At 42.9% G+C, this 510,710-nt stretch overlaps 3 protein-coding genes across 3 annotated transcripts; 2 read left to right on the forward strand and 1 right to left on the reverse strand.

Moving 5' to 3' along the window:
* Positions 1-14,237: 14,237 nt before the first annotated feature.
* Positions 14,238-88,483, forward strand: GPNMB (glycoprotein nmb). The gene is given in 12 exon segments (XM_030201818.1): positions 14,238-14,391; positions 22,961-23,113; positions 25,570-25,713; positions 27,067-27,237; positions 32,330-32,488; positions 38,451-38,516; positions 38,519-38,747; positions 40,345-40,463; positions 54,588-54,690; positions 63,773-63,978; positions 85,075-85,165; positions 88,137-88,483. Coding segments are annotated over 12 exon segments (1,656 nt in total). The 5' UTR covers positions 14,238-14,318; the 3' UTR covers positions 88,279-88,483.
* Positions 88,484-103,812: 15,329 nt separating this feature from the next.
* On the forward strand, positions 103,813-118,589 carry MALSU1 (mitochondrial assembly of ribosomal large subunit 1). Its single transcript, XM_030189965.1, has 4 exons — positions 103,813-104,079; positions 108,290-108,468; positions 117,546-117,627; positions 117,833-118,589. The coding sequence occupies exons 1-4, from the start codon at positions 103,860-103,862 to the stop codon at positions 117,988-117,990; spliced, it is 639 nt and encodes a 212-aa protein (XP_030045825.1). The 5' UTR covers positions 103,813-103,859; the 3' UTR covers positions 117,991-118,589.
* A 33,754-nt stretch (positions 118,590-152,343) lies between these two features.
* IGF2BP3 (insulin like growth factor 2 mRNA binding protein 3) lies at positions 152,344-463,527 on the reverse strand. The gene is made up of 15 exons (XM_030201828.1): positions 463,321-463,527; positions 462,389-462,449; positions 375,702-375,750; positions 301,792-301,843; positions 301,631-301,694; positions 257,384-257,668; positions 254,933-255,067; positions 249,645-249,767; positions 249,413-249,548; positions 240,509-240,640; positions 192,137-192,256; positions 171,887-171,961; positions 167,312-167,443; positions 156,875-156,988; positions 152,344-154,048 (listed from the first exon to the last, which is right to left on the reverse strand). The coding sequence occupies exons 1-15, from the start codon at positions 463,493-463,495 to the stop codon at positions 153,944-153,946; spliced, it is 1,758 nt and encodes a 585-aa protein (XP_030057688.1). The 5' UTR covers positions 463,496-463,527; the 3' UTR covers positions 152,344-153,943.
* Between the last annotated feature and the right edge of the window lie 47,183 nt (positions 463,528-510,710).

A 510,710-nucleotide genomic window follows, 5' to 3' on the forward strand; every position in this document is an offset into this window, starting at 1 on the left:
GTGACAGACTGTGTGTGTTTTGGAGAAAGACAGAATGTCGATTGATTGTGTGTGTGTGTGTGTCACACACAGAGAGACACAGCCTCGGATATTTGATCTTGAAGTTTAACACAATACGATCTTGTAGTCAAGAAACTCTTAAACCAGGACATAACATTACCTGTGACACCAAAATTTACCAAGAATTTCCAGTAAAACCTTATAATCAGCCAAATCAAAAGCACTTGATAAATCTGATTGCATAATGAGAACTCTCTGACCGATACTTAAGAGACCTGAAGTAATCCAACAATGAGATCAATACGGTTTCTGTGCTATGGTCAGCACGGAATCCTGATTGTGATGAATGTAACAAATTAAATTGATCTAAGTGGGCCACTAATTGTCATGTTACTACTGCCTCCATTACTTTAAAGTAAGGGATAGATACCACTGGTCTATAATTCCTTAGTGGCTGCAGGGTTTTTTTAAATATAAGTGTCAAGGTTCATCGTGCCTCACTTCCTCCCTCCCTCCTGTCCACTGCCAGCCCCCCTGCTTACGATATTTTGAAGCTTCACTTACCCAGTCAGGGTTATGGCTGACGACGGCGGCAGCAGCAGCAGCAGCAGCAGCAGCAGCAGCAGCAGCAGCAGCAGCAGCAGCATCATCGGTAAACGGCGTACAGGCTCGGGCTGTCTCTGTCTCTCAGCTCTGGTCCCGCCCTCATTTCCTGTTTCCATAAGGGCGGGACCAGAGTTGAGAGACAGACGTGCTGAGCCTGTACGCTGTTTACCGATGCTGCTGCTGCTGCCGGTGCCGTCGTCCACCATAACCCCGACTTGGTAAGTGAGACTTCAAAAATTCATAAGGAGGGGGGCTGGCAGTGGACGGGAGGGAGGGAGGAAGGAAGGGAGGCACGATGACCCTGGAACTGTGAGCGAGGGGGGATCCTGGAAGTGTGAGTGAGACCGTGAAACTCGCGGATCTGGGAGGAAGGGAGACCATGACATATATGTGTGGGGGAGTGTTGATGTGCTTCGGGTGGGGGGAGGTGGGTGTTTGATGTGCGGGGGGGGGGGTGTTTGATGTGCAGGGGGGGTGCTTGGGTGATGCGCCGAGGGGGGGTTCTGTGGTGCCGCGCTTGTAGTTTTTTGATGCGCCGCTCCCTGCCACTTGCTCCGAAGTGGCAGGGAGCGGCGCACTGACAGCTGATTCCCAGGCAGGGGGAGGAGTAGGGAAACACGCTCCGCGTGTTTCCCTACTCCTCCCCTTGCCTTGGAATCAGCTGTGAGTGACGTCATCCTGGCTACAGAGCCTAGCTCAGCAACTCCAGGAGCCATGGACACAGGCAGTCCCACATTAGAACGTTGGTGGTGAGAATTATTATATAGGAAATGCATAGGACTGTCACAGGGCTAAACACTGCTCCAGATGATCAGTAGTTAGCGGGGCAAGAAGCTTCCTCTACTGTTCCAGCTTCTCTGGTACTGTAGTTGAGGTCGGCCTTGGGTGATGCAGATGGCCCCCTCAAATGAAGCAGAGGGCTAGCAGGCTGTCACTCACTGACATAACCACAAGATCTTTGCTTCCACTGCCATAGTGACAGCAATCTCCTTAGTTGGTCTACCAAATCAGCAAAGGTATCTCTGTATATAAATAATCATCAACCCAGCTGTTAATCTTTAACTCTATTTATAACATCACTTAGACCCAAACTTCTTTTTGTAGTCTAACCATCTTGAAACTTTATTCTTAGAAAATATTTTTCATCTCGTATAACAATTCTTTAAAACTCCTTACAGCTTCAATTTGTGTCACTTGCATATCTTCCATGCAAGATTACATCAAATGCAGTCCACCTACATGTGGCATGTTTCGCAATTCGCTGCCTCAGGGTGTGGTCCGAAATTCAATCCATCCCTGAAGAAGAGACCCGCATGATCTTCCAAGCTCTTGTACAGTGTCCTGGATAATACTTACAGCATAGTGGGCCAATAAAGCCTGTACAGTTTGTAAACAATCTCTTGTTTTCTCCAGCACTGACTGCTAGAATCTGCCCTGCATTCTCAATGCAATAAAAAACTCAAAAGAACCAAGCAAAAGAAAACCTTTCAAGAGGTTCAACCCTCTTGCTCTTGTCGTAAGTCGTTGACAAGTTGTGCAGCAGAAGTTACAGAGTAGTAGGTATCTGACAGCAGCTGCAAGGTGAATGTCTGCTAAGGCACTTCATTTCACAGGTTCTGCTTTTTAAATCACTGCTAATCTAAGCTGGATATGAAACAGCAGTCTCGAGTCAAAAGTGCTGGGACGATGCTGCAGCCCATCTTTGTCTACTTTTGTTCTTTTTTCTGTAATGCCTTTATTCTTTCTTCCCATCTCACAATATCTATTTTCCTTTGTCTTTGCCTCCTTGTGTCATCCTAGTCTTGCTATGTCTTCCAGCTGCTGACTTGTCAGTATTAAGTACAGTAATGAGTGCAAAATACTGCACTGTGACACATCACGCAGCGCTCCCAGTGTGAACTAACTTCCCTAGCAGGGTTGCTTTTGCTGTTGTCATGTGAAAAAAGAACCTCAGCTCTGTCAAATGATTTCAATCAGCAGAAAATACTTAAACTCTATTTATACACTGTCACAATGTTTGTTGATATTTTTATTTTGCGTTCACAGCAAACAGAAAACAAATGTGAAAAATAATGAAAGATTTTCGATGCTCAGTAAAGACATAAATACTTATCACAATTCCAATTCCCAGGCAGCTATATTTTCAAAATTCTAGTGCCAGCAAAATAATCACTACATCAATGCCTCAAACTGTTCTAAACACATCCACATATGGAATCTTGATCTGTAGAAGTGGGTTTTTTTTTTTTAAATAAGGATCATCAGAGTGCACAGCAAACACTTTGCAGTCCAAAATCTTCAAAGCAACGCTATGCACATCTTCATCGATCCATTTTTTTCAATTTTATGTGTACGTGGTTAATTAAAATTTTCAAACCTCAGGGAAGAGGTTCAATTTACCACAGCTAGCACACTCTCAGTGTGCTCTCTGCTGTAAATTTGAACCTTTTTCCCTGAGGACGACTCAAAACCTGGCCATGTCGATGGAGGTTCTTACACTGTGCAAAACAGCTGCAAGTTAAGTACTGTGTTGAACTAATCTTGAAAAGTTAAAAAATCGATTTGAAAAGTTGATAATTTTGAAAAATTTAATTAACTATATAACATGAAATTGACCCTGGCAACAGGCATGTGCACGTGGAAAGAGGAGCAGGCGGAGAGCAAGCGCTGCCAGTGTGAGGAGAGGGCAGAGAGTGCTTATAACCAGGATTTTGGTATTCTATTGTTTACATTTTGCACTGACTCATTATCCATTCATCCTGTGTTAAGTGAGTGACCTCTGAGGCAGATGGTTGTGTACCGTCGAAACATGGCCCCGTGTCGGGTCCAATAAATAAGTGGTGCCCAATGAAGTTTTATATACTACCCATTCAGCTACAAGAGTCTTCTTGGTCCACCCCTACTTCTGTTTCTTTTCATCCATTGTAGTGTGCTCTCTGTATGTTGAAGGTTTTACTGCTTGGAGAAATCCACCATTTTGACAATACATATATCCATCCACTTCAAGAGTGCACTGAAGTGTGGTAATCCTCTTTGGACCCCAGTGTATTTTACAGGGTCTTTTAACTATAGCTTCAAGTCCTTTCATACAGGCATTTAAACTAAGCAAAAGAGTATATTCTAATCTCCATGGCAATCAAATGTTTGTGGTGATGATACTCAACAGATATTCGCTTTCTTTTTAACACTGGACAATATGGATTCATTCAATTTAGAACTGGGGTAGCATATTTTGCTTTGATTATATTTAATAACGTTTTGACCTATGAGAGCAGAAGCATCAGTTCTGTCACATTTGGACATTTGGGCCTTGCCAGATGCTTACAAAATTTCAATTGTGACATATTCACCACCGCACTGTGGATTTGGTTACTAACTGATCCTGGTTCAAGCATGATCCAATGTTTTTGCTTTTTCCATAATTGATTCTTAGTAATATGGTAACATTATAAGGTTTATTTCTTTATCCAAGAAATGTTTATTGGAAAGTATATGTAGAACAATATATCATGGTGTAAACAAGAATATAAATAACTAACAATAACAATATTAACAAACAGTAATGGATGCACATGATTACATTGTGAGTCGTTTTCATTTCTGTATTTCATTAATCTTCCTCTGAAAAGCAAAATCTATCCTTTCTAAACATTATATTGAAATGATTACAATATAAAGTTTAGAATGGATACATTTTGCTTTTCAGGAGAAAATGAATGAAAAGGAGAAATTAAAATGATTTCCAATGAAGTCATGTGCATCCATGGATCCTGGGCACTCACCCTCATTTTGTTGAGGTCATTTCTCCAAATGGGTTAGTTTTGTGCATAACATGGCAACCTCGCTCTTGGAGTATGATCTCAGTCTCTCAAATTTACTGCTAACATTGGCTGTGAAACTTGCATCATGCCAAAAAGAGCCTCCTTCTGAAGTTCATATAATGTAACATATATAGGCAACATATCCAGGTGCTGTGGTGTGAATGCCTACATGTACATGCCATTTGTATGCTCGGATTATAGAATTAAGACATAAGACATAAGCATCGCCATGCTGGGACAGACCAAGGGTCCATCGAACCCAGCACCCTGTCTCCGACAGCAGCCAAAAGAACAAGCATTTCGCCCTGCCCATCCCAGAAATCATTTTAGCACTTATGTGTGTGAATGTTACAGATTCACTAGTTGGGTGCTAAACATTATTCTATAATCAGTACACAACCGCCTTAGTGTGTACATGCAAGGGGAGTAATCATGTGGGCAGAGTATGGGTGTCTTGTACAGTTATTCGCATTTTATAGACTAAAGTAATTTATGTGCCAAAGTGCAGCATTTAGACATGTGCCTTTATGTCTGCCATATTGAAACTGCTCAACACTATCACCACATTTACATCTCAAATTAGGTCAGGACATGCAGTAAGAATCTGCAAGACCTCAGTGGAAACTCGTGTCACAGAGGAACACAGTCCTATGACTTACCCACTTCCTCGTCAATCTTACATCTTATATCTTATTTAGCATTTATAGGAATTTTATTTGAAATTCTTAAAGTTTTGAATAAAACATCTTTACTTAACTTGCACAGAGAGACCTGCGTGCAGCCTGATTGGCAAAACATGATTCATGTTGGTTGCGGGTCTCTCTGTGCAAGTTAAGTACCGTTGTTTTATTCAAAACTTAAAAATTTCAAAAAATTCCCATAAATGCTAAATAAATTATGAGTGAATAAAATTGTAAGACCAACAAGGAAGTAGGTAAGTCATAGGACTGTGGTCCTCTGTGACATAAGTTACCACTGAGGTCTTGAAGATTCTTTAAGAGTTTGATACTACATGACCTGACCTAATTTGAGATGTAAATGTGGTGATAGCTGAAGACTTCAGAAAGGCATTCTCTTAGGTTCCCCTTTATAAAATTGAATCCACTTTTAATTGCCACTTACAAGCAGAATACCTGCATGTCCGTAGGTAATTGTACACTTATGCACATAAACGACAGTAAAACAGTTAAGTGTGATTCTGTAAGGGTGGGCGTAAGTGGCATGGGCAGAGCATGGAAGGGGCATGGACAGTACCAAGTTCTGCAAGTTACTTGCACTCATGCCTCATTTAGACACCTGCACTTACAATAGGTAAAAACCAGGAGTCCACTTCTCCAAGTGTAATTTGTTTCACCTTAATGACTGCTTTTGTCTGCAATTGAAATAAATATTAGTGACTATTTTACTCTTGGACTCTACATTGTTTGGACCTCACTCTACTTTGTGAGCAAGTGCAAAGTGATGCATGTGGGAAAGAGGAACCCAAACTATAGTTACATGATGCAAGGTTCTACATTAGGAGTCAGCGCTCAGAAACAGGATCTAGGTGTCATTGCTGATGATACGTTGAAACCCTCTGCTCAGTGTGCAGCGGCAGCTAAGAAAGCAAATAGAATGTTAGGTTTTATTAGGAAAAGAATGGAAAACCAAAAAGAGAATGTTATAATGCCTTTGTATTGCTCTATGGTCCAACCACACCTCAAATACTGTGTGCAGTTTTCGTCACTGCATCTCAAAAAAGATGTGGTGGAACTAGAAAAGGCACTGAGAAGGGCAACAAAAATGATAAAGGGGGTGGGATGACTTTCCTATGAGAAAAGGCTAGAGGATAGGGCTGTTCAGTTTGGAGAAAAGACGGCGGAGGGGAGATATGATAGAGGTCTAGAAAATAATGAGTGGAGTGGAACAGGTAGAGGTGAGTCGCTTGTTTACTCTTTTCATAGATACTAGAACTAGGGGGCACGCAATGAAGCTACTAGGTAGTAAATTTAAAACAAATCAGAGAAAATATGTAATTAAACTCTGGAATTCATTGCCAGAGAATGTGGTAAAAGCAGTTAGCTTAGCAGGGTTTAAAAAAGGTTTGGATAATTTCCTAAAAGAAAGGACCATAAGCCATTATTAAGATGGACTTGGAAAAATCCACTGCTTACTTCTAGGATACAAAACAAAAAGTAGTAGAATATAAGGCAAAAGTGCCCAATAGTTTCAGAGTAGGTTGCTCAGGGAAAGTCTCATATAGTCACAGGGGCTACTCTCTTTTCACCCATAAGGTGTACCCCTATTCAGTGACAAATTTAATCATAGACTACCCCCAACCTTCCTCAATGTGTGGTCCACTATTATCAATTGTGCTACAAAAAAGTTTTGTTGTTTTATTTTTCAATTTTGTAATCTTCTTCGTTACTGCTGCTCACTATATTGTTGCAGTATTTCTCCAATCGCACACAAGTTCAAACTCTTATCAATTAACATCCTTTACGGTAGGTATGCTTTGTCAATCAGTACTAACGGAGGTAACTCTACAACACTTATCTGCATGCCCAGGTGCCTGTTTCACAATTCTAGCTTTATTAAGGGATAATATCACACCGGGCAGTCTCTCTGCCTCCTCATCAGCCTCCTACCATATGACGCCATAATAATTTGACAGTTGCTTCTAGGATAAGCAGTATAAAATCTGTTTTACTGTTCTGGGATCTTGCCAGGTACTTATGACCTGGATAGGCCACTGTTGGAAACAGGATACTGGGCTTCATGGACCTTTGGTCTGTTCCACTATGGCAACGCTTATGTTCTTATGCACCAATGACCACAGATACCCCAGATCTATGGCTGGTGTAACTGCAGGTGTCTAGATTTCAGGTGTCCTAATACTGGGTTACACTAGTATTGTATAATAAAATTGGAGCACCCAGGTGGCATTATAGAATAGGATGTCACTGTGCAGTGTCAGGACACCTAAGCAGAGATGCCCACTTAGAGAATTACCTCCAATACCCCCACCCCACCCTGTATTTCCTGGACATCAGCCTTGAATGAGATGCTCAGACCACTTTCATGTGTGTTTTTGTTTTGGCTTTCTTGAGTGGCCACTACCCCAGAAACAAGCTTGACTGCCAAAACTCAGCCTGGTCAGATATGAAAGATCTGGACATGCAGTCTTAAGATGTCATTGATTTTCAGGTAAGCTCACCTTTTTATACCTTGCACTTGGATTCAATTTATGTGTATTCCATGCTTGATGTACTGCCTTTCTGTAAGTACAGTCAAAGCGGTTTACATATACTATTTTTGCAGGTACACTCTTTAGCAAAATAAAAGTAACAAAAAGGTTCTACTTGAACACTAAAACTATGGCTATATTGATGGATCAGGTCACACACTAGTTACCTGTTGCAAAATTTGCATAACTGAGCTATATGAAGAGCACTTTTCCAAAACTCACTCAGTCCGTCAGCTGCACTTTTGAGAAAAATAGCGGCTTTTGGAAAGAGTGAATTTTTGCACAGTGTTCACTACAGAGTCATTTAAAAAAACATGGAATTAGTGAGTTTTGCCACAGGAAAAAAAACTACACTAAATGAATCATGCCTTGATGAATGAAAAAAATTTTTTTTTGTTACATTTGTACCCTGTGCTTTCCCACTCATGGCAGGCTATGGAGGGTTAAGTGACTTGCCCAGAGTCACAAGGAGCTGCCTGTGCTGGGAATTGAACTCAGCTCCCCAGGACCAAAGTCCACCACCCTAACCACTAGGCCACTCCTCCACTCGATGAAATCATATAACTCAAAACTGTCAAAAAATGGACTGAGTTTTGGAAAAGTGCTCTTCGTTTATGAATATTTTTGTGAATGTTTTCTATTGCAAAAACTTATGTGTGATGCTCACAGTGAAATTAGTGTTTTTTTTAATTGATTACCTTCACTGGACAGAAGTAACAGCAAAAACATCTGGAAAACTCCTGGAGCTCTTCTGCTCTGTATATGATATAGTGACAGTATTTGGCTCCCTGTGGTCAGTCAGAATCATCTCCCACACCTCTCTCAATAAGATAAAGAAACACTCTTTGTCCCTTGGCTTCTTGGAAATATTATATAGTGATTGATTTCACAGTGTAATGCTTGCCTGGTATAGCTGTGGTGAGATATGGTCCAGACAGAGTGCTAAAGGCAAAAGGTGGTGTTCATGAAATACAGAAGAATGCAGAAAGAAAGAAAGATGAGTGCCTCAGGGATCGATATTGGGGGTGATTCTATTCAATATATTTGTAAGCAACATTGTCAAAGTGTTAGAAGGAAATGTTTGCCCTTTTCAGAGCTTAAAGCAGAAAGTTTTTATACTGATTATTTTCCTTCAAAGATTACCTAATCCCCAATCACAGTCATTTGTGGTTTAAATCATTCAGATCAGTATTGACTCCTGATGCAGGCGCCTAGCACCAAAACAGTGAGTCTATCTTCTGAATTTTCACCATCCTACGGTCTTTCATCATAGTAAACTTTATGGTTTATCAGTTCTTACTCCAGGGTTCTATGATTCTTTTTTTATTGGTCTACCCCTACTTTCTTGTCCTTTGGCATTCCTTCTGTAGAGGACTGTTCTCCTTTTTTTTGTTTTCTTGCATACTTAGATTGTACCATGTGTGTGATGTGGTCAGAGCTGCAATACGCATGGGTATTTTATAAAACACATGAGTATATACAAACACATTTACACCAACTTCAGAGTGGGTGTAAATTTCCGTGCTGCTGATGCTGCTTCTTAGTTTATTGGTAATATAGGCTTAAAACGGGTGCCTTTTTTGGACTAATCACATAACATCCTGTTATAAAATCAAGTCCTCAGGGCTTACTTTATCTACCTTAGCTGTTTTTGCTTGCAGAGGAAAATAGTTTCATAGTTTAAATAACTGTTTAAGTAGGAGTTGAAACTCTGGTTGACCACAGTGCTTTTCTTGGATAGCTGTAAAACCATATGTTATGTAAACATCATGATCCTTTCAGATACATCCTGAAATAAATCATAGGCCTACATTTTCTGCTGTTATAAATTGGACAATCAGTCAGTGTAACATACAGAACAATGTAGGGGAGAGTAGTAGCAAGTATTCAGTGATTCACACTGAAGGCCATTGCAGGCATACAGAAGGGAGGGGGGGGGGGGTCTGCACAGAAATGAAATGAGATGGTTACGTAGAAGTTATTTAAATAATGGGGATGTGTTTTATGTAAAATACCAACACATAGTATAGCCCTATCATACAGATACAAACTGGTTTGGGGCAGAATGTTTTTCTCAAAAGTGTGTGAAAACATGAGGACTCAGGAATTTACCTCCTCAAGCTACCCCTTGACAGACTTTTGCAAACTACGCATGTCTGGCTTGTATCATTTTATGCACTTTCTGCCAAAATAGGTATGCTAGAGGGCATCACTCATTAGTGAGAGGCAATTAGCAAGATTTAAAAAAGTGTTATGTTACTAATCAGTATTACATGTATGCACTAGCAAGCCATGTATGTATTATCCTGGGTTGTACTTATGAAAATCAAAACATTGTAATGTTATATAAGGTGCAACACAATGATTTGTAATTCAGACAGAGAATCTGATTGCTGAATCCCTGTCTCTCAGCACTGATACAATAAATATGTTCTTATAATGCTATGGGGAACTGGTTGTTTCATTCTCTACTGCCACCACTAGGGGCACCCTAGTGGGTGTTTGTCCTAGTCCAAACTTTTACAGTGGTGTTAAGGACGGCTTGAGTGGAGCCTACTTATTTTAGTGGAGAGAACTGGCTCCACTAAAGTAAGTAGGCTCCCCCTTTCTACTAGGACTGAGCCATTGTATATTCCTCCCTATACTAGGCCTGTAAGATGGGCCTGCTAGCCCTCGGATTTGCTAGATTTGCTGTCATCAGCATAAATTTAGTTTCTCCCTGTAGCTGCATGTAAGCAGAGTGCAAACTCAGGAGGAACTGAGGCTATGCGGCCCATATATGGCAGATACACATGGATATAACCTTGATGGTGATGAGAGACTGAGGACCCTCCAAAGAAGGAGTTGTTCCTGTCAGATAGAAGGACACCAGGTGTTTCATACTACTTGTTTGCTACATGGTTTTTGCACTCTGGGATCACGCTTTACTGATCAGGGATTAGCCAATGGCCACTAAGTGTGCATGTGAACATAAGCAGGAGAGGATGATAGAATAGAGGAAATTGCCATTTTTGTATACATATAAAAAATAACAGAATATTACCATATATGTGTAATGAAAGGAAACAGGAAAATCCATATATGAACTGTAAGTTAGATTAGGAGGAATCACATGATTTAGGAGAAATGAAACTTGTAACAGTATATAAATGAAAACTGAGAAAGGTGTGCTGAGCTGATTTTGTTATTTAGTCTTTGCGTCTGGCTTTTCTGTGTGACAACCTGCTCCAGAGAGAACAATTAATTTGTATTGGCTTAGAGAAATACCAATAAAGATTTTTACTGGTTGCGCCAAATCTAAGTCTGATTGTCTCTCTTATTCCAGCCACTAGGGCTGAAGTGTTTTCCCCTCCCCAGGGGCAAGGGCCAGGCCTACACCATACCCTGCCCACTTCACAAAGTTTTAAAATAAACAAAACATTCTTTATTCTGGACAACACAAATCTCATTCCACTAAACAATGTTGCTCTATTTTCCTTTCAGAGGGCAGAGTGCGACAAAGTATCCCTTAGCTTCCAAGCACAATTACATCAATAAGAATTAATTAGACCTTTAATCTTTGTACCATATGTCTGGCAAACTTATACATCACACATCAGTTTCTCTTTAAGCACATTCCTTCTTTTCCCAACAAAGGGTAGGTCTCAGGATCCCTTTTTACAACCCAGGGTAACCCTAACCCCTCTTGGCACAACCAGGGTAACTCACACCCCTTTCACTCCTTCTGGGACTAACTATAACCCAGGGGTTGCCAGCCCATCTTTCACACACCAAGGGAATTCCAACCCTTACCAGGCCACCAGGTACAACCTTCTTATGCCCTTCCTTTGAGACCCTTTCGCTAGTCTGCTGAGCTTGGCTTGTACCTGCCTTAGGTCTTTTGTCCCTTTAGGGACCTGCAGCATCCCATGGAGCCTCAGCCCATACTCACTCCATATGGGTATATCTGTAACCCAGGGGTTCTCAACCCATCCTCTCTCCTCTTGAGACTCTTTGGCATTCCCTTCTTATAGTGGCTGTTAAACCTGCTAGAGTGTTTCCAACCACACCCTTTTCCTGGGACTTGTGCTGATTAGGGTAGTACTTTTCCCACCTAAGAAGCAACAGGCTTCTGTACTACAGCTCCCAGCAGACACAGCTCAGGCTGCCTGCTGAACCTCTCCCTCAGGTCTGGTTTCCAGCTATCCCTCCCCCAAGGCTCCTGTGCTAGATTAAAGGGATTTTGTTGAAAGCAGAGGGCACCTGTCTCAGGTAAGGATTTATTTTAACCCTTGTTTCTGCTTTTCTCTTGTACCTTTGGGTTTTAACTGGGTATAGCAGCTGGTGACTCCTGGGGTTCTGATACAGCTACTGTGTCACACTACCAGTGTTGGTGGATGGGAATCTGGAGGCTTTGAATTGACTGTTTCGGCTTGCCCAGGGATATCGGTTACCGCTTGGTGCTGGGTAAGAACATTTCTTCTTACTATGATGCTGTGTATGACTGGGTTTTCTCTGTAGTCCCTTCAGTGCCTCTTGATCTCTCACTTTTCTTTCCTCCTGCTAGTACAAAGCCAATATAGCATTATAGAAACTTTGAAGGTGGTTTATTTAACTTCTGCTTGCAGTTTTGTTACTTCCATCTCACATCTGGGAATTTTTCTGTTCTAATCTCATTGTTTCACTGTCAGGGTTGGTTTTGGGGGTACCATTCTTTCCAATTTGAAGGATCCTCGAGCTCCCTCTGGGTAACACCCTTCTTTCCTGATTGAGGGGCTCCCGGGTCTGTCCCATCAATCTCCACTCATCAATGCACCCAAAACATTTACCAATCTGTGAGCCATGAACTGAAGTTCTTTGTGTGATTAATTCCTTCACAACATTGATCACTATTTTCTGGTACACATGATTTTTGCAGGACAATTAATACTCCTGCTTTGGCGATGGTCCTTACATCATCATGTCCCCAGTATGGGTTAGATGGCAGAACATTAATGCAGAAACAAAAAAGGAAAACAACCCTTGCACAAAGCAAAAGCAATACACAAACAACAAAGGTGTGATGCAGGACCTTATTAATAGGTATAAATGACCCAACATGAGCTGTGTTTCGACTGCAAGGCTTGCCTCAGGAGTAGACTCAGCACTTTCCAAACAGGGAAGCAACCCTTCTTCTTAACAGCAATGCCCCATATTGCATTGCAGGTTTTCCCAGAATTATCCTGGAGACTCCTACAGCCAGCCTGATTTTAAGGATATCCACAATAAACACTCATATACTGGATGCCCAATGGAAAGAAAACGTACCTCATGCATATTCATTGTGGAGATCTTAAAAATTAGACTGGCTATGGGATTACCAGGGCAGATTTGGGTGCCCTGTTTTACAGGTTGTTGACCTCAGTTCGAAAGCCAAGAAGGGACCATCCTCAGCTCATGGCTTAGACCCTTCAGTTGGAAATTAGCAAAAAAGCAGTTCAGAATGATACTCCAGTTGATTTAATCTGAAGAGAAACTAGAGACCACCCTATGCACACTGGTGGACCTTTCCAGCAAGTAGGTGCCACTATGGTGGGTCACTGCCTGTACCCTTCCACTTAATTTGTTTGGTGATCTCAGGGTAAGCAAAATACAAGAGTTGCTAGGTATGATCAGAAATATTCAGGTACATCTTTGCATACATTTAATTGTTTTAAGTACCTTATAAATAAATATGTTTGGTTTCAGAATCAGGTAAATTTTCATAGTTTGGTCACCCTGAAAACCAGACCTGATTGAAGCCCTTGAGGACCAGAGCTAGGAATCCCTGGCGGAACATGCAAGAAGAAGCCAGGAGAAATTCAGTGATTCAAGTTCAAATCCCTTTACCACTGGCTTTCTGTATGATGATGAGCCAGAACTGGCTCAACCATTAGGCAAGACCAGGTGATTGCCTAGGGCAGAAGCTTCATAGGAGTAGCAAAAACCAGCTGCAGTCCAATAGATTCTGATAGCCACACAAAGAATTATCAGCTTATACGTTAACTTGCATTTTTATTGGATTTTCTGTGATGATCATATGAGTTCAATTATCAAAATCTTAAGGGGAGGGGAGGCTGCAGGCTAGAGGCCTAAAAGTTTAATTGAAGGAGGTGTAATGCTGAAGGTTTGCCTAGGCACCCACCACTCATGCACCAACTCTGCAGTGACCTCAACATGCTGTTTTCCGGGTTGTTACAATACCACTGTTAATTATACCTGGGGAAGCTTCCATGTACTACAAGGCCACCCACCCCATGCTTTCCTAAGCACTAAAATCTTTTTTTGTGTTGGGATCTTCTCTAGATGAAAGGCATGTCCAAACGACTGTATAGAAGTATACAGAAATTCAAGTTCTGACTTAAAGTGAGAAAGGGAAATTAGTTTTATTAAAGCAAATGTCTAGAAGGAAAATTGTTTTAAAGGATCTAGTAAAAAAAAAAAAAATAATAATAATTCTTGGATTTTGCCATGGGTGAGTCAGAAGCACATGAGCATGGAGAGGCTGGGCACTCAGGAGAACATCAGGCATCTCTGCTTAACTGCATCACATGATGAGCCCTGAAGCCCTTTTATTTAAAGGAGGAGGATGGGGGAGCCAGTGTTTCTGATTATAGGCTGCAGCTGAAGTCCAACACAGATTTCTGCAAGACGGCTTTCCCTGCAGCATGAAGGTTTGCAGCTGCTCCCTCCTGCTGTTGGCGCTGGCCCTGAAGTTTTCAGGGGTACAACCTCATAAGCGTGAGTCCATGTCCCTCTCCCTCATGCTATACCTACCACCAAACTTTCTATTAAAGTTTTATCTGTGCAAGATGCATACGCAAAGAATTTGATTATCACTATTGGAAAATCCCAGTAGTACACAGCACATAAGAACCTTTAATAACTGTTAATACCAGTGACCTAAAAAGTGTCAAAATGCAAATTATGCATTTTGCTGTATTTGCTTTGGCATTTTGTATTTGGGTCCTGTTTTTCCATTTTGGAAGTGCTGTATCAGGTAATCCATTGTCTTTTGTTGATGGTTTTCATCTTAGGTTGATTAACATTTTGTATGTGTTTGCCATCGGCTGTAAGAAGCTGTAAATGTCTCTTGGGCACCCTGTGCCATATCTGAAGGAGGAGGAAGAGGCACGGCCACTATACTGTAGCTCCTAGGTCTTCACAGGTCACATTAAACGTGCCAAGAGTACACAGGAATGATAGCATAACCCACAGAGAAACCGCATCACATCACAGAAAAACACAGCAGCACTTCTCAGCATGCAGGTTAGCAGCCAAAAAGCTGCTTGTGTAAGACCTTTACATGGGGCAGAAAGGATCATTGCCTAAAGAAACAGAGCCAAAACAGACATTTCCAATATGTATTTGTTCTACCCTTTTTCTGCTCTATTTTGTTTTGGTCCAGCAGTTTCTTTCTACTCGTTTGCACTTTCAACTCAGTTGGATTCAGCCTCTTTTGGGCTCTGCTGGCATGAGCTTTCCATCCACAACTACCCGGGGCCCCCCCTCCATTTTACAACCTCCCCCACTCTCAACTTGCCCAGCACTGACAGTGATAGTCCTTATCAAGGGACCACAGACCACACCTTTTTCTGGAACCTATATCCTAAACCTTTCTGTGAGAGTTCTCATTGCGCAGCAGTTGAGGTCAATGACAGTCCTGGCTTTTCCGACACACTTAGGGCTCCTTTTACAAAGCGGTGCTACTGGCACGCTGAATGCAAAGATGTCCATTCAATTCCCATGGGCTGTGCATTCAGTGCACGCTAATTGGTAGCACTGCTTTGTAAAAGGAGCCCTTGGGTGTTTCCCAAATTGTATCTTTATTTATTTATTAGGATTTATTTACCGTCTTTTTGAAATAATTCACTCAAGGCAATGTACAGTAAGAATAAATCAAACATAAGCAATAAACAATTACGCAGTAAAAATATTAAGTATACTACTTACAATGTCAACACAATACATATTAGAACATTTTAATAGACAGCGTAGGGTATAAGCAAAGGTGGAACATATAGACAGGTAAGAGAGTAAGAGGAATTAGAAAATAAAGGTGACTAATTTAAAGAAAGTTGCGCATGAGGTCAAAGAGAAGATTAAATGTTATCTCAGCAAGGGTAGGAGTGGATAAACTTTGACTGACCCATTTGGTCCATACTTGGATATGGCATTTGCCAATCTAGACCTGGCGTCCTTCGTCCTCCCTGGGGCCAGGAAAACTGCCTCAGCAGCATCTCTGGCGATTTTGTTTCATAATTTAGACCTTTTTTTTTACAGTTTATTTTTTATTTTGTTATTAATTATTACTAAGATCTGACCACCAAGCCTCTTTCCTTTGTTTTTTTGTTTGTTTGGTTTGCAGTACGCCTTGCTTTGTCTCAACTGTCCTGTTAAACAGGAATGAGCATTGTAAATTGTTTTTCAAAATTATACTGAGGATGTTACTAATGCATATTCTTTTCAGGTTATGAAAGCCATGATCCTGCAGTTCATATACAGATTTTCATACTTTTACAAACAATCAGGACATTATTTAAAAGCACTTTCTCCAACAGCATCATGTGCTATCCAGATAAGTGCCACTGGCTGGGTGTGGTCTAACTGACAATTTGTAGACTATTCGGATAGTGCCACTGAAAATCATTAATGACCACTCTGGCACTATCTGGTTAATGCTGGGGCAGAGTGTGAATGGAGCAATAATTCAGGGTTGCCAGATGGGAAGAAAGTTTCAAGCCCAACCACACCCAAAAAGAAGGAGGGAAGAGTGGCCTAAAGGTTAGTCCTGGCAACCTGGGTTCGATTCCCACTGCAGCTCCTTGTGACCTTGGACAAGTCACTTAACCCTCCATTGCCCTAGGTACAAAAACTTAGATTGTGAGCCCACTAGGGACAGAGAAAGTACCTGCATATAATGTGTACAGTGCTGCGTACGTCTAGTAGCACTATAGAAATGATTAGTAGTAGTAGTAGTAGTAGTAGTAGTAGTAGATAGCCCAGGCTGCTCAATAGGCTATCTGAGGAGTGGAGTGGGGGGGTCCCACTTGTGGAAGCAAGCTTGTTCTGCCTCCTCTTTCCTCATGGCTGCTGTGCTGTGTTGTGCTGCTCCAGTCCAGACCACCAGCGTGATGATGAGTCATCAGCTAATGATCTCATCACCCAGCTCACCTCCAGCTCCAAATGTGACATAGAGACAGAGCCAATCAGCCAACTGGCACGGAGTGGGCTATGCGACTGCTGGACCGCCCGGCAAGTCGCAACCTGCAACTGGTGAAAATTGCCCCTGGCCACCTAAAAGAAAAGTCACCCAATCCCACAAGAAAACCGCGGAGTTGGCAACCCCTCATGTCAGGGGATAGTGGCCTTCACTTAATATCCAGATAGAACAGTGACTGGCTACAGTATTCAGATAGCAGTGATATTCAGTCCACTATCTGGATTACTGTGGGGACCTAATTCTATAATCTTATGCACACATGTTTGCACTTAGCTCATTTTCAAAGCACATAGGCTTATAAAGTTACAAATTGGAACTTTGTAAATCTATGTGCTTTGACAACGAGTGCCTGTATTGTCAAATCAGGTGCTAATTTGCAGTTCTGCAGGTGACTGCCCTTCATCGTAATTCTATACCCTTAGCTCATAATTCCTTCAGCATGCAACTGCTAGGGGGCATGGGTGTGGGAGGGACATTGGTGGGTCAAGGGCATATACCCAGCACTTATGTACTAATTTATACAACACTGTCAGTTAGGGCAAGCATCTATATCAACTTTGACATGGTATAAGTACATGCAACTACAGTCAGGCACTAAAATACAGACTTAACACTAGCATTATCTAATGGTAATTACAGTACAGTCTTGATTACCCGCCTCACTAATCTGACCATCCGGCATCTTCCCCCTCCCCCCGGTGACATCATCATATTTATTTCTATTAAAAATCTTTTGTTTTAGAACAATATCTGAAAATTGGGAACTCTACGCCTTTGTTTATGCATTGCTTGAGGGGTTTATGCAGTGTTTTCCGTATTACCCACTTTCCACTTATCTGGCAATGGGTCAGTCCCGTTTACGTTGGATAATTGAGACTTTACTATATGTGTGTAATTGCTGATTATAGAATTTGCATCTAATGCCCATCATTTTAGCATCTAACTTTAGGTGACCTTTATAGAATTACCTCCTAAATGGATATTTTTTAACTTCTGGAGCTGGCATTTTAAACATATCCTATGTGAAATCAATATTCTGCTTCCTCAAAATAAAGCAACTGCAGTGATGATTATTTGAACTTAACCGGACGAGAACGGAGGTTGGTGCTTGGTAGATGGTGTGTCTTTGCTCCTCTCTTGTTTTCTGCTCCAGTGGCCCGGTAAGGCGGAGGGGGGGCCGGTGGAGGGGGGAGCGGCGGTGACAACCTCAGGGGGGGCGGCGGGGCACGGGGCGGAGGATGGCGGGAGGCGGAACTGTGGGTGAAAAAAAGGAAGAGAGGAAGGGAGGGGGGCCAGGGCTGCTAAAGTTTGGATTTTTATGCTGCAGGGGGAAGCGGGGAGCAGCGGTGACCTCGGGCGGGGGGGCACGGGGCGGAGGATGGCGGGAGGCGGAGCTGTGGGAGAAAGAAAGGAGAAAGGGAGGGAGGGGGGCCACGGCTGATAAAGTTTTAAGTTTTGTGCTTTTTAATGCAGGGGGAGTGGGGAGCAGCGGTGACCTCGGGCGGGGGTGGGGCAAGGACGCTCATAAAGGACGCTCCTGACGAGCGTTTTTGCCCCCTCCCTCCCGATTTTTTTTTTTTTACATTACAGTTTGGAAGCCGGGCAGCCCTAACGAGAGGTACAGACCTCTCGTTAGCTTTCTGGTGGTTTTCCTGCTTTAGGGCAAGCGGTAAACTTTGATGCATCTCATTCCAGTAGGGTTTCTAAACAATTTGCTCATCTGCATTCTGTTTTCGTTAGCTGCTGTCGCCTTTGGAAAAAGGCCTTTAATGCATGTCACGGTTTAAAACTTGTTCGTTAAAGGGTTGTAAAAGGGTCGATAAAGTTTAGTGCATCTGACCCTGAGTCCTTTACTACTTGGGTAGTGGAGATTTAGGTAAGTTCGTGCTGATCTTGTTTTGTTTCTGGTTGGTAGGTCTATGAGGTCTGTCATGTATCCTGGGGCTTCGCCGTATATAATTTTATGAACCATGGTGCAGACCTTAAAAGCAATGCGTTCTTTGATTGGGAGCCAGTGTAGTTTTTCTCGGAGGGGGGGGGGGGGGGGGTTGGCGCTATCATAACGTGTTTTTTCAATAAAATTGATAGTTATGCAAATCATTCTTTGGTATTTAAAATAAATAAATACCTTTGCCTTCTTTTGAATTAATATATAGGGTTCACGTTCCATCATACAAAAGGCCCCTTTTACTAAGCTGCGTAGGCACCTACGAGCGCCCAGTGCTCGCCAATTTGAACTAATGCTCAGCTACCATGTGGCCCGGGCGGTAATTTCATTTTTTACGCGCATCCACTACGGCGCTGGAAAATATATTTTATTTTCTAGCACGCGGTACTAACTGGGCGGTAATCGGCATTGTACGCTCGCTGACGATTACCACCCAGTTAGCGTGTGAGACCTTAACGCTGTCAATGGGTGGCATTAAGGTCTCAGGCCCAAAATAGACATGCACCAAGTTTCATTCTGCCGCACGTCCATTTTCGGCCAAAAAAAAGGCCTTTTTTGCAGGTATGCTGAAAAATGGACCTGCGCACATCCAATACACACATCTACACCAGCGCAGGCCACTTTTTGGCGCACCTTAGTAAAAGCACCTCATAGAGAGGTGGGGGTTACAAACTGAAAAATAAAATGAAACATATGATACTGGCAGAAACATTTAAAGTCTTCAAACATTAGGGGTTTTTTTTGTTGTTTTTAAATTTTGTTTGTACTCAGAAACTTGGGAATGAAAGAACTGACTGGATTAGTTACTGTGAGTGGTAGGACACTCATTTTCAAGGGCCCCAGTTTCTTGTGGCAGCTAACGAGAAAGGGTTGGAAATTTCTGCATCAATTTGGTGACATAAATTGACATATGGCTCCATACATTCTTTGATGTATGCATAAATTCAATGTAATTGAACATCTTGGCTTTAAATGTTTTATTATAGATCAGAATAACTTTATTTTCACTTCATTATCCATTTAAATTGTTTTATTTTACATTCCTTTTCCTTTATTTTCTTCTCTCTCTCTCTCTCTCTACTGTCCCACACTAAAGTTTACTACTTTATTTTATTTGAGCTGCTCTCATTCCTAGTCTCTCTCTCCCTTCTCTCCCTCAGGCTCACCTCTTCTTCCTTCTCTGCATTCTGTTACCTTTTTTCTTCCTCTCTTTCTTTCTTCCCTCACTTCTATGCTCCCTCATCAACTTCCTTTGCCCTCTCTTCATCCAATCACTAGCCTATTACCTGCTTAGCTGCTGGCCTCCTCCAGTTTCTCTCCCTTCCCCTCCCCCCCAGCCAACTGTCAGCCTCTTACCCTTTCTCCCCCACCCGCAGGCTCATAAATGTAAGGAACACTGATACTGGGCTATACTAGTATTCTAGAACAGAACCTGGGTGCCCAGATGCTGTTCTAGAATAGGCTTCTACCATGTGTCCTTAGAGTTGCATAAGTGGAATTGCCCAGTTATAGAATTGCACCCTATGTATATATTTATTTATTTATTTTATGAAGAGATTCACCCAAGGCAATGTGTAGCAGGTACAGTTTGACATTAAAAAAAATTACAATTTTGTTAACAGTATAACAATCCTATATAATAATTCTCACCTCCAACGTTCTGACTTGCCTGGGACCGTGGCTCATTCCGAGTTGGTCTGCTAGGCTCAGTAGATCAGGCTGACATCACCGTAGCCATTATGATGTCAACTTCAGAACCCGGGGGAAAAAAAAACATGCCTCACAGCTGATCCATGTCCAGAGGAGGGTCGCTGGACATGGGTGGCTGGAGGGGGGGCAGGGGAGAGAGGAGGGTCGCTGGACATGGGTGGCTGGATGGGGGGCAGGGGAGAGGAGGGTCGCTGGACATGGGTGGCAGGAAGGGGGGCAGGGGAGAGAGGAGGGTTGCTGGTCAAGGGTGGCTGCAGGGGAGCCGAGGAAAACCTTGCTAGTGCCCGTTTCATTTGTGTCAGAAACGGGCCTTTTTTACTAGTAGTAAATAAAACTAAGCAGTTGGTTTTAGGCTTGCTGAAAGTCAACCACATATTATGAATAGCAGTTGAATATTGCTACTGATTAGCCACTGGCTGTGGCTGCATTCTTTGTATACTCAACACCATCACTTGTTTATATAGTGGCACTGAACATATGTGGTTCTGATGTTTAAAAACTGTAAACACTGCCATATTGGCCTGATCATTTTTATAGCACTACTGACACATTCAGTGCTATGCGATGGTGGTAAGATTTCAGATATGGTAAGGCCCTTCCCCAAAGGCTTACAAATTTAATGGATGCCTGAGATGATGTGACTTGGCCAAGGTCACAAAGTGCATCAGTAAAGGGGGAAATGAGATGTGAACATTTGTTCCTCTGGTTCTCAGCCCATTGCTCTAACTACTAGACCACCCTTACTGTATCCTTCAGTTCTGTCCCTCAGAACATTCACCTCACTGTTCTGTTACATTCCAGTGGATGCTTGGTGTCCTCACATTTTCATTGTGTAATGCTGTGCACATTTAAGGACCAAAAGCACATTTCTACAGGAACTGCCCCCCCCCCCCCATTCCTCCCACGAGGCTGGTGGAGCTGACAGCAGGTACTTTGTCCTTTATGTCCTTTTTGCCCAGCTTTGAAGCCACATCTGCATGTGGCTTTCAAAATGAAAACTATGTTGTACTTTCCCATCCTAACCAGGCATCTTTTTTGGAGATACCTACTTTTAACCATGGACAAGGGAGGAGCAATTTTACTGTTTAGTGACATAAAAAGTTTTGAGAATTATCTTGCCTATATACTAGATGTTTGTCGTGCTGTGAATTCAGGCCTTCCATTCCTATCCTTCAGCTTTCAAGTTTGTTTCTTTAGAAATAAAAATGCCATTTTTACCCATTTTCTCTTTCCTCACATATCATCCTTGTACTATTCTAAATCATGTTTCAAAATAAAAGTTTGTTGGTTTTACTTGGGTAATCTAATTCTCTTATGGTTCAGCCAGGTAGAGCTTTGAAGAAACAGTCATTCTTTCAAGCACAGTTGAAGCAAATTTGTGAGCGTTCCGTTGTCTTCTGTAGTTCAGGATAGAATCTTCTACGTACACATCCTTGTTAAAGGTTTGGGAGGTCTGAGTGATTCACCACTGAGTGTGAAGCCCGGTCACTGATGCCTTTCAGCAGCTGGAATGTCAAAGTGATGCACAAGTTAGCAGGTATCAGCCACTTGCCACAGACTTGTGTGTCCTGCTTTTCTAAGTGAGCACTGGTACAATGGAAAGGTATTTCTTCTGATATATGATGCAATGTTTTCTCATCCTGGAGGAAATAGTGGATGAAATTTAGGAATAAAAGAAATAGGGTGTGGTATAGTAATACTTAACACTACTGCTAAAATATTCACATACAATATATTACAGTCTAAGTGGGTCCCTGAGAGAGTGGGAGATAGTGACTTGCCCAAGCTGTGCTAGTGACAGAAGCAGGATTTGAATCCTGATTCTCAGCTCATTGCTCTTACCCAGGCTTGTCCAACCTTTTTCTATCAGGGGCCATATTTTATATTTTGTAACATTCAGAGGGCCAAAACATGCACCATTGTATTTTGCTGCATGCTTCATCAAATAGCGGCAAAATATGACAGTGCATCATTCCCTCCCCAGCTTTTACCCAGTCTCACTCTCACTTGTGTAACCCCCCCCACACACACACACACCACCACCACCACCTTCACCCAGTTTCTTTTCCTTCACCTGTCTTTGGTTGCAGAAGAAAATAGCAGGATTCCTGCTTCCCCATCATGACTCGGCTCTCCATAAGTTCGAGCCACAGAGAGCTGAGTCAAGGTTGGGAAGCAGGGAATCCTCTTGTAAGCACCGCAAGAATTACCAAGCTTCCAAGGGTCAGAAAAAAAGCACTTGGTGGGCCAGGTTCTGGCCCTTGAGCCTTAGGTTGAACAAACCTGTTCTAACCACTAGGTCACTTCCTCTCAGTCATTCAGGATTGGTGCATCATGGCCGCTACCATTTCTACTCCTTCTTCTTACCTAGGCACTGGCTAGTGAGATTAGTTAATGCTAAACATGAGTCTTTTTCTAAATTGGTTTAGGATTCCAGGATGTGATGAGACATGGACGATCTTCAGCTCCCATAGGACATCACAAAAGACTGCATGGATGGTCTCCTGCTAGCAACTACTGGAATGAAAAACTTTATCCTGACTGGAAAGATGATGACTCCAGGTGGAACAACTGCTGGAAGGGTGATTAAGTGATTGATTTGAAAACAGTGTTTGACACGCAGAAATAGCCATTTATAAAATGGCCCAGGGTATATGCATATGTTCATCTGACCTCAGCAGAGGCCCTGGGAAGAGTTACTACTTATGAATATAATAAACCTGGAATGCTGTGCATACTAAAGAACAGGTGGAAGATGTATGCATAGTTTCCATGAGACAATATTCATGGGGGAAAGTACATGCACATAGAGCATCATTTTTCTGAGGAAAAATAACTTCTGTGCGGACTTCCTGCATGATTTAGGCAGCCTGTTATAAGATTACCTTATAAAAGTAAAGTAAAACAAGTGCAAACATTTATGTGCCAATTACACAGGTACATGATTGGAATACCTGCATGTCTGCATGTAACATGCCAGATATGTGCTTACATGCTATTCTGTAACTACGCTTGTATCTTTGATAGCACGTAGTTTGCAGGTGGGAACACAATTATAAGCATAACCTAGAGAATTTTATAAGTTCTGTGTGTTTCTCTGACATATAGGCATGTACTTACACCAACCCTATGGCTGACATTATTCTATAAATGAATGAAGGAGCCTATCAGGCTTATTTTTGAAAGAGAATGGCGCCTATCTTCCGACACAAATCAGGAGATGGGCGTCCTTCTCTCACGGTCACCCAAATTGGCATAATCGAAAGCTGATTTTGGGCGCCCTCAGCTGCTTTCTGTGGCGGGGACAACCAAAGTTCACAGGGGCATGTTGGCAGCGTAGTGAAGGCGGGACTGGGCATGCTTAAGAGATGGGCGTCCTCGGCTGATAACGGAAAAAAGAAGGGCGTCCCTGATGAGCACTTGGGCGACTTTACTTGGTCCATTTTTTCTTGCGACCAAGCCTCAAAAAGGTGCCTGAACTGACCAGATGACCACCAGAGGGAATCAGGGATGACCTCCCCTTACTCCCCCAGTGGTCACTTACCCCCTCCTACCCTAAAAAAAACTTTAAAAATATTTTTTGCCAGCCTCAAATGTCATACCCAGCTCCATGACAGCAGTATGCAGGTCCCTGGAGCAGTTTTAGTGGGTACTGCAGTGCACTTCAGGCAGGCGTACCCAGGCCCATACCCCCCCTACCTGTTACACTTGTGGTGGTAAATGTGAGCCCTTCAAAACCCACCAGAAACCCACTGTACCCACATCTTGGTGCCCCCCTTCATCCCTAAGGGCTATGGTAGTGGTGTACAGTTGTGGGGAGTGGGTTTTGGGAGGGGTTGGGGGGCTCAGTACACAAGGTAAGGGAGCTATGCACCTGGGAGCTTTTTCTGAAATCCACTGCAGTGCCCCCTAGGGTGCCCGGTTGGTGTCCTTGCATGTGAGGGGCACCAGTGCACTATGAATGCTGGCTCCTCCCACGACCAAATGGCTTGGATTTGGTTGTTTCTGAGATGGGCATCCTCGGTTTCCATTATTGCCGAAAACTGGGGATGACTATCTCTAAGGACGACTATCTCTAAGGTCGACCTAAATGTTGAGATTTGGGCGTCCCCGACCGTATTATCGAAACGAAAGATGGACGCCCATCTTGTTTCAATAATACAAGTTTCCCCGCCCCTTCACAGAGCCATCCTGCAAGGACAGCCCCAGGAAAACTTGGGCGCCCTGTTCGATTATGTTCCTCCACGTTCCTTTATAGAATAAGCTCCTACAAGTACTCTCTGGGCACCTAGTTATTGGTGCACAGTTATAGAATTACCCTCCTTAAAGACTTGTGACTGGACCATAAATCAAATTTCCAAATATTGGGGGGGGGGGGGGGGGGGGGTAGATGAGTGAGAGGAAACTGGTGTACTACAATGTCTGCTACATACAGTAGATCTCATGATTTTAGGTTCTACGGAATGGGTACCAATCTGAATCTCCAAGTCATAAGATTCCAGAAATTTGGGGAGGGAGAATTTTACACCCTACACGAAAAAAGACACAAATGGCATGACCAAACTTTTACATCCATGATAACTTGATGCTGGACATGCAGATTTTTTTTTAAGCTCCATTCACTTTTGCTCTAGGAACAGAATGTAGTTTATTTTCAGAATTGGAAGGGAAAGGTACTGACGATATCTGGAAATATATCATACATGACATAGTTAGCTCTTTCCCCAATTTGAATAAAAAATTGAATATATCTAACTCACTGGGAATTGATATTAAAGTGATTTAACTGGCCAGAAACAGATAATTTGGGGAGGTAGAATTTTACACCTACATGAAAAAAGACACAAATGACGTGACCAAACTTGTACATCCATGATAATTTGATGCTGGACATACAGATTTTTTAAGCTTCATCTGTCATTAAGTATCCTGATTTTGGTGAGGCCAGGTTTTCAGATTGCTTTTCCTATCACTCTTCTCCATAGAACAACCACGAGAGGGGCATTTTTACTCTGATGTGTTTTCTGTGTTTCTCCAGGTGGGAAGGTGGTTGCACGCTTGACTAGTGACAGTCCTGCTCTGATTGGGTCTAATGTGACATTTGTAGTGACACTCCAGTTTCCCAGGTGTCAGAAGGAAGATGAGAATGGAGATATTGTGTATGACAGCAACTGCAAGAATGGTAAGGAGATGGCAGAATGGGACGTGGAACAAAGGTCTCCTACCTCAAGAAAGAAGGCTTTATTCAGAACTGTTGTACACCCTCAGGCAGGAAAGTTACTTACTGGGAACATAGTGACTTAGGGCCAAATTCTATAAATGGCGCTTTAAAAAAATCGCACTGAAAAACCATGCACTTAGCGCAATTCTATAACTACGCCTAAAGTTAGGTGTAGTTTATAGAATACTAGCCGTTGAGCCTTTCAAAACGGGCTAGTATGGGGTTTTTCCAAGGCCCCATCCCCTCGCCACTGCAGGGAACCCCCTCCCCCCCAGAGTCACCACCGCCACCACCCCTCCACCCGGCCCGGGCCCTCTCTTTGCTATTGAACTTACGTTGCCGAAACGTAGCATGCAGATCAGCAGAGATCCCGTCGGCCTTCCTTCTCTGCCTGTGTCCCGCCCTCGTGTGACGTAACGTCGGCGAGGGCGGGACACAAGCAGGGAAGGAAGGCCAACGAGAGCTCCGCTGATCTGCCTGCTGCGTGTCGGCGATGTAAGTTCAATACCAAAGAGAGTGCTCAGGCCGGGTGGAGGGGGGGGCGGCGGCGGCGATTCCGGCTGGGGGGAGCGGTAGCGGCGACCTCGGGGGTGGAGTGGTAGCGATGTCGGCGGTTCCCTCCCTCCCCTTTGCGCAGTTTCCCGCTCTGTCCCGCCCCCGTCATCACGTATTGACGCGGGGGCAGGACAGAGAGGGAAGTCTCTACTGCGCATTTGCGGGTGAGTACGGTCACTCGCCATTTATATGTTTGATGTTTGGTGGCTGTTCTTGCGACTAAAATTTAGGTGCACCCATTTAGGGCACCTAAAACCAGGACTAAATAACTGCACCTAAGTTAGGCGCAGATCAGGTGTATTCCATAATAGTGTGTATAGCTTTTTGAAATGCCCACACCCCCCCCCATTCCATGCCCATAGCCACCCCCCCCCTTTTCAGCTGTGCACATTAGGAATTACGCACAGCACATTATAGAATATGACAAGAAAGTTGTGTGTGTAAATTCTAATTAAAACCAATTAGTACTGCTAATTGGTTGTTAAGTAACAATTATCAGCACTGATTGGCTTGTTAATTAAATTGTGCATGCATTTTGGCCATGCAGCCAAATTAGTGTGCCCAACTTAAGGCGCCATTTATAGAATTTAGGGGTTCGTCTTCACATTGTTTCTCAGAGCAAATACTTATGGCAATTCCATTGATCATGAAGAATCTGAACCCCCTGACAAGCCTTGTATGGAGACATGTAAGTATGTAATATAAACTTGTAATATAATTTCCTCAAATTACGGCCTTCATTGTTACGTTGTGTCTTAGATTCTTCTGTCTATCCTGGCCAGTATGTGTATAACTGGACTGAATGGACTAATTGCTCAGACTGGTCAGATTGTAGTAATACCACAGAGAATGTGTATCCAGATGGAAGGCCTTTCCCCCACCATCACAAATGGCGAAGGAACAACTTCATTTACATCTTTTCAACCCTTGGTGAGTCTGTGCCTGTTTTATGAGTTATGGAGTGACTGAATATTTTGACAATATATAGGAATGCTCACGCTGCTTTGTTTTTATTTAATTCAGGAATAACTTTGTCCCATGCCCTTTTGGTAGCATTCCAAGGGTAAACATTGTAAAATCTCTACAACCATTGAAAAGGGCATGGTTTGAAGTTATGGTTTAGACAGATACTGCTTACCTAAACTAGGAAAGCCACCCACACGGAAATTAATTAATAGAAAGCCATCACAGAAGAGCTTTCTATTAAGCAATGACTTATGACCTGAGAAACGAATCTTAGAGTCTTAAAAACTTGGATATTTAAACATTTAGCAGCCTATTTGCTAATGTATTAGCTATTAAAGTGACAATTAATGCATGCTAACAGATAATGCAGCACCTTAACAGTTAATGTATATTGGAGCCAATGCAGAATGACACACTTTAGAGCCTGCTCTGTGTGCCAGTTCTACTGCAAAATTACTGACCCAGAAATATAGCAACATGCTGTAATCAATGAACATGCAAATTACTACCATGTTAAAAACATGGCAGTAACCATAACTCATTGCAAAATATCACCCTTCCTGTCAGTGCCTGAACAGTGATTGGTTCAGGCACTGACAGGAAGGGTGACATAAAAAAAAAAAAGTCACTGACAGCCTGCGTTGGATCCCGTCTCTCCCTCCCTCCCTTCTGGCCTGACCCGACCCAACCCAACTCCCCCCTTCCCCCTACTTAAATAAACACTTTCATGGTGTCTTGTGGCAGCCCCATTTACATTCACATGATCAATTCCCCTCCCCTTAAAACAAGCCCTGGTGTTACCCCCTTTCTCCCTTCAAAAACCCTTGTATTTAGTGGCACCCCTCCCTCCGACCCCGATCATACTTGACTTAAAAAAATTCCCTTGTGTCTAATGCTCCCCCATCCCCAGCTCTTCCGATCCCCATACCTGAAAGAGGCAGGAATGATGCTCACTTACTCCTACTTCAGTACCACCATCTTTGAAAATGGTGGTGCCCAGCCCCACAAAGTGCATCCTGGGATGCACAGGGCAGGGTCAGTCCACCATATAAGGGATTTCTTATTTGGTGGTTGGGTGGAGACTACCAAATATGAAAGAAATCCCTTATATGGCAGACTGACCCTTCTCAGTACATCCCAGGATGCACCGTGCAAGGCCAGGTGTTGACATTTTCAAATATAGCAGTGCTGAGGCAGGAGTAAGTGGGCATCAGTCCTGCCTCTTTCAGGTACGGTAGTGTTGAGGGTAGGGGACACTAGACACCAGGACTTTTTTTTTTAAGTCAAGGGGGAGGGAGGAGGAGTTGGTTGTCAGGGGGACTGAGGATGACCCTAGACATCATGGAAGTGTTTCTTTAAGTAGTGGAAAAGGGGGGGGGGGTCATGTTGGGGTAGAATGATGCCGCTAGACACCAGGGAGTTTATTTTAATTTTTGGTGGGACAAGGAGTCAGATCGGGGGGGGGGGGGGGGGGGGAAATGGGGCTGATGCACACCACAGAGGCTCTCTACGCTGCTTTAGACCTGGAGGTAGGTTTCTGACATTGAACCCCCACAGTAGATATCAGTGCATAGCCCAAATTGCTGTGGGGGTAACTAATAGGCCCTTTATCATACATTTTATTATGCTGTACACTGATGTCTACCACTGGAGTAAACCAGCACAGAAACCCTTTTTACATACAGTGGCCAATAATGACCCAGTAAACCAACAGTTAACTGTGCGCTGCAGCCTCTGGTAGCTTTCTGCATCTGCCCCATTGTCTGCGCTCGCTGTTACCATGGCAGATAACGTGGCAGAGTTAATGTCACATAAATAGATGCACCTAACTGTATTGAATACTGTGCAATTAACGTACAGTAAGCAAATTGTCTCAATGCTATCTGAATGGGAAACTACGAGAACACCCCCAGCAGTTAATGCAGAGGTTTATTTATTTATTTGTTACATTTGTACCCCACATTTTCCCACCTATTTGCAGGCTCAATGTGGCTTACATAGTACCGTAATGGCGTTCGCCATGTCGGTTGATAACAAATACAGTACCAGCAGCTTTTCCATTGTCTGCAAAATTGACCCACAATCCTCTTGTATTAATGAAAAAGCCAAGGCTCTATGTGCACACACGTTGAAGAAACAGTCTGCCTGATACTTAAAACCATTTAACGGGCCAGGAATGGCTCCTGGCCTGTTAAATGGCACTTAACCAGTTATCCATCATATTCAGCGGGATATAGCCGCCTGTCTCTCACTGAATACTGCTAGCGGATAACTGCTTATATCATGCAATATAACTTGTTCTCTGCTAATATTCAGTGCATTGCCGGCTAAGTTTGGTGGCCAAATTAGGCTGCCGAAATAGCAGGCCTATCTTTGGCCAGTTTAAACCAGGGGCGTATCTGAACTGCGGCGGTAGGGGGGGCCAGGGCCAGAGTGAGGGGGCACATTATAGCCCCCCCCCGCCGCCATTGCCGATCCCCCTCCCCCCAGCCGCTGCCATTGCCAACCCTCCCCCTCCGTTGCTCGCCTACCTTCGCTGGCGGGGGACCCCAACCCCCGCCAGCCGAGGTCCGCGTCCTCCTGCCCCTGCCGGCTGGCTGCCTTTAAAGAATTCCGTCAGCTGGCGGGGGACCCCCAACCCCCGCCAGCCAAGCCGAGGTCCTTTCATTTTTCCACCGAAGCTGGCGCCGACGAAAGTTTCTTTTGAGTCTGACGTCGCTGCACGTTGTACGTGCAGGACGTCAGACTCAGAAACAGAATGAAGCTGTTTCTGAGTCTGACGTCCTGCACGTACAACGTGCAGCGACGTCAGACTCAAAAGAAACTTTCGTCGGCGCCAGCTTCGGTGGAAAAATGAAAGGACCTCGGCTTGGCTGGCGGGGGTTGGGGGTCCCCCGCCAGCTGACGGAATTCTTTAAAGGCAGCCGGCAGGGGCAGGAGGACGCGGACCTCGGCTGGCGGGGGTTGGGGTCCCCCGTCAGCGAAGGTAGGCGAGCAACGGAGGGGGAGGGTTGGCAGCGGTAGGGGGGTCCAGGGCGAAATCTGCGGGGGCCCAGGCCCCTGAGGCCCCACGCAGATACGCCCCTGGTTTAAACTTAACCAGCCAGAGCTGAATATTGACTTGGCTGGTTAAATTGAAACAGTCCAAAAATAAGCCAGATATTCAGTGCCAGTCACCGGAAATGGCCCAGCATCGAATATCCAGGCTCAGCAATGATTGTGGGAGGTAGCCCGGCTACCTCCTGAGGTCAGAATATCGGCTCCAGTGCCTTCAGCCCACAGAAGAATATGAATGCACCTACTGTAGCCAGTATGTAATAGCCCGGCTCCTGAAAAATGTGGAAGACATGGGCCTACAAAGCTCTCCAGAAGGTAAAACTAGAAAAAAATTGTTCATTATGTTCTAGTGATTTTTAACATACTTGCTTTGGGGAATGGGAATGTGCAGTGTCTCTGATACCTTTGTATTTTGCAGAGGACAGGAGGAAACATGTGTCTGGTCATTTGTTCTGTGTTTGATGATGCTTAATCTATATTTTGCGTATAAGACTGGCTTGTTTCATTTTCCAATAAGCAATGTGCTCCAAGGACTAGGGTAATATTTGCAATGCTGCATTTTCTTAGACCGTGTGGCCAACTGCAGAGTATGTGGCAATTATGGGGTTGGTCCTTCAGTGGCCACCCAGTCCTTTAATGACAGCCCTGCATGTGAGTACTGGCACCTTTTTTGCTAGAAAAGAAACACTAGATAACTGCAAAACTTTATGGCACTTTAGTAAGTAGGGCTCTCAGTCTTTCAATTCTATCATCCTCCCCCACCTCAATATTATCACTTTTGCTTAACTAAAAAAAAAAATCTTCCGCCTGATATTCAAAGGAGTTAAACTGGGCAGGAGAGGCTCCTTCCTGGTTAAGCCCTGCTGAATGACCCTGCACACAATATTCAATGGACTTAAACTCCCTTTTTCAAAGCCACGCTAGAAGCTACCGCACGGCAATGCTGACAGCCCATTCACTTTAAATGGGCTGTGTAGGACTTACCGCACCCGCTAGTACAGTTTTGTAAAAGGGGAGGGGGGCATTAATTGGTTAGTACCATTGAATATCACTGCTAACTGTCCATTTCTTAACCAGTTAGGTTAGGGGCAGGCCGCGGGTGGAGCATGGGTAGAACACCTACTTAGCCAGTTAGCGGTGATTTTCAGTCCGCTAACCGACTAAATGGGTCTTTTACTAAAGTTTAGCTGGAGTTATCTGCAGCAGGGTCCATTTGATTCCTATGGGTCCTGCTGCAGATAACTCAAGCTAATCTTTAGTAAAAACCCCTAAGTAACTGCATAAATTTAGGACAGCAAAAAGGCTGTCCTAACTTTATGCGCTAAAGTTAACCAGGCACCAGCAGGGCCGCCGAGAGGGGGGGACAGGGGGGACAAAAGTCCCGGGGCCCGGGCCTCCAGGGGGGGCCCGGCACCGCCACCGCCTGGCCCGCCCTCTGTCGCCACCTGGCCCGCCCTCTGTCACTCCCAGAACTAACCTTAAGCCTCCTTTCACTTCGCAGCAAGCAGCAGCAGGTCAGGCCACTCCTTCCTTCCATGTCTCGCCCTTGCCTGATGTAACGTCCGCGACGACGTGGCACGGAAGGAAGGAGGAGAGGTCTGCCCTGCCGCTGCTTGCTGCAAAGTGAAAGGAGGCTTAAGGTTAGTTCCAAGGGCTCGGCCGATAGCGGGTGGAGGGGGGCCCGGCGACCTCGGGTGGGTAGGGGTGGGGGGTCCAGCGATCTCGGGTGGGCGGGCGACTTCGGGTTGGGGGGGCCGGGGGGCGGCCTTGTCCCAGGCCCGGCTCCGGCTCTCAGCGGCCCTGGGCACCAGTCTGAATATTGGCCGGTACCTGATTAACTTCTGGGTGGCTGTGAGCAGCTCAGATGCCGCTTACCACTGTGGGCTGAATATGGCAGCTTGATTTTATGATGATGTTCCTCCTTTCGATAACTCAGCAGTTAATGTTTCAGAGAAGATGTCCTGTATCCATTAACTACTGAGTTTGTTTTACAATACAGGCCAGTACTACCAACAAACTGGGGGCTCTTCAGCAATCCTGTCACTCAACACTACAAATACTACCCTTGGTACCCAACTCATGGACGTGTCTGTATACCGAAGAGGAAGGAAGCAGCACACTCCAGTTGCAAAATCTAGTGGCATCTATATTGTAACAGGTGAGGGTATAGAACAGAACATTGTGTGTCTAATAACTGTGATTTTGAGAAGTTTCTTTATACGAATTCTAAACTGCTTTTCGAAAGCCAGCAAAGCACTGAAGAACATGTGAAATGATAAAATGTAGTAACTAAGGGGTCCCTTTACTAAGCTGCAGTAAAAGGGGGCCTGCGCTAGCGTCAGTGAGTGTTTTTGATGCGCGCTGAGGCACCTTTTTACCACAACAGGTAAAAGGCTGTCCATTTTTTGGAAAAAGAAATGGCCATGCGGTAAGTGAACCACTTACCACACAGCCATTTTGGTGGGGGGCCCTTACCGCCACCCATTGAGATGACAGTAAGGGCTCCCACACCAACCTGGTGGTAACCAAGCAACACTGATTACCGCCGGTTAAGTTCTGGTAGCCCAAGTTTCGGATTGCCTTACCGCTACTTAGTAAAAGGGCCCCTAAAACAATATCTAATAATCAATATAAAATTCAAGGATTAAAATAATAAACATAACCAACAGAACATCATCAGAATATAGTCAATGTACAATTCTCAGTAAAACTTCAGAAATACATATAATAACCCCAGAGGTACACATAACTAATCCGAGAGGTAATAATTATAGTACCTTAGAAAACTAAGACAGAAAACATACAGGTGCAATTCACTGTACCAGCAAATGAAATCGTGGAGACTCCCGCTGTTTTTTTTCTGAATTATATTTAATCATGAAGGAGATATTGGTCTATAGAATGTTTATGAACTCCTATGTAGCCACTCCTATTAGTATGAAGTGAAGAAAATCTGGGTGTTGGTGAGCAGATCCTTTCCCATGCAGGCATTACACTGATCTACATAAAACCTGATTAAAATATGAAAACAACAGGGTAGACTGCATCTTCCTTGAACTCTCTGCTCCTCTGATGTCTTCACGTTGATTGGGACTTCCAGCAGCCCCAGTCCTCACTCCTTCTCATAGTCCCTGAGGTAGACCCAGGCCACTGCTCCTGCTCCCTCTCCACTCAACAGGCAAGTCCCTCCTCCTTGTTAGGGGCTTTTCTCCTCTCGGTCCACAATGCTCACGACCCCTATGGATTAAGTCAAGCAAGATGCATAAGGACATCCTCATGAACTCTCACTCACTCCTGGCTGCACCCCTCTCCTGAACTTTAGCAGTCTCACTCTCCTTCTCAGCTGAGGGATCCTCTCTTATGCTCCCTCTACTTTGTGCCTCTTGGATTAGGCTGAGGTTTTGGCTAAACTCCTTGACTCATCACAGGGAAATAAGCCCCTTTCCTGGTATTTCTCTTCTCCTCTTCCACTTCCTTGGCCTCTGAGGTAGAGAATCAATATACTTCATGGGCCTCTAGGCGAGAAGCCTGCTCCCTTTCCATCTACTTCTCTAGACTTCCTTTAGGGACGGAAAGCACTGGGCACCTCCCTACCCTCACCTTTATACTTCCATTCAGTTTTGAAGAACACCTTCTACTGGGGTCTACGAGATTAGTCCTCCCCTCGTTACCTAGAATGTTTCTCCTGTTACTACAAAAAAGGCATATTTTGGAGTCCTGCTACATGTACATGGCAACAAGCCAGTAGATTACCTACTCCCATGTCCAGTGACATCACTACAGTGTTCTGATATTGTCTGGAAATCAGTATAATTCTCTCTGAATTATCTCCAAAGGGGTAGATATTCAACTGGCAGAGGTCAGGGTTTTGCTAACCACCAACAGCTTTACACCCGGATATTCAATGCCAGGCCACGTCTGGGTGCTGGCACTGAATAGTTAGCTGGTTAAATGAAATATTCAGCTTTTAACCGGCTACAAAGAACTGCATAAAAATAGGACTGTGGTTTATGCGGTCCTATTTGTGCGGTTATCTTAGCCAGTTAAGGGCTTTATATCGGCACTTAACCGACTGAGGGCCCCTTTTTACTAAGTGGTGGTAAGCCCAATGTGGGCTTACCGCTCGCTAATCAGGAAGTACTGCCAGGTTACCACAGAAGCCCGGCGGTACTTCCCACTCCTAACGCACTGTCATTTCCAGAGCAACAAAAATATATTTATTTTTGTAGCAGTGGAGTGTACCCAGCGGTAATCGGGAAGTGTCATGCGCTGCCAGGTTACTGCCGGGTTAACGTGGGAGCCCTTACTGCCACCTCAATGGGTAGTGGTAAGGGCTCCCCCCCCCCTGAAATGGCCTCTTGGCAAGTGCTTTACTTGCTGCACGGACCATTTCCTGCAGGAAAGAGAGACTTCCCTTTTACCCGCTGCAGTAAAAGGGGGCCTCAGCATGCGTGAAAAACATGCACCGACACCAGCACAGGCCCCTTTTTGCCACAGCTTGGTAAAATGGGCCCTAAGTGTTGCCTCCACAACTGGAATGCCAATAAATTGGTACTATTAAGTGCTGCTGAATGTGCCCGATGAGCTGCAGACAAGCTAAACAGCCAGGAGCCATTTCTGGCCATTTAAATGTGGGAGGCGGGGCTAGTGGTTGGGAGGCGGGGATAGTGCTGGGCAGACTTATACGGTCTGTGCCAGAGCTGGTGGTGGGAGGCGGGACTGGTAGTTGGGAGGCGGGGATAGTGCTGGGCAGACTTATACGGTCTGTGCCCTGAAAAGGACAGGTACAAATCAAAGTAGGGTATACACAAAAAGTAGCACATATGAGTTTATCTTGTTGGGCAGACTGGATGGACTGTGCAGGTCTTTTTCTGCCGTCATCTACTATGTTACTGTGTTACTATTGACCCCAAATTATTTACTGCTACTACTTATCATTTCTATAGCACTATTAGACATATGCAATGTTGCACACTAAACAAATATGAGACAGTTCCTGCTTGACAGAACTTACAATCTAATGAAGGCAGACAAACAGGACAAATTAGGGATTAGGGAATTATTTATGATGGGAATGATTAAAACAGACTTGGGTAGTGAACAAGTGAACAGGAGTTAGGAGTGAAGAGCAGCCTCAAAAAAGGTGAGATGCCAGCTTGCACAAATCTAACTTTCTGTAACATTCATGACCTTGTGAAGGCAAATCATTTCAGAACATTGCTACCAGTGGCGTAGCCACAGGTGGGCCTGGGTGGGCCAGGGCCCACCCATTTATGGCTCAGGCCCACCCAACAGTAGCACATGTTTAGTGGTAACTGGTGGGAATCCCAAGTTCCGCCAGCTGAAGATTTCCCCCTGTTGGTAACAAAAATGCTACTCTCCACGACACTGGCACCTGCGCATGCTCAGTTTTCAGTGCAATACTGCTGCCAAGGTGGAATGAAGCATTTTCCCACCAGCTGAGAGGTTTTTTTTGGAGGGGGGGAGAACACTTGGTGCCCACCCAATTCTTGCCTAGGCCCACCCAAAATCTGTTGTCTGGCTACGCCCCTGATTGCTACAGCTACTTTTTGCAGATCAGTGTGTAACCCCTTTGTTCCCATGCACAGGTGTCCTTATCCACACTGGTAGGCTCATTCTCATTCTTTTCTGGCTCTACTTCCAACATCCAAGGCTAAGCCAAGTTCTGCAGACAGCTTTTAGCTTGTTCTGTAACAAGGATGAAGGGGGGTTGGAGACCTTTGCCAGCTCCATACAGTAAGAGACAGGCCTAAGATCCACAGAGCCCATCCACTACCCAGAGTAACAGCAACCCCAGCTCCTGCAGTTCCTAGGCCCTTGAACATTCAGGGGTCGCAGGTTGCATTTTTTTTTTTTTACATATACCTTCATCTTCTAAATTACAGATATCATAGGGTTGGCAGATCACTTGTTCTGAATGTAAAAGGCTAGTTATTTAATGATATTTATGCTCGGTCTTTAATTTCTATTTGTGGTAACATTCCCATTCTATACATTTTGTTATATGCTGGATCAAAATGTGTTGTGTTTTATGTATGGAATATTACTATTCTTTTATATTGCACTTTTATCATATTTTTGTTCCTGTATTATTCATAAAATACTTATATTTGTGTGTTGCATCTACATTATAAGTGTTAAAAATATAATACATACACTCATACTGCACATCACTGTTGAATCTGATGTGTTTATAATTTGTTTATTTTTATTTAATTTTTCTGTTTGTATTTCATTTTTATATATTGGTTTTAATCCATAGACTCCTGATGTAGGCCTTTCGGCCGAAACACAACAGTGTGTCGAGTCATTTTGTGTTCCAATATACCTTCATTTACTGAATTACTACTGTGGCCCTGTCTTTGGATATCCTGGTTCTCATTCCCACTTTCCTCTCATTTTGAGCTTCTCCGTGGGACCTCTTGAGTTCTCCACCCATGTGGATTCTCTTTGGACCATTCCCATGCTAAACATTATTTTTGCTAATGACTGTTTTCCACCATACATCTATGCCTCACTTGCCCAAGGGACTTGTTAAAATATATTTGTGTTCTTCATTTTATTGTATTGGTAGCAGTTTGCCTGTCAGAGAAACCATAAGCCAAACTGGCACATTATGAAAATGTGAATGAGATTATTTTCAGAAGAGAACTGTCTATATACACGACTATGGGAATAAGTAGCACACGGTGATCTAACCTGTTTCTGCACCTTCTCAGAGTCACTAGGGATATACATTCATTTTTTAAACTAAATTAAAAATGAAAATATAGTCCAGTTTCATTTTATTTCAAAGCAAATGGCCCAAAATTAACTTGAAACAACTTTCTTTTTTTATTTTTTTGGAAAAAAGCACATGAAAAAGAAATAATGCACACTCTTTACAAAATACAATAAACTATTCCTGAAACTGACCCCCCCCCCCCCCACACACACACACACACAACCCTACAAAGCAAAGAAAATGAAAAATGGGACTGAATACTTCTTCCCAATCACTATTACATACTGCTGAAGACCCATCTCTTCGACAAAATATACCACAAAGACCAATACATGTGAAACCCCCACACATATCAAGCTACGTTAAGAATAAGTACATAAGTACATAAGTACATAAGTAGTGCCATACTGGGAAAGACCAAAGGTCCATCTAGCCCAGCATCCTGTCACCGACAGTGGCCAATCCAGGTCAAGGGCACCTGGCACGCTCCCCAAACGTAAAAACATTCCAGACAAGTTATACCTAAAAATGAGGAATTTTTCCAGTCCATTTAATAGCGGTCTATGGACTTGTCCTTTAGGAATCTATCTAACCCCTTTTTAAACTCAGTCAAGCTAACCGCCCGTACCACGTTCTCCGGCAATGAATTCCAGAGTCTAATTACACGTTGGGTGAAGAAAAATTTTCTCCGATTCGTTTTAAATTTACCACACTGTAGCTTCAACTCATGCCCTCTAGTCCTAGTATTTTTGGATAGCGTGAACAGTCGCTTCACATCCACCCGATCCATTCCACTCATTATTTATACACTTCTATATCATATTACTATCATGTTTCCACTACCATGCAACTCAAAACACTTCTGTAATACTAAATGTCAATTCTCCTATCATTTCCACACTACCCATGATATATTGTAAGCCACAATGAGCCTGCAAAGAGGTGGGATAATGTGGGATACAAATGCAATAAATAATAATAATAATACTATTACATAGAGCTTCTGATTTCAATTTGTAACTGACAAGCTGGATAAACACCCCCAGTGCAAAAATTTAAATAGATGTTTAATGGATAAATACCAGAAATACCACTTTCCCCTAATACATTCTCACCCGCTCTCTCCTTGTCAGCCCTTTCCATGGTGACACTCCACAGCTGTACATGTTATCTATTGATTCAGCCAGAAGGGTATCCCACAAAAATACTGAAAACATAAACTTTTCATACTCTTGGAGAACTTTTATTTAGCTGGAAAATTAACAGCTAAATTCACAATACACAAACACATATACTAGAAGGCTTAGCTATATTCTAGTTATACATGTTACTTTTGAAAGCCATATTGAGTTGCCCATTTTATCTTTGGTTGCAGACGAAATTCCTTCTATGGTGAGCATATCTCAGAAGAACGACCGCAACACCTCCGATGGAATCTTCATCAAGACTCTCCTATTACATTTGATGTCAGGATCCATGATCCGAGCAAGTACCTGAATGCTTCTGCTATCTCCTATAAATGGAACTTTGGGGATGGCAGTGGTTCGTTTGTATCAAACAATCCCTTGACGTCTCATACCTACACGTTGCTGGGAAACTTCAGCCTTAATTTGACAGTGAAGGCGGCTGTGCCTGGACCTTGCACTCCACTTACACCTACACCTCCACTCCAGTGACCACCTCTACACCGAAAACACTACAGCAGGTGAGTTCAACCTGTTTCCAATGAGCTTTGAAGAGGAAGGGAAGAGATAGATCATTCCCTAAACTCTAGAATGATCAAATGTTTTAGCTCCTTAAAGCTTAGGAATCACAAGTCTTACTTTTTTTTTTTTGGGGGGGGAGTGGAGAAATGGGTTAAACCTGCGCTGTGAAAGCTTTCCACTATTCTTTTTCATCCTAATACAGCAGAATTCATCTGGCAGCCAGCCCTGATTGACAATACACACCTAAGAACAGGGCTTAGGGCAGGGGTGAGCAACCTGTGGCCCCCTAAGTCAAATGTGGCCCACAAAACATGGAACGATACACAGAAAACATCATCAATCAGAGTTTTGGCTATTTTAAATACTGTGATTTCACAAATGTTTTCAGAATAGCCACTCCAGCAGTTTGTTTCCATCGTTTTTATTTAGATTTTACTTATTTATGTATCACAGAAGGTCTGTGGAGCTCTGTGCATTTGCCAGTACCACACTACATAATGTTGCGGCCTGCTACAACTAGGATTGACATTCATCGCGCTATGTGTAAAGGTTGCCCCCCATGAATTAAGGTGTATCGAGTGAGATTTTGGTCTCATTTTCCCCTTACGAAAGCTTTTGTTTGTCATTTTATCATTCCCTCTTCACCATTTACTTTGACTCAGTAGGTTCCTGTCTGAGCATCTGTGCTTCTGCTACAGCTGAATCCTTCCTCTTCCTACAGCAGTTTCTTCCTGTGTGGTTTGGTAAGCCAGTCCACCTTTGGCATCTAACATACCCCTATATTTCTACAAGTCACTTTTATGAATATGTGGCACTTGTATACTAGGGAGTGTCCCTGTTCCAAGGCTTGCCAGTCCTTGCCTCCCCAATTTCTATTTCTTTATCCTCTGTTAGCATTTAGTTAAATGCATTATGCCGTGCAGGCTGCATTCTTTTTGCTCATGATATTGCTAGCATGGACAGGTGAGGGGACAGCCTGAAACTGGACACTGCCACAGATCAGCAGCTAGAACGCCCTGTCCACGTGGCCTGCAGGATACAGAGCAAGGACACGTAAGGAGTTCCTGGCATCTCACTTTCACGCTTGAATTCTTTGCTGTGCACCGTCACTTTACTAACTCAGCACTAGCACAGACTGCTATCTTATGTTTTCACTTTCCTGACTCACATACTTCAACTTGGCTGTCTAAATTAACCTGCATCTCTGGTCAGGACATTGGTCACTGCCTTATTTCTCAGACGTGGAATGGGACATTCTGGGAGAATGGCAGAAGGAGCAGTAGGGAGTCGATGCTCCAAAGTTCCATCTTCTCTCTTTTCTATTTCTTCCTTCCTGTCTGCTATTTGTTATCTGAAGATCATCATTTCCTTTCTTCTTTTCAAATTTAACATTGATTGTAAGCTGCTTTGATGCGTGGTGAAGGGTGTTACAGTAAGTTTGAAATAAACATAAAGATCCAGAAAAAAAACACCCAAGATGATAATATCCAAATCTTGCAGTGCCCAGTATCTTTAAGATGTTTCATAATAGGTGCCATGAATAGGTCAGTGTTCACTAATCAGCAGAGTGTGTCTTCCAGCCAACAGAACCACTGTACCTACAACTCCTGCACCCAGGGATCCTGAGAGAACTGCCATGATCTATCGATATGGACATTACAATACCATAATCGCCATCGTCGGTAAGTGTTCATGTGATACAGTAATACAAGCATGATGCACAAAGCTATGGGAAGCAGTGAAATTATCTAACTATAACATCTACAGTTAATATAACATGACATGGTTACATTAGAATGCTGAGATTTAATGTCCCCAAACATAACTAGGAAAATGTACCTAGTCTAACCATAACCAGAGGAGAGCCCTCAGAGATTTAAAACACCCACATAGTAATCATTAGAGTTCACTAACGGGTGAAACATTACACTTCATGCATTGAGGCTGGTGGTAAATCCAAGGGAGAGACATCCCTGAGGAAAAGCTGATCTGAAACCCATGGTGTTGGGCACACCGTTATACTTCATGGGAGAACAGTCTTCTCATCACGACATGAAAGGAATTATAACATCGGAAGCCCTTAGCGTCTGGTTTTACCGGCGCAGGGCTCAACAGATAAGCATAAATAATCATAAATAATTTCACTTATCATTCGTATTCGATTTGATGGTGATAGTCATTTATGCTGGCTGATTTGGTTTATGGCAGTGCATTTGTTAGCATTTATGGGGCACACAATTACACTAAGCACAGGGAAGCACATTATTGCTCAAAAGAACCATTATAATGAGTGAGCGACCCCAATGAATGAAGTGCAATGTTTAACCCGTTAGTGGTCTCTAATGACTACCACATGGGTGTTTTAAATCTCTGAGGGCCCTCCTCTGTTATGGTTAGACTAGGTACATTTTCCTGGTTATGTTTGGGTGTAGTGAGGAAGGGATTTTTTGTTTGGGAGATTTAATATCGACATTATACTAGCTCACATGTTTTATACAAACAGCATCCTATAAACTGATGCATTTAGTTGCAGGTTTTGATTACCACTTGTGTATGGTAATAAACAGAAATAAAATCAAAACATAAAAAAAGAAAATAAGATGATACCTTTTTTAAATTGAACTAACAATACATTTTTTGATTAGTTTTCGAAGGTAATCCTTCTTCTTCAGATCAGAAACAAGCAAATGTTAACAAATATCAGAATGTATAAATGAAACACAAAAGCATTCCAATGGCAGTCTCATAGGAAGAGGGTGGGGTGGGTTAGGTGAGAAACAGGGAGAGCTGGATGGCTAATAAGAGGGTGACAAGACAATATAATTTTATGGTTTATAATGGGATACAAAACCCAAATCTTTGTTAAGTTCTGTCTGGTGGTGTCAAAATATTTCATCATTTTGACTTCAAAGGTCTTACGTTCCTGGATTGTCTTAAACTTTTCTTTTAGTATTCTCGTGAAAAGTCAACAACCAGAGTGAGGAAACCAAAAAAGTAGAAACCAAAGCAGGTCCAAAATGAATAGGTATTGCTTCTAAGAAATAGTAAACCAAGTATCAAAAGGTTCAACATAGCCATGTTTCAGCTGACATGCCTTCGTCAGGAGCCTTATCTTAGCAACCACACAAACAACTGTATAACAATGGAGACTGGTACAGTAAAATACTCATAAAACTAAAGCAAGCCGAACAGCAACACTGGAATTCGTTGCCAGAGAATGTAGTAAAAGCAGTTAACTTAGCAGGGTTTAAAAAAGGTTTGCATGGCTTCCTAAAGGAAAAGTCCAAAGACCATTATTAAAATGGACTTGGGGAAAATCCACTGCTTATTTCTAGAATAATCAGCATAAAATGTTGTACTGTTTTGGGATCTTGCTAGGTACTTGTGACCTGGATTGGCCACTGTTGGAAACAGGATGCTGGGCTTGATGGACCTTCGGTCTGTCCCAGTATGGCACTACTTATGTAACACTGTACCTCAAACTCACAGCTTTGTATGAGAAACGCTGTGAGCTTGTTTTTAGGATATTGCATGGTGAGGCCCCTTACTATCTTGAAAAATAGTTCATATTTCAACTGGTTTTAAGTCTGATCGTTTAAGAGGACAATGTTTGTTATATTTCCTGTATGTACATAATGTTAGATTTAAGGGATTATTGTCTACTATTTCTTATAAGGCAGTATCATTTTGGAACTCCCCACCATTAGAACTTAGTGTGATAGGAAATATCTACATTTTGGGAAGTCACAAGATTTTTTTATTTCAGAAGTATTTCAATGTATAGAAACTGGCCTTTAGTTGACGTTTTCTCATCTTTAGTGTACTTATTAAATGAGTGATATGTAACATCTGAACATGTGGTTCATTCTTGTTTAACATGTAACCCACTATGAACTATTCATGGTATTAGCGGGATATAAGTCTAGTATAATGTAATATAAAAAATGTAAACTGCTTTGCCCTTTGGATAATTTTACTTCCTCCATGATTTCTACCATAAATCACAAATTATCACAAATAACAGGCTGGTTAAATGATCAAAAGTTAGTGCTGAATTCAAATAAATCTAAATTTATACTATTTTCAACTACTGAGACCTCTACCTTCACTGTTATTTCTTTCCAATACTTCTATACTGTTAGGCTTCTCACGGAAACACTGGGTTTGTGAGCCCTTGGACCACTGCCGAGGAGCGGCAGCGGCAGGCAAAACCCCCAACCAGCACTGGGCAAGCACACCAGCAAGGCAGGGACTGCAGACGCAGATAAGCAAGTCAGAACACACGGACTGGAACACACTGGATTGGAACTAGGCTTCACCTACACTTGACTGCTGTTCCCCAGGGGTTGAGCCCCTGGGTGCAGGCAGCCGGCAGGACTTAGAGGAAAGCTGGTACCGGAGCAAGCAGGCTGAAACACCAAGAAACTCACACTAGAAAAGATTCTTAAACAAGCTTGGCCAAAATAGGGTTCAGCAACAAGCTTGTACAAACAAGGACCAGAGGAAAAAGGCAGGAGGGAATAAGAAACACAAAATAGACAAACAAGGCAAAACACAAAGCTAGGCCACAAACACACAGAGAAACAAAACAGACCCACAGAAGCAGAAGGCCAGTGGCGTTCCTAGGGCAGCTGACACCCAGGGCGGATCGCTGATGCGCCCCCCCCCCCCCCCCCGGCGAAATGACACCTCCCCCCAGCGAAACGACACCCCCGGGTGCATTTTTATCTGCTGGGGGGGGTTGCCGCGCACCTGTCGGCTTCGCTCTTTCCATGCTCCCTCTGCCTCGGAACAGGAAGTAACCTGTTCCGGGGCAGAGGAAGCACGGAAAGAGTGGCGCCAACAGGCGCATGGCACCCCCCCCAGCGGTGTGCACCCAGGGCAGACCGCACCCACCGCCCCCCCCCTAGGAACGCCACTGCAGAAGGCAGACATGCCCACAGGGAGACACACTGAAGCAGAAGGCAACAGCCCACAAACAGACACACTGAAGCAGAAGGCAAAAGCCTACAAATAGATACACTGAAACAGAAGGCAAAAGCCCACAGACAGAAACACTGAAGCAGAAGGCCAAAGCCCACAAACAGACACACTGTAGCAGAGCGAAAAATACCACAGACAGAAACAAGCCAAAGTACAGCAGCACACCAACTGACCTAGAGACCTTAGGCGATGCAAAGGCCCTGCTAAAAGGGCCAGGTGCCTAATAAAGGCAATCAGCAGCTGAGGCTCAGCTTCAGGAATCTCAAGGCAGCTAAGGGTGAGGCTAACTGCCAAACTTCCAACCAGGGCTAGAATATCTGGACCGGACTGGAATGAAAGTCTGGAATGTGTAGGGAGACAGCAAGACAGTCTATGGCAGCCACCGGTTCTGGCCACCAGAGGGCGAGGTGAGCACAGCCAAGGAAAATAGTCACCATCGTGACATACTGTATACCTCAGTTTAATCTGTAATTAGCGGAAGTATGATCACATTACCCCTAATCTTAAGGGCACACGCTGGCTCCCAATCACATACCAAATTTTCAACAAGATCTTACTCTTAGTATTTAAAGCCTTGACTTCTGGTGAGTCCCTTTACATTTCACGTCTTCTTACCCCTTACTTCCCAGCCAGGTCTTCCAGTCAGCACAGCTCAGTTAGTTAGTTATCCCCAGTTACTCCAAAATTATTCCCGAACAAATGTGTCATACCATCTTTTCTGTTCAAGGTCCTAAACTTTGGAACTCTTTCCAGTTTCACTTCAGTTACAGCCCTCCCTGTCCAAATTCAAGACACATCGTAATACTCATTTATTTACCAACACTTTATCTCATTTCTATATGATATTTCTATCAGCGAGCCATTGAGGAGTCTTCAACAACATGTGTAGCATCCCATATATTCCTCCCCACCCTCTATCCTATCCAACAATGTTGTTCTTTCCCCTCTGCCCTACTGTGTATGGCATGTCAATTCTTTCTGTCTCAAAACCTTCCTGTTTTAGTCTGTAAGCCATTCTGAAGGAATCCCCGTAGAGCGAGGGTAGCAAAAATTTAATAAACTTGGAAACTTGGCTGTAGAGTTATCATTCTTCTCAATTTTTCCAGCTCTGAGTTGTATGTCACTACAAGGGGGATTCTCTCTGTGGTTTTCTTTTCTTTGTACTGCAATAGGTTTTCTCTGGGTATTTTAAAATATATATTTATTTATTAAACTTTGACTAACAAGTCATCCCTTCCCATCTCACAATGCAGGACCCATAGATCAAAACTCTACAAACTGAGAGTCCATAATTGAAGATTATACAGAATCCAGTGAATAAAAAATATCTAACAGATCCCAAATTGCCTGGAATTTGGGAACACAGCATCGTTTGACAGCAGCAACTTCTTCATACTTTCGTACAAGACAAACTCCAGCCCACCAAGCAGTCAAAGATAATGCAGAACTGTCTTTCTATTCAGACAAGATCAGGGCCACCGAGAGACTGAGCCGGGCCAAAATGCCCCTATCTGCCCTAACCACACTGGCCACAGATTCCAGAGCCAAATTAAATAATAATGGGGATAGCGAGCACCCCTTCTTTGGGCCCCAGAAAAGAGGGAATGCACCCAACAGAACCTCATTCCCTAATATGCGCAACAGGCCAACATAAAAACATAAATGTTGCCATACTGGGACAGACCAAAGGTCCATCAAGCCCAGCATCCTGTTTCCAACAGTGGCCAAGCCAGGTCACAAGTACCTGGCAAGATGCCAGAACAGAACACTATATTTTATGCTGCTTATCCTAGAAATAAGCAGTGAATTTTCCCCAAGTCCATCTTAGTAATGACTTACGGACGTTTCTTTTAGGAAGTTATCCAAACCTTTTTTAAAACCCCGCTAAGCTAACTGCTTTTATCACATTCTCTGGCAACGAATTCCAGAATTTAATTACGCGTTGAGTGAAGAAATAGTTTCATTGCATGTCCCCTAGTCCTAGTATTTTTGGAAAGAGTAAACATGTGATTCACATTTACCTGTTCCACTCCACTCATTATTTTATAGACCTCTATCATATCTCCCCTCAGCCGTCTTTTCTCCAAGCTGAAGAACCATATCCGCTTTTCCTTTCCTCATAGGCAAGTCGTCCCATCCCCTTTATCATTTTCATCACCCTTCTCTCTACCTTTTCTAATTCTACTATCTTTTTTCTCCAAGGACAAGCAGACCAATATCCTCACACGTTGGTAATGTGGTCCCACATTGCTCAGTCCACAGCTTGTAATAAGCTTTTAAAAACAGAGTCTTCTGGAGAATGATTGGCGCTCCACTGCGCTTGCACAAGTGCGGGAGCATCAGTTACTTTTTTCCGCAGTGAGGAGAGGATGCATTTTTTCCACTCTGCTCACAGCTTCCGGTCTGGTTCACTCCTGAGCTCTTTTGTCTCTTTTTTTTTTTTTCATTTTTTTCTTCATTTGGGTTTTTTTAATCCCGTTTTTGCTTTCTGGCTCCTTTTCTTCTTTTTTTCTGCCATATCCGTGGCTCTATGGACTACAGTTAGACCTGAACTGCGGTGGCACTTTCCTTCTATTTTTTTCTCTGATGCGTTGTTTTACGGGGCACCATCAAACTGTTTTCCTTTTCTTCTAGTTGCGTTCAGTGGGTTTGGTGCCTTCTAACTGGGTTATGAGTCTTTGATATTTACCAGATTCCAGTTTGTCAAAGTGGCTCGTGGGGACCTCTTTTTGGCGCCATCCGAGGCCTCAACGTCGATGTCGGCATCGTGTTTGTGATGTCAGCATCAACATTGCTGATGGTAGCATTGTATATTAACGAGAGCCTTGACTCAGATAGATTACAAATTCAGCAGGACACAAATCACACCTTTGAATCACTGTGGGTTGAAATTCCATGTATAAAAGGGAAAAAAATGGTGATAGGAGTGTACTACCGTCCGCCTCGCCAGGATGAGCAGGTAGACACAGAAATGATAAAAGAAATCAGAGACGCGAACAAAATGGGCAATGTGATAATAATGGGTGACTTCAATTATCCAAATATAGACTGGGTAAATGTAACATCGGGACACGCTACAGAGATACAATTCCTTGATGAAATCAAGGACAGCTTTATGGAGCAACTGGTGCAGGAGCCGACGAGAGAAGGAAAAATTCTAGACTTGGTCCTTAGTGGAGCGCATAATCTGGTGAGGGACGTTATGGTACTGGGGCCGCTTGATAACAGTGACCATAATATGATCAGTTTTGACATCGACCTTGAAGTAACTGTACACAGAAAGTCAAATACGTTAGCGTTTAACTTTAAAAAAGGAGACTATGATAAAATGAGAAGAACGGTAAAAAAAAAACTTAGGGGAGCAACTGAGAGAGTAAAAACTGTACAACAGGCGTGGACGCTGTTCAAAAATACCATCCTGGAGGCCCAGGCCATACATATTCCGCAAATTAGAAAAGAAAGACGGAAGTCCAAAAGACACCCGGCCTGGTTGAAAAGTGAGGTGAAGGAAGCTATTAGGGCTAAAAGAAACGCCTTCAGAAAATGGAAGAAGGAACCGTCTGAAAATAACAAGAAACAGCATAAGGAGTGTCAAAGCAAATGCAAGGCGCAGATTAAGAAGGCCAAGAGGGAGTATGAAAAAAAGATAGCATTAGAGGCAAAAAAACATAGTAAAAAATTTTTTCGGTATATTAAAAGCAGGAAGCCGGCAAGAGAATCAGTTGGGCCGCTGGATGACCGAGGGGTAAGAGGGGCGATCAAGGAAGACAAAGACGTAGCGGAGAGACTGAATGAATTCTTTGCTTCAGTCTTCACCGAGGAAGATTTGGGTGGGATACCGGTGTCGGAAATGGTATTTCAAGCGGACGAGTCGGAGAAACTTACTGACTTCACGGTAAACCTAGAGGACGTAATGGGGCAGTTCGGCAAACTGAAGAGTAGCAAATCTCCTGGACCGGATGGTATTCATCCTAGAGTACTGATAGAACTGAAAAACGAGCTTGCGGAGCTACTGCTAGTGATATGCAACTTATCCTTAAAATCGAGCGTGGTACCAGAAGATTGGAGGGTGGCCAATGTAACGCCCATTTTTAAAAAAGGCTCCAGGGGAGATCCGGGAAATTATAGACCGGTGAGTCTGACGTCGGTGCCTGGGAAAATGGTAGAGGCTATTATTAAAAACAAAATTACAGAGCACATCCGAGGACATGGATTACTGAGACCAAGTCAGCATGGCTTTTGTGTGGGGAAATCTTGCCTGACCAATTTACTTCAATTCTTTGAAGGAGTGAACAAACATGTGGACAAAGGGGAGTCGGTTGATATTGTGTATCTGGATTTTCAAAAGGCGTTTGACAAGGTACCTCATGAAAGGCTACAGAGGAAATTGGAGGGTCATGGGATAGGAGGAAATGTCCTATGTGGATTAAAAACTGGTTGAAGGATAGGAAACAGAGAGTGGGGTTAAATGGGCAGTATCACAATGGAGAAGGGTAGTTAGTGGGGTTCCTCAGGGGTCCGTGCTAGGACCGCTGCTTTTTAATATATTTATAAATGATTTAGAGATGGGAGTAACTAGCGAGGTAATTAAATTTGCTGATGACACAAAGTTATTCAAAGTCGTTAAATCACGACAGGATTGTGAAAAATTACAAGAGGACCTTACGAGACTGGGAGACTGGGCGGCCTAAATGGCAGATGATGTTTAATGTGAGCAAGTGCAAGGTGATGCATGTGGGAAAAAAGAACCCGAATTATAGCTACGTCATGCAAGGTTCCACGTTAGGAGTTACGGACCAAGAAAGGGATCTGGGTGTCGTCGTCGATAACACACTGAAACCTTCTGCTCAGTGTGCTGCTGCGGCTAAGAAAGCGAATAGAATGCTGGGTATTATTAGGAAAGGTATGGAAAACAGGTGTGAGGATGTTATAATGCCGTTGTATCGCTCCATGGTGCGACCGCACCTTGAGTATTGTGTTCAATTCTGGTCGCCGCATCTCAAGAAAGATATAGTAGAATTGGAAAAGGTGCAGCGAAGGGCGACTAAAATGATAGCGGGGATGGGACAACTTCCCTATGAAGAAAGACTAAGGAGGCTAGGGCTCTACAGCTTGGAGAAGAGACGGCTGAGGGGAGACATGATAGAGGTATATAAAATAATGAGTGGAGTGGAACAGGTGGATGTGAAGCTTCTGTTCACGCTTTCCAAAAATACTAGGACTAGGGGGCATGCGATGAAACTACAGTGTAGTAAATTTAAAACAAATCGGAGAAAATTTTTCTTCACCCAACGTGTAATTAAACTCTGGAATTCGTTGCCGGAGAACGTGGTGAAGGCGGTTAGCTTAGCAGAGTTTAAAAAGGGGTTGGACGGTTTCCTAAAGGACAAGTCCATAAACCGCTACTAAACGGACTTGGAAAAATCCAAAATTCCAGGAATAACATGTATAGAATGTTTGTACGTTTGGGAAGCTTGCCAGGTGCCCTTGGCCTGGATTGGCCGCTGTCGTGGACAGGATGCTGGGCTCGATGGACCCTTGGTCTTTTCCCAGTATGGCATTACTTATGTACTTATGTACTTATGTATCCATTCCTCCCTTGCTTTTGGTTGCTATTGGGGTCCTTGGAGCCGACTTCTTGTTTCTTTTTTGTGCTGACTGATCGGTGCCGATATGCAATGACATCGTCGGTATCAAACATCAGCTTCAATGTTGTTTTTCATGCATCGGTGGGTTTTAGATCAACATTGAGGATGGTCCAGAGCCCAAAGTGGGGGGCACATTTTGGACCATCTACCCGCTTCTCCCCTTCCCTGCCGCCTCACAAACCTTGGCTAGCAGGGGTCCCAACCCCCCCCCCCCCCCCCAGCTGAAGCATTTGTCTAGCGCTGGTCTCCACCTCATTGCCAGCCCGACCCTTCCCCTCACATTGTGTACACACTCGTTTTAATGAAATTGGACATGTGCGAAGTGTCGTGCATGCTCAGTTTCACTAAAGAAAGCATGTACGCAACATGAGGGGAAAAGCAGGGCAGGTAATGCGGTGGAGAGACAGAGGCCAGCACTGGATAATCACTTTAGCTGGCGGGGGTTGGGGACACCCGCCAGCCAAACCAGGGGCCCAGGCCCCGGTGGCCCCACATAGCTACACCACTGCATGGATCATAATCAGCCAACAGGTTATGAGTGAAATAATCAGTAGCTGCAGAAACAATGAACTCAGTAAAAGTCACAACCTATAACAATGCAACATTAAAACGCCAGAAAGGCCTTTGTGCACGAGAGAAAACTCCCCGCACATGCAAAGATACTGCTGCATGATCTGAGATTACAATCCCATATATAGTAGAATCCTGCAAAAGAGGCAAGAGAGTCTTAGAAACTTAAAAATAATCTATACAATAGTAAGATTGATGGACAGGGGAGTAAAAAGCAAAACCCCTTTCTGCAGGATGCAGCACTCGCCAAGAATTGACCAACCCCAGCTGCAGACCAAAAAGTGGGAGAAGGAACCAGGCTGAACAGACAATGGGATAAACACTCAAGTTTGTTACTGTAGTACATGATACTCGACACGGCACTGGGTTTCGCCATGGAAGTGGCTACCTCAGGAGTCTACAAAAAATAACCCCAGCTGCTCCATTATAGAGGCAATGACTCTGCTGGACCTTAGTCTGCTGCCTATGACATGCTGACTGCCTGTCCAAAGCAGTATCCCGTATCTGGTTAAAATCCCCTCCCATTATTATATAATCAGCCCCAATCCCCACTAGCTGCATGGCCAAATTACAAAAAAAATCAGGTGAATCCACATTTGGAACATAAACATAAATCATTGCAAAAGTAAACTCTGTATCTTACACTGTAAAGAGACCCATCATCCCTCCCTGTCAGATGCATGTGAGAGTACATCATACTTCAGTTGTTTCTGCACCTACACCAATACCCTGTTGCACTTATTGACAGCTGGAGAGAAAGCAATTGTCCCATAAAATTACCTCCAAACCCTTTGGAGTCCCCATAAGACAGGTAAGTCTCCTGCAAATAGATGCAATCAGCATCCAAGTGCTTTATATATATAAGCAGTGTGTTTTTTCTAGCAAAAAAGGTGCCGGTACTGAAATGCTAGGCCACCATTCAAGGGTGGGATAATCACTGAGGGACCCACCCCACAATAGCCAGGCCCCCTGCAACCAGTCACAGAATCTATTACAAGGCAGAATTGGTGTGCAGAGCCTGAGCTCTTTCATTAAAACTTGGGGTCCATGGGTCAATTTTAGCAGACAATGGAAAAGGTGCCAGTACTCAGTACCCCCAAGTACCCCCTCAAAAAAAGCCCTGTATATAAGTAATTTTTTTTGCCTTCAATGGATTATTCAGCCCTTTACATTTAGACTGACCAACTTCATACTACAAATTATCTCCCAACAAACTCATCACAAACATCTTGCCCACCCTTATACTGGACTTGCAACCCACCAGCCCTACTAGCAAGCCACCCAATACAGGAGTTATCACCTGCCCCCCCCCCAAGTTCCCTACACCATGAAACCTCCCCCCCACTCCTCCCTTTTATGCGTGAACATAGCGCAAGCCTACCATGCACTAGTAAACTGATCCAAATGACCTCCCAAACTAGAAACAAGAGATCCTAGTTCCTGGCACAAACATCCAAAGGAAACATCTCTCATACACCCACTCCTCATAGAATGTCCACACTCCATAAAATTCCAAAGCAACACAGCCTCTCAAACGCTCACACAATCCAAACATCCCAGAGATTCTAAACTGGCACACATTCAAACGCCACATCCCCCAGTACCTCAGAAACACAGAAAATACTCAAATAGTCCATTGGCAGCAAAATAAGTTAAAAGCAGAAAGTCCAGCAGTCATTTTGCTCCACATGTGGCAATCACTGAGTCCAAGTAGCTCTTCAAGTCCTCTAGATCCTCAAACGTTCTGGTAGTGTCGAAGAGCGTAATCTGCAAACGAACTGGATACAAGAGTCCAAATTGTGCTCCCCAAATTCTTCATGTGATCCCGTAGTGCCAAAAACTTCTTTGCACAGTCCCCTTATTCAAGTTGGAGAATATCATAATCTTCTGTCCCTCAAATTGCAGCAGTGCTTTAAGTTTGCAATGTTGCAGCGCCTCAAGCACATTAGGGTACTGAAGCCGCCCCCCCCCCCCCCCCACACACACACAAAGGGTCGTGGATACTTAGAGGCAGCAGCGCGGGTAGCAGGGGCCCACTGTGCAAACTCCAATTTATTTATTTATTTGTTGCATTTGTATCCCACATTTTCCCTCCTATTTGCAGGCTCAATGTGGCTTACATCTTATCAGTCAAGGCGATCGCCTAAACCGGTGTGGAAATAAATACAATTCATATGGCCAGTCTGTCTTCAGGTCCAATAGCTGTAGTAACAGTTTCTCAAGAAATCTAACAGAACCCAGACCCTCTGCCCCCTCCTGAATACCTAGGATCCGTAAATTATTGTGCCTCACCTGACTGGATCAATTCTTCAGCTCCCTTTGCAACACATCTATCTGCTTCTGTTTCTATTGCAGCTGGGCGCACCTCTGAGACAAAACCGCTACTTCCTCTTGCACTTTACACATTTATGCCTGTTGGGGATGAAATTGTACCTTTCCCCTCTTATTGAGCTTACATCATAATATAGGGGCCGATATTAAGACTGCAGGAGTTAGCTGGACTGCTTTCCGCGGTCAGTGCTGAACCCAGATACTCAAAGCCAAATCGTTTCTAGTGACTGGCATTGAATATCTGATTTGTTTTTGGCCGGTTTTAACTTAACCAGCCAAATAAATATTCTGCACTGGTCGGTTAAGTTTAAATATTGGTGCTGGAACTGGTAATTTGCAAGTGCCCCACTTGAACTTAACACAGTTTTTGGAAAGTTCAATGGAAGTTAAAGGACAACGTTGTTGATGTCATTTGCTTTAGAACTGGACCGTAATAATATATTTAGACTTTTTTTGCCACATCACTACACCTTTCCTGGGTTCAAAAATTCAAGTTTTTCCTGACCTCTCACGAGAAACACAAAAAAGAAGAAAAGATTTCCTGTTATTGAAACCAAGGGTCCTACAATTGGGGGGAACCTTTATACTTACATTTCCTTGCAAATGTTATATTTCTATAGAATCTACTAATTATATTTTCTTTGATCCAGGAAAGCTTACAGAATTTATTGTTAGTAAAGAGTAATGTGATGTTAGCTTTGGATAATAACGCTAAATCGGCTGTGCCAACCTGAATTCTTGCCCTCCTCTGTTTTGAGATTTAAATCTTTGGTCATTATGACTGGTAAATTTAAGTTCCTGGTTATTGGATCGACTAATGTGGACTAATATATAAATTTGTATTGTACTTGTTTGAATTTTCCTATGTTTTAAGATTTCTTTAATTCTGAATTTATGTATCTGACATAAATGTAATTATAAAAAGTGATAAAAAAAAAGTTTAAACTAGCCAAAGATAGGCCTACTATTTGGATGGCCCAATTTGGCCGCCAAAGTTAGCCGGCAATGTGCTTAATATTTGTGGATAGCCAGCTATGGGGCCTTTTTACTAAGCTGTGTAGGCACCTAATCTCGCCCAACGTGCGCCAATTTGAAACTACCACCCAGTTACCACATGGCCCGAGCGGTAATTTCATTTTTACGCATGTCCACTACATACCGGAATGTTTCCGGCATGCGGCGCTAACCGGGTGGAAATTGACAGTGTATGCGTGCTGACAATTGTTGCCTGGTTAACACGTGAGACTTTACCGCTAAGTCAATGAGTGGCAGTAAGACCTCAGGTCCAAAATGGACGCGTACCAATTTTTATTTTGCCGCACGTCCATTTTGGCCAAAAGAAAAGGCCTTTTTTGCAGGTGCGCTGAAAAATGGACCTGCATGAATCCAATATACACATCTACACCAGCACAGGCCATTTTCAGCGCACCTTATTAAAAGGACCCCTATATCATGCAATATAGTTGGTTAGTCACTAATTGCTGACCATGAATATTCAGCGGAAGCTTAGCCGGTTACGGGCTATTTAACCAGCCAGGAGCCATTGCTGGCCAGTTAAATAGTGCTGAATATTGGGCGGTAAGTAACATAGTAGATAATGACAGATAAAGACCTAAACAGTCCATCCAAACTGCCCAACTGTCACACTCATTATCAATTCATGATTAAAACAATGAATGTGGTATAAAACACTTGATCCTGGTCTTTATTTTGCCATTTTTGGGGCACAAACTGTAGTAGTCCACCCAACACTGACCTTAGTACTTTACAGCCAGAGTTGGCATCTTAGCAGCACTCTACACATCAACACGCATGCAGTCATTTCAGTTTTGTTTTTTATACCATCCATTTTCTAATTAGAGATCCTCTGTGTTCAGCCCGCGCCTTTTTGAATTCCATCACCATTTTTGCCTCCACCATCTCCCTCGGGAGGGCATTCCAGGCATCAACCACCCTCTCCAAGAAAGAGAATTTTCTGACATTACTCCTAAGTCTACCACCCCGTAACCTCAATTCATGTCCCCTAGTTTTACCATTTCCCTCTTCTCTGGAAAAGCTTTGTTTCTATATTAATACCTTTCAAGTATTTAAACATCTGTATCATACCAAAGCATGTAGCCTCTCTTCTAGAGAAGGGCATTAGCTAGCCTTTGACCATGTAGATTTTTCTGTGTGAGATTATAATAAATCTTGTGGTGTGTATGGTGAACACATTGTTTAAAAATGAATCATGGCCATGTAGATTTACAGTCTGTTTTTGTGTTTTCTTGCTAGAGGGTATTTTAGAGGTGAACATTATTCAGATGACAAATATTCAAGTGTCAACGGCGGGATCTGAGAACGCCATGGTTGATTTTGTTATAGCCTGCCAAGGGAGGTACAGTACCATCTCCAGTCTTTCTTCATAAATAGTGGATGCCGAAAGCTAAATAATTTGTATTTATATTATACAGGGAATGACAACATGTCTAAGATGTATAGTCCTCAAAGTGGTCAGTTGATCATATTCTATTTCCTTTAAAATGAATGAATGCAGATTGGTTCATTAGTTTATTGATTTCCATGGATTTGTTATACTACTTTTCACTTAGAGATATCAAAGTAGTTTACAATATTATAATGATATCAGGATCAGTAATTGAGACAAACATTACAATAAAAAATGTTAAAAGTGCAAACACACCTAAAAATGTAAACATTGTGGGCTAGATTCTATAAATAGTGCCTAAACAATTGGTGCCAACCTCTCCCCCCCCCCCCCCAGCTTAAGTGGTATTCTATAAGCTGCACCTAAAGTTCACCATGGTTTATAGAATTAACGCTTAAGTGGAGAGGTCGTACATAAATTTAGGCATGCCATTTGCACCAACAAAAATGTGGTGGTAAATGCCCACACCTAAATGTATGTGTGGAGCACCATTATTCTATAATTACATGTGCAACGCAAAACCATGCCCCCTGATCAGACCCAAAATTCCCATGACCCTCCACTCCCTCTTTTTTGGGCCATTTGTAAATTTTAGGCATCTAACTTTATGGGCATAATTCCCAATTAAATTTAATTAGTGCCAAAAATTGCTTATTAAAAAGCATTCCTAAATTTGTGTGCGCAATTTTTGGCGACCTTTATAGAATCAGGGGATGTGTATCATAAGAACATAAGTATGCCATACCCAGACAGACCAAAGGTCCATCAAGCCCAGTGTCCTGTTTCCAACAGTGGCCAATCCAGGTCACAGGTACCTGGCAAGACCCCAAACAGTAAACTAGATCTTATGCTGCTTATCCTAGAAATAAGCAGTGGATTTTCCCCAATCCATCTTAATAATGGCTATGGATTTTTCTTTTAGGAAGTTATCCAAACCTTTTTTTAAACCCTGCTAAGATAAATGCTTTTACTACATTGTCTAGCAACAAATTCCAGAGTTTAATTACCCATTGAGTGAAGAAATATTTTCTCCAATTTGTTTTAAATTTACTACTTAATAGCTTCATTGCGTGTCCCCTACTCATAGTATTTTTGGAAAGAGTAAACAAGTGATTCACGTCCATCCATTCCATTCCACTCATTATTTTATAGACCTCTATCATATCTCCCCTCAGCTGTCTCTTCTCCAAGCTGAAGAGCCCCAGCCACTTTAGCGTTTCCTCATAGGTAAGTCATCCCATCCTCATTATCATTTTCGTCGCTCTTCTAATTCCACTATATCTTTTTTGAGATGCGGTGACCAGAATTGCACACAGTAATTGAGGTGCGATTGCACCATGGAGCGATACAAAGGCATTATAACATTCTCATCTTTTGTTTTCCGTTCATTTCCTACCTAACAATTTGCTTTCTTAGCCGCCACTGCACACTGAGCAGATGGTTTCAATGTATCGTCAACAATGACACCTAGATCCATTTCCTGGCCGGTGATCCCTAATGTGGAACCTTGATCATGTACCTTTACATAGTAACATATATAGTAGATGACGGCAGAAAAAGACCTGCACGGTCCATCCAGTCTGCCCAACAAGATAACTCATATTTGCTGCTTTTTGTGTATACCCACTTTGATTTGTACCTGTGCTCTTCAGGGCACAAAACGTATAAGTCTGCCCCAGCACTATCCCCGCCTCCCAACCACCAGCCCCTCCTCCCAACCACCGGCTCTGGCACAGACCGTATAAGTCTGCCCAGCACTATCCTCACCTCCCAACCACCAGCCCTGCCTCCCAACCACCGGCTCTGGCACAGACCATACAAGTCTGTCCAGCACTATCCCCACCTCCCAACCACCAGTCCCGCTTCCCACCACCGGCTCGGCACAGACCGTATAAGTCTGCCCAGCACTATCCCTGCCTCCCAACCACCAGCCCCGCCTCCCGATCTTAACTAAGCTCCTCAGGATCCATTCCTTCGGCACAGGATTCCTTTATGCTTATCCCACGCATGTTTGAATTCCGTTACCGTTTTCATTTCCACCACCTCCCGTGGGAGGGCGTTCAAGCATCCACTACTCTCTCCATGAAAAAATACTTCCTGACATTTTTCTTGAGTCTGCCCCCCTTCAATCTCATTTCATGTCCTTTCGTTCTACCATCTTCCCATCTCCGGAAAAGGTTCGTTTGCGGATTAATACCTTTCAAATATTTGAACGTCTGTATCATATCACCCCTGTTTCTCCTTTCCTCCAGAGTATACATGTTTAGTTCAGCAAGTCTCTCCTCATACATCTTGTAACGCAAATCCCATACCATTCTCGTAGCTTTTCTTTGCACCACTTCAATTCTTTTTACATCCTTAACAAGATATGGCCTCCAAAACTGAACACAATACTCCAGGTGGGGCCTCACCAACGACTTATACAGGGGCATCAACACCCCCTTTCTTCTGATGGTCACACCTCTCTCTATACAGCCTAACAACCTTCTAGCTACGGCCACCGCCTTGTCACACTGTTTCGTCACCTTCAAATCCTCAGATACTATCACCCCAAGATCCCTCTCTCCGCCCATACCTATCAGACTCTCCCCGCCTAACACATACGTCTCCCATGGATTTCTATTCCCTAACTGCATCACTTTGCATTTCTTCGCATTTAATTTTAATTGCCAAACCTTAGACCATTCTTCTAGCTTCCTCAGATCCTTTTTCATGTTTTCCACTCCCTCCCGGGTGTCCACTCTGTTACAGATCTTAGTATCATCCGCAAATAGGCAAACTTTACCTTCTAACCCTTCGGCAATATCACTCACAAATATATTGAACAGAATTGGCCCCAGCACCGATCCCTGAGGCACTCCACTACTCACCTTTCCCTCCTCCGAGCGAATTCCATTCACCACCACCCTCTGGCGTCTGTCCGTCAACCAGTTCCTAATCCAGTTCACCACTTCAGGTCCTATCTTCAGCCCCTTCAGTTTATTTAAGAGCCTCCTGTGGGGAACCGTGTCAAAAGCTTTGCTGAAATCTAAGTAGATTATGTCCATAGCTCGTCCCTGATTCAATTCTCCTGTCACCCAATCAAAGAACTCAATGAGATTCGTTTGGCACGATTTCCCTTTCTTAAAACCATGTTGTCTCGGATCTTGCAACTTATTGGCTTCCAGGAAATTCACTATCCTTTCCTTCAGCATCGCTACCATTACTTTTCCAATAACCGAAGTGAGTACCTTTAGTTTGGGTTCCTCTTTCCCACATGCATCACTTTGCACTTGCTCACATTAAACGCCATCTGCCATTTGGATGTCCGGTCTCCCAGTCTCGTAAGGTCTTCTTGAAGTTTTTCACAATCCTCTTTTGATTTAACAACTTTGAATAACTTTGTGTCATCAGCAAATTTAATTACCTCACTAGTTATTCCCATCTGTAGATCATTTATAAATATGTTTAAAAGCAACAGTCCCAGCACAGACCCCTGGGGAACCCCATTATCTACCCTTTTCCATTGAGAATACTGACATAAGGAAAAGAGAATGAGTTATATTGTTTTCATCTTATGTAGCTAGTTTGTTGGGTTTGCTGTGCTTTCCTGTAATGATTGGAGTTCTAATGTTTGTCCAATTTGTACTTATTGTACTGCTTTTTTTTTTTTTATAAATTGTAAACCGTTCTGTCTTGCAGTAGCAATAAGATACGGTATATAAATTGATGTAAATAAATAAAATAAATAAATAAACAACAATAGACAATGTGAATCAACCAGACACACACAAGGTTAGTTTATTCCTGGTAACTCTAGGATCTGAAGCTGCTCGGAAGTCAAAATCATCACATAAAATGACTGTTTAAACTACTGAGTGTTTAGATCTTTTTTTGAACTTCTGATAAAAAAAACTTCCTGCCTCAGTTTCAAGGAGAGAGCATTCCACAGTGTAGTAGGCGTCATAATGCAAAAGGCTAGCCATAGTCTAGAACAGTGATTCTCAATCTTTCTTCTAGTGTGACACGACTAACACAACATTCATGTATGTGACACACCAATCACTATGATTCACAGCTGAACAAAGCATGTCTAAATATTTCATTGTTTAACTGTAGGTTTAGTATGAATTTAGCTATCCCATCTCAAAAAGTTGTATGAAACACATCAGTCCCAGATTTCTCACTTGTCATACAACAAACAAATATATATTCAAATACTAGTGTCACCTCAGTAACAGCAACACAAAATCCCTTTACTGCCAGATACTGTGAAGCAATACAAAAACCTGCAAATATGCTACTCAGAAACTATAATATAGCAAATAGCTTCTATGGACAGCAGACCTTAAAGATTTTCAATTGGGGCTGGAGGCAGAAGTTATTCTTTGGGGTAGTGGAGAAACAGAAATAGGGACCAATTATGGGGGATTTCAAGAACCTCTCAAGATTTGCTGGTCTCTCCAGCTTGCAGGCACTGACAGTTGTAAAAGAAAAACAGGCTTGCTGTCTACACTAATTTTTTGAGACACACCTCCCACCTCTTGGGGTTAGCTTGGGAAAAACGAAGAGTTTGAATCAGTCTATAGGGTATGAGGGCTGATTGTAAATACCAAGGAACCCTATTGTTATGACCAGATGAGTTAAGACCAAGACTTTAAATTTAATCAGTGTCAGAACTGGAAACCAATACTGTTTCTGCAGCAAAGTGTAACATGGTCATACATTGCATTATAGAGTAACTTTATAGCTGTGTTTTGGATCAGCTGTAAACTTTTTATCTGATAAAGTGGGCAACCCACCAGTGGCGTAGCCAAGGGTGGGCTTAGGTGGGCCCATGCCCACCCACTTTGTGTTCAGGCCCACCCAGTAGCAGCATACGTATGATGTGGCTGGCAGGGATCCCCAAGCCCCACCAGCTGAAAACTCCCAACAAGTGTCCCTCCTCCATACCTTGTAAGTAACAGATCTTCGCCTGCAGTGAACAGTGACATACATACTGCTCGCACCGGCCCCACAGCCTTCCCTCTGATGTATTTCTGCCTAGGCGGAAACAGGAAGTTGGATCAGAGGGAAGGGTGTGGGGGCAACATGAGCAGTGTATATTAGTTGCTGCTCGCTGCTGGTGAAAATCTGCTGTTTAAAAGGTATATGGGAGAGGGGGGATGTTTGAGAGACCATATGGCATGCAGGTGAGACAAGGAGAGACCAAATCACGTGTGGGACGGGGCGAGGTTCTTCTGCCCACCCATCTTGGGCCCAGGCCCACACAAAATTGGGTGTCTGGCTACGCCCCTGCAACCCACAAGCAAAGAATTGCAGTAATCAATCTAATTCCAGTCGAAAAAGAATCTAAAGCAGTGGTTCCCAAACCTGATCCTGAATGCACCCCAGCCAGTCAGGTTTTCTGGATATCCACAATATTCATGAGAGAGATTTGCATGCAGTGGAGGCAGTGCAAGCAAATCTCTCTTATGAATATAACTTGTGGATATCCTAAAAGCTTGACTGGCTGGGGTGCCTCCAGGACAAGGATTGGGTGTTGGGTGTTCTATTGGTCTCTTCTTTGTCCATGGAATCACGGGTGAATAATTTATCTCAGAAAGCTTATTTTAAGCTTAGATGGCTTAGATTATTTTGCTCTTATTTTTTACAAGATCATTTTAGGATGTTAGTTCAGCCATCTATTCTCCCTGTGTTGGACTATTGCAATTCTTTATATTTAGGTGTAAAGTCAAAGCATTTGTTTAAACTACAGCTAATTCAGAATTCGGCAGCAAGATGAATTTTGTATAAGTCCAGTTTCGACCATATTTCACCATTGCTGCGGGAATTGCACTGGTTGCCAGTTCAAGCACGGATTGTTTTTACATAAGTACATAAGTAATGCCACACTGGGAAAAGGCCAAGGGTCCATCGAGCCCAGCATCCTGTCCACGATAGCGGCCAATCCAGGCCAAGGGCACCTGGCAAGCTTCCCAAATGTACAAACATTTTATTTATGTTATTCCCGAAATTGTGGACTTTTCCAAGTCCATTTAGTAGCAGTCTATGGACTTGTTCTTTAGGAAACCGTCCAAGTGGTCAGTTCGGGCACCTTTTTGTGCCTTGGTCATAAGAAAAACAGGACCAGGTAAAGTCGTCCAAGTGTTCGTCAGGGACGCCCTTTTTTTCCATTATGGGTGGAGGACATCCAAGTGTTAGGCACGCCCAAGTCCCGCCTTCGCTATGCCTCTGACACGCCCCCGTGAACTTTGGCCATCTCTGTGACGGAAAGCAGTTGGGGACGTCCAAAATTGGCTTTCAATTATACCGATTTGGATGACCCTGTGAGAAGGAAGCGCCCTTCTTCTGATTTGTGTCAAAAGATGGGCGCCCTTCTCTTTCAAAAATAAGCCTGATAGTTAGTGGGCAGGGGGGAGGCTCAAATTTTGGCCCATTGTGAATTTAGATCATGCCATGGTATCCATGGTGGTGACTCACCAAAGGTCCAGTGAGAGTCTACCAAAGTAGAGAAACACTGAAATCCCATGAAGACAAACAGACAAACAAGAAAAGTGGGAAGTAGACCAGGCTGCCAGGAACAACGCGGAGACTTGATGATACAATGTTTATTTCAGAGACTCAACACAGACCTGTATTTCGGCGGTGAGCCTGCTTCAGGAGTCTTCATATAAATATATGTGAATGTCAAATGGTTAGTCTTGAACTAGTAAAATGAGTAAAAACAATGGTCTTGAAAAAGACCTTTATCAAGCAAATAACATGAAAGTTCCAGCTAGTTATCTATGCTGTCAGAGAAAAAGACTCACCAAACACAGTGAAGGTGACTCAAGAAATTTAGGCGAAGTTGCAAAGGTCTAAAGATTTATTATTCAACATCCAAGACTTGACACGAGCTGTATTTGGGCAACTCGGGCCTGCCTTAGCAGTCTAAAAATTCAAAACATTTGACAAATGTATACAATATAAACAAAAAATTATAAAATTAGAAATTTAAAACATTCATAAAAATTTGTGATATAAACCAAATAACAAAATAATAAATACGAACATATCCTAAATCTAAAAAAATTATCAATGATAGAAATATAAACATGCCTTTTTTCCTTTTTTGCCCGCCACCGCACACTGGATAGAAAATGTCAGTGTATTTTCTACAATAGCACCTAATTCTTTTTTTTGGGTGCTAATCCTCAAGGTGGACCCTACCATCAGGTAACTATGATCTGGCTTGTTCTTCCCAATGTGCATCACTTTGCATTTGTCCACATAAAATTTTATCTGCCATTTGGATGCCCAGTCTTCCAATTTCCTAAGGTCTTCCTGCAATTTTTCACAACTTTGAATAGTTTTATGTCTTCTGCAAATTTAATCACTTCACTTGTCGTTCCAATTTCCAGATCATTTATAAATATGTTAAATAACACTGGTCCCAGTACAGATCCCTGCTACACTCCACTGTCCACCCTCCTCGAGAAAAATGGGCATTTAACCCTACCCTCTGTTTTCTGTCTAATAACCAATTCCTAACCCACACTAGAACATTGCTTCCTATCTGGGTTTTTACAAAGTTTGGACAAGATCCTGGAGGAAAAATTCATAGTCTACTATTAAGAAGACTATGGGGAAACCACTGCCTCCCTGGGACTGGTAGCATAGAATGTTACCACTATTTGGGTTTCTGCCAGGTACTTGTGACCTGGATCGGCCACTGTTGGAAACAGGATACTGAGCTAGATGGACCATTGGTCTGACCCAGTATGGCTATTCTAATGTTCTTATTTTCTTATGCTCAGTTCATGCTCATGAACTAAGCATGCACGGGAGCCATCAGTGTCGGCGACTGGAGGTGTGCAGCCAACTACTGTAAGTTTGAGCAAGTTCAGGGGTGGGGGAATCTTAGTGGAGATTGGGCGGCGACGCCAGTATTTGGAGAGTAAAACTGGTGCAGGGCGGACTTCTATGGTCTGTGCCCTGATCATGACTGAATAGATATGGATGGGCTGGAGTGTAAAGTTTAAGGGGCTTCAACGTTAGCTTCAGAACTTTTAGTACAGGAACAGTGCTGGGTGGACTTTTACGATCTGTGCCCTGAGAAAGACAGGGACAAATCAAACTCGGGTATACATATACTGTAAATTATTACATACCATGGAAAATGAGTTTATCTTGTTGGGCAGACTGGATGGACTGTTCAGGTCTTTATCTGCTGTAATTTACTATGTTACTAGAGAGGAATCTTCAACTGGCAGTGCTTCAGGATCCCCGTCAGTTACACTGACCATGTGCACTGCCACTGGGTGGGCCTGAATGGAAACTGGGTGGGCCCCTTCCCACCCAGGCCCACCCATGGCTTTGCCACTGCTTAAAAGTGAAACTAGCAAGGGATACTGAGCTCTGTAAAAGCTTTGAAAAAAAAATAAATGGAGATGTCTGGCAGGTATTTAGCAGTGCTTTTTATTTTATATTATTTTTATTTGCATTTAAATTTTCACATATTTCAACATGTGACAAGAAAAGAGAAAATCAATAATAAGAAAAATGACAAAGGAAATAAAATGTACAACTTTCATCCACAATTATAGGAAAAATGAAAGGGTCAAACTAGGTCATTAGAAAGTGTAGCAGTGCTTTAACCTGTGCCATCAGGGCCCAGAAGAGAGTTTTCTGGTTATGAGAATTGTCTTCATATGGCTGCAGTGCAATTTCTAGTGTGTTTCGGGTTTGATACATTGTTATGAATAGTATGTAAATGTGTGTGGAGGGGGAGGGGAGAGAGAGTTTCGACTTCATTCAGTCCTTCTGTGACTGACGAGCCTAGTGATTCCACATCACCACAAGTGCTGGAAGTGTGCTTCCAAGTGACACCACAGCATCAACAGTTATATTTATTAAATTATATATTAGATCTGATTCTTGATATATTGTCTTTATATTTCCTCCTTTCCCAGAGGGGGCGGATATATACTTAAAACTATTTCAGGGGGTTCCAAACTTCAGCAGAACTTTACAATTGTGTAATGGTTTATTTGTTCCCTCCCTCCCTCAGTATTCCCACAGATGCCTGCACTACAGTTGCCGACCCCTCGTGCACGGAGACACAGAACATTGTGTGTGACAAAGTGACAACTACTGATCAGTGCTTACTGACCCTTCGAAGATCCTTCAGCGAACCAGGGACTTACTGTGTAAACATCACCTTGAATGATGAGGCAAGCCTGGCCCTTGCAAGCACCCTTGTGTCTGTTGATGGAGGTGAGCAATTGTTTTCTGGTAGGGTTCCCTCCAGTCTGGCCAGTTCCCATTCAGGGAGGTCTGCTTGCTTGCTGAATTGAATCTAGCAATGTAATGCCCTGTATGCTGCTAACAACTGGCCTCCCAAGCAGTAGTGGCTTTCTACCAGGAACCTTTTTGTCACCTTTTGAAATTGTTTTGAACTAAGCATTTTTTCCCATTATAGCTGAAGTGGGAGCTGACCCAGTAGATATATTTCTTTAAAATGATTACTATTTTTCCAAAGTAAAGATTCTATGTCCTCTCCATGGTTAGATTGCCTGCCTTGAGTCACCTACAGCCCCACACAACGATTGCATAATTTGCCACTACTTTTTCATCCTTTGCAGACCTTCTCTTATGAAACAGGGCCAACCCTGAATTTGTATGCAGTGGCAGCTAGTGAGGAAACATATACAGTTCTCTGATTCCAGGCTCTACCTTCCACATGGAAGACAGGAAGGGGTGGGACCACCTCAGGGCCTGAGAGCAGAGTGCATGTTACCTCTCAGTCCCTGGCCTATGCGCCCTCATTAACTGCCTCTGCCTACAGACAGCACCATGGGGCTAATGCAGAAAGCCTCACAGTAGAATTGCCTCACAGCCCTCGGCTCTCCCAAGAAATTAATGATCCCAAAATACCACAGCGTGCTGTAAACCATATGCATGCAAATTACTGTCATGTAATTATTGCACAGGCCCACCGGGCAGAGGCACAACTATGATGAGGCTGGCAGGAATCCATGCGCCCCCACCAGTTAGAGATTCCTGGCATCTTTCCCTTCCCTTCCCTTCCCTCCCCTGCAGATGATTGGTCTCTGAACTCCACTTCTCCAACCCCCCCGGTACTTTTTAAAGCCTTCAGTTCTTCACCGGTAGCAAACAGTGATTCATACCCACTGTTCACGCCAGCCCCAAGCCTTTCCTCTGGCCTCATCCTGCCTATGCAGAAACAGGAAGTTAGATCAGAGGGAAGGCTCAGGGCTGGCGAAAACAGCAGGTATGAGTCACTGCTTGCTGCAGGTGAAGAACTGATGTACTGGGGTGGGGGGTTGGGGGAGTGGAATTGAGAGATATGATCACCTGTGGGGAAGGAGCAGGAGAGATGCTGGGCGAGGGGCAGGGTTGTTATGCCCACCCACTTTGGGCTCAGGCCCACCCAAAATTAGGTGTATGGGAATGGCCCTGGTTAGAATCATTACTACTACTACTTATCATTTCTGTAGCGCTACTAGATGTACGCAGCGCTGTACACTTGAACATGAAGAGACAGTCCCTGCTCGACAGAGTTTACAATCTAATTAGGACAGACAAACAGGGCAAATAAGAGATAAGGGAATTACTAAGGTGGGGATGATAAAATAAGGGTGCTGAACGAGTAAGGATTAGGAGTTAAAAGCAGCATCAAAAGGTGGGCTTTTAGCCTAGATTTGAAGATGGCCAGAGATGGAGCTTGATGTACCGGCTCAGGAAGTTTATTCCAAGCATATGGTGCAGCAAGATAAATGGAACGGAGTCTGGAGTTAGCGGTTGAGGAGAAGGGTGCAGATAAACGAGATTTACCCAGTGAATGGAGTTCCCGGGGAGGAGTGTAGGGAGAGATGAGAGTGGAGAGGTATTGAGGAGCTGCAGAGTGAATGCATTTTTAAGTCAATACGAGGAGTTTGAACTGTATGTGAAAACAGATAGGGAGCCAGTGAAGTGACTTGAGGAGAGGGCTAATATGAGCATAGCGACATTGGCGGAACATAAGTCGTGCGGCAGAATCATGGCAGTAATCTGTAGCTCATTGCTAAATGTTACCCTTCTTGTTAGTGTGTAAGTGGTGATTGGCTTATGCACTGACAGGAAGGCTGACATAAAATTAAAACCAGGCTTCCAGCATCTGCATCAGCCCCCCCTCCTTCTTGAAACTGAACTCCCAATCCCTTGTGTTTAGTGACACCCTCCCTAACCACTATCCCAACTCCTTTGTCCTCCGGCTTCGACATCCCTCCCCCTACCACTATCCCAACCTCTCTGTCCTCCAGCTTAATAAAAACATCAAATTCCCTGATGCCTGGGGCACCCCAACCCCTTCCAGCTACTTTTTAAAGAGTCCCTGGTGTTTAGGGCATCCACTACCTGAGTTGACTCCCTTTCCCTTCCACAACTAAAAAAAGCCCATTCCTTCTTGTCTAGTGGCACCCCCTACCCACTCAACCCCTCCCTCAGGTTCTCCCAACTCTCCTAAGATGTAACTTAAAGGAAGCAGGAGTGATGCCCACTTTCTTCTGCCTCTGGAGTCGCCATCTTGGAAATGGCAGCTCCCAGCTCCACACGGTGCATCCTGGATTGCACTGGGTAGGATCAGTCTGCCATATAAGGGAATTTTTCCACCCCTTCTAGATTAACTATTAAGAGTAGCTACTGTGCCATACCAGCTAACACAAAAGTTGCATTAATTGTTAGCATGCACTAACGGCTGCCTTAACAGCTAACACACACCTTAGTAAATAGTCCCTATATTGCACTTTAATACTTGACCTTCAATGATTAATACTAGAACTCACAGTAATTTTTCCTACCTAGAACAACCAGCAGGGTCATTGTGACCCTAATTTAAAATTGAATCTTATTTGGATATGTAATTTACAGGTACTGAACAGGATTACAAGCAAATAGGGTATTTTAAAATAAAAACAATGAGCTCCTTTTACAAAGCCATGGTAATTACCGCGTGCTGAATGCGACGAAGCCCATAGGAACTGAATGGGCTTTGTCACATTTGGCACACTGCTAATCATTAGTATGGCTTTGCAAAAGGAGCTCAATATATATTCATGATAATTCGTTTTCAAACAGTTTGAAAAATGAATTATCATGTGAAAATAAAACGTGAATAATTTAACAAGTGGAAGTAAAAATCAAAGGTGTTTCTAGAACTTGGCCTGGAACAATCTAAGGAACAGGAAATGGGGCCTAGGTCCTAGAAGCTGATCAGGACTAGACTTTAAGACTAATTTTTCTTCCATAAGAATGATCTGTTTTAGATGGAGATTTGGTTGTTTCTAGATGTTTCTAAGAGTAGGAGGAAGATTTTCTTGCTGTGCATTACAAGTGTTTGATTTTGGGTGCTAAATCCTGTTTGCATTTTCTTTTATAAACTAGCGAGTTAAGCCCGTAATAATGGGCGAGTATTGCAGCCCTCCTTTCTCCCCTGGCCTCACCCCGTCCACCGATCCTCCCCCCCCCCCCCCCCATATCCAGCGACCCTCCTCTTTCCCTTGGCCTCCCCCCATGTCCAGCAACCCTCCTCTGTGCCCTGCTCTCACCCCAAGTCCAGCAACCATGGCCTTTCCCCCCTGCCCTTCCCCCATGTCCAGCTACCCTCATCGCCGCTGCTCCCTCCCCCCTCCGTGCCGGGCCCCCTGCACTGACCTGACAGTGCCTCTCATCTCCATGTGAAAGCGCTACAGGCAGCAGCAGATCGCTGTGCTGCTGCCTGCAGCGCTTCCACACGGAGGTGAGAGGCGCTGTCAGGTCAGTGCAGGGAGCCCGATACGGAGGGGGGAGGGAGCAGCGGCGATGAGGGTAGCTACGATTCGGAGGGGGGCGGGAGCGGCGGCGGGGATGGGGAGGAGAGTGGAGGTTGTTTTGCGCGATATTCCTTTCCAGGCGGCAGCAGCAGCGTCCGACAATTCGACTCCGTTTCCCTCTCTGTTCCGCCCTCTGACGTCATGACGTCTTGACGCGAGGGCGGGACAGAGAGGGAAGTCTATACTGCGCATTTGCAAGTGAGTATGGTCACTTGCCACTTATATGTTTGATGTTTGTTGCATTTGTAAATGAAAGATTGATTTTAGTGATCCTAAGCAACTTAGCAGTTCCCTGCATGCCAGGACCTCCCCAAGCAGTGAGATTCTGAATATCTGATTAGCTTTTGATTTGATTGGTTTGTTGATCAGCTGTTCTTTGTTTTCTTCTTACTGTTGCTTATTCTTGGTTTCTTTTGAATAGATGGATCTTCTCGCTTACCCCCCCCCCCCCCCCCCCAATTATGATAGTGCTGTTAAAAGTACTATGAATTACTCCTTTTCTTGAACATTTTCTGAAGTTTACTTATTAGCACTTGTTTCTTATATCAAGAGTTTTCTTGATTGTATTTTCTGCATATAATCACATACAAATAGTTAAAAAGGGGGGAATAATTCCATTGCCATATTTGATTGATTGTTTTTGTCAGACCTGAAAGTTAAACATAAAAACATAGAAAAATGTAGGCAGATAAAGACCATATGGCCTATCCATCTGCCCATCCATGCCATCTACTCTCCCTATCACTCCCTTAGAAATCCTATGTTCTTGTCCCAAGCTCTCTTGAATTCAGTTACAGTTTTCATCTCCACCACTTCCACCAGGAGGCTATTCCATGAATTCACCACCCTTTCTGTGAAGAAGTATTTCCTCAGATTACTTCTGAGTCTATCCCCTTTCACCTTCATCCTATGCCTCCTTGTTCCAGAGCTTCCTTTCAATTGAAAGAGACTCACCTCCTGTGCATTTACGCCACATAGGTATTTTAAATATTTCTATCATATCTCCCTTCTCTCGCCTTTCTTGCAAAGTATACATATTGATATCTTTAAGTCTGTCCCCATAAGTGTTATGATAACGCCACTGACCGTTTTAGTAGCCACCCTCTGGACTGACTCCATCCTGTTTATGAAGGTGCAGTTTCCAGAATTGTACACAATATTCTAAATGAGGTCTCACCAAAGTCTTATACAGGGACATCATCACCTCCATTTTCCTATTGGCTATTCCTCTCCCTATGCACCCAAGCATCCTTCTAGCTTTCACCGTCACCTTTTCTACCTGTTTAGCCACCATAAGATCATCATGTACAATCACACCCAAGTTCCGTTCTTCTTTCATTAACAAAAGTTCTTCACCCCCTAAACTGTACCTTTTCCCTTGGGATTTTGCAGCCCAAATGCCTGACCCTGTATGTTTTAGTATTAAATCTTGGCTGCTTCGCTGTGTCCTACCTTATGTTGTCCACACCATCAGATGTGTCTACCCTATTGCAGATTTTGGTATCATCAGCACAGTGGCAAACCTTACCAGATAGCCCCCTTGGCAATATCAAGGTTTTGTTGTATATTAATTGTGCTTTTTATTTTCTGTGTTTCAGTTCATTTATTATATTTATTCTCATTTAGCTCATGCAAATTACATCTAAGGGCTCTATTAACCAGCATGCATTAACCCTTTAAAGTGCACTACATGTTAATATGTGTTCGTTTGAAATACTATAAGTACGTGGTTAGTAAGTAAACTCCAGTAAGAATAATGAACTGTGTGCTGACTTGATTGCTTTGTTAACATGCATTACTGAATAAATTCCTAAATTTGTACCTGAAGCAATGCAGGATTAAGTGACTTGCCGTAAGGTTGCAAGGAGCAGCAGTGGAATTTGAACCCAGGTTTCTCTGGTGCTCAATCCACTGCTCTAACCATTAGACCACTCCTCCACTCCAATATATGATGTTTATCAACTGTTTAATTATGCATTGTTAAAGGGTTCCTACTTGAATTGGTGCAAAATACATGCTCACCAAATAAATGAGGAGTGAAAGAATAGCCTGGGCTGGAAATAGGAAGGCTCAGGTTCAAATCCCACAGTCACTTAACCCTCCATTACCTTGGGTCCAGTACTGGGCAGGTTCTGGCAGCAGTACCAGTCCAGATCACACACCCCTATGTTGGCAGCAGTGACATAGTGGTGCCTCATCCTGTGCAGGGGAAAACAATATAAGAACTTAAGAATAGCCATACTGCAAATGTGTTGTTAAATATGTTGGCATAAAATGTCTTTTTTTCTTCCAGAACAGTTACGTGCTTTTATAGATTTGAAAAAGATTCACACTGCATTACCCTTGGTTGAGAATAAGTAATAGGGGTGGGAATAGCCTGTTATAGGGTTCATTTGTGATTTGTATAATGCTATTTTGTAGCTTATCTCCTGAGCCCTATGTGATTTACCCTCCTCAATTGTGGTCTAAAAGAAGATTAACCATTTGTTTTCTTTTTGTTCTCATATTACTGATGTAAAGTTTTTTTCTTTTCTGAATTTCTTGATCAAGTGTTATGACTTGTAAATTGATTATATACCAATAAATAGTAAAAAAAAAGAATAGCCATACTGGGTCAGACCATTAGTCCATCTAGCCCAGTATCCTGTTTCTAACAGTGGCCAAGCCAACTTACAAATACCTGGCAGAAAACTAAATTGTGGCGGCAAGCAGTGGCTTCCCCATGTCTGTCTGAATAGCAGACTATGAACTTTTCCTCCAGGAACTTGTCCAAACATTTTTAAAATCCAGATACACTGACCACTGTTACTCCATCCTCCGGCAACGAGTTCCTGAGTTTAACTATTCATTGAGTGAAAAAATATTTCCTCCTATTTGATTTAAAAGTATTTCCATGTAACTTCATTGAGTGTCCCCTAGTCTTTATACTTTTGGAATGAGTAAAAAATTGATTTACTTCTACTTGTTCTACACCACTCAGGATTTTGTAGACCTCAATCATATCTCCCCTCATCCATCTCTTTTCCAAGCTGAAGAGCCCCAACCTCTTTAGCCTTTTCTCATATGAGAGGAGTTCCATCCCCTTTATTTATTTATTTATTTATTTATTTATTTATTTATTTATTTATTTATGGCATTTATATCCCACAATAGTCTATTAAGCAAACAATAATTCAAAATACAGTATTCAATGTCATAAGAGGGAAAGAGAAATAACTGAGGAGGGAAAGGGAGAGAGTAGAAGGTGACAATTTGTCGCTATGCTAGCCGTGGTTCAGAAGGATGTGATGCCAGGTGGGCTCATGGCATATGCTCTACCAAAAAGGAAGGTTTTGAGTCGCTTCTTGAAGGTCGGGTGATCAGGAGTGAATTTGACCACTTGAGGCAGCCTGTTCCACAATTGAGTGCTGAGATAGGAGAAAGAGGAAGCATAGACGGTCTTATACTACTTATGGCCCCTTTACACATTCTCTTCCTTGCCCTGTCCCTTCCTAATCTTTTTCCCCTCCCCCTACCGCTGTCTACCACTGGAACTCAATGCCCACCCATGTCCTCTCCCATCTTGCTCACTACTGCAATACCCTACTCACCCCCGTCCCTCACCACCTCACCATCTCTCCTGTCCCCCTCCTCCTTCCTAGCTCTCAACCTTCAACACTTCCTTCCTGCCATTAACCCATCCCCATTCCTCCTAAGCGCATCCCGTCTTCGTCGCCTTCGTCGCCCTACCTCCCCCACCCTCCTCCGCACTCTCTTGCTCCTCCTCCTGCTATCCGCAGGAGACATCAATCCCAATCCAGGTCCCCCACACCTGTCCTCGTCCTATCCATGCAAACGTTTCCGGGATGTCTCCAATCTCATATCTATTCCCCTCCTCCCCCCCTCTTCCCTCCCCTTCTCATGTGCACTGTGGAATGCCCACTCGGTCTGCAACAAACTTCCCTTCACCCACGATCTCTTCATCTCTCATTCCCTTCACCTGCTTGCCCTAACTGAAACCTGGCTCTCCCCTGACGACTCTGCCTCAGTTGCGGCTCTATGCCATGGAGGCTATCTCTTCTCCCATACTCCCCGCCTAGTTGGCCGTGGAGGAGGCGTCGGGTTACTACTCTCGCCCTCCTGTAGCTTCCAACCCCTCCTCCTACCACAGTCTCACTGCTTCTCATCCTTTGAAGTCCACTCCATCCGTCTATTCTACCCGTTGCCACTCAGAGTGGCAGTCATTTACCGCCCCCCTGATAAATCCCTCCCTTCCTTCCTCACCGACTTCGATGCCTGGCTTTCTGTTTTTCTTGAACCCTCATCTCCATCCCTCATTCTCGGAGACTTCAACATACACGTTGATGACCTGTCCAACTCTCACGCTTCTCAGTTCCTCACTCTAACATCCTCCTTCAACCTCCAGCTATGTTCCACCACCCCTACTCACCGTGATGGCCATTGCCTTGACCTCGTCCTCTCCTCTTCCGGCTCACCCTCCAATTTCCACACCTCAGCTCTTCCTGTCTCTGATCATCACCTGATCACCTTCACACTTCTTCACCCTCCCCCTCAGCTCCGCCCAACATTAACCACTACTTCCAGGAATCTCCAGATTATTGACCCTCCCACCTTATCATCTAGTATTTCTAATCTCCTCCCCTCCATCATGTCCTCCGAGTCTGTTGACGAGGCTGTCTCCGCTTACAATGCCACTCTCTCCTCTGCTCTGGACACCCTTGCACCATCCACCTCCCGTCCCACAAGGCGTACTAATCCCCAGCCCTGGCTGACCCCTTGCATCCGTTACCTTCGCTCCTGCGCCCGATCTGCTGAACGCCTCTGGAGGAAATCTCGCACCCATTCAGATTTCCTTCACTACAAATTCATGCTATCCTCCTTCCAGTCCTCACTATTCCTTGCCAAACAGGACTATTACACCCAATTGACTAATTCTCTCAGCTCTAACCCTCGTCGTCTCTTCGCCACCCTTAACTCCCTCCTCAAAGTGCCCTCCGCTCCCACCCCCCAGTCACTCTCTCCTCAATCACTGGCTGACTACTTCCGCGACAAGGTGCAAAAGATCAACCTTGAGTTCACTACCAAGCCACCTCCTCCTCTTCACCCTTCAACCCTCTCCCTCAACCAACCAACCCAGACCTCCTTCTCCTCCTTTCCTGATATCTCCGAGGAGGAAACCGCCCGCCTTCTTTCCTCCTCAAAATGCACCACTTGTTCCTCTGATCCCATCCCCACCAACTTACTTAACACCATCTCTCCTACTATCACCCCCTCCATCTGTCATATCCTCAACCTCTCTCTCTCCACTGCAACTGTCCCCGACACCTTCAAGCATGCTGTAGTCACGCCACTCCTCAAAAAACCATCACTAGACCCTACCTGTCCCTCCAACTACCGCCCCATCTCCCTCCTACCCTTCCTCTCCAAGACACTTGAGCGCGCAGTCCACAGCCGCTGCCTTGATTTTCTCTCCTCTCATGCCATCCTTGATCCGCTTCAATCCGGTTTTCGCCCTCTTCACTCGACAGAAACAGCACTTTCTAAAGTCTGTAATGACCTGTTCCTTGCCAAATCCAGAGGCCACTACTCCATCCTCATCCTCCTGGATCTATCCGCCGCTTTTGACACTGTCAATCATGACTTACTTCTTGCCATACTGTCCTCATTTGGGTTCCAGGGCTCTGTCCTCTCCTGGTTCTCCTCCTATCTCTCCCACCGCACCTTCAAAGTTCACTCTCATGGATCTTCCTCCACCCCCATCCCCTTATCTGTTGGTGTTCCCCAGGGATCGGTCCTTGGACCCCTTCTCTTCTCAATCTACACCTCTTCCCTGGGCTCCCTGATCTCATCTCATGGTTTCCAGTATCATCTCTATGCTGATGACACCCAACTGTATCTCTCCACACCAGACATCACCGCGGAGACCCAGGCAAAGGTATCGTCCTGCTTATCCGACATTGCTGCCTGGATGTCCAACCGCCACCTGAAACTGAACATGTCCAAGACCGAGCTTATCGTCTTTCCACCAAAACCCACTTCTCCTCTTCCTCCACTTTCTATCTCAGTTGATAACACCCTCATCCTCCCCGTCTCATCTGCCCGCAACCTCGGAGTCATCTTTGACTCCTCTCTCTCCTTCTCTGCGCATATCCAGCAGATAGCCAAGACCTGTCGCTTCTTCCTCTTTAACATCAGCAAAATTCGCCCTTTCCTCTCTGAACACACCACCCGAACTCTCGTCCACGCTCTCATTACCTCTCGCCTGGACTACTGCAACTTACTCCTCACTGGCCTCCCACTTAGCCATCTAACCCCCCTTCAGTCTGTTCAGAACTCTGCTGCACGTCTCATATTCCGCCAGAACCGATATACTCATATCACCCCTCTCCTCAGGTCACTTCACTGGCTTCCGATCAGATACCGCATTCAATTCAAGCTTCTCCTTCTTACCTACAAATGCACTCAGTCTGCTGCCCCTCACTACCTCTCTACCCTCATCTCCCCTTACGTTCCCGCCCGTAACCTCCGTTCACAGGATAAATCCCTCCTCTCAGTACCCTTCTCCACCACCGCCAACTCCAGGCTCCGCTCATTCTGCCTCGCCTCACCCTATGCTTGGAACAACCTTCCTGAACCCTTACGCCAAGCCCCCTCCCTGCCCGTCTTCAAGTCTTTGCTTAAAGCCCACCTCTTCAATGCTGCGTTTGGCACCTAACCCTTACCGTTCAGTGAATCCAAACTGCCCCAATTTGACTGCCCCTATCGGACCGACCGTTCACTTGTCTATTAGATTGTAAGCTCTTTGAGCAGGGACTGTCTCTCTTTGTTAAATTGTACAGCGCTGGGGGGGTCACGTGATGCTGTGAGCTGGGAAGGAAGTGAATTTTCGGCTGCTGGGAGCCCTGCCCGAAATTCGAACCTTTAAAGACGTCTCCGACCCCAGAAAGTAGAGAATCTAAGGCGCACACGCTCTCCCAGTATATGGACAAATATTTAACGCGATCGGCGATGGCGCAAACCGCAAAAAACACGAAGAAAAAAGAGGAGAAACCGAGACTTGGCGAATCCAAGATGGCGGCCGCCTCGCCGGCGAATTCACCCTCCCGCCCGGCCTCTGATTTCACGCTGCCAGAACTTACAGAAGCAGTGGTGGGCGCATTGGCCCCCCAGTTTGATCAGCTTTCTGCCCAGATAACGGGGCTGTCGGCGCTCACGACAGAACTTTCACGTCGGACTGGGGAGCTGGAGGCCCGGGTTGCGGAGGTGGAAGATGGTCAACAAAATAACTCGGGAGAGATAGAAAGACTACAACGCCTGGTCCAGGAGAATGTGCAGCGAGTAGAAGATTTGGAAAATCGCTCGCGCCGCGATAATCTCCGCTTTGTGGGATTTGCAGAATCCTTGGCAGATAAAGACTTAAAACGCACATTGGAAACATGGCTTCAGGCACATTTCCCGGAGGCTGGAGAAGGCCGTACGATCCGAATTGAACGTGCACATCGTGTAGGACCTAGGCCGACAAGAGAATCGAGGCCCAGAGTGGTGATAGCAAAATTTCACTGTTATGCCCAAAAAGCGGCAATATTGCGACAGTATAAAAGCTGCAGGGAAACTACAAAGTATGATGGAACCTTAATACGTATCTTTCAGGATTACTCTGCGGCTTTGGCAGCACAACGCCGCGCTTTTTCCACGGTTTGCACCTGTCTAGTGGAAAAAAAGTTCAAATTCACCCTGCAATATCCAGCAACCTTGAAAATCTTGGCGAATGGAACCTGGACAACTTATACTGAACCAGATGCTGTAGCGGAGTGGTTGAATCATCACCAGACCTGACATTGGGGGGATTGCCAATATATTCCACAGATGGTTTAACCACACAATATGTTGATGGAGTTCTTAGTTGGCAGTTGCCGGTTGGATTGCTACTTTGCTTGAGTTCTAGAAAGTTCTTGTTGGGCTGCTAACGGCGAAAATTGACTGTGAAAAAGAGTGAGACCGAATGGCTGGGTGAACAAGATGGTAGACCAGAGACATATGGCGGAATGGCTCAGGAATGGACTGGAGCGGAAAGCTGTTCGAATACCTGACGGTGTGATCTTGGTGGCTTTCTGGGCTATGTGAGACACTAACTATGATACATTTATTTTGATATGAAAGAAGGGTAGGGCTCCTATAGCATCTAGACCTCTGCCTGCTACACTCACTGAACGCAGTGAGATTGGTAAGACAGGCCAGATAGTTAGTGGGGGGAAGATGGGGGGAGGACAAGGGGGGGAGATACAGGGGAAGGGGGAGGGAGAGGGAGGGAATGGAAGCAGAAGCGAGCAGATTGATGAAGGGACACAAAGAAGAGCTGTGGGCTTGGGTAAACCATGGTATGATTGTGTGTTGGTTGATATAAGGAGCCTTTGGTTGAGGCTGGGCAACCGGGGCGTTAAGTTAGGTTTGCTATATGTTAATTTGACGAAGTTAGAAGATTGCTTTGACTGAACATTTAAGATTAGTGACCTGGAATGTGGCGGGGATTACCTCTCCAATTAAGAGATCAAAAATTTTAACACACTTGAACCGCCTAAAGGCTTCCATAGTATGCCTACAAGAGACCAAACTCTCAGACGAGGAACACCGAAAGCTGCGCCAGCAATGGGTGGGGGAGTGTTATTACTCCTCCTCCGGGGCTAGACGGGGAGGAGTGGCGATATTGATTAGGAAAGGGCTCCCATGCACTTCTAAATTAATAGGGAAAGACCCTAAGGGAAGATACGTCCTACTTCATCTCAATATTATGGGACAGGAATACTACCTATGTGTTGTTTATGGGCCAAACGGTTATGATGCAGAGTTTTTCCAGACATTGATAAATCTGGGTCTCAAATACGATACGGCCCCTTGGATTGTGGCGGGAGATTTTAACCAAGTGCTTGACCCGGACCTCGACCGCTCGACGGTCGGGGCATGGAGCGCACTACCCCGCAGTAAAGGATTACCTTATCTCTGTAAGTTAATGGACTTAGTAGATCCCTGGAGGTTACTATTCCCGCAAAGGCGGGACTATACCCATCTGTCGAAGGCCCATAAAACCTGGTCCCGTATAGACTACATTTTAGTTTCCACATCGCTTTTTTCTCGGGTAGTTAAGACAGATATGGCAACAATGGCGATATCAGATCATACTCCAGTCTGGGCTGATATAGCACTGGGACAAAATGTAGACAGATTTAAGTCATGGAGGTTCCCATCCTACTTAGCGGGGGATGGAGACTTTGGCAATTTCCTAGTACAAAAATGGAAACTGTTTGAATCTGATAACGTAGCCCACAAAGACAACCCGACATTGTTCTGGGAAACTTCTAAAGCAGTTATGAGAGGGGAAATCATCGGATACTTAAGCGCAAGAAATAAAAAGATCTCCCAAGGCATAATTTTACTGGAGCGTAAATACCAACAAGCTAAACGGGCGCACATACGATGTAGAACCCAGACCAATTATGACAATGTGATTGCGGCACAGGTGGCCCTAGACTCACTACTCCACGAACGGGCCAAGAGGCAAGCTTTTGGCCGTAAATATCACTATTTCAAATATGGTAATAGACCTGGGAAATTACTAGCTAAAGTTGCAAAGGCCTGGTCGGAGAAGACATTTATTTCTACGGTGTTGGCACCTGATGGTTCCCGTAAATCTTGTCCTAAGGATATATTGACCATATTCAGAGATTATTTTTCCCGAGTATACCAACCGGAGGCGCAGCAGGGGGGACCAAAATTGGATGATTATTTGAGAGACGCGGGCCTCCCGGTACTGCCACAGGTGGTCCGGGATCAGTTGAATGCTCCCCTCCAGGCCCGAGAGATTCAACAAACGATCAAGGGTTTGTCCTTGGGAAAATCTCCGGGCCTGGATGGTTTCTCTACAGAATACTATAAATTATTGTCGACCCAACTGAGTGTTCCCCTGACACTTCACCTTGAAGCAGCTGTGGGAGTGGGGAGACTGCCCAGGGATTCGAATGAAGCCTTAATTGTTCTCATCCCGAAACCGGGTAAACCACCCGACTTGCCAGGGTCTTACAGGCCAATATCTCTTCTCAATGTAGATGTAAAAATTTTAGCTAAAGTCCTTGCTGACAGGCTGGCTATACATCTCCCGGCTTTAGTAGGGGACCATCAGGTGGGATTCGTGCGGGGGAGACACCCAGGTCTCAATGTCCGTAGGGCCCTGATGGCAGTGGCGTATGCGGAAGCCACGGGTCATCCCTTAATGTTGGCAGGCCTGGACGCTACTAAAGCATTTGACCAAGTGAATTGGGACTATCTCTTTCAAACACTTAAATACATAGGGTTGTCCGGGTGGTATTTGCATGCAATTGATACACTATATACGGATCCTGGAGCCAGAGTCTTAGTGAATGGAATGTGTTCTCCACGTTTTTTGGTAAGACGGGGCACGAGACAGGGTTGCCCCCTGTCCCCACTTCTGTTTTTGATATACTTGGAGCCCCTGCTGCGCAATATTATAAAAGACCCAGAGGTGGAGGGAGTTCAGCTACCACAGCTTCATGTTAAAGTATTGGCTTATGCAGATGACATTCTCCTAGTACTGACACAACCTCAGACATCGTTGACAATAGCTTTAGATCACATAGCAGAATTCGGATATTACTCGGGGTTCCAACTTAATTCACAGAAGTCCGAGGTGCTACCAATACCTCTCTCCGTGCGGGAGCGCTGGGAGGGAAGGTTCCCGTTGAAGTGGACCGCTGATTACTTGGTCTACTTGGGGATCAGATTGCCAACATCGCTCACGCAACTTTATAAAATCAACTTAGCCCCCTTGTGGAAAGAGACTCAACACACTTTAGAAATGTGGCAGCGCCTTCCCCTGTCCTTGTGGGGGCGTGCAGCTCTGTACAATATGGTCCTGGTTCCGAAATGGCTATATGTGGTCCAGGTGCTATCTCTATTCTTCTTATATAAAGACGAGCGGAAACTACACAGATTACTAGCTAGATATCTATGGAATGGGAAGAGACCCAGGGCTACACTACAACAAACATACCTTCCAATACAAAAGGGAGGATTGGGTGTACACAGCATTCAACGTATGTCAGTGGCGGGTTGCATGAGACATCTTACGGATTGGTTTAGGGGCACATCCTTTTTTTCCTTTCCCATTCCTGAAACTAAACTAGTGAGCAAATATCACTTTAGCTATTGGTTGCATGCACCAGTTGGCAAAGCACCCACCGCCAAAGGATATGCTCCTCTTTTCACGCCGCTGAGACGTGCATGGCGATGGCTGGGCAAAGCTGGAGGGTTCGAGTGCCACTCTTCCCCCTTCCTACCGATTGGTGGCAATGTAGATTTTTCAGTGGGCACGGATACTGAGACTTTTCAGACATGGAGGGAGGGGGGGATAATATTCCTGTTTCAAGTATTAACAAAAGAAGGCAAATGTAAGTCCTTCAAGGATTTGTGTGAGAATGTTGGACTTCCAGCACAGGCTACCCTTTCCTACTTGCAATTGAGCCATTACATTGCCTCCCTCCCCCGAGCGTCGTTGACCTCGCAGAGACGAAGACAAATTACAGATTTGCTAGATTTGGAGGCGCAGCTTTCGGTTCCTCTAAAATTCTATCATTTTAAACTCAAAGAGCTTTGCCCGGAGATATCATATGATCAGATTGCTGGGGCCTGGACTAGAGACTTGGGCTGTTCTATTACTGGAGTGATGGTACAGGCTAATTTGGCAATGGGGTATAAGACCTTTAGAGAGGTGACACTGCAGGAATCCCAATATAAATTTAACATGAGAATGTATATTTCGCCACATAGAGCGTTTAGAGCTGCCTTAAGACCTTTGGATGACTGCCCTAAGTGTGCGGGAACTGGGGCGCATTTGGGACATATGTTCTGGTTGTGCCCCCAGGTCCGTGTCTTCTGGACACAGCTCTGTGCATTCGTCTCGAGTATCTGGGGGTTGCAGTGGTGCCCCTTACCTACCCTTTTATTTGACAAATATAAGGTGAGAGGGAACCGAAGGAGGGGTATGTTACCGTTCCTACGCAGGGCGACTGCTATGGGAAAGAAAACGATTTTATTGAATTGGATCTCATCGGAACCCCCTTCCATGCCACGGTGGCGATCCCTTATGATCTCCCTAGGAGCCCTAGAACGTAGGGAAATAAATGACTTAGCATCCCCAAAAGGAGATCGACTATTACAATGTTGGTTATTGTTCTGGGATACCTTGACTCCCATGGCTCGCAGTAGAATTCTGAATGGGTAAGCTTGCAGGGTGGAGGGTGGGTGGGAGGTGGGAGGGGGGGAGGTTAGATAGGCACATTATGAAAGCAAAAATTATAAATGACCAGGTTGAACATGGATGTAATTAGATTATTGGAACACACTTGTAATGCAATGTTTTTTTTTTCCACTTTATTGTCACCTGTATCTTTTGGTCATTAATAAAAATGATATTAAAAAAAAAAAAAACATGAAAAAAAAAATTGTACAGCGCTGCGTAACCCTAGTAGCGCTCTAGAAATGTTAAGTAGTAGTAGTAGTAGTAGTTATATTTGAGGCCTCTAAAAGCTGGGTAGTGGAGATTGAGGTATGAACGAGCTGACTTGTGGGAGTTCCTGGGCGGCAAGGTAATGAGAGTGTCCATATAAGCAGGGGCGTCTCCATAGATGATTTTGTGCACCAATGTGCAGATCTTGAAAACAATTCGGTCCTTCACAGGAAGCCAGTGCAACCTCTCACGCAGTGGTTTCGAACTTTGAGCTGCTGTGTTCTGGGCAGTTTGCAATTTTTTTAGAAGCATGCCTGCGCGTCCCCTGAAGATACTGTTGCAGTAATCCTTTTTATCATTTTGGTCGCTCTTCTTTGAATCTTTTCTAATTCTGCTGTATCTTTTATGAGATACAGTGACCAGAACTGAATGCAATACTCAAGGTGAGGTCGCACCATGGAGCAATACAGAGGATGCAGAGACATTATAGTATTTTCAGTCATATTTACCATCCCTTTCCTAATAATTCCTAGCATCCAGGGCCGTGCCAACACGGTAAGCGAGGTAAGCATGGCAGGGGAGTGCTTCCCTCTGGGGGGCGCCGCCGCACCATGCTCACCTCGCTCGCCCTCCCCCCAACATCCCTTTTCTTTTTTTTTTTCTTTTTAAATGTACCTCCGTAGCGGTTCCGGCAGAAGAAAGCGGAACACAGCGAAGGGAAGGCTAGCGACGTCGGGAGCGCCGCCTCCTTCACTGACGCTGCCGGAACCACTATGGAGGTAAATTTAAAAAGAAAAAAAAAGAAAAGGGATGTTGGGGGGAGAGAAGAGGGCGGGCAGTTGAATTGAACAATGGGAGCGGGAGGGCAGGGGAGAGACGAGAGCATGGATGCGAGGGGGGGCGGTCATGGAAGGGAGAGAGGGAAATTGCTGGAAAAGGATGAATGGAGGGGGCAGGGGACAGAGGAGCATGGATGGGCATGGATTGGGAGGGCAGGGCTCAGGGAGAGAGGGGAATTGCTGGAAAGGGATGAATGGAGGGGGCAGGGGACAGAGGAGCATGGATGGGCATGGATTGGGAGGGCAGGGCTCAGGGAGAGAGGGGAATTGCTGGAAAGGGATGAATGGAGGGGGCAGGGGACAGAGGAGCATGGATTGGGAGGGCAGGGCTCAGGGAGAGAGGGGAATTGCTGGATAGGGATGAATGGAGGGGGCAGGGGACAGAGGAGCATGGATGGGCATGGATTGGGAGGGCAGGGCTCAGGGAGAGAGGGGAATTGCTGGAAAGGGATGAATGGAGGGGGCAGGGGACAGAGGAGCATGGATTGGGAGGGCAGGGCTCAGGGAGAGAGGGGAATTGCTGGGTAGGGATGAATGGAGGGGGCAGGGGACAGAGGAGCATGGATGGGCATGGATTGGGAGGGCAGGGCTCAGGGAGAGAGGGGAATTGCTGGATAGGGATGAATGGAGGGGGCAGGGGACAGAGGAGCATGGATGGGCATGGATTGGGAGGGCAGGGCTCAGGGAGCGAGGGGAATTGCTGGATAGGGATGAATGGAGGGGGCAGGGGACAGAGGAGCATGGATGGGCATGGATTGGGAGGGCAGGGCTCAGGGAGAGAGGGGAATTGCTGGAAAGGGATGAATGGAGGGGGCAGGGGACAGAGGAGCATGGATTGGGAGGGCAGGGCTCAGGGAGAGAGGGGAATTGCTGGATAGGGATGAATGGAGGGGGCAGGGGACAGAGGAGCATGGATGGGCATGGATTGGGAGGGCAGGGCTCAGGGAGAGAGGGGAATTGCTGGATAGGGATGAATGGAGGGGGCAGGGGACAGAGGAGCATGGATGGGCATGGATTGGGAGGGCAGGGCTCAGGGAGAGAGGGGAATTGCTGGAAAGGGATGAATGGAGGGGGCAGGGGACAGAGGAGCATGGATTGGGAGGGCAGGGCTCAGGGAGAGAGGGGAATTGCTGGATAGGGATGAATGGAGGGGGCAGGGGACAGAGGAGCATGGATGGGCATGGATTGGGAGGGCAGGGCTCAGGGAGAGAGGGGAATTGCTGGATAGGGATGAATGGAGGGGGCAGGGGACAGAGGAGCATGGATGGGCATGGATTGGGAGGGCAGGGCTCAGGGAGAGAGGGGAATGCTGGAAAAGGATGAATGGAGGGGGCAGGGGACAGAGGAGCATGGATGGGCATGGATTGGGAGGGCAGGGCTCAGGGAGAGAGGAGAAATTGCTGGACATAGAGGGGAGGGAAGAAAGATGAAGGAGATGAAATGAGGGAAAAGGAAGAGAGGAGAAAAACTGCACATAGATGAAGAAAATAGGCAGAAGCTGAGGACCAGAAATGAAGAAGAAAGGAGGAAAGGAAAGAAATAAATGGAAAGGAAGCCCTGAAAACGGAGTTAAGAGGACAGATAGCAGCAGAATCAGATACTGGGCCAGCATGATCAGAAAAAGAAAGTCACCAGACAACAAAGGTAGAAAAAATTCATTTTATTTTCATTTTAGTGTTTGGAATATGTCCACTTTGAGACTTTACATCTGCTATCTTATTTTGCAATGTATAGCAATTTGTTTCTAAGAATATTGCTGACAATTCCTGTCAGTGTGGCAAGTGGTGAGCGATCATTTTCACGGGGGGGGGGGGCGCAGCCGCCGCCGCCAACTGATAGTCTGCGGGGGGGCGCCAACTGATAGTCTGCAGGGGGGCGCCAGAGACCCTAGGCACGGCCCTGCTAGCATCCTGTTTGCTTTTTTGGCCACCGCTGCACACTGAGCAGAAGATTTCATCGTATTATCTACAACGACACCTAGATCTTTTTCTTGGGTGCTGACCCCCAAAGTGGACCCTAGCATCAGGTAACTATGATTGGAAAACTATTCCTGTATCATGCCAAGAAAAAAAGCATTGGGGGGAGGAAGGTCTCTTACTGCACTCAGCAGCAGTTAGCTCAAGGGCACATCTGGATCTGGAAATAAATGATAGATACTAAATACTGCATGCTAGAGCAAAATTTAGAACAATCTCTTTTTTAAATTATTTTATTTTATTCACCATTAACACCACTGGTTACATAGAAGCCAAACACATTATAGCATTAGTTACAAAACAGAACAAAAACTATTAATTAAAAAAAACATATCTATTTGCCCATTCTTTAACAACTCTCAACAACCACCCTGCTGTCACAAAACTGCAGTGTTTATTTGAATGTTGTACTACAACATTACTACATTTTATTCTATTGTATCCCCACTCCCCCATCTACTTTCTGGGATCTGCCAGTACTTGTGATCCAGACTGGCACTGTTGAAGATATGATGCTGGGCTTGATGAACCTTGGTCTAACTGAGCATGGCCTTTCTTATATTTTTATGTTAGTATACATCAGGGGTTCAAAACCCAGTCCTCGGGACACACCTAGCCTGTCAGGTTTTCAGAATACCCACAATGAATATGCATAGAGTGGAGGTAGCATATGCAAATTCATGTCAGACATATTTGTTGTGGGTATCCTGAAAACCTGACAGGCTGGGTGTGTCTCTAGAACTGGGTTGAGAATCTACTACTACTACTTAACATTTCTAAAGCGCTACTAGGGTTACGCAGCGCTGTACAGTTTAACAAAGAAGGATAGTCCCTGCTCAAAGGAGCTTACAATCTAAAGGACGAAATGTAAAGTTGGGGCAGTCTAGATATCCTGAATGGAGGTATAATGGTTATGTGCTGAAGGCGACATTGAAGAGGTGGGCTTTGAGTAAGGATTTGAAGATGGGCAGTGAGGGGGCTTGGCGTATGGACTCAGGGAGTTTATTCCACGCATAGGGTAAGGCGAGGCAGAAAGGGTGGAGTCTGGAGTTGGCGGTGGTGGAGAAGGGTACTGAGAGGAGGGATTTGTCCTGTGAGCAGAGGTTACGGGTAGGAGCGTAAGGGGAGATGAGGGTAGAGAGGTAATGAGGGGCTGCAGATCAAGTGCATTTGTAGGTAAGTAGAAGAAGCTTGAACTGTATGCGGTACCTGATCGGAAGCCAGTGAAGTGACTTGAGGAGAGGGGTGATATGGGCTTATCGGTCCTGCCGGAAGATAAGATGTGCAGCAGAGTTCTGAATGAATTGAAGGGGGGATAGATGGCTAAGTGGGAGGCCAGTGAGGAGTAGGTTGCAGTAGTCAAGGCGAGAGGTAATGAGAGAGTGGACGAGTGGACGAGTGTTCGGGTGGTATGCTCAGAGAGGAAAGGGCGAATTTTGCTGATGTTATAGAGAAAGAAGCGACAGGTCTTGGCTATCAGCTGGATATGCGCTGAGAAGGAGAGGGAGGAGTCGAAGATGACTCCGAGGTTGTGGGCAGATGAGACGGGGAGGATGAGGGTGTTATCAACAGAGATAGAGAGAGGAGGGAGAGGAGAAGTGGGTTTGGGTGGAAAGACAATAAGCTTGGTCTTAGCCATGTTCAGTTTCAGGTGGCGGTTGGACATCCAGGCAGCAATGTCAGATAGGCAGGCCAATATTTTGGCCTGGGTTTCCGCAGTGATGTCCGGTGTGGAGAGGTAAAGCTGGGTGTCGTCAGCATAAAGATGATATTGGAAACCATGGGTTGAGATCAGCGAACCCAGGGAAGAGGCGTAGATTGAAAAAAGAAGGGGTCCAAGGACAGATCCCTGAGGAACTCCAACAGAGAGTGGGATGGGGGTGGAATCTACTCATGGTAGCAACTCAGTCTAACTTTGCTGAGTACTTTATGGGGGAAGGGAGTTTACTTTCACTTTTTAAAGGTCCTGACTGTGGTGCAGTGGAGTCCAGGAACTATTTCTACAGAACAGTCACGCAGTAATATCATCAAGAAAGCACTGCTATTGTGCTAACTTTCTACATTCTGATAGAACTGATTCTGCAAAGGAAGGTAGTATTAAACTAAATTAGCTGCAAGTCAGATTTCTGAAGACTGATCCATGAATTTCCCCCTTTGACCCACTCCAGCAGCTCGTAGCACAAGAACAGTAGAAGGGGTACTGATCGGTGTCGGGTTCTTGGTGGTTCTAGCTATTGCTGTCACCATTCTACTGCACAAGTAAGTCATTGTTTTTATACTCACTTTTCCCAGTACTGAATATTCTAGACCAGTGGTTCTCAAACCTGTCTTGGAGGACCATCAGCCAGTCGGGTTTTCAATATATACCTAATAAATATGCATGAGAGAGATTTACATATGATGGAGGCAGGGGCGGTCCAAGGTAATCTGCCGCCTAAGGCGGGGATGAGATGTGCACGCCCCCCAGCATCATGCCTCCCGAAGTGCAACATCTTTCCACACTGTCTCTGCCAACTCCCTCCACCTCCCCCCCCCCCCCGGTCTGGCATCTCCTCCCCTTTCTTCCTCATCCCCCATCCCCAAACCTCTTTTTTTGTTATTGTTTTCAAAAGACGGCGACGGCAGCGATCCCCATATGCTGCCAGTCCCAGTGTCCCCTTTGTACTGCGGCCCACCTCTGAGGAAACAGGAAGTTACATCAGAAAGGCAGCCCGCAGTACAGAGGAGATGCTGGTGCCAGCGACAGGGCAGCATATGGGGATTGCTGCTGATGAGAACTTTTGAAAAATAAAAAAAGAATGTAGGCTGGGGAGGGGAGTTGAAGAGGAAAGGGGGAAAGATGCTACTCCATAAAGAGTGCCACCTGAGGCCCCCCGCCTCAGTTGGCCTAATGGTAGGGCCGTCACTGGATGGAGGTGACAGGCATGCAGATCCGTCTCATGCATATTCATTAAGGATATCCCCCAGAACAAGTTTGAGAATCAGTGCTTTAGATACTGATAGAAAACTACTGTAAGTCACATCAAAATACTGCAGCGTGCTACAGAAAACCATGAGATCAATATTCAGAGGCATAACTGCTGTTTAATTTTAAACATATTAATTTATACGTTTAAATTTATACATATTTTCAGCAGCACCATTTGTATAAGTGCTGGCATTGAAATCCACATATAATTTTAACTGGACAGTTATAAATGTAAAATTAGACCTGCAATGTATATGTCACCACTTTGATGGATAACGTATATATTCAGTGGCTGAATTTTGTTGCTGAACATGTAAAGTTTTATCCCACCCTTGGCCAGCCCCAAATCGTGCACCTTTTCTGGATGTACAACTGTGACTATTTTGCACATAAAAATATACATGTAGAACTGTCAGCTGATATGCTTCTCCATCAGTTAGAGGCTGTATGGATAGTAACCAGTAGCAAAGTACATGGGTCAGTCACTATGCGTCACCATAAGCAGCAACTATTAAGAAAGGTATATTTATATTTATTTATTTAAAATATGTATATATTGTCTATAACCTAGGTGATTTACAAATCAAACAATGTTGTGTGCTTACTGCCAATTCTATAATGGCATCTTGGCACCAAGATTCAGTTACAAAATAGTAGTGTAAGCTGGCATTGGACAGCCTAAAATTAGGCAGCTACAATTTCACCAAGTCACTCGCAGTTGCAGCTGTTGAGGCCTAATTGTACCCTGAAATGTGCATAGCGTGGAGGGGCATAATCAAACGAGGCACCCAATTTTTCCTGAGAGCGTCTTCGGGAAGGGGCGGGGAAACCCGTATTATCGAAACAAGATGGGCGTCCATCTTTCGTTTCGATAATACGGTCGGGGATGCCCAAATCTCAACATTTAGATCGACCTTAGAGATGGTCGTCCCTGGTTTTCAGCGATAATGGAAACCGAGGATGCCCATCTCAGAAATTACCAAATCCAAGCCATTTGGTCGTGGGAGGAGCCAGCATTCGTAGTGCACTGGTCCCCCTCACATGCTAGCACACCGACCGGGCACCCTAGGGGGCACTGCAGTGGACTTCACAAATTGCTCCCAGCTGCATAGCTCCCTTACCTTGTGTGCTGAGCCCCTCCCCAAACCCCCAAAACCCACTACCCACAACTGTACAACACTACCATAGTCCTTACGGGTGAAGGGGGGCACCTAGATGTGGGTACTTTGGGTTTCTGGTGGGTTTTGAAGGGCTCACATTTACCAGCACAAGTGTAACAGGTAGGGGGGATGGGCCTGGGTCCGCCTGCCTGAAATGCACTGCACCCACTAAAATTGCTCCAGGGACCTGCATACTGCTATCATGGAGCTGGGTATGACATTTGAGGCTGGCAAAAAATATTTGAAGTTCTTTTTTTCTTTTTAGGGTGGGAGGGGGTTAATGACCACTGGGGGAGTAAGGGGAGGTCATCCCCAATTCCCTCCGGTGGTCATCTGGTCAGTTTGGGCACTTCTTTGAGGCTTGGGCGCAAGAAAAAATGGACCAAGTAAAGTCGGCCAAGTGCTCATTAGGGACACCCTTCTTTTTTCCATTATCGGCCGAGGATGCCCATGTGTTAAGCATGCCCCAGTCCCGCCTTTGCTATGCTTCTGCCACGCCCCTGGGAACTTTGGTCATCCCTGCGACGGAAAGCAGTCGAGGACACCCAAACTCAGCTTTCGATTATGCTGATTTGGGCGACCCTGGGAGAAGGACGCCCATCTCCCAATTTGTGTTGAAAGATGGGCGCCCTTCTCTTTAGAAAATAAGCCTGATAGTATTCTATAAGTTGCACGCATATCTCAGAGATGCACCCATGTTTACACCTCCCTCGCATTAATGTGCTAAGTGATGTTGGTGCATATATTATCGGATAACACTTAGCACTTTTGCTAATTAGTGCACATAAGTGCTATAACTCTGTAACATATATGCACAATTTCATCCTATTCTTAGGTGTAAATTTTTAGAATTGTCCTTCACTTATATTGTGTAGCTGCTGAAACTGCCTCTCTCATAGAAAAGCACTGGGCTCTTTTTTTTTGGGGGGGGGGGGGGAGGGGGTTGTAAGATACTGTCAGGCTGATTTGCAACTCCACACAGTGCAGGAAGTGTTGGAAAGGCTTCGATTTCTGCTTCAGACTTGGATACCAACATTTTCTTTAAAACAAAATGTACACCATAAAAATCAAGACTATACTTCAATATAAACATTTCTTGCAGGAAATACAAAGAGTACAGACCACTTGAAAGGAATATGAATGGGGGAAGAGTAGGTGTTTATTTCAACCACATCAAGGCTGTTCTCTTCTCCGGAAACAACGAGAAGGACCCACTCTTGAAGAGCAATGCTAGAATCATTTAAAGTTTTTGTTCACATGTCTCCTGAAGAAAGCATTGGGTAAAACTTTGGAGTAAACTTGAATAAATGCTTGTGCCCATTATACCCTGTCTACGCTATTGAAGATTCTGTAACGTTTATAGCCGAGTGCCTGTAGAAGCATATGTAGTGTGGTGGTATTTAGGTTCTACTATGCCTTATTAACAAATAAAATATTAAACATAATTAACTTCCTGCTGTGCACAATGATGTCTTGATGGGGCTTGTTACACACCAACAGTTGTATTCACTTCCAGTCCACAAATGGGTCCAAGTTTTCAGCATATTCCTAATGAATATGCAAAGGTAGCTTTGCATGCATCCGACCTCCATTGTATAGACATCTACCTCATGCATAATCACTAAGGATATCCTGGAAACCTGACCTGGACCTTGTTGTGGTCCTTGAGGATTAGGAGTGAATACAACTGTTCCATAGGCCCCAAGCTTTGCTTTGCTTCCAACAGAACTGTATGACAGATTGTTGAGCAGGGACCCCCGTCTACCTCAATAATTCCTCTTTCATAGTAAGGGCCACATATTTTTGCCCTTCCCACAATTTCTGCTGTTGCAGTGGAATTGACCAGCCTTTGTGCATGCCTGCTCTAACCATTAGGTAGGACCAGGCAGTCACTTGGGGCAGCAGATTCGGGGGGGGGGGGGGGGCGGGGGAAGCAGCAGTCAGAGCACAACAGATCCTGACAGCTACACAAAGTACAAGAAATAGCAGGGGGCACTTTTTCCAGCAGAGAGGATGAACATTTTTCAAGCAGGGCATTTATTCAGATTATTCAGGAGGGGTAGTGTTGGGGTGATCATCATTCTTGGGGGGGGGGGAAGGGAGATAGTGGTTTTAGGGGTTACAAGGCTGAATGTCTACTGGGGATGCCCAAAACTCTTGTACTGGTTCTACCTTCATGGAACTGGTTCAGAAGATCGAGGACTGGGCCAAAGATGCAGTGGTGGCAGTGGGTGGCTGCAGCAAAGACAAGTCTTTGTCTCTGCTCCCCACCCCCTCTAAAGTCCTCTTACACAACGCAGAGGCTTGAAGGAGAAAAGCAACAGTACAACACATGAGTGTGGCCTCCTTCTCCTCTCCTGTTTGGTACCTGAATCTCGTGCTTCATATACATACACATGTACAAAGTGTGACATTTGAGTGCCCTGCAGAAAAGGAGGAGGACATGCATACAGTGGGGGAAATAAGTATTTGATCCCTTGCTGATTTTGTAAGTTTGCCCACTGACAAAGACATGAGCAGCCCATAATTGAAGGGTAGGTTATTGGTAACAGTGAGAGATAGCACATCACAAATTAAATCCGGAAAATCACATTGTGGAAAGTATATGAATTTATTTGCATTCTGCAGAGGGAAATAAGTATTTAATCCCTCTGGCAAACAAGACCTAATACTTGGTGGCAAAACCCTTGTTGGCAAGCACAGCGGTCAGACGTCTTCTGTAGTTGATGATGAGGTTTGCACACATGTCAGGAGGAATTTTGGTCCACTCCTCTTTGCAGATCATCTCTAAATCATTAAGAGTTCTGGGCTGTCGCTTGGCAACTCGCAGCTTCAGCTCCCTCCATAAGTTTTCAATGGGATTAAGGTCTGGTGACTGGCTAGGCCACTCCATGACCCTAATGTGCTTCTTCCTGAGCCACTCCTTTGTTGCCTTGGCTGTATGTTTTGGGTCATTGTCGTGCTGGAAGACCCAGCCACGACCCATTTTTAAGGCCCTGGCGGAGGGAAGGAGGTTGTCACTCAGAATTGTACGGTACATGGCCCCATCCATTCTCCCATTGATGCGGTGAAGTAGTCCTGTGCCCTTAGCAGAGAAACACCCCCAAAACATAACATTTCCACCTCCATGCTTGACAGTGGGGACGGTGTTCTTTGGGTCATAGGCAGCATTTCTCTTCCTCCAAACACGGCGAGTTGAGTTCATGCCAAAGAGCTCAATTTTTGTCTCATCTGACCACAGCACCTTCTCCCAATCACTCTCGGCATCATCCAGGTGTTCACTGGCAAACTTCAGACGGGCCGTCACATGTGCCTTCCGGAGCAGGGGGACCTTGCGGGCACTGCAGGATTGCAATCCGTTATGTCGTAATGTGTTACCAATGGTTTTCGTGGTGACAGTGGTCCCAGCTGCCTTGAGATCATTGACAAGTTCCCCCCTTGTAGTTGTAGGCTGATTTCTAACCTTCCTCATGATCAAGGATACCCCACGAGGTGAGATTTTGCGTGGAGCCCCAGATCTTTGTCGATTGACAGTCATTTTGTACTTCTTCCATTTTCTTACTATGGCACCAACAGTTGTCTCCTTCTCGCCCAGCGTCTTACTGATGGTTTTGTAGCCCATTCCAGCCTTGTGCAGGTGTATGATCTTGTCCCTGACATCCTTAGACAGCTCCTTGCTCTTGGCCATTTTGTAGAGGTTAGAGTCTGACTGATTCACTGAGTCTGTGGACAGGTGTCTTTCATACAGGTGACCATTGCCGACAGCTGTCTGTCATGCAGGTAACGAGTTGATTTGGAGCATCTACCTGGTCTGTAGGGGCCAGATCTCTTACTGGTTGGTGGGGGATCAAATACTTATTTCCCTCTGCAGAATGCAAATAAATTCATATACTTTCCACAATGTGATTTTCCGGATTTAATTTGTGATGTGCTATCTCTCACTGTTACCAATAACCTACCCTTCAATTATGGGCTGCTCATGTCTTTGTCAGTGGGCAAACTTACAAAATCAGCAAGGGATCAAATACTTATTTCCCCCACTGTAGGTAAAGTTAACTAGCTTAGTTTTGGGGTCAAAGAGTATGGGGTGTCAAATTAGCAATAGGGGGAGGACAACCAATGTAGAACTATGACCTGGAGCATTTAGAGGGGTGATGCCCTTCCATACCCCCCACCTACCCAACCTATGCCTATTAGGAATTGGCTGGATGCATTGTACTGTGCCCTCCTCCAAACTCTGAACCACTGAGATAGGGTCAGTAATAGTGAAGGGAAGGGAGGTTGTGGTGGAAGGAAATGGAGAAAGACAGTGACCAGAGGAACTTGAGAGTGGAGATAGTACAGGGGGATTGTAGGAGTGTCTAAGGAGCAGACAAGGAGTGAGGGGATCATGAAGGATAGTGAGAACACAGGGTAGGGGACTGTGAGGAAGAAAGTGACTAAGGGAATATTCAGGATGGGGAGTGTGAGGGGAAGAGTAAGGTGATCAGAAGGAGTGCAGGTTGTGAGTAAAGATCAGAGAGCATGTGGGTTATGTGGAGGGAGGGAACAGACTGATAAGTTCAGAAGAGGGATGCAGGAAGAGAGTGATAGGATCCAAACAGGTATGGAAGTATGGGGCAACAGGAATTACAGACAAAATCAGAAAAGGTACAGTGAAATATGAGTGTGAATTAGAGATAGAAAATGTGCTGTGGAGTATAAGAAGGGATCAGGGGTACTGTGGAGTGTGAATGGTGATTGGAGGTAGCAGGCAGGGAGAGTGAATGGATTAGAGGGGCTCTGGGATGTCCATGAGGGGTGGAAGAACCTGGATGGTGTGAGGGGATCGTTCTTCCTACTCTAGGATGCTCTCTTTATTCTCTAGCCCTTCATGATCCCCTCCCCTTCCCCTCTCCTTCCTCTGCTCCATGTTTCTCACTGTCCTCCACTCCTCCATACCTCCATTTTAATATCCATCTCTCGAAATGCCCTCTCTATCCCCCAGATCTATTCCTGATCCACTATCCTCTTCCACCCTTTGCAGCACTAATCATTAAGAACACTTTCCCCTAAAAAAAAGTACCAAATAAATGGGGCACATCAGAAATGCTCAAAAATGACATTCTTGTAAAACTAAAAAAAAAATGTTTACATCATTTTTAATATTCAAATCTGAAGGTCTTTCCTACAGTTGAAGCCTAAGGTATTGGCTGTGGCTAAAAACTTCTTTCTGAAATGTCCTTATAAATGTCTAATGAACTATGGGAATAATCGCTACAAGGGTGATTCTATAAACTGGTGCCTAAAGAGAGGCGCCAATGGGCACATAAGTTATAGAATAATATCACTTATGGGCATGATTGGTGCCACAAATTGGCATTTCTATAACATATGTGCCAAACTTATTTAACGCTTTGGTTCAAGGGGAGGCACACACATGGGAGGAGAGTGGGCGGGTCATGGGCGTGTCTCTGAGGTATGCACATAACTTATAGAATACTATAAGTTATGCCCACTGCAGGGCACATTTAGGTGCCAACAGTTACAACTGCCATTTAGTTAGGCATAACTGTTGGTGTCTAACTTTAGGCTCACCAATGCCAACTTAGACTAGTACTCTATAACAGAATCTTGGCACCAAGAATCCATTATAGAATTGACACTAAGGGCATGGCATTGGAGCACCTACATCATGGCATCAGTTTATAGACTTGCCACCTATCTTTGTTGGGATCCATCTCACTTGGGAAAATTTCTGTTGGATAAATTTGTCTTGCAGATTGATGATACTTGAATGGGTTTTGGTTAGTGAGTCATTCAGGGATAGAGTTAATGCTGTTTAGCTTGCTACGCTGGATATGAGATTTATGTTATTGTTATTTTCTCATCCACAGTGTATTTTATGATTCAGTCATTGTGATGTGGGCTATAGTTGGATTTGATGTAAATATAGTGTTTTCTTCCTTATGTTGTATTTCCTTTTTCCTAATATATATTCTATGTACAGTTTAATTACATTCCTATAAAAAATATATATGCAAACATTTGATAATGTGCCATATAATTGCTGCAGAATTTATAAACTCTTGGATCAGGAAAAATCTGCCACATTAAACTGGGGGCTGTGTCTTTAGTGTTTGAACATCCTCCTGAAGGTGAATATTGCTGTGTGACAGACGCTCTCCCTAATCATTTAGTCTCAGGGCCGTGCCAACATGGTAAGCGGGGTAAGCACGGCAGGGGGGCGCCGTCCTTTGGGGGGCGCCGCCGCACCATGCTTACCTCGCCCTCCTGCTCCCATTGCCCAACTGCCCACCCTCTTCTCTCCCCCAACATCCCTTTCCTTTTTTTTATCCTTTTAAATTTACCTCCATCCGGCAGTGCAGCGTCAGTGAAGGAGGTGGCGCTCTCGACGTGCCCGTTCCCATGTCCCAACTGCCTGCCCTCTTCTCCCCCCCCCCCCCCAACATCCCTTTCCTTTTTTTTATCCTTTTAAATTTACCTCCGTCCGGCAGCGCAGCGTCAGTGAAGGAGGCGGCGCTCCCGACGTGTCTAGCCTTCCCTTCGCTCAGTGTTCCGCCTTCTTCTGACATCAAGGAAATGACGTCAGAAGAAGGCGGGACACTGAGCGAAGGGAAGGCTAGACAGTACACGTCGGGAGCGCTGCCTCCTTCACTGACGCTGCGCCTGCGCTGCCGGACAGAGGTAAATTTAAAAGAAAAAAAAGGAAAGGTATGTTGGGGGGGGAGAAGAGGGTGGAGTTGGGACATGGGAGCGGTAGTGCAGGGGAGAGAGGAGCATGGATGCGAGGGCAGGGTTAATGGAAGGGAGAGAGGGGAATTGCTGGATAGGGATGAATGGAGGGGCAGGGGACAGAGGAGCATGGATGGGAGGGCAGGGCTCAGGGAGAGAGGGGAATTGCTGGATAGGGATGAATGGAGGGGACAGAGGAGCATGGATGGGAGGGCAGGGCTCAGGGAGAGAGGGGAATTGCTGGATAGGAATGGATGGAGGTGGGCAGGGGACAGAGGAGCATGGATGGGATTGCAGGGCTCAGGGAGAGAGGAGAAATTGCTTAATATGGATGGATGGAGGTGGGCAGGGGACAGAGGAGCATGGATGGATATGGATGGGATTGCAGGGCCCAGGGAGAGAGGAGAAATTGCTTAATATGGATGGATGGAGGTGGGCAGGGGACAGAGGAGCATGGATGGACATGGATGGGATCGCAGGGCCCAGGGAGAGAGGAGAAATTGCTTAATATGGATGGATGGATGGATGGATGGATGGAGGTGGGCAGGGGACAGAGGAGCATGGATGGGAGGGCAGGGCTCAGGGAGAGAGGGGAATTGCTGGATATGAATGAATGGAGCGGGCAGGGGAAAGAGGAGCATAGATGGGAGGGCAGGGCTCAAGGAGAGAGGAGAAATTGCTAGACATAGAGGGGAGGGAAGAGAGATGAAGGAGATGAAATGAGGGAAAAGGAAGCGAGGAGAAAAACTGCACATGGATGAAGAAAATAGGCAGAAGCTAAGGACCAGAAATGAAGAAGAAAGGAGGAAAGGAAATAAATAAATGGAAAGGAAGCCCTGGAAACAGAGTTAAGAGGACAGATAGCAGCAGAATCAGATACTGGGCCAGCAAGATCAGTAAAAGAAAGACAACAAAGGTAGAAAAAAATCATTTTATTTTCATTTTAGTGTTTGGAATATGTCCACTTTGAGAATTTACATCTGCTATCTTATTTTGCAATGTATAGCAATTTGTTTCTAAGAATATTGCTAACAATTCCTGTCAGTGTGGCAAGTGGTGAGCGATCATTTTCACGGGGGGCGGGGGCGCCAACTGATAGTCTGCAGGGGGGCGCCAGAGACCCTAGGCACGGCCCTGTTTAGTCTGCTCTACAACTTTGACTGTGGTGTGGATTGCTTTCTCCATCGAAGCTTTTTTCATTTGCATTACCTCTGCTAGAATGGCAAGAACAAGTAGTAAGTTCACCTTTGCTTTGAATTATCTTGATCCAGATAGAAATGGAAGGGGCCCTGGTACTTACTTGCTTAAATTCAGAGTAGGATCATTTTAATTATTTCAGATTCAACTGGGTAAAGGTACCTCTATAAGGAATTACATGGCATGCAGGTATCTTGGGGATTGATGCAGAAAGCCACAAGACAGATTTGTGCACAAATAGCTGAGCACACGGCTTCTACCGCAAGCTCAAAACCACTTCATGCAGAAAAGTAATTTTATGCAAATGTTATATGCAGAGACCTTGCATGCTGCCAGGTACATGGGCACAAGAGTAGAGCGGTAAGTGTGGCTTCTTTTGCGCATGTCTGAAGAAAATGAAAGTTGCCAGCACAGCACCCATCTATGGTCATTGTGCACATAAATATTAGCCTCACAAATATTTTTTGCACTAAAACTTGTGAAGCTGATATTTACGCACAGAACAACAGCTGTAGATGTGTGCTGGCACTTTCATTTTTGTTCAGACACACGTATATTCTTGCTGTTGCCATGCGCGTGTGTCTTAAAGTTGGAGATGCTGTTCTGGCTGAAAAAAAAAAAGAGAATCGAGGCATTTAAATTGCAAAAAAGATATGAAATCCTCTTGAGCAACCCTTTTACGCGGCCCTGACCTGGCAAAAAATTTCTCGCCTAATGCGCATGTCAAAACCACTGTCTCCTTCTGTGCATAGCTGCAGAATACTTAATGGCCTCATTACTATTCATTTGAATACATTTTGAAGCCATGCCTTTGGCATGAGTTAATACCCACGCTTAACCCTTTTATCCTGTACCAAAAAATGAGGAACCAGAAATTAATTCTGGCCATTATTGTTTCCAGCTGCTTTATATTAAAAAAGGAACAGTGTAACAGTATAACAGCATCAAAATCAATATATTAGGGAAAAGGAAATACAACAGAAGGAAGAAAAACACAATAATCACACCAAATCCAACTACAGCCCACATCACTAGTAGAGAATCATAAAATGCACTGTGGATTTCCCTGGATTCTCTGAGTACAATTACATTTTTAAAATGTCTGATCTCTGAAAACTTGAGTCACTGAGATGTGACTGATGACAGCTTAATTACAGGTCATCAGTTTCCACGAGGGGCTGTGGATACAGCTGTAACATTTTTTTAATTGTAGGTTCTCCATGAATATGTGATTATTCAACATAATCAATCCTATGAGGTCGTACACATCCACATATAACTCAAGTATAAAAAAAAATCATTGAACATCTTAAACACAGGAAGGGATAGTGATGGGATAATGATCTCTGTCTGTAATGCTTGGATTAAAAGAGGGCATTTAGAAAATTAAAAGACCCTTTGAAGTGAGCTCAGCAGTTTACTCCACTGGGACCTCTAGTTCAGCTAGAACTAGCTTGTGTTGGGTTAATTTACATCCCCTTCCATTTCCTCTAGCCCAGTGCTTCTCAATCCAGTCCTCAAGGCACACCCAGCAAGTCAGGTTTTCAGATGTCCACAATGAACATACATGAAATAGATGTGCATTCACTGCCTCCTTGGTATGCAAAGCTATCTCATGCAGGGGCGTAGCTAGGTGGGGCCACAGGGGCATGGGCCCCCACAGATTTAGCCCTGGCCCTCTCTACTTTTGATCCCCGCCGCCGACCCTCCTCTGTCGCCACTTGCAGGTACCTTTGCTGGCAGGGGTCCCCAATCCCCACCAGCCGAAGTCCTCTTCAGCACCAGACTCAGGCGCGTTCGCTGATCTGTTTCTGTGAGTCTTGACTCCTGAAGTCCTGCACGTAGGAACGTGCAGAGTCAGGACTCACAGAAACAGATCAGAAACAGACCCCGCCAGCAAAGGTACCTGGCAGCAGTAGTGGGTCGGCGGCAGCAATGTGTGTGTGTGTGGGGGGAGGGGTCGAAAGTGCCGGGAAGGGGTAAAATGTGCCCCCTCACCTCGGGATCTGGACCCCCCTCCCGCCAAGGTCTGGTAACGCCCCTGATCTCATGCGTATTCATTGTGGATATCCTGAAAACCTTACTGGCTGGGTGTGTCCAAGCCACTGCAGTGAAAATCCTTGGCTGAGGACCATCCACTGCATCCTTCCTCCATTGTGAGTAATCCCGGGCTCCTGAATGTGGCCAGTAGATATCCCTATGGGATTTTGCTTCCACTCAGGGTTGTGAACTCTGTTTCTGCAGTATCCCAAACTGCAGCTGGCCAAAGGACCAGAGTCGTGTTTCAGAAATCAAACTCTGACCCTCTGTTAATCAGCTACTGAGCTGGCCCAACAAATAACTTTTAACTTAAGAGGCCCTTTTACTAAGCAGCGGTAAGCCCACTGTGGGCTTGCTGCATGGCAATCCAGAACCACCGCCGGCCCAACACAGGTGCTGGCAGTAGTTTCACCCCCATCGCACGGCATTTCCTGTGCTAGCAGAAATATTAGAAAAATATTTCCGCAGGGGGTTACTGCCGGGTTAGAATGGGAGCTCTTACCACCACCTCAATGGGTTGCAGTAAGTGCTCCCCCCCCCCTCCCAAAATGGCCGCACAGCAAGTGTGAACTTACTGCATGGTCATTTCATTTTTGGCCATTTTTACCCGCTGCGGTAAAAGGGGCCTTAGCATGTGGCAAAAACGGCCACTGCTGCTATTTCAGGGCCCGTTAGTTTTGTGGCAGCTGAGAGGAAAAATATGGCCCTCCACAGTGACAAACCCAGCAATATAGATAAGAAAAGCTACAGTAATTCACAGGAAAGACAATATTTTTATCCCATTATAGGAATGGGACAATATACTGCCTTTCTGTGGTTTTTGCAACTACATGCAAAGCGGTTTACATATTATATACAGATACATTTTTGTACCTAGGGCAATGGAGAGTTAAATGACTTAAGAGTCACAAGGAGCTGCAGTAGGAATTGAACCCAGTTCCCCAGGATCAAAGTCCACTGCACTAACCACAAAGCTACTCCTCCTGGCTGAAATCTTAAAACTCATTAGCAATCAAAAGTTTTCAAAAAACATTTTCAAATCATATAGTTACTGCTCCAACGAGCTTGGACTCATTGAATCAAAACATTGTAGGAATTCACCAGAAAGAGATAAGAACAGAGAGATTAACAAGCGTTAATTCTAAGAAGATTTGAAAGATCCTTCTATGTAGTCACTCCCACTATGAAGAATCTAAAAGCAGAATTGCACACTGGCATCACATTTACAGACACAAGATGAAAATGATCAGTTGGACAGTGGACTCAGAAATGAACATGTTTTTTTCAGTGTCCAATTGGCTGGTAGATATGCATCTTCTACATAGAGGGGGAGTTAAAAAGAAAAAGTTAAGGGGCCCTTTTACTAAGCCACGTAGGCGCCTATGCACGCCCAACATGCATCAATTTGGAGTTACTGCCTGGCTATCGCGTGGCCCTTGCGGTAATTTCATTTTTGACGCATGTCCGCTACGTGCACCAGAAAATCATTTTTCCAAGTAGATGATTACCGCATGGTTAATATGTAAGACCTTACTGCTAAGTCAATGGTTGACGGTAAGGTCTCAGACCCAAAATGGACGCAGGCAAATTTTGATTTTGCCGCAAGTCCATTTTTGGCAAAAATGTTTAAAAGGCCTTTTTTACAGGTGTGCTGAAAAATGGATCTGCATGCACCCAAACTAGCGCAGCCCATTTTTCAGTACACCTTAGTAAAAGGACCCCTAAAAGCATTGCAGTATATAGCAACAAGACTGATTTTTTTCTAAGTCTATATATGACAGGTTACTCCTTTATACATTGATCTGCATTGGTTTCCAGTAGAAGTAAGAATACTTGTAAAACTATGTGTTTCTATTTTTTTTTATTATTTATGGCAAAGCTCCAGAATATATGAACAGTCTGATTCTATGACATGGTCATAATACACAAATAACAGCTACACATTATTTAGAACTTCAATACCCCAGTTTTTAAAAAAAGGGATTTAGAAATCTTTTTGTTCCTGAGTCTTTTCAGGTTCAAGCTACTAATTCCTGGAATTTACTACCCCTACAAATTAGATGGATCACTCATTATGATCAGTTCTGAAGAGCATTAAAAACTTTTCTCCTTAAAAGATATGTTTTATCTAACGCTTAGTTAGTGGAATTGTCAGTTAATGTAGTAGATCCTGGGTATGTCCAGTTCTTAGATATATGAACCGCATCAAGCTCTTTAATAGGGCATATTGCAGGTAATAAGTACCAAGTTAATGTAATGTAACATAATGAGTATTTGGGGCTCATTTTCAAAGCACTTAAACTTACAAAGTTCTATAGGTTATTATGTAACTTTATAAGTCTAAATGCTTTGAAAACATGCCTTTTGTCTCCTTCCAAAAAAAACAAACTCCCTTGGATTTTACAATCTGTTGAAATCAAGATATTCCTCTATCCTTTCATTTAGTAGTGATTCCACCCATGTTCCCACCACCAAGTCAGACATAAGTGTATATTTTACTTTTTCTATCAATTTGTTGGTGTTCCTTTCTAAAAAAAATGTTATATACAGTTTGATATTTTAGGTAAACTGCCTTGACCAACATGTCCAACCAGGCAGTTTAACAAATCTGTAATAAACAAAAAACTGACTGGCCTGTAGTAGCCACCCTCCCTCATCTTATTCTCTAGAATCAATTCTGTTTCTAAAGAAAGTTAGTGCTATTATTGGACAGATCCAGGCGATGCCAAGGGTGAATCATCTCAGAGAGTGAGATGTACCCCACCCAACAGCGTGAGGTTTTACAGACACTGAGTTATAAGTTTACAAAGATTTATATTTAGTATTGCTTTGAAATATTACAACCCAACCCCTCTTCCCACCCCTACCCTTGCTCCTGCAAACAGATCCCTACCGTCTAGTGGCACCCACCCCAACCGACCTAACCCATTTATCTCAGCCTTTTAAAAAGAAATAGGCTGATGGTGCCCCCCTAGTCACCCTGGTGGTCCAGTGGACTCCCTGGCTTGGCCAGGCCTGGCCCTCCCAGTCACCTTGGCCTGGTGGTCTAGTGAGGCCAACCCACTCACCCAGACCCCCACACCTTGTTGAAACCTGAAGCGATCCTACTCGCTCCTGTTTCTCCAGGCGCCATCTTGAAAATGGCATCAACCCAAGTTATGCTTCCTAGATTGCACTGGATAGAGCCTAACTACCATATAAGGACTGTTTGGTGTACCTGTGGATTTTGCACCTGGGTTGGATGCACCTTGCCGTGCAGCTGGAGCATCCTGGGTTATAGTATGTAGTGTTCTTATCAGTCTTGCCTAAGACAGTGGATTGAGTCTTTTGTGTCTTGCTTGAAGAAGTTACATTGCGGCTCAGGTATCCTTGTGGTCACCATTACTTAATTAAGTGTATATCATAGGAGACAACTATTCAAAATGATTGAGGGTGCTAAACCCAACAGAAATTACCCCTTTTGGAACACAGTTAAGGAGTTTGTTCAATTTTGAGGGTGCTCAAGCACCCCCAGAGTTGGATCCTATGGGTACATGTAGAAAACCCAGAAGATCAATTATGGGTGGATAATATTGGTATTGCTGCAGTAGTTCACTGGATACAGGACACGCTCTACCCTGCAATAGCAGTTAGTTCTTACTGTCTTCTATTCGTTTTAAGTGGAGAAAAAAGGCTTCAGTATTGCCACCCAGCCAGAATTTCACTGTCTATAGGGCACAGGCACGGCGCACCATCATTTCGCCCAAAAAAAAAAACTCCCCTGTTGTCAATAAATGTGACAAACTATTAGTTCATGTTTACACTAAACATTGTAGAACGTCTCATGTATCCACGATTCACAGGATTAAATATCTACAAGTGAATATCCTTTACACTTGAGTAACGCGTGACTGCTGCCAGTTACTTAACTTAGATCCTCGCTGAACTGGCCAGTTATTCTGTCTCACTGTATTTTCAAATGTAAGCCACATTGAACCTGAGTTTACTTGGAATAATGTGGGATATAAATGTAAAAAAAGAAAAAAATCTTTTATCTTCCACCTTTTAAGACACTGCCTATCCAGCTGGATGATAATGGCACAATGAAAGCAAGTTTGGTGTCTAGTGAAGGCTAACTCAAAATAACATGGTCCTTAGTTGGGCCCTAGTATTACCATATTGAAAATGCGACCATACCATGCCTCTGTTGTTATGTTCCACTAATAAGTTAAAAGAGTAACTGGATTTCTTGAAAGGATTATATAACCTTTGGATGCATGACTACGGACACAAACCTACACTTATTTATGCAATATCACAATTTCTCATGTAGAACTAGAAAACAACCTTTTAGGGTGGATAGTGTTCACAATGAGTTCCTTTTATTATTGACCAGACAGAGATAAGAGTTTTCGATTTTGGCACAGTATAAATCATCACAAAAACAAAATCTAAGAAAACATGCATTAGGGGACTTATAACCCATTTAGTTCTGTTCAATGCATTTTGTCTAGCAAAAAAGGTGCCGGTACTCAAGTACCAAATCAGGGGTGGAGTGATCATTGAGGGACCCACCCTACACTAGCCAGGACCCCCTGCAACCAGTCATAGTGTTGCAGGAATGGATGCATGAATTACCCCTATTGTTAGCAGAATCTGTGGTACTTCAGGAGTCAAGCAGCACACACCAGAATGAGGGAGAAATCTTCTTTATTTGCCAGCAAACAAAGCAGGACATCAGTTCTAGCTCTCTTCTCTCTCTCTCAGCTCTCTGGATGTTATGGCTTCTGTCTCAGCTGCTTCTCTTCTTCTGCTGTCTGTCTTCCTTCAGCTCTCCTTCTTCTGTCTGTTCCTTCTGACGTAAGCTGCTTCTGCTCCCACTTAAATACAGTGCTATCCCCCTCTCTAGCCCCCCTTACTTTCCAGATGGTAAAGAATAGATTGGTTACCTTGCCTCAGCCAATCATTACTTTAAAAATATCAGTTACATAGGTTTGATATTTCTCAAACTGACCTATGACCTGGGGCCTCTCACGCTAGACAATTTGGCACCAGTCTCTTACATTTTATTATTATTAAATTCTCATATTCCTAGTCAACTCCATACTAACTGCTAACTGAACTCTGGCATTCATTAAGGGGTCAAGGGCCAGTCTTACTTAATAGCATACAGCTATAGTTTGTTATTACTTTCAAGACCATTCCTATACTTAGCTAATCAATCAAGGAGAAGAGAGCTGACTTCTCTGACCTCTTTCACTTATTAGCTTCATACATTGAACCAGCCAGAACTGCAGAAAATTCAAACCATATGCTGACCTTTTCACTGCAGCCCTACTCAGAACGTAAGGCAAAGAGTTGAACAAACATTAGATTTAAAAAGGTATTCTACATATTAACTACACAAAATACACATATTCTAAAAGAAGACATATTCTAAAATACACAGAATCAGTATTCCTTATAACAAATCTACATATCAAGAACTTCTAAACAGTATTTCAGCTTAATCTTTTAAACTACCGTATGTCTGGCTCATGCCTTGTTCATTCATAATAGTATACAGATGTGCTAGCATTTAGCAATCCATCAATCACAAGGGGTCAAAGAAGTTTCTCTCTCTGACCTTTTTAACCTTTAGCTTAGCTAAAGCTAGACTTTCAAAATAATCTGAACCATCTGGCATTCCTTCACTTGCAGGACTTAAAAGTTAGAATTAACAAATATGATTTTTCTCTGCCCATGGCTGCCTCAATAGAATCTATGACAAGGCAGAATTTGTATGTAGAACCTGAGCTCTTTCATTAAAATACGAGAACCATGGGTCAAGTTCAGCAGACGGTGGAAAAGGTGCCGGTACTCCATACCCCCAAGTACCCCCTCAAAAAAAAAGCCCTGGTTATGTTTAAACAAAAGCAATCTGCATGAAATATTTATTTTTATTCTGACTTATAAAACCACTTGTCCCTGAAATATGTTCAAAACAGAATCATCCATTTGTGTATTTAAAAGGTAAACTTCTACAAAACAGATGAAGATGTGATTCCATGTGCCCAAATGAAAAGAGAGTTTAGTTTTACTTTCATTTATTTTCAATATATTCCATCATCTTTATAACACCAGGCTTCACAAGGCAGATTACAACATCTAAGATGAACCCATCAAAAAACAGGCTATCCTCGCTGAAATTTGGCCATCTTTACTGTATAGAAAAACAATGAAGAAAAATGAGCACAAAGTAAAGCGTTTATAATTTTTTTTATACCATCTACAATAATTTTTGAAGCTGTTTAGTGATATTTAATGAGTTCATGATATTTATATCTAGATATGGGAAGCTTTCAAATAAATTAAAAAGCTGTTCAATAAGTTTAAAAAATGTGTTCTCCGCTTTTTAAGGCACTGCCTACTCAAACGAAAGAGCTTTAGATTTGCTACAGTAACAGATAGACCACGGATAGGCAGTCCCTTACTTCTACTATTTTGCTACTGTTTTCAATAGCATATAGCAATTGTTTTGGCTGTACTAAAACCGCGGTAAGCTCCGCCTACCGGCTTCAACTCTTACAGTAGACCACTTCGTCTTCTGTCTATTAAATGGCTTTAGGCTACATAGCCTCATTCACTAATCTGTCTCCTGTTCTCAATCCAACCTTCCACCACTACTTTGATTTTCTCTCAATCCAATCTCCCGAATCACGTGCTGTATGCGCGCAGAACGTCGGTCACCGACTATTGGACACGTTCGGACGGGAAGCGTCCATGGTGATTGGTTCATCACAGTTCAGCCAATGGTGGGGTTTGCAAGGAGGTCAGACTGACGCCGCCTTGGTGCTTTTTGCGTGCCACACTGTTGTGTCTCTCGTACAGCGACATGGCTCTGGTGCTGGGCGTGTGGTCGGTGCGGTCGCCAGTTGTGAGGTTGCTGCGATCTCCAGTGTGGCGGCGGTTCCCTCGACCCTGCTGTCGGGCGGGTTATAACGCCAACAGCAGCCAGACTCGGGCTCTGGTAGAAACTGGCGGGGTGCAGAGTTTGAGCCCCGAGCTCAGCGGTAGCTTGGGAGACGAGAGTGAGCCTCGGCAGGCACCCACAGGTAAGAGGAGGAAGAGCTGGGCCGGAGCCGGTGCTCGCTGCGCTTTGATTTTTATTAAGAGTAAAGCTTGAATACTGAAGAGCCAGAGCTCATAGATTACCCTGGTTAGTGTATACAGTGGGTCAGCCTCAGTTTTGGAAACAAAAATGTTATCTTTCTGAGAGGATGTTAAGCTGTTTATAGTACCGAAAGCAAACCCAAGGGTGGGCAACCTGCGCCCCCCCCCCCCCCAAGCTGAATTTTATGTGATCTGTGAAACTATGGGAAGTATACATAGAAAACATCATGAACCAGAGTTCTGGCATTTTTAACTACTGTATGTTGCAAATATTTTCAGAACAGCCATCCTAACAGTTTGTTTTCATTGCTTTTAGCTAAATTTTTACTTATCACAGAAGTTCTATGGAGCTCTGTGCGTTTCTGGTTCTAATTATGTAATGTTGGCGGCCGCTAGGGCTAGTACTGACATTCATGCTATTAAAAAAAATGAACTTTTAAAGGTTGTATAATTGAATCTGGGAGGATCTCGCTGTATCCGGCTTTTACCTTTTGCCCTATATCTAAAAGTTACCCACCCCTGCCCTAGCCCCTCAGAGAGTCTGTAATACAACCATTTCTGTGCTGCCTCAATCTTGGCTAAGTTGCAAAGCCATCTGGGTGCAAAATTTTTATTTTTGATTGTCTGGGAAAACATGACTAGAGAAACAGCCTCTTCAAACCTACTTAATAAAAACATTTTCAGTTAATTTTTGTCAAGAGGTTAGAAAATTGTAGATTAGTTGACAAACTAAGGGTTTCTTTTACAAAGCAGCAGTACCAAGTAGGGTGCACTGAATGGGTAGAGAAGCCCACGGGAATTGAATGGACTTCTTTGTGTTTAGTACACTGCTAATCGGTAGCACTGCTTTGTAAAAGGAGCCCTAAATGCAAGCTTCATTAACTCAATTTTGATATGAACCCTGATGTGAAAAGCAGCCATTCTCAATACTTTGGATCAGTGACTTTAGCCATGTTTTCTCAGAGACAGTAACAGTTATGACAAGTATTAGGTACATATCAAGAAAGGACTCCTTACATGTAAGGAAATATGCAGTCCATTACTCCAGGAAAAATAAATGAATAAAGAAATTGCCAAAGGGAAGTACTGTAACTCCAAATAACATATTGTAAAAGAAGATCCCAAAAAGAACATGGGATATCCACAGGAAACAGGGTTAAGTTCTTAAAGACCAACCAAAGAAATATATCAAGAAGCAAGGCAGGTCAAAGTCTTTTTACCCACACCTCCCCACATAATACCATAATACTTTGCATTTGCACTTAGTTTGTGCGCACACAGAAACCAGAGCATAAAAGAAGCTTTAAAAGAAGAAATAGTAGTCTCAAGTTCAAGACAATGGCTATCTTGGGAGACCCTAACAATTTTGGGAGAAATAAAAATTCAAGACACTAATTCTGTCTAATATTTGTATCCAAAGAGTAATTTCAGTGTCCATTTCTTATGCTTAAGTGGAAAGGCACAAGTAGAGTTTCTCTGCCACAGACTTCAAGATTGGAATCTTCCAGGAGAGCAGACATGTCCAAACCACCATCTGCAATATCAGAACTGCTGCCTCCAGGTCTGTTTCTGCTACCAGATGGAATAGAAAACACCTTGGTGATAGGTGGAATAAACTCACCAGGTATTTTTAAAATGTTCATATAATACCTTTTCAACATCTCCAAAACATTATTTCCCCAAATGGATAAGTTCTCAAAAATTTCCAGACATCAATATATGGCACCTGGATATTTTAGAGGCTTCATTATTTTTTTCAACTCTTCCAGCTGCTGCCTATTCTTTTCCACCTGAGACTATAACAAGAGCATGGGGCAAGGACACAGGCCAGTCAGTTGACTGGGGATGCCTCTGCCCCCACAGGTGCATCGTAAAAAGCATCTAATGTAACCTCCTGAGTTTTGGGGGCAGTACACTTACATGAGCCAATTGTCAAAGCTGGGATTAAAGTAGTCACTCCTACAAGGGAAATATCCAAAAAAATTATGTCCTTTACACAGTGGCTTTACTTGAATGGGCATTCTTTTCCCCAAACACTCTCCCTGATGTTCAGCCGTCAAGTTGGCCCTACTTCTGTTCCATCAGTCCACTCAGGGGTGTTTGGTTCAGCCTGTAGCTCATGCACAGATGTTCAGGGAAGCTCAGCATTCCTGACTAGGAGAGGAACACTTCGCCGCTGAAAAGGCACCCTCTACAAGCTTAGCTAAATCACAGACTACCTGCCTGAAGAATAAGTGCAGCAGCTACAAAGCATGCACCAACTGTGGAATTGGGTTGAACACTGAAACAGGCTTCCTGAGATCAAGCTTTCCTCTTTCCCGTTACATGTCGATGCAGGTTGCTGTGTAGTGGTGCAAGAGTGGCATTCCATCTTAGGACCACCCCCTTCCCCCTAACTGCAACATTTGAATTAAATTAAAAATTTCAAAGGGAGGCTTATGGCAGGCAGGCACAGGTCCTCCCAAGGAATATCCCTAACCATACCCTCTCCAAAGGGCATTACATGATGTGATACCTGCAGGTGAGCCTTCTCCGGAGTAGCACATACTGTTGCAGGACTTGTTTATCCACACCTACCCTATTTGAGATCATATTTAATCACCTCTCTGACCTTGTGTGCAACTTTCTTTAAATGAGTCCCCTTATTTTCTAACTCCCCTTACTCTTTTACATATCTGTATGTTCTATCTTAATCTATACCCTATGCTATCTATTAAAATGTTTTATTACGTATTGTGTTGACGTATGCAGTATGCTATGCCATACTTTGTATTGTTTGAATATTTTTACTTATGTAATTGTCTAGTGCTTATGTTACTTATTCTTGCTGTACACTGCCTTGATTGAATTCCTTCAAAAAGGCGGTAAATAAATCCTAATAAATAAATATAAATGAAACATTGGTTTGAATATGGAGATGGCTGTAGAATGAGATTAGCTATGAAACCAAAGCTTTGGTTAGTAACAGTACAGCAAAGACAGGCTTCCATCACATTCTGTTTGTTACACAGAACAGTTGGATTCCTGCCAACGAACTTTCTCTGGAGTAGCCCCCTCATTCTGGAACACAGTCCCAGAAAGGCTTTGCAGGTAAAAGCCTGGCTGTTCTCCCAGGCCTTTAATGGAAGAGGCAGCTAACTAGCTAGTCACACACAAAGGGCCAGATTCTATATATGGCACCTAAAAAAAATCCGCACAGAATTTAGCGTATTCTATATGATTCAGGCACAGTGTATAGAATCGACTTAGTCAATACTGTAGCGTGTACATTTATGCCATTAAAAACCTGGTGTAAATCTATGCATGTAGATTTAGGCGCACTTTCCTATGTTCTGTAATTATGTGCGGGAATCTTGGAACACCCATGAAATGGCCATAAATACACCCCTTTTAAGCTATGTGCGTTTATTTTGAACAGAGTGCTTTGCAATTTAGGTGCAGTTCTTTATAGAATACGCTTGTAATTATTACCAATTAGTGCTTGTTGTTGCTTAAGTGCTGTTAAAAACACTGATTACCTTGTTACGCCGATTAAGTTATGCACGTGTTTTCGCATGGAATCTAGGCGCCATATATAGAATTTGGTGGAAAAGGACTAATACCGACTGCACTTACTGCAGCAGGACTTGTTTACTACACACAACACCTTTTATGACTCCATGTGCAGTTTTTCCTCAAGTTAGTCACGTTTGTCTTCTATCAAAATTCCTGTTACAATCTCTAGTCCTTCTCTCCTCCATCCAGTTATCTCTGTGTCCCCCTTGACTTTTGTCTTCATAACCATAATTTTGCCTTTCTCCCCTCTTAGCAGAATGTGTCAACAGCCCCACCACATCGGCTTCCTCTTTCAGCTGCAATCCTCCCCTTCTCCTGCTTTCAGTTCCCTTGTTTTGTATACGGACCTCCTTCAAACAAGTCAAAGAAACCAACTGCTGGGCATCTTTAGAAAGCTGATTGGTTATTCTCCTTTTATGGGGGCATGAACTATCCAAACTCTCCATTTATAGGATATAAATGGATAGACAGAGTGTGAAGATCTGAGTTCTACATCTGGACTTGTTCATTGTTGTAAAAATCTTATATTCCGCATTCTCTAATTCTAAGTGGATTACATAATAAATGCACATAATTTTTCATGTGTTTTTATCTTAGGGGCACTGCTTTCCAGCTTTAACATTGATATTCTTGTTGCTTTACTGAGGCAAGAGAATGGCCGAGACATTTGTGTTGTCCGTTTGCCTCCAGAAATGAAGTATACAGATTATTTTGTCATTGTGAGCGCATCATCTACAAGACATCTACAAGCCATGACACAGTATGTACTGAAAATGGTAAGATGAGTATCACTTCGTGAATCGGTGAAATCTTACGTGTCTTGTGAGTTTTAATTGTACCATTCTTATGACGTATTGATACCTTTTGTTCTGGCTTTTGCCACATGTGCCTTTTAGCACAGAAGTGAGGTGTGGCAATTTTATTTATTTATTTGTTACATTTGTACCCCACATTTTCCTACCCATTTGCAGGCTCAATGTGGCTTACATAGTACTGTAAAGGCGTTCGCCAGTCGGTTGATAACAAATACAAGGTTGTATTGTGGTCAAATGAGGTAGGTGTGTGTCAGGCAACGTGAAGGTCGTATGGAATGAAGATTGTATATTGTCCAGTACGATCATTGCTTGAGCTGTGTTGCTGGACGTGCATTTCTCATCACTGCATCTCAAAAAAGATATAGTGGGATTAGAGAAGGGTGACGAAAATGATAAAGGGGGATGGGAGGAAAGGCTAAAGAGGCTAGGGCTCTTCAGCTTAGAGAGGAGATGGCTGGAGATATGACGGAGGTCTATAAAATACGGAGTGGAACTGGTAGGCATGAATTGCTTGTTTACCCTTTCCAAAAATTCTAGAACTAAGGGGTATGCAATGAAGCTACTAAGTAGTAAATTTAAAACATATTGGAGAAATTATTTTTGCTCTGAATGTTTAATTATACTCTGGAATTTGTTGCCAGAGAATGTGATAAAAGCAGTTAGCTTAGCAGGGTTAAAGGTTTGGATAATTTCCTATAAGAAAAATCCATAAGCCATTATTAAGATGGATTTGGGAAATTCACTGCTTAGTTCTAGGATGAACATCAATTTTACTGTTTTGGGAGTTTGCCAGGTACTTGTGACCTGGATCGGCCACTGTTGGAAGCAGGATACTGGACTTGATGGACTTTCGGTTTGTCCCAGTATGGCAACGTTTGTTATGCACCCAAGAAGTGTCAATACTGAGAGGACCGTTCCCCCTCTGCAATGCTGCTGCATGCCAGCCTCCCCAAAGTAGGGACCCTGCTTCTGATGCAGCATTGACATCTTCACAGGCTGTCTCCACATGGAACCAACCCTTCTTTTGCCAATGCTTGTTCATGCTCCAGGAGAAACTGAGGCAGTTCAACACCGAGGTATCGAAGGCGCTTGCGCCAACTATGGACCCACTCCAGCTCATCCTGAAAACTCATGCTCTGTCTGCGTTGTTGGGCGGTGGTTGATGCCGGTGCCTCATAGGCAACGGAGCTGACATTGGCCGATGCAGTGACCCTTTTTCAGTCCATTGGGGGAGGAAGTTTCCCCAGAGTTCTGGAGGGGCTGTGCACCTCAGCACCCTCATTCTGTGTCTGGACCTTCCAGAAGACCGAGACAGGCACAGTCTTGGACTTCACTTGATGAATCCCGAGTTTGAATGGACAGTTCTTGGGCATCGGAGGAGCCTGAGGATTCAGAGGAGAGATCCAGTGGCCTTCCCTCAGACCCCTCCCCACATCAGGAGAGGAGGAAGTCCCCACCGGAGGACATTTCCTATTTTATTTTGCTTTCATCAGCCAGCATTTACAATATTATCACGTAATGTGTGTATATGCTGGATATGCACCTGAATGCTATTTTTTGACAATGTGCATGTCTGAAAGCTGGGTGGGGGTATGTACAGATGGAGTCTGGGCAGGGCATAAAGTTACATGCATATCTTATAGAATTCTTTAAGTCTGTGGTCTCCAACCTTTTTCATGAAAGGGCTGCAATGGGACTATGAGAGAGCTCTGGGGGGCAACCAAAATATTTCAAGCTTGCACATATAAGCCTATACTAGTTAAATACTACTGAATTTGTAAACTGCCTTTACCGACTTTTTCAGAACGGGCATTTAACATTGATGATGATACAGATTCTACAACATTTAAAGGATGTATTTTAAAACTTCACTTTACTTTGGCTTGTCAGTAGTAGCAAATATCATAAATGAGCCACTTGATTAACACACTTAAGGGAATAGGACTTGATATACCACCTTTCTGTGGTTTTTGCAACTACATTCAAAGCGGTTTACATAGTATATACATGTACTTATTTGTACATAGGGCAATGGAGGGTTGAGTGACTTGCCTAGAGTCACAAGGAGCTGCACTGGGAATTGAACCCAGTTCCTCAGGATCAAAGTCCGCTGCACTAACCACTAGGCTATTCCTCCAGTAGATATTGCTGGCAGTTACTATATCAAGTGATTATCAATCATGAAATATTGATTCTACAACACAGATAAAATATATTTAAACTTGCTTAACTGTCACTTGTCAGCTGTAGCAAATATAACTGTTGTAAATATCATTAATGAGATGCTTCTGTCTGCATATTATTTACCTGCAGAGCACCTTGAGGGCCACAACAGAGGGCGTCAGGGGCCACACGTTGAAGACCATTGCTATAAGTTATGCACATATCTCTGGAACACAGGCGTACTTATTCACATTAGCTGTATGGCTGGCAGCTACGTGCATACATACTTATCTATCCAGTTATGCTAGTATCCTATAAAGGAAAGTAGGCACTTATTTTCCTTTTATAGAATATGCACCAGTCAAATCTAATTAACTTTATATAGTCAGACTGTTATTGTTCCTGGGATAAGTTCAGTTTCTCTGGTTATATTGCATATCAAGGCAGACTGTCTAAGCAATTTACAGAATCAAATTTAAAACAAGGATAAATAGGGTTTGAGGAAAAAAGGCAGACACATAAAAAGATAAAATGAAGGAGGGTGGTAGTTAAGAGAGGAAACGATTAAGGTGTTGCAAAGGTTTGGATATTTTTCTATGTTTTTGTATTACTGTTATTCTGTAACTCCAATAAAAAAGATTACACTATTAAAAATGTAAAACAGGTACAATTTATATAGCAAATAATGGTGCGGGGGAGAAGGATATAGCACTAAATGAAGAAGTAGATATAATAGGCATCTTGGAGACCTGGTGTAAGGAGGACAATCTGTGGACACTTAGGATACAAATTATATCGCAATGATAGTGGATCAAATTGGAGGGGGGATGCGCTATATATTAAAGAGGGAATCAAACAAAATAACATTCTACGTGAAACAGATAGTAGCGTGGAATCGTTATGGATGGAAATTCCGTGTGTGAAGGGAAGGAGTATACTGGTAGGGCTATACTACCATCCAGGAGAGAACAAACAGACAGATGAAGAAATGTTTACAGAAATTAAGAAAGCTGACAAATTTGGCAACATTATAATAATGAATGATTTCAATTACCCCAATATTGAGTGGATAAATGTTACATCAGGAAGTACTAGGGAGGTAAAATTCCTAGATGTAATAAACCAGTGTTTCTCAAGTCCAATCCTGGAGTACCCCTTGCCATTCGGGTTTTCTGGATAATCACAATGAATATGCATGAAAGAGATTTGCATGTAATGGAGCTCATTTCTTTCATGCATATTCATTGTGGATATTCTGAAAACCTGACTGGCAAGGGGTACTCCAGGACTGGACTTGGAAAACTGTAATAAACCACTGCTTCTTAGAGCAACTGGTTCAAGAACCGACCAGAAGGGAAGCTATTTTAGATCTAGTCCTTAGTGGAATACAGGGCATGGTACGTTGGATCCAGTGGGAAACAGTGATCATAACATGATCAAATTTGAATTGATATCTGGAGTGAAGCATACCAGTGACCACAAGATCAATATCAGAGTATGGAATCTTCTGTAAACAGTTGAAGACTTATCTATTCAAAAAACACATGTTAGGGAACGAGGAACAATGAGTACAGCACCCAATGTCATTTTTCCTTGAAATACTCCCAGCTTAAACTGTCTTTTTCTCTTGAAATACTCCAAGCCGAAATTGTTTTCTTCTCTTGAAATGTCTCAAGCCTAAAATGTAACCATGTGCTGGATCTCTTGATGTAAGTCATGCTGAACTCGGTTTTGGAATGCTTGCGACTAATAAGAAAAAAAGGAAAGTGAAGTCACAAAGGAAATTACTGTAGCAGCATTTTATTTTCGAAAGGGTAATGATGGCAAAGTGAGGAAAATGGTTAAAAAGAAACTAAAAGGATCAGCTACAAAGGTTAGGACTTTAAATCGGGCATGGTCATTGTTTAAAAATACCATTGTGGAAGCCCAGACCAGATGTATTCCTTGCATTAACAAAGGTGGAAAGAAGAGCAAATGACAACCAGCATGTTTAAAAGGTGAAGTGAAAGAGGCTATTAGAGCCAAAATAACATCCTTCAAAGAATAAAGAAAATAAGAAGCAACATAAGCACTGTCAAGCTAGAAGCAAAGCATTGATAAAGAAGGCTAAAAGAATAAGAAGAAGAACTTGCTGTCGAGACACTCATAGTAACACCTTTTTCAGGTATATCAGAAGCAGAAAACCTGTGAGGGAATCTGCGAGACTGTTAGATCATGAAGGACTAAAAGGGGCACTTGAGGAAGACAAGGCCATAGCTGAGAGATTGAATGAATTCTTTGCTTCGGTCTTTACGGAAGATGTAAGAGATCTACTTGTACCAGAAGTGGTTTTCAAGGATGACCATGTGGAAAAATGGAAAGAAATCTCGATGAACCTGGAAGACGTACTGAGCCAAATCGACAAGTTACAGTGATACATCAGCTGGGCCGGTTGGTGTACACCCCAGGTTACTGGAAGAACACGAAATTGCTGATCTGCTGTTAGTGAACTGTAACCTGTCGTTAAAATCGTTGGGGAATGTAATGGTGATTTAAAAAAAAAAAAAAGTTCTGGGGTGATCAGGAAATTACAGACCCGGTAAGCCTGACGTTGCCGGGCAAAATAGTTGGAACTAATTATAAAGAATAAAATTACGCAACACGTAGACAAACATAGTTTAATAGAACAGTCAGCGTGGGTTAAGCCAGAGGAAGTCTTGCCTCAAACTTGCTTCATTTCTTTGAAGGCGTGAATAAACTACTACTTATCATTTCTAAAGCGCTACTAGATGTACGCAGCGCTGTACACTTGAACATAAAGAGACAGTCCCCGCTCGACAGAGCTTACTATCTAATTAGGACAGACAAACAGGACAAACGAGATAAGGGAATATTAAAGTGAGGATGATTAAAATAAGGGTTCTGAACAAGTAAATAAGGGTTAGGAGTTAAAAGCAGCATCAAAAAGGTGGGCTTTTAGCTTAGATTTGAAGACGGCCAGAGATGGAGCTTGACGTACCAGCTCAGGAAGTCTATTCCAGGCATATGGTGCAGCAAGATAAAAGGAACGGAGTCTGGAGTTAGCGGTGGAGGAGAAGGGTGCAGATAAGAGAGATTTACCCAGTGAAAGGAGTTCCCGGGGAGGAATGTAGGGAGAGATGAGAGTGGAGAGGTACTGAGGAGCTGCAGAGTGAATGCACTTATAGGTCAATAAGAGGAGTTTGAACTGTATGCGGAAACGGATAGGAAGCAGTGAAGTGACTTGAGGAGAGGGCTAATATGAGCATAACGACACTGGCGGAATATTAGTGTTGCAGCAGAATTTTGAACAGATTGAAGAGGAGAGAGATGGCTAAGTGGGAGACCTATGAGAAGCAAATTGCAATTGTCTAAGCGAGAGGTGATAAGAGTGTGGATGAGAGTTGTGGTAGTGTGCTGGTTGATGTAATGTGTCTAGATTTTTAGAAAGCTTTTGAAAAAGGTGGTTCTTCAGAAACTCCTGAGGAAATTAAATTCGTGGGACAGGAGGTAGTATCCTTCTGTGGATTAGGAATTGGTTTTTGGATGGAAAAGGGTAGGGTTAAATGGCCATTTCTCTCAATGGAGGAGGGTAAATAGTGGACTACTGCAGGAATCTGTACCAGGACCATTGCTATATAACACTTAAAAATTATCTGGAAATTGGAACAATGACACAAAAGTTGTCAAAACATATGCAGATTGTGGAAAAATTGCAAGGAGACCATAGGAAACAAAGACTGGGCATACAAATGGCAGCTGAAATTTAATGTGGGCAAATACAGAGTGATGCACATTGGGAAGAATAATACAAATCAGTTACCTAATGCTAGGGTCACCTTAGGAGTCAGCAGTCAAGAAAAAGATCTAGGTGTCATTGTAGATAATACCCTGAAATCTTCTGCCCTGTGTGTGGCAGTGACGGCCTAAAAAGCTAACAGGGTGCTAGGAATTATTCTTAATAAGGAGTTAGAACTTGTTTAGGTAGGGCGTGTTGTGCATCCTTACGACTTTTCAGGTACTTACAGGCTTTTTTTTTTTTTTTATTCCTGGATTGGAATAAGCAACACTGGTTTTTGCATTTGTCACCACCAGATTATATTACTGTAATAGTTTATATGGCAGCCTCCTGAGTGGACTCTATATGAAGCTGAAGAAACCAGTTGATAACGTATCTCTGCATATAATTATTCAAAGAATGTTCTGTTGCTAGGAAGGAGGGAAAAGACCTCAAATGTCCTCGCTAGGTGGCAAGCATGAAAGCATCCAGGCATTAAGCTTTTATGTTTTTTGCCTACCTTGGTCCACAAAATTATCTATGGAGAAGCCCCGGAATACATGACAGACTTGATCGACCTACCAACTAGAAACACATCCGAATCAACATGAACATATCTAAATCTGCACTACCCAAGCTGCAAAGGACTTAAATACAAATCAACCTATGCATCCAGTTTGTCCTACATAAGCACACAACTGTGGAACACACTATCAAAAGTCTTGAAAACGACGTACGACCACCTAAACTTCCGGAAAACACTAAGGGGGAGATGCACTAAAAAATTGTTAAAGCCCTTCCCTTACCGATTCCCTTAGTGAATCGGTAAGGAACGAGCATGCATCAAGGAAAAGCAATGCAAATGAACTGGTTGTTGTAGCTCACTTGCATTCTCTATTCCATTGGTAAACAGTCGGCCGGTCGAGCATGCGCTGAGCAGCCAAGCGTCATGCTGGCTGCTCTGCGCATGTCAAGGACATCCACTAAAAAAAAAAGTTAGCAGCACGTCCGATCCCGCTGCACAAGGGCTTAGCTGCCCCCCAGCACCGTCTCTGGTTTCCTGCCTGTGCATCTCCGTGGCAAGGAGTAGTCACAGAGATGCACAGGCAGGAAACCAGAGACGGTGCTGGGGGGGCAGCTAAGCCCTTGTGCAGCGGGATCGGACGTGCTGCTAACTTTGTTTTTTGAGTGAAGGACGTCCTTGACATGCGCAGAGCAGCCAGCATGACACTTGGCTGCTCAGCGCATGCTCGACCGGCCGAGCGGGGCAAGGAAAAGGAATGCAAATGAACTGGTTGTTGTAGCTCACTTGCATTCTCTATTCCATCGGTAAACAGTCGGCCGGTCGAGCATGCGCTGAGCAGCCAAGCGTCATGCTGGCTGCTCTGCGCATGTCAAGGACGTCCTTCACTCAAAAAAAAAAGTTAGCAGCACGTCTGATCCCGCTGCACAAGGGCTTAGCTGCCCCCCAGCACCGTCTCTGGTTTCCTGTCTGTGCATCTCTGTGACTACTCCTTGCCCCGCTCCCTCCCCGTCTGTGACAGCCTCTTTCACTCCCTCCCTCCCTCCGTGTGTGATCCAGTCGGCTACCCAGAACTTTCAGCCTGTCAGCGGCTGCTGTAACGGGAGAGATCGCTCTAGTCCGGGATCCAAGAAGGCACAGCTCCCTCCTCCAGGTCTCTCTCAGCCAATCACAGTGTGTTTAGCAGAGATATGTTATCAGTTGGTTTCTTCAGCTTCATATAGAGTCATAAACAGTAAGTTTTGCTGAACAGAGTCTACTGAATTTAAATAAGCATCCTGAGGGGAGTTATCTTATGACCACAGTTAGTCCAAAATATAGTAACCATGATCATGTTATTCAGCTGTTGAGGTTTCCAGTAGCTTTTTGTATTGATTGACTCATAGGTTCCTTTATCAGGGACTTCCAGTTTATTTATGGAATGGAGAAAAGGTTGGCATTATATCAACCCTTTCAGCTATTGGGATCATCCTAGAAAGCTTTTCTGGCATTACCAACAGGATTAAATTATAGTATGCTTCTGGTTGGGCACTTTTCGTGGGTTCCCATATGCGGAACCAGATTTCATTAGAGATTCATAAGATGTTTAACTGTGTTTGGAGTAAACAGAAGGCACTGTGCTTTTGGGAGGGCATTTGGGTAAAATGCTATGGTGGTATTGTGTTAATATTGATAAGCATATAAATATGTTCTAAAGGTTGCCTTTTTAGTATGATTATTTTGCTGTGTTTTTATTATGAGAATTAGGGTGGGTTTGTTAGGGATGTTGGGGGAGCTGAGTATTTCCCAAGTTGGTCCTGAAGTACCCCCTTGCCAGTCAGTTTTTCAGGGTATCCACAATAAATATGCATAAACGTTTTGCATGAAGTGGAGGCAGTGTATGCAAATCGTTCTTATGAATATTCATTGTAGATATCCTGAAAACCTGAATATGCATGAGATCAATTTGCATATACTCAGCTCATTCTTTGTGTCTTTTCTGTACTGATGACAGGAAGTGACACAAATGTTTGCAGGGGTAAGAGTTGGCCTTAATATGCTTTGTTTTCATTGCACAGCAAACAATATCTTATCTAGCTGGAACTGTATGGTTGGATTTTTATTTTTGTTTAGTTATTTTCATTTAGTATAATTTATATTCCACTGTTGTCCAGAGCGGAGTACAAACAAACATACATAATAAAAAAAAATTACAAACATTAAGCACACAATACCAAACTATAAACAGTGTCAAAATCAAGCAACCAGCAATCCTGCCAAACAGTTATTGGCTATATACTGTTTTAGTTATATCTTATTTGTTTGTAAACCACTCAAAATGGTAGATGGGTAATGATTCAGTACTTTTAAATAAGTTTTGATCTGTGTGATTTGAACATCAAACTGCTCATTAAAAAAAAAAAAGTGAACATATGGCCAGTTTCAAGAGGAGTATCTCGTGAACTTCATATTTTTCATAGTTGAGCTATATTAGTTTCATTTCTCTTTATGAACTACTTCCTTGAATTCGACTTGAGCTTTCTTGCTGTAGTAGCATTGAATTTGCATTCCAAATGGCTCTTTGGCTTTTCTTTTTAGTACAAGTACATGAAGAAAACAGAGGAACCCCAGATTCAACTTGAAGGCAGGGAGGCAGAGGATTGGCAGTGTCTGGATTTTGGTAAATGCTCCTTGATTCTCACTGCACAGTTCCCCCCTCCCCCCGGGACACTGGGCTGGTACTGAAAGGTTTGTCCCCATATGACATTCACCTGTTCATGCAGCCTGTCCAAAAGGACAAGGGGGGGGGGGGGGGGGACAAAACAGCTCTTCTGTTTTGTAGCTTGGAAGCACCTCCTAACCTTGTTTGAATTTCTCTCCCCTAGGAAATATTGTGGTTCATTTCATGCTGCCAGAAACACGGGAGCTTTATGAACTAGAGAAGTTATGGACTCTGCGGTCCTATGATGACCAGCTGACGCAACTGGAGACAAAACCTTTGCCTTTAGATTTCATATATGGAGTGGCTACACCAGAGCTATGACAGAACTGTTCATAAATCATCCTGCAGCAATAAAAATGTTGGATGAGGACAGATGACAGTGCTTTGAGGCCTGCTTGCTCTGTGCATCCTTGGATGTGAAGATCAACGACAAAGCAGTGCTGTGCAAGAGGAGGCTACATTTTGCTTTGCAGTAGGAGTGGGAACTTTTGAGTTACATGAAGCCCTCAATTTTATGGCTTTCAAATTTTGAATATGTAAACTTTTTTTTAATATATTGGGAGTGATTTTCAAAGTGTCAGCACTGTGATAGTTGGTTGGTACTTTTTACCTACTTTTCACCTTTTGGTGGACAAAAGTACTTACATAGTTTTACTTCGCAATGTATTGCTACAACCGTTTGCATCTATGTTTTGTGCAAGTACCTTTTGCCATCTGTAAATGTGTAGGCTTTTAGCAACAGTGAGGGGGAGGGATATTTCCAGACAAGGTTCATGCATCCAAATTTGCACACACTAATGTCTGGGGACATTATCTCCCCCCCTTCTCACAGTTAAATGGTGCAGGAGTTTTGGTTACAATTATCTCAAACTGGCCTCTGTCGCCTGAAAGTCTGTGTGGAAAATGTCACAGGAATCCAAGAAAAAAGGTAATAGTTAACAAGATTAGCCAGGCTCTGGATGATTTTATGTTCCTAATAGGATTTATTGCCCTATATTCTAGAGGTTTTTGTTTAGCAAGAATAACATTATGAAGAGGGGTGGGACTTCTGTGAAATCCCATTGATACTACATTTTAAGAAGTTTTAGTTTCTAACACATTTTTTTATAATTGTGGTGAAATTTGACCAAAATTGAGAATTGATTGCTCTGAACCAGGGATATGGGTTGCGTATAATGTAATTTCCATAGCAGTCACAGATGGGTTATGCACTCCTACCAACAGATGGGAATACACTGAACTTCTAGTAGATGTATAAGTGGGCTATTGAGTCCCCTGAAAGTCAGTCTGTTCTCAGTCTCGGCAGATGATAGCAGTGGTAAGTCTGTGCAGTTCCTTTAGTTTTCCTTACTTCTTCCAATAATAATAATAAAAAGGCCACAGTAAAAGAAGGTTTACCTTTCCTTTTGAGGTCTGTCAGCTGAATTAAATACATAAAAAAAAAAAAAAAGAAAGAAAAGCAGTCAGGAGTTTTTTTTTTTCTTTATTCACCATTTCCTGCTTCCGGAGGTCTCTATAGCCCCGGGGGTGTTGCATGCAGCTGGCAGAGTCCCACCCACCATCCCGCTTGTGGTGCTGTTTTAGGACTGCCTTCCTTTGTTCCTCAGCCCTCCTTTACTGCTCTTGGGCATGGGGAGGATCTGGGATGTGTGGAGGTCTGCCTGCAGCTTTCCCCATGGCTGGTCCTTTTTCTAATTTTACAGTACTAGTTAAAAAAACAAACAAAAAAAACCCCACCAAAGCTGAGCATTTCACTGCAGAGACCAGCTGCTGTTAGGACTCTGTTTTGTGAAGGGGGGGGGGGGGTGTTGATAGCGTTGTTCCTTTATCAGCTGAAGTGCTTACTGGTTCAGGTGGTACTCTGCTGCTGTTCTCAGTCTGGTAGGGGTGCTTTGTGCGGTTGGCGCTTGTGGTATTTATGGCCTGGTCATACGGTTGTCAGCACCGTGTTGTCTTTGGTGCCCTAAGTGCTGTTCCATTTGTCAGCGCCATGCGCTGGATGCCGCTGGTCTCTGTGCTTTTTTGTGGGGGAGATAGAGCCATAATTAAGTTTTTCCTTGTGCACCAGGACATCAGGGATGTTATCCAGACCCAGTGGAAGGCCCCGGATATGCCTTTTCATTTGGCTCATTGGCTGAGTCTATGGTTCACCTATATCCTAAAAAAATGACAAAATGATATATATAAAGGCTGCACTGACTAACAAAAAGTGCACAAAAACATTCTCTGCAGTGCAGAAAGGAAAAAGGCCTCAAAGAGCTCCTAGGTCATTGATGGCGAACCTTTTAGAGACCGAGTGCCCAAACAGCAACCCAAAATCTAATTATCTATCGCAAAGTGCCGGTACTCATTATGGGCGGGGTCACCACATATGACTCCAACCCTATGATAGCCACACCCCTTACACCAGCCATGGCGCATATAAACAGACATCATTGAAAATATTATACTAGTATAGGAGAAAAAAATAACATGATTTTTTTTTCATTATAAATCATTTCTCTTAGCTGTTACAGCTCCAGTATACCCAGTGCAAACTAAGACAGCAGATGTAAATTCTCAAAATGGACATACTCCAAACAGTAAAATGAAAATAAAATTATTTTTCCTACCTTTGTTGTCTGGTGATATTGGTCCCAGTCTCTGATTCTGCTGCTGTCTATCTGTTCTCTTAACACCATTTGCAGGGCTTCCTTTCCATTTATTTGTTTACTTTCCTCCTTTCTTCTTCATTTCTTGCCCTCCATCCATAAGTAAAAGCTGGGTCCTCCTCTGTGGAATTGACTGGAGGAGGTATAATGTGGATCCAGCTTTTGCTGTTTTCTCCATCCTTGTGCAGCAACCCTCCTCTCCCCTCCCAAACAGCAACCCAAAATCTAATTATTTAACACAAAGTGCCAACAGGGCAATTTAACCTGAATAACAGAAGTTTAAAAGCATTTGGCATGCTTTTGAATAATTAATGTGATTTCTGCTGTTGCATGCATGCTGATAACTTGTCTAATCTTGGCTCATACTTTGTAAATTTGAGAGCAACACATGCAGCACTCAGGTCATCTGTTAGTCTGTTTCTGATGTCAGCTTTTATATAATTCAAAGTTGAAAACAGCTGCTCACAAGAATATGATGACCCAATCAGAGTAAGTAAAGCAATCCCAAGTGCTTTCATTGACTTAAAATTATTTGGCAGAGAATTCCACACTTTAAGGATTTCATTTTCAGAACTAACTGTGCTGTCATTTGACATCCCTTCAATCTTCTCAAGTGTTACACGCAGGTCACAGAATTTATTTTTCCAGATACAGCTTTCTTGAAATTCCAATAGCTCCATTTCCAGATTTCCTAAATCTAACCACTGTAAGCAGGAAAGATCAAGTTCTTCAAATTTGGCTCTCTCTGGAGAAGTTAGAAAACACAGGGTTGTCTCCATTTTACAGAACTGTAAATATCTGTTACTGAAATTCACCTTTGCAGCTCGTACAAAGCTAGAAACTTCCTTGTAGATTTCCTGATGGCTTGTAGGACTGTCTGCAAATGTTTTACAATTTTCTAAATGCATTTTTATTTTTATTTATTTATAAGCATTTTAAGATACATAATATTCAATAAAGAATAATAACAAGAAATATAGAGAATAATCACAATAGGATTAAATAAAAGGAAAAACTATACACTTTCATCGTCCACAATTAAATGGGAAATGATCCAAGAATCAAGAAATACAAATATCAAGCTATAACCAAGCTCTTAAACATCTATTAAATCAAAGACTGCGCTATACCCTGTAGACTCCAAAATGCTATACAGTGTTACATTCGGTTCTAAATTTTCACAATAATACTGTCCTTACCTTTTTAGAAAAACATCCAATTGATTGGGTTCAAAAAATTGATAATGTTTTGTGTGGAGTAGAATCCTACACAGACAAGGAAACTTCAAATCTAAATGCATTTTTAGATTTGGAAAATATTTTAGCTGACCACTTTCAAGGTCTCTTTCAAAGACCTGAAGTTAAATGTTTTGATATCACAAAACATCCTCTCTGTTGTTTTCCCTACAGCTATACCTTGTAGTTGTTTGTTCAGTACATTGAAGTGTAGTGTAAAATCTGTAAAAAATAAAAAACATGAGGTTTGTAAGCCAGGCCATATCAGTGAGCTGTGGATATTCCTGCCTTTTTTCATTCATAAACAGCCTAATTTCATCCAAGCAAGCTATAAATCTCTCCAGGACTTGTCCTCTGCTCAGCAACTGGACATTATTGTACATAAGTAAACAATTATTCTGTGCCTGAACCTCATCAAGAAGTGCTTGAAATTGTCAAAAATTCAGAGCATGAGCTATGATATAATTAACCATCTTTGTGACATCTTTGAGGACAGCCTCAAATTTTTTGCTGCTTTCCCTGGCACAGAGAGCTTCTTGATGTATAATACAATGGAACTGAATGACTTCATGTTTTATTTCTTGAACAAAGAACCGTATGAAACCAGATGTTGTGCCCATCATAGAAGGTGCCCCATCACTAGTAATTGAAACCACTTTTTCTGGTCTTATGTCTTGTGACAAAAAAGCCTTCATCACAGCATTGTAGATATCTATCCCTTGTGTTCTTTCAGGCAAAGACAACAGTTTCACCAGCTCTTCTCTCATGATGTCACCAACAGCATAACGCAAAATTACTGCTAGTCTTGCGTGATTATTTACATCTGTACTTTCATCCAAGCACATGGAGTAACAGGCTGCCTTTTGTAAGTCAGTGGTGAGCTGCTGACTAATATCACTTGCCATGCGCTGGACTCTATCTTTAACAGTATTTCTGCTAAGTGGCATCTCAGAGATGCGTTGAATAATTTTATCCTTGTTTGGCAAATCATGAAAAAGAGACTTACTCGCAGACAACATGGCCGCTTTGATAATGTCCCCATCAGAGAGGGGTTTACCATGTTTTGCTATGCACAGTGAAATTTGAAAACTGGCATTTGTCAGATGATTTGTTCTAGAAAGATAGTTGGAAAAACTAAGATACTGGGAATTCTAATTCCTCAATTTGCCTTCAATAAACTCTCTTCTTTCCGTTTCACTTAGTTTTTTAACATTTTTGTGGTTGGTATCAGTGTCGTCTGACACTTGATGTGCGACACACAACACTTTCATTACACAGAATACATAACGCTTTTCCATTGCGTTCAATAACTCCAAATGACTCTGTCCAGACCTCTTGGAATGATCTTCCACTATCTGTTTTTGCTTTTTTTGCACTCATTTTTGGGTGTTCAAGACAGTCTACAAAAAAACAAAATAAAATAAAAATAATATGAAACTCAAGTATTGCAGAGATCATCCCCACCAACACTAAATACAATTTTTTTAAATAGTTTAAGCTGGGCCCTAAGCCCACCCCCCACCCAGAAAGAAATCCACTAGCATTACGTAAAACTAACTCCTTCAGCTAATGACTTGTTAACTATTACCTGAATGGCTTTAGGAGTGACTGTTTTCATTCTTTTGACAAGAGATGAATGACAAGAATCAAACATACAGAAAGAATTTTTTACCCTACTCATATTCATTTTAATCTGGGTAAGACTAAGAGGAAGATGCACTAAAGTCATCGGTAATTCCATAATGAATCGGTAGGGAACGGGAATTCACTAAGGAAAGGGAATGCAAATGAGCTCGTTGTAGCTCTGTTGCATTCACAATTACCTTGGTAGCCAGTCGGAGAATCGGGACGTCCCATTCAGTTATGCTCCTCTTCTTGGGTCTCTTCAGCCAATCAAAGCGCATCTAGCTTGCTGGTGTCAGCTAAACGCACTCTGATTGGCTGACGAGACCTGGAAGAGGAGCATAATGGAAAGGGACGTCCCGAACTCCGGATTGACTCGCAGGCCCCGATTCCCTTCTCCTCGCTGCTACAGAAGGTGAGCAGCGCTAGGGAGACAAAACAAAAACGGCGAAAAGACGTCCCTCACAAGCGCAGGCAGAGTACGTCCATAAAGGACGCCCCTCACGTGCGCTCGCTACTTTTTTTTTTCTTTTTTACCTTTTTTTTGGGGCCCTTTTCCTTTCCGATTCCCTCACAGGAGCCCTAATGAGAGGTGCAGACCTCTCGTAGGGTTCCCACAGTAAGGGAATCGGAAAAACGGTAGTGCAGCTCATTATAATAGCCTTTGGATAATTTGCATTCCGTTTTCGTTGCCTGCTACCGTGACAGGAAAAATGCCCTTGGTGCATGCCCCCGGTAAACTACTTGCGTTTTAAACTGCCTGGAACCAGTTTAAAACGCAAGTTGTGGCTCGTTAGTTTTTGGGCATCTGGCTCCAAGTTCGGTACAAATACTCCAACAGGAATCAACACATAAAGGACAATCAAGTGCTACTGGCCAATCATCAGATTCTAACAAAGAATTGATTTTAGAAACTTTATTCATAAGTCCTTGGGTCAAAACCTGGCACAAAATTTGAGAAGTAGAAGCTAAATAAGTATTTGGAATAGAGTAGTTAATTTAGCAACTGAAGCAAACAATTCTTTAGATTGAGATGGAGACTCTTCAATTTTTTTTTTATTATAGAACTCTTTTTATTGAGGAAAATACTAATGAAATATATTGCTGCATCTTCAAATTGTAATCTTCTAAATTCAGTAAACAAGGATATTTTCTTCACACACGTTCTGCCTGTCTTAATAAGCGTTTCTTACATCTTAATTTGACACTCATCTTTCAGCTTTCTTCTATTTTTCTGCATTTCTATCCATTTAGATTTTATTCTTACTATCCAGTCTAAGCTCCCTTTGTTCACTGAACCTACCTACATTTTTCCATGTTTCCCTCACTCAAGCCCATCCATTCCCCTTTTGCTTAGTCCCCAGTCTTTCATTAATTCTTTCCCCCTGTCATATCACATGTCCTCTCTGTTTCTTTCTCTCCCCTTCTCCCCCCTCCACTATGCAGCATCTCCTCTTAGTATCTCTTTCTCCCCCTGCCAACCAGCATCACCCCATCTCTATTTCTTTCTCTCACTTCCCCATATCTAGCACTGCCCCATCTTTCTTTCTCTTCCCTGTTATCCAGAATTGCCCCATATCTCTCTCCTCCCCCATTCAGCATTACAGTGTCTTTTTCTCTTCTACCCCATCCAGCATTGTGATCTCTCTCTTCCCCCATCCATCATTGCTCTCTCTCTTTTCCACCCAATTCAGCTTCACCCCATCTATCTCTCGTCACATCCACCATCTCCCTGTCTCTCTCTCTTCCCCTACCCAGCATCTCACCCTCTTCCTCCCTATCCAAAATCACCTCCTCTCTCCTCCCCCATACAGCATCACCTTGTCTGTCTCTCTTCCCACCCCGCATCCAGCATCATTGCCTCCCTTTCATCCCCCATCTCTCTCTTCCTATGTACCATCACCTTCTCTCATTCCCCATCCAGCATCTCTAAATCTTCCTCCCCATCCAGAATCATCTCATCTCCGCTTCCATCATTATCCTTCCTGCCTCTCACCCCCCCCCCCCCCCCGAGTCTTACATGTTTCATCATTGGCATGGCCTCCTACGTGGAGTCTGGCTCCAACTCCTGTCTCTTCCGCCCGCGCTCTCCCATCCGCGTGGTCGCTCATTTTTAAAGCCCCAAGGCGTTCTCCCTCTGACGACACCGGCGATTCACATAGCCAGCCTTCTGCCAGCGTTGGAGCCTCTACTCAGGCGCGTCCCACCTTCTGCAACTTCCTGTCTTCCGCAGAGGTGGGACGCATCTGAGGAAGAGGACCCGACGCTCGCAGAAGGCTGGCTATGTGAATCGCTGGTGTCGGAGGGAGAACGGAACGCCTCGGGGCTTTAAAAATGAGTGACCATGCGGATGGGAGGTAGTGGGTGGAAGAAACAGGAGTAGGTACAAGACTCACGCGGGAGGGGGGAGGCGGCAAAAAAAAAAGTTATTGGCACTACAGGCATTTGGCGCTTAGGCGCCATGTCTTCTAAAAATCTGGGGGAGAGACCGCTCACCCTGCGCCCCACCTAGCGACTCCACTGAAGGGGGCCCCAGCGGAGAGGGGGAGGCCGGGTGGGGTGGGGGGTCCAGCGACGTTCACTTGGTTGGCGCTGGTGGCCAATGGGGGGGAGGGCCGTGACCTGGTCCAGCCTGTCTGAGCCAGCAGGGGCAAGGAAGGAACCAGGGAGGGAGGGGGGCGGGGGGAATTTATTTGGGGGGGATCTCTCTGAGGGCAGGCAGCACAGCTGATGGCACAGTCACGTAGCAGGTAGGCACTAGCCATCGGTGACGAGTGGGGCCGGGGGGGTCCAGCCGCAGTGAGGCGACTCGGAGCCGGGGTCCGGGGCGGCGGCGGGGGTTTAAATTTAGGTTCTTAGTGCTGCAGCACGTTTTGTTTTTTTTTTCCTTCTCTGGTCACTGAAGGCCTCACTGGACGGGATGGGCGGCAAGCGACAAGGACAAGTTATTAGACAAGTATTTGCCTGCTCTTTCCGGTCCGGTCAGCGAATCCGATTGGGGGGGGCAGGCGTTTTAAAGAACTGCTCAGCCCCGCCTCTGCAGGGCTTCTATTTGTCCATTGTACTTTGGTTACCATGGTACTGCGTGAAACGGGGCCAATCAGCAGCTGCTGGAAAACAGCCCAAATAGTCGCAGCCCACATCCTTTGAAATTTGCGCGCCGGCGACACCCCCCCTACCGAACAGCCAATGGCGCGATGGCTGCCCGTGATTGTTTTTTTTTCTTTTGTAGCAGCCAGCCACAAAGGATGAAGTGCTGGGCGCGCATGCCCTCTCTGGCACGCGTGCCATAGGTTCGCCATCACTGTCCTAGGTATTTAATAATCCGACGGAGCTGAAACAGATCTTTATGATCTTCATCATTGGCCAAAAAACTTTTCGTGGTACCATGAACCTTCACTTCTTATAGTGATAAGCTGTGGTGTAAATAATACAGTGACCGGTATGTTTTTCTTTACTAGTCTTGGTATAGGTTGACCACTACTCAAAAGCACTTGTTATAAACAATCGCACTTATCTTTAGAGTTGGTGCACACAATTTTGTGCACCACCTCTAAAGATAAGTGCGATTGTTAGTATCTCCACACCACGTTTGATTTTCTAGTGGATTCTCACCTACAGTGGCGTACCAAGGGGGGCGGTGGGGGCGGTCCGCCCCGGGTGCACGCCGCTGGGGGGTGCCGCAGCACGCACCTGTCAGCTGAGTTCGCTAACTTCGCTGCAGCTCCCTCTGCCCCAGAACAGGTTACTTCCTGTTCCGGCCGGGGCAGAGGGAGCTGCAGTGAAGTCAGCGAACTCAGCTGACAGGCGTGCGCCACAGCACCCCCTCCCCCCAGTGGTGTGCACCCGGGGGGGGGGCCGCATCGGCGATCCGCCCCAGGTGTCATGCAGGCTAGGATCGCCATTGCTCACCTATATCCTAGCCAGGAGGAGGATTGGGAGCCATTGCACCCGCCTAAGGTGGATGCGGTGGTGTCCACAGTGACTAAAAAGAATATGGTCCCAGTGGACAGTGGCACGCCCCCTAAGGTCTGCAGGATTGTAAGATAGAGACCCTGCTCAAGCAGGGTTTTGATGTGGCTGCCTTAGCGTTGCAGGTGGCCATTTGTGGTGGCCTACTGGCCTGGGCCTGCTAATGGGCTGAACGAGTTCTGGACTGTGATACAAGACTGGTCCCCGGTGGGCCAGGAGGTGGCACAACCTTGCAGAATTATTGGATGGAGACCTGGCTCAAGCAGGGTTTTGATGTGGCTGCCCTAGGGTTGCAGGTGGCCATTTGTGGTGGCCTATTGGCCAGGCTCTGCTAACAGGCTGAATGAGTTCTGGATTGTGATTCGGCGGACTGATCCGTGGTGGACCAGAAGGTGGCCAGGGTAGAGATGGGAACTCCTTATTTGTCAGACGCTCGTCTCTGATCTGCTCCGCATTTCTGCTAAGTCCATGGCTTTGAGTGCTGCTCTTTGGAGGTTGCATGGTTGGTCTGCGGACTCTTAAGTCCAAGCTCAGTAAGCTTCTCTGCAAGGTGAACGGCTGGATAAATTGATTAAGAGTTTAGGGAACACTAGAGTTCTCCACCTTCCAGAGAATAGGCCTTGTTCTGGGGCTTAGGGCTAGTTTCGTGAGGCCCGGGTGTATTGTCCAGGTAAGAGTGCTGCGCCACATCAGCACAGTCGTTTCTTCCACAGAATGCAGCCCTTTTGTGGGGGCTGCCAGGGTGGTAGAGACTCCAGTCCCTCCATCTGTAACACTAGGGGGCGCTGTGCTTATGACAACACAAAAGCCACCAGACACAATATACAGTATATCGCTTTTATTGGTGATACATATGTGAACACATACACCAAGATACTTACAGCACCTGCAATTCAGTCAGCATCTGGGAAGACCACCAGGGAAGCACTAGCTCTTCCTCAGAGATTGCAGGGACATCACTGAACCAGGCGTCCCTTACGTTCAGGCAAGCTTCTAAAGCAAGTCCGGTGCTCTCGCCTCTTTTATAGTGTGAAACAGAGGTGCCTTTCCCAGACTTGCACAAGCTGGCATCCCTTAAACAACCAGCCTGTTTCCCATAACAGAGAATAACTCCCCCAGACTTGCACAGGTTGAAGGTGCCTTTCCCAGATGTGCTGGCATCCCTTAAACAACCACCATAACAGAGAATAACTCCCCCAGACCTGCACAGGTTGAAGGTGCCTTTCCCAAAGGTGCTGGCATCCCTTAAACAACTAGCCTGTTTCCCATAACAGAGAATATCAACACATAATTACAGCCAAAACATTCCACTCATTCCATCCCCAGCTGACCTTCAATCCCATGTATTACATTCCACCCCTTGATATTCTCTGCTTATGAGGAGACAGAAGTATACATAGTATTATGGACCACCGTAGGTCGTTTCCAAATTTTACAAGTCAAAATACAATTCCAAATCACTAGCAGGATGCTAACTAATAGTACTACAAGTAAAGGATGAGTGATCCATTTTAGGAAAGCATCTGCACTAGGAGAATGTCCCAATAATGGATCCCACCAATTATGATGTAATTTACTTCGAATATTTTCCGCCACTATACGAACAGTGTGATTGTCAAATTGAGCATCTACTTGCATGACTCTTAAGGTGTGATTCACACCTTGAATATACTCATTAATAAGAGAGGATATATGCAACATGTGGGTCAACTTACTATAATTTACAGCTAAAATTGGCTCCGTAAAGAAGGTATAATTGTACTGTATGAAAGCAGAATTAAATAAATCCGGATATAATACATACTTTTGTCCTTTCCACCAAAATACTGATATGCTAGTAAAACAGGAACTGACTCCTGACAGATCGGTCAGGAAGGTATTATTTGACAAAGTTGTGAAATTAGCAGTGGAAATACATAATGTCCGCGGACTAATTTCTACAAAGAACTCATAGTTGGCAGGGAAAACAGTAAATGTGCATTCCCCAAAACGTGGGGATAAGCAAGGTTCAAATTGTGGTGGCTGGAAAGGACAAATCATGCGATTTCCCTGCTCATTACACATATCCAATTTATATGTCTCATTATATACAGTTATATACTCCCCATTCATATGCGGGGCCCAAAAGGTTACGATACCAGAAACATTCACTAATACTGGAGATATATAATACTTACATACTATATGAGTATGGAAAATCTTATATGAGGATAAAACCCCTGTACAGAATCGATCAGTACAGACTGTACTCTCTGAATGTGGGAACAACCACTCATCAACCGGAATATATCCAGCGAAAAGGGTCTGCAACTGGGTATGCATCCCCAATTGTAGAGCCATCTGGACTCTGTCCCGCTGATGCAAAGCGTACAACGTCTGTAATGAACACCAAGTATAATTCAATGCTTTTGTCAAAGTAATGTCAGTATAATTTTCAAACTTAAAAGTTTGGGCTAATAAATTATTAATTGTCCTGTTCCTGGAATGGCAGGTAACCAATTGGCTAAAATATTCAGTTCAGTATGCAAGTCCTTACCTAGATAGTGTAGTTTACTAAACAGAGTATCTGTATCTACAGTATTCAGAATTCCCAGTCCAGTTCCCGCACCCCCCAAAATAGTATCATACCATGCTCGCCGTATCCTAGTACAGCGAGGCAAGTGTGGAAATGTAATATTGTAAGTTAATACTGTCTTTCTATACTGCATAGACATATTTTTGCATGTAGTGGGAATGCGTGACAGTGGAGCAGGATTAGTCATATTACTAACAGCAAGCAACACATGCAAGAAGTCCATCCAGGGTGTAAAACGGTTTGCAATTGGTGTAGCATTAGTGAAAATCCATTCAGCAGTTCGATTCAAAGTAATATTTACTATAGAGCTGTTACAAGTTTGGAGGAACTGCATTTTGCGTGTCCGATTCCATAGTCTCCATATCTGGTCCCGGAATCCCATAGGCTGGATGCACATAACCCAGGACGTAGCATTATGGATAGTCGCATTCACAAAACTGGATGAAACAACTACAAAGCGCTGTTCAGTTTTATGAAACACAGCTTGGGAAGCAGTTACGTTCAATACCGGACATGCAGTATGACATGTATAATTATCTTGCTGTAAGGTCGAGTTATTTTTGTTGCTCCACCAATAGTGGACACGCGAGGTCACTCCCAGCACCCGCTCGCCAGGAGTACGGGCATCGAGTTCCCAACCCAAACAGAGAAACAGTATGCCCTGAAACAAAAAGAAATGGAGAAACACATATAAATCCTATTCCCTTAAATAACAATGATCAGCAGGAACATTCGTCCAACTCTGTTGTCCTGGCTGAACTACTGTAACAGTATTGTCCTCCCCTCGGGCTATAATTTCAGCAGGTTGAGGAGGACCTGGGTGTGCAGGGTCCTGATGCCATACCCGACCACCCACACCCCTCCCAGTAGATCCAAACCCCTGTGTACCTCGCTCAGTGACTCCCACAAAATCAGAAATTTGAGTAAAAGAGGAGGAATTGACAGGAATTATCAACAATAGGTGGCTTGCTCTCCAAGATGTCCACATTTTTGATGTGCCCAGCTTGCAATACCAGTCTCTTCTTCACCCCGATGAATAGTAGAATCATCTGTTCCAGTGATGACATTCGTGTGAATGGTAGCTAAGGAATCTGCTGTCTGATTAAAAATATGATCAGAGGTTATAGGGGAAACATGTGCATCAACATGATAGACATAGGCAGAAGTAGATTGCAGAAATTCACTAATTTCTTGCCATAACTGTGATCCCCAAACCAGTTTAGTATGAATATACCAATCATTCTGTTTCCATGTAGGTAACCAGGTTGTTCAACCATCCCTGTGGCAACCGTGTAAAAGTGTACTGCCTTCCCTGCCACGTAAATGCAAATTGCTCCCAAAATTCCTCTTTTAAGGCTATTGTAAAGAAGGCATTTGCTAAATCTATCACTGCATACCATTTTCCTTTTCTATTTTGTATGTTCTCAATTAAAGTTACAATGTCGGGGACTGCAGCATGCAACAGGGGTGTAACCTTATTCAATTGACGGTAATCTACTGTCATCCACCAGGATCCATCAGATTTCTTCACTGGCCATACTGGATTATTCCATTTGGTAGTAACTGGGACAATGACCCCTACCTCTTGTAATTCCTGTATTGTTCGTGTAATTTCTGCAATACCACCAGGAATCCGATATTGCTTTTGTGCAACTAATTGAGTGGCGGCTGGTATGGTGAGAGGCTCATCAACAATTTTTCCCACTAATACTGCGTGAATATTATAAGTGGAAATATACTTCAAACGCCGGGGAACTGCGGGAGACGTTCCAAATTGCCAACTTCCCCCTTCAATAGTAAGTTTTAAACCTCTCAGAATATCCATACCAATTATATATTCTGGCACTGGCGTAATCATTACAGCATACTTTTGGAGCTGTAAATCCCCAATTTGCATAGCCAATTGTGTTTCCACTGCAGGAATACTCTTCCCCCCTAGTCCTACAATATTACACTTTGGTCCTTTAAACTTAGAAGGGTTACCAGCTATAATTGTTGCTTCTGCTCCGGTATCTATCAAAGCTCGTACTTGTTGAAAATTTCCCGGACTCCATTGTATTACAACATCAATATAGGGACGCGGATCAATTTTTACATTGCATCCCCGTACTAGTCAATCCTCTCTAAACGGATTGGTTTCTGCTTTAGATGGGGGCAGAGTAGTAGTAGATGGAAGTGTCATTCTCTGCAGGAGAGTACGGACCTCATGATACAAATCTGAATAGTCCGGACCCTCCACCGGTGGGGCTGAAGGAAGTTTTTCTTTTCCCACTGTCCGGGTTTTCCGAACCGGTTTCATCCCTCTCTTATCCAATCCTAATTTTTTATATTGCTGCCATAACTCTCCAGTGGGAATTCCATCTATTTTCTCCCGAGCCACCCCCGCTTGTAGTAGAGCGGCAAACATATCCTTACGAGATACTCGTTCTACCTCTGAACCTTGCCCCTTCGGCCCTTCCCTAATTCTCTGCCCCTCATTATTTTTCCTATCTGTCAGCTTCAGACTCCAATCCCCCAAATCTCCTAATTGCTCGATTTTATCCATAATGCCCTCCAACGGGTTATCTGTTTCATTCATCAACAGAGTCAAAATAACTTGTTTATACATTGGAGGAGACCCTTTAATTACTTTGTTTCTAATTGCCGCTGACATAGGCACTTGGGTAAGTGTATCCATCTGTCCTGTGACAATACACACTTTCATTGCCTCTTCCTTTAATCGCTGGATACAATCTTTCAAAGTATACCAGGGCTTGTCATCCCCAGGCCAATCTGATTCTAAAGGGTACTTTCTACGACACCCTGTTCCCACTAACTCAATCAGAGTAGTAGCCTCTGATCCATTCCCATCAGGCATTGCTAAACTATGTTCCCGAAATGCACTTTGAATTATAGCATCTCGAGATAAAGGTATAAATTTCAAACAGTCCTCATTGTCCATCCGTATCCCCATTGCCCCAGTATCATGCAGCCTTACACACCAAGCCATAAGGGATTCATTTGGACGCTGCTGGAATTGCTGCATGATATTGAGAATTTCTTGTTGCGTATAGTCTTCTGCTAAATCCATGCGCACTGGCGCTGCCCCACCCAACTGTGCTCGTCGCCGAATTATCGGCTTCATTTCTGGAGCAGCACTTTCCTCACCCCCTGACTCACTCTCGGGTATGGAAGACCAGATATCCCCACATCCCACGTCTCAGGATCCCATCCGTTAGGATTCTGTGTGGCAGTAGCCATCACCTTTGCAACCTTTACCTTACTCACACGCCCTCTCCTTTTCCGATACTTATACTGCGCTACTCGCACCGCCGCCCGCTCAGCAATTTGCTGGTACCCCGTACACTTATCCATCATCAATTTGCCCTGACACTGTGACATTACCAAGTTGCTTTTCAATGTCAGAATCTCAGCCTGTGATTCCAACAGCTTCTGTTGTAATAACAGATTCTGCTGGTGCATCAGGCGATATGCCGACAACAAAATCCACCCTCTCCGACCCACAGTTCTTAACTCTTTCCCTTTAACCACAGGGGCATTTTGTAAACATTTCAACATATCCTCACACATTCCCTCTCCTAAACATACCTCCCAATTCTCACTCAACCCCGTATCTGTCGCCCATTCTGTTGCTAATGCCTGATATGGGTATTTATCCCATCCAGGAATTGCAAACAGCTGCGGAAGCTGTGCCTGCACAGCCTCCTGATGAGATTTGCTCTTCTTCCCTTTCTTCAACATATTCACAAAACAATAAAACAATAAAACAAGTATATATTCACAAATGTAATCACCGTAACAATAATGCGATATCCCGCCGACTACGCCAAATTGTAACACTAGGGGGCGCTGTGCTTATGACAACACAAAAGCCACCAGACACAATATACGGTATATCGCTTTTATTGGTGATACATATGTGAACACATACACCAAGATACTTACAGCACCTGCAATTCAGTCAGCATCTGGGAAGACCACCAGGGAAGCACTAGCTCTTCCTCAGAGATTGCAGGGACATCACTGAACCAGGCGTCCCTTACGTTCAGGCAAGCTTCTAAAGCAAGTCCGGTGCTCTCGCCTCTTTTATAGTGTGAAACAGAGGTGCCTTTCCCAGACTTGCACAAGCTGGCATCCCTTAAACAACCAGCCTGTTTCCCATAACAGAGAATAACTCCCCCAGACTTGCACAGGTTGAAGGTGCCTTTCCCAGATGTGCTGGCATCCCTTAAACAACCACCATAACAGAGAATAACTCCCCCAGACCTGCACAGGTTGAAGGTGCCTTTCCCAAAGGTGCTGGCATCCCTTAAACAACTAGCCTGTTTCCCATAACAGAGAATATCAACACATAATTACAGCCAAAACATTCCACTCATTCCATCCCCAGCTGACCTTCAATCCCATGTATTACACCATCTCTACTGGCTGATCCACCCAGTGAAGGTATGGGGTCCAGCCTTTGGTTCTGGTGGAAGCTCGGTTACAGGAGTTTTACCAGAGGTGCATCCATATTACCTCAGACCAGTGGGTTCTCAGTCATCAGGGACAGTTCCGCTTTGGAGTTTGCTCATCCCTTAAAGGACACCTTTCTGCTTTCTCCTTGGGCTCGCTGGAGGGTTCTGACAGTTTGGCAAACTCTTCGTTGCCTTCTGGCCCTTTGACCTGTGGTTCCTATCCCATCCGGTAAACTGCATTGAGACAGGCCACTACTCCACTATTTTGTGGTTCCCAGTAAGGGAAGGCTCCTTCTGGCTCTAAAGGGCGTAAATTGGTCCTTGCAGGTTCTGTCCTTCCTTATGGAAACTCTCAGATCGTTCATCCCTGCAGTCCAGCCCGAGGAGTTTCTCACTTCCCTAGATCTCACCGAGGCATATCTCAATAGTCCCCTCCAGCAGGCTCACCAAAGATTCCTTTGCTTCGCAGTTTTGGACAGGCACTTTTCAGTTTTGTGCTCGTCGTCCTTTTAGCCTAGCCATGGCCCCGGCCCCACACACCTTTTCCAAGGTAATGGTGGTGCTAGCTGCCTTACAGGAAGGGATCCTCATGCATCCGTACCTTGATGATTGGCTCATCCAGGCAAAGTCCTTTCAGGACAGTGTTCGGGACATGACTCAGGACATTTAATTGCTTCAAGAGTTGGGCCGAGTGGTCAACCTGGCCAAGAGTCAGCTTCAGCTGTCGCAGGTCTTAGACTATCTGGGAGTGCACTTAAACACTCTGCAGGGATGCATGTTTTTGACTGAGGAGTGGGTTCAGAAGCACCAGGGACAGGTTTTGACTTTGTTTCGATCCCGGTGTTAGTAGGTGAATCTCTAGCTGCGAGTGTTGAGGTCTATGGCAGCGTCCTTGGAAGTGGTTCCTTGGGTGCAGGTGCACATGCACCCTTTATAGCTCAAGCTTCTCTTGTGGTGGTCCCCTCATTCTCAAGGTATGGAGCTCCGGTTGCCTCTCCGGGCCACAACAAGGGCCAGTTTTGCTCTGGAGGCTGGAGAGCTCATCTGTTTTTTTTGGAGGGGGGCAGGGTGTCGGTCTGGTTCCTCCAGAATGGACCGGAGTGTCTCCAGCTGGGGAGCACATTGTATGTGTGATCACGTGGCTCAGGGCCATTGGTGTATCAAGGAAGCAGCTGTGTCCATCAATGTCCTGAAAACCAGGCTGATTTGTCTCGCCTTGGTCGCGTTTCAGGGGTTTCTCCTTGGAAAGGTGGTGCGAGTATTCTACGACAGTGCCATGACTATGGTGTATCTCGATCAGGGGGGCACGAGTCTACAGATAGCAGAGGGAACCGCCCTTCTCTTTACATGGGCGGAGGTGCATCTTGTAGCTTAAGTCACTCGGTTTGACAGTGTACAGGCTGACTATCTCAGCAGGCATCTTCTGGATGCCAGGATGTGGAGGCTTGATCCCCGGCTGTTTGCACTCATCATTCACTCGTAATGGATCTGATGGTGATGTCCCTCGATGCCTAGGTCCCTCACTTTATCAACAGGAGGAGGGACAGTCAGGCAAAGGACCTGGATGCTCTGGTGCATCCGTGACCCATGTCAGGGCTCCTTTGCATGTTTCCTCCCTGGCCTTTCATAGGCCGACTAATTCAGCACATAGAGCAGGATCTGTGTCTGGTGATTCTGGTGGCACCGGATTGGCCCCAGAGACCATGGTATAGAGACTTGGTTCGCCTGTTAGTGGGTTAGCCTCTGCCATGCTCAACCTTCTTTCTAGCTCAGGGGCTGGTGTTTATAGACAATCCAGCCCAGTTCTCTCTTACAGCCTGGCCCTTGAGCAGGCACACTTGAGGAAGTAGGGTTACTCTGCCCTGGTCATGGCAACTCTTGTCTTCTTGTAGGCCTTCTGCTTCCAACGCCTGTGTGTTTGGTGGAATTTTGAGGGCACCCCATTTGCCCAGCCATTCTGCCCCGAGACCTTAATTTGGTGCTGTCTGTGCTGGTCTCTGTGCCTGTTGAGCCATTGTCAGGGTCTACTCTTAGGGATCTCACATGAAAGACTGTTTCTGGTGGCAGTGACTTCAGCTGTTCACATTTCGGCATTGCAGGTGTTGTCAGACTCAGTTCCTTCAATTCTTTCTGGATAAGGTGGAGTTGCGGTTGGTCCCTTCTTTTCTGCTTAAGGTGCTATCTTCTTTCCATGTCAATCAGTCCATGGTTCTTTCAGTCTTCGGGGTTCGTTCAGGGTTGGAACGAACAACAGTCCATTGTTTTGATGTGTGCCATGTCCTTTGAACCTTTTCTAATTCCGCTATATCTTTTTTTTTTTTCCAGATATGGCGACCAGAACTGAAAATTCTTTGGTGGCACTGCTCAACATTTGCAGGGCGGCTGCTTTGTCTTCCTTGCATGCTTTTGAGCATCACTACCAGTTAGATATTCAGGCATGTTGGGACGCAGAGTTCAGGGCTTGGGTGCTGGAGTCTGGGCTGCAGGGGTCCCACCCAATGAGGTCACTGCTTTGGGCCTTCCCATCTGTGATGGTTTAGAGGGATGCTGTGGAAGGAGAAATTAGGTCTTACCTGCTAATTTGCTTTCCTTTAGTCCATTACAGCACCCACACAGAGTCTGGTGTATCCTGTCTTGTATTCCTTTCAGGTACTCGCATTAAAAACAAACAAAAAAAAGACAGACAAAATGTATAATAAGTGAAATAAAAAAACAAAAAAGCCAGAGTTTGTTGTTTTCCTGGAAAAATTTCTAGTTCAATCTGCTGGTGGCAGCATAGCGGGGCAGTTGCCCAGCCACTGGTCATCGCAGATCCTTCAGGATTTGGGCTGTTTGACTTGTTCCCTTCTCTTGCTTTTGGTCTGGTGGTCTATTTTGCTAGTTGTAGACTAACTTTCAGGGGACTGCACAGCCCATTTATACATCTACTAGAAGTTCAGTGTATTTCCAGTCTGCATCTGCTGGCAGGAGTGCATAAACCATCTGTGACAGTCTAGAGGGACTAAAGGAAAGCAAATTAGCAGGTAAGACCTAATTTCTCCTTAATCATGAGGAACTTTCATACTAGTTTTCTAGAGTGGAGTCCAATTATAGGTAGGATCTTATTTCTGTTGGTTGCCAGTCCAGGTGATAAGTACCTAGTAGGATTCCAAATAATACATCTTTCCTCGCTACTTCTACTCAAGAATAAGTAGAAGCTTGCCTAAGTCTCCTAGCTAATAAGGTTTACTGGCCTCCCTGCTTTCACCACATCATCTGGTAATAGTGACTAGCTTAAATGGGGGTTAGTGGAGAAATGTTTCTTCCAAGTAGTTTTAAAGCTTTAATTAGTTCATGAAATTATCTCTAGTGTTAGTACTGACCAAAAGGATAAATGACCATTTTGTATGAATAACAGCCTAGCTGCAGCAGAGGCTTCTTCCCAGGTGCTCTCATTGTAGGTCCGGAGTACTTGTGTCCGCCGACTAGCTAATGTAGACAGAAGCAAAGTAGTTCCTTATGCTTTGCCCTATAGGGGCACTGTGCAAGCACAGAGAATCAGTATTTTCTCTGTTTCTTAATGGCTGTCACACTGCAGGTTCTGGGCTCTGTTGTATGTCAGAAAATCACTCAGACAGCAATATTCTGGACTTGTATGACCAGTGTCTAAATTAGCCTTAAATTTTTGCTAGGCTGTCCACCAATGAAAGAATAATGCCAAAATTAAAATATATACTGTATTATTTATTATAGACATAAAATAGCAATATGACAATATACAAAAATATGTACTGTGCACAAAATGTACTAAAGATTACATGTCTGTCCATATAGAAACATGATGGCAGATAAAGGCCATATGACCCATCTAGTCTGCCCATCCTCTGTAACCCCTAATTCTTCCTGTTCCTAAGTGATCCCACATGCTTATCCACCACCTCCACCGGGAGGCCATTCCACGCCTCCACCACCCTTTCTGTGAAATAATACTTCCTTAGGTTGCTCATAAGCCTATTCCCTCTTAAGTCCCCCGAATGAAAGGAGCTAATAGTGTAAATTTGCATGCAATTAGCTCTGATCATCTGGGCTTTATTTCCTACTTAGGGAAATTGATCATTGGGGCCTCTGTTAAGCCCATGTTAGGGAAAAGCTTTTGTACAAAGAAAAAAAAAAAAAGAAGGGATAATGCACACACGTGTGTGTATATATGTATACATACATACACACGTGTGTGTATATAGATATCCTATATAATAATTCTCACCTCCAACGTTCTATCTTGCTGCCTGTGTCCGTGGCTCCTTCGGAGTTGGTCTGCTAGGCTCGTAGATCAGGCTCACGCGACGTAGAATGCCAGAGTCGGAGGAGGAGGGGTGAAAGGGGCAGGGCATAGGGGCAGAGGCAGAGCTTGAAAGAGAAACAGAAGCATTGAGGGGCGGAGTAGCCAAGAGCATCACGACCAATGGCAGGGAAAGAAAGGTCAGAGGGGGCAGAGCCACAGACAGCGTGCTGCTGTGCCAAGCCAGCGCGCTCACGCATTCCTGCGCTTGGGGGGGGGGGAACCTCAGGAGTCAGAGCAGCGCTGCAGAGGAGGAAAGCAGGCGACAGCCGCAGCTGCCCCTCCGGGCCCCATGGGAGGGTGTGTGGGGAGCCGTGACGACTCCTCGGGAGGGGGGACCCTGAAAGGCGGAGGGGGAAAGAGGGCCCCTGGCACACACTCTCATTCTCACTCACACACACACACTCTCTCTCTCTCTCACACAGTCACTCTCACAAACATACACACTCCGAGGAAAACCTTGCTAGTGCCCGTTTCATTTGTGTCAGAAACGGGCCTTTTTTTTTACTAGTAGATATATATAGATATAGTTTGTGTGTATGTACCCAACTACAATATATCCTGAGAAAAGACCATCCACTCCTACTGTAGCTGATATTTAATCATCTGTCTGACCTCATGTTCAACTGTCTTTAAATCAGTCACCTTACTTTCTAACTCTTCTTACTCTTACCTATCTATATGTTACATCTTTGCTTTACCCTTCCCTATCAGTTACGTTCTATAGCATATTGTGTTGACATTGTAAGTCCTCCTCTCTTAAATTGTACAGCGCTGCGTAACCCTGGTAGTGCTTTAGAAATGTTAAATAGTAGTAGTATACTGTGCCATATTTTGTATTGTTTGAATATTTTTACTGCTGTAATTGCCTATTGCTTATGTTTGATCTATTCTTACTGTTCACTGCCTTGAGTGAATTCCTTCAAAAAGGCGGTAAATAAATCCTAATAATAAATTCTTGAATTTCAGGCTTTAATGTGCGTATTTAACAGCTCATTCATTAACCAGTTAACCCCCCTAGGGCAGATACAGTTTGACTTATGTGTAATTTTTTTCAACAATAGAATTGGAAAGAATATTATAAAAAAATATGCATATTCAAATTTATAATAGTAGAATGCTACAATGAATCCAAGGTGCTGTGGTTAAAATGCCATGCCTTTCCTCACTTTCTAACTTGACAAACATGACCAAGCTGGGATGGAGCTGATCCATCATATATTTTAATAAACAGACTTTCACTAAATCAAAAAAGATATCAAAACTGCCTTCTCCTTAATGATCACTATAAGTACATAAGTAATGCCACACTGGGAAAAGACCAAGGGTCCATCGAGCCCAGCATCCTGTCCACGACAGCGGCCAATCCAGGCCAAGGGCACCTGGAAAGCTTCCCAAATGTACAAACATTCTATACATGTTATTCCTGGAATTGTGGATTTTTCCCAAGTCCATTTAGTAGTGGTTTATGGACTTGTCCTTTAGGAAACCGTCTAACGTACGTTTGGGAAGCTTGCCAGGTGCCCTTGGCCTGGATTGGCCGCTGTCGTGGACAGGATGCTAGGCTCGATGGACCCTTGGTCTTTTCCCAGTATGGCATTACTTATGAACTTATGTACTTATGTAACCCCTTTTTAAACTCTGCTAAGCTAACCGCCTTCACCACGCTCTCCAGCAATGAATTCCAGAGTTTAATTACGCGTTGGGTGAAGAAATATTTGTTTTAAATTTACTACACTGTAGTTTCATCGCATGCCCCCTAGTCCTAGTATTTTTGGAAAGCTTGAACAGACGCTTCACATCCACCTGTTCCACTCCACTCATTATTTTATATATCTCTATTATGTCTCCCCCCAGCTGTCTCTTCTTCAAGCTGAAAAGCCCTAGCCTTTCTTCATAGGGAAGTCGTCCCATCCCCACTATCATTTTAGTCACCCTTCGCTGCACCTTTTCCAATTCTACTATATCTTTCTTGAGATGCGGCGACCAGAATTGAACACAATATTCAAGGTGCGGTCGCACCATGGAGCGATACAACAGCATTATAACATCCTCACACCTGTTTTCCATACCGTTCCTAATAATACCCAACATTCTATTTGCTTTCCTAGCCACAGCAGCACACTGAGCAGAAGGTTTCAGTGTATTATCGACGACGACACCCAGATCCCTTTCTTGGTCTGTAACTCCTAACGTGGAACCTTGCATGATATAGCTATAAGTCGGGTTCTTTTTTCCCTATAAGTGCATCACCTTGCACTTCCTCACATTAAACGTCATCTGCCATTTAGCCGCCCAGTCTCCCAGTCTCGTAAGGTCCTTCTGTAATTTTTCAGAATCCTGTCGCGACTTTGAATAACTTTGTGTCATCAGCAAATTTAATTACCTCGCTAGTTACTCCAATCTCTAAATCATTTATAAATATATTAAAAAGCAGCGGTCCTAGCACAGACCCCTGAGGAACCCCACTAATTACCCTTCTCCATTGTGAATACTGCCCATTTAACCCCGCTCTCTGTTTCCTATCCTTCAACCAGTTTTTAATCCATAATAGAACTTTTCCTCCTATCCCATGACCCTCCAATTTCCTCTGAAGCCTTTCATGAGGTACCTTGTGAAACGCCTTTTGAAAATCCAGATACACAATATCAACCGGCTCCCCTTTGTCCACGTGTTTGTTTACTCCTTCAAAGAATTGAAGTAAATTGGTCTGGCAAGATTTCCCCACACAAAAGCCGTGCTGACTTGGTCTCAGTAATCCATGTCCTTGGATGTGCTCTGTAATTTTGTTTTTGATAATGGCCTCTACCATTTTCCCCGGCACCGATGTCAGACTCACCGGTCCTATAATTTCACGGATCTCCCCTGGAACCTTTTTTAAAAAATTGGCGTTACATTGGCCATCCTCCAATTTTCTGGTACCACGCTCAATTTTAAGGATAAATTGCATATCACTAACAGTAGCTCCGCAAGCTCATTTTTCAGGTCTATCAGTACTCTAGGATGAATACCATCCGGTCCAGGAGATTTGCTACTCTTCAGTTTGCTGAACTGCCCCATTACGGCCTCCAGGTTTACCATGAAGTCAGTAAGTTTCTCCGACTCATCCCTTGAAATACCATTTCCGATACTGGTATCCCACCCAAATCTTCCTTGGTGTAGACTGAAGCAAAGAATTCATTCAATCTCTCCACTACGTCTTTATCTTCCTTGATCGCTCCTTTTACCCTATAGCTGCTTCTAGAAGTAGGATGGGACCAACAGTTGACAGCAAAATGTTTGAATATTTAGAAGACAGTGAGGGCTTGATGAAAATTGTGGCTGAGCAAGGCAAGACCTTGTTACAGTTTTTCCATATTTGGTGATGGGCCACAACAGAAGGTCATACGATGGGAGCTGGGAGTGCAGTTGGATTCTTGATTACAGATGGAAGCTCAGGCAGCCAGTGTTGTGAAAACTCCCGTGTGTAAAGTTCAACAATTTGACTATTTAAATCCTTAGTTTGAGACAGATTATCCAGTCTTAGATAATTTATAGACTTGATTATTTTACTACTTGATATCAAAGCATGACTAAAGAGCTGCTGTGTAGAACGCAGCATTGGATGTCTGAGCTGCAACATTAGTGGTAGGTGTGAAAGCAGCAGCCTGTCAACATGTGAAAGCATGGTTACAGGCACAAGCTTTCAAAAGTATGATAGTGGTGAGGGTGGGGGTTCATGAACTGTGTTGCATTGAGATGATACTTTGTTACTGTATTAAACTATTTTATCAGATTTTTTAAAATATATTCCAGCTTGAGAGGTTTAATGATGTGGCAGTGTATTTGATCCTGTAGCAGTACCCTATAAGCCAGGAATAGGTTCCTTCACCAATAGGAATTTCCTTAAGGTTTTAGCCAAGAGTCCTTCAAGATGACTCTAGTTCGCACTCCATCTCCTATAGCACCAGGAATGCTGTCCATGAGCTCCGTACTTCCTGAGAAAAATACAAATATTTTAAATCAGTGTTTCCTAAACCTGTCCTGGCACTGCACCACACCAGCTGGGTTTTCAGGATATCTACCATAGATACAAACAAGATAGCTGCCCATATTTTGGGTCTCCAAAGTATTACAAAAATCTATCATGCATATTTATTGTAGCTATTTTGAAACGTCAGCTAGTTGTCTGCCTCTGGGACAATATCAGAAAACACTAGTGTATATCAAGTGAGCAACAATCCTAGATAAAGGGGGGGGGGGGGTGTCTGAATTTTCACATACCTCCTTTTTCACCTTGTAGCTATCTACAAAGATATATTACATTTTAGTAAAGGGATGAAGCCCATTAGGACCCCCTTACATATATTTCTCTCTCAGAAGGTAAACAGTGATTCGGTGGGGTCCTTGAAAGGCAAACATTCAAATCCCCTACTGCTTTCACCTCCTGCAAACAGGATAGTATTTCATTTATTGTAACTACTTTACTGTTGTTTTATGGGCAGTAGAATGAGGTATTTTCCTTAGCATCCATACCAGATCAGTCCAGAATCCATTAGGTTATATCTGTAGAACAGCAGATGGAGCTAGAGAAACAAAGTAGTTCTGTGTGATTCACCCCTTAAGGGTACTATGCAGCCTTAAAATGCTCAGTATTTCTCTGACCTCAACAGATAGTTGTCTAAGCAAATTACAATAAAACTAGGGCTGCACAGTGATTAAAATGTTTGTGTCCCTCACACATTTCCTCCTGTACAGTGCAATATGTAAATACCAGATGTAAATTCTCAAAACTGGCATTTCAGTTACTAAGCTGAAAATATAATCTCTTACCTTTGTTGTCTGGTGGTTTTATTTTTCTAATCATCTTGTCTTTCTTAGGTTCTGCTTCCATCTGTCTGTGCTCTGAACTCCTGGTTTCAGGGCTTCCTGTCTACTCCCTATTTATTTTCTCTTCTTCATTTCTTGCCCTATGTACGTTCAGCTTTCTTCCATTTTTCTTTTTCATATTTGTTTTGTTTCCATCTCTTCCCTTCATTCATGGGCACCATCAACTATAGTCTCTCTTCCTTTCCCTGGGCTCCATCTCACTTCCACATGCCAACCCCACTGGAGATGGGATTCTTTGATACAACTGTAGTCCTCTCTTCCCCTCTCACCACATTTTTCGCTCTGGCATGCCCCCTCCTTTCCATGGGAACCATAGCCTCCTTCTCTCTTCCCTTTCTCCTCTACCTTGGTGCCACCTGTGGTCAAGATAAGATATCCTGCTCTTGTAACGTTTGAATGGGTGCCAGGCACAGAGTTCTTCTCTGCTGTTGTATCAGCCTTCTTTCTAGCTGCAGCCCTCCCTCTCTAGCATCCTGCTTCCTGTCCTGCAGGCAGGACCTATGGGGGTGGGCTCTAGTTAGAGTAAAGCAGCATATACATAGTACTGCAGTCTGTACAGGCAAGTTCAGAGGGCTGCTGCTGGGAGGGAGAATAAGATGCCAGAGAAGGTAGGACAGCAGGAGAGAAAAGGCTGCCAGAGTGCAGGTGATTCCCAATGTAGAGCCTTGCATCACATAGCTATAGTTTAGATTCCTCTTTCCTAGCTCAGCAGTTTGCACTTGCTCATATTCCATTTGTATACCCAGTCTTCTAAGATCCTCTTGTGATTTAACAACTTTGAATACTTTGTGTCATCAGCAAATTTAATTACCTCACTAGGTATTCCTATCTCTAAATCATGTATACATGTTAAAAAGCAGCAGTCTCAGCACAGACTCCACTGAGAGTACTGACCATTTAACCCTACTCTGTTTTCTAAGTTTTAACCAGTTTTTAATTCACAATAGTACATTACCTCCTATCCCATGACTTTCTAATTTCCTTACGAGCCTTTTGAAAATCCAGATACACAACTTTGACTGGCTCACCTTTATCCACATTTGTTCACACCTTCAAATTTAGTAGATTGGTGATGCAAGATTTCTTTTCACTAAATCCAAGTTGGCTTGTTACATTAATTCATGGCTTTGTATATGCTCTTTAATTTTGTTCTTTATAATAGTCTCCTACTAATTTGCCCAGCACTGATGCCAGGCTCACTGGTCTCCAATGGGCTGGATTACTTTTGGAACCCTTTGTGAAAACTGGCCACCTTCCAGTCTTCTAGTACCATGCTTCATTTTAAAGATAAATTGGATATTACTAACAATAGATCTGCAAGTTAATTTTTCATTTCTTTCAGTACTCTGGGATGTATCCCATCCGGTCCAGGCGATTGCTACTCTTTAGTTTGTCAAATTGCCCCATTACATATTCCAGGTTTAGAGATTGAATACCATTTCAGGCACTGGTGAAAACTGAAGCAAAGAATTAATTTAATCTCTCTGCTATGGCCTTGTCTTCCCCGAGTGCCCCCTTTTACCTCTGTCAGCTATCAGTCCAGCTAGATTTCTTTTACTGGCTTCATGCTTCTAATAACTTAAAAAAAAATGTGTATCTCCAATGCAATCTTCTTTTCAAAATCTGTTTGCCTTTCTTATCAGCACTTTGAGAACAGCATAAAAAAGGGCAAGTCAAATGCAATCAGATCCTTCCATTTTCTGAAGTATTTTCTTTTACCTTACCTCATTTTTTTTTAACCATGGCAGCTTTCTTTGGCCATCCTTCCTTCCTCTTTTTATAATATGTGATTTGGTCTGGGCTGTCAGGATGGTATTTTTAATAGCAGCCATGCTTGCTATAAGTGCACTAGATCATGTGCTCCACTAAGAACTAGGTCTACAATTATCTATTAGGACTTATTTACCGCCTTTTTGATGGCATTCACTCAAGGCTGTACAAGCAAGAATAATTCAAACATAAGCACTAGGACAATTACGGCAGTAAAAATATTCAATTAACAATACAAAGTATGGCACATTGTACTACTTACAAGGTTCTTGAACTGGCTGCTCCATAAACCAGTCCTTGCTTCATCAAGGAATGTTTTACCTCTGCGCATGTCCCAGTGTCACCAGTCAATCTCAGAGTAATTGAAATCACCCATTATTATTGTTATCCACTTTTAGCCTCCCTAATTTCTGATAATTCTTCTTGTTTTTTGTACCCTGTAATGATATTTCAAGCAATTGTTCACAATGACTTGATCACCCTTTTCCTGCAAAGTAACTCCTAATACAGAACCAAGTATCATTTACTTATAATTTTCTTTTTGGATTTAGCCAATGCTTTTTCAGTAGTTCAAGACTAATTATATTGAAGTACAGTAGGCAGTCCTGTGCCCAGAGGGCTACAGTCTAAGTTTGGATTGTTTTCCCCTAAATGCATCACTTTGCAGTACATTAAATTTGTCACTTGAATACCTAGGCCTCAGTCTCAGATGCTCATCTTTTCAGTTGATTTTTGCAGTTGTCCAAATCATGCTGTAGCTCAATAAGTGGAACTGATGGCAAGATGGCCGATCAGAGCAGACGCAGGTGTCTGAGCTCCTGACTTACCAGGCCCTTGATCGTTAGGAGGTTCGTTTCCTCGTGCAGGACATGGGGAAGCGGAAAGGAAAACCCAGGGCGTCGGCCTCTTTACTCCCTGGGAGTGTTCCCCCCTCGCGACAAACGGTTCTGTAACAATTCGGGGTTCAGCCACTGATCATGCGGCAACCCGCTTCAGAACGCTCCGTAATAACATCGCCGGAGACCAGTGAGGAAGCGGTTTCGCTTAGCCCGCCTGGGAACATCAATCCTCCACAACCAGGAAGTAGAGTGACCCCGACGGTGAGAGCGGATGGGACGTCCGAAGTGGTCGATATTTCCCTGCCCTCAGGAGGCCTCGACGGTGGTCTTTCCCCAATCGGAGCGGAACAGCAAAGGGGTCTGGTGACTTCTACCCCTTCTCCGATGGGAACTACTCCAGTATTATTGGAGGTAAAAAAGCCCATGGCCCATAGATGCCCTATGGTATGTTATCCAGGGAATGAACGCCCTGCTTTCTCAGGTAACTCGTGACCTTTCACAAGATATTGATAAATTAAAGCAGCAGCAAAATCAACTTGTGGATAATTTTCAAACCCAAGAAGTGCAAATTGAATCTTTGAGAACTGAACTTTCCACTTTAAAAAACTTTGCGGGAAATGTGGCGAAGGACAGAGAGATTCTGGCACGTAAGCTAGAATTTCTTGAGAATCAGGGGAAAAAAAATAATTTGCGGTTTATTAATTTTCCCAAGTCGCCATTAATCCTGGCTATGGACATGTTGAGAAAATATTTCAGAGAAATTCTGGGTATACCAGCAGAGAGATTCCCGCCTATTACCTGAACACAGTACATAACTGGGAGAACAGTGAATCCGCTGAATCCTCAGTCACAGCAACCAGAACTTAATATTACAGAGTTTCTAGAAAACTCATTGGAATTAATTACGGAAAGAACTACTCTTATCGTTTCATTCGCACTGGAAATGGACAAAACAAATATCTTTAAGCTTTATTTTAAATATTTGAATTGTAAATTTCTTGGGCAAGCCATTCGAATTTTTCCTGATTTGAATAGGGAGACTCAAGCCCGTCGGCAAGAGTTTCTCGGTTTAAAATCAAAAACTTTAGCTTTGGGAGGATTGTTTAAATTAGTTTTTCCTTGTCGTTGTATAATAACACTGAATTCTGTTACATATATGTTTATGGATCCCAAGAAATTGAAGGAATTTTTGATTTCTAAAGAAAGTGTGGAATGTTCGACCCAGGTAACCCAATAGGGTGTGAGAACTCACTGAAGTCTGGCTGCGGATTGCCTTTTTGATCCTGCTCGGTTTTTTTTTCCTAATATTTTTGCCTTGTATCTTGTCTTAAGTTGTGGTCTAAATTAATCTAATTTTTTCCATTAAGTTGTGAAACTATAATATTTCTGTATCCAACATTTATTGTTTAAATAGATGGATGTTAAATAAAATATATAAAAATAAAAAATAAGTGGAACTGACATTCTCCAACAACAAGCAGGCTGATTCATTCTCGCAAGTGGGTTGACGATCTGCCTCGGCCCGGGAATCGGCATGATAAAATAGCAAAAATTTGTCTACAGCCTTCTGGTGCTTGTCACGCACCATCACGCATGCGTAGAGTGCCTTCCCGCCCGCCGTGCTCTTCAGTTATTTTTTCTCCGTGTGAGGAGCGTTTTCTTCCGAAGCTCCCTTTCTCACCCAAGATCCTTATTTTGTGCCTTACAGTTTTTTTGGGGTTTTTTTTTTCAATTATTTTTTTCAAACCCTGTATTCTTTTTAGTTTAATTTGGCCTGTGTCAAACTTTTCTTTTCTTTTTGCCACGGGCCGCATTTAGGCTTGCTTGGTCGTGTTTCCCTATTTTTGAGCCTTTATTTTTTTCTCAGGCACAATCGAGCCTTAGCCGAAGCTGTCTTCCCTTCCATGTCATCTAAGACTGCCAGTGCCTTCAAACATTGTAATCGGTGCAATCGGACCATCTCAGGTACTGATACACATTCTTGGTTTATTCAGTATCTTGGGCCTGACCAATTGTGTCCCCAGGGGTGATGACTACAGTACAAATACCAATATTTTGAGCCCGTTCTCCAAGATGCAGACCTGGTCTCTTGCAGTGAAACCTTTCATAGTAGTAAATGAAATGACTGCAGATAAAGACCTATACTGTCTTTGTTTATAAAAATAAAAAACAAAACAGACAATTAGCTCTCTCTCCATTAGGAAGGAAATCCATTAAAAAAAAAAAAAAAGAAAAAGTTTACTCCTCTGCTCCCCATGAATTTCTCCAATTAAGATGACAATGTTTTGATTTTTTGGAAAAACAAGCAGAACTGCTGGCAAACCTTTCACAGGGGCTCATGTGCATTTCTGTTACCAGCATGTCTTCTGAGAGGACATTTTCTTTAGTGGGAAGGATTGTGGAAGACATGAAAACGAGACAGAATCCTGAGATTGTTGATGACATTCAGAGCTGCCAAGTTACCCGTTCCAGGAGGGAGACTTTTTGGCCAATCCTGGTTTTAAATTTACATACCAAAGCAGTGTAGTAGTTACAGTCCATCATTCTATCTATTATAATCAGTGCTGCAGGTCTCATACTGCATCTGGATGAGGTTGGCAGACATTCAGGACCACTATCAATAATAAATTGGAAGGTGGGGAAGCACTTTTAAATTTTCAAAATAAACATCTATCTTACATTGGATAATCAGGAATTCTAACAAGGCTTCCAGAATGTTGAACATTTGCAAAAAAAACACAAAGGAAAAAGCCTCAGTAGACCCCTGCTATATCATTATAGCCAATTGGGGTTCCAGAGTCTATCATTGGCATAAAAAAAACCCTTATTTATTAAATTAAAAAAAATATAATAATCTCTACTGCAAGTTATTTCAAAAAAGCCGAACTTAAACGTTTTACAATCACATAAGTCCAACGGTGGCCAGTGTTTTGTTTCCTATTCAGGCACTTGTGGCAGTCAATAAGCAGAGGAACACATTCTTTCAAGAACTTAGGGAGCTTGTCTCTATAACGCTGTCACCAACCTGACATCCTTCTGGAATGGGTAACTGGGCAGCTCTGCATATTAGCCATCCACAGATTAAAAAAACCATAACAATGCTTTATAGGGCATATTTCTCCCCCCACTAGGGCATACAGAGCTGGTTGTATTTTGTACCCCTGGACTTTTTAACAGGGTGGATTAGGGTTCCTTGGGGTAGAAGTCGGGGGAGGGGGGGTGTTATTATAGGTGCTCATCATTCTTGTTTTCTATTTGTGATTTATAAACAGTTGTATGGAATATTGTTCCTTTTTATATTTTAATAAAAAGTTTTAAATATAAAAATTGTAAGTGTTCTAGGCTTGTGCAGATGAGAACAGAGCCCACGGGGATAAGCTTTGTCCTTGTTTAATTCTCTAGGTGGCACATGTGCAACAGTTAATTGCAGAAATCCCAAAAGTGATTAGCAACTATTATCAATCACATACAGACAGCATGGAAGAACCACACAATTGCTCCTGCTACTGAAATGTTAGCAAATCAGAAAACACTGCTGTATTTAGACAATGCCAGAGGTACATATTTATTAGAGGTTTCAAAGAAATGAAAGTTCCAGTTTTACGCATGTCTTTTTTTAAAGTTCAAAATATAAGCCAAATTGTTCATTATCTGCAGACACAAAATGCAATTATACAAATCTCATTTAGACAGACCAATTTTTTTTATTGATCAAAATTAATAGTCAAGTCATTTTAGTTACAATGAGCAAGTTGTATAAGTCCTAAGATTAGACAAACATGACACTTTCTTGCACACACTTTGTGTGAAGAGCCTTACAACTGCCTCAAATCAGTCAGACTGATTATTTAGGTAGCAGTAAATCTTTTGGCAGGTGCTCCTAGCACATTCCTCCTTGATCAACAATGCAGCAACTGTTGGTTCAAGTTTCCTTGAAGTATTCAGGGTTGGCGTAACCGTTAGGCACACTAGACAGTTGCCTAGGGCAGCAAGATCAGAGAAGGGGTGGCATGGCATAGGGCAGCTACAGCCAAGAAAAACAAGAGATTCTGACAGTAGCAAAAACTCACAATCAAAGTGTGCTTTTCCTGCAGGGAAGATTGGCAACTTTTAAATGGCCTGTTACCTAGAAATTGCCTTTATATACAACAAAGATTAATTTTTTAAGTGTGATGCCCAATTATGTATTTTTACAGGATTGGGAAGGTTGTTGAGATGATCATGATTTTTGAGTTCCATTGTTTCATAATTACAGAGGTTGGAAATAAGGTCCAAGGCATGAAAGTTAACTGGGGAGGGTGCAAGGATGAAAGTTTGCCGGGGGTGCCAGCCCTGCGAGTATTATAAGATTTTCAGACTTCAAGTGTTGCACTCATCATTTCATCATGTGGCTGCCCATGAAGCAGTCTGTAAACGTCCAGACACAGCACAGTAGTTAAAAGAAACAAGCCTCATCTAGAATTGTGTAGATTAACATGCCTGACTCTGAAAGTTTCAGAGACACACAGACTACCAACAATTCCATATATAGAACAATGCCATAGTGAAGTTTATTAATACAACATAATGTCCTAAGTGCACTAGGACAGAGCTCATTCTTTACAGCTTTCTTTGTGTATTATCAGTGTCTGTTTTGGGATTGGTGTAAAGTAAGGACCCCACATTGTTTCTCCAATTGTTGGCCAAGTAGCTTCCTAAAACTGATCTCAGGCGATAGTGGAAAACAAAAGGTGTGAATGGATACTTGGATGTCACAAGGGCTGCAGCAGCATCAGCATCAGCATCCTGGTAATACAGTGCACTCGAGACTGTAAAATATCTACTGAGCAGTAGAAGTACCGGGAACATGGGAGATGCTCTATGCAGGCATGTGTGAGTATGGGACTGAAGTGAATTTGGAGCAGCATTACTACCTATTAGAGGATGTGGTTGGTATTGCAGGTTATGGGGGTGAATACCCCCCCAAAAAAACCTTTGGCTTGTGAGACTCCTGTTGACCAGGTATTCTTTTCTGTTTCTAGCAGAGGTTCTACATGGATATAAGTTGTCTGGGCAAAACAAACTACAGGTGGCATTATGCAAAATAAATTACTAGTTTGAAATATGACCATTCCCCAAAGTGAAGCATATTAAGTGCAAAGTGCATTAGCACAAAGGTAGAAGCTACTACTATGAAAACATTCTTGATTTTCCAAGGACAGAACAGAGGTACTCCAGATCTTACTGGGATGCTACTTACTGTACTTACTTACCCAGCTTAACAATAATCTAAGAATTCTGAATCAACTACATTGGAGCATATGCTACTGCTGCACAAAAAACAAACAAACAAAAATAATTCAACAAAAGACCACACAACTGCGACCAACAATAGGAGTTAAATTCTTTATTCCATTCAGAGGCATCTGGTAAGTGGAGCTGCATTGGGGGCACATTACAGATGAAAGATGATCCATGTTTTTTTTTCTGTAGATAAGCTTGTATACAGTATTACTGTCTACTGTAGCTATTCCCAAATACTCCAAATTACCAAGTCTCATTTGAAAATAAGAACATGATTTAAGCATACTAACAGACTAGAAATTTAAAGATATGACAGTATCTAGATTAGCTGATGTACAATGCAGTACCTACTGTTGAAAAATTATCATGGGAAAGAAGTCAGATCCTTTTCAAAAGTTAAGAAAGGCAGGTTGGACTTAGCCTGAAGCCTCACTCAGAAATTCAAGATGCTATTCCATGACTTTTCTTAGCTCAGTACTTTTAAATCAATGCAAGAAACAAAAGTCTCCTAAACACTAGATGAAGTCACTCTTGACAAGAAGGAAAAAAAAAAGTTATTTTCTTTGCTAAAACTACAACATAAGTTTGAGATTTTTTAAACCAAATTAGTAAAGAATAGATGCAGGAAAAGAAACCACTTCAGACCATTTTCAAAATTCTCTAAGCTGTACAATAATGATCTTTGGGAAAAAAAAAGTTATTCTCTATTCTATGCAGAAATGCCTCTATTTCAATATGACTCTAAGAGGTAGATCAACAAAAAATGATGAGAATTTTTTTTTTTTTGCTAGTTGTGCCCCTTAATCAGTGCAGCATGGTGATTCTGATCATCTCATGCACAAAAACATCACAAAAAAAAAAAAAAAGAGAGGTAATAGCATGGCTCTGTGTGTACACACACGCGCATACACACACACAGCAGTCTTTATGCACCATGTGTTGCGCTCATCTTTCAAAACTGAGGTAGACTGAAGTTTATTGTAGAAACTTGAATGTATAATATTACCACAATCATTCAAATTACATTCGAAAATTAAAATAAATTTGGTAGCTTCCTGTAATCCCTGCCTTCTGAATTCTTCTATACTCATTTCATGGTTGGTTGCATCATGTGCATAAACTCTGCTGCATCTATCATAAGCCAAGCTAGGAGGTTGAACTGTGTCACTATTAGACCTTCGAAGTGTCTTGGGTGGCCTGTTACTGTGGCTGAATATGTAAATGTACTCTTTTACTGTATTTTAATATGGCCAAATGCTGCTTGACCTCTCTCCTCTGTTATGTTAACTGAGAGCAGTAGGATATAACTCATGGAAAGCAGGCTGATTGGAAAAAAAAAAAAAGAATACAGATGTGTGTGTGCTGCTCCAACAGATGACATGTCCTACTAAACTGAAGATGAAGCTTGCTCTTTGAACAGAATTGGCAAAGTCTAAATGGGCTGCAAATGTTTCAAAGTCACATGGTTAGGTAGTGATGGTCAAAGGCACAAAGGGTCCATGCATTCAACCAAGAAAAACAAACAAAAAAAAAAAAAACCCAAACAAAACAAAAATCCAGACTACTGCAGCCAACTAAAAAAAAAAAAAAAAAACCCCTCCCTTCCCTAACCTATTGCCATCACTTCCTTGATCTGTTCCCAAAAAAACCTCCAACCCCCCCCCCCCCAAAACAAAAACAAAAGTACCGTTACAAACTTTTTTATCCCACCTTAAAAAAAAAAAAGAAGAAATATAACCTGGCATTGCTATCAGAAGCGTTGATATGATTCAGTGTCTTCTGAACAGTCACTGAATTGTCTTAACAATGGTGGTGCTGAGAACCTCAGAAAAACTGAGGCATCAATGTTTTGACATTCCTTACTCCCATCAGCCAGCAGCCAGAAGTAACATACTTTATAACTCAATCATCTTGCAGCACTCCTGACTAGTGGCTGATCAAAATTTTATTTTTTTTTTCTTAAAAAAATAAAATGCTCCAGAACAACTATTAGCTTTATAAGTATACAAAGTACAAAAAAAAGGCGCAAAACAAAAAAAGAAATTTCTCTTTGAGGTACTAATGCCTGAGGTAGTTTAGTAAAATGCATATTTATCTTTCCATGCCCTGGCCAACACCATTCAATACTTCCCTTAGGTTACTCATGGCAGTGTTTATGTAAGAATAAACCAAACTGTTAAAACAAAAAAGCCACTTGTAGAACACTGGGACTAGCACAATCCTACCCAAACCCTCTCTTACCCACAAACCCACCCACAATCCCACTCTCCAGCTGTACTTTTCAACCATTTTATTCCATACACAGCTGGACTTAGATGAGCAATGCCTTTCCTTAAACCAGTGAACTCAGAAGAGAAAGCTTCATTAATCTAAATACTAAAATTGCTGGGGAAACAATTAAAAAAAAAAAAAAGACTAACCAGGGTTACAGTAAATTATGAGAATAGAACAAAAGGGAAGTGAAGGGGTCCTTACTTTAAAGCTGGGTTCTTTTAAGTTTCAGGGAGCCTAATGAATACATTCGTACAGAGACAGAGTTCATATGTTGCCTGGTCCTCAAACAGGTGACTGACTTGGTGGAACTTCCGCATGTAGCACCAGGTGACCCCTGGTGGCCTGTCTGTTACACAGTCTGTCTTTGGTCTGGCATCTGTCTCTGCGAAGGGCTGCTTCCTGAACCAATCATTTTCGTCTTGGCTGAGGCTGTCCACTTGGTACTGTTTTTTGCTGCTGTTGCTGCTGCCGTCTTACCTGAGCCAGAATTTCCTGAATTTTTCTCTGGGCAAGCTGCAAGACAAAGCATCAAGTTTACTGTGAGGCTGCATATTTGTTTTTAGTTTTTAATTCAGGTCTTTCCAGTGGCAGTTCAAGATGAGTTACATTCACATGCATTAGGTATTCCCCTATCCCCTGAGGGCTTACAATCTGTACCCGAGCCAATGGAGGGTTAAAGTGATTTGCCCAAGGCTGGAAGGAGTCAGTGGGATTCAAACCAGGGGCGTATCTGAGGTTCGGAGGTAGGGGGGGGGGCAGGGGCTAGAGTGAGGGGGCACATTATAGCCCCCCCCACCGCCGATAACCCTCCCCCCCCACCGCTGTCAACCCTTTCCCCGCCTACCGCCGTCACCTACCCCCGAGGTCCGCTTCCTCCTGCCAGTTTTTAAAAACATTACTTCAGCTGGCGGGGGACCCCAACCCCCACCAGCCCAGCCGAGATCTTGTTTGAGTTCTTCATCCTCGTGCTCTGAAAGCTGCATCCCTTCCAGTTGGACGGAGTCTGACGTCGCAGCATGTTGTACGTGCAGGACGTCAACGTGCTGCGACGTCAGACTCCATCCAACTGGAAGGGATGCAGCTTTCACAGCACGAGGATGAAGAATTCAAACAAGACCTCGGCTGGGCTGGAGGGGGTTGGGGTCCCCCGCCAGCTGAAGTAATATTTTTAAAAACTGGCAGGAGGAAGCGGACCTCGGGGGTAGGTGACAGCGGTAGGCAGGGGAGGGTTAACGGTAGTAGGGGGGTCCAGGGCCCTGTGGCCCCATGCAGATACACCCCTGATTCAAACCCTGGTCTCTCTGTTCACAGCCTGCTGCTCTAGCCACTAGGTTACTCCTCCACTTCATATACTTTAACGAAAAGGTATTCCACGTACGTATCTGTTAGCAGGACAGGATTAAGACATAGGGAAACTAGGAACATGCCTAGGGCCCAAATGTTTAAGACAGACCCTCTCAGGTGTGCTAATTCAAGGCAGAATTTTGCCCTGGTAAGTTAGCTGCTGGCAGAAAGAAGGGATGGAGAGAAGATGAGAGCCACCACTGCCCAGAAGTCTGTCTCTTCTCCCCAGCTCCTGTGTATTGTTCTCCAGTCTGCTGGCAACATCGGCAAGCAGCACTTATTTGTTTCTTCTTCCTCTGCCAGTTTTCAGATACAGTCAGAGTCAGGTGCAGCCCCGTTGTGAGAACTTACAAACATTTACACTACAAGGGGGGGGGGGGGGGGGGGGGGCAGCCCACTGTACTTGTTTGCCTTGGGCCACTAAAGGGTTAATTGTGCTCTGTTTCTTAGGTTCTTGGATCAGGAGCTAATGCTCAAGAGAGACAGGCTAGGACGTGTTAACCTCTCAGCTTTACTAGAAGCCAGTAATACAAATATGGAAATCATCAGATCAATATTCATGTGGGGTGGTCAGTGTTTCTTTTTAAATGCCAGCCCCTGCGGCTGAAATAAATCTAGATATTCAGTGTCGGCATCAGATACTAGCTGGCACTGAATATCTGGATAGAGCAGTCAGTGCCACTGCTATCTGGATAAAGTTAGAACACCCTTTTTTTCCTGTCCTAACTTTATCTGATTGCCAAAGTAAACAACTCTGCAAACTGGATAATTCTAGGGTCTGGCCTTGCTCTGCCCCATCACGATTAAGATAGTGCCAGGGTGGTCTGCAATGATTTTTAGTGAAATGAAAATCAATGACTGGCCCCAGACAGTGGCACTCACCCGAGTAGCAAGTGCTGCTACCTGAATGAGTGTTTCTCAATATTGAGCTGTATTCTTCTAAACAGACACTTAACAGCACTAGAGCTACAAAATTAAGGGGGGGGGGGGGGGGGGGGAAGGTTCTCAGTATATGCAGTTTTAATTACAGAGGGGTCCTTCTACAAAAGCTTAGCATGTGCTAACAGACATTAGCATGCACTAAGGGGTCCCTTTATTAAGCTGCAGAAAAAAGGGCCCTGCGGTAGTGGTGGAGGCCATTATTCCCACATGCCAGGGCTCATTTTACCACAGCCGGTAAAATGCCCCCAAAGAAATGGCCACGCGGTGGGGATCGTCACCCATTGAGGTGGCAGCAAGGGCTCCAGTGGTAGCCCAGCAGTAACCGGGCAGCACACATCAATGCCTGATTACCACCAGGTTAGGGTTGCGCTACAGAAAAATATTTTCCCTGAGTGCCGGAAATAGCACGTGCTCCAGCGCCACCGGCAGCTGCATTGGGTTGGCAGTAGTTCTGTTTTAGCATGTGGTAAGCCCGCATCCGGCTTACTGCCACTTTGTAAAAGAACCCCCCCCCCCCCATGTGCCCTGTGGCCCCTAGATATAAAGTGGGCTGTGCAGCATTTAACATACATTAAGCTTTAGTGAAAGGACCCCAGAGAGATTAGCTAGGTTTAAAAAAAAAATCATTTCTCATTTATGATGGTGAAAGTGATAGAGGTGCTGTTTCTCACTGATGAGGAAACAGGATAATAGCAAAAGACAGATGAAAAAAAAAAAAGAACAAAGAACAGATGCATACCTTCCATTTTGAAGAAAACACACACAAAAAAAGAAAGATTTGATTGATACTTAAGCAATGGTATTTCACCATCAATATAGGAATAAACACTTGTAAAGCATATTAAAGTAGCATACAGTCAATTTGTGTAGCACGGAGTACATTGCAATGCCCTTCCTCTCTAGAAATGTTTGCACCCAGGAAGTTGTCTAATGACACATGCAGAAGGTATGGGGAACACACTCCAGATCATCCTCCTATTCTTCAGAAGTGTGAGAACAACTCATGCTAGCAGTATCATATGCAGAAAGTACACATACAATGCTCATATGTACCTGGCTTGCATAGAAGTGGCCAGTTATTTTCACCACAACCTGATCGTTTTCATCAGGTGTTTGATCCCGAGGGACTACAACTTCTGCACTTGTTAAATTCTGAAGCTCATTTACCTAAAATTAAAACACAGAAGTTAATATCAATGCTTTGAATTCCTCTGACTCCTAAGCTATTTATATTATTTTACCAAAGGAGTGGAGGAGGGGAAGGGGACACTAATGTCTCATAATCAATCTCAATTTAACAAAAAAAGGGAACAATTAAACTCCCCTTCCCAACACTAATGCCATCACCACCAACTGGTTGCCCAGCTCTGAAACAGAGACACACTGTGGTTCTTTTGTGATGTCCTGGGGAATTCAGGCAGAATATACATTAAGCAAAAAGGGGGGGGGGGGGAGTGCGAGACTGAAAATATATAAGCACCGTAGGGAACTTTCTTGCCTACAGAAACTATTGACTAACCAAGACTAACCAAAAAGACGTTTTCTGCATAACATAACAACCACTTTTATAGTTTAGCATCACTACTGTAGACTGTTGATGACTAAAATAGTATTTGCATTTCTCAAACCCACAAGAGGTAGAGGCCAAGTCACGCTAGTGAGACCAATACAAATACCGTACAAGTGCTCAGAAGGCAACAGATCTAATGAGGAATGGGGGCCATTTCCAATTGTTAACAGAAGGCTGCCCTCAGCTGGTAGAACCAACAGTGGAGGCTTTTGGCGAACACTCCCCAGACAGCCATAAAACACACCTTCTTCAGAACATAATCAATTGCTCTAAATTTACATTGAATAACCTACAGAATTCATCTATACCAGCAGAGACAAAGACCTCAGTGATGCCACTGTGATGAGTATTAACACAATCATGTGCTTACTATTTCATACCCTAGGTCATTAAAAAAAAAAAATCTGCTTTTTCTCAAACAGTCTATTTTATTTACTCATGGGTGTTTATAATGGATAGACCATATTGATACTTTGTTCAAACCATCTGTCAACTGTCTGTGTGAATCAAACTTCAGTCAGTCAAAGAAACTTAGCAACTATTTTGTCATACAGTATGCTCCAGGCAAAATTCCTCCATCTCACAGAGCCGCTTCCCACCTTTCTTCTAAGCTCCTCTAGGAGTATGTTGAAGTTACTGTGTGTTGATGAATGGATTGAACAATTTTGTTAGGAGTACCTGTGAGTAATTAATATAGACTGCTGAGGTGGAGGTTCTTTTAATGACCAGGGATGTTAAACTAAGCATATGATAATGTGTTAATACTCCATCCCAGTAGTCTCACTGGAGACTCTCTCCCCACTGGTAAAGGTGGTTCTGTTTTATGTTAAATAACCCACGCATACATTAGCAATTGATTAGTCATACTTTGAAGGAGATGTGTTTTGTGGTTGACTTGTAGACTAGCCCACGAGGCAGACCGCGTAGCATAACATTCTGAAGTTAAAGAAACCAGCAACATGATTCGCAGATCCCACGAAGCTTATCCAGTCTGTCCCATTTCCTTCCTGTTGATCCTTATTTCTTTCTCTTCCTTCTCCCATGTTTTCTTGAATTCTGTTACTGGTTTGTCCACCTCAACTGGGAGGTTGTTCTATGAATCCAAAATAAACAGCGAAGGCAAAAAAAACAAAAACAAAAAAAAATAAAAAGAACGTTCCACACCAAGGTGCTGCAAAGTTTATTTAATTTTCAAAAGACTTGACATGAATAGTGTTTTGGCCACAAGGGCCTGAGTCAGGAGTGTGAAGTATATTCAATGATCTGTGTCAACACACTATGTTCAATATATGAAATTGCTGCTACAAGAAATTAGTGTGCAAAAAAACTTAATGTCTTACAACCACTATGGAAAAGCACAGTTTTCTAGAGGTCCATGCTGTTCCATAGCGGTTTTGAGATCTTAAGCTTTTTTTGCGCACTAATTTCTTGTAGCAGCAATTTACATAGTAAAGACCTGAATAGTCCCATCCAGTCTGCCCAACAGTCATATTCATTATCAGTTCAAGATTAAATCAACAATGAACATATTATATACTATATATCATGGTCTTTCTTTGGTGTTTCTGAGATGTCATTGTTTTGTGTATATCAAACACAGTGTCGACACACAGATCCACTGAATATACTTCAGACTCCTGATGCAGGCCCTTATGGCTGAAACACGATTCGGGTCAAGTCTTCTGAAGACTAAATAAACTTTGCAGCACACCCTTGGTGTGCAACATCCCCTTTTTTTGGTCACCTCTGCTGTTTGCTTCAGACTATTGGATGGTTGATTTTTTTTGTTTTTTGGGTTTTTTTTTGTTTTTTGGCTTGTTCTATGAATCCACCACTCTGAAGAAATATCTCCCATTGCTACTCCTGGCTTTAGCCCTTCTAGCCTTATGTAACACCCATGTGTAATAGAATAAATATGCTTTGAATCTGAGCATCTATCACAGGGGTTCTTAACTCAGAGATCCTCATGTATTACCCATGAACCTCCACCCTATTTATACAATATTTTGATACAGTTTGAATAAAAAGGACAGAAAAAAGTACTCATGATAGTTATCTTCAAAAACTATTCTGACTCACTAGGAAGTAAATAAAATTCACAACAAGACCTCAGCACAGAAGACACGTCAAAGCAGCTAGATATGAAGACACGTCAAAGCAGCTAGATATGAAGCCACAGGGCTGCCTATTACGTTAACTTGCATATTACATGCTGTACCCAACCAATTCTAGGACAGTTTGAAATAGCTAGCAACACTGAAAACCCTGTTTCACATATTGAGGTATACAAGACATGAAACTGCTAAGCTCACTACACAAGAATAGAAAACCCCTCCATCACAAAATTGTCACTGAACGGCTCAAAATAGTTTTCCATCATTATCTTGGCTTTCAAGTCAACCAATCATCCTTTGCCACGCTAGCATGTCCATTCAGGTCATAGAGAGAATGATTCATATATCAGGTTTTAATTTTTTGTAAAAATCATGTCGAAAAGAACTTTTCATGGTTGTGAAGTCCAAATTTCATTCCTCTCATGTGCAGAACCTTTCAATGTTTAAATGTACTTACACTGTTCAACTTTTTTTTTTTTTTTTTAAGAGGGGAAAGCTGGTAGAGAAATGCTTCTCCAAAGCATCTTCAATTGTCAAGCAATTCAGAAATAAAAATCCACTAGGAGAGCAAGGCCCGAGATAAAAACTGGATTCTCAAAATTTCCACAGTAACAGCTCTTTTTTCCTTGGAAGACACACGACAATTTCCACACAAAGTTCAATGCGTGGACTGGACTCTGGCCTTGTGAGAGTTATTGAACTTCCACAGGAGGGCAGTGTGCTTCATACCATCTTCTTTACAGGCAATTTTGAAGAGGTGACTTATACAATGGCATTGGACACGATCACCTACAAATTTTGGAGTAGCATTTTTGAGGCAAGTGCATGCACTAAGTGACAGCAATGTGAGCTGCTTCTGTTCTATTGGTGGGGGTGCAATTATGAAGGCCTAGACCTTGCAGTTCCACTGCTGGTAATATTTTATATAAAGAATAACCATAATCTACAGATGGGGAAGTGTGGAGACATTTTTTTCTTCTGTGGATTACAAACAAACAAACAAGGCCATTTGTTGCTTAGCATAAGCAAACAAGTAAGCACCCACTTCCTCCCTTCCTCTGGCCAGGTAATTGAAAGACAAGGAGTCATGCAATTCAGTTTTTTGATAAGTGTGTTCAAAGAGGCTGAGTTGTAGACTTTTAGGCTGCAGCAGGTTTCCATCTGTTGAAAACTAATTACCATTTGAAGGGAGCTAGGCTATGGACCTGGACACAAGGGGCTAGATGCACTAAACCTTAACGACCCTCTAACAACCCTTTAACGAAGAAAATTCCTAACCATTGCATGCATTAAATGCCTTTTTCCTATGAAGCAAGCAGCTAACGAAAACGGAATGCAAAGGAGAAACTACCATTGAAATGTGGACAATTCGGAATGCACTAACCATACCGATGATTGCAACGAATCATTTACTGTCAGAAATTTTACGTGTGCTCAGACCTGTCGTTAAGGCCTGAGCTATCATCTCCCTGCTGCCCCCTGCACCATAAAAATTCAAGCCAGCATGTTTAAAAAGAAAAGTGAGATACAAACACAAACACGTGGCTCTCCGCTTTCCCCTGCATCATTACAAAACAAAACATACTGCTTCTCCCTGAAGCTTTGAAAATTAACACTCTCTGCTATCCCCTGAAGCCAATTTTCCCAGTACTGTAAACAAGCTGCAAAAAGGTCTTTTGTTACAAAAGGGGATTTACGAGGGTTGTTCTTTTTAGAGTTATCTTCAACTGCACTCTTCTGCTAGATCAGACAGCTAAAAGGCTTGCAGGTCGGGATCCCCCCCTCGCACGCCCCAGTCTGACGTAAGCAACCTACGTAGGTTTAGTACGTTTGTGACTGCTCTGCGCATGCTTAAGGAGCAAATTAACGACGGGGTTAACGAACGATTGATACATTGTACTTTTCAATACCGCACCCAACATTTCTGAGCTGTTTTTTTTGTGCATTCTTCGTTGTTTCAAATTCATTAAGCACTTTTACGATTTAGATTTTTTAACGTTTGGTTGATGCATCTAGCCCAAGATTCTGTAGCCTCAAGATAGGAAAGGAGAATGACATATTGCAAGGGTGGGGACTCTGAGAACTGAATCCTGACTCCTTTCAAAGCGAGATAAGGATTTTTTTTTTTTAATACTGAGGATGTGTTTATTTAACAAAAGGACAAATGTGTCTTTTAAGGAGATGCAGTATTTTTTAATGTACCTTTTGGCAATTGTAACAAACAAATGACATATCCTATATGATGTATTCCTGGAAAAAACATTTCTTTGTATTTTGGGCTCAGAAACCCTCTGAAAGGCAGAGGGGGTCACTGAAAATCTTCCTCACTTTGTCTCAGCACACTAAGGGATATGCATATTTCCCTGGCAACTCCTTTTTGTTTATGTTCCCTCCCTACCCTGTTTATTTGCTGCTACTAATTTCTTATTATTTCTTATTTTGCACGTTCTTGGGTAAGAATAAACTTTATTAACGTGAGAAGCTTCTTTTGTTTACAGTTGTTTTTTGTACTTATCAGGCTGGTGGTCCTAAGAAATTTGTAAGAGTGAGGCGCTGGGTTTTTGGTTCTGAGACCCAGCACCAACAGGCCCAAACAGTTCTCATCAGGCTCACAGATCCTGCCTTGTTTCCAAACCCTGATGACACCCATCATTGCAAATCAACCCTCAGCTTCTTGTTCAACCAGCAAGATCATGATTTGAAAAACAATTCTTGACAAGGCTTCCTTGTCTATACAAATACCACACAAAAAGCAGAAGACTGAGTTACACCAGCATATATACATATCCTATATAATAAAAAGCACCTCCAACGTTCTGAAGCTGACTCCGTGGCACTGAAGGTTTGAAGGGTTCATGCCGTCTGTAACGCTGTATCCATCTCCTGAACTGACGTCACGTACTTCCGGGTTCGTCACAAACAGCACTGACCAACCACAGGATAGCAGCACGAGGCACAACCTCAACGTCTATAGCCTTCCCTTCGAGTTCGTTCCCTCAGAGTCCTGCCCTCGCAGAAAGAGGAAATGACGTCAGCAGGCGGGACTCTGAGGGAACGAAGTCGAAGGGAAGGCTACAGCCAGGCAGGGCTTTCAAAGACGCGGCCGCTTCGGCGGAGGTAAACAGGGGAGAGAGGAGAATTGCAGGGTGCCTGGAGGGGGGGCAGGGGAGAGAGGAAAATTGCAGGGTGGCTGGAGGGGGGGCAGGGGAGAGAGGAGCATCACTGGGTGGCTGGAGGGGGGGAAGGGGAGAGAGGAGCATCGCTGGGTGGCTGGAGAGGGGGACAGGGGAGAGAGGAGCATCGCTGGGTAGCTGGAGGGGGGGCAGGGGTCAGAGGAGAACCACTGGGTGGCTGGAGGGGGAGCAGGGGACAGAGGACACTCACTGGGTAGCTGGAGGGGGAGCAGGGGACAGAGGAGACTCACTGGGTGGCTGGAGGGGGGCAGGGGAGACAGGAGAATCGCTGGGTGGCTAGAGGGGGGCAGGGGACAGAGAAGAATCGCTGGATGGCTATGGGGGGGGGGGGCAGGGGACAGAGGAGAATCGCTGGGTGGCTGGAGGGGGGGCAGGGGAGACACACTAACACCCAGCAGTCTCACTCTCTCTCTGTCACACACACACTCGCACATTCACTCTCTCACACAGAGGCATATTTTCAAAGCACTTAGCCTTCCAAAGTTCCATAGGTTTCTATGGAACTTTGGAAGGCTAAGTGCTTTGAAAATATGCCTCCATGTCTCTCAAACATACACACTCCGAGAAAAACCTTGCTAGCGCCCATTTCATGTGTGTCAGAAAAAGGCCTGTTGTACTAGTGAACATATATTTGTTCATCTGTGAACAAATATATGTTCACAGGTGAACAGGAGACAGGACTGTATAAGACAAATACAAATAGGAACGGATGTGAGGTAGACCTTGGAACAATTTTCAGAAGAATGTATTTTTGAGGCACTAACTAAACTAAACTAAAGGTAGACAAGCAATTGGGCCAGAAGAAATACATCCATAAGTACTGAAGGGAATTAGACAAGTTCTGGCAGTTCTGCTGTACGACCTTGTAATACTACTTTACAGTTGGGAGATATCCCAGAGGACTGAAGAAGGGAGGATGTTTTTTTTTCTCCATAAAAAAAATGAAGAAAAGAGCAGGTTGGGAACTACGAAACCAGTTAATCTGAATTCTGTGGCAAGTGAATTAATGGAAATACTTCTGACACAGGGAATAGTGCAGCTCTCAGATCCAGTAGATTGCAGGATGTGAGGCAACATGGTTTTGCTCGAGGTATGTAGGGATGAAAGCCCCTGTCACAATATCACTCATGTATAGCAGAGCTTGACTACATGCAGATCTCTTCTATAGAATACAAATGTGCATGAACTTTGCTTTGACTTTTGCCAATGTTATGTTATACCGGTTTTTGTATTCTGCCTATTCAGAGCTGGACCAACCAGTCCAGGAGCTACAAGTGATTAAAACAAACTAATAACATATAACAAACATTAAATAAACCTGCCTTAACAAACCATAAACTAAACATTAGACAGACTTGCCTCACAAAATACAAAAGTTTTTAGGTACTTTCTGAATTGAAGATAATGCGTACAAGACCTGAAAGACTCTGGAAGTTGGTTCCATAGGTTAGCTAACTGATATTGGATAGACAAAGTAAGATGTTTGATTGACTTTAAATTCTTATACATTGGAAATCTAAGTTGAAAAAGATTACGAGTATTATATCTAGAGGAAGATCCTTGCAACAAGGATACCAAATTCAACATATAATCAGGAATTTCCCCAGGAAGAATTTTAAAAGTAGTAGTACCTAATTTAAACTGTATTCTCTCAGTAACAGGCAACCAATGGCGCTTAGAATAGTAAGAATGGTTTTCAGCTTATTTTGATTTGAGTCACTTCAGTCTAACAGCAGAATTTTGTACCAGTTGTAAACAATGGATCAATGATTTAGAACAAACAGCTAATGTTAGACTACAATAGTCCAGTCTAGAGAGAATTAAAGATTGAACTAGCATTTCGAAAGGAAAATACCTGTGACCTTATGCGGCTAATGCAAGGACAAAGGAATGTGGACAACCGTGACAAGGACCTTGGTCATATTGACCCCAGACTGACTGGAACCTAAACATCTTCCACAATAATGTTAAAAGACATTCCCTGTTGTCACTTTTGTCACAAAAAAGGGCACCAGCCAATCACCAGGCTGTTTATATTGAGTTTGACTATTTGGGGAAGGTTTTGTTTCATTCCCCTATAGGTATATGTCCTTTTTGGTTTTGTAGCTTGTTCAATGATCAACTACATACTTATGCATGTATGAATATTCACATTTGTTTACTAGCACTGAATCAAAATTTGTTTGCTTATTTTGTAATCTGTTTGTTCACCCTCTATGTGCTTTTCCATGTTTGTATAGTCTTTAATGCTTAAGATTATACGTATCTACACAACACAGTTTACTATATATGTATCAATGGTGGTTGCTTTCATTCAAATTGATTTAGACTCACATAGTTTTTAATTTATCTATGTATTTCATGCATGTGGCAGACACTTTCCACATTCACAAATCAGGATATTTGTTATTTTAGAATGTTAGACCTCATTAGAGATGTTTTTTGTTGCTTGATTTTATGCATGTTTATTTGCATTTTTATCTGTACTTTTTATGATTTTAATTTTTGTATTTATGTACTAGTTTTACCCCTTACGCAGCCTGTGGGCGAAATGTGGCTATGTCGAGCGATTGTTGTAATAAATGATACAACGCTTCAGAATTGCTGGTCTGCTTATTTAATTGTTATGCCTCTAGTAGGTTACTAATTTTTGAATATTCTTATTTTGATATTATGAACGCACATTATTAATACACATATTTTTGTGGTGCACATTTAAGAGACAACCCGATGACAGAGATAAAATAATTTTCACCTGTTTGGTAACAGCTTTTGACATTGGCTGTAGTGTTGGTGATACTTGCTGAGGGCTCTTTATTCACATTTATATTTTTGGATATTTACATTTATGGACATTTATAGCAGCTTTATTGATTATCGTTAGGTGTAATACTGGGTACTGATAGTGTGTTGATAAAGTATTACCAATATCTGTGGGATTTTTGATTTTTATATTGAACAGTGAAACATTCCTGGCTTTAATGCATTTTGAAATTTATTAGCAGAATGTGAAAATGGACAAAAGTATGAAGACTTTTATAAAAAGTGTAAGGAACCTGTATTTCAAGAGATCCAAAATGCCAAATTACTGTTTAAGATACTAATGCATTCTATCTCATGGAAGCAGGTTGTCTCATATGTCCTCCTTTCGGTCTCTATCAAACCTTAAGGCTTCTATATCAGAATTTCTCATCCCTATGTCAACAAATAATTATGGGCAAAAAGAGAGCTTCTACTTTGTATAATAAAATATATATGACTTACCTAATAAATGCATAAATCTTTTTGAATCATTCTGGGAGAAAGAATTAAGCTTTTGTTCATCTGAATTTGATTGGCCTACATTCTGGTCTAACACTCTTAAGACCCACAAAATTGGTGGCAATATACCAATCATCTTATTTTACTTTTCATAAAGCTTATTGGACCCCATCCTGAATAGCTAAAATAAACTTCTATCTAAATTGGACCTTTTCTGGTCATGTTTAGAGGAATCTGGTTCTTTATCACACATGCTTTATTTCTGCAAAAATATCAAGGAACTTTATCTGGAACAGAATGGTTTTAATATTTGATCTGCCCAGAGACTTGGATATCTCCTACAAAACCATAATTTTATGCACCTCTAAGACGGACATTATAATACCAGATGATCATCAAACTGTTTAACACTATGATAGCAGTTGCTCTTTACCTTATCATATGCAACTGGAAACTTTATGGAATGGTGGAATCATCTCTGTGTAATAAGTATGAAGCTGCTTTGGCTCTCAAAAACATACTCTTCAATCTTCATTAAAAACTTGGGCATCATTAAACTCATATCGTGCTACTATCAACACCTGGGCTCAGACCACTATAACAACTGAACTGATCACCTTTATTGATACCTTTATTATTGTTTAAATCTCCTGTAGTGAATTTTCACACCAGATACAAAGGATGCTTTTATGTTCTGTTACATTGTTAAATTGCAAGTTGTAAGCATTTAAGAAAATTTTTCAATAAAAGGATTTTTAAAAAGTACACTAGGAGTATATTATAATGAAAGCAATAGTTATCACTTTTTCTGGCTTCTATTCTTTAATGTGATATCTGGCTTCTTGTGGCTTTGGACTTCCACTGTCAGTCATTGACTACATAAAGTACAATTGGCTTCATATTTCAGAAATTCTTCATTTAATAAAAAAAAAAAAAAAAAAAAGCAAAATCACCTGCAGCAGCAAAGTATGCTTAACCTTGAATCACCAAGTTCCTAGAATTCAAAACTCTTAACGTGGTTTTAGATTACTAAAGAGAGTTCTGTATAAACAGCTACATTCCGGTAATGCTTATTATTTGTAACGCTTATACCCCGCACTTTCCCACTCATTAGCAGGTTCAATGCGGCTTACATAGTACAACATGTAATATAGAATGGATGTAGCTGTAATACAGTAAATAAAAGGTGGTCGTTTAGATATCGATAGGTAAGATGGGCAAGGAAGGAGGATTGCCTAATAGAACTTATAATCTATTTACTAATCTGTTCCAGTTAAATACACTGAGGTAAATGAGAACTGCATCCACTTCTTACACAACTATTCATAGACTACAAAATTTAAATACTTGCCGTTTTGCCTCCTTTACCAATAACTCTACCAGCAGCGTAAGATGGCACTTTAATATGAGCTTCAAGTTTCACTTCTTCTTTAGGTCCAAAGAAATTCTCCTCTTTCAGTTTCCCATAGATTCTTCCTTGGGCCTGCAAGTAAGAATCAGGGAATATAGTGCAGTCTTTAGTCTCTCAGTAAACAGCCTTACAATTAAATTATTACTTTTAATACTAAGTGACAATAGATGTTGTCTACTGTTCCACATTTAAAGAACATCCTTTTCAATTTTCCACTGCTAGAAAATAAGGGAGAAAAATGGTAGTTTTCCTGCCTGTATCGCCCAGTTCTTAACTGGAAGCCTGACAAAACCTCATCTGTACTTATAGAATTATCCAGTCTTGTACTCAAAATGTTGGCTTGAAGCTACTAAAGCAAGAGCAGATGAATCCAGTTCAGGGGCCACAACTGGTAAGCTGCACAGCATTGAAGACTTAAATCATGTGATATCAGGGTTAGAAAAGATTACTTTTTATTAAGCTAACAATGTAATGTTGCAAGAGACAAATTTTCAGGACTGAGGTCAACCTCTGACCCTTCCTCCCTCTTTTTTTTTTTTTTTTAAGTTTTTATTTTCAAGAAACTTATAATACAAGTAACACTTGTTAAGGCAAAATGGAGGTAACATAGTAAAAGTAAGTAATATTTACCAAGAAAACCAAAACTCTTCTTATACCACAAATCAGATGAAGAAGCAGCAAAGATAAGGAAATCAAACAGCAGAAATATTAAGAAAATGAAACAGAAATTAATACCCCCATCCATAATCATCCTTCAATCTTTAATTATGCCTGGTTGAGATCTTCTTTAAATCCAAAAAAGCCATGTTGTTCCGAAGCAAAGACAATATACTTTGTCCCAGCATATCTAATCAAACATTTGCAAAAATAACTAAGTAAGAATGACACTCCTAAAGATTTAGGTTCTTGTCTCAATGCTAAAAATGCTCTTTTCTGATCCTGAATACTTTTAGTCACATCAGGATGGATTAATGAGACAAGGCCAACATGCATTTAGTGAAGGGAAATCTTGCCTCACCAACCAACTACATTTCTTTGAAAGGGTGAACAAACGTGGATAAAGGTGAGCCGGTTGATATTGTATATCTGGATTTTCAAAAGGCATTTGACAAAGTGCCTCAAGAAAGGCTCCAGAGGAAATTGGAGAGTCATGCAATAGGAGGTAGTGTTCTATTGTGGATTAAAAACTGGTTAAAAAATAGAAAACAGAGTAAGGTTGATAGTGGGGATTCCACAGAGGTCTGTGCTGGAACTGCTGATTTTTAACATATTTATAAATGATCTAGAGATGGGAATAACTGGTGAGGTAATTAAATTTGCTGACAAAGTTATTCAAACTTGTTAAATCGCAAGAGGATTGTGAAAAATTGCAAGAAGATCTTACAAGGCTGGGAGACATCTAAATGGCAGATGACATATAATGTGAGCAAGTGAAAAGTGATGCAGGTGGGAACGAAGAACCTGGACTATTGTTACGTGATGCAAGGTTGCATATTAGGAGTCACCAACCAGGAAAAGGATCTAGGTGTCATTGTTAACGATTAATTGAAACCCTCTGCTCAGTGTGCAGCCGGGAATGTTAGGTATTATTAGGTAAAGAATGGAAAACAAAAATGAGGATGTTATAATGCCTTTGTATCGCTCCATGGTGCAACCACCTCGAATACTGTGTGCAATTCTAGTCACTGCATCTCAAAAAAGATACTGGAATTGTCAAGATGGCGTCGAGAACGGGTGAAGTGTAATTCGCTCTAGCCAGGTTGCTCAAGGAAAATTAAAAAAAAAAAGGGGGTTCTACTTTAACAATATGCCACATTCCAAACGAAAAGGGATGCTGAGGTTAGTGCCCCCGCCTACCTCGACTTCCTCCCCGATTCAACCAAGTCTCAAGCGTTTCTTCCCCGTGGCTTCCCAAACAGAGGGGAACAGAACCTGCAGTGGTTGCTACCAGAGAAGCGGACCAATCACGGGAGAATGAGACATCGCTGTCCCCTTCATCAACATCAATGATTCCTCCGTGTCCAGCGACGTTAGCGACTCGAGAGGCTTTCCAAACGACCACCGGAACTGTGACCGGAGGAAAACCCTGCGGGGAACCAGGATCGCTACAGGAGTCGCTGAGAACCAGAGAACAGATGTTTTCACAATCTCTGGAAGGAAAATCGGAGGTGAATTTGGAAAAGATATGGCCAAAACCTTTAGAAATGGACTCAACCCTACAGAGGTCCTTGGGGGAGGTAAAAGCTTTAAATGTTAAGGTTGAAGAATTCAAAGGCACTATAGAATTGGTTAAGCAAGAATTGACTTTAAGGGTTTCAACATTACAGAATGAAGTACAACAAATGCAAGAGTTCAAAGTAGCAGTGGCAAAGGATAATACTGAAATTCGAAGGAAGATTGAACAGATAGAAAATTATAATAGAAGATTGAATAGGCGTGTGTTAAATTTCCCTAAACTCCTTGGGACAAATCCATTAGACTTTTAGAAAATTTAAAAATTCCACCAGAAGCAATTCCGCCTATCAACAAAATCTACTAATAAACCCAAAGGAGTAGAAGGAGAAAGAAAAACTACAGAAAAAGAGAATATTGATGTGAATAATATTTCAGCAATTCTGGAACACTCTCTAGAACATGTCACTGAAAGAACTACAAAGATAGTCTCCTTTGTCTTCGAGCAAGATTTGAACTCAATTATGAGACTTTACTTTAAATCTGCCAATTCTCAGTTTGGAGGAGAAAAAATCCGGCTATATCCTGATGTTACTAAAATGACACAACAAAGAAGGAAAGTTTTCTTGTCTATGAGAATGAAAATATTAGAATTAGGAGGCTCTTTTTTGCTAGCTTATCCCTGTAAATGTATAATACGGTTGGCCCAGATCAAATATGTTTTTTATACACCAGAACAGCTGAAGTCTTTTCTAGATTCAAAATAATCAAAAGTAAAATGAATATTGGGAAGACACCCAATATTCACCCATGTTTGTTAAATGCTTCATAATCTTCTTTGATTCCTAGCCCCCCTTTTATTTTGTGGTCTAAGAAAGCTGTATAGGTATTGGTTAGAGAGATTGTATTTCTTGTATTTTGTTTCTTTTTGGCTGCATTTCACTTGACCGGTGTATACTGTTTAAGTATTAAAAATGCAAAAAAAAAAAAAAAAGATAGTGGAATTAAAAAAGGTATAGAGAAGGGCAACAAAAACGATAAAGGGAACGGGATGACTTCCCTATGAGGAAAGGTTAAAGCAGCTAGGGCTCTTCAGCTTGGAGAAAAGACGGCTGAGGGGAGATATGATGGAGGTATATAAAATAACGGGTGGAGTGGAACAGGTAGAAGTGAATTACTTGTTTATTCTTTCCAAAAATTCTAGAACTAGGGGGCATGCAATGAAGCTACAAAGTAGTAAATTTAAAACAAATTGGAGAAAATATTTCTTCTCTCAACATGTATTAAACTCTGGAATTCGTTGCCAGAGGATGTGATAAAAGCAGTTAGCTTAGTGGGTTTTAAAAAAGGTTAGGATATCTTCCTAAAAGTCCATAAGCCATTATTAAGATGGACTTGGGAAAATCCACTGCTTATTTCTAGGATAAGCAGCATAAAATGTATTGCACTGTTTTGGGATCTTGCCAGTTACTTGTGACCTGGATTGGCCACGGTTGGAAACAGGTTACTGGGCTTGATGGACTTTTGGTCTGTCCCAGTATGGCAAACACTTATGCTCTTAGGATACACCCGTATCCTTTCACCATAGAACAAGCTTTGTAAATTCCTGAAATATAGACTCAACACTGCATTGAGGTCCTGTTCAAATACAAGAGAGACCCATAATGTGGCCCTTTCAGAATCATCAGATATTGAAGACTCCACTATTACCGATATATTCATAACATCCAACTTCAGCAGAAATAACACCAAGTCAAGACAGGTACACAGTGTTTTCTTCAGTGCATCTATCTTACACAGTGAAAATCTAACAAACCAGTAACTATCCCCTCCCCCATCAGTCAGTGTTTCCACTGGGTATAGAGCTCCCAGCATCTATCAACAAAGGTCTGATAAAATGGTCCCCATTTTGGCCAACCTCACAGGGGTAAAATACCACCAAAAAAGTACGTTATACCAATTTTCCACAATTAAGGAGGACATACCCAGTGAGGACGTGTGGTGACAAATAATGTTCCATTCCTCCCCACTACTTGTCCTACCCACTGAGACATATAATGAAGTTTAAGGGACCCCTTCTGATTCAAACATTAATACATTTCAGAAATGGCCCCAACAGAGTTTCAAACTGTACCCTAGGCCCCTGGAGGTAATGCTTTACTTGTAGATAGGGAAACACATTCCCAGGCAGCAGGCTATAATGCTGCTGTAGATGCCCAAAGACTCACACCTCTGCAGTAATCAAATCAAAATATTGGCCCATATGAAATGTGCCTTCTGTTATTTATTAATCTCTCATAGCTGAGCCCTGGAGACAAATATATCGCCATATAGTCACAGTACCTTAAACTGTGCTTCTGGAGGTCCTGTGATTATCACCATCCTCAACTTGGCATCTGGTCCCTCAGCAGGTGCAATCTTACAGAAAACAGAAAAAAAAATTAACATAGCATTCAAGTTTCAGTTGGCATACCCTGAATTCCACAGAAAAATTACTCCATTTAGTATCTGTTTTAACTGTTCATCTTTCTAGAGAGTACAACCTAGGGCTTGGTATAGGAGTAAAGCACTGTTAGGCACCATCATTTGGAATTTGGTGGATGGGTTGGTAAGAGGGCTCTGAAGAAAGAGGCAACACCAGAATGGTAAATGGCTATAAAAGAAGGGTGGCTGATGTAGTCTCAGAAGGAGCTCTGTCAAACCACTTGTATAATGTGTGCCCTGGAGGGGGAAGGGGCATTTGTACATTCTTTGGGGAACAGGGACTGGAAATCCTTCCTACTGAGCAGCCCTTTTCTCTTCATACCAGTCATCATCAGGAATCCAGATTTCCCAACAGCTAAAGTGTACATCTCACGTTTCTGTTATTGTCCATGCTAGTATGTCAGGCACACCACTAATGGAAAGTTTTGGCAATAAAATGTATTGCATTGCAAATTAGGTCTCATTTTAATGCATTTTCAGCTTGTCCAAAGTTACATAGGCCCAAAAATCTACATTTAAAATAGAAGATTGGAACTTAACAATAATATACAGTGGGGGAAATAAGTATTTGATCCCTTGCTGATTTTGTAAGTTTGCCCACTGACAAAGACATGAGCAGCCCATAATTGAAGGGTAGGTTATTGGTAACAGTGAGAGATAGCACATCACAAATTAAATCCGGAAAATCACATTGTGGAAAGTATATGAATTTATTTGCATTCTGCAGAGGGAAATAAGTATTTAATCCCTCTGGCAAACAAGACCTAATACTTGGTGGCAAAACCCTTGTTGGCAAGCACAGCGGTCAGACGTCTTCTGTAGTTGATGATGAGGTTTGCACACATGTCAGGAGGAATTTTGGTCCACTCCTCTTTGCAGATCATCTCTAAATCATTAAGAGTTCTGGGCTGTCGCTTGGCAACTCGCAGCTTCAGCTCCCTCCATAAGTTTTCAATGGGATTAAGGTCTGGTGACTGGCTAGGCCACTCCATGACCCTAATGTGCTTCTTCCTGAGCCACTCCTTTGTTGCCTTGGCTGTATGTTTTGGGTCATTGTCGTGCTGGAAGACCCAGCCACGACCCATTTTTAAGGCCCTGGCGGAGGGAAGGAGGTTGTCACTCAGAATTGTACGGTACATGGCCCCATCCATTCTCCCATTGATGCGGTGAAGTAGTCCTGTGCCCTTAGCAGAGAAACACCCCCAAAACATAACATTTCCACCTCCATGCTTGACAGTGGGGACGGTGTTCTTTGGGTCATAGGCAGCATTTCTCTTCCTCCAAACACGGCGAGTTGAGTTCATGCCAAAGAGCTCAATTTTTGTCTCATCTGACCACAGCACCTTCTCCCAATCACTCTCGGCATCATCCAGGTGTTCACTGGCAAACTTCAGACGGGCCGTCACATGTGCCTTCCGGAGCAGGGGGACCTTGCGGGCACTGCAGGATTGCAATCCGTTATGTCGTAATGTGTTACCAATGGTTTTCGTGGTGACAGTGGTCCCAGCTGCCTTGAGATCATTGACAAGTTCCCCCCTTGTAGTTGTAGGCTGATTTCTAACCTTCCTCATGATCAAGGATACCCCACGAGGTGAGATTTTGCGTGGAGCCCCAGATCTTTGTCGATTGACAGTCATTTTGTACTTCTTCCATTTTCTTACTATGGCACCAACAGTTGTCTCCTTCTCGCCCAGCGTCTTACTGATGGTTTTGTAGCCCATTCCAGCCTTGTGCAGGTGTATGATCTTGTCCCTGACATCCTTAGACAGCTCCTTGCTCTTGGCCATTTTGTAGAGGTTAGAGTCTGACTGATTCACTAAGTCTGTGGACAGGTGTCTTTCATACAGGTGACCATTGCCGACAGCTGTCTGTCATGCAGGTAACGAGTTGATTTGGAGCATCTACCTGGTCTGTAGGGGCCAGATCTCTTACTGGTTGGTGGGGGATCAAATACTTATTTCCCTCTGCAGAATGCAAATAAATTCATATACTTTCCACAATGTGATTTTCCGGATTTAATTTGTGATGTGCTATCTCTCACTGTTACCAATAACCTACCCTTCAATTATGGGCTGCTCATGTCTTTGTCAGTGGGCAAACTTACAAAATCAGCAAGGGATCAAATACTTATTTCCCCCACTGTACATATTTATTAATACTTGAACAGTTTTTCTAAATCTTTGTTGTAGTAACCGCCATAGCACTGCTCTACTTGGTGATATTTACCAAAAGCTACTTTTGATTCTTTTTGATTAGGAAGGGGGAAAAGCAAGTGTTCGAATGTGCACGATTCCCTTTCTCCCTTCGTTGATCTCCTTGAGGTCTACTAATCGTAGGCTGTTTGCATGAGTCAGACAGTTTGCCTCTCTGAGTATATAAATGGTTTAAAATGTATGTATTCAGTGAGGGAAGAGCTGCGTTTGAGCCTTTAGAGGAGGGAGCAAATTAAGTCTACATGAGGCAGTGCTTGTGTCAGGTACAGCCAAGAAGGTGGCTACATGTCTCCAAGATGCAATTATGTGAGCGCATTTTAAGACCTAAAAAAAGAAATGATTATTTGAAATGCAAAACAGCGGTGAAATACAACATACCTAAGGACAAAACTATGAAATACGATATAGAAAAGAGGAAACAGAAAGTTGTTGCAATTGCTCTTTAAATGTGTTAACCTTTAAAGAGCAATTTCAAAAGCCATTTTTGTTGGTAAATAGCCAGTTTATGCACACAAATTGTTATCTGTAAAATGCCCTCCTTCAACGCAGCTAGAAGCACACACATTTAAAAGCAGTGTTCCTGGAGAGCAGGTTTAGGCCAAGGGAGGAATGGATGCACACATTGAAAAAAGTACCACCCCACCCCTAAACACAGGTACCTTAAGCTTGCAGCAATATTCAAAGCAAAAGTATGTGGTGAAAAGTGTCTTCACAACATTTAACAGCATTGTAGTGAGAAAAATCCAGACTTGGGTAACATACAGATCAGTAGAGAAAAGGCTAAGTGTACATTTTGTACCCTGTAGTTCTTGAAAGTGTTGTATCGACAAAAAAAAAAAAAAATTCCTTGATGAAGGAGATCCCTGCACTGACCCATCCCTAAGTCTTCTAAAGAAGCCCACAGTGTCTTCAAATATTCTGTAGAGACACGCATAAACCTAAAGGGAAAGTTCCCTTAATATATCTAGTTGCCCCTTTACTAACTCCCATTGCTGCTTAAGAGGTGTTGAGGTGTGATATTTTTCACCATTTGTACCCAATTTTTCTCCTTAACTTGATCATAATGGTCTTTCGTACCTTTAACAACTGCAGCTTGGTAATACCTCCACAGATTGGGAAGACCCATACCTCCATCCTTCTTAGCCAGGGTAAGTCTCCCCAAGCTTAGTCTTTTTCCTCCCCATATAAACTGTTTGAACATTGATTCCTATATCTTAAATTTGAATCTGGGGATCTCTATCGGTAACTGAGAAAACAGAAAAAGGAATCTAAAGAGAATCATCATTTTCAGCATTGCTATTCTGCCTCCCAGAATTAATTGTTGCCAATCCTTTAGGGAAGCTCTTATAGATTGTATTAAGGGGATATAATTTAACTTTTAGAGGTCTTGCACATGGTCAGAGATTTTAACCCCTAAATACTGGAACACATGTAGCCCCTCTGCCTGAGATATGTTAAATGCAAGCTTCTGTCTTTATTAATGTTTAGCAAATTGGTCTAATTATATCAATGGGGGGGGGGGGGGGGGGGGGGCGCTAAGGAAATTTTGGGCAACCCCACTGCATCTAGGTCTTTGCCCATATCCAATTCAATTTATATATTCTTAAAACCTTACTATTGTTTATTACAGTTCATAATATTCTTCTTACAGGACTTCTGTAATGTTTTTTTACTACGTAAGCCGCATTGAACCTGCTGTATGTGGGAAAGCGTGGGGTACAAATGTAATAAATAAATATCTTGAATTAAGGATGTCCCTTCCGCCTTATAAAGAGTTCCATAAAATTTCTTAAATTCAGCAGCAATTGGTTACTATTGTGTGCCCTGTGGCATTATTTGCCGCACCCACTTAGTTCTCTGTTTCTGCAACTGCCAGGCCAGGAGTTTTCCAAGTTTGCTACCATGCTCTATATATCTTCGCTTGCTGCAGGACAAAAGCAATTCCATATTGCAGGTCTAAAAAAATCAAAGTTTTTTTTGCTTGCAGAAGTTTGTATGTTTAAGGTTCATGTCTAGCCTTGTATAGGGATTGTAACTTTGTCAGCTTGTCCATTAATTGGGCCCTTTGTCTGTCCTTGTCCTTCTTATAACTTGCTCCTCTTTATATTAACAGCCCTAACATAAATGCCTTCCTAGCATCCCTGACAGTGTTTAGTGTGGTTTCTCTTGTGTCATTACACTCTAGGAATTGGTTCCACTCCTATCGGAGTCACTGCTGCACTTTCGGATGCAACAGTATTTGGGTGTTAGCTCTCCATCTCATCTCACCCTATTTCTCCCTAACTCGACTCCAGCATCCAGATACCATTGCATATGATATGATATGATAATAGGGTCATAGGCGTAGTTTGACTGTTTCATTTGGGGGGGCAAAGAATGGGCGGAGAATATTAGCATATCATTTGCATATATACATATGCAAATGATATGCAAATATGGAGGAAGGAATTGAAATTTACAGGCAAAATATCACAGATGCACATTTCAAAAAGCTGACATTTCAATTAATAAATTATGAATAAAATACTTTTATCTACCTTTGTTGTCTGATCATTTAGTTTTTCTATTCGCTTTGGTCCCAGTGTCTTCTGTTTTATGCAGTGTCTTCTTTCCAGTAGGCTTCCCTCTGCTCCCCACCCTCCCAGTCCCATCCATCTCTTGCTCCTTCCCTCTGCTCCCCACCCCTCCCAGTCTCATCCATCTCTTGCTCCTTCCCTCTGCTCCCCACCCTCCCAGTCCCATCCATCTCTTGCTCCTTCCCTCTGTTCCCCACCCTCCCATCCATCTCTTGCTCCTTCCCTCTGCTCCCCACCCCTCCCAGTCCCATCCATCTTCTGTTCCTTCCCTCTGCTCACCATCCCTCTGTCCCATCCATCTTCTGCTCCTTCCCTCTGCTGTGCCTGACCTCTCCCAATCCCATCCATCTCCTGGTCCATCCCTCTGCTCCCCACCCCTCCCAGTCCCATCCATCTCTTGCTCCTTCCCTCTGCTCCCCACCCCTCCCAGTACCATCCATCTTCCCTCTGCTCCCCACCCCCCCGCGAGGTCCAAGATCGTGACTCCGTTTATCCCCTCTCTTCCTCCCTCCCTCCGGCGCAGGCAACAGTCTTCAGCTTTTTCAGCGTTCCTGGCAGCGGTAGCGATGTACATGCTGCCTTCGGTCTGCCCCGGAAGCCTTCTCTTCGAGTTCCTGTTCCCACCTATGCCTTTGGGGCAGAGCCGAAGGCAGCGTGTACATCGCTACCGCTGCCAGGAACGCTGAAAGAGACTGCTGCCTGCGCCGGAGGGAGGGATGAAGAGAGAGGGGTAGACGGATACTCTCCTCTCCGTCCGCTTGGCTTCCCTGCCCTCTCTGTCTGCGTCCCGCCTTCCTCTGACGTCAGAGGAAGGCGGGACGCAGACAGAGAGGGTAGGGAAGCCAAGCGGATGGAGAGGAGCGCGTGCTTGCATGTGTTTTTTTTTTTTTTAACTAATGGCGTGGCAGCTCCTCCTCGTCGTTTGGGGGGGCATTGCCCCCCCTCGCCCCCCCCCCCCCAGTCTACGCCTATGAATAGGGTGAATTGTCCTATATATTATCCTGGAGCAGGAGTTGTTGGGAGCAGAATAGAATGCATAGCCTTTTCAGTTCCCATTATGTTCCCTCCACATGTCAACAAGATCCCACTGTTTTAATAATCCTCACAACTTCTTAATGTCTAGCATGTATTCCCTCCGGTTGGGTATAAAGGAATCTAATTGACTGAGTGTGCAATTACAGTTTACCCCAATTATCAGCATTCAGAACAATCCAAGAGTGCATTTTCTTGGTAGAATCGTGGTTGGTAAAGCACCAGTTGAAATCAAAGATAAAATACAATTTCTATTAATTACAGCAACTAAAAATTTAACTCTAACTATTTTTAAAATAGATAATATAGAGGGGCATAATCGAACGAAAACGTCTATCTCCATGGGCGTTTATCTCCGAAAACGGGTCTGTGAAGGGGCGGACCGAACCGTATTTTCGAAAAAAAATAGACGTCCATGTTTTATTCGACAATTTGTGAGCTGGGTTTTTTGTTTTTCAGTGATAATGGAAAATGAAAGCGCCCAGCTCAAAAACGAATAAATCCAAGGCATTTGTTTGTGGGAGGGGCCAGGAGTCGTAGTGCACTGGCCCCCCTCACATGCCAGGACACCAACCAGGCACCCTAGGGCGCACTTTTACAAAAAAAAAAAAAAGGTAAAAGAGCTCCAAGGTGCATAGCACCCTTCCCTTGTGTGTTGAGCCCCCCAAATCCCCCTCAAAACCCACTGCCCACAAGTCTACACCATTACTATAGCCCTAAGGGGTGAAGGGGGGCACCTACATGTGGGTACAGTGGGTTTGGGGGGGTTGGACGACTAAGCATTAAGCAGCACAATTGTAACAGGTAGGGGGGATGGGCCTGGGTCCACCTGCCTGAAGTCCACTGCACCCCCTAACAACTGCTCCAGGGACCTGCATACTGCTGCCAGGGAGGTGGGTATGACATTTGAGGGTGAAAATAAAAAGTTGTGAAACATCATTTTTTGTGGTGGGAGGGGGTTAGTGACCACAGGGGGAGTCAGGGGAGGTCATCCCCGATTCCCTCTGGTGGTAATCTGGTCATTTAGGGCACTTTTTGGGGCCTTATTCGTGAAAAAACAGGGTCCAGGAAAAGTGCCCTAAATTCTAGCTACAAACGCATACTTTTTTTCCATTATCGGCGAAAGGCGCCCATCTCTCCTCGGCCGATAACCACGCCCCAGTTCCACCTTCGCCACGCCTCCGACACGCCCCCATCAACTTTGTATGCTTCCGCGATGGAGTGCAGTTGAAAACGTCCAAAATCGGCTTTCCATTATACCGATTTATTCGTTTTTGTGAGATAAACGTCTATCTCCCGATTTGGGTCGAAATCTAGGCGCTTTTCTCTTTCAATTATAAGGTGGATAGTGTATCATCTTGTTCCATCATTAAAAATACTAGGAAAAATTATTCATAAGTGCTTAACAATGAAATCACAAGTCAACTTACTAGTAAAGAAATCTCTTGTGGCATTACGGAAATTATTATTATTTATTATTATTTATTGTATTTGTACCCCACATTGTACCCCACAAATTAAGAAAATACATTGATTTTGAGCAACTTACATTGGCAATACAGTCCCTATTATTGTCTCAATTGGACTACTGTATTATCATGTACCTGGGTTGTGCAAAATACCTATAAAAAAGGTTACAAACAATACAAAATACTGCAATCACGCTTATCTGTCAAGTAAATTTGATAGATTAACACAATTGCACTGGTTGCCCATAGAGGTAAGGGTTTTATATAAATTATACTGAATGATTTTCAAGATTATTAATGGAAAAGCACCAAGTGGAGTAGCCTAATGGTTAGTATAGTGAGCTGAGGAACTGTGTTCAGTTCCCACTGTAGCTCCTTGTGACCCCTGGGCAAGTCACTTAAGTTTTTTTTTTTTTTAGTATCTTTCTTTTATCAGACAGCAAGGGAATGGAACATATTACCAGTTTCTATATAAAATCAATTTAATTATGTGATGTTTAGGAAATCTGTAAAAATTATCTTATTTTGCAGATATGCTTTAGCCAGTTAATTTGCTTACTATGAGGTGTGAATTTGATTTTTTATGAATATTTTTGTTTTATAATGCTTATTGGTGTAATTCCTGGGTAGTTATCCCAGCTCTCTTGATATGACCTGCTTCAAACTATATGGTTTTAGTGGAATATAATGTAATGGGTGGTACCACTTCTGCCAGTGTAGATTAAAAAAAAAAACTACTCTTAGATCCTGTAGTGTTATATAAGTACATAAGTATGCAAGTATTGCCATAATGGGACAGACCGCAGGTCCATCAAGCCCAGCATCCTGTTTCCAATGGTGACCAATCCAGGTCACAAGTAACTGGCAAGATTCCAAAACAGTACAATATACTTTATGCTGCTTATTCTAGAAATAAGCATTGGATTCTCCCCAAGTCCATTTTAATAATGGTCTGTGGACTTTTCCTTTAGGAAGTCATTCAAACCTTTTTTAAATCCCACTAAGCTAACCGCTTTTATTACATTCTCTGGCAGCGAATTCCAGAGTTTAATTACATGTTGAGTGAAGACATATTTTCTCCAATTCGTTTTAAATTTACTACTTTTTAGCTTCATTGCATGCCCCCTAGTCCTATTATTTTTTGGAAAAAGTAAACAAGCGATTCACGTCTATCCATTCCACTCCACTCATTATTTTATAGACCTCTACCCTATCTCCCCTCAGCCGCCTTTTCTCCAAGTTGAAGAGCCCTTGTTCCATCCCCTTCATCATTTTCATTGCCTTCTCTGAACCTTTTCTAATTCCACTACATCTTTTTTGAGATGTGGTGACCAGAATTGAACACAATTCGAGGTGCGGTTGTACCATGGAGTAATATAAGGGCATTATAACGTCCTCATTTTTGTTTTCCATTCATTTCCTAATACCTAACATTCTATTTGCTTTCTTAGCCACCACCGCACACTGAGAAGAGGGTTTCAACGTATCATCAACAATGGCGTCGAGATCCCTTTCTTGGTCGGTGACTCCTAACGTGGAACCTAGCATTACGTAGCTATAGTTTGGGTTCCTCTTTCCCACACGCATCACTTTGCGCATGTTCACATTAAACATCACCTGCCATTTAGACACCCAGTCTTGTAAGGTCCTCTTATAATTTTCCACAATCCACTCACGATTTAACAACTTTGAATAACTTCGTGTCAGCAGATTTAATTACCTCACTAGTTACTCCCATCTCTAGATCATTTATGTTAAAAAGCAGGGGTCCTAGCACAGACCCCTGGGGAATCCCACTATCTACCCTTATTCATTGAGAATACTGACCATTTAACCCTACTTTCTGTTTCATTCTTTTAACCAGTTTTTAATCCACAATAGGACACTACCTCCTATCCCATGACTTTCCAATTTGCTCTAGAGTCTTTCATGAGGTTCTTTCTCAAACACCTTTTGAAAATCCAGATACACAATATAAACTGGCTCACCTTTATCCACATGTTTGTTCACCCTTTCAAAGAAATGTAGTAGATTGGTGAGGCAAGATTTCCCTTCACTAAATCCATGTTGGCTTTGTCTTAGTAATCCATTTTTTTGAATATGCTCAGTAATTTTGTTCTTTATAATAGTCTCTACTATTTTGCCCAGCACTGATGTCAGGCTCAACGGACTATAATTTCCCGGATCACCCCTGGAACCTTTGTTAAAAACCGGCATTACATTGGCCACCCCTCCAATCCACCGGAACCATGCTTGATTTTAAAGATAAATTACATATGACTAACAATAGTTCCACAAGTACATTTTTCAATTCTATCAGTACTATGGGATGAATACCATCTGGTCCAGGAGGTTTGCTCTCTTTAATTTGTCAAATTACGCCATTACATCCTCCAGGTTTACAGAGATTTCATTCAGTGTCTCTGACTCATCAGCTTTGAATACCATTTCTGGCACTGGTATCTTTCCCAAATCTTCCTTGACGAAGACTGAAGCAAAGAATTCATTTAATCTCTCCGCTATGGCTTCCCTGATTGCCCCTTTTACCCCTCGGTCATCCAGCGGTCCAACCAATTCTTTTGCCAGCTTCTTGCTTTTAATATACCTAAAACAAATTTTTACTATGTGTTTTTTGCCTCTAATGCAATCTTTTTTTTTCAAAGTCTCCATCAGCACTTTGCATTTGACTTGCCATTCCTTATGTTGTTTCTTATTTTTTTCAGTTGGTGCCTTCTTCCATTTTCTGAAGGATTTTCTTTTAGCTCTAATAGCTTCCTTCACCTCACTTTTTAATCATGCTGGCTGTCGTTTGGTCTTCCTTCCTTCTTTGTAATACACAGAATATATTTGGCCTGGGCTTCCAGGATGGAAATTTTGAACAGGATCCATGCCTGATGTACATTTTTGGCCTTCGCAGCTGGTCCTCCTCTAAGTTTTTTCTTTTTTAATGTTCTTCTCATTTTATCATAGTCTCCTCCTATGGTCTCTTTTGCAACCTCGCTATTGGGATACACTATCTTCCCTGATTTGGTGATATCTTTGAAATCATGCGTTTTTGAACGACTGTTGGCCTTCCCCCAGGTTCAAGTTTAAAAGCTGCTCTATCGCCTTTTTAAATAACGATGCCAGCAGCTTGGTATATAAATTGAGGACTGTGTGATAACCCTGGGTCTCGGGATCCCTTCTATCGTGTGGTCAACACTCCCAGCTTGACAATTTTCCTGAGTTCAGGTCAAGGCCACAAAGTGATCCACTATGGGTTTTCTTCCTTTATTCCAACCAACCAGTTTTAACACCAGTGTAGCTGTTACGTTCCTCACCTGGTTCCAGGCCTGCGCGGCCGATTCACCGGCGAGGTGCGGTCTGGCTGAGATAGCCGGCTATTTTGGATGTAGTTTCTCCAGGATGTGTCTGTTTCGGTTTCCTGTTTCTGGCAGCCGTCATCTTGGCTAGCTCAGGAGGGGGCAGCCATCTTGGAGTAACGAGATCAGGAGGGAAGTCCATATTTGGATGTAGGCACCTCTGCTGATGGGGGCAGCCATCTTGAATCAGCTGCACATGCTTGAGCCTAATTCCTCCACTACTTAAGGCCCTGCCTTCAATCCTTCGTGGCTTCGGCCTCAATTGCGTTTGAGGTTCACGCCGGTGCTCCTTGCCTTCAGTTCCAGTGTTCCAGACCTCGGCTTGTTTCCCGGACCTTGCTTGTTTTGCTGCCTGCCTTGACCTTGGACTGTTTTTGACTACTCTTTGCCTATGGATTTACCTGGCTTTTGGACTGTGTCTGTTTGCCTGCCTGTCTGGTCAGTGGTCGTGCAACCCCGCCGGTTCCAGAAGTCCTGGTGGCTGCCCGAACCTGGGGGCTCAACTCCCAGGGAACGGCGGTCGTTCCCCACGTGAAGCTAGGGGTTGTCTGGCTGCCTGACCGAGTGCGGTGTTACTCCATCCTAGCTGTGCTCAGTCGGGGCACAAGGGCTCACATTCCCATACCAGGGACATGTATAGCTCTGACTCTATCATCTAAAGTAACTTCAGCACAGTCAACTTCTGTCTACTTTACTTCCATGAAATTAAAAATAGCAAGAGTACTATGGCACTGATGAAAATGACTCAGAGATAAAAAAAATTCCATCAATAAACCAGGGTTGTCTTTAAATCAAAATTTCAACTTATAGACAAGTATATGCCTGTGATTTATTTTATGAGCTATAAAAATGGATAATATGTGATTGTTATCACTATTGCATGCACTGGTCTCTGAGACTGAAATGTAAGGGAGATAGCAAATGCAGAGAGAGGGAAGAGAAAACGGGAGCATACACATTAGGTAGAGAGACCTGTCTCATGGATGAATTCAGAGTTTAAGAGCACAACTGTCTAACCAAAGTAGGTATTTGAAATAAGTGAGTGTATTACTCAAGGTGCTTGAATCTCCCCAACACAGTCAACAAATTTATAAAATGTAATATTCAGTAAACCTAAGTGCAACAGCTCGTCGGAAATAATGCATTTGACATCACAATAGAGTTTGTTTGGGTTTTGAAACATTTGGTCTCTGAAATGTGCTGCAGGCCAACGTTGACCACTAGGGCTCCTTCAGTATCAGATCTTGCTCTGTATAAGCTGAACTTGCCATGTTATGCAATGGAGATGTCTATTAATTAGTACAAGTTTCCCTCTCAGCATCCAGCTTTGCATGCATAATAGAATTCAGTCCAGGCAGATAACAGATGGATTACAATATATGCAGCATTATGAACCAGCAGTTCTGCCACTCATGACAGCACAGCAGCACTCTGTAGCTAGATCTCATCAAGAGTGGTAGGCCAACAGGCTCTTAACCACACACCATGTACATCAACTCAACAGTCAGGAATAACATTCAAGGTAAATTTCATTAAACTTGCATTTCAGAAGCTAAAAACAATGTGGCTGCCATGTGAGTCCATCTTAAAGGTAATAAAGAAAAATAAAACAAAAGAAAAGAAAATGGACTGAATACATTTTTGAGACTTTTCTTTCTTTTTCTGGTCAGATATCTGACCTGAAGATGGTTCTGCCTTTGAAAGCTTTTAAAAAAAATGTATGTTAGTCCAATAAAAATTTATTTTCCTCTCTGTTTTGTTTCTGTTTTATTTCCATTTATTACCTTAAAGCCAAAAGGACATATTGAAAAGAAACTATAGGAAAGCAAAGACACCAAATCAATACTAATTCATTCCTTTATGGCACTCACAGGAATCATGCACTCAGCCATACTGAGTTGTAAAGCTTACATTGAAAATGTAGACCATAGTGCAAAGGTAATATTTACAAGTATAAAATACATCAGAAGGAGCTCTGAGAAGAAAAGGTTTACAGATTACAAGAGCGCAGAACAACACAGGAAGCTGTGCAGGACAACTGTGGGTTAGAATTATCAACTGGGTTTTCTTTAGGATACAATGACTCAGCCCTAGTTTTATATTTCTACGTGCATGGACTCGAATCATCATCATCATCTTTATTCTTATATACTGACTAAAACCAATAGCTCAAAGCAGTTTGCAATAAGGGAATTCCAAAGTTTGGAATTCAAAACTATACTACCAGTTGTCTACTCCCACTGTCACCTTCTCCTTTTTGTCCCTCCCTCCCTCCCCCCAATAATTAGTTTTGAGGCGATCAAGTGACAAAAGAAAAGGTGGTGAGTACGTTTCTTCCCTGATGCGTACACACTTCTGCTTCACCCCCCTTGTAACTTTCTCCTTCCTTGTCCTACCTCATTCAGCGTGGTCTTCCCTTCTTACACCCTCACTCTCCTCTTCCCTTTGAACAGAAAGTAATCCAACACACAAGAGACCTAGAAGTTCAGTGGAAATATGCTATCCAGCCATTGTCCTCCAAAATATGTAATAAAATAAACTAATATAGCTTAAGACATTTTGGGCAAGTCACTTCAAACTCCATTTCCATAGTAAAATCCTTGCCCAAAATGTCTTAAGCTATATTAGTTTATTTTATTACATATTTTCTTGAACACTTTATGAACACACTTATCACAGTGCTTCACATTATTATAACCAGTAAATAAAATAAGAAAAAAAAAGGGTAAATACAGGAGCATAAACAGAAGGAATAAGGAGAGAATAAAGGATCTGCAAACTGTACTATGAAATCTCATCATATCTGCAAAATCTGACACTAGCTGGATTCTCCAGTCGGACTGCCAAAAGCCTGAGTAAAGGTGAGGGTTATGAGGCAAACCTTAAACTTAAGAAAGGAGAGTGCAAACCTCAGACTTGATAGAATATACTTCCAGCAGAAGTCTGCTAGGTAGGGAAAAGCGACACAGCACATAGTCTCTAGCCAAATTGGAGAGAGTGGTAGAATATTGACAAGATCATCATGTTGGAAATGTTGTGAGGCCTGTATAAATTTACATTTCTTACATTTGTATCCCACATTTTCCCACCTATTTCCAGGCTCAATGTGGCTTACAAATTTACCGTAAAGGTGTTCGCCAATTCCGGTATGAACAAATACATAGTGATGTTGCAGTTGAATAAGGTTCACGTGTAACAGACACATTGGGGAATCATAGAGAGGAAGAGTTATTTTATGTCCATTACGAGCTGTGGTTTTGTTGTGTTGCAGGGTTCAGGCATTTAAGTTGAGTCGGTAGGGTATGTCTTTTTGAACAGGTTAGTTTTTAGTGATTTCCGGAAGTTTAGGTGGTCATTAGTTGTTTTCACGGCTTTTGGTAGTGCGTTCCAGAGTTGTGTGCTTATGTAGGAAAAGCTGGATGCATAAGCTGATTTGTATTTGAGTCCTTTGCAGTTTGGGTAGTGGAGATTTAGGTATGTTCGTGTTGATCTTGTTGTGTTTCTGGTTGGTAGGTCTATGAGGTCTGTCATGTATCCTGGGGCTTCGCCGTATATAATTTTATAAACCAGGGTGCAGATTTTGAAAGCAATATGTTCTTTGATTGGGAGCCAGTGCAGTTTTTCCTCAGAGGGGTTTTGCGCTTTTGAATCGCGTTTTTCCAAATATAAGCCTGGCTGCTGTGTTTTGAGCGGTCTGAAGTTTCTTTACGATTTGTTTGTTGCATCCTGCATAAATTCCATTGCAGTAGTCTACATGGCTTAGTACCATTGATTGTATCAAGTTGCAGAATATTTCCCTCGGGAACAATGGTTTCACGCGTTTGAGTTTCCACATTGGGTGTAACATTTTCTTTGTTATAAATTTCACTTGGTTCTCTAGTGTGAGGTTACGGTCGATTGTAACGCCGAGAATTTTCAGGCTGTCTGAGATCGGGAGGGTGTAATCTGGGGTGTTTACATTTGTGGGTTTGTTCGTATTGTATTGGGATGAGAGGATGAGACGGTGTGTTTTTTCTGTGTTGACTTTTAGTTGAATTAAGGGAATTAAATAAGTATTATGAAATGTTTAATAGAGGAAGTGTTTCTAATATCCGGGTGGGTGCCCACCTATGTAATAGTGATCATCACACAATATGGTTTGATATAAGGGCGAAGGCGGAGTGTGGACACACAAAACTAAAAGTACTGGATTTCAGACGTACTGATTTTGATAAAATGGGGGAATACCTGAAAAAGGAGCTGTTGGAGTGGGAAGGCGTAGGAGAAGTGGAACATCAGTGGTCAAAGCTGAAGGCTGCTATAAATATGGCAACTGATCTTTACGTGAGGAAAGTAAACAAAACCAAGAGAAACAGGAAGCCTATATGGTTCTCCAACTAAGTAGCTGAAAAAATAAGAGCAAAAGAGGCTGTGTTCAAGAAATACAAAAGAACGCAATGAGAGGATCACGGAAAAGATTATTGGATTAAACTCAAAGAAGAGAAGAGGGAAATATGGCTAGCGAAAGCGCGAGTGGAAGAAAAAATGGCTAAAGATGTAAAGAGAGGTGACAAGACCTTTTTCAGATATATTGGAGAAAGGAGAAAAGATAGGAATGGAATTTTAAGACTGAAAGATAATGAGAATGGTTATGTGGAAAGTGAGGAGAATAAAGCAAATGGGCTAAACAATTACTTCACTTCGGTGTTCACTGAGGAAAATCCTGGTAAAGGATTACGGTTGGTTGCTGAAGGAATATCTGGGAATGGAGTGGATACTGCGCCATTTACGGAAGAAAGAGTTTATAAACAGCTGGAGAATCTGAAGTTGGACAAAGCTATGGGGTCGGATGGGATACCATCCCAGGATACTGAGTGAGCTCAGGGAGGTCCTGGTGGGACCTCTTAAAGATTTATTTAATAGATCTTTAGAGAAGGGAGAGGTTCCGCAAGATTGGAGATGAGCGGATGTAGTCCCTCTTCACAAAAGTGGAGACAGGGAAACTACAGACTGGTAAGTCTCACGTCGGTGGTAGGAAAAATAATGGAGTCGCTGCTGAAAGAAAGGATAGTTAACTTTCTAGAAGACAACGGGTTACAGGACCTGAGGCAACATGGCTTTAGCAAAGGAAAATCCTCCCAAACAAATCTTATTGACTTCTTTGGGCGACAAAAAAAATGGATGGAAGGCCATGCGCTAGATGTAATCTACTTGGATTTCAGCAAAGCCTTTGATACGGTCCCCCACAGAAGACTCGTGAATAAGCTGAAAGGGCTGAACTTAGGACCAAAAGTGGCGAACTGGATAGAAAACTGGTTGCCCGACAGGTGGCAGAGGGTGGAGGTAAATGGAATTCGTTCGGAGGAAAGGATGGTGAGCAGTGGGGTTCCTCAGGGGTCGGTGCTGGGGCCCATTTTGTTTACTATATTTGTGAGAGATATTGCTGAAGGGTTGGAAGGAAAGGTTTGCCTTTTTGCAGATGACATGAAGATAGAATAGAGTGGATACCCTGGAGGGAGTACAAACGATGAGAAGGGATCTCCGAAAGTTAGAAGAATGGTCGAGGGTCTGGCAGTTAAAATTTAATGATTTTTTATTCGTTGGGGATATTATCTCATCCGGTTTCCCTTATAGTTAATCTTCATTAGCTAGGAAACCTTATTTATTCCTGTATTCTTTTCAATTTCACCTGTGTGCAAGTATATATGTGTTATACTAAAGTAGTGCTCAGTATCTGGTGTGCTGATATTACAAACTAACAAGTAGTTTGTGCGCTTACACCAGTGATCACCATCATAGCACTTAATCTTCCTGCCTCCCTTACGTTCACCGAGTGTTTCAAAGTATTCTACCCAATTGACTGCTGCTAGGGGTATGGTTATCAGCTCGTTACTTATCTTCTGGAAGGTAGTGTCTTATTCTTGATTTACCGGGTACACTGGCGAGCGCATGGCTGTGCTAATGTTGTATCCTGGTTTTTTCTTTTTTACTGCTTGAGTTGTGCTCCCCTTGACCTTCTATACCTTATCCAATGGTCTTCTTACAATGGTTTGGCACTAGTGAAAATGCCCCAGTTATTTAGTTACACACAATACCCTTCCAAATCCCTGCCCAGGGCCTTGGAAAGGTGGAGATTGCACAGAAAAGAAAAATCACAACCAGAAAAGCATTTACACAGAAACAAAACTTAGGAACACCACTTCAGGAAATAAACAATGCGTTGAAACCCTCTGCTCAGTGTGTGTAGCGGCGGCTAAGAAAGCACATGGAATGCTAGGTATTAGGAAAGGAATGGAAAACAAAAATGAGGATGTTATAATGCCTTTGTATTGCTCCATGATGTAACCACACCTCGACTATTGTGTTCAATTCTGGTCTCCACATCTTAAAAAAAGATATAGTGGAATTAGAAAAGGCTGAAAAATGACCTGACATCAATTAGGAAATGTGTGTGTGAAGTATGAAACATACTTCCTTATTGAAAAGAGTATGTATGTGCAATTTTGGTAATTTGAAAATTAAAAGAAAATGGCATAAAAGCCAAAACATAAGCACAAATGAATGTGAAAAGTGTAAATGGATGCCATACGAATGGTAGTGGTGTAGCTGAAGAAATGCATATCCACAAGTACATTGTTAATAGTAGAGAGCCTGTTTCACTACAAACCACATGTTAAAAGTGAGAATGAGTGGTGTTTGAATAATGCCGTGATCATAGAACACTTTCTGATTTTGAATGTGAAATTATGCCATGCATAATTACAAAATCCATCAAATATAAATGAAATACATAGTCGAAATGAAAGAATAAAAATTTAAAAGAAAATAAATTGATAAAGTCATAAATATAAAACAAAAATGAAGCACAACATAAAAATGGTAAATAAGAATATGGCAATTAAACAACAATGCATATCCTTATGTCTAGATGATGAATTACTACATGGGCAAACAAGATTAACTTGTGGGGGAGGAATGAGTATATATAGTGGTGTGCTGGTAAATTTTTAACAGGCTCTCTCCCCTGTCCACCTCTGTGCCCTCCCCACCAAATTGCAGAGCTGGCTATACCTGGGGCGAGAGCCTGAGGGACAATGCATTACTCTCTCTGGGGAAAAAAAAAAATTAAATGTTTCCAGGTTCCAATTTGATTCATGTTTAATGTGGGATAAAATGCCATAAATAAGAAAATAGATAGAAACTCTGAACGCTGAGCACCATGATTCCCATAACATCATGTCTGTTTTAGAAGCCCTTTACCAGGAGAAAAAAAATCTCTGCACCAATAACAGGGTTAGGTGTATCTATAACCAGCCCCTTCAAACGACACTGATTACAATTTATAACAAATTACTACTCTACTTATGAAAAGTTATTCCCTTATTATACTTCCTCTGTGTGCATCCCTTTGCACAAGCAGGCAGCATTTAAAAAATTTTTTTTTTTTTTTTTTTTTTTTTACAGTACCCTCTCCACCCCACCCACCTATTACAGGCCTCCGCCCTGCTCTCCCAAGCCGAAGGGTCCCACTCCCAGCGCATACTACTACTACTAAACATTTCTAGAGCGGTACTAGGGTTACGCAGCGCTGTACAATTTAACAAAGAGAGACAGTCCCTGCTCAAAGAGCTTACAATCTAATAGACAAGTGAACGGTCGGTCCGATAGGGGCAGTCAAATTGGGGCAGTCTGGATTCACTGAACGGTAAGGGTTAGGTGCCGAACGCAGCATTGAAGAGGTGGGCTTTAAGCAAAGACTTGAAGATGGGCAGGGAGGGGGCTTGGCGTAAGGGCTCAGGAAGGTTGTTCCAAGCATAGGGTGAGGCGAGGCAGAATGAGCATACCTGAAGGCAGTGTCCCTGGTGGTCTAGTGGATTCTTCGGCAGACTGGGGATCTTTCCTGCCCACTGCCAGCGCTGACCCTCCTCCTGCCGCATGTTCTTTAAAATGGCTGCCAAGACTTACAAGGGCAGCTCTCGCCCTGCTGCCTCTGCAGCTGCCCTGAATGGAGATCCCTCGCCACTGCTGCAGTACGAAACATCCCGCCGCTCGCCTCCACCCTGCCTCCACAGCTGACTGGTAGGCTGCTGCTGATTCTCCTGCCGGGAGAGGGAGGGATACCATGGGAGCGGGGGAGGTACCATAGCGGGGAGGAGGTGTGTGAGGTTTGGGAGACACATCAATTCCTCTCCTTACTTCCTTTCATGAGTGCAGTAAGAGAAATTCGGTTCCCATCGCCGTAGCTGCCCGATCACAACCTTGGCCGGCCCAGGACATGCTGCAGCAGAGCGTGCGTGCAGCCCGGAGAGCAGAGTCCCATGAGCTGCGCTTCGTGCAGCTCGCACAGGACTGATGCACGCTCCTCTCTCATGGCTTCCGCCATTCTCTCCCTGCCGGCGACGCGCGAAGGAGCGGCTATTCCGTTTAGTTAGCCGGCTGCAGGACCACCCGAGGGAAAGGAAAAGTGCTCTAGTGGGCGGTCTTTCTTCATCCTCCTGTTAATTCCCTTCCCTGTTTATTGCCTTCTCTCACCCTACTCACAAGGTTTCTCTCTCTTCCCCCCATCTCAGTTAACCTCTCTTTTTTTCCCCTTCCAATTCCCTTACAGCAGCCCCAACGAGAGGTGGACCTCCCATTAGGTTTTCCACGGTAAGGGGATCGGAAAACGGTACTGCATCGCATTGCATACACATTATAATACTAATTTGCTCATCTGCATTCCGTTTTTGTTAGCTGCTACCGTGACAGGGCAATGCCCTTTTGTGCATGTCCTGGTTTACTACTTGCGCGTTAAACTGGCTAGAACCAGTTTAAAAACCACATTGCTGGCTTGTTAAGTTTAGTGCATTTGGGCCTAAATCTCATAAGACAGCTCCCCATCACCCAACCACCACCGCTACTACAGCGATCAAGGCCAAATAATGCACACATTAGCTGCTATTTTGAAGACTTGGAGCTGGTACTGCTGCCTGAATAGCTAGCTTTCAGAGGTGCATTCTGATCTTAACCACAAGGGGACACTCCAGTACTTCACAAGGAGAAGGAAAAGCATGCATGGAGGGAATTTCTGATTTTAGTTCAATTATGTTAACTGTGTAGCAATAACGTGCTTCAGATTTCTTAAATTGCTGCACAGCACATGTACCCACTATCATACAACAGCAAGACAGGAAAACCCTACTTATGATATTCAATTTACTAAAAGTGACCAAGAACATCTGGCAAAAAAGCAACAGTTCCAGGAACTGCAAGCCACCAAGATGGCACAGTATTGCTTTTCTCTGAAGCTTAGCCTTATCTTTCAGACATAAGAAAATGCAAGGCATTAACATGCCTCAGAGTATGAGCCAATAAATGCATAAAACAGAAGCTGCCGACCTACCATGAACAGCAGTTGAACAGGGGAGGAGGAGACATTTACCAGCATTTGCACACACTGCTAGTACAGACCCGCTCAAGCTAACAAGCTTGAAAGTACCTTAATGGAGGCCCCAGCAAACCGAGAAAGTTGTTTGATGTGTTGTCCCTGCTTGCCAATGATGGCTCCCACAGCCAAAGCTGGGATGAAGAGATGAACGGTCTCAGACTCTGACTGTTGCTAAAGGAAAACAGGAAATAAAAAAAACACGAAGTGAGTAATTCTCAACTTGGTCAGGGTAATTTAAACAGCAGTAGTAAAGACAGCCACACACATTAAATATGCACAGCTGCCTTTGTGAAGATAAATCAAAACAAATTTTCTTACTGTTTATGTGCTTATCAGGTTATCACCCTATTCTATAGCCTGCTAAAAAGTACAGATATTTCAGTGGCCATATGCAGAGGGCAAGAAGCTACAATGCACTCTGTGCCTGGGCACTGTATTTCTCCTGCCCCCCCCCCCCTTCCTCTCTTGCTGATGAAGGAATACCCATCTGATGGTTTTCTCTATGAAGACTCCAATTCTATTAAAGTAAAATTACCAGTTCTAAAAACAATTCCAACTGAGGCCGCCGTATAAAACAAATCTTTGCATGTAGTGACTCTGCCACTGGCTCAGCATAAACCTTTCACAGCAAGCCGAGCATGACAAAAGCTATTGTAAACTCACTATTCTGGGAAAAAGTGCAGGACCACCACCCTCCTTGCTGTGAGGGGATGTGGAAAAGATCAGGAGGAACACTAGAGGCAGGCTATGTTCACTCTCTATGAAAAGAAGGCCCAGGAATGAATGGAGATGCACTATACAGGATAACCTTTAAAAGTCACAATCAAATAAAAAGACAGTTTATAAGGCAGAAGTTAACATATACAATACATATAAAAATATGAGAGAGAATATAAGTTAACAGATGCATGCAGCTTCACAGATACAGGTTCCCCATGCCTACCTGGAGTGGAGGAGTGGCCTAGTGGTTAGGGTGGTGGACTTTGGTCCTGGGGAACTGAGGAACTGAGTTCAATTCCCACTTCAGGCACAGGCAGCTCCTTGTGACTCTGGGCAAGTCACTTAACCCTCCATTGCCCCATGTAAGCCGCATTGAGCCTCCCATGAGTGGGAAAGCGCAGGGTACAAATGTAACAAAAATAAAAATAAATAAAAATACCTTAGGAAGCCCTGATGGTCTAATGGCCTCTTTGGGGGCAGGAACGAACCCAACTCGTTCCTCTCCCATGCACCTGCTCTCCATTGCAATGGCTGCTGAGATTACCGTGGGAGGTCACTGTAGCCATTTTGCAAATGGAAATAGCACGGGCAAGAGTGAGTCCTGCCCATGCTAGTTTCAATCACAAAATGGCTGCTGAGACTTCCAGTTTTGGCAGCTATTGCGACAGAGCAGCAGCACAGGGCAGGAAAAAAAGATAGGCTTGTTCCTGCCCCCTAAGAGGCCACTAGACCACCAGGGCTTCCTAAGGTAGGCCCATGTCTATGGGTGGTCATGTGGGATTTGAGGAGGGGTGGGGGGAGAGTGAGTTTCAGTTTCAGCTGAAAATGCACAGGCATTTTTGGCAGAAGAACAAACACGGATTTTGGTCCGATTTCAGTGCCAAATCTGAAATTCAGTCGACCTCTACTTACCTGAGGGGGCAGATTTACAATGGCCTATGCCAGGCTTGTTCAAGTTCAATCCTCAAGGGCTGCAAGCAGATCAGAACTTCAGGATAACCTCAATGAATATGCACAGGAGAAATCTGCATACAATGGATGTAGAGGGCATGCCAATCTCTCTTATGCCCCTCAAGAACTGAACTAGGACAAGCCTGGTCTATGCAGCATCAGGAGCAGAAGGCACTTATACTGGCCCTCCTTCTCTTGTCCTCTATGCAACCAAGCGTAAAGAGCTCATCTTGCTGTTCTGCCATGTGAATGCAAATTTTACAATTTCTACATCAGAAAGAACACCTTACCTATGAGCTAGCAGCTACAGCAGACACACCCAAATAGGCCTGATTGTCAGAATATCCAAAATTAATATGCAAGAGACATGTGCATACACTGGTCTCAAAATCAGGTTACTTTGACAGCTAGATGTGTTAGGATCTCTAAGGTGGTAAATGGAAACCAAAAATGTTTTTAAATTCATCCACATTAAGGTACTAGTGTCAGGAGCAAACTGCTTTATGCTCCTTCCCAACCTATATAAACCCGGGACTTCTCTCATCGAGCTCAGCAAGAGCTTGGCTGAATGTAAACAAGAGTTAATTATTTCTAGATTTCCGTTTTCTTGCCAAACTCCAAAACAGAATTACACTGCACTCCATACAAATCGCATAACAAGCCTTCCAGTTGCATAAATGTTATGGCTCCTTGTGTGGGAGTGCTCTGGAATGATAAGCTGCCTCCTTTAAACTGCCAGCCAGCTCTCTTGTGTAAGATTATGTAACCATTAAGACTCTTGGCAACATTTAACAGAGAAGCAAATTAGATCCAGGGTTACCAGTTTCCACAAAGTATATACACAGGCATAATGACTAAAGCACCTCACCTTTACAACACAACATTGCACACTGCTCCCAGCTGGACACAACATACTGGTTTCAAGTTAACAGGAGTGCAGAGAGATCAATGCTGTTTACAGTTGTAACACTGGGAGAAATTCAACAGAGTGGCTGTATGAATTTATCCCTGCTGTTGCAAATTTGAGTTTTTTGTGACCCTGTACCTATTCCTTATGCAGTCTTTTTCCGTTTTAGGTGTCCTTTTTTTCCCCCAAGCAACTCTGGAACTCTTAGGTTACCCTTTTGGCGAACTGTTTCCTGCACCTGCTTGGAAACTCAGAACTTCTGGCACCAGAACCTTCCAGAGATTTAGGGAAGTCAATGGAAACGAAGGAGGGGTTTATGCTTGAGGGATGTTCCTGGTGACAGCAGTGAACTCCTCCTCCCACCCCCCAGATTATTTATGCTCCTGTTTTGCCGGCAAAAATTGTCTTTGGTCATCTCTCCCACCACTGACCATTCATCTGATAGGGTAAGGCCCTATTTTTCCTGCCATGCCTGTACTCTGAACTGCAAAGAATCAGCCTGCCTGTACCCCCACAGGAAGGTATCACAGGCACTTGTTTTTGAATAAGGATTTAAGATTTTCTGGGACCAGAACTGGAAAAGTTGCTGACTGGCAGTGTGGTGGTATCTTGAAAAGTCACAATTTTATATGATTGTGACTTTTCAAGAACCACTGCATCCCAGAAGGATCCAGGTACTAGAGAGATTGGAACTATGTATACCATTCCAGGCTACCACGGCTGGCTACATGTAAGGCACAGAGGAAATTCATTTAATTTGACCAGCAAACCATGTGCAGGTTGCAGAGCTTTAATGCTTGACTGTTGTGAACTGTCAAGCTGGCTGCTAGTTTTGTGGGAACAGTAATTAAAATCTTTAAATTATTTTTTTCTGTACTGGAGAGGAGAAGCAGAGGACTGTTATAATAAGCTAGCCACCTGTATATGAACTGTTAAGCTATTTTTTTTTTTTTGTTTCATTTGGACCTAAAGTAAATTTTGACTTTGGTTCAAGTACTGGTGTGGACTATGTTATTTCATAGAGCTTTAAGTCTGGTGCTGTTCTTGCCTGGCAGGATATTCCTGAGCCTGGTCCCAAACAAATAAATTCTTTGTGTGTCCTTCTTCCCAGTATCCCAGGAAGTGACTAGGCAGTTGTCTAGACCACATCACAAACTTGGGGTGGGGGGGCATTACATAGTTAAGACTGACTGTTTTGTTCACTGTCAGCTGAAACTTCTCATCACCCTAATGAAACTATGCAACAAACAAGAGCATCACAATGTCTCTCTCTATACCATTTCTCTACAGTAAAACAGTATTGTCATAGTTGACCAACACTGGAATACCTTCTCACCCATTTCTAGAGAAGATATTACCTCTTTATTGAAAAAGCTAGCGTGGTCTCACTCCACATTGGACATGTGCCCCTCTTACCTATTCTCCTCTATCCCCCAACTCCAAGATCTGCTGGATAACCGAAATGACTAGCAAATCTGTTGAAGAAGAGTATCTTACCTGTAGAGATGGGCCAAATAGCCCTGACCCCTATCCCAAAGGCAGCTAGTTTAGACCCAGCAATACCTTCCAGTTACCGCCCTGTGGCGAGCATACCTACCTTCACCAAGCTAATCAAATCCTTTGTCAGCAAATAACTCTCAAAATATTTGAACGACTACTCATGTCTACTTCCCATTCAATCTGGCTTCAGAGCACCCCACATCATGGAAACTGTTAGTCCTGACCTCGTATGTAAGATCTCACCTATTGTTAGGCAAGCAAATCATATTACTATGATTCAACATGTCGGCAGCCTTTAATGCAGTGGACCACGATCTCTAATTAGTAAAGCTGAACAATATTGGGCTGTCGAGTTCAGTGCCCAATTGGTTCCGTGACTTCCTAATCAATAGAATGTTGTGAGTCCACAAGAACAAAGACATCCCAATTTTGGACCCCAGCCTATGGGGTACCGCTGGGCTCACCGCTCCTTTTAATGTATTTATGTCACCTCTTGGAACGTTAGGCTACAGAAAGATGAATTCTTCTTATCATATGCAGACGACATCTTCATGCTGACACCAGTTTGTACTAACTTATCAGAAACCATCTCTAGGATATCGAGCTGAATGGAACATAATCAAAATTAGACCACTGAGAATAGGTTGAAACTGAACAAAAACAAAACCAAACTGCTGTAGTTTCATGCTTCAAATGATTTCAATCCAAATACGTTAGTCCTTCCTACCAGTTTATCTTTAGCGACTGAGAAAAAAATAAAATAAAATCAATAGTACTAGGAGTGTTTCTGGCCTCCTCATTGACCTTCCAACCTCAACTAAATATCTATAGAAAAAACACCTTCCACAAACAGCTCAAACTAATTATATCCTATTTTGACCAGTCCTCTTTTGTCATAGTCGTTCAAACACTTGTTCTCTCTCACACGAATCATAATGCTTTATATCTAAAGCCTATGATCAACACTGATGTCTAAATGTCAACTCATCCCTAACACATCAGCCCACTTGATCTTCAGACTGAGAAAATTTGACAGTCACATATTGCTTGAAAAAATTACACTGGCCCCCCATTCATAAGAGTGCTATTCAATGCTACTTGTTTATTTTTCCAAGTTATATACAGATCAACTTCAAAAATGCTGATTAACATTTTCAAAGACTTCAAATCTGGCCTTTCTGCACAACTACACCACCTATTGATATTCTGCTCCCCAAGTGCTAAGATAGTTTGATTCTTCAAAGGCTTTATTCTCTTTTATGGTCATTCCATTATGGAATTCCCTACCGATCACAATATGGCTTGAACTCTTACTCTACCCTTTAGAAAGAAACTAAAAGCTTCCTCTCTGACAACTAAGGACCCACTGGAAATCACAAACCCTTCTGCATGTTAACGATAATGCCATAATGTTCTTAATTTCATGAGAAACATCCTCCAAGCAGCTAATGTAATCTAAGGAAAGTTGTCTCTTATTTCTCTATTTCTTCCCTTGTGTTAATGATAAACAGTTATGTAAATTTCACTATTCTATGTAAAATGTCTTAATTTCATGAAAAATATCCTCTGACTGATTAGGAAAGTTCAGCTTCCATGTTTTTCCTTCTTCCCTTGTGCTAACACCCATGTAAATTTTGCCATTCCATATAAAATGTCAATTTCATGAAAAATATCCTCTGAGTGCTTAATGTACTTCTAATGACATCTGCCCGTTACCTTTTTTTCTTTCGTCCCTCGTGTTAATGATGAATGACTATGTAAATTTTGCGGAAATGCCCGCTCTATCTGTAACAAACTCGCCTATATCCAGGACCTCTTTATCTCGCGTCACCTCCATCTGCTCGCCATAACAGAAACCTGGCTCTGCCCTGATGACTCTGCTTGAGTCGCAGCCCTGTGCCATGGCGGTTATCTATTTTCACATACTCCTCGCCCTGCTGGCCGTGGAGGCGGTGTTGGACTACTACTCTCTCCCTCCTCCAGATTTCAACCCCTTCTTCCACCTCAATCTCACTGTTTTTCCTCCTTTGAAGTCCACTCTATCCACCTTTTCTCTCCTCTGCCTCTTCGAATAGCAGTCATTTATTGTCCCCCTGATAAGTCCCTTTCATCCTTTCTCAGTGACTTTGACGCCTTGCTTGCCTTCTTCCATGATCCTTCCTCCCCCTCTCTCATCCTTGGTGACTTTAATATTCCTGCTAATGATCCTTCCAACTCTTATATTTCCAAGTTACTCGCTTTAACGTCCTCCTTTAATCTCCAACTATGCTCCACCTCCCCCACTCATCAAAATGGTCACTGTCTTGATCTCATCTTCTCCTCCAACTGTTCACCCTCTAGTTTCCTTGCCTCTGATCTTCCCTCCTCTGATCACCATCTTATAACTTTCACACTTAAATCTCCTCCCTCCCAGTCCCGTCCTAATTTATCTAGGAATCTTCACGATATTGACCCTTCATCTCTATCCTCCCATGTTTCAAACCTCCTCTCTACTGTGGCACCATCCACATCTGTCAACGAGGCTGTTTCTTCTTACAACAATACTCTATCCTCTGCCTTAGACACTCTTGCACCTTTGATGACCCGCCCTGTAAGGCGTACAAAACCCCAACCTTGGCTTACTTCTAATATCCGCTACCTATGTTCCTGTACCCGCTCCGCCGAACGCCTCTGGCGGAAATCTCGGGCCCTTGCTGATTTCCTACACTTTAAGTTCATGCTGACCTCCTTCCAATCTGCTCTTTTACGTGCCAAACAGGATTATTATATCCAACTGACCAAATCTCTTGGCTCTAATCCTCGACTTCTCTTCACCACATTGAACTCTCTCCTCAAGGTGCCCCCTCCCCCAACTCCCCCTTCATTATCTCCTCAGACCCTTGCTGAATTCTTTCACAACAAGGTTCAAAAGATAAACCTTGCTTTCTCTACCACCTCTCCCTCCACTAGTCCGTTCCCCTCTCTCTCCTTCCCCTCATTCCCTTTCCTCCTTTCCTGAAGTTACTATTGAGGAAACTACACTTCTCCTTTCTTCCTCAAAATGTACCACCTGTTCCTCTGATCCCATTCCCACCCACCTTCTTAATGCCATCTCTCCTGCTCTTATCCCTTTTATCTGTCACATTCTCAACCTCTCACTTTCCACTGCGACTGTCCCTTCTGACTTTAAACATGCTGTGGTCACACCTCTCCTTAAGAAGCCTTCACTCGACCCTACTTGTCCCTCTAATTACCGACCCATCTCCCTCCTTCCTTTTCTCTCCAAATTACTTGAGTGTGCTGTTCACCGCCGCTGCCTTGATTTTCTCTCCTCACATGCTATTCTTGACCCACTACAATCTGGTTTTTGCCCTCTCCACTCAACCGAAACTGCGTTTACTAAAGTCTCCAATGACCTATTACTGGCTAAATCCAGAGGTCAATATTCCATCCTCATTCTTCTTGATCTTTCCGCTGCTTTTGACACTGTCGATCACAGCATACTTCTCGATACCCTGTCCTCACTTGGATTCCAGGGCTCTGTCCTTTCCTGGTTCTATTCCTACCTCTCCCTCCGCACCTTTAGTGTTCACTCTGGTGGATCCTCTTCTACTTCTATCCCTCTGCCTGTCGGCGTACCTCAGGGTTCTGTTCTTGGTCCCCTCCTCTTTTCTATCTACACTTCTTCCCTTGGTTCATTAATCTCATCCCATGGCTTTTCCTACCATCTCTATGCTGATGACTCCCAAATCTACCTTTCTACCCCTGATATCTCACCTTGCATCCAAACCAAAGTTTCAGCGTGCTTGTCTGACATTGCTGTCTGGATGTCTCAACGCCACCTGAAATTAAATATGACCAAAACCGAGCTTCTCATTTTCCCCCCCAAACCCACCTCCCCGCTCCCCCCCCCCCCCCCCCCCCCCGTTTTCTATTTCTGTTGATGGCTCTCTCATTCTCCCTGTCTCCTCAGCTCGAAACCTTGGGGTCATCTTTGACTCTTCTCTCTCCTTCTCTGCTCTTATCCAGCAGATTGCCAAGACCTGTCGTTTCTTTCTTTACAACATCCGTAACATCCGCCCCTTTCTTTCCGAGCACTCTACCAAAACCCTCATCCACACCCTTGTCACCTCTCGTTTAGACTACTGCAATCTGCTTCTTGCTGGCCTCCCACTTAGTCACCTCTCCCCCCTCCAGTCGGTTCAAAACTCTGCTGCCCGTCTCGTCTTCCGCCAGGGTCGCTTTACTCATACTACCCCTCTCCTCAAGACCCTTCACTGGCTCCCTATCCGTTTTCGCATCCTGTTCAAACTTCTTCTACTAACCTATAAATGTACTCACTCTGCTGCTCCCCAGTATCTCTCCACACTCGTCCTTCCCTACACCCCTTCCCGTGCACTCCGCTCCATGGATAAATCCTTATCTGTTCCCTTCTCCACTACTGCCAACTCCAGACTTCACGCCTTCTGTCTCGTTGCACCCTACGCCTGGAATAAACTTCCTGAGCCCCTACGTCTTGCCCCATCCTTGGCCACCTTTAAATCTAGACTGAAAGCCCACCTCTTTAACATTGCTTTTGACTCATAACCACTTGTAACCACTCGCCTCCACCTACCCTCCTCTCTTCCTTCACGTTCACATTAATTGATTTGATTACTTTATTTTTTTTGTCTATTAGATTGTAAGCTCTTTGAGCAGGGACTGTCTTTCTTCTATGTTTGTGCAGCGCTGCGTACGCCTTGTAGCGCTATAGAAATGCTAAACAGTAGTAGTAGTATATAAAATGTCTTCAAAGCTGCTAATGTAATTCAAGAAAAGTTCTCTATTTTACTATGAACTAGGCTGAACCCTTTGATGGGATTTGGCAGTATACAAACAATAAATCAATATGGATATTTACATGATACTAGATTAGTGGAATGCATCAGAACTCTAGTGTGTTTTAAGTATCCAAATATATTTTAAGTAGAAGCAAACAAAAAAGCATTATAGGTCTGTAAAATTTCACCTGTACTAGTTTTCTGCAGCAGCGTGTACACTGGGATCGCAAGAATTGCAAATAAGTCTTTGCTAGTCAGTCCTCCTCATGTGCTTGTGTTGCCTTATATGTTTGTTAACTTTTTTTTTTGAGGGGGGGGGGGGGAGGCAATAGGATGCCTGGAGTCCAGGCGGGAGAGGGTATAAAGGGTGCAGGTGAGACCAGAGGCATTATACCCCTTTTTCCTAGTGTCATCTGCATCTGATATGGAGAAAAAAAAAAAAAACCTATAAAGGGTTTTTGTCATGCCTACTGAAACCCGTGGAATATTACTTGTATTCCTCTACATAGATTACTCCAACATGTTATACCTGGGATTACCTGAGACACATATGAAATCATCCTATATAATAATTCTCACCTCCAACATTCTGAGGCTGCCTGGAACCATTGTTTCCACTGGAGGTGGTGTCCCTCATGTAGTAGATAATAGTGACGTCACACAACCCAAACCAGATTGGCCAGTAGAAAGGAGAGGGGCGGAGCCACGATACAGGGAGCCGCGAATCAGCATAACACTGGGAATGCACAGCAGCAGGAACAGAAGCCTCTCTCACATACACTCTCTCTCAAACATACACACTCAGAGGAAAACCTTGCTAGCGCCCGTTTCCTTTCAAACAGAAACGGGCCTTTTTTACTAGTAACAAATAAAACAAAATATTACAGCCAAGATTATTGCTGGTATCAGGAAATTTGATCATGTTCATTAGTCTTTCCTGGATCTCTATTAAATAGAGTTCCATTTAAATATGTATGATACATAAGACTGTATATAAATTGGTGTACAATGAACTCTGCAAAACCCTAATAGGGTCTAGTCAACAAGAGTTGCTCACTATACCATCAATTGCTGCAATAAAGTTACTTGGGCAAGGGTCTTTTCAGTGTCAGCTCCACAACTATGAAATATACTACCCCTGAATATTGGTCACAAAAGAACATTTTAATCTTTGCATAACAAGTTGAAAGTGTTTTAATTTGGTAAAGCTTTTGGGCAGAATTTAGAATTATACACTTTTTATTCTGATAATTACACAACGTTTTTTTTAATTCCGATTCTTAACTAATGTTATGAATTATTTTTGTTTCTGTATAATTTGTTATGAATGTTGCATCCATACACCCCCCTAAATGTGAATAAGGCAATCTATCCAAATTTTAATAAGTGAAATACCGTGCTTCCCATGGATTCTTTCACCAGAGCTGGAAATAAGAAGGGCAAGTCTCCACAGCAAAGCGGTGCAAAGAAAAGCTACAAAAGTGGTATGGGATTTGCGTTACAAGATGTATGAGGAGAGACTTGCTGACCTGAACATGTACACCCTGGAGGAAAGGAGAAACAGGGGTGATATGATACAGACGTTCAAATATTTGAAAGGTATTAATCCGCAAACAAACGTTTTCCGGAGACAGGAAGGCGGTAGAACTAGAGGACATGAAATGAGGTTGAAGGGGGGCAGAGACTCAAGAAAAATGTCAGGAAGTATTTTTTCATGGAGAGAGTGGTGGATATTTGGAATGCCCTCCTGCGGGAGGTGGTGGAGATGAAAACGGTAACAGAATTCAAAAATGCATGGGATAAACATAAAGGAATCCTGTTCAGAAGAAATGGATCCTCAGAAGCTTAGCAGAGATTGGGTGGCAGCACCGGTGGTTGGGAGGCGGGGCTAGTATTGTGCAGATTTCTACGGTCTGTGCCCTGAAAATGGCAGATGCAAATCAAGGTCAGGTATACATATAAAGTAGCACATATGAGTTTATCTTGTTGGGCAGACTGGATGGACCGTATAGGTCTTTCTCTGTCGTCATCTACTATGTATATGCTATTACAGGAAAAGGTGCCTTATTGATTATAGCATATTTCAGCAGCCACATCACCACAGACAGAAAAAAAAAGAAAGCATTACAAGAGGGCAAGGATTCAGAAAAGCATGGAGTAACCAAATGCTTCTATAGAGTAATTTTCTACTTAAGAGCATAACAGTAGCCACACTAGGTCAGACCAATGGTCCATCTAGCCCAGTAACCTGCTTCCAACAGTGGTCAATCCAGGTCACAAGTACCTGGCAGAAACCCAAAGAACTCTACTAGTAAGACAAAATTTCTGTCCACCATCAATTATTTGCTATATTATTTTTATTTAACTAGCCTGTCATTTTAGAAATCCTAATATTCTAGTTTTTTTCACTCTGAATTTGATTTAATTTTTGAGATGGTTTGAGCACTGAGTTTTCAAAGGTGATAACAGTTAAGCATCTCCAGGAGCTGCTGTGTTGCAGCAAGGATCATACATCTCTTCTGATTAGACCCTCCCCTCTGACCTCAGGGTTCTTGATGTTTCTCCTACCCCTACACGAAGAACTTTCAAAGATTAACAAACAATTCAGAGGAAAATGCATGAGACAGCCTACTGGCTTAGTTGTAGTGCAGAGAGCCTGTGTTCAATTGTTGCATTAGGTTTTCTATTCCCTAAGCCAGTGATGCTGTGGAAGCAGATATCACAGTACCTGAGGGTGGGAGCTGGACTCAGTTATTATATAATGGCAACATCTACTGATTGGTCTACAGGTCTATGATTGCAGGCTTCCACATGGAACTCTGGTGTGTGGTTCCTGTCTTCGAACTACTGCAACAACTGTGTGATGCAAGTTGTTTTGGGAAGGGGACAGAATATAAGATAAATGGGAAACCCAAAGGATTTTCAAATATTAATAGTGCTGTAGCCTGATTAAGGTGGATTCATATTCAGATGGAAGTCTGCTATGTAAAGGAAAAAAAAAAGAATACATATTACTTTATTGCCTTTTGAAAAGTTGTGCAGGAGAGCAGTAAGTTAGTTAACTGTAGAAGCTATATAGCACATTCAAACCCATGGGCTGAAGTCTGTACCAAGGAGGGTCAAAATAACTAAAATAGGAAAAACATTACTGCCCATTTTTAATTGCACTTTAAGTCTGCAAGGATTACTTGTAAGAGTTACTGATCAAAGCCATGGTGAAACAAACACCAATCTAAGTTTGTAAACAAAGCACAAGGTTCCACCTCATATTGAAAAGCATCCACACAGTAGTGGTGAGCTGAATGCCTTACACTGATAGAATATATCCCAATATGAAAAATTGCTCAACCAAAGCTAGAGTTCACTGTGGGAATAGATGCAAGGTAGTCCTAAGCATTAGAAATGGAAGTGAAAAAACCCCCCAGGTGGTTTCTGGGTGTCAGTTTCAAGAAGCAATAAGGCAGGAACCAATGGCAGCTGAAAACAACAGCAATTACTTGACTTAGGCTTATTACTGTTATCACCACCACTTAACATTTCTGTAGTGCTACTGGGTTTGTGCAGCACTAAAGAGGAAATAATCTGTTCAGCAAGTATGAGCAAAAAGCTGCCTGATCTGAGATACCTTGACTCTGTGGGGGCGATCCAAATAAGAATGAGGTATTCTACTAAACGTTGCACCAGGATGATAATCTAGATATCAACTGAGATAGCAAATACTTATGAAATTCTGTAAGCATGCAGTGGTTGGAGAATGAAACTGTTCCTGCTTGTGAATGACGAGGCAAATATCTGATGGTGGTCAAACCACAGGGTACCAAAAGGGTCCAGTTGAAAATGTAAGCAATAATGGAATCCTGAACCTGATCCTTTCTAGATAGTTCAAAGGGGGTTAGGCTGGGGAAGGAAAGGGGTTTCCTCTTAAGCAGAAGGGGTGACATGGTGGAATAATGAAGTAACAGATATCAGCAACTTGGCCTAAGCAGAAGTCTCTTTTCTAGTAGCGCAACTGGAGGAGCTTCTCTTTTAGCAATATTGTGTGCTCTTGGTTGGAAACCAGGTGGTTACAGATTCAAATCCAGTAATCCTCAGTAATCACAGACTTCTCTTAACAGTGGGGTTTGTTTTATCTTGCTGATCAAGGTAAAACAAACTTGCATTGCATTCTGTTCAATCACACAAGTCTGGGCAGAAGGGACATATGAAAAATCACATTTTAACTGAGGGTAAAGTGAGAACGCCATAGCCTGAATGATTTTGCTTCTGAAAGAAAGCCTCAGAAAATGCCTCTCTCTAAATATTTGGAGAACATGTGCAGCAAGTTTAAATCTTCTACTTTACAGATCTGTTCAGATGATACAGCATTTTCAGCTAATAAAAAGTTGCAGTACTCTAGTGCAGGGACACCCCTAGCCAGTCAGATTTTCAAGATACTCACAAATGAATATGCATGAGAGATTTGCATACAAGGTAAGTAATGCGTGCAACTGTATCGCATGCATATTCATTGTGAGTATCCTGACTGGCTAGGTGTGTTCTGAGGACTGGGTTGAGAACACCTTGAGCATCATAACATAATAGATGACAGAAAATAGCACATTTCCACTGAACTTCTAGGTCTCTTGTGTGTTGGATTACTTTGTTTGTTGATGGGAAGAGGAGAGTGAGGGTGTAAGAAGGGAAGACCATGCTGAACGAGGTAGGACAAGAAAGGAGAAAGTTACAAGGGGGGTGAGGCAGAAGTGTGTACGCATCAGGGAAGAAACGTACTCGTCACCTTTTCTTTTGTCACTTGATCGCCTCAACACTAATTATTGGGGGGGGGGGGGAGGGACAAAAAGGAGAAGGTGATAGTGGGAGTACACAACTGGTAACTTTCATTCACAGGCAGCTGGTGATTCACTTGTTTAGGAATAGATGAAAAAGAGTGGGGACTGATGGTAGCCCTGGGCTGTACAGATGTGTTCCTTCCTTCATCCCCAACCGCTCCCCAGAACATAAGCCATACTTGGTCAGACCGATGGTCCATCTAGCCCAGTATCCTGTGTCCAACAGTGGCCAAGAAACCCAAATAGCAGCAACATCCAAGCTACAAATCCCAGGACAAGCAGGGCATCCTCATGTCTGTCCCAATAGCAAACTCTGAACTTTTCCAACACACTTTCAAACCCAGATACGCTAATCGCTGTTCCTATATCCTCTGGCAAAGAGTTCTAGAGCTTAACTATTCGTTGAGTGAAAAAAAATTTCCTATTTGTTTTAAAAGTATTTTCATGTAACTTCCTTGAGTGTCCCCCTAGACTGCATTTTTTGAAAGAGTAAAAAATGGATTAACTTCTACTCGTTCTACACCACTCAGGATTTTGTAGATCTCAAATCATATCTCCCCTTAGCCGTCATTTCCAAGCGGAAGAGCCCTAACCTCTTTAGCCTTTCCTCATATGAGGAGTTCCATCCCCTTTATCTTTTCAGTCTCAATACTCAAGGCGAAGTCTAATCACAGAGTGATACAGAGGCATTATAAGTACATAAGTACATAAGTAGTGCCATACTGGGAAAGACCAAAGGTCCATCTAGCCCAGCATCCTGTCACCGACAGTGGCCAATCCAGGTCAAGGGCACCTGGCACGCTCCCCAAACGTAAAAACATTCCAGACAAGTTATACCTAAAAATGCGGAATTTTTCCAAGTCCATTTAATAGCGGTCTATGGACTTGTCCTTTAGGAATCTATCTAACCCCTTTTTAAACTCCGTCAAGCTAACCGCCCGTACCACGTTCTCCGGCAACGAATTCCAGAGTCTAATTACACGTTGGGTGAAGAAAAATTTTCTCCGATTCGTTTTAAATTTACCACACTGTAGCTTCAACTCATGCCCTCTAGTCCTAGTATTTTTGGATAGCGTGAACAGTCGCTTCACATCCACCCGATCCATTCCACTCATTATTTTATACACTTCTATCATATCTCCCCTCAGCCGTCTCTTCTCCAAGCTGAAAAGCCCTAGCCTTCTCAGCCTCTCTTCATAGGAAAGTCGTCCCATCCCCACTATCATTTTCGTCGCCCTTCGCTGTACCTTTTCCAATTCTACTATATCTTTTTTGAGATACGGAGACCAGTACTGAACACAATACTCCAGGTGCGGTCGCACCATGGAGCGATACAACGGCATTATAACATCCGCACACCTGGACTCCATACCCTTCCTAATAACACCCAACATTCTATTCGCTTTCCTAGCCGCAGCAGCACACTGAGCAGAAGGTTTCAGCGTATCATCGACGACGACACCCAGATCCCTTTCTTGATCCGTAACTCCTAACGCGGAACCTTGCAAGACGTAGCTATAATTCGGGTTCCTCTTACCCACATGCATCACTTTGCACTTGTCAACATTGAACTTCATCTGCCACTTGCACGCCCATTCTCCCAGTCTCGCAAGGTCCTCCTGTAATCGTTCACATTCCTCCTGCGACTTGACGACCCTGAATAATTTTGTGTCATCGGCGAATTTAATTACCTCACTAGTTATTCCCATCTCTAGGTCATTTATAAATACATTAAAAAGCAACGGACCCAGCACAGACCCCTGCGGGACCCCACTAACTACCCTCCTCCACTGAGAATACTGGCCACGCAATCCTACTCTCTGCTTCCTATCTTTCAACCAGTTCTTAATCCATAATAATACCCTACCTCCGATTCCATGACTCTGCAATTTCTTCAGGAGTCTTTCGTGCGGCACTTTGTCAAACGCCTTCTGAAAATCCAGATATACAATATCAACCGGCTCCCCATTGTCCACATGTTTGCTTACCCCCTCAAAAAAATTATAGTATTCTTGGTCTTATTTACTATTCTTAATAATTCCTAGCATTCTGTTTGCTTTTTTAACTACCACTGCATACTGGGCAAAAGGTTTCAGCGTATTGTCTACGACAACACCTAGATCTTATTCTTGGGTGCAGACCCCCCCAAGGTGGACTCTAACATCAGGTAACTACAATTTGGATTATTCTTCCCAATGTGCATCACTTTGTCCACATTAAATTTTTTGGATGCCCAGTCTTCCAATTTCTTAAGGTCTTGCTGCAATTTTTCAGTCTGCATGTGTTTTAAAAACCTTGAGTAGCTTTTCTGTCATCACTCGTCGTTCCGATTTCCAGATCATTTATAAATATGTTGAATAGTACCAGTTGCAGTACAGATCCCTGTGGCACTCCAGTATTCACCCTCCTCTATTGAGAGAAATGGCCATTTAGCCCTACCCTCCGTTTTCTGTCCAATAACCAATTCCTAATCCACAACAGAACATTGCCTCCTATCCCATGACTTTTTAATTTTCTCAGGAGTCTCTCATGAGGGACTATGTCAAAAGCTTTCTAAAAATCTAGATACACTACATCAACTGGCTCACCTATAGCCACATGTTTATTTATGCCTTCAAAGAAACAAAGCAAATTGGTGAGACAAGACTTTCCTTGGCTGAAACCATGCTGACTCTGTCCCATTAAACCATGTTTATTTATGTGTTCTGTAATTTTATTTACACAATATCTTGCTTTCAGTTGTGTGTCCTCCACTCTCACTCACTTGCTCTCTTCATACTTCCTCCACCTCAATACAACACAGTCCTGCGCTCTTCTGTTTTCATCCCTCCCCCCCCCCCCCCCCAACTCCCTTTGCCACTGCAAGAGTTGAAGAAAGCATTTCTACAGCTCTCGCTGCTGATTGATTCTGCTGGGAGAAATTAGAACTTTCTTTGTGTTCCTGCCTCATTCTGTCCTTAATACCTGTCTTGTTCTCAGCTTGAACTTCAATGTTGCATGATCTACCTGCTCCCATCTATCCAGCCTGCAGCGGTAAGCAGTTAGTATGCCACTTCCAGACATGGGCTGATCCCACCCTGGATACTCAATGCTGAAGCGTGCGCAGCTCCTGACATGGAATATCCAGGTATGTCCACTGACCTGGAAGTTAACTGGGCAGAAGCTGATATTCAGACCGGTGCCTGGTTAACCTAGCGCATAAAGTTAGGACAGCTGTTTTGCTGACTTAACTTTATAGAGTTATTTAGCTGGTTAGTGGACTGAAAATCACCACCAACCTGTTGCTGACACTCCACACCTGGCCCACTCCTAAACCCTTCATTATCACAGTATATCCCCAGTCTTCTGCTGAACATCACGGACTTACTGCTCTAGATAAAAAGGACCTCTGTTAACATAACCATTGGTTGCTAATCTCATTATATATCACAGAGGATACCATTTTACCTTCTCTTCCTTAAATTTGTTCATCAAGCTTCTCCCACTGTTGGCAGTACCATATTGGTAGGATAATCAAAAAATCATCATTAATCAGCTATACCCATAAATCTACCTTATTTCCTTTCCTGCCTAGCTCTGATAAAAGATAGGCTTTTCTAACTGCTTCTGGTCCTGTAGCACTCTAACTTTGTGGAAAGATTCTGCAGGTCCTAGTTATATTCTAGTGGAATTTGAAAGTTAAATCAACTGAAAATTCTTTGATCAGACTGTATCATTTCTGGTCATACCTAGAGAACACTTTTTGATACAGCACTTGGCTGACTCACTGGGACTTAGTCCCACCCGCCCCAGGGTTTTCCAGTTATATATAGACAAGCCAAAACTCATTAACTTTACTCCTCAGTCACACACAGGCAATCTTGCAGACTGTTAACCCCATCATAGTACACCTGTTCATACCCATTTCAACCAAGCAGGATGACTCTTATTCTCTGTAATAATTGTGGTGCTTTAGTTTCAAGGCCAATCATCTGGAGACTTAAGGCTTGTCCTATCTGTCATCAGCACGCTAGTTTAAAACAGGAGCTCAGTAAAGTAAAGCAGGAATTGGATGCACTTAAAGCAGCTTCTAGGACTGCACAAAATCATACCAAATTCTCACCACTGCCTCAAAGGATAAAACCACCTAAGAATAGATGGTTCACGGTAAGCTCAGGCAGACTTCGTTATGTGACACAGAAGCATCCACTCTCACAAGTGTTGCCCCTACAGAATTCTTTTGCTCCATTACAGCACTGTGATGTTCCTAAAAATAGAACTGAGACAGAAGAAAAAAACAAAAAGCAATGAAGGTGGAACAAAAAGATATGAAGGTACCCCAAAAGAAAAGACACCCCCAAATCACTAATGTTGAAACACATACCAGAAAATGTAGATGGAAAGCGATGACCACAAATGCTCGCAGTCTAAGCAATAAAGTTCATGACCTTCAAGCCCTGATGTTGGAGGCAGACTTAAACGTTGTTGCAATAATGGAAACGTGGCTCAATGGTTCCCATGAATGGGATGCAAACATTCCAGACTACAATCTATTTAGGAAGGATAGAGATGGTCGTAAAGGTGGAGGAGCTGCTCTGTATGTGAGAAATGATCTCACAGCGAGTGAAATGACAGGGACTTGCGGAAAGGAAGAAGCGATATGGATCACCTTAAAAAGAGATGATAGAACCTCTGTCCATGTGGGTGCTGTCTACAGACCCCTGACACAATTGGAGGAACTAGATAAAGATCTGATCGCAGATATTCAAAAGTTGGGAAAGAAGAGAGAGGTGCTGTTGCTGGGAGATTTCAATCTGCCGGATGTAGATTGGAAGGTTCCATCTGCGGAATCGGAAAGAAGTAGAGATATCGTAGATGCTTTTCAAAGTGCTCTACTCAGAAAAACGGTGACGGAACCCACGAGGGAGGGAGCGACGCTGGATCTGGTGCTCATAAATGGGGATAATGTGTCAAATATCCGAGTGGGTGCCCACCTGGGCAGCAGTGACCATCAAACAGATTGATTTGATATGACAGCTGAAGTGGAGGGCGGCCACTCAAAACTCAAAGTCCTAGATTTCAAGTATGCTGACTTTAGTAAAACGGGGGGAATACCTGAGGAAGGAGCTGATGGGCTGGGAGGATGAACGAGAAGTGGCAGGACAGTGGTCCAGGCTGAAAGAAGCTATAAATAGGGCCACAAACCTTTATGTAAGGAGAGTAAATAAAAGCAAGAGAAAAAGGAAACCGATATGGTTCTCCAAACAAGTGGCTGAGAAAATAAAGGCTAAAGAGTTGGCATTCCTGAAATACAGAAAAACTCAAGAGGAACACAGAGAGGAATACCGGATGAAACTGAAAGATGCCAAGAGAGAGATACATCTGGTGAAAGCGCAAGCGGAAGAACAAATGGCTAGAAAGGTTATGGAGGGGTGACAAAAATTTCTTCAGGTATATTAGTGAAAGGAGGAAGATTAAAAAGGGAATTGTGAGACTGAAAGATGCTGCGAACCGCTATGTAGATAATGAAGAAAAAGCAAATTTGCTAAATAGATACTTTTGTTCTGTTTTCACAGAAGAAAATCCTGGAGAAGGACCACGATTGCTGGCAAAAGTACATATGAGAATGGAGTGGATATAGCACCGTTCATGGAAGAGAGTGTGTATGAACAACTTAAAAATCTAAAGATGGACAAAGCCATGGGACCAGACGGGATCCACCCCAGGATATTGAGGGAGCTCAGAGAGGTTCTGGCGGGTCCTCTTAAAGATTTGTTTAATAAATCCTTGGAGACGGGAGAGGTTCCGTGGGAGTGGAGAATGGTGGATTTGGTCCCTCTTCACAAAAGTGGTGATAGGGAAGAAGCTGGATACTACAGGCCGGTAAGCCTCACATCGGTTATTGGAAAAGTAATGGAAGCGATGCTGAAGGAAAAGGATAGTAAAATTCCTGGAAGCCAATAAGTTGCAAGATCCGAGACAACATGACTTTACCAAAGGTAAATCGTGCCAAACGAATCTCATTGAATTCTTTGACTGGGTGACCGGAGAATTGAATCATGGACGTGCTATAGACGTAATCTACTTAGATTTCAGCAAAGCTTTTGACACGGTTCCCCACAGGAGGCTCTTGAATAAACTAGACAGGTTGAAGATAGGACTCAATGTGGTGAACTGGATTAGGAACTGGTTGACGGACAGACGCCAGAGGGTGGTGGTGAATGGAATTCGCTCGGATGAGGGAAAGGTGAGCAGTGGAGTGCCTCAGGGATCAGTGCTGGGGCCGATTCTGTTCAATATATTTGTGAGTGACGTTGCCAAAGGGTTAGAAGGTAAAGTTTGCCTTTTTGCGGATGATACTAAGATTTGTAACAGAGTGGACACCCGGGAGGGAGTGGAAAACATGAAAAAGGATTTGCGGAAGCTAGAAGAATGGTCTAAGGTTTGGCAATTAAAATTCAATGTGAAGAATTGCAAAGTGATGCACTTAGGGAGTAGAAATCCACGGGAGATGTATGTGTTAGGCGGTGAAAGTCTGATATGTACGGACGGAGAGAGGGATCTTGGGGTGATAGTAACTGAGGATCTGAAGACGACGAAACAGTGTGACAAGTCAGTGGCCGTAGCTAAAAGGTTGCTAGGCTGTATAGAGAGAAGTGTGACCAGCAGAAGAAAGGAGGTGTTGACGCCCCTGTATAAGTCGTTGGTGAGGCCCCACCTGGAATATTGTGTTCAGTTTTGGAGACCGTATCTTGCCAAGGATGTAAAAAGAATTGAAGCAGTGCAAAGAAAAGCTACAAAAAAGGTATGGGATTTGCGTTACAAGATGTATGAGGAGAGACTTGCTGACCTGAACCAGGGACGTATCTGCGTGGGGCCATGGGGGCCTGGGCCCCCACAGATTTCGCCCTGGAACCCCCTACCGCCGTCAACCCTCTCCCGCCGTCACCGTGGGCTACCTTTGCTGGCGGGGGACCCCAACCCCCGCCAGCCGAGGTCCGCTTCCTCCTGCCACTGCCTTTAAAAATATTCCTTCAGCTGGCGGGGGGGGGGGGGGGGGGACCCTAACCCCCGCCAGCTGAGTCGAGGTCTTGCGACGTCAGACTCCGAAACTGGATTCGGCAGCTTTGAACAGCACGGAGGACGATCGAAGAAGAACTTAAAAGACCTCGGCTCGGCTGGCGGGGGTTGGGGTCCCCCACCAGCTGAAGGAATGTTTTTAAAGGCAGCGGCAGGAGGAAGCAGACCTCGGCTGGCGGGGGTTGGGGTCCCCCGCCAGCAAAGGTAGGTGACGGCGGCGGGGGTCGGCTGTGATGGTGGCGGGGGGCTATAATGTGCCCCCTCACTCTGGCTCTGGCCCCCCCTACCGCCAAACTTCAGATACGCCTCTGACCTGAACATGTATACCCTGGAGGAAAGGAGAAACAGGGGTGATATGATACAGACGTTCAAATATTTCAAAGGCATTAATCCGCAAACAAACCTTTTCCGGAGATGGGAAGGCGGTAGAACGTAGAGGACATGAAATGAGATTGAAGGGGGGCAGACTCAAGAAAAATGTCAGGAAGTATTTTTTCATGGAGAGAGTGGTGGATGCTTGGAATGCCCTCCCACGGGAGGTGGTGGAGATGAAAACAGTAACGAAATTCAAAAATGCGTGAGATAAACAAAGGAATCCTGTTCAGAAGAAATGGATCCTCAGAAGCTTAGCGGAGATTGGGTGGCAGAGCCGGTGGGGGGAGGCAGGGCTAGTGGTGGGCAGACTTCTACTGTCTGTGCCCTGAAAATGGCAGATACAAATCAAAGTCAGGCATGGGCTTCCTCTCATTTACCGCGTGGGAGTTGCTAGCATGGCTTTGTAATAGAAGTCCTTAATTTTATTATTGTATGATATTACTTTTTGTATTTGAAGTATTTTTATTGTACTCAAGTGTAACACAATTGTATTAAGCTGTATATCAAATTAATAAATCCTAATCTGTAGCTGATTGAGTACAACCATTTGCATGATTTTTGCCAAAGAAGAAAGATGAATTCAGTCTAGGGTTTTGTCTATTATCAACACATCTTCAGTTTTGGTCTGTTGCTTGCCTTTGTTAAGGAGTCAGCATACGTCCTACAGATAATGATTTGTTTACATTGTAATAGGATCAGCAGTATAAGTAATCATAGATTTAAGTATGGATGTGTAACAGATATTCCACTGGTTCATATAGTTATTCAACCCTCTTATAAAAGTCTCCATCTAACACTTTTTCCTTTCTTTTATATTTGATTTTTTATCGTAAACAGCTCATAAGGCCCAACAATAGTCGGTATATCAAGATGTAAATAAGTTTGAAGTTTCATTTGAGGTCAAAGGAACCATGGAAAAAGAAAATGTTCATTAATAAAGATTTTTTTCTGAAATGTTGAGATTACATGTCAGGATTTTGATCTTGTAAGGTCATTAGATTCTCTAGAATTGTCAATTTCTTCACATATTTAAATAGTGGTCATAAAGTAGTTCATTTTATAGTTCTATCAAAATAAGTTTTCATAGCTAATGTCTCAATAATGATTCAGACATTGGTGGTAATCAGCTGTAGTAAAAGCATCAGGTGTCTTAGCCTCAACCACCCTTCATAATAACCTTTTACAACTTTAATTTCAGACTATACCATGGAACATAGGACTTTTAAAGCATTTCTCTTTTAAAAGAGCTAATGAATTTAGTAATTTTGAGTCATGCCATATATCTACACCAGGAACAGTGCAAGATGTTGTAGTGCCCTGGACCAACTTTTTTGCTTTTTCACTCCCCCCCCTTCCCATCAGTGGAAGGAGGAGGAAAGCACTGAACCTGCCTATACCTCCTGTTTCCTCTGCTGGAAGTCGGGACCATGGATTGCTGCTGCTCAGAACGGTATAACTAAAAAGCCAAGCTTAACCTAGGGGCCGATGACATCATGGGTTTGGTCATTTGGCACCTTTTAGTGCCAGCGTCCTGGGTCAGAGCCTCACCTGGTCCATAGGTTAAGCCAGCCCTGATCTACTGCATCGCCTAGACCCAATGTTTATTGCGCAGCTGTGGTAACCACAAATTTACCTGTCTTGCCAGCAAAAAACAAAACAAAACTTGCCTTGTTTTGTAATACATGTGCAGTCGAAGACTTGGAAGACTAAGAGCACTCTGACCATGAAATATCAATACATTGCAATCTAGATCTTAAGAAATGATGTACTGAATCAGTTAGAAAAACAAGATCCTAATACATGGCCACTAATACATGGCCAGCCCAATGCATTAGCACATTCATAATTTGGCTTCAACCAAGTTAGGACATCACATGCATAAAATCATCATAAACAGAAAAAGATGCTTCATCAAAACAAAAAATAAGAGATTAAAATATAAAATAATTGACTTGCATAGATTTCCTTTCCAGGAAATAAATGTTTCAGTCAAAGATGAAAAATCATGCATTAATATGCTACATAGACAATAAGTCCTAGCTTCCAAGCTGAGGCAATATCACTTTATATGAAGGGTTAACCACATATCACAGTGGTATGGATTCAAAAAGGCTTCATAAATTATTAACCTTCCATTGTGCTAATTTGCATGTGGTTTAGAAATAAAAGAATATAAAGGTGGGCATAACTGATTAATATAATATTGGTGTCTGTTAGCCAAGATTCAGTAACACAGAACAAATTTGGTTGGTTATCTGAGATACTATCAAAAATTTGATGTTATATTTCTAACAGATCTGGCATTCACTAAGGTAATAGAAACAATAGTAGTAGGAACATCAAATGTACATACAAAACTTCATGAAAAATTATTAGGATTTATTTACCGTCTTTTTGAAGGAATTCACTCAAGATGGTGTACAGTAAGAATAAATCAAACATGAGCAATAGACAATTACAGCAGTAAAAATATTCGAATGCAAAATATGGCATAGTATACTACTTAAAATGTCAACACAACATGTAAAAGAACATTTTAATTGACAATGTAGGGTATAAGCAAAGATGGAACATATAGATAGGTAAGAGAATAAGAGGAGTTAGAAAATAAGATGACTAAAGAAAGATGCACATGAAGTCGGAGAAATATTATTTCAGCTAGGGTAGGAGTGGATAAACATGTCATGCTGCAGTATATGCAGCCCATGTCACTCCTTGTGTGTGTATGAGACTAACAAGTTAGTTCTTCCATTAAAGGCCTGGTTGAAGAGCCAAACTTTCACCTGCTTCCTGAAGTAGAGATAGGATCCGCTTAACACAAGAATCCGCTTAACACAAGACTTTCAGGGAGTGCATTCCAGAGAGTGGGGGCTACTCTGGAGAAAATCCTTTCAAATTATGGTGTGGTGGAGTTAAGCTATCATTGCATTTCCTACCTAAAAGTACAAGAATGTTCTGAACAATGTAAATACTTTTTTCTTCTGTGATATACCTATTAAACAGCAGGTACATCACATTATTTTATTCTATAGTCAACAATAATCCATTGGTCTTGGCACAGAGATTTGTCTGAAGTTTGCATGAAGGAGCACACAGAGCCCTTTTGTTGCCCTTTGTTGGTTCAATCACTAATTGAAGTGGAGGAGTGGCCTAGTGGAAAGGGTGGTGGACTTTGGTCCTAGGGAACTGAGGAACTGAGTTCGATTCCCACTTCAGGCACAGGCAGCTCCTTGTGACTCTGGGCAGGTCACTTAACCCTCCATTGCCCCATGTAAGCCGCATTTAGCCTGCCATGAGTGGGAAAGCGCGGGAGTGGGAAATGTAACAAAAAATAAATATACACATAAAGTAGCAAATATGAGTCTTCTTGGGCAGACTGGATGGATCGTACAGGTCTTTCTCTGCCATCATCTACTATGTTACTATGTATTTAGGGGATGCCCAATTAGTGGTGATATTCAGTAGTACTACCCAATTAAGTGTTGCTGAATATTGGGAGCCAGCCAGCTCAGTGAGGTTTAACTGGGTGCCTAGTTAAAAAATTGTCTTCTTTGCTAGTGAAGAATGACAACTATGTGACATTTCCACACGCAGAACAGTGGTTTGTGTACAGATACAGGCTGAGGACACTGGTGCAATTAATGCATCAGACATACACAACATGACCAACAAGGTATTCAATCTCAGTTCTTAGTTTGTCAAGCAGATATTTTTGCAGTTTTTCAAGTGAGGGCCTGTTTGTCCAGAAAAGTTCAACTTGAGAGCCAAACTCATCAAATAAAAGCAGCAGGCACCGTTGTCAACCTCTGTCATCCTATCTTTACCTCCATTCCTCTCATCCTCTCTCCCCTCCCCACTCCAGCTTTTCATTTTCCCTATACTTTCTCTGGAGGCTTGTTTGTGGTGCCACCTTCTAAACAGATGTTCTGTTTTCTTCCAGCACAACATAGCTAACAGTAAGTTTGAAATGCATGGTTCTCTATCTTGTAAGAATAGAGTGGGATTTTGGGCAGCACAAAGCTCAAACTCACCGAGTTGTGTAGTAGAGGTATTAAATAAAATAACTTAAGGAGGTATGCTAATAGCTGGTCTGAGGAAAAGGTGTGGGGGGAGGGGAGGGGAAACTATGTACTGAGTAAAATTAGGGGGCCACACTTAGGGTCAATGGGGGGCCAACCATTGGCTTTTGGGCCCTATCAATGAAGAGCACTATTGTACAGGAAAGCTCTTTTGGACAGGACCACCAACAGCATCAGCTTACAGTGCTCATCATTCACAGATTCATAAAATAACACTCAGTTATTTGTAAGCATAAAGTGGTAAAATGAAAAGCTCAAGGCTCATTATTTCAGCTTTAAAATTTTTAGTAGGATGATTCCAAGATGGCCGCCGCAGGATACGGACGTGTTTGAGCCCGTCTCCAAACTGCGTTAAAAATGCCTAAAAGAAGAGGACGGGCCGCTGCCGCTACCCCCCAGCGTCGCCCGGAGTCTATATTACCTTTCTTACAACGGGCCACGGAAACACTGATGTCGGAAGGCGGCCCGCTTTTTCCACCCGATGCAAAAGGAGAGTCGGAGAGGAGCTATGGGCTGGAAGTTTCTCTAAGCCCTGACACTCGAGCTCCGCCCCCGCAGCCTCTAGGTGCTAGCTCTCCCATCGCGGCGACTTCGAGCTCGGAGAACCCGGAAGTTCGAAGCCGGGAAGATCAGAAAGATGTGGATGGTGAAGCGGAGAGAATATCTATCTCTCTGAGAACATCTGAAGAAATATCGCAGGGGGAAGTTTTGCTGGTGGCACGAGAGGAGGATAAAGCTGCAACTCAACCTGAGGTACTGACCAAACAAATTTCCTTTTCCTTCGTTAAACCGGGTGAAGTGACTTTAGATAGTTTATGGAACTTTAATAGCTGACTTTGCAAAGACAATTTGTCCTCAGGTAAAAGTAATTTCAGAAGAAATAACTGAAGAAAGATTTAAAAGAAACTGAAAGTACACTGGAAACTATGGATAAACAGGTGAAAAAGCAAGAAAAAGACCTACAATATACAATTCAGACTCAAAACATTATGCTTAATGATTTGGCAAATTTGAGAAGAAAATCTGAAAATTTTGAAAATTACTCAAGAAGTAAAAATTTACGATTTATTAATTTTCCTGTTCAAAAATTAATTTCACCTTGAGAAATGTTAAAAAATTATCTTAAAGAGGTTTTAGAGATTGGGGAGGGAAATATCCCCCCCTTTTGAACAAGTTTTCTATCTCCCTACTAAAGGAGAAAATAAGAGATTGCTTCAAGATAACCAACCACTAGATGTTTCTGCCCTAACTGGAGACGACAGATCCGGAACAATTAACAACTGCCACTTTGGTGGCTACAATGGCATTGCAAATTGATAAAATTTGGATCTTGAGACTTTTTTTTTCAAAAGAAAGATATATTGTTTAAAGGATTAAAAGTCCGAATTTATCCTGATGTGTCGAGAAACACACAAAAAAAGACGTCAGCAATTCCTTCAATTACAACAACAGACACTTCAAGTAGGCAGTACATTTTTCCTTAAGTACCCTTGTAAATGTTTGGTCACTTACCGATCACAGAGATTTGTTTTTTATGACCCCTCTCAGTTGTCAACATTTATCTCAGCAAGACAAGATGGATCTAAAGACACTTAGAAGCTCTTGAAATTTGAAATAAATCCGTAACATGTCCAGTTGTGTAAATAGCTTAAAGAGGTTTTCTCTAACATAATTTGCAAAGTCTCCATTTTGAGGACATCTTGGGATCCCATTTGAGGACTTATGAGAATTAATAATAATTACCTTCTTGTATAAGTTTTAATTTACCTTTTATTAATTTCTCTTTTCTGTACAAGTGTTATTGCTTGTAAAATTATTGAAAGAAATGATAAATAAAATTAAAAAAATTTTTTTTAGTAAACCATTAACAGAGCACTGGAGAAAGTATTTAAAACTTAAAAAAAAAAAAAAAAAAAACCCCAAAACACACACATATGTAAGTGTGCCCCTACCACGGTTTTGCTGTAATTTCGTGTATACTTCATTAAAGGTCTTTGCTGATGGTAAAATACTCTTCTCACTTTCCAAAAAAAAAAAGCACTGACCAGTAATAATTTTTAAACACCCATCAATATTTACAACTCCAGGCAGCTGTTTAAAATGAAGGGATCCTTGAGTCCATTTCTCTTCCCCTTTCTGCCCTACAGTATATATCCAGACTGATCTATAGTCCCACATATCTATATTAATAAATCCCACCTTGAACATTCTGAAGCTCACTCCAAGGCAGAGAAGCACAAAAATCCTGTAGTCTTCATAGGCTAGGACCAGTCACCCTCACTCATAGACCCGCCCTCAGCCACGCCCCATCTGTACATAAAACGCTACCTCAACATTCTGAAGACAACCTGCTGAAGCCATCTGCAAAATCCCTAAACAGTTAACAGTTCGTAAGTTCATGGTGGTGAAGCCATCCAACTCACCATGTCTCTCTGCCCCGCCCTCGAGGACGGAACACAGAGAGTAAAGGGATCCATAAAGGCACCCCTACCAACTGGCAACCCCCTCCAACAAACAACGACCCAGGCAGGGGGAGTGTTTCCGTACTCCTCCCCCTGCCTAGGAATCGCTACAGACTGCTGGCAAACTCCCCAACCACACAACCACAAAAGCCACCCGCAACCCCCCCCCCCACACACACACAAACACATGCACACACAAACATACACGCAAACACACACACAAACATACACGCAAACACACACACAAACATACACGCAAACACACACATAAACGCAAACACACACATAAACGCAAACACACACACAAACGCAAACACACACATAAACGCAAACACACACACAAACATGCACACACACACAAACATACACGCAAACACACACACAAACGCACACACACACAAACACACAGAAACACAAACGCAAACACACACACACAAACACACAGAAACACAAACGCAAACACACACACACAAACACATAGAAACACATGCAAACACACACACACAAACACATACAAACACATGCAAACACACACACACAAACACATACAAACACATGCAAACACACACACACAAACAAACACATACGCACACACAAACATACGCAAACGCACACACACACGCACACACAAACGCACACACACAGACACACAAACACATACGCACACACAAACACACACGCAAATGCACACACAAACGCACACACAAACACACAGACACACAAACACACACACAGACACACAAACACACACACAGACACACAAACACACACAAACACACACAGACACACAAACACACACACAGACACACAAACACACACACAGACACACAAACACACACAAACACACACAGACACACAAACACACACACACACACAAACACACACAAACACACACACAGACACACAAACACACACACAAACACACACACAGACACACACACAAACACACACAAACACACACACAGACACACAAACAGACACACAAACACACACACACACACAAACACACACACAAACACACACACAAACACACAGACACACACACACACACACAGACACACAAACACACACACAACACACACAGACACACAAACACACACACACAAACACACACACACACACAGACAAACAAACACACGTACAAATACACACACGTACGAACACACACACACAAACAGCCTCGACGGTGCACCTCTAAGTGCCCCCCCCGCCGCATCGCCACAACAACCCGTGCAACGGGGCATCAGAAAGCCCCTCCCCCTTCCCTCCTCACCGCATCACCCAACCCCTCCCCCGCTGCTTCACCAAGCCCCTCCCCCCCACATCGACCGCCTCGCCACCCGCAACTGCTAATACAAACTCTGTCCGGCGGCTGCTGCTGCTTCTATTCAGCAGCAGCAGCCCGTACATAAAGAAAACAAACAAACAAACAAAAAACACAACCTCCTAAAACGCACCTCCGTGGAGAACCATCTCACATTGGCTGACGTCTCTTCAGCCGCTCCTCCTCTCCCCTCAACGTCAGTGCCCCTGCCGGAAGACCCCGGAGAAACTCCGAGACATCAGAGGAGAGAGGAGGAACGCATGCTGGGGGGGGGGGGGGGGGGTCCTGAGACCACATGGGTGGCTGCAGGGGGAGCAGGGGAGACAGGAAGGACGCAGCAGGGGGAGAGGAGGGTTGATGGGCATGGGTGGCTGCAGGGGGTTGCTGGACATGGGTGGCTGCAGGGGGAACACGGGGAGAGGAGGGTCGCTGCACATGCCTGGCTGCAAGAGGGCAGGGGAGAGGGAGGGGTGAGGGGGTTCCTCACACCACACACGCAGTCACTCATTCTCTGTCTGCCACATACACTCTCATTCACACACTCACTGTCTTTGTCCCTCTCTCTCACACAGTGTCACACAGAAACACAAACAATGTCTCTCACACACTCTCTCTCTCGCACAAACACATACACTCTGTCTCTCTCTCTCTCACACACACGCTCCATCTCTCACACACGCTCTTTCTGAAACATACACTCCAACGAAAACCTTGCTAGTGCCCGTTTCATTTCTAACAGAAACGGGCCTTTTTTACTATTATTTTCATATTCTGTTGTCTAAAAAATAGACTTCAGCATTAGTGTAGAAGTTCACTTCACTGATCAAGCACAACATACTCTATACTTTCAACATGAAAGCAAATTCAGAAATAAGTAGAAATCAAAAATGTCTTGATTGCATTAAGTCTTCACACCCTTTGTCATAGAAAACTCAAATTAGCTCTTTAAAAAAAAAAATCACCTTAACGAGAACTTAAGTTAAAAAGAGCCCATCTGTATCCAATCACAGAGGTTGAACTGATATGAATAATCCTGGTTAAAGAATCAAGCTGCTTTTGTTATATGAAGTGAATCTGAAGCAAATATGGAGCTGTAAAAAAGCTCTGAAATAAGTTATAAAAGGTACAGATTGGAGGAAGGTTGTAAGAGGAATGTCATCATGTCTGAATATTCCTTGGACCAATGTCCTGTCCATCACAGTAAAAGAGAAAGTCAGTAGCTGTGAGGGTTAAACTACTGAGCACGGTCACTGTGAAATTTAAAGATTACTTTAAATGAACTACAAACAAAGGTCTCTGGCCAAGACTTAGGAAAATGCTGACTGTTGAATAATTTCAAAATTATTCTCCAAACATGTGTAGATGGGTAGCAAGGAGGAGGCCATGCGATGTTATGCAAGTCATTTGGAGATGAAAAAACCCCCCAAAACACTTAGAAGGCATTGCTTGCATATGGGGAGAAAGTTTGGTAGTCACATGAAACCCAAGTAGAACATTTCAGTCTCAATTCTAAGCAGTATGTGTACCATAAAAATACAGCACTCTGTTATGACCATCTCTACACTAAAGCACAGTGGTGGTAATGATGATATTAAGGATGAACTATGAAAATGATAGCACCCTCCCCCCACCCAGCTCAGAAGGGAATATCAAAAGTTAAACATTACAAATGTGAAACTGAGATAATTTTAAGGCAGAGCAGGACAGATGCATTTAACCTAGTTACAAGATTGCCCACACTTGTTTAGCAGTTTTGTTCATTATGGGAAGTCACTAAGAACACGCATGTTTGAACGGGACTAGGAAAGTAAGAGAGAAATATGCAGATGTCTGAGCATGCAGATGTAATATGGAAAAAGGAAAAATTAATTCTTACCTGATAATTTTCTTTCCATTAGTCACAAACAGATCAATCCAGAGACTAGTGGATTGTGTCTCTCCACCAGCAGGTGGAGATAGAGAGAACCTCTGAGGTTTGCTATATGTGGACCTGTGCAGCCAGCTGAACCTCAGTATGAACGATACCAAAGCAGTGGAATGGAAACAATAGAAAACTCTCCTGACATTTTCAGACCAATTCCAACATACTTCCACCACTTCTATATATATATATATATATATATATATATATATATATTTTTTTTTTTTTTTTTTAATCAAACAAAGGAACATTCAGAACGGAACCCCCCCCCCCCCCCCCAAAAAAAAAAAAAAAAAAAACTAACCAACTACAACAAAACCGCAGACAGTAAACCCGGGGGGGGGGGGGGGGGCCTCTGGATTGATCCGTTGGGACTAATGGAAAGAAAATTATCAGGTAAGAATTAATTTTTCCTTCCATGGCATCCCACAGATCAATCCAGAGACTTGTGGGATGTACCCAAGCAGTCCTCAAGTAGGGCGGGACACCCCCAACCCGGCAGGAAATCACAGACGAGCCAAACACCGCATCTTGACGAGCTGCCACATCCACCCGATAATGACGAGTGAATGTATGGACCGAAGCCCATGTAGCTGCCCCGCAGATATCTTCCAGAGAAACCAAACAAGACTCTGCATAGGAGGAAGCTTGAGCTCACGTAGAATGAGCACGAACTTGCTACGTAGGCCGAAGAGAAGGCCTCCCGCAACCAACGGGCTATGGTGTCCTTGGATGCCATATGACCCTTCTTACTGCCTCCAAAAAGGACAAAGAGATGGTCAGAAAGACAAAATTCTTTCGTCACCTTCAAATAACTGAGAAGAGCCCGTCTCATGCTGAGGCAGCAAAGAGCCAAGAATGGCTCAGTGTAATCTTCCTGGCGGAAGGCCGGCAAATGCAGGGACTGCCCCAAGTGGAAACGAGAAACCACCTTGGGCAAAAACGAAGGAACTGTCCTAATCGATACCCCGCCTCCATAAAACGAAGGAAGGGGTCTCTGCAAGAAAAGGCCTGCAACTCTGAAATTCTCCAAGCGGAAATAACGTCTGCTAGGAAAATTGCCTTCAAGGTGAGATCCTTAATCGTAATCCCCGATAAGGGTTTGAAAGGAGGACACTGAAGCGCTTTGAGAACTAGATTAAAGTTCCAGGATGGCAGAACTGGCATGTGAGGAGGGCGCAAACAATTTACGCCCCTGAAGAAATGAACCACATCCGGGTGGGAGGCGATGGACACCCCCTGATGCTGGCCTCAAACATGTCAGAGCTGCCACCTGCAGCTTAAGAGAACTCAACGAAAGTGATTTTTGTACAGCCTCCTGAAAAAACACGAGGATAACCGATACTGAAGCCGCTGACAATCCCGAACTCACACACCATGAATCAAAGGTACGCCACACCCTAGCATAAGCTATCGAGGTGGATCTTTTTCCGAGCCTACAGCATCGTAGCGATAACCGCATCTGGATACCCTTTTCTTCTCAACATCGCCCTTTCAAGGGCCATGCCGTAAGACCAAAGGGGGAGGAATCCTCCATTGTGACTGGCCCCTGCAGCAGGAGACCGTCCTGCGCCGATAGCAGAAAAGGACGATTGAACGGAATCCTGCTCACATCTGCGTACCAGGGTCGTCTGGGCCAATCGGGGGCCACTAGGATCACTCGACCGGGATGACTGGCAATGCGAATCAGTAACCTGCCCACCATTGGCCACGGGGGGGGGGGGGGGGGGGGTGGCATAGAGCAGGCCCCTGGGTCAAGGTTGAAGAAGGGCATCGATGCCTTCAGAGCCCAGCTCTTGTTCCCTGCTGAAGAAACGGGGAACCTTTGCATTGAATGCGGTGGCCATTAAGTCCATCTCTGGCATCCCCCAACGGGCAGTTATCTGATTGAAGGCCAGAGGGGATAGCATTCACTCCCCTGGCTCCAACTGGTGGCGACTTAGAAAGTCCGCTTGCACATTCTGTGACCCCGCTATATGAGCCGCTGTCAAGAAAGAAAGATGAGTCTCTGCCAAACGGCAGACCAGAGCCGCCTCTCGCGCTAAGGGTGCACTCCTGGTGCCCCTGACGGTTTACGTAGGTGACCGCTGTCGAATTGTCTGAAAGAACTCTAACTGGGCAACCGCGGAGAAGAGACAAACTCCCGAAGGGCCAAACAAATCGCCCGTAACTCTAAGCGGTTGATGGACCATGACTCCCCTGTCGAAGTCCAAACACCCTGGGCCGTCTGGTGCAGGCAATGAGCCACCCAGCCAGACAGTGACACATCCATGGTCACTATCTTCCAGTCCAGGGTTGCCAGAGGAATGCCCGACACCAGATTCTTTTGAATGAACCACCAGTGCATGATTGTGTGAAGACAGGCCGAACATGGCAACCGAACCTCATAATCCTCCGAGAGCGGAGACCAACGGCTCAGAAGGTGCCACTGGAGGGGGCGGATATGAGCTCTGGCCCACTTTACCACGTCCAAGGTGGAGGCCATGAAACCTAGAAATTGTACATAGTCCTAAGCTCGCAGGTCCGGAGTTTGAAACAGCGCTGGTAACTGAGCCTGTAACCCGCTGTGCTCGAGCTGAAGGAAGAGAAACTATCCCTGTTCGGGTATCGCACACCCCCAAGTATTCCAGCATTTGGGAAGGCGTAAGGCTGCACTTTGGGAAGTTGATCACCAAACCAAGCGACTGAAGCAACCCGACCACTTTGTCGGTTGCCTGCCGACTCTCCTCGAAAGAAGACGCCCGCACAAGCCAGTTGTCTAGATAGGGATGGACTTGAATCCCTTCCTTCCTGAGATAGGCCGCCACTACTACCAGGACCTTGGAAAAGGTCTGAGGCGCTGTGGCTAGGCTGAAGGGCATCGCTTTGAATTGAAAATAACGACCGAGCACTGCAAAGCAAAGAAAGCGCCTCTGGGGAGGCCAGATTGGAATGTGTAAATAGGCTCTTTGAGATCGAGAGAGGTCAAAAACTCCGCTGGCTGTACCGCTGCGATCACCGATCAGAGGGTTTCCATGCGGAAAAGCCAAACCCGTAAGGACCTGTTGACGCACTTGAGATCTAAACTGGGTCGCCAAGAACCGCCCTTTTTTGGCACCACAAAATAAATGGAGTATTGACCGCACCCTCTTTCTGCTGGGGGTACAGGCTGGACGGCACCCAGCCATTGTAAGTTGAGGAGGGTGTGTCGAACGGCCCGCACCTTGGCGGGACATTTGCAAGGAGATTCCAGAAAAGAGTCTACTATCGGATGAGCCAATTCTAACTTGTAGCCGTCTCTGATAACCTCCAAGACCCAAAACAGCCAAGAGATCTTCCGGAAAGGAGGCTTTCTGTACCCACGATAAGCATGCCCGCGCTGCATAGGAGCCACAAACTAAGGCCTGCAGGGAAAGGGCTGCTACTTCAAGGACAGCTTCAAGCAAGTCTCCAACTTACGATCCTGATGGTTCTTGAGCGCCGTGCCACCCTCCACAGGGAGTGGTTTTCTTAGTGACCGCTGTGTTTAAGGAATCCACCGTAGCGACCTTCAGCAAGTCTAAGTCAGGAGCAGGTAGCGTGTAAAGACACGACATAGCTCTAAGCAACCTTAATCCAACTGTCCGGCGTATCCCACTGCACCAAAATAAGGATCATCATGACCTCATGCACATGAAAGGAACGAGGTGGGCATTTGGTGCCAGACATAATAGGGGGCACCAGACCTGCTCCCCCTGACGATTCAGGGGGGAAATGGCCAAAACCTCAAAAGCCCTAACAATCAGGGAGGGAAGCTCTTCCCTTCAAAAAAGGCGGGCAGCTGTCAGATCATCCCCCTCCTCAGAGGGCAGGATGACCTCATTTGCCAAATCCAAAGATTCTAAGGGAGAGCCCGGAGACAAAACCGGGCCATCTGTGTCAGATAGCTCCTCGGGATCCAAAATCTCCACCCGGGGACATTTTGGCAGGAAAGACTGAGAGGCTGCAGCAACCGAAGTTTGCTGAAGAAGAGACAGGGCTACCTGAAGAGAAGCTCCTGACTTCTTCAAAAGAAAGGCATTAATAAAACAAAATCCGGGGAAAAAGGAACTGCAAGGGACTCCCCTGCTCCCTGTACATCGCTTCCCTCCATTGGAGCCTGTGCCACAGAAGTGCACTGCGCCTCTTGTCTATCAACTGCCACGTGCGGAGTGGGTCGCGCCTGAGAAAAAAATGGCGCCCGCTAACGCGCACTGCACTAACAGCCCCAAGGAAACTGCCAAAACTATCCCCTGCGCTTCCGACTCACTGGATGCCTGAGGGGAACCCCCGTCGCGCTGAACACCCGCTGCAGGCTGATGGCGGCAGGACTCAAACTCCCTCGATGCTGCTCTCCAGCCCCCACACTGGGAGCAGCACTTAGCCGCCTCAAAAGGCACTGACATGCTCCACAAACGCCTGCCCCAAAACTGACTCGGCAGAACGTCTAGTTTCTCCGTATGATTAAACAAAAACAAAGTCTCTTACCTTTTTTTTTTTTTTTAAGTCAGGAGAGAAAGGAAACAACCGATCAGGCCAACAGCCCCGGGCAACGGAGGAAAGGTAGGGGGAGCCTGGGAGGCACCTGGCACCACCTGGTGTACACCACAAGTTGCAAACAGCCACTAAAACCCTGTCTGTGCTAAACTAGGCCCAAAGGACACCAGTAGCCAGATCAAACCAGAGCTGCACAGATAGAGAGAATATTGAGGTTCAGCTGGCTGCACAGGTCCACATATAGCAAACCTCGGAGGTTCTCTCTATCTCCACCTGCTGGTAGAGGGACACAAGTCATAAGTACATATAGTACATAAAACACTGGGAAAAGACCAAGGGTCCATCGAGCCCAGCATCCTATCCACAACAGTGGCCAATCTAGGCCAAGGGCACCTGGCAAGCTTCCCAAACATACAAACATTCTATACATGTTATTCCTGGAATTGTGGATTTTTCCCAAGTCCATTTAGTAGTGGTTTATGGACTTGTCCTTTAGGAAACCGTCTAACCCCTTTTAAAACTCTGCCAAGCTAAAAGCCTTCACCACGTTCTCCAGCAACGAATTCCAGAGTTTAATTATGTGTTGGGTGAAGAAACATTTTCTCCGATTTGTTTTAAATTTACTACACTGTAGTTTCATCACATGCCCCCTAGTCCTAGTATTTTTGGAAAGCTTGAACAGACGCTTCACACCCACCTGTTCCACTCCACTTATTATTTTATATACCTCTATCATGTCTCCTCTCAGCCGTCTCTTCTACAAGCTGAAAAGCCCTAGCACCTCCTTAGTCTTTCTTTATAAGGAAGTCGTCTCATCCCCGCTATCATTTTAGTCATCCTTCGCTGCACCTTTTCAAATTCTACTATATCTTTCTTGAGATGCGGCGACCAGAATTGAACACAATACTCAAGGTGCAGTCGCACCATGGAGCGATACAATGGCATTATTACATCCTCACACCTGTTTTCCACACCTTTCCTAATAATACCCAACATTCTATTCGCTTTCCTAGCCGCAGCAGCACAATGAACAGAAGGTTTCAGTGTATTATCGACGACGACACCCAGATCCCTTTCTTGCTCCGTAACTCCTAACGTGGAACCTTGCACGACGTAGCTATAATTCGGGTTCTTTTTTCCCCACATTAAACATCATCTGCCATTTAGCCGCCCAGTCTCCCAGTCTCGTAAGGTCCTTCTGTAATTTTTCACAATCCTGTCGCGAGTTAACGACTTTGAATAACTTTGCCCCTGTACAAGTCGTTGGTGAGGCCCCACCTGGAGTATTGTGTTCAGTTTTGGAGGCCGTACCTTGCGAAGGATGTTAAAAAAAATGGAAGCGGTGCAAAGAAAAGCTACGAGAATGGTACGGGATTTGCGTTCCAAGACATATGAGGAGAGACTTGCTGAACTGAACATGTATACCCTGGAGGAAAGGAGGAACAGGGGTGATACGATACAGACGTTCAAATATTTGAAAGGTATTAATCCGCAAACAAATCTTTTCCGGAGATGGGAAGGCGGTAGAACGAGAGGACATGAAATGAGGTTGAAGGGGGGCAGCCTCAAGAAAGATGTCAGGAAGTATTTTTTCACGGAGAGGGTGGTGGATGCTTGGAATGCCCTCCCGTGGGAGGTGGTGGAGATGAAAACGGTAACGGAATTCAAACATGCGTGGGATATGCATAAAGGAATCCTGTGCAGAAGGAATGGATCCTCAGAAGCCTAGCCGAAATTTGGTGGCGGAGCAGGTGGGGGGAAGAGGGGTTGGTGGTTGAGAGGCGAGGATAGTGGACAGCAGACTTATACGGTCTGTGCCAAAGCCGGTGATGGGAGGTGGGACTGGTGGTTGGGAGGCGGGAAGTACTGCTGCGCAGACTTGTACGGTCTGTGCCCTGAATAAGGCAGGTACAAATCAAGGTACAAATCAAGGTAAGGTTTACACATATGTTGTCTTGTTGGGCAGACTGGATGGACCGTGCAGGTCTTTTTCTGCCGTCATCTACTATGTTACTATATGTTACAGCAAATTTAATTACCTCGCTAGTTACTCCAATCTCTAAATCATTTATAAATATATTAAAAAGCAGCGGTCCTAGCAAAGACCCCTGAGGAACCCCACTAACTACCCTTCTCCATTGTGAATACTGCCCATTTAACCCCACTCTCTGTTTCCTATCCTTCAACCAGTTTTTAATCCACAATAGGACATTTCCTCCTATTCCATGACCCTCCAATTTCCTCTGTAGCCTTTCATGAGGTACCTTGTCAAACGCCTTTTGAAAATCCAGATACACAATATCAACTGGCTCCCCTTTGTCCACGTTTGTTTACTCCTTCAAATAACTGAAGTAAATTGGTCAGGCAAGATTTCCCCACACAAAAGCCGTGCTGACTTGGTCTCAGTAATCCATGTTCTTGGATGTGGTCTGTAATTTTGTTTTTGATAATGGCCTCTACCATTTTCTCCGGCACCGATGTCAGACTCACCGGTCTATAATTTCCCGGATCTCCCCTAGAACCTTTTTAAAAATTGGTGGCCACCCTCCAATCTTCCGGTACCATGCTCAATTTTAAGGATAAATTGCATATCACTAACAGTAGCTCCGCAAGCTCATTTTTCAGTTCTATCAGTACTCTAGGATGAATACCATCCGGTCCAGATTTGCTACTCTTCAGTTTGCTGAACTGCCCCATTACTTCCTCCAGGTTTACAGTAAAGTCAGTAAGCTTCTCTGACTCATCCGCTTGAAATACCATTTCCGACACCGGTATCCCACCCAAATCTTCCTCAGTGAAGACCGAAGCAAAGAATTCATTCAATCTCTCCACTACGTCTTTATCTTCCTTGATCGCCCCTTTTACCCCTCGGTCATCCAGCGGCCCAACCGATTCTTTTGCCGGCTTCCTGCTTTTAATATACCGAAAAAAATGTTTGCTATGTTTTTTTGCCTCTAATGCTATCTTTTTTTTGTAATCCCTCTTGTCCTTCTTTATCTGTGCCTTGCATTTGCTTTGACACTCCTTATGCTGCTTCTTGTTTTTTTTTTTTTTTTTTAATATATTTATTATGTCTTTGGTGCATAGTGATAACAAGATAAAGTACAAATGCATGTCCCAGCAAGGGGACTTCCGCTGGTACAACAACAAAGTGAAAGCCACTACACAAGTTTATCACAGAATAGACTTAACGCCTATGGCTTATAGTTATGTAAAACACCTTTGACTTTTTGGTTATAGTTAAACTTCCCACCCCTCCCATCCCCCCACCCCCCTGTTGTCCACTGCCAATAACCAGACAAATCTATTCTCTCTGATTTCCTCTTGGAGATTCCTTTCACTCCCCTCTCCCGAGTGTTAGCTTAGCATCATTTATTCCTCAATTATTATCAGCCGAGGGGTCCAGCAACAATGCTTCAGCCTCAGGGATTCTACCCCATAGCATTCGGTATTGCTTCAATCCTGGAGATGCATGGGGTTGTATTGTCTTCATTACCCAGCTAGCCATTTCTCTCATCAGGCCCATCCACACTTTGAGCTGGGGAGGAGCAGTATCTATCCATGACATCAGAATACACTTTTTGACTAGTATGGTGGCCACTATTATGAACTTACATTGGGCCTCACTCAGCCCTTGCTCTCTCAGATTCATCGAGCTACCCAAATATGTAACTGAGTAGGACCATTCAAATTCATCCTGCACCAAGCGCTCTATATGTGTAAGGGCGCCCTGCCAAAGCTCACCCAGCTTAGGGCATTCCATAAAGGAGTGCAGTAGTGTTCCCACATGCGCTCTACATTTCACACACTGATCATCGGGCCACAACCCCAGTGCTTTCCCTTTTGCCCTAGAGATGTGAACCCTGTGCAAAATGCGAAATTGTATCTCCTGTAAAGCAGTGTTTGGTGTAACCTTGCAAAGCTCTCCAAAGGCCTTCCCTAATTCTTCCTCAGTTACTGTGCCCCCAATTTCTTTACTCCAAGTGTGCGCTAATTGCTGCAGGTACGTAACTTGTCTATTGTCCCTGATGATCTGATGCCACATAGACAACTTATTGAATATGGGTGGCACCTGCATAAACACCAAATCCAATTTACCAAAGATCACCTGGCCCCCATGTTTACGCTCTATTGACAATACATAGTCCCTGGCTTGCAAAAAGGCAAAAAACTGGATATTAGGGATGTTCCATGCGCGCCTGAGCTGTTCGAAGGACGGGAAAGTCTGCTCACCCACCCGACGGAATTCCCCAATGTATCTACACCCCTTTGCTCTCCACGTGTGGAATACTGTGGTTCCAAGACCTGCTGGGAAGTCCGAGTTTCCTGTCAAAGTAACAAAAGGACCCACTCCTCCCCTTGTTCCACCCAGCTCTCTCCACCATTTCCAAGCCCTCCGCAATGCAAGCAAATATGGATTGATTTTTACCCTTCCGAAGCCACTAGCCTGTGCCGTGTCTATGAGTACAAATGGATCTAGAGGAGCACACCAACTCTCCCAGAAATCTTCCGGAGAGAAGGTTGCCCCCCCGGAATGTAACTCATGTATCCAGCGCATCAGCGCTGCCACATTGTATGCTCTGAGATCAGGCAGCCGAAGGCCCCCCTGTGTTTTATCCAGGACCAGTTTAGCAAATGAAATTCTGGGTCTCTTCGCATGCCATATAAACGAGGTAATTAAACTGCGGTATTGACTCTCCTCCCGTTTGCGAACCCATAAGGGCACCATCTGTAAAGGGTATAATACTTTCGGTAGCAGTACCATTTTTACTAGAGCCACTCGCTCCATAAAACTGACTGGGAGATCTTTCCATTTGCAGCATAACTTCTTAATAGCTTCCAATCTTTCCACTACATTTTTCTTATACACCCATTCTACCTTTGCACTTAAGTATACTCCCAGATATTTGATCCCCTCCCTGGCCCATCCCAACGGGAAGTCTGACATCTGTACACATGCACAGGGGTTACTAATTGGGAGCGCCTCGGATTTTCCAAAGTTAATGCACAAACCCGAAAATTGACCAAACTTTTTAATAAGGTCCATCACGTGGAAGATACCTGTGGAAGCATTATCCACCAACAGCAACATGTCGTCAGCGAACATATTTATGCAGTATTCCCGACCTCCTACCTGAACCCCTTTCAGAGTCGGCTCCTGTCTGATTTTAGCTGCTAGTGGTTCGAGGGTGAGGATAAACAGAAGAGGCGACAATGGGCACCCCTGTCTGGTGCCTCCCCCCAAGCGCACAACAGGAGTCAACATATCATTTATTATAATTTGGGCAGTGGGATTACTGTATAGTGCCTGAACCCACTCCAAAAACTCGCCCGTAATCCCATATTTTTGGAGCACCCAAAACAAGTATTCCCACACTACCTTGTCGAAAGCCTTTTCGGCATCTAAGCTTGCCATAATCTTGTCCCCTGCTGTTTTACTACCCTCCAACAGGATGCGGCTGACCTTCAATATGTTGGCTGAATTGACCCTTTACAAAGCCCACTTGATCTTGATGGACCAGATGTGGCACTACTGCGCCCAAACGCGCCGCTAATACAGCCGCCAAAATCTTAATGTCCTGATTCAACAGGGATATAGGGCGGTAAGAGCCTACAAGCTCCACATCCTTACCAGGTTTTGGTAGTACCGTGATGTGCACATGGTTCAGAACTATGCCCATGTCTCCCGAGACACGTATTTCATCACACATGGCCACAAATGAAGGGACTATCTCACCCTGCAGTATTTTATAGAACTCTGTCCCCAGGCCATCTGGTCCGGGAGCCTTTGCTAATTTCAATTGTTTTATGACATTCAGCACCTCCCGACCCTCAATCGGCCCATTCAGGCTAGCTACCTGTGTCTCTGTAAGGGATGGCAATCTCAGCCCTGCAAAAAAGCTCTCGCAGCTGGCCTCCGAGAAGGAACCCTTTGCGTAGAGGGAAGAATAAAACCGGACAAATTCTTGTTGAATCTCTGCCCTCCCCGTTTGTGCTTTACCTTGTGCATCCTTAATTTTACCTATATAACTTTTTCCGCTTCTTTGCCGTACCAGGGACGCTAGCAGTTTCCCCGTTTTGTTGCCCCACCTGTGCATGCGGTATTTGTATAAACGGATATCATACAATGCTCTAGCATCTAGCGCTGTCTGCAGCCTCTTTCTCGCCGCCACATACGCTTTCCTATTAGCCTCTGAGGGCGAGAGAACAAGCCCTCTCCTTGCTCCCTGTACCTGGGCTATGAGTATGTGGAGCTCCTTGTCCCTCTTCTTGTTGAGGGCTGCGGTGTACGCCAATATCTTTCCGCGTATCACTGCCTTCGCTGCTTCCCAAAAGACTCTGTTATTTACTGGCTGCTCTGTATTTTCTTCTACGTATTCTCCCCATACCTGCTTTAGATACTTGCAGAAGGCTTGGTCCTGGTACAGGGCCGGGTTCATGCGCCAACGAATCATCCTTTCCTTCTCACCCCACCTCAATTGGACCCACACTGGGGCATGGTCAGAGACGACCGCCTCACCAATCTCTGCTTTCTCAGTCATTCTCACTAAGGGTTGACTTATCAGCACGTAGTCAAGGCGCGCATGGACTCCGTGAGGATGAGAAAAAAAATGTAAATTCCCTCTCTTCTAGATGCAGTAGCCTCCAAATATCGATTACTCCCAATTCATTAATAAGAAAGTTCACTCCCTTCCCATCATGGTCCTTACTAACTGTCTTAGCTGGTTTCCGGTCTATTGAGGGGTCACTGGTTATATTGAGGTCTCCCCCCAATATAAGTGGGTAGTTATCAAATGTGGTGAGCTTCGCAGCTAGTAGGGTAAAGAACTTCTGTGAATATATATTGGGTGCATATATACTACATATAGCCACTTTCTGTCCCTGCAGGAGGCCTGCTATGATTACATATCGGCCGTCCGGGTCCTGATACAATCTGTGCAACTCAAATGCCAAGTTCTTTTTTAATAGGATTGCCACACCTCTCTGCCTGTTATTGTAAGAGGCATAGTATACTTCCCCCACCCACTCTCTGCGTAATTTGACGTGTTCAGCATTCCCCAAGTGTGTTTCCTGCAATAAGGCGATGTCAGCCTGTTGTTTCCGTAACGCCTGTAGTATTTTAAAGCTTTTGACTGGTGAGTGGACTCCGTCCACATTTAGGGATATAACTCTCAAACTAGCCATACAAAAGCAATCTCCACATCCAAATGTTCACAATAGATTTAACGAGATTCACACCTAGGGGGCCTCCCAGCCAAACACCCCAGGGAATTCTGGTTGCAGCGTAAAATGCTTTAGTGGTCTCCTTCTTTTGTACAGTGGACAACTTCTCTCCCACTCCTTCCCCCTTCCTCTGCCCCCCCTGCCCCCCTCCCCTGAAGGATACCCCCCCCTGCCTTCCAAACTCTCCCAACCATTCAACACATTCAGCCTCCCCCCCCCCCCCCCATCCGCATCCACTGCCTCTTCACCCCACTCATCCCCTTAACACTAACTCCCCCGGTCCCTTGAGCTTACCCTACCCCCCCTTACAAAGTAGCTCTCTTATAACCCTGTATGTGCATCTCCTGTTTCTCCCCCCATGGCACCCTGCAGTTCATTGCTAAACAAAATACCTTTGAACTGGAGTCTCTATATGTAAACCATTAACAGTTCTCTCACTAATGATGCTTATAACATTTGAAACATATGAACATAAACATGTAAACATAAACATAACTGGTCTCATGCAGATATTCAATTACATGTTGAGAGACTCAGAATACTTGAGGACCATATCTGAATGCTATATGCTTCAGTCACTGCAGCTTATCTTGTCTCGCACCCCACAGCTAGGGCAGTTAAGGTATAGTAAGGACTTCGAGGAGGCTCCCCTTGCTTCCGGGTCGATAAAGATGTCAACTCGCTGCTTAGCATGATTCTGCTCATCCCGGCTCCCGCAAGGTCATCTCTGGCAGGCAGCTCTCATTGGTCTGCTCCACTGATCTGCAGAGGTCCAACACATGCAGTGAGCCTCCTTCGCCTTACTTAGCTGGTTGTGGGGCTTTGCACAACGTCAACTGTTCATTGCCCTCCAAGACTGCAGCCACATCTTCTGAATCCCAAAACTAAGGAAGAAATCGTAAGATAGAAACTGGAAAAAGACATTCAGATCTGCATGCGTTCCACATAGTTCCCTAGTTCTTTAGGTTCTGTGAAGAAAAGTACTTTGTTGTCCTGCATGATCCGTACTTTAGCGGGGAAAAGCAGAGCGAACTTTACTCCTTTCTCATACAGCCTCTTGCAATGCTGCCCCATCTTCCGACGCTGTTCTGTTACTGCAGCAGAGTAGTCTTGAAACAGTAGGATTCTGTTCCCTTCATATTCCAACTCCCCTTTCTTCTTCCGGAACGCTAGCAGAAGTTTCTCCTTATCAGCGTAGTTAAGGATTCTGGCAATGACCGTCCTGGGGCGTGCGTCTCCCTCTTTCAGTGCACCGAGTCTATGGACCCGCTCAACCTTCAATCCTTTCTCAGGTCCCTGAAAACCTAGCTGTTCCGGCAGCCACGACTCCATGAAGTACCATAAGTCTTTCTCTTTCACTGTCTCAGGGAGTCCCACGACTCTCACATTATTTCTTCTGCTCCTATTTTCCAAGTCATCTAGTTGTTCCAATTTCCCGCATTTCTGTTCAAGTGCCACCAACCTCGTGTCTGCTGCCTCTGCCCTGTCCTCTTGCCTGGAGATTCTTTCCTCTGCTTGTTGCAGCCTCGCGCCCTGCCGCTCCACTGCCTCTCTGATTTGTTCCACCGATGTTTGAAACTTGGATAGCTTTTCTTCCAGTATTGTGGTAACTTGCTGGATCAAATCTTTAAAGGCGTCTGCTGGCTGGTTGATCTCCCCCGCGGCCATATTTACCGTTGCCATTTTGGCACGCGCTTCCACCTCGCAGGTCTTTTTAGGCCACTGATTCTTAGCGGGCATACCCGTCTCCCGTCCTCGCTGAGCTGCCGATTAGGGCGCAGATGCGCTGCCCTACTCTTCCGCCGCACTGATCTCTGTTTTTTCTAGCTTGAAAGAGATTTTTTGCGGTTGAATTCGCCGATTTTCGGGGGCGTCGGGAGCGGAGCTGGATCGCGTGCGTCCGATCAGCCGCGTTGCATCATGGGACCTCCGCTGCTTCTTGTTATTTTCAGATGGTTCCTTCTTCCATTTCCTGAAGGCGCTTCTTTTAGCCCTAATAGCTTCCTTCACCTCACTTTTCAACCACGCTGGCTGTGTTTTGGAATTCGCAGAATATGTTTGGCCTGGGCCTCCAGGATGGTATTTTTGAACAGCGTCCATGCCTGTTGTACAGTTTTTACTCTCTCAGTTGACCCCTAAGTTTTTTTTTAACCGTTCTTCTCATTTTATCATTTGACATCCTGAGTATAGTTACTTCAAGGTTGATATCAAAACTGATCATATTATGATCACTGTTATCAAGCGGCCCCAGTACCGTAACGCCCCTCACCAGATCATGCGCTCCACTAAGGACCAAGTCTAGAATTTTTCCTTCTCTCATCGGCTCCTGTACCAGCTGCTCCATAAAGCTGTCCTTGATTTCATCAAGGAATTGTACCTCTCTAGCATGTCCCGATGTTACATTTACCCAGTCTATATTTGGATAATTGAAGTCACCCATTATTAGCACATTGCCCATTTTGTTTGCGTCTCTGATTTCTTTTATCATTTCTGTGTCTACCTGCTCATCCTGGTGAGGTGGACGGTAGTACACTCCTATCACCGTCCTTTTCCCTTTTATACATGGAATTTCAACCGGCAATGATTGTGTGATTTGTGTACTGCTGAATTTGTAATCTATCTGAGTCAAGGCTCTCATTAATATACAATGCTACCCCTCCACCAGTCCGGTCCACCCTATCACTACGATTTTTTTCTGTATCCCGCGCTTTTCCACTCATGGCAGGCTCAATGCAGCTTAGGTACTTATTTGTACCTGGGGCAATGGAGGGTTAAGTGACTTGCCCAGAGTCACAAGGAGCTGCCTGTGCCTGCAGTGGGAATCGAACCCAGTTCCCCAGGACCAAAGTCCACCATTCTAACCACTAGGCCACACCTCCACTCCGATATACTTTGTACCTCGGTATGACAGTGTCCCACTGGTTATCCTCCTTCCACCAGGTCTCAGTAATGCCTATTATATCCAATTTTTCATTTAGTGCAATATATTCCAACTCTCCCTTGACTCCTAGCATTTGCATATAGACATTTCAGAGTACGTTTGTTGTTCCTATTTGCATGATGCTTAGTACTTGACACTACTGATTTGCCATCTTTTGTCTGATCTTTAGTTGTATTTAAGGGCACACCTGGCCTACCACGGTCTGTTGTGCAACCTCACTAGCCAGAAACCCTATCTTCCCTGTTTGTGAGGTATCCTTGCAAGATACCTTATCGCGAACCATGAGCTTTTGAGCGACTGTCGGCCTTCCCCCCATTTCTAGTTTAAAAGCTGCTTTACCTCCTTTTTAAATGCCGATGCCAGCAGCCTGGTCCCACCCTGGTTAAGGTGGAGCCCATCCTTTCGGAATAGGCTCCCCCTTCCCCAGAATGTTGCCCAGTTCCTAACAAATCTAAAACCCTCCTCCCTGCACCATTGTCTCATCCACGCATTGAGACTCCGGAGCTCTGCCTGTCTCTTTGGCCCTGCGCATGGAACAGGTAGCATTTCAGAAAATGCTACCCTAGAGGATCTGGATTTGAGCTTTCTACCTAAGAGCCTAAAAGGGAGTGGAGACTGAGAAACCGCGGCGCGGTGGCCTTGCCCGGGTCCCAGCCCAGTCTCTCTGTGGCCCTGACTGGAACCACTAGCAGTTTTGGAAAGTACACTGAACCCCTGAGCATGGCTAGATTATATTCTGCTTACATCTGCAATGATCGTTTCAAAGTTTGTGTCCCATGATTTGTGATGTAACCAGTTAATTTATGACTTAATGCATTCTTAATAAAAGAGCAGAGGACCTGAGGAATTGTGAGGCAGTTCTGAGTGGCCTCACTGCCATTATGCGAGACCCTCGGTTCTCTTCCAAAGGCCTTTGATTTGTATATATTTATCTTGTGTGTGTGTGTGTGTGTGTTTTATTTCTCTTGACCTCTCTGGGACAAGGATAAAGAACTGGTGGGTCCCTACCTGATGAGGAGGGCATAAAAAAGATCAGCTTGGCCCCAAACGCTTTCAGCAACATTATGCTGTGCTGAAGCATTTATACAGCATTAAGTGCCCTTTTATGAAGCTGCGGCAAAAGGGGGCCTGCGCTGGCATGTGTTTTTGATGTGTGCCAAGGCCCCCTTTTACAGCAGCAGGTAAAAGGCAGGTCCTTCTTATTTCAGGAAATGGCCGTGCATCAAGTGAACCACTTGTTGTGAGGCCATTTCTGTGGGGGGAGGGGGCAGCACTTACCGCCACCAATCGAGGTGTGGTAAAGACTCCCGCGGTAACCGGGCAGCACTGCCCAATTACCGCTGTGTACACACCAGCACTACAAAGATATTTTTGTAGTGCCGGATATGAAGTGAGCTGAGGAACTACTGCCAGGCTGCTGTGGTAGCCTGGGGGTACTTCCCTTTTAGCGAGTGGTAAGCCCGGGTTGGGCTTACTGTCACTTTGTAAAAGGGCTCCCAAATTTTTAAGCTCAAGTCGAATTGGTTTTCCCCTACTTTCTTCTGTTTGGTACAAAGTACAGACAGATCCTGGAGGAAATCTGTGACTGGGAAAAGATTCGCCTTTCAGCAGGACAATGATCCTGAGCACAAAGCAAAAGCAGAAACTGTGACTCAGCAAGAAGAAAGTAAATGTTTCAGTGGTCCAATCAAATCCCAGACCTGAATCTAATAGAAAATCTGTGACAAGACTTGAAGGCTGCAGTCCACAGATGATCTCCAGCCAGTCTGAAAGAACGAGATATTCTGTCAAGAAGAAAGGGCAACACTGCACCATCCCAGTGTACACAACTGGTATACCCTTATCCTAAATTATTTTTGACCATTAGTGCTGAAAAAAGGGCTTCCACCAAGTACTTGCCAGGTATTTGTGACCTGGATTGGCCACTGTTGGAAACAGAGTGCTGAGCTTGATGGACCTTTGGTCTGTCCCAGTGTGGCAATACTTATGTACTGAGACAGGGGCATGAAGACTTCTGCAATCTGGACTTTTTGGTTTCTTACTCAAATTATTTTTTGAATATTTCTGTAATTACTCTTTCACACTGAAAGTGTACATTGTTGAAAACTCCTTTAATGCATTTTGAACTGTATTTATTAGGTAACAGAAAAGAAGGTTCAAAAGTACACAAACAAGAATAGCAAAAGAAAAGCACAAATGAGCCTTCAAGAACTCAACAATGAAGAGTCCTTTAATGAATATATCCAATATGGGCTGTATTTCAGTGTGTGTCGGCCTGCATTTGGTGTCTGACAAAAAAACCCCCAAAAACATTAAAATGCATTATAAACAAAATAAAAATTTCATCAATAATAAAAAAATTTATTTAGATTTTGCTCAACACCTTTTTCAGTAGTAGCTAAAGGTGAGTTACATTCAGGGCTCACAATCTAAGTTTGTACCTAAGGCAATGGAGGGTTAAGTGACTTGCCCAAGATCACAGGGAGCAGCATCGGGATTTGAACCGGCCACCTCTGGATTGCAAGACCAGTGCTCTAACCACTAGGCCACTCCTCCACTCATGTTTTATATGTGCAATATTGATGTAATTTTTAATTTGTTTATATTGTATTTTAATGGTTTTGTCAGACCCCTAACACAAGCAGACACATGTCAAAATACAGCCCCATGTCAGGTACATTCATTAAAGGACTCTTGATTGTTTCATTCTTGAAGGCCTATTTGTGCTGAATTGTATTTATTAGACATTAGAATATTAAAGAATGTGCAAGGGTGTGATGGCATTGTACAAGCAATGTTCAGATACAAGAGAACTGTTATGATAAAGTAAAATCTTACCCCAAATGGTGGATAGGAAGGGGCAGCTGTAGCTGAAGCAACGCCAACAGAGGGAGCTGGTATTCCTGATGAGGACGGAGGGAATAGACCCAAGGCATTCAGGTTTAACCCAGGAATTAAATGTGCTTGAAGCTGCAATTGCACAGAAGCAAAGTTTTACTACAATGAGTTTATAAGGAAAAGCTATCAAACAAAAATCATACCTCACACTTCTGGAAGGGTTCAATCTAACAGGGAATTCTGTATATAAACTCAAGAATTTTCTGCTTCAGTCATTTACCTTTTTCTTCACTCATTCAGGTACTTTATAACCAAATCCTTAACTTCAGGTTAAATCAGGATTCACCTAGCAAAGCACTCTACCTCCATGTGAAGATGGCAAAAGAATGATAGGATACATGCAAGTAAGAAAACTCTGAGAGCAGAACAGATCACCTGCATGTGGATATAAGCTCAGAAGATTACAAACAGCAACCCAGGCAGTGCTCTTGGGTCAGATCACCATCTTACAACATACTTCAGAGTCTAAGCATCTCTGAATAGTTGTACATTAAGATTAGTATAATTTTGGCAAGGATAACACTTACTCCACAGATGAAGACATGGTACAAAAGAATAAATTCTGTCTTACCCAATAATTTTCTTTCCTTTATTGTTACCAGACCAATCCAGTACCACTGGGAATAGTCATGCCCATTGACCAGCAGATGGAGACAAAGAAGCAAAGTAGCTCTGAGTGATTCACTCCATAAAGGCAATGTGCAGGGATATAAAGTTCAATATTTCAAATGACAAAGTGGCGGCCCTCCAGCTCACACTTCCAGAAGCCACTGAAGTAGTTATGGAATGTCATATATGCACAGCTGTACTCAACTGACACATATTTTACCAACTTGGTCAGGAGCTGTCTCAGAACTGAAATAAGTATGGTAGAGGAATATGCAGAGAAAGCACTTGTTCTGTTAAATATGCAGAGGACAAACCTGAATAGACAAAGGAAAACTCACATCTAAAGAGGGTAGGTTTCTGGATTGGTCTGGTGAAACTAAAGGAAAGAATTATCAGGTTAAGATTTTCTCCTTCCTTAGCATTCATACTAGACCAATTCAGTACCAGTGGGATGTAGCAAAGCAGTTTCTCAAAGAGAGCAGTTTTATAGACCAGTGAACTAATAACTCTCAGGCCCCAACGGTAGAAGGTCTGAGATACAAATATGTTGCAAAAACAGGAGATGAATCACCTAGAGAAGACAAAAACCAAGAATGCCTGCAGTGCTTCCTTTGAGTCCCACTCATGCATCCGAGGAGTTCAAGCAGGTGAAAAAGAAAAAAAAAAGCATTGAATTCCCATTACAAGTGATACAGAAAAGAAAAAAAACAAATACATAGTTTCCTGAGAAGCCGTGTGTGAACCCAAAAGGTGCTCACAGTCCACAGAAAACAGACAATGACGTGCTGAGATGTATCTGATTCGCTCTTCTGAAATAGAAGGCATGAAGAAGGAAAAAAAAAAGCAGCCAACAATGAAGCAGCTAAAATGGCTGCCAGTACAGAGAGTAGAACTGCCAAGGATACAAGAGGCAAATGGAAATCTCTATACAACAGCCTATAGCAAGAAAAAAGTCCTTTTGGAACATTAGGAATATCAGAGAACGCCAACTAGAATGAAGCAGTAAGACAACTGCTTGCCACAGAGAAGAGACTAAAGGATACAGGAAAAAGACTTGTGAACCGCCAGCAGTGCAATACAAAGGACCAAAAAGAGCATGTAAAGGATCTATAGACACCAGTTAAAGAGCCTATGCTGGAGAGCACAGTACACGTGCTGAAAATTTCCAGAAGCAAATGCAAAAATTCACCCTCGATTACCACAGACCACTTCCAGGCACGGAGCAAAGCTACCAACGAGACTGGAAACCAGAGCATCAAGAGGGTATGCGTAGAGATAATCAGTGCCATACCTGACAACATGGCCATACGAAACCCTTAAACCACCCTGGCAAATAATAAAAGATGAATGCCAGAGAATCAGACCAAAAATGACATGTATCATCTCAGCAGCACTCTCCAGGAACTCTGGCCCACCTTACCTTCCCAAATTTTTTTTTTAATACTGTAGAACAGATGACAACAGGAGTACTCCCCATAACCACTGACTGTTGAGAATCGCTGAAGAGATAAACTGCCATAGCATTGAACCTAGAGGCAACCAGGGATGTCATATCCCTAGAATGGTCTAGGGGAAACATCATCAGGCTGATGTGAAATCTAGGAGCGATACGACAGAAAAAAAAATGTCGAAGGTGACCTAGAAAGACCTTTTAGCTGTGACAAAGGTGAAACATTGATGGCGCTGAAGAGAAAAAAACCCTAGGCTGGCAGACCTCCAATATCTCAAAATGCCAAAGACAGACTTGCCAAAGTCTCAAGCCAAACTGAGGACATCACCAGGGTATAGTACAGATGATACCACAGTGTGTAAGACACAGAAGATAAATCATATCACAATGTGGAGAAGTAGCCTAATGGTTAGTGCAGTGAGCTAAGATCCTGGGCAACTGGGTTCAATTCCCACTGCAGCTCCTTGTGACCCTGGGCAAGTCACTTGATCCTCCATTGTCCCAGGTACAAAAAAAAAACCCCACCTAAGATTGTGAGCCCACTAGGGACAGAGAAAGAACCTGTACATGTGTACAGCGCTGCGTATGCCTAGTAGCACTATAGAAATGATAAGTAGTAGTAGTAATAATGTAGAAAATTGAGGATATAACAAAATGTTCTGCAGCCAACTCCTGTAGGCTGCCACAACTATATCAAGGGCACCAATCAACAGCTATCATGGTTACTGGTAATGAGCCATATGTGTAAACTGCCATGGAGCCAAAAACTATTTCAAATTGCTGTGAAATACACATCAGTGCTGTAGGGCAGCCAGACAATCAGACAGCAAACGTATGGCAGACATCGGCAACTGTCCTGCAGGACAGCCTCTGAAGCTGTCCTGCCAGAGACAGTCCCACCTCATTTTAGAGAAGACACTCTCCAGGTATCCTGCAGAAGAAAGTCATACTCTGCTCATCAGAAGACACTCACACACTGTTCTGCAGCCAACGCTCTCACGGTGTCCTGTAGAAGAGAGTCACACTCTGTGCAGCACGAGACACTTGTATGCTGTTCTGCAGGAAACATTCTCAAGAAGTCACGTAGTTGAGAGTCATACCCAGCACAACAGAAGACACACATGCTGTTCTGCAGAATCTCTCACAGAGCTGAGCATAAGAGATAGTGTCACAAAGTTATGCCAAATACACTGCTAGGCTGAGCGGCAGCAGATACCACTGTAAGAGAGACTTTTTTGCTGCCCTGCAGCAGACACTCTCACATTGCTCTGCTGCAGTCTCACACTGTCCCGCATCACAAACTTGTGCACGGTCATGCAGCAGACTTTTTTTTTTTTAACCTGCAGCCTCCACCTTCACAGAACTTGGAGAAGACATTTCCATACTGCCCAGATTTTCAGTGAATTACTGGGGAGACCTGGATATTCTGCTGCAACAGAGCAGACACTGTGTCTCTGCCTTGCGAGAGTACAACTCCAACTGCCGTGCATTTCGTCTACTGAAGCTGCTGTGCAGAGTACACCCTCAAATTGCCATGTAGTTCACGCAAGCTACAGTGTGAGAGAGAAAGCTGGGCAGAAGAAACAATCAAATTACCCTGCCACAGGCACATCCAATCATAGGAGATGTTCTGCAGGTGATTCAGACAAGGTGACGTGTAGCTGACATAAGTTGTCTTGAGGCTGAGACTTCTTCACAACCATAAAGAAGATGCTCTCTATACCACTTGGAGCAGGTACTGTACCACTGCCATAAACAAGTGATTCTATACTGCTATGCAACGTAAGCTGCTATGATAGCAAGTGCTGTGGAGCAGTTTTTCCTCTCCTCAGGGTCAGATCAAAGGCGGATGAGTTACTGGATCCTTCTACCCTGAGATGAACGGCACAAAAGCTGGTCAACAGACCCCCTTGAAAGCGACATCCCCCAGAAAGCACCCTATAGGGGGAAAATGCCTAACTACTACTACTTATCATTTCCAAAGCGCTACTAGACATACACAGCGCTGTACACTTGAACATGAAGAGACAGTCCCTGCTCGACTTAGCTTACAATCTAATTAGGACAGACAGAACAAACAAGAGATAAGGAAATATTAAAGTGAGGATGATAAAATAAGGGTTCTGAACAAAGTGAATAAGGGTTAGGAGTTAAAAGCAGCATCAAAAAGGTGGGCTTTTAGCTTAGATTTGAAGACGGCCAGAGATGGAGCTTGATGTACCGGCTCAGGAAGTCTATTCCAGGCATAAGGTGCAGCAAGATAAAAGGAACGGAGTCTGGAGTTAGCAGTGGAGGAGAAGGGTGCAGATAAGAGAGATTTACCCAGTGAATGGAGTTCCCGGGGAGGAGTGTAGGGAGAGATGAGAGTGGAGAGGTACTGAGGAGCTGCAGAGTGAATGCACTTATAGGTCAATAAGAGGAGTTTGAACTGTATGCGAGTTTGAACTGTATTTCTACCCCGTATTTTCCCAAGAAAGCTCAGGTTCAATGCAGTTTACATAACAAATTAAGAAGCAGAACTACAAGCCAATTAATATTAATACAAGAATACAACTATTAAAAAAAATCTTTTCATATTAGCTCAAAACAGATCTAAAGAAGTAGGCTTTAAATAAACTTCCAAATAACATGTAATCAACTGAGTGTCTGATATACTTGGGTAATGAGTTCCAAAGTTTGGTACTTTGGTAAGAAAAATTAGCATTATGGATAGTTTTGTAGGTTAAGTTTTTACAACTTGGGAAATGTAATATGAGATAGTCGCTAGATGATGAGGTGGCATTTCATGGTGATAACTTAATGAGATCATATAATGAGATCATATAAGATGGTGAGATACCATAAAGAATCTGATGAACAAGAACACAGAGCTTAAATGAAATTCTTTCATTAGGTAACCAATGTAGATCCTTAAGAAGAGGAGATGCTTTAATGTAACGCGGTAATCTATCTATAACGCGGGTAGTCATGTTTTGTGCAGTTTGTAGTTTTCTTAGGAGACTCTGCTTAATACCTGCATAAATTGAACTGCAATAGTCAAATATAGTTAAGACTAACGAGTGAACTAAAGTGCAAAAGACTGATCTTGAAAAGAATGATCTTCATCTTTTAAGTTTCCACAATCAAAAGAAAGAAACTGATCAATTAATATTTTCATTGTTGAATCCAAAGAATAAGTAACCTGACAGTTTTTTTTTCTTTTCATTAAGCTGATAAGCAATGTGCATTGGTGCTTAAAGTTTTGCTGTTTCATTATTTGTATGAGAACATGCAAGTTTTAATTATGTTTAAATCTTTTTTTATTAGAAGTATACCAGCACTTTAACAAACCATCAGGTACAGTGTGAAAGCAATGGGGCCTCTCCAGACAGCTAAGGAGTGTATACTCCTAATGGGGCTATCAATACCACCCGTTTTAAAAAGGGGCAGAGGCCTTTAGGGAAGGGCAACACCCTTTATTCTATCAAACAGCAATGATGGATCAATCAAAAAGTCTATGGCACCAGAGCCTAGAGACATGATCACTAATTCGAGACAAAAAATCCCATATTTAGTGGGCAATGCCAAAACATGTCCAAGATTTGCTGACACATGGGAACACTTGGAACAGGCAGCATCAGCCCGGAGCCTAGCTCTGAACGCTCTATAAGGTGAAACGTGTAAGCGCAATAAAAATTTATATTGCAGTTCCCAATACTGCACATTTGGTGAGATACATTTTATGCCTTTCACCAAAGATTTCACAAAATCCTCTTGTATCATGTGTTAATCCCCCGACCAGTGTTGCGCTAATATTGCTGCATTTCTTGTACTGACTTATGATGGTATTTCAGTGGAATTTTCAACTGCGAGCCCAGAGTTAATGCTGTGGATAATTTTTCTTGTATCTGTATCCAGGCATGCTCTAGGGCGGAAGCTTATAGTGCTTTAGTTGGAAATATGCATAAGTGCTTGCTGCTGTCAAACAATTCCGAGCACAACTCAGCAAAAGTGTTCAAAGTACCATCCTCACCCGCCAACTTGATAAAGATAATGTACTCCTTTATCTGTCGTGTTTCCATAATTTTGAGAATGCAATAGATGATTCAGAACATCAAATAGTATCGTCTTCAGAAAATATCCTGGAGCAGACCCATGAAAACTCTTAAATAAAACAGTTTTTAAGAGACAGCATTTTTCAACTGTAAGCCAATGCAAAACAGATAGAATTGGTGTAAAATGATCACGTAGCCTTGAATTTGTCAAAAGCCGTGCAGCAGCATTCTGTACCCGATGTAATCACTTAACTTTTAGCTGATAATCCCTGAAACAAGGCATTACAATAATCGATGTGGTACAACATGCGCATAAAGCAACTGAGCCATTTTCATTGTTGTTCCAAAAGGCTGTGTTGTACCTGCAGGTGCACATATTACTTTGACCTGTACTTGAAGCATTTTCAACATGGGGATATACTCCCCTAATTCCCTTCCATCTTAACCTGTTATTATAGTCTCTACCAGGCTCCCTTCAAACCTCTGCAATTGTGGACTCAATTCCAACCTTTAAGTGTCACCATTGCATGACTGGGCTCCTTCCTCCTAGAAATTGAATGTGCCGTCTCCAAATATTCCTTAAGTCTACCCAGGGAACACAAGACCTGCTGTCAGGAACTGAAGCCAGGTGCAACAGGTAGCTCTTAACTGTAATTCTAATAAAAACAAACTTCTCCACAGCTGAAGTGGTGGATGAGTTGCTAAGGTTATGTCTTACTAGTAAAAAAAAGGCCCGTTTCTGAAAGAAATGAAACGTGCGCTAGGAAAATGATTCTGTAATTGCAATTATGTTGTTAAGGGAACCATTACCAAAAATCAGGGTATATAAGGAGTTATATCTTGTTTTTTTTGAGATTTCTATGTATAGTATTTTTAGACTGTGTGTGTGAGAAACAGTCTGTGTGTTTGTGATAGAAAGACTGTGTGTGTGTGTGGGTGATACATTAAAAGAGAGTGTTTGTGTCTCAAAGAGAGACAAGAGTGTGTGTGTGAGAGATGGACTGTGTGTGTCAGAGAGAGAAAGAGAGAGAGAGTGTGTGTGTGTTTGTGTGAGAGAGAGAGAGAGATTGTCTGTGTGTCTGAGAGGGTGTTTGAGACAGAGAGAGAGGCAGAGAGACTGTGTGTGTGTCTGTGACAGAGAGATAGAGTGTGATAGACAGAGAGTGTGTCAGAGAGAGTGTATGTGAGAGACAGAGAGTGAGTGTTTGCCCCCTCCCCCCTCTCTCAGGACCACCTTCTCTCCCCCTTTATGGTCTCTGGACCCCCTCCCACCCTATGTCTGCTTAAAAAGTAAGTTCAATCACCTATTTGGCAATGTGTAAAATATTGCATTGCATTCCGTCTGATCCTGTATATATATCTATATGTACGAAATCATTTTTTAATATGCTATTGGAACTTACCTAGCCCGAGTTTTAGAGTCTCTGAAGGTGGAAAAGGGAGCGGGTCTTCTCATGAAGGGTCGCCTCATAACAGCACCCCCCCTTGGGTCGGGGCGCAACCAGCTGTGGATTCCTTGTCTCGCACTTCCAGTAAAGCCTCTCAATCGGGCGGATTTCTGCGAGTCGCCATCTTCCTAACTCGCTGCCTTTTTTTCCTTTCCCACAAAATATTGACTTTTCTCTTATGCAATTATCGGAGTCAGCGGCGGGACAGCAACAGAGGCATCCAGGAAGTGAAAGCGACCGAGGCTCTGACAGCTCCCCCGCCGGCAGGATCTCTGGCGCTGCCAGGCAGGCAGAGCCTGCCCCAATCGCTGCCTTCCGTCCTCATTTACCAAGGCGCTTTCTTTTTAATGAATCATTTCTAAAGACATCGCCTTTTCATTTTCTTGTTTACCTAACAAATGCAATGATGCAAGTTAGGATTTTTCCTTCTCAAGTGATTGTCAGCAATCCCAGGGTGCACAAACTGCTTAAAATAAGCGCCTTAGAGAGAGAGAGGAAGGGGGGGGGGGGGGGGAGTCCGTTACCGGCCTTCCTCTTCGGTGCTCTTTCCCGCCCCTCCCCTTCGTTAGTGCTGGTTGTTGTTTAAACTTGTTACCTGGTGCTGCACCGGCAACAGTGAAGGGGAGCACCTTTCAGAAACAGGCTGTCAGTGTCTGAATGTCGAGTGCTGTAGCGGTAAGTTTCTGTGACAGTTTGTCAGAAGTTTGCTGTAGATCAATGTCTCAGCCCTGGTTTTGTTTTTTTGGGTCGCGCGCTTCCCACCTCCTGGCTTCGAATTGTAGCATCTCCTGACGCCAAGCAGGCTTCTACTGTGGGAGAGTGACGTCAGGAGATGGTTACGAATGCAGCCAGAGACATTGGAACGTTGGAAGTGCAAATTATTATATTAGATTATTGATCTCAAATATGATCTTCTGGACATCGAAGCTGGCACACAGAAGAGGGAATCCACCAGGACCCCAGAGGAGTGCAACTCTATGGCACAATCCCCTGCAGGCTCAAGCAATTCTGGAGGATTCAGCCTCAGATATTTCCCTTTCAATCTTTGTCCTATGACAGAATCATCCAGCAGCCCCTCCAAAGAAGGAGCTGGAAGAGAGGGAATCAATTCAGAACTTATTTTCAGTTGAAATTTTTAATCATTGGTTGGTTGACACTGTTCAGGCACCAATACTCTGAGTAGCAGCACTTCCCTCCCTCCCCTTCAAGTAGGTTTCATTTTCTTAGTTCCTCAACTCCCTTACCCTCTGCAAAAAAAACCTGCCTCACTTTGATAAAACAAATCCAGAGGGCAGGAACTCACATTCATAGCAGCAATGTCATTTTCATAGGATTCCCTGATCTTCTTCATAATCTCCTCTTCAGCCTTAGCACAAGCTTCAATACTGCCTTTAACCGTAATGGTGCGTTCTGGGTTATAAAGCGTCAGGTCCTGCAGCCTACAGCCAAATGAAAACAGAAGCTATAATTCAGAATCCACACTCACATGAGATGTATTTTCTAAACATATATCTACAGGAAAAAGGAACACTTACGGAGAGATTGTGATTTTAGTGTCTGTGTCTTGTTCAATTTTCTTTAAGTTCCTTCCTTCTTTACCAATAAGTCGGCCAACAAAGTTGTTATGCGCTAAAATCTTCAGGGGAATTTCTTCAGTACTGTAAAGAGAAGTGTAAAATAACATTAGGAAACAAGGTTTTACCAAAGCCCATTGATTGGAAGTATACAGAAAGCAGCTCTTGAAGATTAAATTTGAGGGATGAAAGCAGGAAAAGTCCCTCAAGAAAGGATTTCGTTCTCCTACATCCTAAATGCACAGAGCACCAATTTACACATGAGCAAAGCCAGATGTTCATATATATCTTTTCTTCCATCCTGCCATACTACTACTGCTACTATACTTATAGCACACACAGGCTTATATTCTGCTTATTTCAAACAATTCTAAGTGGATCACCAAGATAACCTCTTCATTTCAGTGAAGGACCCATAGTACATAATTTTAACAATGAAATTGCATTGCTCAACCGAGGTTAAGTCCTAGAAAACAAATATGTTTTTAAAGCTTTGTGAAAAAGATATAAGATGGCAACATTCGGATCTGAAATGGGAGATTATTCCAAATTCTTCCACCATAAAAGGGAAACGATGATTCCAAATGCACTTTGAATGTAACACCCTTCACTGCTGGATAATTAAGCTTCAACTTCTGGGTATTCTTTGATGTTAGCCAATTATTTATTTTATTTATTTATTGCATTTGTATCCCACATTATCCCACCTTTTTGCAGGCTCAATGTGGCTTACAATATATCGTATTTGGTGGTAATGGATTAGAACATAATCACTTATTGTTACATAGAGATTTTGAGTAACATGGTAGAAGTTTAAAACAAGCAGAGATCTCTCTATATAAAAAGCAACACCAACGTTCTATGAAGCCTCCAGCCGGAAGTGTGAAGGGGGCGAGATATCCGGTTTCCCTATGAGTGTCTGCCCCGCCCTCTCTGTAACACAGTCAGTGAAGGAAAACAGCAGAGCACGAAATCAAATCGCTGGCTTTGTAACAGTGAAGGACTCAGAGGGGGAAGGGGAGAGAGGCCAGAGGGCAGGGACACACACACTCCCACATGCACACAAAAGAAAACATTGCTAGCCCCCGTTTCATTTGCATCAGAAACGGGGCTTTTTTACTAGTTATAAAATAATTCCATATTGTTACACAGAGAATTTGAGTGACATAATAGAAGTTTAGAACAGACAGATTTTATAAAAATAGGTTGGGTAAGGTAAAGGAGATGCATGCATTTATATTTGTTCTGTGTGGTATGCCTTATTAAAAAGATGGGTCTTCAGTGATATTCGGAAGTTTGTTAGTTCGTCGATCTTTCTTAGGTTGTGCGGCAGTGCATTCCATAGCTTGGCACTCAGGTAGGTAAAGTTTGCTGCGTGCGTAAGTTTGTATTTTAGACCTTTGCAGCTTGGGAGATGAAGATTAAGGAATGTGCGGGCTGATCTTTTGGCATTCCTAGTCGATAAGTCTATCAGGTCTGACATAAAGGCTGGGGCACCTCCATGGATGATTTTGTGACCTAGAGTACAAATCTTGAATGTGATGCGTTCTTTGAGTGGGAGTCTGTGCAACTTTTCTCGTAGTGGTTTAGCACTTTCATATTTTGCTTTTCTGAATATAAGTCTGTCTGCGGTGTTCTGGGCTGTCTGAAGTTTCTTGATAGTCTGCTCTTTACATCCAGCGTAGAGTGCATTACAGTAGTCTAGGTGACTGAGCACCATTGATTGTACCAGGTTACGGAAGACCGTCATTGGGAAGAAATGTTTTACTCTTTTTAATTTCCACATTGAGTGGAACATCTTTTTGGTTGTGCTTTTCGTATTACTCTAAAGTGTAGATGACAATCGATAGTCACTCCAAGAATTTTTAGGGTGTCCGCGATACGGAGTGTCAAATTTGGTGCGTTTATGGTGGTGAATTTGCTCGTATTGTGTTGATAGGTTATTATTAAGCATTGGGTTTTTTCTGCATTAAGTTTCAACTTGAATGCATCTGCCCATGAGTGCATGATATTAAGACTTTGGTTAATGTCGTTCGAGATTTCCTGTAAATCTTGTTTGAATGGGATGTAGATCGTTACGTCGTCTGCGTATATGTATGGATTGAAGTGTTGGTTAGATAGTAGTTTAGCCAAGGGTATCATCATTAAGTTGAATAGAGTCGGCGAGAGGGGGGATCCTTGTGGAACTCCAAATTTTGGCAAAACAACTCAGCCAAACCTTCAGAATTTAAGCCAGAAAAGGCTTTATAAATTAAATTTTGAACTTGACCCTCGCATTTACTAGAAGCCAATGTAAGGCAACCAGTAATGGTGAGGCACGCTCTAACTTGCCCAAAGAAAATATCAGCCTTGCAGCTGTATTCTGTAAAAGTTGGATCCTTCTCTGCAATCTAGTGGATATAGTCCTATAGCGAATTACAATAATCCAAATGTGAAAATAGTATAGACTGAGCTATAACCTTGAAACATTTTTACAGAGTGAAGATCTGATCACCCTAAGTTGGCACAACAAAGAATTATTTTGCCAGGTTATTTGTCTGTGGCTCAAAAGTCAATCCAAGAGTCCAAAGGAACTCCCAGAACTCATCTCTCTTTCAATTTTCAAACTGTCAAAGTCGATTCTTTAACTAGTACTGTTTGAGGAGCCGATTTAGCCTCCTGACGCAGCGAAGAGAAACAAGAGGGATCTTTATTCCTTGTTGAGGATTATTGGATGTTTTCAGCAATGAGGACTATGGTTTGAATATATCAATGTTAATTTACACTCAGATAAGTGTCTTTTTTTTTTTTTTTTTTTTGCTGTGCACAGTTTGAAGCTCTACAGAAGAGAGATTGTTAATTGAGAGAACTCTGACACAGTTGAGCCATCAAGTACTTTTTGGTTGTATTCAGTTTTTTTTTTTTTTTGAAGCAATCTTTTCTCCCTCTGGGGTTTTGTTGGGGAGTTTCTCATTGCTCTTTTTTTTTTTTCTTTTTTTTTTTACAGAGTATAAAAATTTTGTTGCCAACTAGTGATAGAAAGCCAATTGGCGATGGACAGCACTGGCCGACCTTTCCTGGCAATTGAGATTTAATTTTATTAAATTTTGGTTGTACTGATGGTTCATTAATCTTTGTTTCTCCCTTAACTTTCTAGCTAAGGAATTTTTGTTTTTGTGGACTGTTTGAGGATAGCTATAAAAAGAAATAACCCCCATACAAGTGAAAAGACACTCATATCTATAATAAAATACATATGCAAATCTATCTCCTGATTGTGAATATCCTGAAAACCTGACCTGCCTGGGCTCTTGAGGACCAGAACTGCCTACCCCTGCTTTACGTGGTTGCCTGTCTTCCTTCATGACGTGTCTGGTGCCACTTAGCTGCAGCTATGCAGTGGTGGATGTTTGTTTAGAGAAGACTTCATTTTGCTCCAGTCAAGGAAACACTCTGGTGGCAATGACTCCAAATGCGTTAGTTTTACACATACTGAGAAAGTAATGAACCTCATTCCTAAGCTAAGGTATGTGGCGTATGATCTCATTCTCTGATACTGCCAGTGCTTTTTTTTGAGGGGGTACTGAGTACTGGCACCTTTTCTATTGTCTGCTAAATATGACCCACGGTCCCCAAGTTTTAATGAAAGAGCTCAGGCTCTACAAACCAATTCTGCCTTTGTCATAGGTTCTGTGACTGGTTGTAGAGGGCCTAGCTATTGTGGGGTGGGTACCTCAGTGATCGCCCCACCCCTGAAGGGGTGGGCCTGGCATTAGAGTAGCAGAACCTTTTTCGCTAGAAAAAATGCACTGGTTACTGCTAATGCTAGCCATAGTACTTGTACTAGGAAATATGGGTGGGAGCATACTGCAACTGCCTCTAGAAGGTGCATAGCCTTTTTTAAACCTGAATTATCTAAAATGTTTTAAGTAGCAACAGAGCAGCAGCTCTGACAGCCATTATTTTATTAATATAACTTCACTCTTAAGAACTAGCAAGACTTATAAACCTCTTAGATACAATGGAGTGCAAAAAAACTCATTGGGGAAAAAGTCTCAGAACCCTTCCTCCTTGTTTATAGAAGAGCATACCAACTTTTGCACTCCAATGTATCTAAGAGGTTTATAAGGCTTGGTAGTTCTTTTATAGAAAGAGTTGAATGAAGTTATATTTATATTATCTCTTTCTTCCTCTTTTGAGAGAATTAACTTTGAGTAACCATTATTTTATTTACATAGGCTTGACATTCCATATTCGTTTTAATGAAACGGCAAGGCAACTGAGCCAGGTTCCCTCACACAGACTTACCTTCCCCTTTGTATATATAGAGTGAGCTGGTCCACTGATATGAGTTAATATGGATCTCTGCCAGCTGTTGTCCTTTTATTTTAACACTAGTAAAAGAGGCCCGTTTCTGAGCAAATGAAATGGGCGCTAGCAAGGTTTTCATCGCCAACACCCCCCCCCCCCCTCCCTCCCTGGCCAACCCCTTCGTTGTTCTGCCATTGCTCTGCCCCCATCATGACGTTTGACGGGAGGGCGGGGCCCGGAGCGATTTCCCACCCTCCCACCTCCCTGCGTCCCTCCCTGCCAACCCCTTTGTTGTTCTGCCATTGCTCCGCCCTCAAGGGCGGGGCCCGGAGCGATTTTGGTGGCTTCACCACCACGAACCTTTTTGAAGGAAGTCAGGGTTTGGCTTCACTGACGTCAGTGTCCTCAGAACGTTGAGGGTGAGTTTTATTATAGTAGATTTGGAAGAGATAGTGGTGGAGTTCCAGAGCTTCTCTCACATTATTATTGGCTGCGAGTCTGTCTGTACTACCTGTGAAGGGTGGTGTGCCACTTGACATTTTTGTTGCACAGGTGTGGTTTGGGTTTTAAAAAAAAAAACTTGAACACTGATTTATAGTTATTGTAATCTCTTGTCAAATTGCTCACATGTGCTCAAGTATCTCAGCACATGCAACATATTCAATATACAAGGTCATCTCTCCTGAGATCTTTCATTAATAGTTAGTAGTCCAGCACAGGAATACGAGTCAACATTAATGGCCTCTCTGAAGCATGCACAATATCATAGCACTGCTCAGTTTCCCCAAATGGTGATTCCAGTCCCCTTATGTTTGAACTAGCCAATAGCTATACAGCACCAAATTTTCACAAGATGAGTTGCAAAAGACACTAAATTATTTCTTTCAAGACACAAAACCTTGTGCCATACACAAAGAAGTTTTCTTAGCATGAACATTACATGTATATCCTGCACTTACAATTTGGTGTCTTGTGCTTCCTTCTGCATGATCTCCATGATTATCTTGCATGCCGTTGAGCAGCCTTCTGGAGTAGAGTGTATAGTGATGGGTTTCTCAGCAGCACCAGCATTTTCTTTACGATGAATATCAATTCTTTGGAATAAGAAATTTGTATTAGCAGCATGAATTTATAGCAATCAGTACAGACGAGAAATGACCACATGGTTCAAAGTCTTCCCCAGGTCATGTCTAGCTCTCTTGAGCCTCTGTACTATAATTACCAGCTTCCCTCTCTTCCCGCAACACTCTGAAGACAGATGTCTGGCAGAATCCAGTCCTCTATAAACACTCATCTCCAAAGCAAGTCAATGAAGTTGCCAGAACTGCTCTAAGAGCCATTATAGCCTTATTACCACATTAATTTGAAGTCAGATTGTCCTCATCTGTGTATGAATTGGTCTTACTCATCTGTGTTTGTTGCATTGCATTACAATCAATACCTGTATGCCCCTACATACCAAAAATTAGATCAGCGCGGCTCATAATCGATAAAGAATAGTGAACACATACCCCAGAATATACATAATACTTAAAAAAAAACAAACTAACATCAATCAAAACAAAACATTTAAGAAATAGCCATGTTTTAAGCCATTTTCTAACCAACATGCAGTTAGACTGATGTCATATATAAGGAGGAAGCATATTCCACCATTTAGTTACTTGGAGAAGAATGCCAAAACCAATTTGGTTTTATATACAACTTTTGATGGAGAAGGAAGATGGAACCTCAAATGTCTGCACAATTCTTTTCTTGTATTATGAGGAGTGGCATCATATACTGAGGAGCACTACCATAGAGAATTAAAAAGACAAGATAGTTTAAAAATGGAATGGGCCTCCATTGGTAACCAATAGCGGCTACATAACAGTGGCTTAGCACTTTCAAATCTGGAACTTTTAGAAATCAAATGGGCTGCAGTGTTTTGCAATGTCTGCAGCCTTCGACAGATGACTGCATTACATCCAACATAAAAATGACATTGCAATAATCCAAGTGCCCCAACAATAACGTCTGATCAATCAATTGAAACACTCTGGAATCAAAACAAGATCTAACGCGTCTTAACTTCCATAGTAAACTGAATACCTCTGTTGACAATAATTGCACATGGGGTTCAAAGAACTATCCCAAGTCACACCCTCTGACACTTCTGTCATGTCTCCAAATCCTCTTTAAAATACTCTACACTTTTTTTCTTATTTTATGCATAGTTCTCTACCTTAGAAAGATCAAGCATTCCATGTCAACCCTGGGGAAAAAGGGCTGATAAGCACCACAGAGCTGGACTTCATAAGCCATGAGGAGTATGGATTTTCAGCTCAAGAAAAATTATGCCCATTAGATCCTCATATCAAAATCAGACCTGTTTCTGCCTTCACATACTGGTTTTGTTCACCCTTGAGTGTAGGGGTAGACGTATCGCATTCAACCTAAGGGCTACAAATAGTCAAAATTATTTTGAATTCCTTAAAACAGTTTTTACTTTCCATAACTTTAAGGCTGACTTAGGATAGTGTCCTAAAAGCACCGATAAAAATATTCCATGGTACTTTGCCAAAAAAATTCCATCGTTCTTCAGATGATGTGAGATCAATAGTCACTGCACTGGAGAGGAAGGACCAAGCTCCAAAGTGCTAATCCCAGGAAAAGCAGTGAATATGTTAATGTTTTAAATTACTAAAGAACTGATGTGTAGAACGTGACACTCTTACACCCAAAAACTATGCCCATTCTGAACACGCTACTGTTCTTCATGAAAATATTTCTTTGAGCAATCCATTAAACTAGAAAAGCACACATCTGCTGTATGAGCCCAGTTTGCCCTTGCCGCTGTGAGTAAAAATAAAATCTGTTTAGAATATGTTCAGTATTTTTATTTTCTACAAAACAGCTTGCAAAAGAATTGCTAATCTGCACCAATAAAAATAAATTTCCTATGTTCAAATATATTTGCTTCCTCAGGACCTCGCCTTTTAAGTGAGAACGCTATTTTTTGAGAAGGGACTAGGTTCTACATTAACCTTAAAATGCTCCATGTTGATAACAATGCACCTAACAGGACATACTGGTGGCAGAAAAATGTCACAAATCTTTGCATAACTTGTAATTTCAGAACTAGGATGGTCATATTGCATCTCCTTTTCCCCTCATTACAATATACACTTTTTTAGTTTAACAGTCATCAGCAGCTCTCCCCGCAGAAAAAGAATAGGAGAAAATGTTTCAGATCAATAATAAATTCTGATCTTGCAGCAGAGAGAACTAAAATCTACTGAGGCAGACTAAACAGGATGAAGGGATGATTGACCTCATCAGGAAAGAATAATGGTTATGATAAATCATTTAAAGATTGTCTGAAGCTGAAAAGCTAAAACTAAAATCAGCTGATTAAGGGGTCATCTTACTTGGATTGTGTCTGTTTGGTTATATTTCTGATGGTGGCTCCTTCTTTGCCAATAATGGCTCCTACAAACTGTGTTGGCACGAGCATACGCAGGGGAACGTCAGACTGCTGCTTGGGCCTCGCTGCTGCACCAGGTGACCCTTGTCTAGGTTGACCCCTTTGTCCAAATCCACGGCGGCTTTGTGGATGCTGCTGAGTGGTCGGTTGGGTGGCCATCTCATCAGGGATATACGTGACCTTTAATGAATAGTTTTCAAGTTGGTACCCGTTCAGTTTTTCAATTCCTCTATTTTTACAAGGAAAGGGGAAAAAAAACATAGGTTTGAGAACACTATACATTGATAGATTTATTTTTAATTGCAAGAATAAGACCAAAAATATATATACATGCTGTTTTATATGCAGAAAATAGCACAAATTTAAAAATATACCTCCATCAGATTTAACATATCAGTGTGGTAAAAAGCAGTAAACCCCAAAACCTGCAGACATGAATATTTAATAGGGAAATATACAGTTAGGTGCTATGTAGCACCAAAAAAAAAAAAAAAAACAGAAAAAAAAGAGAGAAATTAATTAAAAAGAAATCAGAGGAAACAATACCAAATGTTAGAGATAAGCTTTCATTCAGTTTTATGAATTTAGATGCATATATCAAGCAAAATAAACCATAAACTATATTCCAAAGTCATCAAGGTCGCATGAAAGGAAGCACAGCTTCTCCATCTCTAGTAGAGAATGACACGGGGACGGGGAACCGCAGTAACCGCGGGGATAGGGACAGATCCCATGGGGATGGGGACAAAGCCCACAGGGACGGGGACAGGGCACAAACTTTGTCCCCGTGTCATTTTCTACTTTGACGCCTGTTAATGAACTGGACTGTTATGTTTGAGTGATGCCTACAAAGATATTTTGATTTTTTGGAAAAACAAGCAAACATGCTGGCCACAACTAGCAAATTTTGCATGGGAGATCCTGTACATGCTGCTACCAGCACATCTTCTAAGAAGACAACTTCTATTCCAGGAAGGACTGTGAAAGACAGGAGAGCTAGATTGAATCCTGAGATTGTTGATGATTTATTTATCCACAGATTAAAAAAACATAACAGTGCTTTAGAGGGCATATTTTTCCCCTCTAGGGCATATAGAACGGGATGTATTTTATACCCTGGACATTTTAACAGTGTGAATTAGGATTCCTTGGTGTAGTAGAAATCACCTATTGTTGGGGTTGGAAGGGTAGAGGGTGGGGGTGGGAAGGAGGGTTATTATAGCTGCTCATTGTTATTATTGTTCTCTATTTGTAATTTATACACAACAATTGCACAGCATATTGTTCCGTTTTATATTTTAATAAAAAGATTTAAATATAAAATCATAAGTGTTCAAGACATCTGCAGATGAGGACAGAGCCCACAGGGACGGGATGGAGACAGAACCTGCGGGGATGGGGGGGGGGGGGGGGGGACGGAGACAGAACCTGCGGGGATGGGGGGGGGGGGACGGAGACAGAACCTGCGGGGATGGGGGGGGGGGACGGAGACAGAACCCACAGGGACAGGGCAGGGACAAACTTTGCCCCCGTGTCATTCTCTAATCTCTAGTTACAGCAAGACTCTCCTGCACTAGGATCGTTGCACTTTATGGAACAGCTGCCCCTTGAGGGGAACGGAGTCACTTCCTTATACTTATTAGATCGCCACTACCATAAAAACATTCATCACAGTTCACAAAGAAGCTGAGCAGACACCTATGTAAATAATACTAATCATCATCTGCATAATCAAAATAGACAGCAAAAGCTTTCTAAAATATCATTAATGCATCATACAATGAGAAAAATGTCTAAAATAAGAGACCTTTCAACTGCTCCAAAAGGACAACTGATCGTGCTTACATCATACTTCATGTGGCATTAGGTCTGAAACCCAATTTGAAAATGTCATAAGATGGTGAAAACAATGCTATTTGTAGAAATCTTTATCTGATTATTTGGAACTCTACAAATTGTAGAAGGCAGTTATTCAAATATTTCCCCAGATTAATAAGAACATTATTCGGTAACTATTTGTAGGGGTTTTGAGAGAAGAAAGAAGAGCATGAATAGGTTTGATATAAAAATCAATTTTATTTAATTTTAAAACAAAATTTCAAAAGCAATTTATTGAACATTCAAGCTTTATATCAAATTGACAAAAGAAAAATTAATCTACAGCCCATATTACGGAGAGAGACAGGAGACTCAAAACAAAACAGTTCAATAGCGAAGAAAGGAAACAAAAAAATTCTACTTTTACTACTTCCATCAATATATATGCTAACCCCAATATCCCATCAGTGGAGCTAGTCAAGAGGACATCTAGGTATTACCGGCATTAACCTTCCCTTCTAGGAAATTTTCAAGATGTAAAGAATCCAAAAATATGCTTTTTCCATTGAAATGTTACTAAACATTTACATAGGAAGTGAAGGTAAAAATCTCATAGCAAGCACACCAGGTTTTAATTGCAAAAAACATGCATGTCCACATAATTGGGTTGAATGAGAAACATCAGAAACATCTAGATTTTCTATCTGTGAAATGCTGCATCTTTCCTTTTAAAGTAAGCATTAAAAGTAAATTTTCTGTTAAAATGTTTAAACCACCATGCAAGTCCCCCCCCCCCCCCCCCCCCCCGGACTGGCCATCCATAAAATGTACTCCCTAAATACATATATTTTCAAATGTAAATTTTTCTTCATGAATTTGAACACCTGATAAAGAATATCTCATCATGCACAGGAAGGCCATGGGCTACTTTGCAAAATGAAATCTCAAGTTTTCTCTGAACCACAGGCTTCAAAACAACTACTAATTTCTATAGCGCTACTAGACGTACGCAGTGCTGTACACTTGAACATGAAGAGACAGTCCCTGCTCGACAGAGCTTACAATCTAATTAGGACAAACAAGAGATAAGGGAATATTAAAGTGAGGATGATAACATAAGGGTTCTGAACAAGCGAACAAGAGTTAGGAGTTAAAAGCAGCATCAAAAAGGTGGGCTTTTAGCTTAGATTTGAAGACGTACCGGCTCAGGAAGTCTATTCCAGGCACGTGCGTACTCTCTCTGAATCACACACAGGCATATTCTCTGGACTCTTATCAGCCAAGATCCAGGACAGCCACTTAAGGTAGCAGGTGTCTAGGGACTTCTTGCATCTCAAATGGGCCACTTTAATTAGTGTGCTTGAGAGTTGGACCTGTATAACATATGTATACGGTTGCATTAACGCTAGAACAGAAACACTGTATATCCCAATCCTTTGCAATAAAAATCTGCTCCAGTGTATCTCTTACAATATTTTACTCTGTGCCCTAATATGTCAGATAGTACATACTGGAATTTTTGAGCAATGCTCAGTTAATATCACCAACAATTTACTTTGCTAATAATGGAACTTGGCTCAGACATTATGCACTGTACTGTTGTGTTGTGATTTATTATTATGTACCTCTATAACCTGCTTAATTGTAGGCCGGCTAGAAGAAGAACTGCCAGATACAATTCTGGCTACCTTGATGGGCAGACTGGATGTACTGTGCAGATCTTTATCTGCCATCATTTACTATGTTACTATGATCTAGCTTATTACATCTTCCGAGTATATTAAGATTTGTTTCAATTCCTCCATATCACCCCCCCCCCCCCCCCCTTAAGTACTACTTTTAGCACAGGCAGATTCTTTACATCCTCCTCAATAAAAATGAAAGCAAAGAATTAATTTAGTTTATCTGCCATAGCCTTTTCTTTCCTGAGTGCTCCTTTACCCTTTGATGGTGTAATGGACCCACTGACTCCCTTCACAGGCTTCCTACTTATTTATTTAGATTTTGCTCACACCTTTTTCAGTAGTAGCTCAAGGTGAGTTACATTCAGGTACACTGGATATTTCGCTGTCCCAGGAGGGCTCACAATGTAAGTTGGTACCTGAGGCAATGGAGGGTTAAGTGACTTGCCCAAGGAGAAGCAGTGGGATTTGAACCGGCCACCTCTGGATTGCAAGACCGGTGCTCTAACCACTAGGCCATTCCTTATACACCCAAAAACGTTTTTAGTATGAGTTTTTGCCTCTAGCTTTACACATTCTATTAGCCTTCCTTATCAATATCTTTCAAAATCTGCATCCTGGTTCATAAAATTATCTATGGCGAAGCCCCGGGATACATGACAGACCTCATAGACCTACCAACCAGAAACACAACAGGATCAGCACGAACATACCTAAATCTCCACTACCCAAGCTGCAAAGGACTCAAATACAAATCAACCTATGCATCCAGCTTTTCCTACATAAGCACACAACTATGAAACACATTACCAAAAGCCATGAAAACTTATGATCACCTAAACTTCCGGAAGTCATTAAAAACTAACCTGTTCAAAAAGGCATACCCCACCGACCCAACTTAAATGCCTGTACCCTGCAACACAACGAAACCAAAGCTTGTAATGGACATATAATAACTCTTCCTCTCTACGATTCCCTAATGTGTCTGTACACACGAACCTTATTCTACCACATTACTGTATTTGTTCATACCGGAATTGGCGAACGCCTTTACGGTACTATGTAAGTTACATTGAGCCTGCAAATAGGTGGGAAAATCTGGGATACAAATGTAACAAATAAAATAAATAAATACTTTGCATGTAGTTTGCCAGTGCTTATTAAAAAAAAAAAAGCTGACTGCCACAGATTAAATATTACTTCCCAGGCTCTTAAAACTTTTTTTTCTGAAATTATGATTTTTCTCCAATCTTAGATCATGTGTGGCAACTTATTCCACTCCTGTGGACCAAGTTAATTGAGTGTCTGATCTTGTGTAACTACAAGTCTACACTAGAATTTCCAGTAATGCATCATTTTGATTGCTATAATCATGTCGAGGAACAAACCATTATATATATATTTCTTCCATTATCTTGCCACAAGATCATCAGTTAAGTGGCTGTTAACAAACTTTCACTTCAGTTGTACCAGCGGCCAATGTAATATAATTAGCAGAAGATTAGCTCTAGTCCATCATTTGGCATTCATAAAAACATACATCAGCTAACATTAACAACTAATCTAGCATTCTGCTATTTCCTCAAACCAAAATACACCACAATACAATAATCTAAATTGGAAATCACAACTGTTTGTACTATTTTGAGTCTATGAAAGTTAAGCTCTTATCTACTGAATCAAATGCAGCTTTAGAAAAAAAAAATATATATATAATTTTTTTTTTTTAAAGAAGTAACTTGGCTCTCCATAGTTAATTTAGATTTCATTACTGCCCTTGAACTGTGGAATTCTGTCACTGCTGGGATTTTTTTTTCTTTTTGAGAAATATCTATTGAATTCAAGAGCAGGATTGACCAATAACAAACAGATATACTGATCAATACAATGTTACAAGCACATCATAGCATTAGAAACCCAAGGCATAACATTTCTACCTATAATATTAAACTAGGCAGTAGCAAGGAGACAAGAGACCTGTTAATGGATGTTTTGCTTTACACCTTTCCCATCCCACTCTCCTCCCAGCATGTGTCTTAACACATATACTATGAGGCAAAACTGCTTTACTGTTTTGAGTTTAGTTCAGCATATTCTTTTACTAAGATATTGGTAATGGTACCATCACTAGGATAGTTGTTGCTGAAATGGAGCAATGCAGACACTTCCAACATACGGTTCAGCCAGATGGTACTGTTGGGTCCACCCAGACTATAAGGTGCACATTATAACTAAAAGCACAGCAAGTTGTACAAACTTACATAAAGGAGGCGTCTCTGATGCTCAATGTAACAGCCCATCAACCCCCATCAAAAGTGTGATGCAAGACAAAATTCAGAGCTCTAATATGCTCTCCAAGGCCTCTGACTACAGGCTGTGCAAAGGTAAAATTCTTACCTGATAATTTTCTTTCAATTAGTTCCAACAGATCAATTCAGAGACTTGTGGATTATGTCCCTCTGCCAGCAAGGTGGAGATAAAAAGAACTTCTGAGGTTCAGTATATGTGGTCATGTGCAACCAACTGTCGCTACCAGAGCAGTGTGAACCATCAAACCACGAGCACACCATTACACTTTTGTCTCCATACGAATCAAACACACCCTTCAACCGCGATCGCGGGAGGAACTCATGCAGCCCACAACAAGTAAAAAGATACGCTCAACCAGAATTTGAAAATACAACAGGAACCTAAAACAGAAACCTAGAACAAAACAAACAAACAAAAAACCACAGCGTGGGCCTCTGGACTGATCTGTTGAGACTAATGGAAAAAAATTATCAGGCAAGAAATAATTTTATCTTTCATAGCGTCCAACAGATCAATCCAGAGACTTGTGGGATGGACCAAAGCCATCCTCAAAAGTAAGGCAGGACACAGAGATCCCAGCCTCCAGGACAGAGGACCTATATGCGGCGCCCCCCCCCCCCCCCGCACCGCCACATCCAGTCGACAGTGCTTAGAAAAGGTAGGCACCGATGACTAAGTCGCCAACCTGCAGATTTCTTTCAATGAGATCAAACATGACTCAGCTGCCAAAGTCACTTGCACCCTAGTGGAATGCGCTCGCACCTTAAGGGGCGGAATCTTCCCCAACAAGATGTATGCCAAAGAAATGGCCTCCTGCACTCACCAGGACACAATGGCTTTAGATGCCAGCTCCCCCTTCTTATGTCCAGCGAAGAGACCAAAGTCATTAATGACCTCCAAGTAGAGGAGAACATGCCGCACATCCAGGCACCGCAAGGCTCGGAATTCCGAAGGGTAATCCTCCCTTCTCTTAGGCAATAATGACTGAACCGTCCAAATAGAAACTCCTGCTTCGGTAAAGCAGAGAAAGGGGTCTCTTTACAGAACCTTGCCTCCTATTCCATGACTCTTTAGTTTTCTCAGGAGTCTCTCATGAGGAACTTTATCAAAAGCTTTTTGAAAATCTAGATATACTACAACAAATGGCTCACCTTTATCCACAGCTTCAAAAAAAATGAAGCAAATTGGTGAGGCAAGACTTCCCTCGGCTGAACCCATGCCGATTCTGTCCTATTAAACCATGTCTGTCTTCGAGTTCTGTAATTTTATTCTTTATAATAGTTTCCACTATTTTGCCCAGCACCAACATCAGGCTTACCGGTCTATAATTTCCCGGATCACCCTAGAAACCATTTTAAAAAATCACCATCACATTGGCCACCCACCAATCTTCAGGTACTATGGACAATTTTAATGACAGGTTACATATTACTAACAGCAGACCAGCAATTTCATGCTTGAGTTTTTTTGAGTACCTTTAGATATATGCCATCTGGTCCAGGTGATTTACTACTCTTTAATTTGTCAATTTGGCTGAGTACATCTTCCAGAATTTCACTGAGATTTCTTTCAGTTCCTCCACATAACCACCCTTGAAAACTATTTCCGGTACAGGTAGATCTCTTACATATTCTTCTGTAAAGACAGAAGAAAAGAATTAATCCAGTTTCTCCGCTACGGCCTTGTTCTCCCTGAGCACCTCTTTTGCTCCTTCGTGATCTAATGGTCCCACAGATTCCTTCACAGGCTCTCTGCTTCTGATGTACCTGAAAAAGTTGTTACTGTGAGTTTTAGCCTCTGCGGCAAGTTTCTCTTCATATTCTCTATCAGCCTTCTTTATTAATGCTTAGTATCTGACTTGCCAGTGATTATGTTGCTTCTTATTTTCTTCATTTGGGTCCTTTTTCCCTTCTTTGAAGGACAATATTTTAGCTGTAATAGCCTCTTTTACTTCACCTTTTAACCATACTGGCTGTCGTTTTCTCTTCTTTCCACCTTTGCAAAAACGTGGAATGCATCTGGACTGGGCTTCCAAGATGGTATTTTTGAACAGCGTCCATGCCTGATTTAGAATCCTAACCTTTGCTGCCAATCCTTTTAGTTTCTTTTTAACCATTTACCTCATTTTATTATAGTCGCCCTTTCGAAAATTAAATGAAGCTACAATAGATTTCCTTTGCGGGTTCATCCCAGATTGTAGTTCAGACTTGATCATGTTATGATCACTGTTTTGCAGGGGACCCAACACCACCACCTCTCGCACTATGCCCTGCACGCCACCAAGGACCAGATCCAAAATGCCCCCCCTCTAGTCTGTTCCTGGACCAGCTGCTCCAAGAAGCAGTCGCTTATTACATCTAGAAATTTTATCTCCCTGGCACTTCATGATGTAACATTTATCCAGTCAATATCAGGGTAACTGAAATCACCCATTATTATAGCATTGCCCAACTTGCCTGCTCTCCTAATCTCTGTAAACATTTCTTCATCCGTCTGTTCACTCTGTCCCAGTGGACAGTAGTACAGCCCTACAAGAATACTCTTTCCCTTCACATATTGAATTTCTATCCATAAAGAATCAACGCTGCTATCTGCTGCCAGAAAGTCAATGCTCCCTAGGAGTGATAAGAACAGTCTACCCTGCTCCCTGTGTGTACCTCCACCAGACTACTCCCTTCTTGGAGCATATATATATTTATCTTTACCCACATCCCCAAGTCTCCCCATCCTTGCATGCCAAAACCTCAAAGTGCGTGCTCTAACTGTCCCAAAAGTCATCTGGAGCACATATGGCCCTTTTTCGTATAGGTCTTCTGGCTAAAGGTTGTAAGAGATTGAAATTCCACAAATTGTTGGCATATCAAGCTCCTAAAGTCTGGCAAGAATTTTCTTCTTGTTTCTCTCAATTTGCTTCCTATGTTTTATTTAGGAGGAAGCTTAAAACTTACCTTTCCCAGAAGTTTGTTTTGTTTAAATAATTTAGTGTTATTGTTTGTTATTTTTTAATGTAATACCTGAGAAATTGTCCTGGCTTCTTCATAAATGTTGTGAACAGCTTAGAACTTTGCCGTTATAGCAGCACACAAATATCACTGTTATGTCTCATAGATCCACTGCATAAGAATCGCTACACGTAAACCCGGGAGATGAATTCCTTCCATCCCAATTTTAAAAATTCAATCCAGGGCTTCTTGGAATGCCAAATAAATGTACCTATCACAGTCCTATAAAAGCCTTTCCTCCCTTGGGACACCCCAAATATAAAGAGGGTAAAGCAATTTTATAACAATCTTGGTCAATGCCACACTGCCCAAAAAATTAATGGGTAGATCCTTCCATTTACCACAGAGCTGACGTAGTTTCCAGCTTTCAAGTTTCAATTTTTAACATTTACTATCCTGCCTTATGGACAAGCCATCAAGGCAGCTTACAATCTAACAAGAAAAAAATTAAAAGTAGAGCTCAACACACGACTGACAGAGGGGAATAGGACAGAACTCCACATTTTGCTGATACAGCCAATCAAAATTTGCACTAAAGGGGGTTCCCAGACATTTGATCCCTGTGCGAGCCAAGGCAAGGGAGAAGTCCTGCATAATAGTGTGGGGACAGGGTGAGAAATGGGCAGTGCTTCCGATTTGGCAAAATTTATTATTAAACCTGTAAAGGACCCACAATTATAGATGATATCCATTAAATGTGGTACGTTTACAGTAGCATGATTAATAAGAGCATAACATCTGCAAACCTACCAGGATTCCCCTCAGTGTTCCACCCTGCCAAAGGTTCTAGGGAGAGGACAAATAATAATGGGGAAAGAGGGGCATCCCTGGCAGGTGCCCCTATCCAGGTGTATTGTTTGAGTTAGTGAGTTATTTACAAGCAGCTGAGCAGCTGGGATCTTATACAGCACTCTCACGCATTCTAGGAAATTGCCCCAGATTCCATACCTTCCCAAGACTCAGAATAGGTAATCCCAGATCACCTTGCAAAGGCTTTTTTGGAATCCAGGCTCGCCAAAATGGCATCCATCGAAGACCATTGACCCTCTTGGAGTATGCAAAGAACTTTAAAAATTTTGGCAGATGCAAAACGACCAGGGACAATGCCAACCTGGTCCTGATGAATCAGCTGGGGAAAGAAATGTATTCAAAAAGGATAAAGACCTCAGAGACCCATAGGATCACCTAGGGTACAACCAGCCTACGTAATTCAGTTGAAAATGACTAAAGTGGTGACAAGAAACAGAGCGAGTCCTTGAAGAAGCCAAGACAGGTGAAACGGTGGCCCTGTTGAACGTAAGTTAAGTACTGGTTTCTTTGGCGTTTAAATCACATTAACTTTTGATTATCTTTGAATTTTGATGCACAATAGAAGCATTTGAAAATATATAAAAGTAGGAAAAAGGAGTTTTCCGAGACCAATGAAAGAAATCTGATACCAGTTCAACTGTAGGCTGGTTGAACCCTAGGTGATCCTATGGGTCTCGAAGGTCTCTTTCTCCTTTAAAAAATAAAAATAAAAATCAAGGTCATATTACCGTATTAACTTTGTATTCACTGGTGTTATTTCGAACTTTTAGTATGTTTTTACTGTAATTTGTACATCAGCATTTAATATACTAAATTTGTGGTTTTGTTAAGAAATCTATTCAACCTGGATGCCAACACTGAAGCCAACATTTTTACGCCTTGGTTTAAGAGGGAAATGAGGAAGTAGGATCCAACCTGTTTCACATCCTTCCCAGGCTTCGGTAGAACAGTAATATAAAACATGGTTCACAAAGGGGACCATCTCTTGGTTGTCTCTTATAGAGTCACACATTAGGATAAAGGGCTGTACAATTTGGTATTTAGACCATCTATCTGGCCCTGGAGCTTTGGCCAGTTTAAGTCTCTTGATGATTCCCTGAACTTCCCACCCCATGAAGGGACAATCAAGTACATGCAGTTGGTCCTCACAAACTACAGCAGGTCAAAAGACTGAAAACAGGTATTGCAGCCATCTATATCAAACATTCCTTTATCATAAAGGGACTTGTAGAATCATTCAAATTCCTGTTGGATGCCTTTCTGTTTGGTGTTTCTCACACCATGAAGCTCTTTAATATGACTTATATAAAACTTGTTGCAGAGCGTTAACCAGAGACACCAAAAGCTTCCCTGTTTTGTTACCCCACCTATTCAAACAGTACTTATAGAGCTTATTATTATACAAAGCTCTTTGATCCAGCAAGCTTTGCAATTGCTTCTTAGTAGAAAAATATTCCTAATAAGTCTGATCATCAGATAATGCTATGAAGGCCTGCCTCATTGCCGTTAACGTTTTTGCCAGATCTGTCACATTTCTCTTTGCTTATAAACTCATGTCAAATAAGCGATTATTTTGCCTCTAAAGACCGCTTTAGTGCTTTTCCCGTATATTCTAGGCCCTATATCTGCAATGTTATACTATGTTCTCTTGAAATTGTTCAATCGCCTATCTTTTCCCCACTGTAACTTCACATGGTTTCCACGCCCTCACGATTTTTGACTTGACTTTGTCTTCCCATAACTCCTCACAATGTAACCCATAATCGTATTGTAACAATGTATTTCCATCCTTCACAAGGTATTGTAAGCCACACTGAGCCCGCAAATAGGTGGGAAAATGTGGGATACAAATGCAATAAATAAATAAAATGTCGTTCTTGCCTCAAATTCCTGCCTGGCCAGGCGGAGGTACACATGGAAATCTTCCTGCAAATAAAGGGCTGGGTTCATTTGCCACCTAGGAGTGGTCAAGTATGACCTATCCAAAGGTCAACCCATACCAGAGAATGGTTAGACAAAGTTGTTGCCTCAATGTAGGCCTTGGCCACCCTACTGAGCAAGGATTGGGATAGTAAAATATAGTCAAGGCAAGCGTGGACACTATGCAGATGAGAATAGAAGGTGTAATCACGTTTGAACACATCATGGAGAATATACCACACATCTAACACCTCCAGATCTTGAGTTAATAGGTTCACCCCCTCCCACTTGATTTTTTTTTTTTTTTGGGGGGGGGGGGGGGGGGGAGGGCACCAGAACCTATTGTTACATCACTGGTGCAATTGAAATATCATCCAATTATCAACTGGTAGTCATCAAACGTGGAGAGGAAAGCCTCCAACTGGGCAAAAGATTTGTGTGAACAGATGTTTGGGAAACAAACACTGAAAAACACCATTTTCACCACATGTAGCTCTCCTGCCACTAGGACAGTATGATGTCAGTATGATCTTTTTTAGGGCTTGCAGAATCCTTGTTCTCTTTATTGGGGAGTGTATCCCATCAACATTGAGGAATATGATTTTAAAGTCAGCCAACACTGCATCTATTTATTGCTGGAACAGAAAAGTACTCGTGTATTCATACCCAGAACAGTCTCCCTGCCAAACCCTCCTAGATAACTACTCCCAGGAGAGAGGCACAACAATCCCAAATAGTCGCATGCCAGACATACCCCAATTCCAAACCCTACCCCCCAACCACAGCCATACAAAATTTCTTACTCCCTCAACCTCCCAATCTCAAGAAAATCCAACTCACTCATACTGCACTTACACCCCTCCGTGCACAACCCATTCACATCCTGTTCACCTATCCCTTACAAAAATCAACTGTCCCCACTCCAAACACCTCAAACCACCACAGAAATAGATACAGTGAACTCAAGGTGTGGGAACCCGTTCACTATCTGCAATAGCAGCACCTAAATACTAAAGTCAGAGGTAATAATTCACCACAGGGTTAACAGTTTTCCCCAGTGTGCATCGATCCTTGGTCCCCAGGGTCAGGTATTAAATATCTCAACAGATTAGGTGCCCTGTTATTTCCTGCCATGGTCCAAAGACAATTTACAGGATAGAAACACACCAAGGACCCAATAATTAAAGCTGGAACCAAGGAGATCGGTCCAATAAGCATCTGAGAAAAGGTATAGGATTGTAGCTAACAGTTTGAGTTCTCTAACAAGCAATAGCCAGTGTGTTCCAGGGAAGACTGCAGTTGCTCCACACAACATTTTAATTCATCCATGTGGGTGAAAAACAGGGTTTTCCCTTCATCCAATACTCTCACTTCTCAACCCAGTCCTCAGAACACATACTTAGCCAGTCAGGTTGTCAGGATATCCACAATGAATATGTATGCATTGCCTTCCATGTATGCAACACTCTCATACAGATATTCATTGTGGGTTTCCTGAAAACCTGACTGGCTGGGTGTGTCCCAAGGACTGGGTTGAGAACGCGTGCTTTAGTTGGATAAAGTAAAGCAAAGCAGATTCTTTTATTGAATAAGTGTTTGCAGAGTTGACCCATTGCCTGACTTTGCTCTGACACAAATCGAGTACTCCTGAAACAGCCAGAGTTTTGCTCCCTTATACAGGACCAAACGTTCCCTAGATTACAATGCATGAGCTTGTCTTTTTTAGGTAATTTAAGTTAAGAGTCTGTTCTGGCTAAGGCCTAGCTTCACCTTCTGTTCTGACGCCCACGTGGTACACCCTTTCCACCTTCATTCTGCCCTCTGGCAAAATCAGGCCCAGAGCTGTTGGGAGCCACCATTCTACCAACTCCCATAGATCAGCATCCTTTACTGTTTCAAGCAGGCAAATGATTTCAACATTGTTCTGCCTGCTTCTGTTCTCCTGATCATCTACTTTCCTCCATAAGTTGGGAGAACTGCATCTCCACCACTCTCAAACGCATCTCTGCCTCTTCTGAGTGCTCCTCCTGCTGTGCAATTATGGTCTTGGCTTAGAGCAAGCAGGAGCCATGCTGCTCCAGGCACTCTAAGATCTTCTAATGAAGACTGGAGTTTGGACAATCATTCATCCAGTATGATGGTAAGGTGTCTTAAGTTTGCGGATCGCCTCCTCCTGTAGGGTGGTGATCAGAAGGGAAGATTTCTCTGATGACATCTTGGGATCTGGCTTAGACACCTAGTCGCAGCCCATTTTGGGGCGTTTTGCAGGCATACCTAGAATGTCTGCCGTGTTGACAGTTCCAAAAACAGTCGAACAGTTCTCAGTGTCCTAGGTTCAGGTTAATTAACTTCCTACATCATTCATATGCCTTCTCAGACTGTACAGGTGAAAAATTACTTCTTAAGATGGCATCTTAACCTCTTCTCTTACTCTGTGGCACTTGTCTCCTCCTTTCAGATGCATTAGGTATCTGTAGGCAAAGATTTAGCCCAATGTTTCTCTCTCTCTTTTACATGGCAAATATTTCTGTGTTCTCTTTGTGTGTTCCCTGTAATAGTTTTTGGTACCCCATGCCTTGGGATTGCTGTGGTTTCCACTGTAGTGAAGATGATAAGGATAATCCCTTGGGTGGGTGTACCATCCTCTGCTACACAGCCAGCAGATCCCTTTTCCCCAGTAGGTATGGTCTATTATCAGCAGCTTCAGGATCCAGTCTCCCTGTGACCAGATTGCTCTTCCTTTGGACACACATTCCTTAAGGGGCAGCTGAGAGTCAGGCTGGCAGCCTCTGCTCATTTCAGTTGTATGGGAACACTCCTTTCTCCTCATCCATGCATCAGGGGACATCTGAGAGTCAGGCTGGCAACCATTATACTTATTTCTTCCCTTCCTTCGACTCTAGGGCACGGAGCTAAAACTCTGGTAGCATCTTCGTATCAAAAAACCCTCTGGGTAGGAAAGACCTGGCTCCTCCCTTGAATCTGAGTTTTATATCTGCAAAAAGTTCCATTCCTATTGGGCCACATTCTCTTACCAATCAGATCGGCTGGCGCACAACTGCACAGAAGGTACATTTGGCATCTCATTATAATACTAATAAAAATTTGGACTGTATGAAAAGGGGGTGGGGTGGGTGGTAAGGCACAAATAGGAGATTAAAAGAGAAGCAACAGAGGCGTAGGAAATTGACAAAAAGTGAAATGAAGTTTAAAACTTGATGAGGAAGAATGGTGGAGGCTATGAAGCAGGGCTTCCTAAAGCTGACCTGGGAACCCCAGAGCCATTTGAGTTTTCAGGAGAACATTGCAATGAATATTGCAAGTGAAGCTTACATATGCTGGAGATCCATTATATAAAAATGAATCTCATGCATTTTCACTGTGGATATCCTGAAAATATGATTGGCTGCAGTGTCCTGAGTACAAGTTTAGGAATCCTTTTTTATTAAAAAAAAAAAAGTAAAAGTGATTCCACAACTTCAGTGTTGTGACTATACAATGGGTAAAGACACTGTATGAGGAATTTGGGGAAAGGGTGCAGGTGTTGGAATCAGAAGCTGAGAAATGCTTAAAAAAAAAGTTTTGAAAAATTACAGGGTGGTGGCAGAAATCAAGACATACACAAATAATCAATGCAAGCAGCAGCAGCAGCACCAGCAGTGCTCTTGATAATGGCATGCAATTGAAGATAATGTGAATGGCAGCAGGATAGTAGAACCAATAGCATTTATAGAGAAAAACACTAATGGACATGCAATTGTGAAGAAAGCCCACTGTCATGGCATTACAGTCAAGCATTAAAAAAAAAAAAAACACTTTCAAATCTTACACAATACAGTTAGCTAATAAGAAATCCCTTTCACCTCCAAAAAGCTGAGTATACAAAGTTTGATCCAAAAATTAGTTTAGTATACAACAGGGATGAACTGTCAATTTCTAAATGGCACCAACATAGCAAATGAAATTTCAGATTTTGGTCCTTATTTATTCTAGTTTAATGTACACTATTTACAAACATCACACACTAAAAAAAAAAGTATGTGAATTTTCCCACTCCTCTTAATTACCTGCACCTATCAAACTTTTCACAAATTTATCCAATCCAAGGGAGGCAGTAGTGATTTCTACTCATTCATGCCCTCCTGGTACCATACTTCAAAATGACACCTAGCTCACATATCAAGGTGGATTTATGTTTTAGATTTATTACTCATCTTTCCCAGGGTAAGTTACTTACAAGGTGCCCGACTTGCCCAAGCTCACAGTGTCAGTGAGAGACATTGGATTTTGAACCATCCCTGGTTCACAACCCGCTTCTTTAGCTTTAGATTTTATTATTTATACCCCCCCCCCCCCCCCATCCAGGGTGAGGTACAAAATACACTCATAAGATTCATAAAAACATGAATCCACTTTAACCTCTAAGCTGCTCCCCCCTCTCCATACCAGCAAAGAATGAACTAGGGATTGTTCCTGCCTCCTTTGAATTGGATAAACTAAATATGGGGGAGGAGAAGACAGTTAAGGAAGGCAGGCTTTGAGGAGGTTACCTTCTCAGCGACGGGAAGAGCACTAGGCCCCCTTAATGTATTTACAAATAATATGCACTAAAAATACAAAAGAAAAAATTAAAAGTAACCCAACCACATGAAAAAATCTACCTCAAATGAAAATTGCCATGCACACCCCGTTACATAGTAGCCCAACCATTTACACTACATGTATGACTGGAATACAAAAAGCTTAGAGAATAAAACATTCATAGATGGTACAATTTTTTTTTCTTTTAAGAAAACTACAGACACTGCACAATTACCTTTTTTTTTTTTTAATGAAAAACAACTGAACTGAGAAGATAAAAAGAATGAAAAGAAGCAGGTGGAGCACTTCTACATCAGAGGTCTCTTCTAAAATGCAATAGCTTATTAGAAAGTGCAGAGTAGAATAGAAAGACCAGGGCTGGGAAAAAAAAACATCCCAGGTGCCTAAAATTTGGCATCTGGTGTGTGACTTGGAAAAGAGCCAGCCTGAGCTGCTGTCAGCAGGAGAATTAAGCACAGGACCTGAGTGGGAAGAGCAGCTGCCAGTGAAGAGGAAAACATAGAAACAGAGAAAATGAAGGCAGATAAAGACCATGTGGCCTACCCAGTCTGCCCATCCATACCATCTACTATCCCTTCCTCTCCCTCTAAGATCCTACGTAATTGTCCCATGCTTTCTTGAATTCAGATACAGTCTTCGTCTCTACCACTTCCCCCAGGAGGCTGTTCCACAAATTCACCACCCCTTCTGTAACAAACTATTTCCTTAGGTTATTCCCGAGTCTGATCCCTTTCACCTTCATCCTATGCCCCCTTATTCCAGAGCTTCCTTTCAACTGAAAGAGATTCACCTTCTGTGCATTTATGTCATGGAGGTATTTAAATGTCTATCATATCTCCCCTCTCCTCCCTTTCGTCCAAAGTATACATAGAGATCTTTAAGCCTGTCCCCATATGCATTATGATGAATCCGACCTTCACTGATCCAACCATCCGGCATATCCAACAGACCCCTGGTGACGTCACGTGGCTTCTTTCCATTTTCCGAACCCGGACTCTACTTTTACCACTGTTGTGAGCCAGGATCAGTGTTCCCTCTGGGGTGAGCACGTGAGCAATCGCTCATACATTCCAGAAGCGTCACTCACATTTTTTGCACGGTTTTTCACAAATTGTCACATCTCTCCCCGTGTTCCCCTCCCCCCACATCCCGACACACCCGGAAAGTTGAGACACCAAGCCTAACCCATGAGAAAAAAATGTTATGAAAATAAAGTTCAGAATACGTATCCATCATTAAACCTGGAAAGCCTTCCTGTCAGGCCCCACAACCTTCCTTGGGGCGGTGGTCCTTGTCTCTGAGCTCCTTCAGTGCCGGCCGATGCCAGCTTCTGAGTACATGCATGCATGTACCCTGGACCCTGCCTTCACCTCAATGCCTTGATTTGCTTGATACACAGGAGTTTCTTTCTTTTCTATTTATGGTATAGGGAGATTGGATTGGGGGGGGAGGGCGTTACTAGGTGATAGTCCCTAATTGTGAAGCACCAATGGGTAGAGGGTTGTGGGAATAAGGAGTTAAAAGAGCAGGGGGATGATGGGGTGGGGTAAGGTTATTTTGTTTATTTGTTTTAAGGAGACAGCCCTTATATAATTTCACACATGGGAAGAGGAGCAGCAGATGTGGCAGTATGGTGGGCGTAGACTGCCACATCTGATTTCATCTTCCCATCTGTAAAATTATTCAGACCCCCACTTTTAAACAAAATCAAATTATAAAACTAAATCTTTAAATGACCCGATTTAAACAAGTTTTTAAAAAATTGCACTAATTACTGGTGCTCAGAAGTTGTTGGTTTTAAAAAACTTGTCGCTCACATGAAATAAAATATGCATGTGCCAGGCCAGTCCTTAGAGGGAGCATTGGCCAGGGCCCTAGTTTTGCTGCCTTTGTTTCTGCATTGTTTGAGGAATTACCATTGGTTTCCATATTATCTGACTTTTCATTTATCCAACAATGGATGGGTTGGGTCCCATTTAGGTCTGATAACTGAGACTTTACAGTATCCTTTTGGCTTTTGCCATGGATTTTTCTACCTGTCTGTCCACCTTAATATCATCAGACACAATCACTCCCAAGTCCTGCTCTTCTTTCATGTGCAAAAGCACTTCATCCCCTGTACTGCAACTTTCCCTTAGGTTTTTAGGGTTTGGCAGCCCAAATGCCTGACTCTGTATTTTTTTTTTTTTTTAAGGAATTAAATCTTAGCTGCCCAATTCTAATCTAGACCATTCTTCAAGCTTCATTACATCCACTCCTCATGTTCTCACACCATCAGGGGTGTGTGCCCTACTGCATGTTTTGGTAGCATCTGCAAAGAGGCAAACTTTACCATCAGCCCTTCCGCTATATTGCTTACAAAAATGTTTAAAAGAACTGGATCAAGAACTGATCCTTGTGGCACATCAATGACTTTTCCTTTGCTCAGAGTGAGCTTCATTTACCACTACTCTTTGTTGCCTTCCACCAAACCAGTTTCTAACCCTGTCAGTCACTTCAGGGTCTATACCAAGAGCACTTAGATTTGTAAGTTGCTTATGAGGAACCATGTCAAAGGCTTTGCTAAAATTGAAGTTCACAGTCATCTAGCCCTTCCCTTCGATTCAACTGTTCAAAGAAATCAGACTCATCAGACAAAACCTACTCCATGCTGTCTTGGGTCCTGCAACCCACTAGATTCCAGAAATCCCACTATCTCCTGCTTTAGAAATGTTTCTAAAGCAAGAGGAGACAGAAGGAAAGGTGGGAGGACAAAGATCTGTGGGCTAAAGTTAAGACAAAAAGAAAGACTAAAACAGACCACATGTACACAAAGATAGATAACAGTTAAAAGAAAATGGGATGTTTTGAACCCTGTCAGACACCCTTGGATTGGCACCCAAGTTTTTCAACATATTTTCCAGCCTGCGGAGTTTTTCAACATATTTTACAGCCTGTGGAGTACCTGAAGGATCACCACTATCACCGATCCTTTTCAATCTAATGATGACCCCACTAGCCAAGGCCCTATCCAACCAAGGCCTTAACCCATTCATTTACGCAGACGATGTCACATTATACATCCCCTACAAGCATGATCTAATGGAAATCACCAACGAAATCAAACTCAGCTTGATCATCATGAACTAATGGGCGAATGCATTTCAACTCAAACTTAACACAGAAAAAACACAGTCTCATCCTCTCATCCCATTACAACATGAACAAACCCACCAATATAAACACCCCAGACTACACCCTACCTATCTCAGACAATCTGAAAATTCTCAGAGTTACAATCGACCGAAACCTCACGCTAGAGAGTCAAGTGAAATCAACAACAAAGAAAATGTTCCACTCAATGTGGAAACTCAAACGAGTAAAACCTTTTTCCCCCCGAGGGAAATATTTTGCAAATTGGTACAATCTATGGTACTAAGCCATCTAGACTACTGCAACGGAATCTATGCGGGATGCAAAGAACAAATCATAAAGAAACTTCAAACTGCTCAAAACACAGCAGCCAGGCTTCGGAAAAACGAGATTCAAAAGCACCAAACCCCTACGGGATAAACTGCACTGGTTTACAATCAAAGAACATATTGCGTTCAAAATCTGCACCCTGGTTCATAAAATTATATACGACGAAGCCCCGAGTTACATGACAGACCTTATAGACCTACCAATCAGAAACACAAGATCAACACGAACATACCTAAATCTCCACCACCCAAGCTGGAAAAGCCTCAAATACAAATCAACCTATGCATCCAGCTTCTCCTATATAAGCACACAACTATGGAACGCATTACCGACTGCCGTGAAAACGTATGGCCACCTAAACTTCCAGAATTACTAAAAACTAACCTGTTCAAAAAGGCATACCCTAACGATCCAACTTAAACGTTTGAACCCTGCAACATAATGAAACCAAAGCTTGTACTGGACATAACTTAACCTCCTCCTTATGATTCCCCAATGTGTCTGTCACACATGAACTTTTACTCTACTACTATATCACTTTGTATCTGTTCATACTGAAACTGGCGATCGCCATTAAGGTACTATGTAAGCCACATTGAGCCTGCAAACAGGTGGGAACATGTGGGGTAGAAATGTAACAAATAAACAAACAAACAAACAAATAAATAAATAAAAAGGGACTTTTGAACAAAGGCATAAAACAAGTCAAAGAGCAAACAAATCAAGCAGTAAGGAGCAAAGCAGTAGAGTGCAACACCAATTCCCCCCAAAATCAGCAGTTATGTAACTGAGGCACCTACTTCTCTGTGAAATGCATGAGTTCAGGAAGAGCCTAGTGCTTACAGCACTGGATGTGTGTGTGTGTGTGTGTGTGTGTGTGAGAGCGGGGGGGGGGGGGGGGGGGGGGGGGGGTAATCCTGGTTCAAATCCTGCTGTTGCTTCGTGTGACCTTGGGCGGGTCACTTAAATCCTCCATTGCCTCAGGTACCAAAATTAAACAGTGAAACCTGCTGGGACACAGAAACACCTAGTGTACCCAAATGTCACTCACCCTAACCTACAAAAAAAAAAAAATCCCTACTACTGCAGTTATTTGTCACTTAATTCCTGTCTTCCCAAATGAACAAAAAATAAATAAAAACCTCTGAAAGCTGGTTATAGTAATAAAGATAAAAATACAGTGAAAAACTTTATATAGTGGGTCAGTTTACCCACTCTAAACACCAATAAGTTCCCTACCAACCCATATTTAACAGAAACCCAACTCCACAATCACTTACTCCAAAGCAACAAAGTTGTGGAAGTGAAAGAGGAGAAGTGGATCAGAGCAGAAAAATGCAACTTGGTGGGTTGGAAAGGAAGGGAAAGTGTGTGGTGGAAAATAGGCAAGAAGGCTGTACTGGGGTGGAGTAAGATTTTCATGCCGAGAAGAAACACACTCATAATCATGTAGCCCCCAACCATGCCCACCTCATCCCAGCATAACTTGCATTTCATCCCTAGCCAGCAAGTTCTGAAGGAATTTTTGTATCCTTGATTACTAAAACTTAACTGTGCAAATTCCACAGAAAAGGTGTTGTTGACCTCTCTTCTGAAGCAACACTACTTCTAAAACGATAGTAAACCAAAAATATGCAGGGCGACAGAAAACAAAATATAGGCATGGCTGAGCAGAACATCACTGGGACAAACATGTTTGGCGTTTCCATTCAATGCTGAACCTTGTAAACTGCTGATGCAACCTGATCTGCTATTACTGATATTTCACTTTCTGGAGGTAAAATTTACTCAGCCAAGAAAGCACAAGCAATCCATTTGCTAAAAACAGCGGTGTGTGCTGGACTAAAATGTTACAAAAAAAAAAAAAAAAAAAAAGATGTAAATCAAAGCTTAATGATTATACATGTAACAATCATGAATCAAGTCACAAAAAGCCAAACCCACAGTATGAGCAAAAAGCAAGCTGTGAGAAAGCAGCAGTTTTAATATATAAAACAAAATGCTCTCTCTTAAATTATAACCACCTTTATTTAAATAGCTTCACACAAGAAGGATGATTTATTAGAGACCCATCAGCGGGATATGAAAACTGAGTAACAAATTAACTTCAAAAGTGAAGTCCCATCACTGAGGAATTGTTTCCAGAGAAAAGACAACAAAATTAAATGTTTATGCCTAAGAAGCACATATTGGATGTCTCAACTGCTGACACCCTTGAAATTTTACACTCAGTTTTCACTACAGTTTTCTAGATACTGCTGTACAGTACCTTAAAACAGGATTTGAAAAAAAAAAAAAAAAAAAAAAAACTAATTGCAACTTTACATAAATCTGATCTTCCTGTCAACTTTGCATTTTGAAGAGATGAAGAGACATCTCTGCTGCGTGATGTACCAAAAAAGTTGTGTTACAATTTGATAAACTCTGAAAGAAAGCCTACAGTCAGAACTCAAACAGCTGGGGCAGGTTGAAAAACAATTCCTGAAGAATACGTCAAAAGTCAAACAGATGCATTTCAAGAAGGATTGCACATGACTTCAAAATACAGCAGAGGTAACAGGACTAGCCTTAAAGCTATCACAAATCCCACTTAAGGGCCCATCCTGTCTTTCACCCCCTTCCCTCCTTCAAGATCACTATTCCTGTACGGAGAATTTTATTGGCTCACTCTTGCCTCCCCTGTCTGCACCATACCGCTTTTAGCCTTCCAAATTTTAAATATGGCCACACCTTTATTCAGAACAGGAATTCACAGTACAAATTACAAACCAGCTACCCGTCATATTATTAGCTAGCCGGCCTAACTAACTCACCTGGTGCCCAGCGAGGTAGAGCCATAAAACCCTAATCAGAAACCATGTTTATTAACTGTGGAGTACAAACACTGGTCTTGCCACCTGCCAATCCTATAACCTTTACAACTCCACAGGCTGACCTTTCCTGCTACTGACAGTGAACATTAATTACTTCACAGCAGCTTTGGCTTGGGTACCCAATGCCAGCTCAAATAAACCCTGGTCCCCAAACTCTAGTGGCAGTCACTGCCTGCTCCAAAACTGAAACCAAGCAGATGATGCAGGAGAGGGTGGACAGGTACAGAAGAAACAGCACCACTAGCAGCTTGCCAGCCCAACAGTGACTGAGCTGGTTCCCAACTTGCCTCTGTACTAAGCCTGTTCCTGCCCTCCCTCCTTTCCCTCTTAATATTGCTCACTACCTCCTTCACTCATACCTGCACATTCTGCAGTTACACTGAACAATCTCTCAACCCCCTCACAGTCTCCCCTTCCCCCTCTCCCCCAACACCTTTCCTACAGGCATGAGACCAGTACGTTATTTACACTGGCTCCTGGGACTCTGCCTGAAAACTCAGGACTAGATGCATCAACAAAACGTAAAACAACCGAAAACGTAAAAGTCATTATAGTTTTAGAAAAAACGAATGATGCATTAAAAAAAAAAAAAAAAAGACGCACATGTTCGGCGCGGTATTCAAACGTCGGATGCATTAAAGTATCGTTCTGGATTCATCTCCGCCAGCGGTATAGGAAACGCATGCGCACAATCGCCAAACCTATGACTTGCCCGAAGACGCTGCACCACTCACCCCCATTTCTCATCAATCAGCTGATATCAGAGAGTGCAGTTGAAAGCGTGCATCACAAAAATAGCCTTCCATTTTGGCCATTATTCACACCCAAATAATAAAAACATCTTTTGTGCTTCACAATCAGCTAAGAGATCTGGAAGTCTCTGAGCCAATCACAGCACGTTTAGCTCAGCTAAACGTGCTGTGATTGGCTCAGAGACTTCCAGGTCTCTCAGCTGAGTGAAGCACGGCCAAAAAGGAAGTTTTTATTATTTGGCCAAAATAGAAGGCTATTTTTGGCCAAAATGGAAGGCTATTTTTGTGATGCATGCTTTCAACTGCACTCTCCGATATCAGCTGATTGAAAACCCGGCCAAAATGGAAGGCTATTTTTCTGATGGACGATTTCAACTGCACTCTCCAATATCAGCTGATTGAAAACCCAAAATGGAAGGCTATTTTTCTGATGGATGCTTTCAACTGCACTCTCCGATATCAGCTGATTGAAAAACGGGGATGTGAGCGGCACGGCGTCTTCGGGCGGCGTATATGACATACGTTTTTGACAATTTTTCGACCTAGCGCAGCCCCAACAAGAGGTACAACTTCTCGTTAAATTTTCTGGCGATTTCCACCATTAAGGTAATCGGAAAAGGTTAGTGCATCTCATTACAATAGGGTTTCTGCACAATTTGCTCATCTGCATTCCGTTTTCGTTAGCTGCTACCGCCGTTGGAAAATGGCCTCTACTGCATGTCACAGTTTAAAACTTGTTCGTTAAAGGGTCGTTAAAGGCTTGTTTAGTTTAGTGCATCTGGCCCTCAGTCACAGAAATTTCAGGCTGAGTGTCTCTTGTAACTATGTGAGCATGATATAAAAATTGTACTATATTCAATTCTGCATTGCATCATCCTATATAATATTTTGCACCTTCAACGTTCCATCGCTGTCTGGATGCCTGGGTTCATAACATCTCATGACGTCAGCCATCCTCCAGCGTTCCATTCCCCCTCACTGCCACGCCCTCATATGACATCAGAGGGCGGAACAGTGAGGGGGAAGGGAATGCTGGAGGCGAGCTGACATCAGGATGTTACCAACGGAAGGGAAGCCAGCCAGAAAACGATGAAGTACAAAGGAAGAGAGAATTGCAGCACATCGAGGGGCGGGCAGAGCAGAATCGATGGACATGGATGGGATGGGAGAAGAGGACAGGAGAGAAGAGAATCGCGGGACACGGATGGGAGGGCAGGGAAGAGAAGAATCGCTGGACATGGATGGGATTGGGAGGGGATGAGATGGAAGGGAGGGGCAGGCAGGGGAGAGACAAAAAAGTTCCTTCAAATCAGGCCAGGTTGCAATAGCACCGATGTCTTCTGACTGGGTCTGCAGATTATGATCAAGGGAACCTCTGAAACACTTGGCTTCCATATAGCAAAGAGTACTGTAACATCATTATTGTCATTATCATCTGCACTAGAAGTAGTGCTGTCTAATTTTTTTTTTGTTGTTACATTTGCACCCTGCGCTTTCCCACTCATGGCAGGCTCAATGCGGCTTACATATTGTATACAGGTACTTATTTGTACCTGGGGCAATGGAGGGTTAAGTGACTTGCCCAGAGTCACAAGGAGCTGCCTGTGCCTGAAGTGGGAATCGAACTCAGTTCCTCAGGACCAAAGTCCACAACCCTAACCACTAGGCCACTCCTCCACTCATTCATCACTTGCATCTTCATCTTCTCCTCACCATGCTGTCCATTTACAAAGAAGGCTTTAACAAAGTTGGAATCATTATCTGTTGCTCTAATAATTTTTCATCTGATGGCAAACCCTATTTGAATATCTTTGAAAACTGATGCAAGATCATCAAATGTGCAGGTACCCTTTAGTCTTAAGGTCAGACAAGCAAACTTCCTCCCTAAAGACTCCTATCAATCCAGAGGACAGTTACCCCAATGTAAAAATTTTCCATGGGATGACATGCAGTCTCTTGTAGAGACATATGTCTGTTCACAAAGAACTGCTACCAACTTCAGCTTCATCTCTGGTTTAAAGGGAACCAACTCATCACTGTTCTGTTTGGCTGGAGCCCAGTGACCAATTCAACGCACATAGGCAACTTCACTGTTCTTATAGGCTATAGTCACTGAACAGCGAAATTTAAGATGAGATGATCCACTGTTTGTGTGATGAGGTTTGCAATAACAAAAGTCTCTTCCCATTTTTGCTGTTTCACTTGCTTTACTGAGAACATCATTTTATATCTCCCTTTCACTTTATTTTTTTATTTTTAACTGTAAGCATCAAATGTAACTGAGTAACAAAAGTAAAAATTAGCAAAATTACTTCAGTAAAACAAATATCATCCTGTACAAAACTTAAGTACAGTAACTTCTGTCTGAACCAGTATGGCAATACTTATGTAGTTACATTTACTTAGCTACTATACATCAGGGTAGGCTATCCACCTAAGTGGATGAACACAAAATCCCACAAGGTAAAGATACAGATAAAAAAGTGGGAAATGGACTATTGACTCCAGGATGCTGAGACTGTGGTGGTATATAAAGGGGCAAACTTTAATGTAGACTCGACACAGTACTGTGTTTCGGCCACAGGCCTGCCTCAGGAGTCTTGAGTGATGTGAAAAAATGTTCCCAATACAGGTTGGTCAATCGCTCTCCACAGGACCCAGGGAAGGCGGTGTCCTGGGTCCTGCTGAGGGCAATCAATGGTATCTACTCAGGCCTTTAACATAAGAGGCACTACATAGGGCTACCCATTTTCACCAGTTTGCCTTGGTGGTAAAACCTCTGGATACAAGGATGTGCAATACCCCAGATACTACAGATCTCCAATCTGACAAAGTAAAAAAATAAAATTACTATTGTTTGCAGATGGTGTAATACAGTTCATCTCTAACCCAGCTGTGTGCTCACCTAACTACTACTACTATTTACTACTATTTAGCATTTCTATAGCGCTACAAGGCATACGCAGCGCTGCACAAACATAGAATTATGGTGCAGTCTCAGGATTTAAAGAGAATCGGAATATATGTACATAGAAAACAGTTTTGGTTCGTTTTGATTCCCCACCCCCAATTTTCAAACTATTTCAGTTCATTTCACACATTCATTTTAATAAAACATTTTTAATGCATGTTAGAACTTTTTTTAACACACACTAACCCTGATATTCTATATATGGTGTCCAAAAAAACATTCAGGATACACTCAACTATGCCTTAACACTGGGATCTCAAAATCTGGCCCCTTTAGCTTATCAGCATTTTCTGCAAGATACCACAGAGGACTCGGACTATGCTCGTTATGCCTGTGTGGTCCATGAAGTTGGGTCTGGATATCTCTGCAGACCTGGTGAGGGACTGTGTCTTGGCTACGCAGCAGCATTTTTACAATGTGGTGCTCTGGAAACTCCAATATAAGTTTGTGCTGCATCTTTACATCTCTCCTTCCCGTGTGTGCAAGGCTTCGAATAGTTCTTTGGTGGCCTGTCCAAAGTGTCACCATCCTTCAGCTTCCCCGAGTCATAAGTTTTGGGACTATCGACGCATAATCAGGTGCTTCACAGTGTACCTGCTCAATGTTCTCGGCGCATTGTCATTTCTTCACTAACAGTTTGATTGTAATGGATTATCTTTGTCTGTCAATCTTCAATCTGGGACTTTGTGGTTTCCTTTGCTGAGCACTGTTGATGAGAAAGAACGATCCTGTTATTGTGGAGGGATGCTTCCGCTAATGCTTTTTTGTCCTTGTGAGTCCAGATGATTTCCTTACTCTTGATGGAATGCTGTGATGTCTGATCTGTCTACACCTCAGGGAGAGCGTTTCCAGCGAGTATGGGGGCGCTTCTGGGACACTCTCTAACCAGCAGCTCGTAACAGATTTCTTAATTAATTAATGCATGCCACTGGTCAGTCTTCTCGGTACACTGCAGTGCAAGGTGGGTGAGGTTAAAATGGGGGGTGGTTTTTCTCTTTGTGTGTATACTTTAGCTTTTTTGACAGCTTGACTTTGTTCAGAAATCCTTGGCATCGCTTTGGAATGTTTCTGTTTCAATAAAGATAATTCAAATACATGGTGCCCAAATTGGATGCTAACATTATTGACATTAATTGGCTCCAATTAGGATTTGCATGCGCATCTGGCTGCGCTCTATTCTATAATGCTGGGCCCCTAATCCTATAGCGTGTAACCCAAAAGGGGGCACGGAAATGGGCATAAGCATTCCAAAAATCTGTATGCAGTCATAGAATAATGGGTCTCTGCACATAACTTGGGCCAGGTTTCAGCAGGCGCAAGTCTGGCACCCAGAGTTGGGCACAGAAACTGGTGCTAAGCGCTCTTCTTCTTCTTTTTTTTATAATCTGTTTATTGGCATGGCGTTAGACATGCAAGAGTACAAAAACCACAAACTTATTACAGAACTTGAGCAGACACATTTCTGTTATGGAAGAACTGCCAAACTTACATATTTAAACTTTTACTCTCCCCCCCTTTGCTCCCAAACCGCCCCTCCCTCAACAATTCAAGATTCTGCTTTTGCAGAAGGAGTGAGTGTATCCCAGAATGGTGACCAAATTTTACAAAACTGGTCTCCCCTGAAGGAAGCCAAGTCATCGATCCCCCGCTTTTCTAACAAACAACATTGCATCATCGCCCAACGCCAGTGTAGGGTGCAGGGGGCCTCCCGATTGAGCCATCTCTGCAGGATGGTTCTTTTCCCCATTAGCACTGCTCTCTTCAAAAAGGTTTGTTGGCCATTTGTGCCCCTGTACCAAGAAAACATCAAATAATTGCCCACGGGTTGGTTTCCAACACACCTTCCACATAACCGATACTTGCCGGCCCAGTGCCAACCAAAATGCCGACACTCCTTGACAATGCCAAAACATGCCTCCCGATTGAGCCATCTCTGCAGGATGGTTCTTTTCCCCATTAGCACTGCTCTCTTCAAAAAGGTTTGTTGGCCATTTGTGCCCCTGGCTTTTCCTACCATCTCTATGCTGATGATTCCCAAATCTACCTTTCTACCCCTGATATCTCACCTTGCATCCAAACCAAAGTTTCAGCGTGCTTGTCTGACATTGCTGCCTGGATGTCTCAACGCCACCTGAAATTAAATATGACCAAAACCGAGCTTCTCATTTTCCCCCCCAAACCCACCTCCCCGCTCCCCCCGTTTTCTATTTCTGTTGATGGCTCTCTCATTCTCCCTGTCTCCTCAGCTCGAAACCTTGGGGTCATCTTTGACTCTTCTCTCTCCTTCTCTGCTCATATCCAGCAAACCGCCAAGACCTGTCGTTTCTTTCTTTACAACATCCGTAAAATCCGCCCCTTTCTTTCCGAGCACTCTACCAAAACCCTCATCCACACCCTTGTCACCTCTCGTCTAGACTACTGCAATCTGCTTCTTGCTGGCCTCCCACTTAGTCACCTCTCCCCTCTCCAGTCGGTTCAAAACTCTGCTGCCCGTCTCATCTTCCGCCAGGGTCGCTTTACTCATACTACCCCTCTCCTCAAGACCCTTCACTGGCTCCCTATCCGTTTTCGCATCCTGTTCAAACTTCTTCTACTAACCTATAAATGTACTCACTCTGCTGCTCCCCAGTATCTCTCCACACTCGTCCTTCCCTACACCCCTTCCCGTGCACTCCGCTCCATGGATAAATCCTTCTTATCTGTTCCCTTCTCCACTACTGCCAACTCCAGACTTCGCGCCTTCTGTCTCACTGCACCCTACGCCTGGAATAAACTTCCTGAGCCCCTACGTCTTGCCCCATCCTTGGCCACCTTTAAATCTAGACTGAAAGCCCACCTCTTTAACATTGCTTTTGACTCGTAACCACTTGTAACCACTCGCCTCCACCTACCCTCCTCTCTTCCTTCCCGTTCACATTAATTGATTTGATTTGCTTACTTTATTTATTTTTTGTCTATTAGATTGTAAGCTCTTTGAGCAGGGACTGTCTTTCTTCTATGTTTGTGCAGCGCTGCGTATGCCTTGTAGCGCTATAGAAATGCTAAATAGTAGTAGTAGTAGCATCATCGCCCAACGCCAGTGTAGGGTGCAGGGGGCCTCCCGATTGAGCCATCTCTGCAGGATGGTTCTTTTCCCCATTAGCACTGCTCTCTTCAAAAAGGTTTGTTGGCCATTTGTGCCCCTGTACCAAGAAAACATCAAATAATTGCCCAGGGGTTGGTTTCCAACACACCTTCCACATAACCGATACTTGCCGGCCCAGTGCCAACCAAAATGCCGACACTCCTTGACAATGCCAAAACATGTGGCCCAGGGAGGCCCCCCCACCGGCACACTTAGGACAATCATCTGTCTCTCTCAGGGATGCTCTAAAGGCCCTGTGAGGCGAAACATGTAATCAGAGGATGAATTTATAGCTAAGCGCTCTTCTTGAAAGGATGATTGCCCTTTATAGAAAAGTGCTTAGTGCTGAACTTTTCCCGCTCCTATTTATAGAATTCCCCCCAATTCACTTAGCATGCATTAAGTCCTAGGTAATATAACATTAAATTAAGTTAGCACGCTCTATACTACTACTACTTATCATTTCTATAGCGCTACTAGACGTACGCAGCGCTTACATTAAGGCACACTAATGAATACACATCCCTGAAACTCAATTACAATAAATTACAACTCTTCAATATTGCCTTGTTTTAGTGCACTAGACAGGATATTAAAGACCACTTTATCTTTAATTAGTTCCCAAGGGCTATTAGATATATGATAATTCACGTTAGCTAGTGAACTGAAAAGCTATATCCTATTTATCCAGATTTAGTCCAGTCACAAAGACAGAATATCCTGGTCTAAATACTCAATGGGCAAGATCATTTTGGTCAAGATTTCCTATTCCAGCTTCTGCCAACTGGGGTTCCCAGAGCAATCCTATAAGAGGTCCAAAGTTGCTTAGAGATTTCTACCGTATGTTGATGTCTCACTTGAGCATGACTGAGTTCAGCTAGTTCTGTTTCTTTGGTGCATACACAGATACATTTAACAAATTTTAACACCAAATATCAGGATTTCAAATTATGTGTTTATAGAGTTTCTCTCGGGGGGAGGGGGTTGCCGAAGTGATGATTAAAAAAAAAAAAAAGTAATTACAATATAATGGGAATAGGACCTGAAAGGGAATGGGACTAGTGGACGGGAGGGGGCAGGGGTGTGGGCAAGGCTGAAGATTTGCCTAGGGGACCTAATATCCTTGGCACCTTGCAGACTGCTTGCTTGACTGCTTCTCTGAACTTTTTTTTTTTTTTTTTTTTTTTTTTAACTAATGGAACCAGTTCCTGGAAAGCATACTTTAATTTGATGCACTTGGGAAGACATACTTTTGGCACAAGAGGCCTAACCTCCAAGATATATAAAGTGTTATTTCACCAGAGAAAGAGCTAGCTAAGCACTGTCATGCTCAAAGAAGACTTCAATACTGAAACCGTTGCTCAAGCAACCTGCCCTGGGGGAATCCCCAGCCAGTCAAGATTTCCACATATCCACAATGAATATTCATTACAGGGATCTGTATACACTTACTTCTTCCACTGCACTGAAACCTCTCTACTACTACTACTTATTTCTAAAGCGCTACTAGACGTACGCAGCGCTGTACACTTGAACATGAAGAGACAGTCCCTGCTCGACAGAGCTTACAATCTAATTAGGACAAACAGGACAAACAAGAGATAAGGGAATATTAAAGTGAGGATGATAAAACAAGGGTTCTGAACAAGTGAATAAGGGTTAGGAGTTAAAAGCAGCATCAAAATGGTGGGCTTTTAGCTTAGATTTGAAGACGGCCAGAGATGGAGCTTGACGTACCGGCTCAGGAAGTCTATTCCAGGCATATGGTGCAGCAAGATAAAAGGAACAGAGTCTGGAGTTAGCGGTGGAGGAGAAGGGTGCAGATTAGAGAGATTTACCCAGTGAATGGAGTTCCCTGGGAGGAATGTAGCGAGAGATGAGAGTGGAGAGGTACTGAGGAGATGCAGAGTGAATGCACTTATAAGTCAATAAGAGGAGTTTGAACTGTATGCGGAAACGGATAGGAAGCCAGTGAAGTGACTTGAGGAGAGGGCTAATATGAGCATAACAACACTGGTGGAATATTAGTCTTGCAGCAGAATTTTGAACAGATTGAAGAGGAGAGAGATGGCTAAGTGGGAGACCTGTGAGAAGCAAGTTGCAATAGTCTAAGCGAGAGGTGATGAGTGTGGATGAGGGTTCTGGTAGTGTGCTCAGAAAGGAAGGGCGAATTTTGCTGATATTACAGAGAAAGAAATGACAGGTTTTAGCAGCCTTGAATATGTGCAGAGGAGGAGGAGTCAACCCAAGGTTACGAGCTGATGAGACAGGAAGGATGAGAGTTATCCACAGAAATAGAGAATGGGGGAGGAGGAGAGGTTTCTTTAGGGGAAAAGATGAGAAGCTCAGTCTTGGTCATGTTTAGTTTCAGATGGCACTGAGACATCCAGGCAGCAATGTCAGACAGGCAGGCTGATACTTTGGCTTGGATATCGGCTGAGGTTTCTGGTGTGGAGAGGTAGATCTGGGAGTCATCAACGTAAAGATGATACTGAAAACCATGGGATGAGATCAGAGTACCAAGGGAAGAAGTATAGATGGAGAAAAGAAGAGGTCCCAGGACAGATCCCGAAGGTACACCAACTGACAGTGGGATAGAAGTAGAGGAGGATCCACTAGAGTATACACTAAAGGTACGCTGGGAGAGATAAGAAGAAAACCAGGAAAGAACAGAGCCCTGAAATCCAAGTGAGGACAGCGTATCAAGGAGTAGGCTGTGATCAACAGTGTCAAAAGCAGCAGATAGATCGAGAAGGATGAGGATAGAATAGAGACCTTTGGATCTGGCCAGGAACAGATCATTGGAGACTTCAGTAAGCACTGTTTCAGTTGAATGAAGGGGGTGAAAGCCAGATTGAAGTGGATCAAGAATAGCTTGAGATGAAAAAGTCAAGGCAACAGCGGTGAACAGAACGTTCAAGTATCTTGGATAGGAAAGGGAGGAGGGAGATGGGGGCGATAGTTGGAAGGATAGGTAGGGTCCAATGAAGGTTTTTTAAGGAGTGGTGTGACTACGGCATGTTTGAAGGCATCAGGAACAGTTGGTGGACAGTGAAAGATTGAGAATATGATACATAAAAGGGATGACAGTAGGAGAGATAGTGTTAAGTAGATGGGTGGGAATAGGATCAGAGGAACAGGTAGTTAGTTTCGAGGAGGAAATAAGATGTGTAGTTTCCTCTTCAGTGATTTCAGAAAAGGAGGCAGGGGTTGGAGGGTTGAGAGAATGGACTAAGGCAGGGGTAGACAACTCCGGTTCTCGAGAGCCGCAGGCAGGTCAGGTTTTCAGGATATTCACAATGAATATGCAGGAGATAGATTTGCATACCATGGAGGCAGTGCTTGCAAATCTCTCTCCTGCATATTCATTATGGATGATATGAAAATGTGACCTGCCTGCGGCTCTCGAGGACCGGAGTTGCCTACCCCTAGACTAAGGGAAGGAGAGGTGGAGGTGACCTGGATGAGAATTCAAGTTTAATCTTGTGAATCTTATCATGAAAGAACTCAGCCAGAGTCTGGGGGGAAGTGAAGGGTGGGGGGGGGGGGGGGGGGGGGTTGGAGGTGAAGGCCCTTTGAAGAGAGAGTTCAGTGTGGCAAAGAGACGTTGAGGGTTTGAGCCAAGAGAATTTGTCAACTGGATGTAATAGTCCTGTTTGGCAAGTAAAAGAGCAGACTGGAAGGAGGTCAGCAAGAATTTGAAATGTATGAAGTCAGCATGGGCACAGGATTTCAGCCAAAGGCGTTTGGCACACCAGGTTTCAGAATGCACACAGAGAGGAATGCCTTGCTCTATAGCAGTGGACCAGCCAGTCAGGTTTTCGGGAAATCTCATGAATATTCACTGTGGATATCCCAAAACCCTGACTGGCTGGTCCACTGCTATAGAGCAAGGAATTCCTCTGTGTGCATTTTGAAATCTGGTATTATAAAATACAGTGACAGCATGACACTGAAAAATTCAAAAGGCCATTTAAGGATGTACTGTTTGAAAACAGCAGAGAAACATTTGTTTTGTTTTAATTATTTTGCATTGAAAATAATTTGTCTTAGAATTTCTACCCAATCTTCAGTCTGTTTTACTAGGAACAACCACTAAGAGGCCATATTGACACACTGGTCACCCGCCAGGCAATAGGCACGACATAGCTAGGTGCATGAAAATATTTTTAATTTCTGGTTTTCACATTTTTTTTTTTTTGGCTGATTTTTTGGACACCTCAGTTTGCTTCAGAAATCAATATGTAAAATTTAACTAACCTACATAAAAATTAATGTACGTAAAACACTTCAGGTATTAACTTGGCGGTGCCAATTTTTGTGTAGAAATGTTTCTCAACTTAAACCATGAAATGAATCTACATCCCTGCTCTAAACAAACAGAAGAACAAAGTCCCTCAGAAAACGATATAGCAAACACAGCAAAGGTGACATCAAAAACAGTAAGGCTACATGAGGTACAAAATAAAAGAGATTTTATTTTAACATCCAAAGACCCAAAAAGAACCGTGTTTCAGCCACAACAGCCTGCTTCAGGCGTCTTAGAGATGGATATTCTTTAACACTTTGTTCCTTAAATTTAGCACGAAAGGTAGATGCACTTTGCAAAGTCCACTTGAAATTTTACAGACAGAAGTCACTGTCTATTTTTCCTAACATGTTGTAAAAGGTCTGCTTACCAATAGACTGGTTCAGAAAGACCTGGGATAGACATCCTGAACAGAAATGGATTTTTATAGTCTAACTACAGGACCCCAAAGTGAGGCAGTGAACACATATTGTGCTTTCTTCTCTAACCTTTAAAAAAGTAAAGTAGTGTGGTAGCTGTATTAGGAAGGAGGTTTTGGCTTCTGAAAGCTAGACAAAAATGTGTTAAGCTGGTCTAATAAAACGTACCAGCTTATTTTCCGTTTTTTTGGTTGTTATTTACTACCCTTTAGAGTAGGAAGGTATTACATAAAACAATTACAAGCTAACAGAGTACAATCTACGGCACAGCAATGTAACATATTGCATGACCTTTGAGCACAGAACTTATGTATTTCATCAGAAGGCTTGTTTTATCAATTCCTGAATAGGATATCTGTTAAGTTACAGTTTATATGATCATATTTTCAGCTTCGTAATGCTGAACGTTGTTGTACTCCACGCATGTACACTGGGTCTCGGATTTGTTTCATGACTTTATTTATGAAGACATTCCTATCCTGAATGATAACCACTTCTCCCTTGTCAGCTGGTTTTTCTATTATATGTTCAGCACCCTGGAAATTCTTCTAAGTTGTGTGAGGAAGTTGTAAGAGCAGAAAGTAAGAGTACTTTCAAAATTTAGTTGCATCTTAGAGTAGACCTTCCAAACACCCCATCACAAAACCTCATTCATTGTCAACCCCCATTAGACTGATGTGACCTCCTCCCCTCACATATCTGCCACTGAACTGTCTTTCTCCACTACAGTCTAGCCAAAACGCAGCTGCTTGACTATCTTGCCACAGCATCATTATGACAAAGTTAGCCCTCAGTATTTCTATGTTGACTCCTTATTTATTTTAAAACTTGTAGGCCGCACTAACATTCTAGGCAACTTACACTACAAAAAATAGAAAGGGGGTTAGGACAGGAGCAAAGAGTCAATATAGTTACAATGAATAGCAGAGAAGAACCTCTGCCCCCCATCTACCCTCTAATGACCACCTAACCCGGATGCCTGGAGTGCATGGCTCTTCTCTGTGCTCAAGGCTGCAGGGACTAGGAACTCGGATAAGAGCAGAGGGGAAGGAGTCACTTGGAACAGCAGTCAGGCAAGAATGATTTGGGGGAAGGCAAAGGGGAGATGAATGCTGAAAGGTGGTAAGCAGGTGACCGTCTTAGAAAGAGACTGAAAACGATGGTGCATGTTGGAGGGGAGAGGACATATGTACGCACTATGACCTACCACTGACTGAGGAGCTACAGGATAAAACATACTGAGGATCAGCAGTGTTGTATAGTAACTAAATAAATGTAACTAGTTCCTGTACTCAAGTAAAAGGTTTGTCACTTTTAATCATAAAAAAGTACAGGAAACACTTGTTTTCACCAAAGTAATAATTTCACCAATTTTTGCTACTTTTACTCGGTTGATAATTATTACTATTGGGAAAGAGATGCAAAGAAAGACCAAGACTATTATAATGCCTCTGTATCACTCCATGGTACGACCTCACCTTGAGTATTGCATTCAATTCTGGTCATTGTATCTTTAAAAATATATAGCGGAATTAGAAAAGGTTCAAAGAAAAGCGACCAAAATGATAAAGGAAATGGATCTCCTCCTATATGAGGAAAGGATAAAGAGGTTAAAGCTCTTCAGCTTGGAAAAGAAACAGCTGAGGGTGGATATGATTGAGGTCTATAAAATCCTGAGTGGTGTAGAATGGGTAGAAGTGAATCAATTTTTCACTCTTTCAAAAAGTACAAAGACCGGGAGACACACAATGAAATTACATGGAAATACTTTTGAAAATACAATGCAATGCTTCTAGTCTGCAAACACTTGACAGTTCATTGCAGAATACAAAAAAGAATACTGGGAACATAATTTCCAGGAAATGGGAAAATTAGGTTCTTACCATGATAATTTTCTTTCCTTTAGTCATAGCAGATGAAGCCATTACGTATGGGTTGTGTCCATCAACCAGCAGGGGGAGATAGAGAGCACTCAACTTTTCACAGTGCCTCATGGCCAGCTAGCTCCACTGCCTTTTCAGTATTTGAAGCTTCCAAAGCAGTATGGCAAACCGCAATGGGAACAACATGAACTTCCATCACAGCGAATGATGGCCCCTTAACAAGGGCATGAACTCAAAAAAGGAGGGAATGAACTCATCCTCCTGGAGGGAATAAACTCATCCTCCACTTTGTATAAACGGAGAGAATACTTGCATCCTCCTGGAGGGAATAAACTCATCCTCCTATAACTGTAACAAGAATCCTGAAGACTGTTTTCCGACTCCCCAAGGAAGGAATATAACTTCAGGAAACAAGACCACCACCTAAAATCAGAATCCCTGCAATACAGACAATCATACAGGGAGGGCTCATGGCTTCATCTGCTATGACTAAAGGAAAGAAAATTATCATGGTAAGAACCTAATTTTCCCTTCCTTGTCATCAAGCAGATGAAGCCATTACAAATGGGATGTAACAAAGCAATCCCTAAATAGGGTGGGAACAAGCCACACCACACGCTAGCACCTGTGCTCCCAAACGCGCATCCCTCCTGGCAGCCACATCCAGCCTGTAATGTCAGGCGAAAGAGAGCTTAGAAGCCCATGTTGCAGCACTGCAAATCTCATGAAGAGATAGTGCTCCAGTTTCCACCCAGGAAGAGGAAATCGCTCTTGTGGAATGTGCCTTAAAGGCTTCAGGCGGAGCCCGGCCAGACAGCAGACATGCTGAAAAGATAGCTTCTTTGAGCCAACGGGCAACAGTGGCTTTAGACACTGAAGACCCTCTGCGAGGACCTGCAAACAGCACAAAAAGATGATCAGAGGTCCTAAAAGAATTTGTAATTCGCAGATACTGCAACAGAGTCCTGCGCACATCCAAAAGGTGCAACTGCCCAAATGAATCTGGAAACTCCTCCTCAACAAAGGAGGGAAGAAAAACAGGCTGGTTTAGGTGAAACGCTGAAACCACCTTAGGCATGAAGGAAGGCACGGTCCAAACCGTGACCCCGGATTCTGAGAATTGCAGAAAAGGGTCTCTACAGGACAGCACCTGGAGCTCTGACACCTGTCTCGCCGAAGTAATGGTCACTAACAAGACGGCCTTCAGTGTCAAATCTTTCTCTGAAGCACGCCGAAGCGGTTCAAAGGGAGCACCCTGAAGGGCCTTCAGCACTAGCTCCAGGTTCCAAGCTGGACAAGGTGCCCGCACGGGAGGACGGAGCCGAAGCACCCCTCTAAGAAACCGTGCCACATCCGGATGAGCAGCTAAAGACACGCCTTCAACCTTGCCACGCAGGGAGACCAATGCTGCCACTTGCACCCGCAGGGAATTATAGGCCAAGCCTTTGTGTACACCATCCTGCAAAAAATCCAGAATCAGCGAGACAGGAGCCGGCAACGGAGAAAGCGCTCTTGAAATACACCAGACTTCAAACTGGCGCCAAATCCTGGCATAAGCCACGGAAGTGGAGCGCTTACGGGCCTGCAGGAGAGTGGAAATTACCTTATTTGAGTAGCCTTTAGTTCTCAATTGCGCCCTCTCAATCGCCATGCCATAAGACCAAAATGGCAGGCGTCTTCCATGGCCACTGGACCCTGTGACAACAGGTGCGGAACCAGAGGTAACGGAAAGGGAGCCTCCAACAGCATCTGTTGGAGGTCCACATACCAATGCCTCCTGGGCCAATCCGGGGCGTTGAGCACCACTTCTCCTGGATGCAGCCGAATCCGCAGGAGCACTCGCCCTATCAAGGGCCACGGAGGGAAGACATACAGCAAGCCCAGGGGCCAGGGTTGAGCCAAGGCATTCAAACCGGCAGAGCAAGGATCCCTCCATCTGCTGAAGAAGCACGGGACTTTGGCATTGGAACTGGTCGCCATAAGATCCATCACTGGCTTGCCCCATTTGGCACATATCTGCAGGAATACATCGTCTGCTAGTTCCTACTCCGCTGGATCGATCTGATGCCTGCTTAGATAGTCGGCTTGCACGTTGCTCTGACCTGCAATGTGAGCTGCTGACAGGGACTGTAGATGCAGCTCGGCCCAGTGGCAAATTAGTTCGGCCTGCATGGCGAAAGCTCTGCACCTAGTGCTGCCTTGTCGATTTATGTAGGCCACTGCTGTCGTGTTGTCCGACATCACTCGGACAGCCAATCCTTCCAGGGTCACTTGAAAGGCCAGAAGAGCCAGAAACACCGCTTTCAACTCCAGACGGTTGATAGACCACTCCGACTCGTCGGGTGTCCACAGAGCCTGGGCATGCTTCCCGTGGCAATGTGCGCCCCAGCCCTTAAGGCTGGCATCTGTCACCACTAGACACCAATCGGGGAGCGCCAGCGACATTCCCCGCCGCAACATGCTGTCCGAGAGCCACCACTCCATACTGAGGCGGGCCACAGGGAGCCAAAAAATTCTCCACTGATAATCCTGAGATACTGGAGACCATCGTTGAATTAGAGAATACTGTAGAGGTCTCAGGTGCGCTCTCGCCCATGGCTCCACTTCCAAGGTGGCCGTCATCGATCCCAACAGCTGGACAATGTCCCAAACTCGCGGGTGGGGCATCCTCAGGAGCAGACGGACCTGATTCTGAAGCTTGCACCGCCTTTGCTCGAGAAGAAACACATAGCCCGAGGCTGTGTTGAATCTGGCCGCCAAATATTCTAGAGATTGCGAGGGGGTCAGGTAACATTTGGCCATATTGACGACCCAGCCCAGAGATTGAAGGGCTGAAACCACTCTGGCTGTAGCTAGATGACTCTCTTTTTCTGAGTCTGCTCTGATGAGCCAGTCGTCTAGGTACGGGTGAACCCGGATACCCTCTCGCCTGAGAAAGGCAGCTACTACTACCATTACTTTGGAGAAGGTTCGGGGAGCTGTGGCGAGGCCAAAAGGCAAGGCCCGAAACTGGAAATGTTTTCCCAACACCGCAAACCGCAGAAACTTCTGGTGCGGGGGCCAAATTGGTATGTGCAAGTAAGCTTCTTTCAGGTCCAGAGACGTGAGAAATTCTCCTGGCTGTACCGCCGCAATGACGGAGCGCAGGGTTTCCATGTGAAAATGCCGCACTCTTAAGGACTTGTTTAGCTCTTTTAAGTCCAGGATCGGGCGAAAAGACCCGCCTTTTCGTGGCACCACAAAGTAAATGGAGTAGCGGCCTAAACCCTATCTGGCACAGACTGTGCAAAGTCTCCTCTACCGCCGCCTGTTTGGCGGCAGAACCGCATCAGGACTCCAGAAACACGTCTCTCACCGGGGCATCGAATTCTATTCAGTATCCATCTAAGATCAGGTCCAAGACCCACTGATCTGCGGAGATTTTGGCCCACTCCTCGAAAAAGAGGGAAAGTCTTCCTCCGATGACAGGAAACGAGGAGGGGGCCGGCGCACCATCATTGAGAGGGTCGCCCCTGAACTCCAGGCCTTGAACCGGCAGCTGCGGAACCTTTGTCCGAGCGAAAGGAGTTTCTCTGCTGAAAGCGAGCACATGAAGTGAACCCAGCAGCATGCCCCGGGCGGTATCTTCTAGCTTCACGGAAGCGAGGTCTGTAAGAGGAGCGGTCGCCTGACCCTTAGAGGAAGGCTTCGGCCTATCTTCGGGCAAGCGCTGAGGTTTGGAATCCCCCAGGCCTTTAACAATGTTTTCCAGCTCCTCACCAAACAGGAGAAGGCCTTGAAAGGGCAACTTCACCAACCTTTGCTTAGAGGCCATATCCGCCGCCCAATGTCGTAGCCAAAGAGTGCGGCGAACTGCCACTGCTACAGCCATTTGTTTAGCCGAAGCTCTGACCATATCATAAAGGGCGTCAGCCAAAAAGGACAAGGCCGACTCCATCCGCGGAGCCACTACAGATAAGGTCTCCGCTCCATCACCAGGCTGTTCCACTGCCTGCTGTAACCAAGGCAGGCAGGCTCTAGCAGCATAACAACTGCATGCAGATGCCCCAACAGTGAGACCTGCCAAATCAAAGGACCACTTCAGAGCTGAGTCTGCGGTCTTAAATATCCTTCAGGGCAACACCTCCTTCAACAGGGAGGGTAGTTCTCTTTGTCACAGCCGTGACCAGGGCATCCACTTTAGGCATTGCAAAGCGAGCCAAATGTTCCTCACTCAGAGGGTATAATTGCCCCATAGCCCTGGCAACCTTCAAAGGTCCCTCGGGGTCAGCCCATTGAGCCGAAATAAGCTCTTGGATGGAGTCATGCAAAGGAAAGGCTCGAGCAGGCTTTCTGGTACTAGCCATCCTTGGATTAACAGAGGAGGCTGTGCCATTCCCAGGATCTTCAATCGAGAGGACTTGTAAGGCATCTGAAATAAGCGCTGGCAGCTCCTCGCGGTGGAAAATCCTCACCGCAGATGGATCATCAAGCTCCTGTGGCAATTCTGCACCCGACTCTGGCTCCTCAGCCCAAGAAGTTCTGCCAGACCCCTCAGAATCCTCATAGCCTGACCACGGGGGGAGGGGGGGGGAAGGGGGTGCGCCACACTCAGAAGGGGAATTAGCCCTTCTGCGTTTATCAGGAGGATAAGAAACAGGCAAAGCCAACTCCAAAAGGCAAGGATCCACCAGGGGGGGCAGGCAGAAGTTCCAAAGATCCCTGCGGAAGAGCTCTTTTAAGCATGTATGCCCTATGCAGCATTAAAACAAAATCAGGGGAGAAAACCGCTCCCTGACCACCCGGATCCTGCCCAGGGCTATCAGCTCTATTATTAGCCTCACTCAGAGGACCCCGCCCGGATTCAGGGCTCTCCGTTGCAGCTCAGGGCGCAAAAGATCGCCGCTCGCCATGCTCGGGCCGGCTCTACCGTCTGTACAGCATGAATTACAGAGCCCCACTGCTGATTTGCACTTGCCACATTTAGAACAGCGCTTTACAGTCTCTGCAGCCATCGCCAAAAACGACGGTAAAATTCAAAAATGGCAGTTTGCGCCAAAAACGTCCCAATCGCGGGCACACCCCTCACTAGACCGAGTATCACAGCTCCGGTCCTGCAGAAAAATCTCATGAAAAAAACCTCTTTTCCAAGATCGCTGTGCTAAAGCGCGAAGCGACTAATTTTTTTTTTTTTTTTACGCTGTGAGGAAAGCAGAGGCAAAAAGAGGCAAATAAAAACACTCCGAAGGCTCAGATAAGTGGGAAAGGCAGGGAAAGGTGAACCAATGTGCCTGCATCCACTGAGTGGGAAAGGACAGGGAAAAGCAAGCTAATATGTCCACATCCACGGGGGCATGGGTAAGGCAGGGAAAGGGCTAACCTATGTGCCTTCAAAGTGAAGCTGCTATAGCCTCTAACACCCCGGCTAACAACTGGCAAACCAGGAGCCACCCCCAGGCAGATTTTTGATGGAGCTCGAAGAAGCTGCAGCCACCCTGCTTGGGGAGATAGAGAATACTGAAGAGGCAGTGGAGCTAGCTGGCCATGAGGCACTGTGAAAAGTTGAGTGCTCTCTATCTCCCCCTGCTGGTTGATGGACACAACCCATACATAATGGCTTCATCTGCTTGATGACAAGGAAAGATAAGATTACAATAGTTCAACTTGAACAAAAGCAACGCCTGCACCAATAATTATCTCAACTGCTCAAATTCAAATACTTTAAGTGTTTTAAATTCCTCAAAAGAAAGAGCGAGCTTAGTCAGAGCATTGAGTTGACAGTCAAGGGATAAATTCCAGTCAGCATAAACCTCAAGTATCTTTATCACAGAAGAAAGTGAATACCTAGTTTGATCCACCATTATATGGTCCACCAAAGGGTCAGGATTGTTGTCAAAAAGTAAAAATTTGGTCTTATCCGGGTTTTAACTTGATCAATAGCATAACATCCAGGACCTAATCAGTGTTAAACATCTTTGAACAACTGATGATACTGAATTTATAGATGAGTAAATTGGAATTAACACTGTAATATCATCGGCATAAGTGTAAGTGACGTAACCCTCTCTAGTAAGTTCCACACCCAAGGAATGTAAGAAGATATTAAACAGTGTAAGTGACAAAGGAGATCCACAAGGATTTCTCCAGCTATATAACTTTCCATTATGTTTTACTTTATATGACCTAGAAACCAAAAAAATCCTCTAAACCACTTCAATACATTACCATCAATACCTATATGATGAAGTTCAGAAAGAAAAATATCATAACCCACTAGAACAAAACTTGACAGATCAAACTGAAGAATTATACCATTTTGACATAGTATGTGCTGAACAGTGTCATAAATGGACACAGTAACTGTTTCTGTATTATGCCATGTTCGAAAGTCTGATTGGGTAAAGTGGAGAATATTGTGTTGCATCAAGTATGAATAAAGCTGATTACAAAACTAAACCCTCCATTAACTTAATGAAAAAAGGTATTGATGCGACTGGTCTGTAGTTAGAAATTGAGCCACTAGACTCTTTCAAATCTTATCATTAAGTCTTCAACATCTCCTCCCCTTTTCCCATGCTCACCTCTCCTCTAACCAACTGTCCTCTCCCTACCATCACTCTTACCATTACTTCGCCTACACCCTGTGGAATTGTCTCTTACTCACTTTCCTCTTGCCCAGGTACCGTGCAAGCTGCCAGATACCAATCCTCATCCATAAAATGGATCAATTTTACTTGCAAATATTAAGCACAGAAAATAAAGCTAGTCAATGTAAATCAGAGATTTGCCCTTAATTATAAGGATCCAATTTAAGATGCCATCCTTGGCCTTTAGCATGGTAAGGGTGAATGAACCAGCATATGTACATACTATGCTAGAGTCGTATATGTCCGGTAGAGAATTAACTTCTTAGTATGTTTGGTGATCCCTGTGGTTAAGGAGATGAGGCTGGAGACATTTGAACCTTTTTGGTGGTCAGTCCCAAGTTGTGGGATCAACTTCTGGGTGGGTTAAGGTTAGAGCACAATTTCTCAAATCTGCCTTGAGAACCCCCTGTCAGTCAGTCAGGTCCTCAGGATATCCACACTGAGTATGCATAAGAAAATTTTGAAAGCATATTCATAGTAGATATCTTGAAAATCTGACTGGCTGTAGAAACCCCAGAACAGGTTTGGAAAATCTTGAGTAGATTAAAAACCTGGTGCTTTCCTAAACAAACTTTGGAAATAAAAAGGGGGTGTGAAAAGAGATCCTAAGCTCTGATGATATATTGTCTCATGTGAAGATTAGAGCCAGATTCTTCAAGGCGCAAATAACTGGTGTGCATTTACTGTAACACACCCTTCACTTTGGAATTCACTGCCAGTATCCTTTGACCTGAAAACTGAATTGCTGACATTATATTGAAGACCTACTTGTTTTTTCAAGTTTTCCTTCTTTAATATTTTAGGGAATTTACTCATTTGAAGGTGGTTTCAACTGTTTTTTTGTTTGTTTTGGTTTCCACTGTTTTTTTTTTTATTTCTTAATTTAATTATGTTTTATTTTCTTTCACTGCTTGGCTTCATAAGCTTTATTATGTGTTTCATATGTTTACAAGTGATTGTTTTCTTGCTTAGAATATTTCCTCTGAGTTGTGAACCACTGAGAATTTTAGATTAGTGGTACATAAATATTTTAAACTAAATAAAATATATGTTGCTGGTTTATATTTTCACTACTCTACAGTTAATTGAGGGATGGCTTATGTGCTGGGTTTTTATGCATAAAATTAAGACTTTTTATAGTGTTGCAAAATGCTTCGGACATTTCTGAAAAACAGGAAGTATGCCATAAGCACTTCTTTCTGTTTTTTACTTTTTATCTTAACAGATTTACAGAGTGCTTATTTGTACCATACGTGATTACCTCTACAGATGCCACACACACTTTTTTTTTAATATGCATTGGCTATCAGTCACCATGCCTACTATAACTCATTACTTAACAGGATTCGCCAATCATTTCTACAACTATTTCAACTAATACAATACGGCAATTCGATGTCTTCATAATGCATGCAACTACTATCACGTCACATCTTTGTATTTACGTTCTCATTTATCATGCAGAAAACAATTTTACCAAAAATACCTGCCACCCATACACAATGTTAAATACAAGACCATGCTAGTAGATGGTGAAAATAGACAGCAGAAATCCCTAAACTAATAACTTTCCCAAGCTGCAAGCCTTCCCAAAATCAGATCTCAAGCTAGGACAAATGAGTACTCACTGTCTGGCATGATCCTTGCTGGCATATGTTACATTTACTACTGCAGTCTCTGTCTCTGTATTTACTGGGAAAGAGGAGAAAGGGGAAGTAGTTATTTTCTCTCTTGCATGTCAAATAAAACAAATCAATAAATAAATTTAACATTTCTATAAAGCCAATACCTTGCTCGCAGTTTTCTACTGTTCCGTATTGCGCTAACAAGCTATCCAATACCTGTTGGAAAGAAAAGATGGGGAGAAAAAAAAAAGTTATTAGATTCTCCATTCTGTATGTGAAGCAAGTTTATTCATTTTATAAAATATACTCCAGAATATAACTTAAAAAAAACAAACCACAAAACACAAATGAACTTTCATAATAGTCTGACTGCAGTAAAGTATTTAATGGAAAGATGTCATGGACATTCATTATATTACATTCTTATATCTAGCAATAACCACCAAGTTCAATGTAGGTAACAACAAAGAATATGAAGCATTCTCCAGAAATTTACAATACATCAGAAAACCCCAAATCAAACAAAACTAACCATTAATTTAAACTCCTAAAAATACTTTCTAAAAAGAACACCTTCAGTTGCTGATGATAATTCTGTAAGGGGTCCTTTTACTAAGCTGAGGTAAAGAGGACCTGCGCTTGCATCAGTGGGTAAAAGGCTTTTTTTTTAAGAAATGGTCATGCAGTAAGTGAACCACTTACCACCACCCACTGAGGTGGCAATAAGAGCACCAGTGCTAACCTGGCGGTACAAAAATAAAAAATATTTTTGTAGCACTGAAACTGGCGCTCACTGGGGGTGGTAACTGCCACCGGGCTCCTGCGGTAGCCCGCCGTAGTTCCAGATTGCCATGTACCAATCCTTTAGTAAAAGGGCCCCTTTAGACTTTTCAACCAGTCCTCAGAGCACACCCAGCCAGTCGAGGTTTTCAGGATATCCCCATTGACTTCAATAGGGATATCCTGAAAACCCTGACAGGCTGGGTGTGCCTCGCGGACTAGGTTGAAAACATCTGGTCTAAGGGAAAGAGGCAGGAGGTTCCAACTTGATGCTGCATGACATGGTAAAGAGGCCTTGAGCAGTCGTAAAGCTTTAATATTCTGAACTGAAGGGGACCCTAACAAATGATCATTTCTAGTAGATCTAAGAAGGCATTCATTCAAAAAAGAAAAATGATCCATCAAATAAGCGGGAATCTCCCCATGAAAAGCCTTACAGATACTTTACTGTAGTCTTGCATCTAAAGGCAACCAACCTAAGTGCAGTTAAAACAAAAAAAAGGCGTGACAGCTTCATAATTAGCTGCAAAAAATTACCCTTACTGCAGCACTCTGCACTCTCTGCAGTTTAGTGTTAGAATATCCAATATATATTGAATTATGGTAATCAAGTTCTGAAAGTAGTAACGATTGTACCAATAATCTAAATACTGCAAAATCAAAAAAAAACCAAACTTAAGAATAACCCTTACAAATTATTTGTTGTTTAAGAAACTATTTTATTAACCTGAGCACTAAAGGATAGCTGACTATCCAACACCACCCAAAGTTCTAGAAAGACAGTCCAATTTCAACTTAAAACTGTCAACCTCTAACAGGACTATTCTTCAAAAAGGTTGGCGAACCCATCCACAAAAATTTCATTTTCTCTTTATTCAGTTTTAGTCTATATGAAAGAACCCATGATTCAATTACTAAGCATTGAAAAAGATTAGATTCTTTATCCACACTGCCCAAAGTAAAAGGTAATAAAATAGTGATATCGTCTGCATAAACAAAAAAGACTGTACCTTGAAATGCTCTAAATATTACACCAACTGTTGCACTAAAATGTTACTGTAGGGGAAAAGGGGGAGCCCTGAGGCACACCACAACCTCAATGCATCTGAACCCTATAAGATCTATTCAGAAAGCCACGTATCCATGAAAAAACAATACCATGGATACCAAATGAATCCAAGAGGTATAACAAAATCTCATAATCCACTAGGTCAAAAGCGCTAGATAGGTCGAACTATGATGAGAGCTCTGGCCTTGATTCAGAAGCTTCTGACCTGAGGTGATCAGAGAGCTAATCATTGTCTCCATATTAAACCCTTTACAAAAATCTGACTGAAACATATGCAAAAACTGGAACCTATCCAAATAAAATTCCAGTTGTTCCATTACCCATCCTTCCATCACTTTAATTGGAATCGATGCCACCAGTCTATAGCTGGTTAATTCTCGAATATCACACCTTTTGGATTTTTAAAAATAGGGGTGAGAATATCATCTTCTCTAGTTGTAGGAAAGTTACCTGATTGAAGCTCATAAAAAGCGGACTTGGTGATCTCAAGATATAAGCTGGACAGATATGCAAGAACAATGAGAAAATGCAAACTTTTTTTTTTTTTTAACAATCTCATAACATCCTTAGATGTTATGTGACTTGCCCAGGATCACAAGGAAATGCAATGGGAAATCGAACCCAGTTCCCCTGGTCCATAACCCACTACACTACCCTTTAGGCTAGTCCTCCACTGCATATGCGTGATAGAAAATTATAAGGAGAAATTAGGTCCTACTTGCTAATTTGCTTTCCTTTAGTCCCTCCGGACCAGCCCAGAATGACTGATGGGTTCAATTCTGGTCGCCGTATCTCAAAAAAGATATAGTGGAATTAGAAAAGGTGCAGAGAAGGGCAACGAAAATGATAAAGGGGATGGGACGACTTCCCTATGAGGAAAGGCTGGAGCGGCTAGGACTCTTCAACTTGGAGAAAAGGCGGCTGAGGGGAGATATGATAGAGGTCTATAAAATAATGAGTGGAGTTGAACGGGTAGATGTGAAGCGTCTGTTTACGCTTTCCAAAAATACTAGGACTAGGGGGCATGCGATGAAGCTACAATGTAATAAATTTAAAACGAATCTGAGAAATGTTTCTTCACTCAACGTGTAATTAAACTCTGGAATTCGTTACCAGAGAATGTGGTAAAGGCGGTTAGCTTAGAGGAGTTTTAAAAAGGTTTGGACGGCTTCCTACAGGAAAAGTCCATAGACCATTATTAAATGGACTTGGGAAAAATCCACTATTTCTGGGATAAGCAGTATAAAATGTTTTGTTCTTTTTTGGGATCTTGCGAGGTATTTGTGATCTGGATTGGCCACTGTTGGAAACAGGATGCTGGGCTTGATGGACCTTTGGTCTTTCCCAGTATGGCAATACTTATGTAAGACTGATTTTAAGCCAGCCAATAAGCGCCCTGCTCAGTCTCCTGAAAGCCTCAGTATTCGTGTATCAAAGCAACAGAAAAGACAGAACCCAGATATCTGTGTGACAGTCAGTTCACACAGCCACATACAAAGAGGCACTGCTGGCAACTGAATAGTTTGACTACACCAAACTGAGTCAGTAACCCAGTAAGGTACTTATGTGCAACTGCGTAGTACCGGTTGCGTATTTGGGGTCTTTATTTATTAAATATAAATCAAATAGCTCGCACTAAGACAAGAGCGAACAAAACTAACAACCACAAAACCGCCAAATAAAACAGAACCGCATAGCAGCCAAAACAAATCAGACACCATATAGGGAGGAATCTGGGCCAATCTGGAGGGACTAAAAGAAAGCAAGTTAGAAGGTAGGACCTAATTTCTCCTTCCTTAGCATCCCTCCGGACTGGTCCAGAATGAAGTACCAGAGCAGTAATTCAAGGGAGAGACTAAAACAGAACCACTGCAAGATCCTCCAGACCGAAAAACCAAGTCTCAGAGTACCTGGACATCTATTCAACAATTCCAAACAAAAATGTATGGAATACCAGAGTACTGTAGTGACAACCCTCGCCAGAGACACCAGGGAATGTTCCGTCTAAGAGAAGGTCTGCCCTCTCACAAAATGAGTAGAAAGAAAAAAACATCAGAAACGAGACAGAACCAAGGGACCATTCAAGTCACCGAACAAGGGTCACCTGAGACATCTCTGGGCCTCGTCACTCTCCACCTATCATGCAGAGACAGCACCACACTGTCCACACGGCTAACTTACTCGAGGAATGGAGGTCCTGGGAACCCCAGGCAGAGCCTAGAGAAATAAGGACCACAGACTGGAAATACAAAAGGATGACCAGACCTTTTGATGAAAGAAAGGAACCAGTCCACATTAAATCCGAATGCACCTGCAACACAGCAAGGAAGAGAACTCTGAAAGAGAGAAAGAGAGAGAGAAAGCACCTCCAACTAGGGCCCCCAACTTAAGGGAATGGCCCTGAAACAAAAAAACACTGTCTACAGAGGAAGGTCTACTAGAGAAAGAGAAGGGAGAGAACAAGGTGAAAAGGAGGATGAAGCAGAGCAAAAAAATCTAAGATTGAAATCTCAAGGAATAAAGAATGGTCCACTCGGAAGACTGCTTAGGGACCTCACATCATCTGAAAGACTCGCAGAGAACCACCCAAGGCGTAATCCAAAAGAAGCCAGCATTGCCACCTGACAAAGGAAAACAACGTCTATTCCCCAGTCCAAACCACTCTGCAACAAAAAATAGATCAAGTATCTGTGGCACTGCAGAAAGACAAAGGACAACCCCATGGGCTTCAAATAGCAGCAGAGCAGCGATACAGTGCTTTTAAAGTTGTGAAGCTGTTCAGCTACTGACAAAACCTTGGAAGGTGAAACAGACAGCTCCATAGAGCCAGAAGAATCTCATCACAAAATCAAAAAAAGATAAGTGCAAGTTTACTTTATATAAGAACTAGTCGTTAAGCCCGTAAAAATGGGCGAGTATTGCAGCCCTCCTCTCTCCCCTGGCCTCACCCCGTCCACCGATCCTCCCACCCTCCATATCCAGCAACCCTCCTCTCTCCCTTGGCCTCCCCCCTCCCCCAGCAACCCTCCTCTCTGCCCTGCTCTCACCCCATGTCCAGCAACCATGCCGTCTCCCCCCTGCCCTCCCCCCCATGTCCAGCTACCCTCCTTGCCGCCGCTCCCTCCCCCCCTCCGTGCCAGGCCCCCTGCACTGACCTGACAGCGCCTCTCACCTCCGCCTGCAGCGCTTCCAAACGGAGGTGAGAGGCGCTGTCAGGTCGGAGGTGAGAGGAGCTGTCAGGTCTGTGCAGGGGGCCCGATACGGAGGGGGGCGGAAGCGGCAGCAGCGGCGGGGGGGCGGGGGGGGCGGAGGGTGGAGGTTGGTTCACGCAATGTTCGTTTACAGGCAGCGTATGACAGTCCGACTCCGTTTCCCTCTCTGTTCCGCCCTCTGACGTCATGACGTCTTGACGCGAGGACGGAACAGAGAGGGAAGTCTGTATTGCGCATTTGCAGGAGAGTCGGCACTTGCCGTTTATATGTTTGATGTTAAAAGATAGTTGTGTGAACTGTAACAGTTAAATATTAATATATAAATATAGTTAAAAGAAAAAAAACACAGGGTGTATTGAACTAAACTAGTGAATAGTAAGGAAAGAAAAAACAGGGTTTTCTCTTTGGACCAATGATGGTGGTATTTTGTGAGGTTAACGTGCCTTGAAAATCAGGCCATTAAAACCACTGAGGTCTTTTCCCCACCAAAAAGAAGACCAGTTCAGTATTTACAAAAATTTTGTTGATTAAGTTGAGTGATTGCAATTTTAAATAAGTAAAAATGTTTTGGATTTAAGAAGATCGTTGGTATTTTATTATTATATAACCTCACAGCATACAATGCAACACCTCTTACGTAACTAACGCCTATGTTTACCAAGGTGTGCTACAGGCGCGTTAGCGTTTAATGTGCATGAATGGTTTACACACGTTAAAAATGCTAACGCGCCCATAGAAATGTATAAGCACTTTAGCGTTTAACGATTAACTTTACACACCTTAGTAAACATATCCCTAAGTGTCAACTTGATATTTTCTTAAAAAAAACAAAAACATTTTAATCCAAGGGGAAAACCTCAAAACCAATCTAAGCAGTTATGTAAACAAAAAGAAAAAAAAGAATAGATGACTACAATTCAATTACAGGTTATATAAAAAAATAAAAACTTGTTTTTGTTCATCGGATTTATGATCAATGTGGAATCTTCTTGGGACTTTGCGAGGCTGATACATGCCACAGCCATTATGTGGTTTGATCCAAGAAAGCACAGACATCTAGTTTATGCAGCACAGCAAGTCTTCCACTGCAGTGGCATACACAGTCTTTTAGAAGGTTATCTACCAGTGATATTTATCGTATGTTTATTAAATACATTCCTAATGTTTTGTTCTCACTGTTCTGCCAAAAGAAATTGCATAAAAAGAGTTTACTGCTCTATAGAACTAGTTGCAACATTTCAGCAAATACAAGACTGTTCTTGGTGTAATGCTTAAGGAATAACCATATCTTGCGAAAGACAATATATCTCCATCAATGGCTCTGCCAGGCAAGTCTGCTTCCCAGGCAATGAACATGCCATTGACTCTTTGCATATGGAGGAATTAGTTCTTATCTGCTAATTTTCTTTCCTTTAAGTGCAACAGATCAATCCAGGACCCGTGGGTTATGCCCATCTGTCAGTAGGTGGAAACAGAGGACACAGAACTGCACTGTGCCTTAAGTCATACAGTGACACTTCAGTATTTTAATATCAAAGCAGTGAAGAGGAAATCAAATAGGAAGCACATTTCACCTGCAAGGTCACCTACCCCTGAAACATGAATTCAAGAATGCAATCCAAATTCAAACTGAAAACACCCTGGTCAACGCAGAAGAGAGATTCTTAGAACCTAGAGAAATGAAACCACTCAGACAGCAGGGAGGGGTCGTGGATTGATCCATTGCACTAAAGGAAAGAAAATTAGCAGGTAAGAACTAATTTCTCCTTCCTTAACATAGCAACAAAAGCAATCCTTGAGGGGTGGGACAAGGATGTTCCTGCCTGCAAAAAATGAAGTTCCAAAGGAGGTATCCCCAAGCTGCCACGTCAAGCCGATAATGCCTAGAAAAGGTATGTGTCGACAACCAGGTAGCAAATCTGCTACCTCTGCCTGCAAATCTGTGCTAGAGGCACTGCTCATGATTTAGTGAGAGCGATAGGAAGATTTCAGAAGGAATGTGCCCGAAAAAGGGATGGAAGCCACCCCCCCACCCCCCAAGACATATGCAGAAGAGATAGAGCTTCCCGCATCCACCGAGACCCGGTAGCCTTTAAAGCAGTCTGGCCTTTCCTGATACAAGAACGAAAAAATGCTCCAACAGCTGAAACTCATTAGTAATCTCCAAATACTGAAGAACCCACCTGACGTCCATGAGATAAAGAAGAAACTACACGGGCCCACAGTCTGCCCTATGAAAGGACAAGAGGACAACAGCATGGTTAAGATGGAATGAAGACACCATCTTAAGGGAAAAATGAAGGAACAGGCTGAATGAAAACACCCATCTCTGTAAAAACAAGAAAGGAATCCCTATAGAACAGGGCCTGCAGCTCCGAGACCGAGCAGGCTGATGTAATGGAAGCCAGGGACATTGTCTTGAGAATAAGATCCTTCGAAATAGCAGAATGAAGTGGCTCAAATACCCAGATCCCTGCAAAAACCCAACAAATCCATATGAGCAGCCAAAGAAAAATTGCCAATGCAATGAGAGGAGGAGGAGTGAGTGTACCTAGTTGAGTTCCGGGCACCCGAAGGCTTGCCTTTTTGCTCATTTGGGATGTTTCTTCCTATTTCCATCCATCAGTCTGCTGTCATCATCAGTGCGGGCCAGCCTCCCAGCGATAGAGCTAGAAGAGGAGGAGTGAGCATACTTGGTGGAGTTCAGGACCCCGAAGGCTCGCCTTTGTTTGGGACGTTTCTTCCTGTTTCCATCTGCCAACCCACTGACATCAGCACAGGCTGGCCTCCCCATGATAAAATTCCAACAGCTCCCTGCTGAATGGCCACAGTGCGTGGCCAAAGGGGCCTGCCCCAAGGGGTATGCCAGGCCCCTTGTGAGCCCCTCTGGAGCTCTGGTGGAGCCTAGTGTGGGCCAGGGACTTTGTGGGAATTCTTGAGTACTCCTAAATCATTGGACCCGATTGATAAGCATTTGCTGCCTATGTCAAGAGCCGCCATCTCCTCTGAGTGCAGGTTTTGATTTGGGTGCCTCTAAGTTCAGGTGACAGGCCTACCCCTGAGCCACCAATGACCTTCCATCTATCCCCTGCAGGGGGTTTACCCTTAGAAGGTTTTTCCCCAGCAGAAGGAATGAGCTTTGATACAATTAACCTCCTCTCCACTTTCTACTGGCTTTTCTAGTCAGCCAGTGGTGTTTCCTAAGGAAAAGTCTCCATTCTACTTGACTTGTTCACAGAGAATCCAGATTTCCTCCTAAGCACCACAGCCAGGATGTTACAATCAACACCAGTCTGAAGTTGTCTAGCAATAGCACTTCCCCTTTCAGAGACATTTGACTACATTCACAAAATTGCTATTTCTTCTGCCTGTGAGAGAGGTCTGTATAGGCACATATACAGTAACATTCCATTCCAACACCCGGTGTGTGCCCCTTACTGCTTATGTTCTGCTGCTTTCAAAATTTTTATTATGGCTGCATTTCGATTAAAACTTTTAATTGCGCAGTTGCAGTTGGGCCTTAGCCAGCTGTTCATTTGGGGGGGGTGCAGGGATGGGAGCATGTTTCCTCTTCCTCTCCACCCCCCCACATTAGACTTCAGCTGGTGGGGATGCTGAAGTCAATCGAAACCCACTGCCAAAGTGGTGTGCCCCTCTTCCTCCTTGTGGCCCCTCAGCAGTGAGGAAGTCAGCAGGACACCATCAGCTAGCACTCCCTGAGCATGCTCAGTTCATGCATAAACTAAGTATGCTTGGGGAGTGCAAGCGTTGGTGGCTGGAGGCACCTGCTGACTTCCTCGCTCCTGAGGCAGTAAGAGGAGGAAGGGGTGACTCAGGAAGTGGATTTCGTCAGTTGGCAGGGGGTGGACTCAGGAACTGGATTTTACCCATTCTCTCTCTCCCCCTGTGACCCCCCCCCCCATGCCTTCATCTATTCTCTCTCTCTCCATGTACCTCCCCGTACCTTTACCCATTCTCTAATATGCCTCCCCTCCCACATTTTCCCTCAATTCCCCCGCCCTCCCACGTTCTTCCTTGCTCACCCGCCATCTCTCCCCTCCCAGTTTACCTCATTAGTTGTCTTGCAGACAATCATCGCCCTGCAGTGGCTGGCAGTATATTGAGATGCTGTCTTGGCCAACACAAGCTTTTCCTTTTGACCCCGTGCCCCTTTCAGAAAATAAGAAGCTGCATCAGAAGGGGGTGGGACAGGTGAGAAGGAAAGGCCCGGTGCAGGCCGAGGCAGTATTTCAATACGCTACTGGCTGCTCCAGGGAGAAGATATACTGCAAGACAACTAACGAGGTAAACTGGGAGGGGAGGGGAGAGCAGCTGCCAGTCCCAGAGGGAAGAATGTGATGCGGACTAAGTAGGCAGACGGGAGGTTTTTTAAATCTCAATTAATGATTAATGCGTTAATCGCAGCATCAATCACAATTAACGTGCAGCCCTAATTTTTATATAGTACCACCAATATTCCCTCTCTCTCTCTACTCCAATCCTCCTAAATAGATTATAGCTCGGTATAATGGTATCCTAGTCACAGTTCTCTGTGTACCACTTGCCTGCCACTAAATCCAAATCATCCTCTTCCATTATAGTCTCTAGATTCAGGACAGTTTTGCATATTATGGGAAGTACACACAACTTTTCAGATGCTGCCCCTCCCCCTCCCCCAATTTCTATGCAAATGTTCAATGTTTTACTGATTGCTTAAAATTTTTAATTGCACAATCACAAAGCGTCTCCCTTCAAATTTCCTCTTCTACAGTACAAAATATAGACAGCAGAAGTAAATTCCCAGAACTGACATATTTCAATTACTAAACTAAAAATAAAATCATTTTTCGTGCCTTTGTTGTCTGGTGATTTTATTTTTCTAATCATCTTGTTCCTTGTCTCTGGTTCTGCTTCCCTCTCTCTGTGCTGTGTTTCTATCCCACCCATCATTCAGTAATATCTGGGCGGCTTACAACCTAAAAAATAGGGAAAGCGTGAAAAACGCAGGGGAGACCGGAAATGATGGATAGGAAGGGGGAAGAATGAACTACAATTCTGATAGGATAGTAAGGAATAGTACATAGGAGATGAATCGTTCAGGTTCATCTTGGACTGATATGACCCTTGGGTAGCAGATATAACAAAAGAGAGGGTAGCAGAGCAATAGACATCTTTAAATAAAAAAAAGTTTTGAGTTCCAATTTAAAAATTTCTAATGTCTGCTGACAGAAAGATTGTGGTAATTTGTTCCATTGTAGTGGACCTTGAACGAAAAAGATTGCACTCCTAGTGTGTTCATGAAAGATTTCTCAAAATGTAAGTACTGTCGGTCTACGAGGTCAAGAAGAAATATATTTTCAATCATTGGCTACAAGATTCATCCCCATGTTCTGGCATTTTGGTTCAATAAACTCCATGCCCTTATGCTGTGGGAATCTAATGGAGTAAAATGTCATAAAAGGCAGCACAGATTTTTATTCAATTGGGAACCATACCTTTACTCTATTTCACCTACTGCCAGAAGCCAGGTGTAACTCCTTTCAGGCTGCTGCCAGGGAACCTTCCTAATCTGATTGTTGTAAAGTTTGGGATGGGTGGGGAGGGTTGTCTTTTCGTCTTGGGGTCATAAGAGTCAAGGCCCAGGCTGGGGTCAGTTGGTTTTGAACTATTCCTGTAGTTGGGTTTGGATGTGGGGGTGGGAGGCATCTTAGGTTTGGATTTGGGAAGTTGCAGAAGTTTTGCGATTGTATTGTTTGCATATTGCTCTCTGGTTGCCTTGTTATGTGACATTGGTTATTTGGACTATTTTAAATTTTAATAATGAAGGCACTGTCAACTGATTTTGACTCAAACATCTCAAAGTAGAGTAAGGGATTAACAATCGTGAAAGGTAGGGGGCTCACCACCGAAACGGATCTTACGTACCAGGAGTATAATTTTATAGATAATACGATGGGGCAGTGGTAGCCAGTGAGCTGACTTCAAGGAGGGGTGTTACATGGTCAAACTTTCTTGCCCCTGTGATCAATTTTATGGCTGTATTTTGACTTAACTGTATACATCATATGTTCTTTATCTTAACACCAGCGTAAAGTGTGTTACAACAATCTAATTGACTAATGATGAAGGAATGGGTCAGGATATTTAGGGCCGGAAGGTGGAGTAAAGAACTAATCAATCAGACCTGTTGGAGCCTAAAAATGCATTTCTCAACTACTGCGGAGATTTGTGGCTGAAAAGATGTATTACCTAAGATAACACCTATTATATTAGATTTGTTTGAGGAGTAATGGGAACAGAACAGAGAAGGATAGGCAGAGGTAGAGTAGCAGTTGCAAGATTGGAAAAGAAAACACATCATAATTGTTAATGGTATGGATCATATTTATTGCATTTGTATCCCACATTTCCCCACCTTTTTGCAGGCTCAATGTGGCTTACAATATATCATGAATAATGGAGATATGTAAGAAATAAACATTTATCTCGCCATTGGACATGTTTAAAAAATTTCTTGTTGAAAATCTAAAATTCTCCAATCAAAATATACCTCCAATAAATAAGATTTTTTTTCTTCCGGTTAAGAAAACCCAAGAAGAGATTCCTGGACCTTTAGATCAAGAAAATTCTGGGGAACTGAAAGACATTTCATTTATTCTAGAGGACTCATTGACTGAGGTAACTAATAGAGCTACTCTATTAATCTCGTTTTTATTCGAGCAAGACTAACTCTGTATTAAGATTATACTTTAAAAATACTCAACAAAAGTTCTGTGGTCAGAAATTGTGGATCTTTCCAGATGTTGCAAGAACAACACAGGAAAGAAGGAAACAATTCCTGGTATTGAGGGAAGAAACGAGGTCATTGGGTGCAACCTTTTTGCTTGCATACCCATGTAAATGTATAGTAAAATACTTGGGCGTAAAATATGTTTTCTTTGTACCGAATCATTTAAGAGAATTCATAGGTATGAAAAAGATTGTCAAGTCTTGATACCAGATTTAAAGGAAGAAGGTGGATGTTAGGGCCAATGCCTTTCTATGTTTATCATTATTCAATTATTAGATTCCCTGAATCTGTATTTCCTCCTCCTCCAGAATTCAAATTGAGGTCTAAGGTAGTGACATTGTGATTTATTTTTAATTCCTTGTATTTTGCTTTAAGTATACATATACTATATGTTTCACAAATGTACCTAATGTTACATGTAATAAGATACTTTCTTGTGAAATTTAAAATTGCATAAATAAAAAAAATAAAAAAAAAAAGAAATAAACATTTAGTATTATAGAAAGATCTTGGGTAACATGATAATGTTAAAGCATGATATTAATATAACAAGCAGATAGTAAAGACAATTCTGGGTATGTGTGAAGGAGTTCATATTTGTTGGTCTTTGTGGTATGTCTTGTTAAAGAGATAGGTCTTCAATACTTTGCGGAAGTTGGGGTTAGTTCATGGATCGATTTTAAGTTACGCGGTAGTGAATTGCAAAAATGTGTGCTCAAGTAGGAAAAGGTTGACGCGTGCATTAGTTTGTATTTTAGCCCTTTACAGTTGGGGAAATGAAGGTTAAGGAATGTGCGGGACGATGTCTTAGCATTCCTCATTGGTAAGTCTATCAGGTCTGACATATAGGCTGGGGCATCTCCATGAATGGTTTTGTGGACCAAGGTACATATTTTGAACATGATGCGTTCTTTAAGAGGGAGCCAATGCAGTTTTTCTTGTAGGGGTTTAGCACTCTCATATTTTGTTTTCCCGAATATGAGTCTAGCTGCTGTGTTCTGGGCTGTCTGAAGTTTCTTGATTATTTGTTCTTTGCATCCAGTGTAGAGTGCGTTGCAGTAGTCTAAATGACTGAGTACCATTGATTGTACCAGGCCTCGGAAGACGGTCCTTGGGAAGAAAGGTCTTACTCTTTTTAGTTTCCACATTGAGTTGAACATCTTCTTGGTTGTGTTTTTCGCGTGATTCTCAAGTGTTAGGTGTCTATCAATGGTGACTCCAAGAATTTTTAGAGTGTCCGAGATTGGAAGATTCAGTGTAGGTGTATTAATGGTGGTGAATTTGTTCATGTTATGTTGAGAGGTGAGTATAAGGCATTGGGTTTTTTCTGCACTGAGTTTCAGCCGAAATGCGTCCGCCCATGAATGCATATGTAAACTTTCATTGATGTCGTTGGAAATTTCCTTTAAATCTTGTTTAAATGGGATGTAGATCGTTACATCGTCTGCATATATGTATGGGTTGAGGTTTTGGTTTGATATGGGTATCATTCGAGACTAAAGCATGGAAAATCTGTATGTCATCTGCATAGACAAATGCCGTAAAGCCTAAAGACTGAGCACGAGTTAGCAGGAGGGTTAGAAAGATGTTGAAAAGTGTGGGTGATAGAACAGATCCCTGAAGAACCCACTAATGTTAGTGGGAACAATGTTGACCTAGTATTTTAAAATTAGACATCATAAGATCAATTGGAAAAATATGACCAGAACCATTTGAGAATTGTATCTCTCACTTTGAACTGGTGAAGTCTATCTAATAGGATGGTATGGCCCACTAAATCAAAAGCGGAAGAGAGGTCCAATGATAGTATTTTTATCTAGATGAAAGTGTATGTAGGTGGTAATGCCTAAAAGGGCAGTCTCAGTACTATGATGTGTTCTGAATCCTGTCTGGTTCAAGTGTAGTGTGTTTATTTTTGAAAGAAAGTCCTGAAGTTGTAGATGAACCCACTGATTCAGCAATCTTTCCTAGAAATGGGAGGTTGGCAATGGAGCAGTAATTGCTACTGTCAGAATGAGATTTGGTCAGGTCTTTCAGCTTTGGCCTTATTTATTTAAGTTATATTTGTACCCCGCGCTTTCCCACTCATGGCAGGCTCAATGCGGTACTTATACAGGTACTTATTTGTACCTGGGGCAATGGAGGGTTAAGTGACTTGCCCAGAGTCACAAGGAGCTGTGCCTGAAGTGGGAATCGAACTCAGTTCCTCAGTTCCCCAGGACCAGAGTCCACCACCCTAACCACTAGGCCAGGGATCCAGAATAGAACCAGAGGTAAGTGAATTGGTAGATAAAATGAATGGAATCAGACCTCGAAGAAAACATTTAATGAGGTTAGAGGGGATTGGATTGTGGTGGGAAGGGGGCTGCAATAAGCTTCTTTTCTCTTTCTTCACCACTTCCTGACCTATATCCATCTTTCACAGTCAGCTTTCTTCCATTTTTCTGTCTTCTTCTCAAATCTATACAGTTTCCAGCTCTTTCCTTTCTCTCCATCCATGGGTGGCAGCTCCTCCCTTCTCTTCCATTCCCTGTCATCTATATGCATTTTCCCTCTCTTCTCTTCTCCTATTCCTCTGTTTGTCCATCATCTCCCTCTTTTTTTTCTCTCTTTCATCCTCTATGTCCAACATCTGATCCTCTTCTCCTACCATCCAGTAACACTCCTTTCTCTCTTCCCCAACCATCCAGCATTGCTCCTCTCCCTCCATCATCCAATATCAACCCATCTCTCTTCCCCCTCACCAACCAGTATCACCCCTCTCTCTCCCCCACCATCTAGAATCACTCATCTCTCTTACACACCATCACTATCCAGCATTGCACCGTGTCTCAGTCCCTCCCCAGAACCATTTAGCATCATTCTGTCTCTCCTCCTCTCCCCACCATCACAAAAACATGCCTCTGTCCTTTCTCTCCCCCTCACCATCTAGTATTGCCTTGTCTTCCCCTATATCCTCCATGGCCCAACCCCCCACCACCACATTCTGCATTGCTCCATCTTTCCCCACCCCTGTTCTGCACTGCCACATCTCCCCCCCCCCCATCATATTATGCACTGCTGTGTTTCTCCACACCATATCCTACATTGCTCCATCTCTTCCCCCCTCCAAAGATCTACACTGCTCTCTCTCTCCACACCTTCCATATCCTGCATTTCCCCATCTCTTCCTCTCCCCTGAGTCTGCACTGCTTGCTCTCTCTCTCCACCCCCCATATCCTGCATTGCCCCATCTCTTCCCACCTTCCCCATATTTTGCATTACCCATCTTGTCTACCTGTCTTTCTCCCCCTTCTGCTGGCTCACTCATTTTAGGTGATCTGAAGTTCCTGCACCAGTCCACTGTTTCTGTCTTCACTGCAGCTGTGGCGACAGCAGCAGACTGGCGCAAGAGCTTCAGAATACCCAAAATAAATGAGCAGTGGAAAGGGGAAAAAACAGGGAGACAGATGGGGCAAACACCTGAGGGCTTTCTTCATTCATCCTTATCGATCCTAGTTTAAAGCCCTCTTCATTAGCATATCCAGTCTGTTCTAAAGACATTTTGCCCCTTCAACAGGCTGACTTCTAAACCATCCCATGATACAAGCTGAGAATATTCTAGTTGACACCATCCATGCAGCCATACATTTATCTAATTAAAGTGGTCAAACTTAGAGATTTCACTTTTACACACAAGGCGGGAGCAGAATAAACAGTCAATAACTCAAAAAAAAAAAAAAAGCCCAGCACCTCAAATCTTCAAACTGCTATTTTCAATGTGGCAGTTTTCTATGTCATATACAATGGACCTCAGCGGCACTTGTTGTACGGCGGCAATTCATCTGTTAAGAGCTGAAACTTCTCTTAACTCGACTTGCCTCTTCAGCAGTCTGCAAAATGGAATCTTATCTGCCTTGGCCTTTAAGGGTAAATACAACCAGCATATCTACTCTCTCTTCCAGATGCATTCAGTAGGACATCTAACAGTATCATTTTTGCCTGCACAGATAAACAGCATTCAAAAATAATCAGTAGGCTGGATGAGTCTCAAGAATCTCTCTAACATCTCAGGCCCTGGTGCCTGATAAAAAAAAATATATATATACCTCTACGGAAAACATGCCCGATTGGCACAGCTGAGGCGGGAACATTTCACTGCCTCCTCTTAAAGGCAACATTTTCTTAATGTATAGAAAATCCTTATTATAAGTTGTTTCAAACCATAAAAATAGTTATACTGATTACAGAGTTTTCTCTGTAAAAGCTCTGCAGGAAAAAAAAGTGTACCAGTTCACAACCATAATCATCCAACACGACACACACCTTCAGCTAAAAGTATGCGTGCTGTGGATGCTGTATTTTGCACTCTTCTCCCCACCCCCCACCCCCAAGCAAAATTTTAAGACAAGCTGCCTCAGGTATAAGCAGACAGTAAAGCTCTCTGGGACAGGATAATTACCTGCTACATGAGTTTAACTCACTTTGAACTACTACAGAATGGGTATGAGCTAAACCCAAATCTATTATTAACACCAGCCAACATAACAGCAACTTTCATAACATGGAACTAGTTTTAATACTAGTATTTAATACTAGAATGCATTTTTTCTTTTCTCCAACCCCATTACCCCTTATTATTCATTTGTTATAATGCCAAGTATTTTGTAACATGTCTTACTTACTGAAACACACACTACTGTGTAAAATCTTTGCAGTTAAAAAGCCTGAGTCATCTTAAGAGGTTTCTTCGGGGAAGAGGGGGGGGCATGACAAGTCCTTTAGCAAATGTACTTGGTAGTACAAGAGCAAAGTATTTCAGTCCTTCTGTTACATACAAAAATGAAAGAACCCAGTGGTCTTGTCCTCTGACCTATCCATCCCCATATTTTTAAGTATGCTTTCTCAATGTATCTATTACTAGACAGGAATTCTATAAAAATGCATGTCATCTCATCTCCTACTTGTAAATGAAATCGCAAATGGTCTTCATTAGATAAATAACGTTCTATCATTTCATGATGATTGTTTATTCTTTTTAATCTACTACCCTAACATTGCTCATATGTTCTGTTATTGTCGTACTGTTCGCTATTTACCAGTTAATTATGCAATCTACTGCCAGACCAATACTTTGTTTATATTGCATAAAATTCAATAAAAATATTTTGACTAAATGCATACTTAAAACTAATGCCTACTTTTAATACGCAAAATGGCATCACATTCCCTTAAAGGCAGTAAATACTGTGCTCCTACAAGGATAGTCTAATGCCATTCACATTTGACCTTATAAAAGATTACTTCACCCCGGTGGGGGGGGGGGGGGGGCATTAAGGGCGAGAGACCTGATTTGTTCCTTACTATGTATCTTGTTGGCACTTCCTTACTCTTTTTCAAAAATGCAAGTATTTTTGTATTGTATGTTCTGGTGCCTGCTTAGGATCGATGTGTTTTCCTGGGTATGTATCTACCGCATTTGCAATGATGGTTGCTCTGATGATCCTTTCAATAAAGTTACCTGCTTAAATTAAGGGAAAAAATAACCCAAAAGACAAAAAAGAAGGCCTCATCCTCATTAGCTCCAAGGTGGTTTTTAACAGGTTACAGGTGCTAATACTTCACATTCTCCCTATTCTGGGTCAACTGGTGAATTTTCACATATGTTATTCTGCCAGACAGATGGGCTGACTCACTGATCTAGCATTTTCAACATTAATTAAACAGCTCTCAAAAAATAAATCAAAAATAAACAGGTCATGAATGTGCTCTAAGTCAGATGATGTGTGGAGCCAGTAATACAGAGCCATTAGCAAGTTATAGTAAAAACAAATCAGTGAGAAAATGCAGTTTAGAAGTGAGAAGCATGGTAATAAAACTAGTCATTTCTCACTATCATTTTACAAAAGGAAGAAAATACAGCTCCCATGGAGATATAGGGAAATGCTTACATCAGATCAGTTCTTAAAGGTAGCCAACAAGGCTTGGACAAGTGATATAATGGAGATCAGTTTACTGAGGCACTTATGAATAACCTTGTAAGTGTCAGGCTTTCAAGGCAGAAACTAGGTTCGTGAGCCCTTGGGCCACTGCCGAGGAGCAGCAGTGGCAGGCAAAACCACCCCACACCAGAGACAAGGCAGAACTCTGACAAACAGCTAGACTTCACCTGCGCTTGACCGCCCTTCCCCAGGAGTTGGGCCCCTGGGTTCAGGCGGCCGGCAGGACTTACCGGACAGGGCAGGCACTGGATACCAACTAGGCTGAACAGGGACTGAGGGTCAGAGGGGAAAGGAATATACATGGGCAGTAAGGGAGGAAACTGGGCTAGGACTCACAGACAGACAATACTACACAAAGCAGAGAATGGACAAGCTAAAGGACAGGACTGAAAGCTGCAGAGCAGCCACTGAAACAGGGTACAAATACTGACAGACAAGAAACAGGACTGAAAGCTGCAGAGCAGCCACTAAAACAGGGTACAAATACTGACAGACAAGAAACAGGACTGAAAGCTGCAGAGCAGCCACTGAAACAGGGTACAAATACTGACAGACAAGAAACAGGACTGAAAGCTGCAGAGCAGCCACTAAAACAGGGTACAAATACTGACAGACAAGAGACAGGACTGAAAGCTGCAGAGCAGCCACTAAGCAAGAGACACAGACAAACAGAAACTAGACAAGGAATACAGACCAGAAACAAGACTAGGGAAGTAAGCAAATAAACCTAAGCTAAACTACACGCAGATAACTAGAAACAGACAAGGAACTAAACAAGAAACCAGACTAGGCAGAAGTGCAACAAAGCACCAACAAACCAGGGACCTTAGACGATGCAAAGGCAAACTCAGAAGGTTCCAGGTGGTAATAAACCCATCAGCAGCTGAACTCAGCTGCAGGAATCATGAGGCAGCTACGGGTGAGGCTAGCTGCCAAACTTCAAACCAAGTCTAGAGGGTTGGAATATCTGGACCAGATTGGACCAGAAAGAAAGTCTGGAAAGTCTATGGCAGCCACCGGTTCTGGCCACCAGAGGGCAAGAGGAACACAAACCAAGACACAGGCAGAAAGCATACTAAAGCACAGAGAGGCTAAACACACACAGGTGCAGTAAAGTGGAGTAATCAGAGCAATGCTGGAAGCAGCCAGCACACAGAGACAGAACTAACTCAGGAAGAACAGACAGAAGCTGACCACCGGAAATAAGGTGAGTCTGAGAGGGGTCACGACCACAATCGTGACAGTAAGTTTTCAAATAGAAAATTATGTACCTCAAAATAAAATCACATCTTATTACTACTTTCAACATAAATATTTAAAAAGTATGTTTCAAATAAGAGTGAACTCAAGAAGGAAGAGTGATGAGACATTCTTAGAATTAAGCCTATTTTTCCTCTTTAAGCAGAAATCCTTTTACATTTTTAGAACACAAAAACAAGTGGCATAACTTCTGCACAAGTTACTCAACTGCAAACAGACAGGTGGTGTCTGGGCCATTCTAGGACATTTATATTTTTGTGACCTAGGCAGAACCCCAGAGGGAGGGAATCTGGGTAAATAAAAACCTAAATTACAGGTTTACTTAGACCACAGTGTGAATACTCCGGGGAAACAGATAGAAGGGGAATAGTTATGGATAGAAATTCCATGTGTGAAGGGAAAAAGTATTCTTCTAGGGATGTACTACCGTCCACCGGGACAGAATGGACAGATGAAGAACTGTTTACAGAGAATTAGGAAAGCTGGCAAATTGGGCAATGCTATAATAATGGGCGATTTCAATTTCCCAGATACTGACTGGATAAATGTTATATCAGGGAGTGCCAGGGAGATTAAAATTTCTAGATGTAGTAAACGACTGCTTCTTGGAGCAACTGATCCAGGAACTGACGAGAGGGTAAGCCATTTTGGATCTAGTCCTTGGTGGTGTGCAGGTCATAGTGCGAGAGGTGGCGGTGTTGGGTCCCCTGGGTAAGTTATCATAACATGATCAAGTCTGAGTTACTATCTGGGATGAACCCAAAAAGGAAATCTACTGTAGCTGCATTTAAGTTTTTAAAGGGCGACTACAATAAAATGAGAGAAATGGTTAAAAAGAAACTAAAAGGATCAGCTGCTAAGGTTAGGACACTAAATCGGGCATGGACATTATTAAAAAAATACCATCTTGGAAGCCCAGTCCAGATGCATTCCATGTATTTGCAAAGGTGGAAAGAAGAGAAGACGACAGCCAGTGTAGTTAAAAGGTGAAGTAAAAGAGGCTATTACGGTCAAAAGATTGTCCTTCAAAGAACAGAAAAAGGATCCAAATGAATAAAATAAGAAACAAAATAAGCACTGGCAATTCAAATGCATAAAGAATGCTAAAAGAGACTATAAAGAGAAACTTGCCACAGCGGCTAAAACTCACAGTAACAACTTTTTCAGGTACATCAGAAGCAGAAAGCCTACTAGGGAATCCATGGGACCGTTGGATCACCAAGGAGCAAAAGGGGCATTCAGGGAGGACAAGGCCAAAGCGGAAAAACTGAATGAATTATTTGCTTCGGTCTTTACGATGTAAGAGATTTGCCTGCACTGGAAATGGTTTTCAAGAGTGATGATGCGGAGGAATTGAAAGAAATCTTGGTGAACGTGGAAGATGTATCGAGCCAAATTGACAAATTAAAGAGTAGTAAATCATCTGGACTGGATGGCATACATCTAAGAGTACTCAAAGAACTCAAGCATGAAATTGCTGATCTGCTGTTATTAATATGTAACCTGTCATTAAAATCATCCATAGTACCCAAGATTGGAGACTCCTGATAAAATTAAAGAGTTACAGGATAGGAGGCAAGATTCTGGTGTGGATTAGGAATTGGTTATTGGACAGAAAACAGAGGGTATGGTCAAATGGTCATTTCTCTCAATGGAGGGTGAACAGTGGAGTGCCACAGGGATCTGTATTGAGACCAGTGTTATTTAACATTTATAAATGATATGGAAATTGGATCGACTAGTGAGGTGATTAAATCTGCAGATGATACAAAATTATTCAAGGTTGTTAAAACATATGCAGACTGTGAAATACTGCAGGAAGACCTTAGGAAATTAGAAGATTGGGCATCCAAACAGTAGATGAAATTTAATATGGACAAATGCAAGATGGTGCACACTGGAAATAATAATCCAAATCATACTTACGTGACACTAGGGTCCACCTTGCGGGTCAGCATTCAAGAACAAGATATAAAGTCTTGTCGTAGATAATACTCTGAAATCTTCTGCTCAGTGTGCGGCAGCAGCCAAGAAAGCAAACAGAATGCTAGGAATTATTAGGAAAGGGATGGTCAATAAGACCAAAAATACTATAATGCCTTTGTATTGCTCCATGGTGTGACTGCACCTTGAGTATTGCGTTCAGTTCTGGTCGCCGAATCTCAAAAAAGATATAGCGGAATCAGAAAAGGTTCAAAGAAGAGCGACCAAAATGATAAAGGGGATGGAACTCCTCTCATATGAGGAAAGGCTAAAGAGGTTAGGGCTCTTCAGCTTGGAAAAGAGAAGGATGAAGGGAGATATGATTGAAGTCTACAAAATCCTAAGTGCTGTAGAATGTGTAGAAGTAAATAAAGTTTTTTTTACTCGTGCCAAAAGTACAAAGACTAGGGGACACTCAAGGAAATTACATGGAAATACTTTCAAAATAAATAGGAGGAAACATTTGTTCACTCAATGAATAGTTAAGCTCTGGAACTCATTCCCGGAGGACGTGGTAACAGCACGTGTTCTGCCCTGGTTTTACAGTCTGCTTCACTGACAGACTACTCAGTAATTACTATGGATTCTTTTGGATTCGTATTAGGTAAATGAGACTTTTATTAGAGGTTCTAAAATCTAAGATACACAATGATTTATATATATATATATATATATATATATATATATATATATATATACAATGATTAGCTATATAACCAAAAAGAAACAAATACCTATAAACAATCATTACACCACTGCTCCCTAATCTCTACATCCAAGCAATGCTAGGAGTTTCTAGACCAGGAAAAGAAGCAATAATACACTATAATATACATACGTCAATCACTAATCATTACATCATCCAGGCTCTTATCAGCTGGGGGGGGGGGGGGGCTCTGTTCACAGCGAAAGCCAGGAGTCCCTATGACCAGGAAATATGGTTCTCTGCGCAGTTAGTATGTTACTCACAAACGAGCTCCCAATTTCACTGATAGAAACTCCCTTTTTTGTTAGGCTTAGAACATGTTCAGAGCTAAGGAAAATTACAGAATGCTTGAGAATTTCTCTGTTTATGTAAACAAGCCATACTGTGGGAATATGGTCACGTTTCCCAGTCCAGGTGGCCAGTCTAAACTCGAAACAGGCTCCACCTCTCCCTTCACACACCAAATTAATTAGAGTTGTGTCTTACCTTCTACATTCCAACTTAGTTTCACACAAAGTTAAACAATCATTTTTAAACAGAATTACTGCTAATCAAAAATACAGACCCTGAGTGCACTTGTCAGTCAAGGTAGAGTTGAAAAACAATCTTTAAATTTCACTTATTTTACATAGCGGTTAGTGTATCTGGGTTTAAAAAAGGTTTGGACAAATTCCTGGAGGAAAAGTCCATAGTCTGCTATTAAAACAGACATGGGGAAGCAACTACTTACCCAGGATTGGTAGCATGGAATGTTGCTGCTAATTGAGTTTCTGCCAAGTACTAGGGCCCTGGCTTGGCCACTCTTTGGAAAACAGGATACTGGGCTAGATGGACCATTGGTCTGACCCACTATGGCTACTCTTATGTTCTTAAGTAAAGACATGATAAAGTGAGGTGGAGACATACAGTACAGGGCAGGCACTGCCATATATCCTTGTCTCCATCCTCGTCCCATCCCTGCATGCCCTGTCTCCGTGGACTCTGTTCTCATCTGCAGAAGCCTCAAACACTTATGATTTTACTAGTAAAACAGAAACGGCCGCTAGCAAGGTTTTCCTCGGAGTGTGAATGTTTGAGAGAGTATGTGTGAGATTGACTGCGTGTGTGAGAGAGAGAGAGAGAGAGAGAGAGAGAGAGAGAGAGAGAGAGAGTGAATGTGCGAGTGCGTGTGTGTGACAGAGAGTGAGACTGCTGGGTGCGAGTGTGTCTCCTCTGTCCCCCCTCCAACCATTCTCCTCTCTCCCCTGCTCCCGCTCCAGCCAGCCAGCGATTCTACTTTTTACCTTGTCCCCCTCCAGCCACCCACCGATGCTCTTCTCTCCCCTGCCCCCCTCCAGCCACCCAGTGAGTCTCCTCTGTTCCCTGCCCCCCTCCAGCCACCCAGCGATTCTCCTCTGTTCCATTCCCCCCCTCCAGCCACCCAGTGATTCTATCTCCCATGCCCCTCCTCCAGCCACCCAGTGATTCTCCTTTTTCCCTTGCCCCCCTCCAGCCACCCAGCGAATCTCTCCATGTTCCGCTTCATTGTATGTGTATGTGAGTGGGTTTTTTTGTGGGTTTGGGTGGCTGTGTGTGTCTGTGAGAGAGAAATATCGTGTCACAGAGATAGATTGAGCATGTGTGTGTGTTAGTGATAGACAGTGGGGCAAATTTGGAGTGTGGGGGCGAGTTTCAGTTTCAGTGTGTGTGTGTGTGTGGTGTTTATTGCGTGCGTATGTAACAATGTTAGAGGAAGGGGGTTGTCTGGTGAATTTGGAGGGGTAACAATGTTAGAGGAAGGGGGTTGTCTGGTGAATTTTGAGGGGTTGGCTGTTGGGTTGTACTGTGTTTCTTGGAGGTACAGGAATCTTGTTAGTTTGGGGGGTTTGGGTGGGGGAGAATTGGTTGGGGAAGGGGTGTGTGTGGTGATCTGTGTGCCTGCATCACTGTTTTTGTGTCACAGAGTGTGTGTGTGTGTGTGTGTGTGTGTGTGTGTGTGTGTGTGAACGTGATAGACGGTGGGGCGGACTGGGAGGTTGTTTGCGAGTGTCTGTTTTTGTGCTATTGTGTGTCTCTCTCACAATGACGGGGGGGCAGGGCTGGTGAACTGAGAGCATGTGGCTTTGGGCTTGGAGGTGGGTCAGGGTTGGTGGGGGGGGGGGGAGTGGGTGGGTTTTCAGAGTGTTGTTGTTGGCTCGTATTAGTGTGGTGGTGCAGTTTTGTTTTTATTTTTTAAATTTTTGGTTTAAGTGGGGTGGGGATTGGAGGATAGGCCATGCTGCTAAAGTGGGAGGAAGTGGGGGGTGGCTTTGAGGTTGGTTATTGTTGCAGGGGTGATATAGAGTGAGAGAGAGTGTGAGTGTGCATCTCTCCATGTTCTGTATCAGTGTATGTGTGTGTGAGTGTTTTTCTGCGGGGTTTTTGAGGGGGGGGGGGCGGTGGCTGAGTGTTTGTGTGAGAGTGAAAGATCATGTGTGTCACAGAGATATATTGTGTGTGTGTAAGTGAGAGAGGGTTGGACGGACTTGGATGTTTGGGGCGAGAGGGTGTGGGGGGTTTGGCCGTGTTGTTAAAGTCTCGTATTAGTCTGGTGTTGTAGTGTTTTGTTTAAAAAAAAATTTTTTTTTTGGGGGGGGGGGGGGGGGGTTGGGGGATGTCTGGTGCTGGCAAAGTTGTAGGAATTGGCTTCTGGCTTTGAGGGTGGGTTATTGTTGCAGGGGTGATATACAGAGAAAGAGAGTGAATGTGCATCTCTCCATGTTCCGCGTCGTTGTATGTGTGTATGAGTGTTTGTTATTGTTGTTTTGGGGGGGGGAGGGGGACAGTGGTTGTGTGTGTGTGTGAGTGAAAGATCATGTGTGTCACAGAGATAGATTTTGTATGTGAGACAGTGTCTCACAGAGAGAGTTTGTGTGTGTAGTTCAGATAGTGTGTGGCTGACTGGGAGGTTGGGGGCGAGTGTTTGTGTTTTTGTATGTATGTCTCACAATGACAGAGGGGGGAAGGGGGGGTGCTGGTGGTGCTGAACGGAGAGGGTGTGGCATGGTGTTTGGAGGGGGGTCAGCGTTGCTTGGGGGTGGGATGGTACGTTTTGGCAGTGTTCTTGGTGGCTGGCATTATTGTGGTGCTGTTCAGTTTTGTTTGGGTTTTTTTTTGTTTTTTGTTTTAAAGGGGGGGGGGGGGGGGGTTGGGGGGTGTCAGTAGTAGTGTCCCGTGCTGGCAAAGTGGGAGGAAGTGGGGGGTGGAGATAGCGCTGTTGGCGAGCTGGGAGGGTGTGTCTTGTGTCTGGGAGGCGGGTTGAGAGGGAGGCAGCGAGTGGTTTGGTTCATTGTGTGTTTGTGTGCTGGGAGGATGTGTGAGGGGTTTGTTACTGAGGCGTCGAGTGGCTAGCAGGGAGGGGGGGTGGATCTTTTTTTTTGTGGGGGACTTGCTGGCAACGTGTGAGGGTGTGTTGTGTCTGAAGGAGGGGGTTTGTGACTGAGGCGGCGAGTGGCTTGCAGGGAGGTGGAGCTTTTGCCTGCATTTTTGTGGGGTTGTGGGTCATTGCTTGCGAGCTGGGAGGGTGTGTTGTGTTTGTGGGAGGGGGGTTGAGAGGGAGGTGGCTAGTGGTTGCAGGGGGGTTGATTTTCTGCTTCTTGGTGGGGGGGGGGGGGGGTCTTAGCGTTGTGGGCGAACTGGGAGGGTGTGTAGTGTGTCTGGGAGGTGGGATGAGAGGGAGGCAGCGAGTGTTTTGCTTCCAGCCACCCAGTGCTTCTAAAGTAATAAAACACACCTCCAATGTTCTCCTGGGGGGGGGGGGGGGGGGCGTGCGTGGCATTGCGGCAAGGGCGGGGCCTCATGCTGCTGTGCAGTTGGTCAGTGCGTCTCTACTTCAGAACGTTGCAGGAATGCTTCAAAGCTGGAAGGCTTCACTGGGGCGGGGCCTCGTACTGCTGTGCAGTTGGTCAGTGCTTCTCGGCTTTAGAACGTTGCACGAATGCTTCAAGGCTTGAAGGCTTCACTTTCTCAGCTTCAGAACGTTGGAGGTGTGTTTTATTATATAGGATATTTAAATTGTATAAAATGGAACAAAATGCTGTGTAACTGTTGTGTATAAATTACAAATAGAAAACAGTAACAAGAAGCAGCTATAATAAATCCTTCCACCACCACCCTCTACCTTTCCAACCCCAACAGCAGCTGACTTCTCCTACCCCAAGAAATCCTAATCCACTCTGTTAAAATGTCCAGGGGTACAAAATACAACCTGTTCTGCATGCCCTTGAGAGTAGCGTATGTCTAGTAGCGCTCTAGAAATTAGTAGTAGTAGTAGTAGTAAATATGCCCTATGAAGCACGGTTATGATTTTTTTAATCTGTGGATGAATAAAACGTCATCAACAATCTCAGGATTCAGTCTAGCTCTCCTGTCTTCCAAAGTCCCTCCTGCAATAGAAGATGTCTTCTTAGAAGATGTGCTGGCAGCAGATATACAGGATCTCCCATGCAAATTTTGCTAGCTGTGGCCAGCATGTGTGCTTGTTTTTCCAAAAAATAAAAATACTGTCGTCTGCATCAAACATAAATAACAGTCCAGTTCATTAACAGGCTTCAAAGTAGAAAGTGACACGGGGACAAAGTTTATCCCCATCCTCACGGGCTGTCCCCATCCCCACCCCGATCCCTATGGAATCTGTCCCCGCCCCGTCCCCATCCCATTCTCTAAGTACTACTACTACTCATTTCTATAGCACTACCAAACATACGCAACACTGTATATATTATAGGCAAGTACTTTTTTCTATCCCCAGAGGGCTCACAATCTTAAGTTTTTGTACCTGGAGCAATGGAGGGTTAAGTGACTTGCCCAGGGTCACAAGGAGCTACAGTGGGAATTGAACCCAGGTTGCAAGGATCAAAGCCTGCTGCACTAACCATTTTTTCCCAAAATGAATCAATTCACCCAAAACAAATCAGCAAATTGATTCAAATTGTGAATCACATTAGTGCTTAAAGTTCAGAAGAGAAGGAGGAACATGGGTTCAGAGAACACCAAAGAGGAAACTCCAACTATGGAATAGTTTTAAGAGCCTTTATTGGGGAGTAAAGGGGGCTGGGGGAAGGGGGGGGGGGGAGATATACAGTTGCTACACACATGCAATATGGGGTTTAACAGCACGACCAACATGAATAGACCACACTAAAATGTATTTCTACTGCAAATACTTAGCTTAAGCAGTCATTCTGTTACATCTTCTTACTTTCATATGACTAGGGTAAATCCTACAAGAATTCAATGTGAAGAGATATTCCAATTCTCACTGGACTCCATACATTTGGAAGTATAGAAAGGGTTTCCTCCAGCCCCCCCCCCCCCCTTCCCTTTCTTGCACCAGGTCTCCTCCTTTGGGGCCACAAAGAGGGGGATTCCACAATCATGTTGCCACTGTTCTGCTATGGCCCAGGGAGGAGATCCCACATTAATCTCCATGATCTCTCCATGGTCCAGTGCAAAGAACATGACAAAGGAGCCAGGGTTCACCTGCGTAGTGAACATTTTTACAACAGTTTCTTCACATTATTTTCTTGTAAGTATGGCTTTTAGTTGTTCCAAAAAGACACCTCAATTATGTACTGCTGCTATAAGTGCTCTAGCATCATACACATAGTAAGTTCTACACTAGTAGAGATATTTATTTGTTCCTGTTCGGCTTATTAGCATTATTTTAGAGCAATTTTGCTTTATTAGTGTTTCACAACTGCGTAATTTCCCAAGAGTTTCACAAGTATAAATGGAAATATTTAATCAAATTATTACCAAAAAGTTTATAAGTACATAGAACATTAGTTATGGCTAAGCAGAAGAGAATTTCATTGCCTCATATATAATCCCTCCGTCATTCGTGTCTAAGATTACTGTTTATTCTGTTTCTGTGACCACACCAAAATAAGTGTCTTCATTTCTCTATATATTTATATAATGCAGCAGAGTACCGGAGGCAGCTGCTTTGCCAGCAGGGCATCAGGGGAGCTTCAGATGGCCGCCCTTCTGTCTCCACTTCATTGCTCTAAGATGTAATTGTGTGTGTCAAACAATGCACCATCACTGATCAAAATAACTGCCAGACCTAAAAGTAAAAATAATTATGGTTTTCAGTTTGTGAGGTCTTTTTTGTGTTTTTTAAAATTGTTAACAGGGAAAACCAGATTAAGACAAATAGCTTTTTTATTTTTTCCCTTCAACTGGATCCCATAGTTAGGAGGAGATCAAAGCATCTTGCCCAAGGTTGCAAAACAGTGCGATAGGTCACTATTAAATTTAGAATCCTGGAAGTAAGGCTGCATCCACCAAACCACATTTCCTCCCTAAAAGAACCAAAGCAATGCAAACTACAAACTCCTGCTTTGAAAGCATGAATATTGCAAACAGAAGATCAATTTTGCTGTCAAGAAGAGTAAAATAATGTCCTTTAATAATTTTGAATAACTTGGGTGAGTTCTAATTATTTTCATTTAGAAGATCTTTGTCTCTCATGCCACAAATGATTATGATTACTGCTGAGGGTTTAACCCTGCATTTGCATGGACCAATATTGTTTTACTAGATTCTTGATATACTGCTTTTCTATGGTGCAACCAAAGCAGTTTACCTATTACATACAAGTTCACTCTCTGTTCTTAGTGGGATCACAATCTAAGATTTTTGTACCTGAGATAACAGGGTTAAGTGGCTTTCTCAGGGTCTTGCTCAAAGACTATTTTCATCTTCAATACACCAGCCACCCCCCTCTCCCACCTCTGTTCATCTCAAAGCAGTTTAGCCACATCTGCTTTGAAAGGGATGCTACTGAAATCAAATCTTGAACAAGACCCCCCTCCCCATGTATAAGGCTCTTCTGTCAAAAGAAGTGTCTTTTTTTGTTGTTGTTGAATCAAACTTATAATGTAGTGCAATTACTGTCTTTGGGTCTTGCCTCACGAAGGGACAAACAGGCATAATCGGACGTTGTTTAATTTCTTTCTGGAATAACTGATTTATGCTGAGGAGTTTTAGGCCTCTGAAATTTACTTTAACTTGTTAAATCTCTAAGGTACTATCATATAATTAGGTGAGTTATAAAGTAACTAGCTTAACACCAGGTGAAATTTACCAAAGGTAGTTTCCTCTATCACTTTGCTGGGCCTCAATACTTTTCTCTAGCTCAATTCTATTGCCTCTGTCCTTACTGCTTGCCAGACCCCCTACCTTCATTAGGTTGTTATCCAAAACCTGGCCTTCCTACCACCTACATCTTCACCAACTGCTAGGTTCCCTGATTTTGTTAGTACACAGGGTTGCGATTTCTAAAGCCACCAGACCCCCTTTCCTCTATGAGATCACACTGTCCAAAGCCACAAAACCTTGCAGATATCCACAGAGGAGACCTGCTGAGAGAAACTATCACACAGCAGTGGTCCTTCATGGTGTCCAATCTCTCTTATTTTATCACCAAACAGGGAACCTCTAGCATCTCTCATATGAATGTCTTTCCAGAAGCTAGACACAAGTAGCCACACAAGACAGATATTGGACAGTAACAGCAAATGCATAAAATCTGGAAGACTGATGGTCAACACATCTGCTTTGGCCAGGATGAAAGTCCATTTTAGACAGAGTACGGAGAAAGACTGGATGAGAGACCCTGAACCCTCTGCAAAATAGGATGCATATTCTGAACCATGTTAAGCAGATATAACATAGCACTATGGAATGCTTTTTCTTGCCTAAATGAATTCAAGAGTCTATCAGGCAGTATATTAGAGAAGTTTCTGCATTTTCTTAATGACTCAATTACAACTGCTGAACGCAAGAGTTGGACTTCACTGAAACTAGGTAAACTAACTTTATGCTTTAAAGTCCATCATTTTAGATTCAGGCCTTATACAAAATGTTGCTCCCACAGGCTGCCATGCATTTAGAGTACTATATTATACTGGTCTCATCTTCAACAAACTTCACATCACTTCAGTGAATGGGAAAACTTCAATTATTTAATAAATTTGTTTTGCGTGCTCATAGATTTTCTTAAGCACAGACCAACTTGGTCTAATATAGTCCACAGGCTTGCTAATCATCACACTACTTTGTTTTATAATTAACACCAAACCATGCAATCTCAAAACTTAAACTGTGTAAAATGCAACTTAGCTTTTAAGGTCCTGGGACCCTGAGAAACCTCCAAGGAAGATCACATTAATTTGGCACTGTTCCCCTGTGGTTGGACCTATGGTTACTGAACAGAAAAGTAATATCCACAGGATCAGAAGACATTGTTCTTGCCTCCTTCTGAGCAAGCAGGGGCCTCCATTTCTGCCTCTTAGCAATTTCAAAGGTAGCTCAAGTGGTCCTTTTGAGCTCTCAGTGACATCCTGCTGCAATGCTTGTAGTCCACAAGGTTTTGGTCTGAGCCCAGACAAATCAGACATTCAAATTCTGGATCTTTCTCACAGTACAAACAGGGCAGAAAATTTGATTCAGAGGGACAAACCCAGTTTCCATCTATGAAGCTCACATACACACACAGTTTCTGATAACTCTACAATTAATTTCTTTCAAATCATTAGTTTAAATTCTTTACCTTGCAAAGATAAATGTATTTGTTGGAAAAATCAAAACAACAAATATTTCCTGCCAACTACAGCAGGATTTTCTCCCATACAAAGTAATGGCATCCCATTGTAACCATGTGAAATCCCTCTTAGTGAGATTATTACCTACTCACTGAATTTTGGGATCTCGTCAAACACAGCTGCAACACATCGAGCAGAAGTGGAATGGGAGAAAAAGGCATTTAAACTAGGAATTCTCAATTTTAGTATTGCATCAACAGAAAACTAATCAGAATTAGAGACAACTACAGACCATTAGAAAAAGATACAGTTGGGAATCAAATATAAAGCATCCAAAAGATTCACCAGGGGCATGCTTCGTTGAGTGATTTATGTGATGCAGACCAAAGCTGTGGCCAAAATTATGCATTTTGTAGTTTTTCTTTAAAAAACAAAAACTAAAGCCAAGCTTACTTGCTAGGTGATTGCTTTCTCCAAGATATCATGGGCTTCTGATAACCACATCATATGGTCAAAAAGCCTCTTAGAACCTGAGGTCCTGAGTCCAAACTCATCAAGGCCAAAATTACTTACATTGCAAGTCTTTGTTCTGCTGTTATGATTCAAGCAACCCAGCATACACAAGTAGAAGTATATTTAGAGAACTTACACTTTTAGCAGCAAGGCCTCAAAACTAATGGCCACTTTTTTGCCAATTTAAAAGGACTGCACTGACTTTAACTAGGCTATGAGGCTACATTCGTTGGTCTAGCCTTTAATTTCTCCAGAACTGGAAATGACATCCCTTTGATTCTATAAAGGTCACCAAAAATTGCACATGCAAATTTAGGTGTGTTCCTGATTTGAACGCACAAGGCCAATTAGTGACAATAATTGGCTTTTTAGAAAGTATTTATTGGCCATAATTAGATTTAATCAGGAGTTACCCACGTAAAGTTAGGTGCAGCATCCATGTCTAAAATTTACATGTGGTCCAAAAACAGCAGTGTGGAAATTGGAGGGTCATGGGCGTGGTTTTGAGTTATGCGCATAATTGTAGAACAGTGCTCTGCACATAAGTTTAGGTGTGGACATTTGCAATTTCTGCATGACCTCTCCGCTTAAGCATTAATTCTATAAACCGCACCAAATTTTAGGTGTGGAGAATACAGCTTATGCAGGTTTTTTTCGGCGCCAAATTTTTAGGGACCATAAATAGAATCTAGCACCATATGCCTTCCATGTACCCATAATCAAGCCTTGAAATGAAATAATGTTGCTCACTGAGGTAGTTTCAATGTCTCTATCAATGAGAAAATATTTCTAGATTGAATATGACGTTAAGCCAGTGATACTGTCACATGTAAACGTAATACTTAACTTAGTAACTAGCTGCAGCAACAATTCTAACAAGTAGCCATCACAAAGGAAATACATGGTGTGCTAAATATTCTGCTACCTAAGGGCCCTGTTTACTAAGGTGCACTGGCAAACAACCAGGTGGGGTTCACACTTTCCACAGAAATGGAACGCAAACAGAAATTGGGTGGAAAGGAACTGGTATCAAGTGATCAGTCACCACATCAAGGTAAGATGCTCCAAAAGAAGCCTTTATTGGGACCCAACATGGTCTGTGTTTCGGCTAAAACGCCTTCATCAGGGGTCTACAAATTGTAAACATATAATATTTTTTAAAAACATAAGATTTTATGTAAGTCCATTCATTTATATAAAAATTAAAAACACATTTAATTTTAAAAATTAATATATATTCAAAATGTATACAAAAACATCACAAATAAAATTGCCAAAATCTCAATCATACAAATACCAAGAGAACATATATACATATATATGCATAGATACATACATATATACATATCCACACATACATACACCCATCAGTATAATCATATACATTAAGATATTGATTTTTATGTTTTTTCTGTGTTAAGTGATTTATCATCTTCTCTTTGAATATAGTATCTTAATGTATTTTACTAAGGTGCACTAACATTTTTAGTGCACACTAAAAATTAGCGTGCGCCAATGCTTGAGACACCCAAAGGAATATATGGGTGACTATTGTTAGAACACGCTAAAAATGACCGCACTGCTTAATAAACAGGGCCCTAAAAATGAAATGCAAGAGAACAAGGGCCGTTCACTTAACAAGATTAATCGTGCAAATTTTTTTTTTTTTACTTGCACTAATAGTTTTAATTCGATTAATTGAATCATGCTGCCCTCTCCTATACGGAGGAAGTAAAATGACAGAAAGTTGAATGTGAAAGATGTTATAGGGGAAGAAGTGAATAAGACAGGAGGAGAGAAAAGAAATAATGAGGAGCGAGAAGGCCCTGAAAACAGAGTTCAGAGCACAGAGAGGAGCAGAACCAGAGACAGGGAAAAAGATGATTAGAAAAATAAAATCAATGGACAAAGATAAGAAAAATGATTTTATTTTCAGTTTTGTAACTGAAGTACAATACGTCAGTTTTGACAATTGACATCTGCAGTCTATATTTTGCACTATACAGGTGAAAATGTGAGGGACACTTTATATGATTAATCACACGATTAAAAGGTTTGACTGTGCTTAATCGTGGGGTTAAAAAGTTTAATCGGTGAACAGCCCTAAAGAGAACCTTTGCTGAACAAGACCTTCTCTCCTTATGTCACTGAAAATGCACTAACTAAAATGCAATAGTTTTAATATTTAAGAAATTATACACGATGTGCTACATACCATGAAAATGTTACTTCTGTTTTGACCAAATAATTCCAACACAAACTACATAAAGTGCTTAATGCTAACTGTCTGCAGTCAGTGCTGGAGTATATTTACAGTACTGGCTAAAAGAGTGAAGCCATTATTTAGATTTGCTTCCAGACACAAATTAGTATGTACAATTTTCTTAAGATTACAGTTAAATATTTCCAAATATCCATTTAAGAAAATGTTTCAAAAATTAAGACACACACACATACACACATTCCTGACTTTGGCAGTGTAGAATGCTAAAGCCCCATTAAGATTTGGAACTAAAATGGATACATCCATACACCAAGGGTGTAAGATGTGCCCACATGTGGTCAGACCTAAAGGCCCATCAAACCCAGTATCCCGTTTCCAAAAGTGGCCAAGTCAGTTCACAAGCATTCATAAGCATCTCAAGGAAAGAGACGGTTCAAGGTGATATCCAGTTATTGATGAAATTACAAGTAAACAATTTGATAAAGAATTCTTTTTATTTGCTGAAGCTGATATGGATTAAGAAGTATTTTCAATTACCCAAATTTACTTTGCTGGTTCAATCCCTGCTATTGTCAACGTTAAATTACTGTTGCTATGTATATGCAGGTTGCTCACAGTCTGATTCAGAATACAGCGGTCAAAATAATATATTCAGCTCAAAACTTTGATAGAAGTACACTGGGTTTTTATGTGTCTTCACTGGTTACCAGTGCAAGCTAGGGTGAAAGACAAGTTGTGTATACTGGTATTTAAAATTATATATGGGATGGCTCCTTTATGAATGACCTTGTTTACCTTTCCCTAGGAGACAAATGATATCATTTTCATTACCAGATGAAGTTAAGCTTTCCAGCAGTAAATAGAAGCAAATCCTACAATATGACTTTTTTTTTTTTTTTTTTAAATCAAGCAGTGATAATCTGGAACGCTCCCCATCTATCAGTCATAAAGCTGAATAACTATCTTTTATCATTTTGGTCACCCTTCCCTGAACTTTCTTTAGCTCCATTATACCTTTCAAAGTTGGAGCTGCCAAAATTGCACACATCTATCATGATGTGGTCATACCATGGATCAAAGAGGCATAACCATTTCTGTTTTAAAATTTCCATTCCTTTCCAAATTCATAGAAATGCATTTTTTTTTTTTAAACCACCCCTCACTACACACAAAGGGAGGGAGTAAAAGATGTATTGGAAGGCCATTTTGCAGCAAGAAATGATTGAAGTTACATCAGTAGCATCTTAGAAAGCTTAGCGCGTCACCAACACAGATGACACATATCAATATCTTACCTGCAGAAGAGATTAAGGAGTCCTATTATTTCTGTATGCTACCACTCCATACTTTAATCCCAGACTTCCCCCTAAAACAACAGGTTATCTTAGATAAAGGAAGCCAAAGAACTCTTATTCCATAGAGGATCAAAAGGATAGATCACTGCCTTGGTAGAGAATTTGACTGAGGACTAAATTTAGCTTCTAGCCTATGGTCAGTTTCCACTTACTGATCATGTGCAAATTATCTTCACTTTCCTTTTAAGATTCATCTAAACTATTTGGTAGACAAACTCCTTTTCACCGATATAACGTCTAAATCCGAATTTTTTCTGATTATGTGCAAATTATCTTCACTTTCCTTTTAAGATTCATCTAAACTATTTTAGACAAACTCCTTTTCACCTATATAACATCTAAATCCAAATTTGGATGTTTTGCAAAAAACGACCAAATATCCAGTAGTGAATATGGCCATTTTCAAAACAGAAAAACGTATCTTTTTGTTTTGAAAAAGGCTATTTACTAGACCTTGTTGTGCTAACTGCATCTATCTTTCAGACCATGTTTGAACAATAACATTCAAGGGAAATCAAGGCATTGAGATGTAGGAGCACCCAGCATTCTTAGTAGACTGACCACACAGGCAGATATCCCAGCAGAACAGTGGGGCACCCTAGGGGGCACTGCAGTAAACTTCACTTAAAAGGTCTCAGATAGAATCTAACCATTACCTCCTTATATTGTATGGGGAGCCCTCCAAAACCACCAAAAATCTACTGTAACCAACTGTACAATAGCTCTTATGGCTGCAGGTGTCACCTATATGGGTACAGTGGGGTTGTTGTGGGTTTTGGATGGTTTACGCTTTCCGTTGCAAGTGTACCAGTTAGTGGGATATGGGCCAGGGTTCCCTTTTCTACAGTACACTGCACCGACCTCTAGGCACTCCAGGGACCTGCTTGCTGCTCTAATAGGAGTGACCACATCATCTAATGCTGTCATAGTACCTGGTATGTACTGTTTCTTTCAAATTTTGGGGAGTGAGGGGGTGGGAGAGGGTCAGGGACCTCTGGGGGGAGTAAGACAGGTCGTGTTAAAAACAGGTCTAAAACAACCGTCAACAAACAAGACCAGCAACAAGATTCAACTGCACATCTCTTGGTCAAATGCCAAAGGGTACACAAACACAAGCATAGTAGTTAAATGTGCTCTTGTTAAGAGCATAAAAACTCCCAAGTACATAAAAACTTGATGTTTGTTTTGTCTCCATCACCTTTGAACAGCTTCTCTTCAAAGGTCTCTTAAATATGAGTAATGACCAAGGCAGATATGGCCATCATAACAGATCACCCCCCTCCCCATTTACTTTCAGGTAACATAATGAGAAATGTTACTATCCCACTGCTCTGTACACAACTATATCCACTAATATAGAGGGCTCTGAATTATAAACAGCAGCACAGGATCTCAAGGACCACATTGATCACATGCTGCAAGAGATGCACTGTGCAATCTTTGAGTCTGAACATGGGAGAGATGCATGGTCCAACAAGTACAGTACATTTAAAAAACAGGAGAATATACTTTTTCACTTAACATATGGTTGGGCAGTGGAACTCATTGCTAGATAAGACAATAAAAAGCAGGCAGCACACCTAGGTTTAAAAAAAATCTGGACGGGAGATCACGTGGTGCAATGAGCTGAGCAGACGCGTTTTGCTGCAGCTCGAGGGCCCTCACCCTGAAATTACATTTACATCGCTTCACTAGCGTTTAGAAAGCAACAGCTGGCCACAGCGAGACTATATGGACAAATATATAAATAAAACTCCAGTCGGAATGGCTTTACGCACCGGGAAAAAGGAGGAAGAGAAGAGTAAAGTGCCTACCCCGGAGTTCAAAATGGCGGGCGAACCGCTGCAGGCTGACCGGGTTTTTTCAGCATCGCAACTTGAACTGACAACGGCGGTAGCGAGGGCCTGGCAGCCTAAGTGGGATGCTCTAGAGATTAAGATAAGACGCCTACCATACCAAACTAGAAGGATTGGAGACTCACATGGAGGATCTGGCAACAAGGGTCTCGGCCCTAGAAGATGACTCACAGGGGTACAGCGCAGATATTCGTGAAATAAAGCAACAACTCCGGGAACACGCAGATAAACTAGAAGACCTGGAAAATCGTTCCCGGAGAAGCAACATACGAATTGTGGGTATCTCAGAGAATATTCCAGATAGAAATTTAGTGACATGGCTTACGGACTGGTTAACCAAGGAACTGGCACTGTCAGACTCTCTAGGGCCTTTAGTACTTGAGCGCGCGCACCGCGTGGGACGTAAAAATGATACCCAGACAAGACCACGAGTGATAGTGGCACGGATACTTAATTATCGCCACAAATTGGAAGTTTTAAATGGATTTAAGATCCGCAGAGGGGATTTAAAGCATGAGGGGCGACCGGTCCTTATGTTTCAGGATTACTCCGCCGGGGTCCAGGAGCAACGGGAAAAAATTTCATCAACTATGCGCAGCATTAGTGCAGAAACAAACTCGCTTCATACTCCAATATCCAGCATTGCTGAAAGTCTCACTACAAGGACAATGGCGCATGTTTAAAACTCCGGAGGAGGCTAAAGTTGGATTGCGGGAACATGGCATCTCTGAGGAGGACTGAGGGTATGCTTAGCACTTGCTGTGAGACAGCGTCTTAATATAATATAATTACAGTAAGTAAGGAATTACATGTTAAATGGGGGTGAGGGCTCCCTGCTAATCAGGTGATCTCAAGCCGAAACCAGGCTTTGGCCCGGCAGATGGCTAAGGGTTGGACAGAGAGGGGGGAGATTAGGGGGGGGGGGGAAGACTAGGGAACGGGTCAAACAAGGAAGACAGAGGTACCAAAAGTTTGGGCAGGAGGCAAGTCAGGGTCACAAGAGTTTACAATGGGGCCAATATTAAAGGGGACAGATGGAATGAGCGAACCTGGAGCTGGGGGGACCATGAAAATCTTTGGAGAGGGAGTAGAATCAAAAAAATGAGGGGCAAATTTGATGAGGATAGCGAAATTGGACAAAATGACCACTAGAATAATATCCTGGAATGTTGGTGGTATAAGCTCCCCGATTAAAAGATCTAAGATTCTAACCATGCTAAAAAGGTATAAAGCTGACATAGCGTGCTTACAAGAAACACGCCTGACAGACAAAGAGCACCTTAAATTACAAAAATTATGGGTTAGTGAAGTGTTTGCGGCCCCTCCTCAGGGTAGGAAAGGGGGAGTCGCTGTATTATTTCGTAAAGGACTGTCATATAAGGCTACAGCACTGGATAAAGGAGCCAAAGGAGATTTCATTCTATTAAGAATATGGTTGTCAGGGAGGGATTTGTTGTTGTTGGTCCTTTATGGGCCTAATAACTTTGATGCAGCATTCTTCAAAGCTCTAACTGGGAAATGCTTGCAGAGTGGAGGAGGAGACTTGATAGTAGTGGGAGACTTCAACGCAGTAATAGACCCCCATCAGGATTGTTCCAGCACTATAGCTTCTCAGTACCGAGGGACGCGGGCTCAAGAATTCCAAACTTTTAATAGAACCCTTGATCTGGTAGATCCGTGGAGGATATTACACCCCGGAGAGAGCGATTATATGCACAGATCAAGGGCTCATGGCACGTTTGCTAGAATTGATTACATCATGTTAGCTCGCTCTCTTTTTCATCTAGTAGACGCAGCAGTCATTGGCCCAGAAGTAATATCCGACCATGCTATAGTGTGGGTAGACCTCAAACTCACGCCAGACCCAGGAGGGGGGATAGGGTGGAGATACCCAGCTCATTTGCACTTTGATCCCCATTTGCGGGAGCATATACAGAAAAGCTGGGGACAGTATATAGAGCATAATAAAATCCATGCAGATACCCAACCTGAACTGTTCTGGTCAGCTTCCAAGGCTGTTTTATGAGGTGCTATAATAGCCTACTGCAGTGTCAAAAACAAAAGGAAAGCAGCTAGCATCCTGCTACTGGAGAGGCAGCTGCAAAAGGCCAAAAGAGGACATTTGCGCCACCCCACGACCACCACTCTAGAAAAATTGAAAGCCACCCAGATAGCATTAAACAGCTTGCTGCATGAGAGAGAAATGAAATCAGCTTTGTTTTATAAGTATAAGCTGCAGAGGTTTGGAAACCGGGCAGGTAGAATGCTGGGACATCTAATAAAAAATGTAGGTGCGCCAAGGGCGGTGACCTCACTTAAGGATCCCAAGGGTAACTTCATCACAGACAGCAAAAAGATAGGGCAAGCATTTACAGAGTACTTTAAAGACCTTTATCAGGCAAACTCGCCCCCCAATGAACAAAAAACGCGAGAATATTTACACAAGATAGGCCTTCCCAAGCTGACGGAGGAACAGTTAGAGATCTTAAACAAACCCCTAGCACTGTCTGAGCTACAACAAGGGATTAAAACCTTAAAACTGTGGTCAGCGCCAGGCCCGGACGGGTTATCCGGGGAATACTATAAAATCTTACCAGGGGAAGCACTGGCGGCACTCTTAGAGTACTACCAGGAGGTCATTGAGGAGGGAAGTTTCCCAAGATATGCTAACACAGCGCTGATAACATTAATCCCTAAACCAGGGAAGCCCCTCGATAAAGTAGAATCTTATAGACCAATATCTTTGTTAAACGTTGACATAAAGATTCTGGCAAAAATGATGGCAGAGCGTCTGGCGCAATGCTTGCCATCGCTGATAGGCCCAGAACAGGTGGGGTTTGTGAGAGGCCGCCAGTCAGCTCACAATGTCAGGAAAACCCTGCTGGCTATAGCGTCTAGCCAGCAAGCTGAGGTGCCCACCTTGATCCTGAGCCTGGATGCTGAAAAGGCCTTTGATCGGGTCGGGTGGGACTTTATGTTTCAAACGTTAACGGTAATGGGCCTGGAGGGATGGTTTATGCAAGCTATAAGAACACTTTATGACCAACCTCGAGCGGGAGTACTAGTGAATGGCATTAGAGAATCAGAGTTCCAGATTGGGCGGGGTACAAGGCAGGGCTGCCCCGTCCCCATTTCTGTTCCTCCTGTCCCTGTAACCCCTGATACGGACGGTCCTCGCAGCTCCAGATCTACAGGGGGTCACTTTGGCGGGTCACACCATAAAGATTTTAGCTTATGCAGATGACCTGTTGGTGGTGGTGAGGGAGCCCTCTAGAAATTTGGGGAAACTGTTAGAGATTATTGATCTATATGGGGGATACTCAGGCTTTCGACTAAATCTGCACAAATCTACTGCCCTCCCAGTGTTCCCGGAGGTGCGCACAACATGGCCTGGGACCTTCCCTCTGCAGTGGGCGCAGACCTCTCTGAAATACCTGGGAGTGTTTATCCCCATGGACCTGTCCAAGCTTTACGAACAGAATGTGTTGCAGTTATTACGAGATACCAACAAGCAGTTGCTAACTTGGGGACCACTACCGCTTTCCTTGCTGGGACGGATTGCTCTGGTCAACATGGTCATAGTCCCCAGGTGGCTATACACATTTCAAACTCTCCCGCTGTTCTTAAAGAGGACAAACGAGCAGAGGCTGATAAAAATCATACAGACTTTTATATGGAAAAAGAAAAAGCCTCGCCTTCCTTACTCCACGTTGTGTATACCGAAAGAATATGGCGGTCTGGGACTCCTGAACATTAAGCACATGAAGCACATGACTGTGGCCAGTGGTATGCGCCACATAAATGACTGGTTTAGAGGCACCCAAGACTACACGAACATGTCCTTGGAGCTGCAGATATACCCTGAAACTCATTTCAGCAGTTACCTGCACACAAAGGGTTCCCAGATACCTTACATATTGAGAAGAACCGGAATAATGGGATCAGCAAAAGCAGTATGGAAATGGATTTGCAAGCTTCATAAGTTCTCGGCAAAAACCACTCCGTATCTATCAATATGTGGAAACCCAGACTTCAGGCCTGGCCTGCTCTACTCAGCGTTTCAGCGATGGAGGCGGAAAGGGGTGGTGTTTTTATCCCATGTCATCACCTCTGAGGGAAAGCTCAGGTCGTTTCAAGATTTACAGAAAGAATTTGCATTACTTCCAACAGATAAATTCCACTACCTCCAGCTGGGACACTATGTACAGTCCCTGCCGTGGGAGGACCTGGCAGAGGATGTTCAGGAGGAGCTGGCTTCGGCCTTTTCTCTGGCGGCACAACAAAGGGTCCCACTTAAATTTCACCACAGGCATATCAGAGACACTGCTGAAGAACTAGATTATGCTAAACTGTTGGACATGTGGCAACAGGACATACCAATAGATCTGACGGTCTCACAATTTAAAACACACATCCTAACGATATGCAAGCAGTCTACTTTAACCTCGCACTGGGAAACACAGTATAAAGTGGCGCTCCGTTTATACATTTCCCCGAGAAGAGCCTTCCACATGGGACTTTCCCCCTGGGGGGAGTGCCCTAAGTGTGGAGGAGCTGGAGCCACGCTGGGACACATGCTGTGGACCTGTGGGGGCTTGGTTCACTTTTGGACAAACTTGATTCATTGCATTTCAAAAATCTGGAAGACAGACTGGAAATATGACTCTGCCCTACTACTGGGGCGTCCGAAACTTATACATCCTGTCCCGGCGGGGTTTACGGCTTTTGTCCAGAAGTCTATCATAGTTGCTAAACAAGTGATATTAGCGGAATGGGTGTCCCTACAAGATCCCACTTACTCCCAGTGGCGGACTCGTATGATAACACTGTTGCGGTTTGAAAGATTGGGAATAGCAGACTTCAAATCCAAGGCTGGACTACAATTCCAGAACATCTGGAGCCCTTTCCTCAATACAATGTCCCCGACTGCCAGGAGCAGGCTTGTTAACTATTAAGGGTACCCTAGTGGTTGCATAAGTAGAGTGGGAGGGACAAGGGGAGGGAGGGGGGCATAGAGATAAGATGGAGGGATAGGGAGGGAAAGGGCAGGAAAGGGGAGGGTGTTGGTAGGGGGGGATGTTGATAAAAACAAGTTTGTGATAATTGCGTTATTGTAATGTCATATTTCTTTCTGCAATAAAAATGATTAAACATAAAGAAAATCTGGACAAATTAGCACATAAGCACCGCCATACTGGGAAAAGACCAAGGGTCCATCAAGCCCTGCATCCTGTCTCTGACAGTGGCCAATCCAGGCTTCAAGAACCCGGCAACCCCCCCCCCCCCCCCCAAAAAAAAAATATTTAATAATGTTCAATGGACTTTTCCTTCAGGAATCTGTCCAAACCCCCCTTAAACTCCGTAAGGCCAGCTGCTGTCACTACATTCTCCAGTAACGAGTTCCAGAGTCCAACTACATGCTGAGTAAAGAAAAACTTTCTCCTATTTGTTTTAAATCTGGATGAAAAAAGTCCATAAACCATTAAGGAAGACCTGGGAAAAGCCACTGGTTATCCATGAGGGTAAATAGAATAGAACCTATCCACTTTTTAGGATTTTGTCAAGTTCGTGTGACCTGGATTGGTCTGAGCCAGGAAAGCAATGATTATGTTCTACTCTTGGGGAAATTTTATGCAACTGCATATTGCAGAACATGCAAAGAATTCCCCTTGTCCTGTGCAGAATTTGCCTCAAGGCAAGGGTTGAAACTCAGCTGCTACCTCAGCCTTTCTGCACTGCACTACTCTTCCAATGAGCAGTCAGCATTCTATAGACGTCCTGTGTTCTTGTATGACTAGAGAACAGCACAGGATCTCAAGGACCACATTGATCACATGCTGCAAGAGATGCACTGTGCAATCTTTGAGTCTGAACATGGGAGAGATGCATGGTCCAACAAGTACAGTGCTGGCAGATATGGAGATCAGGAAAAGAAGCTGGAGAAGGTACAAACTGTGGTGCCAAGGGGCTAATGAGAAATGGGAGAGGAAGCATTGGATAAGCATAATGTATATGGGCAGGGAGATAAGCTGAAGGACACTGAAATTAGGGCAGGCACGTGTGGGGAGAGGGAAAGAGCTGGGGCCAACAGAGGGTAAGGGGACATGCGGAAGGAGAGATGAGCTAAGGGAGACAAGGATATGGGTTATGTGTGGGGTGAAGACAGAGGGGAAGGGGATGAACTGGCAGAGATAGTAAGGGATTTGGGAGGGGGACATCTGGGGACAATAGATGTGTATGGAAGGATGAAATGAGATGGAGTGAAGGATACATGGGGAGGGTGATGTCTGGAAGAGGAGGTGAGCTGGCAGAGATGGAGTAAGGAAATGAGTAGGGGGGGGATCTGGGAGAGATTGTGGTGTGGTGTGGTGTGGGTGAAGTAGTAGTGAGGGAGGCAACGAAGTAAATGCAGGAGAAAGAGGAGATCAGCTGAGATAGAGAATGCTGAAGGGGGATGATCTGAAGGGACGAAAAAATGTTAAAGGAGGGGGGTCAGTGTGTACATGCATGTATGTAGGGGAGAAGTGATCTAGAACCTTATGGATAGGGCTTCTGGATTTCATGTATTTTCATTTGGCAACTTGACCATTTCCCCACATTTGATGAAGTTAGGTAGAAAGGGTAGAGATGACATCTGGTGTGGGGAAAAGGAGACAGATAAAAGAAGCTGACGTAAAATTTTGGGAAAAGTACTATGAGGGAGTAAGAGGCAAGGTAGTAAATGCATCTGTAGACAAACTTACAGTGTATTCAGAAGAGGATGGAGAGTTAATATGGTAATCTCAGGAGAGATTTTACACGATTGCCAAGTGTTACAAGTAGATTAAGTAATTAGTACAAAATTAAACATGGCTAAAGTTAGAAATTTCCAAAAAGATTCTATAAAGGGGAAATTAAAACATTTTAAACTGAATGCTCAACTAAATCATTTCAAAAGTAAATATTCACATTTTGTTAAGCTATGGAGTATTCCTGCAATAAAAGCCTCTCAAAGCAGCCCTAAAAGAAAAAGGAGCATCAAGATTTACCACATTTTGTCTCTGTATTTATAACACTGGTCATTGATAAAGGGGTAAAGAATTATAAATCCAATTTTCCTGAACTAAGGGTCCATTGGGTTGCACAGATTCCCTATAATAAACACCACAACTGAAGGCTACTCCTTTTAGGAACCAGCTAATACTTTTAACTTTAAATGCTCTGAAGATACTGCGAGAAGTAGAAGTTACTTGACCTACAAATGGATCACAGGAGGAGAGAAGTATGGGGTCAGCCCAGTGAAATGCTGTACACTGCCCTGCACAGACAAGAATTTTATTTGCAAAGCATATATTCTGCTGCTAGGACTAGAAGGGCATCTGTATTGTGCAATGATGACACCTAGTGGCTGAATTTAGATATCGCTGCAGGATTTCAGGGGAAAGATGGTATGGCTGCTGGCCAAGGACTGTTGTTTTTGATGACTGGGCTTAGCCAGCAGAAAAAAAATAGAGGGGGAAAAAATCCCCAGCTAGATGCAAATGGGAATAAAGTAATGATTTTACATATCACCTATAATCTGTGTAATCCCCTGCTTGATAGGTATTATTGGATTGCTTTGGATATGGCTGATTGTACTTTTTGCTATGTATGTGTTCAGTATTCTTTTCTTTTTTTTTAATATATTAATTTTCATCCAACAGAATACAACAAACATGGCATTCACATAGTACAATAAGCCATCTTCTTCTGTTAATTATAGAAAGTAGAATCAAACCCCTTACCCCCCAACCTCCCATTCCACCCTGTCCCCCCCCCCCTCCCTCCCCTGAAGTAACAACACATACATCTCAAACTCTTGAGGTCCGGACTTACTAATAAGTTACATCACCAAACCTCTCCACTCCATATATGTGTTCCATGTTTTAAGGAAACGAACCAATGTTCCTCTTCTAGAAGCTGTCATTTTGTCCATTATACAGCAAAAATCTAATTTTGCCAGCACCTGCTCCACCGTAGGAGCCATCACTTGCTTCCACAACCTGGCTATCAAGGTCCGAGCTGCTGTAACTATATATATCAGCAAACAATGTTGTGCTCTTCGGATACCTGCCTCCGGAATGTTAACTACTGTGATCGTTTCTGGAATAGCAGTCAATCAAATTATGGAATAAAAGGAAATAAATAAAACCACACCATAATAAAAAATAAATAAATAAATAAATCTGAGCGAGGGAATCCATGAATAACCATCAATTCCTTGCTATTGTCTAACTTGTTAATCTTACACTTGGCAGGACCACTAAGGAATGTTTTCTCCACAGATCACAAGACTATTAAAATCTGGCAAGGATTTTGGCAATACTCCATTTTGCTTTTCCCTTCCTTTTCAGAAGAAAGCACTTACTCAGCTGTGCTTATGAAAACAAAGTGTGGACACAATTTTCAAGGCAGCCTCTATAATACTTTTGGGGAATGATCCATCCAAACTTCAGGGAAAAATAAGAGTTAACTTGTTCGCTATAATTCACTTCTAAATTGGGTACCTCATTCAGAACAGTTCCATTTGAATAGGTGCACAGATCTTGGGAGAAAATAAACCACACACACTAATTTCAAATGGAAGATTATTTAAAATTTTGCATGATTCATTCTGTAAGGAGTCCATTCACCAAGGCTGTCATTTGTGTTATAGTTCATTCTTTGGTTATTAGTCATTTAGATTACTATAATGCCTTACTATTGGTTTACGCAATAATGACATGAAACATTTACAATTTGTTCAAAATATGGCAGTTAAGCTTTTGACAGGTTCCAGAAAATATGTTACTCTACTACACAAGGAGCACTGGCTACCAACACACAATCCTTACACTTATGCATAAAGTATTGTGTTCTGGCATGCCTTTATTTCTACATGATTTTTGATACTATACATTCCTACTAGACAACTTAAGTCACTGGAACATAATCATCTCAATATCTTTTTACACGTTCAATAAGACTCAATTAGAACTATTTTTAGTGCTACAGCCCCAACTCTATTGGAATGCCTTCCCTCAGTTTATGACTGGAGCATTCTTATCAAAAATTTAAAAGAAGTCTGAAGACATTTCTATGTTGTGATGTGTTATGGCCTTTGATTGCCATCTCTGCTGGTGGTAGATGGGGGAGGGGCGAGGAGAGAGGTGGTGGTCAGGATTCATGAAAATTGACTTGTTTTCTCTGAATTTTAGTTTGTCTTTCCTTTTCTTTTATATTTTTATTTATTTGTATCCCACATTTTCCCACCTATTTGCAGGCTCAATGTAGCTTACATAGTACCGTAAAGGCGATCTCCAATTCCGGTATGAACAAATACAAAGTGATGTTATGGTGGAATAAAGATCATGTGTAACAGACACACTAGGGAATCATAGGAAGGAAGGGTTAAGTTATGTCCAGTATGAGCTTAGGTTTTGTTGGGCTGCATGATTCAGTCGTTTAAGTTGGATCGGTGAGGTATGCCTTTTTGAACAGGTTAGTTTTTAGTGATTTCTGGAAGTTTAGGTGGTCATACGTTGTTTTCATGACATTTGGTAATGCGTTCCATAGTTGTGTGCTTATATAGGAGAAGCAGAATGCATAAGTTGATTTGTATTTGAGTCCTTTGCAGCTTAAGTAGTGGAGATTTAGATATGTTCGTGTTGATCTTGTTATGTTTCTGGTTGGTAGGTCTATGAGGTCTGTCATGTATCCTGGGGCTTCACCGTAGATAATTTTGTGAACCAGGGTGCAGATTTTGAACGCAATGCGTTCTTTGATTGGGAGCCAGTGCAGTTTTTCTCATAGGGGTTTGGTGCTTTCGAATCGCATTTTTCCAAATACAAGCCTGGCTGTCGTATTTTGAGCAGTTTGAAGTTTCTTTAGGATTTGTTCTTTGCATCCCGCATAGATTCTATTGCAGTAATCTACATGGCTTAGTACCATTGATTGTACAAAATTGCAAAATATTTCCCTCGGGAAGAAAGGTTTCACTGAGTTTCCACACTGCGTGGAACATTTTCTTTGTTGTAGATTTCACTTGGTTCTCTAGCGTGAGGTTACAGTCGATTGTAACTCCGAGAATTTTCAGGCTGTCTGAGATAGGGAGGGTGTAGTCTGGAGTGTTTATATTAGTGGGTTTGTTCATGTTGTATTGGGATGAGAGGATGAGACAGTGTGTTTTTTCTGTGTTGAGTTTTAGTTGAAATGCATTCGCCCATGAGTTCATGATGTTCAAGCCGAGTTTGATTTCGTTGGTGATTTCTGTTGGATCATGTTTGAGGGGATGTATATTATGACATCGTCTGCATAAATGAAAGGGTTCAGGCCTTGGCTAGTGGAGTCATCATTAGGTTGAAAAAGATCAGTGAAAGTGGTGACCCTTGAGGTACTCCACAGTCTAATTTCCATGGTGATGATACGTTCCAGTTTGATTTTACTTGATATGTTCTAGTGGTTAGGAAACCCTTGATCTAAGTACACTTCCACCAATCCCAAAGTACTCTAGAAGATTTAGTAGTATTTCATGGTTTACCATGTCAAACGCACTAGACATGTCAAATTGGAGGAGGAGTATACTTTTACCTGTTGCTATTTCTTGTTTGAATTTGGCTAGGAAAGTAATTAGCACTGTTTCAGTGCTGTGGATGGGGCGCAATCCTGATCATGTAGTACTGAGAATTTGTTTATATAATCAGTAAGTTGCTTGGTTACCATACTTTCCATCAGTTTGACTGCCAGTGGGATAGATGCTACTGGACGGTAGTTGGTGACTTCATTTGGGTTTTTTTCTTGGTATCTTTAGGTATTGGGGTGAATAGGATGTTGCCATTTTCCTTATTATTATTACTACATTTGTATCCCACATTATCCCACCTTTTTGAAGGCTCAATGTGGCTTACAATTCATCGTGGATACTGGAAATAGAAAAGAATGTACATTGGTTTTACAGCAAGTTTTGGGTACATGATGGTGAAATACATAATATTGGAAATAGACAAGAGTATACATTTGTTTTAGCAGAAGTTTTGGTTACATGATGGTAAAATACATGATAGTGTTAAAGCCATAGACGTTAGGTGCATGATAGTGTGAAAGCAAAAGACATTAAAGAACATTCCTGGGTATCTTAAAGAAAGTAGAGTTACGCGTGTTGTTCTTTATGATATATTTTGTCGAAGAGATAAGTTTTCAGGAGTTTGCGGAAGTTGGTCATTTCGTAGACCGATTTCAGGTTACGTGGCAGTGAGTTCCAGAGCTGTGTGCTTGTATAGGAAAAGGTTGATGCATGCATTGATTAGGGAAGAGACCTTGTTGAAGCATGTAGTTTAAGTGGGAAGTGAGGTCTGCTATGAAGCGGTGGGGAGCGGATTTTATTAGGTAGCTGGGGCATTTGTACCCCGCCCTTTCCCACTCATGGCAGGCTCAATGCGGCTTACATGGGGCAATGGAGGGTTAAGTGACTTGCCCAGAGTCAGAAGGAGCTGCCTGTGCCTGAAGTGGGAATCGAACTCAGTTCCTCAGTTCCCCAGGACCAAAGTCCACCCACCCTAACCACTAGACCACTCCTCCACTTCAATTAGTGATTGAACCAACAAAGGGCAACAAAAGGGCTCTGTGTGCTCCTTCATGCAAACTTCAGACAAATCTCTGTGCCAAGACCAATGGATTATTGTTGACTATAGAATAAAATAATGTGATGTACCTGCTGTTTAATAGGTATATCACAGAAGAGAAAAGTATTTACATTGTTCAGAACATTCTTGTACTTTTAGGTAGGAAATGCAATGATAGCTTAACTCCACCACACCATAATTTGAAAGGATCTTCTCCAGAGTAGCCCCCACTCTCTGGAATGCACTCCCTGAAAGTCTTGTGTTAAGCGAATCCTCTCTCTACTTCAGGAAGCAGGTGAAAGTTTGGCTCTTCAACCAGGCCTTTAATGGAAGAACTAACTTGTTAGTCTCATACACACACAAGGAGTGACATGGGCTGCATATACTGCAGCATGACATGTTTATCCACTCCTACCCTAGCTGAGATAATATTTCTCCGACTTCATGTGCATCTTTCTTTAGTCATCTTATTTTCTAACTCCTCTTATTCTCTTACCTATCTATATGTTCCATCTTTGCTTATACCCTACATTGTCAATTAAAATGTTCTATTACATGTTGTGTTGACATTTTAAGTAGTATACTATAAAATACTCTATAAACAGAAACTGGGAAATTCCAAACCCTTTTAATATAAATTCTACTAGCCAAAATTGGTTTGAAATATAAATAGAATTCAGTGGTGTAACACCCTGTAACTCAAAATTCCACAATCGGGATCATCTGTAGTAAATAAACAAGGAACCTCAAACCTCCTCATAGGGAACACACTGCTGCATTAGCTTGGTCCACTATTTAAATGTAGGAGTAGAGTACTATCACTGGTTCCAGTGAGGAAAAGAAAAGAAAAAAAGCCAACCGCAAAAACTCATAATTACATGAGAAAAACGGATGGCATAAAAACTCTCCTTCTCCTTCACTGACTAAAGAGTTAAACAAGGTGAAACACCCCTCTTCTGATCAAATAAATCTTGTATCCCCCCAAAACCACTCATCAATTACTTAAAGCCTGGCCCCTTAAGCTAAAACTGCCCGCCCTGTTTTACAAGATGAACAAGAATTTTAGGACGGGATGGTGTCAAAGGCTTAAACTGAACAGTATGGTGTCTTCTCCATGTTTGATTACCATCAGCCTGGATTTACAAAACTAACCGAGCCCTGAGTCACCAACAAGCAGATAAGTGTCTGGTTTTGTGGAAATTTGACTTGTGGAAAATTGACTTGTGGAAAGATTGTGTGGGTTAAATAAGCCTGCAATTTTTTGAGGACATTGTCTATTTTTGTGGGTTTAACAAGCCTGTGATTTTCCTAAAGTTCTTGTTCATCTTGTAAAACAGGGCGGGCAGTTTTAGCTTAAGGGGCCAGGCTTTAAGTAATTGATGAGTGGTTTTGGGGGGATACAGGATTTATTTGATCAGAAGAGGGGTGTTTCACCTTGTTTAACTCTTTAGTCAGTGAAGGAGAAGGAGAGTTTTTATGCCATTCGTTTTTCTCATGTAATTATGAGTTTTTGCGGTTGGCTTTTTTTCTTTTCTTTTCCTCACTGGAACCAGTGATAGTACTCTACTCCTACATTTAAATAGTGGACCAAGCTAATGCAGCAGTGTGTTCTCTATGAGGAGGTTTGAGATTCCTTGTTTATTTACTACAGATGATCCCGATTGTGGAATTTTGAGTTACAGGGTGTTACACCACTGAATTCTATTTATATTTCAAACCAATTTTGGCTAGTAGAAGTAGTATACTATACCATATTTTGTATTCGAATATTTTTACTGCTGTAATTGTCTATTGCTCATGTTTGATTTATTCTTTTTTTTTTTTTTTTCCAATAATTTTTATTGATAAACGACAGAATAAACATTACTTCCTTAATTCAAAGTGGACATTTGAATATTTCCTTTTTGATATACAATTCTTATATTTCTCTCACTTTAAACATTCTCTTTTGTCCATCATCTATAAATCTGTAAATAAACATTGACAAACTTTAATTTTAATTTTAATTTTCCATTTCTCCCCCCCCCCCCACCCCCCCCCCCCCCACCCTCCCATCAAGCGCCTATTACTAACTCACTTGGGTCATTGCTCTGATATGTGTCCAAAGTTCATCTTGCCTGTTATAAATTCCCAAACGTTTATCAGTTAATTTCTCCATCTCCTCAATTAGGGAAAGTTTTAGAATCCAGTCCTGCTCTGTTGGTGCCACTTGCTGTTTCCACAGCCGAGCAATAACACTCTTTGCAGCTGTCAAGCTCATCCTCTTCAGACGTCTTTGCCATTTGACTCCTCGTCTGTTCCCCAGGCCCAGCAGGCACCATTGAGGCTCACACAAAAAGTTCTTGCCTGTATGGGCAGTTATCTTTGCAGTTATAGATTGCCAATACATTTGTAATTTCCCGCAGGACCACCAGATATGCAAAAAAGTTCCCACATCCGTTAAACATCTCCAACAATACTGGGAAGCCCCTGGAAACATCATATGTAGTCTATATGGGGTAAAATACCATCTCGAGAGTACCTTGAAGGCATTTTCTTTCAATAACACACATGTTGATGCCTTGTTGACCTCCAGGATAATGGCCTTCCATTCATGAACTGTCAATTCCTTTTCCAAATCTCTTTCCCATCTAGTCATATACAAACATTTTTCAAAACTCCCTCCCCTTATAAATTTATACAACCGGGATATGACTCCCTTCATTGTTCCCAGTGAGCCCCACATATTTTCTAGTACTTCATAGTCCTCCGGATCATTTCTTAACCATCCTTGTGTGTAAATGTAATGTTGGACCTGTAAGTAGAAGAATCTGTCCCTATCCAAAACCCCATAGTCTTCCTTGAGTTCTGTGAACAATCTCATTTTCCCATCCTCCAATACATCTCGAAACCTCAATATGCCCCTCTCAGCCCACCTCTTTGCTACCGGATTTCCCCACCCCACTCTAAAAGTGGGTTCCCCCCGAATATAAGCGTATGTAGATGTTTTCCTAGTTTTCCAGAAGCGTGTCCTAAGGGAACCCCATAGTGTCAACAAGTGCCCAACAAACGGATTGGTAGTAAGCCTGCCAATAGTAGGGTAGGCTGAAGATGCCCATATTACTGACTGCAGATTATGTTGCTGCACCATCTCCTGGTCCATGTGTGCCACCACTGACCATTTCTCCTGACCCCACATGGATATAAGTTTCAATTGTGCTGCCCAGTAATACCATTCAAGGTTTGGAACCCCTCTCCCACCTAACTCTGTCGCTCGCCAGAGCAGCTTCCTACTAAGCCTGGGAGCCTTGCCCCCCCAAACAAACTTCACTATAGCTTGCTGTAGGGATCTCAGCTCCTTTCCAGGGATTGCTACCGGTAATGTTTGAAACAAAAACAAAAGTCTGGGCAATACATTCATCCTAACCGATGCTATCCTTCCCCACCATGACAGCCACTTTCCCGTCCAGCCCTCCATGTCTTTACGTATTTGCCGGAATAACGGTATATAATTTAGCTGATATATCTGAGAAATCTGAGCAGGTATTTGGACTCCTAAATATTTAATATTATCCCTCCTTAATTTAAAAGGAAAGTTTCGAGAAATCTCCTCCATCCTAGGTTGTGCTATAGACACCCCAATCATTTCAGACTTATCATGGTTTATCTTAAAGCCCGAAAGCCTACCAAACTCCTCCAGCTCTGCCATCAATATGGGAAGATGCAGTCCCGGGTTGTTTACAAAAAATAATACATCATCAGCAAATAATGCCAATTTATGTTCAAAGCCACCTATCATTATTCCTGGAATGTCAACCGATTCACGCACCCTCTGAGCTAAGGGCTCAATCGAGAGAGCGAACAGCAACGGTGACAGCGGACACCCCTGTCTGGTACCCCGTTCAATCTGGAAAACAGATGTATATCCCCCATTTACTTTAATTCTTGCCACAGGTTTCTCGTATAATCGTTTTATCCATCCTATCAACCCCTGGCCAAACCCCAGATGTTCCAGAACTTCCCATAAATAAGGCCAGTCCACCCTGTCAAACGCTTTATCGGCGTCCGTACTCAAAAGGGCCACTGGAATCCCCCTCTGTTGGGCTGCCCACATAACATGTAAGGTGCGTCTAATATTATCCGCCACCTGCCGCCCCATGACAAACCCAGATTGATCAGTATGAATCAGAGAAGGCAGGACCTTTCCTAACCTATCAGCTACTACTTTAGATAAGATCTTAACATCTAGATTTATTAACGAGATGGGGCGATAGGAGGCACACACCGCCGGATCTTTTCCTGGTTTCAAAAGCAAGGATATCCCCGCTTCATGCATACTCCCCGGCAATGATTGGCCAGCCAAGCATGCATTCCCAACCCTCAGCAACAAGGGCCCCACCTCCCCCACAAATGTCTTATAAAACCTAGCAGAATACCCATCCAGGCCGGGCGCCTTTCCTCCTTGGAGACCCTTAATCACCCTTTGGATCTCTTCAAGACGAAATGGGGCCTCTAAATGTTTACGTTCCAAACTTGATAACCTTGGGAGATGCAGCTTTCCTAAACCCCTCCTGATTTCTTCCCCCCCTACCCCCCTCTCACTGCTGTATAACTTCTGATAGAATTTTTCAAACTGATCCCTTATTTCTCCATCTCTATAGTACATCTTATCGCCCGCCCCTTTTATTTTTGTTATTGTGTGGCTCCTTTGTCTATGCCTCAAAAAATGAGCCAACATCCGTCCAGATTTATTTCCGAATTCATAAAACTTCTGTTGGAGTTTCGTATGCAAAAACTCCACGTGTTCTACCTGCAATGTTTGATTTATTCTTACTGTACACCATCTTGAGTGAATTCCTTCAAAAAGACGGTAAATAAATCCTAATAATTTTTCATAAAGTTTTGTATGTACATTTGATGTTCCTACTACTATTGTTTCTATTACCTTAGTGAATGCCAGATCTGTTAGAAATACAACATCAAACATTTGATAGTATCTCAGATAACCAACCAAATTTGTTCTATGTTACTGAATCTTGGCTAACAGACACCGATATTATATTAATCAGTTATGCCCACCTTTATATTCTTTTATTTCTAAACCACATGCAAATTAGCACAATGGAAGGTTAATAATTTATGAAGCCTTTTTGAATCCATACCACTGTGATATGTGGTTAACCCTTCATATAAAGTGATATTGCCTCAGCTTGGAAGCTAGGACTTATTGTCTATGTAGCATATTAATGCATGATTTTTCATCTTTGACTGAAACATTTATTTCCTGGAAAGGAAATCTATGCAAGTCAATTATTTTATATTTTAATCTCTCATTTTTTGTTTTGATGAAGCATCTTTTTCTGTTTATGATGATTTTATGCATGTGATGTCCTAACTTGGTTGAAGCCAAATTATGAGTGTGCTAATGCATTGGGCTGGCCATGTATTAGGATCTTGTTTTTCTAACTGATTCAGTACATCATTTCTTAAGATCTAGATTGCAATGTATTGATATTTCATGGTCAGAGTGCTCTTAGTCTTCCAAGTCTTCGACTGCACATATATTACAAAACAAGGCAAGTTTTGTTTTGTTTTTTGCTGGCAAGACAGGTAAATTTGTGGTTACCACAGCTGCAGAATAAACATTGGGTCTAGGCGATGCAGTAGATCAGGGCCGGCTTAACCTATGGACCAAGTGAGGCTCTGACCCAGAACGCTGGCGCTAAAAAGGTGCCAAATGACCAAACCCATGATGTCATCGGCCCCTAGGTTAAGCTTGGCTTTTTAGTTATACCGTTCTGAGCAGCAGCAATCCATGGTCCCGACTTCCAGCAGAGGAAACAGGAGGTATAGGCAGGTTCAGTGCTTTCCTCCTCCTTCCACTGATGGGAAGGGGGGGGGAGTGAAAAAGCAAAAAAGTTGGTCCAGGGCACTACAACATCTTGCACTGTTCCTGGTGTAGATATATGGCATGACTCAAAATTACTAAATTCATTAGCTCTTTTAAAAGAGAAATGCTTTAAAAGTCCTATGTTCCATGGTATAGTCTGAAATTAAAGTTGTAAAAGGTTATTATGAAGGGTGGTTGAGGCTAAGACACCTGATGCTTTTACTACAGCTGATTACCACCAATGTCTGAATCATTATTGAGACATTAGCTATGAAAACTTATTTTGATAGAACTATAAAATGAACTACTTTATGACCTCTATTTAAATATGTGAAGAAATTGACAATTCTAGAGAATCTAATGACCTTACAAGATCAAAATCCTGACATGTAATCTCAACATTTCAGAAAAAAATCTTTATTAATGAACATTTTCTTTTTCCATGGTTCCTTTGACCTCAAATGAAACTTCAAGCTTATTTACATCTTGATATACCGACTATTGTTGGGCCTTATGAGCTGTTTACGATAAAAAATCAAGTATAAAAGAAAGGAAAAAATGTTAGATGGAGACTTTTATAAGAGGGTTGAATAACTATATGAACCAGTGGAATATCTGTTACACATCCATACTTAAATCTATGATTACTTATACTGCTGATCCTATTACAATGTAAACAAATCATTATCTGTAGGACGTATGCTGACTCCTTAACAAAGGCAAGCAACAGACCAAAACTGAAGATGTGTTGATAATAGACAAAACCCTAGACTGAATTCATCTTTCTTCTTTGGCAAAAATCATGCAAATGGTTGTACTCAATCAGCTACAGATTAGGATTTATTAATTTGATATACAGCTTAATACAATTGTGTTACACTTGAGTACAATAAAAATACTTCAAATACAAAAAGTAATATCATACAATAATAAAATTAAGGACTTCTATTACAAAGCCATGCTAGCAACTCCCACGCGGTAAATGAGAGGAAGCCCATAGGAATTGAATGGGCTTCCTCTCATTTACTGCGCAAGAATTGCTAGTGCAGCTTTGTAAAAGAAGCCTAAGTACAGTGTAAAATTTAACAAAAAAATTACGTAACCTAACAAAAACAAATTTCAAGAACTCAACTTTTCAACACCTTGCAAAAACGAGATAGCTAATCATGCCTCTAGCAGTAGATGACAATAAAATTGGAAACAGTATTAAAACTAACAACATATTCCATTACCTAAGAGAAACTAGTTTCAAAATTCCAAGTTTTCAACATCTTGTGAAAACCAAGGTTGTCATGCCACTGACATTAGATGGTAATGTGTTCCAAAGTAAAAGTCCTAAACAGCTAAAAACTATTTTTCTTTAAGTGGACAACATTACAGTTTACAAGTACATAAGTATTGCCATCCTGGGAATGAGTGAAGGTCCATCAAGCCAAGCATCCTGTTTCCAACAGTGGCCAAGTCCAGGCAGGTCACAAGTACCTGGCAAGATCCCAAAACAGTATAATACATTTTATGCTGCTTATCATAGAAATAAGAGGTGGATTTTCCCCAAGTCCATTTTAGTAATGGATTATGGACTTTTCTATTAGGAAGCTATACAAACTTTTTTTTAAACACCGCTGATTTAACTGCTTTCACTAGATTCTCTGGCAATGAATTCCAGAGTTTAATTACACGATGACTGAAGATGTATTTTCTACGATTCGTTTTAAATTTACTACTTTGTAGCTTCACTGCATGTCCCCCTAGTCCTAGTATTTTTGGAAAGAGTTAAAAAAAAAAAAAAAAAAAAGAGAAATCGATTCATGTCTACCTGTTCCATTACACTCATTATTTTATAGACCTCTATCATATCTCCCCTCAGCCGTCTTCTCCAAGCTGAAGAGACCTAGCCGCTTTAGCCTTTCCTCACAGGGACGTCGTCCCACCCCCTTTATCATTTTCGTTGCCCTGCTCTGTACCTTTTCTAATTCCACCATATCTTTTTTTGAGATGCGGTGACCAGAACAGCACACAATATTCGAGGTACGGTCACACCATGGAGCAATATAAAGGCATTATAACGTCCCCATTTTTGTTTCCCATTCCTATTCTAATAATACATAACATTCTATTTGCTTTCGTAGCTGCCACCACGCACTGAGCAGACGGTACCACAGATATAATTCAGCCCACAAAGGTCATACCATTCATGGTTGTCTGGCAGAAGTTTCAACAGCATGCAAGAAAATTTACAAATAGATAAAATCTTTGTTCCATTTCAAAAATTATGAGCCTAGGATAATTTCAGGACTAATCATGGAAAATGAAGTACATTTGTCCTCACAAAGCACACTGTTCATGGCAGCTGGCTGAGATTTAGATATGGCTTATGGTTGCCCACCCCCAACTTCCTGGCTCAACAATGCATCCCTCTGCAGTCTAGGTTGTCTGACTAGACTGACAAGCCTAAAATGTGACCAATGTTGAGTGCTTATGATTTCAGAATGGTAATGCAAACACTCATTTTGATGAAACTGGATTACTGTAACACGTTGTACCTTAGCATTGCTAAAATGCTATGTAAAGCATTACAGGTCATTCAAAACTCAGCACAAGGACATTGGGTTACTCAAAGTTTAAGTATATAAAATTGAGGTTAAAACAGCTGCATTGACTACCAGTGTTATACAGAATATAGTATAAAATATTGACTCATTTATCAAGTACAATATAACAAGTGGGCCCTTTGTATTTAGCACAGGCGGTAAGGCTACATGGACCAACAGCATCTCAGGTCTGAAAATGCAAGATCTCTCAGTGTCATCACTGTCTGATACACATTTTGTGGAAATTGTGGCGGCAGTTTTTTCTATAGCTGGGCCGGGGGGGGGGGGGGGGGGGGAAGTGCGCCACTCTCCGATGGGGAATTTATCCGTCTATGTTTTGCGTCCTTCCAGCGCTCGGGGGAATCAGCCAGCCCTGGGCCATCAACACCCGGGGGGGAAACCAGGTAGCAGCGCAGTGTCAGACGCGTGCGACAGAGCTCTTTTCAGCATGAAAGCTTTATACATTAAAAGCACAAACTCCGGGGAGAAACACTCACCCTGACCCTCCGTCTCCGAATCAGGAGAAATGGGAACAGGAGCTCCTCTGGTAGCCTCTAACCGAGGCATCCCCCTGCACTCAGACTCCTCCGCAATAGCGAGGGTCGAGGCATGCGGCACTTCCAAAATGGCGCCCGCTGCCAGCTCCATTGAGTGGGAAGAATCATCGCTCGCCATGCTCGTATCAGCTCTAGCGTCTAAAGAGCACATCTTACAGAGCCCCGCTGCTGACCTACGTTTACCACAACGGGAGCAGCGTTTAACTGCTTCAGCAGCCATCGTCCGACCGGACGGAATTATATAAGTAAAATGGCAGCTTCGCACCAAAACTTACCCCGATCGAACGGCGTCCACGAGACCTCCCCGGAGGAGCTGGGCATCACTCTCACCTCAAAAGACTGAGTCAAATGAGCTCCGGTCAAGCTGCACATAGAAAATAGCCTCAGAATAGCTACGCAGAACCAACGCGTACTCTTTTTTTTTTTTTTTTTTAACGCTGTGAGGAAAGTTGGAGGCAGGCAGCAACAGAGGTACTCCGTAGGCAGGGGGATGGGTAAGGCAGGGAAAGGGCGAACCTATATGCCTTCAAAGTGGGCACCACCAGCCACAACACCCCAGCTTCAGAGCCACCCCAGGCAGAATTTTTTCCAGGAGCTGATCAAGCTATGTCCACACCTGCTGGGAGATAGAGAATTAATACTGAAGGCAGATGGAGCTAGCCGTCCATAGAGCACTATGGTTTTTCAGTGTTCTCTATCTCCACCTGCTGGTAGGTGGACATAACACATCAGTTAATGGATTCATCTGCTGCTGATGACAAGGAAGCTTGGTTTTCTGCAATTGACTCCCTCAATCTCAGCCCAGTTATTGGTTTCCTATCTGACAGAGTTAGGTGTGGAAGGCACAGTGCTGGGCTGATTTATTTCCTCTCCTGATTACCTTTTAAAAGGTAGTTATATTCCTCACTTGCTCCCATACCTTGCCACTGTTGTGTAGTGTTCCACAAAGCTCTATGCTTGTCCCTTTTGTTCAGTTTTAGTCTCAGCAGGTTTTACCAATATAGAGCATAGCTTATAACCAACCCACTTCCCCTGATCTTAGATCTGTGAATAACTGGATGACTGAGCCAGATAGCATGTGAAGAATAGACAAGTTCTTATTCCCAGCAAGTCAGAAGCCCTATGTAGAGCCAGGAAGGAATCTCCTTCTCACTCAGTCCCCACCAGCCCTGCTCATTCATTTTATTATTGATATCACCACCATCATTTTAACTTTCCAACTGGATTCACTACTCTTGAGTATCTGGTATCTCCTGTTTTAAGAAGTTGTTTCTTTTCATTATAACAAATTTGTTCTATTAAATCTTTTTTGGAAAACTGAGCTTCAAGCATTGATATCCATGCTAATCTTCAACTGTATTAAATACTGCAAATCTATTCTGACATTAAATCTGCATCTTTGAAGTGACTTCAATTAATGCAGAATACCACTGTTAAACTTTTGTATAATAATTGCAAGTATGAAAATATGACCCCACTTGTCTGAAAAATACTGGCTCTCAAAAGTCAGGTTTACCATTTTGTTGTTAATGTATTAAGCCCTTCAATCATGTACACAGTCATTATCAATCTACTTTAGTCTCATACTCTCCAGTCACTGGCCTGACTGGCCTCAGTCTCTTGCGAAACCTTTTCTTCTGTCATTCACCCACCAGCCACTTTGTACTCCAGCTGGGAAAATCTGATTCCTAGCACTGTTCATATGGCCTGTGTAAAATTTGAAGAGAGCTTATACTATGGAGACAATGAAAATGGCAATATACTACATTTTTAAAAATCTGAGTTACTAAAAACTACTACTTGCAGTACTTTTGTGACTAATCTTATTTCGGCACATCTGTACAGCCAACCTTCATAACATCTGTATATATTATGGATAAATTATATACTCGGGTATCAGTGGCAATGGGTAAAAAAAATACAGTATTGTAAATAAAAATATGAACCTTAGCTACCAATCTATACCTCAAAATCAAAAACCCATTCATTTTTTGGATAGGAAAATCAACCCTGAGTGGAGAGGTTTGACCACCAACTGTGCACCAATATTATCAGTCTGAAATTTGAAACAATTTTGCAGTGTCTATAAGAGCTGCTTGTGGCTAGATGAGGGTTACATGAGGAGCAGACATATTAAATTTATAAATTATCTTTATTAGCTGCTAAGTAGATTGCGAGCACAAATAAAAACACACTTTGAATTATCTGTATATGAATGCCAGAAGTCTGAAAAGCAAGACTTTAGAGTCAGAACATATTCATCTCATTAAAAAAAAAATTGCCTACTTCAGTGGTTCCCAAACCTGGTCCTGGAGGCACCCCATGGGGTGGATAGAATCAAAAAACAAGGAGTGGGAACTGGATCAGGCTCTTCAAAAAACAGACTCAGGACACCGAAATGGAATTATAGATGTTTATGTTGACTCATGAGAGAGATTTGCATGCACTGCCTCCACTGCAAGTTAATCTCTCATGAATATTCATTGTAGATATCCTGAAAACCTGACTGGCAGGGGTGCCTCCAGGACCAGGTTTGGGAACCACTGGTCTACTGAATTATTCTAATGTACAATGTTTAAAAAAAAAATCAGCATGACACTAAATGAATAGAAATAAAAGGCATACTGAGGACCTGGAAGGAAGAGGCTAACCAATGGAACAATATAATTTATATCTGGGTGGTATCAATGATAGGGGCAATCTAACTGGTGGAAGGATGGCACTATGTATTAATGAAGCCAGTCATGCAGCATACAAGTCCTGCAGAAAACAAATGCAAGATGGAACCTATATAGAAAGAAACTCCATGTCTGATGGAGAAGAACATAGCAGTAAGGATATACTACAGTTCACCAGGTCAGGTGAAAAAATTGTTAATAAAACCATACAACTTAAAGTTAGCAACACAGTAATAATGGAAGATTCCCATTACTCCAGTACTGATTAGATACACATCTCATGACATGCTAAGGTGAGGTAAGGATTTTAGATGCCACAAACTGCTTCATGATGCAGCTAGTTGTGGAACAATTTTAGATCTAGTCCTGGCCAAAAGAGTTACCGTGGTCTAGCCACCTGGCAACAATCATAAAAGTTAGGACTCCAGGATGGCGTTAAACCTTGCATTTTACTGCATCATGCACTTTATAAGCAATAACTTTTACTCAAGAGGTGTGGAATCATAAAAAAAAGAAACAGACAGAAAAATGATGGCAGAGAAAGACCATGTGGTCTATCCATACCATCTAGTACATTTTCCTCTCTCTCAGACATCCTGTGTTCTTGTCCCAAGTTATAGGAGTCGGCTCTGTGGGTGCTTGAGCACCCCCAATATTGAGAAAATTCCTTGTATATGTTCAGGGAGGGGATATTTCCACTGGGCTTAGCACCCCCAATAATTTTGAAAAGTTGGCTCCCATGGTATTAGTAATGTTTTAAATGCTGTATTGTAACTTTGAAGTTGGTGTTCCTTGGTTTCTAATACAATTTACACCCACAATAAAGCACTGATCATACTATGATTTAACTAGGGATAATCATCTAGATCTCCTCCATCAGGAATGTGGCTCACTGAAGTGAGTAGCCCCATTTTGATAAACTGTTTCCACATGAATATACAATCGGTCATCAAATAAGATTACGAGAAATTGGGGAGGGGGGCAGCATTTTCAAAAGACAGCACTGGGGCTATCAGACAGCTGCAGTTACTCCTGTAAATTGTGAATGTCAGCTGATTAGAGCAGCAAACCCACAGTTAAAGGCTTTTCTGGTGGTTTATCATTCACCAAGTGCATGAATAAATCACCAGAATTTATATATGAATTCACTAAAAATCTGGCTTTAAGTGACCAGATTTGGTGATAATGGAAGATCTTAATGTACATGTACATGTAATCCATAACTGAGTTGTAACAAATCGTATTTCCATCATTTACAATGTATTGTAAGCCACACTGAGCCCGCAAATAGGTGGGAAAATGTGGGATACAAATGCAACAAAATAAATAAATAGATGACCTGTCTTGTCCACTTGCTGACAATTTTCAAGAGTTATTACAAGTACTGGACTTATTTTTAACACCACATGTGACTCATGTTAAGGGTCATTCTTTGACTATGTTCTTGGTTCCTTTCAAACTGATCTCCTTCATACTGAGAGCCATACCTCTGGTAGATAAAAGCTAGAGGAAAATTAAATATATCCACAGCAGAGGTGATGTTAATGTGGAGGCGTTCCAGAAGGCTGCTGAAATTCCAAGATGATTGTTCCTTTATTGACTTGTATTTGGAATAACAACAATCAGAAGATAATACAAATCTCACCACCACTAAGATGCATGGGGATGCAATTAATTTTGTTTAAATCTTATAAGAGCAATTCATTAATAATTTTCATAAAGAACTCAGTCAAGTATCATACCAATAAACACATGTACATTAACTCTACCCAGTAATGCAAGGGCACTCGTTCACTTTTCATATCCAGATGAAGTAAGTTCCTTGAAGTGGGCAGTACACCAGCCTGAGTGTACACGTTGCAAAACATGGTCACAACTGGTTAAACAGAGACACTCCAAATTTAACAAATATAGGTAAATAGCACTTTTTCATATACACACTGAACTCAAACTAATAGTCCATTGAATGAACTATATAATCCATTGTACAGGACCAGTCAGATAGCAGTATAGTATCTAAACAAACAGCACTGGAAATACTCCCCAACTGAGCCCTTCAGAGCAAAATGCAGGCAATGTCCACTTTTTGTATTATTCAGTTATGTACTATTTCATACCCTCTACGGTTAGGTATGGAGATGGCCCAATTTTTCTACTAAGTCTATAGACCACAGAGGTTATGAATCTGTGTATAGCTGAAACAATTCAAAAAGTAAACATGGCCTGTTTCTGCTCTGAAGGGCTCAATTAGCAAGCCATTTTCAAGAAAAGATCTGGGAGACATTAATACACCTATTGTGCAGGATGTGCAAGAGGGTTTGCTAAGTTTTCTATCACTAATACCTGCAGCTTAGAGTGGGGAGGGTCAGAAGAATTCACAAGTGATTTGCAAGGAGTGGATACAGTGTTAAAATTAACCCAGCTATTTGGCAAAGTAACATGCATTTTGACCCATGGTTATGTTTGTTATTCCTTAGGTTTGCCCTATTAATTCTGCTATCTTTAGTGGGTTAATCATTGACCTTAGCAGGGGCTCCACAAGTAAAAAAAAAAAAAGCTTTAAAATAATCTCACTTTTGAAGAAGGGAACCTCTGGTCTAGGTTTAAAATTTGAGAAATAACTGGCCTCTGACTTGATGTGGAGCAGCTGTGTACTTGTGATCAAAGGCTCTTTACTTTCAAATGGATTGTCCTAGAACATCAGAAGACAAATTTTAACTGTGACAAATACCCAATTTTTTTTTTTTTTTTACTACTACAGATCCTAAGTTCCTGTAAATCTCCCTGGAGAAGCTTCTTGTTGGTTGACTTGTACCTAATAACTTGTGACAAACAGGAGCTTTTGCCTTGTGTTTGGGTACTTTGAATATATAAAATTTGAATCTGACATCTATTCTATGAGACATCTTGTTGCAGTTCACTTCAGAACCTAAGTACAAAACAAATATATGATCATGTTACCCCTCCACTGGTAAAAAAACAAAAACATTGGCTCCCAGTCTCCTATTGGATTCCATTTAAAACCCTTATTATTCACTAGGTTCATTACGGGTTACCATATTCCCCTGCTCGAACCCTTCACAGAAGTATTTATTGTTTATACCAGTGGTTCCCAAACCTGTTCCTGGAGGCATCCCAGTCAGGTTTTCAGGATATCCACAATGAATATTCATGAGAGAGACTTGCATGCACTGCCTCCACTGTATGCAAATCTCTCATGAATATTAATTGTAAATATCCTGAAAACCTGAGTAGTTGGGGTGCCTCCAGGACCAGGTTTGGAAACCACTAGGTTTCACCCTCTCACCTTCAATTGTGTTTAGACTATACTAGGAATTGGAATAGTTTACCTTTAGGAATCCACCTAGAGACCTCTTTCAAGAAATTTAGTATTGAAATTATTTTGGCCAAACATTCCCAGGTTAACTATTATCCACTGGGCTATGTGACCTCCAGCAATATTTTATCTTGCACTTACTTCATATTATTACCTTCCCTTTTGTGTTTGAGTTGTTATAACTGTTGTAAATAATCAGCTATTTAGATTTTGCTCATACCTTTTTCAGCAGTAGCTCAAGGTGAGTTACATTCAGGTACACTGGGTATGTACAATTGTAACCTTAACCTAGGCCTTCTTTTGTTTTGTTGTACCTTTTCTCCTTTTTAACTTAATCTGTAAACTGCTTCAATATTTTTTTGATTCAGTGGGTATATCAAATAAGAAAGAAATGCAAGTCTTTTTCAGAAGCTTCCCATATAGTTAGGGCGCTGCAGCCTTCCTCCAGTACCTTTTTTGGCACATGCAACTGAGTCAAGAGTACATTTTGAAGACAGAACAGCCATAGCAGAAAAGCTGAACTTTTCCTGTATTCTAGGAAGATAAAATACTCTTATGTGCCTAAGATCTGAAACTGCATCTATAAAATCACTGGTTTCTAACCTGAGGGCCACAAGACCATTAAAGGGAGTCCCACAGGAAAGTGAAACAGTCTTTAGGAGTGTTTGTCACCTGACATAAAAGACCAGAAACAGCACAGCAACAGGAGAAAAGGTATGTAGTGGGGAGAAGGTAGAGAACCTGGTGGAGATGGCTAAGACAACACACATATATATGCACTAAGTGGGGCAGAGGAGAAGAAATAGGGAGATTAGAAAAATAGAAACTTGTCGGCAGATAACGGCCAAGTGGCCCATCCAGTCTGCCCATCCTCTGTAACCCCTAACTCTTCCTTTTCCTAAGCGATCCCACATGCTTACCCCATGCCTTTTTAAATTCTGACAGTCCTCAATTCCACAGCCTCCACCAGGAGACTATTCCATGCTTCCACCACCCTTTCCATGAAATAATACTTTCTTAGATTACTCCTAAGCCTATTTCATCTTAACTTCATCATATGCCCCCTCGTTCCAGAGTTTTCCTTCCGTTGAAAAAGCCTCACTTCCTGTACATTAATGACCTTGAGATATTTAAATGTCTCTATCATAGCTCCTCTCTCCCAACACATTAAGGTTCAGTAGCTTGTCCCTATATTTGTGCTCCAGACCACTTACTAATTTTGTAGCCACCCTCTGGGCAGACTCCACCCTGTTTATCTTTTCGTAAGTGCGGTCTCCAGAACTGCACATAGAACTCCAGATGGGGCCTCACCAGACACTTAAACGATGGCAATATCACCTCCTTTTTCCTGCTGGTCATCCCTCTTTTTATGCACCCAAGCATCCTTCTGGCTTTGACCGTCACTTCTTCTACCTGTTTGGAAGCTTTAAGGTCATCAGACACAAATCACCCCCAAGTCCCGCTCTTCCTTCATACACTGAAGTACTTCACCCCCTATACTCGGATTCTTGCAACCCAAGTGCATGACCCTGCATTTTTTAGCATTAAAATCTTAGTTGCCAAATATCGGTCTATTCCTACAGCTTCACTAGGTCCTTCCTCATGTTATTCACACCCTCCAGGGTGTCTACCCTGTTGCAGAGTTTGGTATCATTTGCAAAGAGACAAACCATACCAGACAGCCCTTCCGCAATATCACTCACAAAGACTTTAGCCCTCAAACATTTTGAAGGGTGATAGAGGGGCAATGTACTCTAAAAGGCTGGGAATCTCTGCTCTATAGTACACTATTTAAATAAATTGAAAAGTAAACAGACAGCAAGAATGCCCTACTTCCTCGATAGCCTTCAGTAATTTTGCTCAGGTGATAATAGAAAGGTTTGCCTTTCTTCAGAAGAGTAAATCCATTAAGCAAACATTGGATAAACAAATCTACCTATTGTTTAAACCACAGACCTTTTCTGGTTGATATGTCAATAGTAAAAACTATACAAGCCTAACAATCATATGCAACATCTGCAAATAATATCATTGCTAAAGGATATGAATATCATTGGCGATTAATAGAATGTCTTTTCTTTTCAGACCAGAACTATTTGGATTCCAGCTCTGCTGAAACCATGAATTCTCTTTAGAGTCCTGTCCTTACCTTTACTTATATCACTCAAGTCTTCATACTGAGTAGTCATACTACTAGCAAGTAGAGATGGCCATTTTTGACAATTCTTTGATCTACAGTTCAATGAACATGTCATCTTCTGCTGTATATTCTATTCCACCCTTTTGATTTAAACTACTGTCCACAGGTCTTCCTTCTCTAGCACATCAAATTATTAATCATAGTCTCATCTGGTTCCTTACCTATATCTTGGAAATCTGCTTTGGTGCAACCAATCTTTAAAAAATCTGGCTCCAATATTAGCTGTCCTGCACATTAGGTTTTCCATCAGCTTTCATCTCATATGGAATCTCTTCATGTACTACGGAGCAACTAGCGAGGTAATTAAATTTGCTGATGACACAAAGTTATTCAAAGTCATTAACTCGCGACAGGATTCTGAAAAATTACAGGACCTTATGAGACTGGGCGGCTAGATGGCAGATGACGTTTAAAGTGAGCAAGTGCAAGGTGATGCATGTGGGAAAAAAGAACCAGAATTATAGCTACGTCATACAAGGTTCCACGTTAGGAGTTACGGACCAAGAAAGGGATCTGGGTGTCGTCATCAATAATACACTGAAACCTTCTGCTCAGTGTGCTGCTGCGGCTAGGAAAGCGAATAGAATGTTGGGTATTATTAGGAAAGGTATGGAAAACAGGTGTGAGGATGTTACAATGCCGTTATATCGCTCCATGGTGCGACCGCACCTTGAGTATTGTGTCCAATTCTGGTCGCCGCATCTCAAGAAAGATATAGTGGAACTGGAAAAGGTGCAGCGAAGGGCGACTAAAATGATAGCGGGGATGGGACGACTTCCCCATGAAGAAAGACTAAGGAGGCTAGGGCTTTTCAGCTTGGAGAAGAGACGGCTGAGGGGAGACATGATAGCGGTATATAAAATAATGAGTGGAGTGGAACAGGTGGATGTGAAGCGTCTGTTCACGCTTTCCAAAAATACTAGGACTAGGGGGCATGCGATGAAACTACAGTGTAGTAAATTTAAAACAAATCGGAGAAAATCTTTCTTCATCCAACGCGTAATTAAACTCTGGAATTCGAAGGGATTTGCGTTACAAGACGTATGAGGAGAGACTTGCTGACCTGAACATGTATACTCTGGAGCAAAGGAGAAACAGGGGTGATATGATAGAGACGTTCAAATATTTGAAAGGTATTAATCCGCAAACGAACCTTTTCCGGAGTTGCGAAGGCGGTAGAACGAGAGGACATGAAATGAGATTGAAGGGAGGCAGACTCAAGAAAAATGTCAGGAAGTATTTTTTCACAGAGAGAGTAGTGGATGCTTGGAATGCCCTCCCGCGGAGGTGGTGGAAATGAAAATGGTAACGGAATTCAAACGTGTGTGGGATAAACAAAGGAATCCTGTTCAGAAGGAATGGATCCTAAGGAGCTTAGCCGAGATTGGGTGGCAGAGCCGGTGGCGCAAGGCGGGGATGGTGCTGGGCAGACTTATACGGTCTGTGACCGAGCCGGTGGTGGGAGGCGGGACTAGTGGTTGGGAGGCGGGAATAATGCTGGGCAGACTTATACGGTCTGTGCCAGAACTGGTGGTGGGAGGCGGGGCTGGTGGTTGAGAGGCGGGGATAGTGCTGGGCAGACTTATACGGTCTGTGCCCTGAAAAGGACAGGTACAAATCAAGGTAAGGTATACACAAAAAGTAGCACAAGAGTTTATCTTGTTGAGCAGACTGGATGGACCGTGCAGGTCTTTTTCTGCCGTCATCTACTATGTTACTACGTTACTATGTTGCCGGAGAACGTGGTGAAGGCGGTTAGCTTGGCAGAGTTTAAAAAGGGGTTAGACTGTTTCCTAAAGGACAAGTCCATAAACCGCTACTAAATGGACTTGGGAAAAATCCACAATTCAGGAAATAACATGTATAGAATGTTTGTACGTTTGGGAAGTTTGCCAGGTGCCCTTGGCCTGGACTGGCCGCTGTCATGGACAGGATGCTGGGCTCGATGGACTGGTCTTTTCCCAGTGTGGCATTACTTATGTACATCTATGGCAATCTGGTTTTCATGTGGTTTCCGCACTGGTTGTAGTACAGAAACTGTTTTGGTGTCTCTTAGTAAAAACTCATGGTAAGCTTGATCAAGAAACTATGCTCTCCCAGCAGCGTCTCTCGACTTGTCAGCTGAATTTGACAAATCGCTTGCTGCTATTGCAGAGACTCATCTATTGGTATTTTTGGCCAAGTCTATGACTGGTTTTCCTCAATTTTGTAAAATTGCTCATTAGCTATAACAAGACAAAAATCTTGATCTACTTATCTGCTGGCATGCGGTATTCTGCAGGGCTCTATCTGGTCTCCAGTCCTGTTTAATATTTTTCTCAGCCCTCTGGCAACGCTGATCTGATCCTTTGGAATATCAGCATATTATTAAGCAGATGATGTTCTTCTAGTACACTACACTGATGATGATGCTCTTGCTTTAAGCCCCCTATAAGTCTGTTTAGTGTTGCCACATGGCTGAATTACCATCACTTGATGCTCAACCCAGACAAGACCACTACCAAACATGCTCCTTCCCCCTCATTAATCCCAATCCTTTTTGGAAAGTCAATTCCAACAGAGGATTCTTTCAGATATCTTCAGGTAACCCTTGGTTTGCAACTTACCTTCACCCAACAAATATCTGTGGTTCTGAAATCAAGCTTTCTGGCATTAAAAAAAACGTAGGTCTACTCACTCTTTTCTAGACACAGAAGCACTACACACCCTTCACCATGCTTTTCATAGGTTCTATACTTGATTATTATAATGTTATCTATGCTGGTATTTCCCAAACAAATTTTTAAAACCTACTATCTCTACAAAAATACAGCTGCATGTTTTCTTTTTAATGCCAAAAAATAAACCACATATCTCTGCTGTTTATTCAATTACACTAATTCCTAGTTACACAAATTCAGTTTTAAAATATTGATTTTCATACTTAAAGCTTTACACAACTGTCTTCCCAATTATTTATCAGTTCTATTCCATATGTCCCAGCTTATTTTCTCCATTCTCTGAATAATCACAGTCTGGTTCTTCCTGCCCCATCTCAGGCACATTGGGAATCCACTTGAAATAGCACATTCTTTTTCTTAGCACCTTTTCTTTGGAATAACCTGCCTTTACCACTCCAGCGTTATCTTACAAAGATTTAAGACTACACTCAAAACTAATTTGTTCAATATTGCTTCAATTTATGAGAGACTTAATTCATTACATGCTTGTTTTCCCTTCAACAGGGGATGCTGATTAGGGCTGTACTGAATATTCGTATTCGATTCAGCCCCGAATACATTATTCATATTCAGCCAAATATTGATTTAAATTTGAATATAAATCCAGGGCTCTACAATGCTAAACCCTACTGAAATAAACACTTGATGTCTGTTTTCAAATTATTTCTTTTATTGTTATGTTAAAGCTCAATGCTCATTATTCATATTTGGTATTTGTATTAATATTTTTCATTATTCAGTCAAATATTAGAATATGCTATTTGGTACAGCTCTAATTTGCTGATGGACAGAGGGCAAAATTGTATTTTAATGAGTTCTTTTAAATTATTTTATTGTATTGTTAACCACCTAGATGACTCCAAATTAAGCAGTATAGCAAATCACTTATAAACAAACCATACTCATATGATATGAATGCTTTCTTAATTTACAGAAAACCACTTTTTATTATCTTCTGACCACTAGCTTATCAGCTATATAAAACTGTGGATTTTTCTGGGTATTAAAGCAAGTAGTTCTTAGATTTATACCAGAGTATATAGAATTCCAAAGCTTCTAGGAGGTCTAAATGACCCTCATTTACAGTGCTGTGCCACTCCCCACCCCCAAAAAAATACTGAACTCTGCTCTCTGCTTCACCTTTGTTACTGTTAGTGCCAACTTAAAATTGGCCACTAGTACTCCAAACACATCCTAGAATGATCCCCCCACCAAATATGAAAGTACCTCACGAGAAACTGAAAACCCAATTTGTTACAGGAAAGACTAGGAAACATCATTCTAAAGGTAAAGAATAGAACAGTAGAAGGCAAATGACTTTTCTATGGCTTCACTGGGCTTTTATAATGAACACTTTCTGCTATTTTTCAAGTGGGACAACTTCAGCAAAAACACTCCCCCCCCCCCCCCCCCCCCCCCCCCCAGACCGGCTGCCAGTGTTGCCTACGTAACAGCTGTTCTGTTTTCTTCCTGCAATGCGTGGTTCTCTGTGAATCCGAGCCATGTGATGCTAAAACTTCTATGATGTTAAAGCTCACAAGAATAGAATGGGGAGTTCAGATGCTACCTTGTTACAGTGCCAACAGCAAGTCCGAAAGAAGGTAGGAGGGTGAGGCAGAATGATTTTTTGAGTGAAGAGAGTCGCTGACACCTAGGGTTGATGAGAGCCACCACTAGCCCACAAGCCTCATCAACACTGCCACAAACTGATGACATCCAATGTTTCCCAGCCATAGGAAACTATTACATTGTAAATTCTCTCAATCCTGTTTCCATCCATACACAAAACAAATATTTATGGATAAGATGCAATGCGATTTGACAGGAATCACATCTTAATTGCAAAGTCAGAACAGTATACATATACATAGTTAGTCATGTAATACCCAGCCTACAAATATCTAAAGCCTAAATGTTTTTATAACATTTATATCCCAATTTACAAATCTAAGTGGCTTATAAAAAATCATATGCATAATTTAAAATGTATAAATTATAACAGAAACAGTTATAGTAATATACCTATTTATAATAAATATTTCCATCTCATCTCATATGAAGATGGGCAACTATCTTGAGAGGGGTCTATGAAATTGGAAAATGTACATACTGTTCTTTCAGAACTAGTGTTTTATAGACATAAGAAATCTGCACACAGTATAGACTACAAGTGGATTAGTTTTTATAGCCATCGTCTGTTTGATGTCAACTTAGGTAGTAAGTTTGTATTAATATTTCTAAAAAATGGAAATCTTCACCAGCAGTACCAAGCGTTACTTTCACAAAAAAAAAAAAAATGGGAGGGGAGCTATCCTAACATGGTAATTTTGGTCATTCTTTTCCTTTCAAAGTGGGCCAATGAGAATTAAGTTCTCAGCACTCCCCCCAACCCCCACCCCCTGCAGGTCTTGTCAAAGGCAACACCCGTCTGCTTCGGAAGCAGCACCTAACCAGTGAACACCCAGAAACAAGCCACCAAAAAGAGCAGATCGGCTGCCAGCGCTTAGCACAGTCTTAAGAATCTTGTTATTAACTGGAGCTCCACTTTCAGGGGAAGATGCACTAATGACTCGTTAAAGCCCTTCCCTTCCCGATTCCCTTAGCGAATCGGTAAGGAACGGGCATGCATCAAGGGAAAGGAATGCAAATGAGCTGCTCGTTGTAGCTCACTTGCATTCTCTATTCCATCGTTAAACAGACGGCCGGTCGAGCATGCGCAGAGCAGCCAAGCGTTATGCTGGCTGCTCTGCGCCTGCCAAGGACGTCCTTTATGGATGTCCCTGACGAGTACTTGGCTTTCTTTTTTTTTTCCCTTCCGCTGTCTCCACTCCCCCTCCCCTCTGCATTGAAATCACAGCTTCCCGCGATTCTAGTTGTCTCATAGGGCGGGAGCGGCGACGGCGACCTCGGGGGGGGGGGGGGGCGGCGGATGGGGAAAAAAAAGAAAGCCAAGAGCTCGTCAGGGACGTCCTTGAAGGACGTCCATGTTAGGCACTTTAAGAAGGACGTCCCTGACGAGCACTTGGCTTTTTTTTTTCCTTCCCTCATAGATAAGGGGATCTGCTTTTCTGAGCACTTGTTGGACATTTTTTTCTTTTTCCTTTCCGATTCCCTCACAGCAGCCCCAACGAGAGGTGCAGACCTCCCGTTAGGTATTCCACGTTAGGGGATCGGAAAATGGTAGTGCATCTCATTATAATAGCCTTGCAACGGTAGTGCAGCTCATTATAATCATTTGCATTCCATTTTCGTTAGCTGCTACCGTGACAGGAAAATGCCCTTTTGTGCATGTCCCTGTTTACTACTTGCACGTTAAACTGGTTAAAACCAATTTAAACCCCACATTTTAAGCTCGGAAAGCTTAGTGCATCTAGCCTTCAGTCTTATAAGGTACTCCCGAGACAGACTTGGGAGAGGTAAGAAGGACCTAATCATACTAACAAAAACTTCCTACGCTGGATGATCTACTCCATGCTGGAGGCCATGAAACAGGCCTCGATACATTAATCACAAATACTCCAAGTAAACAAACCAAAATGTAAGCTGTGCAAAACCTCTATCTTTCACTGACTTTCATTAAAAAAGGAATTGTACTATGAAAACAGCATGGCAGTGAGGAGACAGAGAATTACAAAGTGTGTACAATACAAGAAGAGTGAGATTGTTCAAGATTCTGAAAATGTTATATACTCCAGCAAAATGTAAACAGAAAGAGAGAAGAAAGGGAAAATAGCTGAAAGAGAAGAAGTGTAACAAAACAGTAGTAGTAATCACACACGCAGACACATTTTGAAATAAAAGGTGTCACAAAATTACAAATTGCAACCAAACTAATTCTACCAAGGTTTGTTTAGTTCTGTGGGTGGCTCAAGGGCTTCACAGTTCGTGTGGTTTGCGCACTCTGCACAGGGAACACTTGGGTTCAGACAACGCCTGCGCATGAGGCACCAGTAAGTTTTAGCAAACCCATGCCTTGACTTCTTCAGATCTAGTAGTGTGTCCAAATGTGCACAAATCAAAATCAGGTGTGCCACAGAGTCCTACAAAAAATTATTCACCATGTGATGATAAAGGGTCCTGTCACTTATGCTCCCTTCAATAAATCACTGCAGACCCTGCATGGAGAAGTCATGGGTCTCTAAAGATAGTGATAAATGTATTGAGAATCCTGTAAAAACGCATCACTTACATGCTGTCGATCTTTCTACATCTATGTATTCAACTGGACTAAAATGGTACCTCTATCTATGCAATATACTTCTACAGTAGTAGCTGGGTGTCATCTGATCAAAGTAAGGCTTCCTCTGTGCTACTAGGAAATGTACAGGGGAGGAGGGTCATCTTCCACTAGAGTAGTGTACAGAGAAAGTTGAGAGAGTCTCATTGCTTCTATTTTAAACCAACAATAAAAAGAGCACAAAAAAAAAAAAAAAAAAAAAGATCCAGAAGCAATGGGGGTTTTTTTTTTTACTTTAAGCACCTCCCCCTGGAATTACTATACAAAGAGCACCAAAAACACCAGAAACCAATCCATTAAAAAAAAAAAAAAAAAAATTCCCTAACCAGCTGTATACTCAGTTAATAAGGAACCAAGCATTTCATATGTAAGGATCGTTCAGGACCCTCATTAGCCCAAGTATGCTCTTGTATTCAGAACCATACCAAGTCTGAGTAGAGAGGTGGTGTGTACAATTTGGTTACATATCCTTCTGGAATGGCTGAAATGGTACTACTTGCCCTCATATAAGTGAAAGAATTCTTCAGATTATGTGCTGTGGTGGATTTCTGTGGTTATGTTACGAGAAACAATGCACGTCTAAGGCTCTTTTGTGTGAAGTCCCCTGATTTTTAAGTTGTGTACTGTGTAAAATGAATGTGGCAGGACAGATTTTATCCACCCCTTCTATCTCTGTAATTAAGGAGCAGCGCAGCAACTTGGCTCTGAAGCCAAAGGTACAAAGAAGGAAACCCCACCCAGGAGCTACACAATCGGAGGAGGTAAGGTGAACAAGATTATTCCTATTGGGAAGAATCTGAGAGGAAGTGGATACCTGAGCATTTGATTCAGAAGGGAACAAGTTCACCCCAGAACCCTGGAGACCAGTTACCCCAAAAGTCTGTTGATTATTGAAAGGCATCAAACACAGAAAGCTTTACTTTTATTCAATGCTGTACAACCTCAGGCCAGAAAGACCAATCTCAAAACAGTAACTGTTTTACATGTATCTTGAGTTAAAAAAAAAATAATAATAATTGCTGAAGCACCCCATGAGTTGTTGTTATTTGAAGGTACCTCCATCCTTTATGCCAGAGCCTTGAAGGGAAATTCTTCCCCTCCCTCCAAAATAAAATAAAAAGAAAACTTGCTCTCTTGAATAAGAGTATGTGTGCCGAGAACAAAGGGAGGGAACTGGGACAACATGAGCGCTCTGTGGGGGCCCTGGGGTATGAATCGGTCGATGGAGCATCCCACAATCAGGACACCCCCCTTACACATATTTCATTTACTTTCCTTGAAATCACAATACTCCCCTTGGGATACATGTCTGTTGCCATGGAAATGGCTGATGACAGAAGATAATCATACAAACTATACTTGCTATTTATAGACCATTATCTTGACGCTATCCAGGGGTGAATTGGATGGGGGGAGGGAAGACATCAGAAACCAGCTTGCTTGGCTATTTTTTTTTTTTAATCAACAAAATACATTGGCATTTGAGTTTGCATTAAACTACTCTACATTTAATACACAAAACACCCATAGCCCATATCATTGTTTTCTTCTGTATTGTTCTTCATTTAGTTGTACCACTTCTGAATATTTTATTTCTTCGTACTTTGTTTGATTTCTATTGATAACCTTAAGAGTGGACTAACACGGCTACCACACTCCTCTACTTCGTACCAGTATAATCTGTGCTAGTTACCTTCAAAAATATACATTTCTGAACAGGAAAATGGAAATTATACATACAGAAAATAGAAGTAATCTGCTCTTTTAAAAGGTTTTACTATAACAAAATTCCCACCAATGGTAAGAAATCAAGCTTGAACCTCCCCTGTAGGTCAACTCAAGCAGCCATGCAGCTCTTAAACGGATTTCTGGGAAGGTCCCTTTACACACAGCCCCACCAGTTTTATTTCTCAAACTGAAACACAAGAAAGCCATCCTGACATCTGTAATATAAAGGATGTTAATTCCTACCTCCCACTGCAAATGAGGCGGGATATTTCTGATCTGAAGCTTCCGACTCCTGTGGATGAATGAAAGTGAAAATAATTACAAAAAAAATGCAAATCAAAACTCAAAAATAAAAGAAAAAGAAAACCGAGGTAAGGAAACATCAAAATAGGCTAGAAAAGCAACAGAAATCCATTTCAATGAGCTACTGTATAACACGAACATTCTCCATGCTGACTTCCAGGAAATCATTTCTATATACCACAATAGAGAAACAGAAAACTTGCGCATTACAAGATATGGTTTGCAACAGTCCCTTTCAGCTACAACCTGAAGACAAAATAACCATTTCCATCCCAGCAAGCAACAAGTATGTTATGCTGCTTCCAAAGTTACATGAAGTAGGGTTCTTATCAATACAAAAAGTAGCCCATTTAGCTTGTAAAGGAATAGGCTAAGCACATGTAAATTTTAAGTGTTTTCCCCATAAACATAAAATGGGAAAACCCCTTTAAGTACTTCTGGTCCTTGGATTCCTAACATTCTTGGTCTTTGAATGACCAACTTCAGTGAGCTCATTATGTTTCTACATCCATTCTAAACATGAGGTGGGAGGCTGGAATCTGCTGCAAATCTTATGACGTAAATAAAAAAAATAAAAAAATAAAAAAGGTTTACACTGAACAGTGATACGGTTAATAAATCTACATAGATTCAGGTTGGTCCCCTCTATATCCTAGGAAAGAAGGGAGGGAAAATCCCTACATATCCAGAAATGCTAGTAATTTTCAGCTATGTGTCACTGAACATTTTCTATCTGCTCAGAAATAAATAAATAAAAAGTCAACATTTATTCAATATACTCACATCAGAGAATTAACACTATTTGTACAAAAACAAAAATGGAAATACCTGTTACCTTTGTTCTGATGCTACAAATTAACAGGATAACTGGCAGACTTTTGTTTTGTTTTTAACCCTCTGTATCTTTAATCTACAGCTAAAATCTTCAGTAGCAGCCCACACAATACTGAAACACATTTTCTTACCCCAGTTAAACTAAAGCTTCCACATAAAATTCATACATATTGTGAAAGCTACTGTATAAAAACAGCTACACAGAAACATATAAGATAAAGCAGTCCTGATGAAAAGGAAGTTTAGACCCCTGTTTACAAAGGCAGGCTAAAACAGTGTGCATTAACTGTGTAGATGCCCATAATATTCCTAGCACGCCTTTGTAAACAGGGCCCTTAGTGCGCTATTTACAAAGGTGCAAGGCAGGCACATTAATGTGCCAGCAAGTTCATTTTTTGAAGTTAGGCTCCGTAGCAACTTCAACATCCTCTCCTTGCTAAAATAACCCAACATCAAAGATGAACCCTTCCTCCAGCAAACAGTCTCCCTACCAGAGCAAATGCAGCTCTTATCAACAGATGTCCTCAGACAGCCCCAACTGTTGCTACTCTTCTGCCAATAAATTTTATCTTTAGTAGAGAAGGCATAAGAAGAGTTGGAGAGCATTGGGAGAGCAGGGGGACAGACCAGGTAACAACAGCTTTACTCTCAAAGGACCAATTACACTGCAGTATCAGCAGCCCTTCTTCACAAACATTCACCTGACCTACCTCTTAACTTCTGACTGACCTGGGAGTTAAAAGTAAAATCCAAATTTGGACCTACAGTGACCATCTACCCTCTAACAAAAACAGAATACTGAACTGTCTGAACTACACAGGGTTCTATTAAAGAACAGCACAATTCTGTATTCTCTATCTTCACCTGTTGGTAGATGGATGCAAACCGGATGCAAACCCACAAGTCCTGGACATCTGGTGCATATGACAAGATGGATGGTCGCTACCCAGACATGTATGTCAGTAAAGTACCTGGTTAACTTGTCTCCCCACCCACCCTCCCCCATTTTGATATGATCACGCTTCCCAAACTTTCCTTTTCGGATTCATTTTCCTCTCATGAAGAGATAATCATTGCCTTTGTTGTACTGAGTGTTCATTGTTCCTCTTATGTTGACTTATTGCCAGCTTTCTGGTCAATAGTTTTACTTTATGTAAAATAATTTTATAAATAAAAACCAAATTGTTTTGCCACATCCATGTTAAGAAACATATAGATGAAAATGGAAAAATTAAGACTTACCTAATAATTTTCTTTCCTTTAGGCACAGCAGATGAATCCAGGAACTGGTGGGTTGTATCCATCTACCAGCAGGTGGAGATAGAGAACACTAAAAGAAGGCAGTGACCCAGAGAACCCAGGTCCTTCCCTTTTTAGTTTAAGACTTATTCCAAAGAAAATAGAGCATATCGCCTGAGAAGTTACCCACAGCAAAACAACCATGGAACTACAAAACTTAAACTGATAACTGGTAACTCAGCGCCGAAACTGTAACCAACACACAGCACAAAACCAGGGAGGGACCCTGGATTCATCTGCTGCGCCTAAAGGAAAGAAAATTATCAGGTAAGTCTTAATTTTTCCTTCCTTAGCTTCAGCAGCCGATGAATCCAGAAACCCACCTGAAACTGAACATGGCCAAGACTGAGCTTATCGTCTTTCCACCAAAACCCACTTCTCTTCCTCCGCTCTCCATCTCAGTTGATAACACCCTCATCCTCCCCGTATCATCTGCCCGCAACCTCGGAGTCATCTTTGACTCCTCCCTCTCCTTCTCTGCGCATATCCAGCAGACAGCCAAGACCTGTCGCTTCTTCCTCTTTAACATCAGCAAAATTCGCCCTTTCCTCTCTGAGCACACCACCCGAACTCTCATCCACGCTCTCATTACCTCTCGCCTTGACTACTGCAACCTACTCCTCACTGACCTCCCACTTAACCATCTATCCCCCCCTTCAATCCGTTCAGAACTCTGCTGCACGTCTTATATTCCGCCTGAACCGATATACTCCTATCACCCCTCTCCTCAGGTCACTTCACTGGCTTCCGATCAGATACCGCATACAGTTCAAGCTTCTCCTTCTTACCTACAAATGTACTCAATCTGCAGCCCCTCACTACATCTCTACCCTCATCTCCCCTTACGTTCCCGCCCGAAACCTCCGCTCACAGGACAAATCCCTCCTCTCAGTACCCTTCTCCACCACCGCCAATTCCAGGCTCCGCCCATTCTGCCTCGCCTCACCCTATGCTTGGAATAAACTTCCTGAGCCCATACACCAAGCCCCCTCCCTACCCATCTTCAAATCCTTACTCAAAGCCCACCTCTTCAATGTTCCTTTCGGCACCTAACCTTTTACCTTTCAGGAAATCTAGACTGTCCCAGTTTGACGACCCCTACTTGTCTGACTGTACATTTGTCCTTTAGACTGTAAGCTCTTTGAGCAGGGACTGTCTTTCTATGTTAAATTGTACAGCACTGCATAACCCTAGTAGCGCTTTAGAAATGTTAAATAGTAGTAGTAGTAGTAGTATGTACCCAAGCAATCCCAGCTCCTCGTGAGAGGACAGCCGCCCCAAAACCCAAATCATCTCGGGCCGCAATATTGAGCCTATAATGCTTGGCAAACGACATGTGAGAAGCCCAAGTAGCCGCCCGACAAATCTCCCGGATGGAAAACAGAGAAGTCTCTGCCCAGGAAGCGGCTTGCGCCCGAGTAGAATGTGCCTTCAAGCCTTCTGGAGGGGATCTCCCTGCCAAGATATAAGCAGAAACAATAGCCTCTTTAATCCAATGAGCAATAGTGGCATTAGATGCCGGCAGGCCTTTACGTGGTCCTGAGAAGAGAACAAAAAGGTGATCTGACAACCGAAATTCATTAGACATCTGCAAATACTGTAAAAGAACTCGTCGAACATCCAAATAACGAAGAAGCCGAAAGGAGTCCAGATAGTCCTGCTTCTGAAAAGCTGGCAGAAACAGAGGTTGTTTGAGATGAAATGCAGAAACCACCTTTGGCAAAAACGACAGTACAGTCCTAATGGTGACTCCAGGCTCTGAAAAATGCAAAAAGGGATCCCGACAAGACAAGGCCTGAAGTTCTGACACCCATCGGGCAGACACCAAAGTGACCAAAAACACCGCCTTCAGAGTAATATCCTTTGGAGAAGCAAGCCGAACCAGCTCAAACGGTGCTCCCTGCAAGGCTTTCAACACGAGACGCAAACTCCAGGAAGGACACGGATTGCGTAATGGAGGACGAAGATGCAAAGCTCCCTTCAAAAACCGGGCAACATCGGGATGAGCTGACAAGGACGCCCCAGCTACACGCCCCCTAAAACACGCTAGAGCTGCGACTTGCACCCGGCAGGGAATTGTAAGCAAGGCCTTTCTTTAAACTGTCCTGCAAGAATGCCAACATCTAGGAGAATGCCAACGGACGCCTTAACCGCAGACCAAGCATGCACTGCACACCATGCTTCAAAAGTCCTCCAGACTCTCGCATACGCCGAAGTCGTTGACCGCTTCCGCACCCGCAGCAACGTAGCAATGACATCCTCAGAATAACCTTTCCTTCTCAACCGCGCCCTTTCAAGAGTCAGGCCGTAAGACCAAAGCAGCAAGGATCTTGCATAAGCACCGGACCTTGATGAAGAAGATTCGGTAGGTGCGGAAGTCGAAAGGGAGCCTCCAGCAACAACTGAATCAGGTCCGCATACCACGGACGTCGTGGCCAATGCGGCACAATCAAAATTACTCACCCTGAATGCCTCCAAACCCCATGAAGCACTCGCCCTATCAAGGGCCACAGAGAAAACACATAGAGAAGGTGACCCAGCGGCCACTGCTACGCTAGAGCATCCAACCCTAGGGATCTGGGCTCCCGTCATCTGCTGAAGAACTGAGACACTTTGGCATTCTTGCTGGATGCCATGAGGTCGATCCGAGGAGTGCCCCAGCGATGACAAATCTGCTGAAACAACTCTGTTGCCAATTCCCACTCTGCCGGATCTAGAGTGTGCCGACTGAGGAAATCGGCCTGTATGTTGCTGACTCCTGCAATATGCGCTGCTGATACGCACAGGAGATGTCGCTCCGCCCAGACCAGAATGGCCGCCACTTCCGCATCCAAAAGTCGGGACCAAGCCATGAGGTCAATCCGCCCAGACCAGAATAGCCGCCACTTCCGCATCCAAAAGTTGGGACCAAGCCATGAGGTTGATCCGAGGAGTGCCCCAGCGGTGACAAATCTGCTGAAACAACTCTGTTGCCAATTCCCACTCTGCCGGATCTAGAGTGCGCCGACTGAGGAAATCGGCCTGTACGTTGCTGACTCCTGCAATATGCGCTGCTGATACGCACAGGAGATGTCGCTCCGCCCAGACCAGAATGGCCGCCACTTCCGCATCCAAAAGTCGGGACCAAGTGCCGCCCTACCGGTTGAGATAAGCCACTGCCGTCGTGTTGTCGGATAGTACTCGAACTGCGTGGCCCTCCAGGAATGACAAACGCCAGGAAGGCTCTGCAAACCGCTCTCAGTTCCAAGTGGTTGATGGACCAAGAGGCCTCCAGAGTCGTCCAAAAGCCTTGAGCCGAATGTTGAAGGCAATGAGCTCCCCAGCCTGAAAGACTGGCATCGGTGGTCACCAGAATCCATTGCGGGGTAGCCAACAGCTGACCCCTCCGAAGATTGGCTTGAGATAGCCACCACATCATGCTGCTTCTGGCCTGTCTCGTCCATGTGAGACGCCTCTGATAATCCTGAGATATCGGCAACCACCGGCTGAGCAGAGAATGTTGCAATGGCCTCATGTGAAATCTCGCCCAAGGGACTACTTCCAAGGTGGCTGCCATCAACCCGAGCACCTGAACATAATCCCATGCCCGAGGACGCGGTAGCCCCAGCAAACGTCGAATGTGAAGTTGCAACTTGCTGCGTCTGTTTTCGGGCAGAAAAACACAGCCCCTCCCAGTGCTGAAAGACACTCCTAAATAGTCGAGACACTGCGAGGGGTCGAGTCGACTCTTGGCAAAGTTGACGACCCAACCGAGGGACTGCAGAAGACCAATTACTCGGTCCGTGTCTCACCGGCTGCTGGACTCCAACTCTGCCCTGATTAGCCAATCGTCCAGGTAAGGATGAACTCTGATCCCCTGTTTGCGGAGAAAAGTCACCACCACTACCATCACCTTTGAAAAGGTACGCGGTGCCATGGCCAGACCAAACGGTAGCACCTGAAACTGCCAATGTTGCCCAAGAACTGCAAAGCGGAGAAACCATTGATGGGGCTGCCAAATTGGAATATGCAAATACGCTTCTTTGTGGTCCAGAGAAGTCAGAAACTCCCCCGGTTGCACCGCTGAAATTACCGACCGCAGTCTCTCCATACGGAAGTGCCTCACTGACAAGCTCTCGTTGACCTTGCGCAAGTCCAGAATCGGTCTGAACAAACCTCCTTTCTGAGGCACCACAAAATAAATGGAGTAGCGGCCGCTGCCCTGCTCGGCCTCTGGAACAGGCACTACGGCCTCCAAGTGCCTTAGAGTTGACAACGTTTCTCGCACCGCCGCTTGCTTGGCCGCCATGCCACAACAGGGTTCCACAAATGTGTTGCCAACTGACACCGCGAACTCCAACCACATCGAGGACCCACTGATCCGTGGTGATTTTTGGTCCACTCCTCGAAGAAAAAAAGCCAAACAGCCTCCTATTGCTGGCCCTGAAGAGTGCACCTGCACACCAACATTGCGGAGTGCGACCCTGGCCTCCTTGCTTCTGGCTAGCACTGGAGGACTTTTTGTCAGAACGAAAGGAACAGCGCTGCTGAAATCTGGAGCGCTGAAAAGAACTCGAGGTACAGCCAGGCCTGTACCTACGCGAGTCTCGAAATAGAGTCTTCGTCGCTGCTGAGGAAGCATTTCTGAAATAAGTATGTGCCCGAACTTCGGGAAGTCTCTGAGACTTGGAATCTCTGAAATCCTTAACCAGCTGTTCCAGGTCTTCACCAAACAACAACTTCCCCTTAAACGGTAACCTGGTCAACCACTGCTTAGAAGCCATATCTGCAGCCCAATGGTGCAACCATAGCAAGCACCTAGCAGTAACCACCAGAGACATCTGCTTGGCAGAGGCCCTCACCAAATCACACAGACCATCAGCCAAGAAAGCCAAACTAGATTCCATGCGAGGTGCCACCTCCGTCAAAGCATCTGCGGCCTCCAAAGGAGACTGCACCGCCTGCTGCAACCAGGCCAAAATCGCCCTGGCCGCGTACGAGCTACAGATAGAGGCCTGAAAGGAGAGTGCTTCAGGATAGCCTCTAAACGACGGTCATGAATGTCCTTAAGGGCCACCCCTCCTTCCACCGGAAGCGTGGTCTTCTTAGTGACAGCCTTCACCAATGCATCTACCCGAGGAAAAGCAAACAACATTGCATGAGACTCCCCCACTGGGTAAAGGCAAGCCATGGCCCGTGAGCCCTTCAGAGGCGCATCCAGCTCAGTCCACTGCGCTGAGGTCCTGACAGCCTCATGGACTGGAAAAGCCCTGGAAGGCCTTTTAGTACTGGCCATCTTAACGTTCACCGAAGTGGCCACCGCGTTCTCCGGGTCTTCTATATTCAGAGCCTGTAAGGCCTCTGTGATAAGAGCAGGAAGCTCCTCTCTGCGAAAAATACGAACCGCAGATTTATCATCCTGATCATCTTGTCCCAGCTCTCCCTCTTCCAGATCCTCCACCCCTGTGTGCCTGGAGGAACTCTCCGCACCCCAAGCCAAGGAGCGGGAAGGAGACCAGACCCGAATGGATTCTGACACAGAGGGCAGCCGCCTCCTCTTTTGAAGCGGGGACTCACCCCCCATGGAAGAAAGGGCCTCCTCCTCAAGATGACAGCTTAGAGCTGCAGACACGGCAGGCTGCCCAGTAGGCAAACTAACCAAAGGGGACACCTGCCTCATTAAAAAGGCTTGGTGAATCAAAAGTATAAATTCAGGGGAAAACATAGCCCCTTGCTCCCCCACACTAGATGAAGTGGCAGAAATCGCCCTCTGAGAGTCCCTCAGTAAACATACCCCTCGGACTCTGGAGTCGCTGTTTTCTCAAGGAAACTGTTGCCTGGACCGCGCTCCCGGTGCAATCCGGCAATTCCAAGATGGCACCTGCCAACGCGGGAGAGCGGGAAAACTCAGCCTCCGCCGCAGCACTCACGGACCCCAAACAGCCGAGGCAAGCCGAGGAACAAAGCCCTGCTGAATTCCGGCACTTGCCACAAAGTGAGCAGCGCTTAACGGCTTCTGCCATCACAGCACGAGTAGCGCTAGCGGTGAGGAGAATAAAATCGGGACTCACCGTCCCTGCTCTCAGCTGACCGCCGACCTCTCAGGAAGTGCGAAATCGCCAACCAAGGCCCACTACCCAGTCCCGGGAGCTCAGGTATGGAATCATGGTGTGCGTTCACGTTTTTTTTTGTTGTTGTTTTTTTTTTTTTTAATTTGATGTGAGGAACTTCTAGCCCACAGCTCAAACGGAGAAACATGCAGCAGCCAAGGAAAGTGAGAGGGTAAGGCAGGGACTACCAGAGGGTATGCCTTTAAAGTGGGCTGCAGCAGCCACACACCCCAAGCTCAACTGGACAAACCAGGAGCTTAATCCTTCCACAGAAAATCCAGGAGCTGTGAAGATCCGTCTGACATCAGCTGGAGAGTTAAACTAAAGAGGGAAAGACCTGGGTTCTCTGGGTCACTGCCTTCTTTTAGTGTTCTCTATCTCCACCTGCTGGTAGATGGATACAACCCACCAGTTCCTGGATTCATCTGCTACTGAAGCTAAGAAAGTGAAGAATCTGAATAAAACACCTTGCCAATTGTTAAGCATGGGTGGGTATGGATCTATTATGCTGTGGGCAGTGTTACTCAAAATACTACAATAATTAAGTACTAAAATATGCATTTATTTTTATTTAAGTACACATTAAAAATGTTACTTAAGTAAAAAGGTTACTGCCTAATACAATACTTTCTTGGTAAAAAGAAGCAATGAATGCAACAAGTTTATTGCTCTACAATTCGATCCACTCTGCATTTAAGTACTACTACCCTGTTTCCCCGAAAATAAGACATCCCCTGAAAATAAGACCTAGTAGAGGTTTTGCTGAATTGCTAAATATAAGGCCTCCCCCGAAAGTAAGACCTAGCAAAGTTTTTGTTTGGCTCCGATGGGACATGGACACAGAAACCTTAATTTTTTTTGCTGCAACCCAAAGACGAAACAACATAAAAGAAATGCAAGAAACAAGACTGAGGTGGAAAATCTATCGTCCAGCGGACTCCTACCATCCTCCTTCAAGCTTTTGTGAAGATGAACTACCGGTAAGTGAGCCCGGAAAGAAAAGAAACATCCCCCTTGCAGAAATAATAAAAGAAAAGAAAATGAGTAACCGAGCCCTTTCGGTGCTGCTCCATCGCCCAAGGGCTAAGTCAGACTAGAAGGATGGAAAGTGTTGCGAATGTACAGGAGGAGCGCATAAAGCACCACCAACGGGGAACGGAGCTACTGTAGAATTTTTTTTAACGTTTGTAATACGGTAGGGATGATCCTGCGCCCTAAGCCCTCTCACAACCTCCCGAGACCCCCAGCCAGAGCAGCCCGGCCCCACATTCCATTACCTTCCCTAGTTCATACCCCTCCTCCATTCCCAGCCCGGCCAGGGCGGCTCTGCTCCACTCGAGTCCTGCGGTCACTGTGGGCAGATAGGCGAGCCACGGCCTACTTCTGCAGGATACCGCCCCCCACTTCAATACTGTTCCCGACTGCCACAGTCCCCCTACTACTCCCGAATAAGACATCCCCTGAAAATAAGACCTAGCGCATCTTTGGGAGCAAAAATTAATATAAGACACTGTCTTATTTTCGGGGAAACATGGTACTACTACTTAACATTTCTAAAGCGCTACTAGGGTTACGCAGCGCTGTACAATTTAACATAAAAGGACAGGCCCTGCTCAAAGAGCTTACAATCTAAAGGACAAGTGAGTAGTCAAATCTAAAGGACAAGTGAGTAGTCAATTCGATAGGGGCACTCAAGTTGGGGCAGTCTGGATATCCTGAAGGTAAGGTTAGGTGCCAAAGGCAGCATTGAAGAGGTGGGCTTTAAGCAGAGACTTGAAGATGGGTAGGGAGGGGGCTTGACGTAAGGGCTCCGGAAGGTTGTTCCAGGCATAGGGTGAGGCGAGGCAGAATGGGCGGAGCCTGGAGTTGGCAGTAGTGGAGAAGGGTATGAAAGGAGGGATTTGTCCTGTGAACGGAGGTTTCGGGTGGGAACATAAGGGGAGATGAGGGTAGAGAGGTAGTGAGGGGCAGCAGATTGAGTACATTTGTAGGTAACAAGGAGAAGCTTGAACTGAATGCGGTATCGGATTGGAAGCCAGTGGAGTGACCTGAGAAGAGGGGTGATATGAGTATATCGGTTCAGGCGGAATATAAGATGTGCAGCAGAGTTCTGAACAGATTGAAGGGGGGATAGATGGCTAAGTGGGAGTCCAGTGAGGAGTAAGTTGCAGTAGTCAAGGCAAGAGGTAATGAGAGCGTGGACGAGAGTTCGGGTGGTGTGTTCAGAAAGGAAAGGGCGAATTTTGCTGATGTTGAAACTAGTAAAACTAGATTTTGAAAATTACGGTCACACTTAAGTCATTATTAAACCAGCAAAACTAAAAAGGTGTTCAACAACTGAACTAGCAAGAACTGCTGTGTTCAGACTGATAAAAGGTTCTTTCAAATTAGGTCAGGCTGCAATATTATTGATGTCTTCTGACTGGCTCTACAGGTACTGATCAAGGGAATATCCATCTAAAACACTTGAATTTCCTTATAGCAAAGAATGCTTTTATCGTAGGAGCATAAGCATTGACATACTGGAACAGACTTAAGGTCCATCAGGCCCAGTGTCCTGTTTCTAACAGTGGCCAAAAGTTTATGATGCTTAGCAGTGGATTTTCCCCAAGTCCATCTTAATAATGGCTTATGGACTTTTCTTTTAGGAAATTATCCAAACCTTTTATAAACCCTGCTAACTGTTTTTACCACATTATCTGGAAATGAATTCCAAAGTTTAAATTACATTAAGAGTGAAGAAACATTTTCTCCGGTTTTAGTAGCTTCATTGCATGCCCCCAAGTCCTAGTATTTTTGGAAAGAGTAAACAAGAGATTCACGTCTACCCATTCCACTCCATTCAGTATTTTATAGACCTCTATAATATCTCCCCTCAGCAGTCTCTTCTCCAAGCTGAAAAGCCCTAGCTGCTTTAGCCTTTCCTCATAGAGAAGTCATCCCATCCCCATTATCATTTTTGGCACCCTTCTCTGTACCTTTTCTAATTCTGCTATATCAGAAGTAGTGCTAATTAGTGCATTTGATGCCAGAAGATGGTTCTTTCTTATCCTTTGCTTAATTACAACTGTTTTCATTTGGTTCTGTAGATAGATATGCATACATACAAATATCCCACTACCTGGCTTGTTTAAATTCACGAAGTTTAACTTTACATTTTGGCAACTGGATACAGGAGTTTTTGGAAGGGTCAAGTATCTATCTCTTGGCTTCAGAAGGCATTATGCAAGCATCAGCCTTCAAAACTGTACATGCAGCTGTTGGATTAAAGATATGGATAGGCCATTGAGAACGACTGTCAGGATATGCATAAATCAGTACCTGAATTTGTTCATAATGCAGAACTGCAGGTGTGTCAATTTTGGGTGGTCCATAGCGCCTGTTTGTTTTTTGTTTTTTTACAGAAGCAGGCTTATCATACTGGATGTGCAACACTCCTTGTAAGTGTAAGAACAGTGACAACACCCTTTTCCATGGTTTGGATACAGGCCTTTTGGGTTGCTTTTCTCACAGGCCACCAGCTCCTTTTCGCCTGGTCCCTCCCTTGAACCCTCCCCCCCCTTTTTCTTTGTGTGTCTGATTAGTTTACTATTGTTAATGGAGCTCCTTTCCTTTTTCTAATTATTGTAGTCTGTACACCACTTTGCACTGCTTAGACAGTTAAACTATAAGCTATCTGTTGGGGCATTCTTTGCACTTGGCAGCTACAGGGATTATATTTAATAGGTCTACGATACATGGAGCTAGGGATAAAGGGGAAAGGCCATTACTGGGGAAAGCTTACATTGTGGGAAAGAAATGTATTCTAAATTAGATGCAAGACCAGCTTCTATCCTTTTGATACTGGAGCAATAAATTCCATGCCCTAATGATGTGGGAATCCTGTGGGGGCCAGGTGACATCCAAAGAGGGAAAAACTATTTTTATTGATTTGGGAGCCAACAATCAATTTTTCCAAGTATATAGTCAAGTTTTGAACAAATTTCAGGGTACTTCTAGAGTACCTCTTTAGTCCTTCCAGGTACAGGAGAGTGAGTAGGTTTTTTTTTGGGGGGGGGTTTAACACTTGGATCTTGTATTGATGGTCAGGGGTTACCTGAGGCCATGATATTGTTATCTCAAATATTGCTTTAGTTTATTTCGTTGGGGGGGGGGGGGGGGGTTTACGATTGATCTAGTTGTAGGTTGTAAATGGGAGGTTTTTTTGTAGCGATACTGTTATGTATATTCATTGTTTTAGTTTCAATATAAAGATTCTTTAATAATAAAAGTAGTGCCGATTCACCACTTGCTGCTTCATCGTCATGCTGTTCAAGGCTATAGCACTGGCTGTGGGGTTGTGTGGTAGACAACAGCACAGGAAATATTTTGCTGGTGGAAGAGAGTCAACTAAATGTTAACATATCCTAGAATCTCACATCCCACAGTCACTTAAGAAATTGAAGTTCAAGAGAAGTTGGATATTATCTGGAAGACGTTCCCCTCTCTTGCGTACTGTTTCAGTATAATACAGAGGCATCCCCATTTCAGGAAGTACATCAAGACTGGTTTGACAACATGGCCCTCTCTTTGAGAGGCAAGTAAGAAACTGCTTTTCTTTAGCTTTTTTTTTTTTTTTTTATTAACACCAATTACTCATTGTGCCACTATAGAAACTTTTATAAAAGACAGTTATTCATAAACATACTTCAACCAACTATGAAAAACTTGCAAGATGAAGGTTGTGTGGAATGGCCTTCACTGGTCTCAGACCTGTCTAATAAAAATCTAAGGGAAACCTCAAAACATGCCGTGCATGCAAGGAGATGTAAGAATATGTCTGATCTAGATGAGCTCTGCAAGGCAGAGTAGAGAAAAATTCCCAAAGGAAAAACAGAAAGACTTTTCACAAGAGACATTTGAAAGCTGCAAAAGTAAATAAACAATTATACATGTTTAACTTTGTACCATGCAGATGTTGTGTCTGCTTCTTTTCACTTAGGAATTCACTGAAACATGCAATTTGACCAAGGGTGCCTAAATTTCACACTAATCAGATTGCTCTTAATGCACCACTGCAAGTCACTGAAAGAACTGCTTAGTCACATACCCACAAACCTGTCACCACTCACTCACTTCTTTCACCATCTCCCCCCCCCCTTTTTTTTTTTTTTTTTTAATCTCTCCATCTCTCTCCTCCCCAAAATTGGCCAAACCCCACCCCACCCCCTTCAAGTAGCCCTCACTGCTCAGGAAGCCTATCACCCCCACACACTTCAGCTAGCAACTCCTCGCAAGCCAGATCTACTAACCTGCCGTTACAACACAAGCCTCGTATTCTCTGCATCACATGGCTCTGAGTTTAAGCCATTCAAGACCTTGGAAACCCCCCAAGACCGGCGCTGGAATGCCTGCACCACTATGTCTCAAGTGCTTCCTCACTGATGGGACTTTAGGTACTCATCTACCCAAACTTATAGAATGCCAGAGGAAAAGAATCTACCTGGATATACTGGATAAGTCAACTATCTCAATATAGAATCAACTGCCAAGCTTCTGAGGGCAAATCTATAACTTGACTCTTCAATTTAGGTGCCACAAGGGTGCACACAGAAGACTAGTTCTATAACTTAATCTGGGTGCACCAAAGCCATTATAGAACACTAGCATAAGGCCACACTGATGTGCCGAGCTATAGGCATGACAACTTACACCAGCTGGTATAAGCTGTCACGCCTAAGTGTACCATGCAACTGAATAACTGATAGTGTCCTATAAGTTGCATGCATCGCTTGGTGACACACTTGTGCTCCACCCCTGTGTACTCCCACTTGCAGTGAGGCACTACAGCACTTCCATGGTACCTTACAGAACAGCAAGTAGTGCACTTATGCGCACAGGTACCAATTAAGGAACCACTTATATGCACAAGATTACGTAACTGCACATGCCCTGTTATAGAATTACTCTACATTCTTCTCCCCTTGCAGGTCTTCAAAAATAATCAAACGAAATATGCTTGTATTGCTCCACAAACATTTTAGCAGAATTGCAACCGCAAGGATTTTAGCCAAGTTTGAGGACAAGCTCGTGTGGAAAGGTATATATCACTCAGAACTGCAGGACCAAGAAGATGTGGAACTTGTAACAGTGTGCCAGATTCAACTCTGGCCACCTTGTTGGGCATATTGGATGGACAGTGCAGGACTATGTGCTGATATTTACTATGTTATTATGTAAAAACCAGCAATGAAATAGAGGGAAAGCAAGCAAACCTGCTCCAAAAAGAGTGGGAAACCAGCAAATCTTTCATGAGGGACCCAACACAGGCCATGTTTCGATGCATACACCTATGTCGAGAGTCAGCTGTTGTAAGAAAACTTGGGTGAAATACTGTTAACAGCCACAAATAAGGCAGCAGTATGAGCAGGAAATAGCTTCTCTCGAGCTATTTGTTAATTTGTTTTGAAAAGTAACTAAAAAATGCAAGAAACAGCCTTGCTCCACTTCAAACAAAATGCTAAAAAGAATGGTGTTTCAATTTAAAATTGAATGTACTATATCTAAATCAGTCCCCCCCCCCCCCCCCCCAGTTTAAAACTGCCTTGTGCAAACTCCTACTAAACAAGTCAAATTCTAAGACATTTGACAACACTAGGTATTAACACATTGGAATGACTACTCTATTTACCTTCATTACTGTAATAAAAAAAACTATTGCACATATTACAAAACTAGCAAAGGTTTATTAAAAATATAGATAATAGATATATTTCATGTGCACTCAAAATACCTACATAACAATATGTAAACTGGTTGTACCGCAAAAAGGCGGCACATCAAATCATTGACCATTTACCTATTTATATAGCCCTTAATTCCATAGAGTGTTAATTATACAGATGTGGAATTTTGCACCCATTAAGCACAGCACAATCATGCAAAGTTATATAATTTCCCTGAAAGCAGTAGACCAAATATGCAGGAAGAGGCAAGGGCACGCAAAGCAGCAGTCCAGACAGGATACACAACAAGAGCAGGCATAAGTGATCTGCAGTCACCTGAAAAAAAAAATCAGTTTACTGCATGCTTCCATCAGCAATGAGATTAAGAGAAGGACCTGGTACAATGCACTGGAGGTTGGTGGTGACCTAACACACCCGCGACCTCCCACAGTGCACTTTTCCCACTGCAGTTAACGTGCCATGGCACATTATTCTGCATTTCTACACCTACATTTTAGCTCAAGTTTATCCATGCTGGCAGAGGCCCAGTGTACGTAGCAGATGAATTTTTATCCCAGGATTTGGGGAGGGGGGGGGGGCAGCTAGTTTGTGAACAAGGGGAAGAGAAAAAATGCTCATTTTCAAAGCACACAGGTGTCTCAAAATGGTCAAAAGATGTTCATGCACCAAAAGTCTAATCATGACTTTTGAAATGCAAAATTAGGACGTATTTTAATACAGTTCATCTAAATAGTAAGGGAGTGTGTTTGGGCAGAACTAAGGCAGGCCAAAAGGTTGGACATCTTACAGCGATAATGGAACAGGAAGAAACACCCAAGGCAAAAAGGGACATATTTAGCAACACCTGTTTCAAGCATGTCTAAGTTACAAAAATGTGCTCTGATTGACCAGCTGACCCCTCCTTAATGCTGGAGTGGATGCAGTCCTCCTCCTATCCCCATAAGAAGTGAAACTGAAAGAGGATATCAGGTTGTATAACATTTGCAGGTATTATCAAGGTTGCCAAGTGGGCGGTTTTACCGCCCAATTGGGTGGATTTTCGCCAGCGGCGGCGGGAAAATTTTGCCGGCCGCGGGATGCGGTTTTTCCGTCGCCGCTGTGCGAGTTCGGCGATTTTTTCCGGGGCTTCTACTGGTCCAATTTGGTCCAATAGAAGCTTTTCCAGGGCTTCTTATTGGTCCAAATTGGACCAATAGAAGCCTTTCAGGGGCGGGGCTGACGTCAGGGATGACGTAGGGGCGGGGCTAGTGACATGGGAGGCGGGGTTCGGTGACGCGGAAGACGGGGATTGGCTACGGGCAGGTTTACGGCTGTTTCGGGCTGGGAAAATTTTTCCCAGCTGGCAACCTTGGGTATTATGGGCAGGCTCAACAGAGCAGCAAGCAGCTCCAAGGAGTAATCTAGTGCTCAGTGCAGTGGACTGAACAAGTGGATCCAATTCCACATCCAACTTCTACCTAGTACATTTGTGGTGGAAATTATGAGCCCTCCAAAACCACCAAATTACTGTACCTAAATATAGGAAACACCAGCAGGGTGACAAGATGATTGTAATGGTGTACCTGGCAGAAACTCAATTAGTAGCAACTCCATTGCCCCAGGTACAAATAAGTACCTATATACAATATGTAAGCCGCATTGAGCCTGCCATGAGTGGGAAAGCGCGGGGTACAAATGTAACAAAAAAAAAAAATTGACAGTGATTTTCAAGTAAGAGAAACACCTGTCTTTTTATTTCGAAAATGGACATTTCCTAGACATTTTGAGTTCAATGCGTCTTATCTTTTAAGACCTTTTCGGGGGGGGGGGGGGGGGGGGGGGAGCCAAAGGAAAAACAAAAACAAGTCATTCAGATGTATGGGGGCCCAGCATGCTTAGTAGACTAGCCACACAGACATCCCAGTAGAGCAGTGGGGCACTGAAGTGGACTTAACATAAAAGGTCCCAGGTACAGTGGGGGGAATAAGGGGGTGACATTCCTTAATACCTCCAGTGGTCATTTGGGACATCTTTTTGTGACTTAGTCGTGACTGAAATAGGTCTAGACCAAAACAACTTTCAGCCCTGGACATTTTTACTTTGTTCATTGTGGCAGAAAAAATCCAAGTTTTGGGAACACCCAAATCCTGCCCCAATATGCCCCCCTTGTGATTTGGATGCACTGCAGACAAACTGCATAAAGAAGTCTTTAAAATGGGTTTCGAAAATAGCGATTTGAATTTCGCAAAAAGTCCATCTGCAACTTGACAGTTTTTGAAACTTTTTCTGTTTAAGCCCCTTATTCTCAAAATATAATCAGATCTTTACATAAATCCTGTTGAGAGAAAAATTACCCCACTACATTAACTCGGAGAAAAAGAATATTTTTGCCTATTCAATAAAAAGTATTCTTACACCTCCTTCAGCAACAATAAAACTAAACATGTGATATAACTCTTGAAAGTCTCTCACATTGCATTGCAGAGTTTTGGCCCATTTGTTCATACAGAACTGGTTCAGCTCTGAAATTTAAGGGCTCCCCTGCACAAAAAGCTCACTTCAGGTTCCAAAAGTTAAAGAAATTTTAGACGACCTATGAAAATAAATACTTGTCTAGAAACGATCATGTAACTTTCTCCAAATATTTGGAGCTGCATGCATCCACTGTCAGACAGATCAACAAACAGAAAAAGCTGAAAGCTACAATGAGTCTGTCAAGAAGTGGTCACCCTGCCAAGAACAAAAAAGAAAATCATCCACAGACATCACAAAGACCACCAGACTAACATCTAAAGATTTGTAGCTAACTACAGCTTGCCTGAGGGTTCATGCATCAACCATTAGGGAAAAAAATGAATGGAAATGGTTTTCATAAAAGCATAGCAAGGAAGAAACCACTGCCTTCTGAAAAGAGCAATGCTGCTCACCCCAAGTTTGCCAAAGGACATCTGGATGACCCGCAAGACTTCAAGCAACATTCCCCTGGACAGGTAAGAAAAACTGAATCTTGTCAAACAAAAATTTGCTCAACAAACACTGCCTTCCAAAGTAAGATCCTCATTCCAACTGTCAAGCAAAGTTGAGGAAGTATTTTGGTGTGGGCTTGCTTTGCTGACCTGGGTGGCTTACTATCATTCATAGAAACACAGAAGGGAAAATTAGGTTCTTACCTTGGTTATTTTATTTCCTTTAGTCACAGCAGATGAATCCATTACAAATGGGTTGTGTCCACCTACCAGCAGGGGGAGATAGAGAACACTGAAAACCATAGTGCCTCTAGGACGGCTCGCTCCATCTGCCTCTCAGTATTTTGAAGCTTCCAAAGCAGTGTTAAACCACAAAGTAGCATAGCATGAACTTTCCTCACAGCGAACGAATGCCCCAGAACAGGAGCAATAACACAAAGGAGGGACGAACTCAACTTCCTGTAGAAGAACAGAAATCCTGAAGACTGTTTTCCAACTTCTCCCAATGAGGGAACATGTCTGCAGGAAAAACTGAACACAAAACAGAGTCAATCAGGGAGGGATCATGGATTCATCTGCTGTGACTAAAGAAAAGAAAATTACCAAGGTAAGAACCTAATTTTCCCTTCCTTGTCATCAGCAGCAGATGAATCCATTACGAATGGGATGTATCAAAGCAATCCCTAGATAGGGCGGGAACAAGCCACACCATGCGCAAGCACTTGTGCTCCAAAAAACTTGTCCCTCATGGCAGCCACATCCAGCCTATAATGTCGGGCAAAAGAAAGCTTAGAAGCCCAAGTTGCTGCACTACATATCTCTTGAAGAGAGAGTGCTCCAGTTTCAGCCCAAGAGGGGAAATCGCTCTTGTGGAATGAGCCTTAAAGGCTTCAGGCGGAGGCCGGCCAGACAGCAGATATGCAGAAAAAATGGCTTCCTTAAGCCAACAGGGTATAGTGGCTTTAGATGCTGGAGACCCTCTGCGAGGACCTGACAACAATACAAAAAGGTGATCAGAGGTCCTGAAAGCATTTGACATCTGCAGATACTGCAACAGAGCCCGGCGCACATCCAGGAGGTGCAACTGCCCAAAGGATTCTGGAAACTCCTCCCTAGTAAAGGAGGGCAAATAGATGGGCTGGTTTAGGTGAAACGCTGAAACCACCTTAGACATGAAGGAAGGCACAGTACGTACCGTTACTCCGGACTCTGAGAATTGCAGAAAAGGGTCTCAACAGGACAGCGCCTGGAGCTCAGATACCAGTCTCGCCGATGCAATGGCCACCAAAAAGACCGTCTTTAGAATCACATCCTTCTCCGAAGCGCGCTTCAGCGGCTCGAAGGGTAAACACTGAAGAGCCTTTAATACTAGCCCCAGGTTCCAGGCCGGGCAAGGAGCCCGCACAGAAGGCCGGAGCCAAAGCACCCCTCTCAGAAACCGTGCAATGTCTGGATGTAAAGCCAGGGAGAGGCCAGCGACCTTCCCCCGAAAGCATGACAATGCTGCCACTTGAACACGCAGGGAATTATAGGCCAAGCTTTTTGTAAACCATCCTGCAGAAAGTCAAGTATTGGCGAGACAGAAGCCCGCATGGGTGTGATCGCTTTAGAAGCACACCAAGCCTCAAACTGGTGCCAGATCCGAGCATAGGCAACGGAAGTGGAACGCTTGCGGGCCTGCAAGAGAGTGGAGATGACCTTGTTAGAATAGCCCTTGTCTCTCAATTGCGCCCTCTCAATAGCCATGCAGTAAGACCAAAGCGGCATGGATCCTCCATGGTCACCAGGCCTTGCGTCAACAGGTTCGGAACCAGAGGCAAAGGAAGGGGAGCCTCCACCAGCATCCGCCGGAGGTCCATATACCACGGCCGCCTGGGCCAATCCGGGGCAATGAGGATCACCACTCCTTGATGTAGCCGAATTCGCAGGAGGAGCCGCCCTATTAAGGGCCAAAGAGGGAACACATACAGGAGGCCCGGAGGCCAGGGTTCAGTCTGCTGAAAAAGGATGGGACTTTGGCATTTGTGCTTGACGCCATAAGATCCATTACGGGCTTTCCCATTTGGAACAAATCTGAAGGAACACTTCGTCTGCCAGTTCCCACTCCGCTGGGTCGATTTGATGCCTGCTTAGAAAATCGGCTTGCACGTTGCTCTGACCTATGTGAGCTGCTGACAGAAGCTGCAGATGTAGCTCAGCCCAGTGGCATATCTGAGCAGCCTCTGCAGCCAGTGCTTGGCACTGAGTGCCACCTTGACGAATTATGTAGGCCACTGCTGTCGTGTTGTCTGACAGAACTCTGACAGCCAGTCCCTCCAGAGTCTTGTGAAAGGCCAGAAGAGCCTGAAATATCGCTCTCAGTTCTAAGCAATTGATGGACCACCCCGTTTCCTCGGATGTCCATAGACCCTGAGCATAGCTTCCCTGGCAATGTGCTCCCCAGCCCTTCAGGCTGGCATCCGTTACCACCAGGCACCAATCGGGAAGCATTAGCGGCATTCCTCGCTGCAGCATGCTGTCTGAGAGCCACCACTCCATACTGAGTCGGGCCGCAGGGAGCCACGTGAGTCTGCGTCTGGGACATCGGAGACCATCGTTGAAGCAGGGCAATCTGCAGAGGTCTCATATGCATTCTTGCCCATGGCACCACTTCTAAGGTGGCCGTCATCGACCCCAACAGCTGTACAATGTCCCAAGCTCGCGGGCAAGGCATCCTCAGGAGCAGACGGACCTGATTCTGAAGCTTGCACCGCCTTTGGTCGGGTAGATAAACAAACCCCGAGGCCGTGTCGAACCCCCAAATATTCTAGAGATTGAGAGGGGATCAGGTGACTTTTGGGTATATTGACGACCCAGCCCAGAGATTGCAGTACTGAGACCACTCTGGCTGTGACATGACGATTCTCTTTTACTGAGTCCGCTCTGATGAGCCAGTCGCCTAGGTACGGGTGAACCCAGATACCCTCTCACCTGAGAAAGGCAGGTACTACCAGCATTACCTTTGAAAAGGTTCGGGATCTGGATAGTTCCAGATGTTGTGAAGGTTACTCAGGAAAGTCTACGTGCTTTCTTGGCACTGAAAGACGAAGTTAGTGTTCTAGGTGGTACTTTTCTATTGGCATACCCCTGTAAATGCCAAATAAGATATCTTGATAATAAGTATATTTTTCTTGAACCTGAACATCTGAAATCTTTTATAGATTTAAAAAAATTGCACAAATAGATCCAGTATTAAATATAGATCATGTAACTCACAGTAATAAATACGTGATGTAATCTAGGCCATATTCTTATATTTAAATTTTCTAGATGATTTTCTCCTATGTTTTTCTGCCCCCTCCCCCAAATTATTTGTGGTCTAAGAAAGAATGATATTTTTCTTTATTGAAATGGAATTTTCAATTTCAACATTTGTATTTAATTTCCTTCTGTTTTTCTTGAACAAGTTGAAATGCTTGTAATTGATGTAAAAATTCATAAATAAAATATTTAAAAAAAAAAAAAAGAAAAGCTTCGGGGAGCTGTGGCGAGGCCAAAAGGCAAGGCCCGAAACTGGAAATGTCTTCCCAACATCGCAAATAGGTGGAACCGTTGGTGCAGGTGCCAAATACAGTGGTGGAAATAAGTATTTGATCCCTTGCTGATTTTGTAAGTTTGCCCACTGACAAAGACATGAGCAGCCCATAATTGAAGGGTAGGTTATTGGTAACAGTGAGAGATAGCACATCACAAATTAAATCCGGAAAATCACATTGTGGAAAGTATATGAATTTATTTGCATTCTGCAGAGGGAAATAAGTATTTGATCCCCCACCAACCAGTAAGAGATCTGGCCCCTACAGACCAGGTAGATGCTCCAAATCAACTCGTTACCTGCATGACAGACAGCTGTCGGCAATGGTCACCTGTATGAAAGACACCTGTCCACAGACTCAGTGAATCAGTCAGACTCTAACCTCTACAAAATGGCCAAGAGCAAGGAGCTGTCTAAGGATGTCAGGGACAAGATCATACACCTGCACAAGGCTGGAATGGGCTACAAAACCATCAGTAAGACGCTGGGCGAGAAGGAGACAACTGTTGGTGCCATAGTAAGAAAATGGAAGAAGTACAAAATGACTGTCAATCGACAAAGATCTGGGGCTCCACGCAAAATCTCACCTCGTGGGGTATCCTTGATCATGAGGAAGGTTAGAAATCAGCCTACAACTACAAGGGGGGAACTTGTCAATGATCTCAAGGCAGCTGGGACCACTGTCACCACGAAAACCATTGGTAACACATTACGACATAACGGATTGCAATCCTGCAGTGCCCGCAAGGTCCCCCTGCTCCGGAAGGCACATGTGACGGCCCGTCTGAAGTTTGCCAGTGAACACCTGGATGATGCCGAGAGTGATTGGGAGAAGGTGCTGTGGTCAGATGAGACAAAAATTGAGCTCTTTGGCATGAACTCAACTCGCCGTGTTTGGAGGAAGAGAAATGCTGCCTATGACCCAAAGAACACCGTCCCCACTGTCAAGCATGGAGGTGGAAATGTTATGTTTTGGGGGTGTTTCTCTGCTAAGGGCACAGGACTACTTCACCGCATCAATGGGAGAATGGATGGGGCCATGTACCGTACAATTCTGAGTGACAACCTCCTTCCCTCCGCCAGGGCCTTAAAAATGGGTCGTGGCTGGGTCTTCCAGCACGACAATGACCCAAAACATACAGCCAAGGCAACAAAGGAGTGGCTCAGGAAGAAGCACATTAGGGTCATGGAGTGGCCTAGCCAGTCACCAGACCTTAATCCCATTGAAAACTTATGGAGGGAGCTGAAGCTGCGAGTTGCCAAGCGACAGCCAAGAACTCTTAATGATTTAGAGATGATCTGCAAAGAGGAGTGGACCAAAATTCCTCCTGACATGTGTGCAAACCTCATCATCAACTACAGAAGACGTCTGACCGCTGTGCTTGCCAACAAGGGTTTTGCCACCAAGTATTAGGTCTTGTTTGCCAGAGGGATTAAATACTTATTTCCCTCTGCAGAATGCAAATAAATTCATATACTTTCCACAATGTGATTTTCCGGATTTAATTTGTGATGTGCTATCTCTCACTGTTACCAATAACCTACCCTTCAATTATGGGCTGCTCATGTCTTTGTCAGTGGGCAAACTTACAAAATCAGCAAGGGATCAAATACTTATTTCCACCACTGTAGGTATGTGCAAGTAAGCTTCTTTTAGGTCCAGAGACGTGAGAAACTCTCCTGGCTGTACCGTCGCAATGAAGGAGCGCAGGGTTTCCATGTGAAAATGCAGAACTCTCAGAGACTAGTTGACTTCCTTCAAGTCAAGAATGGGCCGAAAAGACCCACCTTTTCGCGGCACCACAAAGTAAATGGAGTAACGACCGCAGCCGTGTTCGGTGGGAGGCTCAGGGATCACCGCCCCAAGGTGCAACAAGACTTGCAGGGTCTCCTCTACCGCCGCCCGTTTGACGGCAGTACCGCATCGGGACTCCACAAACACGTCTCTCACCGGGGCATTGAATTCCAATCTGTAACCTTCTCTGATCAGGTCCAGGACCCACTGATCCGAGGTAATCTTGGTCCACTCCTCTAGAAAGAGGGAAAGGCGTCCTCCTACAGCTGTAAAGGAGGAGTGGACCGGCGCATAATCATTGAGAGGGTCACCCTTGAACTCCAGGCCTAGCACCGGCCGCTGCGGATCGCTTGTCCGAGCAAAAGGAGTTCCTCTGCTGAAAACGGGCATGTTGAGTAAACCCAGCAGAGCGCCCCGGGCGATACCTTCTAGCTTCACGGAAGCGAGGTCTAGAGGAGGGGGGAACCACTTTGAACCTTGGAAGCAGGCCGCGGCCTATCCTCAGGTAACCGCTGGGGTTTAGCATTCCCCAGGTCTTTAACAATCCTCTCCAACTCACAGAAGTCCCCGAAAGGGCAACTTCACCAGCCTTTGCTTAGAGGCCATGTCAGCCGCCCAATGCCGTAGCCATAGAAGGCGGCGGGCGGACACCGCCACAGACATCTGTTTAGCCGAAGCTCTGACCAGATCATAGAGGGCGTCAACTAAAAATGACAAGGCCGACCATGCGTGGTGCAACCTCAGCGAGGGACTCCGCACCATCCACGGGCTGTTCCACTGCCTGTTGTAACCAAGAAAGGCAAGCTCGAGCAGCGTAAGAACTGCAAACAGACGCCCTTAAGGCTAGGCCCGAAATCTCAAAGGACCGTATTAGCGCTGATTCCAGGCGCCAGTCCTGAATGTCCTTCAGGGCGACCCCTCCCTCTACTGAGAGGGTGGTCTTTTTTTGTCACAGCCGTGACTAAGGCATCCACTTTAGGCATCCCAAACGGGTCAAGTGCTCCTCACTCAGAGGGTAAAGATGCCCCATCGCCCTGGCCACTTTCAAGGGCTCCTCTGGGTCAGCCCATTGAGCAGAAATAAGCTCTTGGATGGAGTCATGCAAAGGAAAGGCTTGAGCAGGCTTCTTAGTACTCGCCATCCTCGGATTACCAGAGGAGGCCTCGCCTTGAACAGGATCATCAATAGAGGGGGCCTGCAAGGCATCGGAGATAAGCGCTGGCAGCTCATCGCGGTGGAAAATCCGAACCGCATTGGGATCATCCAGATCCAGTGGCAAACCGGCACCTTCCTCTGGCTCCTCAGACCAAGAAAGGCCTGCCAGGTCCCTCAGAGTCCCCACAGCCCGACCACGGTGGGGAAAAGGGAGGTGCGCCACTCTCCGACGGGGAATTTACCCGTCTATGTTTAGCATGCATCCAACACTCAGGGGCATCCACTTCTGGCATCTGCCCCAGGCCATCATCAGTCGGAGGGAGACCAGGTAGCAACGCAGTGTCAGACACCTGCGGCAGAGCTCTTTTCAGCATGAAGGCTTTATGTAAAATAAGCACAAACTCAGGGGAGAAAAACTCAGCCTGACCTCCTGTCTCCGAATTAGGAGCTACAGGGAACGGAGCTCCTCTGGTGGCCCGAGGCGCCCCTCTGCTCGCAGACTCCTCCGCAACCGCGGGGGTCGAGCCATGCAGCGCTTTCAAGATGGCGCTCGCTGCCAGCTCCATTGAGCGGGAAGACTCATCGCTCGCCATGCTCGTACTGGCTCTACCGTCTATACAGCATGTTTTACAGAGCCCCGCTACTGATCTGCGCTTGCCACAACAGGAACAGCGCTTAACTCCCTCAGCAGCCATCGCTGAAAAACGGCGGAATAGAATACAAAATGGCGGCTTCGTACCAAAATCACCCCGATCGGAACACCGTCCGCGGGCCCTCCCCGGAGGAGCTGAGTACCGCTCTTACCTCAAAGGAACGAGTCCACCGAGCTCCGGTCACGCTGCACGTCAATAAAAGCCTCAGAATAGCAGCGCATAAAAGCGCGGGGGTTTTTTTTTTTACGCTGTAAGAAAGTTGGAGGCAAACAGCTACAGAGGTACTCCGGAGGCAGTAGAGGGTGGGAAAGGCAAGGACAGGGCAAACCTATATGCCTACATCCACAAGGGGGAAGTGGGAAAAGCAGGGAAAGGGTGAACCTATGTGCCTGCATCCACAATGGGTAAGGCAGGGAAAGGGCGAACCTATGTGCCTTTAAAGTGGGCACCACCAGCCAACAACACCCCAGCTCAACTGGCCAAGCACAGGAGCCTCCCCAGGCAGAAATTTTCAAGGAGCTGAACAAGCTGCGTCCTACCCTGCTGGGAGTTAGAGAAATACTGAGAGGCAGATGGAGCTACCTGTCCTAGAGGCACTATGGTTTTCAGTGTTCTCTATCTCCCCCTGCTGGTAGGTGGACACAGCCCATTCATAATGGCTTCATCTGCTGCTGATGACAAAGAACATAGCATATTAAAAGAAAATCTGCCTTAGTATCAATTTTTGAATCTTAAAAGGTTGTGTTCTACTAAAAAAGATTTTTACTGGAAATGCAAAAATGTTTTTTCAAAATAAGATATCCAGCAAAACACATTTCAAATTGTTTCTCTAGAACAATGCACATAGAAAGAACAGTTGACAACTCAAAATAAAATTTAAAAAAAAAGCAAGACTGGATTGTATGTATATCGGACTTTAATAATTTGTAAAAAGATATTGTTTCAATACTTAGGAAACACTGGCATACATTACAAAGAGTTGATGCATTTAACAGTGATTGACTGCTTACAAATTTAAAAGACTTTATAGCTCCCTCAGCACTTAACCATTTATGAAAAATCATCTCAAAGGACGTTTTCCTCGTGGAAGCTGTTCAGTTTGTACTGTGAATCTAAAAAAAATCATCTCAAAGGACGTTTTCCTCGTGGAAGCTGTTCAGTTTGTACTGTGAATCTAAAAAAAATCATCTCAAAGGACGTTTTCCTCGTGGAAGCTGTTCAGTTTGTACTGTGAATCTAAAAAAAATAAGTACTTCTGTCATCCTAGAACAAATGAACGTTATAAACTTAGCCACTTTTCAAATGTAAGTGAACTTGGTGTACCTAACAATCTGCCCATATAGTCTTAGTTACATTGGAAAGACAAAAAGGTCTCTAAAGAGATCAATACAACACAGAAGTGCAATCAGAAATATCATAGAAAACCCCATGGTGAATAACTCTGTTCAAGCAAATCACAGGTTTGAGGGTTATAAATTTATGGTGATTTGAAAATCCTCCACCTCCTGGAGAGGTGGAGATAGGGCAGTGGAGATAACAGAATGCTACTTCAGATTGAACAAAAGTTAATTTATAGATTTGGGACACTGACCCCAGAGGGACTTAAATCGGGAAATTGATTTGTCTGTGTTTTCATAAATATTGAAAATGCTTTTGCTTATGATTTTATTAAGCTATGTATATTTTATTCACTATAATGTTTGTTTACAGCACATTTTATATGCTTTCAAGGTCAGTAATTGATTTTGTATGTTTTTATATGAGAATGATGTTGGTTTTTCAATGTAGTTTTATTGATATTCATGCTCTAACTTTCCTCACTTAATGTTTTTGTTTTTAACTTATTTTACTTGTTTACATTTAAGCTACTGTTCTGTTAATGATTTTTACTAAAATGAGTATGATTTGATTAGTTTTTTTAATTGAAATTTCAAATTAGTTACAAAAAGTAAATAAAAGTAAATGCAACAATATTCAAACTTAAGGAATAGCAAAAGAAAGAAAATTGCATCAAGTCTACATTTCTGAAATAAATTATTTATCTATATATCTATATCTATAGATATATTTTTTTTTATTTTTTTTAGATTTTGCTCACACTTTTTTCAGTAGTAGCTCAAGGTGAGTTACATTCAGGTACTCTGGATATTTCTCTGTCCCAGGAGGGCTCACAATCTAAGTTTGTACCTGAGGCAATGGAGGGTTAAGTGACTTGCCCAAGATCACAAAGAGCAGCAGTGGGATTTGAACCGGCCACCAGCATTTCCAATTTCAAGGTAACTCTACTGCTTTAGTGGACAGAAAGCTTTCCAAGTGAGCTGGATCTAATATGTGTGGTGCTCCACTTCCGCCTCTGAAACAATCACCTAATTATACAGTCACCATTCGGAGAGACCTTCTGAGAGAAGGAGAAGTGCCTAAACCTTACCCAACAACTTATAAAGATGCCTGGGACAACAAGCATGTGAAACTGCCCTGTTCAAGAGAGAACCTTTATCCTGTAGAAGATGAGAATGGGGAGAGGACTGCTAGAAGCAGATGGGATGTCACCCAATTTGCATTACAGCAGGAGTTCCACAGCGCTGTGGACTTGAAGAATGCTATACTGAAATAAAACATTGCTCATGCCAAGAAGTGGGACTTCACAGCTCTCATTGCTTTTTGTGGAAGGGTGCTTGAAGATGCTGAGGCTGACCATCTGTTCCAGTCCATCCTGCCTGACATGGTAAAGCTATCGTGTTGTCTGCCAGAACTCTGCACTCAGCCGATACCACTGTTGAAGCAACAAATGAATCACTCCATCACAATGTCGCAAGAGCAAACTGCATCTCTTCTGGCCAATGCCTTCTTCTTCACATTTCCACGGCGCACTGCCAAGATAAAGGCAGAGTACTCCAGCTACCGAGACATTAATTTTAACAGAGTGCTGCACATTGAAGGGGCCCTGTTTCCTCCTGGATCGCCGATTCCAGTCGTTTGCCACCGCCTGCATTCCTGTCCTGTTCGCAGGATCTGATTACCTGCCTAATGAATCTCAGCCAGTCAAGACCTGATTTTGGACTTCTTACTTTCTCTTCTTCTTGCTTTCTTTTCCCTGCCTATTTGTTTAAATATTGTATTTATATTCCCTTCCCTTCTTTCTCTGTTCCTTCTACCCTCTCTACTGTCATTGTAATTGTTTCATTAGTTCATTGTAAGCCGCTTTGAGGCTGCTAAACTGTGGTAAAAGCGGGGTATAAATGATCTAAATATATATATATATATATATATATATATATATATATATATATATATATATATATATATATATATATTTGAACTGTTCCCCTAATTAACCAAGCCTTTATAAGGAAACTTAAGAAAAAATATACCACCTGCAGCCAAAACTCTAGGCCTTAGCTGCAGGAAAGCCTTACATCTCATCTGAATTGACATGGATATATCAGGGAACATCTGAATTCTTTGACCACAAAAATTAATACCCTTTTTAAAGCATGCTTTCAAAATCTCTAACTTTTTATCGATCATTCCTTAGCAACCATGAACACGCACATCATCTTTATTACGTATCATAAATCTGATTCAATTTTTTAACACACATTACATTCATCTTGTACTATTGCTCATCAATATTACACATCTCTCAATTCTTCAAAACACATATTAGCCCTAAAATAGAGCATAATAACAGAGCCAGCACAGTGTTACCAAAAGTCAAAAGACTCAGTACTTATCTTGACAGTCCTCCATCAGAGAATTCCAAAACTGACTAAGATTACCCTCATTGTTCCGATGAACAAACTGTAGATGAAATCCACAGCAATCTCCACAACTCATACAGTCCTCAAAGCAGATCACAGTCACTTGCGATCAATAGAAACAATCCAATGAAACTGTCTACCGAGTCTTCACATACTTGTAATAATCTTCCAAAAATATATATCCAGCCAGGTGCAATGGCATGATATTTGAATGATCCATAAAGCTTTGATGTCAATGTTCCCATGAAGCCATGACCTTACACGGTCCGTGTTTCACTACAAAAACGTATTCAGGGGTCAATAATCACAGGGTTTAAGTTGGCCATGTGAGCCATGCTGATCTGCTCAGGAAGTCCAGAATGGAGAAAACCACCAAGAGCCAAGACCACGGTCCTCACCAGCACCACCCGTCCCTGCAGAGCTCAAGATACTTTATCAATAGTGTACTACGTTTCTCAACAATATCTTTAAAAGATTACAAAAATGTAGTAAGATCCAAAATGTCTGGTGTATTCAAATCAAAGTCACCTTTCTGATTGGCTACTCTCAAACCTCTAGGAATATAATACATAATCTTAAAATCTGATTCCAACATAGATAATTGCAACACATCCTTCATACACGTCTTAAAAGTTCCACTGAGGAAAGGAAATGTGTAATTGGAAAGTTCAATATCTTCAAATTGTTCACTCTAGCAGAGTTTTCTAAATTTTTCTGAGTATGCATCAAAAGATTATCTTTAGGAAGGAAAGGATAATGAACCCTCTAGAATCAAATGGGTTGTAAGATCTGAGGCAACAGTTTTAACAAAGGAAGACTGTACCAAATTAATCTGATTGATTTATAACCAGATAACTATTTCAAGGAAATGCATTGAATGTGGTCTACTTAGATTTAAGCAAAGCCTTTGATACTGTCTCTCGGGAGGCTTATAAGTAAACTGAGTAACCCAGGGGTGATCCCAAAGCAGTGAACTGGGATCAGAAACTGGATGTCTGGCTGAAGAGGGTGATGGAAAAGGAATTCACTTGGAAGAAAGAAAATGTTACTAGTGTTGTGCCTCAGGGATCTGTCCTGGGACCAATTACATAAAATGTGTTATGGTTGAAGGGACAGGAAGAAAAGTTTTTCTGGATGACACAAAGATTTACAACAGAGTGCACACCCCAGAGGGAATGAACATGAGAAGTGATCTACAAAAATTTAAAAGTGTGGGCTAAAAGCTTGGCAGGCAAGCTTTAATGAAAAGAAATGCAGTGATGCATTCTGGGTGCAAAAATCCCAAGTAGTAGTATACGATAGAAGGTGAGAGGCATGAGCCAGGGTGATAGTATCTGAGGATCTCAAAGTGGAGAAACAAAGTGACAAGGCAATGACTAAAGCCAAAAAGATATTAGGCGAGAGGCATAACCAGCAGGAGGGTGGTGATGATAATGCCCCTGTAAAAGTTGTTGGTGAGGACTCGCGGAGTATTGCGTTCAGTTTTGGAGGCCGTATTTTCCTAAGGATATAAAAAAGATGAAGCAGTTCAGAGGAATATGACAAAAACAAAATGGCATTGCCAGATGTATACCCTGGAGAAGAGAATAGACAGGGGTGGTATGAGACAGCTATGTAAATATCTTAAAGTTGTTAATAAGCAAACAAATCTATTTTGAAGACAGGGAAGCTATATAACTTTTAGAGGACATGAAATGAAAACTACAAGGTAAGCTTAAAAGCAACATCCTCCTCCCAGTGAAGATGGTTGGGACAAAATGATGGAATTCAAAAAGGTGTGGGATAGAACCTGAGGAAAGCTGACAGTCGTTCAAAAGCATATGGTTCAGAACAAAGTATCTTTCCAAGATATCACCAAAACAGGAAAGATAGGGTATCCCAATAGCAAGGTTGCAATAGAGACCACAGTAGACCAGGTGTCTAAATATAAAGCAGGCAAAACACTGCAAATTAACACTGTCAACTGCTGAGTAATATGTAAATGGAAACAAAAACATACATTGAAAAATGTCTGTATGTGAATGCCAAAACCTAAGAAATAAGATGCGAGAGTTAGACTATAACATGCACGCGCAAATGCACATAAGAACATAAAAGAGTAGCCATACTGGGTCAGATCAATGGTCCATCTAGCCAAGTATCCTGTTTCCAAACAGTGGCCAAGCCAGGTCACAAGTACCTGGCAGAAACTCAATTAGTATCAACATTCCATGCTACCAATTCTGGGGCAAGCAGTTGCTTCCACATGTCTGTCTCAACAGCAAACTATGGACTTTTCCTCCAGGAACTTGTCCAACCCTTTTTTAAATCCAGATACGCTAACCGCTGTTACTACATCCTCTGGCAAAGAGTTCCAAAGCTTAACTATTCGCTGAGTAAAAAAATATTTCCTCTTACTTGTTTTTAAAGTGTTTCCATGTAACTTCATTGAGTATCCCCTAGTCTTGTACTTTAAGAGAAAAAAAAAAACATGTCAACTGATGAATTTGAACAAAAGGTTCTATAAATGTCCCATGCAGTTCAAATTCAGTACTTGGAACCAAAAAAAGCAGAGGAACAGGATGTGGTGCTCTCCTCCTCCTCCTCTGCTAATCAGCTCAGAAGGAGGAAGTGTTTGCCAGAATTGAAAGAGCTGGGGAGATGTCTGCAAGTAGGGGAGATGCACAAGGTGATTCACAAAGTTATGATAAGTCCTACAGGGAGACTAAGTTTGCATGCCCATGCTTCTAAGGGAGGAGGAGGTGTGAGAAAGAGACCTATGGGTGTCTGTATGGCAGAGGGTTGAAAGTACTATGGAGATGTGTGTACCTGGTGTAAGAGTGAGAAAGGAATTGGGGCGACAGAGAAAAAGCGAGCAAGCTAAGGGACATCCACTGTGGAGAAGGAACAGAGAACACTAGTGACTGTTATCAAGCCCAGTTCAGGTTAGTTGCAGAGCAAGACTACTGGGGGAGAGTTTGAGCCTGACCAGGGAGAGAGCTAGGGGATGTTAGGCCTGGGGCTTGAAGGACTGCAAAATAAAATGAAGTGTGCAGAATTTTTTTTTTGTTGATAGAATACCCTCAGCAGTAAAACTAACTCATCAGAAGACACTGCCCCAATGAGTATATTAAAAAAAAAAGAGGGGGGCTAATATACTAAAGAAATCAGCTGATCATCGACAATTACAGTCCTCTCCTAGCAGCGATGGGCCACCAGGGTCATTGAATCACAGGCAACATCTGAAAGGTATTTTACATATAGTAACGTCATTCACCACCTGCTGGGTCCACATCACAATAGCTCTAGATGCAAACTAAGTACATACTCATTTTACATGGTATGTGATACTTTATATGTATACCCGAATTTGATTTGTCCTTGCCATTCTCAGGGCACAGAGAGTAGAAGTCTGCCAAGCACTCTTCTTGCACTAAATGTTCTGAAGCCAACATTGAAGCCCCTTAAAATTTACACTCCAGTCCATCCGTATCTATTCAGTTGTGACCAGGGTGTAGACCGTAGAAATCTGCCCAGCATTGGTTTTGCTTCCCAATGACAGGTGTTGCCACCCAATCTCCTCTAAGATTCAGTGGATCCATTCCTTCTAAACAGGATACCTTTGTGTTTCTCTCACATGTTTGAATTCCATTACAGTTTTCATCTCCATCACCTCCCACGGGAGGGCATTTCAGGTATCCACCACCCTTTCTGTGAAAAAATACTTCGACATTTCTCCTCAGTCTGCCCCCCCCCCCCCCCCAAAAAAAAAATGTCATTAGCCAGAGTTAGGATAATTTTAAATGCTGTATTTCAAAAATATTTTCAGAATAGCCACTCTAGCATTTTGTTTCCATCATTTTTAGTTAAAGTTTTACTCGTGACAGAGATATGAAGCTTTCTGCACGTCTGGCTCTAACATTACATAATGTCGTGGCCTGATAGGGATAGTACAGACATTCATGCAGCCCTCCATGTATAAAAGTTGCCTACCCCAATTTAGAGAATATGATGCTCCAATACAAATAAACTTTAAGATGCTGTGTTACATTTCAACAAATTTATTAACAACCAAACATTCAACGAGATCAAGCCTTCCACAAGATGATTACAAAGCATCCATCCAAATCTGAATGAAAGCACACAATTCAATAGTGCTTGTGGAAGAAAACTGGGCATCCAAATGGCAGATGAAACTGAATGTGTGCAAATGCAAAATGATGCACATTGGGAAGAATCATACAAATCATAGTTACTTGGGGGAAGGGTACATAGGAGTCAGCACCCAAGAAAAAGATCTGGGTGTCATTGTAGACAATATGCTGAAATCTTCTACCCACTGTACGGTGGCAGCCAAAAATGCAAACAAGATGCTAGAAATTATTAGGAAAGGGATGGAAAGTAAGACAAAGATTATAATGCCTTTGTATTGCTCCATGGTGTACCTCACCTTGAGTATTACGTGCAGTTCTGGTCACTATCTTAAAGGATATAGTGGAATTAAAAAAAGTTCAAAGAAAGGCGACCAAAATCTCATTTCATATGAGCAACAGCATACTTATGACCTGGATTGGCCACTGCTGGAAGCAGGATACTGGGCTAAATAAACCACTGATCTGACCCAATAGAACTTGTCTTATATTCTTATGAAGTAAGCACCCCTCAACAGCTAGGGTTACAGCTGAACAGCAGCACCCGAATGCACTTGGCCATACTCTGTCCTAGGTAAAGACAACCCCCCCCCCCCCCCCCTTCCTTCAATCTGAATGGAGGACAATTATCTGGCAAACTAACCATACTAGACAATTTATTTAAAAAAAAAAATTTTAATTCAGCAAAAAACTGTACTATGTCCTGAAATGAAACTAGAAAAATATAATTACCACCAGTCATTATACAAGCTAGAACTTTCACCACTTGAAACTTCCTTCCTTCCTTCCCATTAGAACATAAGGATAGCCATACTGGGTCAGACCAATGGCCATCTAGTTCAGTATCCTGTTTCTAGCAGTGCCATCCAGGTCACAAATAACTGGCAGAAATCCAAATAGTAGCAACATTCCATGCCTACCAATCCCAGGGTAAGCATGACTTCCCCCATGGTCTATCAACAGCAATCTATGGACTTTTTCTCTAGGAACTTGTCCAAACTTTTTTTTTTTTACACTCAGATACACTAACTGCTGTTACGACATCTTCCAGCAAAGAGTTACAGGGCTTAACTATTCATTGAGTGAAAAAATATTTCCTGCTATTTTTTTTTTTTTTAAGTATTTCTATGTAACTTCATTGAGTGTACCCTAGTCTTTCTACTTTTTTGAAAGAGAAAAAAAAATTGATTCTCATTAAACATGAGAGGAGACTGGACCAGCTGTCTCAAGGCACTACAACCACACTGCTAGTTAGAGTAACACATTTATACTTTCTGGAATTAAAATTTCTGGGAAAAGACCTACATCAGCAAAAGACTCACCCCTGATTCATTTCTCAGAGGACAATGAAGCCATTCTTTACTGATGAGTCTTGAAACCCAAATAACTGAATGTCATCACACACTACAAACATACATGGAGCAAGCTGTCCATTTACTTCAAGCAGGATTACAGAAGGAAGGTGCTTCACATCAGGAACTTAATCGTTATAAACTTCTAACCTATTTGTGTGAAAGATAGCTGTATTTACAATTTGACAGCTCCTATGTGGGCCATAAACAAGATTAAACAGGGGGAAAGATCAGCTGAAATTGAAGAACACAATGTCATTCTAGAAAATCGTACAGCATTCTGCAACTGCTACAAAAATAGTGAGGTCATTAAAACTTTTAAAAGTGAATGAATCAGGTTCCGCCCATAGCACTGTGCAACATGGAAAAGCAGATCTCCAGCTTGTTTGCAGCGTGCTAGAGCCAGCTGTGCAGTGGAAGATAATGCCATCTGGTAAGCCACAGGAAAGAGGCACTATCCTGGCCACTGCTACTGTGGCAACCCCCTACTGGTCATAAATAGCAATACTGAATGGATTGCTATGCTTATATTTTGAAAACATTACAAAATAGCGTCAAAATTTAAGTCCACACACATTTAAGGGTAGATTATGGGACTTGTGGCCACATGTGAAAGATTTCACATGCTCTTCCAATAGCACAACTGCTAAAGCAGTTTATATAAATACACTCAGGTATGTCATATGTTTAATTACTACTTTCTGTGCCTGAACAAAGAAACCCTGCACCATTTTCAAAAGCAAGGCAGTATTCAATTTGCTTACTGCGTGCAACTGGAAATTGTTCCATATACTCATGTCCACAGACACCTCCTTTGTCCTGTGTGTAGTGTGTTCATATGTATAGATAATATATTAAACATACACACACATGCAGAACAGAGGAGATGTGTATGAATGAGAATCCCTAGGATGACTAATTACACAATGCAATATTTTTAGATAATTAGATCACGCACGTTCTTACAAAATTCTGAGAAGTGTAAAACTGAAGCATAGCATTAAAGTCTCCATGGAATTGAGCTGCATATTCTCCAAGCCAGTCCATAGGTATCCATTCTGCTATTAGAAAACATTTAAAAAGGGAGAATCGTGGCACATATTTACACATACCTAGGTTCCCTTACGTGCAGATAAAGGATGAAATACTACACACATAGCTAACTGGTAGGGGTATGTCACACAGCAAGGAAAGGCTGAGACTAAGGATATTTTATCGTATGGTCAAGTCATGAATAATGAAACCTTGCTATGTTAAGAAAGAACATTGCATGCTTACGGGGTTATTACTAGTCAGTATGTCAACCAACTACCAAGTGATAAGTTGAGTTAGAGAATAAGACATGACATTAAAACAAAAATTATTTTTCCCCCTTGACTTGCCATGTAGTGTAAGAGGTACCATATAATGAAAGATTTAGGTTTGCACACATACATTTCACACACCATTTTAAAAAGAATTCAGATTTTTTTGTTTTGTTTTTTTAATTTATTTTATTTAATAAGCTGCCACACTTGTAAACCTATGTCAGCATCAGAGCTCATCTATCCTTTAAAGATATATTTCAACATTTTCAATAAAGATTTTTTCCCCCAAAGTCTGTTACAGTAGTACAAAGAAAACATTCTGTACCTTACTCGTGTAGCTTTAAACCAAATCAGTTCCCATTTGTAAATGTGTTTTCCATTTATTATATACCATTCTTTTCCCTATTATTTAAAATTCAATGTAATATTCTATGAACTCACAAAAGTTCCCCCTCCCATACACACACCTCCAGTTGTGCCCCAGCTTTAATATCATTAAACTTATCCCACACCAGTAGTGTGATGGAGCAGGCTCTCATGGGCTCACGAGAGCCATCTGTTAAGTTTATAAGAATTTTGGGAGCCGGTTGTTAAAGCAGCCGCCCCCCCCCCCCCCCCCCCAATGGCTACTTAACAACAGTCCTCCTAAATGTGGGCTCGGGCATCCTCCTGAATTCTACTTTACTTTGCAGGTGGGGATGTTAAGCCCTGCCAGCCAAGTAAACAGACTGCTGCTGCTCCCTGCTCCTTATTTCCAGCTCTGAGCAGCAGGCTGAGACTTCAGCCCAGCCTGCTGCTCAGAGCCAGAAACAAGCAGTGGGAAGTGGTGGCTGTCCATTTATTGGCTGGTGGGGCTCAGCATCCCTGCCAGCAAAGGTATGCCTAGCGTTGCCCACATGGGGGGGGGGGGGAGATAGAGAGGCATGTGTCGTCCCTCCAGTCCACCCCTTCCCCCTCTTCCCCCCCCCCCCGAAAACTGAAAGTATGGTTACGCCTGGAGAGCCCATTGTTAAAAATTTACCAGCACACCCCTGTCCCATACACTCTTAATTCTATACACTCGGTGAAAAAGAGCCCACAATTTATTAAACACCCTTATAGTATTTTGTTGCACTGCAATTCCATCCTTCTAATCTCCCATAATTCAACCATCTAGCAGTTGGTCACTGGATTTCTCCTTCCAACATGCTGCCCGTGTAAGTAAAGTGCTTCACCAGCTGATTTTCATCTTATGCACCCCCTTTTGATCCCTTTATTCAAAAGAAAACGAAGGTCCATCCCACTGCAGTGAGTTTTATTATTAAATCACTTCCTAAATACTCGTATTTATAACATTGCCACCACATACGAGCACCCCCACTTTTTTTTTTTAATATATATTCTCTCATATCTGTCCATTTGGGTTGAATTGGTTCAGCCTGACTGGAGTTAAGATAATTTTCTAAGCACCACCTTGTTTCCCTGAGTGTGTACTACTAAGGAAATTTTGGGTTTTACTGCCATTCTCTCTCTTCATATGAATACCGTATTTTTCGGACTATAAGACGCACCGGACCATAAGACGCGCCTAGGTTTTAGAGGAGTGAAAATAAGGAAAAAAAAAATTTTTGGACTATAAGACGCACCTTTTCCTTCTCTACACCTAGGTGCTCCGGTGTGTCTTGTCCAAATGTCTCCCGTTTCCAGGGTCTGTCCCGTCTCCCTCCCTCCCGAGTTCCAGGATCCCCAGCCCGCCCTCTCTCCGAGATCCCCTTCCCTCCCGCCCTCCTGAGTTCCGAGATCCCCTTCCCTCCCTCTGAGTTCCAAGTAATTTTACCTAGTCGGGGCAGCAGCAGAAGCGAAAACCATGCAGCCTCGGCATGTCACTCTTCCCTGTTCTGTTTCTCTCAGCTCTGGTCCCGCCCTCATCTAAACTGTTTTTGGCAATTGTTGTTTTTTTGCGAAGACTGGTTTCTTCTGTGTTTTGGACGCCATAGAACAAGGGCCACCTATCAACAGGCTCAAACAGGGAGTGCTGAAGCACCCGAAGGACCAGAAAAAGAACAGAAGGAGCAGCTAAAGAAGACTCCTGCAAGCAGCCCTGAAAGCAAGCCAGGACCCCCACTGGACCTACAGCACTAGCTCCATGAATTTCCCTCCTGCCAAAAATCCAGAAAATGGCCCAGAGAGGATGCAACGGTGACCCAAAACCTCACAGCATGCCAGACTTAGAAACACACTCTGGCAGATGCCAATGAGGAAGAGCGCTTCCCGGCCCAAAGCAGGAAAGCCACCACGGAAAGCGAACCACCTTTCTTCCTCAGCCGAGCCCTCTCCAGGGCCAGGCCGCAGGACCAAAGGAAAGGGGGGAGGGAACCTCCATGGCCACTAGGCCCCAACAGAAAGGCCTCGACACTGAGGGAATCACAATGGCTCCCTAACCAGAAGCCTCACGAGATCTACATACCATGGAAGCCATGGCCAGGCTGGAGACCAGGATCACCCTGCCCCAAAGGTCTGCCACTCTCCCCCCCAGTCGGCCTAAAATCGGCATGGGGGAAGGCATATGGAGGTCTCTCACCCGGCAGTGGCTGAAGCGCCGAGGAACCTAGACATAGGACTAGGCCTCCAGCTGCAAACGACTCAGCCAACCGCTCCCTCTGCTGGAAACCAGAGCATACCGACTGAGTAAGTCTGTCTCCATATTGAGGGACCCCGTAAACCAGCCGAAGGCACAACCGAAATCTCACTGCCCCTTTAACAAGCTGGACTCCCCCTCCAGAAGACTGCTAGGAGGCCCCCCCCTGCGAGGCGAAAAAAGGCAACCGCCTCAGGCAAGACTGAAAGGCCCAAACGGCAGCATTCCCAACAGTTGAGAAAAGGCCTCCAGAGCTCGGCTCACTGCACGCAGCTCCAGAGGGCCAATGCCCTCCTTGGAGACCAAGAGCCCTGCACCAAGGAACCCCAGCAAAGGGCACTCCCCAGCCCGAGAAGCTGGTATCCATAGACACTACCTCCCAAAGCAGGCTCAAGGAGGACCTTCCCAGGGTCAACGACTAGGGAAGCAGCAACCCCCTGATGCAATGAGAGCAAAAGAGCCAGATGCCACCGCCCTCTGCAACCTGAGACCAGCGGCTGAGCAGGGCCCCCTAAAGCGGCTGCATGAGAGAAGGAACCCCTTTCATGGCTGCTGCCATAGATCTAAGGACCTGCACAAAATACCAGGCCTGTGGCTGGTGACAAAGGAGGAGCAAGAAACTTGGAAGCTAACTTAAAGCGCTGTCCCTCTGAAGAAACACAAGCTCATCGGGAATAAAAGTTGACGCGCTGGTGTCAGCCTGCTCCTGTTGAAATTAAATACCCAAACCAGACAAAAAACTGGGGGTGAACCAGTGCTGAAGGGGTATCTACTCAGGCTAGGCAAGAAGAGACCCGGAGTCATCCAGGTACAGGAGAACACAAAAACCTGTGTCTCCACAGAAAGACCGCCACTATCAGCATGACCTCAAAAAGGGTCCTCGGGTCCGACAGAACCAACTGGCAGGGTCCAGAACAGGAATGAACTGCCAAGACAGCCCATAGCAGGAAAGAGAAGTATGCCTCCCTGAGATCGAGAGCGGAGAGAAACTTTCTCTCCTAAATGGAGGTGATCAGAGACCTCAGGGCCGCCATCCTAAAATGGATACCTGTGGATCCCTTGAGAGCCAGAATGGGTTGCACTGTTCCCGTCTTCCTGGGAACCCCAAAAAGGATGGATTTCCGACCCAAACAGCACACGGCAGGAAGGTCAGGAACAATGGCCCAAAAGAATAGCAGCACCTCCACTGCTCTTCTGCTCTGAGCAGACAGAGGCCCCCTCTGACAAGGAGACGGCAAGAAAAGAGGGGGCTACCAGAGGGGAGAATGACAGCCAGACACCAGCACCCTGAAAATCCAGCACCTAAGCTGAGGAGAAGGTAGTCCACACATCCCGAAATGCCCGAAAGCAGCTCCATGTCGGGCCAGCCAGCCAGGCCACCCAAGGATGGCCGGAAGACAGCAGCCACTCACCCCGAGTGCCCTGCTGGTTCCTGGTTCCCCAGCCCCCGGAAGTGAGAATGCCAGGCTTGAAACAGAGCCCTCTGGTCAAAATTCTGAGGAACAAGCCTACCCTTAGTGCTGACACGAAACCGGGCACTTGCCGAGCCCACAGGGCGGTACAAGAAAGAGGAACGTCCCCTGGCAAACGCTGGAGCCCGACTCATTGAGCTCCTGAACCAAATCGTTGAGGGTGTACCCAAAGAGAAAGGTGCCCCAAAGTGGAAACCTGACCACGCAGGCCTTGGAGGTGGCAACTACCGCCTACGGCTGCAGGCAGAACTGACAGCTTGTGGTGAATGCCAAAAGAGATACCTTAGGCCGAAGCCCGAAGAATGTCATACACAGCATCCACCAGACAGGCAAAACGTGCCTCCAACCAGGCAGCCCGGGGACTGCCCTGGGAAACAGACTGCTGCTGCCACTGCAAACAGGCCCATGCCGCAGCCCTCGACCCAAGACAGCCTGCAGTGGGAAAGACATAGGGCTACCAATAGAAGCCTGCAGCTCCTAATGCAAACACCTCCAAGACGGGCTACAAGGTCTGATTCAGCTTCCCATCTAGCAGATTCAGCGAGGCAATGCCGCCAGCAACCAGGAAGGGAAAATTCAAGGTGACTGCAGACACTGAGTCCAATGTAGGGAACGGAGCTTCTCCTTCTCCCAGCACTAGAGAAAAGAAGTGGGCCACGGTTCTCCCAACCTGCAGGCCTTGAGTCACATGCACTGTACATTGTGGTAAACAGGCCCCGAATGACCATTACATAGGGAACACCTTGGAGAAGCCCCTGAGGCCCTACGCAAGGCTAGCCACCTGACTCTCCTCCAGAGGACCCCAAGGGTTTCGGCTTTGGGAAGCGCTGCTAGCACCATCGAAAACAGGGAGCCGAACTCCCCCCCCCCCCCCCCCCGCTGAAAAAGACCGAGCACCCGAGGGTCATCCCCCTCCCCCAGAGGGAGCTCACCCTCCACTAAGGGCTCTGACAGAGGAGACCCCGTAGAGCAGCCCAACTGCAGCAAAACAAAACGAAGATGCCACGTGTTATCCGCTGCGAACTTCTGGGAGCCAGCAGGGAAAACACCGTCCCCTGTCCCCCAGGAGATGCTAGGGCCGCTGGAGAAGGGACTACTTGCACCAACCCAAAGTCTGGCAGAGCAAGAGAGCAAGTCCCCCCCCCCCCCCCCCCCCCCGAAGAGATCCCCACTGCTACAGCTGTCTGCACAGGCCCTCACGCCGGCAGAGAACAAAATGGCTGCCATTTCCGCCTCCCTCTGAGGCGAAGCGCCGAGACACTGAACTGAGGACCAGAGCTGCAAGAAACCCGTTGCTGCGACTGAGGGCACTCTGTGTGCGTGAGCCCCTACTCAACCCCTCTACTCAGGAACCGGACTGCATACCGTGCAGCAGCCCGAGGAACCGCACCCGCTGCAAGCCGGACAGCTCCTCGCACTCCCAGCGGGGGGTGCCATGAACGAAGACTGTCACAGCACGGGAAAGCATGTGGTGCACAGCGCTACACACTCACTTGTCTTTTGTGCGCTTTTTTTTTAAACCGGAGCACAGCACAACTCAACCATAAAACTCTTTTTTTTTTTTTTTTTTTCCTTGGGAGCACAGACACAAATCGCTCCCAAGGACGACCTAAGGTCCAAAGCACAGCAGAGAACACACTACCCCGGGTCCATGCTCCCAGGGGGCACAGCCACCCCACTGTCACGCAGGGCACAGCACCACCGGCCCACCAAACTCACTGCATTGCCTGCACTGCTCCTTATCTTCTGAAGCAGACTGGTTGCTGAGCAGGCTCCCATAAGAACGCAGAACATTCCAGGGGTGAAAGCATGACAGGGACCCAGCACCACCAGGTATGTCTGCCCACTATGCTCAACCAGGAACCAGTTGACCAACTGGACCAGGAGCAAGGCCTCAGAACCAGAGACAGAGGAAGTCTGTCCATCCATCTGCTGGAGATAGAAGATACTGAGGAGCTGAGCTGCTAGCAGGGAGCTATGTAGTGGCGCTCAGTTCTGTATTCTCTATCTCCACCTACTGGTCGATGGACATAACTACCCACTTGTCCTGGAATAATGGGAATGAACGTAATGGAAATTATATATACATACATACATACACACACCCCTATGTGTTAATACAGTGCTTCCCAAGTCCAGTATGCAAATCAAGTTCATGCATATTCATTGTGGATATCCTGAAAACCTGACTGGCAAGGGGTACTCCAGGACTGGACTTGGGAAACACTGTTAATGCACTGTCACCTTACCTACCAACACTTCAAGCCCACTTCCCTTCAAACACTTACAAGGAGCACAGGGGAAACAAGTTGTCCTGTATTGGTATTAAGAGAATAACACACAGATAATCCCATATTGTCAGAATATAATTTACTTATGCACTAACCTTCCACCCCCCTTTTATACGTTCTACACACTTTTCAGGACCTGTATCAATAATACCAAGGCAGGGGTTACACCCCAGTTCTCTGGACACCCCTAGCCAATCAGGTTTTCAGGATATCCACAATGAATATGCATAAGAGAAATCTGCATGCACTACCTCCACTGTATGCAAATCTGTCATATGCATATTTATTGTGAGTATCCTGAAAAACTACCTAGCTAGGTGTGTCCAAGGACTGGGCTCAGAATCCCTGCCCTAAGAGTACATCGCCTACACCAAGGGCTGTTCAATATTTTATCCACACTTTAACTTTTCCCTAACACTTTCTTCAATGGCCTGTCATAACTGTCGTCCAATCCCCTTTAAGTGTATAATCTTATAACAAAACCATACATAACAAAACACATTTTCCATTATAGAATTCACTATTTATTTAGTATCCAAGCGAAAAGAAACTGGCAAACATCTTTCTTCACCAAATTCCAGCTGATTTGTGTTTCTCTGCCCTTGAAACACATTCAAGGTGTGTCCGTAAACAAACGAACATTTAACAGAGAGAAATTAATTTTTGGACTCAGTGTCCAGAAATTTCATAAAGTAATCCATCTTCTTTTACGAGCCAACAGAACCTGAGCTCTATTACAATACACCTTTGTACTCACAAGTACATAAGTAGTGCCATACTGAGACAGACCAAAGGTCCATCAAGCTCAGCATCCTGTTTCCAATGGTGGCCAATCCAGGTCACAAATACCTGGCAAGATCCCAAGAAAGTACAAAACATTTTATGTTGCTTATCCCAGAAATAAGCAATGGATTTTCCCCAAGTCTATTTTAATAATGGTCTATGGACTTTTCCTTTAGAAAGCCATCCAAACCTTTTTTAAACCCCACTAAGTTAACCGCCTTTACCACATTCTCTAGCAATGAATTCCAGAGTTTAATTACATGTTGAGTGAAGAAACATTTTTTCCAATTCATTTTAAATTTACTACTTTGTAGCTTCATTGCATGCCCCCCTAGTCCTAGTATTTTTGGAAAGAATAGACAAGCGATTCGCGTCTACCCATTCCACTCCACTCATTATTTTAGAGACTTCTATCATATCTCCCTTCAGCTGCCTTTTCTCCAAGCTGAAGAGCCCTAGCCACTTTAGCCTTTCCTCATAGGGATGTCGTCTCATCCCCTTTATCATTTTCGTCATCCTTCTCTGTACCTTTTCTAATTCCACTATATCTTATTTTGAGAGCCTGGTTCTTAACACTTTGGGAGGGGATTCTGTTCTAAGAAGGGGGAGGAGTGGTTCTCTGGTGAGAACTGATGGGGAAACATTTCTAGATCTTTATAATATGCTTTTCGTTGCCAGAATTGCCTACAAGAATACAAAATCCTCTCGAGCTTGATTAGCTTAGTAATCTAGCATTTAATACCTCTGTTATCAAAGTGGATCATCTACATATTTGCTGCTTTAACTTGAATGTTTTCGATTTGATCACCAATGCATATGGTTTTCAGTATCAAAGCTGGAGGTGAAAACTAACATCCTCTGGCTCAACAAACATTTTCAGTGTTGGGGGGGGGGGGGGAGGGAAGAGAGGGAGAGAATGGAACCTCAGTATATAGTGTTATTGTAAAAATGGTGATACTTTTTACCAGTGAATGCTGTATTTATGTGAATAGAACTTATCGTTGAATTGGCATTTATAGTTTGCAACTTTATGCTTCTTTTATTTTCATCACCAGTGAAAAAAAATTGCTTAAAATTAGACACACAATACTTGCCAGCAATCTCTATTTAGTATGAGGAAATACACACATTTTCAGAAGCTCTAGAACTCATCATATCCTTCAATAAAGACATATCTACCTAAGGCTTAACACATCTGCTCCATAGTTTCTCAACAATTTAAGGATGCATTTTGGAATAGGCCACCTAACTTTGTATAAAACCTATGCATGTAAGTTGTACCATCTTTCACAGAGATACTTCACATATGCTTTTCTTTTGAAAAAAAAAAAAAAAGGTTACCCCAAACTATGGGCCTTGTTTAATAAGCTGCGCTACAGTTTTTAGCACGCACTAAATGCTTGAGTCGCCCATATGTTCCTATGGGTGACTTAGCATTTAGTGCATGCTAATCAGCGTGTGCTAAAAACACTAACGCACCCTATATGCACACATTTACACCTGCTGTTTAATATGCACATCATTTGAGAAAATGTATATGCATACAAGCCCAAAACCATGTCAGCTCTGCTCCAAGAATATCTTCCGCTTATCACTAAGCTATACAGCACTGAACACATTTACAAATATGTACTCAAGGCAAGTTTACAACAAGCCATTTCTATACATAAGCATCTTTTAAAATTACACCCTTTTTATATTAGTGTCAAATAGTATTACCTTATTATTTTATTTGAGATCATGTATAACCCAATATCTGATTTACTTAAAAAATTTCCGCCCAGGTGGAGTACAAAAATAAATGTACACAATCAAAACCACAAACAGGCACTGAAAACTGTTATATGTTTTTGTCTCTTAAATAAAGCACTGGAGAAAAAAAATTCCCTCTTCTATGTGCAACAACGTTAAGGACACATAACAGGCAAAGGGAGCATACAGTGGCACTAGAATGAGCAAAATATTTGGTTCAAAAAAAAGATAGGAGAGGACCAACCAACACATGGTAAGGTCAAAGTGAAAAAGTTTATTAAAGAAATGGGAAAAACTTCAATAAAAGACTCAATGTAGATCTATGTTTCGGCATATAAGCGCTGAGCCTCTGCAGAACGTAAACCAAGTATAGACAATTACATATGCATATAAATAAAATTAACAGCTAAGAGACAAAGGGGTTCATTTTCAAAGCACTAGACTTACAAAGATATAACTTTTTAAGTCTAAATGCTTTGAAAATATGACTCAAAATATTATCTATAAATATAAGTTAGATGATTAGCAAGAACATGGATTAAACTGAGCCTCTCTCTCTCTACTTCTATACGGCACCTAACAAAAAACGCTTAAACGGTATTCTATAACCCTTGCCTAAAGTTTGGCACAGTTTATAGAATAATTCTTAAGAGGGAAGGTTGCATGTAATTTTGGGGCCATTTGCACCAATGAAAATGTGGTGCAAATGCCCATGCCCACGTTTATGTGCGGAGCACCGCTATGCTATAATTACATGTGGAACTCAAAACTACACCCCCAAAGCACCCATGTAAGTCCCATTTCCATGCCCCCTTTTTTGGGTCGCATGTAAAAACTTTAGGTGCAGATCATGTCTAAGTATACATGATTAAGTCTTAATTAAATCTAATTAGTGCCAATAACTGCTTGTTAAAAAGCCAATTATTGGCACTATTTGGCTCTCTATTCTATTAAAATATGCACACAAACAGAGCGCACCTAAATATGCACATGCAATTTTTGGCGACTCAAAGAATCAGGGGGATGTGGATAAATCAATAAAGAGAGCATAAGATGAGGGGGAAGTGAAAACTAGTGTGTGGAACAGATAAAAGGAGAGAATCAAATATGTATAACTACAGACTGGAAAGTGTTGGGAAAACAGAGTATTTTACCGCCATACAAGTTTGAGGTACACATTCCTATCTTCAATCTTTCCTCCATTTCCTTCAAGGACAACAAACTGGCCATTTTACAAAAGGGCCTGCCTTTTGTACCTACCACCAAAGGGAAAATAAGGTTCTTACCTTGGTAATTTTCTTTCCTTTAGTCATAGCAGATGAAGCCATTACGTATGGGTTATGTCCATCAACCAGCAGGGGAGATAGAAAGCACTCAAACTTTCACAGTGCCCTCTTGGCCAGCTAGCTCCACTGCCTCTTCAGTATTTGAAGCTTCCAAAGCAGTATGGCAAACCGCAATGGGAATCACAAGAGCTTTCCTCACAGCGAACGATGGCCCATCACAAGGGCATGAACTCATAAAGGAGGGAATGCACATCCTCCTGGAGGGAATAAACTCATCCTCCTTATTGTATAAGTGGAGGGGAACACACGCGCCTCCTGGAGGGAATCACACATCCTCCCAACACACTGGAGGGAATGAACTCATCCTCCTATTTATAGAACTGGAGGGGAACACACGCGCCTCCTGGAGAGAATCAACACATTCTCCAAAAAAAAACATGCTGGAGGGAATGAACACATCCTCCTAAATTTAAACTGAACATGAATCCTGAAGATTGTTTTCCAACTTTCTCCCAAGGAGAGAACTTCAGGAAATTAGAACAGAACCTGAAAAACAGATTCACAGCATACAGACAATCATACAGGGAGGGCTCATGGCTTCATCTGCTATGACTAAAGGAAAGAAAATTACCAAGGTAAGAACCTAATTTTCCCTTCCTTGTCATCAAGCAGATGAAGCCATTACGTATGGGATGTAACAAAGCAATCCCTAGATAGGGTGGGAACAAGCCACACCACGCGCTAGCACTTGTGCACCAAAACGCGCATCCCTCCTGGCAGCCACATCCAGCCTGTAATGTCGGGCAAAGGAGAGCTTAGAAGCCCATGTTGCTGCACTGCATATCTCTTGAAGAGAGAGTGCTCCAGTTTCAGCCCAAGAGGAAGAAATCGCTCTAGTAGAATGTGCCTTAAAGGCTACAGGCGGAACCCTGCCGGCCAGCAGATAAGCTGAAAAGATAGTTTCTTTGAGCCAGCGGGTAATAGTGGCTTTAGACGCTGGAGACCCTCTGCGAGAACCGGATAGCAAAACAAACAGATGATCAGAAGTCCTGAAAGAGTTAGTAACTCGCAGATACTGCAGCAGAGTCCTGCGCACATCCAAAAGGTGCAGCTGCCCAAAAGATTCTGGAAACTCTTCCTCTGAAAAAGAGGGCAAGAAAATAGGCTGGTTTAAGTGAAAGGCTGAAACCACCTTAGGCATAAAGGAAGGCACGGTCTGAACCGTGACTCCGGACTCTGAAAATTGCAGAAATGGGTCTCTACAGGACAGCGCCTGGAGCTCTGACACCCGTCTCGCCGAGGTAATGGCCACCAGAAAAACGGCCTTCAGTGTCAAGTCTTTCTCCGATGCTCGCCGAAGCGGCTCAAAAGGAGATGCCTGCAGGGTTTTCAAAACTAGCCCCAGGTTCCAAGCTGGACAGGGTGCTCGCACTGGAGGTCGGAGCCAAAGCACCCCTCTAAGAAACCGTGCCACATCTGAGTGAGCAGCCAAAGACACGCCTTCCACCTTACCACGAAGGGAGGCCAACGCTGCCACCTGCACCCGCAGGGAATTATAGGCCAAGCCTTTTTGTACACCTTCCTGCAAAAAGTCCAGAATTGGCGAGACAGGAGCCCGCATTGGAACAATGGCTCTGGAAGCACACCAAGACTCAAACAGGCACCAAATCCTGGCATAAGCCATGGAAGTGGACCGCTTGCGGGCTTGCAGGAGAGTGGAAATAACTTTATTGGAATAACCTTTATCCCTCAATTGCGCCCTCTCAATAGCCATGCCGTAAGACCAAAGCGGCCGGCGTCCTCCATGGCTACCGGTCCCTGAGTCAACAGGTTCGGTACCAGAGGTAACGGCAGAGGAGCCTCCAGGAGCATCTGTCGGAGGTCTCCATACCAAGGTCTCCTTGGCCAATCCGGGGCGATGAGGACCACTTCTCCTGGGTGCAGCCGAATCCGCAACAGCAGGCGCCCTATCAAGGGCCATGGGGGAAACACATAAAGTAGACCCGGAGGCCAGGGTTGAGCCAAGGTATCCAACCCCGCCGAGCGAGGATCTCTCCCGTCTGCTGAAGAAGCATGGGACTTTGGTATTGGCACTTGTCGCCATTAGATCCATCACGGGCTTGCCCCATTTGGCACAGATCTGCAGGAAAACTTCGTCTGCCAGATTCCATTCTGCTGGATCGATCTGATGCCTGCTCAGATAATCGGCCTGCACATTGCTCTGACCTGCAATATGAGCTGCCGACAGACACTGAAGATGCAGCTCGGCCCAGTGGCAAATCAGTTCGGCCTGCGCGGCTAGTGCTCTACACCTTGTTCCGCCTTGTCGATTTATATAGGCCACCGTTGTCGTGTTGTCCGACATCACTCTGACAGCCAATCCTTCCAGGGTCACTTGAAAAGGCCAGAAGCGCCTGAAACACCGCTTTCAACTCTAGGCGGTTGATGGACCACTCCGACTCCTCGGGTGTCCATAGACCCTGGGCATGCTTCCCTTTGCAGTGTGCGCCCCAGCCCTGCAGGCTGGCATCTGTTACCACTAGGCACCAAACGGGGAGCATCAGCGGCATTCCTCGCCACAGCATGCTGTCCGAGAGCCACCACTCCATGCTGAGACGGGCCGCAGGGAGCCAAGTAAGTCTGCATTGGGAATCCTGAGAAATAGGAGACCATCTCCGGAGTAGGGAATACTGTAGAGGTCTCAGGTGCGCTCTCGCCCAGGGTACCACTTCCATCGTGGCTGTCATCGATCCCAGCAGCTGGACAATGTCCCAAGCTCGCGGACGGGGCATCCTCAGGAGCAGACGGACCTGATTCTGAAGCTTGCACCGCCTTGGCTCGGGTAGGAACACATAGCCCGAGACTGTGTCAAACCTGGCCCCCAAAAACTCTAGAGATTGTGAAGGGGACAGGTGACTTTTGGCCATATTGACGACCCAGCCTAGAGATTGCAGTACTGAGACCACTCTGGCTGTAGCTTGTAAGCTCTCTGTTGCAGAGTCTGCTCTGATGAGCCAGTCGTCTAGGTACGGGTGAACCCTGATACCTTCTCGCCTGAGAAAAGCAGCTACTACCACCATTACCTTCGAAAAGGTTCAGGGAGCTGTGGCGAGGCCAAAAGGGAAGGCCTGAACTGGAAATGTTTTCCCAACACCGCAAACTTCAGAAACTTCTGGTGCGGGGGCCAAATCGGTATGTGCAAGTAAGCTTCTTTCAGGTCTAGAGACGTGAGAAACTCTCCTGGCTGAACCGCCGCAATGACGGAGCGCAGGGATTCCATGTGGAAATGCCGCACTCTCAGGGACTTGTTCACTTCTTTTAAGTCCAGAATAGGGCGAAAGGACCCACCTTTTCGCGGCACCACAAAGTAGATGGAGTATCGGCCGCAGCCTTGCTCGGCGGGAGGCACCGGGGTCACTGCCCCTAACTGAATCAGACCTTGTAAAGTCTCCTCCACCGCCGCCCGTTTGACGGCAGAACCGCATCGAAACTCCACAAACACGTCTCTTACTGGGGCGTTGAATTCTATTCTGTATCCATCTCTGATCAGGTCCAAAACCCACTGATCTGAGGAAATCTTGGCCCACTCCTCGACAAAGAGGGAAAGCCGTCCTCCGATGACAGGCATCGAGGAGAGGGCCGGCGCACCATCATTGAGAGGGTCGCCCCTGAACTCCTGGTCTTGAGACACCGGCTGCGAAACGCTTGTCCGAGCGAAAGGAGTTCCTCTGCTGACCACGGGCACGTGAAGTGAACCCAGCAGAACGCCCTAGGCGGTACCTTCTAGCTTCACGGAAGCGAGGTCTGTACGAGGGGTGGACCGCCTGGCCCTTAGAGGAAGGCCTCTGCCTATCTTCGGGCAAGCGCTGGGGTTTTGGATCACCCAGGCCTTTCACAATTTTCTCTAACTCCTCACCAAATAGGAGAAGTCCTTGAAAAGGCAACTTCACCAACCTTTGCTTAGAGGCCATGTCCGCTGCCCAGTGTCGTAGCCACAGACGACGGCGAGCCGCCACTGCTACTGCCATTTGTTTAGCCGAAGCTTTGACAAGGTCATAAAGGGCATCAGCCAGAAAGGACAAGGCCACCTCCATCCGCGGAGCCACATCCAAGAAGGGCTCCGCTCCATCTCCGGGCTGAGCCACTGCCTGTTGCAGCCAAGCTAGGCAGGCTCTCACAGCATAACAGCTGCATGCAGACGCCCGAACAGTGAGACCTGCAATTTCAAAGGACCGTTTCAACGCTGTTTCCAGCCTACGGTCTTGAACATCCTTCAGGGCAACACCTCCTTCAACAGGGAGGGTAGTTCTCTTTGTCACCGCAGTGACTAGGGCATCCACTGTAGGCATTTGAAAACGAGCCATATGTCAGCCCACTGAGCCGAAACAAGCTCTAGGATGGAGTCATGCAAAGGGAAGGCCCGAGCAGCTTTCTTGGTACTAGCCATCCTGGGATTACCCGAGGAGGCCATGCCACTGTCAGGATCTTCAATCGAGAAGGCCTGCAGGGTATCTGAAATAAGCGCTGGCAGCTCATCACGGTGGAAAATCCTCACCGCGGAGGGATAATCCAGATCCTGTGGTAAATCCGCACCTGACTCTGGTTCCTCAGACCAAGAACGTCTGTCAGAGTTCTCCGAATCCTCACACACCCGACCACGGGGGGGAAAAAGGTGCACCACAATCTGAAGGGGAATTAACCCTTCTGCGCTTATCTTTAGGCCAAGCATCCGGGAAAAAAGCCTCACTGGGCAGTCCCAGGCCAGAATCCATCGGGGGGGGCAATCAGAGGAGCCTCAGGCGACCCTTGAGGAAGGGCTCTTTTCATCATGTATGCTTTATGCAGCAAAAGCACAAAATCCAGGGAGAAAATCTCACCCTGGGCACCCAAATCCTGTCCGGTGCTAGCCACTCCTGAAATAACCTCATCTCGAGGTACCCCACCCGGCTCAGGTCTCTCCGTGTCCACGGAGGCCGCGCCATGCGGTGTAAGCAAAATGGCGCCCGCTGCCAGCTCAAAGCGGGAAGAAGCATCGCTCGCCATGCTCGGGCCGGCTCCTACGCCAATACAGCACGATTTACAGAGCCCTGCTGCTGATTTGCGCTTGCCACAAGTGGAACAGCGCTTTACATTGTCCGCAGCCATCGCTGAAAAAACGGCGGTAAAATCCAAATGGCGGTTTCGCGCCAAAATCGCCCGATCGCGGGCCACCCCGGAGGAGTTGGAAAAACACTCTTACCTCAAAGGATCTAGTGTACAACTACGATCCTGCTGAAAATCAGGTCAAAAACCTCTGTTCCAGCGTTTCTGTGTTTAAAAACGCGACGTGACTTTTTTTTTTTTTAGCTGTGAGGAAAGCAGAGGTATTGAAGACTCCGGAGGCTCAGATGAGTGGGAAAGGCAGGGAAAGGGCGAACTTATATGCCTGCATCCACTGTTGGTGGGTAAGGACAGGGAAAGCAAGGCAATGTTCCACAGAGGGTATGGGTAAGGCAGGAAAGGGCTAACCTATGTTGCCTTTAAAGTGAAGCTGCTATAGCCCTCCAACACCCCGGTTAACAACTGGCAAGCCAGGACCACCTCCCGGCAGATTTTTCTGGAGCTCGAACAAGCTGCAGGCCACCCTGCTAAGGGAGATAGAGAATACTGAAGAGGCAGTGGAGCTAGCTGGCCAAGAGGGCACTGTGAAAGTTTGAGTGCTCTCTATATCCCCTGCTGGTTGATGGACATAACCCATACGTAATGGCTTCATCTGCTTGATGACAAGGAATATAACTCTTTTCAACCGCAAATAGACCTTTTCAAATTCTGATAACGTATATTTTGTCTAAGGTAAATGGACCTCTGATCCGTTACATCCATAGTGAAAAATCAATCTACTTGGATTGCCTCGGGTTCAGTAGATCCTCTTATACATACTTTTAATCAATGCTTCCAGAAAGAAGTTTCCACTTTAGAAAAGAGCAAAAAACCAGAGACAAGTACGTACAAGAAAGTCATTAGTACAAAATGTATATAGTTATAAAACCTGCTGATAAAGGAGGGGACTTTGTCATTTTAAAATAAGGAAGATTACATAAAGTTCTGAGACAACTACAAGACAGAGAATATTATATTCTTTTAACAGAAGACCCCACTCCTCTTTTACAAAAAGAAAGAGTTGAGGTTGTTGATTTCGCTGCACGAGCTGGGTTTTTAACAGCCAAAGAGAGATAGACTTTTTGAAAGTGAAGTTTCCAGTGATACCAACTGCATATTTTTTCCCTAAAATTCATAAATCTACAGGTAGACCAATAGTTTCAGGAAATGAGTGGTCTTGGAACCTTTGTCCAAATTCATTTTTCCTACATCCATATGTGCCATTAATTAAATTACATACTAAAGACTCCAAGCATTTCATCAACATTTTGGATGATTTCGATGGTGATCCGCCAGAAACCAGAATGGTTGCATTAGACAGAGTCCTTGTATACTAACATTCCTCAATTAAAAGCTTTGTTGGTCATTTACTTTTGCAACAGGGCTACTTATTGTAGAATCCCCAACCATTTGATACTGGGTTTTGCAACTTTAGCTTTGACAAAACACTATCAAAAGTACAGCCGTGGATGCAACCATGGCACCAGATTTTGCAAATCTATATGTTTCCTCCTTTGAGGAAACCTTTTTGGAAGTGCATCCTTTTCAAGAAGAGATTTCATATAAGCAATATATCGATATCTTTATGATATGGAAGGGGACCACCGATTGTCTATCGATTTCTTTCTTGGCTTAACACTAGGAATCCTAACTTAAAATGCATTTGACTATAAGATCATTTTCTTGATATATTACATCAAGAAAGATATTGACTTTTCACAGGATCCATCTATAAAAAAACCTACAGACAAAAATACTTACATTATGCTAGCTTCCATGACTTAAACCTTAAGAAAATCTTCCATTGTGTCAATTCCTCAGATTAAGACGACTTTGTAGCAGTTTTGAGGATATTGAGACCCAAGCATCTCCGATGACATCTAGATTTAAAAGCAGAGTATATCCAGAAAAATGTATATACAAAGTTTATCATAGGGGCAATATAAGCATCAGAGATACTCTGCTAAGAGGGTAGATAAACCCAGTCCAGACTGTATGTATCCTAAGATATTCTTATTAGCTGGGTGACATGATTCATAAATATTGGAGCATCCCATAGGGATATGAATGTTTTAAAAATAATAAACTTGTTGTAGCCACCTCTAAGGACCAGAACTTGAAAAGTCAGTTGGTACCATCTGCCTTACCCGATACTTCACTAGCCATACAAAAAGACTACAACAACTTGGTCGCACAAAATGTGTTTGGATTTTTTTGTTGTTGATTTTTTTTACTTATTGAAAGCAAAAAGGAAACAGCTGACAAACATGCAAACAAAGCTCAACAGTATTACAAATTTTATGAGGGAGGGGAAAAAAAAAAAAAAAAAAGACACTCCCCTCCTCCTCCCACCGCTCCAACCCACTCTCACGTAGTACTACCAGTCAAAGCATCCAAACAACGTTGCATTACAGTGCACACTGGTCCCAGCTTATGCATATGGTTCTTCTGCAGATCAGTTGTTCCATCATAGTGACAAAATGTGGTCTGCAGCATCAACATGCCAACAGAAGAGGGTGGCAGGACTTCCATTATATTGCTATAACAAAATGAGCTACATATATTACACACTTTAAGATTCTGCAAACAGAAGGATCTAGGAATGACAGATAGATATTCAATAAACAGAGCTCTGAATTAAGTGTCACAGAAATTCTCAATGCTGAGTTGAGCTCATCCTGTACTGCAGTTCAAAAGGTTGATATGACCAGGCACTCCTACCACATATGGAGAAAAGACCCCAATTGGCCATAAGCTCTCCAACAAGTAGGGTCCAGCTTTAACCCTATGCGATACAACTGTGCAGGAGTAATGTACCAACAAAGTAGAAGTTTCAGGGCATTTTCTTTAACACGTGCAGATAGATTATGGATTCCCACTGCAGCCCCTTGCGACTCTGTGCAAGTCACTTAACCCTCCATTGCCCCAGGTACAAATAGGTACCTGTATATACCATGTAACAGCTTTGAATGTAGTTGCAAAAACCACAGAAAGGCGGTACATCAAGCCCCATTCCCCCTTAGTAGTCCTTACTATCTCCTCCCATTGCTTTACAGAATAAGAAACAGAATAAGTCAGAGGACCAGACATTTATATAAGGCAATAATTTAAACCCATACTGTTGGATGATTTTATATAAAGCTGAAATTAAACCCCAAGCAACTCCAGGCTGAGCACACAAATACTCCTGTGAGGACAGCTTTCACGATACCACCTCCCTGTACATCTCAGCTGCCAAGCAAGTCTAATGCCTAATGCGTAAATAAGATAAAAAATCAGAACATTCAGAGCACAGTAATTCAAGAACTCAAACAACCCATTGGTATACAACTGAATAGGAAGGTATAATCCTCTAGCCAACAAGGCCAAAGCCGGGTCAACATGAGGTTCATCCCCCCCCCCCCCCCCCAGCAGCAGAGAGCCATTAAATCAAGATGCAGCATTGGACCCCCCACCCCCCCCCAAGGCACACCAGAAAGAACAACATCTTCTGGGTTCTCTTACCCTATCTTAACAAAAGCTTCAAAGGCTGTACCCCATTCCAATCTCACAAGTGTCTAACCTGAGGGCTATATAATAGGATTTTAAATCAGGAACCCCCAACAGGCTCCTTGTACATGCACATAACTGTAGGAGAAACTTGGGGTCTCCACCCTCACCAAATAAATTAAGGCAATCTCTGCCCTGAATGCAGCACCTTAAAAGGAACCTGTATAGGCAGGACCTGAACAGGTAGAAAAACCTGGGTAACATTCATCTTTATTATGGATATTCTACCCAACCAGGAGTATGGCTCCCTAATTCCACTCCTGTAAATCAGTTTGAACTTGCTGCAAAAGAGGAATGTAATTGGCCTTAAATAAATCTATGCGGTGAGAAACTAACTCCTAAATATTTCAGATGTAACAACCCCATTTAAAGGGAAAATTAACTTTAGTTTGCTGAAGCTCCTCTGGGCTTAACAAAACATTGAGAGCCTCAGTCTTATCAATGTTTGCCTTAAAACCCAATATCACCCTATAAGCTTTCATATGTTGTAAAAGGTTCAGGACCAAGAACCAAGGGTGAGTCATCAGGCCCAATATAACTGCCACCTAAGTTGGGATCACACCTTATTTTTTTGCGCAAAGGACTTCATTACCAGAGCAAAAAGCAAGGGAGAAAGTGAGCACCCCTGCCAAATGCCTCTTCCCATCTCAAAACTAGATGTATATCTATTAATCTTGATGCAAGATCTAGTGTTAGAGTATAAGGCGTTCAACCACACGCAGAAGTCCTCTTCAAACTAGAGCTTACGCAAGACCACAAACATAAATAGTCAATGCACATGGTCGAACACCCTTTCAGTTGTCAATTGCCACTAGGAGAGTAGGAGTGTACTGTTGTCTAACCTCCCAACATATGTGTAGGATTCTCTTATCATAAAATGTTTTTCTTCCCAGAACAAACACCCTGCTTGTTCAGAGTAGATAACAGAAGGAAGCCACCTAGCCAACCAATTCACCAAAAAGTTTGCTAATATTTTTAGATCAACACTGATGAGTGATACGGGTATGTAAGACCTGCAGACTGTACTATCTCTACCTGGCCGACGTTGTTATCCCTGCCGTGTTCTGCTAGAATGGGGTAGCAAAGGACCTCCAACCTTCAAATCATTAAAGAAGGTAACAAAAGCTATTGCGTAGGGTTAAATGGCCAACTCTCTCAGGCCCCGATGCTCAAAAGTAAATGTGGGCTCTAGAGGCCATTAGCACAGTACTAGCACATGCATTTACCTGCACAGAATGTTGAGGGGTCTAGCACAGGAAACGAGCACGCCAGGCACTAGCGCAGATAGTATGCAAATGTAGTGAAACTTATGTTAATGAGGACATTTTGCATTCCTCCCCAATGCTCAGTAAAGAACGCCCAAAACAAAACTGCTTTACCGCTGCAAAAAAATAACACTAGGTTGGAGCAGGCATTAGGGTGTTAGAAGAGGATTTCCCATGGATTTTTCAAGCTTCTTTCTGCAAAATCTACCTTTTGAAGCAGAAGGAAGCCCATGCAAGCCCTTTTGTGGTCATGAGAAACAGCAGCCCCACGCAAAAGCACACATTGGCGTCCATTTCCTGCATCTAAATATAAGCATCCAAGCAAATAAACAAAACATGCTTATATTTAGGCCACAGAAAACAGGCGCCAACGTGTGCTTCACGTTCAGGTATTACCAGGCACATGTGCAGAGGAACTGAGATTACCGCAGACTTCTGCACATGCACCAAACACAATCCTCCTGCTGAACTCCCTATTGCTCAATGCTATGAGCACACCTATATTTGCATCTCGAGTTGAGCATTAGGGCATTGTCTATGCTGTTCTGGTGGTATTTTTATGGCACTATTCGGAATACCACCGGAGTTTTGAGCATATGCTTTATAAAAAGAATAAGTGAACTCATCTAAACCCAGTGGTTTCCCACAAGGAAGTCCCTTAATAATAGTCTCTACTTCCTACAAAGTGATATCAGCATCAAAGGAAGTACAAACCTCCTGTGAGCACAACAAGAGGACCACTTACCCACATATATGCATGAATATCTTCCTCTACTACATTGTCATCATTAGCATATAATTTAGTATAAAACTCCAGCAATCTACTATCAGCTCCTGTTTGTAGAAAAGATTACCCCAGGCATTCTGAACCTTACAGATTTGAGTCTAGGCCAGCTGTTTGTTTGTTTTTTTTAAGTCACATAGCTAACAACCTCCCAGGTTTATCTCCATGTTCATAGAATCTCTGCTGGGTTACCCCAAGCTGATATTCTATCTGCCAAGTGTAACAGTTGCAGGTCTCTCTGCAATTTACTTAACCTGCATTCCTGACAGAAGCCTCCCCAGCACCAACTTCCGCTTGACATCAGAAACTTGGAAAATTAAGTTATGTTCTTTTGTAACCTTCTTTTTCTTTAATCCGAGAACCCCATTTAACAAAAGACCCCCATAACACAGATTTCAAACCCTCCCATAAAATGGGGTCTGACACCTCCCCAATATCATTCTAATGCAACTATCCTGAAACAGACATTTCATTTCCAATAAGTACGCCCCTTCGGCCTTGCCTTCATCTCAAACTCACTCCACATAAGACCATGGTCAGACCAAGTGGGAGACTCAATATGGGACTCCCTGGTCCAGACAAAAAGGGTCCCCCCCCCCAATCAGCACATCCAAACAAGAATAACTATCATGCACTGCAGAATAGAAGGTAAATTGGTTCTCCTGATGGTGTTTAACACACCAGAGATCAGTTAAATGAAACTCCTGCTGCAATCTGCAACAATATCATGGCATCTCACCCCTCACCTGAGGCTTGCAAGGCTATCAATACTTGGGTTACACACAAAATTATAATCCCCACCCATTAAAACGATGTCCCTGATGAAAATCCCCTCCCCCCTCCACCCCCCACCGGTCAAGCATCTCCAGACATCGTTTCCAAATTAGAGCATACTGCCTCTTGTCCAGTCGAGTAGAATTGCAGTATATAGTTTTCTCATGTGTACCTACTTCCTTCATTTTTACACCCCAGCAGTCATGAAGGGTTATTGAAGAAGTGGATGTTGAGGATTCAGAATGGGTGTAAACGGGCTGAAAGATGGTTCAGGAGATAAGGGGGGGTTTCTTTATTAAAGAAAAAGTCATTACTAAGCTGCCTTTGGCTACAAGATCTCAATCTGGGGCATTTTGTTTTTTCTCGTTTGATTCTGACAGTAACTTGCTGATTTAATGTGCTCACTGTATTTTTTATGCTTTGTATGACGTTCGGAAAATAAAAAAATTAAAAAAAACGATGTCCCTGAGCTTTAGCCTCAACCAACTGAAACACCCCCCCCCCCCCTCCAGAACTCTCCCTGATGATCACTAGGTCCATACACATTAACAATAGTAATCCTTTCTCCATAAAGATCACCCATCAGTACCCTACCTTCTGCATCACATTTCTGAGCTATCACATAAAAAGGTAAACAGAAGGAAATTAGTACAGATACTCCACAACGCTTTTTCCCATCTTTAGTAAAAGAACAGTAGATCTGTGGGTAAGCTGAATGCCTGAGCAACCGCTCAGTTTTCTTAAGCAAATGGATCTCCTGGATAAGAATATCAAGGTGAAGCCTGGCTATCTCCTTACATAACAGACTACGCTTCCTACAAGAATTAAGTCCCCGAACATTAAAAGTCCCCACACCTCCCTTAGCCATACTCTTGGTGAAACCCCCCTCTTGAAACCTGACAACTCCCAAGGATCTAAGATTACAAGCATATAACTCCCCTTCCCCTCCCCCAGCCCGCTTACCATCCCTCCCACTTCCCAGTATGGCATACATCCCATGAGGCTGTGCCCGCCTCCATCCCCAACAGCACACCCAATCACACAAAACAAGATCAAATATGAAGCTAGCACACATGAAAACCCAGACTGCTATATTATAAATACCAAACCCACCTATACAGCAAACACAATGATCAGAAAGTGAGAGCAAACCAGTCATCTATAGATGTACGTAATACAAAGAAATCTCCCTTTTAGAAAAAAAAAAATCACCATGATGAGCAAAAAAAAAACCAAGACAAAAAGACCAGTACTAGACTCAATAATAAAGAAGCAACAAAGACAGTACATAACTCCAGATAAGCATTAGTCAGGCAACTTGCAGCAAGTAGATAAAGTATGCCACTCACTTCTTAGGGGCTCAGTTCACTCCATCTGAGAGCCTAGACATTCTGCAGCCCTCAACATTTTGCTGTCATTTGGAACTAGCAGGAGAATCCCTGCCACTACCTACCATTGAAGTCACCTCCTCCGGAAGATTAGGAACTTAAGATTCAATAGTATTTTCCACGCAACAGCATCAGAAGCGTGATAAGCATCCTATACTGTAAATAGAATTCCCAAGGGTTAACACCATCTATAGCAAAACTGTCCTTGCCTCAAAAAGGAAGTCGACGTCTCTTCTGCAGAGTAATGGGCATCTCTCAATCATGACCCCTTTCCACTTAAAAGGGTCTTTTGCCCGCGCCACCACTAACTGCTGCTCCTTGATTGCAATGTTATGTAAGCAGGCAACACTGTCCCTGGTTTGATTCTCCTTGCGTAGGCATAGGATTCTATGGGCTTGAGCCACTTTAAGCCCTTCTCCTGTGGATCACCACAAAGGAGCAGTGCTAGTGCCAGATCTCAAACCACTGTTGCACAGTCACGAAAGGCAGACTCCTCAGGTACTCTGCGTACTCCAATGTTGTTACTCCTTGATCTATTTTCTAAGTCCTCAGTATGATCCCAGAGGACTTGAATTTCCTTACTAAGCCTAAGCAAGTCCCATGCATAGATTCCACCTGCTCTTCACAGGAAGCAATTCGCTGCTTGAACTGCTATGGATTTACAGCCTGTCTTACTGACACAGACTACTCAGTAATTACTGTGGATTCTTTTTGATTCGTATTGAGGGTCCCAAAAAACAACAAGGCAAACGATCTGCAAAATCCAATATGGGAAAGAAAGCCAGCAGATCAATGTCACAACAAAAAGATTTTATTGAAGATACCGTGTATGAACAAATCGCCCGACACAGCTTCAATAATGGTGTGTCCATTTGTGTATGCTAGAGACCACAGGATTCCCGTTTGAGCTGGTTTTTTCTTGACTTTTATGCACCATATCCCCTGACGCAGCCCTAGGTGGGCGAAACACGGCTTGTGTCGGGCGATTTGTTCATACATGGTATCTTCAATAAAATCTTTTGTTGTGACATTGACCTGCTGGCTTTCTTTCTCATCCCAGATTCGTATTGAGTAAATGAAACCTTTATTAGAGGAGCTAAATTCTACAATGATTAAGGTATATACAATGATTAGCTATATAAACACAATAATTAGCTGTATAAACAATTACATCACTGGTCTCTACATCTAAGCAATGCAAAGCATTTTTAGACCAGGAAAGGAAGCAATACATACACTATACATATAATCATCACTGGTCCTTACGTCATCCAGGCTCTTATCAGCTGGGGGGCCCGTTACAGCGAAAGCCAGGAGCTTTTTAGACCAGGAACAGATCCTCTGCGCAGTACGTACATTACTCACAGATGAGCTCCCACTCTGCTGTGACAAGCCCTCCCTTTTTATTAGGCTCTGAGCTCCATGTTCAGAGCTATGGAAAGTTACAGAATGCTTCTAAGGAAAATTACAGAATGCTTCTCTGTTTAGGTAAACAAGCCACACTGTGGGAACGTGGTCACATGATTTCCAACTGCAGGTGTCCAGGCTGGACCTGGAAACAAGAACCATCCTTCCCTTTGCATACCAAATTAGTTAGAGCTGTGTCTTATCTTCCACATTCCAACTTGTTTTCACACAATTAAGGTTAAACAATCATTTTTAAACAGAATTACTTCTAATCAATAATACAGACCCAGAGTGCACTGGTCGATCAAGACAGAGAAGAAAAATAATCTTTAAAATTCACTTCCATTACACTGCTCCACAGCCTCCTGCTGCTCATGTAAAGCGCCAAACTCTTGTTTAATGTCCTGTCAGACTAGAGAAAAATCAGTTCAAATCCATCATCCACTTCTCAATCTTGCGGGCGCTATAAGCAAGGGAGGAACATTCTGCATCAGTACTGTAATCCGCCTGCAAATCTTCACATAGCACGAGCGCCATTTCATCTCATCGAGGTCAGCTGAAGCAAAGCAACTGCACAATCCAACTCAATCAGCACGAGGACAGACAAAAAAAAACAGCAACGGAACTCACACCTCTCGAACAAATTGTTGGAATCCTCATTAAGTCTGATGGGAGGTTAATCACTAACTCGCTTCATTTTCATGCTTACTGGGACGGAACCCCACGGTTATGCTACCATTCAAGATGCTGACATAACTTCCTCCACAAAATGTGGCTCTTGTAGTATTTGTATGCATTCTTTAGATATCATCGAATTTACACATCCAAAAACTGGACAGATCTTTAAATTAGAACATACATCCTTTGTTGTCTACGTCATTTTATGCCCGTGTTCTCTAATTCATGTAGAAAAGACAAAATGTCTAATAAAAGACTAGAATTATTGAATATCGTAGCTGAATTAGCAGGAATATATTGTCTGCACCACTGGTACAACACTGGAATGATTTGGGACATTCAATTAGTGGCTTCCATTTTTTTATTTTTTAAATTTGTAAACCACATTGGAGAGGTGGCAATTCAGAACTCGAAAGAACAACACAGATTGCAGTATCGACTAGAGACAAAAGGCTCGTAATGTAATACAAAATATACAAAGACTCCAGGAAGCAAAACTTCAAAGAAAGTGCATTAAAGTGGAGAAAACCCCTCAGAAACCTGGGACAAACTGTCACAGGTTTAGAGCGAGGTTACTGATAGCAGGAGTAACACACGCCCAGATTCTATCACTGGGTATAAAAAAATTCCACAAAATAATTTAAGATTTTTATTTAAAACATTAAGCTGCCTTATGTGTTAGCATAATTATCTTGCTTTAACAAGAAATGTGATTCTTAATTGCTGAACTATTGAATTTACTATTTAATGCACTTTCTTTGAAGTTTTGCTTCCTGGAGTCTTTGTATTACATTAGGTGGCAATTCAGACCTGTATCTTCTGAGAGAAAAGCAAAGATTAAATTTATGTTAGACACTGTATCTCCCAAAGATTTAGAGATTAATTTTTGATCATTCTTACAACTTTTTTTTTTAATTATATCTGTTCCACTCATTGACATTACTGGACACTGTAGCTCCCAAAGGTTTAAATTTAGAGATTAATTATTGATCATTCTCATAACTTTTTAAAAATTGTAACTGTTCCACTCATTGACATCACTGATGTTAGTTATTTTGTAATGTCTGAAAGTCATTCCCTATGTAACTTACCTCAGGATGACAATGCTCCATTACATAGATTTCTTCAGCGTTTATGCTTTTCATGTGTCACTACTGTAAACATTACTGCTAGTTCTAACTACATATGTCAACCACCACCTATGCAAAGGCAACCAAGCAATTCTTCTCCAATTTGATATATCGGCGGCGTTTGATGCGGTTGACCACACATTTCTACTCAAACGCCTGGATCAGATAGGAATAAGAGGAACTGTGCTCAAATGATTCAGTGAATTCTTTTCAAATCAAAGCTATTCTGTCAAGCAAAACAACCAACTTTCAAACTACTGATCTACTAACTGCAGGATCCCACATGGATCTCCCCTCTCACTGATCCTGTTCAACCTCTATGCCATCCCTTACCTCAATAAACCTGGGACTTAATGAACTACTGTTATCCTGCACAGATGACATCCTGCTTCTCTCACCAATAACATCAAACAAAGATCCAACTCAGTCTGTAGCAAATGGTATGACTGCTGTTAACACCTGAGCCCCCTGACCAATACACAAACTGAATGCACAAAAAAACAAGGTCCTGTGGTTCCAAAATGAAGGAGCTGAGATCCCATCATCAATATCTTTGTCCAATGGTCAAAGCTTTACAGTCAAATCTGAAATCAGTATTAGGGGTCTTGCTCGATTCTTCACTCACTTTCTCTTCCCATATTAATCAGCTATATAAAAAAACACTATTCAAAATGAGACAGCTACGTCTAGTCAGATCATTCTTCCACCAAAAAGCCTTTGCACTACTAGTCCAAATGTTAGTCCTACCTCACTTGGATTACTGTAATGTTTTAGTTCTTGGTATTGTGTTAATATCAGAAAAAAATGCAAACCATACAGAATACAGCTACAAGACTAATATAAAGATTTAATAGATATAACTAGTGTTTCAACTCATCTGAACAAACTGCACTGGCTTCCCATAGCAGAAAGACTCAGGTTCGAAGCTGCTTGTTTAGTTTTTCAAATCTTACAGAGCTTCACCTCTGAACTGCTAAGACCGCTTCGCTATATCTGGTCCAGTCTAATAGACTGGAACTACAACTAATGCTAGCGTCACCATTTTAAAAGACAATTCGAAATAAAAATATTTTCAGCTCTCTATTCCCTCTACTTGGTGTCAAAATATGGAACTCTCTACCTATTCCCATCAGAACAGAAAACAGCTACCTCAACTTCAGGAAGAGGCTAAAAACCTCTCTCTTCCAAAGACTGCTTCATAATAATCCATCATGACTTCTACTTCCTAATATCATCTGCCATTCCTTTTAATGTTTTTAGTCTCATGCATTACACCAATGATCTCTGTTTCTCATACCTCACACTATCTGCTTTTGTCTCACATAGAATGTAAACCACACTGAACCCTGGAAAGCGGATATTAACGGTATACAAGAATTGAATATTTTTTATGACATTGTTGCACTTATTCTTCATTATTTTCCACAGGAGCCTTTAAATTTTTCATTTGTCATATCTTTATTTTTCTCTCTCTCTCTCATTTTTCTTTAGCATTATTTATTCACATTTTCTTCACTCTTTTCACTCTTCCTCCAATTTCTTCTGTTTTAGGATTTTTCTCCGTGTGTACTTAAGTTGGGAAAAGTTTTTATGACATTCATATACTTTTTGTTTGGTTCACCGGGTGCTGAGACTTCCTTTGTGCTGCTATAGGAAACTTTCCGCACGAGGTTTAACTTTCCTCAGAATGAGGCTCGGATCAGTTGGTGACAAGATTGCATTTAGTCTGAGGCTTATTTCTTGTTGCCATAGGAACTTGCTGCAGAACGAAGCTTGAATATCTTAGTGTTTAGAGGAGTACGTTTTTGGTTTAAAACTATGTCAGATGTCCTCGCATTTTCATTATTGTGGACTAAATCTGTGCTCTAAACATTTTTAGATAAGAATTTTCATGTTATTTACTATTGTTCTGTATGCAAAGACAGCACCCAAATATTTTAATATGCATTTGATTATCCATGAATTTTTTTAAGTAAGGTGGTCTTTAGTTTTGCCATTGTAGGATATTTCAATATGTAGTATTTAATTATCCATGAATATCTTTTAAGTAAGGTAGTCTTTAGTTTTGCCACTGCTTGCTCTAAAATTTCATTGTGCAGTATTCAAAAATTTGTATTTACTTCATTTAACCCCTCGTAATATTATAGTGCCGGCACTGCCGTATGCTGTTTCTCTTACAAAAATCTCACACTGGCTCTTCTCTCATTGTAAGTTTTCCTGATTTCAATCGGAAAGTTTGTTGGTTTATTATACAATGTGTTATTTTTTCTAATGGTTATTTGCATTTCCAGCTGACTTTGGGTAATTATTACTTGTAGTTGAAGACACTTATGTTTTTCTCTGCACAGACATTTTTTTTTGTTTTTTTTTTTAATTACAATACACTTTGGCACAAAATCCATTGCCTTTTTTACTTTTGTCTTACTTTTAACACTGTTTCCAGTCTTTAGGAGAGTATATATATATATATATTTGATTCTGTTCTTTTATATCTATTACACATAATTTTCACTTTCCCCTCCTTTTATATTCTGTTATTTGATTTATTCACTGTGTGTCACTTTTTTTTCACATGCGTTTTTCTTGATTTGCTAATAGCATTTTATATTCATCATCTAGTGTGTTTTGTTTGTTCAAACACTATTGAGGATTTTACCACTTAGATCATACAGGTATGTCCTATTGTCCTTTTTTATGCTCCTTTTAATCCTTTATTTTTTATTTACACATTCTGTAATTGTTTGTGTAGTTTTGATAGAATTTGTGTTTCTATGAGGTTTTTTTTTATATATAATTTATAGATTAATCTATGTACATGCCAATCATCTACTCTATATTTATAGATATTAAAAGCGAACCAATAACCAAGACAAAATATATATGTTTTAATTTTATTTATACACATGTGTAACTGTCTATATTTGGTTTACCTTCTACAGATACATTGACTCCTGAGGTAGGTACTTATACACCAAAACGCAGATCTACCTCAAATCTTCTATTGAACCTTTTCCATTTCTTTAAACTTTTTCACTTTGACCTTACCATGTGTTGGTTTTAGACTGGTCTGCCCCTATCTTTTTTTTTTTTTTAATATGTTGCACTAAAGTAATACCTTCTTCTGTTTCTATTGGAAAATATTCGGTTCCACATAAATTCTCTACTTCCAGGAGCCCTTGTGCATGTGAATAAGTATCACCTCCAGCTTGCCCTAGATTTCTATCACCAAAGGGCCCCAAAATGTTCCCCAAAAACCTTTAAAATATTGCCATTTTATAGATACATAAAATAGTAAGGGATAAAACTAAACTACCAAGTGCCACAAACCTTCTACAGACCTGCTTCTGAGCTTTACAGTTCATTTAACCAAAAACTAGAAACAGATGATGGCATTTCTTTCAAAGTTAATCTTATGCTATAACTCATAGATACTATAGGCAGATGTTTATTTCTTACCTATTTTGTTCTTTAAAAACAAATTTAAAAAAAACAAAAAAAAAAAAACGACATCTCTAAGACACTAAGGGGTTCATTTTTGAAACAGAAAACGTCTAAAAAGCACCAAAAAGCAGCAGATGGGCTATTTCTTTTTTTTTGCCAGGAACTCCAAATCACTATTTTCAAAGCCCATACGACACTTTCTGTGCAGTCTGTCCAAATCACAAGGGGGGGTGTCTGGGGAGGGATTTGGGGATCCAAATTTGGGCATCCTCAAAACTTGAACTCTCTGTGCCTTACTGGAACAAAGCAAAAAGATCCAAGGCTATTCAAATCATGAATAAGTCACAAAAAGGTGATTTAAATGACCACTGGAGAGATTAAAACATGACCCCCTTACTCCCCCCCCAGTGATCACTGACCCTCCTTCCCACCTCCAAAAGATGGGAAAAAAACAGTACATACAGGCCTCTATGGGCCAAGAAAACAAATAGGCAGGCGATTCTCAAGATCCAGCATGGAATAGAAAAAAAAAAAAGATGTGAATCGCCAGTGGCAATGTTGAGAAAAATAATTTATTCACCACATTATTAAAAATAAACCCGACACAGCCGCGTTTTGCCCTCCTAAAGGGCTGCATCAGGGGCTAGCATTTAACAACCCAGTGGGGCAGTAAAACCAGTTCCACCTACTGGACTAAAACTCCTCCTCTCCTGAGAAGCAGCAGCAGTTCATGGTGAATCAGCTTCAGCAGAGTTTCAGCTCTACTTTTTATGCCAGTGCTCTTCACCCCTCTCCTGGGAGGCACACCTAGCCAGCTGGGTTTTCAGGATCACCACACTATATAAGAAACAGAAGAGGCATGAGAAGCACTGCCTTAAGCTTCAGTCACAATCTGGCTTGTTTGTACCACTCTCTAAACCAATATCCGTGTGTGTTTGTTTGTCTGTCTGGTTTTTAAGAGCATAAGCATAAGCCCATTTGTTCCCACTCATCACTGTTTGTGGTTTCCTGCTCCTTCCTTAAATACGTCTCATCGTGCGTGGGCTTTATCCTGTCCCCTCATCTTTTCACTACAGAAGAGTGGAGAAAGCTGTGCAGTGGGGGCAGCTGGCTCTGATCATTACACATGCACTTGCCAGAGCTTCTCTGTTAGGGCAAAACTGCCTGTCAGCATTCTGCTTGGTATCTCCGATGACTTTGTGCAGAGCCACAACATGGTTCTAAAGCACGCAAGATCAGGCCACTGAGGCCTGGTATATGGCCCCACCCCCAAGGATCTAGCTCAGTCCTCGAGAGATTAAAAAAAAAGGTATGTCAGGACACCAGCAAGATGCTCCAAGCACTTTGACAGCTAGGAAGCCAAAACAGCTGTATGGGTCACGATACAGAGCCACGAGGGTCGCAACATGCGGTGCTTCCAAAATGGCGCCCGCTGCCAGCTCCATCGAGTGGGAAGAATCAACGCTCGGCATGCTCGTACTAGCGCGAGCGTCTAAGGAGCACGTTTTGCACAGCCCCGCTGCTCATCTGCGCTTACCACAACGGGAGCAGCGCTTAACTCCCTCAGCAGCCATCGCCCGACTGGACAGAAATACAGCAATAAAATGGCGGCTTCGCACCAAATCTTACCCCGTTCAGAACGGCGTCCGCGGGACCCCCCAGAGGAGCTGGGCACCACTCTCACCTCAGAAGACAGAGTCAACAAGCTCCGGTCAAGCTGCACAGAACCAGAATCTCTGGAAAAAGCCTCAGAAATAGCAACGATGTACAAGCGCGCTTTTTTTCCTTTTTTTTTTTTTAACGCTGTGAGGAAAGTTGGAGGCAGGCAGCAACAGAGGGACTCCGGGAGGAGGGGGGAATGGGTAAGGAAGAAAAAGGGTGAACCTATATGCCTTTAAAGTGGGCACTACCAGCCACAACACCCCTGCTCAACTAGCAAAGCACAGGAGCCACCCCAGGCAGAAATCCAGGAGCTGATCAAGCTACGTCCACACCTGCTGGGGGATAGAGAAATACTGAAGGCAGTTGGGACTAGCCGTCCAAGGGTCACTGTGGTTCTTCAGTGTTCTCTATCTCCACCTGCTAGTAGGCAGATACAACCCATCAGTTAATGGATTCATCTGCTGCTGATGACAAGGAATGCTTATGCAGTTATCGCTGTGTCTCTGTTGAAATGCCTTCAGTCAGAACACTGCAGTCCATCTTGTGTCATATGCACAACATTTTCTACCATTGGCTTCCGATCTCATATTTCATTCAACATAAAATCCTAACATTATCCCATGAACACAGTAGGTGATGGCAGAAAAAGACCTGTACGGTCCATCCAGTCTGCCCAACAAGATAAACTCAAGATGACTCTGGGCAAGTCACTTAACCATCCATTGCCCCACGTAAGCCGCATTGAGCCTGCCATGAGTGGGAAAGCGTGGGGTACAAATGTAACAAAAAAAAATATGTGCTACTTTATATGTATACCTGACCTTGATTTGTATCTGCCATTTTCAGGGCACAGACTGTAGAAGTCTGCCCAGCACTAGCCCCACCTCCCAAACACTACCGCTTCCACCCAATCTCTGATAAGCTTCTGAAGATCCATTCTTTCTGAATGGATTCCTTTATGTTTATTCCACGTGTTTTTGAATTCCGTTACCGTTTTCATTTCCACCATCTCCCGTGGGAGGGCATTCCAAGTATCCACCACTCTCTCCGTGAAAACATACTTCAGACATTTTTCTTGAGTCTGCCCCCCTTCAACCTCATTTCATGTCCTCTAGTTCTACCACCTTCCTGTCTTCGGAAAAGGTTTGGTGGATTAATACCTTTCAAATATTTGAACGTCTGTATCATATTGCCCGTTTCTCCTTTCCTCCAGGGTATACATGTTCAGGCCAGCAAGTCTCTCCTCATACGTCTTGTAACGCAAATCCCATACTACTCTTGTAGCTTTTCTTTGCACTGTTTCAATTCTTTTTAAATCCTTAGCAAGATACGGCCTCCAAAACTGAACACAATACTCCAGGTGGGGCTTCACCAACGACTTGTACAGGGGCATCAACACCTCCTTTCTTCTGCTGGTCACACCTCTCTCTATACAACCTAGCAACCTTCTGGCTATGGCCACCACCTTGTCACACTGTCATCACCTTCAGATCCTCAGACACCATCACCCCAAGGATCCCTCTGGTACACCTCCTCATCTCTGTTCTCAAATTACATCCTACAGGCACATCACAGGCCGTTTGCTCCCTACAAGAACATTGTCTTATGATCCTGTCTGTATACTACTCCAAACTGGAATCCACAAGACATAGTACCTTTTATTGCATTCCACCAATGCTTTAGAATAATATTCCCCTTTCTCTTTGAGCAGAACCTTTAAAACCTTCGTTTTAGAACAGCTTTGAAGGCTGACCTCTTCTCTTTAGCCTTTCCCAGGACGATGGGGTTATCAGTATGAATACTGGATAACCTCTTCTCTCCCCTTTTGTCTCTCTTCTGATTTTCTCTATGATATCCATTTTGTAGTTCACTTGTTTCTAGTTTGAGTTTTGTCATTACCCACTTTAATTGAAAAAGGTAGTATATATATAGTACAATACCTCTCTATTTTTCCTTTAATTGGGTTCCTTGGTCTACCATAATCTATAATCTCTCACTCACAAGGATGAGAGGGGGGGATATTAAACAACAATTATGGCAGCGGGAGCAAAGATTGATCTTTCAGTTTAAAACTACTATGCCTATGGGACTGAATAAAAGTGTAGAATGGAAGGCGTTCTACTAACTGGCCCTTTAAAAAAAAAAAAAAAGAGGTGCAAGGTGATTGGAGGAGGTTCCTGTGGACATCATTGAAATACCGCGGCCATCTTGTGCAATATATCATCGGAATCAAAAGCATGAAATAAGAGTTATAAAAAGTTCCTGAAGCAGCGATGGGTATCGCGAAACAAGACGTACTTGTCGAAGAAAGTTTAAATTGAAAAGAAAAAAGAGAAATGAACGAACGGAGCCATGAGGAGAACCGAATCCACTCATGCTAGTGAAAACATAACCGCAATGATCTCATGAATAGGAGACGCTGTTGGAAAGAAAAGAGAGCGTTTACCAGCTGGCTGGAGAAGACTAAAGAAACCAGCTAAGTGTATTACATAGGGGATTGAGGGAAGAGTGTGGTTAGGTAGAACTAGTAAAACAATGAGTGCGTTCGGATGTGGGATAAATAGTTTTGTTAAGACAGAAAGAAATTTTGATGTAAGATGTATAGTATGTGTTGACATAGGACAGCCAATGCATGGAAAGATCATTATTTTGTCAGGCTTGGGTTTTTTCTCGAGAAGAGTTTTTCCCAGCATGGTTAAAATGATGATAATTGGATATTAAAGGCCTATGATAAGAACAACCCCACAGAATCCCTGGAATCATTATATTAAGGTTCTGTTTCACCAGTTGGTGATAGACCAGGGGTGGAGGTGTTGAGGTCAGTTTGGTAAATTAATAACATGGATTAAGTATTGGAGGTCCTGGTCAACACATCCGATAATCCTTGGGAGTGAGAGATTATAGTATATATAGTACGTAATAAACATTTAGCTCCAAAATAAGTATTTGCTCTGAACTATTCCTTTGTGCCTGCACCATTTGTAAGCCATATTCTACTTTATTCACATAGAGACCGAGCATTAACTATCATTTAAGTAAAACTTTGAAACAGCCGATTACTGCAGGAGACTCCTACCTGAATCTCCACTACTGCTGCTGCCAACACTTAGAAGGCATTGCATCTGGTGCACTCTCCCCATCACTCAGGCTGGGAATAAGACAGACTGTAAGGACTCAAAGGGGGAAGAGGAGATGCTACGTACGTGTACTACACAGAAAGAGGCTCAAGTTACGTCCTGCATGCTATAGTTAGGAAGGAAGGAAGGAAAGGCATGGGCGATTATATTCATGCTCATAAAGAGTGCTCTTGTAGACACAAAAGCCACCACTGATGCCTCATTGCTGTAAAGTGCTAAAGGCCACACCAATGTGATCATCTTGACCTGGTTATCAGCAGCAGCGACTTCTCCACAGTACACCGCATCAAGTCTGACAGAACACTGGTTGAGCATCACTGCCTTAGACGTTGAGACCAGGTTAACGATTACATTCCAAACAAGTTTCTGAATTACTGAAATCTGTTTTTTTTTCCCCAATTCGTTCCTGAGGGATCTTCTCGACTTTCTTTTTGCACACTGCTCTGAATGCCCTTCTTATCTCTAAGTTAGACCACTGTAACTCTGTATATGCTGGCCTCCCTCAGTCACAAATTAAATGGCCACAGACCTTTCGGAATTGTGCTGCTCGTTTTCTATATACAGCAGGTAAATTTGATGTCACCCCTCTTGTTTTTCAAATTGCACTGGCTTCTGGTTCAGTTTTGCATTTCTTTTAAAATTTTAACACTTGCTCATAAAGCCTTTCATACTGCTGTCCCTATGTATCTTTCTGCAATGACAATTCCCTATACTCCATCAAGGGCCCTCCATTCTATGGCTGCCAATCGGAGTCCACTCACCCTTTTATGTTTTAGCCCCATCACTTTGGAACTCCTTACCCCCTCACATACGATCTGAGGAGTCCTTTCCCCCTTTCAAAGCTCTTCTTAAAACACTATTTTCTACAAGCCTTTAACGTCAATCTTGCTTGAGTGTACTGGAGAGTTTAGATTTGGGAGGTGGTCTCCTGGTTACGTGTCCTCATTGGCTGAATGTTTTTCAATTTTGTCGTTATTGTTTGGTGGTATGATTTTGTGTGTGGTGTTTCTTTCCTATTTTTAATGGCGTTCCTTTCCTGGCTTTTATTTAACTTTATACACCACTTGGATCCACTAGTTTGATGCATGCGGTATAGCAAGGTTTTTAATAAACATATACTTGGGAAGAGATGATTTAAGGTACTCCATTCCTTAGCCACACGAAGAATAGAAAAACTGCAAACCTAATTCATTTTTCAATATGGCACAAGTTAACAAGATAAACAAGTTACAGTTCTGTTTTGTTAAACAAGCGTCATTCTAGAAACGGATTTTTCTGAGAAGTCTTATTTTGAAAATAATTATAGGAACAGAACTAATTTACTCGTTCTCACCTAATTCATTTTATGTTGTGTTTCTTGATTAGTTCATTGTTTTGTTTCTCACCTGCTTCAGGATTGATTCAGCAGCCTAGCTCCTCCTGTATAATCGTTTTCCTGTCCTGGGCCAATGATGGTTTTATTTACATTCCATGGCCTACACTGGGCCAGTTACAAGTTAAAAAAAAAAAAAGACACTACCAACAAGCAAAACGCCCAAAAAAAGGGGGCGAAAAGAATGAGGATGGGAGGAGTCTGAAGAAGAATAAGACACCAGGAGATCATCACAGTACTTTAACAGCACTACAATGGCAATTACAATACAAATTGTGAGGGATATTATAAGAGACACTAAGGCAAATTTACACATCCATTTAAGTCCAGTGTATAGCCTTCCTATTTTGTGTGTGTGTGTGTTTTTGTTCAGTGCATGTGCCATTTACCAATCAAATACAGAAACTAACTATTCCATGTGCACTGAGAGTCACCCCAAAAGGCAAAATTACTTTCCTATGTACAACAGTCACTGCCAGAGATAGTGGCAAAATTTACAGTCTCAAAGGAACATCGACACTGGGCGTTGTTGGCACTGCCTACAGAAGGGAAAGTTTAAAGATGTCTGTCCTGGTTAAAGTATTAGAAATGCTGCATAATAAAATGGAGTCTGAAAGGGGGAACGAGGGAGATGCTGTCTGGAAAACTTCAGCAGCCTGGATAGCCTCATTTTCATAAGACCAAGAGCCGATGCTACAATGGTAAGTACGGTGCACGCCTACAGAAAGATGGCAAATGTCCACAAACACCTATACTATAGACAACACTATGGCAATTTTCAAGGTGCACACAGGAAAAAACATACAGGTGGTTAACATCAAAATTGTCCCAAGACCTTATTGTAGAAATCAAAGCTACTGCTTAAGGGTGCATCCACGTCAAAACACCTGTCTCTCCACATGTTTAACAGCTACAACATATTGGTCATTGCCTATGACCCATTTTCTCTCTTCATTTTGTCAAGTTTAATATAGAATTCCCTATAAATCTCTAATTGTTCAAGAAAAAAAAAAGTTTAAAAACACACACCATGCATTAATACTGCTCAAATACAATTATTTCACCAATTTACCCATTTCCTCCTTCTAAACCAGGGGTTCTCAACCCAGTCCTCGGGACACACCTAGCCAATCAGGTTTTCAGGATATCCATAATGAATACACATGAGATACATTGCATGCATTACCCTCCTTGTATGCAAATCTGTCTCATACATATTCATCGTGGCTATCCTGAAAACCTAACTGGCTAGGTGTGTCCTGAGGACTGGGTTGAGAACCCCTGCTCTAGACTGTATTTCCCATAAATATACGCCTCTACTCACAGATGCAGATGGCTGACTGTCACCACTTCATGGCTCTTTGAAAAGTGTTTACAATTTAAATATATCAAACATATAAACGGCAAGTGACTGTATTCACTTGCAAATGCGCAGTACAGACTTCCCTCTCTGCCCCTCCCTCACGTCAAGACATCATGATGTCAGAGGGCGGAACAGAGAGGGAAACGGAGTTGAATTGTCGGATGACGACGCTGCCGCCTGGAAAGGAACATCGCACGAAACAACCTCCACCCTCCCCCCTCCGTATCGGGCCTCCTGCACTGACCTGACAGCGCCTCTCACCACCGTGTGGAAGCGCTGCAGGCAGCAGCAGAGCGCTCTGCTGCTGCCTGTAGCTCTTTCACATGGAGGTGAGAGGTGCTGTCAGGTCAGTGCAGGGGGTCCGGCACGGAGGGGGGAGGGAGCGGCGGCGATGAGGGTAGCTGGACTTGGGGTGAGAGCAGGGCACAGAAGAGGGTTGCTGGACATGGGGGGAGGGGGGAGGATCGGTGGACGGGGTGAAGATTACGGTTATGGACCGATTATCTGAGGAGACCTGTCCCTGAAGCAAAGCCTTGCTCGAAACACGATTATATGTTAGACTTCACTTTGATTTAAAATACTGAAAAACTGAATTTGAAAACAAGTAATTTCTATTTTAAAATTATTGTTCTGCTACTGAAGAAATATGGTATTTATGGATTCATCTAGTCAACGGACCAATGATGATGTTTGCTTGTATAATCACAGGATACTTTCAATTAAAAAAAAAAAAAAACATGATCTCCCAATTATCAATATCCAAAGCTTTATATAAACGTTTGGTACACTGGCAAACAAAAATACCGAGATTATCTATGGCAGTGGCTCCTAAACTTGTCCTAGGAGCTCCCCAGTGAGTCAGTCACATTTTCAGGATATTCACAACCAATATTCATGAGAGATTTGCATGCAGTGAAGGTAGTACATGCAAATCTCTCTCGTGAATATTTATTGTGGATATCCTGAAAACCTGACTGACTAGGAACCCCCCAGGACAGGTTTGAGAACCACTAATCTATGGAATTTACCCTCTCTGTAGTGGGATTTTTTTTTTTTTTTATGTTTTATACATCACCTACAAGTTTGAAGGGTAACAAAGTACAGTACATTCAGGTACAGCAGACATTGCTCTGTCCCTTGACAACTCACAATCTGAGCAATGGAGGGCTAAGTGACTTGTCCAAGGTCACAAGCAGCCACAGTGGGATTTGAACCAGATTTCCCTGGTTCTCAGCTTGCTGGTCTAACCATAAGCTATTCTTCCACTCCTTTTTTTAATTTCTTATATAATCACCTGCTATTGAAGCAGTGTACATTCAGGTACGGTAGGTATTCTTCTGTCCCTGGAAGGCTTAGAATCAGAGTCTGTACCTACATTGGTTATGGTTGAAAAAAAAAAACACACACACACACACACCTCATCAGGAAATTAATATTTGAGGGGTCCAAAACAGAGGACAGGCTTTTTTTAATGTACTGGAATTTGAGCAAATTGTTATGTATTACTAATCATATTCTAAAAACGTTCATGAAGTTACCTTGGCAGAATTGGACAGTTGGAAAAAAAAAAAAAAAAGAAACTCCAAGGCCTGGAGTCTTAGCCCCCCTCCCCCCCCCAAAAAAAAAATTTAACTATAAAATATGCAAATTAAGTTACTTGGCGGATTGGCCTGCCTGCCTGACATATGCGAGCCACTGACTACAAGTCTAATTCGAGGAGAATAGATACGAAATGTATGAAACACAGGCACTTCTTGTTAACCAATTAAGAGAGATGGTGAAACTATAAGGAACAGAAGATAAAACCATTAATCTCCACCCCCAGGTACTAAGACCATATAAAAGGCAAAAACAAAACCCTTTTATATATATGGCATCATCAATGACAAAACTATGAAGCATGAATACTAAACCAGAAACACACCTGAGTCAACTAGGCAACATCAAAGAAAGTAAAAATCCTAAAAACCAAGGTGGGGAGGGGGGTGCCTTTTCAAACTTCCTACCATAGGTTAACTTTTACTAAGGAGGCCTTTTACAAAGCCACGCTAGCATTTTTAAGTTGCAGTTAAAAATCAGCTGGTGGTAAATGCCAAGACGTCCATAGGAATATAATGGGTGTTTACCACGAGCTAAGAACCCCATAATGAATATAAGGAAGTAGTTAATGAAAAACAAAAATTATTATAAATATAATTCACACACACTACCAAGTTCATGGTTCAAATTGTGTGTGGGGAGAGAGGAAGCAGCATTTTATGAACTGCAATATCTTTATCTGAAGTAAATTAAAAAGCACAAACCACAAAAAAAGTGACAAAAATTTCTCATTGCCTCACATAAGCAAACATTTTTGTACTGTTCTCTGACCATCTGAACTGAGCACACACCAACTTGTGTCTTAATAGTGGGTGGCAGGAAGAAAGTATGGAACAAGATCAAACTGAAGTAGATGCAGGGAACATGGAAAGTTTTCACTGAGCTCCTTTCTAATATATGAAGAGAATAAAAAGTACCACAGTTCTTAAGAAATTCGCTTTCAAACAAATCATGACAGAGTTCAGCAAAGCAAGGGGGGGGGGTGTGAGCATATATTTTAAAAGAGTATACATATAATCTATTCACAAATTTTTCTTCACATTGAGGTCAATATTCAGTCATATGGAGAAATCTAAAAATCTTTTAACTTACATGGTTTCAAATTATACATATATTCAAGCAGTATTAAGCAGCATCACCGCATATCCACATAACTCAAACCATATAATATGGGCATTTCAAATTATACATACACTAACCAAGTTTTACTGCTTACAATTATTAAGAGCCCTGTTTACTAAGCCGCACTAGAGACGGGCTAACATTTTTAGTGCATGCTAAGCATTAGTGCGCTAACCGTGTGGCGCCTCTAATATTCCTATGGGCGTCTACATGTTTAGCACGCTCTAAAAGCGTTAGCGGATCTTAGTAAACAGGGCCCTCAATGTTATACTGCTAGGTAACACCACCCCAGAATACCCCAAATCTCACCACCCCCTTTTTTGAGGGGCTAGGATCCTAGGCAATTCAACGAATTTATTATTTGCCCAAAATTTTAAAATGAATACACGAAGAGGCCAGTGCCATGAACTGCATAAGCACTTTTGAATCAAGTCTCTCTCTCTCTCTCTAGCTATAGAGGGAGAGGATGGGGGGAGTATTCTACTCTGTTCTATACATTAATCAGTTTCTTCATATTCTACGGCAATTTTGTTCCGGTGGCATAGAGCTCTAGCAGGAAGCCAGGGTTCAAAAGCCACAGGCAGAGCACACAGATATGTGCTGCACCTCCTAGAAAAGCCAAGAGATTTAGAGCCCAAGTAACAATCCTATTTCCCCACACACAAACGAAAAAAAAAAAGTGCAGGCTGCAAGAACGCTCTCCTATCCCACAATCCTCCCTGAATAACTGAAGGGGAGGGAATGGAAGAGCGAGGAGGTGGCAAATGGGACCAAGAGAAAAACTTGCATATCCTTGAACTGGTACATGAATAACTCACTACTTTTCAACACATATTTTTAACTTTAAAAAGATGTGATACATAAATCCTTTAAAAATATGCACAATATATACAAATTCGTTGAACACAAGCAATCAAATCCCCAAATACTACCTAGGACTAGTCAGGCGTGCTTAGACAAACAAAAAGAAACAAAAAACAAACAAACAGTGTATCTTTCACCAGGGATTAAAAACATATATATATATGTCATGCTATTTCAAACAGGAAAAAAGGTATCATCTTATTTTCTTTTCCATGTTTTATTTTGTTTGATTTCTATTGATAGACAGGAAAAATAATTTGCTGCAAAATAATGCAAGAGGGAACAGATTTTGGAACCACTGCTCTACAATGTTCCCCTATCCTTTTTATTCTGGGGAGGAAAGGGGGGTTCCCCCTTCTTGGATTATTTTGCAAGAAATTATTTTTCCTGCCTGAAATTGCATATTTTTTTTTTTTAATCCATGGTGAAAAAGAAAGCCATTTTACAGTGCAAGCACCCAACTTGAAGACTTTTTGTGTGCCCTTGGGCTTTTGCCCAGAATTTAATCTAGCCCAATTTAGCTCCCTGTTTACTAAGCCACGCAAGAGGCGCATTAGCACAGGTTAACCGTGTAGATGCCCATAATATTCCTATGGGCGTCTACATGGTTAGCGCAGGCTAATTTTTAGCACGCACTAAAAATGCTAGTGCACCTTAGTAAACAGAGCCCTTAGTACAATAGAAAATTTTCTGATAAGCTGACTAGTCGTAAGTAGCATGGGGGGGTTGTATTTTACCACTCTGAGGCAAAGTTCTGTATAATTTATGAAAGGGTTTTTTGGGGGGGGTTCATTAGAAAATCTGTGCACGACGATTCCCTACTTAAAATTCCTGGAAAGTCAATTTTTTTTTCGTGTTAAAAATAAATAAAATTCAACCTTGCTCATAAGCAGGCTTTCTGTATTGTGCTTTTGGCCACAACTGAAACCTGATGCTGTGTAAGTTTATAATGTACCAGTTTGGAAGTCAGTCTTATCAGCTCCAAGGAAGGATAAAAAGGACAAAAGCAAACAGCACTAAGTGGCCCTTAGATATTTAAGGCAAAAAAAGCAGCTCAAAATAAGGGCCTGTTTTACAAAGCTGCAAAAGCGATTCCCACACAGCAAATGAGAGGAAGCCTACAGGAATTGAATGGGCTTCCTCTCATTTCCCACCAGGAATTGCTAGTGCAGCTTTGTACAAGAGGCCCCAAAGTTTTCTATTTCATGACACTAATCCATTTTTATTTATTTATTTTAAAGGACTTAAAAATTTTGAACTACCTACATGTAAAGAAAAACCTTAGTAATCAGTTCTAACTAAAGAACAGGCATTGCTAGTATATATTTTCCCCCTCCCAACACGTGCATTTCAGGTTTGTTTGGGGATTTTTTTGCTTTTAAGCACACACACACATCCTGGGTATGGGCCTTAACAGTTTGGCAAACTCCAGTCATAGGCTGAAGAAAAAAATGGGAAATTCTAAGGTAATTAAGAGGTGTCAGGTACATTTTATTAAGACTAGTAAGTTTAAGTCTACATGATCAAATGTGTGTTGTAAAAGGATATGATGATGTCTGGCATTTACATTGGGGATGCAAGGAAATGATGCACATTTGCAGAAGAAGTTAAAATTTGCAAAGTAGGTATGTCTGATGAGGTAGATAAAAATGAAAAAGGCACAAGACACAAACAGCCAAACCAGATGAGAACAAAACTCCTTTATTCCCCAGTCTACTTTTCTATACATGCCACATGTCCATAAATTAATACATCCTAGCATGAAGCTTTTGGCTTCATAGAACATAATAAATGTTTGGGTACCAATGGAATCAAGATGGGCACTACTAAAGTAAGAGCACAGGAAGTAAATAATGGCAGATAAAGACCTGCACGGTCCATCCAGTCTGCCCAGAAAGGTGGCCAAAGTTGAATCTGGCACTCTGCACATTTCTTCACTGTGTACTTAATCTTGGTCTCTCCCTGCCAATTTGGGGGCATAAACTGTAGAAGTCTATCCAACTACTGGAGTTGCTGTCAAAGTCCACTCCAGCCTTGATCCTGATCCGTTTTTGCCACTTGACCTAAAACACAGAAATCTACCCAGCTCTGGTCTTATTTCTCAAACTCCAAAGCCACCACCAAAGCTCACTCCAGTTATGAGCTCATTTAAGTTTTGGTTTAATTGTATTCCATCCTTTCTTCATGGATAGTAATACAAATATAATGACCAAGTCATCCTTTTTCTATATAGTGTGTAGAGAATGACACAGGGGCAGGGACAGAGCCCACAGGGACGGGGCGGGGACGAGACAAACTTTGTCCCCGTGTCACATTCTACTTTGAAGCCTGTTAATGAACTGGACTGTTATTTTATGTTGGATAGATACAGATGACAATATTTTTGTTGGAAAAACAAGCAAACATGCTGGCCACATCCTGCTGTACATCTTCTAAGAAGACATCTTCTATTGCAGGAGAGACTGTGGAAAACAGGAGAGCTAGAACTGGTATTGTTTTCTATTTGTAATTTATACACAACAGTTGCACAGCATATTGTTCCTTTTTATACTTTAATAAAAAGATTTAAATATAAAATCATAAGTGTACAAGGCTTCTGCAAATGAGAACAAAGCCCACGGAGATGGGGTGGGGACAGAGCCCACGGAGATGGGGCAAGGACGGGGACAAATTTTGTCCCCGTGTCATTCTCTAGTGTTGTGTTTATCCCACGCATTCTTGAATTCCAGGACAGATTTTGTCTTCACAACACCCTTTCTGTGAAAAGTATTTCCTGACATTGCTCCTAAGTCTCCCACCTTGCAACATACTTATTCAAGAACTTTAAAAACAAACAAAAAATAGAAGAGGTGTATAGTACTTCTCAGTGACAGGGCTATTCTTTAAAAAACATTCAAGGCAAATCTGAAAATGACTTTACAGAACTCTTTAAAACAACAGCTTCTTATTAGAACACAATAGCCAGAGTAAAGAAATATATATTTTCACAAAAATATAGAACTGCTTCTTCAAAATCATAAGAATAAATCAGGAAAGAACCACTACCAAGATGAGACAACAATGGATATTTGTGGACAGACAGGAGACACCACCTGGTCTGGAACAGGAGGAGAAAGAATTACTGGAATAGAAATGCTAAATAGTAGTAGTAGTAGTACTGGAAATATCTTAACATGGTTAGATTACCAGAGGAAATGTATATTATGAGCTAATAAGCAGTATAACACAAAACACTTATTTTGCAGACTTCCATCCACACTCAGACTTGACAGTTAACATACTGTACAGTAATATTTATCCTTTAGAAGTTTTCAGAACGCAAAGTTGACATCTCCTGGAAACATTTGGCAAGGGTTTTAGGCTCCTTACTTATTTCCATGTAATCTTTGACTGGAAAAAGTTTCCATTTCCCTGATTCTCCAGTTTTCTTTTTATCATAAAATACTTCTGTTAAAGCAGAATCATCTTATGTCACAGCTCAACACGCTAGTCTCAGCAAAACCTTCTAAGCTTAACACAGCCTAAGCTCAGACCTTCTAAATGTCATGTTCAACAAAGATTATGGACCTTAGCTCAGACAGTGCAGTCAGATGGACTTACAGAGATAAAGCATGATTTTATCCCTTCCCCCCCCCCCCAACAAAATATTCTTAATTACAATTATTTTTAGATCCAAGTCATTTGAGTGGGTAATATTTGGTCTTGTGTCGATTTTATGTATTATTGTATTTCATAGTTGACATTCTTGTAATGCACCTACGTTTTTGATGGGTGGAGATCAGCTATAAAAAAAAAAACCAAATTATGGACGTTTATCTTAGATACTAGTATCAAGGATGGATCCTGCATGGACCTACTGGATCCAGGTCCAGGGATGGGGCCCAAAGGCTCTGCGTAGCAGCCTACCTATACAGTCCAGTGGTTGTGTTTTTCAGGCATGCGATAAATTTATAACCTTTGCTGAAACCCTGACGTTTACCATTAATGTTTGTGTCAATACCCTATAACATCAACAATAACTTATTGTTATACATATATTGTATAAATTTAACAAACTTGCACAGTTGCATGTATAGTAAAAGTATGCACTTAGCAGTTTTGATAGATTTGATGTATTTTGCGTACTGACTGTATATTTTTATTAATTCTGTAAACTTTGATGCATTTTTGTGTAATACAGTATATCAAGTCAATAAAATCAATCAAGCCAGGAGTCCACAAACTTGTGATCTGTTCCGATTAGAATAACATTTACATTACATTCATTCTCCTTATGCCTCTTTCCTCTGCTCATTTACAGTTTGATAGTTAATAAAACCTCAGATACATGGACCACCATTACAGTCAGGTTGTTTTACTACAAGTTATGTTATTTTAGTACCTTGTCTGATTTTATGCAATAAGCCCACTTTATGCAGCAAAACCCTAAGAACACACTTGTGGTAAAATAACCTGTCTTAATGGTAGCCCACATTTGTAACTTCCCCCTAAATGTTCTTATGTGTAACATACTTATTCTGAAATCCAACAACACTTTTTATTGCTTTTCTTCCAAAAAAAAAAAAAATCTAATACAGCAATTTTTTGTTAGCTGAATCACAGACAAGTCTTCATACATTTGAATTAAACTGTTTTCAAGGAATTTAGGAATGATTATGGATTAGAGTAATTAAATAATCAACTTCATACCAACAGACTAACATTTGAAGAAACTCTTTTACACCCTCTTCGCACCCTTCAAAATATAAAAAAGTAGGTGGCTTTTACATGTGATATTATGGGGCTGGATAACTTTCAATGAACAGCCCTGGAATTAAATCTGATGAAAAGTTTACTGTAGGAACAGAGTGAAGATGCTGCCCTGCTACTTTCGGGTGCAGCCATCTTGTACTCAGGAGGAGGAGGACTGGAGTGATGTCAGCTTCATGCACTAAGGATGAGCTGACTTCAGACTGCTCCAGAGATGGGATCCACCCTGCAGAAGCATTCATTTTAAATGACACACTTATTGTTGACAAAATATCAAAGAATAATCTGCTGTACCTCATCCTAAACACACTGCAATGAAGTGAATTACTTGTCAACCAGCATGCAGCAGTTTATTTGCCTGGATGTTAGGCAACTTTTTAAGCTACTTTGTTTTCCAGTGGTAAACTAACTACATCATATATGTTCAATAGAAAAAACTAACACTATCACATACTCATTGATAATACCTACTTAAAATAATCAGAACTCTGTAGATGTATGTAGGGGTTTTTTTTCTTAACTTGTTGGGAAAAAAAATAACAATGGGTATACACTAAGAACCTCTGTTGTGGTGTTTGCCTAAGACAGACAACAGTGCCATACAATGCTAGAAAATCTCTTAGGAACAAAAGGTTTTGCACTATTTGTTGAAGCAAAGAGGAAAACGTTCCTATATGCCTCAAATCAATTCCCAGGGTTCCTAATACGTACGAAACTATAACTGAAGTTAGACATTAAAAAAAAAATCATTGTTTAAAAAAAATGATAAAAGTAACTCCCAAAATCCCAAACACATTTTATTTAAAACTGGTCTGAAAAATTGGACAAAGGCTGGAAACATCTTTTTTCATATTAGTGTACATTGCTTGGTCATTGTAATTATCTCATACATTCTGAAATACAATGTGCTCAATACAATATGCTCAATGTTTTTTTTTATGTACACCGCTACTTACCAGTAACAATGTTCCTACTATAAAGGGACAAAAGTAACAAATTTAATTCTATGCAACACACAATTGCTACAGGTTTTCGCCCCTTGTTTCTGTCCCTGATCTAAATACTTAAATAATTTACATTCTGCAAAACTAGCTGAATATTTATTTACTAAATCTCAACCATGGGGGGGGGGGGGGGGGAGAAGATCTGTCCTCATTTAATCCACTTAATCACAAATCACTAAGAGGCATTATTTTTTTAAGGCTCCAAAGAGCTTTTTAGTGACTCATTTTGCAGGATGCCTGGTGATGCTATCAAATTTAATTAAAAGTTAAAAGTTCCAAGTATTTGAAACACAATTCTCTAGACAGAACATGGCAACAAAAGGATTCCCTCATACCAATTTGTAACAGCCTATGGTCATTACTTTACCTTATGTCTTAAAATGCATTTTAGCTCAGAACATGAATGAATTCTCACTCTTTTTTTTAATTCTTACTTTTAAAAATGAAAAATCATAGCAATTAAGTTGCTATGATAGATAAAACACTACAGGTAAAACCATATGAAAAAGTTTTTTAACAATTTACTAAGGCAGGCACATAAGCAGCTCATCTAGAAAAGTCACTAGTTACCCACTATGGCAAGCCCTAACACATCCATTTTAATCACTACACCAGGGGTTCAGGGTTCCACATAAGATGCTTGCAACAGTAAAAGGGGCATTGAATGGTGAACTTTTCTTTTGCAATTTTAATTTTGTTAATTTTTAAAAATTACTCAGAATACTGACACCAAATAAAAAGGAACTCACATTTTGTCAGATCACATCACATTTAACTAGTCAATAAAATGCTTACAACAAATTATACCCTAAATAGTTCGTGTGCACCCTCTTCCTTCCCATTTCCACATTTAGGGGGGAAATAATATATATATTTAAGGAACCACAAATATGTGCCACCACTTAGAATTTACACCTCTTTAGATTGCAACAGGAAGTTTTCCCTGGCCTCAGCTTAAAAAAAAAAAAGTGTCAAACAGCTGCTTTTTCCCTGAAGTCCCAGGGATTCTAGGTATTCAGCTCTGACATTGCTTAAAGGAAGGCTTATAAAGACAGGCTCAATATGCAGCCCCCCCCCCCAGCCAGACACATGATATAACGCTATACACATAACTAGACTGCAGCATGTATACCAACCCACCCAGCTGTTTGGCCATAGAGTAGAAAAACAGGTCACATTTCTTACAGGCAGGCTTTGTCATTTACCTCCAAAGCAAGAGCAAACCAATGTAGTTAAGTGAGTGCAGGTGGTGCACAGACTTTCCCCCCAAGTTTTGACCAAAGTCACTGGGGGACTAAGCAGCACTCCAACACCCTTCTACAGAATTAGAAAAATCACTGGAAAGTAGAAATTCTACAGAATTAGAAAAAACACTGGAAAGTAGAAATTCAACATTCTTTTCATATTCCTTTGAGACTTTAGTACTAATCAGGAACTATTTGGCCTGCATTAGGTTCACTGTTTACCCCTCCTCCCACCAAATCCCTCCTTCTGGCAGGAAAACCTTATCCAGACCCCTGTCTTCAATAGCAATGTGACCATTCAACTGCTTTTGAGTTTGAATGCTTCAATAAATGTTCTAAAGCACTGTATTCCGAACCTGCCTTTCACAGCAGGTATAAAGGTCATTTCTGCAACGTGGGCGTGCCCACAACAGATATGTAGGGCCCAGCTAGGGTTGGAATGCGGTGACTGCTGGGCCTAAGAATTTCGTTTGAATAACAAATCAAGCACACTTTACTAGGATTGGTCTTCTGGACCCAGCTCAACTTTACGGCAACCTTAACTGACACCACCTCTTGACCTTCCTTTACGTGATGAGGATATAGATTACTAGTAACTCCCCTCCCCCTTCCCCCAAATAATGCATAGTCTCAGGAAGAATCTAACAGTTACAAGAGAGGGGGAAGGGTGTTTCCAACAGGGATTTGCTTGGTATGCCCCAAGCAATTAAGTCTGCTACAGAAAAAAAATTAGTTTTTTTTTTATTTTTTAAAGCATTTTCCAATACACCATTGTCCCTATATTCTTGTTCTAGAGAAACTGATCACTTTGTTTACTAAAATAAGCAAATTTCAGCAATCAAAAAGCATAGTTTTCTTTAAAAAAAACATTAAAAGAAACCAATGACTAGATAGATTAAACTAATCAAGACAAAAAAATCAGACCATACTAGACTCCACACATCCCCAAATAAAATACATTTTTTAAAAAGGATACATAACCCTAGAATTTCGACATACCAGCAAACTGGGTGGGCCTCAGAAAGAACGAACACACACACACTTCCCCTAAAACTCTGAGCTGCCACCACTTATAAAATCCTACACCTTGTGGAAATCTGTCCAGAACAGCATACAAGCAAACATCTGGGGGGGAAGGGGGCATGTACAATCAACATGAAAGCTTAATTCAAGTCTACATCAGAACTTTTAAGCCATTAATAATTTGAAAATCTTTAAAATTTAGAATCCACAATAAATGTTTCGAATAATACAAGAAAAAAAGGCAATACCAGGTTGAAAAACTTGCTGAAAATGTTATGACTCTGATAATAAACATACATACCAAAATGTTAAGGTACAATTTGAAATGTGTAAGGCAATAAAACAAATTTCAGGATGCAAGAAAAGAAACGCCAGAGTTCTGATTCAACACAGAATACTTTGAATTAGTATTTACCAGAAGCTTTCTGGGTTGGAAAACTTATTTTTCAAATTACAATCATTAAAACTAAAACCAGCACTACTTTACCCCAATACAGATTTTTAACATACTTCCAAAAACCTTTACTCTACTATTTATCTGCAAAATATAGTTTGAAGATATGTAGCACACCAGAACTGTTTTGAATGCCCTAAGTGTTGAGTCCAGATTTTCTTACTTTATAAAATTACAAAAACACCCACATAAATGTAAATCTAATTTAAAATATAGAAAAAGCACATGTATCTATAAGTTGTTTTTTTTTTCTTCAGAGTATTCTATTTTCTTACCGTCTCAAATATATACATAAATATTGCACTCACACATAGTGGAACCACTAGATAATATGTTTCAGGCCCATAAGTCACTTTCACTATACAGGCCTATAGAGAGCATCCTGTCACAATAAGACAACACACCTGAGATTATGCCTTCAGCACTGTAGTAAACTGAAAGGACATGCTTGCAAACACTGAAAAGTCAAACATGAGAATTGTGTTAATGGTTTTGTCTAACTTAAATGTGGAGTATAAAGCTTCCTATGACAGTTAGGCCAGGAAAACCCAACCCACATATATACAGATCCTGTCTCTACAGGAAGCTCGCAAACGTGGCAGAACAACACAAAATAATCAGGGTAGTCACCACAGGTTATAGCCCTGAATTACATTTAAAAGTGAAAAAGTGCTAAACCAAAGGTCCACATATTACAACTGATTGAACACGTAACTTCCATGTTTCAAAATTCTCTTTAGTATGGATCTTCTGTCAACGAGAGACCATATGCATCTATGCAAGGAATTCGATCACAAAATTTATGGCTTATTTTTACTATATCCTTTTAGAAACTGTAGAATTTATATTATAAAGAGCGACAGGAAGCAGTACAAGTATTTAAAAATACTCCACCAAATTAATCGTTAAACCAACCAGTTAAGCTTCTGCAAGGCCTACTCAAATAAGATCACATGCGCAGCACACATTGGCCAAACTCTCACAGTTTGCCTTGCAATTTATAAAGGAAGTTTACAAGAAACCTATGTCTTCCAACAAAATGAGTCACCGTTTTCTAATCAGTACTGTTCATCGATCCTATCTTTACAGAAAATAATAATAATCATTGCAGTTGTACACTGTCCGTCGTCTTAAAATCCACCCCTCCCCCAACGCAACCCACCTCCTGACTACTAGAGCTGTGATCTATTTTCAACGAAAGACAGACATGCCTATCCCATTAAGTCCATTTATTTTCCAGGAATGCTTTCTGTAAGCATATACAGTACTGTATTTCTTTCCTTTTACTCCTGAAGCCCAGCTCACGTGCTTAGCCGTTGATATCATACAAAACATCCCAGGTCCTGCTACCGCCCAACAAAAAGCTTTCTTCAAATGCCCTTTGCTTTTAAAGCTGATAGGTTTTCTACCCTCCAAACATTCACTAATTATTTCCCCAAAGAGCACCACATTTGCTTGAACACAAGCAGGAAGAGATTAAAATACAGTAAGCCAGAAACGCATATTTCAGATGACAGAACACAAGAACTAAACCGAGCTCGTACCGCACAACGTTAAGTACACAAGCCAAATAGAAAAGTTTCAATATTTTCTATATTATTTTTTTCCCAAAAATTGATTTTCAGTAAACGAGGGGAGGGGGGAATTCCATATATTTACCTCTGCCTTTTGGGAACTGAATGTTCAACTTCTATGACTTTGCCATGTAGTTCAACTTTACCTGCCAATATAAAGCAAAGCGATGAAAGAGGGTGGAGGAAATCAATTCCCCCGCCACATTCAACACTTCTTCCCCCACCTCCTCCCCCCCGTCTCTGCAAGTCTGATGTGGAAAGAAACCAGGGAGCTCAACATAAAGGACCGAAAACGCGAGAGAACTATTTCCCGGTAACGGGTGCGTGCGTGAGGAAACTCCACTGTGTCATACTGCAGAAGAGACTGAGGCATGGTTTTTCTTCCCCACGCTCCAATAGAGAAAACACGTTTCTATATATATGTGTGTGTGAGAAAAAAAAGAGAGAGTCTATGCACACAGAAAAGGCTAGAATGAATTCCTATAACCTAGACAAAACCCCCTTTAATTCCTCTCATTCGAGAAAGCGAGCAGAGAGCGAGGGCCGGCTGTGGAGACGCGCTCGCGGCTTGGCTGGGCACGAGACGCGCAGCTGGGACGGGGACCCTTCCTCTACCTCCCTCCCCCCTTACACGGTAAAGCAAGAGAAACACAAACCGAAACACACAGTAAGAATACGGCACTGACGAAAACCGTCTCGGCGCGGAGCGCTTTCTGCGAAGCGACGGGAACAAAGTTGCGCGGGGGCAGAAAAAGGGGGCAATTCGCTACCCCCGGAACGCGGGAGCGGCCGGAGACGGGGAGGGTGAAAGAGGGGAGAGCGTGGCCGCGCGGGGGGGGGAGAGGAAAAGCGCAGGGCCACCACCAGCAGGCCCTAGAGAGAAACACCTCGTGCTTGTTTCAGCGCTTTTACCCCCTCGCCTCCCCGCGGCCGGCCAGGCGCTCAGCGCTCCCTCCCCCCGGCCCGCCGCACCCCTCGGTTGGGGGTCGGAGCCACCGCCGCCGCCCGGGCCTTTACCTGACAGCGCCTCGATGGCCTTCATCGCCCAGCTCTCGTCCGGGCAGTCCACGAACGCATAACCCGTCTTCACCAGGAACTGGCCGCTGAAAGGGATCTTCGACTCCTTGAAGATACTTTCCAGATCCAGAGGACTCACGTTTTCGCTGAGGTTGCCGATGTACAGCTTATTCATTTTCTCTTTTACAAGGCAGAGGGGGGTGGAAAATAAAAAAAAAAAAAAAAAACCGTGTGCGTGCGTGTGTGTGACTATGTGTGTGAGTGAGTGAGTGAGTGTGTGTGTGTGCTGATCTACTCTGCACCGTTTGCAAACAAATCCCCCCTCCTCCTCCTCCAAAAGAGAGGCAATGGGACGATAAGGGGGGGGGGGGGACCAGAGCCGCAGTCTTCAGGGAAAAACTGGGGAATTGAGGGGGGGCACAATTTGGAAACCTCCCCCCCTTAAAACCCGCACACAGTAAGTTTGTCCTTTTTATGTTGTTGTTATTGTATGTTGTTGAATATTCCGGATGTGCAGAAAGAAAAAGAAACCTAGCCCTTTTTTTTTAATGAGTAGGATGGCGGGCTTAAAAAGGAAAAGGAGGAGGGGTAAAAAAAACTACTTTTTTTTTGTCTTCCTCCCCTCCCGAACCCCCTTTGGCAAGCAGACTGTGAAAATGTCACACTACATTAATGCAGGCGCCGCCTCTAAATAACATCTAGAGTGGTGAGAGGAAGAGAGAGAGAAAAATCACTTTAATATTCCGGTTTTTTGAATGAGCCACGTGTTCAAACTACAAATCAATTTCTCACGTGAGGAATCCCAGCTCTTCAATTAGTAGATTCAGAGAAAAGGAAGGGAAAAAAAGAGAGCAGGGAGGGAGAGAGGAAGCAGGACAAGTTTTTTTTTTTTTTTAGAGGGGGCTGGTTTGCGCGTGGGAGGGGGGAGGGGGGGGGGAGGAAGTGAAGCTGGGTGGGTGGCTGAACACTTGCACTGCTGGCTCAGTCTCAATGCCTAGCCCGCGTGCCTCTAATCAGTGTTACTCTCGTCTCTGTTTCAAACCTTCCTTTTTACGTCTAGGAGGAGCAGCTTTTCATTGGCTGAATGCAAGGAGCATAACAACAAGCGTGTAAAATGCCCGGTTTGGTTTCTCCGTATGTTTGACACGGCAGAAGAAGAAGTCCACCGGGCATCTCCCTCCCCCACCCCATCATCAATAAATCCGGATGGGCGGAAGGCCAGGGGGAATCAGAGGTCCCTCCCCTGTCACGCTGAGCCATGGTTGAATTATTCAGAGGGGTGGTGGCTCGCACAATTTCTTGGGCTTCTGCATGGAGATGACGAGTGGGTGGGGGGGAGACCGGGGATGCGAACACATCCTCCTCCTCGGAGTAATGGTTTTTGGGCTGTCCCAAGCTGCAGCTAGGGGCACCCCTAGATTTCCTTATTAGTGGCTCCAAGGGCTTCCAATTGGTTGCGCCCTGAAGAAGGGCAATGGGAGATGGTGGAGGCGACCCGGGCGAGGTGTTTTTTTTTTTTTTGTTCGAGAAAGCTGCACATGATCGTGTTCTTCGCAGTGCCTCGACATTATGTGGGAAAAGGGGGAGGGCAGCCCAAGAGATGTGGGTGAAAGAGTAGCGGTGAAACAGGAATGCGCTTGTATTTATCTTTTCCTACTCTCTGTAGATCGAGGTAACTTTGACGAGGCAGCAAAATCATGACACACAACTCCTGTTTGTTCACCAACTACTAGGGTGGATATAGTGAAAACACAATTCTACGTTGGTGAAGAGTACAATGTGTGGGTTGGGGGAGGGGTTTAGGACTGAGCAACCTCTAGTGAAAACAATGCCTGCAGCATCGTATTTAACGAACAACTTTAGTAGGTTTTACTTTATAGCTGAATGTTGTTTAACTCAGCATAACCCATGTAAATTTTCGTTGTGTTTTTTCTGCCTTTGGGAAATAATTTTAAGGACTCCTATTTCCTTACTGGTGACAACAAATATTGATCGTTGCTTAATTTTCAATATAGAACTCTTGAATGGCTGACTGATCGAAACTGAAAGCCATAAATAAAATTGTTGTATTTAAAAGCTGTATTGGTGGTAGAAATTTCTCTGTAATATATCTGGAGTTGGAGAAATATGATACTGCAGCAAGCATGCAATGTTCACACTTTGGTGTGCTAAGCTTTATGAAGTACACAGGTAATAATAAAAGTGCCGTGTTATCAATCATATGGTTTGGATGCCGCACAGCAGTATACTTGTATCCATCTGCACATACAAGTACTTTATAGGTAGGTGATGTTCAATGTATAAACAGATTTTGTTGTTGTTGTTTCTTTTATTGGTCAGTAAGCAAGTGAGCAAACACATTAAACTACTGGCAGTATACTTGTGATATCTTTGCATGATCAACAAGCTCTGTTTTCCAAGGTAATCTGGCTTTTGCAATCTGCTAGCTATTAACATTCCCTGTAAATAAACTTTTTGCACACTTGACAATTAATTTGTTAGTCTTGGACAGTTTTGTAATTTCAGATTTAGAAGCACAGTGCTATGTAGTCCTCTGGTTTAAACAAGAACAAATATTTTAGCTAAATAATTTACACAAAAGATTATGGGGCTCATTTTCAAAGCACTTAGACTTACAAAGTTCCATAGGTTACTGTAAGAGGTATATTTTCAAAGCAGCTTGACTTGCAGAGTTCCATAGTAACCTTTGTAACTCTGTGAGTCGAAATTAGCCCCATTTATGTAACTTTGTAAGTGCTTTGAAAATAATGTTACATAAATGGGGCTCCAGACACAGTTATATACTACATTTTCTCTAATATTATAATTTACAAATTAAATTTGGTTTTTTTTAATGTAGTATATAACTGTGTCTGGAGCACTCTGAAGTGGCATTTAGTTAAACAGAAAGTTAACACTCCAGTACAACTAGATGTGTTTTATACAAGACTTATTTTATTATTTAGTCTAACAAAAATGCTTAATTTTGTTTTGCTTGATACTACTGAGTCATTCTGAAAAGTACAAAAATTTTATATCAAATTTAAAAAATGAAGTGGGTGCATCAAGCATTGCCTGCACAACTTTGGTGATTAAATGTTACCTCATTATGTATGATTATTCCTTTCTGCGGGTATTTCACTTGCCTTTAAGGAAATTTCTGGGTAAACACTAAGCGAGCATTTCTTCTTATAAGCACCCCATCGTTATTTTTTAATAATCAATTTTATATTTATGTGAGAATTAGTTTTTACAGAATAAAACAATAGAACACTTGAAAAAAAACATTTGAAAAATGTAAGATAGCATTTATTTGAATAGTTATTCCTGTTTTCTGCAAATTCTAGTCACACCAACTGCAGTTTTGCAAACTGAATACACTCTAGATATAGATACTGAAGATGATATCCCTGTTTTGATTGCATTCCTTAAGATTCAGTAATTTTTCTGTAGGGCAAAATGGTAGTCTTAATTAATGCAATTATCTGCATGTAGATCCTATATGGTTAGCACTTCAAGAAAAGATGATTTAGGTGTACTGTCTTTTTCTCAATGAGTATTAGAATTTATGTTGTTGTAACACAATACTTGAACTTTGCCATTTACTAACAATACAGTTTTGCAGCTGATGCATTATATGATGTGATCTTAATTTTTAGAAAGTTTTCATTCACTCTTATTTTAAAAGTAAATGATGATACTTTTTCCTGTAGTATATGGAATTTGTTTACTTAGGGTGATGCCCATTAAACAATACAATCCCAACAGTATACCTAGCTGTAAATAATAAGAAATTAATGTCACATTTTTTTTTATTAAAACCAAACCGTGTTATTTGATTTGCAACAATTTGGAAATATTTGGCTCACTGGCATTTAGTAGTGCATTCCTATACAAAACAATTGATGACTAGTACTGAGGAGGGGACCTGTGAACATTTACTATGTCCACATAAAATTAGGGTAGTTGGAAATAACTAATTATCAGTGCTCTAATTGTCTAAATAACACTCCTTTTACCAATATGGAGAGAATAATTAAGATGGAAACAATTTATTCTGTAGCAGTGTGAGACAACTTCTACTGATTCCGTACAATTAGTACAAAACAATGTGTCCTCCTTGTCATCTTTTATTTTCAGGAATTGGATATCTCACCTTCTTCAGTAAGGCAGATATGTGAAATAAGCCAAAATGTTGCATTGTTGAATACCAAACTAATGTATCTAGTCTACCAGTTATGAAGCAGAGCTGACCAAGGAAAGAAAATTAATGTTAACTCTAAGGCACTACCTTTTTTTTTTTTTTCTTCAATTTTGATTCTACTTTTAAACTGTAAAAGCTTAGCTGCACAACTGGTCAGGTTGTGGGGAGGGGTCACTGAGTTTGTGTACTTTAAATGAAGAGGTCTTACACTTTCTTTCCAACATGTGTTTCTGGCTATTTCTTTTCTCCTACAGTTTTAACATACAATTTGAAGCAGAAGACAGTAAACATTGGTACCGATAATCTTCCAGAGTTGGCTAATAAGTGACATTTGAATATGTTGAATCTAGTGCATATAAACAAGGATATGCTACAGAAGTTAGTTTTGTTCTAATAACCCTCATGTTACATTTCTAAAAATCTTCCTGCGTCTGAGTCCATGAGGACTAAAAAATAGAACCGTTCTTAATAAAAAATGCATGTATATTCTGGCATGATAGATGGGTTTGTGTTATTAATTAAATTATATTCATTAATGGAACCTAAAGCTGAACTAAGTATGCCCCCCACCCAAAAAAAAAAATGGGAGCATTTGTAGCTTAATAATAGCCTGCGCTGATGTCTAGTAGGTTACTGAATTACAAATATCTAAGTTTTAAAATCTAAAGGCGAACTTAATGCTTCTCGAGCTTAATTATTAGTATTATTATATTTTGCAAGCTTATATAAGACATAGATCACGAGGAAAGAGATCTTGCTTACTACATCCCGTTTTCTTCCTGTCAGGGTCCTGAACTTTGACCTCTATAGACAGAACATGGAGCCTGTACTGTGCAAATGGCGGTGACCGCAAAACGGTCGATGTGCATACTGTTCTATGAATCAGGAACAAATAAAACTAAAGACTGGCTAAGCATGCATAAGTATTGGTTTAGTGTACATACATGTAGCCTGTAACTTAGATGTGATACAATAAAATATCAGATACAGGGTGATGAAGCAGAAGCACCCCTGCCATGCGAAGTCTGTATTTATCAAAGCATAGTATATCTTAGTATTCCCCATTTCTATACGACTCCTTTATTCTGTATTTTTGTGCATCATGGATGTCTTGGGGGCCTCGTCTGCTTAGTATATGTTCTATCCATATCTTGATGCAACCTTAAGCTGAATATGAGTGCACTGATTCTAATATAAATATGCAATTTCTGGTAAAATACCCATCAACCAAAGAAACACGAGTCTGTTTTTTTTATGTAACTATTTACGATTTAACAGTCTATATATTTTTTAAAGGAATCCAAATAAAAATCAGTGGTCAAAAGTAACTTAAAACTGTTCGGGTGTTTTCAATTTTCACACTCCTGTCTAATCAATTAATATACTGTTCGTAGAGTAGCAGCGTGCAACTAGAACGTGTAGCTTAAGATAAGGAAACATGTTTGCATCTATAAGACGCCAAATAGTACGACTACTGCTGGAAGTAGAAAGCCTGTTTCAGCATGCTATGAAGCCGTAGGTATAGAAAGAACAAAGAATTTTAAACCTCTTTTCTACCAGCTGCATTGACGCTTGAGATGGCAAGCTGAGTCAATCGAAGCTATACCGTAGCTCAGGTAAATAAAAATTAAATGTTTAGTCCCATCTGCTTGCTTGTATTTTAGAAGGTCTGATGGCAGAGGAGGTCTGGGCAAAAGTCCGTCATCCTAGTTTTCTGTAAATAGGAGGTAGCTTGCACTCCAGCAGCAACAACATCTAAGAGAGAGAGCGGATTCTGTAGTAGTACTGGAAAGCAGCCCAGCCCCGCTCTGGAGCAGTGGGAGCCACCGCTAGTGTATGAGTAAGAGGTTGTGGGTGGAAGGGGGTTGGGACTCTCGCTTCCTATTGGGCAGGAGTTGAATGAGTCATCGACTATTCAGCTGTGTGTATGAGTAAGCGGCGGCGGCGGAGAAGGAAAGGGTGGGGGGGGGGGGAGGGATGTTGGGTTTCTCGCTTGTAGTTGGTCGACGGCGGGATCCTATGGCAGTGGCTCAGCCTCGCTATGGTGCGCGCTGCTTCTCTTGCTTGCTACTCGCCCATTCATAGCTTTGGCTCACCTCCCGTAGTCCCCTGCGGTCGTGGCGCGAAAATATTCTCGTTTGTCTGATTGTCTTTTCTTTCCCCAATCCCAGGGCCCTGTGCCCCTGTTCAGTCTCTGTTAGTGAGTGTTACTGAAGAGAGTGGGAGCTCACCCCCAAATCTGGGTACTGCGAAAACTACATAGCTAGTTTTGGTTTGGATGGCCCTTTTGCAAGTTGGGGATTATAGTGGTGGGACCCTGATCCTGGTCTGGGAAGAAGGTTACTGTTCGCGCAGCTTCATTTGTTCTTTGTTTCCTCTTAGAAGCCAATTTCTTTGGTTTGAAAACTTTGCATTTTAACATACCGATATATAGTTTAAAACGGACGAGTACTCGTTAAAATAGAAATATAATAAAGATAATTACTTCAGATGCAGATTGAAACCCTGTAATTGTAAAGTTAAAGGCAGAGTTGTTTTCCAGTTGCATTAATCCATCCTAATTTATTTAAATTGCCAATCCGGATTTTAACAAATTGAACGAAATCTACATCTAAAATGTAAAATTTGGAAAAAAAATTACTATTAGCAGTAAAATCACAATTTTGTAACATGCATTCAAGGAGATTAATACCACATTAGTTCTTGGGTGTTCAGAAAAGAAGAAAAACAAATACTTTGTAAGTATTTTCAAACCAGCTTGTTATTTTGTTGTTATTAGGCACTTACTGGCCAATATTTACTGCTACTTCCAAATTTACACTACACTACACAAATTTACACATTTTTAAGCATTATAGGGTTTCAACTTTTTACATATTTTTAGCTCAATAACAAACCCCGTTTATGAAAACACTTTCAAAAGGACTTTAACTCACAAAAATATATGTTAAACAGTTGTGGGTGGATAACTTGTATGCCATGTCATAGAAGTATTGCACTTAGATTATAGTCCATGTTTGTTATAGTGAAGTTTTACCTTCTCTTTACTAGCTTAATAGGTTTATATTAAGAGCTATTTCAAACCAAGCAAAGATTCCATGCAGAAGGGTAAATAGAATTGTGCTAAATGGGATGAGATAAGGTGGCATTGTGATAGTTCTTTTTCTTTTAGTTTCAACAACAACAACAAAACTAATTGTATCCAGTGAATAACAAGGAAAATATTACTACATTAAATCTACTGTTTAATTTTGGGTTTCTACTAATAGATATGTCTTATAAGAACATAATACTGGGTCAGACCAATGGTCCATTTAGCCTAGTATCCTGCTTCCAACAGTGGCCAATTCAGGTCACAAGTACCTGGCAGAAACCCAATTAGTAGCAATATTCCATGCTACCAATCCCAGGGCAAGCAGTGGCTTCTCCCATGTCCATCTCAATAACAGACTATGGACTTTTCCTCCAGAACTTGTCCAAACCATTTTTAATTCCAGATACGCTAACTGCTATTAACACATCCTATGGCAGCAAGTTCCAGAGCTTAACTATTCTTTGAGTGAAAAAAAATATTTCCTCCTATTTATTTACATTTAAATTCATTGAGTGTCTGCTGGTCTTTGTACTATTTGAAAAAAATGAAAACAATTGATTCACTTATTCTACACCACTCAGGATTTTATAGACCTCAATTGTATCCTCCCTCAGCCATCTTGTTAACTTAAGCAGAAGCTGATTTATTGGAGTTTAAAACGGTGTCTAATAAGAAAATGTTTTATCAAATGTTCTAAGCTATAGATGTCCTTGAACAAATGCTTTTGGTAAGTACTGCTATTTGGTTAAATCATATCCATAAAGGAATAACTTAACTGTTTATTTCCCACAAGTCCCATGGAACGCATGTAATTGATATATATACAAATTTGGTCTATTTGCTGAATTTAAGGAACAGCTTGACAGCAAATTTTAAAAGACTGAAATATGTGAGGTTTACATTTGATTCAATTGTTCATCTGTATTTGTCTCCAACAAGATAAAATCCAGATATTATGTGTGTATAATATATTGGTATAAACATGGTATTGGTGTAATTTCATTGTTTAATGGAGGGGTATTTTCAATATGACAATTTGTGAAAAATAAAAACATCCAAGAGAAACAAGCCATTGGTATGTATGGGGGGGGGGGCAGCATTCTTAGTAGACTGGCCACACAGACATCCTAGCAGAGCAGTAGGGCACCCTAGGGGGTACTTCAGTGGACTTCACATAAAAGGTCCCTGGTACACATCTCACCGTTACCACCTTTATATTGTATGAAGAGCCCCCCCCCCAAAAAAAAAAAAAACCTACTGTAGACCACTACAATAGCACTTATGGCTGTAGGTGTCACCTATATATGTGGGTACAGTAGGGTTTTGGACAGCTCACACTTTTCGCAACAAGTGTACCAGTTAGTGGGATATGGGTCTGGGTTCCCTTCTCTACAATGCACTTCACCAACCACTAGGCTACTCCAGGGACCGGCTTGCTGCTCTATTAGGCCTGGCCGTAGCATCTGAAGCTGTCATAGAACCTGGAATGTACTGTTTTGTTTCATAACTGGGGGGGAGGGGTCATGCTTTAATCTCTCCAGTGGTCTTTAAGGGCACCTTTTTGTGATTTTAGTTGCGATTGAAACAGGTCTAGAGCACAACATGTAACTTTTAGCTCTGGACATTTTTGGTTTGTTCCATTATGGCAGTAAAATGTCCATTTTGGGAACAACCAAATCCCTTCCTAAAAAATGCCCCATTGTGATTTAGAAGAACTGCATAGAAAAATATTCTTTAAAATGGGTTTTGAAAATAGCAATTTGGACGTTTTGTAAAAAAAAAAAAAAAAAGGTCCATATCACTTTGTACCACTTTTTGGACATTTTTCTGTTTTGAAAATGAGTCCCATAGTAAAGTTCACTGATCATAGTGAAAGCATATTGTACTAAGTGGTATTCAGTATTTAAGAGTATACCTATGACATTTAGAGGTTAAAGGAACTGCAACCTGAACTTTGGTTTTAAAGACAAAATGTTAAGGTTGGGTTAAGAACAATTTTTCCTTGACTGCTGAGTAAGATGGCAGCTTTGTATTCTGTGTGATTGAAATCCTTGTGGAGGGCAGAAGGGGGATTTATTAAGTACTGCAATAAAATGTGTTAGCAAGTCATGCATGAAACCCCACAAGTGAGAACAATGAAAACCTGCTCTTTGGTAAAAAGGTACTTTAAAGTAAAAACACATTCTGGGAGTGTCTCTGGCAACAGCTAGCACATCCAATATAGCTTATTCACATCCTGAAATGAGAAGCCTCACATCCTGAAATGAGAACTCTTTACAAAGTTAAATTTAAAGCAGAAGCACAAACCAAAATGTGGCTGATTATCATTTTAAATCATGCAGATCACCTTTTCAACATTTGATTTAATTCATGAAAACATTTACACTTCACAAATTGTGTGATTTGCTCTAAATCCTCATAGTGTGGTGAAACTTGCCTTTCTGATTTGAGGCACTGATCTTCATCAGAACTTCATGCGAGTGGCACAGATATGTCAAGAACAGATAAAGCATCACTTCTCAGCCTTTTTGATTAAGGGTCTGAGCCATGAATTGAAGACAATGTTTTTTGGCCTTTTGGCTGAGATTAAGATCCTCTATAACATGGGGAGATGATGACCTCTTAGCCATCCCACTTTTGGACCCTGATCAAAATGAGAAGATTAAAAGTGCAGCGAAAAGGAGACAAAGGAGAACAGAAGAGTTAACTTTAGGAATGAGATGTTAAAATCAGAAGGTAGGATAAAAAATAAGTATATTGACAAAACAAAGTATAGATGTTAGTAAATGCATGGGAACCAAAATTAAAGAAGAATTAGGGATAAACTGAAACAGATCAACAGAAGCACAAAACAAAAAACATGATTTTGCTAAAACAATTTAAGTATTGCTTTTTTAAACTGGTCCACTAATATACTGTTTACTTTGCTAGCAATAAAATGCATATCAGAATTATGAAATCCACATTGATTTTTATAAATCTTGAATCCTAAAGAAGGTTCTTATGTTACCTTGCAATATTTAGTAATTTAGCATGAGGGAGGGGAAAATTAAACATTTTAACAATGTTGGGGGGGGAACTTGTCAAGTTTTGTTTTATACAAAAACCTGTAATTTTGGGGAAAAGATCTAGAAGCTTTCTTTTTTAAGTTCCAATTTTTATTAAATGTTTTTACATTTTACAAAAAGAAAACAATTTAACAAACAGTTAAAAAAAATGCAAAAGATCACATCAGAACTATGTTTCTTAAATTTTGATGATGTTCACAAGACACTTCAGAACTGACAAGAAAGGGCACAATTCCACCACTTATCTTCTGATCAGTCATCAAGAAACACATACACCTTTGCTCTTCAGACTGTTATAATGATATCTTCTTTTGCTCATTTTGTTCTGATATGAGGAAAGGAATGTTAGCTCCTGAAATCTAGTCAAGAGATTTGTTAGTCTGATAAAAGATTTGTTAATTATTACTTTTTTCTGAAATGTTCAATTTTTTAAAGTTTATATTTTTAGAGGAACAGTTTGTGTTGGCAACTGGTAATTTTTTATTTTTTTGTTAATCTTTTTTGAAATGTTCAATTTTTTAAAGTTTATATTTTTAATTAGGGGAACAGTTTGTGTTGGCAACTGGTAATTTTTTATTGTTTTTTGCTAATCTCTTAAATCAATTTTTAAGTTTGTTTTCAATATTAGAGGAATACAGTTTGTGTTGGTAACTGGTAATTTTTTAATGTTTTAATTTTACTTTTAAGTTAACACAATTTTTTACAGGTACACACTTTAACTAGAAATATAGTAACATAGTAAATGACAGTAGATAAAGACCTGTACAGTCCATCCAGTCTGCACTTATAGTCCATACATTTTATACAAAATCAAAATAAATAAGGAAATATTTAAATATCAGTGTTACATTAAGCCACTGTCAGTAGTGGGGGGGGGGGAGAGGGGAGTAATTGGTGCTTTTGATTTATTACATATTTCAAACCCAATTTCTTTTACAAAATTTATTTTTTAAATATATTAAAATATTATTTTGGCTTTGTTTAGTGTTTTTAGATAGGGTGCAGAATAAAATGTATTTTATAGTACAAAAACAAATATTACTATTTAAGTTTTTTACCATTTTTAACTGTTAAGCATAGATGTTCATTGAAATAACATCATAAAAGTGGTTATTTTTAGTTAAATGTTTTCATAAATTAAATACTATATATATCCAAAACACTCTATTTTGTAAACTTTTACAACATACACTTCTAATTTAAAAATTATCTGCAACATTTACAGTATTGTTTGAAAGCTTCCCATATATAGATAGATATCACAAAATAAAACTGAAAAACCACTAATACAGCATAAAAATTATTGTAGCTGGTAGAAACAGCAGTAATAAACTCTATATTTTGTGCTCATTTTTTTCTACACTGTTCTATAGAATACAGTACATGATCAGATTTCAGTGAGGAAATCCTGTTTCCTGATGAGTCAACTGTTGCAATCTGCCTTGGGAAGCCTGGTGTTATAAAGATGAAATATATTGTAATTAAATTAAAATTAAAATCTCTTTCATTGGGGCACATGGAATCACATCTTCACTTCATCTTTTTTTGTAGAAGTTTACATACACAAATGGATTATTCTGTCTTGAGCATGATTTAGGGACAAGTGGTTTTATGTTTTATGTAAAAGTAAAAAATAAATATTTTGTTTCATGTAGATCTCTCATTTGTTTAAACATAACTATGGGCTATAAGCCTCTACTGCAGTGTCTTTGTTTTATTATATATTTTTTCTTGTGATGGCTTATACTGAGCCAAAACTGAAAAGTCTTGCTTTGTTTTGGTCAATACTTAAAGTTGCTCATTATGAACACTATCCACACTAAAAGGTTGTTTTGTTCCCTGTACATGAGGAATTGTGATATTGCAATCAATAAGTGTGTGCTATTGTTCCTAGTCTATGACTCATTTCAAGAAGTCAGTTAATCATTTAAATTAGTGGAACGTAACCACAAAGGCATGGTATGGTTGCATTTTCAAAATGGTAATACTAGAGCCCAGCTAAGGAACAGGTTATTTTGAGTTGGTCTTCACTGGATCAAACTTGCTTTCCTTGTGTCATCACCAATAAAAACTAGCATAGCAGAATAACTATGGTGGTATTAAAATTACACCAATTTCTGAGGTATGTGATTGTTATTGACAAGGTGCTATAGGGTCTCTCATGCCACCTTCATTTAGGCAAGTCTTTCAGGAACATTATAAATATTCAAAGCAAGATGGTGCTTGCTGCCCAGGTCTGAAGCTTGCAGGTTAAAATAATTTGGGCAAACTCCCAAAAGGTTAGCTGTTCTGTTTTGTAGATAAAATAGCATACTATTTTACTTGGCTATGTTGGAGGCAAAAATTATCCTGGAAATACAAAAGAGAAAACATTGCATTTTTAAGGAGCCTTTTCCAAAGGCATATAGGTGCCTACATGCATTCAATGTGTGTCAAATTGGCACTACCGCCTGGCTACTGCATACCCCAGGCGGTAATTTCATTTTTGGCATGTGCCCAAAATATGTGGTAGAAAATATTTTCTGTTTTCTACTGTGGGACCCTTACATGGTGGTATTCAGTTGACGTGCACCGGGTTAGTTTGTGAGACCTTACCCTTAAGTCAGTGGGAGGCATTAAGGTCTCAGGCCAAAAATTGACATGTTCTGGTTTTCAAATTGCCGCAAGTCCATTTCCCAGCACATTTAAAAAAAATCCCTATTTTTCCAGGTGCACTCAAGAAATGAACCGGCGCGTGTCCAAAACACGCCCCTACACCAGAGCAGGCCACTTTTGGGCTTGCCTTAGTAATAGGGTCCCTTAATTTGTTATTGACAGGGTGACTCGCCAATAGTATTAGAATTCAGCTAAGGAAAAAGGGAAGCCAAAGAGAGAAATGTTTCATGGTGATAAACAATTATGCAAGTTTGTTTTTGAATATTGTATCTTTAGGGTCTCTTGGGTAGTACTTTGTAGCCAGTAAGGATGTCCACCATGAAAAGAAAGTCAAAAACAAAATGTTTTAATCTGTTAACATTCTTTTTAAATATGAACAGCACTGATCAACAATGCACATGAATTCATAGGTTAGAGTGTGTTTAAATTGATTTAGGGGTATGATTTACTGAGGTGTGTTAGCATTTTTAATGCGCCTTTAAAGTTAAGGTGCATTAAACACTTACACGCCAATACATTTCTATAGGCGTGTTAGCATTTAACACGCATCAACCATTAACATGGGCTAAAAACACTAGAGTGCACCTTTATAAACACAGGTCTTGTCCTAAATTTTTAAGGTGCACTAATGAAACAAGTGCGTGTTAACCAATGCACATCCCTAGTAATTGGCTGTATAGATGCTTCTGTTAGTGTTTTTTTTAGTCTTTTTTTTTTTTTTTTTTTTGCAGATCCAGGCATACACAGGTTGCATTCTTGCATATTAATGGAATAACCAAGGTCTTATGCTAAAGAATGTTAATCTTGTTTGTTTGTCAGAATCTCACTCATCAAATTCCACCATTTGCTGTTTGAGTTTGTGTTCATCAGAACCTACTAAGCTGCAAAATACCAGCAATCTGAAACTTTTGTTCTTGAGAATCGAGAAATATTGGTAAATGAATCTATTTAAAATTAACTTCAGAAGATTTAATTAAATGTAGCTGAAGGTTTATGAGGTTTAAAAAAATTGAGAGAGTGAACACCTAAAAAAAAAAAAAAACTACCTCAATTGTGATATTGCCTAGTGGTTAGGGTGGTGGACTTTGGTCCTGAGGAACTGAGTTCGATTCCCGGCACAGGCAGCTCCTTGTGACTCTGGGCAAGTCACTTAACCCTCCATTGCCCCATGTAAGCCGCATTGAGCCTGCCATGAGTGGGAAAGCGCAGGGTACAAATGTAACAAAAAAAAAACCCAAAACATTCTCTACTACACTGACTTTATTTATGGGTGGAGGAAAGACTCCAGATTGATAGCGCTATTGTTTGTATATAGCTGCTATTCTTTGCATCACCAGTCAGAAAACCTCCCCTCTTCATAATTTTCACCTTGTTAATTTATATATTATTTTATATTCTTATTATGTGAATAACATTTAAAACTTTTGGTTCAACTTTTAGTTCAATTTAACAGATTTTCCGAAAAATGCTGTGTTCACTTTTTCATTCACTATTCTAACCTGCATGGTTGACATGAATAAGTGAATCAAAATTAGAAGACGACCAAAAAATCTTTGTTTTAGCAGTAAAAATACTAATTTAACTCCTATGTTTAGTAAGGTGTGCTATGGGCACTTTAGCATTTTTAACACACGTAAGTGGTTTACACGCATTAAATGCTAACGCACCCATAGAACTATATAGGCATGTTAATGTTTAACTCACCTTAAATTTAAGGGCATGTTAGAAACGCTAACGCACCTTAGTAAACATGCCCCTACAGTTTGTTAGAAAAATGCATGACTAAGTTTTATGGAAGGAAGCCTGTGCTAAAAGATTTAAAGCAAAAGGGTTATTCTACTAAAGTATGTTAGTTATTTTTTTTTAAGTTTTTTATTTATATAATTTTCAGAACCATACAAAACAAGATTAAAGACTTTTCTGTCACATAACAGGATATCCTGAAGAAGAGTTGCAGGTTACAATAATTGGTCCTATCACAACCACCTCCTATGGATCCCCCTCTCCCCTCCCCCCTCCCTCCCTCCCTCTCCCTATTCACAGTCCTTGAGTCTCTATTTCTGTGCAGCTGTTGCAGACCAAGTGTTGTACAGTTCCCATATCTTCCTATGTTGTTCTAAGCGCCCTTTACTCATCGCTGTAAGCTTAGACATCAGTTGGATGTAATTCAATTTTTCCAACACCACTGAGACGTCCGGTAGACTAGGTTTTTTCCAGGATGCCGCCAGCACCAGCCTGCCCGCCACAAACACCTGAGTGGCGAACTGATGGACGTGTGAAGGGATCGCTGATGGTTTAAGGTGGAGTAAGCAGTGTTCCGCTTTCAGCTGGTATTGTGCGGTCGTCACTAAGTTTACAAAGTCCACAATTTTCACCCAGTATCTAGATGCATATACACAGGACCACCATATATGATACATATCACCTTCCTCTCCACAGTCCCGCCAACATTGGGATGAACCCGTCCCAAACATCTTGGCTAGGCGACCTGGGGTATAATACCAACCGTACAATATCTTATGCCCATTTTCTATCATAGCACTGGAGATCGACACCCTAAGCAGGGATTTGAGGGCCCTCCCCCATCGTGCGGGGTCATATGTTGTACCCATTGCCACTTCCCATTTATGTATATAATGTACTACGGGATCCTCACGGGCCAACAGAGCTTTATATATTCTTGAGATGCCCCCCTTATTTCCCCCTTTTGTCATCCCTATCTCCAGCTGTGTTTCGGCTAGCTCCAGCTCCTCCCTCGCTTTATTCTTAATAAAGTGCTGTACTTGATAGTAGTGAAATGTCTGTATGGGAGAGAGCCCGTGTGTTTGGCATAATTCCGAGTAGGAGGGGACCGTACCCTCCTCACACATTTGTCCTAATTCACATAGTCCCCAGTCTTCCCATTCCTTATATACTGTATCTAATCTACCTGGCCCGAATTGAGGGGCGAATCTAAGAAATGTATGCTTGAAGTATTTACGCTCTGGAAAGAACTGCTCTCGAATCTTGTACCAAGTGTTTAATGGCCACTGCAGGAGAAGGGGGCTTCTTTTAATTAATGCCCGAAGTGTGGATTTAGGTAGCCATGGTATAGCCCGAAGTGGATAGGGCTCTAACCAGCTCTGTTCTACCTCTTTCCAGATTTTCCCTGTGTTCTGGAGCCAGGTTGCTAAAATTCGTAAATGGGCTGCGTTCTGGTACATTTGAAATGTGGGAACCCCCATGCCCCCCCCCCCCTACTACTACTACTACTACTATTTAGCATTTCTATAGCGCTACAAGGCATACGCAGCGCTGTACAAACATAGAAGAAAGACAGTCCCTGCTCAAAGAGCTTACAATCTAATAGACAAAAAATAAATAAAGTAAGCAAATCAAATCAATTAATGTGAACGGGAAGGAAGAGAGGAGGGTAGGTGGAGGCGAGTGGTTACAAGTGGTTACGAGTCAAAAGCAATGTTAAAGAGGTGGGTTTTCAGTCTAGATTTAAAGGTGGCCAAGGATGGGGCAAGACGTAGGGGCTCAGGAAGTTTATTCCAGGCGTAGGGTGCAGCGAGACAGAAGGCGCGAAGTCTGGAGTTGGCAGTAGTGGAGAAGGGAACAGATAAGAAGGATTTATCCATGGAGCGGAGTGCACGGGAAGGGGTGTAGGGAAGGACGAGTGTGGAGAGATACTGGGGAGCAGCAGAGTGAGTACATTTATAGGTTAGTAGAAGAAGTTTGAACAGGATGCGAAAACGGATAGGGAGCCAGTGAAGGGTCTTGAGGAGAGGGGTAGTATGAGTAAAGCGACCCTGGCGGAAGATGAGACGGGCAGCAGAGTTTTGAACTGACTGGAGAGGGGAGAGGTGACTAAGTGGGAGGCCAGCAAGAAGCAGATTGCAGTAGTCTAAACGAGAGGTGACAAGGGTGTGGATGAGGGTTTTGGTAGAGTGCTCGGAAAGAAAGGTGCGGATTTTACGGATGTTGTAAAGAAAGAAACGACAGGTCTTGGCGGTCTGCTGGATATGAGCAGAGAAGGAGAGAGAAGAGTCAAAGATGACCCCAAGGTTTCGAGCTGAGGAGACAGGGAGAATGAGAGAGCCATCAACAGAAATAGAAAACGGGGGGAGCGGGGAGGTGGGTTTGGGGGGGAAAATGAGAAGCTCGGTTTTGGTCATATTTAATTTCAGGTGGCGTTGAGACATCCAGGCAGCAATGTCAGACAAGCACGCTGAAACTTTGGTTTGGATGCAAGGTGAGATATCAGGGGTAGAAAGGTAGATTTGGGAGTCATCAGCATAGAGGTGGTAGGAAAAGCCATGGGATGAGATTAATGAACCAAGGGAAGAAGTGTAGATAGAAAAGAGGAGGGGACCAAGAACAGAACCCTGGGGTACGCCGACAGGCAGAGGGATAGAAGTAGAAGAGGATCCACCAGAGTGAACACTAAAGGTGCGGAGGGAGAGGTAGGAAGAGAACCAGGAAAGGACAGAGCCCTGGAATCCAAGTGAGGACAGGGTATCGAGAAGTATGCTGTGATCGACAGTGTCAAAAGCAGCGGAAAGATCAAGAAGAATGAGGATGGAATATTGACCTCTGGATTTAGCCAGTAATAGGTCATTGGAGACTTTAGTAAGCGCAGTTTCGGTTGAGTGGAGAGGGCGAAAACCAGATTGTAATGGGTCAAGAATAGCATGTGAGGAGAGAAAATCAAGGCAGCGGCGGTGAACAGCACGCTCAAGTAATTTGGAGAGAAAAGGAAGGAGGGAGATGGGTCGGTAATTAGAGGGACAAGTAGGGTCAAGTGAAGGCTTCTTAAGGAGAGGTGTGACCACAGCATGTTTAAAGGCAGCAGGGACAGTCGCAGTGGAAAGTGAGAGGTTGAGAATGTGACAGATAAAAGGAATAAGAGTAGGAGAGATGGCATTAAGAAGGTGGGTGGGAATGGGATCAGAGGAACAGGTGGTACATTTTGAGGAAGAAAGGAGAAGTGTAGTTTCCTCAATAGTAACTTCAGGAAAGGAGGAAAGGGAATGAGGGGAAGGAGAGAGAGGGGAATGGACTAGTGGAGGGAGAGCTGGTGAGGTAGAGAAAGCAAGGTTTATCTTTTGAACCTTGTTGTGAAAGAATTCAGCAAGGGTCTGAGGAGATAGTGAAGGGGGAGTTGGGGGAGGGGGCACCTTGAGGAGAGAGTTCAATGTGGTGAAGAGAAGTCGAGGATTAGAGCCAAGAGAGTTGGTCAGTTGGATATAATAATCCTGTTTGGCACGTAAAAGAGCAGATTGGAAGGAGGTCAGCATGAACTTAAAGTGTAAGAAATCAGCAAGGGCCCGAGATTTCCGCCAGAGGCGTTCGGCGGAGCGGGTACAGGAACGTAGGTAGCGGATATTAGAAGTCAGCCAAGGTTGGGGTTTTGTACGCCTTACAGGGCGGGTCATCAAAGGTGCAAGAGTGTCTAAGGCAGAGGATAGAGTATTGTTGTAAGAAGAAACAGCCTCGTTGACAGACGTGGATGGTGCCACAGTAGAGAGGAGGTTTGAAACATGGGAGGATAGAGATGAAGGGTCAATGTCGTGAAGATTCCTAGATAAATTAGATAGGATAGGACGGGACTGGGAGGGAGGAGATTTAAGTGTGAAAGTTATAAGATGGTGATCAGAGAGGGGAAGATCGGAGGCAAGGAAACTAGAGGGTGAACAGTTGGAGGAGAAGATGAGATCTAGACAGTGACCATTTTGATGAGTGGGGGAGGTGGAGCATAGTTGGAGATTAAAGGACGACGTTAAAGCGAGTAACTTGGAAATATAAGAGTTGGAAGGATCATTAGCAGGAATATTAAAGTCACCAAGGATGAGAGAGGGGGAGGAAGGATCATGGAAGAAGGCAAGCCAGGCATCAAAGTCACTGAGAAAGGATGAAAGGGACTTATCAGGGGGACGATAAATGACCGCTATTCGAAGAGGCAGAGGAGAGAAAAGGCGGATAGAGTGGACTTCAAAGGAGGAAAAACAGTGAGATTGAGGTGGAAGAAGGGGTTGAAACCTGGAGGAGGGAGAGAGAAGTAGTCCAACACCGCCCCCACGGCCAGCAGGGCGAGGAGTATGTGAAAATAGATAACCGCCATGGCACAGGGCTGCGACTGAAGCAGAGTCATCAGGGCAGAGCCAGGTTTCTGTTATGGCGAGCAGATGGAGGTGACGCGAGATAAAGAGGTCCTGGATATAGGGGAGTTTGTTACAGATAGAGCGGGTATTCCATAGGGCGCAAGAGAAGGGCAGAGAAGAGGAGGGGAGTAGAGGAATAGAGATGAGGTTAGAGAGGTCACGGTGAGATCTGTAGAGTTTGGATAATAGTTGGTGAGGAGGGCCAGGATTGGGATTGATGTCACCAGCTGAGAGTAAGAGAAGGAGTAAAGAGAGCGGAGGAGAGTAGGAGAGGTGTGGCCACGAAGGCGTCGAAGGCGAGAGGTATTTAGGTGGAATGGGGAAGGCAAAATGGAGGGAAGAAAGAGATGGAGATTAAAAGCCAAAAAGGAGGAAGAGGGTAGGAGAGAAGGTGAGGTGATGAAGTCAATGGATGGGAAGTGAGTTCCTGTAGCGGAGAGAGGTAGGGGGTGAGGGAAAAGATTAGGAAGGGACAGAGCTAGGAAGAGAATGTGAATAGGGGCCATAAACGATTAAGGTACTTTAGCAACTGGAAAAAGATTAGATACAAAGAGAAAAATGCCCCGCGCGCCGTTAGTCGCGCGGCACCTAGAGCGGAGGCCCTGAGTGGATCGGGGTGGACCTGGGTGTCACCCCGGAGAAGGCTGTAAGGATATGCAGATGAGCTGCAAGTCCTCCACAGCACCTGAAAGGCAGCCGGTGGTAGAGGTGGGTACCTCTCAGCTGAGGAAAGGCTTACCAGGGGTTAGGCCGAAGCCAGCATTCCTCCCCCTGAGGGTCGCCTGATCCTAGCCAAAAAGCACCTGGGAACTCTGGGCACTTGGAGAGAAGGCCCTGGGAAGGTCGGGGTGGAACTGGAGTCACCCCGGATACAGCTGTGAGGAAATGCAGAAGGGCTGCAAGTCCTCCACAGCACCTGGTGGGAGCGCTGGGCACCTAGAGCGGAGGCCCTGAGTGGATCGGGGTGGACCTGGTACATCATCTCTCGCTTTACCTGAGGTGGTCTCTTCTTCCAGATAAATGAGAACACCCTACCCTGTAAACCTCTAAAAAAGGCATCTGGTATTTCAATTGGGAGGGCCGTAAATAGGTATAGCAGCTTCGGGAGCATCATCATCTTAACAGCGTTAATTCTGCCCACCCAAGATAATGTCAGTCCTTCCCATTGTTCCAAGTCTTTAAAGAGTTCTCTCACCTTGTTTGGAAAGTTATATTCAAATACATCCTCTATTCGGCGTGGTAAACTGACCCCAAGATATTTGACAGATTTATTAGCCCACCTATATGGGAATTGTGTCTTCAATGTTTCCAGGACCGTGTCAGGTAAGTTTATATCAAGTGCTTCAGATTTGGTAAAGTTAATTTTAAAGCCTGACACCGCCCCGTATGCCTGTATTTCTTTCTCCAGAGCGGGGAATGCAACCAATGGGTCTTTTAACAGGAGTAGGATGTCATCTGCAAACAATAAGATTTTCGTCTCAATACCCCCCCCCCCCCTATAAGACCCCTTATTCTCTCGTGTGTTCTAATCCTCGATGCCAGAGGTTCCATTACTAGGGCAAACAGGAGGGGTGACAATGCACACCCCTGCCTGGTGCCTCTATGCAAGGGAAAGGAGCTAGTTAGTGTCCCATTAATCCGCACCGCCGCCCTCGGGTTCTTGTATATGAAAGACAACCATTCCACGTACTGTCCCCCCACACCAAATTTCTCAAGCACTGCGAAAAGAAATGACCAGCCGACCCGGTCAAAGGCCTTTTCTGCGTCTAATGACAGAAGACAAAGAGGAGATGTAAGTATTTGGGCCCCTTGAATAACCTGTAGAGCTCTCCTAATGTTGTCAAAGGTTTGGCGCTCGTGGACAAAGCCCGCCTGGTCTTCATGTATTAGCTGTGGGAGGTATTTCTGGAGCCTGGTGGCCATAATTTTGGAAAATATTTTATAATCTACTCCTAACAGAGAAATAGGTCTATAGGAGCTGCACAGCTGAGGATCTTTGCCTTGTTTAGGGAGAACCGTGATCGTAGCCAGGTTCCATGTGGGTGGGATGCCTGTGGCTCTGTCCAAAGAGTTAAACACCCGGAGCAACAGAGGGACCAATTGTTTTTGAAAGGTTTTATAAAATTTATTCGTAAAGCCATCTGGCCCTGGGGCTTTATGCATAGAAAGCCCATGAATCGTCTGTTCTATCTCTTCCTGTGATATGGGTTCCCCTAGTGCTTGGTTTGCTATATCAGGGAGCCGCGGGAGTTCCACGCCCTCCAAATAGTTCCTAATCTCTTCTGCTGTACAGCTCGCCGTATCACTATATAGAGTCTTATAATATCCGCTAAAGGCTGCATCCAGGAACTCGGGTTCTGAGTGCACCACTCCCCCCGCATCCCTTAGGCCACCTATCGAGGTTCTGCTAGTGTGTTGGGCCAATTTATGGGCCAATAATCTGCTAGGTTTGTTACCAAATTCAAAATGTTGTTGGCGTACCCTCTGCAATTTTTCCGCCAGATCTGCTAGTTCCAATTCATGTATCTGAGTTCGAATTTTGTGTGCCTGCCCCCTCAGTTTCAGCGGGTTTTGATCTGTCCCCTCTTGCAACAATGTCTCCGTTTGTAGGAGTTGTTGGCGTAATTCAGTTTCTCTAGCACATCTCTCCTTCCATCTCTTTGACCTCATAGCTATCAGATGGCCCCTCATTACTGCTTTAAAGCCCTCCCAGAGCACAGTTGGGGAGACCTCACCATTATCATTGAATAGGATATAATCCTGGATGATCAGTTCTATCTGGGAAATATTAGAGGGGTCCGCCAGTAGAGCATCATCTAAGCGCCATTGTCGCTTTATTTTATTGGGGTTTAATCCCTTGATTGTTAATAATACCGGGGAATGATCCGACCACCTATGGGGGAGTATAGTATGTTCTCCCACTACCCCTAACAGAGAGGCGTCCCCCAGCCACAGGTCTATTCTAGAGGAGGACTGATGCACTGTAGAAAAATATGTATAAGCTCGCTGGGAGGGATTATCCCTTCGCCAAAAATCTATAAGTTGCCATCGCGTTACAAACTCATGTAAATGTCGCCTGTCTTGTTTAGCATAATTCGCGTTACGTGTCGTGTTATCAAGTAGCGGGTGCAGGGTGAGGTTGAAATCGCCACCTATCAGGAGAGAGCCCTCCAGGTGCCGAAGCAATAACTGATCTAGGTCTGTAAGGAAATCCCCCTGCTTAGTGTTAGGGCAATATACAGTGGGGGAAATAAGTATTTGATCCCTTGCTGATTTTGTAAGTTTGCCCACTGACAAAGACATGAGCAGCCCATAATTGAAGGGTAGGTTATTGGTAACAGTGAGAGATAGCACATCACAAATTAAATCCGGAAAATCACATTGTGGAAAGTATATGAATTTATTTGCATTCTGCAGAGGGAAATAAGTATTTAATCCCTCTGGCAAACAAGACCTAATACTTGGTGGCAAAACCCTTGTTGGCAAGCACAGCGGTCAGACGTCTTCTGTAGTTGATGATGAGGTTTGCACACATGTCAGGAGGAATTTTGGTCCACTCCTCTTTGCAGATCATCTCTAAATCATTAAGAGTTCTGGGCTGTCGCTTGGCAACTCGCAGCTTCAGCTCCCTCCATAAGTTTTCAATGGGATTAAGGTCTGGTGACTGGCTAGGCCACTCCATGACCCTAATGTGCTTCTTCCTGAGCCACTCCTTTGTTGCCTTGGCTGTATGTTTTGGGTCATTGTCGTGCTGGAAGACCCAGCCACGACCCATTTTTAAGGCCCTGGCGGAGGGAAGGAGGTTGTCACTCAGAATTGTACGGTACATGGCCCCATCCATTCTCCCATTGATGCGGTGAAGTAGTCCTGTGCCCTTAGCAGAGAAACACCCCCAAAACATAACATTTCCACCTCCATGCTTGACAGTGGGGACGGTGTTCTTTGGGTCATAGGCAGCATTTCTCTTCCTCCAAACACGGCGAGTTGAGTTCATGCCAAAGAGCTCAATTTTTGTCTCATCTGACCACAGCACCTTCTCCCAATCACTCTCGGCATCATCCAGGTGTTCACTGGCAAACTTCAGACGGGCCGTCACATGTGCCTTCCGGAGCAGGGGGACCTTGCGGGCACTGCAGGATTGCAATCCGTTATGTCGTAATGTGTTACCAATGGTTTTCGTGGTGACAGTGGTCCCAGCTGCCTTGAGATCATTGACAAGTTCCCCCCTTGTAGTTGTAGGCTGATTTCTAACCTTCCTCATGATCAAGGATACCCCACGAGGTGAGATTTTGCGTGGAGCCCCAGATCTTTGTCGATTGACAGTCATTTTGTACTTCTTCCATTTTCTTACTATGGCACCAACAGTTGTCTCCTTCTCGCCCAGCGTCTTACTGATGGTTTTGTAGCCCATTCCAGCCTTGTGCAGGTGTATGATCTTGTCCCTGACATCCTTAGACAGCTCCTTGCTCTTGGCCATTTTGTAGAGGTTAGAGTCTGACTGATTCACTGAGTCTGTGGACAGGTGTCTTTCATACAGGTGACCATTGCCGACAGCTGTCTGTCATGCAGGTAACGAGTTGATTTGGAGCATCTACCTGGTCTGTAGGGGCCAGATCTCTTACTGGTTGGTGGGGGATCAAATACTTATTTCCCTCTGCAGAATGCAAATAAATTCATATACTTTCCACAATGTGATTTTCCGGATTTAATTTGTGATGTGCTATCTCTCACTGTTACCAATAACCTACCCTTCAATTATGGGCTGCTCATGTCTTTGTCAGTGGGCAAACTTACAAAATCAGCAAGGGATCAAATACTTATTTCCCCCACTGTATATTCACCAGTGTATAGGTTTTCCCCCCCATTGTTAAGACAATCAGCAAATACCTCCCATTTTTATCTTTGACAACCTTTTTTACCTCCCAGTTCTTGCCACTGCAAAATGCTATCAGAACTCCTTTGCTTTTCGTATTATCTGTATTGGAGGCAAAATATATAAGAGGGTATTTCTTATTAACACATAGATATTCGTATCTGGGCTTTAAATGGGTCTCTTGAATCATCCCTATATCTACCCCAAGCCGCCTCAATTCCCGGAACAGTAGCTGCCGTTTCCTAGGTATATTCAGCCCTCGAACATTGAGTGACATGCATTTAATGTCTCCCATTACCCCTTAGTATACATCCATCCTCCCCGTTTCAGCGCTTGTACTGTGTTCACATCTTGTGTCCTATTTACTGCTAGAGACATACATGGCCTGTTTCTGTTTCTCATTACTCCCCCCTGTGCACCCCCCCCCCCTCCCAACTTTTCCCCATACATTTTAGGCATCCCAGAAATCTCTTTGGGTGCCTACTCGGAGAGGAAGGAACAGCTGGCCCTGCCCCGGGGCCCCACAACAAAAACACATCACAACTACCTCTTGTCCAATGCTGGGGTACAACTCAACATTTTCAACATCCAGCAACCATCTTAAGGATAGTAACATTCCCAGATATACAGTTTATGCCTCATCAGGTGATCCTTGAGGCTGATTGTTGACGCTGTAATCTTTTCGGGCCTTTTCCCACTCGTTGCCATTTTGGCGGGAGGGAGCGGGAGTTTGATCTTGCTCCCGAACTGGCCTCCCGCCTGTCATTCTCATCTGCAGTCTCCGGGCATATTGCTTTGGCTTCCATGAGAGATTGAATCTGATGTTGTTTCCCATCTTTATAAAATACCAAGGCGAAGGGATGCCGCCATCTGTATTGGATCTTCTGCTCTCTAAGGTATCTCGTGAATGGTCGCAAATCCCCTCTCCGTCTCAACGTCGCTGCTGCCAGGTCCTGATATATTTCAACATGGTAAGAATCCCATTTAAAGTCTGAAGTTTGTCGCATCATTTTCAGTATTTGTTCTTTTAGTTTATAACTGCTAAAGCAGGCAATGATATCTTTGGGTCTGTTACCTCTTACCGGTCCCAGCGCCCGGTGTGCCCTCTCCAATTGCACTGCCTCTGGTTCCATGGTGGCCCCGTTCTGTGTGAACAGTTCTTGTACTATTTTTTGTACTACTTGCTCACTGTCCTGGTATAAAGGTGTGTCAGATAGGCCACGAAATCTCAAATTGTTGCGGCGACCCCGGTTCTCCAGATCCTCCAATTTATCTTGTAGTGATTGCTGTTCGCCTCGAATTTCAGAGATATGCTGATCCAACGAGCCGAGGGCCTCGCTGTGAGCTTCCACCTGGGCCTCCGTGTCTTCTAGCCGCACACCCAGCTCTCTTATTTCGTCACGCAAGTCTGTGCCCAGTTTTGCTACCTCGGCTCGCAGTGCTTTGAGGTCCGCACTGATGTTTTGCAGGCATAGTTGCAGGCTTGGTTGTTCTTCTTCTATTAAGTCTGTTGCAGACCGCCGTTCCAGCGCTGTCTCCTGGGGTTTTATTTTCTCTGCTGGCTCTTTATTTTTCCGTGCGTCCGCCATCTTGTTTTCCGCTGGGGTCGCACCTCCAGCGAATGCAAACCTCGATAGATCAGCCACAGTTCGGCGAAAACTCATGCGCTATCGTGGTACAAGGTCCCGACTTAGTGTTGCCGTCAGTTTTAGCTTTCCAGCTTTGTTTTGGATCGCGATCGTTCTTGCCGCGAGGCCACCGGAGCTAGCAATTCAGGCGTCCATGCTGCTCGTTGACGTCACTTCCTCCCTAAAGTATGTTAGTTAAGTTCTTGTGTTTAATATGTCTTAATACCAAAAATTAAATTGCAACAGCTATTTGCTAATTGTTGGGGATGTGCCCAGCTCATCCTCTGTAATTACTGTGCATTAACAGTATTTGCAATTAGCACAGGCACACGGCACCTCATCTTGAGGAGGGGCTGGCGCTGAGTGATTTCACACTATGTTTTCCATGTCCTCTGCAATATGCTATCCCATGCCCATTTCTTGGTCCTTAACACAAACTATACATACCACTCAAATTAGTCCATGCTAACCACTAAACCACAATGGTAAGAGTTGGCATGCTTGTACAGAAGCAGTTAACATGTACTAATTCACACATTAAATGGTTAATGCCCTTTTAGTAGAAGGGCCTCTACAGAACTGTCTACTACTAGGGATATCTAAAACTTCAGGATTAAAAACCTAACCTGCTTTTCATGAATTAGATGGTTCATTTATTGAAAATGCTACTCTAAAGCTTCTAAGTCCAATTTTGGATGTTTTGGAATGGAAGGAGTTATAGAGGGGATTGATGGTGGGGGGTGATGGTAGGAGGGCAGGAAAAGGGAGACTTACCTGGTTGCTCACTTTGTAGATGCTCATTTTGTACATAGACTTACAAATAACCTGTGGAACTTTGTAAGTCTGTGTGCTTTAAAAAATAAGCCTCACAGTGTGGCAGGCAGCAGGGTGAGCGATTACACATAGGATTGAGTGCTAATGTAGGGAGATGACCCTGTAGATGGAGTGGGGTGGTGTAGGTTAGAATGTAAGGTGAGTGGGGGAAAAAAGGCTCAGGATGAGAGCATGAAGTAGTACCTAGACTGGGATGGGAGACTGAGAGGGTGGGAGCTGGTGGGCCAGAAAGGACCACATTTTGATTGCAGGGAAGGTTGCATGAATGCAGGGTATCAGGTGAGGCAAAGTGAGTCCAGGATGAAGTAGAGAGAGAGGACATTGGAATGGAAGAAGTTATAGAAGGGATTAGAGATGGGACTGCTGAAGAGGAAGAGGGCCTGGCTAGCAGACAAAAATGACTTGAGCCAGAGAAGAGAGTGGCAAAGAAGCTGCGGGGGGGGGGGGGGGGATACAATCAGCCTAAATATAGAGGATAAAAATGTATTAGACAGTGGCTAAGACAGAAAACAGGAGGCTGGGTAAGGAGTAGAGAGAAAGAGAGCTGGGAAGGGAGCAATATTGGAAGATAGTAGGTTAATAAGAGATGTACATTGTAAATGGTGGTTCAGAACACCACTATGCATGCAGATGCACTGGAATGCAGATTTAAGATGTGTTTAGGCAATTTCTACAAATTATGCATTATTATGTTTTGAACATGTTTCAGGGGCAAGTGGTTTTATAAGTCAAAAATAAACATTTTGTTTAATGCAGATCTCTCTTGTTTAAACATAACTAAGCCCCTAATGCAGTCCATTGGTTTTCTTAGATTTTGTTCTTGTGATGACTTATACAGTGCCAAAACTGAAAACTCTTATCTCTATCTGGTCAATAATAACAGGTGCGCATTGTGAACCCTATGCACCCTAAAAGGTTGTTTTCTGGCTGTACATGAGGAATTGTGATGTTGAATAAATAAGTATGTTTGTTTCCCAAGTCATACAGCTAAAGTTTATATTATCCTTTCAAGAAAGTTAATCATTTAACTTTTTACTGGAACCACGGAGGCATGGTACGGTCGCATTTTTTTATGGTAATAATAGGGCCCAGCTAAGGAACAGGTTATTTTGAGTTTGTCTTCACTGGGCCAAACTTGCTTTCCTTGTGCCATCACCATCGAGCATCGAGCTGGATAGGCAGTGTCTTAAAAGGTGGAGGATAAAGGGATATATATATATATATATATATATATATATATATATATATATTATCCCAAGCAAAGTTGGGTTCAATTTGGCTTACATTTGAAAATACAGTAAGACAGAATAATAGAATTCAGTTATATCATGGGAGCAAATAAATATGAAACATTTAACAAAGTTGAGATTAGCATATATAGCCAACTGGGCATTTAAAAGTCTGTCCTTTAATGATGCTGCATGTTCAGAAATCATAGCTATACGTAGAGACAGTTATTCAATTATTATCACATGCATACACCAGAACAGGTATCCATACACATGTTGCAAAAGTAAACAACAGCTTCTACAGAGTACATCCAAAACTTCATTTTTATTTTCTCATTTCCATCTTCCAAAATTCCAGATAGCAGGGGTACAGATCAGCAGGACTGAAAGCAGTCCAGAACAAGTAAAGTCAGTTAGGTATAAACTGTATGGTTTCTGTTCAACCACACTTAGGAGGGTTTAAAAAGCAAAACAATGTGCATGTAAGGACTGGATCAATTAATTAAAATAAAGTTTAAAGCAAATGACTTAAATATGTAATACTTGGTGGCAATACTGAAACACTGATGGAATATTCACGTACCAAGCAGCCAGAGCCAACAGATTTAGTTTCCATTAAACATAATTAAGTGCCCTGTTTACAAAGGTGAGCTAGCGAACACTAACTGTGGCCATAACTTTGTTGAACTTGGTGCCTAATAATGTACTGAACTGGACAATGTTTGCACATTTAGACTGACTCTGGACTTCTATATGAAGGTAGCTCTACCTCATTATTCAATATCTGTATTTTAAATAGTAGTAAACAAAATATCAAATGCTGCCAGGTTTCAACCTAATTCATGTTTCATGTTGGATATAAATAAACTAGCCGTTAAGCCCGTAACAACAGGCTAGTTTTATGCCCCCCCCCCCCCCACACTGGGTCCACCAACCCTGTTCTCTCCTCTGCCCTCTCCCCAGCGTGTTTCCCTCAGTTCCGCCCCCTCCTTCCCTTCCTGCTCCCTCCTCCGATTTCCACGCCCATATCCAAGCCCTCCTCCCTATTGAGCTGTACTGCTGGTGGAGGCAGGGCTTGGACTTCTACATTCTTAGCAATCTGAGTGACTCTACTGCGCATTTGCAGGTGAGTCGGTCACTTGCCGTTTATATGTTTGATAGAAACTCTGAATGTTGAGCACCTGTTTCTCATAACATGAGGTCTGTTTTAGTGACCCTTTACTGGATGGAAAAAATTTCTGCATGAATATAACACATGCTAGGGTGTCCCTATAACTAGCCACTCCAAATGCCATACTGATTATGATTTATAACAAATTACTACTCTACTTATGAAACTTATTCCATTATTATGCGTCCTCTGTGTACAACTGTATGCTGCACAAACTGTCATGTGTGAAAATATAAATGAGATTAAATAAAAATGCTACCAACAATAAAGAACAAAAAAGTGGTTGCAGCAGCTCATTGCTTTTTGAGTGTATGCAGAATAATGGCTGTACAAGCTGCCATGTTTGAAATATAAATGGGATCAAATAAAAATGCAGCCAACAATAAAGAACGGCAAAATGGATGCAGCAGCTCATTGCTTTGTTTTGAATGTACTTGAATGACAGCTGAGTGGGGGAGGGGAAAGAGATTAATTAACCTAAGTGGCTTCAAATTCTTGACATCATCCCATCTCCTCTTTTCTTCAACCTCCTTGGCTGAGCCCTGCACAGGGTCTTGGAGAAAATCAGTGAGTGGGCTGAGGATGGGAGGGAAGGGGAGGAGATTGTTGCAAAGGATTAGGACTGAAGAATGGGGAAAAGTGTAAAGGGTCTGCAAATGCCAGAATTTTATATGACGGTGATGGGTAGACTGGGGTGGGGTCTGCCTGAATGAGTACATGAGCAGCAGAACAGCACTAGAAAAGAGACCTAGAAAGTGCATTAACTTGTGTGTGTCTCTGGTGAGGACAGTTTCCTATAAATAAAACTTCCCTTTGAAAATCTGGGCTAGAGTGAAGAAGTTCAGTAAAGAGAAATTTTCAGCCCAGAGAATTTACCCTGTTAACTACTAATGCTGTCTCCACTCTGCCTATATCCTTTCAGAAGCATAAAAAAAAAAAAAAAGCTGAAATATTTTATTTTGCCTTTTCCATTTATGAATCTTTTGTTATATGTAAAACTTTGTAAATTCATATTTTGGACACATTGCCCTTAAATCTCACTCATTTAGGTAGTCAGTCCATCCTTGGAATCTCTGGTTTGTACTAGATGCAATGAAGAGTGAATGACTTGCCCAGCTTCACTGCTTCTCAGCCCACTGCTGCAAAGCTGCCAAATTACCCACTTTTTGGCCAGTCCTGTTTTTTTTAACTTATATCCCAAGTCAGTGTTCTTTTTGTAGTCTCTGATACCATCAATTGAAATCAGTACTTTGGGATATAATGTATGAGGATAGGGTTGCAGAAATCCTGGACTGGCTCAGAATTTTCCTTCTGAAACTGGGTAACTTAGCAGCTCTCCAGCTCTAACCATTAAGCCTCTCCATTCAAAGCAAGTGCTTGCCTAGTCTCTATGCTCACTCTGCCAGTGTTGCTATGCTCAGATTAGCCCTCTCCCCAAGTCACTTCACTGGTTCCCTATCCGTTTACGCATACAGTTCAAACTCCTCTTATTGATTTAAAAGTGTATTCACTCTGCAGCTCCTCAATACCTCTCCACTCTTATATCTCCCTACCTTCCTCCCCAAGAACTCCATTCACTGGGTAAATCTCTCTTATCTGCACCCTTCTTCTCCACCACTAACTCCAGACTCTGTTCCTTTTATCTTGCTGCACCGTGTGCCTGGAATAGACTTCCTGAGACAGTACGTCAAGCTCCATCTCTGGCTGTCTTCAAATCTAGGCTAAAAGCCCACCTTTTTTTATGCTGCTTTTAACTCCTAACCCTTACCAGGGCCGGTCAAACCCGGTAAGCTGGGTAAGCGCCGCAGGGGGCACCTGCCTTCAAGGGCGGCACTGCGCCGTCATACCGCACCGCCCTTGGTGCTTTAAATCTTTAATTTACCTCCGTTCCAGCAGCCGCATCATTTGAAAGCCCTGCCCCGTCTCTAGCCTTCCCTCCCTTTGTGAGTTCGTTCCGCAGTCCCGCCTTCTGATGTCATTTCCTCAAGGGCGGGACTGCAGAATGAACTCACAAAGGGAGGGAAGGCTAGAGACAGGGCAAGGCTTTCAAATGACTCGGCTGCTGGAACAGAGGTAAATTAAAGATTTAAAGCACCAAGGGTGGCGGGGGATGGGGGCGAAGGAAAATCACTGGGCAGGGTGGGAGAAGGGAGATGCTGGGGGGGGGGTGGGGGTGTGCGGGTGCCGGAGGGGAGCACACAGGTGCCAACTCATAGTCTGCAGGGGGGCGCCAGAGACCCTAGGACCGGCCCTGACCCTTACTCACTTGTTCAGTACCCTTATTTTATCATCCCCACCTTAGTAATTTCCTTATCTCTTATTTGTCCTGTTTGTCCTAATTAAATTGTAAGCTCTGTCAAGCAGGGACTGTCTCTTCATGTTCAAGTGTACAGCACTTTGTACGTCTAGGAGCAGTTTAGAAATGCTTAGTAGTAGTAGTAGTAAACTATACTGCTATCATACCCATAGCTAGGCTCTGCACTTTTCCCTGCTATATCTGGAGAGTTGAAATGATGGTGGGGATGGGGTCCCTGGTAGGGGGCCCACAAATATATGCCTAGGGCCCAATATAGTGTTAATCCAACCATGGGGCATGATGTACTGAGCTGGAATCATGTCCTGTACAACACACCCCCTGTTCTGCCCAGTGTGCCACAGCTAAGAAGAGGAAACAGTGAACAGTAAGTACATTTGGTGCAGCTTCACTGTTCACACAATCCTAGGAAGGCCCTAGTGGGGGGAGGGAGGTGACGTTTCTCCCTCTTCCCTCTTTCTCCACCACACTCTAAGCCCCCCCCCCCCCCCCACACACACACACACCTCATATCAGGTGTGTCAGCACTGGCTTTAACCTTCTCATCTGTCCAGTTGTAGGTGCAGGAGAATGTTGCGATAAAATACCTTCAAACTATTATATTTCTTTATGATTTTTTAATTCATTTGGGTTTTTTATTATTTCTCTAGCCTTATTAATTCAATTTATCTTTTTCCACATTTCCTTTCCCTCGGATTTCTCTGTTTTCTTTTTCTGTCTATTCTCTTGCTCTCTTTCTACACTCTCATACACACTCCTGCTCTTCCCTTCCTCAGACACATACATTCTTCCACTCCATAACATAGGCAGCCGAGACCCCTCAGGCATGCCGGTTTGAGATTACAACAATAACACAATAATAACATGACACATGGTATTTTAAGATGGCACACTTGGCCGCAGCTTTATTTAGAATACAAACATCATACCCTGGGTATACCCAAGCCAATCATATTTCCGTCTTAGTAGCCAACCCAGTCCGCCATCTTTTGCGAGACTGACCAATCGTTAACAGAGCTCCCCGCCGTCCAGCAAGGGTGCTCGACCGTAAGCGCAGCTATCCCAGCTGCCTATGCTTACGCCGCCAATCGTAAACCGAGCTCCCCGCCGTCCAGCAAGGGCACTCAACCATAAGCGCAGCTATCCCAGCTGCCTATGCTTATGCCGCCAATCGTAAACCGAGCTCCCTGCCATACAGCAAGGGCGCTCAACTGTAAGCGCAGCTATCCCAGCTGCCTAGCTTACACCATCAGGCTTGGGTACCCCGCCAAAGCTGCGACAGAATATATACATGAACATATCCACATTAAATCGGGCGGGTGGGGCTGGGTGCATGCTGATGCCTGGACGCCAGAAGAGGACGTCCGGGCTCCGCTCTGGGGGTTTTAAGCCCCATGGTAGTCCCTCCTTTTCCAGCAGGGTGCTACTGAGGGGCGGGAATGTGCCCTCCGTGCCTCACCCGCACCCCGCTGGCATCGGCGCGCAGGCCCATCAGTTTATCTTTTTGATTACCCTTCAAGTCCCTTCACCACCTCTCCATAATTCCCTAATCTGTCATTTCTTCCTCTACCCCTCTCTTCTCCACATCACCCTTTTCCTTCTTTCTTTCTACTTCGGCCCCTTCTCCCTCATCTCTCCTCTGCACTAGAGAGCTGCACAGGAATGGGGATCACAGAAGCCTGCAGGATTCCAGTGGCAATGGATGAAGTTGCTTTGACATTCCTGCAGGAGTCTTATGGGAGTGTAGTCAAAATTTCTGGTGATGCCAGAATGAGGCTTGGAATGCACTGAGTGAGACAGTGGCACATCAGAATGAGGCTTGGCATGCCGAGAGAGGCAGCTGGAACATGAGACTGAGGCTTGGAACACTCATTGGTTGAAGAGCGAATACCATCCAAAAAAACAATGGGAGGCTGTGAGTGAATAATCCTGTGTGTATAGGTAGGGATGGAATGGATCTTAGTGGGAACAGGTGCGTATGTGTTAGATTCCATTCCGGACAGGTAACATTTCTGTACTCACTCTCTCTCTCTCTCTCATACTATACAACACCAGTCCAAGAACTAAAACTGCACTGACCCTACCTATGAAAAGTCAGCACTAGAATAGAAAAAAAAAAGACCATGAATGAAAAACTATAAATTAGATATAAATATGCAGATAACAAAATAAAATGGAAACACCTACAAAGCAGACCTTGTGAAGAGTGGAATACTGAAGAAAGAGAAACAGAAATTAATTTCCTTCTGTAATGAACAAACTACAAACATGTTGAAAGCTGACATTTAATGATCTAAACGTTGTAGTTTTGATCATTTTATTTTTCAATTTTGGTTAGTACTGGGCAGTGGCATAGCTAGGTGGGGCCTGGGCCTGGGCCTGGGCCTGGGCCCCCCCCCCCACCCCCCACCCAAAAAAACAACATTTGCTCTGTGCCCTGGTTGGCTGACGGGAGTGCCCAACCCCCGCCATCTGAAGACTTCGTCCAGTGCTTGGCAGCGGCAGTACCGCATTCCCTGCCCTGCTCTCTCTTCCCCTCACGTTGGGCACACTCCTTTTAGTGAAATTGAGCATGCTCAGTTTCACTAAAAGGAGCCTACCCGATGTGAGGGGAAGAGAGAGTAGAACAGGCAATGCGGTGGCAGTGCCGCCACCACAGAGCAGCACTGGGCAAAGTCTTCAGCTGGTGGGGGTTAGGCACCCCCGCCAGCCAAGTTATTTGTGGCGGCGGTGCTCTAGCTGGCGGGGGCTGGGGACCCCCACCGGCCAAGAAGTACAGCAGCAGCAGGGTGGCAACCAAAATGTCCCCCCCCCCCCCCACCACCTTGGGCTCTGGCCTCCTCCCACCTCGAGGTCTGGCTACACCACTGCTACTGGCCTGTCAACTTTGCTTGTTTTTCTCTTTTTCCAGGATCTCAGTTCTATTTTTTTTTTTTCTCCATCTCTTCTTCCCTTCCCCCTTGCATCTCTTTCTGACATTGATCCTTATATTTTATCTTTTTTTCCTCCATACAGCTAGATTTTATTTTCCTTCTCTCCCCTGCCAGTCTTCAGTTTTCCTCAACTTTCACTATTTCCTCTCTAGTCCTCATTTCCACCTGTCTACCATTCCTATTTTCAGCCTCCTATTCCCATCTTTCAGCTATTTTATAGTCTCTTATTTTCACTCTCTGTACTTTTCCCTTCTCCAGCCTCATCTACCTCTGCCTCTCATCCTCTCACCAATCCCAATTCCTTCCATGATATTTATCTGCTCTCCACCACTGGTTCCTTTCTTATATCTTCCACCATATCCTGGTTCCCATTCCCTTTTTTACTTCCCTAATTTCACCCTTTCTTACCTCCTCCAAAGATAAGCCCCTTTCCTTTATCTCACCCTTTACACAGCCCTCTTCCTTTCTCTCATTTGCCCAGCGTCCATTGTCTCTGCCTCTCCCATAGCCTGATTCCCTAACATCTCTTCTCCACCTTTTTACCATACCATCTTCCTCAGCATCTGCCCACCTACACTCTTCTCTTATATTAATTTATCCTTAATTCTTCTTTCTGCCCCCAGCATTCATTGCTCCTCCAAGTCCGTCTTCCATTACATAAGTCCCACCTAATCACTGTCCTGCTCTTCCTTCATACACCCTCTGCAACATTACTAATATAGCCTTCTTCCTCCAGTACCATCTGGCCAGCATCTTCCCCCTTCTCCCAACTCAACCTCCACAATGAGCCCCTTTCCCCCATCCTCAACATTTACCAGTTATCCCCCTCTGCCCCCCCCCCATCCAGCATATTACTTGTGTCTGCTTATTATCTATTCTGTATTCATCTCCCCCACCCATGGTCCAGCATCTCTCTCTGCCCTTCCTATCCAGCATCTCCCCTTCTTGCCTTGCCCCTCTTCCCCTTCCCATCCCCTCTAACCATTTATTCCTATTGCAATCACTAGCATCAACTGTAAAATGGGCTGGCCCACAGAGCCTCAAGCTCATATGCTTTGCCTGGCTCTGCTGTTCCCACCCCTCTGATGTTCACTTCTTGGTGGGTGAGACCTGTAGAGCCTTGCAGAGTGACAGTGCAGCATGTTTCACTATATTTTACTACTGACACTTGTAGCCATAATGAGATATAAAAAGTTTGTAGTGAGGGGATGCTGGAGAGGAGGAGGGGAAACAGGGACTGGGGGAGATCATAAGTACATAAGTATTGCCATACTGGGACAGACTGAAGCCCAGCATCCTGTTTAGCAGTGGCCAATTCAGATTACAAGTACCTGGCAAGATCCCAAAACAGTACAATATATTTTATAATGCTTATCCTCAAAAAAAGCAGTGGATTTTCTCCAAGTCCATTTTAATAATAGCTTATCGACTTTTCTTTTAGGAAGCTAGCCAAACCTTTTTTAAACCCCGCTAAGCTAACTGCTTTTACTACATTCTCTGGCAACGAATTCCAGAGTTTAATTACACGTTGAGTGAAGAAACATTTTCTCCAATTCGTTTTAAATTTACTACTATGTAGCTTCATTGCGTGCCCCCTAGTCCTAGTATTTTGGAAAGAGTAAACAAGCAATTCACATCTACCTGTTCCACTCCACCCATTATTTTATAGACCTCTATCATATCTCCCCTCAGCTATCTTTTCTCCAAGCTGAAGAGCCCTAGCCACTTTAGCCTTTCCTCATAGGGAAATCTTCTCATCCCCTTTATCATTTTTGTCGCCCTTCTCTGTACCTTTCCTAATTCCACTATATCTTTTTTGAGATGCGGTAACCAGAATTGCATACAGTATTCAATGTGTGGTTGCACCATGGAGCGATACAAAGGCATTATAATGTCCTCATTTGGGTTTTCCATTTCTTTCCTAATTATACTTAACATTCTATTTGCTTTCTTAGCTGCTGCTGCACAATGAGCAGAGGGTTTCCAAGTATCATCAATGATGATGCCTAGATCTCTTTTCTGGTTGGTGGGTTTGGAGGTGATGTGCTGGGGGGGGGGGTGTCGGGCTGCACCTGGGAGGGGTGTCATGCTGCACCCGGGGGGAGGGGGTGCGTAGTGGCAATCCGCCCCGGGTTGCAGCCAACCAAGGAACACCACTGCCCTCTCATCTTTGGTCGCTGGATCAGGAACAGCAGTAGCTATCATCATAACTCACAAAAAAAATCAGCACAGGACCTTGGAGCCAGTACACAGCCTCTGACCCAGAGGAAGCTCCACCCTGCACATGTTTCCCTAGTAACAGGAAACCCCTGCCAGGGCCTCCGAGAGACTGGGCTGGTCCTGGGGCAAGGCCACCCCCAAGGCCCTGCCGCCACCACCCCCCCCCCCAGGTCGTCATCATCGCCGCCACCCCCCCCCCCTCCGTCCACCACTGGGCCCGGGCCCTCCTGAATTAAAATCATAGCGCCTCACCTCGACCTCGCTCCATGTGAAAGAAGCGCAGCAGCAGCAGTCTGCAGATCGCCTCCCTTCAGGCCTTCCCTCCCTGTGTCCTGCCGCTGCTGCGCTTCTTTCACATGGAGCGAGGTCGAGGTGAGGCGCTATGTGTCATGCTGGTGAGGAAAAGTGAGCCCTTGGGCCACTGCCGAGGAGCAGCAGTGGCAGGCAAATCACCCAAACAGGAGGCAAGGCAGACCACAGACAGATGGGCACAGGCCGGACTGGAGCAGCTGGACTGGAGCAGAAGCACTAAGCAGAAGCAGGAGAATAGTCCACGAATCACGCAATGTCTTACCGGCAGGCAGCAAAGCAGCAGGGAAACCAGGAACCACACAGATGCTGTACGCTAGCGACAATCAATAGTAAATCAGGAATCAAGCAGAGTCTTGTGCAGGCAGCAGACAGTAGAATAAACCAGGAAACCAGCAAGGTCAAAAACAGGCAAAACAAGCTTTCAGGGCAGGAATCGCAACAGACCAACAAGGACAAGAACAAGACTGAAGACCTCTGTTGCCAAGGCAAAGTCTGAAAGTTCCCAGGTGCTTAATAAAGGCCACATACAAGGTAGTTCACCAGGTAAGAGTGCTGCTAAGTTCCAAAAATCCCAAGCCAGTCTGGAAGATCCGGGCCGGACCGGACCGGCATGACTTCTGGAATATGGGAAACAGCAAACAGACAGTCCATCGCAGCCACCAGGTCTGACCACCAGGTGGCAAGATGAATGAGAGCATGAAATGGGCACAACCGTGACACTATGATTTTAATTCAGGGGGGCCCTCTCCAGTCGGTTCAAAACTCTGCTGCCCGTCTCATCTTCCGCCAGGGTCGCTTTACTCATACTACCCCTCTCCTCAAGTCGCTTCACTGGCTCCCTATCCGTTTTCACATCCTGTTCAAACTTCTTCTACTAACCTATAAATGTACTCACTCTGCTGCTCCCCAGTATCTCTCCACACTCGTCCTTCCCTACACCCCTTCCCGTGCACTCCGCTCCATGGATAAATCCTTCTTATCTGTTCCCTTCTCCACTACTGCCAACTCCAGACTTCGCGCCTTCTGTCTCGCTGCACCCTACGCCTGGAATAAACTTCCTGAGCCCCTACGTCTTGCCCCATCCTTGGCCACCTTTAAATCTAGACTGAAAGCCCACCTATTTAACATTGCTGTTGACTCATAACCACATTAATTGATTTGATTACTTTATTTTTTGTCTATTAGATTGTAAGCTCTTTGAGCAGGGACTGTCTTTCTTCTATGTTTGTGCAGCGCTACGTACGCCTTGTAGCGCTATAGAAATGCTAAATAGTAGTAATAGTAGTAGTAGTAGTAGGGGCCGGCCCAGTGGTGGACAGAGGGGGGCGGGTGGAGGGGACTGTGGTGCCGGGCCGGGCCCGGGGAATTTTGTCCCCCCCTCTCGGCGCCCCTGGCCCCTGCAGATAAGGAGTGAAGTTTTCACTGAGTCTGAGACTGTGCACAATATCTGAGATCTCGCACTGATGCCCCGATCAGAAGCAAACGTGGGTGCTAGAGGCCAATAGCGCCGTATTAGCACCCACATTTGCTCCTGCTGGAAGAATCATGTGTCTGGGTTCCAAATTCATAGAGTTGACTCCATTAGAATCTTAGGAGTCACTTTAGACACTGAACTGCACTTTCAATTACATCTCTCAGATCTGATTAAGAAATTATATATTTTTTTCATCTTGAAAATGATTCACTCAGTTTGGGGACTATTAAGAAAACAATCTCTGTTCTAATACATGCACTAGTGGTGAATCAGCTTGATTACTATACCATATTATTTCAGGGACTATGAACTGTCAATATCTGACAAAAATGATTCAAAGTGTTGACACTCAAACTCATCACAGGTATATGGAAATTCAATCATGTTACCTCACTACTGAATGAGAGCATTGGTTACCAATTTCCTCTCATATGAGGAAAGGCTTAAGAGTTTAGGGCTCTTCGGCTTGGAAAAGAGACGGCTGAGGGGGATATGATAGAGGTCTATACAATCCTGAGTGGAGTAGAATGGGTAAACAATTGTTTACTCTTTCAAAAACTACAAAGACTAGGGGACTTTCCATGAAGTTACATGGTAATACTTTTAAAATACATCAGAGAAAATAATAATGTAACAAATAGTTAAGCTCTGAAACTCATTGCTATTAAGGTAAACATGGGGAAAGCCAGTACTTATCCTTAGGGTTGGTAGCATGGAATCTTGTTACTCTTTGAGATTCTGCCGGTACTTGTGACCTGGATTGGCCACTGTTGGAAGCAGGATATGGGGCTAGATGGACCTTTGGTCTAACCTAGTATGGCAGTTCTAATGACTGACAGACTGTGAAAAATGTTGGCAAATTAAAAGTTTCAAAATTACTCCACAAACATTAACTGTATATGAAGGTGGCACTGCTATAAAGAAAACCCATATAGTATACAGCATACTATATTCAAATAAGCATATAGGGTTACTGCACACATGTAGAAAAAGGTTTTGTGATCTGAAAAGACCACAGAGGAACTGTTTGATCTCAATTTTAAGTGATGTGGATGGGGTAGAAAAAAAAAAAAAAGAAAATAGCACATCATCCTGGTAACAGGGGCCTAGCCAGACCTCAATGGGAGGGGGGCTAGAGTCCAAGGTGGGGGGCACATTTTGGCCCGCCTCCCCACTCCCGCCACCACTTCTGCCCCCCCCCCCCCCCCCCCCCGCCGCTTCCCCCCACTGCCACTGGAAGGTACCTTGGCTGGCAGGGTTCCACAACATTAAAATTGGATCATCAAACTAATATTCTAGTTAAAAAATTATTCCTTCTATTGAAGAAATTGAGAAAATTTCAGAATTTACTCAAAACTCATGTCTTCCATCTGGTGCTTCAGAGTTTGCTCCTTTTGATCTTAGATTATAGTAACAATATATTTGCAGGACATAATAAAGGTTTAATAAAAAAAAAAATCAAAATCCAAAATACTGCTGCTCGATTGATTTATTCAGCCCAAAAACATGACAGAGTTACTCCTCTGCTAATAAAGTTGCATTGATTACCAGTTGAAGACCGCATCCAGTTTAAGGTTTGTACATTAGTTTTTAGATCTCTTTTTGGCTTGTCTCCATTATATCTAACTGATAAGATTGTAATTCCAATCTTAGTAAGTTGAAGAATAAAAGGAGTGCTCTTATAGAGTTTTAAATACATTTCATTACCATCTAAGAAGGAAATACTAAAATCATACAATACACTATATAAAGTAAAAGACACTTTTATATTAGGCTAATATCCTTAATACGGTAGCAAGTTTTAAAATATTGGAAAACTCAAAAACACTAAGATGGAGTCAGCAGTCCAGCAGCGAGAGGGGTGCTATCCAGTCTTTTGCATTGAGTGTCACATGTATGATTATCTCCCAGTTGGTGAGATGTCATATGTTTGCACCCGATGCAAAGAGCTCCTAGCTCTTAGAGAACATGTCCGTTCTCTTGAGGCTAGAGTAGCAGACTTGGTGGAGCTGAGGGAGACAGAGAGGTACATAGAGGAGACCTACAGGGATGTTGTAGAGAGGTCCCACCTCCAGTCTAGTAGCCCTTGTGCTACCTTGGAGGAGGGAGGTCTCCTAGAAGGAGAGCATCACCCTGGTGAAGTAGGAAGTACTCCTTTAGCCAGGACCTGCCCACCAGGGGATGTACTATCCTCTCGCACTGAGGATATGTCTCCAAGTGCTGCCCGGGAGGGAAAGGTTAGGACAGCTGTTGTAGTTGGTGATGCGATCATTAGGCATATAGATAGCTGGGTGGCTGGTGGACGTGAGGATCGCCTGGTGACTTGCCTGCCTGGTGCGAAGGTGCCGGACCTCACGCGTCACCTAGATAGGATTTTAGATAGTGCTGGGAGCAGTCCGCTGTCTTGGTACATGTGGGTACCAATGACATAGGAAAATGTGGCAGAGAGGTTCTGGAAGCCAAATTTAGGCTCTTAGGTAGAAAGCTCAAATCCAGATCCTCTAGGGTAGCATTTTCTGAAATGGATTTTCTGAAATGCTACCTGTTCCAAGTGCAGGGCCCAAGAGACAGGCAGAGCTCCAGAGTCTCAATGCGTGGATGAGACAATGGTGCAGGGAGGAGGGTTTTAGATTTGTTAGGAACTGGGCAACATTCTGGGGAAGGGGGAGCCTATTCCGAAAGGATGGGCTCCACCTTAACCAGGGTGGGACCAGGCTGCTGGCGTCGGCATTTAAAAAGGAGATAGAGCAGCTTTTAAACTAGAAATGGGGGGAAGGCCGACAGTCGCTCAAAAGCGCATGGTTCGGGAAAAGGTATCTTGCAAAGATACCTCACAAACAGGGAAGATAGGGTTTCTGGATAGTGAGGTTGCACAACAGACCGTGGTAGGCCAGGTGCCCTTAAATACAACTAAAGATCAGATAAAAGATGTCAAATCAATAGTGTCAGGTACTAAGCATCATGCAAATAAGAACAACAAACATACTCTGAAATGTCTATATGCAAATGCTAGGAGTCTAGAAATAAGATGGGAGAGTTGGAATATATTGCACTAAATGAAAAATTGGATATAATAGGCATTACTGAGACCTGGTGGAAGGAGGATAACCAGTGGGACACTGTCATACCGGGGTACAAAGTATATCGTAATGATAGGGTAGACCGGACTGGTGGAGGGGTAGCATTGTATATTAAAGAGAGCCTTGACTCAGATAGATTACAAATTCAGCAGGACACAAATCACACCTTTGAATCACTGTGGGTTGAAATTCCATGTAGAAAAGGGAAAAAAATGGTGATAGGAGTGTACTACCGTCCACCTCGCCAGGATGAGCAGGTAGACACAGAAATGATAAAAGAAATCAGAGACGCGAACAAAATGGGCAATGTGATAATAATGGGTGACTTCAATTATCCAAATATAGACTGGGTAAATGTAACATCGGGACACGCTACAGAGATACAATTCCTTGATGAAATCAAGGACAGCTTTATGGAGCAACTGGTGCAGGAGCCGACGAGAGAAGGAAAATTCTAGACTTGGTCCTTAGTGGAGCGCATGATCTGGTGAGGGACGTTATGGTACTGGGGCCGCTTGATAACAGTGACCATAATATGATCAGTTTTGACATCAACCTTGAAGTAACTGTACACAGAAAGTCAAATATGTTAGCGTTTAACTTTAAAAAAGGAGACTATGATAAAATGAGAAGAACGGTAAAAAAAAAAAAAACTTAGGGGGGCAACTGAGAGAGTAAAAACTGTACAACAGGCGTGGACGCTGTTCAAAAATACCATCCTGGAGGCCCAGGCCATACATATTCCGCAAATTAGAAAAGAAAGACGGAAGTCCAAAAGACACCCGGCCTGGTTGAAAAGTGAGGTGAAGGAAGCTATTAGGGCTAAAAGAAACGCCTTCAGAAAATGGAAGAAGGAACCGTCTGAAAATAACAAGAAACAGCATAAGGAGTGTCAAAGCAAATGCAAGGCGCAGATTAAGAAGGCCAAGAGGGAGTATGAAAAAAAGATAGCATTAGAGGCAAAAAAACATAGTAAAAATTTTTTTCGGTATATTAAAGCAGGAAGCCGGCAAAAGAATCGGTTGGGCCGCTGGATGACCGAGGGGTAAAAGGGGCGATCAAGGAAGACAAAGACGTAGTGGAGAGACTGAATGAATTCTTTGCTTCGGTCTTCACCGAGGAAGATTTGGGTGGGATACCGGTGTCGGAAATGGTATTTCAAGCGGACGAGTCGGAGAAACTTACTGACTTCACAGTAAACCTGGAGGACGTAATGGGGCAGTTCGGCAAACTGAAGAGTAGCAAATCTCCTGGACCGGATGGTATTCATCCTAGAGTACTGATAGAACTGAAAAACGAGCTTGCGGAGCTACTGCTAGTGATATGCAACTTATCCTTAAAATCGAGCGTGGTACCGGAAGATTGGAGGGTGGCCAATGTAACGCCCATTTTTTAAAAGGCTCCAGGGGAGATCTGGGAAATTATAGACCGGTGAGTCTGACGTCGGTGCCGGGGAAAATGGTAGAGGCTATTATCAAAAACAAAATTACAGAGCACATCCGAGGACATGGATTACTGAGACCAAGTCAGCATGGCTTTGTGTGGGGAAATCTTGCCTGACCAATTTACTTCAATTCTTTGAAGGAGTGAACAAACATGTGGACAAAGGGGAGTCAGTTGATATTGTGTATCTGGATTTTCAAAAGGCGTTTGACAAGGTACCTCATGAAAGGCTACAGAGGAAATTGGAGGGTCATGGGATAGGAGGAAATGTCCTATTGTGGATTAAAAACTGGTTGAAGGATAGGAAACAGAGAGTGGGGTTAAATGGGCAGTATTCACAATGGAGAAGGGTAGTTAGTGGGGTTCCTCAGGGGTCCGTGCTAGGACCGCTGCTTTTTAATATATTTATAAATGATTTAGAGATGGGAGTAACTAGCGAGGTAATTAAATTTGCTGATGACACAAAGTTATTCAAAGTCGTTAAATCGCGACAGGATTGTGAAAAATTACAAGAGGACCTTACGAGACTGGGAGACTGGGCGGCTAAATGGCAGATGTTTAATGTGAGCAAGTGCAAGGTGATGCATGTGGGAAAAAAAGAACCCGAATTATAGCTACGTCATGCAAGGTTCCACGTTAGGAGTTAGGGACCAAGAAAGGGATCTGGGTGTCGTCGTCGATAACACACTGAAACCTTCTGCTCAGTGTGCTGCTGCGGCTAAGAAAGCGAATAGAATGTTGGGTATTATCAGGAAAGGTATGGAAAACAGGTGTGAGGATGTTATAATGCCGTTGTATCGCTCCATGGTGCGACCGCACCTTGAGTATTGTGTTCAATTCTGGTCTCCGCATCTCAAGAAAGATATAGTAGAATTGGAAAAGGTGCAGCGAAGGGCGACTAAAATGATAGCGAGGATGGGACGACTTCCCTATGAAGAAAGACTAAGGAGGCTAGGGCTATACAGCTTGGAGAAGAGACGGCTGAGGGGAGACATGATAGAGGTATATAAAATAATGAGTGGAGTGGAACAGGTGGATGTGAAGCGTCTGTTCACGCTTTCCAAAAATACTAGGACTAGGGGGCATGCGATGAAACTACAGTGTAGTAAATTTAAAACAAATCGGAGAAAATTTTTCTTCATCCAACGTGTAATTAAACTCTGGAATTCGTTGCCGGAGAAAGTGGTGAAGGCGGTTAGCTTAGCAGAGTTTAAAAAGGGGTTGGACGGTTTCCTAAAGGACAAGTCCATAAACCGCTACTAAACGGACTTGGAAAACTCCAAAATTCCAGGAATAACATGTATAGAATGTTTGTACGTTTGGGAAGCTTGCCAGGTGCCCTTGGCCTGGATTGGCCGCTGTCTTGGACAGGATGCTGGGCTCGATGGACCCTTGGTCTTTTCCCAGTATGGCATTACTTATGTACTTATCTTTTCCACAAGCTTGCATACCAGGCAACAAACATTTGGAACTCTCTTCCTGTTTTATTTTATTTTTGCATTTATATTACATTCAAATTGAATAGGGTAAGGATTAATATAGAAAAATTAAATCTAATTAAGACATTAATTACTACAACAAAAACTAATAAAAAAAATGAATCTTATATAGTCCACAATCAAGGAGAGGCAAGATCTCATAACCCCAAGGAAATGGGGAAATCAAAGAATCATTAATACAAGGATAACAGCAAGTTAAATGTCAACATTATTACAGCTCAGATAGAACAAGATGATTCAGCTTTCACCTGGTGCAGAACCCTTCCCTTCTAGGAAAAACTGAAGTTGGGAAACATCATAAAATATATATTGATGATTATCAAAATAAACAACATATTTACATGGGTACCTCAACTGAAACTTAACTTCAACATCAATCACTCGTTGACAATGGGAAGGGAATTATTGACATCTGGACTGAGTGGACCTTGCCACATCAGGAAAAATAGAAACTATTCCACCAAGTTCATTCATCTCTAGATCTAAAATATAAATGTAATAAAGCTTCTTTATCTGGTTGAAAATGAAAGAAACCAACAAGGTTGTCCTCACGATAATCTTCTTCTGGGATTTTCCCAAAATGCCAGTCAAGTCCAAACTATTTGAAGACACATCCATTATAGATGATTCTCTCACTGGAGTCGATTGGTTCTTTGAAACTGATACATAATATATTTTATGCAATGGAGGAAACCCCTCCAGGAAATATTTAATCACTTCTTGCAAATACTTATAAAAGCTTCTTGTTTTTATCAGAGAGACAAGAAATGATTTGACCTTTAGAAAATTGCTAAAAACATTTCTCTTTAAGAAATTTTTGAATGTTTGAAGTCTCACATTGCTGTTGTGTTGGTTAAACTGTAATTTTTCAAGGTCTACCTGATTACGCCTAGATATTGTGATCTACATAGAACTCCATTTGGTGATAGCGGAATATAATAATTTTTAATGGCCTCTTTTACACACTGCACTGCTGATTCTTGGTGTGGCAAATGAGAGGAAGCCCATTCAATTCTTATGGGCTTCCTCTCATTTGCTGTGCAGGAATCACTAGTGTGGCTTTGTAAAAGAAACCCTTAATGTCATATAATTGGTACAAATATACCTATGCACCTACTGGATGAAGGGAAGTTACCTGGGCAAATTCCTTTGAAAACTGTCCCAATGCTACCTCCACTCTGCTTGTATTCTTTCAGAAGCACCAAAAAAAGCTAAATACAAATTTATTTTGCTTTTTCCATTTGTGAAGCTTTCTTCACATGTAAAGCTTTTATAAATATATACCTCAGACATATTATCTGTAAATCGCACTCTCTATGGCAGTCCTCCCTTGGCATCTCTGATACCAGAGGCAATGGAAAGTGAAAATGACTTGCAGCAGGATGGGGTTGTCAAATACAGAACTGGCTTAAAATATTCCTCCTGGGTAACTTGGCAGCTCTCCAGCTCTAACTGTTAAGCCACTCCATTCAAAGCATGTGCTTGCCTGGTCCCTATGCTTACTCAAGGCTCAGAGGAGAAGGTCAGGCATCGAAGATTGGAGGCATGCAGCTGGTGGGTGGCACAAACTTTAAAAGTCATCTGACTGGGCAACTAAATAAATGGCAGATGATGTTTAATGTGAGTAAGTGCAAAGTGATGCATGTGGGAAAGAGGAACCCGAATTATAGCTACGTCGTGCAAGGTTCCACATTAGGAGTCACAGACCAAGAAATGGATCTAGGTGTCGTCGTTGATGATATGTTGAAACCTTCTGCTCAGTGTGCTGCTGCGGCTAAGAAAGCAAATAGAATGTTGGGTATTATTAGGAAAGGAATGGAAAACAAAAATGAAGATGTTATAATGCCTTTGTATCGCTCCATGGTGCGACCGCACCTTGAATATTGTGTTTAACTCTGGTCGCTGCATCTCAAAAAAGATATAGTGGAATTCGAAAAGTTGCAGAGAAGGGCGACGAAAATGATAAAGGGGATGGGACGACTTCCCTATGAGGAAAGACTAAAGCGGCTAGGGCTCTTCAGCTTGGAGAAAAGGCGGCTGAGAGGAGATATGATAGAGGTCTATAAAATAATGAGTACAGTTGACGGGTAGATGTGAAGCGTCTGTTTACGCTTTCCAAAAATACTAGGACTAGGGGGCATGCGATGAAGCTACAATGTAGTAAATTTAAAACGAATCGGAGAATATTTTTCTTCACTCAACTTGTAATTAACTCTGGAATTCGTTGCCAGAGAATGTGGTAAAGGCGGTTAGCTTAGTAGAGTTTTTAAAAGGTTGGACGGTTTCCTAAAGAAAAAGTCCATAGACTTGGACTTGGGAAAAATCCACTATTTCTGGGATAAGCAGTATAAAATGTTTTGTACTTTTTTTGGGATCTTGCAGGTATTTGTGACCTGGATTGGTCACTGTTGAAAACAGGATGCTGGGCTTGATGGACCTTTGGTCTGTCCCAATATGGCAATACTTATATACTTATGTATATTTATTGATGCCTTGACTTTTGAGCCCCAAATTTCTGCTTCAGCCTGCGATGGTCTATTGCTTAAGTTAGAAGTGATATTTTTTGTTTTGTTTTATAGCAAAAAAAAAAAAATGATTACTTCTGTTCATGCTTTTTGTTGTTAATAAAGTAAACTATTGCAAGAGTCCATATTGGTGGATTGTGTAAAAAGTTATTATGGCAACTCCAATTGTTGCAAAATACTTCAGCTCAATTGTTGTTAGTGAAGAAAAGCTATAACCATTGTTACACCCTTGCTGAAGTGTTTACACCAAGGGCCCTGTTTACTAAGCCATGCTAAACTGATTAACTTAAAGGCCCTATTTACTGAGGTGCACTAGCAATTTTTAACATGCGCTAAAAATTAGCACATGCTAATGCTAGAGACACCTTAGTAAACAGGGTCCTAACTGTCTATGGAATTTAGAGTTAAATTTAAGCTCATCTGTTTAGGGGTCAGCCATCCAGAGTATCTGAATGTACCTCATCTTGAGCTACTACTGAAAAAGGTGTTTAGTAAAATCAAAATAAACAAATAAATAATGGAAAATATAATAAACAATGGGGTCAATATTCAAAGCAATTTAAACAGCCAGAAACAACTCCTGGACATGTAAGTTGCTTGTCCAGGGCTAACCAGGCATATTCAGTGTTAATTTCCCTAATAGGGTTCAATGCGGTGTACAATTATACAGTGGGGGAAATAAGTATTT

The sequence above is a fragment of the Microcaecilia unicolor genome, chromosome 1 (assembly GCF_901765095.1).
Source record: "Microcaecilia unicolor chromosome 1, aMicUni1.1, whole genome shotgun sequence".
NCBI lineage: Eukaryota > Metazoa > Chordata > Amphibia > Gymnophiona > Siphonopidae > Microcaecilia > Microcaecilia unicolor.

Bases quoted from the DNA above. Each gene is read 5' to 3' on its own strand.
- MALSU1 (XM_030189965.1), top strand. From the start codon at position 103,860: ATGGCTCTGGTGCTGGGCGTGTGGTCGGTGCGGTCGCCAGTTGTGAGG. The intron at 104,080-108,289 runs GTAAGAGGAGGA...TTTTTATCTTAG, and splicing joins GCCTCGGCAGGCACCCACAG to GGGCACTGCTTTCCAGCTTT. The intron at 108,469-117,545 runs GTAAGATGAGTA...TTTTCTTTTTAG, and splicing joins CACAGTATGTACTGAAAATG to TACAAGTACATGAAGAAAAC.
- IGF2BP3 (XM_030201828.1), bottom strand. From the start codon at position 463,495: ATGAATAAGCTGTACATCGGCAACCTCAGCGAAAACGTGAGTCCTCTG. The intron at 301,695-301,791 runs GTATTGGCTTTA...CCTCTTTCCCAG, and splicing joins AGTAGAAAACTGCGAGCAAG to TAAATACAGAGACAGAGACT. The intron at 156,989-167,311 runs GCAAGTATTTAA...TTTTAATTTTAG, and splicing joins TTGGTAAAGGAGGCAAAACG to GTAAATGAGCTTCAGAATTT.